The sequence below is a fragment of the Prionailurus viverrinus genome, chromosome X, assembly GCF_022837055.1.
Source record: "Prionailurus viverrinus isolate Anna chromosome X, UM_Priviv_1.0, whole genome shotgun sequence".
NCBI lineage: Eukaryota > Metazoa > Chordata > Mammalia > Carnivora > Felidae > Prionailurus > Prionailurus viverrinus.
The window spans coordinates 184,335-761,050 of record NC_062579.1 but is presented as its reverse complement, the minus strand read 5'-3'; the positions used below and the strand labels follow the sequence as shown (position 1 = coordinate 761,050).

Here is a 576,716-nt window from a genome sequence, read left to right as displayed (position 1 = left end):
AGCCAAGTCAGGATGGCTTCTCTTTCTTATGCTTCTTTATTATAAAGAAGACATCCCAAATTTGGCTGAGCCCAGCTGAGTAAAAGTGCCAAAATTAAATAGAAGTTTCACCCCCATTAAATACTAATACAGTCCCGAATTAAATTCTTCACCCAATAACGTGACACACACAGCCACCTCCAGGGATTCAGATGACTAGAGCCATTTTCCTTGGGTTCATCTTAACTGATTATAGAGTTCTGGCTACTTAATTTCTAACTGGGCACTTTCTCTTTTTACTTGGGGGTTATATCTGCAGAGCAGACAACCTCCTCCGGATGGGCTCCTTCCATAGACCCCTCTACTCTCAGAATGTTCGGTAGGCCATTGTCAACATGCCTGGCTAAGAATGGAGAGAGTTTGATATGAATGAAACAACGTCAAATGACTCTCAGATGTAACTTACCACTCTGGAATACAAGCTCGATATGGTCACACCATGTTCGCTTTGCATTTGGATCTGCACATCTGGGATCCCCCAACCCATTCGAACATTTCACCCAGTACATATTGAGTAGTTATTAAATGTTGCACTGAATCCCCACATCTGCAGCCCCCCAACCCATACCTAAATGCACCTAGGACATATTGAGTAGGTAATAAATGTTATACTTGGATCTCCACATCTGGGATCCACCAACCCATGCCTAAATGTCACCTAGGACATATTGAGTAAGTATTAAATGTGACACTTGGATTTCCATATCTGGGGTCCTCCGACCTGTGCCTTAATTTCGCCAGGTACATGCTGAGTAGTCATTAAATGTTGAGTGGAAATCTTGGCACACATACATGTTTTCTTCTTCACTTCTCACCATCCCTTTTCATGGTCTCTCCTCCACAAATAAAAACTTTTTTGCATTTCCCAGAAGCAGTGGCCTCTCTCACATTCCCATACCTTTGCACCTGTTTTCTTCTCTGCCATGTACATGTCTACAAATCTCTGGAGACTTTGTGTATCAACTTCTCATTGCTGCTGAAAAAGTTCACTGAACACCCAAAGCTGAAGGAGGCGTTATTGTGCTATTTTCTCATGTTGTCTTATAGGATGAATTTTTCTACATTCAATATTATTTCAGATATGCTTATATATTCATGAGATAAATGTATTAATAATATAAATATATTATTCAGTTATTCATGTTTTTGGTATTTATATGAATATGACCACACTGGACAACTTCTTTGACTTCCTTTCATTTTTTAATTCAGCATATGTTTGGTAAGTTTATTCATGTTGAGATGTATCACTATAATTTGTTTATTATTAATAATCCATTGCATAAATCCATTCTATCAAAAGACCATCTAAGGAAAAACTGATATGGTTTTCTGTTGGAACACATGTGGACTGTTATTGATCTGTTCTTAAATATCTTTTTTTTTTAATTTTTTAAATGTTAATTTATTTTTGAGAGAGAGACAGAACACAAGTGGGGGAGGGGCAGAGAGAGGGAGAACAGAAACTGAAGCAGGCTCCAGGCTCCAAGCTGTCAGCACAGAGCCCGACGCGGGGCTCAAACTCAGGAACCATGACATCATGACCTGAGCTGAAGTTGGACACCCAACGACTGAGCCACCCAAACACCCCTGTCATTAAATATCTTGACATGTGCCCTACTGAAAGGTAGTTTGACCAGGGTTAAACTTTCTACAATACATAGATTATTTACTTGAATTGCTGGGTTGTACGGTGAACTTCTTCCTCTGAACTTCTTGCTGGCACGAACTGTGAGTGAATTAACAGCTGTCTGATGTTGGTTACAGAGTGTTTATTACAGTTTTCAAATTGCATCATACACTCAGATTTCCAAATGTACCCATTTGTGCTTCCATTGGCAATTTTCATTTAAGGGTATATTCATAATTTTAATGCAATGTCAGCAGTCATATTCAGCCTTTTCTATTATTCTACAGAATTTAACTGAAAAGCATGAGTTATTTGAGTAATTTTAGCAATAGAGTAAAAATTATTCCCACTAGGATCCATCGTACGGCACTCATATACATCAACTGACAATTATGCTTTGGTTCCCAGCATTCTGAAGTTAATCATTACCCACTCTATTCTCAGGTTAGAAGAATAATAATAATCAACAGTGCGACCAAACTGACAAAACAAATCTAAATGTACGGATTCATTAGAATGTGTAAAGGCAAAAAAAAAAAAGCAATACAGGGCACATATTTCTAATGTTATCATTGTTCATGGAATCCTGGCTTTGAATCCCAGAGTTTGATCTAATTAAAAACTGAGCTTTAATTCACCACTAAGAGGGTGATTTGCATTAGAGAGTCTTATATATTCTTTTTATTTCCTACATATATCCTGATTTTCTTCAAAATATATTTCATAGGTGCGGTGTTGCCTTTGAATATTTACAGCTACTCAAGTTACCCCCTAATGACTAATTATGATGGAAAACTGTAAGGCAATAACATATTTTATCAAGGAAATGTTAGAAGGATTTAATGAGCCAGTTAAGAGGAATGAGGTGTTTGACTGTGAGAATTCAAGACTTTGAAACTACTTTATTGCAGAAGGAGAATTTAAGATTCTTCACAAAAATTCTTAATAGAACCAAGCAGATGAATATGTTCATATATCACGTAACTGGCAGGGATAGATTTAAAGTTTTTCATTTTTTCCTTATGAATCTCTAATTAATCACAAGGTTTCAAAATCATTGAGTCGGTGCACCTGATTGCTTCAGAAGCTCTATCACTTACAAGCACATTTGGATTTCTGCATCCCCACTATCTGTTTCTTTTTTTTTAATGTTTATTTATTTATTTTGAGAGAGAGAGTGAGCGAGGAGGAAAGGGGGCAGAGTGAGAGGTAGAGAGAGAATCCCAAGCAGACTGCACATCAGCACAAAGCCTGATGCCGGACTTGATCCCACGAATCTGAGATCATGACTTGAGCCAAAATCAAGAGTGGGATTCTTAACCAACTGACCCACCCAGGTGCACCTCCCCACTATCTCTGTCTAATTCAAGGCTAAGACATGGTCGTACCCAAAGTTCTCTGTGATCCAAACTCCCACGATCTCAATTGTATACTATCTTGTGCTGCTTACCCATTGTCTACACGTTGGCCCCTAGGAAAACGAGGATGGGTATTTTTGGGTTGTCCTAAGAAGTTTACTTATCTTTCCCCAAACAGTCATTCCTTTAGGATGTAGGAATAACCTTGAACATCACTGCCACCATAAATAAGTGAATCCATCTGAATGTTCACATGAATGTTTTCCCCAATGCCTGAAGTTTATAAGAGAATACAAAACAAGGCAGAGCTTTACAAGATAATTGTGGAAACATATGGGGAAAAGCAGAAACATTTCCCTATACCTACAAGACTGAACACAGAGAATGAAAATGTACACACCAGTATAATACCCATTTGGTATATACTGAGTTCTCGTGGTGTGGGTCTCATTTTATCCTTATTAAAAAATGTTAGGCAGACAGAGAAAATATTGTTACTACCACCATGTGTAACAGAAGAAACTAGAAATCAGGCGAATTTGTAATTTGCCCCGAATTTCCATGGCTGGTCAATGCCACGACTTCTTCCTTTCACGACTTCATAAAGTATTCTCCATTCAAATTTTCTCTCCATTGTAGAGAGCCGGAAAGTTTACTAAAATGTATACGAGGTAATTAAAACCTTAAATTAATGTATCCAATCTCAAGCATGCAGGGCTTTCTGATATGCAAAAGAGAATTTATTGAACGTGGAGTCTGAACGAAAATGAAGCAAAAGCAATAGCAGTGAAGAAAAAGGAACAAACAATCCGGATATAAAACAAAAGCATCAACAATTCCAACATAATAAGCCAACGTTATTTATGTGGGGTTTGTAAAGAAAATGTCCACGGAGATCACTTGAGAAAGACATCTTCTAGTTGAATAGTCACTACTTTGGAGTCAAAATGATTTGACCTCAACCCACTTGTGAAAACAAAGCACAACAGAGCAGTGATGGAGATGAAAGTGAACACCCTTTAATCAGCTTCACATTTCAAGGAAAGGTCAATTGTGAATCAAGTCTAGATTTCTTGGCATTGATCTAAGATAAGAACACTTCATAGCACTTTAAGAATATTAACTTCTGCGTTAATGAAAGTATTTATAGCATTGTGTTAATGTTTGTAGAGACTTGGCAGGAGGAAATGCGTGTTTTAGTGGCCTCTTGGTGGAGGGTGGATGAGGTATTCTACCTGCCTCAGATTCCTAACTGCCTCAGATTCAACGCTGTTTATAACATTCCCATGCTTTGAAGGTGTACATATATTATAGAGAAGAGATCAAAACAAAGCCTCCCCAAAATGTAAATCATCCATAAGAATTTCTGTAGGGAAATCTGCAAATATATCTATACTGAGAAAAGAGACAAGTTCCTTGTATGGGAGGCCAGCCCACAATTAGGGAATTGGTAAAAATAATTGATGGATCATGTCTTTAAATCGAATGGAAACAGCATGACATTTGGTTATACGCCCTCACAAAGCCCTGGGAAGGAAGGTATCTGTGGAGAAGAGAGTTCTTTGCCATCCTTGTGACTATTTTCTGGAGCTTTTCAGCAAAGCTAACCTTGCAAGTCTGAATGCCAGAAGGTTATTCGAACACCGAGACTTCTATAAAAGCACAGTAGAATGTTCCTTCCACAAGATAAATGTCAACATTGTAAAAGCAATAATGAAGACTGCAGGGGTATTTGAGGTGTAATAATGAAGAATTCATTAGCTGAAGAACCACGAGATGGTCCTGATGCATAGTTCTGCGTGTCTGTGGGAGGTTCCTGTCCAAGCCTAACACGATGTGATGACTTCAGAGGGGAGAGGAAATTCAACACACCTGGGGAACACCCTCAATTTTCTGAGGAGCCTTAAGAATTAGCCTCGTTGAGTGGTTCTGAAATTGTGGTCCTGGGATCAGTGGCACTGGTGTCACCTGGGAGCTTGTTAGAACTGCACATTCCAGGGGCACCTGGGTGGCTCAGTTGGTTAAGCGTCCCACTTCAGCTCGGTTCGTGAGTTCGTGATCTCTCGGTTCGTGAATTCGCACCCCAAGTTCAGCTCCATGCCTCAGATTCTGGGTCGCCCTCTCTTTCTGTCCGTCCCCTGCTTGCACTCTCTCGAAGGTGAATAAATGTTAAAAAATAAAAATAAAAAAATAAATGCACATTCTAGGGTCCTGTCCTTGACCTACCGAGTCAAAACCTCTAGCGGTGGGGCCCTCCAAGTAGTCGTGGCGAAAGCTGGGGACCTCTGTTCTGCCTGACTTTTGTATCCGACCAAGCCACGCCAGAGGGCTGTGATTGCCCCAAAGCACAAGTGACTGCAACCTGAACTCCAACTACCTTCTTGGCATTTCTAAAGAGGCAAACTCTCCGAGTTAGGATGTGATGAGTCTGTTGTTAACAGTTGGCTCTTCCTGTAGGTTTTTGTCTCATAGTTTGGGTTCATCAGCACCACTCTCTGGGTGCACCTGCTGGCACTTGTCTCTAGAATCATATGCCTAATGGAATTGAGGCTGTGATAACATCATTTCCCTAATGAGGGCCCGGAAATGAAATTGCTAACAAAATTGCCTTAAGGTTAAAAAAATAAGGAATGGATAACACCTGTACGAGTTAAAGCCTTCCACTTTATTCTTCCCGTTCAACTTAGTAACAACAAAAGAGTATCGAAAACAATCATGCACGGTGTTCAGTTGTGAGTTAATTTTTCAGTGCAAAGAAACGGCTCCTTTGGGGCACCTGGCTGGCTCAGTCGGTGCAGTGTGTGACTCTTGATCTTGGAGTTGTGAGTTTGAGCCCTGTGTTGGGTGTACCAATTATTTCAAAATAAAATCTTAAAAAAATGGCATTTTTCAAGAAGGATGAAGGTACCCTCCTCATTAAACTTATTCTGTTCCATTAGGAACTGGGCAGTTATTGATGAAATCATACCTTGTTCAGATACCTAAGCAATGGAACAGATATTAAATCACAAAAGCAAACACTAATAAACTTTATTACCACAAATTATTTATGTAGAATAAACTGCTTGCTCTCTTGAAAAGAAATTACAAATACTAACTCAATAAGAAAAGCTAAATAACCAATTTCACAATGCAAGTTATGAGTCAGTGAATATCCCCCAAATTACATGAAACCTGATATGTTTGAAGAGCAAGTCCTATGAGAATTTCATCTGACTCTCATGTTTTGTAATCTCTATGAGTATCTTTTAAGGAAGTTTCCTCCACCATTCTATTGATCTACGATAACACTGACTTTTTAAATATTTTTAATGGTTTTATTTTTCGTTTATTTTTTTGAAGGAGAGAGAGAGAGAGAGACAGACCATGAGCGGGGGAGGAACAGAGAGAGAGAGGGAGACACAGAATCTGAAGCAGGCTCCAGGCTCTGAGCTGTCAGCACAGAGCCCAACACGGGGCTCAAACTCACAAACCGTGAGATCATGACCCGAGCCAAAGTCGGACGCTCAACCGACTGAGCCAGCCAGGCGCCCCAACACTGACTCTTTGAAAACACAGGGAAAATAAAATATGGAATAAACCCCAACACCCATCAAGCATACCTCAGCGACAAATAAAAATAAAATATTAGCGAATTTAATGTACTTGTTAGAGAATACACACAATTTCCCAATGGAGTTGATTCCAGCAATGTGAGGATATTCCATACCAGGTGACTTATTAAAATATTATCGTATTAACATTGGAAGAGGAATATAGTTCAGTTACAGCAGGGTATATGGGAGAAAAATGAATGAACACAAAAGCACATCAAAGAAGGAAAAATAGGGGTGCCTGGGTGGCTCAGTCGGTTAAGCGTCTGACTTTGGCTCAGGTCATGATTTCATGGTTCGTGAGTTCAAGTCCTGCATTAAGCTTTGTGCTGATGGCTCAGAGTCTGGAGCCTGCTTCAGATTCTGTCTCCCTCTCTCTCTGTTCCTCCCCAGCTTGCACTCTGTGTCTCAAAAATAAGTAAATGTTAAAAAAAAATTTAATAAAAAATAAGAAATTAAAAATTAAAAAGACAGAAAAATAAATACTTTTGGTACAAGACAGTTCCAACAAACACCATATACTGTTACAATACTTTGCTGCAGGAGGGATTTGGGATCATGAGCTCCTAGATGGGGAAGAAAATGTCAATTCATCCCAGAAGTGCCCCAAATCCTCCTACAGCAGTGGGAGAAAGGCTGGACACACCCAGCCCTAAAAAGCCCATATGGACCATGTTCTCTTTATCTCCTCTTAGTGCTGGTTCCTAGGGAAGACGACCCAAGAGTTCCTTGAAAAATCACCTGCTTTGCCCTCATTTTGTAAGTTGAGAAAGACCTGGAGAAATCAGCACTGCCTGATCTAGACGCCCTGGGGAAACAGCGTGCATTAAAAAAAAAAAAAAAAAAACCAACACCAAAAACCAACCAAACAAAAAAAACCCAACAATATAGTGATACAAAACAGCAGGATGTGAACTGAGTGAAATATGTGTTTTTGACATTCCAGCAAAAACCTATTGATACATATTTTTTTTAATATGTCTTGTCGGGAGTAGACATTTCAGTAAAGTATGAGGAAACATTTGAAGATATTGAGTGACTACAATGCAGAGAAGCATTTCTCAATGTTGCATGGGTTCTGACAATGCCTCATGTTATTAGTAGTAGATGTTTTACACACTTACACTCACATACACACACCACACACAAGGGCTTTGTGGACAAATAAACTTGGGTCAAAAAATTAAAACAGCCTTCTTCGCCAAAAGATGCCAGGGTCTTGGGTATGCTAATGGTCGGTATGAACTTCTCTGTGGGATGACTTCAAGGTGGATGTTTTTCACACTTGTTTCATCTGGAGAATATTCATCCTCACATCGTACCTTGGGAAACACTGCTTTCCACCATAGGTGGTTCCAATTTCTCTTGTCTGTATTAAAGTTCTTCTAACCAAAATAACACAAAATACACAGCACAGAATAAAGGACCTAATTTAACTCAATATAAGCCAAATAACTTGAAGACTGTGAGGAAAAAAAAAATACCAAAGCAGATAGCTCTTGTTGATTATAAACAGATAAAAAAAGTCAGTCATGATTGACCTACAGACTCACACCATTGTAGAGTCCGTAGCTAAAAACAAAACAAACAGACAAACAGAAAACCAAACACAAAACTGTAACAAAGTCATATATTTAGTAAACATGCGTTTATGCTCCTCTTTTTTATTCTTTTTTATTTCAAAGATTTTGGTTTTTAAGTCATCTCTACACCCACTCTGGGGCTCAAACTCATAACCCTGAGGTAAAGAGTTGCATGCTCCAAATACTGAGCCAGCCACGTTCCCCCCTTTTTTTTCTTTTTGACCCTAAAAACATAGTTTCCATAAATGATCAAAGTAGAAATATAGAAAAATTTTCAATGCCAAAATACAACAGTGACACTTATGAGAAAACATTCATACAGTTATTTCCAAAAACCAGTTACTTCCAAAACAAACTACAAAACATAAGAAGATAGGGGCCAATATGGTCATCACAAGTCATGATAGTTCAAGCATAATTGATTTGACTAATCCCAGAGGACAGAACTTTTTAAAGCAACTTTATTAAGAAAACTGTTGCACAAAAGGAAACACAATTATAGCAGATAGATAGATATGTGTGTGCGTGTGTGTGTGTGTGTGTGTGTGTGTATATGAAGATGTTTTAATAGTTTATCATCTTACAAGAGGACATAGACAACACGTAGAGAATACATAATACCAGAACAAGACAGCTGTCAAGCAACACAAATTATAAAAGAAAAAGAAAAAGAAAGAGTAAGAAAGAAAGAAAGAAAGAAAGCAGACGGCTGTTAAGCATGAGAAACGACTTCCTGTGTTAATAGTAAAAAAAATACCTAACTATTTTTAGCTAACAAATTGACCTCTCATACACTTTTAGAAGAATTGGAAACATGTTGGAATATTCCTGCAAGGCAGTTGGTTATTGGTTTGACTCTTTATGCTTTTATAAGTTGTAACCAAGTAATGTCAATTTCAGGAATATTTTTTAAAGGAGCTGTCAAAAAAATAAAATAAATAAAAAATACAGAAGCTGTCAGATAATGTACTGAGAGATTTGTGCCCATGCACAGTCAGTATCATATTGTTTCTAAAACCTGAATATTAGAAGCAATCTGAATATGTGAGATGATGTAAATGAACTAAGGAGCATAATCATACAGTATGTAATGTAGTCAGAGGAAAAAACAATGCTTACAATATGATGTTATGTAAAGGAAGCAGAATATTGGGGTGCCTGGCTGGCTCAGTCCGTGGAGCATGTGACTCTTGATCTTGGGATTGTGGGTTTGAGCCCCACATTGGGGGGTGGTAATATTTAAAAGGAAAATCTTAAGAAAAAAAAAAGAAAGCAGACTATAAAGGGATATATATGATGTGATTGATCCCCATTGTGTTAAAAATTTATTTGGAGATTTCAGGTTAGGATATCAGTATGAACTTAGACATCACAGCCCTAGAAGCCCACTCAAATTCACCAACTAATAATTGAAATTGTAGAACATCTGTCACTCAAAGGGAGGTCTCTATACACCAAAACTTATTGAAAGAAACAAGAGTAACTCTTGAGGAATCTTGGCCTACCTAAAGACGCACACTATTCAGTAGGAAAGTACATCTATAAATTAGAGAAAGGAATCCAGGGAGAAGCAGACTGAGGTCAGAAATTGAACAGAGACAAAAAAGGAAAACCCAATGAAACAGCAATGGAGACAACGAACAGCAGGCTGTGTAGTGAAGAAAACTGAATTGTTGAAAAAAAGAACAATTGTGAGGAATGACAGCAACTCAAGGACGTGGAAAAATGGATGAGCAGGCTGAAAAGGAGGATGAATGAAAATACAGGTGGATGGCACACTCAGAATTCCCACTGAGATATAAAGAGGAACTCTGGCTTCCAGTGGGAAGGCAAACCGGTGCGGCCGCTGTGGAAGACATCACAGACGCGCCTCAAAAATTTAAAAATAGAAACACCGTGTGACCCAGCACTTCCCCTAGTGGGTATTTGCCCAAAGAAAATGAAAACACTAAATTGAAAAGATCTATGCACTCCTATGTTTATAGTTTATAGGAGCATTATCTAGAATAGCTAAGGTATGGAAGTGTCCATCCATAGATGAATGGATAAAGAAGGTGTGGTGTGCACGTGCACACACACACACACACACACACACAAAAACCACAGTGGAATACAACGCAGCCATAAAAAAGCATGAGGTGGTGTCATTTGCAACAACATGGGTGGGTGTAGAGAATATAATGCTAAGTGAGAGAAGTCAGACAGAGGAAGACAGATAACCATATGACTTCAGACTTATGTGGAGTCAAAAAACAAGCCAAATGGATAAACAGACAAGAAGCATAGTAACCGCATTTGTAATTGCACAGAACAAACTGCTGGCTGCCAGAAGGGAGGGGGTGGGGGGTAGGGAGAATGGGGGAAGATGTGTGGGAGATACAGGCTTCCACTTATGGAATGCACAAGTCATGGAAATAAAAGGTACCGCCCAGGGAATACAGCCAACGGCCCTGTAATCGCACGGTGTGGTGACATACTGTGGGGAGCATATGTGACGCATAGACTTGTAGGATCACCTGACACTGAGGGAACATGGTATGTCAACTATACTCAAGCAAAAAGATTTTCTTTTTATTTTTTAGGTTAAATAATTTTTAGAGAGAGAGCATGAGCAGGAGAGGGACAGAGAGAGAGAGAGAGAGAGAGAGGGAGAGAATCTCAAGCAGGCTCCACGCTGTCAGCACAGAGCCTGACGTGAGGCTCGAACCCATGAACCATGAGATCCCATCCTGAGCCAAAACCAAGATTTGGACATTCAACCAACTGAGACACCCAGGTGCCCCTAAAAAGAATTTTCCTAACGGAGTCCTGGAAAAAAACAAAACAAAACAAAACTCCAAGCCAGAAGGCACAGAAATACAGAAGGGAGAAGAAAACTTTCCTTAAAGACAGCCTTCCAGCTCCAGATGAAAAGGACTTGCCCAGGGCCACATAAAATTCCTGGAGACATTCTGGCACCACACGAAGAAAGTGTAGCCGTGCAGCATACCCCAGAGCTGAACAGAGGAGAAGCATCTCCAAAAATCTGAGGGAAGCGGCCAGCACCTAGCTCATGCCTGGGGGACATTCAAGAGGCAGCAGCGCGAGCACGAAAAACAACCCGCTCTCTGCCCTCCCCAAAGACAATGTATTTAACACCAAAGTCCCAACAACCCAGACAGTCACCTGAAAAGGAGCTCAGGGAAGGAAATTAGGTGGAAACAGGCTCAGGCCAAATATGTGAATCAGAGTTCAGTTAAACGCTTGCTGTTAATGTGTTTACAAATCGAGGCAAATGTCCCAAGAACTGGACAAAAGAACATAGGCAGCGTTGAACAGGAACAAAAAACAGCATCAGTTATTAAGATCGCAGGCCCAGAAAGGAACCCCAGGGGTCTGTTGGGGTGCATGTGGCCCTGTATTTGTGACAATTTAAAATACAAAGGCAGTAACTCCAAGGGGCGACAAAGAAGGAGGGAAAACACAGATCACCACTCAGTCCCAAACACCAGATGTTTCCAGGGAGGATAAAAATCTTGTGTAAGGAGTGAAGAAGTAGGAAGCCAATGAAAAGAAAATATAAAGGAAGGTTCATCTTTAACCTGTGTTGAGAAGGTCTTTATACTAACAATAGTTAAGGTCAGTGTATAGTTGAACACTGAGTATAAAACTAACTACATAAGCACCAAACTGGATCCTCACACATATCTGAGAAAAACAGTTAAGATACTTCATTTATCCCTTTCTCTTGTAAATCAATAAATACCAGCAGCTCAAAAGTGCTCAAATAAGAAAAATGATGAGCCACCTGGGTGGCTCAGTCGGTTAAGCATCTGACTCTTGATTTCAGCTCAGGTCATGATCTCACGGTGGGTGAGTTCAAGCCCCACGCTGGGCTCTGCACTGACAGTGTGGAGCCTGTGGGATTCTCTCTCTCTCTCTCTCTCTCTCTGAGCCTTGGTGGCTCAGTTAAGCATCCAACTTTGGCTCCAGTCATGATCTTGCGGTCATGAGTTCAAGCCCCGCGTCCGGCTCTGTGCTCACTGCTCAAAGCTTGGAGCCTTCTTCCGATTCTGTGTCCCGCCCCCCCCCCCCCCCCCCCCGCTCCACTCCTCCCCTCTCTCTCTCACAAATGAATAAATGTAAAAAAAGATTTTTAAGTAAATAAACTTAAAAAAAAAGAAAAACGATAACAATATTTGAAGCCTATACAGAAAGGAAATGAAGTGACTAGAAATAGAGTACTTTACCTCATTAGAAGTCAAAGGCAGATAATCTAGAAGTATAATTTTAAATAGCTTTCACCTAGGAGATTGTTAAAAATGTAAAATGTATAATAGGCAATACTTTTGAATTTGGCCCTCCCAGATGCCTATTTACAATATCCAAGACCACACTACACTAATATTGTAAATATACTTAATGTATGAAATAGATATTGTTCTGCAGAAGCTTAATTTACTATCTTGTGATGCAGATTATCAAGAGGGAAATTCTCTTCTCTATGAAGTTTTAATGCAGAGCAAATTAGTTTAAATGGCAGCCAGTGATTGGGTTTAGGTAGGGATGATTAGATCTGAACACAATTCTGGATCTGAGCGATAGCATCTCTATGGGAAGAAATACCAAATGTGCTGAGACACCCTCGTGGTTGGTTTTATAAAGATGGGGTGGGTTGGATTCTTTTCAGGTCTTGATGACAGAGAGCACTTGCTGTATTTTGAGAATTTCTGCTTTAAAATATGCTTGGGGGTCAGCAGACATTTGTGGATTTCCAATTACTCTACATTGTAACTGCATTTCATATTGCCAGATTTTCCACGGATATAGTAATTTAGTTGTTCTGGTACGTAATAGTTTTAATTTTCCTGAGACTAACCAAGTTGAGCACTTCTGTGCATATCTACCTATCTACAAACATGTATATATAAAAATACATATATGATATATCATATAATATGCATCCAAGAACCAACATGAAGGAAAATCACAGTTGAACAGAGATATATAATATGACTATATTATGTATTAATAGATATATAATATATATGCATAAAACACATAAATCAACAGATTTTTAATATATAAATGTATATTTAAAATATAAAAATATTGCGTATGCATATGTATGTATATATGTGTCTGTGTGTGGGTTCAGCTGTTTGGATATCCTTTCTGTTTTTGTAGTATCTTAGGTTTTTTTTTAATATTTTATTTTTGGGGTGCCTTGGTGGCTCAGTCAGTTAAGCATCCGAATTTGGCTCAGGTCACGATCTCACAGTTCATGAGTTCGAGCCCCGTGTCAGGCTCTGTGCTGACAGTTTGCAGCCTGGAGCCTGCTTCGGATTCTCCCTCTCTCTCTGCCCCTCCCCAACTGGCTCTCTCTCTCTCTCTCTGTCTCTGTCTCTTAAAAATAAACATAATAAAGGAAACCTCCATCAATGCATAGTTAAGTCATGCTTGTATATCACAGACTTCACAAATTTTGAGGATAAAGTCCCCTATAATAGATAAATAATGCTAGTCGTGTGGCCTTAAACACTGAGTTGGAGCTTACCCCATTGGACATGAAAAGCTACAGGAAGAATGAATAACCCCCTGGAAACCTGATGGTGTTCTCTGAATTGCTTAAAGCAAAGAATGCCTCCGAAAATAGGCTAAAATCATCCTGTATGTGTTGAAAATGATTATTAGAAGCACAGTTTGGTCTGATCTCTCAGAGGCTTAAGAAGGATACTGGCAACAGGACTGCTAATTAGCAGAACATTTTTTCCCTTCATTTGATTTGTTACTTAATCCAATTAAAATGAGGTTGGATACATTTCACGAGGAAATATTTTAGTAGTACCCACCTAAGTTTCAAAGGCAAGCTGATTTCACACAATTCCACCGATAACCCCAGTCACATTTGAGAGGATGCTCTGTATTTCTAGATGTGAAGTTTCTTGTTGGCGGGTGGGGGGGTGGGAATGAACCCACTAGAGAAACAGCAGGTGGCACCGTTCAGGGTTGGAACCAGAGAGAACAGGAACAGCTCAGTTGGCTGAGTGGAAGCCACTTTTTCCAAGGACCCATCCATCCTGCGTCTCTGCCCAGAACATGAGCTTCCTTTGTGCCCTCAGTCAGTGTGGTGCTCAGTAAGGGAGCCTTGGAGGAATTCACCAAAAAAGTACAGCTGGTCTCAAACATATTTTTCAAATAACAGCGTTAAAAAAGAAGCGTCTAGAGATGCTGGCGTAAAGCATGGGGACCATTCGTTTACTATGTTCTTCATCTTCTTCCAGCGACTTTCCGATGAAATACTTATGCTAGAAACCAGTTTACTCTTACAAAGTGAACTTTCTGTAGGTAAAAATATACCACCATTCCTTTTTAAAAATTACCTCTAAAAAGTGAAGGCCAAAGTTGTACAAAGCCAACAGTTGCCTGGTAAGCATGAACGACGCATCGCAGGACCGTTTAGAGATGTGACCCAACTTTCAGTGTAACGACGCATCGTAGGACCGTTTAGAGATGTGTCCCAACTTCCACTGCTGGGCTTCCACGTGCATGTAAAGAGCACTTTAATGTTGCAGGACTTTCAATAGTACTTCAAAGGGTTAAAGTAAACCTTCACACTCAGAACTGTTCAATACCGAACAGAAAATACATGTTAGTAGAGCACGTTCTCCATGTTCTTTGTCCCTTGACTCTGACGTGCTCTAAAGACCTTATTTCTTGCACAATGTATTTGGGCCTCTTGCTCTCAAAGCATATTCCACACACCCACATTTTCCATTCATCAGATAGAATCAGAATACTTTAATCCAGTGTTTGGAATAGACACTCAGAGAAAACACTGGTCTCATCCCTGTATTCCCGGCATTGGATACATTTCCTTGCCCTCGATAAGCTAGGTGAACAAATGCAGAACTGAATGAGAAATTATTACATGACTGACTGAGCAACAGGATGAATAAGCCTTGTATATTTCATAAGCATATGCAGCAGAAAAGGACAATTTGGGGGAGAAGAATAAACAGTTCTGCTGTATTACATTATTTTCACTTGCTTGTTATCTGGGCCATTGAACTAAGGCTATATACTAAAAGCATAATTGAAACTTTACTCTGTCCAATTATTTCATGCTATTGCTAAGGAAGGCTGATCTCTGGATTTAAACTGAAGTGTCACCTCTGCATATTTTTCTGAATCACATTTGTCCACAGTACAGTTGATTATTTATTTGCATGGTGTTTTTTTTTTAACTTTATTTATTCTGAAAGAGAGATAGGCAGAGAAAGAGGGAGAGAGAGAATCACGAGCAGACTGCAGGCTATCAGCGCAGAGCCCCACGCAGGGCTCAAACCCATGAACGGTGAGATCACGACCTGAGCTGAAACCAAGAGTTAGACGCTCAACCTACTGAGCCACCCGGGTGCCCCTGCATGGCTCTCTTTAAGTACTGGTCTCTCTCCACTGGATGATAAGTTCACTGGGAATATCCATTTATAGTTTGTATTAGAAAAGTCCATAAAGCTTTTTTTTTTAATTCTCAAAACTAAATGGATTAAATGTGATATTTCAGACTACGTTCCCCAACACATTAAAGGGAAATATGATCAAACCTGGGGGAGTGTGTGGCAGGAATGTGCACATAAAATCACTGTTCTCATGACTGCAGCGATTCCATTTTGTTGTGTTTAGATTAACCAAAAATTAGGCTTTTGTCTCCAAATAAGCATAAATTTCCAAAGTTCTCAAATAAATGTGCTCAAAATGTGTTTGGGGGCTACCCCTCCCTTTTCATTCAGATTAAATGTAATTAATTTTATTCGATTAAAAACCCTCAATAAAAAAATTGATAGCGATTTTAGAGTAGGAATAAAAACAAACAAAATGTCTTTGCTGATGAGCAAAGTGACAGAGAAAAGCTGGTCTCTAGGCTCTGTTAGGTGAGGAGCAGAGTCTGTCCTGTTCTTTCCCTGCACCTGTTTTTAGATAAATAAATGTCTAGTGATCATCGATATCTGATAATAGTAATATCAGAACCTCTGGCCAGCTATGACACCCATCGCTAAAGGATGAATGCCTTGTAATATTATTGAATTTCCAAATTATTATGAGTCTCCAAACTGGTTCATCCCATAAAATACAAGAATGGCTCAATACCTATTAATGCCAGGCACCATGATGATAGATCACATGCTAAGCCTCATGGATAAATCATGATGGATAAATCACATGATAAGCATCATGATCCATATGTGCCAAAATGGATCTGGTAAAACTCAGTGTCAAGTCTGACTAAAATGGGTAATAAATAGGGACTGATAATTTTATAATGAAAAAATAAGTATTTTCAGTGGTGAACCAGCTTTAATTCATGTGGAAACATTAGAAAAATTCCTATTTAAAGTCCGTGAAAGGTAAGGATGCCCACTGTCATCGTTATGATTTGATGTTGCCCTGAAATTACCAGTCCATTACATTAAACAGAAGAGAGATCTATGGAACAAAAATTAGGAAGGAGGAAACACAGACACTTGCAGATGTGAGTGTGTATCTTGAAAACATTAAGACTATAGGGGCGCCTGGGTGGCGCAGTCGGTTAAGTGTCCGACTTCAGCCAGGTCACGATCTCGCGGTCCGTGAGTTCAAGCCCCACGTTGGGCTCTGTGCTGATGGCTCAGCGCCTGGAGCCTGCTTTAGATTCTGTGTCTCCCTCTCTCCCTGCCCCTCCCCTGCTCACACTGTGTCTCTCTCTCACTCTCAAAAATAAATAGACATTTAACATAATTTAAAAAAAAGAAATGAAAATGAATCTCACATTTGTCCTGAATGAATTAATAATTTAATATTTCTGTGGTGACTCTGGGGATGTCTTAGGAATTAGCAGTATCTGATACTTGTTCCTGTGACTGTCAGTTATTGTTGTGCGTTCGATGTTCTGACGTCCAGGTTAAAAATTTACCAAGAATGTATTTAAAACAATGCTAAGGAAAGTGGCACATCCTAATATTTCTATAGCTTTTTATTTTTCCATTGATATATTTTTGCTTTACCTTCTCCAGCACATTACCATGCCACTGAGCTATCATCTGTCTCTGTGTCTATGTATCTATGCATCTATCTATCCATCCATCTCTCCATCTCCCTATCATCTGTCTGTCCATCTGTCCCTCTACCTATTCATCAATCCATCCATTATCTATCTTCTATCTATCTATCTATCTGTCTATCTATCTATCTATCTATCCATATACCTATCTATCCATCCATCCATCATCCATCCATCATCCATCTATCATCTATATATTTAATATCTATCCATCCATCCATTCATCATCCATCTATTATCTGTCTCCCTATCTATATCTATCTGTATGTAATACTATCCAACTCCTATCTACACCATGAATATTTGAGCATGTAATATATAACACATATATCTCATGATTTTAAAACCACATTGTTGGTAATAACGATTAGGTAAATCTCAGGATACAATTTTGGACTCATTTGCAGGAATTTACCAAGCCATGAAAAGATCACTTTGGACTACTGTGAGTTCTGTGAAGAATGATACTGGAGAAACACAAAACACCATTACAATTACTAGAGCATCACGTTGTCAATCAGGTGCCTCTCCTAAACTCACCTTTACAACCCACTCATCTTCAAGCATCCGCTTCCTGTCTGCTCTCTGAAAACAGAGCTTTACGATAGAGCATTAAATATCCGTGTAGCTCCGTCACAGGACGGGCGATGAAAAATTAAAGAATTAAAGTGTCCCGCATTTCAGTGGCATGAACATCAATTGCAATAAATGCGCGTGTGGCCTTTCTGGCGACAGTCATTCCTATTAGCTGTTAGGGCTCAGTGGCATCTGTCAGTTCTGCTAAGTAAATGACAAATGGAAAGGCTGAGAATGCAGTTGAGTAGGGATAGCATTGGATTAGGCTATGTGACAGCTCCATTAGATTTAGGTCACTTGTCACGAGCCTTAATCTGGTCACGTATTTCCCTAGTATAGATGACGGACAGTGGACCATCAAGCTCTCCCAGGTGTGACTGGGCACGGAGGCTGGGGGACAGATGCAGGGGAACCTTTGACAAGGGGGCAGAGTGGCTGGCTGGGCAGAGCTAGTGGCAGGTGTAGGCATGGTGGCCAGATGGAGTGGGGCTGCAGGCGCCAGATTGTGGCGGGAGTGCCCTGCCCGCCTGGAAGTTCGGACGTTTCTTTTTTCTGTTTGGCTTGGTTTCCTCCTTCTCGGTCACTCATTGTTAGGCACTCCTCAGAGTCACCTAGAGATGGTTTTTTGGAAACTACTCGGGTAGCAGCATGCCGTGGAATGCAGAGAGGGACAGAGCACACTCAGATGCAAAACTCAGGAAGAGCTGAAGACGGGCTGCTGAGTCAAAGCAGTAGGGATGGCGGGGGGTGCAAAATCCAAGAAACTCAACAAAGGAGCCAAGCATTGTTTCAGGAAACCTAGAGATCACTAACCCACCACACACACAGCTGAGCCAGAGTCTTAGCGGAGAGCCTCCATATGCAGATGTGAGCCAACCAGCTTGTCCAGCGTGCTCTGTGCTGACATCCGCTTCCTGTTTGAGCCCCTCTCCACCATGCACCCTGCCCCCCAAACCATCAGGGGTCCAAAAGGCAACACACATTTCCAAAAGCCATCACTCTGCTTGTGAGACACCACCGGAAGGCTGTTGGCATCTTACTCTTTTGAAGTCACAAAAATAAAGAAAATCAAATGTAAATTAAGGAGATATTTGCAAGGTATCCAAAAATGCAGAGAGGCCAACTCTATTATTGCAAAATAATAAGAGACCAAAAAAAAACATGTTTGCTTTGACACTTGTCATTCTGTCACTGACACCCTTTTTGAAAGGGGTGTCTTCAGTCACGGTGTGAACTTCCCCAAGTGCCAATCACATTTAAAACCGTGACAAGAGACCCTGTGTTTAATCTCCCCATCCTGCTGGGAATGACCTCCAGTTCATGTCAACCACACTCGGTTTTTTTTCTTGTCTCAAAAGACACTGGCTCTTCCTTGACCCAGAGGGTTTCCATCTGCTATCCCGCTCCCCTTCTTTCTCCTTTTCCATCCAGTGGACCGGCGTGCACCTCTTCCTCACGGCTGCAACCAATGCACCAACTTTCTGAAGCCGTGCGCGCTTCCTCTGGAGGATTAGTGACTTGGCACTGGCTTCACAGAGCCTGGACTGCCTGTGATCAAGGCAGTGCGTGTGGCTACGTGTTTACTTCCTCTACCAGACTTCGAGCATCTCGCGAGCATGCTATTTCCCTTCGTGCCCTCAGCTCCTGGCACATGATGGAGGCTTTTTAACGGTTCATTAAAACAAAACAAAAATAAATGAAATATATTGAAATAAATGAAATGAAATGAAATCATGCATACAGAAATGTATTAGGCATTCTGGGAATTGCAAGAACCCCAACTTCATGTTAGATTTATGACAAGTGACGATGTTATGCTGGTCCATGGCTATGTGGATTCTGTTGTGATGCTCCCTCCACTAGGAGTCAATATGATGAGGAGTGGGGTCCAGCACAGTGGATCAACCTCAACACTATTGACATTGAGGTTGGATCATTCTTGTTTGTGGGAGCTTCCCTGTGCATTGTGGGTCATTGAGCAGCATCCCTGGTCTCGACCCACCAGGTGCCAATGGTCACATCCTCCCTGTGTTGTGAGAACCTAAAAGGTCTCCAGACATTGTCAAGTGCCCTCTGGGCAGACGAACTCACCCCGAGGTAGAGAATTGCCAGACTACCCTATAGGATCTTTTTTTTTTTTTTTTAGCTTTCTTGTTTCTTTTTTTTTTTTTTTAATTTTTTTTTCAACGTTTATTTTTTTGGGGACAGAGAGAGACAGAGCATGAACGGGGGAGGGGCAGAGAGAGAGGGAGACACAGAATCGGAAACAGGCTCCAGGCTCTGAGCCATCAGCCCAGAGCTTGACACGGGGCTCGAACTCCCGGACCGTGAGATCGTGACCTGGCTGAAGTCGGACGCTTAACCGACTGCGCCACCCAGGCGCCCCATAGCTTTCTTGTTTCTTAAGAAGGGAGTCATTAAGAGAAAGAGGAACATCATTTATTGTGGAAATACTAAAGTATCTCTAGTTTCTTTTTGGACATTGTTGAAGCCAAATAAAACTCATCTTTCCCCTCTAAGGAGAAAGAAAGGAAAAAGGTGAAGCTGGGACAGTTCTAGTGGAACCATTTGCAACCAAAGGAGCCTTACGTGGGGTGCAGATTCAGAACACGGACACCCATCAAGGAAAGGCATGGTTTGGGGTGAACAACTATGAAGTGCAGTCATTCGTTTGCTCTTTTCCTTACAACCTGGCCACTGCATGCATGTCTCCTTGTGGATGACCCCATGCGTGCTGGAGGGCTGGGGTCCAGTCTTCTCCATGTGTGCTTCCAACTGCCAGACACACAACAGCACTGGAACATGCACTGAGCTGGTATTCTTGTCAGTCTCACAAGCCAAATTCGGTCTCACTTGAATTGAAGCTGTTACTAACAGACAACCACAAAATCTTTTTCTCCGAAATCACACACATGCTTACTACTCTTGACCTGCTCGTTTATGATGAGTTACTTCCTTGTAGCTGCTTAGGTAATTGCATCGTCAGTAGTAAGTCAGCAATAGGAAAAGGGAACGAAATGGTTGAGTTTTGTCTCCACTTCTACTAAGAAACTACCTCATTATACTTAAACATTTCTGGGGCGCCTAGGTGGCTCAGTCAGTTAGGCATCTGACTTCAGCTCAGGTCATGATCTCACGGTCCCTGAGTTTGAGCCCAGCATCGAGCTCTGTGCTGACAGCTCAGAGCCTGGAGTCTGCTTCCGATTCCGTGTCTCCCTCTCTCTCTGCCCCTCCCCTGCTTGTGCACTGTCTCTCTCTCTGTCTCTCTGTCTCTCTCTCAAAAGTAAATAAATGTTAAAAAAAAAAGAATATACTCAAATTTTTCAAATTATCTCAAGGAGAAAGAGCAAAGATCATTGGAGTAATCTTGGTTCTACAGAGAAACAGGCAATAGAATACATATATAGTATGTCAAGGAATACATGATGTCATAGTCATATATGTACATGTTACATAGATATTCATGTACACAGGGTGTGGAGATCTCAGAACCTATGATTTCTTCTTTGGAAGTTTCCATATGATTTATGCACCTACACAATGTTCTCCGCTTACCTTCTACTTAATAACACCTTTAAAAGTGCTTAAGTACACACACACACACACACACACACACACATCTGAAAAGTAAAATAATTGAAATCGAAAGGGTATATTATAAATTCCTGGAAGATAAATGCCACGTTCTAATTCGACATGTGTATATTTTTTTCCTTTTGAAAAAACTTATAAATAAATGTGCTATACATTAAATATCAAGAAGTAGTCATTATTGGAGCACCTGGGTGGCTTAGTTGGTTAAGTGACTCTTGATTTCAGCTCAGGTCATTATCTCACTCACTCAGGTCATTGTGGGAACAAACCAGCATCAGGCTCTGCACTGACAGTGTGGAGACTGCTTGGGAATCTCTTCCTCACTCTCTGCCCCTCACTCAAAATAAACAAAGATTTTTTAAAAAAGAAGTATTCATTATTGATTACAATTCAGGATATACTACTGAGAGAATCATAGAATCAAAATATCAACTCACGATACAATAGTGATAATGCCCTTCCAATTAATTGACATGTATTTCAATATAAAAATAGGATTAATGTAAATCTGCCTAACAAAATTCCAAAATCCCAATTATTTCCCATTTATGGCATGAGAAAAATTTGTCTCCAAATGTTACCGTCCCTTCCCTTATACTCATTGAGTGTGTTTTGAATTAGTGGAGGTTTGTATGCCAGCCTTGTTAAATATTGCAAATTTATCTGAAGAAATGACAGGCATGTGAGGATATTTTATTGAAACTTTACAAAATATTCAGTTCAATTCATTTGAAAACATCAGGGGGGATAAAAACCGAAAGCATTAGAAATATTTCTATCTCTGAGCCATCATATCCTAGGAAGCCAAAATTTGTTGTAATTCAATATTCCTATGAGTAATTACTTTTATTCTTGGATTAGAAACAATTCTATTTTCAGTGGAGTCTTGACTTTATTTTGTTCTTCTTTAGGGAAATCATTTCCATTGATGACGAATAGGTTGCCTTTATGTGTTACCTTCACTTGGACACATCCCACTGGAAGTCCTGGCTTTCAAAGGATCATTTCAGGCCACCGGTGACGGATTATGAACTGTAGTCCATGAAGGAGCAGGCTTGTTGGGAGACGGTAAGTCGAACCAGTTTGTAGAGTGTATTGGGAGGGACACAGAGCTTTTCATCACTGGCCTCCTAACTGGGGTGTGTCCTCTCCTTACGTTCTCTCCAGGGGAAAACTTCTTTGGCCACCCAGGGTCTTTGTGGTTACATATAAATTTTAGGGTTGTTTTTCCTATTTCTGTAAAGAATGCCATTGGCATTTCGATTGCGATTGTTTTGAGTCTGTAGATCACTGTGGACTGTGTGGAATGTAACCATATTAATTATTGTGGTTCATGAACAGGAGTATCTTTCCGTTTATCTGTCATCTTTCATTTCCTTCACCAATATTTTATAATTTCTAACGCACAAACTTTCACCTCTTTGGTTAATTTATTCCTAAGGATGTCAGTGTTTTTGTTGCTTTTTCTAATGAGATGGTCTTCTTAATTTCCTTTTTGGATAGTTTATCACTTGTATGTAGAAATGCCACTGATTTTTGTGTGCTGATTGTGCATCCTGCAACTTTACTGGCTTTATCAGTTCTAAGAGTTTTTTTGTTGGGGAGTCTTTAGGGTTTTCCCCCTATATGACCATGTCATCTGCAAACAGATGATTTTACTTCCTCCTTTCCAATTTCGGTGCCTTTTATCCCCTTTTCTTGTATACTTGCTCTGGCTAGGACTTCTGGTCGAATAGACTTCTAGTCTAGTCTAGCTATGTCGAATAGACATGGCTACGGTGCGCATTTTTGCCTTATACTGGATCTTACAGGAAACACTTTGTTTTTCATTGTTGAGTGTGATGTTTGCTGTGGGTTTTTCATAGATCATCACCATTATTGTGGTCACTGAATCACTGGAGTAGATAAAACATTCTCTTTTTGCTTAACAAAACAAAGCAAAGCAAAACAAAACACAGATAGAGAAGGCACCTGGATGACTCAGTTGGTTAAGCATCTGAGTCTCGATTTTGGCTCAGGTACGATCTCACAGTTTGGGGGAGGTAGTCCCGCGTCGGGCTCTGCACTGACAGTGTGGAGCCTGCTTGGGATTCTCTTTCTCCCTCTCTCTCTGCCCTCCTGGGGATTGCTTTAATTTTTGTACATGTTTTCATCTCTTTCTCCCATGTGTCTCCTCTCCCTCTGCCTAAAAATCATGTCCTGGGGTGGGGTTGCAGTCACTCTGGAATAGAATCTATCCTTACTTCTACTGTGTTTTGACACACATTTTAAAAGGCTTCTCCACCTCTGACACTACAGAGAATTTTGTTTTTCTTACTGTCACTGGAAATATTCTCATTTTGATTGCGTATTTGAAGAGTGTACATAGATGTGTAAATGTAATTTATTTCCAATTTATATCCTTTTTCAGAATATAAATGTCAAGAATGGTCAAAATCACACACATTACATTATAAACACCACACTGCTAAACCGTGCATGCCCGTGCACACACCCACGTGCCAGAGAGAGGATGGTACATTTGTGTTATTTATAGATCGCTGAAAAATATAATTTCGTTATTTTTCAAGCTAAATGCCAATATTCAAAATTTCCAAGGTCCGCCTCATTTTATCTTATGCCATAATAAAGTCAAAGAAAAGAATTCACTTTTGAGTTCCAGTTACCTTGGAATCACCCTAACCATTTCAGGTACCTCTTTAATTTGCTCTCAGACTCTGAAAAGTACATCGAACTTCCATTTGCCTGCTGCTCTATGATCATCCTGTTTCAAAGCACTCCCCAAACACGCCCAGGCAAATATTCTGTATGATTTCCACGTGAGCCAAAGGGAAAGCCAGCACGGCTGAATGTGGCTTTATTTGGCACAAGCGGATCAGAAAACAGATTTCATTCTCTGACTGCAACCAGTCGTTATCAAAGAGAGAATTTAATTTCACGTCCATGTTTTTGAGTACAGCTACGTGTGTCGTCCGTAAGAAACCCGAGAGGTTTTAGGTAACACATACAGCTGGGTGTGCGAAGCATTTCTGAAATCTACATAAGATTGTGCCATGGCGACATGGAATGTCCTGCCATCACTCTTTACCACGGACCCAGAGGGAACACACAGGAAACTTTTCAGGGATTCTCTGGAAGTTTCTGCCCTCTCCGGTTACCTAGATATTCGGTCTAGGCTCTGTGGCTCCCAGGATGGAGCTCTGGAAGCAAATTGGTGTCACTGTCTGGGAACAGGACCCTCATGCATGTTTGGAAGCCAATGTTTCATCTTTATGTTTCTTAGGAAAATGCACATTTCCGAATTGCCAGTCTCTTTAATCAACCACTTGAAGGTTATAGGTTTGATGCATTGAAGAAGCAAAATTATGTTCCTTTTCTACAAGGGTCACATTTTCCGTAAAGTGGCTTCGTGTTTTCAGTTTAGCATGCCTTAACGCAAGTTTGCATGGGCCTAGACAGGAAGGCTTGTTAAACCTGGACGGCTGGGTGCCCCTCTCAAGTTTGTGGTTCAGTAGATCTGGGGTGGGGCCCCCAAATCTGCATTTCTAACAGATTCCCAGGTGGGGCCCATGCTGATGGTCCGCATACCACACACACAGAGAACCATTCTTCTGCAAGGTAATTCTCACATTTTAGCCAAATAATTATATTCAACAGACCAAATAATTCTATATTTTGGGCTCCAGATTCATAATGATTCATTCCATTAAGACATTCTCCTTTTCAAAAAATTCACTGCTTAATTATCCACATCTTGGCATTTTATAATATTTTCACTCTGGCTCTGATAGCTGTGATTTTCAGAAAACAATAAAATCCATGCAGGCATTGTGCCTGATGATGTTCCCATCACACCCATTACTTATTAGACTTTATTTCTCCCTTTATTAGAATTGATTTTAAAATCCCTCTTACCTTGTTGGAAAATGAACTGGTAAGATCTATCAACACATCCATATTGGAGCCACCTGTAAAGCTTAATCACTCACAGAAGGCTCTTACTAGCTGTGGCTTGCCAGTAGGTCACCTTTCACCTGTGTTTAGGAGCCACGGGGTCACGCAGGGTGGCCAGGAGGCAGCCCGCCTCTCTTCCGTGGTGAAATTTCAGGTGTGCGGAGAAGGGCTCAGACTTCCGGGCAAAAATCTCACCCACAGGCCCGGTGGTGGCTCCATTTCCACTCTTGCTTTGTTTAGCAACTCTTTCACTAAATAACTAGAACTAACAGAGTGTATGTATTCCCCAAACCGGTGACACATGGAGGAAAAAGCGTTGAGCATATTACAAGATGGTATTCATTTCCTAGGGCCGCTTTAGCAAAGGATTGCAAACTGGGGACAACTTACTGTCTCTCAGTTCTGGAGCCCCCAAGTTTGAGATCCAGGTTGGGCAGGGCGGGTCCGCTACCCCCAACGTTTGGGGGCGGGGGTCCTTCCTGCCTCTCCCAACTTCTGGGGGCTCCAGGGATCCCTTGGCCTGTGGCCTCATCCCTCCCATCTCTGCCTCTCTCTTCCTGTGGCTTCTCCTGTGTCTGTTTCTCTTCTTCTGTCGTTTATAAGGACACTTATTGGGTGTCGTGTCCATCCTCGTCCAGGATGATCTCCCTGGTTCCTGGCGCTGAGCTCCTAACACCTTTGGAATTTCCAGATGGGAGAATAGGAGAGAAGAACATCTTTTGTTATTCATAAAAAGCCCCTCCCCCATTACCACACCTGAGTGTATGCTAATAGGGTGCCCCTTGGGGCTTGGAGGCTGGTTGCCAGGGAAACCAACCCCAAGATCTGGGGGTTGGACTTTCAGCCCAAGGCCATACCTCCAGGTTCTTGACAGGGGTTGGAAATTGAATCAATCACCAGTGCCCAAGGATTTAATCAATTGTGCCTAATGAAACCTCTGTAAAAACCCATACATGAAGGGGTTGAGGGGCTTCCGGGTTGCTGAAGGCACCCGCATCTCTGGAGGGTGCTGCACCCCAAACTTCTAGAGACAGAAGCCGTTGTGATCGAGCCCCTCCCGGAAGTCAGCCGTCTGTATCCTTCACGATAAACGGATAATAGTAAGTACATCATTTCCTTGAGTTTTCTGAGTGCTCCTAGTATAGCAACAAAACTAAGGACTAGGTCATGGGAACCCCTGATGCGTAGCCAAGTCGGACAGAATGGTGGGTACCCTGGGGACCCGCTACTTGTGATTGGTGTCCAGACTGGGAAGCCTTGTGGGACTGAACCCTTCCCCTGTGGGGTCCGCCCGAACTCGCAGTACTGACAGAATTAAACGGTATTAAATGGTAGGACACCTTGTTGGGGTCTGCAGAGAATTGCTCGATGTGAAAAACACACATTTGGTGTCAGAAGTGTTGAGCAGAGAAACTGTTTTCCCTTCAACAATCAAACATCTTTTTTCTCCTTTAGAGCAAACACCTCCTCCTGGCTGACCTCTCTGGCTGTCGGCCTTTTCCCCTGTAAGCCATTCTCGTCTTTATAGTCAGAGAGAATCCTCTGAAACACAAATGAGATAATGTCTGTGTCCTACTTAAAACCCTCAGCGGTTTTCTGTGGCTGTGACAAAAAAAGATGTCTTCACCTGTCCTGCGGAGCTGGAAGGTGCAGCTGGCGTGATCCGTGGTCAGGGATCTAGTAAACACATTTTGGGGGTTGATGCAAATGCTTTTCCACCAAGCATACCTCTAGGTATCGTCTGCTTTGTATTCTAGGACTTCCATAGCTTTGAAAATTATTTCTTAGGACTTATACCTGACATAGAAGAAAGATACTAAAATAATTTGTCAACTAATCAATGCATTCGACCGTCTGAGACTCGATCCTTCTCTTTTCGCAAGGGAGGCCATCCTAACCTCTTGAAATAAATTCACTTTTGCCTTCTTATTTCCAATATTTCTATCTCTTCCCCTTCTTCTTCCTTTCTTCTTCAGAATTTCCAATAATCCCATCTATTATAGGAGTCCTCGTTTCATGCCTGGTATAATAAGCCTACCTCAGTTTTGCTCTCCAATATATTGGCTCGGAGGGACAGATCAGTGATCCTCACCATATCAAAGATGTATTCAAGACCAAACAGAGCTCAGACCTAACCAACAAAGAACACCCTCTTGGTAGAATTCATGATGGGAGTGACAACTCGGTGTGATGTAGAAATTTGTGGAGTGTGTGGGCACGATTTCCTGATTAGGCTCGCAGACAGCTCTAAAGGCTGCTATTCCGTGTACATCGCTCTCTTCGAAAATGGTGTCTTCCTCTCTCTCTGCCCCTCCCCTGCTTGAGCTCTGTCTCTCTCAAAAGTCAAAAAATAAGCCCTTTCATTATTCAAAGAGGTATGTTGTATGGAACTCTACGCAAGATTATTTGAACATCAGACGCACTGAGGTCTACATGAGGTGAACGTACTTCTTCAAGGAGTAGGCACAATGCAAAAGGTCCAGATTCTCTAGTCCCCTTTTCTTTACCTTCCGTCTGTTGGTAAGTAACCTGGCTCACACTTGTCTCCTATCACAGTCCCCAGTTACCCCAGCTGGAAATAATCTCTCCATCTTCTGAAAGCCTTGCATAGTATTTTTGTCCATTTGGTTATTTGGTAATTGTCCTTGATTTTTTTTTTTTAATCGGCATACAGTTGATGCAGTATCACGTTAGTCTGAGATGTACAACGTCGTGATTTGAGAAGTCTATGCGTCACACTATGCTCACCGCAAGGGTAGCTCTTACAATACCGTTGACCGTATTCCCTGTGCTGTGCCTTTCAACCCCATTAATTGTCCTTGATTGTTCACAGTGGTGGTCGGTGCTTCAGCATGTGATGAGTCAGGGGCCACACACATTCCGTCCATAGCAGGCAGATAGGATATGAATACAGTGCTTAAGAAGTCAAAATGAGCTAGGTCTATGCTGCACAAACTCGACTGATTGGCCTCTTGCCTCTCCTAATCTCACGCGATCAAACTCCGTATACTCAAAGAGATTTTGATATTTGCGTGACCTCTTTTCTCCTGGTAGTAACCCCAGCTGTTTTCACTGGTGGCAGAATCTGTGACCTAAGTCATGCATAGGATTTCCTAGGGCCTCAGTACCTTGAATATGCTAATTACCCCCGAATATGGGAATGAATTGAATGAATTCTTCTTTAGAAACTGTTTGACCTACTCATTTGTTTTCTTTCTTTTTAGTGACACACTTTTCATGTGGGCAAGTGAAGGTTCTTACCTGGTCAAACTAGTACTTGTAGCTAACAGTTAAGTTATTAATGTAGGTATTCAAGAACTAGGTATTGTGTCCAATACATCTTAAAAAATTTTTTCTTCTGGGTTCCCGGGTGGCTCAGTCGGTTAAACGTCCTACCTCCGCTCAGGTCATGATCTTGCAGTTCATGAGTTTGAGCCCCACATCAGGTTCTCTGCTGTCAGCACAGAGCCCGTTTCAGATCTACGGTCCCCCTCACTCTGTCCCTCCTCTGTTCCCGCTTGCACTGTCTCAAAAATAAATGCTTAAACTTGATCCTTTAAAACTAGTTCTGCCTTTTTTGCCAACTGTCCAAATCTTCTGTTTCGGCCAGTCTGGTTCCTTCTCACATGGTAGTGGAATGTCTCTTGGCATCTCCTCAAAGCCAGAGAGCCTCATCCCATGGGCATAGGTGGGTTTTGGAGGCATCTGTGAACGTGACCTACCATATTTGCTTTTTACTTGTTTCAATTTCCTTCTTTTCATTTAATAACCTGATAAAGAGAGAAGTAGATCAAATGTTGTTATGAAGGAAATGTTCCCTCCAAACCAGTTCCAGTACGGTGAGGGATAGGTATTCTGTCTCGGTCAGCCAGGACAGAATGCTCTGTTTGAGTCACCGTTAGTCTGTCAGAGCCTGGGGCTGACGGACTTGTCAACCAGGTCCAGATCTTAGTCTGTGGGAAGCCTGAGGTTAAGTGAGCCTCAAGTGCCAGCATTGGTGACTCTATGAGGCCACTGAGAACTCGGGTGTCCCTCCTCCTTCCTCTGATACAATCTTTGTCATTACTCGGTCTTCAGCCCTATGGCAAGATTTCCGTGCAGTTCCAGGTGTGGTATCAGGATAGAGCGCAAGAGCCATAGAGAGTGGAGGCCAAGAGCCCATGTCTTCTTGTGCGTCCCTACCTGTCAGGAGGACTCTTCCCAAGAGCCTCACGGAAGACCTCCATCTTAATAGAAAGGGCAGATCACCTGCCTGTCCTGGGCCGGACACTAGTGAGATTAAGGGGATTGCCTCACTGTTGAATCAGATACTCCTCAACGAGCTGAGGAGAGCATCAACCTTTCCATGGCCATTGGGCAGCAGGGCGGTGGAGGGCGCTGATGATAAACATAGGAACAAAGTCACACACGTAATTGGAAGTATAAATTCATCCTGAGAGGCAACTGCCCTGTGTTCCAAGGCAAATGTCTGCAACGGTTTGTTTGGTTTTGCTTTTGTTGTTGATAGACTAAAGTTTGTGATGGTGCAAGATTATGAATGCCTACCTTTGTTTACATCAAATTGAGCAGAAGTTAGAAAGGGTCAGGAAGAAAAAAGCATGATAAAGCTTATGCATTCTTTGAATTCTGTTTTCCTCCACGAGAAAGATGGAATTCAAAAACAATGGTGCTTTTCACACAGTAACGTCCTCCTCAGAGGAAGAATGGAAATAACAAAGCAGAAATAACACCCGATGACTTCCCATCCTGAAAATGCATTGGACGTTGTAATTATCTCATAAAAGACACAGACTCAAGATTTGAAAAGTGTTCACACACAGGATCCTTGGTGATGCAGAGCTTGTCAAAAACAGTCCATTTGATTTCAGGGTAAATAAAAGAAGGCATTATGAATTCAAGTGAAGAGTCTCAGGGCATTCCTGGTTTCTCCAATCCAAACCTACCAGTGTTTGAAATGTGTTTGAAACTTGGACTTTGGAATCCATTTGCATCATAGGGCTAGGAAGAAGAAGCTTGTTCCACACACCAACTGAACAAAATATCTTAGGTTATTACAGGGGAGTGATCTCTTCCAGTAGATTTTAGTGATATTTTTAAATCTGTCACAACTTACAGGGCCACTCTGAATTAATCACCAGGGCACACATAAATCTGGTTTTCAAAAACTTCCCCCACCCCTGGTAGATTTCTTTCTTTCTTTCTTTCTTTCTTTCTTTCTTTTCTTCTTTTTTTATACATTTTGTTTATTTGAGAGCGAGTGAGCAAGAGAGAGAGAGCAAATCCCAAGCAGGCTTGCAGCATAAGCACAGAGTCCAATGTGGGACTGGGACCCACACAGTATGAGATCATGACCTGAATCTAAATCAACAGTCTGATGCCCAACTGACTGAGCCACCCAGGCGCCCCTCCCCTCGTAAATATCTTTGATTTCACCCACCCAGGGACAAAGACCCTCCTTCTGGCAAAATAGTGATTTAAAGTACCATGATTCAATAGTGAATTAAATTACCAGAACTTGGAAGGAGAGCTTCTTTGGAAGTTTTAATGGAATGGGCGAGAGTTCCATTTTTGTTCCTGTTTTATGTACATGTTAAATTCCCTCCAGAAACCCCTGCTTTCTCGACACCTCCTCAGTCAATTCTTCCAATTTCTTCAATTCCCATCTGGCCTCCATGTACAATGGATTTATGACCTGTCCTGTAATTGTGGTCCCCTGTCTGTGGAGGTGTCTTGTCTTGTTCTAGGAAGCCTCAGTAAGGAAGGGCCTGTTTCTTTTCCTGGAATCTAAGAAGCTTGATTGTGTGACACCCCACTATTCCATGGTTCTCTGAGAGGAAACCTTGCCAATTCAACCACTGGCATGTTTTCTTATCACTTACTTTATACTCATTGATACAGCTTTTTAAAAAATGGATTATGCCACTGTTACATATACACAAAATGGAAAATAGATACAAAATGAAGAAAGGGGTCCATAAAACTCTGTATGCTTTTTACATGTTGCTGTTGGCATCCTCCAACATGGGTAGAAATCACCTGTGTCGCTAGCATATTGCTAACATACAATCCTCTGTTTTGCGTTCAGAATTTACGTGGAAACGGACAAACTGAAACATCCAAATCTTCCACATGCAGCTGGAATTCTCACAAGTGGATACACTTGTATATGCATCACCTTGAGGAAAAAGTTGACCATCACCAGCAGATTCTCCCAACCATGACTTTTTTTTTTTTTTTTAACGTTTTTATTTATTTTTGGGACAGAGAGAGACAGAGCATGAACGGGGGAGGGGCAGAGAGAGAGGGAGACACAGAATCGGAAACAGGCTCCAGGCTCCGAGCCATCAGCCCAGAGCCCGACGCGGGGCTCGAACTCACGGACCGCGAGATCGTGACCTGGCTGAAGTCGGACGCTTAACCGACTGCGCCACCCAGGCGCCCCTCCCAACCATGACTTTGTACCCCACAGATGACTTTAGGGTCCTTTTAATGTTTATAAAATAGGGGCACTTGGCTGGCTTAGTCGGTAGAGCACCTGACTCTTGATCTCAGGGTTGTGCGTTAGAGCCCCATCTTGGGTGTAGAGATTACTCAAAAATAAAATATCAAAAAAATGTATAAAAATAGAATTCTAGAATATTGATTCTTTTGCCTCTGGCATCTTGTGTTTACCGTTACATTTGGGAGATTCAATAGTGCTGTTATATGGAGTGGTGGTCCATTCACTTTTATTGCTGTGTGGTGTTCTATTGTATAAAAATACTATCATCTGTTGATCACTGCTGGGCATTTGGTGTTTTCCAGTTTGGGCTCTTCTAAACCATGCTGGTGAGCACAGTTTTGCCTAGATACCTCAAAGTGAAATTGGTGGGTTTGAGTGCCTGAGTATGTTTAACTATAATACACAGTGATGTATGCTTTTCAAAGAGCTGGCATGAATTTATACTCCTACCCACAGCATGGGCATTCTCCTAATGTTCTATATCTGGGCTATTTAATATGGTAGCCACCAGTCACCTGTGGTCCCTTAAATTTAATGACTGTTAAATAAAGGCAAATATTTCATTCCTTGGGTCTAGTGTGGTCAAATTTCAAGGATTCAGTGGCGTTATGGCAGCTAGTGGCTACCATATTGGACAGCACGGAGTAGAACCTTTTCATGAGCACAAATCGTTCCGTTGGAAAACATCATTTTGTATCCTTACCATCCTGTATTGTTACTCTCTCTAAATATATATCCAGATGACTGTGAGTGAGATCACTTTGTGTTGTTAACTTGCCTTTACTTGGTTGCTAATATGTTTGGAAAACTTGTCATATTTCCTAGCCATTTAGACATTTTTTTCCTAAAGTGCCCATTAAAGTCCCTGGCTTCTATTTTTAAGATGGTTATCTGTCTTTCTATACATATATTTTTCCCTGATGGAGTTGAAACAGTCCATTATATTTTCTCCTCTATCAAGCTTTTGTGTGCATGTTGCAAATATCACCTCCCACATGTGGTTTTTCCTTTTACTCACTGAACAGTGACCAGTGTTGAACAGAGGTGGTTTGTTAATAAGGCAGCAAATTTTATAATCTTCCAGGTTCATGTTTTTTGTGCACTGTTTATAAAAGCTTTGCCTACCTCAAGGACGTGGGTGTTTGTTTCTTGAGATGGATACATTAATGGCTATTGTACAAAAAAGAATGCTATTCCATGCGAATTAGAAAGGTAGATAAAGTTGGAGCTCTGCCAAAAAGACGTCTGCTAACAGGTCACTTTAATAGAATCCATAAGGTTCTAGAAAGAATATAACAGTACAAATATTTTATTTCTATTCTAAACCTAAGTTTAACATGAATACCCATAGCATCTGTTAAAGTGTAGATGTCCTCCTATACTATACCTCTGCGTTTTTTCAAGTTTGTTTGTTTATTTATTTCTAAACCCAATCTGGGGCTCAAACTCATGACCCCAAGATTACTGAAGGGGCCAGACACCCCTATACCTCTGCATTTTTTTACAATCAAAATTACTGACCTTTGTTTGTAAGTCAATTCTAATCTCTTTGAAATTATTGATGGGTACAAGAGACCAAAATATTTATCAGGATATATTCTGATGCTGTGTTTTAATATCCACAAGGCAAGCTAGACATTTGGTAAAATATCAACGTTAGCACACTGGCCACTAGATAACTACATCCTACCTCAAACTAAATGAATACATCCTCACATAAATTTCAGATCAATGAAATATGTATTTCAACAGGAAAAGTTATATACAACGTAGACAAATATTGGTAGAACTTTGGGTCGTAGAAAGACTTTGTAAGCTTAATTCTAAATACAGAAATCAGGAAGGAAGGTACCTATTGGTACCTGTCTGGACCTGTCCAGTTCTGCCACTGACCTCTCCTTCCTCCCACGGATGGACACCAGTCATCCTTCATAGAGTAGCTCAAATATCATCCCTTGCCTACCTACACCCCCTTAATAGATTGGATCTCCCTGGGAACCACTGAGCTTATAACCTCCAATACACCTTCATAATGCTAGCCAAAATTGATAGCTGTGTATTTACTTCTGTGGCCTTTTAAAATTAATATCTTTCTTTCCTCAAATACATTAAGGCCCCCAGGAGAGACCAGGTATATTTTACTCACCATTAATACCCAAACATTATTGTCTCTTTCCTATAGATGGAACTCAAAAATATTTTTATTTTTTAAATTTTACAGACAGTGCAATGGAGGGGGGGGAGCAGCAGCAAGAGGGGAAGAGAGAGGGGGGAGAATCTCAAGCAGGATCTATGCTCAGTGCAGAGCCAAACACGGGATTTGATCCCATGACCCTGGGGTCATGACCTGAGCTGAAATCAAAAGTTTGATGCTCAACTGACTGAGTGCCCCCGGGCACCTCTCAAAAATATTTTTAAATGATAAAAATACTTACAGATTTTACTATACAAATAAAAATTTTTCTTATAAAAAGGAAATGTACATGAAAAATATGTAGAAAATAGTTTTAACACCTATGGCCTCTATATCAAGTATAATACAAAAGCTCTTCAAATTGATAGGAAAAAAAGTAAAATCATGACAAAGATTGAGACTATTTAGAAAAGCTTTCAGAGCCCATAAACATGAAAGAAAAGTTTAAATTCATTTAAACAAAAATGGCTTATATTTAAATACTGCCTGGAGTTTTCCTTGATGTTGGTGAAAATAATAGAAAATATGGGCACGGACATCTGGCAAAGAATACTCTGGGACACTTTGAATAAAGTTGTATAACCATTATATTTCCATTTGGAAATATAAGATGCCTTTTAAAATGTCTTACATTTGTCTCTGCAAGCATAGTTTTAGGAATTTAACCCAAAGAAAAATAGCACGATGGGGGAAATATATAATCCTGAGGAAATGTACAATACGAGAATAGTGGCACAAACATACTTGCCTATGACAGATATTGGTTAATTATGACATCCATGGAACAGAATACTCTAGCTGATTCTATATCAGGAATAATCAAACATATTCTGTAGGGACTGGAAAAGAACAGAATCATAAATAAGATTTGCAGTTCTTCTCTCTAGTGTGCTAGAAAAATGGCTGGAATTTTGTTTTTGAAAATTGGTTATTCAGAAATTTTCTAATTTTTCTCCAACAGTTAAGTCATACAATTAGGTCACAGTTAAGTCCGTCCCTTTATTATTCAGATTTGTTTCAAATATTTTGCCCAATATTTTTAAATGAAGTTAGAATATATAGTATAATATTTATACATGATACAAAATATATTTATTTATATTTATAACCTATAACTTATAGCATAATATAACATTGTACATTATATAATATACATTATTATAACATTTATAGACTATGCATTATATATAACATACAATGTATATTATGTTATATAGTATATAATAGGTGATTATGTAAGATATTATATAACATAGTAACATTTTTATAATATAATTACATATCTCTAGTATCTGTATCTATGGTATGATATAGGTACATATAATAGAAATACAGTTTATATACATCTTGAAAGACAGAAACAAAATAGAATATGAAAATCTTGCTTTGAGATGTAGGGTTATGGAGAATCAGTTTTAACATTTTTTTTTTAATTTGATTAATGGTAGGCATTGAAAAGTATAAATTGTTACATTTCTACCCTTTTTGTTTACTGGTACAGAGGAATAAACAGAAATAACAGTCATTCAAATCGTAGAAATAACTGTATTTCCAGTTAATTTTCCCAGTGACTTGAATGAATCTCATAATGAGGTAATACATGTGAAATGGTTTTGGGAATTGTAAACAATAGGAAAAACGTGAGTGTTTATTTAGAATGATCTTGTCCTGGCAAATCCATTCATGCTGTTCCCCACAATCCACTTTACTAGAAATCATTCCAAATAACTTCTAGAAATTGAAACACTTCTTCTACTGCGTTAGGAGAAAATAGAAGTAGGGAAATTATTTCCCTAAGCACACATGCCGAGTGCCAGAACTGATTAATAGTGGAGCCCAGAACCAGCAAAATGAGCCGTCTTGTGGGATGAGAGAATCAGCAAGCTTACCAGTATTAAGCATTTGATTAAATGAAATACTTTGAGACCACTGAGCAAACCACAACTTTCTTCTCAATACCTGTCTTTTTAATGTGTTCTAAAATACTTTTGTTTTTCATGAATGCCAGGGAAGTCTAGTGTAGACTGTAGAATATGAAGTCACAGAGTGAATTTATTGAAATTCAGAATTGATTTTTTTTTTTTTTTTTTGTAACTTGAATCTACTTGTCAGTAAAATGAAACCCTTGAAAACACAATGAATTATGTCGTGGAAATTTTTAGGTAAAAATAATTTATCAGCGGCCATAACTAGGATACATTCCCTACCCCCTTCATTTTTCTACAGACCTCTAAAAAGTCCTAAAGACCTGTTGGGTCTGCAGCAAACTTAACTCACAAAAATATATGGGTATGGCCACGAATAGACACTCCCCTCCCTTCCCCCATGAATTGATATCTCGAGCAATCAAAATGTTATTCATAATGAACACCTTAAAAAGAACTTACTACTTTTAATTCAGCTATGCTGTGTGGTGTTTTCTTTAACAAAATGTTTAAATTTTTATTTATTTTTTTGAGCGAGCATGCAAGGGCATGGGAGAGGGGCAGAGGGAGATAGAATCCCAAGGAGGCCCCATGCCCAGTGTGGAGCGTGATGCAGGGCTCAATCCCACAACCCTGGGATCATGAGGGGAGCTGAAATCGAGAATCAGACACTTGGGGTGCCCGGTCATGATCTTACGGTTCGTGAGTTCGAGTCCTGTGTCAGACTCCGTGCTGACAGCTCAGAGCCTGGAGCCTGCTTTGGATTCTGTGTGTGTGTCTCTCTCTCTGTCTCTCTGTCTCTCTCTCTGTCTCTCTGTCTCTCTCTCTGCCTCTCCCCCAGTTGCACTCTTTCTCTCTCTGTCTCCAAAACAAAAATAAAACATTAAAAAAAAAAAAGAGACAGAGACAGAGTCACTCACCTGGAGCAATCAAGGCGCCCTCACCCATGTTTGCTTAATAGAGGAAAATCTAGGTGTACATGGAGACTTCTCCAGAATACCCCATCATCTTGTCAGATCATCCCTTGGTTTATGGGTTAGCTGGCCCCCATGATCCACAAATTGAAGTCTATGTAGAAGAATTGCATGGGAAACATGCCTGATAGTCCTTTATGTTTTTTGATTCCCCAATAGCCTGAGGTGTCTTACCATGTCATGTTAAAACTGCTGCATCGTAAGAGATGCCCCAGCCAAATACAAATACTTTACTCCTCCCATGTGCCCAGTGGCAGCCTGTGCTTCTGCTAAATCAATTTGCGGTAACACAAAAGACAACTTCCTATTAAGACTAGAGCCTTGAACAAGGAAATTGGACCCCGTTTCTCTCCTCTGAGTTACATACTCATAAGTAAGGCTGCTTTCCAAGGAGAAGGCATGAAACCATGCAAGTAGAAAGGACAATAATAACTACTTTCCAGTTGAGCGATTATAAAGATCAAAAGCCTCTCAAAATCTTCAAAAACTCATCCAGTAAAAACATCTAAGAAATCCAGTAGTTCTAGGTTGCTTACATAGTCCTGTTTCCCAACAAATTTTCCATCCCTAAGTCTAACAATAGACAGTTTGGCCCAGATAGACATGGGGTGGTCTGAGGACGGAATAACATGGGGAAAGAGAAACCTCTCTTCTGCTCGTGACACTAAGAAGGGGCTTCACTCTATGACCTCCCGTATTTTTTGGTTTCACTTTCTACTGACTCACCCTTTTCCCCATTGATCACTGTGTTTCCCATTTTCCTAATGGTTTGGGGCATTCTTCTCCATGTCTTCTTCCTTTTAGTTGATTGGTGACCATGAGGAGTTCTTCACCTTGGAATGCTCAGCTGCTGGGGCTAGAGCCGGACAAAACATGCTAAAACAGAACCCAGTGAGTACAGGACCAAAAGTAGAACACTACAGCCACGGTTTAAGTGCATGACGCAGAGCTGGCCTATCAAAGTGTGGAAGACAGAACGTGTGAACGATGGAACCAGGATGCCCACGTGTACAGTGTAGTGAACAGCATAGTGTGGTGGATTTGGGGGACATGGGAATAGTTTGGAAAGGGCTAGAACATATACTGAGTATTGGGCGCTGTGAAAGTTATGTGGAAGTCACCATGGAGTCACCAGAGACCATGAGTGATCCCAGGAAGATGCACTTGAGATAATTTTACTCATCTGGTCACAATGGCAGAAGCTTTCCAGTCCTTTGTAGCCGCCATATTTTTTTTTTTTTTTTTTTTTTTTTTTGGTCACTAGGTGATTCCTTTCTCTTAGTGTGCTCTTCCTCTCTTTTACCATCTGCCTTTGGATCTTGCCTCCAAAGACCCCTTCTCCGTGAAACTTCCAAGGCTGTCCCTTCTCCCATTCCCCCTACCCCCACCAAACACATCATACCTACTTTCTGGGCTCTATTTCAGTTTATCCTTAAGACTTTTATGTACACTCTGTTGTACATATGTTTTTCTTTTTTCTTTTCCTTTCTGGTCTATCTCCCTCAACGACGTAAGTGAGCTAGGATCTATGCACAGTGGATGTGCTGCCCTGACGTTCGAGCTCAACCTGGTAAACAGTGCGTGTAGCGTCTGCTTTCTCAGACTTGATGAAACGGTTCTGCATAGGTTTTGTAACATGGATCACTCTTGTTTTCCATTTTAAAAAGGAATAGTTTGGGGGCGCCTGGGTAGCTCAGTCAGTTAAGCATCCGACTTGGGGTCAGGTCATGATCTTGTGGCTCACGAGTTCAAGCCCTGCATTGGGCTCTGTGCTGACAGCTCAGAGCCTGGAGCCTGCTTCGGATTCTGTGTCTCCCTCTCTCTCTGACCCTTCCCCATTCGTGTTCTCTCTCTCTCTCTCTCTCTCTCTCTCTCTCATAAATAAATGTTAAAAATTTAAAATAGTAGTTTCACTACAAAATCTTTTTGAAAATAAAAGAGTAAAAAGGATAAATTTAGTCTCTTTGATATACTTGCTTCCCAAAGATGAACACTGTCCATTTTTTGGCAAATGTGCAAATTATTTAATACAGTGCCCATTGTACATGAATTAGGTGATATACACATTTTATGAAATGTTTACAAATTTAGGATCTTGTATATATAATTGTGCATTCTGCTTTAAAAATGCTGTATTTTTGAAAATTTACAATGTGATATATATTTTTATCTGAATTTTAATGGCTGAATGTTACCAGAAAATCTATTCAACTATCTTAATTTTGTTGAGGATCTACGCTTTTTTGTGATTTTTAAAAAACTATTAATAACCTTGTAGCGAACATCCTTGTGCATTCATCTTTATGTAAATCTCATTTCTTTAGGATAAATTCCAAATAATGGAGGTGTGGTAGGTTTTAAATTGTACTGTTATTTCCCCCTTAATCTATGCAAGACTCAACGCAGCCCTACTAATAACATGCTATTTCATTTTCTCCATATTTTTAGATATGCCTGAGGAATTGAGAGAAAAACTAGTCATTTTCTTTAGAGTATTTCCTTTCATTTTAAAAACTCAAATTCAACATTTATTGAGCTTTCCAAACACTGTAGTGTTTTTATCTGCACTTTTTAAGCATCATTTATGAGTAGACAAGATTTCCAGCTTAAATAATTAGGCATGAGGATGAAATATTTAGAACTCCTCTTGGAAATAAGCATTTATATTTTCATCCATAATGATCAGTATTCACCTTAATTGCTTAATTTTCTAACAAAAAACAATAGTGCTTACATGATGGTTAGGTAACTCAAATTCATCTTAATTACCTTATTCTAGACTATAATAGTGTCAGTTGTTAGGACCTTACATAGAAAAGCCTGTGTCTCTAAGGTGACTCTCTCCTTCCAAATTGGACATCAAGACCCCCTCATCCCCCCCTCCAAGTATATAATGTCCGGCTATATTTATTCAATATCTGATACCCTTAGAGCTCTGTGCTAAATGCCAAGCATGCTTAATGCTAACATACATCCTAAATATTCATGAAAAACATGTGAGAAATATAAATGAAGTCCATTCAGTAGAACAAACTATGTAAGGAAATGATTTGGAAATTACATACATCAGATCTCAAATGAGAAAGGACAGTTCCTTGGAAATGAGTCTGCATTGCCCTGAAGAAGTGATGAGAACATTGAATGGAGTTGGCATTCCTCAAATACACATTTGCTTATTTAACTTCAAGGAGGAATCAATCTGTTTCAAATGAAGAAAGAGATTTTGTGCCCAGAATGGCAAATGGGCTTATAAGGCTAATTCTGCAGGAAACAAGGGATTTGGAATTTGTGGAGAAGATGCCATTCAAATGAAGATCATAAGCTCTAAGAAGGTGGTGTGGCCAGGCTCCTTTATGCATCCATACCTATTCAGGACCATCCCTGCAACAGTTCAGCATCTGTAAATATTTATAGTATAAATATTTGAATCACTTTAAAATGATCCCTCGGGGCAAAAAGTCAAGGCTTCACAGAATGTCTTCTAAGGTGAATAATTTAAGTAAATATCCAGTATTCTTGTTAAATATCGTCGAGACTTTTTTTTTTCAATCTCTTAAAGAGTAAATGGACAGAAAGCTCATGTTCAATGAATGCAAGACATGGTGATCATTCCCAACCACGAACTCCACCAAAGTCCACCCATGAAGAGAGAAATACAGTTTATCCTCCACCAGAATAAACAGGGTCAGATCTGCAAAGGTATATCCAATCATTAGAAAGAAATGCAGATGGGCAGGTGTAAATCCTTCCTCTTCACAAAGCCTGTCTATAAAGACTATATTGCTTGCTCCTGAATCCTGTTTTCAAGGTTGACCTCTACCTATAAATGTTCCTCCACCTCCTCCCAGGGCACAGGTGCTTTGGGCCGGCTCAGGATACCATTGTGGCGACAAGAATAGAACGAGAAAAGCATTTGAACTTGTGGTTAATGCTGTCCATTTGCATTGCTTTTTCTAGGACTTTGATTCCTAACTCTGTGGACGTTGTTCAACAATGTCAAGAATGGAGTCCTCTCAAGATTATGACGATATACACAGAGAAACCAGGGGATAAGGGGTTTTGCTATCATCTCTTCTGTCTCCCTGAACTCTTGAACCTGAGGAAAGACCTGTTCTGTGGGGCAAAGAATAACAGACAAGAGGGAGTTTCAAGTAACAAAGTGAATCAAAGCTACAGACAGATCCCTTGGGTTTCAATTATTGCCCATTGTCAATGGTCTATTCTCACATAAGCAAAAATCAAAAAACAACCAACAAAATATTGCAACGAACACAGGTGACATGGAATGAGAAACCTCAGCCAAGGAAAATACCGTAAACTTCACATAAGGAAACAGCAATCTCAGATAATTCTTCATGGTCTACAAATGACTTTTAATATACAATCTCTCAAAGGGCGTGAAGAGAAATGAAATGTCTCAAAATAATACAAAAGAACAGAGGAATGTGTAAACTAAGTTGGAAAAGCTAATGGGAAGAAATGAAAGACAAAAATAAGAATTTAAAAGTTTGGAAAAGCCATTTGGAGTGCCATAAAATAGCCTTAAACAGACTAAAATATTGCTGGAAGCACAGGAGATAGGTTTAGGGAAGTCACTAAAAATAAAACAAAAGGGTAAACATGTTTACGATGAGTAAAGTGATTGCCATGTGAGAGCTAGGATAAAATGTTTACATCGTTGGCGTTCCTCGAGAGCAGAACAGAAGGAAGATTCATTTCAAAGCTGTGACACAAGAGACATTTCTTGAGATAAAGCAACACTGAAATCTAGTGTCCAAAACTTGTTTTTAGGAAAAGCTGCTGTACCATGAATGTCTTATGAAAACCTAGCCTACTGATGTTGCCAAGTGGGAAAAACAAAGAGATAATCAGAAAAAGAAACCCAATAGAACATGGAGGAAAGACATTTTCAGTATCTTCATACAGATGCTCAGTGTCAGAATGTAACAGAACAATGGTTAAAGTCAGAAAGAATACTTTCTTCAGAATTTTCCATGGACTGTAAGGACATGTGTGGCAGCAACTGTGACTCACTGAAAACCTTCAACTGCACGATGAGACCCTTGAAACGATGTGAAAAGAATTATGAAGTTGAGAAGTCCTGGTCAAAAGGAGGGCTGGGTGTGCATGGAATCCCTTCCAAGATAGTTCCAAGATAAAATGGTAGAAGGGATTTTGAAAACCGAGTTGAACTGTTATAAAACTTGCCATTTCCAAAATGACAAGGGAACTGAAAAAACTGGAAAGTCCAAGAAGAGAGAAAGTGCTGGAAATGTATTTCTAGCAAGACCTTCATCTTTCATATCAGAGAGTCCATGGATTACCCCTAAAGCAAAACATATATACATTTTAACAAAAATAGAAGACCTCCAATTTTTTAAAGACTTTTCTTTTTTTAACTAGAGGACCTTTTATGAAGAGCTATCTTCTTGAATATCCATTATTTTTCTAATTTTAACGTTTACTTATTTTTCACACAGTGAGACCGAGTGCAGGCAGGGGAGGGGCAGAGAAAGGGAGACAGAATCGGAAACAGGCTCCAGGCCTCAGCCCAGAGCCTGACACGGGGCTCGAACTCAGGAACCATGAGATCATGACCTGAGCCGAAGTCGAACCCTCACCCCACTAAGCCACCCAGGTGCCCCGAATATGTTGTTTTCAGCTTAATTCCATTTATTTTCTTTTGATATAAATCATATCTTTAAGAATATGGCACACATCATTTTTAAAAAACAATTCTATGCATTTACTTATTACATTTGCTTCTTTAAATGTTTTCAGAGATGCCCAGGATGATATTGACTAACCATAAACTATGCTTATCTTAGGTGACTTTTGAGCAATCTTCTTTTTGCAATTCTGTTTTATCTGAATTTATTATTTAACTAAAATAGTTTCTTGGGGGAAAAACCCGGAAAGTGCATTTGTGAGGGGGGGAAAAGGTAATTATTGAAGACCAAATCCAACCACACCTTCACAGTTTGGGTGACCTCTGCCTAAATACCTTCCTAATGAGAATGAAGAGGGTGAATATAGATGTGCTTAAGGTCCTTGCACGCCTCTTCAGACCTTCCTAGACCCTCCTGTTTCGTCACTTTGACAGAAAGAAGCTGTTGGATTTCCCCCCCCCCTCTCTTCTCCATGCAGAAGCAGGGACCGTAAAGTCCTATGTTTAGGACATGAAACTGAATCCTTGTGCCCCTTTATCTTAAAAGATACGCTGCTGTAAATTTAACAACATGAATACATGCATGTTGTCTTAGCTTCTCCGAGTTCCAAAGCTCCAAATACCATGTGTTCATCCAACAGAGGTAACGTTGGTTTTAAAAATCCTCCTGTTATGACCTGCTTTACTGCCCTGAACACACCTCGTTTGCTCAGTCACACTGAGGTCTGCTTCCTCTTCTGCCTCTCTCTGGGATCCCTGCCATCATTTTGACAACGTCTGTCTTTATTAAGGAAAAACCAAAGCAGTCCATCGTAATTGTCTTGGTTGCATATGGAGAACTATGGCCTAACTCCCAGAAAACAACAGCTTTTGAGATCATCTGCTTAATGAGAGTTGAGTTTTAACCTCTGAGACCAGTCTGATCACAGATGTCACTGATAGGTAACATGACAGAGGTGCTAATGATTACTACAATGGCCATGATATTGCAATATATAAATGCATCAAATTAACATGGTATATACCTTAAATTTGCATGTCAAATACATTTCAATTTAAAAGGGGGAGGGGGAGGAATCCAAAGATCTAAGTAAATAAGGGCAGATCCCTGGGTCCATGAAGTTTGGATTCTTGCCCGCACCACTCAACTAGAAGCCAACTCTTTGTACCAGCCTTACCCTTTGGGAATTCACTTGTTCTCTATCCTGCTTCATACTGCCCATCTCTGGAGGTTGGCATAATGGGAAGCAAAGGGAATCCATTCAAAACCAAGCAGGTCTGAATGGGAATCCCCTTCTCTTTCCAAGTACGAATATAGATTCTTAGGAATATTAAATTATATTTTTCTAACTGTTCCTTTTCTCCAATCCTTTCCTATCTCCACCCCATTATTGAAAGAGAATATCACATATTTTGATGGATCTTTTTAATTCACTTGGCTTGCTTTTTTGATAGGTAAAATTAACCTGAAATTTATGTATATTTATAAGTATTCAGTCCACCTATATGGGTGTTCATCAAGGTAAAATGAATGCCCTATAAATTAATTAAATCCAAGCCAAAGCTGCGTGTTTTCCTTTGACATGGGCATTTTAAGGGGCTGTGATTGATACATCATTAAAAGAATTAGGTTTGAGGTTAAATTAGTTATTGAACTACCTCCACGCTGATGCTTTCCATTGTGTGTGAGATTGGACAGGCCGACCTACCATTCTGCATAAAGCCGGCCATCACACCAATGCTGTTCAATGTGGAGAAGTTAGAGAATGGTACTCCTGGAAAGAGATTCGACGATGTTGCGGATAAAATGTGCATTTTTATAAAACAGTAAATTTTATAATAGGAAATTCCTTTCTCCGCACAAAAGGAATTGCCTGAGCAGCTTTTATAAATATATGGCCCCAATAACTGCACATCCAAGAAGTAAAATCTTGAGTCTTGCTTTCTGGATGCTCAGATCTGCATCATGAGGCCATCTTGGATTGATGTGAAAGAGGGAGATTCAAAGGAAGTCTTATTACTAGAAAGTCTTATTTAAATGAGTGTTTGGCACCATTTTTAAGAAGCTGATCTTGAAATGCAATTTCGTTCAGGGACACTACTGCAACTTAGATTTAAGTACTTATTAATAAAGGTAGCTACAAGTGAGAATACTGCACACAAAGAGCCTGCTTAGTAAGAGAGCGTGGGAGGATCAAACACCACTTGCCCTACTTCATGAATCAGTGGTGTCTCTGTAAACATTCAATTGATTTATCAGTCTTATCTCGTTTTGTATATTTTCATTTAGGTAAATGCATCATGTACATGACTATTAAATATGGTTTATGGCAAAACAAATATTTTGATGCATGCCTCCTAGATTGCAGGCATCACTCTAGGTGATGATGAGCAAATATATAGGGTCTCTGCCTCCATCAATTTTTTACTCTGTTGTGTGTGTATGTGAAGAAAATTCTACCATAGATAAGCAAACAAATCAATGAACAAGGCTATTTTAGGTATGCTAAGCACAGTTAAACAAAATTAAACTGGATGACAGAAGCTAAGTTCCGTGTGGGCTTCATTAAGATCAACAGCTCAGGGCCTCTGGGTTGCACAGTCGCTTAATCAGGCGACTTCAGCTCAGGTTATGATCTCACGGTTTGTGGGTTCGAGCCCCGTGTTGGGCTCTGTGCTGACAGCTCAGAGCCTGGAGCCTGCTTCAGATTCTGTGTCTCCTACTCTCTCTCTGCCCCTCTCTCGCACATGCTCTATTTCTCTACATCTCCCAAAAATGAATAAACGTTAAAAAAATTTTTTAAACATCAACAGCTCATTGAAGGTTGTATCTGACATCCTGTATTAAGCAAGGTGCACAATGGGAAAATGGGAGAGCCATGAACTTCAGCTAATGGACAGAGCAATTGGGAGACTGATCTATCTTCCACTTTCAACCAATGAGGTTGGGTAAAAGTAGCCCTTACAACCAATCCCAGGAATGGATCCTCATTTGCTCAAGTTGGGGAGTACCATCTTCATGCTCAAAATTGACTGAATTAGAAATGGGATATGGTCAGATCGTAGTCCATAGGACCATTGGAAATATTTTCTGGGGCCTTCTCTTTCTTGTCCTTGATAACATGCTGTAAGTATGTATGGCTGGAAATGGTGAGTGATATTTCTACCTGGCTAATGTGCAAACAGCAGTGTAGAGAGAAAAAGAGGTATTGGATGTTTGATGGCTTTATTTGGTGCTGTCTCAGAAGCTAATCCCATATCTGGATGCTAAATAAATTGCCTTTATTTAACCAGTCTGAAGGGGGTTTTCTGCCACTTGAATATATTCCTGATTAATATGGTACCTTTTCTTTGGTCTCTCATTGTCGCCTTTCCTAGATTTTAACCACAGTCTCCTAATTGACCTGACACCTGTCCTTCTGAATCCATTTTCCTAACCATAGCCAAAGGAAAGCTTTAAGTCATAAATACAATGATGGTACCTCTTTGCTTAATTAAACCTTCTTAATGGCTCACCCATGCCTTCAACAAAATTTCCAAATATCTTAACATGAATGTGTTATCACCCTTCTGCCTTTTAATTGTCCTATTACCTTAGGTAAGTTTCTCAATTTCTCTGTCCTCATCTATTAACTAGGAAAATTAGTGGGTCCCATCCCGTAAGCATTGACATGAATTGAAATTTGTGCAGTGCATTGAGCAGGGTGGCACCACATTTCTCAACATTTCTCCACATTTCTCAACCTCCCTCTTATTTGGGAGTGGTCATGGAACTACTTCTGTCTAATGACCTGTAGGAGACAGTGACCTGTGTTCTCACTAGAGAGAGGCACTTGAGGGCAGAAGTGACTTTCTGCAATCTCTCTCCTTCTGCTATGTTGACCCCAGCAGCCACGTATTGTTGATAGTTTCCCCATATGATGGCGGTATTGAGTCATTACTGTAGAGCTCCTTGATCTGTAGTGCACTTCCAGAGCAGAAAAAAAACCCTTATAGGGATGCCTGGGTGGTTCAGTCAGTTAAGTGTCCGACTTTAGCTCAGGTCATCATCTTACAGTTTGTGAGTTCAAGCCCTGCATTGGACTCTCTGCTGATAGCACAGAGCCCGCTTCAGATCCTCTGTACCCTCCTCTCTCTCTCTCTCTGCCCCTCCCCCACTCACTGACACTCTCTATCTCTCAAAACTAAGTAAGCATTAAAAAAAATTTTAGGGGTGCCTGGGTGACTAACCCACTTGTATTCTGTCTCTCTCTCTCTCAAAAAAATATATATATTAAAATTTTTTTAATTTTTAAAATTGTTCCATGTTTGCTTATTTTTTGAGAGAGAGTGCAAGCTGGGGAGGGGCAGAAAGAGAGGGAGACACAGAATCTGAAGCAGGTCCGAGGCTCTGAGCTGTCAGCATAAATGGGGCTCGAACTCACAAACCAACTAGTCATGGGGCTCGAACTCACAAACCACTAGTTCCTGACCTGAGCTGAAGTCACATGCTTAACCGGTTCAGCCACCCAGGTGCCCCTAAAAAAATTTTTTTAAAGAAGAACCCTTATATACATGTGAAAGAGCCCATATTTGCCTATCATATATATAACATATAGAAATATATATAAATATTAATATAAATATTCAAATATAAATAAATAATATATAAATATAAATATGTAAATATATTAATATATATACAAAAATATATAAATATACATGTATAATTTATATAAATATATATTTATATATGTAAAGACTCTGAGATGTGAGGACCTGCTTGTTGTTGCATTATTACCTGTCCTAGCCTGACTCAAAGCAAAAAATTCCTGACACATCAGAAGCCCTTATCTAATTGTTAGCTGTCATAGCTGGCCCTTTCTGGCTTTCCTCTTACAAGAACAAGCCTCAGGAAAGCCTGAAGCCTGAATCTGCCAAGAGATGCTGGCTTGGGCAATCACTGCTGTGCAGTCTTAGGGGACACATCAGGAGTGTTCACTGCTGTTCTTCCCCGGTTGTTTCCACCTTATGTTCAAGCTGATAGATAAGAAAGCCCCCAGTCAGAGTCCACACTCAGCCCGAGTCAGTGTTATAATCTCCTAGGAAGTCTTTGAGCCCAAGGTCATGTTACCTCCCTTGAAAAGATCCCATGTGGTGATGACTTTAGCTTTGCATGGTTGCCTCTGAACAGATCTGTTTCCATATGCTTTGTCACGAGCATAAGTTGATGCTCTCAGGCATGTCTGTTGGTGTTGGAAGAGAGGAAAGACTTTTCCTCTATCCTTGTAGGTTCCATAGCTGGGTCTTTGGGGAAAAAAAAATCTAACAGGCAGATTAACAGGAGAAATGGCATGCATATGTATTAATGTTTAATACTCTGTTCCCTGGGACATCTTAGGGGAAAAGGTGAATCCCCTAAAAAGGCAGGGAGATTTGAGAGCTTATACATCATCTTAATAAGGGAAGGGGAAAACATGTGGGTCTTTAGGGGAGAGTAAGTGATTTTAGGAAAGATGACTGAGTCCTTAGAAGAACAGATGGAGGTGTGACCGTTGGTGACAGAGTCTGGGTGTGGAATCAACCTCTAGTCTCATGTCCTGTGACAAGACTCGGTCCTCCCCAGGGAGGGCAGTGATGGTGGTCAAGTTCCTTTTGGAGAATGTCTTGAGGCAGAAGAGGAAAATTCAGAGAAAGCCTCTCCCGGCATCTGCTGTGTTTCAAGTGTCTACAGTTCATAGCCAACGTCCCAACACAGTTCATTTTGGGGTGGCATGTTCTCAGCTCCTTCTGCATCCATCCATCCCTGTGCTGGTGTGATACTGATATCCCCATTCTGCCTCCTCCTTCTCCTTTCCTGAACACCATATTTGCAGATAGAGTGAGTTCTGGTTACCAATGTGCCATATTACCCTGCTTCTCAAGAGTTCATGCATGATGTTTCCCCGGACAGGTGTGCATCGGCTAACATGAGACCTCCTGTTCCCTTCTTCTTCTTCCTAATAGTCCTGTTCATCCTGCAGTCATGCCTTAGGTATCGCTTCATTGCCTGTAATTAGTGCAGGCCCTCTCTCTGTGTGCATTGCCAGGAAGCTTCCTGCACTTACCCGTTGTACCATCATCCATTTTATTGTAGCTACTGGATCACCTCTCTCTGCAGCCTACTGGCCTGTAGACCCCTCAGGACCCCTTCAAGGAATGAGTCATGATCATTATCTGGGTGCCTGGTTTTCCATAAACATCTGATGAAGAGATGAATACATAATGACCTACTATGCATCACCTTGAAGAGGCACAAATACTTATTTCTCCAAAGGAACTCATGTTCCAGTGTTCTTGCTTTTCTTTTTTCTTTTTCTTTTTCCTACACTCTGTTGACTTGTAGAAAAAAGCCTAAGAAAACAGGAAAAGGTAACAGAAATATTGAAACTTAGCTGTCTTTTGTTTCCCTTTAATTACAGTATCTATAACAACTAAAGACCATATAAAGGTCCAAAGAATAGAAAAACAATTAGCAAATTCATTAACTGTTTGCTTATGCTTTCAGTCTTAAGGATAATTAGTTGTCTCATACTTCTGCTTGGATTAATGTCTTCGGCATGGAAGCAGCCTCTATTTCATGAGCATTTTTGCAAAATATAACAGAGTGGCAAGCCTTCTGAATGAATTAATACAATGAATGACATTGTGCACCAAGCAGTGTCTTTATTGCTGCAGCTAAATTTGAGTTTGGGGGTAGAAATAGAAATGCATGGATTTGCCAGTGTTTGAATTTCTGCAGAGTTCGTTTGAAGTGTCAAATTTCATCAAGGGAGGGAGAGATCTTACATAATGGTAGCAGAAACTCTTTGTCATGTAAACGTTTTCAATTATTTATGTGGCCTGATAATGTTTGAGAAACTTAGTGATAATTACTGGCTGATCCAAATTTATATTTGAGGATCCATTGAGGCAAATTATTAATTCATTAAGTAGCTATTTGTCTTTGCCTGTATTCCATGCAGGACTCTATTCTAGGAGCTTTGGAATAAAAACTGGAACAGGACGGTATAATTCATGTGCAAAAGCAAACACACAAATACAACTCAAGTGAAAGTATGAAGCACTGATTTACGATAAATAGTAAACTACTGGATTTTCGAGGAAAAAGGTGTCTGCAGATAGGAAAATGAGGGGCATCTTTGTAAAGGAAGTGGCATTTGACTTGATCTCTAGAAAACAGAGGGATATTTAGATACGGAAACATTCATGTTTTGGAGGGAGCAGGAATCAGTCTGATTGATTCCCAAGCTGAAGTTATTTCTAAAGGAGCCTCTTGAAAAGAGAGAGAATGGGGACGTGCCCTCATGGCCAAGTTCCTTCAAAATCCATGTCCTGTATTTGACCAGATAGTATCAATTTTAACACTAAGGCTCAGTTCCTCAGGAAATAACTGTTTTTCTTCACAATGCCTGCCCTCTGAGTTTGAATTCATTCATACTTTGTCTCAGCACCGTAAGACTTCCTTTCAAATAAAATCATTTAGCGATAGCAGGTGTCTGCGATCCTGCCGATCCTTGATATACTTCCCAGGACATACATCTTAGCAACAAAGTACGACTGTGATACTCTGAACAGTTTAAGAAATAAGCCATTGGGATCACCAAATGCTAAGCAGCTTCATTCCAGAAGACTCTAGGGCTGGTGACAATGCCATCCATTCCTGTAAACTTTGCAATGAAATGCAGTTGTTCAGATATAAACCTGGATCACTTATTTGGAACATGGGCCTTAAAGTACCATTGGGATTGAGGAGGGACCAACATCCCCACTCACCAAGCCTAGTTCATCTGAATGGGACTACAAATGAGGCAAGTTGTATGTTAGTCTCTGCCTGAATTATACATAAGGACAGTGCTTTGTGGCAAGCGGGCATCGTTGCCTTTGTCTGTTAGGGGCCCTTTTAAAAATGGCAAGTAGGAGAGACCTCACTTGAAGACACCACATTATAGTAACAGCTGATTATGTAATGAGCTGTTGTTTGAACTATCCAGAAAAGGACAGAATGGGACACAATAATCCGCCTTCTGAATCTCATGGGACATGGTGTATTTATATAGCCAATATCCAGTGCATTCTGCGGGTTGTTTCCCAGGAAAGGAGTTCTTTTTTTTTTTTAATTTTTAAAAATATTCATTTATTTTCAGGGGAGTGCAAGTGGGGGAAGGGCAGAGAGAGAGAGGGACTGAAGATCCAAGCGGCCGGCCGGTACACTGACAGGCTGACAGCCGCGAGGCTGATGTGGGGCTTGAACTCACAAACCATGAGATCATGACCTGAACCAAAGTCAGACGTTCAGCTGACTGAGCCACCCAGGCATCCCCCCCCCCCCTCCACAGGAGAGCAGTTCTGTCATACAGTGTGAACTAAGAGCAACATGACCGTCCTCATGATGGTGTACCAATAGTGTTTGAGGCACAGGACAATAGAGAAAATACAAGTTTTCATTAGAGCAGAAAGTAGTGTCTCCAGCACAGGCTAACAAAGCACCAACTTCTACACTTAGCATCAATTTCTCTTCTCTCTTTTATAAACTTGAGTATTCCTGATAGGGGCCAGGGAATGGGATCCCTGTGATTTTAATATAACTAAATGCCTCCACTTTGGTGATGACTGACACATATACTGTCACAACAAATGTAGTTATCACTGTGTCATAGACCATGCTGAATTTCAAAGGCAAACTAATCTTCTGTTTCCTTGTTACCTATGACTTCCTGACCCCAGGATGGCCAACGCTGACATCCAAGAACAACAGGTGCCTATTTTAATGATATGCCCATTAAATGAGTTGTTTTTCTCTAGCTTCATTAAAGAAAAGCCAAGGAATGAGAGAGCATGCATGGAAATAGAAAATTAGGTAGAAAACCTTGGTAAGCTGTATGACGATGTCTATTAAATTCACAAAGATCAGAAGACATTTTTTTTTACTTAGGTTTCAGGAAAATGTTCAAAAGTGATAATTTGGTACTATATTCTTTACATTTAAGGAAATGCAACATGGTTTTCCAAACACAGTCATTTTTCTCATGGTCTGTTTGATTTAGGAACAAGTCGAGTGTTTTTAGAATCAGGACATTATCACTTTTGTCATCTAATGCCAGATAGTCTATTTAATATTTTTCACCTTTCATCTTCTATAAAATGGTGCACAAGAAATAAGTGTCCTATTTACTTAATGAGATTTTTGTGCAAAGATTAAATTACAAAATTATAAAATCGTGTCTCAGCTAATTCATATAGAGATTTTATGCACAAAATTTCAATCACTTTGCAACCCACTGCCTGGGACTTTTTAAGCAAGGAATCAATGGTATTTGTTAATCATTAATGATTTGCAGAATGTGACATTTCTATTGGAAACATGGAGTCAGAAGGAAAAGTACTTTCCCATATGTGCATAGGAAAAGACCCCTGAAAGTATGCAGTTCTAAGGTACCCATATAGCAAATCATACGAACAAGGATGCTTTCAAGAATGTAAAAGGATTCTCTTTAAAATAGTGTTGGACAACAGGCCTAAACCAGGAAATGTGGTTTTGTCCGAATACCCTTTTTTTGCCTGAAGAAACTCTCATCCAGATAAGTGAGAAAAAAGCTATTCAAAATCTATCCCCAAGGTTAAACTGTTAGCAGCAACTTTGGAACTCTAATAATATATGTGCCCCAGCATTAACTGAAGCACGTCCTACACTTTGAAAATGTGATGTTGTTCCATGACGTGTAGAATATGACTTCTTTCAACTCTAGTTAATCTCTTTCTTTCTTACTGTGATGTTTTAGAAATAAAAGTGCTTGGGGCGCCTGGGTGGCTTGTCGGTTAAGCGGCCGACTTCAGCTCAGGTCACGATCTTGAGGTCTGTTAGTTCAAGCTCCGCGTCAGGCTCTGTGCTGACAGCTCAGAGCCTGGACCCTGTTTCAGATTCTGTGTCTCCCTCTCTCTGACCCTTCCCCGTTCATGCTCTGTCTCTCTCTGTCTCAAAAATAAATAAACATTAAAAAAATTAAAAAAAAAAGAAAGAAAAGTGCTTGATTACCTTGATAACAAGGACCAGGAATGCATTGTGTTGAGTTAGCAGTCAAAAACATGCTCTATCCCTTCAAAAAAAGTACCATGCCCAGATAGTTTTACTGGTTGAATCTCAGTGAAATTTCGGTAAAGAGAATACTCTTACCTTTTGTGAACTCTTTGAAAAATATGACAGGAACGAAAACTTGCCAACTCACTTGATGGTACTGGTAGGGCTTTGATACAAAATTGATCTATATATAATTTGTCTATTTCTTCATAATTCAAATGAGAATATTGTAAAATATTGTGCAACCATAAATGAATATAGATTAATGGTAGCTGTTCCTGGGGCAAGAGGATGGCTCAGTTGGTTGAGCGTTGGGCTCTTGATTTTGGCTCAGGTCATGATCGTGCTTATAAGATCGATCTCTGTACTGACAGCATGGAGCCAGTTTGGGATTCTCTCTGTCCCTCCCCCTCTCATGCGCTCTCTCTCTCTCTCGCTCTCTCTCTCTCTCTCAAAATAAATAAATAAAAAATACTATCTGTTCCAGTCTTCAAGAGGAACCTTCAGCACCATACAATGTTAGCATTTACCCATAATTATAAAGATTTATGGGTGTCACTATAAGAAATTTGTCCCAAATAACTCTTTAAACAAACCTGGGAGGGTACAATTTATCAGACACATCTCATGGGGGAATTCTGCAGATATTTGGAAAATGGCATAATAGACACAAAGACTCCAAGCACAAATGGTGGGAGCATATAGTTAATGTGTTGACAGAACAGCATGGGGGATATAGTGGCTGAAACAGAATGCACAAAATGAGCAGCTAGAGATTAGAACAGAAATGTGTCAGGATCCCATGAGAAGTAGGGCTTTCTAGGCCATTATAAGAAATTTAAATTTACTTTGAGTGCGATGGGAAACCATTCAAGGAACTTGAGAAGTGACATAATCTGTATCTACGTTTTATTTTTTATTTATTTATTTTTATTTATTTATGTATGTATGTATGTATGTATGTATGTATTTATTTATTTATTTATTTATATTTTAGAGAGAAAGAGCCGGGAGAGGGGCAGAGAGAGAGAATCCCAGGCAGGCTCTCTGCTTAGAATGGAGTCTGACATGGGCCAAAATCAAGAGTTGGATGCTTAACTGACCAAGCCCCCCAGGTGCCCCATGATCTACATTTTAAAAGAATTAACCTGGTTCCTCAGTTGAAAGTAGACGGTACCGGGACCCCTGGGTGGCTCAGCTGGTTAAGCATCCAACTTTGGCTCCAGTCATGATCTTATCTGTGAGTTTGAGCCCCGCATCGGGCTCTGTGTGGACAGCTCAGAGCCTGGATCCTGCTTCAGAGTCTGTTTCCCTGTCTCTCTTTCTCTGCCCCTCCCCTGTGCACACTCTGTCCCCCTCTCTCTCAAAAAAAATCAACATTAAAAAAAAATTTTTAGAAAGGAAAATAGACTGTAGGGTGACCGTCTCAAAACTATTTTTAAAATTTTTAAAAAGGAAAATAGGACTGTAGGGTGACAGGTCCATATAGGGATGCATGTTAGGGAGCTGACTGCAGTAAACCTACAGAAGATACGTTGGAGGCTAGGACCAGGTTTGGGTGGAGAAGGTGGTGAGAACTGGTCAGATTCTAGGTATGTTTTGACCTTGGCTGAAGAATGCATGAGGAAGAATGAAGATAAGGATGATTCTCACATTCATTGTAGCTTGGGAGTAGATAGAACATTGGCTTTTTCAGGATATTTTAAATTCTATTTCAAAGGCATAATGGATAAACTTCTCCCTTCTCTCTGGCTTATAACCCTTACTGAGAACTTCAGGGAGTAGCTAATTTTTTCCAACACCCTGAATTTTTCCTTTTAGCAGCCCTAAGCCTTGAGGGGCACAGAGTCTGAGTCCCAGGAAATAATTGGTTGGGGCTGAACTAGTATTTCAAAACTACATATTAACACTAACCAGCTTCTGAGACCAGGGTACAGTTCTCATGTTCTTCTACCTTTAAATTTTTTTAATGTTTATTTTTGAGACAGAGAGAGACACAGCACGAGTGGGGGAAGGGCAGAGAGAGAGAGGGAGACACAGAATCCAAAGCAGGGTCCAGTCTCTGAGCTGTCGGCACGGAACCTGATGCAGTGCTCAAACTCTCAGACTGTGCGATCATGACCTGAGCCAAAGTCGGGTGCTTAACCGACTGAGCCACCCAGGCGCCCCTCTCCTACCTTTAAACGGTCTCAGCACACCCGACATTTAAGATGTGTGAATTGTGGCATACCACTTCTTTGGACATCATTCTTTGAATAGCCTATCGTGGGTGGCAAAATAAATTTAGAAATTATTCACACGGGCTTTCAAAAGAATAATATGTATTGGTGTTTGTAACTTGCATTTAGGTGGAGGGCAGTTTTCAGGGCCGGCTTAACCGGAAGCCCCTGTTCCATTTTTGTTGTGATATCTTTGGCTTTGGCTGTCTGTGGGGGTTGGCTTCATATTCAGGCAGCTCCCCCTTATGGTGCCAAAATGGCTAAAGCATTTCAGCCATCACACCAAACACCACTGTGTGATAGGAGAGAGGATGTTCTCCTGTCTAAACACGATCAGCTAGCATCCCAGAATTAGCTCTGATTGGACCATTTGTGTCACATGCCCACCATGTGCTGATTAGTTCAACCTGAGCCACACCACAGCAGCAGGAGCAGCAGGGGCAGGATGGCATTCGTGGTCCATCGGCAGGAGCAGGATGGCATTCATGGTCCATCGGGATGTATGAGCTCTGTGGATAAGAGGTAGATACTGAAATAAAAATATGGGTGATCTTAACAAGGAGCCTTAAATGGATATTCATGGGCAACCTATATGCCCTCTAAGTCATTTTGTCAATATGTATTTGTCATACACATGTACTATATGGCTGCTTTCATTTTTAAACAATCACAAGTGCACATAGCTGTTTATTTACCAATCTGCTTTAGCTGTGTGGTAGACAGCATCTAAGATGGTCTCAAATGATCCGTGCCTCATGATATGCAGACCTCCATGTTGTCCCCTCCCTTCACGGTTGGCCAAATCAAGCAACTTTGTCTAATAAATAGAGTACAGCAAAATAATGGGATGTCCCTTCTGAGACGAGAATTCCATCATGGGCTTCATCTCTCCTTTGCTTGCTCTGAGGAAGCCCTCTGCAATCTTTGGAGCTGTCCTGTGGAGAAGATCACCTGTAAAAAATGCCATCTCTGGCCAACAGCCAGTGAGGACCTAATGCCTGCTTGGAAGTGGGTACTTCCACTGTCAAATCTTCAGATAAGACTCCAGCCCCAACTGACGTTTAATCGTAACCTTGTAAGAATTCCGAAGCCAGGGGACCTAGTTAAGCTGCTTCTAGATTTCTAGCCCACAGAATGTATAACCTCCATTATTGCTTATTTTAAGTTGCCAAAATTTGGATCCGTTTTTATGTACCATTAGACAAATAATAGTTCCAATGTCTCAAAATTGGAAACCAGTGAAATTTTCAACAGCAAGGGCTTGGCCAACCAAAGGATAGTATTCCATGTTGAGGAAGTGGAGTTAGACTACTTAAGTGAGAATACCACTCACTTTGTTCCTGTATCGACTACTGTGACCAGGAACCTTAACCCTCTCTCTGACCCTCTGTTCTCTGTAAATAATAGCAAGCATTTCATAAAGTTATCAGGAATGCTAAAGGACATGATCCATCACTGAACAAAGGTGCCTGGCAGAAAGCAAACCATCAAGAGAAGAAAAATTTTTTTTCTTCTTCAATGACTGTGTACCTGTTATAAAGCATGAACCTGAAGAACATGTATGGATGTGGGAAATGTTTACAACATATTAAGTGCAAATTCAGGTTAGAAAACTATGATGATGCATAGATACGAAGTCTACGCATTGTGTGTTAAAACGTAAATTGTCTAAAATTGATCACGATGATTATGGCTAACTCTGTGAATACACTAAAAACTGGCAAAGGTACACTACGTGGGTGAATTGTATGGTATGTGAATTAGAGCTCAATAAAGCTGTTAAAAATGTAAACAGTGTTTTTCTTTATGTTGTAGACTTTTGTTTGCCTCATTAAACATTTTCAATGTTCTCTACTGTGACCATTTTTTTAAATAATCACAATGTCTTATTAAAAACCTAATAATGACTCCAGTTAAATACCTGCAGGAAACAGCTATATGATAGCTATCCTTGTCAATCTTCCATCATTGGCATTTATCTCTAAGTAGACACATTTAATGTGTATTTATCATTCTTGTGAACTAAATAGAAAGAAACTTTTTTTTACTTCATTTTTATTATCCTATTAAGGCCAAAACTTTATAGATAGGTATATGCAAATCTGATGGTCATGGTGAGTATTCTATCATTTGGGAGGACAAATCAAGCATTGGAAATAATTCCTCAATAAATTTTCTTTAAAACTTTGCTTACAACATAGCCTGAAATACTAAGACAGAACTGTTTCAAAAAATAAAATAAAGGCAAAGGATATGGGGCCAGCATTACAGTGATAATTGATTGACTATCCAGCATTGTGCTAAGCATTCTGCATTGATTGTTTCCTGGAACGCCCCAGTCAGTCTTGTGAGGCTGTTTGTAAATCAGTCTTGTGAGGTCTAGGAGGTGGTGCTGTTTGTAAATCGCTCCCAAGGATCCTCACCTCCTATTTGTGGCTTTGTGTGACTCATTCCTCTTGTGTGTGTGCAGGGGACCTAATGACTAGTGGTTTTTTGTGTTTTTTTTTTTTAGTGTTTATTTTTGAAAGAGAGACAGAGCGTGAGTAGAGGGAGGGCAGAGAGAGAAGGAGACACAGAATCCGAAGCAGACTCCAGGCTCTGAGCTGTCAGCACAGAGCCCGATGTGGGGCTCAAACCCTCAAACCGTGAGATCATGACCTGAGCTGAAGTCGGACGCTTAACTGACTGAGCCACCCAGGCACCCCACCTAGTGGCTTGTTTCTAATGCAAAAAATACTGCAAAGTAATGAGATGTCAGTTCTGGGATTAGGTCATAAAAGTATGTGATGTCCCTGTTGGTAGTACACTACCTCTATGGCCTTCTTGACTTGAGAACTTTGATAATCCAGGTTGATGTGTTTGGGAAGTCCATGAAAGAAGGCATCAGGGGAAACCTCTAGCCACTACTCACAAAGGAACTGAGGCCCTCCGTCCAACAAAGTGTGAAGAAGTGAATCCTGCCAGTGACCATTTTCACTGGGAAGCATGTCTGTCCCCACTCGAGCCTTTAGATGATTATGGTCAGAAGACCTAGCTAGGCTGTGCCAAGACTCCAGACCACGGAAACGGGGAGACAACACGTGTGAGTTGATTTAAGCTGCTACATTTTGGGATACTTTGTCATGAAATAATAGATAAAGAATGACGTTCTGTTATTGGACTTTCCAAATGGAAAACACGTTGGGACAACAACCAAAAAATATCTGTTTTCAGATAAGGAAGATAATTCCTCACGTTAGAAGGTATTCCAGCCAGGCAGAAAGTAGATTGCAATGAATTTTAATATTTTGGTAAGTTTGTCGTTGATAGTTTATTTATAAACATGTGGTTGATAGGAACCGAGTTTTACGTTCTGTCATGCCATTTTGAAAGCAAAATTACTTTGTGTTTTTTCTTTTCTGATGTTTATTTATTTTTGAGAGAGAGAGAGAGAGAGCGAGCACATGAGCAGGGGAAGGGGCAGAGAGAGGGGGAGACACAGAATCTAAAGCAGGCTCTAGGCTCCGAGCTGTCAGCACAGAGCCCGATGCGGGGCTCGAACTCACAAACCCTGAGATTATGACCTGAGCCGAAGTCAGACACTTAACCGACTGAGCCACCCAGATGCTCCAGACTTACCTTCTAACAAAACATCTCAAGGCACGCATTTGTGACAGAACCCTAGCCCTAGGATGCCATCCCTGCCTCATCGCCACATCCATGTTATATTCTGGAGAACAGCCTACAACTCCCGGTTTCTTACAACGCAGCTTTTTGCTCCATAATGCTAACCACGTCCTCCTGAGTCCTCAGGAATCCTGGACATAATCTGAGACGTGCGTACAGACTCATTTATATACACACTGTACAACAAGTCTGTTTTTGCTCTCTGAGTAGATCCTTCATATGGTGTTAGTAACGATGTCTCCTTTTGGGTCCTGGCAGGGTCCCATGTGAGCGTCTCCCGTAATGCCAGAAGGTGAACAGCCAGTTACCGCAGCTGCACCCTGAATGCGCTGGGTGGTTAGCTGCTTTCATGTCACTTCACCCACGGCAGCACCATGGAGACATATGGAATGGTTTCTGGGAAAATTGTGTGACTCTGACTTAATTCCTCAAAGAGCGAAGTTGGACCTGAACTTCGTTCTTGTTCAAGAAACATAGTTTTTCGGTCATAAGCTTACCCTCCCTCTAAATATTTTTATTCTCTGGGACTCACTGTTTCTTCCTGCTCATTCCAGTATTCATGCAGGGTCTGGGCTATGTAAAATAGAGTACGGTTCACACATTTCTTTTTCCACACAATTTCTGCTCTGTGATCCTCACAGCAAATCTCTCAGGCCGGTGTACACGTATTATTCCCATACGCTTTACAAGAGAGGAAGTAATTCCAAGTTTCCAGAGAGCTGGTCTGTGTCACTTACATGGATATGGAGGAGAAGACCCAGTATTGTGACCTTAATCTGCGTGTTCTTCCCAGGATATCACACCGTCTCCACCATCTGCCTTGGATGTTATGCAATAAAGCAATGATACTCAGCAGAAGGGGCAGACGTGGTACAATTCAGAGAAGCAGAACACTTCCATTTAAAAAAAAATTTTTTTTAATGTTTATTTTTGAGAGAGAGAGACAGAGTGCGAACAGGGAAGGGGAGGAGAGAGAGGGAGACACAGAGTCCAAAGCAGGCTCCAGGCTCTGAGCTGTCAGCACAGAGCCCAACACGGGGCTCAAACTCATGAACTGGGAGATCATGACCTGAGCCGAATCTGGACACTTAACTGACTGAGCTACCCAGGTGCCCTAGAATACTTCCATTTCTTAGTAAACTCCTCGCGGGCAATGCCTGTCTCAGAACTTGAGCCACAAAAATCCGTACAAGCCATTTTTTTTTTTTTTGCTGCTTGTTTCATTGTACCCTTCCTTTAATGTTATTTAACAACTATGCTGTGTCATTGGTGTACACAGGGATGCGTATTTGCAAGATATATCATCTCAAAACTCTTGAATAGTAAGATTCAAAATGTTTACTCTCTTAGTACAAGGTAAAAACATCAAGTAATATTTAAAAAATGTCTTAAAATATTTTCACTGTTTTTCCTCCCAGTTTTCCCAAAAACCTCTCTCCGCCCTAAAATTTGAGATAGTTTTGAAATTCTCAACTTCAAGAAACATCATTTCAAAGGGGCATGTTTAGCTTTGTCAATGCAATTTGATTCCCAAATCCCATTCAGGATAGTATCTCTGTATTTTTCCGTCTTCAAAGAGACTGTTTATAGAGAAGTGCATTTTTTAGATAAATTTAAGTGAAGTTAATAAAAAGCATTATCTATGTCTGACTTCTTAAGACACATAAGTTATTTTAATTTTTATTTATTTTTTGGAAGCACGTGAGCAGGGGAGGGGCAGAGAGAGGGAGACAGAGGATCTGAAGTGGGTTCTGCGCTGACAGCAGACAGCTGGATATGGGGGCTCAAACCCACGAACCTTGAGATCCGAAGTCGGACGCTTAACTGACTGAGCCGAAGTCGGACGCTTAACCGACTGAGCCACACAGGTGCCCCAGGGCATATAACTTTTAAGGAATAGTTAAAAACATGAACACAGTGTATATTTCTATAGAATTACTTTGAAGAGGTGATAGTTTATATTGACCTAGTATAATTGAAAGTTTTGTCAGAATACCCTCACTGCAAAAAATAAAAATTATCCACTCTTGTAAAACAGTGAAGTTATTAACTAAAGATGGTAAATTAAGGAAGGATTGGTAGAATTCAAAAGGAAGTTCTATTTGGGTTAGTGAAGATGGGGGAAATCTCATTTTCTGGAAATTACACCCTATCTGAAGTTTGAGTGAGTTGATCTATAATATTAAGATACATACCCCAAAGTTTGCAGTGGTAAGTTAAAAAAAAATGACCGGTAGAAATAGAATATTTTAAATAGAAATGAAGAGAGTGAACTCAAAATTTTCATAATCCATGTGGGATCGTTTCTGAAATATTTAGATATATACACTGGGTGGCAGAAAGCTGTGCCCACAAGGGGCATACAGTTCTTTTTCCCAGAAATAATGTAAATATCCTTGTTGGCAAAAATAGCTTAGTTTGTTGATCCAAGTATTGGAGGCTCATGGCTTGAGGGACACTTCTCTGGAAAGGCAGGTGGAAAACTACTGTAGAATACACATGTCAGATACCAAATCCAGGGGCATCTGGCTGGCTCAGTCCATCAGTAAAGCGTTCACCTATTGATCTCAGGGTTCTAAGTTCAAGCCCCACATTTGGTGTAGAGGCTACTTACAAATCTTAAAAAAAATACCAACTCTATTCTTTAGCTATGTTGCTTGGGAAAGCCATTTGTGTTGTAAAACTCCCTACAGTCAGCTGTAAAGGGAGAGGAAACGAGATGGAAATGCCCACATTATGGATGTTACAAATAAGTAAGGTAATGCATGGAAAACATGTAGTACACAACAGGCACGTGAGTCTTCAATGATGAAAAGTTTTATTATCATCAGGGACTTATGGTAAGTGTGGGCCAGTGACCAACATTGTTCTATGAAGTATGTGCTGCTTGAAAGAGTTTCCTCCTCCCAGAGGCAGAACGAGTAAGTCAAGAAGACAAGTCGGGGCCCGTGGCTGTGGGTGGAAGGTGCTACATCTGGAAATGTTCATGGGAGGTCTGGCATACGTCTGGAGAGAAAAGAAGAGGGTACTGGTGCTATTTCCTCAAGATGGTGTGTGTGTGTGTGTGTGTGTGTGTGTGTGTGTGTGTGTGTGTGTGTTACATTAGGAAGAAATGTGGTCAAGGTTAGTTTCTTGCAATCAGCAAATTGGAGTAATTAAGGAATATACACAACCCAACTGAGCAAACTGGTGTTGACACCCACAAATCCGTTCTGGCTGAGTGAGAATGGCAGGAAGGATCTTCAGAGCTTACAGGCATGACTTGGTGTCTGGTCATAGCCAGGTGTGGAAGAATATTGGAAATGGTGTCAGATTTCATCTTTGTTCAAGCAGTTCTCTCAGAATACCATATATTGGATGGTTTATAAAAAAAAAATGATCTTAGTTCTGGAGCTGAAAGTCCCAAGATCAAGGCATGGCATATTCAGTATCTGGCGAGGACCCACTTTTGGTTCACAGGAGACTGTCTTGTCACTGTGTGCTCAAATGGCAGAAGAGATGAGGGAGTCCTCTAGGGTCTCTTTTATTAGGTCCCTAATCCCATTAGTGGGGGCTCCACTCTCATAACTTGATCACATTCTACAGGTCCCACCTCCTAATAAATACCATTCTATTGAGAATTAGTCTTCACTATATGATTTAGGGGATGCAGATTCAGTCCATTGCAGACCTGGATACTGGAGTCCACATTGCAGTGTAAGGAGAAAGCAGACAGGACCCCATGGACAAATGCAACGGAGCCACCACTTGGTACCGATCAGCTGAATTGGACCCTGGATCTTCTGTGGAAAGACAGGAGTCTGATGGTGAACAAATGCTCTAAAACAAGGCAGAGATCCTCATTTATGGCACAGATAATCAAAGCCCAAGAAAGTCCGTGAGCCTAAAGGAGTGGCCATCCCTAAAATAAAAAGATGGCATTATATGAGTATTTACGCCCTTCTGAGACTCATCACAATATGGAAGCCATATTAGAATGTGAATGACAACTCAGAAAATACTGTGCTTTCAGCTTTTTATTGAAAGGCACACTTTTGTTGTTTTTAATTATGGCCAGTGGGTTTCTTCTTTCCTTTTTCGTTAAAAAATTGTCAATGTACTAAAATGTCCCTAAGATGTAATCCACAATATCAACAGGCTTCCATTAATAATGTAAATAATGTATAAGGAGAGTCGTTATTTGCTGTCTGACAAAGAAATATTGGCAAGATGGTTCAACTATATACAGGTCATTTGGGAAATAACTTGTCAGAGTATAAAATTGCAAAAGAGATCTCGTGTCTTTTCATAGATCAAACCTCAAAAATATAATTCACAATGAAAAGTAACATGAGAAGGAACAAAGCATCTCAGGGTTTTTTAATATTCAACTCAAAGATGTCAATGGTGTTGTAAATGTTAGATCACTAAGAAACACACAAGAAAAAGTAAAGCCCCAGGGAAAATGTCCTAGTACAGACAGGGTTATCGTGAATGACTACAGAAATATACACTGGTGTGTACTATTTACAGGAAAAAAATAAATCAGTCCAGAGCATGAGTAGCTAAACTTAGAGCTCCTTCTAGAATGTGGGCCTTTATAAATACTCTCCTGGCCTTTGTGTTTGCTAATAAAATGATAAATTATGATTCTTAGTTCTGCCTGGCGCAATATGCATAGGACGCCCTGTTTTTGTGGGGTCATTTGGTTTTCTGTGACCACAGAGGACCATTCAATTGGCAATGATCTCAGCAAGTCAGGAATAGCTAAGAAACCTACAACTTGGTTCTCAGATCACAGAGAAGTTGAAAGCATCTGAATTTTATCGAGATGACTAAGTTTACTTGTAACTTAAAGGAGAAGTTGCCATTTGTCCTCTCTCTACTCTACCCAGAGTTTCTGGAACCACACGGAGTTCAGAGGAAACTGGCTTGTATGTTTATAATGCTTCACAGTTTCCCATGCAACAAAATTGACTTTTGGTCCCAAATACTGAGATTGTTAATTTTTTTGTTAAAAAAAAAGTAGTATGGCTTTAACAACTGTTGTAACTTACCTCCAACCCTAAACGTGTGGTGGAAATTGTTATGGCATTTTTATTATTTATTTATTTTCTTTTTTTATTTTGACAGAGCGAGCATAAGCGGGGAAAGGGCAGAGAGAGGGAGAGAGAGAATCCCAAGCAATGTCACAAACTCTGAGATCATGACCTGAGCCGAAATCAAGAGTCACACACTCAGTTGACTGAACCACCCAGGTGCCCCTGTTACGGGCTTTGAAATGAACTGTGTATTCTCCAGTGAAATTCTAAGTTGGTAATAGTAACAATTGTCGAGGTCTAGAGTAGGATAAAGCCCCTTATGAATATGCATGCACATTTATTGGGAGCCTAGGGGATGTAGGAGGCTATGTGCTAATAGCAAAAGACAGTGAAGTGGGGTATCTTTTTCTCTTTAAATTGCTTTACAATCTCATAGAGCAGAGACACACGGACAGGGATGTGTAACAGCAGACCACAAAGTGCTGTGTGCCAGAGCTGTGAAATCCTGGGCTGTGACACAAGAGCAAATGACTGTGTTTGAGTGAAGCAAGCAGAATTTTGAAGGGAGGCTTTAACCCGAAAGTAAAACTTGAGCTTATACCCCCCAACCTCGACATTTTATTGTTTGTCCTGACCAGAACAACTGTGGGCATTTTATGAGAAGTTTAGCTGAAGGTGGTAACTGCCTTCAGCTCTTGGGCTACAATTTCTACACAATGGAAAACCCATCTGTGTTTCCCTTCTTACAAGCTCAGCTCTTCTCCAGCATGTGCCTGTTTCTAGATCTTCTCCTGTAACTTCAGGTAGTTGATTGATATATACTGTTTGGAGTTTATTCTTGGTACATGGACATTTGTTGGTTCAGTAGGATCTTAACTGGCCACACAGAAGTGGAATTCTTGAGCTGGACTTTTAAAAAATATTTATTATTGAGAGAGCACGAGCATGGGAGGGGTGAGAGAGAGAGAGGGAGACACAGAATCCCAAGCAGGATCCGGGCTCTGAGCTGTCAGCCCACAGCCCGATGCGGGGCTCGAACCCACGAACCGCGAGATCATGACCTGAGCTGAAGGTGGACGCTCAACCGACTGAGCCACCCAGGCGCCCCTCTTGAGCTGGATTTTTAAGGAGTTTGAGACTTTGATAAAAGAAAAGCAGAAGGTGATGTGTTACCTGCAAGAGACATATGTCTGCCAGAGATTCTGGGGCATCAAGTTCTCCGTGTGCCATGAAACAAATATGGAGGTCTACTTTGGTGTAACGGAAGTAGGAAGCTAGGTCTGAAGACCGGAAGTATATTATGCTATGACGAAGTCGTATGTGAGTGGTGGGGTTGGGTCTAATCCTGTTATTGTCACTGAGAGGTGCGAGGTAAGACAAAGTGTAGGTGAATCTGCACAGCTACCTGTCCTGGACTTGGAGGACCAACCCCAGCATTGTACCGGAGTGAGGCAGACCATGGGAATTCAGACACAGAAGTATGATGGAACAGATTTTTCTTTTACAAACATCAGATTGTGTATTGAGGGGCCCTGGTAACATGGAGAGAAAGACCGTCAAGGGATTAATGGATAAATGATGTGTGGTACATCTACACAGTGGAGCATTAGCTGGCAATGAAAAGGAAAGACGTAGTGATGCATGCTATGTCATGGATAAAGCCTCAAACATTATGCTAAGTGAAAAAGCAGTCACAAAGTGCTACATGTTGTGTGAGTCCCATTACATGACATGGGCAGAAGAGGCAAATAGCCCCATCCCCATTTTTTCTCCCTACAGACACATTTTGCCTCATAAAACCTTCCTGTAGTTACTTTTGTCTTGATTGCTTCTTCAGAGGACGTGGGGTCACACAAACGTCCATTCAAGCATCTGAGTTCGCGTCCCGGCCACATCATAGTAGACGCTTCTTCCTCGCATCCTTGACCACACCTTCACCGTTCATTCATTGATCTGCCTTTCCTGGTAGGGTTTAAGATCCTTAAAACCAGGGCCCTTATGCCAAAGCCTAGGACTCTCTCTGGCACATTACTGATTCCCAGCAATTGTTGAATGAATAAATAAATTAAAATGACCCTGTCTGTCAAGCTTATATGAAAGTAATTTCCAACAATGACTAGTCAATTTCTCAGCAACCTACCCTCCTACCCGTAGCTATCATTGTCATGACCCCATCGCCTGGGTTTCAAGATGCTTTCCTCTGTTATTTTGAATAGCACAAATCTGAATCTATGAAATTCTCCATGAATGGCGTCTATAGATAGTGTGGTTGACTCTCAGCACATGCCCTTTCGGTATGTGTGGGTATTTAAACCACTAATGGCCTTTTTCAAAATGTGATTTGGGAGTGAAAAATGATGTACTATACTACATCAGATTCACGACTCCACTTTTGTCATGTAGGGAATAGTTTAATAAAATAAGCCATCCATTCTGAGTGGGTGATATCTTTAGGAATGCCACAAATGTAGTAAAAAAGAAATTTAGGAACTCATCTTCTCTTGTCATTCTAGTCAGGGTTTTCCAAATTTTAGTGCACATACAGTCTCCTTGGAAATCTATGGTAGAGGAAATAATAGCTCAAATACTAGCCATAGACTTCATCAGTTACATGAGCACTGATATATATATATATATTTTTTCTTGATGAAGGCTCTACCCTACTGTAGTCTAGATAATCCAAGAGTAAATGGAAGGAAATGTTGTATCTGTTGACTACATTAGATCACTTACCTCTAGCTGTTGTATTTCTGCTGTCTGGATTCAGGATACTTTACCATCAGATTATGATCCTAGACAAAGATAGCAAAATACTTCTGTACTTTTATGAGATAAACTACATTGTATCAATGCAGGTAATGACTCTGATGTTTGGCTGGAAGTTTGCAGTGTTTCTCATAAGGTGAAATATGGAGCACTTCAAATAGCATTACGCTCTCCTGTAAATGTACACGCACAGGGTATTTTAAGGAATGAATTTTGCTTCTGGTTATCTCAACCTGACTGACAAAGTCAGAGTAGTTTTAAAAGTCATAATGAGAGAAATCTCAATCCAGAATTGTATTTGCAGAGTGTCAGATTGTAGAGAATGGTACCATTTATCTTATTGTAAGGGCCAGCATTATTTGCTCTGTGAATACCTGTATTGCAAACAGGCAATTTTTTCTGGGTTATGTTTATTAACACCTTTAATCTCTGGCTCTCTTATCTGAAAGAGTCAATAATTAACTTATACTATAGAGTCATTTTCTTACATGGAACCAGAAACTTAATGGCGACAAAAAGACACTTAATTGTTTTTGGAAGGCTCATACTAAGACAAATTCATATGATCACAGTTTTTCATCAAAGACCTGGAGGGAGGGAGGCAATGTCATCAGGTCAACTGTGTGTTTGCTATTAGACAACCCATGTTTTTCCTCAGTCATGTTCCTTTCACGTGACCCATCGGCATATCCTGAGAAATGTCATTATTGCTTTATCAGATCAACATAGGTACTAGATAACAGTCAAGATTTTGCCAAAATAAGACCACATCTCACATGTTTTTTAAAGTTTATAAATTTGATTTTTAAAATGACTCAGGTGTGGGGCACCTGGGTGGCTCAGTCAGTTGAGCATCCGACTTCGACTCAGGTCTCATGATATCAGGTTTGTGGGTTTGAGCTTTGCATCGGGCTCTGTGCTGACAGCTCAGAGCCTGGAGCCTGCTTCAAGTTCTGTATTGCCCTCTCTCTCTGCCCCTCCTCCACTCATGCTCGGACTGTCAAAAATAAGTATACATAAAAAAATAAGATAAAATGACTAAGGTGTTAGGAATATCAACAGTTTGCCTGGCCAAACTGTGAATCCCAGTGGCTGGCCATTGGGAAAGGGTCTGCTGTGAAATGGAGAGCATGGTGTTATTTCTTGGTGGATCCCACAGCATATTGCAAATACATAGATTTGGTAGTTTCTAATGTTTCTGCTTTTAGTTTTTTCAGCAAAAGCCTTCAGGCATTGCCTTATCCATGGGGTTTTCCAGAAAACCACTCCCTTCCTTTAGAAAACAGAAGAGGTTTGTTTTCCAGTGGAGAAATCCTGGGTACCAGTATGGGGCATCTCTGTGTGTCCTAGAAGCTGCATTACTCCTGGGATGGGCATTTCCGCTGTATAGTGTTTTAACCCTGGAGTGCTATGTATCTCAGATGCAACCATGTGGGAAGGAAAGCAAAGGAAGAGGGAAAATTTGGGCTGGAGGAAATAGGGATGGGGGCCAGGGGGTGGGGCACGGAGTGGATAAATCAAACAAGGCTTCAGTGAGAGAGAAATCATGATTATCACATACCATAAATAGGAATAGCAGTCCTAAAAATAGAACACAAATAAAGTTATTTTATTTGAAGAGAGTATTGGTCATCTATCACTACACATGCCAACTCTTGTCTACAAGTTAGTGGCATAGGGAAAAAAAAACACTGCAAATTATTTTTGTAAAATTATTCCATTGATGATTTTTAATCTACCAGTGCTTCTAAAAACATTCCAATTAATCTATTTTTGCCCTATTATTACATTCTTCAGTGGATATCTACCCTGAAGATTTCTTACTTTAATCCTATGCTAAAAAAAAAAACCCAGCAGTAGAGTACAGGCTTGGTTGCTTATCATTATCGAACCTCTGTATACTGATGAATGTTTAAATAGCGAGCTACAAGGTTTAGTGACCTATCAGGGGCAAGAGGTCCATTCAAATTACAATATACATATTTTGGTACAGTCCCTGCCAGACCACCCAACTGTACCTCACTCAGTTCGTGACTGATGACGAATGGTTGAAATGAAAGTATTATTTACAAGTATTTCACACTACAGAATCTACCAAAACAAAGACATGTTTTTGAACTATAGCCCTGGGACCTCCTTTCATCCACTGAGGTGTATGTGGAAATTGTTAGTCTACCTTTTCTGTGTCACATGTAAGCCCCAACCAGTACAGCATAGTAATCAAAGGATACAGCCATCGTTGGTCCAGAAATTCAGGATATTGGAATTGACTGCAGGGACTTCCCATACCATGCAAAGAAGTGGACTTTGATATTCAACCCAATCCGTAGCAAAGAATGAAATGTGGAAGTCAGTCAATGTGTGAGCTCAGCTTTGATTTTGAAGGCAGGATGGCTGCTTGGCCAGGTCAATATTCTTGCCACCATCATCATCATCCTCATTTATAGAGCCTTGTACTATTTGCAAACTGTTTTCTTTTGTCCTCTCCATTGATGTGAATGTCATGGTACTAATTTCTGTCTTCAAAGAGTTATCAGTAGGGATGCCTGGGTGACTCAGTTAAGCCTCTGACTTCAGCTCAGGTCATGATCTCACACAGTTCAGTTCAAGCCCTGCGTCGGGCTCTGTGCTGACAGCTCAGAGCCTGGAGCCTGCTTTGGAGTCTGTCTGTCTCTCTGCCCCTCCCCCACTCATGCTCGCTCACTCTCTCTCTCTCTCTCTCTCTCAAAAATATTAAAAATTTTTTTAAAAAGTTCTCAGTAAAATTGATGTGCATGTTGAGACAGACAAACAAGCAATGAACAGGACTTAAGTGATTGAGTAAATACATTATATTAAGATTCAGGCTGGTGTAGACCGAGTGCTTTAGCACTGGAGAAAATCCCAAGTAATCAGAAGTGAAGTTCTTGGAGAAGTAGGGATGCTGAAATGTGCTCACTGATTCAGAAAACATTATGGACCACTCATTTTATTCCAGGTTGTATGTTAGATGTGAGGGGATTATGAATTAAAAGCTATGTTCTCCGTGTGATGGTTCATTGTATGTGCCCATTTGTCTATAATTAGCAAACGACTTTCACAACCCTATGATTGTGTGCCACCTGTCAGGTAAGTGGGAAGGGATTATAATTTCCTTGTGGAGATTGATAAACCTGGTGGTCAAGTAATACTTTTAATATTTTAAATATTTTTCCCTGTCTCCTGACTCTTGGCACAGTGTTCTTTTAGACACTAAAATATCCATTAGTAGACTTGATCAGCAGCCATGCTAAATTTCAGAGAAATGCCCAAGAGAGACAGTGGCCAATTCTAGATACTTTTTTTGTAATGGCTTTAATCCCTTTGATTTGTAAACAAGAAAAAAAATTCAGATCTTAGTACAAGAGCCGGGAATTATAAGTTGGGATAAGAAGGATTTGTCAACTATAAATTCAATGAGCCCTTTAAAATTAAACTTTATATTCAATGAAATAGATGTATAAAAAATTTAATTGATAATATAGTGACAGAATTATTGTGTTCTCATTTAAAACACACAAACAAAATAATTAAAGGTAGTCCTCAGAGAATGTAGAATCTTGGTTAAATTATATATTTTCTTCCTATTAACTAAGATTATGTCCTATAATTTCTCTCTCCCAAGCTTCCTAAGTTTTTCAGAGGGGCTGCGTTTTGCCCGTCTCTGTATAACTTATTGTAGTACTCTGCTTTTGAAAACGTTTTTAATGTTTGTTTATTTTTGAGAGAGAGAGAGAGAGAGAGAGAGAGAGAGAGAGAGAGCACCAGAGGGGAGAGGCAAAGAGAGAAAGGGAGACACAGAATCCAAAGCAGGCTCTAGGCTCTGAGCTATCAGCACAGAGCCTCATGTGGGGCTCGACCTCATGAATGGTGAGATCATGTCCTGAGCTGAAGTCAGACACTTAACCAACTGAGCCACCCTGGCACCCCAGTACTCTGTTTTTGTACACAGGAGGTGCTTATTAAATGTTTGCAACAATTATTTTTAGTAAGTGCCTGATACTATTGTGTGGATCTGTGAGTAGTCTCCGTCCCTGAGAAAGGGAGAATGCTGTGAACTCGAATGTGTGGTTAGGAGCTCACATTCAGTAGACACACCTGGGTAAGTGATCAATCTCCCTGCCTGACACATGTTAGGATTTAACTTTTGGGGATGTCGGTTTGCTTATTTGTAGATCAGGTATAATTGTCACAGTTCACTTACATGGTGGCTCTAAGGGTTCCTTGTGGGGAAGGTTCTAAGAAGCAATTAGCTACCATGGTCATAACTAAGTTCATTTCAGCCTTTATATATCTAGAGGATGTGTGTCCATCTAATATTCCTTTTTTTCTACTTCACTGTTTTTTAAAAATTTTTCCTAATATTTTTTAATGTCATAGTATAAAGGACCAGAATTAGACTACTTATTACCAATCTATTTATTTTAATAACTAAGGTGGTGAATTCTGATGTTTCAAGAGATCGGGTTTATAGCTTTGCAACCCTACAGTGAAAGTCAAGTGGAATATTTTTCTGTTGCTCATTCCATAAGGAAAATGTTCCTTTGATGGAAACCATCACTTAAAATATTCATGCAGCCCCAATTTAAATATAGTTAAAGAGGCATTTCCTCACCAGCAAATAAAACATAAATTCCAAAGAAAGCACTCGGAATGTTCACTGTAGGAATGAAGTGTTGCCTCCTACCCGCGTGTGCCTTCAGAAATGGATACTTTCATAGTATTCTCATTCCCTCTCTGTGGCTCTCAAGACTACAATATTCCAAGGTGTTATTAATGAAAATATTTTATCTTTGAATATCATATTGAAAATATAACAGGTGCTTCTATGCACTGATTAAGAGATAACTGCATCAGCAGTGGACAGAGTACCTCTAGCACTGTTTATTTTTTGGTATAAAAATCTGCACTGTAACAACTCAGCATGGTAGAATTTACTCCAGTTTAATAGCAACTGATTCACTGCCTGGGTCCTATTTAGAACAACTCCTCTCTAATGAACATAACCCACAAATCTTCAACTGACGAGGAGGCAAAATTCCAATACCTTTTAGAGAAGGGGATTCGTAAGTATCATTATTTCATTGCGGAAGTCGTGTTGTAAAATATTTGGTACTTGGAGGGGGAAGTAAGTCCAAGTTGTATAAAGGGATGAAACATTGATTTCAATGCTGGAAGTGAACAAGTCTAAAATTGACTGGATGAATAACTTAAATCTCCAAGTCTCCTTCCAAGAAAATGAGAATACACTTTGGAATTGAACACAGCAACAGATTCCAAGGAATATGCTTGACACACTTATTCAGCTGATTCAAGAGTCTTTTCTCCCCCCCCCCCCCCGCCTCAATAAATTGAATTATTTGGAGAAGCATTACCTGTCACTTTGGGAAAAATAGCTAAATGAGTTAGACCCATTCAGAGATCCGTTTGGCATATGAAATTGGAGACGTGTTATGGTCTTTTTCAAAGGGTGCTTGCTCTTAACAAGAAATTATCTAGCCTGTTTCCCCAGTCCATCTTTATCTGATTAGAAATCTAATTGCTTTACCCTCGAACTCAGGGTAAACCGTTTGTGTGCCTGCTGAATAAATAAATGAGTGTGTGCTCCTAAGACAGCTTCAGGAGCACAGCACGGACAGAAACACAGAAGGCATCTGGGGAAGAGAATGGATGCAAGAACATAAAGAGAGGGAAAGAAGACATACTCCGTGGGAATCACTCCTCTCCACGTGTTTCTGCTTCCCTCCCCGTCACCCAAAGTCCATTTCCCTTTGTTCCCTTTGTCATTAAAAGAAATACATTAACTGAAATCAAATCTTGACTTTTGCCTATTCAGGAAGGGAGATAAAAGAGTTTTTATAATGTTTAGACAATGCCAACATCCCATTTGGGGAAAAAAATCACTTAACTAACATATAAAGTTCATCACGTCTTTATAATGGAACAGGGGGATTTGGGAGGGACCAAAATTCTTTATTTTCTTTCTTTCTTCAGCACAAAGCATTTGCTTCTGCGATGTTCCTTTCTGTTCCTTCCCAATCTATGGCAGTTAAGTACCTGCCGATGTTGCTTTCTAAAACATGCCTCCGCTTGGGACAGATCTTCATTCTAGAGGTAAGGGTACCCATGTTTTTGGTGAACCAGCATCACCCCTTCCTCTGTAAGTCCCATCCATGTTGGTGTGCTCCATTTTGTTGACCCCTGCCAAGTTGACTTCCATTACTAAATCATTTTTCTTAGTTGCCAGTTGCTATGGTTTATGAATATCAGAGTAGTCATTTTTTTTGCCAGAATCCCAGAAAAAAAGCCTCCCCCTTCATCACACCTGCCAGTCCCTTTACACAGAACCTTGTAAGCATCACACCCAAAGACAAGGACACACGGACAGCTCATCCTTGCTCCCCACAGCTTTGCTCTGAAAGAGCCAGCACAGCATGGCACATTTCAAAGCTGTATATTTTATGCTCCTTGGCATGGCCCATTTGTCATCCAGAAAGGAATTTGGCCACCTCTGAGCACTCACAGGGAAAAGGCAGGGAGGACCCAATCCTCAGGCCCTGATTAGCTGGCACCCATAAGTAACTCCCACCGCGTAATCAAACCTCCATTATTCATCTTGCAGAGCACCGTAGAGAATCCGTTAATCCATTATTTGTGGTTCGATATATCCTTTCTACATTAGACCAGGTAGAAGCCCAGTGTTTCTCTGAAATGTGGGTGTAACTGTCGATCATGCTTTGTGGTTAAGTGGATCCTGTCCTCTGTGACATCTTGGTTGGACGCCTTTTAACTGCTGGTACTACAGAAAAAGAGGGGAACGTAGCCATGCCTTTTATGCTTCTTTAAATATTTTCATTACCATTTGGCAAGTGGAGCTTGCCCAGTTCTTTCTCCGTCTCCTGGGAGAAACTTCCCTAACGCGCATCTCTACCACACGGACAAGTCCTTGTACTTAGGCATGAGGGTCGACATAGAGACACCAGCAGGTCCATCGTATTATGTTTGAAGGAGGCCAAGGAGGCTGATTGGGGTGCAGTGTAACTCTTGAAATTTTGACTTTGATGTGCCATTTGCCAGAACACCTTGACAGTGGTATTCCCTCTGTTTCTTGGGTTTTACATTACTTTCTTGCTTGAATTTACATTTTTAAAAAATTTTTTGATGTTTATTTTTGAGAAAAAGACTGAGCAGGGGAGGGACAGACAGAGAGGGAGAGACAGAATCTGAAGCAGGCTCCAGGCTCCGAGCTGTCAGCACAGAGCCCAATGCGGGGCTCGAACTCACGAGCCCCGAGATCATGACCTGAACCAAAGTCAGATGCTTAACTGACTTAGCCACCCAGGCACCCCCTACATTTCTTACTCTAGCCCCAGAAACCAAAGCTCTACCTTTTGGAAGAAAAACAGGGCAATATGTTGTAGGTTTTTATGAGGGTTATGGGAGTGAAAGTCCATTTTATCTGTCTATCTTTCCTTTTCCCCTCAGCTATTGTTGTTTGGACATCCATTGAAGCACAATATCACAAAAAACAAGAACTGATCTTTTTTTTATTGAAGTAAATGTGACACACAATATTATGAGTTTCAGGTGTAGAACATAGGGATTGACAACTCTGTGTGTTCTGCACAGCTCACTGCAAATGTGGCTACTGTTTGCCCCCACACAATGTGATTGAAACTCCGTGGACTATATTCCCTGTGTTAGATCTTTCATCCCCCCGCTTCATCCATCACTGGAAGCCTGTGTCTCCCGCTGTCCTTCACCCACTTTGCCCATCCCCCAACCTCCTTCCTCTCTGGCAACCACCAGTTTGTTTTGTGTATTTATGGGTCTGTTTGTGTGTGTGTGTGTGTGTGTGTGTGTGTGTGTATGTGTGTGTGTGTGTTTGTTGCACATATAAGCACATATAAGCTTATGTTGCACATATAAGCACATATGTTGCACATATAAGCATTTGTGTTTCTCTGATTTATTTCACTTAGCATAATACCTTCTAGGTCCATCCATGTGATTGCAAAACCTAAGATCTCATTCTTTTTTATGGTTGAGTAATATATATAATATTGAGTAATTTATATATATTATATATGTATGTATATATATATGTGTGTGTATATATATATATATATAATTTTCATAGACATACAAACACACATATACACACGCCATATCTTCTTTATCCATTCCTCTATTCGTGGACACTGTATTATTTCCATGTCTTGGCTATTCTGACAGCTGTAAGGTGATACATTTCCTTGTGGTTTTGATTTGCATTTCCCTGACGATGAGTGATGTTAAGCATCTTCTCCTGTATCTGTCGGCCGCTTGTGTATCTTCTTTGGAAAAATGTTTCTTTCCATTCTCAGCCCATTTTTTAATTGGATTATTCGTGGGATTTTGATATTGAGTTGTATAAGTTCTTTATATCGTTTGGATATTAACCCTTTATTGGATATGTCATTTGCAAATATCTTTTTCTATTCAGTGTGTTGCATTCTGTGTGTTGGAGCAAAAAGGCAAAATGGAACAAAAAGGCAAAAAGTTGCCTTTTTGTTTTATCGATGGCTTCCTTTGCTGTGCAGAAGGCTTTTATTTGATGCAGTCCCAGTAGTTTGTTTTTGCTTTTGTTTCCCTCGCCTCAAGAAACGTATCTACAAAAATGTTGCTATGGCGATGTCAAAGAGGTTACTACATATGTTCTCCTGTAGGATGTTTATGGCTTCAGGTCTCACGTTTAGGTCTTTCATCCATTTTGAGTTTATTTTTATGTATGGGGTAAGAGAGTGGTCCAGGGTCATTCTTCAGGCATGTCGCTGTCCAGTTTTCCCAAAACTGTGTGTTGAAGAGACTGCCTCCCTCACTGGATATTTTTGCCTCCTTTGCTGTATTTTAATTCAACCGTGTTATCTTGGGTTTATTTCTGGGCTCTTTGTTCTGCTCCATTGGTCGATTGTCTATTTTTGTTCCAGGACCATACTGTTTTAATTACTGCAGCTTCATGATGTGTCTTGAAATCTGGGATTTCTTGGGGCGCCTGGGTGGCTCAGTTGGTTAAGAGGCCAACTTCGGCTCAGGTCACGATCTCGCGGTCCATGAGTTCGAGCCCTGCGTCGGGCTCTGTGCTGACGGCTCAGAGCCTGGAGCCTGTTTCGGATTCTGTGTCTCCCTCTCTCTGACCCTCCCCCGTTCATGCTCTGTCTCTCTCTGTCTCAAAAATAAATAAACGTTAAAAAAAAATTAAAAAAAAAAAAGAAATCTGGGATTTCAAGCTCCATTCTTTCTCAAGATGGCTTTGGCTGTCTAGGGTCTTTTGTGGTTCCATACATAACTTAGCATTATTCATTCCAGTTCTCTGAAAAGTGCTCTCGGTATTTTGATAGGGATTGCATTGAATCTGTAGTTTGCTTTGGGTAGTATGAACATTTTAGCAGCATTAATTCTTTCAATCCATGGGCATGGAGTATCTTTCCATCTGTTCCTTTCATCTCCTTGGTTAAGTTTATTCCTAGGCATTTTATTCTTTTGTTGCAATTGTAAATACATTTGTTTCTTAATTTCTCTTTCTGCTTCTTCATTATTAGTATAGAAACACAACCTATCTGTGTGTATTAATTTTGTATCCTGCAACTTTACTGAATTCAGTTCTTACTTGTAATAGTTTTTCGTTGGAGTCTTTAGGATTTGCTATGTATTTATCATGTCATCTACAAATATTGACAGATTAATTTCTTCCTTAACGATTTGAATGCCTTTTATTTCTTTCACTCATTCATTTTTTTGGCCTGATTGTTGTGGCCAGGACTTCCCATACTATGTTGAATAAAAGCAAAGTAGGAAAAGTGGCAAAGTGGACATCCTTTTATGAGCAATTTGACATTAGGCAATGTCTTCAGACTGTGTCTGTGTCTTTGCAAAATACTTCATACACACACACACACACACACACACACACACACACTACTATAGAGCGCCATGAAAATTCTAACTATACTTGTCAACGATAGCAAAAACATTTAAGAATGTCAAAAACTCAGCCATGCAGGTGACATTCTCTTACTGATATCAATGTAAGAAGTGATTATCTTACATCGATTTTCTGTGATTGCAGGTTCTGACACCCCCAGGGATGCCTGCCAATTTAAGTAAATGCCATGAAATGCAAAACAAATATAGAAAACAAGAGAAAGGTCCTCACACCCTTAATTCCACCTCATTCTTTAAAATCCAGCCCGAACATCTCTCTCAGTATTTCAGGGAAGCAGAACTGGTTACTTCTTCCTTCTATCATGATGACACTGAATTCACAATTATAGAGCAGGGGTCATCACACTTTTTCCAGAAAGACCCAGTTGGTACACGTTTTCCACTTTGCAGGCCATGTGGCCTCTGTCTGAAACACTCAACTCTACAACTATAGTCCCCACAGCAGCCACAGACAATACATAGATGAATCACTATTATTATATTCCCGTTAAACTTTTTCCATCGACACTGATATTTGTGTTTCATATAGTTTTTAATAGGCTACATTTTGGGTTAACAGAAAAATTGAGCAAATGGTACAGGAGTTTCCCATATATCCCCTGCCCCCACACATGTACAGTTTCCCTCATTATCAATACCCTCCCCTCAAAAATATCTCCCCCAGTGGCACCTGGGAGGCTCAGTCTGACTTCGGCTCAGGTCATGATCTCATGGTTTGTGAGTTTGAGCCCCGTGTCGGTCTCTATGCTGACAGCTCAGAGCCTGCTTCGTATGTTCTGTCCTCTCTCTCTGCCTCCCACCACTCTCACCCTCTGAAAAATAAACAAACATTTAAAAAAAAATCCTTCTCCAGAGGGTACATTTGTTACAACAGATAACACGTACATTGCCGTCAAATCACCCAAAGTCCATATTGTACATCAGGATTCACTCATGGTGTTGGATGTCCTATGTTTCATATGACTCTACAATGATGTGGACCTACCATTACAGTATTATACAGAGTATTTTCACTGCCTTGAAAATCCTCTGTGTTCTGCTGAATCATCTCTTTTCCCTCCAACCCCTGGCAACCACTGATCTTTTTACTGTCTCCACAGTGTTGCCTCTTCCAGAATGACACAGAGTTGGAATCATACAAGATGTACCTTTCTCAGATTGGCTTTTTTCACTTAATAATAGGCATTTAAGAATACCTCATACCTTTCTATGGCTTGAAACCTCTTTCTTTTTTTTAAAGCACTGAATGATATGTAATTGTCTGGATGTACTAGTTTATTCATCCATTCCCCTACAGAAGGGCATCCCGGTTTCTTCCTAGTTTTGGCAGTTATAGAAATAAGGCAACGATAAACATCCATGTTCCGGTTTTTCTGTGTACATAAGTTTTCAACTGATATGGGTGAATACCGATGATTATAGTGGTGGAATTCTAAGAGTACACTTTCATATCGTTGCTACATGTCACAAGATACTATTCTTTTGGTTTTTTGCAACTATTAAAAATGTATTTTCCGGGGGCACCTGGGTGGCTCAGCCAGTTAAGCGTACAACTTCAGCTCAGGTCATGATCTCACGGTTCGTGAGTTCAAGCCCCATGTCAGGCTCTGTGCTGACAGCTCAGAGCCTGGAACCTGCTTTGGATTCTGTGTCTCCCTCTCTCTTTGCCCCTCCCCTGCTTGTGCTCTGTCTCCCAAAAATAAATAATCATTTAAAAAATGAAAAAAAATATATATATATATGTATTTTTTTTTTTGAGAGAGAGAACAAGTTGGGGAGGGACAGAGAGAGAAGGAGACTGAGGATCTGAAGCAGGCTGCACGCTGATAGTGCAGAGCCTGATGCAGGGCTCAAGCTCATGAACCATGAGATCATGACCTCAGCTGAAGTTGGACGCTTAACCAACTGAGCCACCCAGGTGCTCCCAACTATTAAAAATATGTTCAGAATTATTCACGGGCCATGCACAAAATAGGTAGCAGGCAGAATATGGCCTGTGGGCTATAAAGTTTGTAGATCCCTGGTCTACACCATGCTGTTCTGTCAATATGTAAGTGTGTTTTTTTCATCACAGTCTTTAAGCCTCTTGAGGGTGGTAAGGGTGGTGGCACATTTATGTTCACATCATGAGCATTTATTATACTGCCAGGCATAATTATTAGTAGAAAGAATACAATTGGGAATAAAAGTCTGCCTTCTCATCCCTGATAGTAACTACCTCCCAAACCTCTCCTACAACAAAGTTGGGAAGAGATTTCGGCACCGGCATAAACCAGACACATCGACAATAAAATGTAAATAGTTTAAAGGGATAGTCAATATTGAATTTTAGGCCCCTCCCCATGATACATAAATTTCCTAAAACGTGTCTCAATGATGCGTTAAAAATAGCGACACATCAGAAGATTTGGTAGCGATTGCCAAACCGCCAGCGTTCTTGCTGTCCTACTTTGCCTTCTGTGTCACAGACTTGTGTGTGGAAATGCATATTAGTTTAGAAAGAAGCACTTTGGGTTCAGAGGCCTGATGCAAATTAATTAATTAATTCAGCCTACAGCAAAACATCTATATCAAAGGATTACAGTGGTTCCAGCGCTACCGATGTTTAAAACATGAGTTTCCATTTCAGTTTATTTTGAGAGCCTCGCTTTCAAGAATGTATTCTGTGCCCTTACCCTCCATACTGATCTGCAGGGTGACATCAGGATCTTGGAGTTTAAGGGTCCAAGACAAGGGAGGGGTCATGGTGTTCTGACTCCTTCACAGGATGTCCGGAAACCCCCAAAGAAGCCTTCTCCGGGGACTTCTCATGATCAGCTGAAGACTTAGCAAGCCGTGTGTGTCCCCTATCTTTCCAACACCCCAACCCTGCCTTTGGCTGCCCTTGACTTCGCACATGCAGACCGGAGCTTCCCCACCCTCTCCACCCATTGCCTCCTTCCTCGTTTTCTACTCTAGACAGAAGGATTTAAAGGACTCAACTCTCTAAGTCTTGTCACCCTGTCTGAACGTATTCCCTGTTCTGATAACTGGTTTTTGGCTGAAGACCCCACCCTACTTATGCACCAAGCCTGGAGGCCACAGTCTTTGCTCAAGTCCTATCTGCATCTTTGATCATGCAGCCCCATCAAGACAGGGATCTCCCATTTCATGACAACTGAGCTTCGTTCTTGGACATGGCCCGTTGCCATATGGCACTGCTGATTCCCAGCATGCTTTGCATACACGGGCTGTCCTCTTGGGTTTGTGAAGGGGGGCCATTGCAGGGCTCAAGCACACACTTCTGTCTTCCAGAAGCTGCCATCTTTGCAGCCTGTTGACAGCAATGAAGCCTACTCTGCTCCAGGCCTGTTACCTCCTCTCAGCGAGGCACCTGGCCTTCCATTGTGGGGGGAGGGTCTACCTCCATGTTTTAATTCTCACCACATTCCTTGATCAACAGCCAAGAACTAGACCTTCCATTCCCATGGTGTGATGATGTTGACCTATGATAAAGTGGGGTCTGAGCTTTTGCACTTAGGGTACATGTTTACATTATCTGTGTTTTCTCAAAACATTATCTCAGTTGGCGATGACTAGGTAGAGGAAGTTGATTGTGTCCTCCAGATATTCAAGTCCTAACTTCTGGCACTGTGAGTATGTCCTTTCTTGGATGCAGGGTCTTTCCTGTAATTAAGGTGAAATCATACTGGGTTGGGGTGAATCCTTAGTCCAGTGACTGGCGTCTCCAAAAGAGAAATTAGAGGGTAACTTGGATACAGAAAATATCATGTGAGGACAGAAACAGAGACTGGAGTGACACATCTATAGACAAAGAGCTTCAAAGAGCGAAAGCAACCACCAGGAGCTGGGTGGGATGCATGAAACATTTTATCCCTCATAGAACTCAGAGGAAACAACCCTGCCCACACCTTGATTTTGTGGTGATTTTTGACAGCTTCCAGAAATGAATATACTTGGGGAGATGACTATGGTTCACAGACATCACGTGAGGCAGCTCTGGAGAGAAAAGAACATTGTCATTCCCATGGAGTACATTCAGTTGGAAAAAAGCTTGATTCTGTGATGCTGATAAATATAGTTTAGGCCTCAGATTTATACTGTTCACCAACCCTATGATTTTTTTGTACACAAATGGAAAATCTACTTGTACCTTTGCCTGATGAGTTACCACCCAGGCTAGTAGCTTTAAGTAGTATCTCTCTGTGCTGACACCCAAATCTATGTCTCCTATACATGCCTGTCACCAAGCTGCAGACATATGTTTCCAACCGCCTCTAATAGCTGATATTTATAAGCACTGACCACGTGCAATGATTTTTGTAACTTAAGTGGTTCCTATCTGCCTGGGGACGTACATACTATCTCACTTCCACTTTCCAGATAAAGAAATAGGGACAAGGGATAGTCAGGTTCTTCTCCAAGCTCATGTACCAGTAAGGGAAGGAGGGAGAGATACATTTGATGGCAAGGCGACACAGTGACCTTCTGTCTGCACCAAAGTCGTGCACTGTGGTACTAGCCAGTGTTGACTCACCTGCAGGGTTGTGTCCTGGCTTCAGCATTTGGGCACGTGACTCAACAACCCAACGCTGCCCCAGGCTGCCTCTCTCTACTTGGAGGGCAGGTGGAAATTCTCTACATCCCCATCTTTGCACTTGTGGAATGGAAATACCTAATGTACCCCATAATCAGGAAGATTAAACATCTGGCAAGTATCAAGAGCGTAATGAGCATTATCACGGTTGTTAATATTACTATCGTCATTCGGAAAGAGAGTAATAAAAATCATCATAATTACACTTACCAGGGAATGGCTTTTTCGGTGCCATGTGTACAACACTCTGGGATTTAGTCTCGATCCAAGATGATAATCACAAGGCTTCGATTTGGGCTACAAGGACGGCAAATACGGCCGTACCTGCTTGCTTACAAGTTCTCCATGGCTGCTTTGATGCTGTAGCAGCAGGACTGGAGCAGTCATGGTCATGGAGGATCGAATGGCCTGTAAAGCCTAAACATGTTTTACAGGGATTTTGGTCAACCCCTACTCTAGATTATCATATATACTAAGCATAATGTCTGCTGATGCCTACTTCACATGATCGTATGTTCTGAGCACACAACTTTGGTGCTTTATATACATTGTCTTTATTTTATTTTTATTTTTAAAGCTTTGTTTATTTATTTTGAGAGCGAGCAAGCGAGCATGAGCAGGGGAGGGGCAGGGAGAAGGAGAGAAAGAGAATCCCACGGCTTCTCTGGGAGTGCGGGCTCTGCACTCCCAGTGAGGAGCCTGATGCAGGGCTCCCAACTCCCGAACTGTGAGATCATGAGCTGAGCCGAAATCAAGAGTTGTTCTCTTAACTGACTGAGCCACCCAGGCGCCCCTATATACATGGCCTTCAAACATCCACTTTGACAGGCATCTGTGTTTATCGTTTTTACCACATGCTCAGAATAAATGATTTGCTGACCACCAAATAACAGAGAGGTGATGTGTTACAATTTCAGGTTCTGAAATTCTAATTCTGAAGCTCTCTTTCACACCCCTAAGAACAAAGGAGCAGTTTCCTGGGGCTTGAGCAAGTTGAATCAGGGATCCTCTGGCATTGGGATACACTTCAGGGCTTGGGAGAACTTCAGAGAACTCAAGACACTCCAGTCCTTGTAGTTGTCTAATAAATGAAGACATGCCAGAATATCAATGAAATGGAACTTGCCATTCAGATGGAGCAGAAGATCCTTAGACACCACAGGGTTCTGTCCACGTTGGGAAAGTGCATCCAGAGAAAGAGCCACAGGTCTATCTGTATGTCTGCTGCACCCCTGAAATGTGCCTGCACATTTGAAGAGTACCCATGCTTTATAAATACCAGCAATGCATTAAGCAAACATCCAGGGACTCAGATATTTATCAGGCCAGGACCTGCCACCTTGACACAGAGCAGTACCAACACTAATCCTCTGCTTCTGTTCCAGTAATGCTAATTTCTACATGTTCACGGCAAATCCTTATCACCCTAAATTATCGCTGGGACTCACCCAAAAACATCCTTTGTTTCAAAGAGTTGTCCAACTTTAAAAATTGTTCTAGGGGCTCCTGGGTGGCACAGTCGGTTAAGCATCCGACTTCAGCCAGGTCACGATCTCGCGGTCCGGGAGTTCAAGCCCTGCGTCGGGCTCTGGGCTGATGGCTCAGAGCCTGGAGCCTGTTTCCGATTCTGTGTCTCCCTCTCTCTCTGCCCCTCCCCCGTTCATGCTCTGTCTCTCTCTGTCCCAAAAATAAATAAATGTTGAAAAAAAAATAAATAAAAATTGTTCTAAAACCTCTGTTGGGTATATGAATTCAAACAAAATATATTTAACCCTTTAGAGATGTCCATAAATAAATGAAAATAAAGGACTTTTATGGAGGTTTTCATCTCTGCCAGCTAATAAATACGTAAAACCCCAAGGTTTACTAATGAACTCTGAGTGACGCTTTTTCTCTTCCTCGAAAGCAGTGACCACATCTATATCAGTAGGTAATTTTCAGCTTCCAACACTTACTTGAACTTTGTTTTAAAGAAATACCGGTTCTGAAAACAATCAAATGGAAATGAAGACTTTTGGAGTCTATGGGGTGTAATCCATCACTAACAATGAAAGCTGGCGTTACATTTCTGGAAATGTCTGGACATCCAACCACATGCATGAGGCAGACAGATATATATTCTGGCAAATTATATTTCCTTTTTGGTTGACTTCCTCAGTATAAATGGTGGTCTTCATTTCTTTTGTCCTATATTGAATACATAATGACTCCTTTATATAAATGAATCATCATGCATATCTCCAAAATGAGAAATCAACATCCAGATTCTAATACCCTTAATCAGCTTACATTGTCTTGAGGGAATCACATCATGAAAAAATCATAATATTACTGTCTAGATTAGTGCTGTCAAACACAACTTTTGTGCTGCGCACTATCAAAGTCGCTAGCCACAAGTATGTATGGAGCTCTTGGAAGGTGGCCAGCATGTTGGACGTACTGAATTTTAAGGGTTATTATTATTATTATTATTATTATTATTATTGAAGTATAGTAGAAACACAATGTTAGATTACTTTTGGGTATACAACATAGTGATTTGATAGTTCTATACATGTTACGCTATCCCACCACTCCTGTAGTTACCATCTGTCACCATACAACACTATTATAAAAGCATAGACTGTATTCCCTGTGATGTACCTCTTACCTCTATGGCTGGAAGCCCATGCCTCGCTCTCACCTTCACCCATTTTATCCATCTTCCTATCCCCTACCCCTGTGGCAACCATCAGTGTCTCCTCTCTTTATGGATCTGTTTCTGTTTTTGTTTTTTTTTTTTTTGCTTTGTTTCATTCACTTTTTTAGATTCTACATTTACACAAAATCATATGGTATTTGCTTTCCTCAGACTTATTTCATTTAGCACAATACCCCCTCCGTGCATTCATGTTGTTGCAAATGGCAAGATTTCATTCTTTATTATGGCTGATATTCCATTGTGTGTATACATACACCACTTCTTTATCCATTGATCTATCAGTGGACATGACGCTACTCCATATCTTGGCTATTGTAAATAGCGCTTCAATATACATAGTGGTGCATATATTAGTGTTTTTGTCTTCTCTGTGTAAATAGTCAGTGGGATTACTAGATTGTGTGGTATTTCTATTTTTAATTTTTTGAGGAACCTTGACATTCTTTCCTACGGTGGGTATACCAATTTACATTCTCACCAACCGTGCACACATGTTCCCTTTTCTCTATATCCTCACCGGTATGGTTATTTCTTGTCTTTTGATGTTAGTCATTCTGACAGGTGGAAGGTGATATATTTCCTTGTGGTTTTAAGTTTCATTTCCTTGATGATGAGTGATGTTGAGCATCTTTTCATGTGTCTGTTGTCTATCTGGATATCTTTGGAGAAACATCTATTCAGGTCCTCTGCTCATTTTTAAATGGATAATTTGTGGGGTTTTTTGTTGTTCAGTTGTATAAGTTCTTTATGTATCTTGGATACTAACCCTTTATCAGATATGTCATTTGCAAATATCTTCTCCCATCCGGTAGATAGCCTATTAGATTTGTGGATTCTTTCCTTTGCCATTCAGAAACTGTTTATTTTCATGTAGTCCCAATAGTTTATTTTTGCTTTTGTTTTCCTTGCTTCAGGAGACATATCTAGCATAATGTTGTTGAGGCCAATGTCAAAGAGATTACTACTTATGTTTTTTTCTAGGATTTTTATGGTTTCAGGTCTCACACTTAGGTCTTTAGTCCATTTTGAGTTTATTCTCTGTATAGAATACCTGTACACTATAGTATGATGTAAGAAAGTGGTTTAGTTTCATCCTTTTGCACGTTGCTGTCCATTTTACCCAACACCATTTGTTGAAGAGACTGTCTTTTCTCCATCAGATATTCTTGCCTCATTTGTTGGAGACTAGTTGACCATATAATCATGGGCTTATTTTGGGGCTCTCTATTTCTGTTCCCCTGATTTACATGTCTGTTTTTGTGCCAGTGCCATACTGTTTTGTTTACTACAGTTTTGTAGTATATGTTGAAATCTGGGATTGTGATACCTCCATTTTTGTTCTTCTTTCTCAAGATTGCTTTGGCTCTTTGAGGTCTTTTGTAATTCCATATAAATTTTAGGATTATTTGTTCTAGTTCTATGAAAAGTGCTGTTGGTATTTTGACATGGATTACATTGAATCTGCTGATTGCCTTGGGTTAGTAGGGACATTTTAACAATATTGGTTCTACTAATCCATGAGCATAGACTATTTTTCCATTTGTGTTGTCCTTGGTTTCTTTCATCAATGTTTTGTAATTGTAGTTAATCCCAATTTTCGCTAAAATTGTCACAAGTAGCTAGTGATGCTGTATTGGAAACATGAATCTCTTACCAGAGCATAGTAGCCTGAATAATTAGGTGAAATTTAGATTACTTTCAAGTAATAATAATTATTGTTTAATACTAAAAATCCATAGTGATTTTTATGTATGTGAAGATATATGAGGTCAGTGATGATGACATTGTAAAGCCATATCTAAATTTGCACATTACCCCACATGAATATGGGAGTGTCCTTCCATTGGGTGGTTCTAGACACGAGAGTATCATGAGGGTGCCCTTGAAAACATTTACCATTGCTTTATAACAGTGTGAGGAATTCTTGGGTTTTACCTCTTGCTATAAACTTAATTATTTGCTAGTTTTCAAGAGTTCAACTCTGGTAGTCTCAATAATGCCCCCACCCCTGCCAGTGTGCATGTCTTAACTCATCGAACCTTTAGATATATTACTTTACACAACTGTTATAGGCCACATTGCTCTCCCTCCATTCATATGTTGAAGTCCTAACTGCTAATATCTCAGAACATGGCTGTATTTGGAGATAGGGTCTTTAAAGAGGGGATTCAGGTAAACTGAAGTCATTAGGGTGGGCCCGGATCCCATAGGACTGATGTCCTGGTAAGAAGAGGAGATGAGGACACAGACTTGCACAGAGGGACAGCGTGTAAAGACACGGGGAGAAGACGGATGCTACACACCAAGGAGAGAGGCCTCAGGAGATGCCAGCCCTGCGCACGCCTGCATCTCAGACTTCCAGCCTCCAGAATGGGGAGCAAATAAATTTCTCTTGTTTAAGCCCCCCAGTTTGTCTTACTTTGTTATGGCACCTCCCTCTAATACAATGGCAGAAGGGATTTTGTAGATGAGATTAAGCCTACGGACCTTGAGATGCAGAGATTTTCCTGGGTCCTGTGAGTGGGCTCCATCTAGTAAAAATCGCTCCTAGTTGTGTTCAGAGAAACGTGAGAAGGGGCCAAGTCAGCTGGGACTGGCTTTGGGGGTGGAGGAAGTGGCTTACGAAGCAAGGAATGTAGGGGGCCTCCTGAGTCAGGGAACAACTTGTAGCCAACAGCTCCAGGAAAAGAGGAGCTGTCTTCTACACAAGGACATGTATTTTGCCAACAGCCTGGTTGAGCTTGTAAATTAATTTCCTTCCAGTACCTCCAGATAAGAGGCCATTTGAGCTGACACCTTGATTTCAGCCTTGCTGAAATGTTGTCTTCATATCTGTGAGATGCAAACTGGGATTTGTGTTAAGCCCCTAAGTGTGGCAGTAATTTGTCACAGCATCCATAGAAAATAAGCACATACCTATACAATCATTATCATTCAATATTGATAATACCTGGTACCCACAGTTTATGGAGCCCTTTAATTAGCAGACTCTTGAGGGAAGCAAGATTCTCCTTCTTTGCTACTGAAATCATTGAGATTTCCTCCAGGAGGAAACCCATCTATAAACAGATAGAAAGATGACCAAAAGCCAACACACAGAGCAGGTGCAAAGGTACTTAAAATGTTTTTGTGTGGCTGGTAAGCACCTCTTCTGGGTAAAGTACTACTTTTGTCAAGGACCTGACTTAAACGACCTAGGGTAACTACAGAGAGAGTTTTCAGAACCTGATTTACCCACACAGCCTTCATGGTGGAATGTGTTATAAATCCCTTCAAGGTATAAGACTCCAGTGGCCACATGCCTGTTCTCAGCATTGTCAGTGTAAGTCATTGTATTACTTACACAAATTAGCTGCAACTCTGCAGACCAAGTGTTGATTGTTATTCCCCCCTGGGGTGGACTTGGGGCCTTTTTAGGTATTCCTCTTCTGCTTGCTTGGGCTTAGCACACTAATATACCATAAATATTTAAATTTAATTGTATTTTTCTGCTATTGTTACCCACCAAATCATGTTTCCCTAAAGAAACATGTTAAGATTTTGGTTCTCTATGAAACTACTGAAGGTGTAACACAATATGCATTCTTCACAACCAACGTTCAACAGCACAATTTATTACCCACCTGCTACTTAATTTATAATAAAAACATTTCATTCTACCAGTATTGATTTAGTGCCTACAACGTCTCAGGAACCTTTCAGGAGGCTGTGTGGAAATCACGGGGATAGAGTTCCACTTAGGTAGGGGACATAGGCAAGTACAAAGGGGAGACGCCTGCTACGTGGAAAAGAAGCGTACAGCTCCCAATAGGGTGACGTTGCAGAGGACAAGGAAAATCTGCCCAGGAAGACGGGCAAAGGTGTCCTGTCCTTGAAAAGGGAGATGTCTTCTTTATCTTAATGAGTGACGTGGAGATCCCAGGAATATCCCAGGGGGAGGAACAGACCAGGCAGAGACAAGAGCAAAGGAAATTACTGGGAGATGTAAGCACATATAACATGACTTGAGGTTTCATGTGGGTGGAACGCAGTTCAACAGTGGGGAATGTAGCCACTTTCTTTATTTTTGCGTCTAGCTCACAAGAGAGGACCATGGACCTACACTTCTTCCTGTTATCTGAGGATCACACAACTTACCTCTTATTATTGACTTACCTCATCTCCTCGATTCTGGCTTCTGGTACCAGTCCGTTGATGGTTTGATTCTGGGTTTAGTGAGTCCCCACATGGTTTCCTGATAGTCATCTCTGCAACCTTCAGAACATGTTTCTTCAAGAGTCCTGCCCCTGTTTATTCAGTGAAACATGAATTTAGGTTCTGCTGCAAAGGCACCTTACAGATGGAGTTAAGGTCTCATCAGCTGACCTTAGAATAGAATCTCTTGGACTATGCAGGTGAGCACAACATAATCATATGAGCCCTTAAAAGGACTCAGTTTTATTGAGCCCCATATGGGGCTGAAGTTGTCTATTGTGGGAGAAGAAGGACTCCTGGAGATGTGTGGGAGAGGTAGACAGAGGAAGGATGAGGTAGGTTGAATGCAGGAGGAGGGCTCAACACAGGCTGGCTGGCATCAGAGGGCCCAAAGGCCGAGGACTAGCAGGGACAGACCCCAGAAGCTGACAACCTTTCAAGGACGTACGGACCTTTGTCCTACAACCGTATTCTTCTTTGAGTCACAGGAATGCATCTGCAAAGGAATTCTCTTCGGGAGCTTCCAGAAGAGAACACAGCCATGTCTACAAGTTTATTTTATTCTCATCCACAGAAGCCACAAGCTAATAAATCGGTGTCATGTTAAGGCCTTGCCTTCATATTAATTTGTTACGGAGGCATAGAAAAGGAATACCTTGTCTCCTGGAAGTCCCTGGTGACGTTGAATGGAAGTGGTGTCACATCTCAGCACAGCACTGGGGAAAAATTGCCCTGGAGATCCAGCATTTTGACACTTGATGACCTTGTGTAACCTGAGGAATTTCAGAGGGGTGATACCTCCCTGAAACGTGATACTAGACTCATGCCTAAACTTGCCTTGTTCTCCCATTGCAACAACACCAAAGGACATAAGCGTTTTCACTTACTCAGCTCTGGGATAGCTGTGTGATTACCACGGTCACGTTGACAGGCGTGGACCGAGTGCATAGTCTGTGTGGGATTAAAAGGGGTGTGAATACTATAAGCAAACCATCCTTAGATCTTTATATGGATCTTTCACGTATAACAGGATATAAATTTGCCTTTCTAGGAGGTCCCTTGAAAACATAGCTAAGTGGCACCTGAGTGGCTCAGTCGGTTGAGCGTCCATCGTCAGTTCAGGTCATGATCTCAGTTTGTGAGTTCTGGACCCACATTGGACTCCCTGCTGTCAGCACAGAGCCTGCTTTGGATCCTCTGCCCCCACTCTCTCTCTCTCTGCCCCCCCCCCCCCGCTCATGTTCACACACTCTCTGTCTCTCAAAAATAAATAAACCATTTAAATACCCTTTAAAAAATACACAACTGAGTATAAAACACATAGCAAATGTCTCATGGGTGTGCTGCCCATATGGGGCTGAAGTTGTCTATTGTGGGACACTGTGGAATGATGGAAAAGTCTTCCTGAACAAGGAGAAAGTCACGTCATACATTTAGGTGAGGTTTGCAACCCCTATCATGTGGAAACAATACCACCAGCAAGAAACATAGCATGAAACTGGGGGGAAAGTTCAAGAAAAGTTAACATATTGTGAGCGGACCAATGGGGCTCAGAGGGCTAACAATATAACTAGGACAAGATTGGGGAAGTCCATCGAGGTAAAGAATGAGATGCTGAAGAAGGTCGTCCAGCTAACAAGTGATTCAGGGGAATAGGTAGTTGACAAGAATTCCTCTGTGTGGCTCTGGAGCATATGGGGGTATCAGGCATGACTGAAAACACAAGACCATTTAGGAGTCACGGATTACCTTCCAGATCAAAGATGGCACAAGGGAAAAGAATACTCCGATGTGAGGAAATCTATAATGCACTGGGTTTGAATCTGCAGTGGCATGCTTTACTTCAACGTATCTATCTGCATGGAAAAGGCAAGAGTCAGAGATCTTGAAAAAACTCTGAGCAAGAAGAACCATTACACATAAATGTTGTACAGGATGCATGTGACTAAATTCAGTTTTCTAAAGCAAAACTGTATAGCTAAAATGAAGAAGGCATAATTACCGATAGCAAAAAATTATGTTTTATGATTGGTATCATAAATTTTGTGGTCAAGGGGTGCATTCTTTAGAGATGAAATTAAATATGTGTACCTATATGTGTAATTTATATACACACATATGTACACATAAACACATAGACATAATAATGTGCGTAAATACATTTTTGTCTCTCAGCAATGCACCCTTTGGTCATACAATATATTGAGAACTGGAATTCTAAAATCAGGTCATCACAGAAGAAGAAGAAGAAGATTCAAAGACAAGGAAACTGGGACTGAGTTCCTCTAAACTTAAATGACCAATGAGCACATTAGAACAGGGTCCCTCCAACTTGTTCCCAGGGACTCTTCTGTTATTAAAGTATTTCGTGTGTCCTGAAAGCATTAGATTCAAATTTGTGAAAACTAATGTTGAAATAAGGTTGCACCCGTCACCCATTATTCAAACTTATTCTAATTTCCACGTTTGTCCAAAAAAAAAAAAATCACTTTCCATTGACTGATTTTACGAAGCCACTGTCATAAATTTAAACTAAAAAATGTCAGCGCATTCACAAAATACTGCATTTACTCTTATATTTTGAGCATATGCAGATGAATTCCTTTCACAGCCTGTGAGGAATCCAGGAAGACGCGCACCATCGGAGGAACATGGCTTTCCCAGGGCAGTAATGTTCCCGCTTCTTGTGTAAAGTCATTCAAGACAGTAAACTGGAATGTTCGGCTCTGCTTGCGATAGGAGTTACAGCGTGGATTACCCCGAGACCCTGCAGAGCCGTGGGCATTTATGTCATGCCGTAAACACTGTTCATAAGCCTTGCAGGTGCATGTCTGGCAGGTGTTAGCGCACCAAGCTGTTGGCTGTGCAAATAAATAATCCGAGACTGAGGAACATCACCAGTTTCTACGTCTCTTGTGTCAAAGCCTGCTTTCCACAATTTTGTTTTCGGTATCAGTTTTATTGTAATAACATTCACAAATCATACAATCCTCCCATTCAAAATGTATGATGAAATGGTTTTTAAAACATATGCAGCCTTATATAACCATCACCACCAATTTTCCAACATGGTTATCACCTCCTTAAGCATACTGTCTCCCTCAACCACCTGCCCCTGCCACCAGCACTGCCTCACCGTAGGCAAATACTAATGTACCTTCTGTGTCTATGTGGGTTTGCCGGGTCTAGACGTTTCACATAGATGGAATCATATGGCACTGTTGTTACTTGACTTCTTTCACTTAAAATAACGTTTTCAACAACAATGTTGTAGAGGATATTGAGAAAACGGAACCCACATGGGGGGAATGTAAACTGGTACAGCACTGGAAAACACTATGGAAGTTTCTCAAAAAATTAAAAATAGAATTGCCATATATTCCAATAATTCTACTACGGGTTTCTACCAAAATAATACAAAAAACATGAATTTAAAAGATATATGCACTCCACGTTTCTTGAAGCATTATTTACAACCGCCAAATTATGGAAGGAGCCCCAGTGTCCATCGATAGATGAATGGATAAAGAAGATGTGGTGTATATATGTACAATGGAATATTACACAGCCATAAAAAGAAGGGGATCTGGTCATTTGCAACAACATGGATGGATCTGAAGGGTACAATGCTAAGTGAAATCAGACAGAGAAAGACAATTACCATAGGACTTCACTCATATGTCGAATTTAAGAAGCAACATAAAGAAAGCGACAAAAAAAATACTCTTAACTCGAGAGAGCAAACTGGTGGTCACCAGAGTGGAGGTGGGTGGGGAATGAGTGAAATAGGTGGTAGGCATGAGAGGACACTCATCATGATCAGCATGGAGTAATGTGTAGAATTGTTGAATCATTATAGTATACACCTAAAACTAATACAACACTGTGTGTTAATTATACTGGAATTAAAAAATATATTTTCATTTTTAAAGTTCATCCATGTTGAAGGATGTATTAGTACTTCCTTTTTATGACCAAAAATTAGTCTGTTGTATGGATACAGCATATTATTTATTCATTCATCCACTGACGGACATCCCCCTTGAACATGGCTCTCACTAAATGAAGGCAACATCACAGCCATGGTAGGAAGGGAGTTCTCTGGACGTGGGTTGTTAAAATAGAATCAGAGCCTGAGAACTGAACTTGGAGAGTGTTATGGGCAGGAGTCAGAAAATGGAGGGTGTAAAATAGGACAGAAGGGGAAAGCTAATAAAACAGACAATGGTTTTGAGAACTACAACATCAACCAGAAGTTGGAAAGAAAGTGGCTAAGTTTCTCAGTTTTATTCCTATCCAGAAAATATGAGCCTCTCTCAGAAAAAAAAGACAAAAAAAAGAAAAACGAAAATAAGAGTTAATTCGTAAGGTTTCTGTGACTTCAAAATAGAGGTATTCTTTTTTTTTTTTAATTTAAAAACAGTTTTTCTTTAATGTTTATTTATTTTTGATAGAGAGCACCAGAAGGGGAGGGGCAGAGAGAGAGACCCAGAATCCGAAGCAGGTTCCAGGCTCTGAGCCGTCAGCACAGAGCCTGACATGGGGCTCAAACTCACAAAGCATGAGATCATGACCTGAGCCGAAGTCGTCCACTTAACCGAATAAGCCACCCAGGCGCCCCGGGAATAGAAATATTCTTGATGGTTATGGGAAAAACTATCCTTAGAAAAGCCACTAGTGAATATGAAAATTGTATTATCACCCTATCACCACTTTTCCTGCAGAGTCCTTCACCGTATAGTCTGTCAGTTCCCCCAAATAGTTGCCATGGACAAATGTTCTGTTGAAAATCCCATCGTCTGCCTAAATCTATCCACTGAGAATTGCATTTTTATGCCACATGTAGTGTGAATCCCTAGTTGCTGTTATATAATTTCACTCCGCTCCATTTTGTGAATATCCCACTTCTTAGCAACTTCTAGAAAATCACTTGAAGCTTTTATCACTTGCAAACATAAGTGCGTATGCACATCCAAATGTAACTCTACACAAATGCATGATGGATCACTTAACACAAGTCTTTTAAAGTAATGGACCAACCTGTGGATCCAAGTGCTATATGCCAATGTTGCTCTCTACCATTTTTGAAATTCCTTTGGTATAAGTTGTTTTAAAAAGACAACATATCACCCCACCCCAAAATTAGTTGTATTGCTTTAAAAATCTCTCGAGGGGCGCCTGGGTGGCGTAGTCGGTTAAGCGTCCGACTTCAGCCAGGTCACGATCTCGCGGTCCGTGAGTTCGAGCCCCGCGTCAGGCTCTGGGCTGATGGCTCAGAGCCTGGAGCCTGTTTCCGTTTCTGTGTCTCCCTCTCTCTCTGCCCCTCGCCCGTTCATGCTCTGTCTCTCTCTGTCCCAAAAATAAATAAACGTTGAAAAAAAATTTTTTTAAATCTCTCGATTTTTACAATACATCCCAGTTGCTAAAATTGGTTATACTTATCATCTGCATTACACTTATGAGCCCATTATTAATCTTGAACTTTACCAACTTAACACATTTTTACATGCATTGTATTAACTCACTAACAGGCCTAGAGGGAGCCTGAGGCACAGAGGTGCTTGCTTAATGTCACATGATGAGCCTCTAAGGTCAGAGTTCGCAGCTGTATTCCTATTATGTCTCTGCTCTGTCATGCTGCCATTTTGATTATCTAACATATTCACAGTAGTTGGCTCTGAGTGAATTTCCCTATTCCCCAGAGCCAGGAAGGAAGGAAGGAAGGAAGGAAGGAAGGAAGGAAGGGAAGGACAGAGGGAAGGAAGGAAGGAAGGAAGGAAGGAAGGAAGGAAGGAAGGAATTGCTGAAGACAGAAAAATAAGGAGTTGCTACCTCTGAAAACATTTGCAAGTATATAAAAATATATAGGCCATATGGTGTAAGAAAATACAGTTTAGCTGGGCAGAGAAGGGCAGCCACAGAGAGCGCTCAGTAACTTTTATGCTTTTCTCCATGAGCCTCAGAGCTTTTCATTGCCTCCCATGCTTTTATTTTGGAAATGTCAAAACTACATCAATGCGGTAATGATAATGCAATGAATACTTACATACCCTTCATTGAGAGTCCCTATTAATATTTATCATTTTCTCAGATTATCTCTCTACTATTTCTGCTTATGCACCGTCTCAAACATATATATACACATACATAAATACATAGGTATATATAATGCACATATATAAATATATATAAAATGCATATACATTGTATAATATATGTGTGTGCATATATGTATATGTATGTATATTATATGTATAATATATATGTGTGCATATATGTATATATATGTACGCACATCTTTCTGAATCTGTTGAGAGTAACTACATTTTACTGATAAATTCTTTAGTGAGAGTGTCCTAAGAATAAAGATGTTCTCCCTAATAACCGTAATACATAGATCACATCTAAGACATTTAAGAGAGATAAAGTAACATCTAATGTACCCTCCCAAATTAAAATTGTCCAGTTGTCACATTTCCTATCTGTATTCTTTATAATGAGAGTACATATATACTGCAATTACAAATGTGAAGTCTAGAAAGCTATCTAATGAGACTCTCGTTAATACTCATGCTTGGCCTTCCCTTGGTGTGTTTTTTCACCCTCCAGAAATCTAGAACTGCTCCTCTGCCTTTTTGGTTTGTTTCCAAAAAATCGACATTTTTGAAGCATCCGCGGTGTTTGTTTCATAGACTGCTCTTCAATTTGGATTTGTCTAATTGCTTTCGTCTCCTGATTAGATTCAGGTTAAGCTTTTTGGCAAGAATATTACTTATGTAATTTTGAGCAAATCCTATCAGGAGTCTGCTAATGTCAGTTTCTGCATCTGTTCCAAGATCGTACCTTTGATCTAAGATATGTAGCGACTCAAATAGGGAAAGAGGTGCTAAGGAAATTATGGTATCATTGCAATTACTTGTTCTTACCATTCTTTCAAAGAAAAGGGACATACTGGAATATTCTAATTAAATAACACAATGACGAACTTTAGGTTAATAACTCACCGACTCTGGAACAAGTTCCAACATTTTCTAATCAAAAGCTAAAAAACATTCCTGCTTTGTCCTGTAGGTTTTTGATGGTTTCCTGTCTCCCATTCAGGTCCTTTATCCATTTTGAGTTTATTTTTGTGAATGGTATGAGAAAGTGGTCTAGTTTCAATCTTCTGCATGTTGCTGTCCAGTTCTCCCAGCACCATTTGTTAAAGAGACTGTCTTGTTTCCATTGGATGCTCTTTCCTGCTTTGTCAAAGATTAGTTGGCCATACTTTTGTGGGTCCAATTCTGGAGTCTCTATTCTGTTCCATTGGTCTATGTGTCTGTTTTTATGCCAATACCATGCTGTCCTGATGATTACAGCTTTGTAGTAGAGGCTAAAGTCTGGGGTTGTGATGCAACTGCTGTGCTCCGTATTGGAAATGCCAAGGTCCCTGCATGACTCTAATTGCCCCAAATTGTTGCAACTTCCTGTAATCTCCCTTCTAACCCTTCATACAAGACAAAGTGAGAATTTTCTTATAGCCCAACCTGAAATCAGGCAGGTTTCTTTGAAGGTTGCTGACTTGACTTACCTTGCAGGATAGCCAGAAGGAGTTAATCATAAATAAATGAACATCAAGTGCCTGACCCAGTTTGTTGCCGAAAACTTGCAGGGCGCCTGGGTGGCTCAGTCGGTTAAGCGTCCAACTTCGGCTCAGGTCATGATCTGACGGTTTGTGGGTCCGAGCCCCAACTCGGGCTCTGTGCCGACAGCTCGGAGCCTGGAGCCTGCTTTGGATTCTGTGTCTCCCTCTCTCTCTGCCCCTCCCCTGCTCACACTCTGTGTCTGTGTCTCTCAAAAATAAACAAACATTTAAAAAAATTAGAAGGGAAAAAAAAACTTGTTGACTACAAGGCATGATACATGCCTATCCTCTTAAACATCCTTGAGCACTTATTCAGGGACATTTTAGAATCTGTAGCATTCACAGAGAGTATGTTATATTAAAAAGTGTTGAGGTGAAAAAGAGGGCACATTGTTGGTTTTTGTAATCAAGCAGTTAAGTTGTGAGCCTATCTTTCTCATGTGAGCAATAATACATTTAGCAATGTGCCCATATATCTGCCCAAACCTTGACTGTTGGGCAAACAAAATCTGGGGTTTCACTTCTAGTATTCACATCACAAAGAAAGATCTCCAAAAACTCAACTGTTAAGCGGGTAAATACAATCTCTTTTTTTGTGTGTATGTGCCAAACATCTATATTGTAGCTTTGTTGCTAAAGCAAATATGTTAAATATAAATAATTGTCAGGATACTTTGTAGAGCTCTCTGTTTCCATTTTTGTAAAAAAGAAACACAGAAGTGTCTAGACTTGCCCATAATTGCAGTGTCTAGACTTGCCCATAAATCCACACTAAAAATGCAGAAATTCCTGTAAGTTGAAACTTAACAAAAATTTGTGCGATATGATATATTCCTCCTAAATACTTATCACCATGCATTTATTTTCACAACCAATTTTGACTCTGAGATCAGTGGGCATTCATTTAAGTGACACATTAAAATTTCCTCTGGACGGAAGATGGTGTTGGCTGAATTATGAGCGACGGTGGTAAAGAGAAAATGCATTCTTTCCGAAGCTCATTTCCAGCATCCCTGCCTTCAGCATACCATGATTTTAAGCCTTCTCTCCCTTTACAGTTTCCTCCCAGTAAAAATGTCGAATGCTGGTCACAGTGGGCTCAACAATCCTTGTTAAATCATATCTCTTCTTCAGGCCATAGATGTGTGATTCATTTCTTGTACTTTCGGATTTTCTAGTGGCACTCAGGGCACTTGCATTCTTCATTCGAGGTCACCTTCTTTCCGGAATGAAACAGCCAAAGCAGATTTCAGTATCTTCACATTTCCATGAAAAAGATGATTTTTTGTGTGTTTTTAAAATTTAAAAAACTTAACTCCAGTATAATTAACATAAAGCACCATGTTAGTTTCAGGTGTACAATATAGTGATTCAGCAATTCTATACATTACTCAGTGCTCATCATGATAACTGTACTTTTCATCCCCGTCGCCTGTTTCACCCATCCCCCACCCACCTCCTCTCTGGTGGCCATCAATTTATTCGCTATAGTTAAGAGTGTTTCTCGATTTGACTCTTCTTTGTTTCGTTTCTTCGATTCCACATGTGAGTGAAACCGTATGGTATTTGTCTTTCTCTGATTGGCTCATTTCACTTAGTGTTATGTCCTCTACAGCCATCCAGGTCACTGCAAATGGCAACATTTCAGCCTCTTATGGCTCAATAATATTGCATTGTGTATAGACCACATCTTCTTTATCCATTCATCTATCAGCCGACACTTGGGGTGCTTGCACATCTTGGCTGTTGTAAATAATGCTGGTGGAAACATAAGGGTGTGTGTGTATCTTTTCAATTTTGTGTTTTTGTATTCTTTGGGGATTTACCCAGATACAAGAATTATTAGATCCTATGGTATTTCTTTTTTATCTCTTCTTAATGTTTATTTATATTTCAGACACAGAGAAAGACAGAGACAGAGGGTGAGTGGGGGAGGGACAGAGAGAGAAAGGGAGACACAGAATCCGAAGCAGGCTCCAGACTCTGAGCTGTCGGCACAGAGCCCGAACTCACGAACTGTGAGATCATGACCTGAGCCAAAGTCGGACACCCAACAGACTGAGTCGCCCAGGTGCCCCGAGCCTACAGTATTTCTTAATTCTTTGAGGAACCTCCATACTGTCTTCCACAGTGGCTGCACTAATTTGCATTCCCACCGACAGTGCACAAGAGTTCCTTTTTCTCCACATTTTTACCAACACTTGCTGTTTCTTGTGTTTTTGATTTTAGCCATTGAAAACCACTATTTTTTAAGTAAGTAGGTTGGAATTCGTTTTTGATCTTGAAGCCATGGGTCTTCATCCTACATCAACTATGGCAGGTTGATGGCAGAAGACGAAGTTACCTTTCCCAGGATGGAATCTTTTTCCTAAGGCAAAAGCCCTCCTCCCCTGCTCCCACCTTTGTTTTTGCTCTTTGGGAAATAAATTCTCTTACTTTCTTGAAGTGTTTTGATTCCCACAATGAATTTCCACATGGGAAATATTTCAACATATTTAGACCAGAATTTTTCTTCATTTTAATATGCATATGGGTCTCCGTGAGACTTTTTTATCCAGTAATACAAAGCCCCCTCCACTCTCTGAAATAAGACTTTTTCATTCATAGGTTCTAAGATTTAGACTTTACGGAGTGAATCTTTCTATCCGCATGCCATCATTCAGGAATAGTTTTGCAGAAAGGTAGAATTTTTTGTCAGCTGAAGTATACCCTTTAAAGATCTCAAGGAGACCTTACGGTGTGTGATTTTGATAATTTCTCCCAGTACTATCTTTATCTAAACCCCAATCTCCTTTACACTTAAGATTCAAGTGACTCTCTTGTTGCGATGAGCAGAGTGTTGTGTGAAAGCGTTGAATCGCTAAATTCTACACCTGGAACTAATATTATACTCTGTTAACTAAATGGGACTTAAATAAAAACTTGGGGGAAAAAAGATTCAAGGGACTCTTTTTTTCCCAGACTGACTTCTCGTTATATCTTAAGACAGATCTCATCTCCCATCACACTGCTCAGTTTGTTGGGGCGCCTCAATTGGTTAAGTGTCCAACTCTTGATTTCGGCTCAGGTCATGATCTTATGGCTTGTGCATTTGAAGCTTGTATCAGGCTCTGTGCTGATAGTGTGGAGCCTGCTTAGGATTCTGTTTCTCCCTTTCTCTCTACCCCTCCCTGATTGCTCTCCCTCTCACTCTCTCTCTCTCAAAATAAATAAATAAACTTAAAAAAAACTGGTCAGTTTGCTAATGCTTCAGTGTTGCTTGGGTTTTCCTTCCTTGTGCATTAAAGCCACCAAATCCTAATGTTTCACTTATCATAATCCAGGTAGAGTAGGGGCTATACCGATCTGTCCCTGTGCACTCACGGAGAGCCTGCTGTGATAGGAATATCAATAAAGCCCGCCCAACTGAGTCTCTCGTATACTCAGTATTCATGCACTGTATGTGATCACAGTATATGCACGCTCACACAGACATACGTGTGCCTTTTCCTCTCCAGCTTGAAGCCACGTGATGCAATCTAGGACACACAGGTGGTTAAGATAAGCCAGATTCAGAGTCACAGCTCAGTCAAGAGGTGATGTGCCCTCTTCTGTTGGCTTAGCTCTAAAAAGTAGATCAGTGTACCATCCTCATGAGATTGTTATGGCTAGAGATCAAATTATATATATATATGGCACTCACCTTTGTATTTGGGGCAATACTATAACAATACAAGAAGCTCGATAATTGTATGTTCATGCGTTAATTGTTTCTTAAAATTGATTAAACATCAACTCAGTTAATTATGCCTCCTCAATTTTCAAATTGCTTAAAATGAAATGTCAACCTGTCATCTCCTTTACTCATTTTAAGACCCGGGCTCCAGTGGGTGAACAGATTACAGCACTTACAACCCTGTCTTTTGATAGTTTCCCTTGAAAAGTTCTTAAATCATCGAAAGCCAATAAATGTATCCTTCTCTTCTTCCATACCCAGACCTCAAATGACTCAGTAATTCTGACCATGTTTGAGACCATGCTGGTTTCATTCTCTTCTCTTAGATGAACTGTCCCCCATTTTCCCTCAAGCTACATTGTTCCTTTAAGTAAAAACCAGTCAAGTGAAGAGAGGGAATGTGGTTCCTGCGCTAAGGAAACCCTGGGCTGGTAGGGAGACTGTCAGATTCTCCAGAGTGTGTGCAAATAAGTTAATTCACTTTACCATTGGAAGCCTTGTTTTTTGTTTTTTGTTTTTTGTTTTTGTTGCCAGCTGGGGAGAGGCAGTTAATTTCAGCTCGCTGAATTGAGTATTGGATCTTGTTATGTAGTAGAACACAGCTCGACCTACCAGCTTTGCTGAACAGAAACGGTACGTAACGGAGTTGGCATCGATGGGGTATGAAATCAGCGCAGCCAGAGTTCAGGTATCTGCTTAATTTTCCCCACGGTGGAAACCAAATGAGTGATGAATTTTCTACGTATCCATCCTGGCATTTCGTGCCCTGCTGTCCATTTTAAGGACACTTGTACACATCACGCTCGTAAACACAATTACATTTGTTTCCACCTGTTGTTTTTGTTGTGAATTAAGTGAGGGAATCTTAAATTATTTCTCTTGCAAAAAGCTTCATATGCTTTACGAACAAATGTAACCTTATCAGTAAATTTATGGTAGGGATGGAAACTTTTTGTCTACGGATCTGAGTCCAAATTCCAATATTGTCTTTGATAAGGATGGCCTTTTAAATTGGTCACTTATCGATCCTTTGTTTCCAGTGCATCAGATGAGCATAGGAATACCTTTTATTATCGCTGACTGTCTCATTGCAAATATATCTTTTTAAAAAAATAAAGAATAAGCACTATTACACAACAAAGAAAGCTGTGTTAAGAGTTTGATCCTAAAGGTCTTCTGATGCATTCCCTGGTGGATCCATCATGGTCCTCTGCCATGGGGTTACCTGGGTGACCTCAAATTCCTTTACTTTTTCTCACATACTCTAGCTGTAGACAGACGATTCTTAGGCTTTGGAGAAGAAGCTGCAAAGTGTCCAATATCTTTGACCTTGGGCATGACCTTCTCCATGACATTATAGATCAAGGCATTGTCTTCTGCCAGAGCACCTAGTTGAGTTCACCCCTCTTTCTGGAGACCAAATCAAATGCCTTCATCCCAACAGACTTTCCTGTTCCCTATAGTGAGAATACTACAGGATCACTTTCTGCAAGCTTCTATCAATCTGTCTTCCCACTTTACACCACTAGGGCCATTTTCCTTGCATTGTTGCAATATTTTTGGAACTCCAACTTGGAGTGACTGGGCTACAAGAATGAACACAACAGTACTGCCTGATTCTTAGAGCATCAGATTGGCCAACCACAACACTGTAGGGTTTCTTGTCGGGACGACCACCTGATGTTTAAGGAAGATCATTCTTCCAAATCAGTTTCACAGCCTTAGGAACCAAGGCTGGAGCCTAGGGCTGAGTGTCTACTAGTCCAGAGTGATATCGTTCGGCCTGAGTTATACACACTTTTGCTCACCTTGACCACCTTCATCTATTTTCACTCTGAACCCTGATGCAGAGCTTAGTTGAAGACCTCCATCTAAGCAGTGCGTCTCCCTCACACAGCATTCTGTCTAAATGGCATTGACACAATTACATTCAGGGCTCCAAGCAAGACTGTGGGTATGGAATGGAAAATGCGAAGGACAGACTGTCCGCTGTCCTAACACATTCCCGACCGTCACTCCAGGACAGGATCATCGCATGGGTGGCTGTTTCTCCTGCCTGTAACTATGGCAGGTCTATACCATTTTCACCATTAATCTGGCTTTCTGTTCCCTTCACTCACCCAGGAGAAGGCTGAGATGTGGAATGGCATCTTCTAAGATATCTGAAATGTGCGGACGACAGCCTGTTGTACAGAGTTAGCCTGGCTCATGAGTGCTGGCTTGTGGTCTTGAATTCCCTCCCCACACCCGCCTACAGAGGCCTGGGAATAAAGCCACATCCAATATGATACTCACATCTGGTTGGTTGGTTTAAAGCCCAGCTTCTCCTCACATCACCATAGAGAGAAACTCTTCAATTTTTGATTGGTTAATTCATGAACTCTTTCAAGGCAGATAATTTCTAATCCCAACCAGAGAAGAGGGAAGGGGTTCTCTGCTGTTTTTTCTGAAGGACCTGTCAAATAGGAAATACCCAATTACGTTCATTGAACACATTGAAAGTATTGCCTATCCCCTGTTTCATAGGTATTTGCCTAAAACATTGATTCTTTTCTACAAAAATGTTAAACTCATTTAATTCTGGGACTATTTTATTTACACATTTCTCAGCGGGTGCCTTATGTATAGGAGACACTTATCAACTGTTCGTAAGCAGGCAGCCTGTCTCTAAATAGCACCTGCCATGCATGTCACAGTGAATCATAATTCTGGAATCTCCTTTGTGTGGTAAGAGCCTAAGCCATTAATTTACTATTCCTGAGATGCTGAGTTACTCGGAAAAAAAAAATAACACAAATAGAGGCAGCCTTGAAAGGCAGCTCTTCATGTAGTTATAGAACTACCTGCATTTCATTCTTAAGGATTCCCCAGATGAAATTTTTACGTGAGAAATAAAGGCATAGAAAATACACTTCATTCAGCTACATTGGTTTGTTTTTTTTTTTCTGGCCTACATCTATAGGACCACAGTGATTATAGTAGGAGCAGCTGAAATAAAATGTCTGCTACAGATTGCCTTTGCTCCCCGGTACGGCATTATGTAATAGAATCCAAAAGCATGATGCTGCACATCTTGAAGAATGCAACTAATGTATGCTGATCTGCTTTATATTAATGTAGCAAAAAATTTTTTACAGAAATTTCTACAAAGCTATATCTGTTTACAATACACAGAAGAAATGCATGCAATCCCTTGGTGTGGTTTATCTTAAAAACCACATTGTCTACAAATCATAAAAATGGTTTGAGCAAATCACTCCTATATGAAAGATATTTTGGTACTGAAACTTAATGAACTTGTATATGCAATCTTTCTTGCTTTGTAACATCACTCTGAAAACCTGGGATATACTTGCAGATACATACTGCACGTAGCGCATGGAAGCTATGAATCTATTGAAAAGGCATCGCACCAAGAATCAGATCAGTTGCTGGGTATACAGGCTTCCAGATAGTTTGGGGGACTGTGGTGATTCCCTTTGGTTCTTTCTTATTTTTCATAGTAAGAGGCTGCTGGGATTAGCCGTGCTTCGGACAGTAAATAAAGACAGATGTAGGTGGCCACCACATAGTGAAAGTTGAGTTAGCTCCTTTTATTAAGTTCTACTTTCTTTTTTTTTTGTAGTTGACACAGAATGTTATATTATTGATACATATATAGATACATATGTTCTATTAGTTTCAGGTATAGTGCATAGTGATTTCATAGTCTTCAGTATTACTCAGCCCTCACCATGCTCGGTCGCCATTTGCCAGTGCACAACACTATTGTAATGTCATTGACTATATTCCTCAGGCTGTACCTTTCATCCCCGTAACTTATTAACTTTACAGTTGGAAGTTTATTTTTCTCAATCCCCTCCAGCCATTTTGCCCATGCGCCCCCTCGGCAACCTCAAGTTTGTTCTCTGTACTTACAGGTCTGTTTCTTTTGTTTGTTACTTTGCCTTGTTTTTTAAGACTCCACATACAAGTGAAATTGTATGCTATTTCTCTTTCTCTGACTTGTTTCACTTAGCATGATACGTATATATACACACATACCACATCATCTGTATACATTCATCTGTCAGTGCATATCTGGGCTATTTCCATATCTCGGCTATTGTAAATAATACTGCAATAAACAGAAGGTGCACATATCTTTTCAGATTAGGTTTCTCTGTTTTTTTTTAATGTTTATTTATTTTGTGAGAGACACAGAAAGCGAGGGAGGGGTAGAGAGAGAGGGAGACACAGAATCTGAAGCAGGCTCCGGGCTCTGAGCTGTCAGCACAGAGCCCAACACAAGGTTCACACCCAGAAACCATGAGATCATGACCTGAGCCAAAGTTGGATGCATCCCTAGTGTTTCTTCTTATTTCTTGCCTTTTTGATTCTAGCCATTCTGACAGGTGTAAGGCAATATCCACTTGGGGTATTGATTTGCATTTCCCTAATAATTAGTGATGTTGAGCATCTTTTCATGTGTCTGTTGGCCATCTATATGTCTTCTTTAGAAAAATGTCTATTCAAGCCCTCTGCCTATTTCTTACATTATTTGTGGTTTTGGTTTTGAGTTGTATAAGTTCTTCATGTATTTTGGATATCAACCCCTTAGTGGATATGTCATTTACAAATATCTTCTCCCATTCATTAGGTTCCCTTCTCATTTTCTCGATGGTTTGCTTTGCTGTGCAAAGCTTTTTTATTTTGATGTAGTCCCAATAGTTTATTTTTGGTTTTGTTTCCCTTGCCTCAGGAGACAGATCTAGAAATATGTTGCTATAACCCATGTCAGAGACATTCCTGCTATGTTTTCTTCTAGGAATTTATGGTTTTAGGCCTCACATTCACATCTCAGCTAATTTTAGCTAATAAGTTAGGTCTTGACTCATGTTTTCTCTTTTAACCACTCAGAAATTCTATGAGGTAAGAGCTATTAGCCCATTTCACAGATGAGGCAGAGAACTGTAAAGGAGTTAGAGTGGTCACGTGGTGTATATTGAGCTCTCTCAACTCTGCTCCTGTGGGAAAGCAATCTTAGAAGAGGCTAGATGAATGGGCGTGTCTTTGTCCCAATAACTCTGTATTTACTTATTTAATTACTTTAATTTTTTTAATATTTGTTCTTAGAGAGAGCATGCGCACAAGCAGGGGAGGGGCAGAGAGAGTGAGACACAGAATCTGAAGCAGGCTCCAGCCTCTGAACTGTCAGCACAGAGCCCAACGCGGGGCTCAAACTCACAAATCGAGATCATGACCTGAGCCAAAGTCAGACACTTAACTGACTGAGCCACCCAGGTGCCCCTCAATAACTCTTTATTTATAACAACAAGCAGTAGGTAGGGTTCAGTCCATGGGTCGTAGTGTGCAGACCCATTTTCCAAAGAATGGCAAGTCCTAACCTTATTTGGATTGCAAAGCCAAGTTTTGCACACATCCTGAGTATGGGTTCCTATTCGCTACACATGATCCCCTATAAAAATGTTGGAAACCTGCAGAAAATTACAGAAAATGGCACTCATGCATCTTCCGGAGATAATCGCTAATAACAGTCAGGTGTGTTTCTGCTTCATCTTGGTTCAGCATGTTTTTGTGCATGGTTAAGATTGTACTGTTGGTAGTTTCCTGTGTGTACTTTGGTTTTTCTTAACACAGGTCATAACCAAGTCTCTGCCATTTAAGTCCTTCATGCATATCTTCTCAGTGGATGCCCCCAACACCTACTGCCTACATCCAATGACAGGCTGAACCTGCAGTACAGAAGGCTGACTCTTTTGCCTCAGGCTGTGTGTGTGCTGTAGCCTGAATGTTGATGGCTCCCTCTGAGAAAAAATTCACATGCTGCAACCTAATCCCTAATGCAATGGTATTGGGAGGTGAGGCCTTTAGAAGATGATCAGTTTTCACAAATGGGATTACTGTCCTTATAAAAGAGACCTCACACACTCTCTTACCCCTTGTCCCATATGAGGACACAGCAAGAAGACAGCCATCCATGAACCAGGAAGTGCATCTCACTGGACTGGGAATCTGCCAGCACCTTGATCTTGAACTTCCAGCCTCCAGAGCTGAGAAATACATGTCTGCTGCTTATAGATTCCCCCAGACTATGAGATGCTGTTCTAGCAGCTTGGATGCACTGAGAGAATGGTACTGAGTGATGTGCGGTGTGGGTCATGCTCTAGACCTCCCCATGGGGTCATGTTGAAGTTCACGTGCACAGAGATCACATCACCTTGCTTTTACCTCCCCAACCCCATCCTCCTGTCCTGAGAGCTTGCCTTCAAGAATTTCCATGCACATGTGAAAATAATCCTTCTCACCTTTTCTTAGGTCAGAAAACCTGACCTAAGATAGTACTTCTATAGAGAAAGACAGACAGACATCTATTTGGATCTTGGTCTTAAAAACCTAATTTTAAGAGACCCTAGGTCTAAAATTATAATGTTTTATTCCCCTTGTTTTATGTAGTTTGAAAATGAACAGGGAAAAAGATCCCTATGGTTTCCTAAGAAAAGTTGAGCAAGGTGTTGTAAAAGCTTACAAACCTAATCACTTGTCAGGTGTGAGAAAATCCATTTGTTGAGTGAGATAATGGGTCTGTTTTCTGAGTATTCAGCATCATCTGACAGTACACCGGTAAGCTGTAGTCTTTATGGTTGGGAAAAATAAACTCCAGGGATTAAAATAAATATAATAGCCTGAGACCAACTTAATTTAAAAGTTCCCCATGGGAGGGACATAAAAGTAAAATGTTTAGTTCCTGATCTTCAGTATAGAATTCAAAGAATTCTAATTCTAATTCATGTGTGGGAATGAAAGAAAACATTTCTACTGTTAAAAAAAAATTCATGTGTCTAGCTACTGTATTCAAGTCGCAGTGCAATCAACCCTCCGAATCCATTGCCCCAACTCCAAAGGATAACTTCCTAAGACCACCGTTTTCCCTGCTTGTCACTGAAGTCAACCTTACTGTGTTTTTGTTATTGATGTATGTGTGTTTGTTTTCATATCCCCAAATAGAAATTTATACAAGCAACTATTCTCACTAATATTCTCAACAAAATAGAGGCATAATGTAACTCCTTGACATCTTTCTTAAGGTTTTTTTTTAAGTCACCTAAAAACACATTTAAAGTAATGAAAACACAACTTTTTTTTTCTTTTTCATAACAAACACAGTTGCTTTTCTTGAAGTGTAGTTTTTCCCTAAGGGATAAAGTTGGAAGCATTTTAGTCCTGTTTGTTTTTCACAAATGCCCTGATCTATTCAGTGAAACCTTAGTAGGATTCACTTGAATGCGTGAATTTGCTATCCTTTGCCTCTCTGTCGCCGTGCTTTTTGTAGACTGCTATAAGACTGTCAGTACATCTACAATCCATTCATTCATCTGGTTGCAGTGCCAACTACTTCTTGGCATGAGAAAACCTGTCGATCTCACAGGAATCAATCCCAGTGGGTGCACACTACCAGATTTAAAACCGATTAGTAGGATTCTGTGCTGGGTAAGCTGCATTTTTTGGTGTGTGTTTCCAAATCATATACCAGCACACACGGTACAACCTCATGGTCATAACTGCATTGACATGGTTAATATGAGTTAGGCAGGCTTTTTTGATTTCCATGTCTTTTGGAGTTACCCTTACAGAGTGGTGCCATGTTGTTTGATTTCAGTCAATGATGTCAGGCATGGCTTGACATTCAGTAGGGCACATCAGGTGGCCCCCCAAATCTCGACAGGGTGCATGCCTTCCCAGTGACATAACATGGTGCCTTCCCATTTCTCCATTGAGTGACATCACACGGGTAGCTTGAAATCAGCCACAGTAGGATTACTTACACCACAGAAATCGGTAAACTCTACAAATCACAGTTCTCCCCGCACCCCGTCCCAGCTCCTTTAGAGAGACTGTTATGAAGAATTTGCTAGTTTTCTGCTATCTAAATCTCCGACAAAGCAAGAATGATTAAGAACAAGGACAAAAGCAAATATAGCCTTGCCGTCTGAGTACAAAACCAATGGGATGCCGAGACACAAAACAACCAAAGTCTTCACTCTGGTTTATAAAATGGAGGTGGGGCATTTGGGAGTGATTGGATTTAAATGAGGTCATGGGGCTGGGGCCCCATGATGGGATTAGTGTCCTTGTACAAGAAGTAGAGATACCAGAGTTTGCTCTCTCTCTCTACCATGTGGGGACACAGTGACAAGGTGGCTGCCTTCAAGCCAGAAGAGAGACCTCCCTGGGCTCCCTGACAATGACATCCAGCCTCCAGATTTGTGAGGCACAACAGTCTGTAGTTTAAGACACTGGGTCTACAGTACTTTATTTTGATAACCCGAGGAGATCAAGACACCTGGCAAGGTTGATGACCTTCACTGTAATTTTCAAAGCATTAGACTGACTATTCTGATACCGTTACAGAGCTCTGCTCTGTGTACAACCTAATTGTGTTTTACAGACAGGTTGTTTAGCAACCGGAGTGGCACAGTAATTTCCTAATTCAGAGAGGTAACTTCTGGATGGAAAGTTTAAATGAAGATCTATATTTCAACAGGCCATTAAAACATTCCCATTGGCCAAGTCTGGCCAGGTATCCATCCAATGGATGGATCCAATCAACCCAACGGATGGGTTGAGATGTGGAGATGTCAAAAAAAAAAAAAAAAAAAAAAAAACCACACATACACACAACTCACTATTTCTCACCGTTTCTGAGTTTACCAGATGTACAACAAATTTTTTTTTAGTCTCCTTAAAATAGTCCCATGACGATTATACCCAAGTGTTAAATAGCTAGCTTCTGTGTTTCAGATATAATTTTATTTATGGTAAGAAGATCTGGCTGAAATGAGGCTCACTGTGTTAAAGGAGGAAACTGGCAACATCTCACAGGGCAATGACCAACCAGTTCTAAGGACAGATGTCTTCCAAAGGAATTTGGGGGGAGGGGTCATTTTATCTTGAGAGACACCAGAGAACTGAGGAAAAAGAAGGAAGGATGTTAAAACACCTTTTTTCCCCCACTCCATGGTGGGATAATTCTGTAGCAGGTAGAAGTGTGTTGCAGATAGAGTGTTGAACAGCAGAAGGGATTTTATGTGGAGAGAGGGAAAAATAGCGCATGATTCAGTAAAGACATATAAAAGTAGCCAATGCAGGAAAATGTTTGCCTTATGAAGAGAACAAAGAGAAGGAGTTGAGGAGACAAAGGGTAAATTGGAAGCCCATTGGAGAGGAGAGTTGCTCAAACTGTAGACAAGATAGTGATGTTGATTTAAAGTAACATTTTATGTAACCCAACATATCTAAAATATTATTTCTACATAGACCACCAATATTAAAAATGTTCTGTGGACATAGTTTACATATTTTGAAATCAGGTGTGTGTTTTGTACATGCAGCCTGTCTCAATCCAGACTCCCACATTTAAAGAGCTTCATGGGCTGCCTGGGTGGCTCAGCTGGATAAGCATCTGGCTCTTGATTTTGGCTCAGGTCGTGGTCTCGTGGTTCCTGAGATCAAGCTCCATGTTGGGCTCTGCACTGAGCCTGGAACCTGCTTGGAATTCTCTCCCTCCCTCTCGGCCCCTCTTGTGTTCTCTGTCTCTCTTCAAATAAATAACCTTAAAAAACACTATATTTAAAAAATAAAGAGCTTTATTGCCTCCCATGATAAATGGTCACCACCCCGGACAGCACAGGTCTCCAGTAGACAATTGCCCATGGCTTGGGTTTGTGCCTCCTCAATGTGATTTGTCTTTCACATGAAAGCGACAGCCAACCCTCGCGAGTTCTTGAGGGTTTCACGGTCATGCTCCCCCTGCCAGTTTATCTTGTTGTCGTCATTTGTTTTCACTATTTATTTTTGCCAAAACTCGTGACGGGCACAAGCAGGCTCCTCTTTTCTCCACCTACCCACCCTTCTCTTCCCCGTACTCAGCTTCTCTGCTTGACTGTGACATGGTCCAAAACTGTATTCTTTCTGGCAGTCTGGTCTGCTCTCTCTTTCCTCCCCGCTTGAGCTGCTCCTGTGAGCTCCATGCCCTGGCAGAAATGAGACAAACAAGGAAACTCTGTTGACGTGAGAGTGATAAATTGCTAAGAGACATCCGGATTTGCCACAGACAAAGGGCTTCGTTCTCTTTCTTCATCAAAGCGAGAGAAACAGCACCGAGTAATTGGGGCTGGTCTCAACATGGTGTGTTTGTATCAGAAATTGCTTCCAAAAGGGCTGAGGTGGTCCACAGCAGAGAAGCCAGCATCCGGGCCCTTATAATTGCACACAGAATATGCTTCTTGAGGTCTGTGCTTAGGTGCTTATTTATTTTGCACTGAGAAGTTGGGTACAGGGAAAATAATAAGGTCAGTGCTCCCCAGGAGGAACACAGAAGGAAGTAATGGACCCTTGGTGATGGCTTTGCTGTACCCAATATTTGCTTCTTCTCCTCATCCAACACATTAACAATAGGATCTCTGTGTCCTTGTAATTGCTTATTTAATAATTTTATCATTTCTCTTCCCTTGTTCAAAAGCCATTTGTATTGCTTTGTTTTGCGAGGACTGGTCAGTTCCTGTCCTTTGCCCATTTGGTAGCTATCTGTTGTCGGTCTTTTAATTACCACTTCCCAGGAGCTGCTCGTGGAGTAAGCAATTCACCTTTGCTTGTGATATGAGTGGCAATGCTGTTTCCCTCACTTGGGAATTCAATGTAGGATACAAAATAATATGCAAATGGTGTTCCCACATATAAGCAACAACCAATTAGAAGGACATATAGAAAAACAGTGAATAACTAGAAAACATTTGAAAAATAACAGTGAGGAGGATGGTTAAAAGCCCTCGAAGTATCATTATAGTATGTTTTAGAGTCTAGTGGCATAGACTAGCCAGTGAAAAACAAAATAAGCATTTCATGTTTGTTTTCAAAATACACCTAGCCCTGTACTGTCCATTATGGCAACCCCTGGCTGCATGGGGCCATTTAAATTTAATTTCTTCTTTAATTAAATTAGAAAGTTGTTCCTCACTCGTGTCTGCCACATTCTAAGGGCTCAGTAGCCGCACTTGTGGCCTGATGTTACCATTTTGGATGCCAGTGTTGCAGGACACGTTCACGATTGCTGGAAGTTCTATTGGACGGCACTGGGCATTTGTCCATTCGGTCAGTTTTCTTGAACTGTATCCTGAAGTACTGTGCTAGTTATTGTAGATACAGCAGAAAAAAAACAACAAGAGAAACTGCTGTCCTGGAGAAGCTTATATTTAAGCGACAGGTGCCAACACCAAGAGGTGGTCAAGTCTTAGTTTGTAGTCAGTGTGCCTCCTGCGCAAATTTAATACAGACCTTATTTACATACTTAGTTTCTTTATTAAACCATGAGCTTCATGTAAAAACCAAAGGAGCCCTACTCATCTTGGTAATTCCTGAGCATGATATCGTGCCTGGTACATACTATATATAGTAAGTGCGTAATGGCTGTTTAATTAGTAAACAAAAATCATCTTTATGACTCATCTGCCATTTTGTTCATAGGGAAACAGGAACAAAGAACTCCAGACACTAAATATCACTCAGTAAGTGGCAGAACCAAATTTAACATCCGTTCTCTCAGTTTTACCTCATCTCCAGAGAATATTAGAATTCACAGTGATGGATTTCAGAGCAAGCCATTCCATAAAGAAATACATCTGGATCTTAAATATTTGGGGGGGGAAAGGTAATTACCATTGGGAAGACTGCTCGGTTGAGGTGATAAAGCTTTTCAAGAGAACACAGGATACATGAAAAGTTCTCGGTTCGTTTAACGTTGGTCCTTTTGCCGTGGGTGACGCGTGCTCCCGCGCGTCAGATTCTCCGCTCCTTGCTGGTATGTTCTCTGGGAAACAACCAGAGCTGCTGAGGAAATATTTGCACATGAATTGTTAGAATGTGTCTTCGTATTCATGTTGGATTTTACCGTATGATACCTTCTTTTAACCCAAATTAGTCCATAATGACTTAAGTACTCACAATTACATGTTTTTATTCAAAGTGCTCATTTCCTTTCTAAATTGAATTGTCAGTCCCGGCACTGGCAACATGTTTATTTTCAATATGCGTGATTATCTGAATTCCACTTTCTCTTGGAATCATTTTTTTTGTGAACATAGAGTAAGTCCTACAAGTTTCCCGGAAAACCAAATTAGTTGCCGGTTGGTGATGTTGTAAACCGTAGATATTTGGAAGGGACAAATGCACTTGTCAAATTAAATGCAGATGTTCAGAGTGGGGTATGTGTGCTGGAAGACTGTGGAAAGTTTGTTAAAGCTGCATAAATGACACAGTGTTATAAAGTCCTTCATAAAATGACATGGATTATAATCTTTGCTCCCAATTTTAAAATAAGTTTTTAAAAATTTTATTAGCTCTGGGGCATCTGGGTGGCCCAGCCAGTTAAGTGCTGGACTTCAGCTCAGGTCACGGTTCGTGAGTTTGAGCCCCACGTCGGGCTCTGTGCTGACAGCTCCAGCCTGGAGCCTGTTTCAGATGCTGTGTCTTCCTCTCTCTTTGCCCCTCCCCTGCTCGCACTTGCGCTCTCTCTCTCTCTCTCTCTCTCTCTCTCTCTCAAAAATAAATAAATGCTAAAAAAAATTTTTTTTTAATTTTTATTAGCTCTTTCTTTGACAAAACAAATTGTTATGTGTAGAAAGGTATTGAGAAGAACATGAAGAGTAGAAACCACAATCACCATGGCTCCTGAATTTCTTGAAATAATGCCAAATATTTTTTGACTCCTTTCCTCTCAAGTATCTTTTTTCTATGTTCATTTTTGTTTCATTTCGTTATTTTTTACGTTCCATTATTAAATACACAGTGTCTCACGTTCTCATTAAATGGAATATAATCTCATGATTGTGATTTCAGCCCTGTGTCTTTTGAACATCTTTGTTGCTTACCTATTTCTTCTGAGAACCAAAACTGTTACTTGGGAATATTTTAAAATTTAGTAATTTCGAAGGGGACCTGGCATTAATTATGAATCAAATTTGGAAGCAACAGGGTTGCTGACCTGAGCACTGAGCATACGAGGATTTCTGCTTGTCAGCTTTTCAGATTGGATGAACACCTCCCAGGGACCCCTGTGTCCCTGGACTATAAAGCGTCTTGGCCAGAACTGTATGTTTCGTTGTCCTTACATGGAATGGATTGAGTTATATCTAGAACACATGGTTATTATTCGTTCTTAATCTCTACCATGTATTCCAAAATTCCCATCTCTGCCTCTGCCCCCTTCCCTCAGAAACTACCTATTTTTATCTGTTTTCCCATCCTCTTCCGGACAGGGCCCCATATGCATTTGAGCATTTCATGTCAAGTATTTCCATGGCTAACCAAGGCGCAGAGCAGGCATTTTGAAAGACACCAGAGCAAGCAAAACACTCCTGCCTTCAAGGAGTTTAAAACGAGAAGCACATGAAATAGATGATTGCTTTATAAATAAATGATGAGGGGTATGCCCCTCCCCTCTCAACTCAATGTAGCTTAACTTAATTAATGTCATGTTGTCACTATTCATCTTTCAGTAAAGATGAGGATTTGATTCCCAATAACGAGTAGTATGTCCATGTGATGTCCGTGATGTTTATAATTGACCCAAGGCTGATTAGTATTGTAGCAAATTAGTAACAATATATTATTAATGACTTAGTACTAACTGATGGAGAAGGTCAGTCTAAATTAGTGAAAATCGTTTATTTCTAGAGTGCTCATTTACAGATTAAGTGCTTGCAAATTTTGTCCACGGTGCTGACGATAATGAACAAAATATGTTCATTTGTCATTATGAAATTAATTATGGTCAAGTATATATAGCCTTTTCCCGCTCTCATCTGACCTAGGCTGATTTAGCCACTTAGCAGTGCCCTCATACTTTGCATAGATATCAGGAGTTTCTGGTCCTGAAAGCAGCCCAACAACTTGCCCTGTCCGGCATCTAGTGGCCACCTACATTCCTTGATTGTGGACTAACTGAGTCCTCAACTCTCGCCATTCTGATCTCTTAAGTGTCTTTGAAACTGGATGATTCCACTGAGCCCACCTGGATAATCCAGGATACTCTCTCTCTGTTTAGGTCAGGTGATTAACCTTAATTCCATCTGCAACCCTAATTACGCTTCATCGTACAAGATAACATTGTCACCTGCACTGGGAATTTTAGTAGATGAACATTTTGCAGCAGGACATTATTCTGACTACTACACTATACAAACACATATCTTGGTTCTACCCGTCACCAGAGAAGGATTATTTCTTTTATTTTTTTTAATGTTTATTTTTGAGACAGAGAGACAGAGCATGAGTGGAGGAGGGGCAGAGAGAGAGGGAGACATAGAATCCAAAGCAGGCTCCAGGCTCTGGGCTGTCAGCACAGAGCCTGACACAGGGCTCGAACCCACAAACTGTGAGATCATGACCTGAGCCAAAGTCAGACACCCAACCAACTGAGCCAGCCAAGTGCCCCGAGAAAAATTATTTCTTATATGTTATAAATAAGAAATCTCTTTTGTAGATTTCAAAAGGATGTTTGGAATATATCCCACGTACATGGGTACTTCTGGATTCCCGATTACTGATTTAAAGTGCTAACTTTCTACACTAGGTGACAAGTAAAGTTAATTTTCACAAACAAATACAATCATTCAATATATAATGAGGCAGTTTGTAATTTTATTTTATTTTATTTTTTTAAGTAGGCTCCGTGGAGCCCAACACAGGGCTCAAACTCACAACCCTGAGATCAAGACCTGAGCAGAGATCAAGAGTGAGACGCTCAATTGACTGAGTCACCCAGGCACCCCTGTAATGATGCAATTTAAAATTTTTTTTTTCAACGTTTATTTATTTTTGGGACAGAGAGAGACAGAGCATGAACGGGGGAGGGGCAGAGAGAGAGGGAGACACAGAATTGGAAACAGGCTCCAGGCTCTGAGCCATCAGCCCAGAGCCTGATGCGGGGCTCGAACTCACGGACCGCGAGATCGTGACCTGGCTGAAGTCGGACGCTTAACCGACTGCACCACCCAGGCGCCCCTGTAATGATGTAATTTAAAGTGAACTGTCAAAAAAATGATAAAACACGATGCATGAAATGCAGTTTCTATGAAGTGACATGCCTGTTATCCCTTTAATTTATTGAACAAATGCTTTCTGAGTCCAAAGTGTTCAAAATACAGGATTAAGAAAAAAATCTCCGAGTAGGTATAGCTCACAGACAGCTTTAGTCTCATTTCCTCATTTTAAAGATGAGGAATGTAAGCTGAGGAATTTATGTAACCTGCTGAAAATCACAAATCCCGTTAGTGACAGAGGTGTGACCAAAATCACCTTAATCCATGGTCTGGTTTTAGTAGCAGAAATAAAAGTCTACCCCTCATCTCTGATAGTAACACTCAAGGAATGTTTATTTAGAATTATTAAAAATTTTCAAATTAGTATTATTGTTTTTTTTAACATTTATTTACTTTAGAGAGAGAGAGAGCCAGAGAGCTAGCGGGGGTGGGTCAGAGAGAGAGAAGGAGACACAGAATCCAAAGCAGGCTCCAGGCTCTGAGCTGTCAGCACAGAGCCCGATGCGAGGCTCAAACTCAACAGTCGTAAAATCATGACCTGAGCCAAAGTCGCACGCTTAGCTGACTGAACAACCCAAGAGCCCCTCAAATTGGAATTATTAAAATTATTTGAATTACCAGTAACAAGTCTTTATTTAAAACTGTTTAAGGGACGCCTGACTGGCTCATTTGGAAGAGCATGCAACTATTGATCTTGAGGTTGTGAGTTCGAGCCCCATGTTGGGTATCAAGATTACTTGAATGAACCTTAAAAAAAATGTTTAAACCTACTAGCTGATTGCTAGTAGGTTTCAGCCAACATTTCATTGATTTTATTTAGCATCTGGTAAGGTTGAAGGTAAGTGTAAGTGTTGACATCTTAACCAACAGATGTCACTTACCCATGTAGAAGATCTTAACTGCATTCGGAACTGTGGCAAGAAGGATCCAAATCATCCTGCTGTTTTCCATAGGCCACGCTTTGTGTGTTCCGAGGGACCTGATGCAATTAATTGGATGGAAACGTGGGAGAATTGTTTGAGAGCAAAAAGTGTTTTTTTGATCTCCATGGAAACCATGTTGTGCTCTATTATGATCAATGAATGTCAAACACTGGGAAACTGAGAAAGGGGTAAATGATTTTAAATGGTTGTTGTTACCAGAGACTCTGAGGCCATGTGACTGCACAGAAAGTCACCGTCAAGACTCACAGTGTGTTTCATAAACTCAAACGGGCAAGGATGGCCAACATTTCAATTGGTCCCAGCTGATGCCCGTGGCTGTCAAGGTGTCTGTTGAAATCCAGCGCCTGGACTGAACATCCCATACACTCAGATGGTAGGCGTACAACCCACAGCTTACAAAGCACCATATGCGTTTTCTTCGTCTCCAAACTCTGGACAGTTGTTCTCATTTTACAGGTGAGAAGACTGAGGATCGGGAAGGTGACGTGTTTTATTCAAGTTCACACAGTAGTAGATGCCTGAGCAGGGGTGTTAGTCTAATGACTCATTATCTTTCTGCACTAAAACAACCTTCTGGCTGAGTTGATTTGCTCATACTCTCTGTAGTTCGTAGCGCATTCTGCACAGAGAACTCACACAAACATATGGTCTTTTTTATGACTCAGGGAAGAGTGTCTTATCTTTTACTTATACATATATACTTGAAAGATCTCATTGAGGGCAAGAAAGGCCCCCGTATCCCCATCATCCTGCCTCTTTGACCTTCTAATGGTAAGTGAAAGCTCTCCTTTACTCGCATCAAATGATGTCAAGACCACAGTCTAAATCCAGCCACATGCAAAGGATGTTCTATCTGCTGCCTTAGAAAATCTGCTTTTGAAGACAGAGCCTCAGCAACTCATCTGTCCATTCATCTAACAGATATTTATTCAACAGCCACTGTGCTCAAAACACACAGCAGAGTCAATACACAAGTTCTGCGCTTAGCCTCAAGAGTCAGTCAGTCTGATGAAGAACGCAGTCATACATGGCTCTTAGCAAATGGTATTATTTGGGATCTGGAAAGCATAACCAAGGATACTGACAAAAAAACGATGGGGAAAGATGCCTTTACCAACAAACTCTACTGAATTCAAAAAAATTCAAGTGCAGCTGAGTTGTTTGTAAGTTACTAAAGTCTGTATTGTGAATCTTAGGAACCATTACATGATCAGTCAAATGGCAATGGAGGGACAGAGATATTAAATAAATCCTTTGTGGGGAGTTCATCACTCTCTCAGATTCAGATACCAATGTTCCCCTCTTTCGAGCTATAACATGAATGCACCAACTTTTCCATGGAAATAGAATGAGTCTCTCAAGTGAAATCTTAAATACTCAAGTGGGTTTTTTTTTTTTAATTTTTTTTTTCAACGTTTATTTATTTTTGGGACAGAGAGAGACAGAGCATGAACGGGGGAGGGGCAGAGAGAGAGGGAGACACAGAATCGGAAACAGGCTCCAGGCTCCGAGCCATCAGCCCAGAGCCTGACGCGGGGCTCGAACTCCCGGACCGCGAGATCGTGACCTGGCTGAAGTCGGACGCTTAACCGACTGCGCCACCCAGGCGCCCCTCAAGTGGGTTTTAAAAGGGCTAACCATCAAATTTGCAAGTTGAGACCTGTGAATGAAAGCAGATAACTTAATGAACCCATGAAAAAATTTAAAATTTCAACAAAAATTCCTGAGAAAACTTTTAATAGCACAAAATGAACAGGGTTTGTAAATGCCCAGGGGTAAATTACAGAAGTCTGTAACATTTCCTTCAAGTTACGAAATATTTTAAGATACGTGCTTGCCTGCTAGGAATTTACCCAAGGGATACAGGAGTACTGATGTATAGGGGCCCTTGTACCCCAATGTTTATAGCAGCACTCTCAACAATAGCCAAATTATGGAAAGAGCCTAAATGTCCATCAACTGACGAATGGATAAAGAAATTGTGGTTTATATACACAATGGAGTACTACGTGGCAATGAGAAAGAATGAAATATGGCCCTTTGTAGCAACGTGGATGGAACTGGAGAATGTGACGCTAAGTGAAATAAGTCATACAGAGAAAGACAGATGCCATATGTTTTCACTCTTATTTGGATCCTGAGAAACTTAACAGGAACCCATGGGGGAGGGGAAGGAAAGAAAAAAAAAAAAAGAGAGAGGTTAGAGTGGGAGAGAGCCAAAGCATAAGAGACTCTTAAAAACTGAGAACAAACTGAGGGTTGATGGGGGGTGGGAGGGAGGGGAGGGTGGGTGGTGGGTATTGAGGAGGGCACCTTTTGGGATGAGCACTGGGTGTTGTATGGAAACCAATTTGACAATAAACTTCATATATTGAAAAAAAAAAGATACGTGCTTGTAATAGCTTCTTTATCAAGGCAAAATTTTTACTGCCCACACCTTCAGAATGAAAAGACACCCAAGTGTTTATCTGGACTCAGCCTCTCTTCTTCAATATGAAATATTATACCACCATGTAGAAACTAAAATCGTAATTTATGTCCTATTATAGTAGAAACTTTACTGTTGCTATATCTAGGAAATTCCTGACACGAGTAATGCCTCAAAAGAGTTATTGCAGATGGAGGACATTTTTGAGACTGTGTTATGCCAACATGTGGGGTTTTTTAATAGCTTTACTGGGGCATAATCGACGTACAAACACTCCACGTCATTCAAGCGACGAGTACCTGATAAGTTGGTCTGTCCCTGCTTTTATAATACTTGTGGCGATGCGTATTTTCCACATATTCTGTACTGCTTGGAGTCTTTCACACGCATGACTATATTCTTGCAAGGATGAACAAGACATTGTTTGCTTTACGTCTATTTGTCCACATATGAATCCTATGCATGTCCTCAAATACACTAAACAAACAATTTACATATTCAGTGGATCCAAAGGCACAGTGCAAAGGTGGAAATTTACTGAGTGATTGGAGAAGCTTTACAAGTCAACACTTTGAATTGTTCAACATAATCTGACTGATGTTTCTCCAGAAAGTGCAACGGTGGGTTCTAGGCATTCTCCATGATAAGTGATCATTTTGTGCAAAATTAATTTGCTTTCCTCATACTGGAAGCCTCTGAGGCTTGCTCACTGGTTTCGAATTATAGAAAAACCAGGAGGGGTGTCCAACTGACTTCAGCTCAGCTCATGATCTTATGGTTCGTGAGTTGGAACCCTACATCAGGCCCGCGGCCGTCTGCCTGGAGCCTGCTCTGAATCCTCTGTCCTGCTTTCTCTCTGCACCTCTCCTGCTCACGCTTTCTCAAGAATAAGTAAACATTTTTTTAAAAAAGAAAGAGAAAGAAAAACATGCAAAAATAGTGAATTTCAGCTTCTATCAACGTGTCAGAAAAAGCACTAAAAAAACAGAACAGAAAAGCACTCCTGATTCTCCACGTAACCGCTAAGAGAGTGAGCCTGTTTGTTTGGGAAACAAAGGGTAAATGGTTTAAAATCCACGGTCTCCGAGAAAGGGTAATTTGTGAGGACAGTTAAGAAGGCAGGGGATTCAGGTATTCTGCAGGGTTCTTAATACACTCCTCGCAAGACGCACTTCTCTACGCTGGACCAAGGTGAGCAGAAACACAGCTCATTGTCCGTCCCTGCCGCACTCCCAGAGCCATTCCTGACTTTCTGTTTGGGTTCTTATGAACACAGAAACAAAGAGACATTCCTTAACTTGCTTCCATAGCCCCTGCGAAGAGAAAAGTCTTCTTGCCAAAAATCTCCTGCAGGTAACTGAGAGGGCTTCGCCCTCCCTCCCCCTTTACGCCCCCACGCACCTCTGCACATGCCACACCAGCCCACCTACAAGGGCCCCCGGTAAGTCACCTGACGCACTTTTACTTCCACCCATGATTTCTGAATGGCAGACTGCTATCTCCCACAGAAGGCGTCCGTGGAGAATCAGTCTCGTGGATTTTCAGGATGAGATGTTTCCATTGCGTAATTTCAAGCTTGGCCAGCTCTGAGCATCATTCTGTCAGGTGAATATGAGCTGGAGGAAGGAACACATGTGGACTCATTATAGGCTAAGGGAAGTGAAAAGGATTTTCTCTTTCAGAGTTTATCCAGCTGGATTTATAGTTGATCCAATAATTGCTTTAATAGCGGCACACGATTCAGAGCACATCTGCAAACATCTCTGTACCTTTAATAGTTCCCTGGAACTCTGCACTTACAAGTCCCCCAGGGTGTAATCACAAGGGCTCACGAGGTGGGCAGATGGGGGACGCTGGGGACTTTCGTGATCATGAATGAGCCAGCAAAGTGTTGGCATCGCGGTGAATGCTCGGTTGGTGGAATATTTGGCTTAAATGACATTAAACACCAGGTCGAAGGATGCGTTTTGCAGGGAGTGCGTTTTCAACGGTCCAGCCCGTTAATGTCCTTGGTCGCTATCTCCAGGGTGAACTGTCCTCTGACCAGCATTTCTGATGTCTTCTCTGGATTACTATTCCTACAGTGTTAGTGGGTACTTGTTATGGATGCGCTGGGTTGTGACCCTGCCCACCTCCAGATTCACAGGTTGAAGTCCTAACTCCAAAGACCTGGGTTGGAGGGACGACCTTTAAAGAGGTGATGAAGGTAAAATCAGGTCATTACGGTGGACCCTGATCCCACCTGACCGTGGCCTTATGAGAAGAGAGGATGAACACACAGACACGCACAGAGGGACGACCACGTGAGGACACAGGGAGAACGTGGCATCTGCATGCTGAGGAGAGAGGCCTCAGGAGAACCAGCCTCAGCCCCACCTGGATCTCACACTCCCAGCCTCCAGGACCAAATTGTGGGAAATTTTTTATCTTTATTTATTTTTGAGAGAGAGCCAGAGACAGAGCGTGAGCAGGGGAGGAGCAGAGAGAGAGGGAGACACAGAATCTGCAACAGGCTCCAGGCTGTGAGCTGTCAGCACAGAACCCAACACGGGGCTTGAACTCACCGACCGTGAGATCATGACCTGAGCAGAAGTCGGACGCTCAACCGACTGAGTCACCCAGGCGCCCCTTCATGTTAACATTTTGAACAGCATTGTGTACTGTGAATCCACAAGAAATAATTATCATATGCAATGTTTTTCCAACTTCTCTGGCCATAGATCCTTTTAACTCAGATAATTCTGAGAAACTTCATTCTGATAAATATCCTTTTGGAGACATTGCCCTGCACCAAGGTCCTCTAATTAATACAAATATCCATTTATCCCCAAATACCCTCTGTTTGCATAGCACATTTTTCTAGCATCCCATTTAGTTTTGCTGTGTGGAATTAACAACCAGGAAGAGTGCTCTGAAAAGAGGTCCTGTCCTGATTCTCTTCCTAGATACATCTTCCAACATAAATGAAAGAAACAAGTGCCTGTAAGCATACAATAATAGCAAAAGCAGCACCCCGTATCGGTATAGTACTGGGAAGTTTACCATGCTTTAATAAATATTCCTCGATCCCCAAAATTCTGTGGAAGAAGGCAGAACTTACTTACCTTCTTTCTTCTTTTTCTTTCTTTCTCTTTCTTTCCTTCTTTTCTTTCTCTTTCTTTCTTTCTTTCTCTCTCTCTCTCCTTCCCTTCCCTTCCCTCTTCCTCCCTTCCTCCCTTCCCTTTTCTTTCTTTCAACAGAGAAAAAGACACAGAAAACATGCAACAATTTTACACAGCTTCTTTTGGTATTTAAGGCCATGACTTTGGAACCCATTCCAGCGACCTAGAATACTCTGCCTAGGAAAATCCATGAACCCATCCGAATCTCAATTTCTTCATCTGCTCGGTGAGAGAATATCCTGGACACAGTTTTGCCTCTCAGGGTCCAATTGAGACTTAAGTGAGCTGATAAAAGCAAACAAGTAACACAGAGCCTGGTGTCGCAAATACTCAGCAAGCACTAGGTGTTGGGTTTATCCAGTTTACGTTGACCCAGGAAGGAGTGGTAGACAGGGCTCCCAAATGGTGTCTTCTGATATTCCACCTCTTCCATCTCCTGTGTTTTTCCACTGCATGCAAATCACTTTTTGAGACTGGCTGATAGGAACTGATTGCCCAGGGCTTAATCAGGGATGAGCGAACTGATAAAACTATTTTTATCCTACAAAGAAAGATCAGCACAGCAGAATTCAAATCAGCAAAACTGTGCAATTCCCCCCCCCCCCCACCTTCATGAAGAAACTTAGAACCTCAAAAACCTTTCCCCTGAAAGAGTGATGCCCGCCAGTTGTCCTGGAGACACCAGCGAAATGCATTAAAGGTGTCTTAGCGAAAATTACCCGATCAACACAGAAAACACAGTTTATACTTAGCACGGTAGATTCCCCACATCTGCTTTGGGACCCTCAAAATCTAGCATTCAAATAAAGTGCGGTTCGTAAGTTTGTCTGATGGTTCGTTTGGGGCATGCATGTTTGGGTCTTGGGTAAGAGTTTCTTCTATCTTACATCTGTGCTGCCTGGGTTCATTTTCGTGGCTCCATGGTCACTTTTCGTCTTCAATGATGCGTGCCTGTACATTACAAATGTGCTCCTTCTTGCCAAATTTTAAACTTTAGATCTTTCATGATGTCAAGTCATGTTCCAGAGCAAATATATATTGACAGTAGCCGCAAACCAACCGAGCAACTAACAAACCACAACCTTATTCCAGCAGTTCAAGCCACAACCAACATTTCACATGTCAGGTTTTTTTTTTTTAATGTTTATTTATTTTTGAGAGACAGAGAGCATGAGCGGGGGAAGGGCAGAGAGAGAGAGACACACACACACACACACAGAATCCGAAGCAGGCTCCAGGCTCTGAGCTGTCAGCACAGAGCCAGACGTGGGGCTTGAACTCAGAACCAGTGAGATCATGACCTGAGCTGAAGTCAGACACTTAACCGACTGAGCCACCTGGTGCCCCTCAGACACCCGTGTAAGACAGAGGGTGTCGACCACCCAGGGCACAGCATGAAGTTGGTCTGCATGGGGTTTTGTTGTATTCTTCACTCAAACATTTTATTTTGAAATAATCATAAATTCACATGCAGTTACAAAAAAGAGTAGAGACAGGTTTTGTGTGCGTTGCATCCATTTTTTCCCTAATGTAACTGCTACTTTTTTATTTTTCTTTTTTCCACGTTTATTGATTCATTTAAAGGTAGCGATGGTGGGGTGCCTGGGTGGCTCAGTTGGTTAAGCGTCCAGCTCTTGCTTTGGGCTCAGGTCATGATCTCACGGTTCGCGAGTTCAAGCCCCGCATTGGGCTGTGGTGATGGTGCAGAGCCTGCTTGCGATAGTCTATCTCCCTCTCTCTCTGCCCCTTCCCTTCCCACTCCCTCTCTCTCCCTTTCAGATAAATAAACTTGAAAAATAAAAAATAAAGATAGCAATGATGAGCACATTACACATTGTTAATAACAGTATTATAATGAAATTAGTACTGCCATTGTGGAGCCCCTCAACTCTTGATGATGATGACGATGATGATGTTGTATTTTGAGAGAGAGAGAGAGAGTGTGACCAGGGGAGGGACAGAGAGAGAGGGAGGCAGAGAATCCCAAACAGGCTCCCCCAGGTTAGCATGCAAAGCTCAACACGGGGCTCAAAATCATGAACCGTGAGACCATGACCTGAGCCGAAATCAAGAGTCAGACGCTTAACCGACCAAGCCACCCAGGCACCTCCCCCAAACTGTCGTAAAGTGTCAGTTTATTCCACAATATGAAGGAGCAAATGAAAAACAAGATTTTGAAAGTAAATTTTATTTGACCTGACTTACAATGCCTAAGTTTGACAAAAAGTTACAAAATTTGTTAAAAATCTTAGAAGTGTTTTCAATTTTGATGGCTTTATTTCCTTGGTTTATTGCTTATTGCCTTTGCCTACAATATAAGGGGATGTTTTTTACTTTCTAGATAGTAGAGATTCTATGTCTAACCAGAATAATTTCCTGTACTTTATGTAGACTTTATTATATTCTTGACTATATAAGAAAGAAAGAAAGAAAGAAAGAAAGAAAGAAAGAAAGAAAAAGACTCACTTTTGAATGAACTAAGATTCTTCATAATTGTGCTACTGTCCTTTTTATTATTGTAGAATGTTTCATTGATGCTAACCACTGTCTTTCAAAATGTGATTTATTGAGCATCTAAAGTTGGTTAGATGTTGATTTTAGAATTTGACGTCTTGTTTTTCTTAAAAACTGGGAGGTTCAACAATAGAGGACCTATATTTTCGCAGGCAGACGGGTCGTGGTTCTCTGTGATTCCCGACCAAATACACATGGAGATTTGTCAGATTTTCTGCAAAAGGTGTTCGTGTTTCTATGAGATCATTAGCCTCAGGCAGATTGCTCAGTGCAGGGGTCATGGACTCCCCAGCTCCTTGCTCCTGTTCTTTCCCTCCCCAAATTCTGGGACTGCACATCTCTGTGCTCGTCCCATTGACTTTTGCACACCCGGCATCGTCTTCATGTCTGTCGTACCCTCTGACTGCAGCGGCATATGAGAATGAGACTCCAGGCTCCAGGTTACTTTGAGATAATTTAGAACGAAACTAATTTGGCCATATGTCTGAGAAGTAGAAAGATCTGTAAAGCCTGTTGGAAGAGGCTTCTAGTCGTCGCAGAAGTAAAAGCAGATCCTGAAGTCAAACGTGGGAGATGGGGTGCCTGGGTGGCTCAGTCGGTTAAGCGTCTGACTTCAGCTCAGCTCATGATCTCACGGTTCGTGGGTTCGAGCCCCACATCGGGCTCCGTGCTGACGGCTCGGAGCCCGGAGGCTGCTTCTGATTCTGTGCCTCCCTCTCTCTCTGCCCCTCCCCCGTTCATGCTCTGTCTCTGTGTCAAAAATAAATAAACATTAAAAAAATTTCTTTTTCCAAAAAAGTAGGAGAAAATGATGAAGGCATCATGGCTTACGCAATCAATCAGAAGCCAGTAGGAATAATCCTTAGGGGCGAAGACAGAATGGCACAGCAGAGAAAAGGTCCTGGTTTTGTGCCATCGACAAACATGAGAAAGTGAAGGAAGATCATTGAAGGTTTTTTGGAACTTCCAGTATATAGACCAGATCTATAGACCAGATCCGTGTGTGTGGGCGTCCATCTGGGCTCAGGTTGGTCTATGTTCTGTTCATTCCACAGGTTGTCAACTCTTCAGGACCTGCTCAGCTACACATACTGAGGCTGCCTCTACAGAAGTTCCCGAAAGGAGTCCAGACGGACGAGCGCTAACCTGCCTCAATGGTAAGCAAACATGGATGAAATTAGCATGGCTTGGGTGTGGGCTAAGATAGAATATTTGTCATCATGTGGGACATGGCTGCCTGGGTGTCCTGTTTCAGGATCGACTCCTGTTCTTTTCTAATGAGATGACATTGGGCACAGCAAGCTTACGTTTCCCTGGGTCACTGTGCGTTCATCAATCACACGTGTACAACCAGCCAACTCATTAAGAGCCTTCCCCAGTGTGTCCCTGTTTCGAATGGCTCAGGACACCCTTTTTCAGTCCCTAAGGCTGGGGGAACTCATGCCCGTCACCTGGAATCAGCCAAACTCTAGTTTTTATATATGTCCGCATGTATCGGGGACACTTCCCTATTGCGTTTCCTTCCTTTGGCTATATCAGTATCCCATCTCAGGGAACTGCCTGCCTCACCTATGCTGGGCCCGCTGCGCTATCTAGCAGGGACGCATTTGTGTGTGTGGGATTTTCTGGCACCACAGAGAAGTTCTTTGTGCAACGCAGTTAGACTGCTCTCATTCATGGTTACTCATAGTCTTGGTTTTGTGGGTGCTGCTGTTGAGGGGTGCGTGCTGTCCAACCTATCCCTTCAATGGTAAGGTGAGACTAAACACATTAATCTCCCCCTTACCATATTTAACCTCTTTTGAGGCTTTGCTCAGTGTTTTTAAGGACTTACAGTACGTTCCTTGTGGGGCTCAATTTGGCAAAATGCTGAGGCTCTTGGAACTTTAAAGACATCATCTCTTGTTTCTGTTGACAGATAATCTTAGATCATGTAAGATTTAATTCATTTGGGCATGTTAAAAAAAAGTGATAATATTCTCAAAATAGAAACAGACTAAATATCAATCCTAAATAAAGAAGAAAGGCGTAAAGTAAAATGTTTTCCCCGACGTAGATGTTTATATTTGTAATTGAAAAATTAATCTGTCTTCAGATTACCCAAGGGAATTACAAGAAGCTTAGCTACTTTAAATAACAATAATTTTATAAAGTGCTCTGAAGTAATTATAAATACATAGTAGTGGTAATCTTTCTAAACTTTTGTTAAGTTACTTGGATTCTAGCTCTTTAATTAATAGACTTGTTCTTCAAAGGTTGAAGATAGAGAAAGATGTAGGCCTACATTCATAATTACTTCCACTTATTTTCTTGTTTCTAATTTACTTTTATTTTATTGTTTATTTTTTCTCAATGTTTCTTTATTTTTGAGAGAGAGAGGGAGAGAATGCACAAGGGCGGGGGTGGGGGGATGTTGCAGAGAGAGGGAGACAATCCCAAGCAGAGCCCGATGCAGGGCTTGAACTCACAAACTTTGAGATCATGACCTGAGCCAAAATCAAGAGTCAGATGCTTAACCTGACTGAGCCACCCAGGTGTCCTGTTTCTAATTTACTTTTAGAACTCAACATTTTCTATTATGTAAGAAGTCTATTTTGGTCCATTCCTTTGTTTTTGTTTTTGTTTTTGTTTTTGTTTTTGTTTTGATCGTAGTGGCAGAAAACTTTTAAACTTTTAATTTACCTCCTTTTATAAATCTGGATTGGGGAGACTTACTGTGTGTAATAATTATTTCTAGAAAGAACATAGATGACTTCTCTAGGTTCTTTTATTTAACACCAAGTAAATATCAAATAATTATAGCAAATCTAGTAATCGTAGGTAAATCCCATTCCTAAAATTTGATTACTTTGTGAATGTTTGAGAACAATGAGTGATCATATTTTCAAGAACAATCCACTTATTATTATATTTGTGTATTAGTTTTTCAGTCAACTCACATTTCTTAATTACCATGTTTTCCTACAAAATGTCTTAAACTGTCTAATATAAAAATATATACAGAGGAAATTTTGAAGACCAATTGATCTCAGTGTAAAATATTATATGTACTTATGTATGTACTTTTGTTCTGTATGTTTTCAAAAGGATCTGCAACTTTGGGCTTTCACTACATTGTGGTGGTTCGTTTCATCCCAGGGTAGATGTATTTTGGGAGGAGTCTACTTACCCAGAATTTACTCTGTTCTGCATCGCAGTTTAAAATCAAGTTGGGGTCTGTCTAATTCCACTGCACTGGAAATTTGTGTGCAAAAATTTGTATGCAATGTTTTGAGAGCCCAGTTGTGCATTTTCTTGAAATAATGTCCTTTGGCCCTGTCACTAAAACCTTTTTGCTTGCGTGACCTACATAACAAGGACCTGGGTCACTACCCACAGCTGGTTTTGGTCTCTTTTTTCTCTCTCTCTCTTTTTTTAATAAGACAAGGACCAGATAAGACCACGATTAATTCACTGTTCCCTTGACTAGTACAGCTTGTGCATATCTTAGATATCGTGCTTTAGAATTGTGAACGACTGCATTTCTGTATGGTTTGCAATAATTAGCGAGCTTACCAAACTCAGTCCGCATGTGGAGTCCCTGTAAGCATCATCCTGACAAGGGGGATTGTTTCTCTTGTATTGAGCACAAGCTAAGAGGCTCCCTGGTGATGGACGGTCAAACCTGACTTTACACGTAATGAAAACAATACAGAGCCTAGGCTAAAGCAATGAGAAGCTGACTCATGAAAGGACATTGCAAAGCATGACTAGTGGTAGCATTTTAAATTTGGGGCTGAGTTAGCAAGACTGATGGCAGTCAATGCCGTATCTTTTCTTGCTTCAACATTTCACATCATGGCTCTGATGGTTTACCTGGAAATTATATTTTCTGGAGCGTCACAAGAGAAAATCCACACCCACACTGAAAGGATAGAAAGCATTTATGAAAGATGGTTGAGGAGTGTGTGTCACATGAAGTGAGCATAGGTTGGCAAAAGGGTAAAAACTATCAAAAGATGCCAGCTTCTGTGACGTATGACACGAGAGGCTCCCGTAGGTTTCTGACAGATTCCATAGTAATTCTATTTGTTGGTATATTTATAAGTGATCTATCCAGGCTTGTTTTGTTTTACCAGCTTCACGGTAATAGCAGCAGCAGCAGCAGCATATTCCTAAGGTGAAACGTGTTTACAAGGAGGTTATGCATCACGCATTTGGGGATATTACATGGGATGCTTGTAGGACGCGTCAGAGCCAACCTTGGCTGCTGGGATTTTTGCGTCCTTGGGGGTCACCCCTTCACAGCTGAGGTTTTGCTACAAATATTAATGCTCCAACTGATTTCCCTTCTGCAGAAGGGCATGTCACAGTACATATCCTCGAAGTAGATTTATTTAAAAAAATTTTTTTTCAACGTTTTTAATTTATTTTTGGGACAGAGAGAGACAGAGCATGAACGGGGGAGGGGCAGAGAGACAGGGAGACACAGAATCGGAAACAGGCTCCAGGCTCTGAGCCATCAGCACAGAGCCCACGCGGGGTTCAAACTCACGCGAGATCACGCGAGATCTCGCGAGATCGTGACCTGAGCCGAAGTTGGAGGCTCAACTGACTGAGCCACCCCGGTGCCCCTAAGATTTTTTTTTTTTTTTTAAATTCTAAAGCTCATTTTTTTTTCAATGTTTATTTATTTTTGGGACAGAGAGAGACAGAGCATGAACGGGGGAGGGGCAGAGAGAGAGGGAGACACAGAATCTGAAACAGGCTCCAGGCTCCGAGCCATCAGCCCGGAGCCTGACGCCGGGCTCGAACTCACGGACCGCGAGATCGTGACCTGGCTGAAGTCGGACGCTTAACCGACTGCGCCACCCAGGCGCCCCCTCGAAGTAGATTTAGAGAATAACAAATGTGCAGATGAGGGTCTAGCTCCCCAGTGAGGGTGGCTGTCGAAAGCGTGGTTCTGCCTAGACGGTCTTTGGGAAAGAATACCACTTATACTGAGCAATACAGAATGGGGGGAGACAAAACTTATATATCTTCCTTCTGTGGTGCTAAAGGAAGAGTACGTCTGTAGTGTGTGAGGTAGGGATTCACCGTGGCGAGGGTTGGAGCCACACAGAAATGGGGACCATGACCCCTAAGGCAGGCAAAGAATATATTTTAATTTCTGGGTGGATGAACATTTCTACCCACACACCAGTTCTCGGATGTGCTTCTAGTTGCCCTGAGTATCTGAGTACCATAAGACCCAGAAAATGACACACTCGTTTTATTATAGCCGAATGATCATATCTGAGTCATGGACACTATATTCTTTTTGACAAGAAACAAAATAATGAGTCAAAACTCATATGATATTTGAGAGAATGAATCCTAGGCATGAGGGTGTCAACTCTGTAGAAATAAAGACACAGTTGATCACTGAATGTTTATGGAATTAAGCAATGAATGTCAGAGAATGGAAAAACTTGCAAATAGATCGGTTAAATTTTGTTAATGTTTTTTCAGTTTTGAGAGAGAGACAGAGACAGAGACAGAGTGTGACTTGGCGGGGGGAAAGGGCAGAGAGAGGAGACACAGAATCAGAAGCAGGCTCTAGGCTCTGAGCTGTCAGCACAGAGCCTGACATGGGGCTTGAACCCACAAACCATGAGATCATGACCTGAGCCGAAGTCGTCCACTTAACCGAATGAGCCACCCAGGCACCCCACAAATAGATGGGTTTAGAAGAAAGGGAATCATTTTGGGAGGTTATACGGTAGATGACTTTAGACAAGCATATCAGAGGGTGACAGTGGCCTCCAGCTGGTTGCCTAAGGAAAGTAACTAAGAATCCATGCAAATGAAGACTTTCCACAGCAGGAGAAATGAATCTTCCCACCAGGATAAACAATCAATAGTTTGAAAAAGAATTCTATTGCATTCTCACCTTGAACTTGACGTTTGATGGCTAAATTTGCTGCTTATTTCCAAGTCCCTCAAAACAGTTGCCAGACATGAGGTTTGTAAGATGAATCCCGTATTGTAGAAACATGCATAAAAGAATAAAATAGATATACAAGAAGATTTGCTGTATCTGAGCAGTCAGCACCCACATCATGTGCCCAGGATAGTGAGATGGAGTTTTACATGCAGACAGACAGGATCGTATCCCTCCCATCTAGCAAGGCAGGGAAAACAACATGCGGGTCAACAGCTACTAAGAGTAGAAATTCACATTTGTTGGTGTAATCCAGTTTTCTTGATTCGGTATGTTTCGCCCATAAAATGAGCGAAGGGAGGGGCGCCTGGGTGGCGCAGTCGGTTAAGCGTCCGACTTCAGCCAGGTCACGATTTCGCGGTCCGTGAGTTCGAGCCCCGCGTCAGGCTCTGGGCTGATGGCTCAGAGCCTGGAGCCTGTTTCCAATTCTGTGTCTCCCTCTCTCTCTGCCCCTCCCCCATTCATGCTCTGTCTCTCTCTGTCCCAAAAATAAATAAACGTTAAAAAAAATTAAAAAAAAAAAATGAGCGAAGGGAGGCAGACCACTTGTGAGATCCTTTGCAACTCTCCCATTCAGTGATAATGAAGGGCCATATGAATGCTATGATTATACTAAGAGCTCAGAAGGGGAGGAATTAATGGGAGCTGTTCTACTTCAAGATGATTTCCATAGTCAGTGGGTTTGTGGCTGAACCCCAAAGCTGTGTAGCACCTGGGTGGACGCAATGAAAACAGACAGGTGGTTCTGTAGGTGAGCATATTAGCAGAGATTTAGGGAATCACTGTTTATTCATGAGACCAAAAGAGAGCCTCAGTTTAACCCAGAGTGTTCACTGAGAGGCAAAACCTACAGATGCATGTGTGTAAGCAAGACTTAATATGGCCTCGAGGGACACACCCACAGGTTACTTTTTGATATGTAGCAACAGCAAGGAGGTGATACAGCATAGAGAGCAATTGAAAAACATTTTACTCCTGTGGTATGGCAGAAAAGAGGAAAATATGGAAATGCTATTTTCTACATAATTTTAAGATTGTCCAGTAGCTTTAAGGCTGCATCCTACCTAGTCCTAATTAGGAGAGATAAATGGGGAACGGGATGCGGTGGGATTCCTTAGATAGACACAGAGAGAAATTGAGAGATGTTACGTCGAAGGGAGAGGAGTGCTTTTGGGAGAGGGTTTAGTAGAACCACAATACTTAATGCCCGAGCGCATCAGCTGAACTTGTACGGGTTCGGAAAACCATTACAGGAAAAGCCACTGAGAACACAAATGGGGAATGTTTCTGCCCCAGAAACCACAAGCACGTGATAGGAAGACAGAAGAGGTTTGACCAAGGGGAGCCAACAGAATCACAAAGACAAGCTGTGCATTGGTGTGAGGGGCCGTCTCCTTGTGGAAATGGTGTTATGATGAGGGAAAACACACACACACATACACACGTGATCAAAAGGGACAAGATGAACCTCATGTGGTCCAGCCAGCCACGTTTTGGCTTCGACAAATCTGTCGCGTCTGCCATGGCCAAATGTATACACACAGGAATTTGGAGAATCCGTCTGTTGCGCAATCCGTACCCTTCTCAACAGACCCCAGACTGAGTTTCCATGGTAGTATGTCACCTACTAACGTGATTCCTCAAGGCTGAGCTCGTGGGTTCCTGCTTGGGCTGCCCCAGGGTGTCCCCATCTCGACACTAGTGACACGTGGGGTCCTAACTCTGCTGGGCGCCCGTTCTGGACGTTCTGGGATGTCTCCCAGCACCCCTGGTCTCTACCCACCAGAATTCAGGAGCAAGCTTCCGAGTCAGGACAGTGAAAACTGCCCCCAGACACTGTCAACTTCCCCTGAGCGCAGAGAGACCCCTCACGTTCCTGTGAATGAATGAACGTGTGAATGAATGAAAGAATCGGCTATTTCCGGAATAATGATGGCTCTGAGTCTCAAATGCTGGGCTCCACATCCCCCAGGCCCCTACGGGCACAGAGATGCTTTGGAAAAAGCCTGGGCACGGAAATTTCCTACTCAGTAGCCTTGGTTATGCACGAAATGGCCTACCCCCTCCTCCAGTGCTTTGGGAGGTAAACGTGTCCACGACAAAGGACGTGTCTACGCCGCAACTCATTTTCTTCGGAAGGGACTTGTTGGAAAACAGTGTTACCTCTCTGAAATGACTGCTTTCTCCATCCCGTGAGACTTCCCGAGAGTCCTTTCCAAGGTGGGCTCCGGGATGCCTGGTAGGTTGGAGGTGCTCTCCCCGGTGCACCGGTGCACCCGGAGCAGGCCCCGAGCCGTGGGCAAGCCGAGCTGAATGAGCTCATTGATGTGCAGTGATTATAGCCAGGGCTCTCTGAGCCTGGCAGAGCCTTCAAAGGATTCCATGGGGGGGCATTCCTTTGCCGGGGCAGAGCCAGGAGGTAAGAGACACAAAGCCGAGGACCCTCCTGCTTAATAGGAGGCCTGCAAAGCTGCGTGCTCTCCTGCCCCCCACCCCCCATAAAATGAAACTATTCAGCTTCCTTCAGATGCCAGACAGCACAACAAATCACTTTGAAGTCAAGGCCACTCAGCTCCCGAGAAGGCCCTTCTGGGTCTGCTCATCAGTCAGAGACGCTCTGCAATTAGGGTGTTTACCCAAGCGCTGCATAAACCACCAGGTGGCATCAGAAGGGATGCAGTAAGCAACGATTATGCACCGACTGTCTGCTCCGTGCTGATGGGGTTATGGAAATACTCCCGGAGTTTGGGTCATTCGCCTCACCGGGTCAATGAATGGGATTCAAAGGGCTCTGATTGACGTCTGGATGCGGAATCCCTTTCACTTTGGGAGATAATGGGCTGTGGGGTCATCCATCATTCCCTTGGAAAGAACACGGTGGGGGGCGGAGGAGTCATGCCAAAGCCCTTCATCCTCTGGGCGCCATGGCGGTTGGTGACATTTTGTGGAAGACCATCGAGGTGGGTGCCCTCCGCACATCTCCCTGCTCTGAAGCTGGATGAAAACGTCTCGTCCCCCAAATACCACTGGCTGACCTTGCTTCTGTGATTCTCTGAATCCCTCAACCCTCAGGAGGCTTCGCTGAGATGGGCGACGCTCCCATCTCTGATTATGGCGCAGCGCTCCCGCCCTCCGCGGTGCCCTGTCACCCCCTCTTTCCTTCCAAAGTCACTTCTATTCCATCAGGCATCCTGCACTTGAGCCTGGGTGAAGGCATCCCCACCAACACGGACACATCAGCATTTTGAGGTCTTGGTAGAGACCACTGCAAACCTCACGTTCCCAACAGATGGTTCTTGTCCCGCTGGCTGGGCAGGATCCCCACGGCCAGCACAGTGCATCACACCAGTGTGGCATCTGGATACCGGCAGGTGTTCAGGGGGCAACCGGCAGCCTCAGATCTTAGGAAGGCAGCCACAGAACCCCACGGGGCATTGGGGTGCATGTGCTGTGGGGCTTGAGATCAGTGACTCGAATCTACCCAATGCGTCTACAGACTTGCAATCCTACTACTGTTTGAAAACTCCAAACTGCTACTTCCTTCTCCCCCAAAATGACTTCTCTATTCCTTTGAGGCTGCTATTCCATGGGGACTGCACACAATGTATTCCGTGGACTTTGGAGAAAGATAAAACAAAGTATCACTTGCAGAGGCCCCACGGATTGAGATTGAAGCAGTCTGAGAGCATGGAGTACCTTTTATATGCATTCTTCCAGTTGACTTGCATTCTTCCATGGAAACTGCCGGGGGAGAGGGCTGCCCTACAGAGCCTTGCCCAAGGCAAATCACCTGGCTTTGGCAGACTTTGACATCTGTGGTGTTAGCATAGAAGATAGTTATTTGCAAATTTTTGTGCTTTTTTTTTTTTAAGAGCAGGACAGGTGTAAAAATCAAGAACCTGTTAGATTGATAACTGCTTTTCAACGAGAGACCAGTTGACAGATCAATATCTCCACGAGATCATTTCTTAAATGTCAGATAACCAGCTGATTTTCCTGAACTTATTTTTTTTTTTTTACAGTAAGATTTCTTGAAACATTTTTCTGCTCTTCCGTTTTAAGAAAAACCTGAACTTAGGATAGCGTTTATGGAAACCATCTCTGGAGTGTCTGTAAATGCCTGCATGTCACAAGAGCTGGGGACAGAGTGCACAAAGACCACACCCCCCTCTGCTTTCTTACCAGCCTGGGAGCTACTGAAGTTTAGTCGTGGCAAGCTGGTTGTTTTCTCCAGAAAGCCCAGAGTAATTAAGGGGAGAGAGCCTGTTTTGTCAACTGGTGCCGAGGAAAAGATCAGATAAGGAAAGGTCACGGTGAGGAGGAGGGGTGCTGGTTGGTTCATTTTTAACAAGCACTGTGCCTTCCGTGTTGTAGCTATTTTTGGACACTGCATCATCTGTCAGAAGTTAATCAGATTGAGGGTGATTTAAACAAAGCAGAAAGTGGCACCAAAAAGAATGTTGCTTTTGTTCTTGGGGAGACTAGTTCCAAGATCACGGAAAGATGGGGTCTGAGAGGCACAGCAAGAAACACAACTCAGTTTATTTTACATTGGATCTCATCTCTGGGTATTTGGACAGATTGTGTGTGTGTGTGTGTGTGTGTGTGTGTGTGTGTGTGTGTGTAAATTAAATATATGTAAAATAAATTATATAAATTTAGGGGCACCTGGGTGGCTCAGTCAGTTAAATGTCTGACTTCAGCTCAGGTCATGATCTCATGACCTGTGAGTTCCAGCCCCACGTCAGGCTCTGTGCTGACAATGTGGAGTTTGCTTCGGATTCTGTGTCTCCCTCTCTCTCTCTGCCCCTCCCCTGCTCGCTCTCTCTCTCACAAAATGAATAATACATTGAAAATTAAAAAATAAAAATAAATTTAAAAATAAAAATGAATTATATAATTTATATAATTTATATGCATATATGTATGTATGTATATAAATATATACATATATGTATATGTATGTATTACATGTATGTATATAAATTATATAAATTTATATATACAAATATATTTATATGTAAGTAACTATAAAATATAATATATACTAAACAAATATATAAATATAGCATATTTAATATATATAATGTATAAATTTTATAAAGATATACATAATTTACAAAATATATAAATTATAATTTTACATACAATATATAACATACATATTATATATAATTATATAAATTATAATTATATATATAAGTAAATATAGAAACATGAAATATAATAAATATAATAATATAACATGATATATTAATATAATTATTATATTATATTATTATATGTAGCATATTTTACATATTATGTAATTAATTATATTACATATGTAATATATATTATATTACATATATTATATATTATAATTAATATATATAATTTATATAATATATATAATTAATATAATATATAATATATGTAATATAATAATATAATTAATATATCATATATAATAAAAATATATAAATATTCTATTCTATTCTATTCTATTCTATTTTCATGTTTCTGCTCCAGTACCCTTTCTGCTTTCAATAGGCATTTCTTTGGAAACTAGAATGTAAGGGAAATGCAAATGACTAAGTGCTATACCCCAAATATGCCTGGGAGTGCTCAAAAAGGAAAGAGAGTAACCTTTGTGTTCAGTTACAAGCATTACCCTCTCTTTGGCCACTGTTTCCGTCCTCTGAAAAGCCTAATCAGCCATCACAGAAGATGTGAAGCGTCAAAAATAAAGTAGGCAGATGAACAGAGGATGTGCCCACGTTTCATGCTGGGCAGTGATGCACGTTGATGCTGGTTGTACCAGCATCAGGACCGGGGGCTACAAATAAAATCTGATACACGTTGCTGCGTGTAATACGTAACACATATGTGTGGTTTCTCCAAAACAAAGAAGTTTATGTCATTAAAAAGATGGAATAGGGCAGCCTAGGTGGCCCAGTCGGTTAAGCATCTGATTTCAGCTCAGGTCATGGTCTCATGATCCATGAGTTTGAGCCCCGAGTCGGGCTCTGTGCTGACAGCTCAGAGCCTGGAACCTCCTTTGGATTCTGTGTCTCCCTCTCTCTGCCCCTCCCCTGCTGGTGCTCTGTCTCTCTGTCTCTCTGTCTCTGTCTCTCTCTCTCTCTCTCTGAAAAATAAATAAACATTAAAAAAAAAAAAGATGTCAAGAGAGATGAAAAATGTGGTTTGTGAATCCTGACTGGATTCTTCAGAGCAGGGGAAGGGCAGAAGGAGAGAGGAGGAAGACGACTGTGGGAGTCACAATTTTCGGATGAAACAGGTATTATTGGATGACCATGGATATAGCACATGATGTGATTGACTTTTTAGCACTTTTCATAAGTGGGAAAATACTGACACGGGAGCAAGTCCTGATTTCAAGGAGAAGCACAGCGTAAGAGCAGGAGGCTCGCAGCAGAAATGCCCCAGTGCTAAACCAAAGTCCTGTCCTTTCGCCTGCATCCCCGGTGGATGGTTAGCGGGGTTGCACACTGAGCCAGGACCTGTGAGGAGTCCGAGGGTAAGCCGATCCCTGTCTGGGAGGGATCCACGGAGCCAGTGGGTCTGCCGCACGAGTCGGGGACACTGTAAATAGATAGAGAGGCAGGCACAGGGCTCAGACAGAGACAGACTGACCCATTTGTGGGACGCTGAGTAGCTTGCTTTTGCTGTGTTGCAGCCGGTACCCAGGGAAGGGAGGCACTGAGTCCCATCAGGCCCTGATTGTTACGGGACCACAAATTCAGCAACTCCCTTCCCGTTGCCTCAGTGCCCCACCCCAACGGGACATCCTGATCCCCAGCACGGTATGGGTTTCCCAAGCTCTGCCAGAGAAGGGTAACGCCACAGAGTGCAGCTCTGTTGCACCCAAGGAACCCCTGCCCTTTGTGAGCTGTGCCATTAACGGTCGGGAGGCCCTGTCTCAGTATCCGCATGCCAGGCTGACTCACAAGGGCCATTTCAAGCAACCATAGGAGGAGTGAAATGCCTGTGTTCCACGGACTGGGTGTCGTCCCTGACGGAGCCTCTGAAAGTGGAAAAGGCTCCGCACCCCGAAATCATCACCAGGGCGTTGATCTAGTCCATTACCCCATGACTCAGATGCAGTCAACAAACAGGCAGCGAGTAACGTTCAGCCCTGGAAGGCCCAGCGAAGGCGGGGGATGCCAGAAACCAGAGCCAGCAGGGCCTGCCGTGCGGTGGCTTCCCGTGTGGAGGGGCGGATGAGCCCAACACACACAGAAAGGCTCAAGAACGACGGGTGTGAACAGTCGCATCCTGGACGGGGCTTGCGGATAAAAAGGGCTGAGCCACTCTGTCGAACAGCGTTTATGAAGACTTTGATGGATGACACAGGTTTCCTGCTTTGAAGGGCAGATCTCCGTGCAGGGTGGGGAGTCCGTCGTCTGTGGGAAGGAGGGGCTTGGCTGTTCCTGAGACAGGGGGCAAAATAAGGGGGAGGTAACACAGGCATGGCAAGTGGGACTCTGGGGAAAGGGCTGTGAGTCCTCGGCAGGCGGCGATGTGGGAGAACCAAGGGCACCAAGGACAGGAGTCTCACTGGGAGGGCAGGACACCATCAGTCAGGCACACAGCACATTCAACCTTCCTCTGCCCTTGGCCTAGGCAGACCGTCGACAGATTGTAGGAGTCCCAGCCACAAGGCAGAGGGCCTTGTGTTTTACTGGGACCACCAATTCAAATGCTAATCTCATGCACAGAGATGCTCACAGATACACCCAGAAATGACATTTAGCCAGCGACCTGGGCATCCAGGACCCCTCAGGTGGACACAGGAAATTAGCCATCAACCTGCCTCCGTGCCTTCAGACCGTGCCGCCTAGCTGAGCTATGACTGCGTTTCCTTTTATTATCATTTCTTTTAATTTGTTTAAAGTTTATTGACAGAGAGAGAGAGGGAGAGAGAGAGAATCCCAGGCAGGCCCTGCACTGTCCCCGCAGAGCTCGACGCGGGGATCGAGCTCATGAACCGTGAGATGGTGACCTGAGCCGAAATCAGGAGTCGGACGGCTGAGTCACCTGGGTGCCCCCAAGGACTGCATTCCTAACATCCCCTTCTGTGAATGTTGGCAGACCCCCGCAAGTACATGAATGTGCCTTTTTCCCCGCCCTAAAGTCCTTACAACACTCCACTGAGTTTAACCTCGGTGATGTTTTTATCACCGTGGTCGTTTCTTTCCTGTTCTCTCCTTTGCAAATGGAGAAACTCCTAGGAGCACCAGAGGGAAGGGACGCAAGCAGAATTTGGTCTTATACTGACCCTTTCTCCTTGCTGTGTACATCACACTTACATCACACAGGTCCTGAGAGCCTTTTAAAAATCACAGCTCTGGGGGCGCCTGGGTGGCTCAGTCGGTTAAGCGTCCAACTTCAGCTCAGGTCACGATCTCGCGGTCCGTGAGTTCGAGCCCCGCGTCGGGCTCTGGGCTGATGGCTCAGAGCCTGGAGCCTGCTTCCGATTCTGTGTCTCCCTCTCTCTCTGCCCCTCCCCCGTTCATGCTCTGTCTCTCTCTGTCTCAAAAAATAAACGTTAAAAAAAAAATTAAAAAAAAAAATCACAGCTCTGCATTTACAACACAGTGCTAAGGACACAGTTTGCCCCGCATACACAGTTGCTATGGCAACAGTTAACGCTTCTGATCAACATGCTATTAACCTGCAGAAGACCAATTGTTTGCAAGTGAATGAAGAAGTTCCTGGATTCTGAACCTTCATGCAGGCTATGCTCATACAGACCTCATTCCCGACTGGCCCCAGGCATGGTCTAGAAGCCATCCATGGAAATTGCCAAAAAGTGTGCTTTTTGTAGACACGGACTTCTCGCTGCTTAAATCCTTTCGTGATTGTGCGTATGCGTGTGTGCACGCACTTCTGGGGGTTGGCCTGCCAAGAGAGACAAGAGGCTAATCAACGGATACATGTGACTGTTTCACAATCGCATCTCCTGAGATGCAGGGACATTTCTCAACCACCACCTGAGCAACACATCGGTACAACTTTTGAGAGTGCATCTGAGTCATTAGAAACTGTCCTGCCATTACCCACCACCCTCTTTGGGAAGTTATGAGGCTGATTCCTTAATAAGAACAGTGTAAATAGCATTAAGGGATGGATGGAACTTAGTTCTTTTCTTCCAAAGACTAACTCCTGTGTAACTAAACCACTTTACGAGTAACTATTTAAGAGGGAAATTACCACCGGAGCAGAACAAAAGTGAAATTCTTCAAGGCACAAAATGTATTTTTATAGACTTTAGGGCAGGGAAAAAGGTACATTCACGTACTTATGGGTTTCTTTCGCAATCATCCAATGGTATTGGCCTTACTTGTATAAATGCTCAAACTCCTTTCGAAATGATTTTTGACCTGGGTACAATATCCACTCCCTCCCTGGGGTTTTTCTCATAAAATCCTTTGAGGCCCGTTTTCAAATAAATATCTATGTATAAAACCAAAATGGCACAGCAAGCTTCTCCTGATTTCTTCATAAAGGGCCAGACAGTAAATATTTTGGTTTTCAAGTTTACAGACCAAGAAGTAATGCTGTACAACCATTTAAAATTTAACCATTTGGAAACGTAAAAGCCATTTTTAACTTGGCAGCTATCAACAAACAAACATAAGCAGCCGCTCAGATCTGGCCCAGCTCTGATCTAAAGTATCAAAAATGGTCTAAATTAGCTTCTAAGTGCAGAGATGTTAATAGTAATAAAAGTATTAATACAGTCACTCACATTTATAGGTAAAAGCTTACAGAATTATTTCTACACATTATTCCTTGTTTGACTTTTATATAGTTCCTACTTCCCTACCATCATTTCAAGTGATATTCCCATTGGGAGTTTTGACAGAATGAGTTGATTTAAGGCAGTGAAGACAGAAATGTCCATAAAAGGGACATGATTTGTGGCATCAGCCAGCACGTGAACGATGGCCAAGCAGGCCTGTATGCTGTTTTATCGACACAGTCCTCAACAAGACAGGATTTAGAGAAAAACAATACGCGAGGCACAATACCACTTAATCCTCGGAAGGATTTTCACGGATAAAAGATGAGGGGCCGTGTTTCCAGAAAGAACTTTCCACTTTTACCACTTTTTTTTTCTTTACCGTGGGTGGCCCCCTACTGAGTGTATTTTTTGGAAGCCCAAATGAAAGTAACCCTGACTCGCTTTTGCAGAAAGCATCCTATGTCTGACACCGTACCATTGCCAAGTTAAACTATTGAGTGTCAAAGAAAGAAAAAGTACCCTGGAAAATGCTGGTCCTGCTCAACCACGTAACTAATGTTATTGAGACAAAGAATGGCACTGATGGCCAACGTCATCCCAACAATGTGCACAAGAAAGGAAATCAGCAAATATTATGGCAGAAGATTCGTGACTTGCTTCTTGACAATAATGTAAACTCTAACCCTGAGGCCAGGAGGCCCAGCTTTTCTGGATTTATCACTGACCAGTGATCATCCTATGGTTATGAAGCTGTTTACCTTCTTTCCACCACCATCTCCTTCCACAGGAGTTTGACATTGAATTCAAGAATTCTAACCTTCCAGCCAGCTATCAACATTTCTAGAAGACCTACCTTTTCCCAACGCATATCTTAGCTCAAAAGCTACTTGATTCTTATTACCTGGTCTTTGTTTCTTGGAATAGCATCATGGTAACCATTTCACACACACAAAAAAAGTATCTTGAAAAGAAATGATAACTAAGGATGTCATAGAGATGCTAACTAAAGCTACAATAGCAATCGTATTATGATACATAAATATATCAGAACAACATTACTCACCCTAAATGTTCACAACACTCTATGTCAAATATATTTAAATTTTAAAAACCTCAGGGGTTTTTACAAACCCTGAGCCTGGGTGGCTCAGTTGGTTAAGTATCCAACTTCAGCTAAGGTCATGATCTTACGGTTTGTGAGTTATTGGCCCTGCATCAGGCTCCCGCATCAGCTGGGAGCCTGGAGCCTGCTTTGGTTTCTGTGCCTCCCTGTTTCTCTGCCCTTCCCCCCTCTAAAACGAATACACATTTTTAAAATGTTAAAAAAAAGAACTCAGAAAATATGTTGGCATGCCTGTGTTTTTTCTTGTGACCCGCATCAACCTAGAGCAGTATAAGCCACAAGGATGACAGGCTGGCCAATGGAAATCACTACTTCAACCTTTATCATTTCTTCCTTTGCTCACATGTGCTCTTTGTACCATGAACACGCATTTACTAGTTTTAAAACAGAGTTTTAAAAATTAATGGTGAAACACACACAACATAAAATGTACCCTCTTAACTATTTTTAAGTGAGTAGGTCAGGGACACTGAATACATTCACATGGCCAGGCAATCATCACACCATCCATGCCCAGAACTCTCTAGATGTTGCTAAACAGAACCTCTTTACCCATTGAACACTGTCCTCTCATATGCCCTCTTACCAGCCCCTGGCCACCACTGTTCTACTTATTGTCTCTGTGAATCTGATGATCTTGAGGACTTCACATAAGTGGAATCATACAGATGTGTCATTTTGTGACTGTCTTATTACACTCTAACATAACATCCTCAAGATTAGCAAAGGGAGTTTTAAAAGCTCGTTTCACAAAGCATAGAATTAATTGTAGAATACAATACCCCCAATTTAAGGACCTTTAGAACAAGATTGGGTCAAATCAATGTTTCTAGAATCCAGCAACTGGTTCCTGTGCTTGCAAAGATGAACATAATTAACATACATGTTAATTTTCCAATGGTGTCCACTTCCTGTAACAACACGGGGGCAGATTCACACTTTAGTCTGGGATTTAATTAGAAACTTAGTACTGAGAGGGAATATCTTCCAATTAAAAAAACTGGGTCACAGGGTAATAACGAATAAAAGTGATTTAAACGTACGTTGGAAACATACCCTGATGTGTCTCTGCAGTGATGATGATGATGTTGGTGTTTATGGGCAATTGTTTCCAATAACAGCCAAACGCACTCAGTTCTGAAAAACGACATAACATGCCTTTTAATGTCGTTATCGTCTCAAACGGTCATCTAGTTTTGTGGTTATGCAATCAGAAAAGCCTTATTAGGCGCTCTGTTTAAGAAAGATGAAGCCGGGACCGTTTAGCAGCATGGCGAAGGCATATTCTTTCCCGTGTGTTTTTACATCATCTTCCTTCACGGCTTCTTATCTGATTATTGATTTTAAAGAGCAATAATGCGTACAACACTTGGGGTATTGGGAAGAATAATGCGTCTGTTTTGCCTTTACGCAGTGAGGTAAACCTGCACATCAGTGTAAAGGGCATCGGTGTGTAACACACCATGACACTTGAATTTTGCTTAGAGCTTCTTCAGCAATATTATAACCTCAGACGAGACATGTGGCTTTCATACATAATGTGAAATGAAGTTCTTGGGTAGATCATGAGTCTTCAAAGGAAATTGTGGCTGAAATTGCCATCCATTAAAAAAAAAAAATCAAGACAACAAAAGCCGGAAAGTGAGCCATCCATAAAACAACCAGAAAAGACATCTGCCTCTAATAGCTTCCCCTCCTGCTCCTGGGGGGCTCAGCACCACCCTTGGTTCCTCCAGGCAGTCGGAAACCTGTTGGGTCAGGTTAGCGTCTAAGGGGCCACCCAGCTCAGTTATAAAACTCGGAAAGAACCAATTATTTTAAAACAATGTAAATTACCTAGAATACAGATGGTTAATATTTCTAAAAATAAAAGATACCATCAACAAAGAGAAAAGTCAAGAATGTGGAAAGTCTCTTTGGAACACATTTTACCCCCAGCATTTGTAATTAGTATCAAGGATATAACAATGTACTGCATTATAATGCACTTATATACAGAAAAATATTTGTTGTTTGTTATAACATCAACAAGACAAAAGCCATGAATGTGTGAAGACTAAAAGATGTTTTACCCCAAATGTTTATGATTAATATTAGGAATATAAGAATGTGTTGTATTATAATACATTTATATATAAAAATGTAAATGAGTATCTGTGTATATAAGAATATGTAAAAGTACACACACAGATTCTGATAAATCAGAAAAGCGCAGGAAGGGGCGCCTGGACAGCTCAGTCAATGGGGTGAGTGACTCTTTATCTCGGGGTTGGGAGTTCAAGCCCCACGTTGGGTACAGAGATTACTTAAAATCTTAAAAAAAAAAAGTAGGGGAAAACTCCATACAAAATATGGAAGAAACCAAATAGCACCTAGAAAAAAGAGTATGAATGGCCAATAACACATGAAAACTGTCTTTTACTCGTGGACAGAGAAATTCAAGTTAAAACATGAATAAAATTCCCTTACCTTGGGCAAAAGAATGAAGTCAGACTGTGTAAATTACTAAGGAAAACATGAAGAAAAAAGGATCTTTGTAGTGTTAAGAAGAGCATAGATTGATATGCCACTTTGGGAATAGACAGATCTACGTGATGGATGGATGGATAATGAATGGACAGATATAGATAGATGATAGGTAGATAGGTGATAGATACAGCTGGATGATAGAGGGAGAGAGATAGATACAGGGATGGATGGATGGTAGATTGATAGATCGACCTAGATGATTGATGGATGGATGGATGGATGGATGGATGGATGGATGGATGGAGAGTTGCAGATAGATAATTGGTAAATACATAAATAGATGATAGGTTATGTAAATAGATATAGGGATGGATGGATGGAGACATGTAGATAGATAATAGATATAGGTAGATGATAGCTAGCTTGATTGATAGGGATCAGTCGAACTAGATGATGGATGGATGGAAGGATAATGTATGGAGAGATGTAGATGATAAGTAGATAGATAATAGAATACATATAGGGATGGATGGATGATAGATCTATCTAGATTTATGGATGGATGGATGGATGGATGGATGGATGGATGGATGGAGAGATATAGATAGAAGATAAAGAGATAGATAGGTAATGGATGGATAGATGTAGATAGATAATAGATATAGGTAGATTATAGCTAGCTAGGTTGATTGATAGATGGATCAATCTAGATGATCGGTGGATGGATGGATGGATATGGATGGAGACATGTAGATAGATGATAGGTAGATAGATAATAGATACAGCTAGATAGCTAGATAGACAGATGCAGGGGTGCCTGGGTGGCTCAGTCAGTTAAGCATCTGACTTCGGTTCAGGTCATAATCTTGTGGTTTGTGGGTTCGAGCCCCGCATCAGGCTCTGTGCTGACAGCTCAGAACCTGGAGCCTGCTTCAGATTCTGTCTCTCTGCCCCTCCCCCACTCATGCTCAGTCTCTCTCTGTCTGTCTCAAAAATAAATAACCATTAAAAAAGTTAGATAGACAGATTCATATGTATTAGAATGATAAGAAAACGTAAGGATCCAAGAGACTATCAGACCCAAGCTGAGTGAACTCTGCTGGGAAGAGAGCAAGAAAAATGAAATCGAGGGTAGGTACATAGGGGATTTAAAAATATTTCTCTAACATGTTTTAAAATCCATCAAAGACAAAGCGTGAGGGAAACCTAACAAATGTCTTCACACCAACCCTGCCTCTTTTCAATCCCCTGTCCCCAGCGGCAAAGTTTCATTCCACAATAGCAAACCCACTAATATTATTTTTTGGACATGAGGAAAATTACATTATTCTCCTCGTGAGAAATGGTGGGTCATCAGTTTCAAGTGTCCTAAGTATTTCCAAGTGAAATATGCAATTAATAATTGATATGTTTATTTTCCTCATTCATTCATGTCTTTCCCCCTGTTTAAATGTGCTTCTTTTTATATATCAGCAAACCCTATGAAGCAACAAATAGTTGAGATCTTCCCATTTGAAAATATGAATTGTTTTTTAAGGAATAAGGCCTCTGGGAGTCTTGGGCATATGTTAAAACTCGTGGGCATATGCTCACATACTCCTATAAAGAGAGTCAGTCATGGCAATTAGCTTGTGTGTGTTTTATTGCTACCACCCATTACTTGCCAGGGTGTAAGTACCAATTCCCTCTGAATCTAGCAAACCTATGCCCCCGTCCTTAACGTCTCCTTCTTTCCTGAAGTCACACTTGCTGGTCTGGACTTTGTGTTCCTTTCAGTGAGTGGGGCAATCTTGATCGTGGTGTGATTGAACTCTGCAATGTGTCATAGAGCATAAAAGTAGTGTAAAATTTGATGTTGAAGAAAGCAAATGTGGGAAGAGGGCAAAACACTTCCAGTGAGCAGGGGCACTTCCAGTAATGGAGCCACCTCATAGGAAGCCTGGTCACGTCATCATTGCTTGAAAGGGAAGAATGTGAGAGACTTGTTGCCAACATTATACATATAGGACACACTAGCATGTGTCTCTACATATGCCCCACCTATATGCCTCCCTCTCCCTCTGTCTCTCTCTGTATACACACAATTATATATTATAATGCATAATTATACCTTATATTATTGTTATATATAAATATATTGGTTATTAATATAGCAACACTAGGGGCGCCTGGGTGGCTCAGTCGGTTGGGCGGCTGACTTCAGCTCAGGTCATGATCTCGCAGTCTGTGAGTTCGAGCCCCGCATCGGGCTCTGTGCTAACAGCTCAGAGCCTGGAGCCTGTTTCAGATTCTGTGTCTCCCTCTCTCTCTGACCCTCCCCCATTCATGGTCTGTCTCTCTGTCTCAAAAATAAATAAACGTAAAAAAAAAATTAAAAAAAAATACAGCAACACTGATACATTCACATCTGTAAGAATACAAGTGAATACTATTAGTGTGTACATTACGTAATATAATGTTACATTATACATTATATATCATATAATATGCTTTTATCATATAACGATAGATGATATGTAATATGTAATGATATATGATCTGACATATTATAACATAATATCACATGTTAATATTATATATTAAAATTTATTAATTTATATACAGTTTGTTGATATTACATTTAATATAATATTTAACTATACATTAATAAACAAAACATTTTCACACAGTTATTTAGTGTGATTTATGTCAGGTAGCATTCTAAATAGGCTACATTTGTTCCTTTCACAATTCAGTCTTCAAAACAGCCATGAGCTAGAAGGTATCATTATACCCATTTGCACAGAGTACGGATACCCCCAGAGGCAAGTTACCTGAGGTCCCAAGACGAGAAGTGCTGAGTACAAGCGGTGATTTGATTCCAGGGTGTGTGGTCTAGAGTTCCCTTCCCAACTAGCATTTCCCAACTGTTGGAAGTTGCCAATGGCTTCCACTTTCCCACATGTGCATGATGGCACCTCTGAGGAGACGAATGAGCCACATCCAGAAATCCGCCATGTTGAATTTGGCATTGCAGCTTCAAGATTAATTATTACCCTATAAATTCAACATCCCTTGTCACTGCTATAAGTGCTGTACCACGTCTGCATAGAACAGGTGCATTTTCACCTCCAAACCAAAAGAGGGAGATGAGGAATCCTTGCTGTGGACGCATCTACGTTAATCAGCAAAGGGAATCACTAATAGCCTTGGATCTATTTCAGTAGCTCGTGTATGGAATGTTCTTTATGTATTGAATATTTTAAGCCCCATTATTATCTTCATCATCTACAGCTACATTCATCATCATCCGCACGTAATGGAAAATGTTTTGCTAACTCCCAAAGTGCAGTGTGTTCATTTCAGAACGTCCTGTGCTCTTAATGCATTTCTTAATGATGGTTCCAAGTTGTGATGGGGACCAGGGGCTTTGGAACTCAACAAGCCCGTATCTCATTGCAACCTTTTCTTCAGGAGAGACAACCCTGCCCATCTTAAAACAGACACCAATACATCGAGCTTCAATTACCAAGACTTCAGTTACTGAAACCAAATGAAATATCAATATCCTTTTTCAGGTGATTATTGCACATATAAAGTCACCTCTAATTTTTGTGCAAACAGGCACAAAATGGGAAAGATGGGAAGTACTGCCAATGCATTCAGACGTTGAAACTCCGACCAAGGAGCTTCACCATAAAATAATTAGTTGCAAATTTAAAGGAGATTTTATCTTCTACTTATCTTAAATTGGCGTTGGTCATCCAAATGAGTTGGAATGGCAATCCATGTGTGAAGAATTGGTAGAAACAGCTAGGGCCTTGCATTTGATTCTGTAGAAACAGAGCCTGAGGCAAAGAATGTGGGTACCGTTGATTTGCAAAACCCAACAAGGAATGTGAGGGGGGGAAGACTGAGAAAGAAGCAGCGTCTATACAATGCAGCCTTGATCTCACATCATGGTGGGTTTTGATGTCATGGTCCCCATGGAGGAGAGGTAGGGGGTCACTTTCCAGGCAGGGCAACTCATTGTCAACCAAGGGCAATGCTCTAGAGGGAGATGAGCTGTGAACCATTAGCACCTAAGTTTGACAGCTGAAAGACAAGTGCATTGGCCCTGTGAGGGGGGCTTGGGCAAGGTACCAAAACAGCATCTATCACCCCTACCAACTCCTGCAAGTCGAAATCTCTTTAAGCATTCTTTTATAGTAATATGTCTTTTCCTGCTGTGACTCCTAATATGTACCACTCAGAAATTCCAACGTGTTGAATTCAGATTAGATTCTGATTCTTAATGCTGGCCAAAATTGTACATACTTAAGGCCATGGTTTCTAAATCTTTACTTATAGCCCCAGGGTAAGGTACGGACTTGTAAATAACAGGTTGTTGTTTTGTTTTTTATAAGATTTATTGGCATGATTTTAAAATCTGTGGTTTGTTTTGCACATGTGTTTTCCTGGCTTATAAATCCTCATACTTAGCTAGAGCTGATGCTTAGAATAATGATTTCTCAATGAGAAGCTGAACTGGATTTATTAGCAGGTTTTATAAATCAAGGGCAAAATATATAGTCTAAACTTCTAAAAGCACAGATTTATGTATCCTTGCAATAAATCACGAGAATAAGTATCCACAGAGTCCCACTGTTTTTTTGTTAATCCGGTCAATTGCTGGGTAAATACTTCATGCCTTTTAATCCAATTCATATTCATAATTAGAACTCATTATTTCAGTAAATATCTGTCGATTTATGGTTATCCTAAACGCGTGCATTTGGAGAGGCTTGGAAGCTTGCCTGCATTCTAACAGCTACCGAGGATAAAAAAAAATGCTATCACCATGAGAATGAATGAAAAATGTATAACAATAATACTGAGTCCCATACGTAAAGGATAAGGCAGAATTTAAAATATCTCAACTTCCGTTCTCAAAAAGGCACCATTCAGTAATTATTATGATTTGATACTAATGCAACTCTATAACTGTAGAATGTTTTATAATTGACTGAACACTTTTATGCCTACATCTTTATTTTATTCTGACACTAGGAAATAGAGTCCGTAGAACTATCTGTTGAAACAAGCTGATGAGATCAAGGTTTAGACACTGAATACGTTTCTGAATGTCACTGAGGTCGTCTGCACAAAATGTCGTCTCACTCTGGGTCCTGGCATCCTGCAGCCCTCACACTGACTGCCATGTGCTTTAGCACAGACCCAAATGCTAATCCCAAGAAGGAAAACACTTTGATGGTGACTCTTGTCTCTTTCCTCCGAGCCTCCATACCCCAAGAATCATGCAAAAGGTTGACACTGAAATTTCGTTCCTATATATCTTCCCCCATCATCATGGGAGACAACATGTAACCGACTTACCGTCCACACAAGCCACCTTTATTTTTTTCAAGTTTATTTATTTATTTATTTTGAGAGAGGGGGAGAGAGAGAGAGAGAGAGAGAGAGAGAGAGAGAGAATCCCAAACAGGGTCTACACAGTCAGCACAGAGCCCAATGTGGGGTTTGATCCCATGAACCATGAGATCATGACCTAAGCCAAAATCAAGAATCACTTAACCAACTGAGCCACACAGGTGCTCCCACAAACACCTTTATGGATGTTATCACAGCTGACCTCTCAGCAGTATGTATGTTGCCCATTGCCAGAGACACTGGCTAGAGCTCATCTATTATGGTTGACATGGAGTAACACTTACGCCCGTAGAGAAATTCCATTAGACTTGCTACTGGGGAGCTGGTTCCATAGCTGTCATACTGTCATAAAAAAAAAGAAATATGGGTTTAATTTCCAATAAGGGATTAAATACTTTGTTAATATTATTAAACATTAAGGTGGTGATTTAAATTTTAATCAATGATTAATGTCTTTACTTGAAAGCTGAATGCAAGGGGGCTGTCAGAGAAAATGTATTCCATATTCTATATAAATGAGTATTTAAAAAGATGAGATATGGGAGATTTGGGGAATGAGTGGTCAGGATGATGTTGAGTAAGGTGACTATATGATTTCTTCATTCTGGGGCACCTGGCTGGCTCAGTCGGTAGAGCTCTGGACTCTTGATCTAGGGGTTGTGAGTTTGAGCCCCACAATGAGTGTAGAAATTACTTAAAAATAAAATCTATTTTTAAAAAATTTCATCATTCATCCAGAACTAGAGACAATTAGAGACAAAAATTTTATAATTTTATAAATTTTATAATTGTAAAAATATTAATTGAAAAATAAGTTTTATCAAATTGTTGGAGCCATGTATTAGTCCTATTTAAAAGTATTTTTTAGGGGCGTCTGGGTGGCGCAGTCGGTTAAGCGTCCGACTTCAGCCAGGTCACGATCTCGCGGTCTGTGAGTTCAAGCCCCGCGTCAGGCTCTGGGCTGATGACTCAGAGCCTGGAGCCTGTTTCCGATTCTGTGTCTCCCTCTCTCTCTGCCCCTCCCCCGCTCATGCTCTGTCTCTCTCTGTCCCAAAAATAAATAAACGTTGAAAAAAAATTTTAAAGTATTTTTTACATATACCCACAGACACACACATCATTAAAAAATATTTCTTGCAGGGCACCTGGGTGGCTCAGTCGGTTAGGTGCCTGACTCTTGGTTTCAGCTCAGGTCATGATCTCACCATTCCATGAGTTCGAACCTCACATCAGGTTCTGCGATGACAGCACAGGGCCTGCTGAGGATTCTGTCTCCCTCTCTCTCTCTGCCCCTCCACTTCTCTCTCTCTCCAAAATAAATAACCTTTAAAAAATATATTTCTTGCATTCTGGTTCTGGTTAAGACGGTGTATCAGTCTGTTGGGCTGCCCTAATAAGACACCACATAATGGTTGGCTTAAAAAGCAGAGATTTATTTTTCCGTGATTCTGGAGGCTGTAAGTCCAAGATCAAGGTTGACCGGGTTGGTACGTCCTGAGTGAGGCTTCTCTCCTTAGCTTGTAGATGGCTGCCTTCCTGTGTCCTCATGTGGCCCTTTCTCTGTGGTGTCTCCTTCTAAGCACACCAGTCCCATTGGATTAAGGCCCTACCTTTTGACCTCTTTCAACCTTAATTCCCTCTTTAAAGGCCCTCCCTCCAAATATAGGTATATGGGAGTTTGGGTTTCAACACATGAGTTTTGAGAAGGATACAATCCCATCTGTAAAACAGGCACAGTACGTTGTGTGCTGACTCTGCCTGGACAGGATGCAAAGAACAGCTATTTGAAGACCCTGAAAACGTATGGCCACTACACGCCCATTAGCATGGCCCAAATCCAACAGCAAATGCTGGCGCGAGTGTGGAGAAAAGAGGCTCTCATACACTGTTGGTGACAACATGACATGGTGCGGCCATAGTGGAAGACAGTTGGTTAGTTTCTTACAACATGAAATGTACTCTTACCATGCAGTCCAGGAATCCTCCTTGGCGTTCATCCTAAGACACTGAAAACTTACATCCCCATGGATGTTGATGGCAGCTTTCTAACTGATTGTCATTACCACGTTTGCTAATATCATCAGTCCAATTTGAAATGATGTTAGGTATAGGAAGCTCTCAGGAAATAAAAATTAGATTTTTCTTTGAAGTGAAAGGCTCCCTTTGTTCACGTTTTAGTTACCAAGGTGGGTGCGTTTTATCTGTTCTTCCAGGAAAACAGCTGCTAGCTCAGTTTGCAACACAAACAACCACACGTGTGCTTCCTTGCAAGGTGGCAGGCAGTCGTGCTTCAGCATGCAGAAGAGTTTCATGTACACCTCCCATTGCACCATGCAGATTACTAATAAGACCTGCCGAGGGGCTGAGATTTAATAAAATCTGTAGCTTTATTGTTTCATAAACGTCACTTTGGAAAAAATGTTTATTTATTTTTGAGAGAGAGACAGAGGCAGAGTGTGAGCAGGGGAGGGGCAGAGAGAGAGAGGGAGACACAGAATCCATATCAGACTCCAAGCTCTGAGCTAGCAGCACAGAGCCCGATATGGGGCTCGAACCCACAAGCCGTGAGATCATGACCTGAGCCGAAGTCGATTGCTTAACCAACTGAGCCACCCAGGTGTCCCCTCATAGAGGTCACTCTTAAGTGAAGCTGTCTTTTCCCCCAGGTCTCTGAGGATGGATGGTATGAATAACACAGTGACTAACAATAGATATTGATGTGCTTTGACTGGTTCTAAGTCACCAATAGCTTGACTGGCTACGTTTGGCACATTAGGTACACATATCAACATTGAGGAAGGAGCAGAAAACATGATTTTGTTCTAAAAATTGTTCTGACCTCTTGTTTTGAGCCCCTTCTCACACTCTTGGGGACTTCAGGGGTCTGGAAGCCAGATTTTGATCGTGGATGCTATAGCCCTACTGTGTTCATTTGTAACTGTCCACCATCGCAGCTCAGATTTTCACACATTGTCATAGAACAGCCACTCGTGTTGAAATTGTGAATGATTTGTGAACCACAGTTCCTGACACGGACCTGTCTGCCCCATTGTTTTCTCCACTTACTAAGAACATCATTTTACCAAGACATGCACTTCCTTAAGATTTGTCTTCATATCATGACCACCAAACCAATAATTTCATCTTTCATGTGGAACACAGCATTCCTAATACACCAGGTGGCCAATGAACTTGGAAAGTCTCTACTTTTATTCCTTGAATGGGTTGAAAAATTGAACCACGGTTAAAATTACTTTCATGGATATCCTATTTTAAGCATCTCAAGTTGTGACTATAAAACCGATGTCACTCGATGAAGCCTTACGAGTGGAGTCAACATGCTAACAGTCTTTATGTTACTGTTAGTACAGGCACAAGAAACTTGGGGGAAAGCGAAGAATTTTGAATAGTCATTTGATCTAAATGAAAGGTCATGCTTCCCAACATGGCATGCAAATTCACTTTCTGCTGGTGATGGAAAAGGAATCATTTAAGTTACACCAAGAGAGATTCACATTCTATTTTCTTAACATAGAGTCATATTTTAAAGGATGACTGCCAACTAAAATGACACTCATTGGGGACACCTGGGTGGCTCAGTCAGTTAAGCGTCTGGTTTCAGCTCAGGTCATGATCTTACAGTGAGTTTGAGCCCACATTGGGTTCTGTGCTGATAGTTCGGAATGTGGAGCCTGCTTCGGATTCTGTGTCTCCCTCTCTCTCTGCCCCTCCCCCTGCTCCTTCTCTGCCTCTGTCTCTGTCTCTCAAATAAATAAATAAACATTGGGGCACCTGGTTGGCTCAGTCAGTTAAGCATCTGATTTTGGCTCAGGTCATGATCTCAAGGTTCATGGGTTCGAGCCCCACGTTGGGCTCTGTGCTGACAGCTCAGAGCTGGGAGCCTGCTTCTGGTTCTCTGTCTCCCTCTCTCTCTGGCCCTGCCCTGTCACACTCTGTCTGTCTCAAAAATAAGTAAATATTTTTTAAAAATTTAATTAAAAAAAAGAAAAATGGACATTTATTTCTTAATTAAATTTGCTCTTTTTTTGGAGCTCATTCTTGTCAAAAGGCTCTATTACAAACATTTTCACATTTGACCAGAAACAAATAATTGCAGATGTATACTATGACGTTAACACAGCTATTATGACAAAATATTCAGATGACTATATGACCTAAAGCAGGACTACTGAGCCTTCTTTTCCAGTACATATTTGCTATTTACCCAACAATGATGTCCTGTTCCCACATTGAACTTGCCCTGGTAGCTTTGCATGTATTTTGGGGAGTGGCACCAGCTGTGTCTCAGAGGACTGGCACACCAAATGGCCAGAAAGCGTCAGCAGGTACCCAGGTTCTTTGGTTCCCGTACCATTTGCATTACCTGTGAGGACACTGCACGTTTGAAAGGACAGCATTAGCTACTTAGCACCTGGAAAGCATGCTTGTACTTGAGATACAACCACGTTTCAGTGGTGATTCTCAAAACCACGCCTTTATTGCACACACCACCAGAGAAAATCACAGCAGAATCTGGAGCCTTAGCGTGGAGGAGTCCACCTCTCCTAGATTATTTTAATGCAGTTATGAGCAAGGACACGGTTAACTACAAATTAAAAATCCATGATGGAAAGCCAAGAGGATGGTGAAGCAGCAGGCCAAATCATGCACATTTTGAACATGCAAGAAATGCCCCATGCCAGCCAGAAAGTGTGGTTACCAAATGGAAAAAGAACTGGGAAGAACATAGCCTAGAACGTCATGGAGCATCCAACATCAATGGTTCTTGACCTCTGGGAGAATCGATGATCCTTATGATTTGCGAGTTTGCTGAAACTGAGCGACAGGGTCCCCAGCAGAGCGTGCTTATGCTCAGCATTTTGCCTTGAATTTCAGAGTCCGAGGAGATCCTGAATTCTATCTGTAGATTCCATAAAACTAACTCTTCACTGGTGGTTATGGACTGAGTCGTTGTGACAGTTGTTATAATAATTTAGTGTCACTATTGTCACTTAGTGGGCAGGAGCCAGGAATGATAAAAAGTTCAGCAATGTATCCTGGAAAAAACCCAAGCCAAACAAAAATTGCAGTCTTTCCCACACAACTTCAAAATACCCCAGGTATTCATTTACGTTAAAAGGAAGCTCTCAGTAACTATCAATCTAGAACCTAACTCCATTTTATATCCAAACTCAAGGAGTATTTTTTTTTCCACACAGTTTTAATAGGGCTCTGAATTTTCCAGGAACACAGCTGCCAAGTAATTAGAGGGAAAATTGTCATTTACTTGTTTGGAAACGTACCAAGAGTTGTTAACAATTTCAGAAAAATTCCAACATTGCTCATGATGTTTGAGTCACTGACAAAAACGTCTCACCCACCAAAGCTCCGGACTGCTTCATTATGTCATTAGTGAAAATACATATCGTATTATCATGTTTCGCTTTCCATGTATCTCCTGTGTGTATTACAGTTAGGGAGTGCATCATCATCGTCATTAATATTATTCTTAAATTAAGGGTCTGGGTATGTTATAGCATAAGGGGCAAGCTTGCTGGATTCATAGGCCATCCTTTATCAGATTTTCAGTCTTGGGCAAGTTGAACGCCTCTCCCTGCCTCAGTTTCCTCATATGTGATCAAACCTACTTCCTTCACAGAGCCTTAGAGAATTAAGTGAGTTAGCACTGTGTGTAAAGGGTTCGTATCTGACACCTAGTATACATCAAAGTTAGCTATTCCTAGCATCATATTAGTTATTAATATACATGTGTGAGCATAGAGGTCTGTTTAAAATTTTTGATCTATAACAAATGTATCAAATATTGTTATAAAAGTGGGAGATTTATGTCTCTTAAGATTTAGAGAAGGAATTTAGGTAACCCATTTGAGAGACTGAATGAAAATTGCCTTCAGCAAGAGACATGATTTTAGGCTCTACCTTTTTTTTTTTTTTACATTTATTTATTTTTGAGAGATAGAGACAGTGTGAGCAGGGGAGGGGCAGAGAGAGAGAGAGAGGGAGACAGAATCCGAAGCAGGCTCCAGGCTCCAAGCTGTCAGCACAGAACCTGATGCGGGGCACGAACCCACGAACCGTGAGATCATGACCTGGGCTGAAGTCGGACACTCAACCGACTGAGCCACCCAGACGCCCCTAGGCTCTACCTTTTAAAAGATGAGGATGGTTGGGGTGCCTGGGTGGCTCAGTCGGTTCAGCTTCTGATTCTTGATCTTGGCTCAGGTCATGATCTCATGGTTGGTGAGTTCGAGCCCAGCATCAGGCTCTGCACTGACAGTGTGGATCCTGCTCGGGATTCTCTCCCTCTCTCTCTTTCTGCCCCTCCTTACTCACGCTCTCTCTCAAAATAAGTACATTAAGTTTAAAAAAAATGCAGATTTAAAGTGAAGGGATAGAGGGTCGCCTGGGTGGCTCAGTTGGTTAAGTGTCAGACTCCGTTTTGGCTCAAGTCATCTGACATTTCATGGGTTTGAGCTCCACATCAGGCTCTGCAGAGCCTTCCTGGGATTCTCTCTCTCTTGGTCTCTCTCTGCCCCTCTTCCACTCACTCTCTCTCACCCTCTCACCCTCAAAATAAATAAATAAACTTTAAAAAATATATAAAAAAGTAAAAGATGGGCATGCTTCACTCCTCTTTCCTGAATCTTGACCCATTGTTGGCATCATTGAAATGTTCAACCTAGAGATGAAATCTTAATTATGTTTGGAACCGTAGAGAACATGGCGCCCACTGTGAACAACGGCCGTGCCACTTTCTATTCAGGAAGACTGGTTGCCATGTCTGCTCAACACACATCCCACTGAGATCGCAGCCTCACCCGTCAAAACTTTTCGTAATCAACAGATCTCTCCCTCGGCGCCCTCCTAGGGGCCCCGGTGCATTCACCACCACCATAGTGGTGATATTTCAGTGTCTTGGTGTTTGCTGAGATGCAAATATATTTGATTTCTGCTGATAAACGTTCATAACCCTAAGGCCAAAGAGATTCTGAGACATGGCATGGGTTTCATAATTTCTTGTAATAAAAGTCAAATCATGCATTATTTTCTTGGCTCTGTTTTAAGGAGTAGAACCAGGGACTTTTGCTAGTTATGTATATTCACCTTCCTGAAAAAATATGATTGTTTACATTTTTTTTTCATTCTCTGGATCTCCCCAACTTAACTAATGCCTATGGGCCTTTTACCCACCCCTAAAATTACTCTTTATTTTTCTAAGTTTATTTTTCTATATTTTGAGAGAGAAATAGAGAGCAAACAGGGGAGGGGCAGAGAGAGAGAGAGAAGCTCTCAGTGCAGAGCTTGACACGGGGCTCAAACTCACCAACCGTGAGCTGAAGTCAACAGTCGGGATGCTTAACCGACTGAGACACCCAGGAACCCCCAGAATTACTCCTTAAAGTCTTGCAATATCAGATGTGGATACTGCTCTGTGGTTCGTGATCCTTAAAGTATATACATCCACTGTCTTTCAATATCAAGGAAGGGCAAACTATAATGACTGATCAGAAAAAAAAAATAATTCCACAGTACCTCCTACCCAAGTTATCCAGAAACCCCATCTGAAGAATTCACGTAATGAGGATTGGTTGCAGGAGAAATAGCCCACCTGAAATTCTAGATTTTTGAAACATCAGGAGTTTGCATACTCTGAGTATCTAGACAGCACCGAGTGGCATTTGAATCCAGCTTGGATGCTCCCGCATCTGCCTGCATTGAGGATACGCACAAAGATGTCCCTACAGCCTGCCATTTCACAGATTGTAAAGACGCTGTGCCAAATGTTCACCACTTCATCCTTTTTTTTAGTGTTTATTTATTTACTTTTGATAGACAGGGCACAAGCAGGGGAGAGGCACAGAGAGAGAAGGAGGGAGACACAGAATGCGAAGCAGGCTCCAGGCTCTGAGCTGTCAGCACTGAGCCCCGTGCAGGACTCGAACTCATGAACCGTGAGATCATGACCTGAGCTGAAGTGGGACGCTCAACCGACTGAGCCCCCCAGGCACCCTAACGACTTCATCTTTTAACCTCACAATGTTAAAAGCCATCTAAAAATAAAAATTACAGTTTCATGTACCAGAATACTGTTAGCTTCTCCTAATGAATCAATTGACTCTATTTATTTCTAATGGAATGTCAAATGCTGAGTTCATTTCTATTAACTTTATGGACTCTATTACGTTGTCTATAATTCTAATTTTTACTCACATGTGTTTTCGCATTTTAGCATATGTGCTGTAACAGGTGTAAGAAATACTCATCAGCATCATTATTTTCATAACACTTCCTTCAGTCTTCTCTGTAGTGTTTTCTCTTGTTTTTCCCGTTATAAAGCCTTAGTTTTTTTTTTTTTTCATTGTAGTTGACACACAACAGGACATTAGTTTCAGGTGCACAACATAGTGATTCAACTTCTCTCTATGTTAAGCTGTGCTCACCACACATGTAGCCACCTTCCAACACCATTACAGTATCGCTGACTGTATTCCCTGTGCTGGACCTTTCATCCCCCTGACTCACTCATTCCAAAACTGGAAGCCTGTATCTCCCCCTTCTTTCTCTATTTATAGGTCTGTTTCTGTTTTTGCTTGCTTGTTTGTTCATGTGTTGTGTTGTTTAGATTTTGCACATAGGTGAAATCATATGGTATTTGTCTTTCTCTGTCTGGTTTATTTATCTTGTTTTACTACCCTCTAGGTACATCCATGTTGTTGCAAATAGCAAAATTTCCCTCCCCCTTTTTTGATTGCTGAGTAATACTCCATTGTATATATATGCCACATCTTCTTTATCCATTCATCTATCAGTGGACACTTGGGATGCTTCCATATCTTGGCTGTTGTAAATAACGCTGCTGTACACATAGGAGTGCATAGATCTTTTCAAATTGGTGTTTTCATTTTCCTTGGGTGTATACCCAAAACTGGAATTGCTGGATCATATGGTAATTCTATTTTTAATTTTTCAAGAAACCTCCGTACAATTTTTCAGACTGGCTGTGCCAGTTTGCATTCCCACCAAGAGTGCGCAAGAGTTCCTTTTTCTCCACATCCTCACCGGCACCTGTTGTTTCTTGTGTTCTTGATTTTAGCCATTCTGACAGGTGTGAGGTGATATCTTCTTGTGGTTTTGATTTGTATTTCCCTGACGATGAGTGATGTTGAGCATCTTTTCATGTGCTTATTGGCCATCGGGATGTCTTCTTTGGAAATGTCCATTCAGGTCCTCTGCCAATTTTTTATTCAGATTATTTGGGGTTTTTTGTGGGGTTTTTTTTGTTGTTGTTGTTTTCTTTGATGTTGAGTTGTATACATTCTTTATATTTTTTGGATATTAACTCCTTACGGTTTATATCATTTGCAAATATCTAGGTTTTCTTTTTCTTTTGTTGATGGTTTCCTTTGCAAACTTTGCCAAAAATTTTTATTTTGGTGTAGTCCCAATTGTTTATTTTTGCTTTTGTTTCTCTCGCCTCAGGAGACATATCAGGAAAAATGTTTCTATGGCATGTCAAACAAACTACTGCCTATGTTTTCTTCTAGGAGTTTTATGGTTTCAGGTCTCACATTTAGGTCTTTACCCCATTTTGAGTTTATTTTTGTGTATGGTGTAATTTTTTTCCACATTGCTGTCCAGTTTACCAAACACCATTTGTTGATGTCTTTCCCCCTTGTACATTCTTGCCTCCTTTGTTGTAGATTAACACATCATATGAGTGTAGATTTATGTCTGGGCTCTATATTCTCTTCCAGTGATCTATGTGTCTATTTTTGTGCCAGTAACATAATGCTAGATCACTACAGTGTTTTAGTGTTTTCTGAAATCTGGGATTGTGTTACCCCCAGTTTTGTTCTTTCTCGAGATTGCTTTGGCTATTCAAGGTATAATATGGTTCCATATAAACTTTAGGATTATTTGTTCTAGTTCTGTGGTAAAATGCTGTTAGTATTTTAACAGGGATTGCAATGAATCTGTAGATTGCTGTGGGTAGGTCTCCTTTGTAGTAATTTCCTTGATGTGCATTCCCTGACGTTGGAAGGTCTTGACTCTCTCCTGAGAAGGTTAAAATGCCCTGTGGTGCAAAGCCCAGGGCCTTGTCTGGAAATTTATCTCACTTTCTTCCAACAACAGAACAACACCATGCCGAAACCCACCTGAGGACCACCGTGAGCTCCACATCTCCATGTTGGTTTGAGATCACTTTAAATACTGAAGACCCAACCTCTCCCCCTGCCCCTTACCTCCAGGAGCAGGAGCCAAAGAGATTTTAGCGTTTCTGTCCTAAAGAGAGACACACACTTTCCTTTGTCATGAGAGAAGGGAACTAGCAAAGAAACCACCAAAACGTCCATGAGACAAATGTTAGCCTTGAAATCAACTAATTCTAGGGCAAGAAAACAGAGTGTGGATTAGTGCCTTGCAAGCAACAGTGTCCTCAGACCCTTACCAGCTCCCCCTGCCTTATAGACCCCAGTGTAAAACAAAAACCACAACAAAACACTCGGGTAGGGGAGAAAGGGAGACAGAACACCAGAACTACCATCACCCCTGTATACTCTAATTGGACAGTATCCCACGGACTCCAGTTGGGGAAAAAGAAAAGTTTTAAATCAAAGTCAAGTTTTTAACATGTTTTTGTCTATAACTGGATAATTTACACTGCTGAATTGACAGTGGGTTGTGTGATCAAAACCGGTTGAAGGGGAGAGACTCCTCTCATTGAGGGGGTTCGTAGGAGCAGACAGAGCAACACAGGATGTATTCTAATTGTACGTCTGGAGTCTGGGCTGTAAGGATCCCAACCAAGTACGCCCAATGAATATGTATCAAGTTCGAACAAAGCTACAGGCAATGCTGAGTACCAGGCAACCCAGTAGAACAGGGACATGGAGAGAAGTACGTAGAAAGACCTGGGCCTCTGGCGAATGCCTACCATCTCTGTGCTGCATGTTGAGTAACAGATCTATGAACCCAGTGGTCACCCAGTATCCTACTTAATTGAAGGAATGGTGCCATGTTCTCCATTCTCAGAAAACAAGATAACAAAGTGAACACCAGTTGATGTTTACTTTAAATAGGCCATTCTTAAAGCATTTCTTATGTGATCACTCTATTAAGTACCAACAGTATTATGCTACACACTTTGGGATTAACGGATCGTCTTTTAAAATCTTTGTAACAATTACAACCAGGAAGACAAAGGGAATGCCCATAAAATAATGAACAATAAAAGCCTGAGTGTATTTACCTGTTACTTTGAAGCAATTACAATAAATGCTACAGGGTTTTACTAGGATCAGAGGAAACTTGATTAGTAAAAACCCTCAAAAACAAGGTGGGACTTGCAGAATGATTAGGATTTACCCCAGAAGGAGGAGGAAGAGAAGTTACTCCACGGGATAAAAGAATCAAATGAGCAAAGGCACTGAGGGCTACATGGAAGTGTTTTGAGAGACTTTGCTTAAGTCGCATGGATGACAGTGGACTTTGCTCATTGGAGAATGGTCAACATGAGTTTGCATAACTAAAAAAGTAAAGCTCAAGAGTCCTAGAAATCCCGAGAGGAATGGTCAACACGAGCTTGTATAAAGAAAGAGGTAAAAATGAGAAGAGTCCTAGAAATCCAAACATTTTCATCTTTGAACAATAGGAGAGCAGAGTAAGGTTTGGAGCAGGGAATTAGGATATAAATAAAACTTAGATGAGATTAAACTCATGGAAATCATTGCCAGTAGACAGAAATAGAAGTCTCTAGTTAATGAAATTCACTGGGAGGCTAGTCCATCATCCAGTCTAAAAGGGGAGTGAGAGAGGTAAAGGCAGGGTGGATGGAAAAAAAAAGATGTGTAGGATTTTTTGCTTGCAGAGTATGGCAGACTAGCTATGCCAAATTAACATTTCTACCAGAAAAGACATAGAAATTCCAGATAAAGTGTACCAAACATTCTTTTAAATGCAGAGCTCATTATAAGGAAGTAGAAAGAATTGATTTCTAGGGGTAGAAATGTAATAGCACAAGAAATAAGACTGTCCAGAGGGATCAAAATTTCTCTGAGGGAAGTAACTATTTCCAGGACAGAGAGTACACAAGACCTTGGTCTTATGCAAAGCATGGAGTTGAAATGGAGACCTCTTCCTTCAGCCACGAACTCAAAAGGCTCTTCTGCTAGTCAAGATTTGCACTAGAAAAAAATACCCACCTGTTAATACAAGGAAATAACAATGATATGTACCCTGTTGATCTGAAATCCAGATTGGAAAAATGTCTCCTTTGAGAATTTGTATAGAACTGCTGTTGTGAAGATTTGGGGATTAGATCTTATACTTGCTACATGATTTAAGACCCAACACAATAAACAATTACCTTAAAATGCACCAGCGTTGGTAGGCACAGAAGGTGTCCGGCACCTGGAAAGTGGTTCTTCCTTGGAGTGATGCACCGTGAAAATGAGCAGAAGGATTCTCCCGGAGGAAGCACATGGTAGGGTAAATCCACAACCCCAATTGACAAAACAAAGAACACAAAGCATTGAGACCAAGTTTTAGCTCTTGGAGCAAACAGCAGGTTAGATCTTTAAGGAATAAATCTTTACAGTAGGATGGATGGCTAGGCTATCCATCATCCTATCCCCAATAAAGTACATTATCAACCTCCTTCATCCTATTCCCAATAAACTATACCAACTTCCTTCCTCCTTTCCAACATGAGGTACCGACACCAACTTTCATCATCCCATCACCCATAAACTATTTCTATCAAACATCTTCCAGTAAACTATCTACACCAGTAGATATTATTGGAATTATTCCAGTAAACTATCTACACCAAATTCCATCATCCTGTCCCCACTAAACTATTTCTCTTGGGGATGACTGCGTGACTGGGGCATCTGTACCTTCTAGGACCACATTCCCTCCTACAGTCTCATTGCATTATCACCTCCCTACCTTGGTCCAGCCGTTGCCACCTGGAACATACTATTTGGCCACATCCAGAGCTGACCTATTTAGCAAGCTATCCTCAAGCAGCCAGGCAAAGGCACAGCACTGGCTGATTCCACGATTTGGACAGAGAACCCCACAGGACATCTGATGCTCCATGTTTGACAATTACGTAAAGACTCCGTTAAGTGACGCAGTCACCCTGCATGGTGTCATGTCCGCAAGTACAAACAGAAATCAAACATCGCTATTTCTTTTCTATTTCCTATGTGGATTCATCATCTCTGACTTTATTGGGATCTTTTTGTACCTATTATATACTCTCCATCTACTGTAGCCCCTTCGAGGAATAGATCCTGTAGCCTTCTTTCCTGGCATGTGAAGAATGCTTCTGTGTGTCATAAAACAATCATGTTCTGACCTCCAGGAATGTGACCTGGTTCTCATATTCTGGAACTATGTGAACAAGAAAATATAGGTGTGTACATATGCCATGATTTTATAAATGTCAGTCATGACTGACCACTTCCTTATATTTTCTAGCACAATTAATACTTAACCTATGACTCCCTAACGACCTGTAGTTTTTCAGTTTTATACTGAATCAGTAGAAGAAATCTGGTCTTCAGTTACTCTGTCACTCTTCCTAGGCAGAAATTCATGCAAAGGCACTTGGACATTCTTGAGGTCATTGATTTCACATCCTGAAAGGTGCAGACATCAATTTTAGGTTGTGATTCTTTAATAGGCAAAGAGCCTTAATATCATCATTTTTTAAATTTTTTAACGTTTATCTATTTTTGAGAGAGAGAGAGAGAGAGACATAGCATGAGTGGGAGAGGGGCAGACAGAGAGGGAGACACAGAATCCGAAGCAGGCTCCAGGCTGCGAGCTATCTGCAGAGAGACCAATGCAGGGCTCAAACTCATGAACCATGAGATCATGCCCTGAGCTGAAGTCTGGCGCTTAACCGACTGAGCCACCCAGGCTCCCCTTAATATCATCATTTTGCTTGTTTGCCATACATTTTAGCTTTGGGACTACTATCAGATAACGTTAAAGATTGCCGTGTATGGGTTTGTGGAAATGTTGGAAGTTTATCTCTTGTAAAACTTGCTGAAGATAATAAAAGGCAATATGGCCTAGTTTTGTTTTGTTGATTAAAGGTCATAGAAACTATGTTAGGTGAAAGAAATACACAGTAAATTCCCAAGGAAGGAAATGGTACAGGAGTTTGAAAACTATCAAATAAAATTCTGCTAAATATATGAGGATTTCTTTATATTAGATGAAAAAAATACAGTGCAAAATAATGTATATGAAAAGGTACCTTGATTTTTTTAATGTTTATTTATTTTTAAGAGAGAGAGAGAGAGAGAGAGAGAGAGAGAGAGAGAGAGAGACCATGAGCGGGGGAGGGGCAGAGAGAGAGAAGGAGAGAAAGAATCCAAAGCAGGCTCCACGCTGTCAGCACAGAGCCTGATGCAGGGGCTCAGTCCCATGAACTCACGAACTGTGAGACCATGATCTGAGCGGAAATCAAGAGTAGGATGCTTAACCAACTAAGCCACCCAGGTGCCCTGAAATGTAAAGTTTGTGTTGGAAAAGGGGTTTAAAAATGTTACCCATTCATTTTTTATTTGCATAAAGGAAACACTGGAAAGATGCATCAAACAATTTGAATGAAATGTGAGCTCACATTTGAGCTTTGAATTATCTGAATGTCTTACTCGTTTTCACATTAAATGAAATTTAAGTGGCTTATCAAGGTGATACAAAAGATGTAGATTAAATTACTAATCCCTGACTTTCTAGTCGAAATCTACTGTTCAGGACATAATTCTGACCAAGATGGAATTAGTTCAGACAGTAACATTCTGAAGTGATGCACAACTCAAAACACTCTTTGATGAGTCCTTCATAGTCCTAAGAGGAGGCACTTTGGATGTGCCCACTGGTTTCAGGCAAATGATTTATTGACATATAGGTTTTCATGGCTTGAGATTCTCCACAGAAAAATTACTCAAGCAGAACAGGTATTCTCAAAAGTGAAATTTTGCACTTAAACTCAAAATGAGCCTGAGGACCTGGAGGTTTTTGAGTCTAGAATGTTCAGGGAACACATCCAGGTTTTCTGACAAACCCTTGGGGGAAAATACAGAAGAGAGGCAGGGACTGTAAGTTGAATGTAAAGAAAGCTCAGGTTCAGAACAAGCAGACACTTTAAAAAATGTACAACAGAAAATGTTTATAATTCCTGAGTCACTACCAGAGTAACATGGTCTGTTGTTTGCTGTAGAAAACATGCTTTTCATCGCTGATGGAGATAAAGCTCGACTGGGCTTTTACTTCCCTTCAATACGATGGATGGCTAGGCTGGATGGGATACAACATGGCTACATAGGAACGGGAGACCGGGGGGTCTCGGACGTTTCCTGCCCAATGTTCATTGTCCTTTCTTTCATGGCCAAGGGGTCCTCATGCTCTGTTCTCAGTGGCAGTGTGTCCCATCAGGAGAGGACTCCACAGTCCATTGTCCCTTACAGCTGGGTCATGTCATATAGCACGCATCTGGGCATGGAATTTAAGTGGAAATCATTGCTTTGGCTTCCACAAAGGATGATCTGACACAAAATGGAATTAGCCGGCTTGTCCCTTTTATTCTCTTCTCTTTCCTTCTTCTTGCCTGGAAGGGACACACTGTGGCTGGGGCTACCGCTCTTATCTTGTCACCATCCAGGAAAGAGAGACCAAGAGAATGGACCCCATGTAGCCTTGACCTTCTTAAACCCCTGAGCCACAGTAAACACGTCTCCCTTCATAAATAAGAACTGACACAATTCATCCAATAATCACAGTAACAAGAACTAACATTTCTTAAGCATCCACTATCTGTTTAATTTTTTAAAAAAGACACATCTAGCGGTCCCTGGAGCAGGTTAATTAAGGTTTCATCCAACACATGACATTTAATGTGTCTTTTTAAAACTGGACTCCAGAGGACACTGATGGGGCAGGGGATAAAGAGGGAGTTGGACAGAGATGGGAACATTGGAGAAATAACGAAGGGGGAGGGTGTGCTGTTAGAAAATGGGTTGGCTTACCTGGAAAATGGGATTTTTTTTTTTTGTCCTGTAAAAAACACAGAAGTAGGACAAGAAGGGTCATGTGGCACTTACACCAACTAGCCTGTCATCCTCATGACATCTGCTTCCACTTGCGTGGGGTTCCAGTTACCCACCCCCCTCATTCCTGTTGTGAGCAAATGGAATCACTTCATTACATTATTTCCCCATCCACAGGCTCCACTGGACAAATGGACTCCTCGGGAGAAAAATCCCTTCTTCTGTCTCTCAGGAACACTAGACTTGATATTATTTCAGGTCCCTGGTTCACATAGCAACTCCACCCCCCACCCCAGCCCGAACTCTTTGTCCACCCCCATTTCTCTAACATAGCCAGCCACGACCAAGTAACCCAAAAGGCCTTAGAAATTATTTAAATCATCTTAAAATATAATGAGCTTGAATTCACATATGCTGAGAGAATATCTTATGTGCCATGTACAGGTTATTTTGTCGAGGTGGTGGATGTAGGCAGGCAGAAAGGCGTCATGGAAGAGTAAGTTCTCCAAAGTCTGTCTCAGAGACTTGTGTCAGCCAGGAATAATTCCTAGAGACACTGAAAAGTTACAAGGATCATTCCCATAAACCACCTCTCACAAAATAAGCGCGGTTGCAGCTTAAAGTAAATGTTGGCCATTTCTCCAACGTGTGTATCTGCCATATTTATTTTCGTAAAAACCCTGAATAGTCTCTTGAGGGCATCAGCAGATACAACCACGCGGAGATGCCTCTGAATTTGGCCTCCTGCTGCAAGGCAAGCATCCGTATAAAAGAGCGTGTAAGAAATGGGTCAGGGATTCATCTATTTGATCATATTTTGTAGTCGACTAGTTCTATATAAAGAAAGAGATTCAATGATAGAAGTTACCTTTCCTTCTTGAATACTAAGCTGGGGCTTGTTATCTATCAAGGTGCTACAGTTTGGCCGTGCTGGGTCTGATATTTATTATGGGTGCATGTGCATTCGAGGGTTATTGATTTTATTATAGAACACCCTGGGTGCGAGAACTAGGAATACACTTTGGAATTCAAATAGACCAGATTCCAGGTTGAAGGGGGGAGGTGGATGAGGGCAGGAAGAATTGGTTTGGGAAGCTTATGAAATAGACGTGATAAGGCGGAAGCATTGGTTTGTATATTAGTCATTTGATGAGCCGCAGACTTTAAGGCAAAGAGCTGTGTTGGTTACAGTTTCTATCTTCGAGATCAAGACTCTCCGTAGCATCTCTGTGAATTGGTTCTTTCACATCACATGTGGCGAACTACAGGGTTGGTGAACGTTGGGCTGTGTGTTCAGAAAATCCCAAAATGTACTTCTCATTTGTGGAAAAGTAAATATAACGTCCCAGCACCGTATTATGACAACACTTACTTACTAGTTGTATAGGCAACTGGCAGTTGTCAAAATATTGGAACCCAAATATTACGAGAATGTTTCACTTGAAAAATACTAATTCTGCACTTCTCATATTATGCTGTCTACTTTATTCCATGGTTAAAGCTGTTGCGTTTTCTTGGAAGTCATTTCCAATCTGCTTATTCTTTTTTAGCAAGTTTCTGTCTTCCACACTTTTCCCAAGCAGTGGGTGATAATAAATCTTTCTGATTTGATTTCTTAATATATTTCTTGCCATTCCTCGCTGAGCCACAGTATAGCATACTAATCCTTTCATGCCAGTCGAATTCACTGATTCTTGTATTTCAATTTTGAATCAAAAATGAATTTTATTGATCCACATATGTTTCAATCTACCAGGTTCATTAAAAGGTGAGATTTTATCATTGACCCTTGGAAGAAAGAGAAGTTTTGCTTTGCTATGAAAGAATTTGGTATTTGAAAGTATGTTCTCGTACTTCCCTAACCTTCCTCACCGTATAATAGAGATTAAAACCACACCGCGTACTTGTAAATGTTCAAATATCAATTATTAAAAAATACATCTCACATGCACATTATATCAATTACAAAGATTTTACATACACATCACATCAATTTTAAAGTCAGCATGAGTCTCAGCGACTCACGAAACCTGACAGAGGGAACAGGTTTGAAAACGAGAAAGGAGTAAACTTAAACCAGCTGCTGAAAATTCCGAGTCCAAGCAGAAAAACAACAGTAGTGCTACAGTTCACCTCATCCTAGTCTCCTGAAACACTGAAACAATATTTCTACAAACCCAAACATGATGATTGACCCGCAGCAGCCTCTGTCAAACACGGCCAGGGAGCCCCAGTTTTCTGGTCTCCTGGAAACGACATCTAACAGAAAGGACACCCCTCCAGGCAGCCAGAATTCCCGGTGTTTGCAGGTTCTTCGGTTGACCTTTTAATCTCTTTCCTTTTTTTTTTGTTTGTTTTTTTTTTGTTTTTTTTTTTTTGTTTTTTGAAAGGCGGCGCTTCTCCAAACACAAATTGTGTCCAGCATTTGGGGCAGAAACCCAAATATGTAAAACTCAAAGCGTCTCCTGTGGTTTTGGCTAGAAAGTGTAAAACTAGACAACAGGCAATCTCTCTCCTTCCCCGAATACTTATCACAGGAGGGAATGAGCCGCGGCAGGAGTCGGGAAGAGGAGATTGCAAGTATTTGCAAAATAATGTTCTATAAGAGAGTTGAAGACGAGACAATTACGTTACCCTCTTGCCTTCGCTGTGCATCTCCAAATGGATGCAGGTGATGTCTGCCCATTCTGGAACTTTTCCATGTGACTAATTCCAGCCTGTGTGGTCCTCTCCTTTCCTCTCCCTCTTTTTAGAAACGCTTGGTATCAGCCCCTGACAGTCCTGTGCTTGGACCATGAACCTCCAGGTCCGCCAAGCAGTTAGAGGTTTACTGGCTGTGTGGGTCATGTGCAACCATGGTGTCTCCACATCGCATCTGACCGAGTGATGGTCGTGAAAGGGAAAACAAAGCAGACCAAGGCACCTTATGCCTGAGACGCACAGACTGGGACGATTACTGGTTAAGAACACGAACATTCCCGCTAGGTGACGGTGGTCATCCAGGAGAGAGCATGGTCGTGTTCTGGAGTAGCCCGGTTCCTGTAAGGGATACTTATGCGCTCACGATTGCTCCCTAAAGTGTAGCGTGCACTCACAGCAATCCAACCGTTGCTGGAATCTCAGTCCCCCGAGGGACTTCAGAGCCGAGTGCATCCACTTGTCACAACGTGACAGCATTCCGAAGGTGGTTACCCACACGGGGAGGTTAACTGGAGGGCACACAGAGGACGCATGGCTTTGAATCCTAAGGGTATGATAACATGTAGATGGAGGCTCCTGGACAAACACTTGGTTTAAGAAATTAAATGGTAACTTACTGTGGAAGTCAAGTTTATTTCACGGTATGCATATTTCAAATCAATTGAAATGTAAATTTAAGTTCTACATCAAGTTTATTAGGTTTAAAATACTTATTAATTGAAGAAATATTTCTTTTTTAATGTTTATTTTTGAGAGAGAGAGAGTGGGCAGGGGGCAGAGAGAGGAAGGGGGACAGAGGATCTGAGCAGGCTCTGTAATGATAGACAGCCTGATGTAGGGCTCAAACTCACGTCCTGTTGTTATTTAAACTCCTTTATTTCTGATTTTATTTATGTGAATCCTCTCTTTTTTGAAAGTCTGGCTGAAAGTTTTTCAATTGTATTTATCTTTTAAAGGAACCAAGTCTTGGGGCGCCTGGGTGGCTCAGTCGGTTAAGCGGCCAACTTGGGCTCAGGGCATGATCTTGCGGTCCATGAGCTCGAGCCCCGCTTCAGGCTCTGTGCTAACAGCTTGAGCCTGCAGCCTGCTTCGGATTCTGTGTCTCCCTCTCTCTCCGCTCCTCCCCCCACCCCCCCCCACCACCTTCATGCTCTCTTTAAAATATAAACACTTAAAAAAATATGTGAGGGAAAACTAGTCCTTAAAAATAATTAAAAAAACAAACGTAGCCAAACGTATGCATCCATTCTTTTATTAAATTTGGACTTTATTACGTCTAGATGCGATGATTAGAAAGCCATTTCCCTACACCCAGGCCATACAAGAATTTTTCTGGTTTCTAGTGGTCCTGACCACTTTGTAGTTCTGGTTCTTTTACCTTTTCTCTGGTCCATTGTGGATTCGTTTCTGAGTACGGCGTGAGGAGTGGATCTAATTTTATCATCTCTTAAATGGCTGCCTACATCTGTCACAGTGTCCATTATGAAAACATCCATTATCCCCAAATGATTTAAGATTGAACTTTATCCTATGCTAGGTTTCTATGTGTCCTTGGGTCTATTTCTCTTCTTTCTATTCTCTATTTCATTTTTTTCCCTTTCTCATGCCAGTTCATCATTGTCTTCATTATAAAGACTTTCCTGTATGTTTTGTACATATTTGCTGTACATTTTAATATGCGATGTGACTACACTCCTCTTATACATCTTCCTTCTCAGTATAAAATATGCTTTTTTGATGAAAACAGTCCGAATATTGGTGAGGTCTCTTCAATCCATTACTGCTATTGACCTTGGGTGCTTTTTTCCAATCTTTCAGAAATGTCAACCTATGTAAACAGTCTTCAATACGGTGATCATATCTGGAATGCATTTTTTGTCCATCGACGAGAACACTACAAACACACATGTCCTATATTTGCATTGCAAAAATAAACACGGCTATCTTGATTTTCCATTACTAGTGACACAAGCTGTTAAATTATCTCCTCTGTAATTGAACATAATGAACATTAGTGTTTAGATGAAAATGCTTTAGTATTGTCTTTTATAAACAAATGCTGATACTGTATTTCACTCTCAAACAAAGGTAATTTAATGTTAAATTAATCACGGGAGGAAGGACAATCTGTCGCACATAATCTCCTCTTACCAATTTATACGTATTATTATATCAAGTAATAATCTGATCTGAACTGTAATAAAGAAGTGCATTTTTAGCCAAACATTGTCTTAAAGTAGCCCATATGTCTATTCCAGATACTTCATAAGAATTTTTAAATGTGTAAGAGATATATTTAGAGTATGTTCCTCACTATAAAACATGGTCTCTTAAAAGCTCCAATCAGTTTATTACCATAGCTATAATTGATAATGAATTATTAGTAAATCATTTTGAAAATTCCAACCAATGTCTCATAAAAGCTTTCTAATAAATTTTCTGTCGACAGTGATTGGCAATGCATACAGATAGTAAAATCCTGACTCATGGAATGTCATGATCAAAGCCCCCCAAAATATTTTCTTTATATTTTGTGGTTCAAAAACACCAGAGTATAAAAAGCCATACTTTTTCCTATTTCCTAGCCTTCTCAGATTGAAACTGGATTTTATTCTGACAATATCACCAGTGGATATAAATCATTAATAAATTGTCAGTACATATGGAATTGACATCTCTTCATTTTATAAATAGATCTTTGTTTTTTAAAATGATACTAAGTATATTTGATCTCTACACATCATTTTAAAATGTAGTTGTGACATGTAGTCTAATCAAGAAAAATACATTTATAAAAACAAGTTAATCTTCTTAAGCTATGGCTTATAGAACTGGAAAATCGTTTAGACAGTATAGTAAGTCAATAAGAATATTTTAAAAAACACATTTCCAATTATGTATATTTTCAGATAAAACATGATTAATATTCCTAACTCTGGTTAAAGATGCTATTAGATCATAAATATCATAAGTGAACAGGTTTAAAGGTAGATCGAACCCAAGTATTCTATGGTACCAGTGTAACTATAGACAATTTAGCCTTTTATTTTCAGCTGGACCATATTCTGGACCTACTCCACACCATTTATTCTCTCCTCTGGCCTGCCATACAGAAAATTCTGGATCTGACTTGAGCAATGCACTTCTTCTGAGTCAGCCTCAAATTTCTCCCCAGTTGCCAATGTATGATTTTCTCACCTGTAAACTAAGATGTGGGGTGGGAAGGGGTGCCCGGGTGGCTCAGTTGGTTAAGCGTCCGACTTCAGCTCAGGTCATGATCTCACAGCTCATGACTTTGAGCCCCGCGTCAGGCTCTGTGCTGACAGCTCAGATCCTGGAGCCTACTTCATGTTCTATGTTTCCCTCTCTCTGCCCCTCCCCCACTCATGCTGTCTCTCTCTGTCTCTCAAAAATAAACATTAAAAAAAAACTTTAAAAAAAAGATGTGGGGTGGTCAACATCCAACATGGGATATTGGATTGGTCATCAGCTAGAAACAGCTACATGATAATCTCTGATGAGAAGGAATGAAGGCTTATCTAGAAACAATATCGGTCACTGAGTCTGCACAGAAGTTGGAAGATGATCTGAGGGTATGTGTCCCAAATACCTGCCCCTGATGTCCCTCAGATGTCATGACCGTGTGTGTGTAGACATGAAGTTTACCATCAATGTGTGCATCTGTTTCTCTAGTCCCATATTCTGTTCACCTGGTCTGTTGGTTTTCATACTGGTATTATGCTGTCTTGATTACTAGAGCATGAATATATCTTGAATACAGGTAGTATGAGACCTCCAAATTTGTTTTTCCTTTTCAAACATTTTTCCCCTTTGGCTATTGTACATATGAATTTTAGAATAAGTTTATCAATTTTGACAAAAAACCCTGCTAAAATATCGAATGGGGTTGAATCTGTAGATTTATTTGGGGAGAACTGACATGCTGAAACCTACATAGTTCTCCAACCCATGAACAAAGTATACCCCTCCACTTATTTTCAGTCTTCAAATCCACTCAACACTGGTTTGTAGTTTTCAGTGTACTGGTCTTACACATCCTACGTCAGAGTTACCTCCAAAGTATTTCTTTTTTTTTTATTTTTTTTTTTTTAAATTTTTTTTTTCAACGTTTTTATTTATTTTTGGGACAGAGAGAGACAGAGCATGAACGGGCGAGGGGCAGAGAGAGAGGGAGACACAGAATCGGAAACAGGCTCCAGGCTCTGAGTCATCAGCCCAGAGCCCGACGCGGGGCTCGAACTCACAGACCGAGAGATCGTGACCTGGCTGAAGTCGGACGCTTAACCGACTGCGCCACCCAGGCGCCCCACCTCCAAAGTATTTCATACACTTAATGTTCTTGCTATTGATGTTGCTTTCTCAATTTCAGTTTTTTAATGTTCGTTGCTGGTATATAGAAATGCAATTTATTTTGGTATATTGATCTTTGATCTTGCAATCCTGCTAAATACATTTGATGGTTCTGGTAGTTATTTGGTTATATTCCATTGGATTTTCTACATGGATGGTCATTCCATATTTAAATACAGGTTTAATTTTCCTTTTCCAATCTGGAGTTTTGATTCCCACTGCCTCCCCCAACCCACCCTCATCATGCTGGTCAGAATCTGTAGTACAATGGTGAAAAGAAGTTGTGCAAGCAGACACATTTGTTTTGTTCTGATTTTAGGTGGAAAAATCCATTACTAAGAATGCTATTAATTGTAGAGTTTATGTAGATGCCTTTTATCAGATGGATGATTTTTTTTAATTTTTCAGTGTGTTTTTTAAAACCAGTAATACACACTGAACCCCAACAAATTGTTTTCTGCAAATATTGAGATGATCAAGGTTTTTTTCAGTTGTAATTAGTCAATAGGACATTGAGTTTGTATGTTAAGACAACCTGGTATATTGAGTGGCTTCGGCTCAGGTCATGATCTCGTGGTTGGTGAGTTTGAGCCCCACTTCGGGCTCTGTGCTGACAGCTCAGGGCCAAAAGCCTGCTTCAGATTCTATGTTTCCCTCTCTCTCTGCCCCTCCCCCACTTGTGCTCGTGCACGCTCTTTCTCTCCCTCTCTCTCCTCTCTCTCAAAAATAAATAAACATTTAAAAATTTTTTAAAAATACAACCTTATATATTTGGAATCTCCCTTGGCCATGATCTATTACCCTTTTTATGCAGTTTTGAACACTTTCCTAACATGCATTTAGAATATTCGACTGTTAGAAATATTCATCAGGTTTTAGTTTTTGTTCTCTTTCTCCAGTTTTATGTGGTAGTATATTTCTACTCCCCCACCCCCAACATATACTATTGTTATTCCATAAAACATTCTGTCATTTTTGTTTACGCCGTCAATTATATTTTTTTTATTTTTTTAAATTTTTTTTTTTTTTTTTTTGCCAGAGAGAAAGAGTCCGAACGTGAGCAAGGGAGGAGCAGAGAGAGACAGAGAAACAAAGACAGAATCTGAAGCAGGCTCCAGGCTCTGAGCTGTCAGCACAGAAGCTGATGTGGGGCTCAAACTCACCAACCGTCAGATCGTGACCTGAGCCGAAACCAAGAGTTGGACATTTAACCAACTGAGCCACCTAGTCACCCTGTACCATCAATTATATTTACAAATATTTATATAATCCGATAGGTTTATCAAGGAGTTTCTGCTATTCACTCTTGTGTTAATCCAAATACCCATCTAAGACTGTTTTTGTTCTGGCTAAAAGAATTCTTTGGACATTTATTGTGGTACAGGTGTGCTGGTCATGAGTTCTTCAGGGTTTCATATGTCTGAAAATGTGTTTTCTTCACCTATATCTACTTTAAAGATATTTTTGCTGGGTATAGAAATCTAGATGACTTTTTTTTTTAATCTTAAATGTGTTTCTTCACGATCTTTCTTTTTTTTTAATTTTTTAAATGTTTATTTATTTTTGAGAGAGAGAGACAGAGAGCTTGTGGGTGAGGGTCAGAGAGAGAGGGAGACACAGAATCCGAAGCAGGCTCCAGGCTGCAAGATGTCAGCACTGAGCCTGACATGGGGCTCAGACTCACAGATCATGAGATCATGACCTGAGCCAGTCTGACGCTTAACCTACTGAGCCCCCAGGTGCCCTTCACCATCTTTTTTAAATTGTTACTGACAAGAAATCTAAAGTTATTCTTATCTTTACCCATCTATATAAAATGTATTTTTAATCTAGATGCTTATTCAGATGTTATCTTTATCACTGGTTTTGAGCAATTTGATTATACTGTGCCTTGGCAAATTTTTTCTTATATTTCTTACACTTAGAGTTTGTTGAGATTCTTGGATCTCTAGGCTTAGAGGTTGTTTTTTTTTTTTTTAAGTTTTGGGAATTTCTGACAACTCTAAATTCAAAATTTTTGTGGCCTCTTTCTTCTCCTTTGACGATTCTAATCACCCACATATTAGGATACTTGATGTTATATTATAGTTCACTTATGCTTTTTTCATTTTTATTTGTTCTCTTTCCATATTTTATTTTTTGATAGTTTCTGTTGCTATACTTCAAGTATGTTAATATTTCAATGTAGAATGTTGTGCATCTTACCACTTTGGGTTTGGGTATTTTCATTCCTATAAAAACTCATTGGCTTTCTTTTGGGATTTAGTTAAGCTATTTGGAAAGAGATTTATCTCTTCTAGTCTGGCTAATAAGGTTTGGTAGCAAGACCTGAGCAGTGCTCAGGATGTGAAGAATGATTTCTTCCTTATTGAGGTGGAATCTTCCTGAAGACTTTATGCAATGTTTTCTATACTATGAGATTTCTTTCCTTCTGGAGGGTGGAATCAGGCACTGCTTATAGTCCTCTGTGAGCCCTGAGCAGTGTTCTCATTCTTTGGATGGTTATATCCAACCCTTACATAGTATGTATGACTGTACAGGTTATGTGTATGCATTGATTAGTAATTTGCTAATTATTCCACTAGGGTACTCTCCTGTTCTTTGGGGTTCTCTATGTAGCATTCTTTTCTGCAAAATCTGTCCTGAAATTCCTAACTGCCTTCTTCTGTATCCTCTGGGATCCATCACCTCAAACCAGGAGCCTTCCTGGTCCTGCTTGGGTTCCCATTCTTGAAACCACTGCCTAGAATCTCTCTTAATACAGTAGCTGTTCAATGATAGTGTTCCCATCATTCATTATCCATCTTTCTGGAATAACTGTCATCAATGGACTGATACCTAATGTCTTGAAAACCATTCTTTTACATTTTGTTTTGTTTTGTCAAGAGATGATTCCCTGTTACTGCTGCTTCACCAGAAGCAGAAGGTCTTAAGTGAACTTTTGACATCCAGGGTTACGTAATTCCTTGTTATGAGAAAATCTATAATATTTTATCTGGCCATGAGAAATATTGAGCCGTTTTTATGCCAATAATTTTGTTACCTGGCTGCCTTCCCAAATGCAAAGGTGCATCTGCTACTGTCTCCAACCCAAGTGAAACAAGTTGTCCCTGGATTTTCTATAATGGAAAAGCAATGCAGATCAGTGGTTAGAAGGTAGGTTTTGGAACCATAATCTATGTTTGTATCATAGCTGCAAAATTTACCTGCTGTGTTCCACTGGAGAAGTTACCAAAACTTTCTACACCTCCATTTCCTTAGGCATAATGTAAGGAGAACAACAGTGCTACCTTATGGGATTGTGGTGAGGATGAATTGAGCTGGGATTTGTAAGAGGGTTAGAACAGAAGCACCATATGTGGTTGTTAAAAAGGAAGGAAGGAAGGAAGGAAGGAAGGAAGGAAGGAAGGAAGAAGGAAGGAAGAAGGAAAGAAGGAAGGAGGAAGGAAGGAAGGAAGGAAGGAAGGAAGGAAGGAAGGAAGAAAGAAAGAAAATGGTAACTCCAAAAAGGAATTATAAATGTTGCAGTGAAATAATGGGAAAGTACTATCTGTGATTTCAGGAACCATTATGTAGACAAATAGCTCTCTCATTGCAGTTGTAATGGTTTTATCAATAAATTATGCTTAAATCTTTTATAGCACTATATCACATCAGTATTTTTTTAAATGGGTCATCCTGACAAGATTGAAATTAAATCATTAATCTTATTTTTAATTCAGAATTCTAATGATACTTGCTACTAAATACATAGAGTAATTATCAGCCTCCAGCTACTAACAAAAGAAAGAGCTTTCTTTTCTTTTCTTTTCTTTCTTTCTTTCTTTTTTTTTTAGAGGAAACGGATAAACATGAGCTTAAAAGGCAAACATTAAATGATGGGATGGAAGAAATAGGTTAGTGTGCAGAAACTCAAGGTTGATTAGATTCAGGGGAGCACCGTTCCTAAGATTGTCTCTTTGAAACCGGGTGTTTTTCCAAGGAAGGTAGGACACAGTGGTGGCCAGTTTCCACAACTGCAATGGTACAATCCAAACGTGGGAACCGCTGGGGATAGCAGTATGATTAGCCGACCACTTTTTGTCTTGAACCCCTTTGCATATGAAGCTTTATCCTGCTACCTCCTTTACTTCTTTATCAGTCTCATTCAGTGGATAACCAATAACATCACCCTGTTTCAGAATGCTTATGGATTCAGAAGAGACATTAATTTTAGTGCATTATATCAGACGATCAAAACTGGACACCTGAGTTAGGAAAGCAGGGTCACAGAATAGGACATGTATTTGGACATTTCATGTTGTTTGCTTTGTGGAAAGTCACTTGACTTGCAGCCAGGAAGTCTGGGTTTAAGTAATTTCAGATTTACCAGTCTCAAGCTCTTGGTCATTACATGCTACATGAGCTACGTCGGGGAGAGAAGGTGGATATGCCTTTGGAATGTGTCCCCTTGGCTTTGCTGAATCACAGATTCCAGAAATCCCCTTCCGATATGTGAATCTCCACCAAGGAGATCCTTGAGGGATTAGGAGGGTAGGAGAGAAGCAGCCGCCATTTTGCAGGTTGCCTCTGATTTACTGACTCACCTTGGTGTGAAGCATTGTGTGTACTTTCCTTTCCCTGCTCCTTTATTGGCTTCTGCAGCACACAGGCTCGGGGTGCATGTGCAGGTGCACGATCAACGGCCATGGATTCCACAGGATGCTTTTACCAAAGGTTAGAGGCAACAATAATGGACACAAGTTTCTGTCCAACTTCACTCATGCTTGTGAGTTCCAGCCTGCCCAGATCTCTTCCTGTTAACATCAGCTGTCCCTTCGTGACCACCTGCTCTGTGGACTTTCAGCTGCAGCAACAGGCACAAGGATGACAGCCTGAGAAAGGCTGCTCAGACCACCCCACAACTGTGTCAAGTCAAATCCCTGTAACAAATATAAACACAGCCTCTAGAGAAAATGCTTCCATGATAACACCTTGATTGATTCGCAGGAATGAGAAACAGGTAGGAGGCACAGCAAATGCATAAATAAATGGGATACCACAACACTGAGAATAAATACCTTCCTTGCAATGCATTGGAATTTGATCCTTTTGGGAACCAAAGACATCAAATTAAGGCGTTTACCAGAGTGGATTTTTTTTTTCTTCCACAATTTGTGGAGAGAAATGATCACCAGTGGCTATATAGGAAGGCATGCTTTACTTCAATAATTAACATAAGGAGAGCTGCTTTTAAGTATCCAAGGAATGATTTTTTTTTCTTGCAGATCATATTCTTTAGATATGAAACATTGAAGAATAGGATTTTCTTCCTACTCCTTTAAAAGTAGACATTTATAAAACTAATGCAATAATGAATTATGGATTTTTTAAGAGACAGAAATTAGGATGAATGCCTTTAGAGATTTCTCTCTTTCTGCATTTCTTAAAAGAGATTAAAAATAAATTGGGGTGCCCCGTCTTTTGATCAGGAAGTAGCCGAGGGTAGAAGAGGGCACCATATTCCTCTTACTAGAGTCCACATGTCCAACAGGGAGAGCCACCTGGCTGGGATTCCGAAGGGCAAAAGCCTTGCTTTCTTGTGGCAGCATCGTGACCGAAGTTCCTCCCCCATCCCTGACTCACTACCCACACATCTTCACACCGAAGACAGATGAGGGTTTAACATGCAGGACAGTTTCTTCACTGGCAGCATCGCGAGTAGGATATTTAATAACGGGACCCCCAGGTACACCTGAGTGGAAGGCTCTTGATTTCAGCTCAGGTTATGGTCTTGTGGTTTGTGGGTTTGAGGCCTGCGTCACATTCTGTGCTGACAGTGTGGAGCCTGCCTGGGATTCTCTCTCTCTCTCTCTCTCTCTCTCTCTCTCTCAAAATAAATAAATAACATTTAAAAATGGGATCCCCAGATCTTCAGTGTTTTAGGAAATGGTTTTCCTTGAGTGCTAGTTGTCATATTGTAATGGTTATATGAGTCACCCCGGAAACTTGTTCAGGTGCAGAGTCTGCCCTAGGCATGGGTTTGGTCCTGAAATTCTGCATCTTCTACGAGCTCCCAGCTCGTAATGAAATGTTACTGGCCTAAGAACTGGTCCCATAACAAGGCCTTAAAAACCAACAAGATCCATACATGCCTCAAATGCATTTCTTCTTAAGTGAGGGGCATGGTGAGTAGAGTATAAAGACCTTAGTATCTTCAGGACATATTTGTCTACTAATGGGAGGTGTCACTGCCTTTATGCATGTTTTTTTAATTTTTCTCACTGACTTTGCTATAAAGGATTCATGATGAATAGCCTGGATATTTTTTTTTACTTCTTCCAAATACTGGCCTAAATGTGCATTGCAAGGCTTTATTTGTAATTGATGGTAAAATATGTACCTGTATTCTTCAATTAAGGAGCCAATTTATCTACCTATCACGTGCAGAATACTCAAGACGAGGTTTTAAAAGGAATGGTCACAAAACATGTTTGATTTTGAAACACTCTTTGCTTCCATCCTGACACCCTAAAGTGAAATGGAAATTTAGTAATAATCCTATTAATTCAAAGCCCAAACCACGTGGGGTCCTGAATTATGTGGTAAGGTTATTTTGACATGAAACAAATTAACAGCTAAAGCATAAAAAGCATCCAACAGATCGGCCATGGAAAAGCAAAGGGGAAGAGAAGTAACGTGTTTACAAAAGACAGGAGACAAAACAAATTCAAAAACAGTACTGACATTCAGAAACAAGATAACAGATTAAGAATAAAAATGTACCAAGTCCAGACTGCTTCCATAATCTGTTGATTTACATTTAAAATGAAACCCTCATGAATTCCCAAAATTGCTTTGTATACATGGGTGCTCACCATTTTTCCTTTGAAAATATAATAATGTGTCTGTGAGCCCCATATTCTAATACTTTATAAGCAGCTGGTTAGTAGACATGAGACAGATAAAAATGATATTTCTAAAAAAAAAAAGTGAGGACACTCTTCAAATCTGTGAAGTAATCATTGAATTGAGGATGTTATTAATTAATTCTCCTTTATTTTTCATTAACAATCGGAGCAAATAATCAAAGATGTGTAAATAGCGTATTTTTTGTTTGTTTTTTTTTTTAAGGACAAAGAAAGAAGAGACTCCAGGACGGCATCCATTTCTGGGATGTGGGTGAGTGTAAGACTTGAAAATTTTAGACCTGGGGGTGCCTGGGTGGCTCAGTTGGTTGAGAGTCCTACTTTGGCTCAGGTCATGATCTCATAGATTGTGGGTTCAAGACTCATGTCGAGCTCTCTGCTGTCAGCACAGAGCCCGCTTCAGATCTTCTCTGTCCCTTTCTCTCTCTGCCTCTCTCTCTCAAAAACAAATAAACATTAAAAAAATTAAGAAGAAAGTTGTAGAGTTGGTACTAATTTTCTCTTTCCTGCCACGATCCCACCCAAACCGTGGATGATGTGTTTGAGCTGTGTCTTTCAGACAATTACACCTACCTGCTTAATAGCCAAGGTGGTTGCTTCTACTATGGTTTCTGCTCAGCAAGTCTGGGATGGGACCGGAGACTTCACTTTTTTTGACCAGTTTCCAAATGGAGATGTCTGGAGACCACAATTTGAGAACTGCTGTTGTGTACCATAGTCTGTCCAGCTCATCATTTCCAATTTCCTAACCTTTCTTGTGTATGTGCAGGAATTAATTACCAGTTGGAAAGTGTCAATTTTCTTCTTCTTGCTCTTGGACAATGCGAATTACCAACACATACATATGCGCATTACAGGACGAAGGGGGGACAGTGACTTTAGTATAAAGAGAAGCCTTCCCTTGCTTTAGAAACACATACATCTATAGCCAAGACTATCTGTGAAAGAAACAGCATGTAGAGAAATTTTCAGAGGTTTTGTAACTATTAAGAAAAAAGAATGCATAAGGTTTGCTTACATGTTAAAGTGAATGTATGTTGCCTCTTCTAACATACCACTTTCGGTATTAAAATATTTCATTTTTAATAAAGAGATCTGGTGTGCTTCAAGGGCCCATCAAGGACAGTATGTTTCTGTACCTGTTGCCCCCAGAGAATCCTAATCTGGGCTTGTGTCCAAGAAATTGGCCATCAGAGCATCACTGGTCAGGACAAGCTTGATGCTATTTATCTGGAGGTATGGAAATGGACAGTCCTTATCAAGACTGATCTGCTAGAGTTTTGCTCTTTTACAGAAATGGGACTTTTCCCACAGAGGGACAGAAATAGTCCATCAGAGAAGGAAACTCTGCTAGTTTTATTTGGCTCCCGTATCCAATCACCATGAAACTACTTGGCTTGAAACAACACGAATTTATTCCTTTACGTATCTGGAGGTCACGATTCTGCGATGGGTCTCCCTGGGCTAATGTCAAGGTATGGGCACAGTCGAATAATCCCTTTTATTGAAGCTTATGCGTTTCCCAACATCATCTAGTGGGCTGGGGCCCAGGCTTTTGAAAATAGTCGGTGAATTTGTTTGAGAGTCTCATCAGTTCGTGCTCTCCCTGCCTTTCCACCCCGTCAATGGTGTTCCATCAATCCATTAATAAAGAACAAATTGGCAAAATTAGAGGCTGCTTCTCGCCTTTTACTCTGTCTTCTCTCTAGTTTGCATGCTGCTGAGAAGCCACAGTCAGCAATTAAAATTTAGCTTATTTGACATTTCTCAGATGTAGCCATTGTTAACATTTTCACATATAACCTTCCAGACGTTCAGTTACCCCTTTGTAAATACGCTCTTGGGTATATATGCGTTTTTAATCATAATTGGCCAACACTGTACAAACTGTGTTTTAACTGTTTTCTTCACTTACTACATTCCGAGTTTCCTTCTTGTCCGCTTATATCTCTATCGCTCTTAGTGTGGGTTCAGAATATCCTGCTATATGTCTGTACAAACGTCTATATGGAGTAAGTATGCCCTCTTCCTGGAGTTTTCGACATATTATTTTAACCTTATAAAACATCTCAATATCTGAAAAAAAAGTCTCTTGTATGTTTCAAAACTTACTTGAAAAAATCTACAAAATGTGTTCATTCAAAAGAACTTTGAAGTATTTCTTCAAGTTAAACCTTTGATATTTTGAATGAATTTGCATTAAATTGTGTCAACCAGAATTTATCTTTATGATTTAAGTCTTTCCAGACCAGCATGAGCTATGTCTCCATATTTAGTCAGTGCTTTCTATTAAATCATGTCATTTTTTAATGTCCTCCGAGTAAGTTTAACAAATCCATCCTTCGGGGCACCTGAGTGGCTCAGTTGGTTAAGCATGTAACTCTTGATTTTGGCTCAGGTTGTGATCTCAGGGTTTGTGCAATCGAGCCCCACATCAGGCTCCTCGCTGACAGTGTGGGGTCTGTTTGGGATTCTCTCTCTCTCTCTCTCTCTCTCTCTCTCTCTCTCTCCCTTTGCCCCTCCCCTGCTTGCATGCTCTCTCTCAAAATAAATAAACTTGAAAAATAGTTTAATGTATTAATTGAAAAAATAATAAATCCAGGGTGCCTGGGTGGGTCAGTCGGTTAAGTGACAGACTTTGGCTCAGGTCATGATCTCACGGTTTGTGAGTTTGAGCCCTGCGTTGGGCTCAATGCTATCAGCACAAAGCCCACTTTGGGGCCTCTGTTCCCCTCTCTCCCGCTCCCCCTCCCCCCACCACTCTCGCGTGCTCTCTGTCTCTCAAACATAAACATTAAAAAAAAACGGAGCCCTGCCCCTGGACTTTGAAGTTGTATGAGTAAAGAAATCCATCATTCTTGGGGCGCCTGGGTGGCGCAGTCGGTTAAGCGTCCGACTTCAGCCAGGTCACGATCTCGCGGTCTGTGAGTTCGAGCCCCGCGTCAGGCTCTGGGCTGATGGCTCAGAGACCGGAGCCTGTTTCTGATTCTGTGTCTCCCTCTCTCTCTGCCCCTCCCCCGTTCATGCTCTGTCTCTCTCTGTCCCAAAAATAAATAAACGTTGAAAAAAAAAAAAAAAAAAGAAAGAAATCCATCATTCTTCATATAGATCCAAAGACTTTCTCATTAATTTTGCTCCTCTCTATTATGACGTTTTTATTTGGTTATTTTTATTTATTTATTTTTAAGTAGGCTTCATGCCTAGCATGGAGACCAATGTGAGGCTTGAACCCACGACCCCGAGATCAAGTCCTGAGCTGAGATCAAGAGTCACATGCTTAACCGGCTGAGCCACCCAGGCGCCCCTCTATTTTCATTTTGTAGCTCCTTTGCTAGCAACATGGTAAAATTATGTTTCCTAACTGGTTAGGGTTTGGACGTAAAAACCATATTGACTTTCTGTTTTAATGCAGTCAACAGTAACAATTTTTTAACACAGTTACTGTTTTATCCCTGGGCTTCATAATGAACTTTTATAATTTTGAACATTGTTTATTTTAAATTGACTCTTAGGGGCAAATCTCAGAGCATCTTCACATATCAACAATTTTGCCTCCTCCTATCAAATATGATTTTTCTGCAGGCAAACGGTCAGCAAAACTTCAGTGAGGAATCTTGTCATGTCCTTGGTGGAGGTTAAGGGGAAATATCGAATGTTTTACCTCCGGCATAGCTATACTTTTAAAGTAACTTAAAAAAATGTTTTTAATGTTTATTTATTTTTAAAGAAAGACAGGGCACGAGCAGGGGAGGAGCAGAGAGAGAGGGAGACACAGAATCCGAAACAGGCTCCAGGCTCCAAGCTGTGGGCACAGAGCCCGACGCGGGGCTCAGACCCACAAACCATGAGATCATGACTTGAGCCAAAGTTGGACACTTAACCACCTGAGCACCCAGGCGCCCCTGAAATAACTTTTTTCTTTTTTAAATCATGCAAGGAAATTTCTTTCTCTTGCTATTTTAGTAACACTTATTCTTAGATATCGATATTGATTTTTATCCAATCTAATTTATCTAATTATCTAATAATGTATCTAAATTATCTAATTTATGAAAAGAAATGCTTACTCTTTCTCCTGTGTTCCCCTAATACAATGAGTTATACATTTGGATTTCATCATGTTGACCTGCCTTGCATTCCTGAAAGGAACCTTACTAGGTAATGACATGTGGTTTCCTTTATTGTCCTAATTTCTTTCTCTGTTCTTAGAAAATTATAAATACACAGGAATCCTGTGTTTCATCAGAATTTAAAACAACTCATTACATTTATGGCATAATCGTTTGGCAACTTTCTCAAATTCTGCTGGAGTGATTGGTCTAAGATTTTTACCTCTTCTCTAGCCAGTTTTGATAAATTATGTTTTTGCAAAAATAATACTCCCATTCATTCTCATTTTCAAATTGTATATGTTATAACTTATATTATACATGCCAAGTTGTATATATAATATGTTACATATCAAATGTTTTACATATATAACACTTGGATATGAAACAGTGGATAGGATTTTCTTCCTATCCTATATATAAGCGTATATCTTTCATAAGTATTACTTTCTCTGTATTTGACTATATATAATTTTTCACTCCTTTTAGATATCTCTAAGGTTTTTAAATGCCTTTCATAGTTATATACTTGACATTATATTTTGTTGTTTGTTCCTTAGAAAATCATATCGAGCATGATTTTGTAAAAATACTCTTTTCTCTAATCCATTCACTCCCAGTATTATTTACATTACTTTGTTTCCATTTGTTCCGATCTGCCTTTAAAGTTCTCACTTGAGAGGTGCCAGGGTGGCTCAGTGGGTTGGGCGTCTGACCCTTGACTTGGGCCCAGGTCATTCTCCCACAGTCATGGGATCGCACCCCACATCAGGCTCCACTAAGCCTGCCTAGAATCCTGTCTCTCCCTCTGCCCCTCTCCTGCTGGTTCACTCTCTCTGGGGGGGAAAAAAAGTTCTTAAATGAATGCTAAGTTGCCTATCTTCATGTATTTTTAGTCATTCGTCAGTTTAAAGCTATGCTATTTTCCTTGAGCCCAACATGCCCAGCATGCTACAAGCTGAAGACAGACTTCTCACATTGTTGACTTTTGGTCTATTGATACAGTTTTAATATTTAGTTTCCCTTCAGCTTCACCTCCTCTTTATCTTCTATGTATCAGCCAGAAACCTTTTATTTTTTTAATAATTTTTTAACATTTTATTTATTTATGTATTTTTGAGAGAAAGAGAGTGGGGTAGGGGCAGGGAGAGAGAGGGAGACGGAGAATCCCAAGCAGGCTCTGAGCCGTCAGTGTAGAGCCTGACGTGGGGCTCGATCCAACAAATGGTGAGATCTCGACCTGAGCCGAAACCCAAGAGTTGGATGCTTGACCAACTGAGCCGCCAAGATGCCCCTCAACCGGAAACCTTAACACAATTCTAATTATCACGGCTTGTACACTTAAGTTCTCTATTACCTGCGAAACATCCATTCAGTTCCTTAGTATGGCATTCTCTGTCTCTTCTGATCTGACCTGTCCTACTGGTTGACCTTGGGGCCCTACCTCCTCTGCACGAATCCTGCTGTCAAGTCCATGGGCAGCAAATGTGACTCTTCGAACAGACCACAAAATCTCCTCCTCACCTTCCTACCCGGTGCTTCCCTTCTTTCGCTTTCTTTCTCTTCTTGTCTCCCTCCGGTTCCTTCAATGTCACCCTGACTCCTAACAGAGAAGATTTGTGATCTGTTTTTGCTGAATGAGCAAAGCACATGATTGCCTAACTCATCCCCCCCACGTTTCACACTTCTCTTCCTCTACTGACACAATTTCAAATCCACTCATCTGTCACATAATCAGCCCTCAAGGTACAGATAATGAGTAGATAATCCAGATCGCCTGATAATGCCATTACACAGCCTTTTTGACTTAGTAAGTATTGAACTAGCCCCTTGGCACAGCGAATCTCTGGCATCTTTGTGAATTTTGTCATATGGAGTTGTAGCCGTAAAATATCAGAGCCAGAAGTGGCTTTTCAGAACTCCAGTCCCCATGTTGCAAGGAGGCAAAGCTGAGACTCACAGTTACTGGTCCCAAGACACCATGAAGGTGTAGACAAAGGACTGAAGTCTGTTCCCCTGAAGCATACCCAATATTATCTCCATTTCCCGATAGCTGATTGCTTCTCCCTTCCCAATGATCCACCTTTGCTCTGTCATTGATTCCTGCTGCCCTAAACACGGGCCACCAAGAGCCCACAGCTGCTCTGCTGGCTCTATCCCAACCCAACCGTGTTAGGTAAACCAGAAAAACCTTGTCAGGGAAAAAATGCAGCTGTCAGACCTTCCAACCCAAAAATAAATGGCCAGAAAATACTAACAGTTTTTTAAAAATGTGGTTTAAGGGGAAAACAACACCCTTACCTCTATGGCTGATTGGGGTAGAAATTGGCACCATTTGGGAGCAAAGCTTTTCTGGAAATTGCTTTAGAAACTCTCTGTTAACTGTTCATAGTCAACACTGTAGCTGAGTGAAGGTGCCCACCATAATGGTAAGCATCTTGGCCCATCCCAGGGAAACCCCTGGTGTCACAAAAGAGCTGAACCCCAGCTCTGTGACATCACCGGGAGCTGGGACTTACACTCAGTGGGCAGGTGAGAGAAACACCTGAGCCTCAGTCCTGTCCAGCCCAGAGGAAGGTTAGGGCAGGTCTCTTCCTCTGGGATATGTTCTCAGAAATGACCATTACAGGGTATGAGAAGCATTCCCCACAGAAATGCCAGAAGGCTTAGAGAGAGGAGCTGTTTATGGGTGAAGGAGACACGTGAGATTTGATACAGTCTAGACTAGATGCTCATCAACGATGCCTAGAGTAGGCTCCGAGAAAAGTCTTTCCCTCAGATGAGACCACCCATTATACATCTTTCTCAACGGGGGAACTGGCAGATGTGGATGAAGAGACTGACGCAGTCTACACCAGGAAACAGACTCGCCTTGGTGAATTCTCCCCTCCGCAGACATCATCTCTATACACACAACACTAACTCAAAGGCCTACTGCACTCCAATGTCCTTATTCCCTATTTCATATCCCCTGACATCCCTTTGCCACTCCAGGACCCCACCTGGATGCCACATTCGATTCACTCCTCATGTTTTCTTAGGTCTCTCTTGGCTCTGACGGTTTCCCCAGACTTTGGTTGGTTTTTGAGCTGGACGGTGTGAACGAGGAGTGCTCAGGTATTTTGTACAATATCACTCAATCGGGATTCGTGGGAACACTTTTCTCCTGTTTCACCTGGGGTTGTGGGTTTTCACAAGAAAGACAAGAGACAAAGGATCATTTTTGTCACATCCTAACAAGGGCACGTTCTAGTAACATCACAGCACTGTTGGGGTTGCGTTTGATTGCCTGACCGGGGTGGTATTGTTGGTATTCTCCACTGGAAAGTTACTTTTTTGTTGTTGTTTACTAAAATATTTGATACATACAGAAATGTGCAAAGAAGGAAGCATAAATTACCTGTAATCATACCATCATTCCCTATTGAGTATATATCCTTTTAGTTATTTCTATAGAGATATATCTGTATCTATCTATCTATCTATCTATCTATCTATCTATCTATCTATCTATCTATATCTGTAGCTGTATTTATATCTGTCGAATATTTTAACTTGTGTTGTTATAACCTATCCTAGAAAGCCATCTTAATTTTTTTTTAATTTTTTAAAGTTTATTTATTTTGAGAGAGAGAGCAACTTGGGGAGTGACAGAGAAGGAGAGAGAGAATCCCAGGCAGGATCTGTGCTGTGTACCCAGAGCCCGAGTCTGGGCTGGATCCCACGAGCCTTGAGATCCAAGAGTTGCAGGCTTAACTGACTGAGCCACCTTGGCACCCCTGGAGTACCATCTTGAAATAGCTGCACTGAAATTCAGCTCCTTTTTATTTTTATCAATTCTCCATTTGGGGCATTTAGTTTCCGGTCATCTCTTCACTGTTAATCAACAGAACTTGGGAGAACACACAATTAAATTTTTGCACACACCAATGATTGTTTGCTTACAGTGTGTTTCTAGGAATGGAACTGATTGTCAAAGGATAGTCCTTTATCTAAAGCCTTTGCTATGTATCTCCATATCTCCTTCCAGAATGTTCATAACAACCCATCAGACACGCTTATGTATTCTTATTTCCCATGGGTGCCACCAGGATTTAATGTTAATATATACACTATACACATACACACACATTATTGGTTCCGGTTTTCTGGAGAATTCTGATCAAAACATCCTCTAAGCTTCCCTTAACCTAATGCTTAGCATGCCTTTAAGTATGCCAAGAAGTAAACATACCACGGGCAAGACCCGCAGAATAAACTAGAATATTCGCCAACTTTGCCTTTTATTTTCCCTGACCAGCTCAGACATCACACTGCCAAGCCAACTTGCAGTGCAGGTGTGACTCATCACCTGTCCCAATGATGGTACTTTCTCAAGTACAAGAGACATTGCTGTGAGCTGAGTTGCTCAAATATGTGGCAATCCATATTTATACTGCACATTATGAGTTCACTGTCAGTGGAAGCATGACCCCATTGGCTGTCACTGAGGCTTCTTAAAATTACAGAACAGGGGGCCCCTGGGTGGCTCGGTCAGTTGAGCATCCAACCCCTGGTTTCGGCTCAGGTCATGAGCTCTTAGTTTGTGAGTTTGAGCCTTGTGTTGGGCTCTGCGCTGACAACATGGAACCTGCTTGGGATTCTGTCTCTCCTTCTGTCTCTGTGCCCCCCTGCTCATACTCTTCCCTCTGAAAATAAACAAACAAACTTACAATGACAGAACAGGACTCCCAGAGTGTGGCATACATTGTAATTGTGCCCAGGGCACATGGCGACATAGCAGGAAAATGTGGATATGGGCCTGAAGTCTGAAAATCCCTCCCTCATAAATGAATAATAATAATAATAATAATAATAATAATAAATTCATTTTCAAACCCTTTTTTATTGACTGGGTGGACCATTTTTGCTTTGGAGCTCACTGGAACTCATGAAATCCCATCTTTACAAGGAAAATTCTCAAAAAAAAACCCTTTCTCTTTTTAATATTTTAGAATTCTTTCATAGGATCTATGGATCTTGAAACAGAATACACAGGGCAATATCCTGAAATTTAGGTAACCCACACTGGAGATGTCCTATCTCTTTAAATGTTTTTAAATTGCTTTAATTATGGGCTGTGGATTTCAAACCGTTGAGAAACTGGAACCCCATCCTCAAAATTGGAGCATTTTTACCTAAAATATGTATGTAGAAAAGTTTTGGATCAGCACCACACATCAATGAACTCACCTCAGTGAAGGATCTGAATGGCAAAAATAAATTAACATTAATTAGTACCAACAGCCCATAAGCATATTTGTATTTTATTTTTTAATTTTTATTTATTTTTTGAGAGAGACAGAGACAGAGAATGAGGGGAGGGGAGGAGAGAGAGAGGGAGACAAATCCAAAAGCAGGTTCCAGGCTCTCAGCTGAGCCTGGCCCAGGGCTCAAACTCATGAACCACAAGCTCATGACCTGAGCTGAAGGTGCTTAACCGACTGAGCCACCCAGGAGCCCCTCATATTTTAAATATAGCTTTTATTTTCCATCGTGATGTCATGGGACATTTGAATTCTCTTTTAAATTACTGAGCTTCGTTTTTTTGTTTTTTTGTTTTTTTTTAAACCAAATCAACTTTTCCCGTTTTTGCCTTCTGTGGAAACTACAGGTGGTGGTGACTAAAAATTCTGTACACATGCCAGGTGCAGAGAGGAACTCTGGAAAGCAAAGGGAGAAACCTAATGTTTAGTACAAGCACCACCCTTAGGGCAGTGTGTGCATTCACATAACCTAAGATGTCTCTGAAACAGTTTCCTCACTCTCAAAAGGAATACACATTTGACCTGTCGCAAAATTGGAAGATACCAAGGAGATAATGATTATAGAAGGTCTTTGTAAACTGACAAGTGCTTTATAGTTGTGAGACAACATTACTGTTTGTAAACTGAAGCTGACCAGTTCCGGAATGGAGCTTCTCAGCACCATTTACAATGACACTTTTCTTCATATATTTTCAATCGATTCTAAGATTACCAATACTTTCGTATTGCTGCATTCTACTTAAAATTTGTATTTGAGTACCATGGGATCAATCTTCTGTCTGTTTTTCTTTGTGTGTTTATTTTGGAGGAAGCACTAAAATCGAATTTAGGTTTGCTAAATATTAAATTCTACCTGAGGTATTTGGGAATTCACACTTTACCATTAGCACAAGTTTAAGACCACTTACTATGTAGCATATGGAACAGGGCTATACATGTTTCAGAATGAAAGGAAGTATGTAGGTCAAAATTCGAACATAGATCATTAAATCAGTTGTAGTACTTTTCCAACATATACAGAAAATCAACACAAAACAAACAAACAAACAACAAAAAAAAAACGCCCACAGGAAATCTGCAAAACACCAAGCATTAGCATCTTAGTTAATGGTGAAAGATTGGATGCTTTCTCCTAAGATAAGGAGTATGACCAGGATTTCTGCTCTTAACACTTCTGTTCAACATTGTTTTGAACATTCTAGACTGGCCGGAGAAGGAAATGCAATGGAAGGTATGCAGATAGAAAAAAATTGGAAGTCCAGTTTATTTTGATAAATTCAATAATTTTTTTAAAAGGTATGCAGATAGGAAAGACAAAAGGCCATTTTTATTCACAGGTGTCATGATCTTATACATAGAAAATTCTAAGGATGCAAGCTTAATATAAGAAAAATGAGTCAAATTTCTATATACTTGCAATGAATAATCCAAAAATGAAATTAAGAAAACAATTCTATTCATAATTCCTTTGAAAATAATAAAATGCTTAGGAATAAATCCTATGAGAGAAGTACAACTTAACTTGAAAAAGAAAAAAAGAGGTGAAAAAAAAAGTAGTACACCTCATACTCTGAAAATTAGAAAACACTGCTGGAAGAAAGTAAAGAGTTGAAAGTGGAAAGGCATCCTGTGTTCACATTCTGGAAGACTTCATCTTGTTATGGTGAATGATACTCACCAAAGCAATCTACAGATTCACTACCATTTCATCAAAACCCCAATGGCCTATTTCAGAAATGGGAAAGTTGATTCTAAAATTCATACGCAATTGTAGCACACCATGGTAGCCAAAGCGCTCTTGAAAACGAAGAGGCAAGTTGGAAAACTCACATTTCCGTGCATGGATGAAGTAAAAAAAAACACATGTGGTCCAACCATAGAATGGGCTGCCCACCATGAAAAGAAATGATGTACTGACACCTGCTGTAACATGAGTAGTCTTTGGGAACAGTATGCCATGAGAAGAAGCCAGTCATGAAAACACGTGTTGTGGGACTCCCATTTATATGAAATGTCTACAGTAAGCAAGTCTTTAGCGACAGTAACTGCATTAGTGGTTGCATGGATTGGAGGGGAGGGGTGGTGAGGAATTGCATGCAAAATATACAGGCTGTTTTTCTGAGCTGATGAAAATATCCTTAAATTTATTGTGTGGTTGCGCAATTTTGTGAACATACAAGAAACCATTCAATTGTGCGCTTTTAAATGGGTGAATTGCATGGTGTGTGAATTGTGTCTCCATAAAGCTGTTACCAAAAACCCCCAAAGTTTATAGAATTCAAAGCATTCTATAACTTGAATCCCTTCTTATAATTTGAATGAGTTCTCATAGTGTTGATTTATTTTTCCTCCTGTATCCCAAAGTTCATGCTTAGCTGAATTCTGGGAACTTGGATTTCATTTACTTCCTAAGGATAAGTGAATTCCTGCCTGGATATGGAGAAAATTTTTATATTTCCACTTACAGAGTTCTAATAAACAGAACTGATAATCAATTTAATGTGTCTGGAGCAACCATTAATGTCATGTGCTATGCTGTTGGCTTTTGATGATACCAAATAATTAAATGCACAAACGAAAGCATTCCTGTGTTCAAATTCAGGATGGCCTAGGCCAAGAGATACATTTTTAAAAATTTGTTCTTTGATTTCATTTCTAGTATGTGTCTGAATGCAGAAAATATAAATTCATGTGTGGCCAAATCAGTAAATCTGTGTAGTGCCTGGAGTTTCTGTCTTGCTTTGAAAGTTGTCTCCAGTTCATCACTGAATTTCCTGTTCCGTTCTGGAATCTCTACCCTCATTTTTAAATTTATATAATGAATAAAATAAGCACAGGTAGATAAATAGGAATATCTATCTATCTACCTACCTACCTACCTACCTACCTATCTATATCTAATCTATATATCTATCTTTCTCTCATCTATCTCATCTATCCATATACCGTCTCTATGTACACACAGACACTATTTAGAACTACAGTTATATAGGAGCACCTGGGTGGCTCAGTCGGTTAAGCATCCAACTCTTGATTTCAGCTCAGGTCATGATCTCACCGTTCGTGAGTTCAAGCCCTGCACTGGGCTCAGTGCTGACGGCATGGAGCCTGCTTGGGATTCTCTATCTACCCCTCCCCACTGATGCTCTCTCTGTCTCTCAAAATAAACAAGCATTTAAAAGAAGAATTATATTGTATATACACTTATTTGTGCATGCACGTATTGTACCCTCTGATGGCCACATCGCTCTCACAGCTTTAAGTGTATTCTCTCTTCCTCGCTCATTTGGGATATTCTCTTTGTCATCCACTAAATTCCCTTCTGTGTGTCAATCTATTTATGGACTCTTTGTCCTGTTGATTGCTCTCTGATTATTGTTCTGCCAATACCAAGTGCCTATGATACATGTAGCTTTATAACCCATCTGTGTATCCGGAGGGGCTGATGCTTCCTCACTACTCAGAGAACCAGCTTTTCTTGTACTCAAAGAAATCCTGTTGGCATTGATATTGAAATTGCTTTCAATTTACAAATTAATTTAGGGAGATTGACATCTTTACAATACGGAGCTCCCTCGCCAAGAAAATAATAACATGTTTTTCCACTTATTTAATTCTTATTTAATATATGTCAATGATGTTTCAACATTTTCTCTAAATATGTTTGTACATGGCTTGTTAAGTTAATTTTGAGGCACTTTATTTTTTGCTTATTTGCTAATGTGGGTTATCTGTTAGCTTGTTCTCTAACGTATTATTACTCATGTGTGGGGAAATTATTGAACTTGTGTGTCAATACCATAAATAGCCATTTTACTTCAACATTTTAATGTCTCCATTTTTTTTTCTGGGTCATTCTCTTAGGGTTTAGTTACAAATCTAACCTTTCTGAAGATAAGTCCACCCTCTTGTATCATAGATAGATTATTTTTTTTCTTTCTCCTATGTGTTGCATTAGATAGTAATTCTAGAATAATATCAAGCATTGATATTCTGGACCATCATGAAGGCCAATAAAGAAAATCTCAAAGGCTTAGGCAGAAAAGATAACAGAGACAAAACATCAGGGAAAGTGGTGAAGATATAGAAGGAAACAGAAGAAGGAGGGCCACTGGTTCTACACAAGAGAGAATTTTCATCCTCCACTTTTCTTTGGGGATCTCACGGGAGTCCAACCTGAGTTGAGCAAACCCAGGGAGCTGTGCCTGCATCTGTTGACCCACAGCGCAGTAGCATTGACTCAGCCATCTGGATGGCCTCTCCAGCAGCATCAACTCACCTGGAACAAAACTGCAGCCATGCAGCTTTGGGAGGGCACAGCCCCTCATTCCTCAATGGAGGGCATCAGCCTCCACTCTGCAGGAAAAAAGATACTAGTTCACAGTTAACTTTGACCAAGATTTTTCTGTGCCTCCCTCAACTACCCCACCTGCGTGGGATCCCCATCCATACAGGCAGGTGAACTTGCTGGAGGCAAAAGAGGTCCACATCATTTTCAGAAGTCTCACAAGAAGAAGGTGATAGTCCATTTCCTTACAACTTAAGAAAAAACCCTCAAATATACAGAATGTTCCAAGTGTAGGGTAAAGAACTATTTTTAATTTCCAGAAACATTTGTGAGTCAATGTGGTGACTCTGAGGCATCATTAATCCTGAAAATGCCCTACTGGTTTTCTACAAATGGGGAAACTCTTACATCACAACAAGGAAATTATCCTGGATCCATTAGGATGGTCTAATTGCCAGACCTTATTTAACCTTGCCAACTATCACAATTATGTCATTTAGACATAATTACATTCCATAAAAAATTAAAAATTAAAACAAAATTACATTCTAGAATCACATGAGACATTTGATTGTGTCTTTCATCTGGAGCATTTCCTCGGATTTTCCCTTGACCTTTACAACCTTGATAATTTTGAAATTCACAAGGCCAGTTATTTTTCAGCATGCCCCTCAAATTGGGTTTGTCTGTCTGCATGACTCCATTCAAGCTTTGTGTCTTTGGCAGGAATATCCCAGAAGTAATGACATGTTCCCCTTTGATCCTGTCTTGTGGTGAACAACGTTTTTTAGTGCAGTTAACAATGATGGTCACTTGATCATTCCATTAAAGTAACATGTTTTCATGCTTTACTGTAAAGGCACTCATTTGCCCTTTGTAAGTACGTATCATAGGGCAGTTCTTTCAAATTATGAAAATGTCCTATTCCTCATAACATTTTCCTTTGATTTATTTAGATCAATATGGCCTCATGGTTTGTCATTTCACTCAATGGCTTCTAATTCGTTCAAACTGTCCCCAGTTTAACCAGTGTTAGATCCTCCAAATAAGCCCCACTGTCCTTTGACATGATCTCATCATTTGGGCACTTTCTGACACAAGACATTACTAACTCATCTTGTACTTTTCCTGATCCAGCCCAGCCCTGGACTTCCCCCCCCCCTTTTTTTTCTTTATCTCAAGGAGCCCTGGTATCTCTTAATAAAGAGTGGTACATAGAAGCCAAAATCTGGGCCCTCGATGTGCTCATTGGGCTGTTCCCAGGCCCTCTGACTAAACAGAACTAGGGAATATCTGCATACATTTCTATCTACATTCATTTCTTTGGATCTCTGACTGCATCAAAAATCGTGGGTTAAAGATGCCTCTGATTCTATTTCCATACCACAGTCTTCACTGAAACCTTCTCCATTCGTAAATTTAACTCCCTTATCTGACCATGAGAACCTTGGCTCCCCTTGTGACTAATGCACATGCTCTTTCTTCTTCCTCCCCATATGTATCCAATTTCCCATAGCTGATCTGGCTTCCTCTTCCCCCACACTGGTGCTACCTCTCCTGCTTATACTGGCTCTGACATCTTGTTCTGGAACACTGAAGCTCTCTCCCTGACCTGGCATAGACACCTGTTGTTGTCAGCCCTACCCTATGGATTTAGGATGAACTGTTCAAGAAAGGAAAAGAAAGTAGAGCACATAGACGAATTCCAGGCTTGTCTAATATTGGGCTTACCTGTGATGAAAGTATTTAATTCCATTTTTCAAAGCAAGGGAACAGTCATACACTGTATTAGATAAGGTAACCCTGACTGATGAAGTAAACCCACAACTGTATAATGGTTCAAACACTATAGTACCCTTACTCACGTGATGTCTGAAACAGGCTATCTTGAGTCACAAATAACTTCTCTAAGAAATGGTTTAGGCACCAATTGCTGTCCATTGTTTGGTGCCGTAATTTTTCATAGCTAAATTCTGATGCTTCCATGTTTGTGTTCATCCTGGCCAGTGGAGAAAGAAAAGAGAAGGAAACATATAATTAGATGTTTATGCAGAATTGAAAGTCACCCCCATGAATTATGTCCACATTGTATAGCCCAGGACCTCACTCCAAGGCAAGCTGGATGCAGGTTCACAACAGGTCCAAGGAAAGATAAAAGACGTGACAGTTAACCAGTTGCTGCCAGACAGGACATACCACAGTTGAAATGCAAATTAACATATGGGGACTAAATGATGGAAAACTCATGATACTATGAAGGGAACAACCTTATACTATCAATGTGTTAGATGTGTGTGCATGCAACTCTTCACACCCACTCACCATTACCTTGACTGTCACTTCAGCTTTTTTGTGTTTCGTCCTCCAAGAAAAGGGGAACCATCTTTTTTTTTAAGCCATGTTCAATCAGCAGACGTGACTCAATGTGATTGTTTCTGTGGAAATGTTCTTATGTTGTTAAAGACAGAGGTTATTTTTCCCCTGTAGTTTTTGTCAGTTGTTTATGGTGGATTTTAAGGAGAAAGAGTGTAATAAACATCTTTACTCAACCATCTTTGGTCAGTAACTTCAAAAAATGCTTGTTGACAAAAATGTGTAAATAAATTCATTTTGCATAAACCCAAGGACTCATTCAAAATAGTATCATCAGGTTAAAAAAATTTTTTTTAAAAAAAAAGGGGGCGCCTGGGTGGCTCAGTCGGTTAAGCCTCTGACTTCAGCCAGGTCACGATCTCACGGTCCGTGACTTCGAGCCCCGCGTCAGGCTCTGGGCTGATGGCCCAGAGCCTGGAGCCTGCTTCCGATTCTGTGTCTCCCTCTCTCTCTGACCCTCCCCCATTCATGCTCTGTCTCTCTCTGTCTCAAAAATAAATAAACGTTAAAAAAAAATTCAAAATAGTATCATCAGAAGTGGAGATTCCTGGCGGAAGCCACATTTCTGGTAGCTCACACCCACATGTTTATTAGAAGGAATCTCAGGGTCGAGTGATAAGAAGGATAACTCACATGACCTTGTCCATTTTCTTGCCAATGCAGCTTCCGATGCACATGATTTTGGAACCAGTATCATCTAGATGGTGTCAAATGTGTAAAAGATAAAAAGAAGAAAGATGTAAATCATGACACTGACTATATTTACTGAATACTCTAAAGTGTGCTGAGAGCTCCACTATCCTGGAGAAAAGGATTAACGGGCCTTGTGCTCAAACTTGATTTACTCTAAGACCTTTGGTGTCTCTTGGGAAATATTTCCTTTTCATAACATTAAAGTCATGATATCTGGCCGATTGATCTTTATTGGTAGGTCTTCCTAGCTGATCAGGAAAAACAAAACCTAGAGTGATAAAACCTCCCATACATTTTAAACTGAACCTGGGGCACCTGAGTGGCTCAGTCAGTTGAGTATCCAACTTCGGTTCAGGTCACGATCTCGCCGTTCCCGAGTTTGAGCCCTCGTCAGGCTCTGTGCTGACAGCTCAGAACCTGGAGCCTGTTTCAAATTCTATGTCTCCCCCTCTCTCTGTCTCTTCTCTGCTCATGTGCTTTCTCTGTCTCTCAAAAATAAACATTTAAAAAAATAATTTAAACTGAACCTGACACTCTGGGTATAACCAGACTCTGCCAGTTGGTATGTCAACATGGAAAAACTAAGGGTCTTGCCAGAGGTCAAGATAAAATGAAGAGATATGAGGATCAGGAGGAGAAAGACAGAGTTCACTCCTGAGGTCACCCCTAAGTGGATATCAGGTGGACAGCATTTCAACCATGAGCGATGGAAGGTCCCAGACGTCACCTCCACAACCACATTACTCCTGCCTGGGGAGCTCGGGCTCACCTGGTTGACCACGGGTGCTGCCTTCCGCCCCACGTATCTTTTAATATGTGACCCAAGTCACCCCAAGCTTTGCTTCCAGAACTGCCTATGACCAACAAGTTCCAAAAGAAAACGATTTTAACATTTTCACAATAAATGTTCTCCATGTGTCTGTTTAGTAATTATAAAAATGGGACCAGGGTGTAAAATCTGAGGAATGTTAAAAAATAGTGTAATGTTCTTGCTGTTTGTGGCATAATAACCACATACTGGAAAGACTCTAATTTACTCCATGCGAATTTAAAATGTTCATGGCAGAGAAGAGGACTTCTCAGTTTGCACAGCATAATTCTTCGAGGGGGTGGTGTTGGGAGTGAGACAGGCAAGAATCCATGAGGAAGAACAAGGATTTGGAAGGAACACGATTCTCAGTAGTAAAGGAAGACGGGGAGAATCGAATTGCATTTGCCATGGGCCTGTGCTAGCACCCTACATGAGGCTGCAACTGAAATTAGGTGGATGCCCTCGGCGCCCCCATTACAACCTGGAAGGACACGGGGCTGGGAGGGGCAATGCGGAGTGGCAGGGGGGACTCTCAAAATCAGGGAAGCCTCTCAGGTCAAGTGCCCTCAAGAGTGCAGCCCAAGCTTTACATGGAGGTGCCAAGTCTGGGTTTTCCGATCAAAATCATGAAACCAGATTCACAGTAGCAGCTTGGAGTAGAATCCGGTGCAAATGTCTGGTGTAACTGGGCACCTCTCCCATCATTCAGTCTCTTTCTTTTCAAAGCAGGACCACTCCTGTCTAGTTTACCAAGCACTTGTGAAGATGGAAATGGACAATATTTGAAAAGCTTCTGATACAGACAGGTCAAGAAGTAGGGATTCCTCCACCTCCGACAACATGTTGGCTCAAAAGTGCTGATTTGCTTGAAAGCTTTTCTCCCAATGACGAGGCTCTGACTCTACATGCTTTGTGCAAACATCAGGCTTTTATAGATCTTCCCTCACCCAGATCTTCCCTCACTCACAGGGGACATTCTTAAATAATTAATGATACAAGAGATATGCTGAATGTTTATTGTTTAGAATGCTCTGAGATAATGTGCTCTGCAATGAAAACAGACTGGTGAGCAAGACATACTTTCCCTGCCTTTTTATAGCTTAAAATAGACTGGTGGCATTTTTGTAGTTAATAGAGTCCTCAAAAATACATTTGAGGAACACCTAACCCAGAGATCTGGGCACATCCCTTAGGACAATAGGAAAGGCTTGTTGTGAGACATGATGTCTCAGAGGAAAAAGAAAGAATCACAATGGACATGATAGATCTGGGGAGAAGAAAGCATGACCCAGGCAGCAAATATGTGCCAAAGCCTAGGTACCAGGGACCCTCATGCCCCTTTTTCTCTTTTAGGCTTAAAAAACTATATATATTTCTTGTAATTCTGGAAGCCACGTGTCCAAGATGAAGATCAGAAGGTCCAGTGTCTTCTTTTTCTTATTGAGATACAACTGACATATAAGATTAGTTTCAGCTGTACACCATCATGATTCGATATTTGTAATGTTACACAATGATCACCCCACTAGTCTGCTTCACATCCATCATCACACATAGTTACAAACCAGCAACTTCCGAATATACAACACAGTAGGATCAACTAGAATCACCATGCTGTACATGGCATACTTTCTAACATAGTTAAGAATATCTAAAGTGTACGGGCGCCTGGGTGGCTCAGTCGGTTAAGCAACCAACTTCAGCTCAGGTCATGATCTCACAGTCTGTGAGTTCGAGCCCCACGTCGGGCTCTGTGCTGACCGCTCGGAGCCTGAAACCTGCTTCCGATTCTGTGTCTCCCTCTCTCTCTCTGCTCCTCCCCTGCTCACGCTCTGCCTCTCTCAAAAATTAAACATGAAAAGAATGAGATCTAAAGTGTGGAGTAGGGGAGGGGTAAAAATAGGCAGAGCTGGGAAAGATTGTGTGGAGTTGAGAAACGCCATCCCGAGATGAAGATCTGCTTCACAGTCTGGCGTACCAAAGAGCAAAGTGTGGGGAAATCAACCCAGTAAGCCAATCTCAGATGGCGGAATGAAGGCGAACGAAGAGAACACAAATTAGTTTTTCACGAGTTGTTTTTTGTTTTTTGTCTTTTAATGATGGTCGAATGTATTACATTTCTCAGGCTTAAGAGTCCTCCAGGATCTTACTTTCCACTCCAAAGAACAGTTGGAACTTGGGAAAATAAAGACCACTGCAGGGAAAACAGTATTGAAACCATCATCGAAAGAATTTTCCTAAAGCCGAGGAAATAATTGAGTTTGGTGACCCAGAGGGCTTGCCAAGAACTTCATGGAAGAGAAAAGAATCACATACAGGCATTCGAGCAGGAAATATAAGTGACCTAAAAAAATGGAAGAAAAAAATAGATTATCCTCAGGGGTTTTTCCACAACAAATGCCATAAGATGATTTAAAAATAATGCAGAGGAGGGGCACCTGGGTAGCTCAGTGAGTTAAGCGTCCGACTTCAGCTCAGGTCATGATCTCACAGTCTGTGGGTTTGAGCCCCACATCAGGCTCTGTGCTATCAGCTCAGAGCCTGGAGCCTGCTTCAGATTCAGTGTCTCCCTCTATCTCTGCTCCTCCCCCACTCGTGTTCTGCCTGTCAAAAATAAACATTGAAAGAAAAAAATTTAAATAATAATGCAGAGCCTTTAAGGGAAATGGCTGACGGACAACAGTGGTAGTCTTAGTTCATTTGTGAAAATAAAAATAAAGTCAATAGCGGTTAGCCTAGTAACAACCTGATGTTTGATGTCTGGGTCTGGTTTCCCTTCTGGTCTGTCAGTGCCTTGAAAGGAAATGATCTTTATTTACTTATCTTTTCACATCCATCCATCCATTCATTTTAGATAGAGCATGTGAGCAGGGTGAGGGGCAGAGGGAGAGAGAATCCCAAGCAGGCTCCACACTCAGCACAGAGCCCGACTTGGGGCTTGATCCCCAACCCTGGGATCATGACCTGAGCTGAAATTAAGAAAAAGGACCAACAATGTAAATGCCTCCTGTTGGTAAAGGTTTAAATAAATGACATTGCATCAAGTCAGTGGACCACTATGTATCAGAAACCAACGTGGTGAGAAGCACATACAAATTTAGAAAATGTAATATACTCTATTGAGGATTAAATAAATTGGATATAAATATCACAATACATACAATACACTTGAAAAAAGGTGGGAGGAAGTGTAGACAAATATTAGTAATTCTCTTTAGGGGGATTTACTATGATGCTATTTTTTCTCCTAATTATCTGAAATGCAAAGCTTTCTATATTTAGCCTGTGTTCGTATAATACACAAACCCAAAATTTAGTATCTGATTTTTTTAATGTTTGATGCATCAGCAGTTAACAGATATTGACTCAAATAAGCTTAAAAATAAACATTGTTTGGGGCGCCTGGGTGGCTCAGCTGGCTAAGCATCCGACGCTTGGTTTCGGCTCAGGTCATGATCTTGCAGTTTGTGAGTTCCAGCCCGACGTCAGGCTCTGCGCTGACAGCTCGGAGCCTGCTTGGGATTCCCTCTCTCTCTGCTCCTTCCCCGCCTGATTCCTCCCTCTCTCAAAAATAAACAAAAAATTAAAAATAAACATCATTTCCTGGAGCACTGGGGGGAGGGGGGGCTCAGTCAGTTGAGCATCTGACTCTTAATTTCAGCTCAGGTCGTGATCCCAGGGTTGGGGATCAAGCCCCAAGTCGGGCTCTGTGCTGAGTGTGGAGCCTGCTTGGGATTCTCTCTCCCTCTGCCCCTCACCCTGCTCACATGCTCTGTCTAAAATGAATGGATGGATGGACGTGAAAAAATAAGTAAATAAAGATCATTTCCTTTCAAGGCACTGGCAGACCAGAAGGGAAACCAGACCCAGACATCAAACATCAGGTTGTTACCAGGCTAACTGCGTGGAGGTCTGCTGGCTCCTTCCTCATTTTTACTGTCCTGGCCCCTCTCATTCTATCCCGTGTCTGCTCCTTGCTTCCCCAGGTACCAGCTCCTTTCTTTTCCCTCCTCTTTCCCCTTCTCTACTTCATATCCACTGCTGCTCACCTGTCACTCAGGGCTTCCTCCTCCTCACTGTCCTGCATTCCTGCAGACTCAGCTCGCCCACTTGGAGACATCACCTTCTAAGAGTTATTTACCTGAGGTTTCTGGAAGAGTTATTTACCTGAGGTTTCTGGAAGAGTTATTTACCTGAGGTTTCTGGAAGGAGCATATTAGTAGCGTGTTTGATCCCTGTGCACCCCAGCGCACGCCTGACCTGTCCAGCCTCTCCTTCTTGATCAGATTCTCTGCACGGGTCCAGTCAACAGTATTCAGGGCATGAAAACAAGACCCTCCACAAAATCTCCTTCAACGAGGGACAGAAGCAGGGGCAGTGAACAAGGCAGTCACCGTAATTGAAAATCAATAGATAAAACCATTGACCATTTCAATCATAGACAGTTAATTGCTAGTACTCAGCATGAATCACCCTCTCACTGTCTAAAGGCTGGCACTGAGGAGGATGAAAACAGACCCTTGCTTCAAAGAACATCCAGTTCTTTCGTGCCACCTTGTTATATTCCTTGAAACCACTGAACGTTTTTTTAAAAGCATATGTTTATTAGATCCATCCGTTTGCTGAAAATAACTGTAATCCTCCTCTTCATTGAGTCATGTGCCATGTGCTTTTTACCCACTTAAGAACTAACACACTTAGGGGGCATTATTATTATCATGGCCAAGTCATGGCTACAACTCAGGTTTGGTTAACTTCCAAAGCATGGAAACCCCTCCATGCCTTCCCCAATGCGATGCATCATGGCATGTAACATCCACACATCAATATCAAAGGCAAACTAGACAAACAGGACTCTCCCCAACTTTCCATGCACTCCTGATAATAGGAAACAAATTTGCCGATGTCTTTCCTAGAATTGTAAAACTCGTGTCCACTGTACAGACAGAGAAACCATGGAGCCTAAGCGTGAGTTATGGGTGTGGGCAGAGCATTAATTAGTCACATCAATATGGGCATAAGTTACTCTCCATATCTTTGTCTGGTCCCGATGGTGCTCATAAAAAGGCAGTGTGGACTGTAAGCCCATGTGGTTGTCCCACCACCGTATTATCTTCGCTCTTTCTTCCAAATTCCCTACATGTCTATAATTGCCTGCTAAGACCATTGATCCAAACCCAGTGCACACACATACTGTAGGAAACTGGAGAAAATTCTGCCAATAATGTAGGTGAAACAAAAAGTCTGCCAGCAATAGCAACTTCACATGTGGACTGTGACATGTTCTATTTTGAATTAAGGAAAATAAAACACCCATACAGTTGTGGAGTCTTCTACGTGTGACTTAGACCCATTGTAAACTGTTCTCTTTAACGCAAAGTACCAGGTTCTGCAATGACGAAGAAGAGCATGAGAAAACACCTCCATTCTAAAACCTCATCCATCGCTTACAATAGCGCAAACTCGAGAGCGTTTAATCAGCATTCTGAGTCTAATTTTCTCTGTAACAGCATCTGAAAACACTGCATTTGGTCCTGCTAACCTGTCCACTTGTGATGAAATAGAAAAGATTTTAATGAAAAATGTCATCAGAGAAATGCAAATTGAAACAACAGTGAGATAGCACTGTGCGGGCGCTAGAATGGCCAAAGTCCAGAACAAAGACCAATGCGAAATGCCGGCCAGGAAGTGGAGCAGCACCAAGGCTCATCCACCGCTGGGCAGAATGCAGGATGGTGCAACCCCTCTGGTGGTTGCTTCAAAAGTGAAACGTACTACAGTTCCACTACGACCCAGGCATCATGCTCCTGAGTACTTACCACAAAGAGCTGACCAACATATGTCCACCCCAAAACCCGCTCGTGGGTGGCTGTACAGCAGCTTTATTCATCATTGCACAGACTTGGACACAACCAGGGTGTCCTTCAATAGGTGACTGGATAAATAAATGGTGGTCCATCCAGACAATGGAATTATTCACACTAAAAATGAAATGAGCTCTCAAGCTGTGAAAAGATATGAAGGAACGTCAAGTTCACGTTTCTCAGTGAAAGAGACGGGTCTGAAAAGCCTACATAGTCTATGATTCCAGCTCGATGATACTCTGGAGAAGGCGAAACTATGGCGATAGTAAAAAGATCAGGGGTTGCCAGGGGTTGGGGAGGAGGTAATGATGAATTAGCAGAACACAGAGGATTTTTAGGGCGGTGAAATTCGGCTGTGCGATTCTGTAACGGTGGGCACGGGCCATTACACGTTTCTCCAGAACCGTAGAACATACACCACCAAGAGCGAGCCCTAATGTGAAGTATGCACTCTGGGAAATAATGATGTGTCAATATAGGTTCGTCAGTTACAACAAATGCCTCACTCTAGTGTGGGTGTTGATAACAGGGGAGGCTGATGTGTGGGTGGGTGCAGGAGGTATATGGAAAACCTCTGCACCTCCCTCTCAGTTTTTCTATGAACCTAAAACTGTTCCCAAAATTAAATCTTTTAAAATACAGATTTCAGGTGACTTAGGAAACACAATATAAAAGCTAGCTCTCACTAATAAGTCAAAGCACAACCACATCATGGTACAAGAAGAGAGGTTGTGTTGCTATGTTGCATACTCGATGCCTGCAATATTATTGTGTTTCCCATCGAACTTAGATATTTATTGCGTAAAAATAACCTTCTTGGTGCAAGTCCCTGGAATACCATAAGGCACCGAGCGACCTCACACAGATTATTTTCACTTAGCCTATTCCTTAAAGTACACCTGATTTTATTTATTTATTTTTTTTTGTCCTGAAAGGTTGCCTAATCAAGCACAATTGTTGCCTGTTCCAAGCCATTGGCAATTACTTAAATAAACCAAATCCTGGAAAGGTTCTGTGTAAGGAAGTTAATACAAATATAAACGCCACCAAACGGAGGGAAAGGCATTTAATTAGGAAGTTCCAATTTAAGCATAGAGATTACAGGTGATTCTTACCCCCCAGTACCAGTTTCTGTCTCACTGCCTATGGCCGTGTCCTGCAGGGAATTTTCATATGTCTGTCTTCTTTACTCACTACTTCAAGCCTCCAGGGAACAAGGCCCACTCTCCTTTGCTCCCCACACCTCCAAACAAAGCTAGTATGTGTAGCATGACAGTCAAAATATCAAACCGCTCCTTTTTCTTCCACATCTACTGAGGTTGTCTGAAGCTGCAAAGAATGCCGCTTCTACTCTTACAAGGAGAAAGAGAAGGATAACCTACAGAAATCTGAACTTGCTTTGAGCCCTCCAATGTGGTTAAGACCTTCCAATGAGGGATGAGATAAGCCACCTCCATTACCTATCTCAGCATGGAGGGGAGAGCCATCCTTCACTCTGGAAAGTGTAGGCGGGGAGAAATCATTTTCCCTCTACCTTTCTAGGTTCTTGGCTGAGAACTGCCTGCAATAACAGAAGAACAGGACAAGGGGATGGTCGTTAGGCAGATTTAAGTCACTGTCTTCCCCATTGATATGAGTTTCTAGAGATTCAGCCGTCCCTCTCTTTCTGGCACAGACGAGGGGACACCCTTGCAAATGGAAATTTCCCTTTTAAACGTAAAAAGGTAAATTTCTACTAGGTTTGTGGAGCTTCTTGTATGTCTGCAGCTCCTCAAAATGAAGCGGCTCAAAATAACCTTTATGCCCAAGAGGGATATTTTGGTGTCATATTCCTCTCCCCTTCATAATGCTGATGAGGAAAACTTTCCTCTGCCCTTCAGGGTCCTTACAGCTGGATGAAAAGTCAAATTGACATGAGACCCATTAACAGGAGAACATAAAATTTAGTTTTGTACCTACAGGGATTTGGAAATTCCAAAGACAGGCAGTGGGAGGCTTATGTGACCTGAACAAGAGGGGTAGGGGTCTGAGGATACCAAGAGGAGCAAGACCATTAGCAGGAAGGTGACAGGATGTGTGTGGAAAACAAAGGTTGCTCTAAGTGTCTTAGGTAAAGAAGAAGCTCTTATTAATACCTCTCTTCTTAGTGCAGGCTCTCCTTTCCAGTGTAAATTTAGACACTTGAGGAGGAGGTAAAGAGTTTTTCCTGAATCTGCTCCATTTCGATGGCTTTTAACTCAAAATACTGTTCATGCCAAGGTGGCCCATCTTGAGGCAGCCTGCCATTGGCCCCCTACAATAAGCAAGACAAAATCTGCTGAAATATTAACCAACTTTTATAGCTCAACTGAGGGCTAGTGTGCCAATCTGGAACAACCCCACGCCCTCTAAGGTGAAGGTTTGAAAGACTGAAATGTCATGGATGTCCTAGCTAGCTCATCCATTCAGATAGTCTCTTCCTTCATAGGCCTTCACCAGACTATCTACAACTTTCTAAATGACAACAAACAGAGAGCAAGACAAATAATTCCTGTCCAAAGCAATGCAAATTAGGTCCCGTGGGAAAAAGTTGCTTTTCACCTTTTGCCAGTGCGATGTTCTTTCCACACATCAACTTTGCTTGGCTGCACAATGGGAAACCAGTACATGAGTTGGTCAGTTTTATATCCATTTGTAAATTCATTTCAGTGTTCCTTATCAGACGTAAATGCTCATACCAACCATAGATCTTACCAATTCCCTCTTTAATAAGTTAAAATATTCAGTACATGTTTACTTTATAGCTTAATGAGCATCTTGGGTTTACATTTTTAGTTTTATGCTTAGGACCCCAGGCACAAGGAGAGTCTACACTTACTCACAAGCTCTCAGGTGGTCTTACTGTTTCTCAAGAGAGAGGCTGGAAGCAGAGTGGGACATGAGACAGACTCCACCTCAGTGGTACAGGTGTGATGGGGTTGACCAATACCTGCCAGGGGAAAAGCACAAAGACCCACCACCTTCCCTGAATTCTCTTCTCATAGGGAACAAAATCTTCAATGTCTGATCAAAGGTACAGCAAGTGACATCACTCCCAGGGCCCAGGCACAGACGCTTTACAGCTGGGTCAAGCGTAGCAGACAAATCCTCTAATCCTAAGGGAGGGGCAGAAAATTCTGTTGGCCCCCAGATCCTATACTGGTGACAAGCAGAACTCTGCTACCTCCAGAGAAAGGGCATAAACTCCCTCCCACCCAAGACCAACCGTAGATGCCAACCCAAGTTTCACTGACAGAGAAGGGAGGCCAGGGATGCTGAGAAGTTTCCATCTCTAAACCTGGGAATACAAGAGCAAGCTAAATCTGACATTAGATGAGGAGGACAGAACACTGCACACCTTTCCCCCCGCACCCTCCCCATCCTTGACATCAGGCTAGCATCGATGAACAAGGAACATCCATGCACTTCTGGGGAAATGAAAGAGCGTGAAGACGCCCACTCTGCCTGGGGAACGTGGGTGGGGGAAACCAAAAGCAGAAACCAAGAGGAAACACTCTAGCGTCTCACATCCAGCCCTAAGCACAAGTAACAGTCCTGCCCCCACTACTGGACACATGAGAAGCCAGTGGTGTCCCAAAGATCATCCAAGCACAGCTCCATTCATTCCCAACATTACAGCCAGAAATACTATTTATTTCACTTTTTACCACGTCTTTTGCAGGCAACTCACTCTTAGAAGACCCACCCCCATCACCGACTTGGTTTTACACTCTGCTCTCAACCATCTTGAAATTCACAATAAGTTGAGATCAAGGGGCCCCACGTTTTTATTTTGTACTGATCCCTGAATATGATGAAGGAGGTCCTGACTTCTGTTATTCTGCCCGTGGGAGGCAGCTTTCCACAAATTCAAGCACATGTTTCCATACTGCGGCTCAGGAAACCCTGAGTGTCTCAGGACCCTTTCCAAAGGTCCTTGGGCCAAAACCCCGCTCATGACAATTCTCAGACACTGTTGCCTTTCCTCCTCTCTCATTCCCTCACTGATTTGCAGTAACATTTTCCAGAAACTACATGACAGGTGATATTATAACAGACTGAATGCAGAACCCAATCTGAGAATCCAGCTGCCTTTTATGAAGCTCACTGAGGAGATTTGCTCAGATACATAACAATGGGACCCTAATCACTATTTTTTTAAATACAGTCATTTTTAATAAAAGATGTTATTTATACTTGCATGCAAAGGACTTATTACATTAAATATAAATTTAATATAGTAATAAGTAAATACTTCAAATGTTTCTCCATTTTCATTTCCACTTTTGCCAGATGACGATAGATAGAACCCAGACTAAAAATGTTCTTTGAGGTCCTGGATCATTTTTCAAAAGGCAGAGTGATTGATCCCCCAGATAAAAAATGTTGAAGACTGTTGAGCTAGAGCACGCTGCCTCCTCCCTGCTCCCTAAAATAAAAATTTCGGAAAGGTTAAATGGGCTCGGTGAGCTGATTTGTGTTGACTTGAGAATCCAATGATGAACCCTGACCTGACCTTGAGGGAGACCGACTTCCCTTCCTCCCTACAGATACTCTGTCATTTCTAAATCTCAGAGTCACAACTTTCACGTTGTGGAGTTTTCAGAATATTTAGCTGTTTCTCCTCTGTAGTTTTGGCAACGGTGGGTGACGATGGTAACACACCCAGAGAAAACACCACATGAGCTGAAATGTGTGTACCCCGAGGGAAAGCAGACAGGACTTTGTGTGCGTACATGTGTGCAATCAGGTGCACAAACCTGTATAATAAATAGTAAGATAATTACGGGTATAGGATCGGTAAATCATATGACAATACTACCTTCACTGAGTGTTAGTGAGTGCCATTAATGTTCCTTCTCCTTTATGCAAAGATGTCCCTGGTCAAGTGGCTCCAGGCGACTTTTCTCTACAAGAACTTCCTATACTGCAATGTGCAGGTGACACATGGGGAGGGGTGGGGGGGGGGGGTGCTTATCACTCTGAAGTGTCCGATTGAGCAAGTTTAGGATGGGGTGGACCTTCTGCATTTTTAGCAAGCTTCTGGACAAGGCTGATGTTGCAGCCCATGGAGGAGGCTTTGAGTAGCAAGGAGATGAACACAACCATGTGGGTTTCTGGTACGTGTGGGTACACGTGCTCCCAGGAAGAGAAAGTGGGGCGGACGAGCTCCTAGCTCCTTTATGACACACACAGACACGGGCATAGTAATACATACTTGGGGCTTTGGTGTCTTAGGTATATTTACCTTGGAAAGGGCATTTTGCCTACGTTGTAAAACCTTCTATATTTTCACGTTGGTCGTTAAGGAAAATAGAGCACAATCTTGTTATACTCAATACTATAAGGCCTGCCTCACAGGAATTCACTCAAACTCCATAAAATTTTCCATTATGTCCAGAAAATTTCCTCTAAACAAGTCCACGTTTCATCTCAGTGCCAGGAACGTGGGTTTCAGGTGTCTGCAGTGCAAAATAAACAGGCCAAATGAATTTGAATGGCCCCACGAGAAAATCGTTTTCGTCCATGTTTGTATGACTGATTAAAACATGGTTCTATTTTATAAAACATAAAAAATAAATATGGATGGTCTCTGAAGAGAGCAGTTTACATCTAATTTTTAAAGATAAACCTTTTAATGATTTACATTTTCCTTTCCTATCTAAGCACCAAAAGATTTGATTAAAATTTTATCTACTTTGCTATCTGCCATTTTATGCAATTACCATCCCCTTGGATGGTTTTCTTTTTATTATTCTTTAAAGAAAAACTGCAAAGATAATACACGGATAAATTTGAAGGATTTTACAGCCGGGCAATTTTCTCGGTTTTACAACAATTACACTTTTACAAAATTCTGAGTCAGAAAATCCAAAGCTGGGTTCTGAAGGAGGAATGTTCCATGGTAGGGCAGGCGCTGCCTATCTCTGACAATTGCATTGGCGCATCTATCGGAATATGCACATCACACCTGCACACTTCCGTAAATGAATGGCTTCTGACTTGCTGACACCACGAAGGATTTCTGTAGTTTCTTGACATATGTATTGTAATGTGGAAACCTCAGACCCAACAATGGCAGGATCAAGTGTACCATTTCTACGTCACTATAAGCTTATGATGGCACCTGTTTTAAATCAAATGGGATGAGCAATCATATAACATGAGATCCTGTGGTGGTTGCTAAACTTGGTACGAATGTGTATATCCCATGAAGACAGTGCTTTCATGGAGATCCTGAATATAGCAAAGACTTTGGGGGTTCGGGAACTCAACCCCATGGCAGGAAATCTACTGGCCTTGGAAAGATACAATATGGCTTCTGAATCCTAAGCTAGAGAAATAATCATTGGGAAGTCTGCAGTACTGGAGCAGGCCAATTTTCTCCTTCAGTCGAAGGGTTTTCTTTACCGAAGGGTCTGAGGATGGCAATATCAGTAAAAGGGAAGGTATTTTAGGGAACTTTTACAGAAAAGCAAATGGCTACAGCATTTAACAGGAATAATCTTGAGGAGGTGCAGACCGGATTGAACCTACTTTAACTGGAAGACAATTCGGGGATGGAATGGATCTAAGCAAAATTGAGTTTCATAATGTGACCAGCATTAGAAAGAAAAACACTGTTAACTTTCTACGATCCATATCCTAAAAAGGAGGTGTTTTTTTTAATGTCTTGGTAATACTTCACAGTGACAGTATATAAAGGTAGCAACCATTGTTGTGACAAAGAATTAGAGTTCCGATCATTTGGTCTCCTGTGAAGAAAATAAATAGAAACAGGAGGTAAATAAGAAGAAAATGCTGGGGGGGCGCCTGGCTGGCTGGGCCAGTAGAGCAGGACACTCTTGATCTTGGAGTTATGAGTTCAAGGTCCATGTTGGGCTTAGAGCTTACTTAACAAAAAGAGCTTTTGGGATGCCTGACTGGCTCAGTCAGAAGAGTGTGTCACTCTTGATCTTGGAGTTGTGAGTTCAAGCTCCAAGGTGCGTATAGAGATTACTGAAACAAATTTAAGGAAGAAAATACTGGTTTTTTTAAACACGTACAAAAACTTTAAGTGTCATTCTTTTTTTAAAAAGAGATTTTATTTTTAAGTAATCTCTACACCCAACATGGGGCTCAAACTCACAACCCGGAGGTGAAGAGTTGCAAGGTCTACTGATGGAACCAGTCAGGAGCCCCTAGGTGCCACTCTTTATCAGGACTCTGTGTGTGTGTGTGTGTGTGTGTGTGTGTGTTTTGGTAGGGCATGGACATCAAAAAGTATATTCTCTTAAATCCTGGGAATATACTTGTAGATGAGTAGAGTATGCATACTAGTCTTTAAATTTTTTTTAATGTTTATTGATTTTTGAGAGAGAGAGACAGAGTGTGAGCAGGGGAGGGGCAAAGAGAGAGGGAGACACAGAATCCGAAGCAAGCTCCAGGCTCCACGCTGTCAGCACAGAGCCCAATGTGAGGCTCGAACTCACAGACTGCAAGATCATGACCTGAGCCAAAGTTTGATGCTTAACAGACTGAGCCACCCAGGTGCCCCAGCATAGTCTTGAGTGTACTTATAACTAACTAAGGAAGCCATTAATCTCTTATACAGAATATTCCTAAAAATTAATACAACATTGGAAAATTGAAAATCAAATAACCACCTCTATGCTCCAAAGAGAACATTAGGTCCATGAAACAAAAAGTGAACCTTAAATATTTCTTTTAGACAAAATTGTCAAGGATGCTAGTCCAACATTTCATACGTATTAGTTCTTTTCCTTCAGAAGGACACATGCAGGGGCAAACTTAAACCCAACAGGGCTCTCAAGGAAATGAGACATCACAACCCATCTGAGCTTAACTGTGGATTCTTCCCCAGTCAGTCCTCCGGATGATAACTCAGCACGGATGATACATCTATGGAAGCCCTGATGGATTCTGAGCAGAGGACTCCACTGTGCCTGAACTCCTCACCCACAGAAACTGTGAGACCACACGTGTGTGTTAGTTTAAGTCTGAGGTAAGGTACCGTCTCTGTCAGGGCAGGGAGTGCCGTTTGCTTGCTGCTACCTTCTTAGTTTGGTGGGTGGCCCTGCACACGAGGGATACCAGTAATGATAGTTGAAAGGGCATGACTGGTTGCATGATGAAGAGTAACTGTGATAAGGGAAGAAGGGAGAAGTCGTGGCCTGGAAAGTAATAGCTTTGCATTCTGGAAAGGACTTGGTGTTGTTGCTGAATGTTTTCTGAAGCTGTGGCAGTCTCTAAGACAAACACAGTTCTAGCATGAACTGATTCATGTTCACCGAACAGGTTGGCACTCTGGACCTCGAACACGAGGGTCAGAGCCCCATTTATGCCACTTATGAACCTTGAAGCTCTCATCCCGTTGTACCTTCCTTGGTCTCCATCTCCTTATTTGGATGATGCAGATCATAATACCTCACAGGAACAGGATTAAGCCAACTATGCAATGGAAAGACATCCCCGAAAGCACCTCAAGCCATGTGGTTTGACTTCCTTCTTTTCTTCCGCAGCCAATCCTCAACTATGTTCTCCTGAAAACAAAATGAGTCTAGTACCTTCTATTCCATGCATGTTATGGATTTTATTCTTATTATTTTTATTACTCATGGAGAAAGGCAACAAACCAGAAGCTCCCTGAGCTGAGGGAGGTTCCAGAAGATGAGGATCTCTCTCTCTCTCCTTCTCTATCCCTAGTGGCCTTCCAAATTGTAAGGCACAGCATTTTGCACATAGGTTACATTCATTCATGTAATCATCCATCCAATAAATATACATTGAAAACATCATTTATGCCAAGCATATAAAATAGAAAAATAACTATAATTCTTCAAAGAGATCTGTATGGTTCCAAGAGTTAATGTTTTGCTTTGATTTTCTGTAGCTGTATCAGCAACAGAATTCTGCAGCATAAGGGATGATGGTCAGACCAGAGTTAGCCAGGATGTTACCTTAACTGAAGCATCATTAACACTTATAAGATGAACACTGTTTTAATAGGTAAAACCCTATCTTCCTACACCTATAGGAAGATCTGAAAGCAGATGGTTTGCATATTTCCCAGTGAGAGAGGGAGATAGAGAATCCCAAGCAGGCTCCGCACTGTCAGCCTGATGTAGGGCTCAAACTCATGAACCATGAGATCATGACCTGAGCCAAAATCAAGAGTCAGATGCTTAACCAACTGAGCCACCTAGTTACCCCTTAAAAAATTATATGTAAATTCAACTGATACCATGGTTTTAATTCAACTAATACCATGGTTTGCTCAAGAAGGAAAATGAGAAACATTCATTTTTTTTTCTATAGAAGAAGGAAGGCAGAGTTCAGCCCACAATGAATTTACATCAAAAATAAAAATTAAGGGGCGCCTGGGTGGTGCAGTCGGTTAAGCGTCCGACTTCAGCCAGGTCACGATCTCGCGGTCCGTGAGTTCGAGCCCCGCGTCGGGCTCTGGGCTGATGGCTCAGAGCCTGGAGCCTGTTTCCGATTCTGTGTCTCCCTCTCTCTCTGCCCCTCCCCCGTTCATGCTCTGTCTCTCTCTGTCCCAAAAATAAATAAACGGTGAAAAAAAAAATTTTTTTTTAAAAAAATAAAATAAGAATTAAATGTAAGTGGGAGTCTAAAAAGAACCCTTGACAAGATATATGTAGGGACCTATAACTCTAAACCATTAGAAAAGACAAATGTCAAACACTTGAACATATCTTTATTCCCATCTATTTTTCATTCTTATCAAACTAAATAGATTTCATTGAGTTATTTAATTCCAATGACAATAACACTGAGCAAACACAGAAGTCATAAATCACCTCTCTACTAACTGAAATCGTAGATTCACCAGAGTATTTTATGTAGAGTGTAAAGGAAATTCACAATTTGTTCACATTCTCCACGACTGAAAAATAGAAAAGGTGAATCTTCTTCTTTGCAGCTCTCAGTGCACCTCTGGGGTCTTCCCGCCATTGTTTTACCAGCACGTTCTGATTCCATCAATGACTTAAGTCCACAGTACAAGGTGCTTTTGAATCCGTTTGAACGGCAATTTGAGATTTCATTGTTGTAATAAGATGCCTCTGTGTACTTTCCTTTCATAAAAGTGGAAAGAAAGGAAGGCTTTTTGAAACAAAATGAACAATGGAGAGAGCAGGCGGACGTTAATCTTGACTTCCAAGCTGTACCGAATCCCCGAGTTCCAGAATCAACACTGACAACTCTCAGAGAGTGGGCTTGACGAATGTGGCTTCTTGCAGAATTCTCCAGATCCTTAGTTGGAGGGCTTTCCTGCAGCAATCTGATGTATTCTGTGAACCTAGCTCCCATCTACCACACCCCCAAAACTATGAGCTCACTGCCTCTCTCTCTCTGTTTTGTTTTTTGTTTTTTTTACTTTCTTGGAGAATCGGGGCTGTAGAAAAACCAGTAAAAACATTTACATCTCACTGTTGGAGCGCTCGATGTTGAAACACTCAGTTTACAACTCAACCCACTGCTTAAATTGCACTGTGAAGATTGCAGAGATTAAATTATAACTCCCAGGAGCATCCACAGTCTAGAACTTAATGAAGGAGAAGGGTCCATTGAGATATATATCTTTTATATTGCTTCTAGCCGAAACAGCTCACGGCCGATCCATCTAGAAGTTCTTAAAAAAAAAAAAAAAAAGCAAGAGTATAATGGCAGAGGGAGTTACATAATTCTGCAGGTTATTTTTAGAATCATTTCCATGCTGTGAAAAATACCGGAGGAGAGACTTCCATTAATAATGTGTGTCTAGCTACCTAGGAACACACTGAACGTTCTGAGCGGTGGGGTGTGCTTCTGTGGACCTCCCAGAAAAGCCTTGCAGAAGACTGTCCTTTCTGCAGCATCTCATGTCGGACAGTGCATGGCAAAAGCCATATGGTTTTCATCCCCTCCTTTTAGGCGTGGGAGTCATCGCAAAAAGGAGGGGGCTGATTCAGGCTGCCAATAGTTGCCCAAAGCCTTTCTCCTCACCAGTTCTGCACTGACAGCGTCTCTCTTTTCCTGCATCCATACCAAACCGATATTGCTCCGCACCTGTCTTTCATTCAGTCTTCCCAAGATAAGGTAGAGAATCTATAAATATCACCACAGTTTCACATTTCACTTTGTCCTTAGGGTATCTTTCCCCCCACAAAGCCTGCTTTCTTTTGAGAAGAGCCTGATTTCTCCCGGAGCCAGGAGGCATGAGCTAATCAACAGAGTTGTTCCACGGTCACCGAGCCTTTTAGGACGTTGCGGGAAACACACAACCACAACTGCCACGCTCAGTGTTTGCTAGCGGTTGCAGGGACATGAACTGCACCGCCACGGATGGAGATGTGCACAGGGTCTCCCAGTGCAGGTAATAAGCAGGAACGGAAAGGACACTGGGAAACTCCGCAGTATCTTTATGGTGAATGCTTCCCTCCCCTGATTCCAGAGACCAAAGCAACATAGCTCAGTAGGGCTGAGACTAGGGACGTCAGACAAACTTTCTTCTTTCTCTGGGTATGCAGACTTTGGGGCTTACAAGGGGTCGAGAGGAAGCAGCTCAGCCCCTGCCGATGTCTGCATCAAGGGGCCCGGCCAATGCAGAGTGACTTTAAGACTGCCTTGCTCACTCCCACGTCTGGGTATATATCCAAAGGAAATGCAGTCAGGATCCCAAAGAGACACCTGCACCCCCGAGTTCATTGCAGCATTAGTCACAATAGCCAACAGTTGGGAACACCCCGAAAGTCCACAGACAGATGCGTGGATAAAGAAGATGTGGTGTTTATCCATACGATGGGATATTAATCCACCTTACAAAGAAAGAAATCCTGCCATTTGTGACAGCATGGATGAACTTGGAGGACATTATGCTCAGTGACATAAGCCAGACACAGAAAGACAAATACTGCACGATCTTCCTTTCATGTGGCATCTAAAAGAGCCTCACAGGAAGAGCAGGTAGAATGGTGGAGAATATATAGTTTATTTATTTTTAGAGAGAGAGAGTTAGAGAAAGAGCACGAGGAGGGGAAGGGCAGAGAGAGAGGGAGAGAGAGAAGCCCAAGCAAGTTCCACTCTCTCAGTGCAGAGCCCAACACAGGGCTCAATCCCACGAACCGTGAGATCATGACCTAAGCTGAGATCAAGAGTCACTCAACCCACTGAGCCACCCAGGCACCCCTAGTCTCTAGGATATTAAAAAAATTTTTTTTAACGTTTTTATTTTTTTTTGGGACAGAGAGAGACAGAGCATGAACAGGGGAGGGGCAGAGAGAGAGGGAGACACAGAATTGGAAACAGGCTCCAGGCTCCGAGCCATCAGCCCAGAGCCTGACGCGGGGCTCGAACTCACGGACCGTGAGATCGTGACCTGGCTGATGTCGGATGCTTAACCGACTGCGCCACCCAGGCGCCCCTCTAGGATATTTTTAAATGTGCTCAGAGGATAGATCTTTTGTAGGATATCACACACGTGGAAAGAGTAATAATACGCAAACAAGGTGAGAGGCAACTTTTGGCATTGTGGATACATTTATGGTGTGGCTTGTGGTCACAGTTCCACGGCTGTACCCTCATTGCCAAACTCATGATGTCGTACACATGAAACATGCATACCTTTTATATGCTGATCATATCTCAGTAAATTGATATTTTTTTTCAAGACTGCCCTCCTGCAAATTCTGAAAGAGAAGTTGTCCATTTACCATGGATATGAGTTGGAGAACATTTATAGGAAGGGAATTTTGAGCAGCGAGTTAATAAAACTTGTCACCAATGCCAGCGCTGTGAGTTGTATAAAAAGTCAAGGCATATGTTGAAAAGAGTCCAGAAAGCCCATTCCAAATTGCTGCTGTGGCCAAGGTGACAAGGCTTGGTGTACCAAATCCAGCTACTTACCCTGAGGTTTTCTCTCTTTTCCCAGTTTCTAAGTCAGGCATGGAGTGCTGGGTCCTGGGTCAAGGTGTCCCCTCGATGTTAATATCTCTTCCCCAAATAGGTCTCTAAGCTTTGGCCTGAAATATCTCCTATCTCTTGGGCAGCTCGTAATTCTCCTTCCGTTTCTCCACTTAATTTTAATGGTGCATGCTCTTCTGTCTGTTCTTCTGAGCAGGACTCCAGAATGTTAAAACCCTTTGCAGGTTATTGAGCGGATGTCATCATTTCTAAGACTCGGGAACAGCTAAGAACTGATTGCAAAAGACATCTCTCTGAGTCTTGCTTTGCTTTTTCAGGTTTTTCACATCCCCCTCAAAATGGCACACGATACAATCTTCAGTGTCGTGGATATTTTGATGACCTTCTTCCCTGGAGCTGTCATTTGTAAGAATGGGCATCACATTGGAGCTGAAACCCCCCTCTTAGGAGGTGGGGAAATGTTGAAACTCACCCACTTACGGTCACCTGCTTATAGTTGGTGAGGCAAGATCTCACAGGCAGCGTGAACGACCTTGTATGCTCTGCCTGTCCTTTAGCCGATGATGGAAATAGACTGTCTCTCCTCGTATGGGTTGAATTGCATTCCTCCCAAAATGCGTGTGTTGAAGCCCTAATCCCCACCCCCCACCCCCGCCTCAGAATGTGGTCTTATTTGAAGACACAATTGAGTTAAGATGAGGACATTAGTGTGGTCTCTAATCCAGTATGCCTGGTGTCCTTCCAAAGAAGGGAAATTTTGATACAGACGCAAATACACAAGGAGAATGTCAAATACACAGGAAAAAGACCACCGTCTACAAATCCAGGAGAAAGACCTAGAATGGATCCTGTTTTCTTGGCCCTCAGAAGGACCCAAGTCTGGCACGCCTGGGTAGCTCAGCCAGTTAGGCATCCAACTCTTGGTTTCAGCTCAGGTCATGATCTCACGGTTTCAGGAGTTCGAGCCCCACATTGGGCTCTATGCTGCCAGTGAGGAGCCTGCTTGGGATTCTCTCCCTCCCTCTCTCTCTCTGTCTCTCCCCCACTTGCACTCTCTCTCTCCTCTCTCTCTCTCTCTCTCTCTCTTTCAAAATAAATAAATAAACTTAAAAATAATTAAAAAAAAGAAGGAACCAAGGCCACAACACCTTGACCTCAGACTTCCAGCCTCCTGAAAGTTGCTACAAACAACTTCTGTTATTACAGCCGCCCAGTCCATGGTGGTTAGTTATGGTGACCCTGGCAAAATAAAGCAACACATAAGGTCATCATTAAAATATATGGCAGACCACGGTCTGCCATACTTAAAATGCACCTACAACAATAACCACGGCAAAGTCTAAACAGAGTTTGAGCGGAGCTATATAAGTTTAAATAAGTGCAAAATTCTTTGTTCGCTCGTAAGTCAAGAAATGCAAATCAAAAGTGATGGCAACCTGTGTATTTATTTATTTTGCAACCTTATTTATTTATTTTGAGCAAGAGAGAATACAATCAGGGACGGGGCAGATAGAGAGGCACAGAGAGAGAATCCCAGGTAGGTTCCATACTGTCAGTGCAGAGCCCAACATGGGGCTCGATCCCTGAAACCACGAGATCATGACCTGAGCCGAAACCAAGAGTCTAATGCTTAACTGACTGAGCTACCCAGGCGCCCCGGGAGGCTATATTTTAAACCTTTGGATTGACCACTGGGTAAAACACTGATAACACATAGCAAGTGTTTCGATAGTGATACTATGAATCAGGTAGCCCCTTAAATGGGATATTTGGCAAAGCACATCCACGCTTGAAATGCACGTGGCCTCTGACCCAGCCTTGACTCCAGTTCTAGGAGTGCACACTGAAATGCACACTCCCTTGCAGCAGAGAGATTTGTGTTTTGGGGTGTGTGTATTTCAGAACTGTTTTATAAAGGCACAGAAATAAGACAAAAATAGAGAAATGACCACTGACAGATGTTAAAGGACAGTGACTCATAAATGGCAAATTAGCCAGCCACAAACACGAATGCACACGCATACACTCCTGAACTCAGCTACACTGTTCTCCAACAATGGCTCATTCATGATGATGGCCATTTTCGTGATGTTTAAAAGTTAAGAAGAAATCGTTAATAGCAACAAATATTTGGACCATAAAACTTGCATGAAATAACCACGAAGGAAAAAAATCTGACATCTCGGATTTGCAGGTTTCTCTCCAGGTTCCAAAATTATGCCGGGAAGTATGACAAACTTAAAATATTCTCAAGTGCCAACAATCTTCATTGCTGCTGCTGAGGAGACAGGCTATAATTGTTAAGAACACTTCTGACAAACCTGTGCAAAAGAAAGTACTTGACATTTATTTAATTGTGGCGCATTAAAAGGTGAGTAGTTACCAAAGTGGATATTGTGATGATTAGTAGATTGTCTGTAACAATAAGATGCAGATTTGAACTCATTGCCTTTGGAATTTGGCAAAACCTCTTGGATCAGCCAGACTTTGGATAATGTATAGATCTCAAATTAACGGATGTGCTCCTCCAGGATTCAGAGAATCTGACAGCTTGACATGGTGGAAGCAGGATACTGATTTCCGATGCTGAGCCAGCTTTTTGTCGGGGAACTGAGTCTCTCTTGCCAAGGTTTGAGAGTCCCTGGGTGGTCTGAAGGGCCCTGACTTGGAGTCCTGAACTCCAGTGCCATTTCTCTAATTCAGTAGTGTCATAGGCTGAGTTGTGTCGCCTCAACATTCACGTGTTGGAGACGTAACCCAGAGCACCTCAGAATGTGACCTGACTTGGAAAGAGAATCGATGCAGATGTAATTAAGTTGAGGGGAGGTCATAAAGGTGGGTCCCAATCCAATACGACTGCTGCACTTATACAAAGGGCAAATTTGGAGACACACACACACACACACACACACACACACACACAGAAGGCTATGTGGCATTAAATGCAGAGATGGGTGTGATGCATCCGGAAGCCAAGAAGCACCAAAGATGGCCACCAAACCAAGAGAAGCTGGAAAACAGCACAGGCGTGCAACACACTCCCTCTGAAGGAACCACTGCCCTCTGAAGGAACCAACCCTACCCACACGTTGACCTTAGACTTCTATCCTCTATATTTGTGAGACAGTAAATGTCAGGCAGGACTCATGTCACACTGGAACGTCTATGCCAACAATGACAATGGGCCAATTGATTGATTCCATCCTGGGCAGATCATCCCATCTACACAATGAAGCTAAATTCAAAGATATTTCAAGAAAAAACATGCTGAACCTTCCTTGAAAAATTATATTACATTAAGACCTACACTCGGAAGGTTAAAAGTGACCCCTTCACCAAGCCCTCTGGAAGTTGGGAAAAATCTTACAATATTCTCTGAAGGAAAACCATGACTTCAGAATAGGATTTATATTTGCATCTGTAATGAGATTGTGTTACTTCTGGTGGACACAGTTTTAGAGCACGAATGAAGCAATGTTTCTAGTTGGCATGTGTGAATTTCTCCTACGGGCGGAAAGATGGGTATAAAACAAAATCTAACCATGTGAGAAGACACACATGAAGGTCCCAGCCCCCATGTTGTGTGCCTGTGGAATGTCCTGCATTTTATTGCATCTGTCCCAAAGCATCTCTGGTCACCCCCAAAGAGGAAGCACGTATCCCCCAAGATCTGACATCTGGAGTGGTCAGCTCTGAGCTCATGTACTGGCCCCACGTCCACTGGCCAGGCATCCACTGTGGTGCCCTTGTGCTAAACCCACACACACACTCGAACTTCTCTCTCCCACTGCTCAGCAAATCCTCATCTGGGGACCTAGATAAAACTTAACCTGGAAAAGACACTGGAGAGTGACCAGAGAGAAAATAAGAGAACTTGAAACAGCTTCCTGGGTATGGTGGTCATAGTTCCCATGGACAAATGCCACCACCACACACCCCCCCCCCCATGTCCAAGTGTGGCAGGGAAGATAAGGAATGTTAATCCCTAGGAGATAGAAGACTTCTTGGATGATCAGCTTTCACTTGAAGGCACTCAAACCACCTTTCCTAATCTTTGTATTCCTTTTCTCTCTCTACAAAGTTGGACTTGTATTGAGCACTGGTGTTTCTCTCAGCCTCTCCAAGATCCCGCCCCATTTCTCCCTCATGCAGGTGTTTCTCCTAAAACCATCCATTTCCATTAAATCACAGCTTGTCTGCTCTCAGGCCAATCTTGGAGTCTCCTCATCTGGGAACTCAGACAAACCCAGGCATCCTTCCGTGTAACCTCTTCCATCCAAGAAGGTATGTCTGTTTGTGTGTCTTAAGTAGAAGCTGTTTTCTGTGAAATGAAAAGTGAAGGCTTCACCAACTCAGGAAGAGGTGAAAACAAAATGCCTGCAGCTTCCAAATGACTCTTAGACCCTTCTGGGGCCATGATTGTTTCCAAAATGATTATGGTTTAGTTTGGCTGAAAGTATAAGCTGCCCAAATAACTGTTACATGTTTATAGTCACAAAAGAACTCTGCCTGTGTCTGATGGATGCATGTAATTAATTTGGGATCCTCTACAGTACAAAAAAAAAAAGAAGGTAAGTCTAGGTCAGGAATATCAACATTTAAAAAAATTAGTCTGAGGTATAGAATTAAACAACGAGTAAGAGTAAAAGAGAGAGTTGAACTCCAAGACATATTATAGCATGATTTTTCTTCCTCCCTCCCTCCCTCCCTTCTTTCCCTCCCTCCCTTCCTTCCCCCCCTCCCTTCTGTCTTGTTTACTCCTAATCTGTCCCAAACACGTATATTGTATTTAGGTCAAAAGCTAGGCTCTGCTACTCAGTGGTACCAATCTGGGTTGACGTGGATAGCCCTTTTTTTAAATGGCAACACCCAGTTCAATCCAATTAACAGAAATCTTGATGGAACTCATAGCAACTGGGATTCTTACCAGGTAGGAATGGTTCTTTTTTTTTTTAATATTTTTTTTCAACGTTTTTATTTATTTTTGGGACAGAGAGAGACAGAGCATGAACGGGGGAGGGGCAGAGAGAGAGGGAGACACAGAATCGGAAACAGGCTCCAGGCTCTGAGCCATCAGCCCAGAGCCTGACGCGGGGCTCGAACTCACGGACCGCGAGATCGTGACCTGGCTGAAGTCTGACGCTTAACCGACTGCGCCACCCAGGCGCCCCTAGGTATGAATGGTTCTTAACCCCACCCCCCACCCCCCAGGGAATCACGATATACAGGTGTGATGGAGAAGGGTCAAATCATGTGTTTGGCTGCCTTGTTAATGTTAAGCAGTCTAAATGATCAACTATGAAACATAAGATTGTCCACAGAAATGCATAAATATGGTAAAAAAATATTTCCTAAGGTTCTAGCTGCTTTAAGTAGCTATGTAATTGTCTTAAAAATAATAAAATAGGCAGATCTTTCCATGTAATAGCCGGTAAGTGATTTTATGCCTGTTATTCCCTAAATATAACAAACTCGTGTAAACATGGTAACATGAGCTTCTTTTTGATCTGATGTAAGGATTAGTGATATTTTGGTATGTGAATAAGATGTTTTTGTGTGATTTGTTATAGGAAAATGAATAGTTGCTATCGTTGATCTGTTTGCAAGTTTCAATATACCTCAAAAACAAATCAGTTGACATACAAAAGCAAATATTTAGGAACTTTTGACTAATGTAGATATAATTTTAGATATATTAAATTCTACACACCCCCCTGCCCCCCACCCTGCCAAAAACCAAATCCAGCAAGTGAATGTAAACAGATAGGAAAGAATTTCCAGATCTTTGCTAAGTAATAAAAAATAAGGCTAGCCAATTTTGTGTAGCTTCAAATTTTCCAGAAACTTCTTTAAAATAAGCAAAGCAAGGTGAAATCAATCTTAGGAATATGTGTAATGTGACCAAATACAGACAAAATACTATCACTCCAACATGTGATCAATATAAAAATATTAATAGCCTATCTTACATTCTTTTTGATATTTTAAGTGTTTGAGATCTGATGTGTATTTTCCACTTTGAGTACATCTCAAGTTGGACTGGCCATGTTTCAAGTGCTTATGGTCACAAGAGGCCATCACTTGTGCAGCAAAGATCTTTATAGTTATTGTTTTCTTCAGGCAATAAGGTGTGAATGCATCATCAATATCCAAGCATCACAGGACATTAGAGATGGATGAGGCCATAGATATTTTCTAGTCCAAAGAGCCATTTTACCAAGGATGAGTCTAGGGCTCAGAGAGTTTAACTGGCTTGTCTAGGTCACAAAATCAATAGCAAAGCTAGGACTAACTCCATTCTCAACATTCTCCTTTTTTTTTTTTTTTTGAAATAGCACCAATGGGGGAGGGGCAGAGACAGTGGGGGACAGAGGATCCGAAGCAGGTTCTGGGCTGACAGCACAGAGCCCAATGTAGGGCTGGAACTCACAAACCGTGAAATCATGACCTGAGCGAAAGTCAGATGCCCAACTGACTGAGCCACCCAGGCGCCCTTAGATTAATACCTCTTATATTGGAGTGTGTGTGTGTGTGTATGTGTGTATGTGTTTAAATTCAGTTACCATGTATTTTTCCTTGCTTCTAGTGTCCTAAAAATGATATACTTCCTCATGATTATCATTCAACTATGGTATGCAGACACTAGGGTAATCCCTGTGGCCCCACCGCATAATGTCCATGCCCTATGCAATCCTCTCCCCTTGACTGTGGGCAGGTGCTGTGATTTGCTTCTAGCCAAGAATGTAGCGATGGTGAAGGAGCTTTTCAGATGTAATTAATATCCCAAATCAGTTGATCTTGAGCTTCCTCAAAGGGAGATTTTTCTGGGCTTCATCGAACCAACTGAATGCCTTCCCCAAGCTGAGGGACCTTCTCTGCAAGCCTGATGACATAAGCACCCATGTTGCAGAAATGCAAATGGCAAGGCACACTTGGTGGCCTCTAGGAATTGTGGACAGCCTTCAACACCTGCTGGTGGCCTCTAGCCGGCATGTAGCAGAAAGGCGAGACCCTCAGTCATATACCTGCCAAGAAATGAACTCTTCCATTTGAACCTCCAGGTGTGAACACAGCCCAGCTACTACCTTGATGGTAACCGTTTGGGACCCTGAGCAAGGATCCAGCTAAGTCACACTCCAGAAGCACAGAAACTATGAGATAATAAATGTCTTATTGTTTTCAGCCTCTGTGACTGAGACAATTTGTTAAACAATGGAAAACAAATATATCTGGGGGCTCCTGGGTGGCTCAGTCGGTTGAGCATCCAACTTCAGCTCAGCTCATGATCTCACGGTCCATGAATTTGAGCCCCGCGTCAGGCTCTATGCTGACATCTCAGAGCCTGGAGTGTGCTTTGGATTCTGCCTCTCTCTCTGCCCCTCCCCTTCTCACACTCTGTCTCTCTCAGAAATAAATAAACATTAAAAAAAAAAAGAGGGTGCCTGGGTGGTTCAGTCGGTTAAGCGGCCGACTTGGCCTCAGGTCATGATCTCGCGGTCCATGAGTTCGAGCCCTGCATCAGGCTGTATGCTGACAGCTCAGAGCCTGGAGCCTGCTTCGGATTCTGTGTCTCCCTCTCTCTCTAGCCTTCCCCTGTTTGCATGCTCTCTCTCTCTGTCTTTCAGAAATGAATAAATGTTAAAAAAAATTGTTAAAAGAAAAAGAAAACAAATATATTTGTTCCCAAAATTTCAAATGTATCCTGTAGAAAACCAATGCCTTCTTAAGAGTGGAATTCATGATTAATTTCTTAAAGACTGTCCTTCAAAGCAAGTAGTTGTGGAGAATGAATAAATCAGATAAATCGCTTGAATGAAAATTAAGTAATACTCTTATGCATTAGTAATATAACTTTCAGGCTTATGTGTCACTTTTCTTGTTTGATCCACTGAGATTAAACAGTCTTAAAAGGAAGTTGTGATTTCCTTTTAGAAAACCAGGTAACTCGGGCACCCATAAGAAATTGTCATTAAAAAACCCCAAAAGGCTGCTCAAGTGTCTTACAACCATAACATATCAAAGATCGGGGTTTTCAAAAATTAGGATGTGCAGTTACATAACATGAGGAGGGCAACCTATTCTAGATGTTGGTCAGGGGTCACAGTCCGAGCCTTTGCAACATATGGGGACCAAGGGTCTTGCTGCTAAGACCTTATAAATGATCCTGCTTATACGTGTGAATGATATCTTAATAGCTGCTCCATCAGGGGGACTTCTGTTAGTTCACATAAAGGCCACCGCTCATTTATTAAAAGCCTTTGTCATTGTAATATAAGAGAGGGAACAAAATCAATGTGTTCACTTCAAAAATCAATGGGTTGCTGATGTTTGGGGGTGAGTGTAGAAAGTATACAATTGCAGAGATCTTCAGGAAGGAGAGACCTCATATTTAAAGCTGTCACGCAAGCAAGAGAGGGTCAGATGTTCTGAAGGCATGGCTTCTTCAAGCAAGTACTTTCTTTCTAAGTAGAACTCAATTTAGTCTAATAAGTAGAAAACTACGAGCTAAGCAATATTAATTTCTTCATACGTTCAGTTCCTTGACTGATAAAACAACAGTGATAATAATCATCGCTTGATTAAATATTTATTCTGAAGCACTCACCCCACTAAGGGCTCTGAAAAGTCCACACTTTAGCTACATAATGACTGTGATGGAAGGTATAGATTTTACCCCAATTAATAGGTGAGCAAACTGTGTCCGAGAGAAGTACAATCTGTTTGGATTCAGAACCAAGGTCTCCAACACTCTGCTTCAGTGACATTATAATGGAATCATACGCGTATTAGCTATCTGTTGCCATGTAATGAATTATCCCATGACACAGCAGCTTGAAACATGGATCAAATGAAACCATTCACTACCCCACAGCTCTTGTGGGCTGGGACTCCGGGCCTGGCTTAGGTGGGTCAGGTGCTCAGGGTCTAACAAGGCTGCAGCAGCGACCATCTATTTCTTCAACGTCGGCAGCAGAACATCTTTAGAAGAGAGTCTGGTGGCAGGATGGAGTTCTGTATGACACAGGTAAATGTGACAGTGACATCCTAAGACCCTGGGCACACCAAGGACAGGGACATATACAAAGTAGTATGCAGAAGATGCCAGTCATCTAGAAAACTGTCGAATCCAGGTGGACCCTGAGTCAGCTTCTCCAGGGCGACTGCTCCCTTCGTTGACCCAAGGCACAACCGTCTTCTCGGGGAGGGCCCTGTCCATCTTTTAAGGCTTTCCATCTGATTAAGTCAGGCCCACCCCAGATGACCTTCCTGTAGATGAACTCAAAATCGGTCAATGTGGAACCATAAATTACATCAGCCGTCTCCCTTAAAATGTTCCATAGCTTATGCCTAGATACAAGTCACATGCCCCACCTACATTTTTTAAGTTTTTTTTTTTTAATTTTTGAGAGAGTGTGTGTGAGTTGGGGAGAGGCAGAGAGAGAGGGAGACAGAGGATCCAAAGCGGGCTCCATGCTGATATCGCCAAACCAGATGCGGGGCTCGAACCCATGAACCGTGAGATCGTGACCTGAGTCAAAGTTGGATGCTCAACTGACTGAGCCACCCACACACCCCCTGACTATATTCTAAAGGAGGGGGTTACACAAATATGTGAACACCAGGGAATGGGGTCCATCAGGATCACCCTGGAAACACATTGTCCGTCACCCCATATTTGAAATGTTTAGATGCACAGTATCTGAGAATCTACAGTTCCAATCACAGGCATGTATGATGCAAGTTAATAAAAGAAATAAAGGTATTTTTCAGGCATAAATGACTCCAACAACGTTTTACTCACAGACCCCTCTGCAAAGACACTATGCAAAGATATACTTCAGCACAAAGAGTAATAAACTCGATGGGAGGTGCCAGGATTCCATGTGCTAGATAAGTAAAGGCCATATGAGCTATTTTGGTAAATCTATAAATACACACTAATTGCAAAAATGGCTGTAATGCAGTATTAATATTTATACTGAAACATAAGCTGGGATAGAAATGTTAAAAGAAAACTGGGGCGTGGGGAATGTATTTGACCAGTGTGAGCACATTCACAGCATCGTCTTGTGCAGAAAGAGGAAAAAGACACTTAGATGATTTAAAGTTCGTTAGAAAATTGGAAATCTGAATGTTTACGAGCGCCTGGGTGGCTCAGTCGGTTGAGCGTCTGACTTCGGCTCAAGTCATGATCTCCCGGTTCGTGGGTTTGAGCCCCATGTCAGGCTCTGTGCTGACAGCTCAGAGCCTGAAGCCTGTTTCGGATTCTGTCTCCCCCTCTCTCTGCCCCTCTCCCACTCATGCTCTCTCTCTCTCTCTCTCTCTGTCTCTCTCAAAAATAAATAAACATTAAAAAAAAGAAATCTGAATATTTAAACGAGCAAGTGGGGAAAAGTAAGAAAACTGAGCCGGCAGTGACTAAAAGCACCAGAGGTTATGAAAGGGGAGAGAGAGGGGGGAAAAAAGAAAAGCCAGGGGAGCCTGGGTGGTTCAGTCAGTTAAGCGTCCGACTTCAGTCAGGTCACGATCTCGCGGTCCGTGAGTTCGAGCCCCGCGTCGGGCTCTGGGCTGATGACTCAGAGCCTGGAGCCTGTTTCCGATTCTGTGTCTCCCTCTCTCTCTGCCCCTCCCCCGTTCATGCTCTGTCTCTCTCTGTCCCAAAAATAAATAAACGTTGAAAAAAAAAATTAAAAAAAAAAAAAGCCAGACACAGGGTAGGGTGAAAAATGGAAATACAACTTGAGATAGTAGGAATATGTCCAATTATATCAGGAATCACAGTAGACATAAAAGGCTGGCATCTCCCCCATTAAAAGGTATAAACACTCAGTTTGGATTAGAACAAAGTAAATAATATTATGCAGCTCCAGACTATTTACTGGCGGGCCATCTATAACAAAACAGCAAAAAAGCATTTGAAAATAATGGAAATGAAAATCCCACACCGGGAAAACAGTAAGCAAAATGAAGCAGATATATAAGTGATGACCAAAACAGGGAACAGAGGTTAGGGTATGACATAATCAGAAAATCGCCCCACTAAAAATCCATCATAATCTCAAACTTGGGTTTTAAAGCTAACAAGAGTCTTGACACACCTCAAACTCAAAATCATAGAAGTACCCACAGATATTTTATTTTACTTCTTTTTTTTAAAGATTCTATTTCTTTAAAGTAATCTCTACACCCATGGTGGAGGTCAGATTCACAACCCTGAGATCAAGAATCACATGGCCTTCTGGCTGAGCCAGCCAGGCGCCTCTCCCAAAGATATTTTAAAAGTGCATCTTCAGGGCACCTGGGTGGCTCAGTCGGTGAAGCATCCGACTTCAGCTCAGCTCATGATCTCACGGTTCATGGATTTGAGCCCCACGTCGGGCTCTGTGCTGACAGCTCAGAGCCTGGAGCCTGCGTCGATTCTGCGTCTCCCTCTCTTTGCCCCTCCACCGCTCACACTCCGTGTCTCTCTCTCTCTCTCTCTCTCAAAAATAAATAAATGTTAAAAAGAATTTTAAACAAAAACAAATCTTCAATGGGAGAATTAAATGACGTTCTGTCGTGTCTTACCAAAGGAAACGGATGCAAAAACAAAACGAGAACAAAAACCTGGAATCTGGTCCTTAAGCTTGATGTAATTGATACATCAGAAAGAGATAGTTAAGTACACACAGCAAAAAGACATTCAGCATAAATTTTGCAGGGCATCTGAATCATTGACAAGGTTTAACCAGGACTGCAGAGGAAATCTGAAAGAGAATCCCCCCAAAAATCCCAAATCGTGGAGACGTGATTCACTTTGCCTTGCGCAATTATATTAGATATCAGCAGGAAGAAAGTTTAAAAGTGTAAAATGTAAATGTACTACTAAAACATACAGGACGCATTGGATGGGAGATAGGAATCAGGAAAAAAAAAATGAAACCATTATTCAAAAACATGGAATAGGAATGACTTTAAATGATCAGCTTAAGGGCAAGCCTTCCAGAAACTGCTAAATTTCTCAGCCCCGTTATAGCCACTACCCACTATTATTGTTCGTACAAACCCCAAAATTATTCAAATGATCCCATGAGTGCTGATTTTCCCGTGGGTCAGATCATAGTTTCCGTAACATGACTCTCTGTGTAGAGTATACCATACTGTGGTCAGTTCCATTTACCTGTCTCCCTGTGCTCTGAACGTTGATGTCGTGCATGGGAATAGGGCTAACACATTGTTTATTCTTTGTCTTCTGTGATAAAACGACTTGCTCTTTATTGCTGTGTTTGCAACATGTTTACACTTAGAAACTTCCATCTCTAAATAAGCATCTTTTCTGCCACTCACACATTGCCTAACAGTACCTAGAAACCATATGCTCTCTGAAAAAGGTATTGATTTACAATTTCCCTAGAGCAAACAGGCAGAAGATGACGGGTGAAAACATATCACACAAAAACATAAAAGAAAAACAACAACCACCACGTGAGATCGCTAATTATGGTTTTTTACATCGATGTTGAAATTTTAGGTACAGGTTCCTAAAAACCAGGCATTGGCTTTTTGTAGCATTTTTGTTAGAACAGTGGGTCTCATTAAAGATCCTGGACAGAAGAAAAAAGCACCATCGATCAGACAAAACTATGGTTGACAAAGTGAATAAAAGGATAATGATACGTAGATATGTTAGGAATGTACTTTTTATTTATTTTATTTATTTTCTTTTCCTTTTTAAAAATCTTATTCCAGAGAGAGTGCAAGCCGGGGGGAGGGGCAGAGGGAGAAAGAGAAACTTAACCAAGGTCGACGCTCAGCACAGAGCCGGATGCAGGGCTCGATCCCACGACCCCGGGATCATGAAATGAGCCGAGATCAAGAGTCAGAGGCTCAACCCACCCAGCCAAGCAGGCGCCCCTAAAACTACCCCCTTGTGTAATTTCATAGTTAAATGTATAAGATGAATTTCTAACTTTATTGTTCTTAACATTGTAGCTACAATTTAACTCTTTGAAGAGTTATTTATGACTTACAAAATAGAAGTTGACTACTGGCCTGCAGGAGAGGGCACTGGCTTTCATCTGAGGTCATTGCTACACAGTATTAAATTCCCCAGGGAGGGGGAAAAAAAACAGCAATGTTGCTGCATAATCTTTGATGGTATAATTTTGTGTAACAATATAATAATCACATTAAAGTCATCACCTTTCCATATAACCTAGTCCCATAATAAAAGGAACTGAGAAAATTCAATTAGATGTAGAACCGTATTAACCCAAGCACGTTTGATTTTAAGTATGAAGCCATTAAAGAGAAAACAACATTCATTTAATTATTTTCTCTGAAATAAGATTATCTTCAGAATCCATTTGGCACTTTTCAAAAACATTTTTTCCTCTCTCCTTCCTGTATCCAAATATATATTTGGAGAGTGATTCAGGCAGAGATGTTCTGAACATTTAACAGCTAAGAGAGTAGGTCACATTAAAGTTAATACAAGGATATTGGGTGATAATTGCAACCATGGAGATAATGTACCCAAATATTTTCCCCTTTGTTGCTACACAATGTAACCGGAGCGTCGGCCATGTGCCTCTCGATCCTCCTGTCTTTTGAAGTCCCGTGTCACAGGCGCCCATGAAAAGATGAAGGGCCCATGCGTAGTCTGCTTGGATGGCCCGTCACAATTCCCAGGGTCCCAGGAAGCTTGCAAACACTGGTTCTTCCGTGTTTAGGGCTGGGGAGAGCCTTGCCTGCTTCCTTCCTATTGCAGAGGGCAGGCTGCCTCCCAGGATCCTCCACAAACCCCCACCCTAGAGCCTTCAGACCCCTCGGTGCACGCTCCTACAAGAGCACTCTTCGGGTGTTGAGGAAGGATTATGGACAGCACAGTGGGAGAAATTCCTGTCCAATAAATATCGCAGGTTCTCATCTTAACCGTCCCTGGTTGTCGCCTGGCATCGTGGGGACTTTGCTGATCACGGAGTGTGAAGGTGACTCCCCTTCTGCATGGGGGCATGCCTGTCTCCTCCAGCGTGTTCCCACACCCCTCCCCTAAGCCCACCCTCATCCCTGAGATGTGTTTTCCCATCCCTCACCCTGTCACCAGACCTGTCCTCCGAAACCCCAAACTCTTCCATGAAGCACAACAATGATCTTTCTCTTTGAGTCTCCTCCTTCTAGGTCAGGTGCAGAGACATCACCGTTCACCGCCACAGAGGCATTTCCAGCTGGTGCCCTCAACCAGCACTGGGGGAACGTCTTCCCTAAAGGTGCAGGTAGGAACTACTCTAGACTTCGCGGTCAGAGGGTCTCTGTGGTGACTTCTCAATACTTCGAGGCAGCCTGAAGCCTGAGCGCATGCTCACACGGCCCAGGAAGGCAGAAAGAGCATGGCTATCTGCCCATAAGACATTACTGAGGGACGCTGGGATTCACATCTAATCTCCTTGCATCAACAAAGACTCCTCTTTCCGACCAGAATGAGGTTCTCTCCGTTGCTATGTTTCTTGACACTCGATATGTGAACCGCACAGCAGGCTGATTTTTAAAATAACATTTTAAATGTTTCAAGTAACATTTTAAAAAAGGGTACAAACGTTACGAGGAACATCGGGAGAAAAACTTGGATCTGAGACCCAGCTCAGACACATCTATGGTACAACTTGAAGAACCCGCATCTGTGGAAAACGACGCAACGGGAACTCCCCTGTTGCCCAATTCTGTGGATTTTGGAGCAGCAAACATGGAGGAAAATGGAGAGACTCTGTATTACCTATCATTTCCTAAGAACGAAGGTCACGTGGAAGGGAGCTGAGGTGGCTGGGATCTGATTATTAAAGCCTGCAATGGAGAAACATAGTACTTGCAAATGTTACAACAAACACAGCCAGGAAAAAAATAGAATTTCATCATATTTCCTCTCCCTCCTTCTGCCTTTCTTAAAAAGTAATTAATAGTTATGGTATCAATCGATTCACGTCCACAACTTAGTCGCCATGATGGGACTGCCCCCAAGGTGAAAATCATTCTGGAATGCTCTGGTCAGCAGTAAATCTTCAATTCAGAGGTTGATGGGGATCAATAAAGGACATCTGGAAGGAAACATGTTTGCCTGAGAAATTTCTCCTGTTTTCCTCCATGCTTGGCCTCCAAATTCCAAATTCCAGATTCCCCTTTGGCAAGCACAATGCTGCTAGGGACCCCCAGGCAAGCAGTTTCAGAAGGATTCTAGTGAAACCCTTGACTTTCAAAGTGTATGATGCCCAATCTCTATTCACATTATTTTTGTTTGCAATTATTTTCATGTTTTATTGATTAAAACCTTTTTCATTACCCTCTTACTCTCTGGAGTGTCTCTATGTGTGTGTGTATTATATATAGGTGTGTCTGTATATATATATATATATATTACCCCAGATATTTGGGGTACACACATCTCTGCCTCAACTGCTGCAGATAACGTGGTGATCTAGACCGTTCCTATTGGGAGTTATGGTGCTAAAGCAAACCGATCCATCCAGGAAAAGGATGATAATTATGGGACACGCAATGCTTGTTGGAGAATGAAGTATCAGGGTATTCAGTTGTTCAGTGTCTCCTGCTGAATGTTTCATCTGCAGAAGGAAACCGTGATAGACACCGTATTGCTTTGTGTTTTAATGCAGGGTCGGATACTTCATAAATAAGACACAAAACAACTGCTTGTATAATAGTCCTATTGTGCTTCACAAAAATAATCCTCCTTTAAACAAACGACTTCATTGTTTAGGCCCAAACGTAATGATGGGAGACATTCCTTCTATTCTCGTCTCTAGATTTATTTAAGAACGAAATGAGAGGAAGAGGCCCATAAATATGGGGTGGAAAAATCCCATTACAGTAAAACAGAGATAAACATTTTTAAATTGAATTCTTTGGGAAGTCTTTCCTATTTTAGATCCCTGCAGAAAAGGCTGTACTGTGTTTTCTTTATTCTTTCTGTACTCTTGAAATCAAAACTTTTCCTAAATACTGCCAAACAGGGAGTTTCAAAGCTAAAGAAGAAAATCAAGCTGGTTGAATGTTGTCTCCATGCCCGGACCAAATCAAGACTGACTTAATGGCCAGACCAAATTGGCTGTTCAATTTCAAGGTCTACCAAAACAAATTGAGTGTGCTTTCTACCCCTATGACTGCAGACCTATTAGGACAGCCAATCTACTCCTGACCACCCCCCACCCCCGCAAAAACAACAACAACAACAAAAAACCAAAAAAACCTTAATTCCACTTTGTGTTCCCTTTGACTTACCCAGAACCAGAATCAACTGTCTTTGGTTTCAGGTTTTCTGAGATAAATCCCCACTATCTTTCAAGGCAATGTTTCCTTAGGCTGTACATGGATTTGATTTGAAGAAAAAATGAGAATTTCCACACGCAGTTTAACTAGAAGACTCTTTGAGCATGAGATTGGGGTATAAGAGATAATAGTTTTTTCCCCTTCTCATCTTCCAAATGAAAAAATCCGGAGGGATGACCCTCTTCCAAATGGTTATAGTAAGTGATATATTTATTTATGTTCACAGGAAAAGGTCCCAGGCAAATTCAAAAGGCAACGTGGCCAACTCCGGTCAGATTTGCCAACATTAAAATGAAGCTGGGTTCCCGGAGGTCATTCAGGCTTTGTGACACTGTATTTCTTAGCAAAATTCTCTCTAAGTGCTTACATTTTTACTACCCTATAATAGATAATAGATTCTCAGGGAAGATATACCCCAAATGCTAAGAACCAAAGCAGGTTGGAAAAATCTAACTGTTAACTAAAACTGACCCTCCTACATTTGAGGGCACTGAAGGTGTCCCACAAATGCAATCTACAAACAGGGAGCAAATTTTACAATAAGGAGCTCTTTCTAGACGGTTCTGAGCACGAAAACTTGAGAAATATGTAGAAATGTGCTATGATGGATCCTTGTAGTGAAAAAGTGCTACTGTGTAAAATTTATCCACACCCTGAAATAAAGTCCCTATTTAGCTACATATTCTTAACTACCTATTAATATTAGCTACCAACTCTTCCTTCTTTTAAATTTTTTAACGTTTATTTATTTTTGAAAGAGAGAGAGCATGAGAGGGCCAGAAAGAGGGAGACAGAGGGTCTCAAGCAGGCTCTGCTCAGTGAGCTCAGAACCCAATGCAGGGCTTGAACTCACGAACTGAACCATGGTACCATGACCTGTAGCTACCATTTTTTAAGGTGGACAACTTGCCACCAAAACTCATTGACGTTATTACAAGGCAAACATCATTCACTGGGATTCCACAGTTGTGGGAACAACCAAAATCTTCTAGAACTCCCCCCCCCCAGAGTCTCTTCAGTAGGTCTCTGCTTTTCATCCCCAGTAGACCTGGTGCCATGAATCACAGCCAAGTGGGAACACGTTTAAAGAAACACTAAGCTGGAAGGAAAGAAGAAAGAAAGAAAGAAAGAAAGAAAGAAAGAAAGAAAAGAGAAAGGAAGGAAGGAAGAAGAAAGGAAAGAAAGAAAGGGAAAGGAAGGAAGAAAGAAAGAACAAATGAAAGAAAGAAAGAAAGAAAGGGAGAAAGAAAGGAATAAAGAAAGAATAAGCTGGCCATTAAAACTAGCAGAAAGAACTTGGTTATTAGTAATTTGCTTTCCCAGAAATGTCCATAGCTGAAAAACCCAGAGCTCTGCACAGCTTTTGAAAAAAATGTTAACATCATTTTCATAAGTGTTTTTAAACATCAAACTTGACCAACAAAACATTTCAACTGCCACTCTAAGAAAGTAAATACCAATGACCTTGTAGGAGTACAGCTTTTCAATCTGTATAACAGCCTGTACTCCTGGTGAAAGCTTCCTGCCTCTTAACCTCACAGGGCTGAATGTAAGAAATCAAATTTAGCACATTCCCACGGTTAACTTCATAAATTGTTTCCTGTCTTTTTTTTTCATAAAATAAAATATTCATCCATTGCAAGTGTTCAAATTCAATCACTATATTACTTTTACCTAAATGTCTACTTCAATAAGAGAAAGCAGGAGATATTATAAGAACTAAATCTTATAAAAGGTTTTACGAAAACCAGCTGAAATTTGGTGTCACCATTAATCTCTTGAAAATGTGAGATGAAAGTTTAAATTCCTCTTCCTCGACAAAACAAAACTCCATAATCTCACAGAAAAAAAAGTGCTTATAATTTTATACCCTTTCATTATGGTTTAATAGATCACTGGCTTCTGATTTGAAAATAAAAGGTTGCCAATCTGTGATTTACACGGACAGATGTTGAATATTCTCTCGATGACTCCAGTTGTCAATGTGCCCACATCCATCCCCACTGGACAGGGGCGGCTCAGCTTTCTCTGATCCTCTAGCACCCCGGGGAACTTTTGTGGGCCAAGAACACTTACCGTGTGCGTTTTGTGCGTTGCCCATTTTGCTGAAATATACAACTTCTTAAGCAAGTTCTTAAACAGTCTTTAAAGATGATCAATATAATGAATAAATAAAATCTATAAATTACGGAAAGTTGCTATCTAATATCCTAAACTGTCACTGCAAACAACGTTAATACCTGCCTTCTAAACCTCTTTAAAAAAAATCCCATGCCTGACGCTTCAGTTTCTCTTACGATCATACCACACTCTCCTCCTTCGTAAATCATAGGAACTTGATTCGATCTGCTTTGAAGAAGGGGGTCCCGGGGAAGGGCAGTCACCAATTGCCCACCCCATTATAAGCAAGTTTGCATGTTTATTTAAATCCAAATCTGCATTTGCACATGGTAGGTTTGATGAGCTTTTATTCTGAGGAAGCTTAAAGAGTTAAGCATGGTTAAATTTTGTGTATGAAAACTTCATACCGGAAAGCACGGTTGCTTTCAAAAGCTCTGTGTTGTCCATATGAAACCAGTATAATGTTGTATGTTAATTATACTTCAGTTAAAAAAAAAAGTCCTCAATCCATAGTGAAAGGGTCAGAATAGAAACACAGGTATCGGAATAGAAGGGTTTACAGTAACCTCGTCACAGTTACTTGAATATTTTGCAGAGAATGATAATGAAAGCTACCTGGAATAAAGGGGATTTGTGCAAAGCCATCAAAACCCAAAGAAACTCAGAAATGGCAGTTAGACTGAAGTCCATGAACAGATATTATACATACAACAAAGGAAAAGCAATGCTAACACCGTTTGACTCATTAATGTGAATAGTTGATGCATCCATCGCGTTTGTGAATTCTGGACCCCGCTGACATTGGCTCCTGATCACCCGTGGCTTACTTTTCAGGAATTTTGAAACGTCGGTGCTTAACACAACCGCCATTAACACTTAAACTATAATAATCTTAAAATTAAACTCACGGTTAAAAAAGATAAATGCTTTGAAACTCATCCCTGGCCACTTTACTGTCTCATGCTCATGATGGAAATTCTGTATCATCAGACCTGTCTGCGCATCTTCCTATTTTCGCCATGGAAATCATCACCTGCTACAAATCAGGGCTTTCCTTGACCGAGAGATCCGATCGTTAAATATGTTTCAGCCTGCCGCTGTGCTTTATGGGTATGTTTTCATGACATTATTGCATTTCTTGAGGGTGTCGCCTTAGACAATGTCTTATACACATTAAAGAGTCCTGCACTATACTGAGTCCCTATACATTAATAAATTCATATTCACTTACTTTTTTGAGTGGCCCGGATGCTATTTGAAATATATGTTAGATATACTCTACTTCTGCCTATGTATCAGGGGTACACAATAGACTCTTCAACAACCTGGGTTTGAACTCTGCGGGTCCACCTGTGGGTTTTTTTTTCAATAAATGCAGTACAGTACCGTAAATTCACTTCCTCTTCTTTTTGATTTTCTTAATAACATCTTCTTTTCTCTACCTTGCTTTATTATAAGAATGCAGTATCTAATACCTATATAAAATATATGTTGATTGTTTACGTTATCAGTAAGGCTGCTGGTCAAGAGCAGGCTGTTAAGGATTGCGTTTTAGGGGAGTAACTTTGGGTTACCCTTGGATTTTCAACTGCATGGGGGTCGTTGGCACCGCTAACCCTACATTTTTCAAGGGTCAGCTGCATGTATATATTTTTTTATACATAAAGATAACAAGATGTTTTTTGCCAGTTTTTGCCCCTTGGGGTCACCCCTGTTGAGAATGCATTACTGTCACTGTCTTCTTCCATTCCTTGTTAGCTAAGCCGTATGACATGGAGTTCTTCTTCAGTGTTTTACTTATGTGTTTTGCTATCTCCGCTTCTGTGTAGTAAATAGAATGTCCTTTGAAGTCCTGCCGGCCGCTTTATTGGCTCTGTACATCAAAAACATGCTCCGTAGAGTTTCAAAGCCTCACCTTCCTCATCTGTGTTATGGAGAGATAGACTACCCTCTTCCCTTACCTTGTCTAAAATACTCAGGAAGAGAATATATTTGGAAAACTACCTCATTCCCTGACAAGCCTTCTCTCCACTTCCCTGGCTGTGCACAAAAATCAGCTGCTAAAGCTGCATCCTGATGAGCACCCTTTCAGAGTGGCTCGAACATTTACGTTCTAGGCCTGGGTGATGCTGATGAGGCCTTAAAAGAAAGGGATGCTGATTCTTGAAAACACAGAGGCAGAAAGTCACCTCATTATTGTGCTGTTTTTCCTGGAACTTGATGACAAACTTGTAAGGAAACCTCAGCTTTCCGAGAACACACATTTGCCTTCCTGGTTTGGTCACTTCTCTATCATCCAGTGCACTGAGGTACGCAGCACTGACTGCTAAGCCAGACTCAGGGATGGATTTTACCTCTTGGTACCACTGTGTACATTTTCAGGAACTAGGTAGCATCTGGCAGTTTACTCCATTTGGAAGCTGACAAAGGCAGCCAACCCCAGTTTCATGGATGCTGGCAGAAGACATGAAACCCCAGGGTCAGAGACAAAGAATGTTATTATTCACAGCACAGCAAGCAGTGTGATTGCCCCCTTCTGCCCTCCAAGTTCCAAAGGGGCAATCCACAGAGGCCCAGGTTGATGCTCCACACATATCGTGAGCTTATGGAAATCAACCACGTTATACTGGACACCACACAAACCTGCCCTTTGCTCAATAGGAAGACACTATCCGTCTTTCCAGGCTGTTGACTATGCAAATATTCTTGAAAAGATAGTGCAAAACAGATGAAGAGCCAATGCCTCCCTCGCAAGTAATACAGGACACAAGAGAGACCTATGAAAAGTGCCTCCTATCATGTATATCTTAAAAAACTGTTAGGTTTATGATGAACTCAAACCAGTCTATGGATTTGCAAAGGGGAACGTAAAGACAAGAAAAATCAATATCCCCTCTGCTGTAGCTGCCCGTGATTCCCCCTCTTGATGAGTGTGTTGAGTAAGTGCTAAATGCTGGGAGGAACTAAGTATGGTTTCCCTAGTGTCTATCTTGATAGTTTGTTTGTTTATTTGTTTACAAATTCCAGCAACTTCTGCAGCACTTAATGTCTATACTCTACATGGCAGATGTGGGGACTTCAGTTTCCCACTGCTACAAATGCATGGAGTCGTATTAGAAGGGAGAGAAAAAGCAAAGACAAGGGGTAGTTCCATTCTTCCAGATTCCTTTCTTTTTTTTTTTTTAATTTTTTTTTCAACGTTTATTTATTTTTGGGACAGAGAGAGACAGAACATGAACGGGGGAGGGGCAGAGAGAGAGGGAGACACAGAATCGGAAACAGGCTCCAGGCTCCGAGCCATCAGCCCAGAGCCCGACGCGGGGCTCGAACTCACGGACCGCGAGATCGTGACCTGGCTGAAGTCGGACGCTTAACCGACTGCGCCACCCAGGCGCCCCTAAGATTCCTATCTTTCTAAGACAGGTGCAAGTGTGGGAGTCATCACTGTTCAATGCACTAGTCCTTCACACATGGAAAGGTTCTCACCTCTTCTCAGAGAGACACAGGGAGCAGAAATTGGGTACAAAAAAGAGTAATATTTGCAGATTAAGTACCTTCTTTGGGACTCTGCTATATTTAAACCATCAGAGATTATTAATTTCATTGTCAAACTGCTGATGCAAGGGTAAATATTTTCATGGGATCTGTGTAAGATTGAGTTAAGACATGGTATTTAAATTTTTTATTTTTATTTTTTTTAAGTTTATTTGTTTTGAGAGAGAGAGAGACCGTGTGCAAATGGGGGAGGGACAGAGAGAGAGGGAGAGATTGAGAATCCCAAGCAGTCTCCGTGCTGTCAGCACAGAGCCCAATGCAGGGCTTGAACTCACCAACTGTGAGATCATGACCTGAGCCGAAATCAAGAGTCGGATGCTTAACCGACTGAGCCACCCAGGTGCCCCAAGACATGGTATTTAAAGTGTTATTATCCAGTGACATGAGACCACTTAGACCCGGAGGAGGCAAACAGTTTAAGGGGAAAAGCCATCCACTTGGAATTCTGCTGTTGGCTTTCTTTTCTCTTTTCCCTCCTCCTCCTCCTGTTCCTCCTTCTACCTCTCTCTCTCTCTTTGCTTTAACATTAGTAATAAGCAGATTTCAAATACCTAGACTACCATAATGAGGAAAAACCTAAAATCAGAAATAACGCAAGACAGACAACATGGCGGACAGAAAAGTTCAAGAGATGCGTAGAGGGAAGTTCCTTTTGGAAGGGATTCTCTAGCACACTTCTTTAGCTTCTGAGCCAATGCACGGTGTTTGACATCCATGAGAAATCAAAGTGTGTGTTATTAATTAAGAAAAAGGTGGCTCGAAGGAAGCCAGATGGTTGAGGGCTGGGCCACTGGAGGGAAGACAGCTGTGTCCCTCTGACAAGGCAGGTGTGGTGCAGACAGATGCACCCCGGGAAGACCCAGCTTCTGCAGCCCAGCGAATGTTGCACTGGCGTGATCGCCTGGGTGCCCCCTGCGACTTAAAGTGCCAACACAGAGATTAGCTAAAGTCCTGGAGGTTACAAGTGGCTGCCTAGTTTTTGTTCACCTTTCCATTCATATAGAGCAGACTGATTAGAGACACCCTTCCGGGGGACCATCCCGCACGGTTAGAAGTGCTCTTCCAAAGTCATGGGCAACCAGCCACGTAAGGATGATCGGGGGGCATCAGAAGCTCAGGATGTTCCCATTGTTTAAGGCTTCGGCTGTATATAAAAATAGATGAAGAGATAGTTGTAAAAAGGTCACACAAATCATGGACTCCTTGAACAGAAATAGTAGAATGTTTTAACCTAAAGATAATATATACTGAAATAATTGATGCTTTTAGCACATTACAAATAGCGATTGTTTATGGCTGAAAGCTTCTCAGGATGGGGCCTTGGACACATGACCCCTCCTCCTCCTGACTGCGTCCTGCCCCCTCCCCTTATAGGCCGGGAGGGCACCGCAGGGGCCTGGGCCCAGCCAACGTGAGGCTCTCCCAGAAGGAGCAGCCCCAGCCGCCCATCTGCACATGCGGGTGCGTGTGAGGGTGGCTGAGGTCTGAGGCCATCCAGGACTTCTCCACGGCAAGCTGGGTGCAGCCTGCAGCCCAGTGAAAGAGAGCACCGTGGGGTCCTTGGGTGAAAGAGGAAAATTACTCAAGTATGTGATCCCTGCTCCTGGTGCCCAGTCCTTTCCAGAGGAAAAGAAAGGTGGGTATGCCTGTGTGTGTGTGTGTGTGTGTGAGAGAGAGAGAGACAGAGACAGAGACAAATGGACTGACAGAGACAGAGAGACATAGGGAGGGAGAAATTGTTTTCTCCTTAGGATTATGAAACACATTTTGAATGTGAATTTGAGAATAGGCTCTATAAATAATTTTTATTTTCTTTAAATTGGCCAAGTTGGAATAAACATTCCTTTGCAGTCTTGTAACCCATCTGCTAGGTGCTCGCATTAAACACTATTGATCCCCGATTGCTATCAAAGAGGGTGTGTTTACCCTCACTGTCAGGGATCTCTGGACAGAATAGCTTAATTATGCTGGTTATGTGCACAGGGGACTTGGTGATTCAGCAGGCGTGGGGATCGTGTTTACCTGGGACTTCACCCTTTCACGCTGTTAATAAAACCCATGTTGCTTCGTTTCATACCAGGGGGCCAGTGGCTTTGCCATTGGATTCGATGACCTTTGCAAATGACTTCGCGGTGGTCTCCCCAAGGTTGGAATCTCCACACTCAATGATGAGACGGTATCCGGAGGAAGACAAGGGAATGCCCACCATTCCCAGGAAATTCTGATTGAGGTTTTTGGAGTAATCTGCCCAAATTATGGAGATGAAATTATTGAGGCTGAAGAAAATGAAACAAAATTCAACTTCTATTATGTGAAAAGTCATGAGCATTTGTAAAGTGAGGCATTAGGGAGCTTACAGTCCGGTGAACCAGGTGCACGCACACACACACACACACACACGCTTATACGTACCTTCTAAATGCTGCTGGAAATAGTGCATTAACTGCTTTGTGAACACACAAGGTGGCACAATGAAATTTTCTACGGGACGAATTGGAGTGGGTGGTTCTATGAGGAAATTGTAAGTCCTTTGGAACCGAGTAATATTTCTGAGCCTCTCACACTGTGGTTAGCACAGAACTGACCACTCGTGGATTCCCTAATCACTCCTTGACTTGATAAACTATGAAAAGATCAAGGCTGTTGATGAGAGCAAAACTGTTCTGACGCAGGGTGAAGAAAGTCTATTTTGCTTGATGCAGGAATCACAGATTTTGTGGTCCACTTCTGCCTTTCTTCTAATTTGATACCTTTTGGGAGGATTTATGAGCACATGATGTACTTCTGGTTCATTCGTCTATGGCGTGTAGGAAAGAGCTGAGCAACCATTCTGAAAATTGTAAAATGTGTTGCATATTGGTTCGAATTGTTCAATGCTCTTTTCTCTTCCTCGGTGCTACAGCTGGCTTACTGCCATCCCTATGCATATCCACCCAGGCACACATATATGCATATAGAGGTACCTATATACTCTTAGTTATCTGATAATAGCACAGCAAATGACCACAGACCTAGAGGCTGGAACTCATACTATCTCACCCCTTCTGTGCTTCAGCACATGGCATGTGACTTAGCTGAGGGCTGTGTTCCAGAATGTTCACGGGCTGCAATGCCAGCATCAGCTGGGCAGGGGCTGGGGTCTCATCAGAAAACTCGAGTGGGGAAGAATCTACTTCTGAGATCACATGGTTTGTGGGATTTGGTATCTCACAGACAGATGGACTGAGGACTTCACTTCCTCATTGGCTGTGGCCAAAAGGCACCATCGTTTTCTGCCCTAAAGATGTGGCACAGGGTCAGGGGTTCCCCATGTAATTTTGGTCACACATACTTGGAAAATACAGAAAATTATTTTCCATATATCCTTGGTCATATAGACCAGGAAAATACTACTGTATTACTAATATACCAATGTCTTTTAGCAGGGTTTGATCCCCATTCAAAACAAATCCACTGATCTTTTTCTAAAATACATTTTATTTTATTTTATTGTTTTATTCTTTTAGAGCGAGAGAGAGCACAAGCAGGGAAGAGGGACAGAGAGAGAATCTTAAGCAGGCTCCATGATCTGCGTGGACCCTGATGTGGGGCTCAATCCCATGACCTTGGTATCACAACCTGAGCAGAAAACAAGAGTCAGATGTTCAGCTGACTGAGCCACCCACGTGCCCCAAATCCATTGATTTTAATATATATCTTCATACTGTTCTGGTCCTACACATTGCACATATATGTACACATATACACATATGTACACACATACATATATGTGTGCATGTCACATATAAAGCTTATTTGCAATACTTGCCTTCTCATCTCAATGAATGTTGATACAAAACTAAAATATTTTTAAGAGATTCTAGAATGAACCTTTAATTCAAAAGGATTAAAGATAGCATTTTTCCTAATAATTTTTTGCCAACTGCACTTTATTTCATTTTCTAAAAAGTTTTTATTTAAATCCAGTTAGTTAACATAGTGTAATATTAGTTTCAGGTGTACTATTTAGTGGTTGAATGCTTTCCTACATCCCTCGGTGGTCATCACGACAGGTGCACTCCTTAATCCCGGTCACCAATTTCACCCATCCCCCACCTCCCCTGTGGCAACCACCAGTTTGTTCTCGATAGTCAAGAGCCAGTTTCTTGGTTTGCCTCTCTCTTCTTTTCCCTATGCCAACTGCACTTTATTTACACTCAAAATAACGAACCAGAATTGCATTCACCAGAGATGTTTTATTTTTCTACTGGCATGGCTGACATAGGTCATTAACAGGAGACAGGGCTATCTGCTGTGGAGTCAATACGCAAAGCACATCAGTGCTGCCCTTCATATTAAACTTCCTTTTGTTGTACCTCCCAATGCTAAATTTCTTTCTTTTCAAATACAGATTATCTGCAGTATAAGTATGAAAGTAGGAAGATAGGTGTCCACACACAGGATAAAGATAGAGGGGCAGAATCAGGTGCAAATCAACATTCTGGGAGTATAAATATCTGTCTGTTATTTATTATATATATTCAGAAGGTTACATACATGTGTACATATAGCAATGTATATATACAGAAAGCTTTGTATGTACATATAGTTATGTCTGTATAGTGCCAATATACAGAATAATATATGTTAATATATAATGAAGAAATGATGCATATATTTTATACATAATATAAATAAAATTATCACAATATATATTTATATTATGTTATAACATATTATATAATATATATTTATATACAAATACATAGATATTTAATATAATAGAGTTTCTTAATATTTAGTCAGTATAATATATGAATATCTATTTTATATAAGATATGATTATACCAAATATACACATCTATGTGTATAGATACATACATATATCCATATGTATGTATACATATACATACATAATATCTTTATATTATATATAAATGTGTTATTTTATATAGAAATATAGAAATATATTACATAGGATATACAATATATTTTATATAAATCTAGTTACAATCATATTTATATTATAAATATAAACCCTATTTTATAACTGTTTAAATATATACATACATACAATTTTATATATGCATAATGATAATATATTGCATTCTATGAACATACATATATTTACCTATAGAGAGGGGTTATATATAATATATGCTATATTGTATATAACCATATATATATTATATAAGCCTATATAACATATAATGTATAACCTTATATATATTATTAAAGCTATATATAATGCATATATAATATAAATGATAAATATATGTATATTTACATAACCCTATGTATAATATATAACCCATCTCTATTTTATATATCTATATTTATATATACATTTTATGTATGATATATACATATATATAATTCTATGTAACCTAGAGAGAAGAAGTTTCATGAATATTTTTCATCATTTTCAAGTGTAGTGCATATTCTTATTTGTGAAAGGACACAGACATTGTGAAAGATTTTCATACAAAGTCTTAGGCAATAACAGTGAGAAAGTTGCTGCAAATGTCATTTAAAAATGAACTCTGGCTATTTGGGATTCAGTATTCTTGGTTTTCATACAAAAGCAAGAGTTAATGGCTTTCTCATCTGCACCAAATACAGTGCAAGTCAGGAGCTGGAATACTTTTTAAAAATCAGGGCCATTTAAAAGTCATTTAGGCTAATCACGCCCAGTGATAAAATAATAACCAGGGAGAGAATTTAAAATCATCAGATGGAAAGTCCATGTACAAAGTGTATCTCTGCACAGTGGCTGCATGTTACATAATTAATGGTGTTTTATGGGTTTAAAACACCAGTCAGAAGGACAAAAGCTTCGGAAAGACTGGGAGCAGACTGTCTTCCATGAAGATTTAATTATTCCCATTTCTCAGATGCAAACATCGCACTAGGGCGATGCACAGCCTTCTTATTGGAAAACAGATACTTTAATACATTTCCTTGAACCTTTAGAAGTCTTATGAAACACTACTTACAAAACCAAGGAGGATAAACTAAGACAATTGCTTGTGTCTCTTCCAAGTAAGTGTCTACAACTATATTCACAGGTAAGAAAAGGTGTGTACCTTCCACTAATGTCAGAAAACCTCTTTTCAATGATGGGCATGCATTTGAAATTCATTCTAATTTAACTTAGACTGGTCTGAAGTTACCTCTGTATCTTTGAAAGGACAAGGTTTACGTAGCAGGTTTCGAGTACACAATCAGACAGGATGGAATTTGTGAAACTTTCAGAGAGTAAATATTTTTAAGTTTTCCAGCATGCTTCTCTTATTCAATCTATGCTGTTCATCATATTATAATCTAGTTATTAACTCTAATTTGGGGATACTGCTACTTAACTATTTTGTAATTAAGTATGCTATATTTGATATATGAAACTCAGTTATATTTGTTCTATGTAATATATATGTCTGTCTCTCTCTCCATCCATTACATATCTCCCACCTGTCTATCTATGTATCTATGTATCTATCTACCTACCTACCTACCCATCCATCATCTCTCTCTCATCCATCCATCCATCATTCCATCCATCCATCCATCCATCCTATCATCTATCTATCGTCTGTCATATCAAAGTTATTTCATATTCTATCCTCTCTCAAATTTATTAAATTCATGCCCTAACGTGGTCTCATATAGTTGCGACCCCCCCCCAAAGCATTTACCATCATAATGTTGCAGAGATTTTTTTTTTCTGAGACTGTGTCGATAATGGTAACTGAATGGAAAAAATACAATAAGTAAATAAACAGATGAATAAAAATAAAGTGGGACAGTCGTGTTGTTAAGCAAAGCCATTGATTAAAAAGAAATTTCAGGATCACCTACTTATGGGCAAAGATCATGTCTTATTTTTCCATCCTTGGTATTTTAAAGAGTTCTTGGAATAAGCAACGGTTCTCAGATTCATGTTCATTAAATAAATGAATAAATGTAACAACCAGAAAACTACTTACAGACAGTCCCACCTTCATCCCGCTACCTCTGAATACATATCATTTCCACCCTTCATTGTGAGGCTATCATGATGGTTTCAACTTCCTCATCAGGATCCCACTCGCGAATCTGCCTAAAATATTCGTTTGAAGCCTGTCCAATAATCTGTTGATTCCAAACTGCAGTACAGCTCCGCCGTCCTCCCCCTCTCCACTAAGATCTCTGCAATGTCTGCATCTCTTCACACAGTTGACTTCTGCCCCTGCCTTTTGCAGTTGAAACTCCTCCTTTTGGGGCGCCTGAGTGGCGCAGTCGGTTAAGCGTCCGACTTCAGCCAGGTCACGATCTCGCGGTCCGTGAGTTCGAGCCTCGCGTCAGGCTCTGGGCTGATGGCTCGGAGCCTGGAGCCTGTTTCCGATTCTGTGTCTCCCTCTCTCTCTGTCCCTTCCCCGTTCATGCTCTGTCTCTCTCTGTCCCAAAAATAGATAACCGTTGAAAAAAAAAAAAAAAGAAACTCCTCCCTTTGAATTCCATGTGGCACCTTGGTAGTTCTGGCAACTGTTTGGTTATATTCCATTGGATTTTCTACATGGATTGTCATTCCATATTTAAATACAGGTTAATTCTCCTTTCTCTCTTTTACGCCAGAATTTTAAGTATCCTATGCATGGAGTTTGCCGTCAGATCTGTTGACCCTACTCTAAGCTTCCTATCGTTGTCAAATCTCAGTCTTCCAAAGATCCACGGTGTCAGTGCCAATTCCATCGACGTGATCTGTCAGCATTCAAGTCAAAGTCTTCATTTTTCTTCCCACTCAACTTCTTTTGGTTTTGCATGTTATCGGTTGCCTTGGAGTTTCCATCTTGCCACATCAAGGCAATCTTCTATACGCTTCCTGTTCTGAGGTCCCAGCCCACTTTCAACCAATTTCTTGGATTTCGAGTCTTGTAACGATTATTCCACCCATTTCTTATTTTTAATTTTTACTATGACCTTAGTTTATGAATGCTGCAATAGCTTACTAACTGTGCTCTCCTGTTCTAGAATGTCCCTGCGATAAGCCATCCCTAAAATGAAGCGATGCCCTAAAATACTTCAGGGTAAACTCCCTGAAAGTAAATCTGTGCCTCTCATGTTCAAAAGTCAGCCATGATTCCCGTCACTGATTGTCTGTGAGCCATATCTCATCATTCTTCATGCTTGCTGTGAACCAACCATTAAATCACCACCATGAGTATGTTCATGGTTTAATTTAAGGGATTACCAAAGAGTCACTTAGCAAGGTGTCCCTCACAGTGCTAACTGTGCTAGAGCTAACTCAAGACCTACTAAATTTGGATCCTTGGTGCTGAGTTCCTAGAGCATGGAACCAGCTAACAAGGTGGTCCTTAGCCACCTTGAACTTTCAGAACCTTTGTCTACGCCCTCTCCATTTCTCCCTTCTAGACTTTGTTCTCTTGGAATGATTTCCCATCTCTGCTCTCCAATTCCCCATGAAAACCTTATTTACGTATGAGAGATTTTCTCATTTTTCCCTTCAGGAAGTATGCTATGCTTCTCTTATGCTTCTAGGGCAGCATATGCTGTATATTACGTTAGATTTTACTGATTTATCACCCTCTCACATTTTAAGCCTCTTCTATATTATGTATATTTATATCTCTAATAGTGTGTGGCAGTTAACCAAATAGTATACATTACTATTACACTAATAATTATTGTTCTACTTACTCATATTTCTGTTTGGTTTTAACCCTTGTGTTAGTTGAGTCATGAGTCAGTATTCCCAATGGCCTGCCTGGTTTAGCCAATACTGCATTTAGGGTTGATTGTGTCAATGCCACAGGAACATGAACAAGAACGTGGTTGATGGACACAGGACGGAATTATCATTAAGAGCACGGCTACAGTACAGATTAAATCTCAGTTTCTTTCGAGTTCTCTGTATCAAAACCAAGTTCCTGTCAATGGGTCCTTTTTTGTACGCCATTGTTTGATATCTTTTCATCTTTCCCCATCTCACCATATTGCATAATTAGATTTTTAGTGGGAGCATAAAGAATTATACTCGTATCTGTCCAAGAATTCCGGGTTTAAATCTATGTAACTCCATTCACCATTTTTCAATCTGTTCTCCCAACAGGATTAGAAATGGTGTGTTTGGTTCTTTCTTTTCTTCTTCTTCTTCTTCTTTTTTTTTAATTTAATGCTTATTTATTTTTGAGAGAGAGAGACAGAGAGACAGAGCGTGAGTGGGGGTTGCGGGGGGGCAGAGAGAGAGGGAGACACAGAATCCGAAGCAGGCTCCAGGCTCTGAGCTGTCAGCACAGAGCCTAATACGGGGTTCGAACTCACCAACCACAAGATCATAACCTGAACCAAAGCTGTTTGCTTGCCTGAGCCACCCAGGCACCCCTGTTTCTTCCTCTTCTGACCTAGTCTCATGTGATTAGGATTAGAGAAAACTATAAAATCATACCATTATACATTTACTTTGTATTAAAATAAGTACTCTGTCTGCTTAAGTATTTTTGGGGGGAGGGACCTGAGCTCTTTTTTTTTTTTTTTTTTAAGCTCCATAAGATTGTTCAAATGGAAATGAAAATGTGCTGGCCTGCCCCTCCCCCATAACATATCTCAGGAAACAGGTCTGCTCTTCAACCAATTGTCCCCACACTAAGACAAACATTAAGATGTTACCCATGGATCCAATCACCCCCTCCCCAGATTCACTTTCTTATGCTGCCTTAATGAATTTAGAGATGACCTTTTGGGGCGCTGGGTGTTCAGTCAGTTGAGGGCCTGACTCTTGATTTTGGCTCTGGTCATGATCTCAGGGTTCATGAGATGAGAAATGACCTATTTTACCCATATCAATTGCTGTTTCCCTTTTCTTCTCTCTCTCCTCCTCCCTCTCTCCGTGTCTGTGTACATGTCTCCCTTATTCAGTTTTGTCCATTGTCCATATTGCCACACTGTGGTTGTCCTAAAACGTGAATCTGATGATTTCCCCCCTACCGTGGGCTTACAATATGTTAAAGCCAATTGATAAATTGGCTGCCACCTGTACAGCATGGCATTCCAGATCCTCCATAAATATGTCTCGGAACACTTCTTCAGCCCTGTGTCTCACCCCCCTTCTTTGCATACTCTGTGAGCTGCTCATACCAAACCTTCTGTGTTTCCGACCCACACAGCTCTTTTCTCAATTCCTGCACATGAATGCAACTTCTCTTTTGAAGGCCGTTCCTTCATCATTTCCACCTCTGTGGATCCCTATGACTTCACATGTCACGGGACTTTTCCCACACCTTCTTATCATTTTCTTGTCTTACATTATTGGCTGTCTTATCCACTAGACCATAGGTTTCTTCAAAAATAAGTGGCTGTGACTTACACATGAATGCATGTTTGGTGCTTAGGACCATGCCTGTGCTCAACAAATATTTGAATTTATCAGTCAATCAATCAATTAATACATTCTTGGCAAAGCAAATGACTTTCTGGCCTGCTATAAACTATTGTTTTCAAGTAGAGGGTCTTTTCTAAGCCCCACTTTGGGAGATGCATGTATCTACACCTATATTTTTGTACTGATATCTATATAGGTCAGTGAATTCGGGGAGAAGCTATATTTATTAGCAATACTCTTATGTTACTGGATCTTAAATATCTATTCAATAACAGATGAAAAATATATTTGTATAAAACATGTTTCATCTATTATTGATGTAATAAATATAATATTTATTTTACAATAATAAATATTTATATAACAAACATATCATATTTTATATAATAAATATAATATTTATATAATAAATGTGATATTAATTATACAAAATATAATATATTTTATATAATAAATATATTTATATAATAAATATATGACTATATATTATATAAAATATAATAAATATACTATACTATATTTATATAAATAAATATAATAAGATATATTTAAATATATATTAAATATATATTTTAAACTATTATATATTTATATAATAAAATATAATAAATATGCTATATTTATATAAATAAATATAATAAGATATATTTAAATATATTAAATATATATTTTTAAATTATTATATATATTTATATAATAAAATATAGTAATTATATTATATTATATAAATGAATATAATAAGGTATACTTAAATATATATTAAATATATACATTTAAATATATATATTTATATATTTGTATACATCTTTTTGGAAAAAGGTGTTTTCAAACACATTCTCTCACTTAATCATCCCCAGAAACCCACAAAAGAGTGTTTTTAAATCACCCTTCAACAGATGTGGTCTCTAAGATTCACAGAACATAACAGACTTTGCAGCAAGTCAAAGCTAGCAAAGGTAGACCCTTGCCATGAAAGCAAGTCCCCTGACTCAGTGTACCTCACCTTCCCGTTTTTTGGACATATCCCAATGAGTTCTTGTCTCAAAGCTTGTGAGGAATCTCTATATGCACACAGCAAATACCTACTGCAGGTTGGATGCCTAAGTTTGCCCGCTAAGTGCAGAGGATGTCCTATGGACAGGGGACATTATCTTTTCTCTTCGATAAATAAATTCGTAGGCCTGTGAACTAATTTTAAGAAAAGCAAGCATTTCTTTAGGGCTTCTTGCGTGTTGAGTCCTGTGTTTACCCAGCTCGTATCATCATGATATAAGGAAGTGGTTACTTTTCTCTTCCCCATTTTATAGATGCAGAGACAGAGACCGAACATTTAAATGGACACCTAAGGTCATATGCAACCTGCATTCGAGCAGTGTAGTTTGAGAATCTCTCATATTGCCTCAACAGTATACATTGTCCCCGGGGTTTATCACTTAGGGACTTCATACGTTGCCCATGGAAAGCCAATGATAAATAACAGGTCGTATCACCAAACTTGAAGCTGGCTGGGAAAGACAAAACTCCCGGGCCCTGAAAGTGAAGACGAGTATTTAAAAACAGCTAGCCAAATCCTAGCAACATCCCCGTTATCTGGTATTCATCGAAACCATTACTGTGTCAGAGAAGAAACACACAAAACGTCTGGACCCATCACCTGGGCATAAAGGAGACTCTGTCCTTTACAGACCTTCATTGTAATTTTACTGCCCACCCCCCCAAAAGATACCGTTCCCTGCCAATATAACCACAGTAACATAACGTACAGTAACACATTTGTCAGCCTGACCACGAGGGAATAGCTGCACATGGGTGGCACTCTTTGCAGAGCAAAGCCTCAAAGAGTTAAAGATGTTTGCAAATACTGTAGCGTGTGTGGTGTGGACGATGCTGCAAAGGGGGGAGGTCGGGGGGGGGGGGGAGCAGAGCAGGCAGAGAGCAAGCTTTGCTGCGCGCTCGCGCTCCTGGCATGGTGGCCCAGTGTGGCGCGCTCACCTGTTTCGCCACCCTGGCCCCGGGAATGTCTGTTACAGTTGCTTTGCGCCGAGATTAGCTGCTCTTTGCATTTCCTTGTAGCTGTGGATGTGGTTTCTGTAGTGATGGGACCGAGTGCGGAGATCTATTGGCTGCTGGCTTTGTAAATTTCATTCAGTTTGGTCCAATAGCAGAGGGGGATCGGGGAGACATCGGGAGCTCTCGCTTCAATCTCCCTTTTCCTTGCAGACCCGTCTGTGTCTCTCAGCACAGAGCTCTTATTCAGACCTCGCCGCCGTGTCCTTCCTGCTCCCACTGTCTTGCTTTCTCTTCCTGACTATTTTAGGGCACAAACAACGAATTTCCTCCAAGCGGCCGGCCTCGGTGGTCCCCGCATTCCTTTGGATGAGCACATCTAGTTGGGAATTGGACAAAGCCCAGGCTCCTGGACTCGCACACAGCCTCCTGAATCCTACCCTCGGTCAGGATTCCCTAGAAAAATCTGGATGTGTGAAAAAGAACACTCAGAGCCGATGCAGATTTTTCCACGGCTAAAGGTAGGTGCCGTTTTCAGATGTGTCTCTGGGTTATTTATTTGTAAAGCCTTTGAAACATTTGGACCTGTGTATGCTTCCCCAGCAAAAGAGGATGCTAAGCCTCCTGGAAAACACTCGAGCTGCGTTCCCATCTGACATTTTTTTTTAAATTATTATTGCATTTTATTTTGAGAATTCGGACAGGACTTTCAGCCATCTGCCGCTCCATTTCCTTATAGGTGTGGGTGGGACTGGGGACATGTATGTGCGGCTTGTCCTGTGCAAGCTTCATGCACATTTCCACAGAAACATTTGCTTTTTTTTTCCCTGTTGACTTAAAAAAAAAAAAAATTGGGACCACCGTGGTTTGAAAGAATTTTGCTGCAATCAGCTATTTGAACGGCGCTGGGGCCGTGTGTGATGTGTTTACAAAGTAGCGTTGTCTTACATACAAATAAACACAAGAGTGTGGCGAGGACAGGAGGGGAAAAAAATATATCTGCAGTAGAGGCTGAGCAGGAGCAAAGCGTCAGCTCCCTGCAAACCGGGACCGGAGATGAAGACAGGAATACTTCTGGAGACTGAGCAACCGCGAGCTTTTTTTTTTTTTTTTTTTTTTTTTTTTCCTCCTTCTTTAAGGAAAACTGTCAGCTACCACCCTCCTGGGGTGCTTTTTTTGGGTTAACCAGAGAGAAAAAAGGAAAACAGGCTTGGCTGCGGTTGCATTAAGCGGGTTTTTTTGTTGTTGTTGCTTTTGGTTTTTTTTTTTTTCCTCCTTCCTCTCTGCTGGCCTCGTAGAACATGACGGCTGTTGTGATGCACGAAATAACGCACGTGATTGATTAGGACCTGGCTGGGCTTTGCTGGGGAGCGACCCGGGCGCGCCGGAGACCCCGGCTGGACACTCCAATGACGGTAGCTTCGAGCTGTTTCTGCAAAGCTGGGGAGCGGGCTCCGTGCCCCCCTTCTCCCGTGCGTGTGGGTAGGGGGGAGGCGAGCGGCGGAAAGCGGGGGGGGGGGTGTTTTTGCTGCTTCGGGAGCCTCTGGGTCTGGCCTGGACCTTTCCGGGGGCCACTGAGCGGACGCCCGGGCACCAGCCCCGCGCTGCCCGCTGGTCTGCAGGACCACAAAAGTTGGTGGCTGCGGGGACGGGCGCCGGGCGCCCCAGCCCGGGTCTCAGGGGACGCAGACCCCAGTCGGTTCCCGGGAGCAGAGCCCGCAGGACGCACGGCCGGCCGGTGTCCCGGTCTGGGGTGGGGGCAGGGGTCTGGGGAGTCGATGGGGATCTGTGCAGCACCCCGAAAGCCTCGGGCAACCTGGCGAGGAACCCCCATCTCAACGCTCTCGGCCGTCCCGCGCTGCGAATTCCCTCCCGGCCCCCGCTTTCGCGGTCCATTGGTGCCCCCCGCTCACCCCCAACCCCGCGCGGCTCGGCCTGGCCACCCCCGCCCCCCCCGTCCCGCCCCAGTGGGCCAAGCAGGTCGTGGAGATCCGGCCACCCGCTGCTGGAGGCGGGGGCTGGGAGGGGGGGAGCACCACAGGAGGGTGGCCCCCCGGAGCGAGCCGCTGAACTTGAGTCCCGCCCCCTCCCCAAGGCCTCCGCGGCGCCCCCAGCCTGAGCCTGCACCCGCGTGGCCCGACCTGCGGAAGTGCGGGCGGGGGGTGGGGAGCGGGGGGAGGTGTCGCTCGGCCGCAGACCCTGCGGGGGCTCGGGAGTGGGGGGCGGTGGTGGCTGCTCGCGGAGGGCCCGAGGTCCCCGCCCCCACTCCCGACCCCCGGGCCGTCCCCTCCCCCCGCCCTGCCGCGGCTCCCGCGGCCCCCGGTGGTGGTGGCAGCGGCGGCGGCGGCGGCGGGGGGTGGCGCGCAAGCCGGGAGTCCAGGGCGCGGGTGTCTGTGCGCGCGGGGAGCGGGGCCCCGTGCGGCGCGCAGCCCTGGGCCCGGGCGCACCATTCCGCCGCCTGCTCGCCGCCAGACGCGGCGCCCTTTCTGCCCGGGGCGGGGGCGCGCCGAGCCCCGCACCCCTCCCCCCAGGCCCTCGGGGCCCACCTGGGAGCGCGCGTCCCGCCCGGAGGGCGCGGGGCGAGGACGTCCTCCGCAGCCCTCCCGCCCCTTCCCCAGCGCCTTGCTTTTTTACATTTATTTATTTTTTTAAATTTTGGCTGACTGCTTCTTCTGAACCGACCGGCAGGTGCGGGCCTCTTTTTACTTATTTTCCGAGGCACTGGGCTGCTGTTGAGGGGCTGGCGAGGGGAGGGGGCGCAGCAGGCAAGCGCCGGGGACCCGGGGGCGGCGGGGGCCGCGTGCGTCCAGGTTGCAGCTCCGGCCTGCGCCGGGTGAGCGCGCGGACTGGATTAACCCCCCTGCGCCGGCGAGTTTGGGCCCGAGCGAGCACCATGGATCCCCATGTCTCATTTGCACCCAACTTAAGAAATTTGGGGTGAGGGCTGCCGGATGGGGGGCTGTTGAACCCAGCAGGTGCTGTTCTTGCCAGCGCAATCCACAAGGTGGTGGTATGGATTCTTCTTTTCATTGGATTTGATTTTTTTTTTTTTTTTTTCCGCTTCTTATTTGGTCAGTTGATGGTGGTGGGGTGGGGGGGGAGACGGTTTTCTGTGCTCATATCTTATGCTTTTTGAAAGGATCCAGCTCTGGCCAGGCGTCGACATCAAGGGCGCGTCGCATTAACAGTTTCCTGGGGAGAGGTGGGGCGAGCGAGGTCCCTGCCCAGAGTCAGCACTTTACCAGAATTTGAGGGGACGCAGGGAAGGGGGGAAAAAAAAGGCAACCAAAAAGCAGAAAAAAGCAAAGAAAAAGTTTAGGGAGACCTACTTAAGGTGGTGCAGAATTTGCAGCTGGTGTGGGCGTCCTGCAGACAGCATCCGAGTGCCCGCTGAAGACCTTTGTGGGTAGGTAGTATTCCTCAGCCAGACATTAAAGGACCAGGCTATACAGACAGATCTGACTTTCCGTCAGAACAAAGCAACATCAGCCGCTGACAGAGCTCCCCGGTTGGAAGGGAGAGGCTTACCGGTTTCCTAGAGGGTGGCTGAGCCCAGAGAAACGAGCACACTGCACAGAAATCTGCACTTTCCCGGGGGCGGTGGGGAGGCTGGAGAGAGACTGCGTGCCTTTCGTCTGTGCACAGAGGTGAACAGCGATTGTGAAAACCTCAGCATAGACTTCCCTAGGTAGATGGGGCGTAGGAGGGTCGCGGAATTGGCACATGGTTCCATGCATCCCTTATTTCCAGAAAAAAAATTTTTTTTTCGTTTTCTTTTGGTATCTGTCCCCCTATCGAGAACGTAACGATTTCATCGAGGGCTCTGCAACTATATATTTTTTCAGATTGGACTTTCAGTATGGTATTCCCCAAGGAAATGCAGTATATCTGTGGCTCGTGTGTATGCCGTATCTGTGTGTCTGTGGCAGTTTGAAAGAGAATCATCTTTGACATGTAAGAAAATACTCAGGGCCAATTGTAACAGGGGAAAGATTACTTCATCAGTTTTAAATCACCGAATTCAAATGAGACGATGGTTTTCTTGGGAAAATCAGGATGATTTGGAGCAGGAATTTAACGTTAATGGCTGTGCTTTGATGCTATTTCTAGGCTCTGTTGACATATTTTTGGGGGGTAAAGGAATTGTTGCTTTCCTTTGTGTTTTTTCTTTTCTTTTTCTTAAAGAAATAACGCTGAATGTACATTTGGCCTTAAATCCAGTGGTCCAGCTAATTTGTAACCGAAATCTAAGAATAGAAAAGATAACTTGGTAAGTGACTGATGGCTATGTCAGGTGGATAATGCAGGTACACAGCTGTTAGTCGATTTGCATAGATTTGCAAGTGCACGAACTTGAGGATTGTCTAAAGTTCCTTTTGTTTTGCTTTGCTTTGTTTTGTTTTTGGTAGGGAATGTAGACTGGTAAGTGTACGGGGGTTTTTTTCTTTATTTCTGAACTTAGCCTTTTCATTCGGTTTCCTTTGTAGTAATTTGTGGAAAGCTTCTGGTCTCTGCACAAAGATAGCGTGCTTCCTGACTAAGCCTGTTACATTGGTTTCAGAATGTGCAAGCCACTCTTTCAGAACTCTTTAGAATATAATATAGGGCCCTTATGCCCAGAGCACAAAAAAAAAAAAAAAAAAAAAAAAAAAAAGAAAAAGAAAAAGAAAAAGAAAAAGAAAAAAAGCCTAGAGATGGTTCTCTGAAAAGTAAACATTCAGCCACATGGGGTCTGGCCGCTATTTAAGGTGCCGTCATTTTAATTGGTACAACATATTTTAAACATCGAGTTCACGGTTGAGTATTGTCAATGATGCAACTTGTTGATGGGATTTATTTTATTCAAATGCAGTTTCATTATGAAAATATTTTAATACTCTAAACCCTCACTCTGCAGATAGACTTATCTGGTTAAAACATGCTGAAATTCCAAACATGGTGAGAGCTGATTTTACGATGCTGATTTCACGTGTAAAGAACAGATTTTTTTGTGGTATATAAACCAGTCTGTGTTCTTCCTATGGTGTTTTCTGCCTTACGAATGTGTATGACATTCCCAAATGAGAAGAATATGTGCGGGGGTTAGTTTAAATCAGTTGCCTGTTTGTTTTTTGTTGTTGGTTTCTGTTTCTCCTGTGAGAAGAGACGTCGTGTTCTACTTAATCATGTTAAACAATAATAATTACGTTAAGACAGACCGTGCCTCGTATGTAGTAACAACTGACTTCTTAAACATGTCAGCTCCCAGTTTCAAATCAAATGTCCAGCTTTTGCCCAGTCGAGAGAAACTGCAAATCTCCCAAGTTGAAGGCCATGCGCTTCGAGGCAGTTAGGTCATCTGTTGTGTGCTGTGACCATTCATGGGCCACTCACTCAATGAATATTTTCCAGTTTTGTCATTTTTCTCCAAGCAACCTACATTGGGCCGCTCAAAGCCTCCACTGTTCTTTGCTTCGCGGATGGCAGGATGGGAAACCCTTCTTCATTTTTCTTGGGCAGGACAGGATAGCACAGGGGAGCATCGGGAGAAACAAGAGGGACTGCCTACGAGCTTGCCATTTTGCCCTTTATGGCCTTTAGACAAACATGTCGGAGAACCTTTTCTGCCTGCAGTGGTGCTGCTCCACAAACAAGCCAAAAAAGGACTGAGTCAAAGCTCATAAGCCACGTGAATGGAAGGTTGTTCGCCCAGAATAGCCAGTCCAGTTGGGCCTCTCAGCACCCTTGAGACACTGGGTGTTGAGTGCACCTGTCCCAGGTGTCCATGGACCTCCGTGAGCTCTACCTGCCTGTGCAAATTACCCGTTTCCAGAAGGCTGCTCTTTTTTGTTCTTAAACCAACCTCCTTCCTCCCAGAAGCGGTACCTAACGCAAAACAAAGCCAGGCCCCAGCAAACATAAAGTCCATAGTAAGATGAGGTACTGAACTGATTCCACAGGGGAAAAGAGTAATCTGTGTATAATTGGGGGAGGAAACAAGGAAGCATAAAGCCACTAAAGCCTCACTGGAATAAATCTCCAGGAGACAAATCTTTATTCAGAGTAGTGTCAATGCAAGGCCATGTGCTTTCACAGCTGTTTGGAAATAATCCAGGGTTTTGTTTGGGTGGCTTTCTTTAAAATGCATGTTATGTAAAGAGTGGTTTGCCACAGTCACAGAGTGCAGTGTTGGGATCACAACTGGACCTTTCTTGGTCTTGCGTGTTAATATTGGTGAGCACTCTGGTTTCCAGAGGCTAATCCCTGAGGGATGATGAGACCCTGGGTCTTGAAGTTATGTTGCAGGTGTATTTTCCATCGTATTTTATTGTGGTCTGTCCTGTTAGCAAACTCCTAAGTGTACCTCGCGGAATTGCTGACTCTGGGTAAAAGGTTGTCCTAGCGCCTCTCTAGAACTTTCTCGTCTTGCTCACCTGAAACAATATACCCCCTGGTTCCTAACGCCCATTTCCTCCTTTACGCAGCCCCTGGCAAGCACCATCACACTCTTTGCGTCTTCGAATTTGACTGTTTTAGATACCTGTGGGCATCTCCTCCTCTTGGCGCAATTTACGATTTTGTTTCTGGCTAGTTGTGCTTTTTCCGCGTGGGAGGAATGGAGGAGACAGAGAACACGCGTTGGTGGGAGGGGCAGAGAGAGAGAGAGAGAGAGAGAGAGAGGGAGACAGAAGATTCCAAGCGGGCTCAGCTGTGACAGCAGTGAGCCTGATGGGAGGCTCGAGCTCACAAACTGTGAGATCGTGACCTGAGCCGAAGGCAGATGCTCAACAGACTGAGGCGCCCCCAAAAGTGCACTTTCTAAGAGTGTTGAACTTTCCCTGCTTTCTTTCTACAATAAAAAGAAAAGACTTGCTTAGTTTGAAGTTGCATTTCTTGGTAAAGTTTTGAATCCTTTAAGAAAGAAGGAAGGTGGGGAGCCTGGGTGGCTCAGTCAGTTGAGCGTCCAGCTCTTTATTTCCCCTCAGGTCATGGTCCCAGGGTTGTGAGATCAAGCCCCACATCGGGCTCTGTGCTGACTGTGGAGCCTGCTTGGGATTCTGTCTCCCTGTGCTCTCTGAAACAAAATAAAAGTAAAAGAGAACCAAGGTTAATGAAACCGAACGGCAGTGATAGGACGCGGCCCTGTACGTGGATGGTTATTTTTGCAAAGCGTGGAAAGAGGTCTCTTGCTCTGTTCTCATAGCCCTGATGGGATTTGCTCTCCGTGTCGTTTTCCTTGTTTCATATTTCAACGTCACCCGTGTTTGGTTCACAGTTGGGGCCGGGACACATATCCCATTACGTGGATGGTCTGCAGCATTGATCTGTGCTCTCAGAAAGAGTGGTGTGGGTTGTAGACACCACAACGTGACACCATGTGCCTTTATTGTTGTCAAATGTTTCCTACCCAAGTAGAGCTGTGAATGAATGCACTAGGTGGCAAAACGTAGAAACATGCACATTTTTTTTTTATTTTATTTTTTTGACATTTATTTATTTTTGAGACAGAGAAAGCATGAACAGGGGAGGGTCAGAGAGAGAGAGAGGGAGACACAGAATCTGAAACAGGCTCCAGGTTCCGAGCTGTCAGCACAGAGCCCGACGCGGGGCTTGAACTCACAGACCCTCGAGATCACGACCTGAGCCGAAGTCAGACGCTCAACCGTCTGAGCCACCCAGGCACCCCTATTTTTCCTTCTTTGATGTGCACACGAAACAACATACCAGGAGGCAATATGTGATCTTGTCCCATTTTCCGTGCCTTCTCTCCATCATTCACCGAGGGTCAGTCATATTAAAATAGTCATCATGTGAGTTATGTGCAAAGTAGCGCTTGTAACTCCTGGTCATTTGAAAATGAAGGCACTCGTCCATAATCAGCTGGGTTCCTTCAAGTTTTGTCTTATAACTAAAATAATATTCTCTTTAAAAAATTTTTAATGTTTATTATTTTTGAGAGAGAGAGAGAGAGAGACAGACCGTGAGTGGGGGAGGGGCAGAGAGAGAGGGAGACAGAATTCAAAGCAGGCTCCAGGCTCCGAGCTGTCAGCACAGAGCCCGACATGGGGCTCGAACCCACCAACTGTGAGATTGTGACCTGAGCCAAAGTTGGATGCCTAACCGACTGAGCCACCCAGGCACCCCTTGAGTAATATTTTGTAACACTGTATCGATGACCCGTGTCGATGGTGAAAAAATCTATACGATGTAGGTGTGACAGAATGGCACCCCTCAGGGACACTGGTGTCGTAGGTTGTTGCACACTGGGCTGGAGAAGTTGACAGTTGTTTCAAGGACCAGCCCGGACATTCACTTGAAAAGGCTAAACTCATACCCCTATTATCTGCCTCCTAGGATCTCGCACACCTTTCTTTGCTGCCATAGGGCTCTGCTGAGAGACTGTTGCCATTGAAACCTTGTGGCTCAGTTGAACAGCGTTGTATCAGCACAGTAGAGAGACCCAGCGTTCCCCTTAATAAACACGGAGAAGCTCGAAGCCACAACGGTTGTGACACAGATCTTAGTCTCTTTCTGGTCTTGGCTCCCTCCTTGGCACTCTCCTGCCACATGGTGTGTTCATTCACAGTGCACCTACCGGGAAGCCCCGACAAATCCCCGTAGACATCCGCAGCAGGGGTGAATGAGTGCGGGAGCCAGGGTTTGTCCTGGCTTCTCACTACACCACCCTGCACGGGTTCTTGTAAAATAGGATTACGCTACTTTACGAGACAGGAAACACACTGAAGTCCCCAACACATCAGGACACTTACGGACACAACATAACTACAATCTGTTTCTTACATAGAATAGTTTTTGTTTTTGTTTTTTTTTTAAGTTTATTCATTTATTTTGAGAGAGAGAGAGAGAGAGAGAGAGCGAGCGAGCAGGGGAGGGGCAGAGAAGGAGAGACAGAGAATCCCAACCAGATCCCACACTGTCAGCCTAGAGACCAACGTGGGACTCAAACCCATGAACCGTGAGATCGTGACCTGAATTGAAATCAAGAGTCGGACGCTTAACTGACTGCACCACCCAGGCGCATAAAATAGTCGTATTGGCAAATTGTATGTAGAAACTGTCCAGCGTTTAACTAACCAAACTTCATTTAAATATGTATATAATTACTAGCATATGATCGTATATGTACTAGTTATGATTGTACTCTAGAGAAATGAAGTTGGCATTCTTGTGTTTCCATTTCAAGATAGATTTATAAATGTATATACAGTCATCTAATTGTACTTAGACGCTATCCATTTATATAATTATATTTATATACGATTTATGTAATTGACGAAATCCTCTAAATTTGTTATAATTCAATGGAAAGCTTTTATATACTTAACTTTTTTAGATCTATAGGTATATACAATTATGTGTTTTATGATTTTATATAAACACATAGCCTACGTGATAAATTAATCTATGAACATTTCATGTAAACATATACTACATGTATCGATCTAGGCAAATACGCAGTCATGCGTTTTGCAGAACAATGAGTCGTAAATGGTAAGTAGCTTTCCAGGCTGGCCCATGGTATCTGCATTTAACGGTCCACAGAAACTATAGCTTCGCGATGAATTACTGTTGATGTGCTGGCTAGCATATTGCAGTGCTCACAGGAATGTAATTAATTGGTACTTAGTGTGCTTTTGTGAACCATTTGGGACCTCTTATGTCAGTGGGAACATGTGGCAACCCGTGTATCTTTCCTGCCTGGATACAGGCAATGTCTGCTCCCACCAGGAGAGACTGAGAGCACCTGAAAGTAATGTAACGTTAGGTGTCGACTGTACTCAAAATGAGAACCAAAAATACCTTAAAAAAAACCGAGACTCTCTCCGAGGTTGTGTGGAGGTCAGCAGGAAAGAGCGCCAGGGCACGTTGGTGACCGTCGTGGGCAAGGACAGCCTCTGTGTATCCCTGTGCCCACTGTGGGATAGGTTCTCTTGACCTGGTCTCTTGCCTGGCCTTGCTCACGATGAAAAATCAATACGGGAGGCTCGGGAATGGGGGAAGTCTTTACGCTGGCAGGAAAGAAATGGAGTGACTAAGGGATTTTCGTGATTTTCTGGAAACTGGCTTCTCCCTGCCGCAGACGTTTGGTTTTGTTTTGGTTGACCTATTTCGTTGAGCACGTCCTATGTGCCAGTTACAGGCGTGGGCGTAAGTTAGTGCCAGTAGCGAAGAGATGAATTTGGGAATATACGTACGCTCAAAACCCCGAGTGCGGGTGCTCACAGTAAAGTTATGAAGGGCTTTGGTTCATGGATGTATATCACCTCTGCCATTTTCTGGTGTTATTATGGGTCCCTTCCTCCCTGGCTTTCTTCTGTTTGGGTGAGTGAGGAGAACTCACTGGTCTTTAAAGGGCTGAAGGAATAATAAAGGTAACCAGATAAGAAGAATGCATCCAAGCATCAGAAAAGAGTAGCAAATGTTAGTGGCAAAGAATTCTATGACAATTTGATAGAATTCTTCACATGCTATATGTGTGGGGCTTTTCATCTTGAGCAATATATAATATGTTGGAGAGAAATATGTATATAATATATATTTAGAAATTATATATATTTTAGAAAGAAATATATAGAATATATATTTTTAGAGGGAAATGTATAATGTATATTTTAGAGAGAAATATATATAATATATGTATTTTAGGGAGAAATGTAACATATATTAGAAATCTATATCATCCTGAGCAACATATAATCTATATGTTATATAGATTAGAAATGTATATTTCTAATATATATTCAGATATATATATTAAATCTATATTTACACAAATATATACATTATATATATATATTTTTTTTTTAAGAGAAAGAGATAGCACGAGCGGGGGAGAAGGGCAAACAAAGAGACAGAGAGAGAATCCCAACACAGGGCTCAAACCCATGACCCTGGGATCATGACTTGAGCTGAAATCAAGAGTCAGATGCTCAACCGACTGAGCCACCCTGGCTCCCCTTGGCTGGTTATAGTTTTAAAAGCTGTCAAACCTGTGTTTATAAAACACTGATTTATATTTTACTACATTCTGTGAGTAATACATACATACAACAGATTACGTTGACTCAACCAAGAATTGAGTGCTCCTGAGATATTTTCTGTCGTCTCAGATGGTTGTGTTGATGCATGGTCATTGAACTGCCCTTGTTGATCCCAGCCAATTCCTTATGGTCCTTATAAAAGTCAATTGGCGATAGTTAGGTATTTTGCATTCCGAAGGCAAGAAAAATACCTTGAATCCTAATGTACTTGAGTCTCAGAGATTTAAAAAAATCACAGATAATTGTGTCATATTCTACCACCCTTCATATAATCTATTTTTTTCTACCATGTTAGATCTGTGAACTTCATGAACCAGCCTTGAAAACAGACAACATCAGTCATGGGCAAGCTGGCCTTGCTTGTAGATTACATAGTCCCAGAGAAAGATTTTTTTTTTGTGGTGATTGTTTTCAAAACACATGCAAACATTATAGCAATGGGTGTGGGAAGAGCTCCCAGTCAGGGATCCTCGGTTAAGGAGGATCCCAGATCAGCTAATTTTGGAGAACCTCACATGTCGTAGCCCACACTTGACTTTGACCCTGGAGACCAGCACATCTGAGGACTTGAGAACCCTCACGCTAGTGGATTCAGGGACGTGCCAGATGGTTTGAGATTCTTTGTAATGAGTTCCACCCAAATTACATAACTGCAATCACAGAACTCTATCGAGTATCCTTGCATTATATTTTATTGGCAGAGCACAAAGAAAAACAAAGGCAATCTAAAGTTCCTGGAGACTGTTTAAATTGCCAGGGCCATCTGGAGAAATGAACTTGGTATTCTTTTTCCCCTACGTTATATTTATTTATTCAGTATCTGTTGAAGGCTAACAAGTAGGAAGATAAAGAAGACTATGTTGTTTGTTTTTTGTTTATTATCCATATGACAAGGCCATTTTGTACCTCGTTAGAAGTAAAAAAAAAAAAAAGTGTGTGTGGGGTGGGTGGAAACAGTAAAACATGAGCCATGGTCTTATGATGAAGAACACAGAAGTTTTATATCCAAATCTCCCTTCTAGTGTGTGTGTGTGTGTGTGTGTGTGTGTGTGTGTGCACGCGTGCGCATGTGTGTTTAATCTCTCACATCCTGTGTTCAGTGTTCAGGAAAATAGTAGCTTAATGGAGTTCTCATAAGTCTTTCTCACGTAGTTAATAGCAAAATCACCAGGGCCATAGAGCTTAAATATTAGCAATTTGGTTCCGTTTATAATTTCCAGACAAGGACGGTATACTGCCACACTTCAGCTACTTTAACAGGACAAAGTCCTGGAGTTGTACAAACAGGTGAATTTGTTCCATACGGGATGGGGAGGTGACCCGGAGCTTTGGCGAAAAGAAGGCTGCCTGGCCTAGGGCATTTCTGGGAGACACCTGTGTCCCAGTCGTAAGCCATCAGGCTGGATCTCTGTGCTGCAGAAGCATCAGTGTGCATATGCGTGTTGTCAACCCCACACGTGCCGAGCTCCTGGTGTGGGAAGAGCCGGGATAGCTTAGATTGCAGTACAGAGAATTATTTGGAATTGATGTCATGAGAGAGTCAGAATCACTGAACAGTCGACATTTGGAAAACTAAAAAAAAAATACAAATGCAAAAAAACTTAGCCCCATAAGGCCAAAATGTTACTTTGGATTCATCTTTGTCTTATTAGTACAGAGAGTTTAGGATGAACAGCAGAAATGTACCCCAGGAGCCAAGGCAGGACCGTGAAGCAGACCCAGAGAGAAAATTTACGATACACGCAAGCGAAGTCATAGTTAAATGGGCAGAGTTGGGGAGTACGGTAGACCCCCGCCCCCCAGCCTCATCCCTGGTTTCCCTTCCTGCGGGGTCAGTTACCCGCCGTCTCTTATGTGGTCGCGTTGGTGCACCTGCTGACCCGGTGTCAGAAGGTCGGTACCTCGTGCCTCGTGGGGTCACAACACCGGCAACCTTCACCTCGCCTCATCCGCGGGCATGTTGTCTTCTCCCCTCATCGCAACAGGAGGGTGAGTCCAGAACAATAAGATGTTCTGAAGAGAGACGGGGCGGCAGGGTGGCTCAGTCGGTTAAGCGTCCGACTTCGGCTCAGGTCATGATCTCATGGTGGGTTCTGTGTCTCCCTCTCTCTGCCCCTCCCCCCCAAAATAAATATTAAAAAAAGGAGAGATTTTTGAGAGGCAGTCACATAACTTTGATTACAGTATATTATTAGAATTGTTGTGTTGTATTCTGAGTTATCGTTATTCTCTTCTGCGCCTGTTCATCAGTTACCCTGGCGTATGTAGGGTTCACTACCATTTGTGGTTTCAGGCATCTGCTGGGGGGTTCGCGAAGCGTCTCCCCAACAGAACAGGGGGGACCCCTGTCTCAAGCCGGGGCTCTAGAAGGGGAGAGCAGAAAGTGGAGAAACCTGAATTAGTTAAAGCGCGAAACACAGCCACGTGGAAAGCCGAGGGAGGCAGGGGAATCGTAGACGGTTCAAAACAGCGCCATCAACTGAACTATAAAGCCGTAAAGTCGGAAGGTAGTCACAGTTTGTCATGTGGGAAAAATACCATCTCAGCCAAACACTCTGACCGTTTAGGTCCGTAGTGGAAACAAAACGGTAGCATAGTATGAGGACAAACTAGTTCGGGCGTTGCTTCACTTAAAGTTTGCGTGAAGGTCTTTTCATGATGATTCCGTCCGCCGACAGCTTCTCAGGTCATGTCCGCCAGGTTATGTGATAATTATATTGATTGAAAGTCTCCTTGAATGACTGACAAGAAGCAGATAACTCGAATTTATCAAATTGGCATTAAGTGCCATCAATAAGCATATGCATCAGCTTCAAAACACAATGAATCCAGTCACATCCAAATTAACAAGAGACTGTTTAGTTTTATGAATGTACAACATATGTACTGATATTTTATATGTATATGATATATAACATATTCCGTGTTGGTTTTATATATATAAAAATATATAATGACATGCGTATTTTGTAATATACAACTTACATGTATGCTGATATTTTATATATATGAAATACATAGTTTGTACATATAAAACATATATAAAATAAAAATTATACAAAATGATAGCATTCATATGTAAATACACAAATATATATCAGCATATATATAATTTATATGTATCGCTATACTTTAAGCATATAAATTATGTAAATACGCATATATTTTTACATATGTATACATAATTTACTTTCTATTGGGAAACCTATCTTTCTGAAGTTGTTTTAGTATATGTGCTGACAAAGTGAGCATTTTGTGAAGATTTGTATTCAATTTTTTAAAAAGCTTATTTATTTTTGAGAGAAAGAGACAGAGTGCCAGCAGGGGAGGAGCAAAGAGAGGGAGACACAGAATCCGAAGCAGGCTCCAGGCTCTGAGCTGTCAGCACAGAGCCCCACGCGGGGCTCCAACCCACAAACTGTGAGATTACGAGCTGAGCTCAACTCGGATGCTCAACTGACTGAGCCACCCAGGTGCCCCTGCATTTATTAAAAAAAAATTTTTTTTTAATGTTTTTCACTTTTGAGAGACAGAACGTGAGTGTGGGAGGGGCAGAGAGAGAGGAAGACACAGAATCCAAAGTAGGCTCCAGGCTCTGAGCTGTCAACACAGAGCCCCATGCAGGGCTGGAACCCACCAACAATGAGATCATGACCTGAGCCAAAGTCGGACAGTTAACCAACTGAGCCGCCCAGGCGCCCCCGTGGAGGTTTTGAAAAGACAGAAAGTAGTGTGCATTCCGTAATATCATAACCGAGTTAGTAAAAAATTCAAATGCGCCGTTTATATTGACAAAATTGGATTGCTACAATTCTGTCGCACTCCATCTTTCCAAGATACGGGTTTCCCTTGTCTGTGTTTTGGGGTTTCCCTGGTCTGTGTTTTGCACGTAGCGTAAGGGTGAGACGCCTAGAAAGGCAGCCAGGAACCCCCCAGCAGACCACACCTGTTCCCAGTGGTGGTCGTAGCAAGTGGCCACCTGTGGTGGGTGAGTCAGGGGCTCTCACCTGAGATGCTCACCTGGGCAGGTCAGATTGCAACATGCACCTCCCCTTCCTCCTCTCCTCCTCCTCTGCTCTGATATCCTTTCAGACCTGCTGGAGTTTGCAAGGACTGTTATCCTCTCTTCAAATTAAGAACAGTGTTCAAGTAGACACTCTGTAAGTTTTTTGGCTATTTCGGTTTGTTTTCTCCGTTTTTTGGTGTGGGGGACGGCATGCAATGACTCTAGAAACCTGTACGTTCTTATCCACTTTTAATCCGGGGAATATAACAATGTGCTTACACGACTATTAAATTGCCTGTATCAAATACAAGGTATACTTTGTCGGGATATCCGTGATAAAAGGAGAAAGTCATTTAGAGCCACCGTTTTTGTTAAGACTTGAAAGAAACTGAACAAATGTGGGCATTCCCTTATTGACATGGGTAGAAACGGAGTCACAGGGAGCTTCTGGGATTGATCCAGACTGCACACAGCTGGTCAGTACTTTAAAAAAGTTTTTTTTTTAACGTTTATTTATTTTTGAGACAGAGAGAGACAGAGCATGAACGGGGGAGGGTCAGAGAGAGGGAGACACAGAATCTGAAACAGGCTCCAGGCTCTGAGCGGTCAGCACACAGCCCGACGCGGGGCTCGAACTCATGGACGGCGAGATCATGACCTGAGCCGAAGTCGGACGCTTAACCGACTGAGCCACCCAGGCGCCCCCCTTTTTTTTAAATTTTTTTTAACTGGTCAATACTTTTAAACACTTGTTACCAAATGAAGGTGAACTAGGTGAAGCTTTGGACCTTGGTATATTTCTGTTTACAGACTCATCATAGGGGTTCACAGAACAAAGCACCCGATGTCCAATGACCGTGTTCCAGCCCATTTTTCTTATCTGTGCAGCAGAAATTTAACAGGGTAAATTGTGTTGATGACAGGTGTCAGGGGAGGAAGCAGCAGAAGTAAAAAAAAAAAAAAATCTCTAAAATGGGAAGCAACGCTTGTTAACGTGGAGACAGCCTTTTACCTTCACCCAAGTTTAGAGATAAGCAGAGGGCCCTAGGGGCAAAAAGAGCTCTTGTCACACTGAGGGCTTTGCATGACCTCTGTACGTTCCCCAACCCGGAGGTGACCCCCTGAAATCTCTTAGTTTTTTAAAATGAAATCTGATTAACACACATCCTGTTAGTTTCAGGATCACAGCATTGATCCGAAATTCTGGATATTACTCAGGGGTCCCCGCACCACCCTGTCACAATATCATTGACAATATTCCCTGTGCTATGCTTTTCATCTCCGTGACTTGGATTTTATTTATTTCTTTTTTAAATTGTTTAAATGTTTATTTCTTTGGAGAGAGAGAAAGAGACAGAACACGAGTGTGGGAGGGGCAGAGAGAGAGGGAGACACAGAATCCAAAGCAGGCTCCAGGCTCTCAGATGTCAGCACAGAGCCCAACGCGGGGTTCGAACCCACGAACCGTGAGATCGTGACCTGAGCCGAAGTCAGATGCTTAACCAACGGAGCCGCCCAGGCGCCCCTCACAGGCAGTCTCTTCAACACGGGGAAATCTGTATGCTTATGTAGACTCATCCATATCCGAGAGCAGACGGACCCCACGGGAAACCGGGATCAGGGTAAGAAGTGACTGGCTTGCAGGCTGAGCCTGGTACGTTTTGGGTGATGGTTTGTGGTAATGTGCACCCGAGGGGCCCGGAGAGCCCTAGCGCCCCAGCCTTTGCGGAGATGCTTTGTGAGTACCTGAGGATTCATTACTGTTGGACACGCACCTCCACCGCTGTGTCGGGGACCCTGCGTGTTCTGCACAAAGATCAGCAGCCCCGAGCTCCGCGTACAGCTCTCTCTTTCTGCTTCAGACGCTCGCGATTTTCCCACGATGCTTTCATGCAGAAGCACTGGAAACAAATCCTCTGTCATTTCAGTGAGAGGCATCTTAAAATTGTAATTTTGTTGTTCCTGCTTTTATCCAGCGGGGCTCTGATGCCACCGGGTTAGCGGCTGATTATTCCACTGGATGGAAAATTTCCGTTGTAGGAAGCTGGCCGACCGCCCCCTGGATTACGGTGCTCGTCCCTTCATGCTTATAGGTTGACTGATTGGATGCAATATAACCTTTTTTATTTTTATTTTTTCCTTTAGGACATTTTTGCAATAGTGTTTTCATTTTTTTTTAATTAAAAAATTTTTAATGTTTATTTATTTTTATTTATTTATTTTTTTAAATATTTTTTTTTCAACGTTTATTCATTTTTGGGACAGAGAGAGACAGAGCATGAATGGGGGAGGGGCAGAGAGAGAGGGAGACAGAGAATCGGAAACAGGCTCCAGGTTCTGAGCCACCAGCCCAGAGCCTGACGCGGGGCTCGAACTCATGGACCGCGAGATCGTGACCTGGCCGAAGTCGGACGCTCAACCGACTGCGCCACCCAGGCGCCCCTATTTATTTTTGAGAGAGAGACAGAGCACGAGCAGGGGAGAGACTGTGAGAGTAAGACACAGAATCTGAAGCAGGCTCCAGGCTCTGAGCTGTCAGCACAGAGCCCAGTGTGGGGCTCGAACCCACAAACCTTGAGATCGTGACCTGAGCTGAAGTCTGACGCTTAACTGACTGAGACATCCAGGCGCCCTTCCTAATTTTTTTTTTTTTAAGTTAGTTTATTTTGAGACCCAAGAGAGACCACTAACAGGGGAGGGGCAGAGACAAAGAGAGAATCCCAAGCACAGAACCTGATGCAGGGATCAAACTCTGAACTGTGAGATCATGACCTGAGCCGAAGTCGGACGATTAAGCAACTGAGCCACCCAGGTGCCCCAATACTGTTTTTGTTTTTAAAAATAAACTTTAGGGGTGCCTGGGTGGCTCAGTCAGCTAAGTGTCCGACTTCAGCTCCGGTCATGATGCCTCGTTCGTGGGTTTGAGCCACATCAGGCTCTGTGCTGACAATGCGTAGCCTGCTTGGGATTCTCTCTCTCTCTCTCTCTCTCTCTCTCTCTCTCTCTCTCTCCTCTCTCTGTGCCTCCTGCATTCAGGCTGTCTCTCTCTCTCTCTCTCTCAAAATAAATAAAACAAACATTAAAAAAGTGACCTCATGCTCTTAACCCATGATGTGGGTTTTGGTATAAAATTTTAATAGGCATGTCGGTGGTTGTCACTTAAATACATCTTAAGAAGTATTCTTTTTTGAATTCTGGTGACTGGGTCCCCTTTATGAATAACACATAAGCACATGGTTGCCTTTTCAAGGAGGTGTGTTTTTCAAGGTATACAAGTGAGATGGAATGATTAATCATATTGGCATGTGTCTTATCTATTGTAAACTCTGATATTACCCTAACCTGAGAGCACAAAATCCACATTCTCAGCTTCTAGCGCTTACTGTGTGGTCATGTCCCCGAACCAAAACTCTGTAACCATTAAACACGGACTCCCCACTCTGAAGCCCAGTCCCTCATGACAACTGTCAAACTTTCTGTCTCTCAATTTGACTATTGTACGTTCCTCATGTAAGTGGAATCATAGAATATTTGTCATTTTGTGTCTGGCATTTTTCACTTACCACAATGTCTTCAAGGTTCATCCCTGCTGTGACATATGCCACAATTTCCATTTTAAGGCTCAGTGATACTCCATTGTATGTACACACCACATTTTCTTTGCCCATTAGTTGAGATGGCTTTATTTTTATTAGAGAGGAGGAAAATAAAATATACATTCCTTTCTGTGCTTGCACTGTTGATAAGGAAGAGAAGCCGTGTACTGATTTTTTATCAATATATATACTTTCCTACCCTTTCTGCATTAGCTCTTTTTTAATTAATTTATTATTTAATTTACATCCAAGTCACTTAGCATATGGAGCAACAATGATTTCAGGAGTAGATTCCTTAATGCCCATTATCCATTCTGCCCATCCCCCCTCCCACGGCCCCTCCAGTAACCCTGTGTTTGTTCTCTGTATTTAACAGTCTCTTCTTCTGTTTTGTCCCCTCCTTGTTTTTATATTATTTTGCTTCCCTTCCATTATGTTCATGTGTTTTGTATCTTAATGTCCTCATATGAGTGAAGTCATATGGTACTGTCTTTCTCTGTTTAAATTCGCATAGCATAATACCCTCCAGTTCCATCCACGTAGTTGCAAATGGCAAGATTTCATTCATTTTGATTGCCGAGTAATACTCCATTGTGTGTGTATGTGTATATATATATACATTTTCTTTTATCCATTTTCTTTATCCATTCAGCCATCGATGGCCATTTGGGCTCTTTCCATACATTGGCTATTGTTGATAGCGCTGCTATAAACATGGGGGTGCATGTGTCCCTTTGAAACAGCACACCTGTATCCCATGGATAAGTGCAGTTGTGCAGTTGCTGGGTCGTAGGGTAGTTCTATTTTTAGTTTCTTGAGGAACCTCCACACTGTTTTCCAGAGTGGCTGCACCAGCTTGCATTCCCACCAACAACGTAAAACAGATCCTCTTTCTTCGCATCCTCGCCAACATCTGTTGTTGCCTGATTTGTTAATGTTAGCCATTCTGACAGGTGTGAGGTGGTATCTCATTGTGATTTTGATTTGTATTTCCCTGATGATGAGTGGTGTTGAGCATTTTTTCATGTGCCTGTTTGCCATCTGGATGTCTTCTGTGGAGAAGTGTCTATTCATGTCTTTTGCCCATTTCTTGACTGGAGTGTTTGTTTTTTGGGTGTTGAGTTTGACAAGTTCTTTATAGATTTTGGATACTAACCCTTTATCTGATACATCATTTGCAAATATTTTCTCCCATTCTGTCGGTTGCCTTTTAGTTTTGCTGATTGTTTCCTTCGCTATGCAGAAGCTTTTTATTTTGATGAGATCGCAGTAGTTCATTTTTGCTTTTGTTTCCCTTGCCTCTGGAGACGTGTTGAGTAAAAAGTTGCTGCGGGCGAGATCAAAGAGGTTTTTGCCTGCTTTCCCCTCGAGGATTTTGATGGCTTCCTGTCTTCCGTTTAGGTCTTTCATCCATTTTGAGTTTATTTTTGTGTATGGTGTAGGAAAGTGGTCCAGGTTCATTTTTCTGCATGTTGCTGTCCAGTTTTCCCAGCACCACTTGCTGAAGAGACTATCTTTATTCCATTGGATATTCTTTCCTGCTTTGTCAAAGATTAGCTGGCCATACATTTGTGGGTCCATTTCTGGCTTCTCTATTCTGTTCCATTGATCTGAGTGTCTGTTCTTGTGCCAGTACCATACTGTCTTGATGATTACAGCTTTGTAGTACAGCTTGGAGTCCAGGATTGTGATGCTTCCTGCTTTGGTTTTCTTTTTCAAGATTGCTTTGGCTATTTGGGGTCTTTTCTGGTTCCATACAAATTTTAGGATTGTTTGTTCTAGCTCTGTGAAGAATGCTGGTGTTATTTTGATAGGGATTGCTCAAGGAGCTTCCTAAAGACTGTGTTTTTCCTTATAGAGAAGGAGTAGGATTTTCCAAAATCTCTGTAACCTGAGACTGCATATTCTGGAGAACGCCCTTGGAAAACAAGGATACTGAGAAAATGATAATAGTTTTAGGTGTGGTCAAGATACAATGGCTATGTTAAAAAAAAAGAGTCCTGGAGCGTCTGGGTGGCTCAGTTGGTTAAGCGTCCTACTTCAGCCCAAGTCATGATCTCACGGTGTGTGAGTTCGAGCCCCGCATTGGGCTCCGTGCTGACAGCTCGGCACCTAGGACCTGCTTCGGATTCTGTGTCTCCCACTCTCTCTGCCCTTCCCCTGCTCACGTTCTCTCTCTGTCTTAAAAATAATGTTTAATGTTTATTTATTTTTCTTAGTATCCTCATTTTCCAAGTCATAAAAGTAAAAAAAAATGATTTTTTAATATTTTGCTAACTCACACAAGGGCTATGCCTGACACCAGGTTGGTTTGTGTTTTGAATTTCTTTTCATCGATCTGCCTCCCGCCCTTTACTCTTCATTGCAAAGTCTCGTTGAAGAAACTGCTATTTCTATGTATCCTATGGGAAAGTAGGTTATGGCATCAGCAAAATGTAGTACTCAAGTTATTTTTAAAGGAACATGGGCGTTCTCCGGAATACGCAGTCTCAGGTTACAGGCTCCTTATGGGGTAAGCTTGAGTGGCCTGAGAAAGTGTCCCCAGCCCCCAAAGAGGAGGCTGCATGAATACAGCTAGGTGTGTGTGTTGGGGGGGTTGGTAGGGGGCTCTGTGGGTTTCCTACACCTCCCGTTTTCCGGTTCCCAACAAACTCAGAGTGTGGAGGAGAGTCTGTGAGAAAGAGAGTTCCAAGGTAGCCTTTGCTTCATCATTCATCACACACACAAACACACATGTGCAATTTTTCCCTTGCCGACTCCCACTCAACCAGACAAAAAAGGAGCGATGTCACGGACACATCTGTAGCCGGCCATTCTTACGGGTTTATTTTATCCTTCCCCCTCCCCCCTTTATTGAGACATGATTCACTGTGTAAGTGTAAGGGGTACCTGTTGATTTGAAATACTTTTAAGTTGCAGCATGATTACCAACACAGAGTAAGCTAAGTCTCCATCTGGTCACCTAGTTACCGTTTCTTTTTTGGTGGACAGATATTTAAGATTTAGTCTCAACAGTTTTCAAGTATAGAATGCATTATTGTTCCCTATGCATACAATATTGTGTATTAGATTTGCATAAACATTCACCTCCTAACTGGATATTTAGCCTCTGCTACCAGCATTCCCCCCCCCATTCCCTCCCTCCCGACCCCCCCCCCCTTCCTCCCCTTCACCCCTGGGAACCACACACTACTCTCCCCTCCTAACGTCATCTCATCCTTCACTGTAATAGTAACATAGGGCCTTTGCAGAAATGGCTGCATGTTTGAAAGCAGTGATGCATATTACATGTGTAACTTGTAAAGCGAAATGAAAGGAATGACTCACCCACCTTTCAGAAGGATGGTTGTGCTGGAAGGAGCCGGGTGTGCCCCACGCACTGGTGTGTGCATGTGTGTGTGCGCTTAACAAACGCAAACTTCTGTAACGTACGTGATAGTAAGTAGAAGATCATGCCGGTTGATTAGAAAAAGGATGCGTTGAAGTTGCAAGACTTGTAGGATACATGAAACACGACTCGATCGACTCATATGTTGCGGGAATACATCCCTCTTACAAAGATCTATTGCCCTTGGCACCATTGATACTGGGGCTGGATAATTCTTTGTTGCACATGACTTCCCTGAGCATGGTTGATGTTTCCCTGGATCCCTGGCCTCCAGCATCTAGATGTATATCTCTTCCCAGCTGTGACCATCAAAAATGTCTCCAGACGTTGCCAGATGTCCCCTGGGGGTTAAAATCCCTCCCATTTAAGAACCTGTCACCAAATGAGGTGTGCCCATGCCTGATTTTACACAGGGGATTTCATTCTCTTTGGGGTTTTGGTGGCCTTTTAGGTGTGCTGGGCGTGACCGGAAGAACGGGGACAAACAGGACAATGAGAGGCCATATCCATGTGTTCCTTGAAGCTTTTTCGTAACAAGAATAGACTGTATGAGTTGTATCCGTGGTAATGAGAATTAGGTTGATGTTTGGGGACAGCCATGATAAAGCACTTTATCGAAAAGGAAGATAGAACTGAGGTTTGTAAGTGAGAGCTTTGGAGAAAATAAAAAGAATAAAGAAAATCCTTGATAGGCATCGTTGAGAACAGAGGACAGAATAAAATGCAGCTAGCTTATCTAACACTGGGCAGAGCCATCTTGCAAATGGAAACGCTTTAGATGGGAAGACGGTATATGAACGCCTGGCACATAGAATAGTATACTGTGCCGTGGATTCACACAAACGGGTGAGTGCCCTCACTCGTTTACAACTCACATCCGTGGAAAACACACGCACAAAAATGTGCTGCACAGAAAATTAAATCTAAGACCCATGGAAGATGGTGTTGTATTTTCTGAGCCGTTACATTGGTTGGTTAAAATTAGATTCTCCAACAAAATAAGAAGTTTTAATAACGTGTGAGTGAATACGAAATGAATTTGTGTGGAAAAATGTGTGTTGAAGAGAGGTCGTTATCAGCCTCAGAGATTCACAATTCGTGTCACCAACCCAGGAGATTGCAGACGTAAGATTTGTCATAAGTGTCTTCATCGTGGGTTATCTTGTGTGATCGTTTTAAATTTCTATAAGACATAGCTGCCTTTTACATTCTCATGATAAAAAGATTCGGTAAAGCCAGTTGCTTTTATTCGGATAGTAATAAAACAGCAGTGTGTTGCTACATTTCAAGTCCACATACCTAGTTTCTAAAAGTCTGAATGATAACACAGCTGGTTCTTAACAGTTTAATTCTGTAACGTTGGGATGTGGGGGTACGCGCCGGTCTTTTTTGGTACATATTTCAGCATTTACATTTGCTACGATAAGTATTTCATTGCCTTCATTGAATAGTTCCTAAATGTGTACGTTTTTCCTTGTCTCCCTGTTTAAAACTTGGGTGATATTTTTGAAAGGCTGATGCCACGCGTGAAATATTCAAACTAACCAATACCGCAGTTTTACAGTAAGTTTTTGGTTCCATGAGGAAAGAAGCAAATAAACGAGGCTCCGAGAAAATACAAGAGAAAAGGGAAAGTCCACTTACTATGCAGAATTTGATGTCTGGAGACAAATTACTCCCACCTACAATTTGGTTCCAGTGTGGGTGTGTGTGTGTGTGTGTGTGTGTGTGTGTGTGTGTGTCTGAGAGAGAGAGAGCAGTTTTCTCCTTCTGTTTGCTCCATATTTAACACTAGAAATTCAAGGAAAAACACCCTGAATCCAACCGTATCATTTTAGAAATAAACCAAACGTTGTGGATTGAATTGTGTCTCCCAAAATGATACAGTGAGGTCCTAACACGCAGCACCTCCCAAGGTGACCTTATTTGGAACAAAGTTCTTTGCAGATGTAGTTAAGAGGAGATCAGTCACGGGGCCCCTGGGTGGCTTGGTCGGTTAAGTGTCCAACTTTGGCTCAGGTCAGTGGAGTACGTATTCTACAAGGCGTGCCCATCAAACATTCCCAAAAGAGGATGGAATCACAGACCTTAGGAATTGGGAATCTTACATTCCAGTAGAATCCCACGGTTCATGGGTTTGATCCCCACATTGGGCTCTGTGCTGACAGCTCAGAGCCTGGAGCCTGCTTCGGATTCTGTGTCTCCCTCTCTCTGTGCCCCTCCCCCATTCGCACTCCGTCTCTCTCTCTCTCTCTCTCTCTCTCTCTCTCTCTCCCTCAAAAATGAATAAACGTTTAAAGAAATTAAAAAAAATTTTTTTTTCAACGTTTATTTATTTTTGGGACAGAGAGAGACAGAGCATGAACGGGGGAGGGGCAGAGAGAGAGGGAGACACAGAATCGGAAACAGGCTCCAGGCTCTGAGCCATCAGCCCAGAGCCTGATGCGGGGCTCGAACTCACGGACCGTGAGATCGTGACCTGGCTGAAGTCGGACGCTTAACCGACTGCTCCACCCAGGCGCCCCTAAAGAAATTTTTTTTTTTAATTTTTTTTTTCAACATTTATTTATTTTTGGGACAGAGAGAGACAGAGCATGAACGGGGGAGGGGCAGAGAGAGAGGGAGACACAGAATCGGAAACAGGCTCCAGGCTCTCTGAGCCATCAGCCCAGAGCCTGATGCGGGGCTCAAACTCACGGACCGTGAGACCGTGACCTGGCTGAAGTCGGACGCTTAACCGACTGCACCACCCAGGCGCCCCTAAAGAAATTTTTTTTTTTTTTTTAATTTTTTTTTTTTTTTTTTTTTTTTGGGACAGAGAGAGACAGAGCATGAACGGGGGAGGAGCAGAGAGAGAGGGAGACACAGAATCGGAAACAGGCTCCAGGCTCCGAGCCATCAGCCCAGAGCCTGACGCGGGGCTCGAACTCACAGACCGCGAGATCATGACCTGGCTGAAGTCGGACGCTTAACTGACTGCGCCACCCAGGCGCCCCTAAAGAAATTTTTTTTAAATAAAGAGGAGATCAGTGACATCCTGGTCATACTGGTCTTGATCCAGTATGACACCTGTCCATCTCAGAGGGGAACACGCTGTGTGCAGCACAGGCACACAGTGAGAAAACAAAGTGAAGATTCAGACAGACCCACGGGGAGCACACAGCCATGGGACGGTGGGGGGCAGAGATTGGAGCAAGGCATCCACAAGCCAAGGGAACCCCAACTATTGCCAGCAGCCACCTGAACTTGGAAGAGGCAGGACCCTCTTCCTTTGGATCCTTCAGAGCAGTGTGGTCCTGCTAACATGTTGATTCTGGAATTTTGGCCTCCAGAACCTTGATGAGAGAATAAATTAAACCAGTAGACTTGTCGTACTTTGTCACTGCAGTGCTAGGAATCCCGCCAAGATTCGGGGCTGTCCCACCCTACGGGAAACAGCCGTCTGGGGTGGAGCCTGATGAAGGGCAGACCCCTGGCCCAGTCTCTCCCTGCTTCTCTGACACATTCTGGCAGTGGTGGGGAGGACACTTGTCCTCCACGGTCACCTCTGTGTCATCAGCTTTTTAGAGATGGCACCACATCCTATCACAGCCCCCACGCATTCTGGGAAGGGGTGACGGTCCCCTACTTAATTACAGCCCTTTGGAGGCAAGCAGTGGGCCTTCATACTCCTCAACTGTAAAATGAGTGGGTTCGACCGATCCCCAGGTCCTTTCCAACTAATTCTGCCTGATTCCAGAGCCATGATCATTGTAATTAAGACTCTTGACTTGAATACTGCTCATTTTAAACCGTGATTAGTGATACACACGCTCCGTGTATTTTCCGAATAAACTTCATTGTGACCTGGTTAAATGGCAGATCCAAGTGGGGCGAGGGGGTGGGCAAGTAGAAATTGTGAAATTTGGAGCAAACCCAGAGGTATTGACACACTGAACAATGTCTAGATGATCAAAAATCTGGCTAGATCATAAAAAGCACAGTGCAGCACTTAGGGTAGAAAGTCTAAATGGCACCAAAATAAAACTTGGGACGTGGGTATGATTTGTCACATTCTGTCTCTGCCTCTGTCTTGCCACTGGGTCTGACTGCTAGGACATACCGACGCCAACATGGGTTTTCTCCGGCGTCTTTTCAACTTCTGGTCATGGCATATAAACACTTGGGCTGAAGAGCAGCCTTGTGTGTTTTCCGTGCTTCTATGGAGGAGGTGACCCCCAGTCTAGTTCGTGCCTTTTTTTTTTCCCTTGGGGAAAGTGTTCTCTACATTTACGAAGCAGAATGGTGAATTCTTTAATCTCTCAATTGGTGTGATTGTCAGAACCTTTTGAACCGTTACCATATGTTTCATTCATCGAGGAATGACGATGCGTTGGACTTGCCTTGGGGAAGGAATACCCGGCAGCTCGCTCATGGACTGTGTGGTCTGGTGGCGGCTAGAGACACACATGTCAGGTGATGATGAAGTGTATGCAGCATCATCCCTTTAATAAGAAGTGGCTCAGTCGATGCTATGGGGCTAGGAGGACATGACACGGGGGTTCCTGATAGGGGATGCTCCCTTAGGGTTGGCTTCATGAGAGGTCTTCCAAGGGAAATGCGACCTCCCAGTTGAGAGCGGGTTGAAACAACCTGAGGAAATAGTAGGGGAGAGACCGATTTTGGAGCCTGACGTGTGCTCTAAACCCCGGGCTGTGAAGGAGGGACAGTGTTTCCCAAACCTCTGTGCCAGCATCCCCTGCAAGGCAGTGTCCCACCCCGGAGAGGTTCTGAGCCAGTAGATCCAAGATGGAACCCACATGAACTTGCTGCTCCTCCTCTAGGGGGTCACACTCTGAAAACCACAGCATTTGAGTCTTTTTCAGGTTCTTTGGCCACAAACAGCCTGTTTAGTTTTTGACTCTCCCGTCCTGTTTTGGTTTCTCCTGTGTGGAAGGTGGCATGAATACGTCTGGGTCTGGTGCTTTGCTTCTGATAGTGAATCTCGCTGCACTGATTTCCGCGTTGCCTTTGTGTTCGGGCTCCTGGTGAGTTCAATCTCATGTGTATTTGTTGGGCATTTACCATGTGCTATGGACTGTGCAGGATGTAAAGATTCATAATAACCACCATAAAAACTCATTGTTATTCCCCTACGCTTCCAAATGCTTGGCTCATACTTGAAAACACTTGAAGGCAGCCAGTGGTTTCTCATTTGAGGGATGCAAGGGCACATTCTCTCTCAAACGAAGGTCTTGTAACTCCAGGCTGGGTGCAGCTATTTTCCCTTCAGAGACTGAGAAACCAGGAACGGAGCTTCATTCGTTCATTCGTTCATTCACTCATCCATCCATCCATCCATCCATCCATCCATTTGATAACCATGAATGCACAAGTCAACAGGCTAGATAATGCAAGACATAGAAACATAGATAGGATTCAATTCCTGATCCTGGTGAGATCACCATCCCAGTGGAGAAGACAACATGATCAGTGGAGTACGTATTCTACCAGGCATGCCCATCAAACATCCCCAAAAGAGGATGAAAACCCAGACCTTAGGAATTTGGAATCTTACCTTCCACTAGAATCTTACGTGGCATGTGTACCACTTGGGACAGGTTGTTATTTGTCTACATTACCGTAAACACAGCTGAAAACTGCAACTGTTTATTACCGCCTAGATTTTCTGGAAGTCAGGCGTTCAGGAGCCACACAGCTCGGTGGTTCTGGCTCACGGTCTTGGCATACTGCGCTTCATTTGGAGGCTGGGCTGGAAGTTTCATGAAGGCATTGGAGAATCTCACTCGTGTGTTTGTCAGCAGGTGGCTTTGTTCTTTGCCACACAGGCCACTCCCTAGGGCTAGTCACACAAACTTGGCGGCTGGCTTTCTCGAGTTGGGGAGGAGCGAGAGCCAATGAGAGGGAGGGACCCTAAGATGAAAGCTGTTGTCTTTTCTACCTTGATCTTGGAGGGGGCTCATTATCAGATCTGCATACACACCGTTGAAACCTGGCACCACGTGCATGGGGACAGCGAGACGGCATTCGGACAGGGAGGCAGGGACCATTGACGGCTACCTTGGGAGCTAGATTGTCCAAGAAACTTTTACCAAAGAGGTTGCTTATGATCTGTGTCTCAGGATCGCTGGGGTTTTGTCTGAAGAGTAGAAGACAGAGAGAGTAAACGTGTGTGTGCCAGAAGTGTTGGATAAAGGCACTTCTCAAATGATAACATGCATGTGACATCGTGTGCCAGTTGACAGATGCACTTGAATGAGTGGGTTGAGTGTCATTTCCAGTGCAAGGGGTTGTATCGGACGGCTGCGTTGAAATCACGGGCGCCTGGGTGGCTCCTTCGGTTAAGCATCCGAATTCGGCTCAGATCATGATCTCACGGTCCATGAGTTCGAGCCCCGCGTCAGACTCTGTACTGATGGCTCAGAGCCCAGAGCCTGCTTCGGGTTCTCTGTCTCCCTCTCTCTCTGCCCCTCCCCCGCTCACCCTCTATCTCTCTTTGTATCAAAAATGAATAAACATTAAAAATTAAAAAAGAAATTGAAATGAGAGCACTCCAGGTGGTGGAACTCAATGGGAAAGCCGATCGATGTTATTCTGTCAGCTGTTGGAGGAGCTCTGCTATTGTTTTTGCCGAAGTGAATCATTTACGGAATGTCAGTTTTAAGGGGGTGGATATGATGCGGGCAGGTAGTGGCCAAGATGGAGGTTGAGGGAATGAGGCTAGTAGAGGAAATGGAGATCGGGGCGGGGGCGGGGGGTGGTGGGTGACACTGGGAAAATGAAACCATGGCGTGGGATGGCTACCTGTTGCAGAGACAACAAAGCCAGGGAGTGGCTATGAGACGCTGGGGTTGTGTTTCAGGTCCTTTAATTCAGGGGAAGGGAGAGGCTTCCTGAACTTGGGACAGGTCAGTCTTGCCAGAAAGTGCACAGATCTGTGAGACTGGCAGAGAACAGGCTCTTGGATGGTGCTTATAAGGTAATGGATGGACTTTAAAGATGGACTTTTCCGGCCTCCGCAGTGTCTGGAGCGTAGTGTTTTTCTTTCTGAAAACCGGTCCGCCATATGCACCATCAAGACCTTCTCCGCCATTCTCATCTTTCCATAGTGCCTACTTGATGTCTTGACACATCGTACCTTGAGAAGAAGAGCTCTTCATAAGACCCACGGCTCTGTTTCCTCTCGTGTCTCTTCTGCCGTCTTTTCTGACCGCGCACCTGGACTCCGTGGCTTTGCCCAGGTGGCCACCGCGGGGGTGCGTCTTCAACAGAGCCAGCGTCCTCCCGGGACTTTCTCCGTAGACTCTGACGTGTTCATTGTCCCAGTTCCTAAACGCTCTCCCCTTGGCTCCCCTCTACTGCCTTCCTGTGCCTTTAGCGAACTTTGCGGTATCATCTCTGCATTTTCTGCATTTTCTCATCCTGTTTCTTCAGCTACTACTGTTGCTCCAGGCTGTCCCACGTAGCTTTGCATCTGTTTGGGATTCAACCATAGTTTCCACCTGGGACACCCCTGGGTTTCTATTCTCTGCTCTGACGTCACTCTCAAGCTCCATCTTGCTCTCACGGTCGTCTCTTTGGAGGACGACTTTGTGCATACTGCCAAAAGCCCAGTTCGGTGTGTCCAAATTCAGCCCATCGTCTTTCTTGCCAGGCTTGCTCTGTTCCCTGCCTTTTTGTTTTCCCGGACTCAGTCCCTCATCCTGCACTTTGCATCCCGTCTCTCTGGTCTGCCTGGTGTAATACACTTTCCGGGTCTCCTTGCCTCCTTGGCTGGGGTACGTCTCCACTGGCCACAGCCCTGTTCCCTCTTTAGTTTCGCTATTTTACTAATGTCCTATGGCTGTTCACACTCTCCCATCTATTTTGTCTTCCCGCTCCACCTTCCTAAATAATAGGTTGCATCAGAGGACTGTCCAGTCCGGAAACTGTGCTCAAGCCCACGTTTTTGTCCATTACCTGTCCCGGCCATGTGCACTTCGTGGCCTCTCCTCCCTGGTATGTAATGTTCCATCCAGGCTGATAATCGCAGGGATTCACTGCACCCGTTCCTTGCTTTCTTGCTGTCATTCTCATGTTCTCCTTCAACCTGGGGTACTTGTGTATTCCCCTCTACCACACCGGTTGGGAAAACCACTCCTGTGTTTCCCCTTTACTCACACACTCAATACTTCCTGTCTCCAGGTATATGGTTCCCCGCCCCCCCCCAGCACTGAGCCATTGTCTGTGACACCTGCAGGATGTGTCCTACAATTCAGTTCAATTTGACCCAAACTGGAGCCAGCACAGACCCCACAGGTTAAGGGCTCAGTCCCACAAGACTTGTCTCCACTGCAGATGTCAATTGTAAGCAATAGGTCCCTAGGTTACCCACAACTTTCTTCCAACTTGGCTACGGATCAGAGGTTCCCAGAATCCCCTCCTTGGATTGTATCATTTACTAGAACAGCTCACAGAATTTGGAGAAACATTTCTTCAATGTCTTCCAGTTTATTTTATAATAAAGGAGATGATAAAGGATACAGAGGAACAGCCAGATGAAGAGATACATAGGATGAGGTCTGTGAGGGTCCTGAAGCAAGAGCTGTGTCCTCATGGAGTTGGGATGCACCACACTCCCAGCCGTGGATGGACGCACCCACCCAGAAGCTCCCTGAACTGTGTACTTTTCAGATTTTATGGAGGCTTCTTCATGTACGTATGGCCAATCTTTAACTCAGTCTCCAGCCCCTTCCTCTTCCCAGAGCATGGAGGGGGGCTGAACATTCCAAGCTTCCAACCATGACTTGGTTTTCCTGCCGACCAGCTCTCATTTAGAAGCTATGTTGAGCCCACCAAGTGTTGCCTCATTAGAACAAAAGACACTCCTACTGCCTAAGAAGTTCCAAGCGAATTAGGAGCTCGGTATGAGGAATCAGAGTCGTAGATCAAATGTTACAACAAGGATGCTCTTAGTGATCTAGGAATCGCAGGGGTTTTAGGAGTTCTGTGCCAGGAGCCAGAGGCAGAGCCCAATGCGTTTTTTTTACCTAGTATGTCACATATATCCATACTTTGTCCATCACACGAGGCTAGGATTCTCTCTGCTCGCTTTCTTCTCTGAGTTTGGCGTGCATTACACAGACTCGTTTCTGGTACTCAGTTTCTCCCAGAGGAGCCAGGTCACCTAATGCTTCCTGGCTGTGTGGGGCTGACTTGTTCACGTTCCGGTTTTCTCATCTGTAAGAGAGTAATGTGGAGAGCGCCTGCATCTAGAGGTGTCTGCGAGATGAAGAAGTTACTGAAGCACGTGACGTACCTTGAAATACAGGTGCATCCTAAGGCAGGCTCTTCGTATCACTTATGATTGACCTTTCGTTCCTCCTTCTGCGTCTAGAATGTCTTACAAAGGATGGCTTCGTGTTACTTAGAATAAACCCCAAATTCCTTTTACTGACCTATTTGGCTTTACACAGTGAGCCTCCTGCCCACCTCCCCAGCTCCATGGCATAGCCTTCTCTGATTACCACCCTGCTGGTATACCAGTTGGCTCTTGATTTTGTGATCCAACTAAGTGCGGACCAAAATAGGACATTGCCTCTACGCTTCCCCTGCCTGGAACACCCTTCCCTCTTCCCACTTAAAGTGGGTCACATGCTCTAGTGTCTTCATATTTAGCCCATGCTTACTTCCTTCTTGGTGCTTCCTCAAATTGGAAGGCATTTTTATTTTTTGCCCACTAAGGTGTGTTTTAAAGTGTTCCTGTCTTCCCTTAAACGTGTGTTTTGGTGAGTCCCACTCAGATGAGACCCTTATTGGGTGTTTGTTGAAGAAATGAGTAGACACTCTGTGGATATGCACTGAGTGGATGACAAAAGTCAAAGATTGCACTTTGAAGACAAGCGTTAACAAGCCAGCCATCATGGATTCTTAGACAGCATGGAGTCAAACCAGAGACAGTATGAGAGAACATTTTTTCTATAAAAACCATTTTTTAAAAATGTTTATTTATTTTTGAGTGAGATAGAGAGAGGGAGACAGATCGCAAGTGAGGGATGGGCAGAGAGGGAGACACAGAATCCGAAGCAGGCTCCAGGCTCTGAGCCATCAGCACAGAGCCCGATGCAGGGCTGGAACCCATGAACTGTGAGATCATGACCTGAGCTCAAATCGGATACTTAACTGACTGAGCTACCCAGGCACCCTGAACATGTTTTTTTTTCTTAGAGTTTATTTTAATTTGTTTTGAGAGACAGAGATAAAGAGTGAGCAGGGGAGGGGCAGAGAGAGAGGGAGAGAGAGGATCCCAAGCAGGCTCTGTGGTGTCAGCATAGAGTCCGATGTGGGGCTTGAACCCGTGAACTGTGAGATCATGACCTGAGTCCAAATAAAGAATTGGACACTAAGGTGACTGAGCCCCCCATGTGCCCCAAGAACATCTTTGATCATTTAACCTATTTGTTGTAGATGGAAGTTAGTCTCCCCCCAAAGGGGAAAACGGTTCTACCTCGATTATTGAGCTTGTAAATTAGCATGATTTACGAAAATGTGTGGTTTATGCCACACACTTCTGTGATTTATTTCTAGATGTCTTTTTATCTTAAAAAAAAATTTTTTTTTTGCCAGTATGCATGTCCTTCGACTTTTCGAAATTGTTTTTCTGTATTTTTTTAAAGACAGTGTCAGAGAAAGGCTTCAGGTTTCCCATTCCAGTCCATGCCTGGAAATTAAGAGCAATAAATTTTCGGAATCTACAGGATTTTGGAGCTTAATCATTTAATGTCTTACAGGAAAGCTATAAATCCACCGGGCTCAGAAGTCTCTTCTGCTTGCAGGATAGAGGAGTCGAGGACTTCTTTAATTTTGTTGTAAAGGTTTGGGTCAAAATTAGCAATGTGGGCAAGAAACGAATTCCTTGAGAGTTCATTGGAATTGTGGGTTGACTCAGCAAAAGTCGAGTTGGGTAAAATTGATTATATGTATTTTAAGTTATTTTTTAAATTCTGAAGAGAAATTTTCCTCTTCGTTGTTTTTTACTCGGCTTTCAGAACGCTAAAAATTAAACAATCTGAACATTGTATAAAACCGGGAGCAAATCCAAAGCAGAAACATGTTTTATTAAATATGCATCTTTACAAAACTGGATATAATTTGGAAGATTGTTCTGTTTGAGGGATGGGAGGTAAAATTTGGGGGAGATAAATGAGGTCACTTACATTAATTTGAACATTTAGGTACACATCTAGAAATATCCAGGATGACCCCCTGATACCTAAACAGACGTTTTCTTCTTATGTGAGCTTCCCTTTTTTTTGCATAGCTACCCAAGAAATGAAAACCCCTCATTGTTCTTTCAGAAATTCAGCAGGTCACTGCAACTCAAAACAAAATTACTTAATTTTGGATGAATAAGCGTAGGATTGAAAAAAAAATTTAGGGGCGCCTGGATGGCTCAGTCAGTGGAGCACCTTCTTCCTCCTCCTTCCCATGGGCTGGACTCTGACAAATATGGCCGTTGTCGCCCTCCTCTCTCAAGGTCCTCTACTGTGCCAGCTCCTAAGATTTTCTTACAGCTGTCATCTCCGCTGAACCTGCCAATATCTATTCCTTAATTGCCGGTCCGTGAGGTCGTGCAGTTATTTATGAGTCCTTGCTCTGAGGATGCCTCCTCCTTCATGAGAAGTCAGGCTCATTGAGGATAGGGGCTGTCCCGTGCGTCTTTGGAATTCCTTTTCTCATTCGTGGTTTGCACTCAAAAAACACTTGTGGAATGAAATGACAGGATCTCTAGACAATATTTATTGCAAGTTATTTAGGTACGAGGGAATAAAATCCCATCAGTACCCTCTTGGGATGTCAAACGTATATGAATGCCAACTTTTATGAAGATGTTTATATCTTTCTATCTTATTTTCTAGGTATTTTTTTGACCTACTACGTGGGGTGAATTGGAATGGCTTTGAAGATCTTCATGAACCCCCAAATCTTCAGTTGTAAAGATGAAAGTACATGGAGAGGCCTCCTTGAAACATTATCCTAGTGTGGAATGAATCCTTCTTCTGTCCGGACCTGATATTCCTCAGAAGGTCTGTATGCTTTGACTGATGTACTCTCTGTATGCTAAGATTCTATCAACATGATACAATAATTTTATGAATAGGAAATGATACATTTACATAGTATAAATTATATTAAATTATTTACATATTATAAATTATATTAAATTGCATATTATATATATGTATTAACAAACTATAATATTGCTAATATATTAACAACTCATAAATATTGCTTTAGTTAGTGCCTCCTGTGTGCTCTTGGTTGGGGTAGATTCTTGTGATTCATCGCTTACATACAACACCCAGTGTTCATCCCAACAGGTGCCGTCCTCAATCTTCCCCTTTCCTCCGCAACCCCCATCAGCCCTCCGTTTGTTCTCTGTATTTCAGAATCTCTTATGGTTTGCCTTCCTCTCTGTTTGAAACTGTTTTTCCCCTCCCTCCCCTCTTCTGTTAAGTTTCTCAAGTTCCACATGAGTGAAAACATATGATATCTGTCTTTCTCTGACTGACTTATCTCACTCAGCATAATCCCCTCCAGTTCCACCTACGTTGCTGCAAATGAGTGCTTCCTCTTTTTAATTCACCTTGACTATTTGGAAACTGTCATCACAGGCCATATATTATTATGATTAAAAGTTTCTTCTCTGGGGGCACCCGGCTGGCTCAGTTGGAAGAATATGCGGTTCTTGGTCTTGGGGTCATGGGTTCACACCCCATGTTGGGTGTAGAGATTACTAAAAAAAAAACTTAAAACAAGAGATTCCATTTTTTAAAAATATTTATTTATTTTTGGGAGAGAGAGAGACAGAGTGCAAGTAGGGGAGGGGCAGAGAGAGAGGGAGACCCAGAATCTGAAGCAGGCTCCAGGCTCCGAGCTGTCAGCACAGAGCCCCACATAGGGTTCAAACTCATAAACTGTGAGATCATGACCTGAGCTGAAGTCGGATGCCTAACTAACTGAGCCACCCCGGCACCCCAAGAGTGGGATGTTTAACCAACTGAGCCACCCAGGTGCCCCCAAAAGATTCTTTTCTATATCAATGAATACATATTAAGTACACTGTAAGTCTTTACAAATGATAAGTATATAGCAGGGTATACTTTTTGTGTCAAAACCTAGATTACAGGGGCGCTTGGGTGGCTCAGTTGGTTAAGCATCTGACTTCGGCTCAGGTCATGGTCTCACGGTTTGTGATTTCGAGCCCTGCCTCGGGCTCTGTGCTGACAGCTCGGAGCCTGGAGCCTGCTTCGGATTCTGTGTCTCCCTCTCTCATGTGTCTCCCTCCCATGCTCATGCTCTGTCTCTCTCTGTCAATAATAAATAAATAAATAATTATAAATAATAATAATTATAAATAATAAAATATAATATATATAATATGATAATAATAATAAATAAATAATAAATAAATGTTAAAAAATATTTTAATCTTAAATAAGAAGTATTTTAATCTAGAGAATATATTCTTTAACCTTTGATATATGCTATAAGGCACATGACTATATGTTTTTTAAGTTTATTTTGAAAGAGAGAGATCCAGAGGGAATGTGAGTGGGGGAGGGGCAGAAGGAGAGGGAGAGAGAGAATCCCAAGCAGGCTCCACACTGTCAGCACAGAGCCCGATGCTGGGCTGGAACCTTGAGATCGTGACCTGAGCTGAAGTCAGACGCTTCGCCAACTGAGCCACCCAGGCGCTCTGGCATATGACTAGACCTTATAATTTAGCTTCAGATAAAGTAAGCCTTGATTTCAAAGGTTAGCCCCAAGTGTCGTAACCATATGGGTATAATAAATTTTTTTTCATGTTTATTTTTGAGAGAGAGAAATAGAGAGAGAACATGAACAGGGGAGGATCAGAGAGAGAGGGAGACACAGAATCCGAAGCAGGCTCCAGGAGAGCTGTCAGCACAGAGCCTGACGTGGGGCTCGAACCCACAAACCACAAGATTGTGACCTGAGCTGAAGTCGGATGCTCAACCGACTGAGCCACCCAGGTGCCCTGCCATATGGGTATAATAAAGGGCCCTGCCTGTCTCTCGGGCTTATCAGGATTTGGGCGTTTCTTTACAGAAATCATTCTGGGACTGTGTCACATTGTGGGTTCACACATCCCAGGTTATCCTCGAAGAAGAAACTTAAAGATATTTGGGATGTATTTAACCTTGCAACGCAGGAAAGGTACTGCAGTCTGCACTCAGGATGGAGGGTAGGTCCCAGTAAGAGAGGGACGGGGGACAATGAGAGGGAGGGGAGACATTTTTCCTGTGCAGTCCTCTTAGGCAGAGTGAGCATGCATGAACAGAATTCTTTCCAGTGATATGGCATCAGGGACATGACCACACAGTAAGCGCTAGATGCTGAGAATGTGGATTTTGTGCTCTCAGATTAGCATAATATCGGATTTTACAATAAACAAGACACACGCCAATGTGATTAATCATTCCATCTCCCTTGTATACCTTAAAAAAACACACCGACAACATAAAGCAAACCCAGAAACAAAACTCAACCTTAAAATAATAATTAAGGAATATTTTTCTCTACCCTATTACAAGAAAAAAAGATAGGGGCGCCTGGGTGACTCAGTCAGTTAAGCAACTGACTTGAGCTCAGGTCATGATCTCACGGTTCATGAGTTCGAGCCCCACGTCGGGCTGTGTGCTGACAGCTCAGAGCCTGGAGCCTGCTTCGGATTCTGTCTCCCTCTCTCTGCCCCTCCCCTGCTTGTGCTCTGTCTCTCCCTTTCAAAAATAAATAAATATTAAAAAAAATATTAAAAAGAAGAAAAAATATGTATGGCCCATGAGATACTAGTGTTTGTAGAACTTTCCGGAAGCACGTATAACTATACATTGTGATTGCGTACTTAACACTTGCCTGGAGTCGAGAGCCTAGATACGGTGTGTGATCAGGTGAAATACAAACAAGGCCAATTTCTATGTTGTAATATTAATGATACGATGTGAGAATGGCCAGTATTCAGTGAGCGTCTACTGGGTGTCTGTCACTTACGCATTATGAGGTTATCTTGGGTATTGATATCACATAGCCTCCTTTTCACTGATGAAAACCAGTGGAGGTGTAGATTCCCACAGTGTGGAGTGAGGACGTGGGAGAGAAAAGATGTCCATTGTCCCACCTGACTCGTGTAGCAAGGTATAGAGAAGGCACACTGCCTCGTTTAAGTTCACCCCTACCTTTCACAGCTCCATGCTCCTGGGCTAGTTGGCTAATACTCCTCTAAATCACCTTTTTCAACTAATGGTGATGATGCCCTTCCTTACCTTCTATGCTTGTTGAGACAATAAAATGAGTCAGTACATACAGCAGTCGGGATATGCAATGTTGACCCACTATATATGGGGTGGCTACTATTTCATTCATTTGTTGACGATGCACCTTGATATTGTAAAGTGTGTGGTCTTTGATGTCTGGGTAGACTCAGCCCTCCCTCCCAGCTGATGAGCTGTGTGACTCTGCATGTGAATATCGGTGTTTCTTCTTCTTTAAAAAAAATTTTAATACCTGTTTTTGAGAGAGAGAAAGAGTGCAAATGGGGAAGGGCCAGAGAGAGAGGGAGACAGAATCCAAACCCGACTCCAGGCTCCGTGCTGTCAGCACAGAGTTTTACGTGAGGCTCGAACTCACAGACTATGAGATTGTGACCTGAACCAAAGTTGCACGCTCAACCGACTGAGCCACCCAGGCGCCCCTCAGTTTCTTAACTGTAAACAGATGTGATAATAGTACCCCGCACGGCTATGGCAGGGTCAGCTGTGATGAATGCAATTATGATTGTTGTTCCATACAAATTCATTCTCACAAATATATTTTAATCAACAGTATTCATGAAACACATATTAATAACTGGATGTGTTGTTATGAGTAATCAGAACATAATTAAAATATGACCCTGCCTTCCTACGGTTTAATAACGTGCTGGCTTGTTTCCTTTGAAACCCAAAGACCTCATTTGCTTGGTACTCATATTCTTCCAGCATGGGGGTAACCTGAGAAGTGCATCCAATGCTGTATTCCCATTTTCCGCTTACTCCCCTTTCTAGAGCTAGAAAATGGTGAGCACCTCCGTGGCCGTGTCAACTCACTGTCCTGTCAAACTGCCCACAAGGAGCTACCTTCCCTTGTTGCGGTCCTCAGCTGGACCTCAGCTGTTAATTTGAAGGAGCAGTGTTGTGTGAGAGTCACCCTTTAAAGAGAAGATTCCATGTTGAGTTGACAAGAATAATGCTGACTGCTCCCAGGATGCACACTGCTCAAATAGACACTAGGTTTGTCACAGTGGAGCCAAGTGGCCATGAGCACGTTGGGTCCTTCCCATCCCCAAGCACACATGACCACGTTGGGTCCTTCCCATCCCCAAGCACACATGACCACGTTGGGTCCTTCCCATCCCCAAGCACACATGACCACGTTGGGTCCTTCCCATCCTGACCCGCTGCTGTCGGGGACGAACACGCTGTGCAGGGCTGTTTATTCTTGTAAATAAACCGTTTCTAAAACATTGACTCTTCCCCCAAACTGAATTTTCCAAGGTTTGAAAATGTCTTGATTGGAATAAGCTAGGTCTCACATAGACACGCACTGAATGGACTGTCATTGTCAGTGGAGATGGAACAGAGCCCACGCGCATGCAGGTGAACCGGGCCCTGGAAACCTCAGTCTTTCTCCATTGATTGTAAATCGCCAGGCTGCGTGAGGACCAGGGTGTCTCCACGTGGAATCTGTATTTAGCCACGCCCGTGTCGATGCCCATCATGAGTAGGAGCTTGACTTACTAAGGAACTTAGTTCATGACCCGCTAGTTGTTGGAACAACCCAAAAGATAGGTTGTGTGAGCAATATCCCGTTGGCTTTGAAGCAGGCACACCATCTCTCTTACTGAGGGGACCAATGTATCTTCTTCTTGTTTTTAATAGGGAAAAATGTGTTGAGATGGAAAAGACATCAAGGATATGTCCGTGGAGGCATTTTTAAAGGCATCTTCTTAGAAGGACACCGTAATGGTAAGTATCAAAAATAATCATTGGCCTCTGCTGGCATGTGTCATTGATTTGCAGCCTGGTTGAATCCAATCTAGCAATCGTTCCTGAGTACTTTGGTAGTAAGATGAGCTTTCTTTTTTAAAATCTATTCGAAATGAACCAAAGTGCAAAGCAGTGATTTCAAGCTAATTTGGAGTACATACAATGGCCTGCGTTGGAAATTTAGAGTTTTGTAATAATTGCTTATTCATACAAAGAGCCACAGTGCCGAGTGTATCTCATAGATTAGGTATCCAGAGGAGAGGCTCAACTTTCTGATTCACCTCATGTAAGCCGATCCAAAATTTACCCTCAAGTCCATTGGTCACTGAAAGCCCACTGTGAGCTTCTCAAGTGGGCTAGAGTGAGCATCTCAAGCTACGGAGGCACTTGAACGGCAGTGCCCCTGCAGAATGGGATGCAAAATGTCAGACGTGTGGTTCTAATGTACAGTGGGGGCCCGCTGAAGCCACGGGATCTTTCTCTCTATCTGGAGAACATAAGTAGAGCACATCCCAAGGAAGGGGAAATGGGTACAATACTGTTATGATTTGTGGTTGAACTTGTTAAGTAAATCATGTCACACTTCAGAGTCTGGACCTGTCTGCTGCACCCCCCCCCCCCCCCCCCCGCCATACTTAAGTTTGAGAAAGGATGTGTGTTAATATGTTTTGAGTAAATGCTTATGTCTTTTCATGGCTCAGCTGTCCATGCAAGCCCTGATAAGGTAGTATTTGTGATTATATTGCTCAAATATTCGTTATCTACCATTTTTCTTGTCAGTTTGAGTGCCACAGCATCCAAACGTTTCCCACAGTTTGGACCACAAATGGCTTTAAGCTTCTCTCTACAGCTGACCACATAATGTCCATATCTTTACTCTTTCGGTAACAAACTTCTGTAGGATTCCTGGATTCTACACGATTGTCAAGGTCATGTTTTGTATGAGATTCTTCTTCCCAACAAACTTGATTTCCAAATTCCTCCCCCATTTCCAGCCATGAAGAAATGCTAGGTTGTTTTTTTTTTTTTTCCAAAGATAAGTTTGGAAACTTTGTTTTTTCCAAACTTTGTTTTTTCCAAAGATAAGTCTGATTAGTAAAGACTGAAGCTGTCCCCCTTTTGTTATGAACATGCAAATTTGGAAGATGATTATAGATGAGAAAATGATTGCTATTTTTATCTTGTGTAGGTTATTTTACCAAAGGTATTCGACACACACACGTTTGTCATCAGCGCATATAGCTCAATAATCATTAACAGCACATTATGTAAATTCCTTTTTCATTTTTACTTCCTTTTTCCAACCTGGGCGAGCATTGCTTTATAACCAGGGCACGAAGTCTCGGAACTATCTGGCTTCCTTCTCACACGAAAAGATTTTGGAACAGGAACCCGATGCAGCTTGGTGGTAATCATTTCGGTTAGCCGCTGTGCAAGAAGCCCTCTGTTTAATATAATCAGGCCGTCCTGGTTCCAGGGAGAAGCAATGGGAATAGGTCTGGCATCAGCCTCCGAGCTGTAGACAAGTCACAGCTCATAATGTGACAGCTCCCATAATGAAACCCAAAGGGAACATTATATAAAGTGCACAATCAGGAGAGGAGAATGAGGACTTCTGAGTCTAGAAACACTTATTATTTTTTTGGCCGTACGCACTTCACCTCAGTCTGCATTTGAAAGCACCAGGTATTATCGACATGTTTGTCCAAGAGGCTGTCTAAACGGCCTCTCTGAGCCGGGGCGTGCTTTGAGGTCACAGTTTGGGGTGGCCTTTGATGCACGTTGATCCCACGTTGGAACTTCCTGCACTGTCTCCGGAGGATGGAGTGGCTGGATGAAAAGCTAACGACAGGGGATTTTCCTTCTCAGGCATTCTCAGAACGGAAAGCTCTGTAGGTCTTAATTTGGAGTAACTGCTGTTCACAAGGGGGGCAGGCTTTGGTGGAAAAGCACACAGACACGTGCATCGGGGCATCGGCGCTTTAATCTAGGTCTGCTGCTAAGTAGCTAGTTCCTGATGATCAGGCTTCTCACTATGAGGAATCTGGGATCGTACATGAAGAAAACCAGCTGTCTAGGAAATACAGAGAAGTCATTAAGCCTCTTTAATCCTTGACAATTTCAGCCTATGCCAGTTTCGTCACATTTTCTATACAATGTTGACTGAGCATTTTCTGGTTTCATATGCTGTGGAGGGAAACTCTTTGCAGGGGATTTTCCTAGGAGTCGGGGACGGTCTTGGTGAACCGATGGTAGAAATGCCTCGATTGTATTCCCAGGATGACTTACTTCAATTAGCAACTGCTGGCCGAGGAAAATGCCTTTCAGGGCAATCCTGGAACTGAAACGTTCACAGTTCATAGATGAACTAGGGATTAGGAAGTTCAGTATTCTATGGAACTCAATTTAGGAGTATACTGAACATATCCTGATGATCTGGACAATCCTAGGGACCAATAATACATTCCAATGTTGAGATGGTTTGTTTACAGCCTATTTAGTCCTGAACACATTATCCCAGTGAATGTTTTGTTAAACAATTTGTGATTCGGAGGGACACAGAGTAGTTCTGTAAATCCATTTGGTGCACCAGTTGGGAAGCAGACTTAAATATAATGATAAAGTTTAAGGGGCGCCTAGGTGGTTCAGTCGGTTGAGCGTCCGACTTCGGCTCAGGTCATGATCTCACAGTTCGTGGGTTTGAGCCCCGCATCAGGCTTTGTTCTGACAGCTCAGAGCCTGGAGCCTGCTTCGGATTCTGTGTCTCCGTCTCTCTCTGCCCCTCCCAGCTCACACTTTGTCTCTCTGTATCTCAAAAATGTATAAACGTTAAAATTTCTTTTTAATTAAAAAAAAATTAAAAAATGTAATGGTATAGAATATATATAAATATAATAATAATGCAAATATATGTAATGTTGTATATGACATACATACATATTACATATAATGTAAATATAAATTGTTCTTGGGTCTCTTTGATCCTTCTCCTTTCAACTATTTTTTGGACCTGTAATGTTTGTTTTGTACCAATATAATACTGCCTATTTTTCCCCCCTGATGTAATGCTGCTTTTCTGCCAAAGCGATATATTTCAGAGTAGAAAAAAGGGGCAAGTGTATCTAGTAAAGTAGATCATTATACACTATTTATAAGTTATTTATGTGTAAGCTTATTTTATTGATCTCTGGAAGACATACATAAACTCAGCTTTTGAGTAAATGACGATGAGACACGTGAAGGCATAAGGTGAGCCCACTATGGCCACTGGGAAGTCACCTGTTTTTATAAAGTTTTATTGGAACACAGCCACACTCTGGCATTTACGGGTTTTTGTTTTGTTGTTGGTGTTGGCATTGGTTTTTTTTGTTTTGTTGTTTGGTTTCTTTATTTATTTTGAGAGAGAAAGGGCACGAGTGTGAGTGGATGGAGGGGAGAGACAGAAGGAGAGAATCCCAAGCAGGATCCGCACCATCAGCACAGACCATGCAGGGCTCGGTCCCACAAAACATGAAATCATGACCTGAGACAATATCAAGAGCTGGGTGCTTAACCCAGTGAGCCACCCAGGCGCCCCTGGCATTTACTTTTTTGTCTACGGCTCTGTTACACTACTGCCCCAGAGTTAAATGATTGTCCCAGAGCACAGGGCCTGGTAGCCAAAAATACTTATTATATGACCCTGTACAATGAACTTACCAATCTGTACTTTAGGGCATGGCGGGATTCTTTGGAGGGTGGGAGTGCGATTCATGGTGAACACCCTGGATTCACAAATTAGTCATATATATTAATTTAAAACCAATTATTAGAGGCATATATATAATACATGCATATACGTATGTATGTTTTCACATCGGGAATTCTATTAATGCGTCCTCTTCAACCTTTTAAACAGACAGCAGGTGTTTGTAACCTGCAGTCTGGAATGCATGCATCAGTGGGGTCTGGGAGCATTCTGGAATGTCCCCTGTGAAATCTCTATGCACCAGGGAGAGATTTGACGGCCACCAATCCACACAACAGATGTGATGCAGCTGACACACGCCAATTAGCGTGCGTCCTCTCTGGCTGTGGTGGCCGTCTGTGCTCAGTGCTCTGTTGGTTAAGGGTGAGGTTCCCAATGAAGGCAGCCAACCATGGGGAGCCCCCTTGCCTGGCTTTGCCATGCCCCAGTCCATTTGTTTCCTGATCTAGAAAAAACAACCTTTGATTAACTGCAGGCACTTACTGGGATTTTTATTCTGCTTCACTCACCTTTTTAACGAAGTGCATTTTATGAAGTCAAAACCAGGGAGTTCATTGATTCCATGTTTGGTGTGTTGGAGAATCGGAGAGCGAGATAATTCTGACTCAGCACGCTTTCTTCAAGTGGGTAATTAATATCCATAGGGAATGGCATCGTTTTGTTTTGTTCCTGCAGGTTATCGGATGTCATACTTGGCATGCTCTGGTAGTAACGATTAACAAAATATATTTCAGTTGTAGATGATTGAGGATCTTTTGCTTAAGAATGTTCTTTTCACACGCCCTACTTCGTCCCTTTCCCCAGTGAATGCTGAAACACGATTGTCCGTGGTGTCCTGAAGTATTACTTTGTTTAACCATGACGTGGGGTGAGGGGGCAAGGCAAAAACTTAGGACCTTGGTGACACTAAGTGTAACATAATCCACATCAAGTTGGTTAGTACACTGGACTTCAGCATCGCTCATCGTCCCCTTACGTGAACCTTCCCAGTGTCCTTTATATGCACTTGCAAAATTTAAGTGAAAATTCTTCACTCTTCCCTATCCTTAGCACGGTGCATGGCACACAGGGCATTCTCAGGAAATGTTGAGTCAGTGCAAGTCAACGCACTCAACCCAGTGCTTCGAAGTGGGCCAGGGTCTAGTTCTGGCTGAGCAGACCACATGCGTTAGTGACATTGGACGAGTCCTCTTACCTCCTCCTGTCCCTTCAGCTGAGATGTGCAGGGAACAAGCCTACGTGATGCCGGTTTTGTCCAGCTCTGGGAAGGCATCCTTCCATGCCTGAAGCTTCCCTACAAACTGGTCCAGAGCGACCAGCCTCCGAGAGGCTGCAAGTTGTTTCTATTATACAGAAAATCCTGGAGCTGTATACATCAGAGGTTCCAATGGCCCCCTCCTTGGGTTCCATTAATCTGCTAAAGTGGCTGGTTCACAGAATTCAAACAAACACGTTACTCCCAGATCACAAGTTTATTATATTATAAGAGGGTTTAACTCAGGAGCAGCTTTCTGGAAAGGATGAACGTATGGACAAAGGGCGGGGAGCTTCCCTAGTCTCTCCACGTGCACCTCTCTCCCCAAACCTCCATGTTAACTGACCTCGAAGCTCTCCGAATCCCCTTCTTTTCCGTTTTTATGGAGACTTCGTCATTTCACAGGCTTGGTTGATTAAGTCGTTGGCCATTGGCCATTGATCCAACCTCCAGCTCTTGTCCCCTCCCCAAGGGTCAGAGGTAGGACAAAAAGTTACAATTCTCTAATCAATCATGTGGATGTCTCCATTAGCAACCAGCACCCGCTGGTAGATACTTTCCAAAAATCACTTCATTAACATAACAAAAAACACCATTTTTGCTGTTACCACTTAGGAAATTCCAAGGGTTTTAGGAGCTCTGCTGGAAAGGGGGATGAAGACCCAATAGAATTTTCTTATTATACATCACAGTATCACATTAGGTAAACCAAACATTTTATTTTTTACCCAGGGGTGAGTACGTATTCGCTTCTTCCTTGCATTTTGTGAATCTGGAATGAGAAGGAAATAAACGCAGTGTCTTATGGTATTTGACTCTAGGCTAAGAGCCACATGGAAGCACTGAAATGTGGATTCTAGAAATTTGGTTTTCCAGTATTTGTTCTGGTCTTATGTATATGCACAGAAGAATATAAATTATTTGCCATTGACTTATCTGTAATTAAGTCTTCTAAATGGACTACTATTTTAGCTGCTATATTTTCTTCTCAATTACTTAGAAAATTTAAGCCTTCCTTGGGGAATGCTTCGTCTTTCACTTGTCCTTTTAATGGTAATTGATTGTCTTGTTCAAATTATGCTGTTCGGGGAAGAAGGTTAACAAATAAAATCTGGCAAGGTCATAAGCAAATGGCATCAGATGAATGAAGAGCCCTCTGTGTCCAAGATACGTGTCCTCATTAATTTCTTACCTTTCCAAAGTTATAGATTCATAATGAAGGTAAGCTTTACAATGGGAAATATGGTGGCCACAGAGGTGGCCTGTCATAATAGCTGTCCCTTTGTTCTGTTCTGGTTAGTATTTACATTTAGCCTTCTGTGATCATGACTTCATTGCAATTCTCAACTAATTTAATCTTTTGATAAGATACCATAGTGTGCATTTTTAAAATATTTAAACCAAATCCTGGCTCAAACACGAATGAATGAGGGGGACTGCAGCTGACAGTGAGTAACTGTGATTTATCATTTTATGCTCGGAAACATCCCATTACTGTGTAAACATTTTACTGTGTTTACCATCAACAGGTTGTCAGGTTATTTAAAGATCATTGCCATTTCTGTCTCTAAGTCTTAGAACCAGCCTTGGAAATGATGTGTCATTGACCACTGTTTAAAAATTTTTTTTAATTAAGTTCTTTTTTGTTTATTTGTTTTGAGAGAGAGAGAGAGCAGGGTAGGAGCAGAGAGAGAGAGACAGAGAATCCCAAATAGGCCCTCCACAGAATCTGATACAGGGCTTGATCTCACAGAGTGTGAGATCGTGACCTGCCTGAGTGGAGACCAAGAGTTGGACACTTAACTCACTGAGCCACCCAGGTGCCCCAACCATCGTTTAAATTTTTAAAAAGGAGTAAAAGATTACTGAGTTGGGATTCTAGAATATCTGACCAGAATTAGAACCGATTTAAGGAGGAAGTCCATTTAAGTCCATTTGATCTAAAGTGCATAGAGACCATTTGATGTCATTGTCAATGGTGATGCCATCTTGGTTTTGTGTAGCTGAACACCGATGAATTGATCATATACCTTAAGGAGGAAGTAGAACAGTTCTTTGTTTGGAAATGGCTGAACTGCTTTCAAAGGAAATTTCAAGATGATGTGACGTTTCAGGGCGTGGAAAGCACACACCAGCTCTCATGGCGAACACGTCCTCACAGGTGCTTTGTGCTGGATGTCTCCTGAGGATCTTTCATACGGATTTCTTTCTTAGGTTCCCTGGGTTTGAACTCTTTCACCTGTGCCTCTGTGCCTGTGCCTACTCTGTGTTTCTTTTTCTTTTTTTAATGATTACTTATTTTGAGAGAGAGTGCGTGCATGCATGCACGCGCAATCAAGCCGTGGGGGGTGCAGAGAGAGACGGAGACAGAGAATCCCTAGCAGGCTTCACGTGGTCACTGCGGAGCCCCATGAGGGGCTCGATCCCACAGCCTGTGAGATCAGGACCTGAGCTGAAATCAAGAGTCGACGCTTAACCAGCTGAGCCCCCAAAAGTGCCCCAACCTACTGTGTATTTCTTAATGAAGAAGTAGCAATTATCTTCCTTAGTTTCTGCTCTTTCTGCCAGGCATTAGCTTCTCATGGCTTCTATAACAAATGATCACAGACTTAACAGTTTGAATAGCACACATTCATAAATACAGCTCTGGAGGTGAGTTGTCGGGGACAAACACCAAAGCATCCCCAGGGCTGGTACCTTCTGGAAGCTCTATGGTGGAGTACCATTTCCATGCCTTTCCCCACATCCAGGGTCTGCCAGTGTCCCTTGGCTTGTCACCCCACATCACTGCACCTCTTTGCCTCACCAGTCATGTGCAGTCACTCCTTCTCTGACTCTGACTCCCTCCTCCTTCTCTTAGGAACCTTGCGATTACACTGGGCTCACCCAGATCACCCAGCATCATTTCCTCAACTTGAGACCCTTTACTTAATCACATCTGCAACGTCTTTGTAAAACCCTTTGCCGTGGGAAGGTACACACAACTGACCGCTGAACAACATGGGTCGGAACTCCCCGGGTCCGTTCGTACATGAATTTCTTTCTTTATCACTACAGTCTTGCAAATGTATTTTCTCTTCCTTGTGAATTTCTTAAGAACTTTTTTTTTTCTGGGGTGCCTGGGTGGCTCATTTGGTTAAGCCTCCGACTTTGGCTCAGGTCATGATCTCACAGTTCCTGAGTTCCAGTCCCATATTGGGCTCTCTGCTGTCAGCACAGAACCCACTTTGGATCCTTTGTCCCTCTCTCTCTCCGACCCTCTCTCTCTCAAAAATAAACATTAAAGAAAAAAAGAACTTGTTCTTTTCTTCAGCTTACTTTGTTGTACAAATACAGTATATAACACATACGACATACAAAATGTGTTATTGACTTTATGTTGTTAGTAAGGCTTCCCATCAACAGAAGGCTATTACTAGCTAAGTTTTTGGGGAATCATAAGTAGGTGTGGATTTCTGATTGTACAGTGGTCAGTACCCCATTGCTCTAGGATCAGAGATTCTGGGGATTTGGAAGTAGATGACTCCGGGGGGTCATTATTCAGCCTTCTACACTTAGTAGGTCATGAACTTGTGAGCACCTGTAGGTGCATTCCAGCTGTCATCGTCCATGACCTCCAGGACATCTGTCTCCTTGTTTGGGATGTTCTTCTCATCTTTGCCAAGCTCTTGTGTCTCCTCGTCCTTCCCGAGGCTGCTTCTGAGTCTGTCCACCAGAGCCCTCCTCCCTTATCTTGATACCCACGCCCCTTCCTTCTTCACTCTGTCTCCTTCTGGAATCCTACCCTTTGTACTTGAGGGAGGGAGGACCCTCTCTTGTGTGAACAAAGACTGGGGCTGCTAGTATGGCTTCTGGTAACCTGCCCCTGTCCCCCTATGGCACCCCATCTCTCACAACCCTCCACGTGCTCTGTCTGAGACATGTCAAACCATTTGGAACCTTCCAGAACCAGCAGTATTGACTCAGACCCTCATGTGTCTTGATGTGCTGCCTTCTTCCCCTCCCTTAGCAGACCTTCCTCCCTGGATCTGAGTTCCTGAAAAAATCCCATTTTGTGTCATGTCACCCAAGTGTCATTTCTCAGGGACGTCTTTCTCCTCTGTGATTATCACTTATTGAAGAGGTCACTTCCATCAACTGCGTTCTCTTGTCTAGGTTACTTAAATGTCTGACTTCCCAACTACTCTGAAAAATCCCTCTGGTATAGAAAATATTTTGTAACGTGGTAACCGCCACCCTGTCTGACACAGTGCCCCCACAGGGTCAAAAATGATTTATTGAATTAATTGAATTAATATTTAATTATTGAACCTATTGAATTAATGCAGAAGCAGTGACGATGGTGTTTAGCTATGGTCTCCCTACTTTGTCCCGCTCTCATAAATGTATTCGTATTCGTTTCGTACCACGCGCATGTCTGTGTTGGGTGTATTGTGATCGATTACTTAAACACCCATTAAACTTGAGCGTTCTCTGTAGCGTCTGCTAAAATTCATTGACATTCACGCACAGTCATCAAAAGACGGCAAATGTTGCAAATGACCTAGACTCTCCTGGTTCCACACAGCCCCTTCCTAACGTTCTGGAGAACGGTGGATGCACCAAGCAAGGTGAGAATTAAGTTCTCCCCGAAGCACAGAGAGTTACCATCCCTGTCGCTTAGAGGGAGACCAGCGAAATATTGGTGCCTTGTAGTGCAGTAATGTTATCCCCAGGAATGCTTTACATGCATTGCACGTCAAGAAAAATGTAGGCCAGGGCGGCTCTGCTCTTAGGGAAAATCCTAAAGAATAATGCTTTCAAAATAACATCAAGAAATGAAAGTGAAGATTACAAAAAAAAAAAATTGCTGTCAGCAGTTTAGACCTTCTGAAGGTCATGTAGAGAACTGCTTACCTGAAGTTTACAACAACTCTGATCTCTCTCTGGTTTTTTTGTTTTTCTTTCTTTTCTTTTTTTTTTTTTGAGGGAAATCATAGTTGAGGTTTTTTTTTCCTTAATACAGTTTCTGCTGCTACTTTCTATGTTATAAACAGCAAAAAAGTGCGTTTAGTGTTCATGATCTCCAAGAAGTGGACATATCCAGCATTACATGGGACGTCTTTCATGTTAATTGGTATTTCGGTGTCGTTTCATGAAGTAAGGTTTAGTCGAGCGCTCGCCCACGTGGAAATGCACTTACCGCTGCTGTTCTCTGTGGGTTTCTTGTGTTGGAGCCTTTGCAAATTGAACTCCCTTCCTAAAGCTGCACAAGCACTTTTCAGACACCAAAGGAGGTGAATTTACTAAAAACCAAGGGATCTTGGTGATGGGATGTTAATTTATTTTTATCATGTCCTGTGAGCTCTGAAAAGTGAGATAACTAGTAGATGACAGGGAGTCATAAGGAGATGTCCTTAGCAAGGAAGAGACGGACCCCACTCCTCAGCCTTGTAAGCTAAGAAAAGGCTACCTCCTTCTCCATCTTGGTTTTGCACATGGCTTCCACCTGAACTTGGATGGTGTCCCTGTGATTTGGAATTGCTGTTTGGTCCCCCTGCTGTCTCCACCTGATGGACCCGAGAGGTCGGGTTTCAGGTGGCCTGGAGTCAGTACTGAGATGCTGAACTCGGTGACTGCTCCCTCATATGGTGTGAACAAAACACTGAGCAAATGAGGGCATCACAGTCTGTGAACGCTCAGTTACTGACCAGGGGGCCCACATGCACCTTGGGGAATTCAGACATCTGGGTTTCTCCCTCTTAGGAATGCCATAAAAATCACCAGAGTAGCAGGACTCCAAATGTTAACCTACTGAAATTTCTTTGTCCAGAAAAATGACTTCTCCAAAGCCCTTGAGACTCAGGGAGGTGGTTGACGTTTAGGCTGGAATGATCTTGCTGCAGAGATGACATTGCCCCAAGCCTTATCACTGTGTCTGGAGTATATTAATGTCTTATAAGTTGTGACTGAAACATGCCTTATTTTCCATGCCATTCCCAGTGGTTGGCTGGTTTTTACTTCTTACTAGGTTTCTTTTTTTTTTTTTTTTTTTTTTTTTTTTTTTAGTTTTTATTAGTATGGGAGCTTCCTTACTTCAGTCCTTCAACAGCTGGAGTTGATGTTCATTTCTGCCAGCGCCCTGTAATTCAGCTTTCCTCTATTTTCCCTGGGTTATGTGAACTATCTCAGCACACACACCTGACCGACAAGATAAATATACGCTTAGAGTTTCTATATTTTACTCATTTTTAGAAGAAGCCAGCGAAGGGAGACCTAGTTCTCACGCTGTTTTGGACTGTACACGTGATGTTGAGTGATTTGCCTGGTGGTTAAGATCGTGGCTCTCATTACATTGCAATACTTGATGGCAAACGAATGAAATAGTGCCCACTGGCATCATTATGGATGCATTTGTTGTTCTGTGGTTTTCAACCTTGCTTTCATATGCGTATATGTGTTTGATTCTGCCAACAGTTGGGCAGATATCTCTTGTCTGTCTTCCACGGATAGAAACTCAGGTCTGAGCAAGTGGGATGGTTGCCAGAAACATGACCGTAGGCTCTTTTTCAGTGGTTGTCTTGTCCGTCGTGTGCACAAGGCTCACAGGAGATGTGCCTTCCCGGAAAGAGTATAGAGTGACAGAATCCATATAGGAACCCAGGCAGGGATACACTTCTCTTTACAGCAAAGTGCATTGTGATCTTTACTCAAGTATCAGAAGGTGGTGCATGAACGTGATAGCACTTGATTGTGCTAAAGTAGGTCATAGAGTCTGCATGTTATCTCAGTTGGTCATGGAATATTCGAGACACATAAGGAGAGCGCTAACCCCTGGCCAACTTCCTGATGCTATCTGAGTTGCCTCCATCACTGTCCCACTAAGTGTCATGTGTCTGAACTTTCTAGATGCCTCCTGGTGTTCTTTAAAAATGTCCCGAGCTGCTTCGGTGTGTGAGCAGTTTTTCATGTTCCAAGGACATGATTCTGCATGAGCAGTCTGCTGTTATTTGGCAATTGATTCAAATTATAAGTACATCTAGACATCCTATATGGGAAATAAACATATGTCAAGATATATTATAATGCTTGTGGAATCAAACAACGATAGATGGGAACAGGGTATTATTCCAACGTATAACAGAAGTAAGGGGAATTGTGTGCCCCCAAATACCATTATTTCTCTTTTCACTGTATCACCCTAGCCTTCTACCTCCTGAATCCAGCCTTATCTCTTTGGGTTGTCAACCAAAGCGTGGGCTGACAATTAGATAGCGTTTTCCTCTGTGCTAGGACCTGTTCCAAGTGCTTTTTATATATGAACTCCATCATCTCAACCACCGTAGCCAGTACTTACATTCATATCAGTTTCTTACGCCTGCTGGAACAAATGACTGCAAACCCACTGGCTTAAGACAACACACATTTATTATCTGACAGTTCTGGGGTTCAGAAGTCCAAAGTGAGTCTGTTGGCCGTAACATCAACATGGCGGCCGGCTGCGTTTCTCCCCAGGTTCTAGGGAACAGCCTGTTTCTTGGCCACATCTGCCAGGGGTTGCCATATTACTTGGCTCCTTGCCCTCTTCCTCTATCTTCAAAGTCACTGGCTTGAGTCCTGCTCATGCTACCATCTCCCCGGTTCCCTCTCTTCTGTGTCCCTCATTCACTTATAAAGACCCTTGTCATTCCATTGGGCCCACCTGGATAATCCGGGATCGTCTCCCCATCTCAAGGACAGCTGACTAGCCACCATAATCCTATCTGCAGTCCTTATTCCTATTTTCCATATAATGTAACATAGTCATAGGTTCTGCGGATTAACGCACGGGCATCTTTGGGGTCCGTTAACTCCACCTACCGCACAATTATGATCTTCACAGGTGAGGAAACTGAACTCGGAAGGTTAAAGGCCTTCACCAATGTCGTAGGGTGGGTCTGTGGTGGAGACATGGGAATGTAGAGCCACAGAGTGACGCCTGGAGGGCATGGTTGTCTTTGCACTGGGCTTGAGCTCAGATCCTTGTGAACCCAAAGTCAATCGGTAGTTGCCTTTTGACCTTCTATATGAATGAGCAGGTACAAGGCCATGAGTTAGCCATGGAGGGTTGGGAACAGAGTGCAATTAACGTGGACAGTGAAACCATATTGAACCAAAATATGAAGCCTGACTGAACAGTTTTGGTGTCATAGATTTTTGTGCGCGTGTGCAAAGACGAGGCACCAACTTTCTAAAAATCCGAATTTAAAGGGTGCTCTTCTCTTCCTAGATGACACAGATATTTCCCTTGAATTGTCAGGAGAAAAAGACATCTAATGATTATCCAGACTCAGAAAATGGAGGCCATGGGAATGCCCACGATTTGTCAGGAAGCCCCTCGTTTCTCCTTTGCAAGCTCTTTGATCGCAGCTTAAGACATGCGTTAATTGCTTAACATCAACTTGTAAATAGTATTTCCACAACATGAATGGAAAACTTTCTCAAGTAATCCTTGTTGTTTTGCCGATTGTGGCTTTTATTTTAGATACTCAATTTTGCTGATGTATTTTAAGAACTCAATTAAATTACAGAGGGATTGATTTGAAGTCAGCAACCTCTTTATGTTAATGCTGCCAAATATCCTTTAACATAAGAGTGCTAAGAGGCACCAGAAAATTTAAAGCTCAATTAACACCGAGGGGTTATATTATTGAATTGTTTCAGCTCTACTGCACAGAATGCCGTAACACTGGAAATATTTTATATCCTAGTGGTGAAGAGCACAGAATTTAGAAGGAAACAAATGACGTGAATCCTGGCACCACTTCTGTCTTCTTGGACAGGGGTTAACTGCTTGGGCCATTTTCTTCTCTGTAAAATGGGCCCAGTGGTGTCCCTCTCACGGGATCCTTGTGTGGGGCAAATGAGAAGACCAGGTCTTCCGACTGGAACTATGTTGGCATGTGGCTGGGCGACAGAAATACTTGTTTATGTAAAAAAGTTTTGGTAATTAGATAATTTTTAAAATTTTTTGTGTTTACTTATATTTTTGAGATTTTAATTTTAAAGTTTATTTATTTTGAAAGAGAGAGAGAGAGAGACAGAGACAGAGCGTGAGCGGGGGAGCATCAGAGAGAGAGGGAGAGAGAGAATCCCAAGCAGACTCCGTGCTCTCAGTGTTGAGCTCAGTGCAGGGCTGTATGTGAGAACTGTGAGATCATGACCTGAGCAGAAATCAAGAGTCAGACGCTCAACTGACTGAGGCACCCATGTGCCCCTAAAGATTTTAGTTTTAAGTAATCTCTACATCCAACATGGGGCTCAAATTCACAACCCTGAGATCAAGAGTCACACGTTGTACCGACTGAGCCAGCCAGGTGCCCCTAAATGATAGTGTTTTAAAATTAAGACTTTATATGTTTAGAATGGATTTAGGTCCACAGCAAAACCGAGCAGAAGGTAGAGAAATTTCCCACATACGTCCTGCTCCTGCACATGCATAGCCTCCCCCATTATCCACACCCCAACCAGTGTGTGTGTGTGTGTGTGTGTGTGTGTGTGTATGTAAATATATATGTAAATACCTATATGTAAATACAGCTATATATTTACATATATATTTTAACCAAGGATGAACCTACCATTGACACATCATTATCACTCTAACTCCACGGTTTATATAAGGGTTCCCTCTTGGGGTTGTACATTCTATGTTGTGCACAAATGTATAATGACATGTATCCCCCATTACAATATCATACAGAGTAATTTCATTGCCCTAAATTTACTCTCTGCTCTGCCTATCCATCCCTCCCTCACCCACCTCAACCCCATGACAACCAGTGATCTGTTTACTGTCTCCATGGTTTCGCCCTGTGCGGAATGTCATCGAGCTGGAATCATACAGCCTTTTCAGGTGGACTTCCTGCACTTAATAATGTGCATTTAAGATTCTCCCCAATCTTGTCCTAGCTTGATTGCTCACTTCTTGTGAGCCCTGGGTACTATTCCATTGTCTGCATGGCCCACACTTTATCCATTCACCTAGTTAAGGACATCTTGCTTGCTTCCAACTTCTGGCAACTACGAATAAAGCTGCTGGAAACATCCACATGTGGGTTTTTGTCTGGACGGAAGTATTCAGCTCCTTTGGGTAAATACCCAGGAGTGTGATTGCTGGAATATAGATGATCTGTCATGTTCTGTCACAGGGAAGAAGCTACTTCTTTTCTTGACTTCTGAAACGGTTATGTGCATTGAGAATGAGAATGCACTTAGAAAAATTGTTCTTCCGAAGGCAGTGACAGTGTGTTTGCCAAAGGGATTAATCAGACCTATTTTTAGCGTAGCATTTCTAGCATGGAAAACAAGCAAATAAGAGGAGGCGTGTGGGAGTGCAGACCAGCCCGCTGACATGGGTTCTGTGGCTGAGGATAGGATAGCAGGCCACCCAAACTCTCTGATGTCTACGTTCACGATCACACGTGTCCGAGTAGCGAAAGTCTACCATCGCAAGCTTAAAGGACTAGACAAACGTGATACATCACTGATGTCACAGAAAATTACCTCTGCTCCCTTGTCTCCTTTCTTCTCCCTAAACGTAAATGTTTTCCGCGTCTTTGCAGCCTTACCCTGCATAAGCTTCTCTTCCGGGGAAAACGTATGGGATTTAATTTTCTGTATCTGTAATCCTAAAATTGGAAAGTTAATCCCCCAGTGCCATTCCGATAAACCATGGAGTCTTCATTTGCAAATTCGAGGGTCTGGAAATTGTCATAGATTGCTGATACCTTTGGTATAAAAGACCAAAGGGCAAGAGGATGTCTGTAATTCTGAACAAATGCGCTGTCTCGCATTTTTGCCGAACAGCCGTAATGCATTCTTCTGTGTTGATAGGCAGCTACATTTAATAGTTTCTTTTCTCCACTTTTCAGAGTCATCTTTGTGTTTCTTACCCCGAGGGGGATAAGCAGTATAACCGGTTGGGTATATACGCCGTTTTCTCACCCAGCGTTGACGTTAGTTTTGCCTCTGCCTGCCTCAATGAGACGATGGCGTGTGTGGAAATGCCAGCGACGGTGCTAGCGAGGTCTGCACTTTTGCCCGCGTTGCATTTTGGGGTCCGCTTCCTGCCACGTAGCATGTAGCATATTCATTGACTTTAGTTCGCGCTTGTTGCCAGACCTGTGGTCAGGTTCATTGGATGTAGTGTTCTCTAAAGGTGTACATGAGGCTCTTACCCAGGCTTAGACGGGAGATCTCAGCCTGAGTGGAAACACTAGAGGTCACCGGGAGCCCTTTAGCCACATGATGGACAGGACACGGCTCACTCTCTTGAGCTGACTGGATGACATAGATGGAAGGAAGCGGCCATATTTTATAGTTTTTTAAATGTTTATTTATTTTAAAAGAGAGAGAGAGAGGCAGAGCACGAGTGGGGAGGGACAGAGAGGGAGACCGAATCCCAAGGAGGCTCCACACTGTCAGTGCAGAGCCTGATGTGGGGTCAAACTCACGAACCAGGAGATTGTGACCTGAGCTGAAATCAAGAGTCAGACGCTTACCAGACTGAGCCACCCAGGTGCCCCAAGTGAGGACAGTTTAGAACTCATTGTTGGCAAATATATTTTGTTGTGCCTTCCGTATACTCACCCTCACTCCTGGGTCCATCTTATTTTTCCGTGGAAGTTTTCGCTTTTAGCCCTGTTTCTTAGTTTTTTAAAAATTGCTTTAATCTAACTGTATTAGATGCATCTGTGCCAGATAAACAAGAAAAGCAAAAGTACTTGGTGACATGATGTATAGGAAGAATGAGATACTCCACGAAATATATTGAGTCAAGCTGTGTCTCACTTTGGAAAGTGCTTACTTTGATGTAAACAAATTGCCTTCCATAGAGAGTGTCCTCCATACTTCATGGGGGTATGTATATAAAGCACGTAATCTGATGCTATCAAACCATTTCCCTTGCTAGTTTACTTTTTTAAAAAAATTTTTGCAAGTTTATTTATTTTGAGAGCGAGAGAGAGAGAACAGGGGGAGGAGCAGAGAGAAGGAGAGAGAATCTCAACATGGAGCTCGAACCCCTGAACCATGAGATAGTGACCTGAGCTGAAATGAAGAGGCAGATGCTTAACCCACTGAGCCACCCAGATACCCCTCTAGTTTATGGTCTAATGCAGGTCCTTGTATTACCTGCAGGGCTGTTTTTGTCAGAGTGAGACAAGTCATTTCCGTGGTGGTGGACAATCCCACGTTACTCTCTAACCGGGTTGGACTGAACACACCCAATGATCTTGTTACGTCTTCCAGACTCTATGCTCAGGTGAAGTTCTCTACGACCACAGGATTCCATCCCGTGTAGCAAAGCACTGTCTTTTACGCTCCTCCTCAGGAAACAGAGGAAATTTATTCTGGAGGAATTCAACCCAGACAATAAACACCAGGCACTTCACGTATAGTGGAGTAAGGACTGAGGACCCAGACTGAAAACTAGGAATTACATACATTTCGCTTACCACTGGCTACACAGCCTTTTCTCTCCCCTACGTCCCCTGGGTGAAAGCCTTTATACAAACCGATATTGGAAGATTCTTTTTTTTTTTTTTTTTGAGAACTGAATGGGCCATGGAAAGAATCCCATAAATGGCATTTGAAGACCATTTGAGTAAATTGCTTTTTCATTGTACAGAGGTCCACCTGCTGAAAACCCCCATTTGGAGCTTATTCTCAAATGAGAAAAGATACTCTACCAGCCTACATATTCTAGTGAAACCCTTCATAAGAGAGTCTAAGGATAGCCAATAGAAAAAAGTTATCTGGAGGGAGTGCACAAAGCATCAAATAGAAAACACACACTCAAAAAATCTCTAATCTATAACTTGTGCGGGAGAAGCCAAACTATTGATCCTTAAAGCAAACAAACAAACGAACGAACGAAATGAGAATCCCATGAAAAAGTAATATAATAGCTTTGTTGTAAAGAATTGGATTGGAAAATAAATATGAAGATATTTGTTGTTGGTAAAATCTAAGGAGAGAGCGATGGGAAAGGAAATTAAAAAGAATTAATTAAAACTCAGTCTGGGAATTTATCATACACGCAGTGATTGCAGAAAGAGGTAGAAATGACTTATAAGTAATTAGTTTTCCCCCAGCATTGAAAGACTTATGCTTCCAGACTTTTGTGGTGCAGCAGACGCCCAGCCCATGAGTAGAATGAACCTCACTCCCCAGCACATTGTCGTGGGATTTCAGGACAGTAGCCACATAGACAAGATGCTGAGAGCTTGGGATCCTCACAGCATTGGTGGAGCGTATAAAAAGAGAGAACAACGTAAATAATCAAGAGTTAGAATGCCCCGGGACCCTTCAAAGTCTTTACCAAAGGTTCTGAGACAGAGGAAAAGATTCACAATAGTAAGAAAAACCGGTTGACAACATGGAGCTCTATCCTGAACCAAATTGTCAATGTGAAGTCACAGTAAACTTGCACTCACGCAGGGTCTCAAAAGATTGGCCTTTCGTGCACTCTTTCTCAGAAAGCTGTGTGATTGTGTCTTCCTTCAAATGGCAGAGTAAATAAAATGGAAAGACTTGGTTTCCAAGAAACCATGGACTCAGTGGAAGATGGCGGAAGGAATTGGGTCCCAGATGAGTGCAGGGAGCAGATTGGGACAAGAAGGATCCTAGACAGAGAGAGACATGGAGGGAAAAAAAAATAAACAACAGGAAATAGGCATTTGACCCTGTGCAAATAGTACTTGGGAGGGGCTACGGTTTTGTGGGAGCGGTTAGAAAAATCGAACAACAGATCTAGAGAAAGGATGAAAATGAAAACCTGAAGCCGTTACTGAATAACCGGTCACCCACATGGAACAGGTTATTCAAGGAGGGAAATTTTATAAGCTGGGTTCCGAGTGACCGTGAATCGCCTGGTTACGACAATGTTAATACTAAAGAGTGACATACCCTAAATAGCGTTGTAAGGATTTGGGGATGTGGGGCGCAAAGATGGAAATCAGGTACTGGCGGTTGCTCATAGAAAAATTGTAGATAATATCCAGAAATAATATATGAAGAAATAGCAGCATAAAAGTATTATTTAGAACTACAGTGGAACCTATTTGGAGAAGAAAAGGGCAGGGATCTGGAAGTATCTCCCGAGGTAGATTTGGTCATGGTGGGCATGTATCTTGGGGCAGGGATTTGCTGTTGGGTGTTACTGGTGCTTATACTTTGGCTTTTATGACTTCATGCGAGTGTCTGTTGAAACAGTGCTTCCAAAAGAAACAAATAAAATAGGGCCCAAATTGCATGGCACGTGTGTGTGAAGATCCCCATCAGAAGAGCCATTCTGCAAATGTGGCTGACCCCGCACATCACCTGGAGAACTTAAGAGCTGACCCCAGAGAGTCTGGCTGACTTGGTCCTGAGTGCTGTCTGCACAGTGGGATTTTTCAGGGTTCCCCAAGGATTCTCTATCACAGTAGAAATTGAGAAGCACGGATCTAGAGTAGAACAGGTTATTGCTTTAACTTAAAATGCCACCCATTATTCCCTTCGCCTGGACACAGTGCCTTCCCTTAAAAACCAAGGCTCCAGACTGAGCAAATTTCAGCACTCTTGTTTTTCCCCCCTCTATTATGTGATGTGTTCTTAAGAGAAAGCCTGTAATCACTTAAAAATGACCTAATGTTTTCTCTCAAAAGCTTTCTATTTTCTGGTTGTTTGAGGTTTTTTTTTCCTTCTTTTTTCTGAAGTCACAGAATGTTCTTGTTTTGGAGGGCTTTGCCTATCCTACGGAAAGCCCGTTGTGCACAGTCAATGGCACCGTTCCGATGTCATTGTTCCACTTCCTCCTGTTTCTGTGACCGCACATGAGGTTGAATTAAATACAATTTTCTCAGTTTGCATTTCCCTGGTGGGCATCCCAAGTGGCATTTGTGCGTTCCGCTGGTCTCATTCCATGAGGCCCTTTTACTCAAGGGCCAGGGACATCATTACCGGCACCAGAAATTTGTTCAGTGGTCAAGGATGCTGGTATTGAAGCAAAATTTCTTTCATTATGACCTGCTCTTTCCCCAGCTGCTATGGTGGGAAGGACTGAGTTCCTGCCTACGAGCGCTGGCGATTATCAACAGCACCGTTTTCCTGTTTTTTCCAGCCAGCAAGGGCTGCCTTCCTTCAGCGTATCCTCCACCTGTAGGTCTGTTATCCAACAAGAAGCCGGTGGCTTCCAGAAGCATTTATGTTTGAGTCCCTTTTATCCTAGGAGAAGCTAACTCATTAAACCATACAGTGCTGGCATTTAGGTCTGGCCCGGTGACATGATCTTAGTGTTGAGTCTGTTTCTCTAATTATTGATGGAACAAACTTGCTCATTTGTTCCCTGTCTCTGCTGAAGATGCCTGTGGTCTGTGCTGCTTGGAGGTCCCCGTTCTATGATCTGGAAAACCAGAGTATTTCCACAGAGGTCTCCTCTGATGGTGAGCTAGGTCTCTATCGTTCCTCTTCCGATTTTCCTTTGACCTTTTCTGAGTGTAGGCTCCCCAGTTTTTCTCTTTTAGAGTATCCTTATAGCTAATGCATTCTTAATGTTCTTTAGTGTATTTCTATAAGCTCTTCATTTGTGAACTAAAGTGAAACACACGGGCACCAGAGTGGCTCAGTCGGTTAAGCGTCCGACTTGTGCTTAGATCTTGATCTCGCGGTTCGTGGGTTCGAGCCCCGCATCGGGCTCGGTGCTGACAGCTCTGTCTGCTTGTGTTCTGTCTCTCTCAAAAATAAACATCAAAATGAAACACCAAAAATGCCCTTATTGGGACTGAGGCTTGTAATTTTAATCTAGTCAAGAGGGGAGCAGCTACCCTCTCACACACATGTGCACACACCCATAGAAGTGAAGCTTGTTTGTTGATACGTATTGAAGCCATTTATCTGGGCTACCCTAAATTCAATATGTTCTCTAATGACCTAGTTAACTCGAAGGACATACTTAATAGAGGGAAATTGTTTCCTATTTGTTGTTTTAAGATCTCTGTGTTGCAGTCAGCCCACGGTGCTCTAATATTTGAAGTTGCGGTAGGACGTCTTAACACAGAACCTTCCGCGTTGGGACGTTTCCACTTGGGGGAGTTTGCCAGGTGATGATTTCACATCCGGATTTTATAGACGTGTGTCCCACATCCTTTGAGTGACACTGTCTGGGGTGGCCAATTGAAAACATGCACTCACAGACTTGTTAAGAGATAATTAAACATGGGGGAAATAGAACAGTCATGGCAGAGGATTTAATTGGGCTTAATTGGGTTCGGGGGAATAGGCCACGGTAAAAGAATAGCTCTTAATAGGAGGTCTGAAAATAGCCAAGGAAAGCATTAATTGCAGAAAATCTGTGACATCTGATTACTGTAGTGAAAAAAAAGACCAACCTTTTTATATCCTTCTGTATAGAGGAGGAGGTGACTGGGAGAAAGAAATCTTCCCACACATATATTTAAGAAGAACAAGACGGAGTTCCAGATTCAAAAGGGACGGTGGACAGGCTCCCTGTACAGGCAAGAGATAGACCCACCCTTTTAGAGTTTCAGGACTTTGCCATTTGATGCGAAACACTCTGGAGCTTATATAACGTTGAGCCTCTCCTGATATTTTCTCTGAGAAATGGAGCATGAGGTTAAGAGGACAGGGATCCGGAATCACTCCTGGTCGTGCATGTCTCTCATCACTTCTGTTTATCCCTGGGATTCTTTCTCATGGCTTCATAGAAGAGACACCCCTCCCCGCCCCGCCCTGGGTACACAGCATCCAATTTAACAGTCCTTTATTTTCAAGTTGTAGGGTTGACTTTTAATTGCCTTGGTTCAGACAGAGAAAGACCATGTGGTTGGTGGAATCTCTCTGGAAGTTATCCAGAGATCAGCCCCATCTCCCCGGGGCACAGATAGTTGTTCGGTTCCTGGATGATGGAAACTCCAGTGTTGCTCTTAGTCATTTGCTGTGGGCACAGCTTTGGCCTCCAGGAGGTCACGTTGATGTGGTCTCAGGTTCCACCAAAGTGTGTCCACGGAGGGGCGACCGGGAAGATGTCCTTGACCTGGGAGGATACGACCAGAGCCAAGCAAGAGCTGCAGGTGGAAGGAAATGTCATTAATTTTCCTGGTGGACTGACGGTAAGGGCAGGACTTCCCAAGGGAGGGAAGGAGAGCAGAAAAGCTTGAACGAGATAGTTGGGTAGGTGCTGTTCATTGTCCCGACCACATCCGCCTTAGACGCGGCAGACAGCGGGGCCATAACGTTTGCTGGACCCACGAGGTCAATGTCGCGGACTAACTGCTCTCCACCTTGAGGTAGTTCGGCCATCAGGGGTTCTTAACCATGAACGCTTGGTGTGTGTGTGTGTGTGTGTGTGTGTGTGTGTGTGTGTGTGTGTGTGACTCCTTTGTCAGCTTGGTGAAAAATACACACTTTTTCTAAAAATAACACTTTTAAGACTTCTTTATCATTTTTTAAATGTTTATTTATTTTGAGAGACAGAGAGAGCAAACAATGGAGGGGAAGAGAGAGGGGGAGACAAAGAACCCCAAGCAGGCTCTGTGCTGTCGGCAGGGAGCCCCATGCAGGGCTTGAACTCACGAACTGCGAGGTCGTGACCTGGGCTGAAACTTAACTGACTGAGCCACCCAAGCGCCCCAACGCTTTTACGTCTTTAAAAAATATTTTTTTTTAACATTTATTTATTTTGAGAGACACAGAGAGGCAGAGCATGAGCAGGGGGGGGGGGGGTGGAGAGAGAGAGATACAGAATCTGAAGCAGGCTCCAGGCTCTGAGCTGTCGGCACAGAGCCCGACGCGGGCTCGAACTCACGAACTGCAAGACTGTCACCTGAGCTGAAGTCGGATGCTCAACCAACTGAGCCACCCAGGCGCCCCAACACTTTTAAGTCTTAAAGATAAATAAGCTTAAAAGGAAATGAGTTTTTTAAAAAATGTTTATTTATTTATTTGTTTATTTATTTTTGAGAGAGAGAGGCAGAGAGAGAAGGAGAGAGAATCCCAAGCAGGAATTGAGGCTTGATTCCCAAGAATCATGAGACATGAGCCAAATTCAAGAGTCAGAGGCTTAACCGACCCAGCCACCAGACACCCCTAAAAAGAAACCAGTTTTGTTGAAGGAGTTATCAAGGGTTTCTGATACTACTGAGTGTGTGTGTGTGTGTGTGTGTGCACATTACACTACATCTGAAATCAAAGAAGCACATACCGCATCTCTGTTCACATTTCCTTTTGTAAAGTCTGCATCGGTGCCTCGGGATTTGGCCAAAGGCGGGCGATGGGCATGAGACTCACCAGGTTTCACCGTGGTGGGCAGAATTCCTGGGTGAGAATTCGTGTCGGTGAAAGGCGGGGTGGGGGGAATCTAGTGGCTTAGAGTCTCCCTGTCGCTTTTGTTTAAGAAATGTTAGGGTCTCAGGAACAGTTACTGATGAACGCTGTTTACTGCCTGTCTTGGCAGAACCCTTTCCATTTGAATGACTTTCACCTTGTGATAATGTTTATAAGGCTTTGGGGGTAGATGTTTATAAGGAGAGATGCCACTCCTCCCCTCTTCTCTCTCCTCTCCTCCCCTCTCCTTCCCTCCCCTGCTCCCCTTCCCTCCATTCTCCTTCCCTTCCCGCCTCTTCCTCCCCTCTCCTCTCCTTTCCCTTCCCCACTCCTTCCCTTCTCTCCCCTCCTCTCCCCTCCTCCCCTCTCCTCCCCTCTCCCCCCCTCGCCCCCTCTCCCCTCTCCCCTCCTCCCCTCTCCTCTCATCTCCTCTCCTCTCCCCTTCTCTCCCCTCCTCCCCTCTCCTCCCCTTTCCTCTCCCCTCCTCCCTCTCTCCTCTCCTCTCCTCTTCTCTCCCCTCCCCTCCTCCCCTTTCCTCTCCCCTCCTCCCCTTTCCTCTCCCCTCTCCTCCCCTCTCCCCTCTCCTCCCCTCTCCTCTCCTCTCCTCTCCCCTTCTCTCCTCCCCTCTCCCCTCTCCTCCCCTCTCCTCTCCCCTTCTCTCCTCCCCTCTCCCCTCTCCTCTCCTCTCCTCTCCCCTCCTCTCCTCTCCCCATCTCTCCTCTCCTCTCCCCTTCTCTCCTCCCCTCTCCCCTCTCCTCTCCTCTCCCTCCTCTCCCCTCCTCTCCTCTCCCTTCTCTCCTCTCCCTCTCCCCTTCTCTCCCCTCCTCCCCTCTCCTCTCCTCTCCTCCCCCTCCTCTCCTCTCCTCCCCTCTCCTCTCCTCTCCTCCCCTCTCCCCTTCTCTCCTCCCCTCTCCTCTTCCCTCCTCCCCTCTCCTCTCCCCTCCTCCCTCTCCTCTCCCCTCCTCTCCTCCACTCTCCTCTCCCCTCCTCTCCCCTCCTCCCCTCTCCTCTCCCCTCTTCCCCTCTCCTCTCCCCTCTTCCCCTCTCCTCTCCCCTCCTTCCCTCTCCTCCCCTCTCCTCTCCTCCCCTCTCCTCTCCCCTCCTCCCCTCTCCCCTCCTCTCCTCTCCCCTTCTCTCCTCCCCTCTCCTCTCCTCTCCTCTCCTCTCATCTCCTCTCCTCTCCCCTTCTCTCCCCTCCTTCCTCTCCTCCCCTCTCCTCTCCTCTCCTCTCCCCTCCTCCCCTCTCCCCTCCTCTCCTCTCCCCTTCTCTCCTCCCCTCTCCTCTCCTCTCCTCTCCTCTCCTCTCCCCTTCTCTCCCCTCCTTCCCTCTCCTCCCCTCTCCTCTCCTCTCCTCTCCCCTCCTCCCCTCTCCTCCCTCCCCTCTCCTCCCCTCTCCTCTCCTCTCCTCCCCTCCCCTCCCCTCCCCTCTCCTCCCCTCTCCTCCCCTCTCCTCCCCTCTCCTCCCCTCTCCTCCCCTCCCCTCCCCTCCTCCCCTCTCCTCCCCTCTCCTCCCCTCTCCTCCCCTCTCCTCCCCCCTCCTCTCCTCTCCCCTTCTCTCCTCTCCTCTCCTCCCCTCCCCTCCCCTCCTCCCCTCTCCTCCCCTCTCCTCCCCTCTCCTCCCTCTCCTCCCCCCTCCTCTCCTCTCCCTTCTCTCCTCTCCTCTCCTCCCCTCTCCTCTCCTCTCCTCTCCTCCCCTCCCCTCTCCTCCCCTCTCCTCTCCTCTCCTCTCCTCTCCTCTCCTCTCCTCTCCCCTTCTCTCCCCTCCTTCCCTCTCCTCCCCTCTCCTCTCCTTTCCTCTCCCCTCCTCCCCTCTCCTCCCCTCCCCTCTCCTCCCCTCTCCTCTCCCCTCCTCCCCTCTCCTCCCCTCCCCTCTCCTCCCCTCTCCTCTCCTCTCCTCCCCTCCCCTCCCCTCCCCTCCCCTCCCCTCTCCTCCCCTCTCCTCCCCTCTCCTCCCCTCTCCTCCCCCCTCCTCTCCTCTCCCCTTCTCTCCTCTCCTCTCCTCTCCTCCCCTCTCCTCTCCTCTCCTCTCCTCCCCTCCCCTCTCCTCCCCTCTCCCCTCCTCCCCTCTCCTCCCCTTTCCTCTCCCCTCTCCCCTCTCCTCTCCTCTCCTCTTCTCTCCCCTTCCCTCCTCCCCTTTCCTCTCCCCTCCTCCCCTTTCCTCTCCCCTCTCCTCCCCTCCCCCCTCTCCTCCCCTCTCCTCTCCTCTCCTCCCCTTCTCTCCTCCCCTCTCCCCTCTCCTCCCCTCTCCTCTCCCCTTCTCTCCTCCCCTCTCCCCTCTCCTCTCCTCTCCTCTCCCCTCCTCTCCTCTCCCCTTCTCTCCTCTCCTCTCCCCTTCTCTCCTCCCCTCTCCCCTCTCCTCTCCTCTCCTCTCCTCTCCCCTCCTCTCCTCTCCCCTTCTCTCCTCTCCTCTCCTCCCCTCTCCTCTCCTCTCCTCTCCCCTCCTCTCCCCTCTCTTCTCCCCTCCTCCCCTCTCCTCCCTCTCCCCTCCTCCCCCCTCCCCTCCTCCCCTCCTCCCCTTTCCTCTCCTCTCCTTTCCCCTCCCCTCCTCCCTACTCCCCTCCTCCCCTCTCCCCTCCTCTCCTGTCCTCCCCTGTCCTCTCCTCTCCCCTCCTCCCCTCTTCTCCTCTCCCCTCCTCCCCTTTCCTCTCCCCTCCTCCCCTCCTCCCCTCCTCCCCTTTTCTCTCCTCTCCTTTCCCCTCCCCTCCTCCCCTCTCCCCTCCTCCCCTCTCCCCTCCTCCCCTGTCCTCCCCTCTCCCTTCCTCCCCTGTCCTCCCCTCTCCCCTCCTCCCCTGTCCTCTCCTCTCCCCTCCTCCCCTCTCCTCCTCTCCCCTCCTCCCCTTTCCTCTCCCCTCCTCCCCTTTCCTCTCCCCTCCTCCTCTTTCCTCTCCCCTCCTCCCCTCCCCTCCCCTCCCCTCCCCTCTTTTCTCCACTCCACTCTGCTTCTCTCCTCCCTCCCCATCCAGATGTGAGAGGAAGGCTTTTAAGGGAAGCCTCTTGTCCCTGTTCCAGATCTCAGAAGCCCCATTCGTGTCCTAGACATGGAAGGTCTCATCTCTGTTAGCTTCTGATCCTCAGGCCGATCTGTCACGTCTGTCTGTAGTGTCTCCATTTCTGGGGAAGAGTGTGTTTGCACACATTACTTCTGCCATTGGAGGAACACAGAGGACACATTTCAGGGAAAGGGTAGGCAGATGGTGCTCAACACTGAAGACAGATCTGCCTTTCCTGGGAGCTTGTGCAAGAGTCACGCTCAGGAAGGAGGGTGTGTGGAGAAAGGATCATTTTGTAAGGAGGGGAGGAGCCGGACAGCTTCTAAGCCCATCGCCTCGTCATCAGAAGTGACCGCACCGTCAGAAACCCACGAGGGCAGACCATCAACATTCAGAAGAAACATCACAGGGAAATAGTAATTTCCATAACGGAGGGTCGTCCATACAAGCGGGAGCGGCCTCCGCTGGGAGGTGAAGTATCCTGTAATCCTGGAGGCAAATAGGGGACAGGCTTCGGAGGAAAAAGAGGGCACTCCTGCTGGGGTTATGTCAGATTGAAGTGGTCCTTGGGTCATGGATGGTGTCTTGGGATACGTTCCAAAGACACTCTCCATTCCGGGTGGCACATAGCTCATAAGTAGGGGCTGTGTGCAGCACTTTCAAAGCTACTTACTGAAGACGCACAGAGACATGCCTGTCATTATCGCCCAAGACGGTTCCAACCTGGGACCACACACATCTTGTCCACATACCCTCCAAGTGTCCAAGGAGTCAACCATCTGTCTGCACAGCCACCATATCTAAGGTACCAACTCGAGGCCACGCTGGGCTGTTAATAAATATGAAAAATATGAAAGTCTTTTTTTTTTTTACTCTTCTTTTGCAGGAGAATTCATTCAGCTTCGTCTCTATCTTAAACATTTCCTTTGACCGATTGAAATTATTTCTGCCCATCTTTTCAGCGAGGGGAAACCCTTCCTATGGTTAGTCATGAGTGCCTGGCACCCGGGATTCCTTAACTTGCAAGCAGACGTGCAGGCAAATTTATTCGAAGAACTGTGTCACAGTGCTTTTTTTTTTTTAAGTTAATTTTCATTGAAATTGGCCGAAACTGGTAAAATGCCAGAGACTTTACCATGTTCTATCGCTGTGTCAACAAGGGAACCAAGATGGCGTGCTTGGGTGGCTCAGTTGGTTCGGTGTCTGACTTTGGCTCATGTAGTGATCTTGCGGTTCGTAGGTTTGAGCCCCGCATCAGGCTCTGTGCTGACAGCTCGGAGCCTGGAGCCTGCTTCCGATTCTGTGTCTCCTTCTCTCTCTGCCCCTCCCCTGCTCGCACTGTGTCTCAAAAAGAAATAAGCGTTTAAAAATAAAAAAGAAAAAAGAATTCCTATGGGTAGAAACCATAGGGGCTAGATCATGGAGCCCGAAGGGAGTTTATGTCAGAAACATGAGTGTCGCTGGTGGTGAGTGTAGAGGTTTACCGTGGTACCTACAGGAGCTAAGCTAAGGTCAGCATCGGGAACCTGACCTTGCTAGTTCTTCTGCCGTTATGCATCCTATCCCTTCGCTTAATTTAATAACCTCTGCTGAGACCTTGTGTTTTCCCACTGTAAGTATTAATTATCTCTGGTCTGTGCCCTTAAATTGCTCATAGTCTAGCAGTGAATGTAAACATTTAGGAAGTAACTATGACATAATGTGAATGTTCCTTCTGGTATTATCTTTCCCACTCTCCATAAATCTTGGTAAGCTTGTATTCACACTCTTGAATTTCAAAGCTTAACTCTTCTCTTCCTATCTTGCACAATCCAGCTCTCTCTCTATACCTAAAATTTTCAATGCATGTCTTAGACATTCCATCCCAGATTCCATCCTGCATCATCAGCCCACAGTCCCACAGGAGGTGGAAATAGACCACGTGATTGCTTAATAATAGCGATTTCAGTACAGGCTTGGGGCGCCTGGCTGGCTCATTCCATTAAGCGTCTGACTCTTGATTTCAGCTCAGGTCGTGATCTCACGGTTTCGTGGGTTTGAGCCCCACGTTGGGCTCTGTGCACTGACCTCGAGGAGCCTGTTTGGGATTCTCTCTCTCTCTGTCCCTCCCCTGCCCATGCTGTTTCTCTCGAAATAAATAAATAAGCTTAAAAAATATCTAAATACGGGCTTTATCACATCAACTAGGCTGTAGACTATGTTCAGATGGGAATTGGATTGACATTTCTTTATATTTAGGAGAGCGGCTCCCGCAGTGAAAGCATTTCTTAGAACCTCAGCAAGTAATTATTACTTTAAAAAAATGTTTGGGAGAGAAGGCGGGGAGGGGCAGAGGGAGAGAGGGAGAGAGAGAATCCCAAGCAGGCTCCACGCTGTCAGCACAGAGCCCCAGTCGGGGCTCTAACCCATGAACTGCGAGATCATGACATGAGCCAAAATCTAGAGTTGGATGCTTAACCAACTGAGCCACCCAGGCGCCCTTCAGCAAGTAATTATAATTAGCAAGCATTTCCTGGGAGGATACTTCTTGTTCTAAATTTACATATTTGTATACATATGTATATATGTTTATATGCATTGATGCATACGTGTATTTATAGATACTATATAAATATATGTCTATTTTCACACACACACGTATGTTCCATGTGTTGGAACATACCTGCTCATGTCCCTGAGTCACATCCTGTACCCTGCCCATTTTATACAGAAGCAACTAGAGTCCCTGACGGTTTACACCCTTCTCTGGGGTTGCTGATGGAGTTTATATTAAACCCTGGGTTAAGAGGTAGACGGCATGAGCCTTCAGATCATGTTCCTGCCCAAGCCCCAGAAGGCCCCCAACTATTCAACACGCGGGCAGATCAGTATGATGACGCCTTTCCGTGTGTCTGTGAGGCTTGCTCTTCACATAGGTCATGCTTCGAGCCCTCTGTTTGGAAAGGGATAAGCAACATCACATACAACCGGTTTTATTGATTATCTACAACATAAAGGGCACCGAACAGGGTACTGTGGGGGTTTACAGAAAATGGAGCACAGTTTCTAAAGCTAATGTGCTTAATATTTCAGTGGCTTAGTTTGGAGACACACATGTACATGTATATTCACACTACATTATTAATTTGAATTGGTAGACTTGTATCTGTAAAAAGTTGCCTATATTTCACGTACAGTGGAATACTTGTGTGGAGCATATATGTCATATGTAGACATATGTACTATATAAACGTAAACAATGTCTGTTACATTTATACACACTATGCATGTATAAAAATTTTAAGAACAAACTCTTATGAAATAACTCCACATCCTTAGATAGGATAGAAAAAGAGTACATCATTTATATAGAACAAATAATACAAGAAATGAGTGAATATTGCATGCAAGACAATCTTCTTCCTGAATCTCGATGGAGACATCAGGTGAAAGAAGTTGGTGACATATTTATCCTGCTAATATATGTTCTCTGGTATTGCAAAATGCATTTCTTCAATTTTTTTTAACGTTTATTTATTTATGAGACAGAGACAGAGCACGACAGGGGGAGGGGCAGAGAGTGAGGGAGACACAGAATCCGAAGCAGGCTCCAGGCTCTGAGCTGACAGCACGGAGTCCGCCGCGGGGCTCGAACTCACGAACCGCGAGATCACGGCCTGAGCCGAGGTCGGCGGCTTCACAGACTGAGCCAGGCAGGTGCCCCACGAAATGCGTTTTTCGCGGGTGTGGCTGTAAGGCAATTTCAGCTGCTTCTGACACAACAGACCTTCCCTTGTTTCTCCCTGTCAGTTATCTCACCCAAGTCGGGTCTTACCGCTTCACTGGGGGACTTTCTTCTTCCCACCGGCTTCCCTATTTCATGGACACTCCAGGTGGAGGATAATAGGGTGAGGTTTCAGAGAATCTGCAGGCTGAAGGCATCATAAGAGGCCACTTTGTCCAAGCCCTCCTTGTGTCGTTCAGGGGGCTGAAGCCCCTGGGCACTAAGCGATGGGCCACAGGTCACCTGGCTAATTAGTGACCGGACAGGAGCACTCGCAGCTGAGCTGGGTATTCATTTTAGTCATACTGCCAGGAACGGGCTATGTCAGCGGATGGCCTGGTCCCTGGGGCTCGTAACATAACTTTGGAAAAAAACCAGTTTCTGTCTCTCCTTCAACTTTTAAATCTGTTTGGATGGTGCGTGGGGACATGAAGGTGTGTTAACATTTAACATTTGCATTTTCAAGAATCGCGTAAATACGTAAATTATATGCGTTGATTTAAAAATAAAAATTAAACGTATATGCTGCTGTCCGACAGAATAGGACACTATCGATATCTGTGTCTATCCACGTGTGTGTTGTTTCTACCCTGTCCTGTGTCCCAGACGCAAGCAGAATTTGGCTTTAAAAATGCCATTGCTCTTTTTATATTATATTTCATTTTTTTAACGTTTGGTTTCTTTATTTTGAGAGAGGGGGGGGGAAGAGGGGAACAGAGGCAGAGGACAAGAGAGAGAGAGAGAGAGAGAGAGAGAGAAAGAGGGGAAGAGAGGCAGAGGATGAGAGAGAGAGAGAGAGAGAGAGAGAGAGAGAGAGAGAGAGAATCCCAGGCAGGCTCCTTGCTGTCAGCACAGAGCCTGATGTGAGTCTTGATCCCACGTACCGTGAGCTCATGACCCAAGTCGTAATCGAGAGTCGGAGGCTTAACCGGCTGACCCACCCAGGGGCCCCTCTTTTAATATTTTAGTACAAATAAGCTCTAACCAATGCCCTGTTTAGTTTTATACAGTCTTATATCAATAAAACCACGCCATGCATATTCTTCTGTGACTTTTTATTTTGGCGATTTCTCCATTTTGATACGTATGTCCATATTTCATTCATTTTTTCACTATTGGGCAGGATGCTCTTTGCATGTGCCAACCTTTATGTGTCCATTCTCCTGTTAATGCACATCTGTGTTATCCTCCTTGCTCCTGTGACTATGTCTGCACGGGGACACTGTTTTGTGTCTCTGGACACACATACTAAAGAAGCTTGAGAGCAGAGACAGAGATGAGGAACACCAGGTAGTATGTCTATGTCTCTCCATGTGTGTGCAGTTAATCGGAACCAAAGTCTTCCTTGTGGTTGACTTCCCCATGTCACAGCAAACTGTTCTCTAATGGGATGGCACTAATTTTCACCAGCACGTATGAGTTTTCTAGTTGCCTTATGTCTTGGCTCAACACTTGGTACCATTTGACTTTTCCATCTTTCAGCCATAATGACTGAGGTCAGGCCTCCTGTCCCGTAAGACCCTTGGCAGATTTGAGGACTTACCATATGGAATTATGGGAAGGGGCACCCGCCAAAGGTGGTATTTAACTTAGCCTGAATAACTTGACAAATAATGGTACCAGTTATTAAAATGTAGGGAACAAAAGGACAGGGCCAGTTCGACGGGATCAAAAATGAGTTTTCTGAACACCACAACGTAATGTAAGTGAGAAGGTTCTGGAGACATGACACTGTGACTTTGAAGATGCAGGACCAAGTTTGGTGACAGAAGTCCACCCGTAGCTGCAGATATTTGCAACTTATTTGATTTAGATTTGGAAATAATTTTTCGTAATAGCTTAATTAGACACAGAAAATCAAGCATTTAATGACCTTTCCGTCCGTGCTGGTCTTTGTGTTTGCTAAGCACAGAATGTGAATGAGGAATCGAGCCGTACTCTTAAGGGTAGTTTCATAAGAACATAGCTCGTAGCGGGCTGGGGTCATGTCTTCATCCACCACTGTGTCCCCATCGCCTATGAAGCTGATCTTTCTGAAATGCTTCTCGACCTGTGATTAGGTTTTGCTGTGGCTATTGTAGCATCCTGTTGTCCACAGAGTTGACTCTAGAAAAACCCTTTATTCCTGACCTGATTTTTGGGCTACAACTGTCGAGTATCTTTCTATCCAGCCAATTTTGACTGGACCATATGGAAGCCATTAACTCTTTCTCCCGTGTTTAGTCCGGGTTCTGTGGATCCTCTTGCTGGAAACTCCAGTTCCTTTTCCACTGTGGCTCAGGTGTGTTCCTAACCCATTAAAGAACAGACGTGGGCAGGCAGGCGGTGGTGTTGATTGATGCCCTGAGCCTGCAGTGCAGCATGCAACCACCTTCCAGATTGTATAGTTGGCATCTTTATTTACTGTCCAATTACTTTATCTACATCTAAGCTTCATGGTTCAACATCGTAGATTTTTGTGGGATCCGATTTTCACAACTGAAAGTTCATAGATGAATGAGAAGTGAATGTGCTGTAACATTCGCCAAAGACAATAGATTGTAACCTTGCTCACCTAGGAGGTAAGACCAGAATATTAAATATATGCAAAAATATGCTAATTGGCTGATGGCTGGCATTGAGTGAACCTTGGTAGGGATTGACGTGTGTGTGTGTGTGTGTGTGTGTGTGTGTGTGTGTGTGTGCAGGCTGCACATAGTTGGAAGAATGGCTATCCTCGGATTTCTTAGTAAACCCTATGGAAGGATTGTTGTACAAGCTCGTTAACTGGGCAGGGACCACAATCAGCTGTTCTTATTCCCGATGCTCATGAGGTCAGATGTGTCTCTGGACACCAGCCCTCCGTGAATCTCACGCCTCCTACGTAGCTGAGAGCCTCACGGAGGAGAGTTGTTTCTGGCTCCCTCCCCCCACCTTTTTTTTTTCCAAGTGGAGTGGTTGGGCTTTTGAAGATGTATCCAGAAAGTTCTCTGTCTTCTAACGTATTTGTCACCACATGGAAACGTAAAGTTTTGAACACCCAGGGGGTGGGGGACATGCTTTTATTCCTCGTTGGGTTCAAGATACCAAAATAAGTTTGGTCAGGACTCATGTTCACGAAGTACATATTTTAACATGAAACCGATCTCAGTTTGAGTGATGCGCATGTTGGGGAGAAATGTATTGCGACTTTTATTTTGACCCATTTATATTCTGAAACGCCTGCACAGCGTGAGCTTTGCGTTAATTACAATCTCAGACAGAATAACCGCCCTGTAGAGAACCATTACAAAAGACCCTATCAAGTTATAAATCATGCCGAAATGCCACCATTAGATATTCCTCTTTCTGCAACCTTTGCAGAGAAAACATGCTATAAAGCCGTTCTTAACTCTCAAATTCTATCTATTCAATGGCATCATTTTTACATTTTTTCATTAAAATTTTTTATTCAGCTAATTCACTTTAAATTTTTTTAAATGTTTATTTTTGAGAGAGAGAGAGAGAGAGAGACAGAGAGACAGAGTGCGAGTAGGGGAGGGATAGGGAGAGAAGGAGACACGGAATCTGAAGCAGGCTCCAGGCTCTGAGTTTTCAGCACAGAGCCTGATGAGGGGCTCGAACCCACAGACTGTGAGATTATGACCTGAGCTGAAGTTGGACACAACTGACTGAGCCACCCAGGTGCCCCTCTACTAATTCACTTTATAGTATGCCCTTTTATTTATAAAATATGTATAATATATAGAAGATTATATATAGATATATGTAATGTATAATGTATTAAGTATATATATGTTATATGCATATATAACAACACTTCACCCCTTTTGAAATATTTTCCAGTGTCTGACATTTACATGAGAGGACTTTTATTTTTTTAGTTCCCAAATATGTTGGTTGGTTGAATTTATAGGGATTTTTTTAATCATGATGATGATGTGTGTTTAATAGATTTACTTTTGAATTCTGTATTACTTGTAATGCTAAAACTTTTATAGTTGCCAGATATTTTAATGTAACACACACATACACACATACACACACACACACAAGCATATTACAAAGGTTTTTTTTCAAAATACATTAAAAAATTTTTTTAACGTTTATTTATTTTTGAGAGACAGAGAGAGAGAGAGAGAGCACAAGCTGGGGAAGGACAGAGAGAGAGAGGGAGACACAGAATCCAAAGCAGGATCCAGGCTCTGAGCTGTCAGCACAGAGCCAGACGTGGGGCTGGAACTCACGAACTGAGAGATCATGACCTGAGCTGAAGTCGGCCACTCAACCAACTGAGTCACCCAGGCACCCCTTAAAATACATTTTTTAATGTTTATTTACTTTTTGAGAGACAGAGACAGAGTGCGAGCAGGGCAGGGGCAGAGGGAGAGGGAGTCACAGAATCTGAAGCAGGCTCCAGGCTCCGAGCTGTCAGCACAGAGCCCGACGTGGGGCTCAAACTCATGAACTGTGAGATCATGACCTGAGCTGAAGTCAGACGCCTAACCGACTGAGCCACCCAGGCTCCCCACAAACATATTATAATGTTTAAAATGTACCTATGGATACCTAAGTCACTTACATGGCCCCAGAATTCCATGCTGGATGACTCAGACTGTGGTCCTCACTCTGGGGTCATTTAGCAATAACGGGAGACATTTGTGATTGCTCAAATTGGGTGGGGAGGTGTTACTGGCATCTGGCAGGTGGAGTCCAGACAGGATGCTTAACACCCTACCAGGCACAGGACATCACCTGCCTCAAAGAAGTACATGGTGCAGAATGGCAGCACAGCTGAGGTAGCGAGACCATGGGCTTCAGATCAGGTTACTTTTATGCAAATTAGCCAAATTTCAAACAATGAGGAAATAAGTAAGACAGTCCTGAACTGATGAACGTTACCTATAAGGTGTTCACACGTCCCCAAACACCTTCTCTTAGGTCCTGCTGGTCCATGATCTCTCTCTGGCCCTCAGAACCCTGTGTGTGGGGAGGTCGGTTTAGGCAGAGGACAGGCTTGATCATTGGGCTCAGTGTGAACTCTAGGGCTGATTCCATTGTGTACTCTTAACATGCATGTGGCTTGTAGATCCTCTCAGTCCTGCTCGCCACACCCCATGAAGAAGGTTTGACACACCATTGACCTACATTCCCAGCAGCTCAGCTCCCTTCCCTCAGCTCACAGAGGTAGCCTTTTGAGGACCTGAGTCTCTCAGAATCACAAATTAATGGCGAGTGCATTTTCATTCAGGTCTGATGAACTTGGCCCAGGAAGTCATAGAGTATGGAATTTCCTCCAGAGGTGGTATAGCTCCATGACAGTTCCAGCTCTGATAGGTTTAATTTTTTTATGTTTATTTATTTATTTTGAGGGGGGCCAGAGAGAGAGAGAGAGAGAGAATCCAAGCAGGTTTCCACACTCAGCATGGAGACCGATGCGGGCTCAGTCCTACAACCCTGAGATCATGACCTGAGCCAAGACCAGGAGTTGAGTGCTTATGTGACTGAGCTATCCAGGCATCCCACCGATAGGTTTAATTAAAAAAAAAAAAAAGCTCGTTGACATATTCTCCTGACATATTCTCCTCCACTGTGCACTTAACTGGGTGCTTATGGTCTAGTCCAGAAATAATCTGAATTGCCCACAACATCTTTACAAACGCATTCTCTGTTTTTGAGTTGAAGAACACTCTATTTAAGGATAGGATTCCTTGCACCACCTAATGTAATATTTTCTATCCCTAATGGATCATTCACAATCCTTTCTGCTCATGCACAACATTCCTTAATGTCGTAAGAGGAACGATTGATCTAGTGAGAGTCATAAGATCTACATCGAGACAAGTCTGGGAGAACAGACTCAGTGGGAGGGTAACTCAAAAGTACCATCAGCTTTTAAAATGGGCTGCAAGGTGAGAAGTTTACCCTGGATGGCTTAGGTATCAACACTTTTAATTATGAATGATGTCCTGATGGGACAAGCACTACAGAATGTACTTGAAATGCAGTGTCATGCTCAGTTCTTACAAGGATGCGGAGATTCAGGGTGATGATGTGTGGAGTCCAAAGATAGGTGCCATTAAGTAACCCAAGAGAGATTAGTATCCAGAGCCTACACTCATTTTTTCCCCAAGTGTATTTATTTATTTTTTTTGAGAGAGGGAGGGAGGGGGGCAGAGAGAGAGAGAGAGGGAGGGAGGGAGGGAGGCAGGGAGGGGACAGAGAGAACCTCAAGCAGGCTACACTCTGTCAGCATGGAGCCTGACTCAGGGTCCATCCCATGAACCATAAGATCATGACCTGAGCTGAAACCAAGAGCTGGATGCTTAACCCACTGAGCCACCCAGGCGCCCCTGAACGTGCACACTTCTCCTTTCCTTGTACTGAAAAAATTTTCATATGTTCCATGCCTATCAGACCTTAGGGAATAGTGACAGTTTCCTTACGTGCTTGACAAACATTGGGGAGCACCTGTCCACTGATTGGCTGGTCATTGTAGCTAATGGTGAAATTGGGAGATGTCATTTGAGCAATATGTATCACTTTTGGGCAACTAAACAAAGACAACGTTAAACAAATGCTAAATGTCTTCTAAATGTCCCATGTCGTTCCTGGTAATGGGCACCCGACAAGAATTAAGACAAGTGAGGCTCTTGCTAGGTTCTGTTACATGAAAGTAGATGCTCACCAGCAAATAGCAATTTCATAGAGTCATGTTGAGGGTTGCATGGCATCCTTGGCTTCATTATCATCATCCGTGTTTGCTTTGTTTTCTTCTCCCCCATTAGGCGGACTGCTCTGCCTGGGAGTTTTCCTAAGGAATCTTTGTCCTCGGGTATCGGATGGTCACCGCCTCCTTGGAGCCTCACACTTGCCAGGATTCGGTGCCAGGATTAAGAGAGGGCTGCTGTGTCTCGCAATGGGCTGCCGAGACAACTGCTGGGTTTCTTCTTAACCTTGGGCTCTGTCTATGACCCATCTGAGAGGCTCCCCTCCTGGGTCCTTTGCTCCCTGGAAAGCCCTATCTCTCTGTGGGCTCGCCTCACGGCTCTGTTTGCTTGGAGTTGTATCACACGGACACCCGCGGATGTGGAAGTGAACAATGTCGAGGCCCAAGGGACTGTTATGGCTTCCGTTGTTCTTTACCCCGGTCTGCGTCATGTTGAACTCCAATGTTCTCCTGTGGATAACCGCTCTTGCCATTAAGTTCACTCTCAGTGACAGCCAAGCACAGTATCCAGTGGTCAACACAAATTATGGCAAAATCCGGGGCTTAAGAACACCATTGCCCAATGAGATTTTGGGTCCAGTGGAGCAGTACTTGGGGGTCCCGTATGCCTCTCCCCCCACTGGAGAGAGGCGATTTCAGCCCCCAGAGCCCCCGTCCTCATGGACTGGAGTTCGAAATGCCACCCAGTTCGCTGCTGTGTGCCCCCAACACCTGGACGAGAGGTCTTTATTACATGATATGCTGCCCATCTGGTTTACTGCTAATTTGGATACTTTAATGACCTACGTTCAAGATCAAAACGAAGACTGCCTTTACTTAAACATCTACGTGCCCACGGAGGATGGTGAGTAGTTTATTTAAAGAGTAAACAGCACGTGCTCGCCCAGTGTTGGATTTGCCAACAGGGTTTTCGAATGTCCTGTGCATGATATTTTTTTCCTATAACCTGTTTACATTTTTCATATTGTGAATGCAGCGACGACCGTAATTTATGATTCATTCCCCTTGTATTTACCGAGCACTCAGAGATGGACGGTGCTGTAATTAATGACTTAATTATTTTCATCTATTGCCTTTTTAGCGTGTTTACAATGTGTATCTGCAGCGGATAACCAGTGCGAGCATGTAGTGTTACCTTTTCTGCCCGCATCATCTGTAAAGGGATGAGTCTACAGAAAACAATAGAATTAAGAACACTGTCGTGTTTAAATTGCAAACTGAAGATTAGAAGGCATGGTTCTTTTGCATTAATGCCTAAAGATTTTAGCAGTTTCCTCCTTCCTTCCATCCCTCTTTCTTTCTCTCCCTCCTCTCTTTCTCTTTCTCTCTTTTCCTTCCCTCCCTCCTTTCTCCCTCTTTTTCCTTCTTTCCTTCCTTCCTTCCTTCCTTCCTTCCTTCCGAGTCTTGAAAGGAAAACCACTGATTGTTTTAAATATAGAAGCAAGGGATATTTCATACAATGGTTGGATTTCATTGTTTAGACTCATTATTGCTAACATAAATTTACAGCTTGTTTCCTCCTAATATTCACAGCAGTCAAATGGCTAACGAGTATCCTTACATGATTCTAGCTACATTAGGAGATAATGTGCTTGCTTGAACAAAATGTTCCCTTTCTTCTCAGTAGCACAGCCATGAAAATCTGTAAGAACCAATGATGTTTGATTTATTCATTTAATCCAACGGTAGTAAAATTTGCTTATCTTCCTGTCTGTGTAGATTTCAAATTAAAAAAACAAAACATCTGTAAAGGCTAACCAGACTAATGTTATGCTGCAGTGTGAACACATTTCTCACTGACCATTTGCGTATGCTATTTTTAGACAAGGGGAGACAAAAGCCTGAAAGGTACATCTTACTGGAATTAAAAGAAGTAATTTACAGGAACCATAGGCACCATCAACTATAGAAACGAAAATGTGTCCTTTGCATCTTTTAGGGGAGAGATTTCTTTTTCTTTTTGTTCTTTTTGCCCCCCTTTAATCCTTGGAGAATGATTTTTACTTAAGATTTGCCTGAAGGCGTGCAAGAAGGGATCCACGGTGTCCAAAATTGGATCAGCTGTCCTGTGCTGTGTCCTTGTCAGTGCTGAAAGGTAGCCTCAGCACGTCACGAAACACCAGACCGTGGTGGTCTATTACCCGCAACACAGAGAACCCCCGGGGAAAGAGGTGGAAAGACAGTGCACTGTTATATTTGTACACTAATATAATTATAATCTCTGGCTGGTGGTGCTTGTAGGGAAGCATAACCATACCCCAAACTAATGAGACTGCTCACTTCTGAAGCCGCTTAGCTGGGTGGTGGTTGTTCTCCTCGCGACCTATGCAAATAAGAAATTAGAAGAAGCAAAGGCAGAAAAGGACAGAGAGAACAACACAGCATACAAGATGAAAATCGCCGTCCTGGTACGCTTGCCGTGCTGGGGACTTTGTGGCTCTCCCCTCCCGGTGAGAGGTCGGTTGGTCCGAAAGAGACCAACCCCGGAGAAAAATCAGTAGCCTTCCTGACTACAGCACTGAGATGTGCAGTTGTGTAGCTCGGAAACATGAAGGATTTGGCCATTTCACTGTGGTCTGCTACTGACTAGGAATTGGGAAATGCTACCTGATGGAAAAGCAATCCAAACTTAAAAGAGTAAGGCCAGCGTGGCTTGCTTACCTGTTCAGAGCTGTTTTGCAAACAGTATCTCACGTGATCTTGACGAGAGACTCAGAAATCCAGTAGGGGCTGAAAGGCAGAATGTGTTTTCCTACAACGTATAAATATTGGCATTTCGCTCGTGAGTGAAGGTGTACCTGCCTGTATGTTCGTACAAAGAACAAATCACAGCCTGTAGGGTCAGGAGCCTTGAGGTTTCCTTTTCTTTTCTTTTTTAAAATATTTGCATCAATTTGAGAATCAATGTGGAGCTTTAGAAATTTAATTGTTGGTTATTCACTTAATGAATAAACTCCCCGCCCTTAATAGCATATTGAAATGGCAACATGCCAATTCCTCCAAGGACCTCCCTTTATGGACTGCCTTAACTCATATCAATGCATTTATGTAATGATGTGAGACAGCAATATTGCATATACCACTTTGATCCTTCAATTTTCTTTTTTTTAAATTTTTTTTTAATGTTTATTTATTTTTGAGACAGAGAGAGACAGAGCATGAACAGGGGAGGGACAGAGAGAGAGGGAGACACAGAATCGGAAACAGGCTCCAGGCTCTGAGCCATCAGCCCAGGGCCCGATGCGGGGCTCGAACTCACGGACCGCGAGATCGTGACCTGGCTGAAGTCGGACGTTTAACTGACTGCGCCACCCAGGTGCCCCGATCCTTCAATTTTCTAAAAAAAAATTTTAACGTTTATTTATTATTGAGAGACAGAGTATGAGCAGGGTAGGGGAAGAGAGAGAGGGAGACACAGAATCCCAAGCAGGCTCCAGGCTCTAAGCTGTCAGCATAGAGCCCGACGCGGGGCTTGAACTCAGACACTGCGAGATCACGACCTGAGCCGAAATGAAGAGTCAGACAGTTACGGGCAGCTGGGTGGTGTACCTGCTTAAGAGTCTGGCTCTTGATCTCGGCTCAGCTGAGCTGTCACAGTGTGGAGCCTGCTTGGGATTCCATCTCTCTCTGTGCCCCTCCCCTGCTTGTTGTCTCTCTCAAAATGAACACAAATAAACATAAAAAAAAGAGTTGGACTTTTGACCGACTGAGCCACCCAGGCACCCCGATCCTTCAATTTTTTTTATTCATTCTTTCTGTGTCAATCAGAGGGTGACGGGGTTGACCATGCCCACCTTGACTTGACTCCCAAAGATAGTTCTTGAGTACCCACCACTTGCTTAGATTTTGGGATTGCACAGGACATGAGGATTCCTAATTTAGGGAGACGGACGCTTGTGGGCAAAAAAACGACTCCCCAAAGGCACCTCCATTGCTCATCCCTGGCACCTGTAACTGTGACACCTTCCACGGCGAAGGGCCGTTTCCGTTGCGTGTGGGATTGCCTTGGCTCATCGGTTGACTTTACGCTAAGGGGAGCGTAGCTTGCACAACCTGGGTGGGACCACCAGTTAATGACAAAGACCCTCCATCCATTGCTGCACCCTGGCTCTGCTGCTTTCTGTCTCCCGGTGCCAGCTTCCAACTCTGACCTTCCCAACTGTAAGGTAACACCTGTTTGCTGCTGTGTGACGATGCAACGTGCACGGCAGTGTGTTACAATCCTGCTAGAACTCCACAGTGAAGCCTATACCCTAAGTGAAAACAGAGTAATGGCTGAAGCACTTGTTTTGTTTTGAGCCTTCGGAACCCCTACCCATTCTGAGACTCCATGTGCTTTCCTTTCCATCTCCAGTGTTACCTATAGGTGGGAAGACCTTCTTAATGCTGGCTGGTGAAAATTTGCTGCTTTCTGCACGCATACCAAGGGGATGGTACTCGGTCCAGTTTGCGGGCACTCTGCAGAGTTGAGGCATTAACTCTGTTGGGTAGAAACGCAACCTTTGTGTCCACTGTGATAGTATAGGGCTATGGCAAATCCTACTAACTGTCATACTTCAGAGGGATTGTACACAGGGATGTCATGAAGGGACATTTAAATTTACCCAGGCGTCTCAAACTAATTTCCAGAGTCAATGTCAATGAATGAGCCACAGCAAAACACCCAAGTGGTCCTCTTCTGTCTACTAAATCTCGCTCACAACGGGAACTGCATGTCTAAATGGTGTCCCGTTTGCACCCATGTTAGCAAAATAGTTTGGGCTCCTCGCCTGTAGACCTCAAGATCCTACCAAGATCTGGGCAGAGTGATTCTTTATGCTTTTTTTTTTTTTTAATATAATTTATTGTCAAGTTGGCTAACATGCAATGTGTACAGTGTGCTCTTGGTTTCGGGGGCAGATTCCCTTGGTTCATCGCTTACATACAACACCCAGTGCTCATCCCAACAGGTGCCCCCCTCAGTGCCTACCACCCATTTTCCCCCCACCCTCCCCTGCCCCTCCATCAACTCTCAGTTCTCTGTATTTAAGAGTCTCTTATGGGTTTATTTCAAACAGAGAGGGAGGCAAACCACAAGAGTCTCTTTATGCTTTTTATTTTTATTCATTTATTTTTTTACTAAGTATTATAGAACTTGGGCATTTTTTAAAATTTATTTATTTTTTTTTAATATATGAAATTTATTGTCAAATTGGTTTCCATACGACACCCAGTACTCATCCCAAAAGATGCCCTCTTCAAGGCCCATCACCTACCCTTCCCTCCCTCCCACCCCCCCATCAACCCTCATCTTTATGCTTTTTAATGTAAACCCGCTTCCCGCCTCCAGCTGAGTCCAGAGGGATAGCTGTAAGAACGTGCCCACCTGGGTTCACATGCCAGCCTTTCCCCTTACCAGCCAAGGGATGACGGCGGACAGGTCACGTGGCTTGTACGTGCCTCTGTTTCCTGTGGGTGTGAATGAGATCCACTGGGATTTAAGGCGTTCATATATGAAGTATCCTGCACATGTAACCACTCTGTAGTCCGATGTTAGTGCAGCATAATTCATCGTCAAAAAGGGAACAAAAACAACATATCAGCAAAATTGCATGTGCTTGTGGAGTCTAACATAAATATTAATCCAGTGCGTAATAAATGTTTCTTGTCTGTAACATAATCATTTACTGTAGTAGTGGACGGATCAGCTTAAGGAACGGGATCAAGGGACCATCCTTTCTGATAGTGCTGAGTATGGCTTTAAGAAAAGGGAATGTAGAGGGAATACGATACTGTTTTACAAGAGCACAGAATTATTCTGCTCTCCCTTATTCCGGAGCCTGGTCTTTTCCAGCCTCAGTTGTCAAATGCGTTTTTAGCATCCTGTGTGAGTTACAGAAATTAATCATCAAGAAGGCATTAAAATTCATTTCTTGGAAGAGTGCCTTTGCACATCCAAAGACAATAGTAGTCTTTTTTTTTTTAAACGTGAGATAAAAGAGAGATTAATTTCCTTTCTGTTCTCATCAAGTCTCAGTCCATTTGTATGCATGTAAGTCACATGCAGGTGACAAAGTAAAAGGGTAACTGAGTTAGAGTTAACACAGTGAGACAGATGTTTTAAGGAATCAACATGCAACTCTGTGGAAACAAAGGATTGTCATTTCCGTCTGTCACTTGGGTCTGTGACGTTGTGTAGAAGTAGCTTGTAAGGGAAGGTAATTATGGAAGATTATTAAACAGAAATCTCTCCGACAAGGATTCCTGGGAGGGAATTGAGTATTTTGCGAAGACGGTTATCTTGGAGTAGATTTCTGATAATATGCATTTCTCTACCAGCTTAGAAGATTGAGACATTCAACCTTCTCCACATTTAGTGACGTCAGCTATATTAGTGGTAATAGCAGGCCTCTTAGACCTCTTCTGCATATTGCTTAGGATTATAGCAATTTTGGAGTATGCCGCTGCTTAATTATGAATCATAATTAACAAGATGATTATACAGATAATTTTGACATGGAAGAGGTCAGTATGTTATCTGTTGAATTTCATGTTATTCTCGCTACATGAGCTTTCACTGGAAGATTTCAGTTCCTCGTGTTCGATGGTGGAGAGTAGGTCCCTGCCTTCCTGCTCCGTGGTTTGGTTCTCCTGAACCAGGCTGTTTTCATACTAAATTCATTTCACTTTCCCTCTTTTATGTCTAAGAGCGCCTCTCCTTGGAGCGCTCCTATCCAGATGGCAGCAAAAGCAAACAGAAGCGAAGATTTCTGTAGCTTTGGATTTGACGACCATGGAGGGTGTGTGGTGTGCAAAGCGGGGGCCCACACATGAACTCATCTGACCTACAGATCACACAGTGAGCTCACAGGTGACATCCAGGAGAAAAGCCAAAGAGTGATAGTCGTTAAGATAAATAAAAGTGACTGGTCTTTATTTTACTGATCCAATCAGATATTCTATATTTGGGTTCAGAGAAATAGGTTTCTACAAACGAGAAACAGATTTTTCTTAATGTTTTGTTTGTTTATTTTTGAGAGAGAGAGAGCGTGAGTGGGGGAGAGGCACAGAAAGATGGAAACATAGAATCTGAAGCAGGCTCCAGGCTCTGAGCTGTCAGCACAGAGCCCGACACGGGGCTCAAACACACGAACCTGACATCATGACCTGAGTTGAAGTCGGATGCTCAACCGACTGAGCCACCCAGGCGCCCCACAGATTTTTTTTTAAGTGAAAAACATTTCCCTGTTAGATTCATGTATCTGATTACTTTGGAAAGTGAACGTGTGTGTGTGTGTGTGTGTGTGTGTATGTGTGTGTGTGTGAAAGGTGTCCACTCAAGCGCGATATCCACTGTCCAATGAAGATCAAATGTGTTACGATTTCTGAAAACGCCCAGTTGGACATTGGAACATACTAACACTATACGGTCCCTTCCTCTCCGAATATGCAAGCACTCTGACGTCCCCTTTAAGCAAAACACTCTCTTGTCTGCTGTGAGCACATACTCGTTTGCTCTGTTCCCAGCAGAAAGGGAGGAATGCAGGAGGGATTGACTCTTCAGCAAGGGAGTTTTGTGGTGCGTTTCCACAAGATAGGAGAAAGTTTGTAAACTCCCCTTCTTCCTTAAACTGATGCCTTCAGCCACATTCTGCATCATCTCTTTGGGGACTTACTCATCCCTCCATCCACAAGTGAAGTCCAGTATTCACTTAACATCCAACTCACCTGCTACGAGTTGACTTATTTCCAACTCAAGCCAGTCAATCTATGAATCTCCTCATCCCAACTTTGATTCTGTATCTCTTTTCTTCTCGTTTGTTCCTTTAAAGCCCTTTTAGCTGATTCATTCAAAAATTACCGATTTAAAAAAATGACCATTTGCACTTAGCATACACAAAGCTTGGACCAGTCCAAATGGTGATAGAAGAGAATATAAGCTCTTTGCTTGGAAAATGAATGAACTGTAACAAAACTCAAGTTTCAGAAAGGGTTCAGTGGGCAGAAGAATTCAGGGAGTTTTTAGGGTCTCAAGAAAAAAAAATAAAAGGAGGGCAGTCTGTAAGATGATGTTTTCCGTTGTGGATCCACAAGGGAACGTTTTCCACCAATCCTGACATGATACACACGGCATATGCGCGTATGTTTTGCAGTGAGGAAGGGATTTCTGAACTCCTCCAAATAAGCTCCTCATTTATCGCTTCTCTAGATAGGCTAAGACATAAAAAGCGCAAAAATGGGGAGAAGGGAGAGATAAAATCTAAAAAAATGATAGGACAGTGCACTGATGGTATAATCTTGCATGCAAAGCGCTCACCTGGGTGTTTTTTGCACTGTTACATTTTTGACATCAGAGGATTCATTACTGGGGCTCCATCCCCAGGAATTCCAATGCGCATTTTTCTTCTCAGCACCACTAGGCAGTAACGTTAAATCAGAGAACGTAAAGTTCCATTCTTACCAAGTTCAAATGTACTTTTCTCACCTGAAATTAAAGATATATATATATATATATATATATAATTTATTAAAAGATTTCTGCCTCCTTCCCAATTCTTCAATCTACTGAATTACTACTGAAGTAATTTTATTTTATTTTTATTTAAAAAATTTTTATTAAAAAATTAAAATTTTAAAATTTTAAAATTAAATTTTAAAATCTTAAAATTAAATTTTAAAATTAAAATTTTAAAATTAAATTTTAAAATTAAAATTTTAAAATTAAAAAATTAAAAAATTTAAAAAATAAAATTTTATTTTATTTTTATTTAAAAAAATTTTTTTAAATGTTTTTATTTTTGGAGAGAGAAAGAGACAGAGCATGAGTGGGGGAGGAACAGAGAGAGAGGGAGACACAGAATTCGAAGCAGGCTCCAGGCTCTAAGGTGTCAGCACAGAGCCCGATTCAGGGCTCGAACTCACGAACTGTGAGATCATGACCTGAGCTGACGTCAGACGCTTAATTGACTGAGCTACCCAGGCGCCCTCATTACTATATTTTGTAATGTATCTACCCAGAGACTATGAAATAAAGTTATCACATTAGTTTTGCGTGTTTAAGAATAGCTTAGATTCAAAAATAGTAGCACAGCACAGAGAGAAAACTGCATTCTCCCTAAGAAAATTTAAATGTTTAAAATCTATCAACTTAGATTAGATCTTTCCTGTTGAGCTCAAATCAACTAATAATGAGATCGAATTCCACTGTAGTACATTTTACAAGTTGCTTGCATTTCATCAAGAGATTTTGGTGCATTGAGTATCGTGGTCAAGGTTTCCCATCAAGGGGTTTTGCTATATTGAGTATCACGGTCCAAGTTTCCCATCAAGGGATCTTGGTATATAAGGTATCATGGTCCAAGTTTCCCACGAAGGGATCTTGGTATGTTGAGTACCATGGTCTCAAGTTTCCCATCAAGGGATCTTGGTATATAGGGTATCATGGTCCAGGTTTCCCATCAAGGGATTTGGGTATATTGGGTATCATGGTCCAAATTTCCCTGGAGTGCATGATGGCACCAAGATGGGCGTCCATCACGGAATTACAAAGACCTCCTCTCGAGGGCTCATTGCATCCACCGTCTTCCTTACTGCCATATTTGCCTGTTCTTTACTCACTGAAGCCCTATGCCCAGTTGTAACATCTGCCGTGTCCTTAGAGTTGTGGTTATTTTACAAGTCTACACCGCCGATGGACTCTAAAACTTGTTTTGAGATTATTCTTTCAGTTGTTCCTTCTACAGCCGTTTCTGGGCATCCACCATGCTCTGGGCATTGCCTCTTGGCCAGCGTCCGTACAGAGCGTATACCGAGGGGAGAGAGGCAGAGAAGGAACAACACCCAGGCGACCAGGGGCTGAGACTCACAAAAAGAATAGTGAACAAAACCAAGCCCCTTCTCTAACAAAGCGAGTGCTCAGAGGCAGGCAACATATAACAAACGCACATGCACCGCGTTCACCATAAACCTTTTCTAGGCAGGAAGACATCGGTCACATGAATGAGTGAATGGGGAGCACTTGGCCACTCAGCCTTTTTTGGACCTGGCCATGAAAGACTTTTGCAGCTCCGTTAAGAGAGTTGACTTTGTTGTTAGACAAAGCGCTGGTGATCTATACCTGTGAACTTTCTACCAACACAGCCGGGGCAATTTTGGATGCTTCTTTTGCTCACTCTGTTGCTTGGAAAATCTTTGAAGACAAGGTATTATGCCCTTTCCTGTGTAGACTTCTGTAGGTCTCCTCAGCAGGTTTAGCTTTCTCCAGCAGGTGGCTATGAGACTGACCCACCCTCCTACCTAGCAGTGCAAAGACTCCCCAAGATGATTTATTCTTTCAGGAGAGGGACAGAGAGACAGGAGAGAGAGACTCCCAAGCAGGATCTGAGCTGCCCGCACAGAGCGGGATGCGGGGCTCGAACCCACTAACTGTGAGATCATGACCTGAGCCAAAATCAGTAGATGCTCAACTGACTTCTTTTTAATTTTTTCAATTTTTTCAATGTTTATTTGTTATTTGAGAGACAGAGACAGAGCATGAGCAAGGGAGGGGGCAGAGAGAGAGAGAGAGACACAGAATCCGAAGCAGGCTCCAGGCTCTGAGCTGTCAGCACAGAGCCTGACGTGGGGATCAAACCCACGAACCGTGAGATCATGACCTGATCTGAAGTCGGATGCCCAACCGACTGAGCTACCTCTGATGATTTATTCTCCATCACAATGTATGTTCTAAACAAGGCTGGAGTTGACCTTAGATTTTTTTCTTTAGCGAATGCCTGAAGCTCTTGGCTTACCTACATCGTGCCTGAAAGTCACATGTTCTCATAATTTTTTAAAGAAGTAGCATCCTATTTTACAACATGATTTAGAAAGTAATGGAAAACAGGATCCCTCTGCTGCCCATGATAAAGTGTGTGCGCACACACCGGGACAAACGAATTTGCGGCTGAGGCTTGGATATCCCTGCAGGATGTTGACTGCATTATCTTTGCCAGTTTCAGCCAGGCCAAAGCCTGTGTGCTGCACATTTCCCTGAAATACCAAGCCCCAGAGGTGTTACAAAGGAAGACGGCATAAAATTGCGATAGAACAGCCAAGAAGCTAATTGCTTTGTAGTTTTGAGGAAGCAGGGTGTTGTCTGTTTTTAAATACAGTTGACTGTGATTTGACTTAATGGTGCTGGAGTCATTTCCAGGATATTCAGTAACGGTCACAGGTTAGAGTAATTGAGTTGAGGGGCGCCTGGGTGGCTCATTAGGGTGAGCTTTCAACTCTTGATTTTGGCTCAGGTCATCATCTCAGAGTTCATGGGTTCGAGCCCCACATCGGGCTCTGGGCTAACACTGCAGACTCTGCTTGGGGTTCTCTCTTTCTCCCTCTCTCCCTGCCCCTCCCCCACTCTCACTCATGCTCTCTCCCAAAATAAATAAACACGCATTAAAAAAAGAATAATTGAGATGCCAGAAATCATCAGGTTAGAAGTTATGAGGTCCTAGCCTGAGAGGAATTAAGGGTCTGTGAGATTTGAAATTGTTATCCTAAGGCCACAGACTGTCGGTTGGAATCTTTAAAAAAATTTTTTTGACGTGTGTTTATTTATTTTTTTGTTAGGGACAGAGACAGAATGTGAATGGGTTAGGGACAGAGAGAGAGGGAGACACAGAACCCGAAGCAGGCTCCAGGCTCTGAGCTGTCAGCACAGAGCCCGACGCGGGGCTCGAACTCGCAAACCATGAGATCGTGACCCAAGCCAAAGTCAGACGCTTAACTGACTGAGCCTTCCAGGCGCCCCGTCAGTTGGAATCTTTTAAAAGACGTTTACAGATCATAGCATGGCTCTTAGTCCTTCAGACTTTTCTCTTGTCATTGGGTTTTTGAGTTGACCTGTGTTATGGGTTGAATTGTGTCCCCCCAGAAAGATAATATGGAAGTTGTAATCCCTGATTAGTGAATGTCCACTTCTTTGAAAGGAGGGCTTTTGTAGATGTAATCAAGGTAAGATGAGGTCATGCTATGTTAGGAAGGACCCTAAATCCATTATGACTGGTGTCCTTACAATAGAAGACACATGGAAAAAGACAGATCTACATGGAGAAAATGCCATAAGAAGGTGGAGGCAGAGATATGAGTAGTGGATCCACAAGACAGAAAACACCAAAGATTGCTAGAAAGCACTGGAAACTGAGAACTGAGAGAGACTGACATTGTTCTCCCCCAGACCCTAGAGAAGTAACCAGCGTTGCCGACTCCATAATTTCAGACATCTGCCCTGCAGAACACTTGGGCAATTCATTCTTTTTAAGCCATGTGGATCTGGATCTGAATCATTGCCGTTACTAACCTGGCACTTTTGGTTTATCCTTGGATTTCTTCTGTCTCTCTGTGAGGCTGTCTCCATGTGGAGGTAAAAAACGGTCACCAGCATTTCCCTGTGATATCACCCTTGAGTTTCGAGAAGTACATTGGCCTGGGGACGATGCCACTGGTTCAGCATGGGTCACAGGCCAACTCTGAAACATGAGGAAATTTGTATTTGGACAACACTGAGGCGAAACCACATTGGGGTGCTGTGCTCTAGACGGATGTCTGGCTCTGGAGGTTGGCCTTGGGTGGCGAAGCAGGGCTAGCATGAGCTATGACTCCAGGTGGAAAAATTGCCCTGAAATGGGCCAAGCTCATTAGGACAGGGCGTAACCTACTGTGTCTGTTTCTTCTAAGCATTCCAGCTAAAAGGCTGGGTTTGCTGAAGGATTACCCAACTTAGAGAGTTGATCTAGGAGAAATGAAATTGAATTTGAACAAATTTCAGACTAAGCCTTTAGTAGGTGGAAGGGATTGGTAAGAGTTGCATTGTCAGGCACTGAACAAATGGCTGACAAGATGGCATCCAGGGAATTCTGCAGGAAGCACAGGGCATCATCCTCAGCTGCTTCCTCTGCTCATTGGGCTTCTCTGAGAGTTTGAGGTAGGCGGGTTCTCAGGATGGTAGTAAAACCTGGTCTTCAGTTCTTACGCAGCTTTGTAAACCCAGGTAGGTGCCACCAGTACCCTCATTTCATTGTATTTCTTTGGTTTCTTAACATTTCCTCGTGTAGGTGCTCCTGACGTTAGCACAAGTGCAATTGATAAATTTATTTATTCAACGAATACTTACTGAGCATGTTACAGTTGTCTGGCCACTTTGCCGAAAGGGTGCCATCCTTTCCCCTGCAGATCTCACAGGGGAAGGCGGACAGTTAACCAGAGTTACCACTTAGTATAATCAGCGCCATGATGGGACAAGTTGGGGAGGTATGGGAACATCTGGGAGGAGCACGTTTCTGGACTGAGAGGTCAGGATATACCGAGGCAAACTATGAAAGACAACAGTTGACCAGATTGGTGGGTGAGGGGGATTTCAGGCGGAGGGGTCACCGTGGTCAGGAATGGAGCCTGCAAGCTGATGTCAATATTGATTCTTTTGGCTGAGCATGGTTTAAGAGACCGAGAGAGTGAATTTGAAGTCACTGTTGTGGTCAGTTAATTGCAAGACAGTGTGCTCTCATCATTGTCTGACCTACAGAGACTATTGATAGATGTGATCTTATGAAGATTGAAATACCCAATAAGGACAAATGTTCAACTAAAACAGGGCCTCACTTCCATTTAAAGATGTGAAACAAGAGGGGACAGTATGACTCATAGGCAGAATCCATCATGATGCTGTCTGTTTTTGCAAAAAAGGTTAATGGAACCCAACCCTACCCATTTATTTGGCTATTTCTTGTGGCTGCTTTCTTGGTACAATGGCTGAGTCAAATAGCTACAAAAGAGGGCATATAGCTCACAAAGTCCAAAATACTTACTGTTCTGCCCTTTAAATTTTTGTTTAATGTTTATTTATTTTTGAGAGGCAGAGTGAGACAGAGCGTGAGCAGGGGAGGGGCAGAGAGAGAGACAGAGGGAGACACAGAGACACAGACTCTGAAGCAGGTTCCAGGCTCCAAGCAGTCAGCACAGAGCCCGACGCAGGACTTGAACTCACAAACCATGACATCATGACCTGAGCTGAAGTCTGATGCTCAACGGACTGAGCCACCCAGGCGCCCCCTCTGTTTTGCCCTTTATAGAAAAAGGTTGCTGACCCTTGATGTAAAGGGCTACCTTCATGAAGTCATTGGGAATCTTGTAGTTAATGCATATAATGGCATAGTCCAGACTTCCAAGGACATAGCACAGTTGTTCTCAAACTGACCAGGAACTTTTTCATATGCAGACTCCTAGCCACCACCCAGGCTCCTCCTGACTCATCAGTTCTGGGGATGGGCCCTAAGAATTTGAATTTTAATGACTGTGAAGGTGACACCAACAAATATTTTGTCATATAATAGTAATACAATAACATCACATATGATAGACAAAGATTTTTGTCATGCAATAGTCATAACAAACATACATATGTGTGTATTAACCATTGTCATACTTATAGGACTCTTTACGTGATGGCTAATGATGAGATTCATGATACAATAAATAGTCATAAATAGGACCTCAGAAAAATGGGCCTGAAGCATTGTAAAACCAAATATAAAGAAATAGTCCTTTCTGCCATTTGGAAAAAAAAATAATGAAACCCATTAAAGAAACCATGGCTCATATAGTTTAGACCAGGGTCAATTTGTGGAGTGACTTCCAAGGGCAACTGGTTGCAAAATGTATCTGCAGGCAGCTAAGAGACACACAATAAGGGGTTGTTACCTATAGGTCCTTAAAATCTAATTTTAAACAAACCACGGACAGAACCGTGGCCCGAGGACATAGCCACCTCATAAATGAATTACTATAGATAGTAATACCAGCAGCAGCTACAGCCGTAGTAGTAGGAATAGACGATGATTTTGATGATAGTGGTGATAGTGATGATGGAAATGAAGATGATGACAGTGGTGATTATGATGGAGGTGATAATGACCGTGAGGATGATGATAATGATGGTGATGGTGACGGTGATGATTTTGATGACAGTGGTGATGGTGGCGGTGGTGGCTGTGGTGGTGGTGATGATGATGATGGTGGTGATGATGGGGATGGTGTTGATGACGATGGGTATGATGGTGGTGGTGACGGTGGTGATGATGGTTGTGGTATTTGTGGGGATGATGATGATTGTGGTGGTGATAGTGATGATGGTGTTGATGATGGTGGTGGTGATGGTTGTGGTGATGGTGGTAGTGATGATGGTGGTGATGATGACGATCGGTATGATGGTGGTGATGGTGGTGATGGTGATGATGACAGTGATGATGGTAGTGGTGATGATGCTGGCGATGATGATGGGGATGGTTTTGATGATGATGGGGATGATGGTGGTGGTGATAGTGATGATGATGGTGATGATGATGGTGGTGATGGTGGTAGTGATGATGATAGGGATGGTGTTGATGATGGTGATGGTGGTGGTGGTGATGATGATGATGGTGGTAATGGTGGTGGTGATGAAGATGGGTATGATGGTGGTGGTGATGGTGGTGGCAATGCTGGGGATGGTGTTGATGATGATGGTGATGGTGGTGGTGGTGGCAGTGGTGATGGGGATGATGGTGTTGATGATGGGGATCGTGTTGATGATGGGGATGGTGTTGATGATGGTGACAGTGATGATGGTAGTGGTGATGATGCTGGTGATGATGATGGGGATGGTATTGATAATGATGGTGATGATGGGGATGATGGTGGTGGTGATAGTGATGATGGTGGTGATGATGATGATGGTGGTGACAGTGGTAGTGATGATGATGGGGATGGTGTTGATGATGCCGGTGGTGATGGTGATGTTGGTGGTGATGGTGGTGGCGATGATGGGGATGGTGTTGATGATGGTGGTGGTGATGGTGACAGTGATGATGACGGTGATGATGATAGTGGTGATGATGCTGGTGATGATGATGGGGATGGTGTTGATGGTGGTGGTGATGAAGGTGGTGATGGTGGTGGCGATGAAGATGGGGATGATGGTGGTGGTGATGGTGGTGGTGATGCTGGGGATGGTGATGGTGATGATGGTGTTGATGGTGGTGGTGGTGATGGTGACAGTGATGATGACGGTGATGATGATAGTGGTGATGATGCTGGCGATGATGACAGGGATGGTGTTGATGATGATGGTGATGATGATGGTTGTGGTGGTGATAGTGATGATGGTGTTGATGCTGGTGGTGGTGATGATGATGGTGGTGGCAGTGATGGTGGTGGTGATGATGATGGGGATGGTGTTGATGATGATGGTGATGGTGGTGGTGATGGTGGTGATGATGATGGTGGTGGTGATGATGGTGGTGATGGTGATGGTGGCGATGATGATGGGGTTGGTGTTGATGGTGGTGGTGATGGTGACAGTGATGATGGTGATGATGATGGTTGTGGTGTTGGTGTGGATGATGATGATGGTGGTGGTGGTAGTGATGATGGTGGTGGTGGTAGTGATGATGGTGGTGGTGGTGATGATGATAATAACAATGAAGGTGATGATGAGTTTTGTGATGATGGTGATGGTAAGGAAGATTATGTGAGTTGGTATTCAGCAAATGAGTTTTTTTTTTTTTATTTTTGGGAAGAGAGAGACAGAGCATGAACGGGGGAGGGGCAGAGAGAGAGGGAGACAGAGAATCGGAAACAGACTCCAGGCTCCGAGCCATCAGCCCAGAGCCTGACGCAGGGCTCGAACTCACGGACCGCGAGATCGTGACCTGGCTGAAGTCGGACGCTTAACCGACTGCGCCACCTAGGCACCCCAGCAAATGAGTTTTTAACAGCAGAAACTTTGCACTAAAGTTTGTGCATTTTCTATCAGCGAGTGCACCCAATAGCTCTCCAAAGTGCCAAGTCACAAACGGGAAACATGAAGCCAGGAGGGGTTCATCCTTTACCTAAATGGCCCAGTGCATAAAAGGGAAAAGAATTCAGACCTAGGTCTTTCTGAGAGTTTCCCAGGTAATTTTATTAAGAGTTATTAAATGCAATTTAATAAAAGCAAACATGGTTTTACCAATAATATTAGCAAAGACAAAATTAAAAAATACTTAGTGCTGAAGATCACGTGCATGCATGACTTTTTTTGGTGCGCATTTTTGTGTGTTGGTACTTAGGTTTTGGGGAAAGTAGTATAATCGTATGTGTGAGAAAAATGTTTTAATGTCCATAACTTTTGATTCATTCCTTCCATCTCAAGAAATCCATTTTAACGAAATAATATTTTGAATGCTCCTAGAGATTGATGATAGGAAAATAAAAGATAAATAAAGAGAGGAGATATGTTAATGATATAATCCTGGAATGATGTACATGGTTTGTATGTTAAGGACGTGCTTACAGTGTATATAAAGTACCAAGGCAAGTTTGCTGAAACCATAGAGTTGAGGACTGTGAGCAGAACCAGCCGGCCTTGGATTCCCCTTCTGGACCAAGACTTCCTGAGTCCAGGTTCTATATCACAGCTCTGTGTAGAGACATTCAGGATCCTTCTGTGGCTACCACACCCAGCGAGGGAGCCTAATCAGCTGGTGCCTGCAATGGTACCCACCGCTCCAGACGTTGGCATGTGATGGTTTGGAACAATGGAAGGAGGAAGGTGGGGGATGAGGCCACACCTGCTCCTGACCCTTGACAAGAAAGTTGAACACAGGGTTTCAGGGCATTTAGGAGGCAGGGTTTCTGCACATTTTGAGGACGTGTACATTCACGTACCTGGGTCCACATGGGCTGTACATGTGATTTAATTATAGAGATAGGCATATAGCATTTAATTCACAGTCCTCTGCCGAGAGGCTGGGTCTTAATAGCAGAGTCTCTCAACCTCGGATATATATGAGCAAGATCTTACTCAAGTCTTTCTGGAGTATAGTCTTGTCAGTCATCTATACAAGAAATCTTTTTTTTAAGTATATTTATTTATTTTGAGAGAGAGAGAGAAAACAAGCAGGGGAGGGGCAGAGAGAGAGAGAGAGAGAGAGCGAGCTCCAAGCAGCCTTTGCTCTGTCCGCTCAGAGCCAGACACAGGTCTTGAACTCACCAACCGTGAGATCATGTCCTGAGCTGAAATCAAGAGTTGGAGGCTGTCTATATTTAGGTCCCCTATTTTTTAACAAGTCTGTATTCCTCATAGATAAATACATACTTGGCAAAAATTTTAGTGACAGCAAAGCGTTCATGATATCTGTTGTTCAGTCACCCGGTGAAATAATTCCTGCGGAAGCATATTGGAGCTGAGTTGCAATCGCTCTCCAACGGGCCGCGGAAGAGGAGAGCGTCCCACATTTCTTGACCACTTGCTAAAGCACCAGGCAGTATACTAGGCAATTGGCATGTATTACCTCATGTCTCCTGTTTGGGAATTCTCTTGTTGACAGCTGGAGTCCCATGAAGGAATATTTTTAAGAAGGAAAATGACAGGCTGAGATTTGCATTTGGAGATAAATTACCCAGAGTGCCAGTTATTCATTAACTTGCCTGGCTTGGCCCAAGCTGGCATCTAGATGCTGTAATTTGATTTACGCTGCAGAGAGGTGATTTGCCCCTACATTCTCTTGGCCTCCAGCCTGAATTTCTGACCACTAAAGACTCATTTGCTTAGGTTACGGCATCTCATTTTTAAAAGCCATCAAAGGAGCGAGTGTGCATCAGATTATTGAATCAGTTGACCAATGGGTGAGTTTGTCAGATGATGATTTTGCCGAGCTAGTTTATCAAGAAATGGGACATGAAAAGAGGGTTAAAGTAGCACAAAGACGGGGAATAGAAGACCTTTGTCTCTCAGTTGGTTTCTATTTTTAAATTTTGGATGAATAAGTCCATTGGTAAATATACATATTCTGCTTCCTAAATCAGGCTGTAAACATTTTTTTTCTCAGTGTCTGAAGTTGAGCAGTCTAGCAAGACCGTAAGGAAGTATCCATAGATACACTTCAAAAAAATCAATCTTTCGGGGCGCCTGGGTGGCTCAGTTGGTTGAGCGTCCAACTTCAGCTCAGGTCATGATCTCGTGGCTTGTGAGTTTGAGCCCCGCGTTGGGCTGTGTGCTGATAGCTGGAGCCTGCTTCCAATTCTGTGTCTGCATCTCTGCCCTCCCTGGCTCGTGCTCTGTCTCTGGTCTCCAAAATAAATAAACCTTAAAAAAATTTTAAAAAATCAATCTTTCATCCTTTGTAGAAAAAAACATTCTATTGAGTATGGCATGGAATAAAAGCAAAATTTAGCGATTATCCTTAGAAAAGTGACCAACCTCTTCCTCTTTGCCATCCTTACAGCTCTAAGATAATATCAAAAAGAAGTATTTTGGCCCTTTTATATACAATTGGTACACAAAAGGTCCGCATATACGAGTCCTTTAAAGAACGCACTACAGAAAGAGAAACTTCCAGCACGATTAACGAAATTAATCAGTGGTCATTAACATGGGATTTGTGTTACATTTTATAGGTTCATGATTAGATTCAAGAACCGAAGAATAAGGCCTAATTGATGGAAACAGGCTGTAATTTTATGCTTTTAATATAATGGCCTCTGGCCAAATCCGGACAAAAGAGAGCGTTTGATTTGTTACTTTGGATTTGTTTCCCCCGTCCTCCTCGAAAATAGAGATGATTTACAGTTTTAATATATTTTTCATGCACAATTAACATCATTGTTGCCAGATTTACAGAGGAGCCAGGAAAACAAAGCTGCGGTGATTTATTAGGGACGCGTGGAAGACACTTAATACCACCAGCAGCACCGTTCCATGGGAAAAAGCAAAAACACAAAATGCTTAAAAACAAAAAGAATGCTTTGTGTCAAAAACGTGTTCTTTGTAGGCAAGCTTTAGGCCTTATGGGGGTACCTTTTTTTTTTTAACAACAGTGACAACAAAATATTCGCATGGGGGATTTCTTCCCATTTCAGGTTTCACGTGGAATTTCAATATGGTAAAATATATAATGTTGTTATATGAGGAGCCAAGGGAAAATCCAGTTAAGATTGACATTTGTAGGAAGATGTGGGGCATAGGGAATATTTTAACAAAAATTTTTTAATGTTTATTTATTTTTGAGAGACAGAGAGACAGAACGCAAGCAGGGGAGGGGCAGAGAGAGAGGGAGACGCAGAATCTGAAGCAGGTTCCAGGCTCCGAGCTGTCAGCACAGAGCCCGATGCGGGGCTCGAACGCGTGAACCATGAGATCATGACCTGAGCCGAAGTCGGACGCTCAAGTGACTGAGCCACCCAGGCGCCATTAAAGATTCAGTATGTCCTTTCACAATTGGCATAGAATTTGAAAACCATATATTTGATGGCAAGTACTTTATTCTTTTACATTTCAATATTAGAAAAGTGTCAGGCTTGCATGTCTGTACGTGATTTTGCTTTGTATTTTCTGTGCGTGTTCTTTAAAAGACTCTTTTTGTTGGGTTTTGGAAGGTTGACACATACTTGCCAAGAGGTGCACATCATAGACTTAGATTTTTTTCACTGACCACCTGCCCATGTCTGAGACCTGGGAAGTGAGCAGAGACTTCTTTGAATCACGGAGATGAAACTCTCATACTGCTATCCATTGTTTTTTTAGAAGAAGGAGAGAAATGGTGCAAAAAATAAGGATAAACCAAAGACCTTGCTATGAAGCAGTCAGGTATCTGTGAACTGAATGGTTTAGAGGAAAGACTGTAATTAGGGGTCGCTATTTGTCTATTTAGTCAGTAAATCAAGCACCAGTGAATCAAGCTCAGTCAACCTTTTTTTTTTTTTTCAACGTTTTATTTATTTTTGGGACAGAGAGAGACAGAGCATGAACGGGGGAGGGGCAGAGAGAGAGGGAGACACAGAATCGGAAGCAGGCTCCAGGCTCTGAGCCATCATCCCAGAGCCCGACGCAGGGCTCGAACTCACAGACCGCGAGATCGTGACCTGGCTGAAGTCGGACGCTTAACCGACTGCGCCACCCAGGCACCCCTCGGTCAACCTTTTAAGTCCATCAGAAGTAGTATTCTACAGACAGGCAAGTGTTGTGTTCCTCCCAATGACTCCTGCAAGCTGCTAACAACCCGGATGTGAAAAGTATAGCTGACCATAGGCATCTGTTAAATTTACACGCATCTTGGCTATAAATATTAGACCAGTGGTTTCTTTTTCTCTTTGGAAGGAGGGCTTCAGCTTTCTCTGTAGCTGTTGTACTTTACAGAATCGTTCCCTCTTCTGTGTCATAAAACCACAATTATTAAAAACCCCATCAGCTGTGGATTTAGCTGTGGGAAATGCCCACTCATGCAATGCTGGAGTGTTTGCAAATGGTCATAATATTTCTCGGAGAAAGCAGGGCAAGAGGTAGCAAAATTGCCTGAACTACGTGCCAGGAATACGTTGCACTTCAAGGAATTTTATCCTCAAGAAGCAATCAATTGGACACGTGCAGAAGGATGCGTGTGTAGGGATTGGCATTGTCACGTGCTTATGATGACCAAAAAAAGAAAAGAGAGAGAAAGAAAAAGGAATGGCCACAATAATTTTTAACATTCTAGAAATTGTTACATAATTAGAGACACAATACAAGCATGCAATGCTAGCCATTAAAATTGCATTATATAGGATAATCTTTAGTGACACAAGGACACATTCAGAATGTAGTATTATTTTCCAATAGTCTTGTAGTCTTTTTTTTAAGTTTCCCTGAATAATTACTCCAGAACTTCTCTGTTTTATTTCGTGTAATGACAAGAACAGAAGATGATGACAGGTGGGCACATTATGTGCTATGAATATTTACGGTGGTCTGAACAGAATATGCCGCGGGGGGGAGAGGGAGGCAGGCAGGGGGAGTCTGCCTGGAAGCTCTGTGTCCTTGAGGCAACACCAGCCCTTAAGACCCCACGTCCTGGTTGTCTCTTAAGCCATCCAAGAGTGTGAGCGAGCTGTGGTTTAAGCAGTCAGCCATTGTTGGTGTGCAGATTGCAAACCTCTTCTCTCACCTGTGTCCTGTCCATTGGCATCATTTCTGATACTCTTTGTTGAAACAAAAATCGGTAGTTTTGATCTAGCAAGGATCCCTCAACATTTTTCTCTCCCTTGTGTCTTTTTCTAAGTAGGACGCATGAAGCTGAGCACATTTAAGAATTCCTGACCTCTACCCCAAGATCACAAAAATTTTCTTTTGCATATTTTTCTGTGAGTGTTAGAGTTCATGCATGCATTTTAAATCTGCGCAGACTCTTTTTAGATATGGTGTGAGATAGGGATCCAGAGTTATTTTCTGCAGGTAGAGAAACAGTGTGTTCAACATGTAATATAAATGATGTATCATTTCCCAGGGGTTTGTAATTTCGACGGCAGTCCTGATAGGGACAGATGACACACAAAAAGTATGTATTAAGAGATGGGGCAGGTGATAGGGAAGCTGATACAGGGTAGCACAGTAACCTTGGGGTGGTATATTAGGGAACCCTTATGAGAACTTACGGATAACCATTTGGGTGTTATTGGTCATGCCTGCTAAGGGGAGATAGGCTCTTCTCTTGTTTGGCCTCCAGATTGTCTGCTAGGATCTCCCTTGGTTTCACCCAAGGGAAGCCAGAGACGAGACCGACTCCTATGGGTTCAGGGCAGACAGCACTGTGGGTCTGAGAGAGAGTCAATGTCAAAGTGGTCTGCCAAAAAATAACCCAGTTCAACCTTCTACCATCCACCACCTGTGCGTAGGGCAATCTATGTGTTTTATATTTGGTCTCGTTCAGTCACCCGTCTGTTCCTGAAGTAGGCAAAGCGTGACTCATGTAGAACGAAATGACCGTGTGCTTTTCTCCCTCAACATTCTCTTTGTGTCTGTTTTATGTACATTCTGTTCTTTTATGTGCAGTTTAGAATCAACATGTCAAATTCTGCAAAATTCTGCCATCTTTGTTGGGAGTTGTATTGACTTGAAACTTGACTTTAGGAAGAAGAGTTATCATTCCAAATTCATGTTGTCTTATCCCTAAACTGGCATAGTTCACCACTTATTTTTTTATTAAGAATTTTTAATGTTTTTTTTAAATATGTTTATTTACTAAATCTTATTCAGATATAACTTGATCTTTGTTAAACTAATGGGTTAATTCCTTCTTTCTTCCTCCTCTTCCTTCTTGTAAATAGTATCTTATTTTGTATGTATAAGAGAATGTCTTGATTATATATTCAGCCATCTTTTTTGATTGTCTATTATTTCTAGTAACTGATCTATCAACTTGCATGGATCCCATAAAAATGACCATATGCCATACAGATAATGACCATTTTCTCTCTTCCCCTTTGAATATTTGTGCTCTTTATGGACTATATGCCTGTTGTCATTGCACTGATTCAGGATGTCCAGTGGTGTATTGAACTGTGTAAGGGAAAACTCACACCCCTGTTCATGATTTTATAGGAAAGGCATCTGACACTCTTGAATAAATGTGATATTGGCTAGATGTTTTTGGTAAGTGCTCATTATCAAGTAAAAGAAATTACCTTCAATTTCCAATTTTCTACTCAGCTAAAACATTTTTGAAAATCATGAATAGACATTAAATTGTCAAAATAATTTCCTGGCATCTCTATGGCTGGTCACAAGATTTTCCTTTCTTTCTTTCTTCTTCTTCTTTTTTTTTATTTATTTGGTTTAATAACAGGTTTTTCTGTTAGGGCATTTTGGAAACAACCCTGAGTTGATCTTAAGGTGAACTTTCAAACACCTGCCAGTAACCCTGTTATATTTGCTTTGTTAATATTCACTGAGGATGCCCACATCTTCATTCATAAGCGAATTTGATTAATGATTTTGATTTGAATTTAAGTTTGATTTGGTTTCTAAATTTGGTTTTCTAATCTTATACAGTCCATATAGTTAAACTGACTTACAAAAATATTTCGGCTGCTTCTTTTCATTTTATATTTTCTGAACAAAATTTCAGTAACAATAGGATTGCTACAAGTTGCTTGAAAATAATCTTGGCTGCTGAATTTTTATGTGAGACATTTTTAAATTACTGTTTTGTAATAATAGTCTTTAGTGAATTTATTTCAGTCTGTGTTCCACTTTCTTTTTTCTCAAATATTTATTTAAATTTATTTTTTAACATCAGTGCTTATATCATTAAAATATCTATATTTTAATATTTTTATTTTATTTGAAATTATTTGAAGTGATTTCCCTCACTTTTCAAGATTATTAATTTTCATTGTTTCTCAGTTTTGCTCACTCACTGTTGCCACAAGTTTGCTTATACTAATAAGCTTTTAGTAAACTAGCTTTCATTTTGTTAATTAGCTTGACTATTTTCTCGTTCCCTGTTTCACAGAGTTTTACTTTTTATCATATGTTATTTTCTGATTTGAGATGGATTTATTCTGTTTCCATTATTCTGGCTCTTTGATTTGCCTCCACGGCTCATTTATTTGCAATCTTTCTTATTATCTTGTAATTGTATTTGAAGTTTTAATTTTTCCCCGTAAGCACTGCTTTAGACCTGTCAGACAAATTTTCACACGAGACACGTGAATTATCATTGGATGCCACGTATTTTGTATTTTCACTTTAGCCTAAAGGTATACACACACTACACGTTACTCACACGTTTAGCGTCTAACAGTTTTGTAGGATGTTTCTGTCAATTTTTGCTTTATTTGATTAGCTTCAAAGACTATATTGCTGTATGCGTTCATATGCCGTATGCTTTGGAAACATTTCTGTGTGACACACAGAAGCGCATACATGTATCCATGCATGCACGTATTCACACATGTATGTATGTGCATGTGTATACATGTTAGGGGGCATAGATTTCCATGTGTATCTATCAGAGAACACTTACAGAGCTACTCAAATATTCCATATTGTACATTGTTTTTTGGTTTGGTCTCCTAACTCTATTGATTTGAAGAAGGTGTCATTTTATTTTATTTTTTTTTTAATTTTTTTTTTCAACGTTTTTTATTTATTTTTTGGGACAGAGAGAGACAGAGCATGAACGGGGGAGGGGCAGAGAGAGAGGGAGACACAGAATCGGAAGCAGGCTCCAGGCTCTGAGCCATCATCCCAGAGCCCGACGCAGGGCTCGAACTCACAGACCGCGAGATCGTGACCTGGCTGAAGTCGGATGCTTAACCGACTGCGCCACCCAGGCGCCCCGAAGAAGGTGTCATTTTAATCTCTCGCCATATTTTTGTCTTAACGTCCCTTTATTGTAAACATGTTGTGTAGATTGACACAAGTATATGATCGTTATATACTTAAGATATTTTTGTCCAATGTTAAATTCCCATCCCAGGTATGTTTCAATCGTACTTACCATACGTTTTATATTTTCAGGTTCTTCATATTCAAGTTTATGAGGCCTCCCTCTTGTGTTAAATACATCTCTTCAAATATATCCATTTTAACTATGGATGTTGATAAAGCTATCGATAATCCTGTTGGATCAGTTTATCCCACTTAAAACTTCCCAGCTTCCGTTATTATAGAGATTATAACTTTTGTCATTGTATTTTTCTGTCTTCTGGTCACCATGCTTGTTTGATTTTTGTTTTCTTTGGTTTTCCGAACTTTTGTTGTATAGCTTTTGAGTTTTTATGGGTGATGTCACTGTTACCCTGCTCTTTCTTCCCTGTTGTGTTTTTCCCTCTTACACGTAGGATTCATCAGATGTGCCTTTACTTGTTTGAAAGTGAAATCCTGCAATATATTTCCATGTAACACCCATATTTATTCTCATTATTGCCTATCAACCTTTTCCGTATCCACTGTTGTCTTTAGAACAAAATCTAGATTAAGTCCTTTCACATTCCCATGTCCCACTGTGCCAATACTAAGGGAACTTTGGCTCTAGATTGGTTTGGGATTTCTTGGTGACTTATTTTTTAAAGTTTTAGTTTAAATTCCAGTTACTTAACATACAGCGTCGCTTTAGTTTCAGGTGTATAATATAGGGAGGATTTCTTTTTAGGTTATTGTCTTCTGAACCTATGAATGTTTTCTGCTCATCTGTACTCTTTTGCTTTATCTTGGATTCATTTCTCTCTTTGTGGAAATAAATCATTTCTCAAAGAGGGTTTCATGTGGCACGTTTTGCAAGATTTTTTCAGACCTGAACATATCTTTGGTTTTCCTTTTCATTTAAAAGATACTTTTACTGGATATAAAAGTCTAAGTTTCTTCTTTTCCTTTCACCTTGTGGGAAGTAATATGCCATCTGTATCTTGTATTTCTTCTATCCTGTGTTGGTGTGAAAAAGCCCCTATGAGCCACATGGTCCTTCCTTTGACTGTCACCTGCTGTTTTCTCGCCAGACGATTTAGAAATATCCCGTGTACATTTAATGTTCTTAAAAATCATGATAAATGGGTCCAGAAGTTACATTTTTTTATCCTTTTTTTGTGGGAAATTAGCTTTATTGAGAATACTGACTTCACATGAAAAATACAATACTGCATTAATAGAATTTATATAAAGCTGAAATCAATAAGGATATTCTTTTCTTCAAATTTTTATTTAAGTTTTAGTTAACATATAGGCTAAAACTGGTTTCAGGTGTTGAATTAAAAATTTTTTTAATGTTTCTTTATTTTTGAGAGAGAGAGAGAGACTGTGAGTGAAGGAGGGGCAGAGAGAGAGAGAGAGAGAGAGAGAGAGAGATGGAGACACAGAATCCAAAGCAGGCTCCAGGCTCCGAGCCGTCAGCACAGAGCCCGACATGGGGCTCGAACTCACGAACCACTACATCATGACCTGAGCTGATGTGGGATGCTTAACTGACTGAGCCCCCCCAGGGCCCCATCAGGTGCTGAATTTAGTGATTAAAAATAGGCTAGTTGTTTAATTTATGAGTACTTTGTCATAAGCTTTACATTGGCTTTACTTCTTGGAAATTCTCAGCCATTATTTCTAGCCACTAATGTTTGTTACTCTGTCTTTATTGAGTGTCCTCTTGGACGAATGATGACCTTTATAGTTCCGTCTTCCTTATGTTGCCATTTAGGGGATTTTCTGCCCATTTCTCTCTCCCAGATACTTTTGGGAAAACGATACATTTCAGCTCATTCTTTGACCTTTTACATCTAACCATTTAATTTTCCTCCCCCCGAGTCTGTCTTGGCCCCCTTCAGAATTATTTGCTCCTGTTTCCTGTTCCCATCCCCTGTGTCAGTGCTTTCCCTCTTCACCTGGCTCTTAAATATTACAAGTTTGTCATCATTTCCTTGGGGCCAGCAGATACCATGGTAGGGCATTCACGTTCAAGGGCCAAGCAAAAGCCCTGCTCTCTATCTAGTGCCTCTGTGTAGTTTAGAGGAAGGACGTCTTATCCTTTCCTCCCTTCCCATCCCTCCCATCCTCACACAGGCTCCTACGGAGGCTGCACAAAGTCCAGTAGTCAATACTCCGCCTACTGCAAGTAGGGTGTGGGGAGGGGATGTGAATGGGTTTTGCCCACCTGGCGTTTTTCTTTGCCATAAAATCCCCACTCTGGTGGCAAACTGGGCCTCTACTGAGTGACCAGAAACCTCACCCTGAACTTCTTGATTCCGTACCACAAGGGTAGGAAAAGGAGCGATCAAGCCACGCAGTGAGGACACATGAACACACAGCCAGGAAGCTCTTTCTCACCTGTTACTTGTTCCTGGATTATCAAGATCCTAGGAGCCACTTCCCGTCCCAAAGGAGCACAGCTCTCATCTCCAGGCGTCTCCGTTTTTGCAGTCATTGTGAAAACGCAAAATACTTGGATCAAAGAAACAGAGGAAGAAATTTAGGTGGCTTGTGTGCAAAATGGGAGTGGAGAATGCCATGAGTGTGATGCTTTTGGAATATCACTATTTCTGTAAATAAAAGGAAGACGTTTCCAGATGTCTTCAAAAAAAGGAATTACTTCTGGCTCCAAGAATATTCTCTCAGAACATCTTCCTGTATCTCCGTCTGTTACTGTTTACTTGTGGGCCAACAGATCTTCAACCGTCTGTGGCTCTCCAATTGCCAAGGGTTTTCATTGCATGAGAACCCGACATGTCTGTCTTCTGTCAGGGTGTTTCCATCAATGACTTACCATTGGTTCCCACGTAGCCTTCATTTAATGATGTAAGGACAATCTCAAAGACCCGAATTGAACTTGGGAAGCTCTTTTTATCGAGACAAAAGAATGCCTCAGGATTTCACTTGTGTCAAAATCACAACAAAAATTTTTTTTGAATGTTCCAGAATATTCCAAGCCAGGCTTTGGTAGGCAGTAAGAGTTCTCCCACCTGAAACCCTTAGGGTAATAGCCTTTTTATGGCCGTTAGAGTTTTTTTTTTTTTTAGAGGCCTTAGCCCTCAAGCAGGATTTTCCCTCTAATGAAAACATTTTGGGTGGGGCTCTCTGTAAATCATTAAAAAATACACCAATCCAGGGGCGCCTGTGTGGCTCCATCAGTTGGGCGTCCGGCTTCAGCTCAGGTCATGATCTCACAGTTCATGGGTTCGAGCTGACAGCTCAGAGTCCGGAGCCTGCTCCAAATTCTGTGTCTCCCTCTGTGTCTGCCTCTCCCCACTCATGCTCTGTCTCTTTCTGTGTCCCAAAAATAAATAAATGTTTTTAAAAAATACACCCATCCAGAGGACTTTAAGAGACAAAACAGATGAACACAAGGGAAGGGAAGTAAAAATAATATAGAAACAGGGAGGGGGACAAAACAGAAGAGACTCACAAATACGGAGAACAAACTGAGGGTTGCTGGAGGGGTTGTGGGGGGGGGGATGGGCTCAGTGGGTAAGGGGCACTAAGGAATCTACTCCTGAAATCAGTGTTGCACTCTATGCTAACTACCTTGGGTGTAACTTAAAAACCAAATAAATCATTACAGAAAAACACCCCCATGCTTCCTGAGACAGAAGTAACCAAGGATGTAGGACCTGGAATTGTTGACTGAACCTTGTTACTGCAGACATTATTTCTGGACCTCCAAAGAACTGCCACATATCACCTAGGTGAGCTCATGAGGGGATGACTCAGCATTCAAAGTACTCGTCCCTGTGGACACTGGCCTTTAATTTGACCTGCTCAGAGATGCTTATTTCTATGGTACATCTCGATTCTTGCCTCCATTCTGTGTACCAAAGATTATGTAGGTGTTTTGCAAATCAGTGATAAGACGTGCTATGTAGTTTTCCTCCCTGGGGGTTAATAATTGCTCTAATCTCCCATTTGGAGCTATTTTTCGAGAGTGGATATCATCGTAATAGGCCCTGAAAAGTGTTGTACCAAATGAAAACTTCTGGCAATATTTAGAAGCTGGAATATTTTTGCAAGAAAATCCACATTTACAACATCACTTAAAAATATGTAAGATTAGGGGGCACCTGGGTGGCTCAGTCGGTTAAGCATTTGACTGTAGATCTCAGCTCAGCTCATGATCTCACGGTTTATGAGACTGAGACCCCTGTTGGGCTCTGTGTTAACAGCATAGAGCCTGCTTGGGATTCTGTGTCTCCCTCTTTCTCTCTCTGCCCCTTCCTGCTCATGCTCTCTCTGTCTTTCAAAACAAATGAACGTTTTAGGAAAAAAATGTGTAAGATTGGGCAACACTGGGCCAGTGGTTGACTAGGGATGAAGAGCAGGTCTTCCTCTTAGACATGACATTCATTTTGCTGCATAGCCACACTCCCCAGCACTCCCCAGAGTGCTGCCAACCCTCGGGTTGAATGTACATTTCCTGCTTTTTTTTCTCCTGTATTCTTAACCGACTCATACATTCTTTGTGAATGTATGCTTTGGGTCATGTGGTTGTCCTCACAGTTTTTAAATATCAATAATCCAACATCGAGTATTGACTCAAAAATTCTCATATCTACCAGATCATCTCAGAAAGTACTTAGAGAACATTTCTTTTGACATTTCATCAACACACAAAGTAGATGTATAATTATCTGAGTAGATACCAAATATGACAAAGATTCTGGTCTTCCTAAAATCTTATATCTGTGAGCTGTTTTATTATTACTTAATTAAAACATTTTTGACGTTTATTTATTTTTGAGAGAGGAGAGAAAGAGACAGAGCACAAGCAGGGGGAGGGGCAGAGAGAGAGGGAGACACAGAATCCGAAGCAGGCTCCAGGCTCCAAGCTGTCAGCACAGAGCCCGACACGGGGCTGGAACTCACAAACCATGAGATCATGACCTGAGCCAAAGTTGGACTCCCAGTTATAGGCGACACCAATTGGAGACATGACGACTGCTGTTTCTTTCCATTAGGGATGGTTTTTCTGGATTTAATAATAATAATAATAATAGTAATAAAGTGCTGAGTAGCAGGTTAGCAACAGGATTCCATGGGTTGCAGGATGAGAGCAGTGATATCTGAGAAGCAGAAATTCAGGAAAGTGGCGAGAATGTTTATTAAGCTCCTCCGAGTATAAAATACTTGACTGCTTGTCCACTACAGTCACCGTGGGTAATCACACGCAATACCTTTAAAAAAAAATGTAGGGATGAGAGGTGCCTGCGTGGCTCACTGGGATAAGTGTCTGACTTTTGTTGTTGTTTGTTTATTTTTGAGAGAGACAGAGCTACAGCACAGGAAGGACAGAGAGAGAGAGAGAGAGAGGGAGACACAGAATGTGAAGCAGGCTCCAGGCTCTGAGCTGTCAGCACAGAGCCCGACGCAGGGCTCAAACTCACAGACTGTGAGATCATGACCTGAGCCGAAGTCGGACACTCAACCGACTGAGCCACCCAGGCTCCTCGAGTGTCCAACTCTTGATCTTGGTTCAGGTCACGATCTCCCAGTTCGTGGGTTCGAGCCCTGCATTAGGCTCCGTGCTGAGGGCGTATAGCCTGCTTGGGGTCTCTCTGCTCCTCTCCCACTTACATGCACTGTCTCTCTCACTCTCAAAAATAAATAAACATTAAAAAATAATAGAAGGGGGGCGCCTGGGTGGCGCAGTCGGTTAAGCGTCTGACTTCAGCCAGGTCACGATCTCGCGGTGCGTGAGTTCGAGCCCCGCGTCAGGCTCTGGGCTGATGGCTCAGAGCCTGGAGCCTGCTTCCGATTCTGTGTCTCCCTCTCTCTCTGCCCCTCCCCCGTTCATGCTGTCTCTGTCTTAAAAATAAATAAACGTTGAAAAAAAATTAAAAAAAAATAATAGAAGGGATTAAAGACAAGATGCTATAATTTGATGTTTAGTTTATGCGTCTGTGATTACTATAATAACGAAGGAGAATGCAAATGATTAAGAGACAATTAAACTTGAATAGTTCAAGTTGTGAAATGTTGGAATTGTGTCTCTATGCGTTTCTCTGATGGAAAGAGACTTTCACAGAGACTTGTTCTTGTTAAGAGCTGTCCATTAAAGTAGAGCTTTCTTGATATTTTTTTTTTTTCAACACTTATTTATTTTTGGGACAGAGAGAGACAGAGCATGAACGGGGGAGGGGCAGAGAGAGAGGGAGACACAGAATCGGAAACAGGCTCCAGGCTCTGAGCCATCAGCCCAGAGCCTGACGCGGGGCTCGAACTCCCGGACCGCGAGATCGTGACCTGGCTGAAGTCGGACGCTTAACCGACTGCGCCACCCAGGCGCCCCACTTTCTTGATATTTTTAACACAGATTGCCTATTGTCAGGGAAAATGTGAAGATGTGGTTTAAAGGGGAACCATACCTCGTAACGAGAATATCTTCAAGAAATTACGGCTTCTGTGTCAGTAAAAACAAGGGCGGAGCACTGGAATTTGTGTCAGGAAATTCCATAAGTAAAAATATATTCAATAAATAATAAAAGTGACTGATATGCTGCTCAGGTTATTCCTTCCTACCAGCTTCTTTCCAAAAAAACAAAAACAAAAATATTTAAAGTCTGCGAGGCTTCAAATCATGTATTTTGGGGGGAGCAAGCATAACCCCTTCCTGAATTAACCCTTACTATCCAGTCTGAGTCAGGACATTCCAAGGGACCCTGATGATGCCACGTGCTGTAGAGCTGGGCCGTGTTTATGGGTTCAGCATTGGGATTTATTACAAAGTTTCACATTCTTATATCTTTTTCCCCCCTTTTTATTAGAGGTTTTTTTTTCCTAGTAAGTTTAAAAACTTGAACTACCAATTAATTTTTTTTTTTGTTAATGCTTTTTTTCACGGTTGCCTGGCTGGCTCAGTTAGTCAAGCATGCAACCCTTGATGTCTGCCTTGTTTTTTTATTTTATTTTTTTAAAGTTTATTTTTGGGAGAGACAGAGCCCATGCGAGTGGGGGAGGAGCAGAGAGAGAAAGAGGGAGACCCAGAATCCAAAGCAGGCTCCAGGCTCTGAGCTGTCAGCATAGAGCCCGATGCAGGGCTCGAACCCACGAACCGTGATGTCGTGACCTGAGCCGAAATCATACACTTAACCAACTGAGCCACCCAGGCGCCCCTCTCCTAAGGCTTCTCTTGACTGTGACAGTTTCTTGCTCTTTCCTTGTTTTTTGTTTTTTGTTTTTTGTTTTTGACCTTGGCAGTTTTGAGGACTGGTCTTTCCATTTGAATTTGCGTGATGTTTTTCTCACAATCGGATTAGGGTTATGGCTTGTGGAGAGAAGGTCCACAGAGGCAGAAGGCCCTTCTGATTACAACATATCCAACGTTCATGTTGTCACCAATGTGACTTCTCACTGATGACCTTGACCCCTGATTGCCTAAGGAACGGCAGGTTCATTACATTGTCCATTGCAAAGTGACTCTTCCCCATACTGATCTGTGGTCTTTGGAAGGAAGTCAGTAAGGTACAGCTAATACTTAAGGAATGGGGACTTACCTTCTCCATCCTGGAGGGCAAAGGATCTATATAAACTATTTGAAGTTATTCCTCATGAGACATTTCTCTATTCCCCGCATTTATTTATTTCTGCAAATCATTTACTTGTATCAGTATAGATTGGTTATTAATTTTATTTGTTAGATTTTGATCCAATTTTATGTTATTTATCTACAACAGGGAAATAATCTGGAACTGAGATTGTTTTCATTTCTGAGCATTAAGCATGCTGTTATTGTACCTGGGAGATAAGCCAGCAAAACAAAGTTATATGTCGCATTTTAGGACATAAGGATTTTCTAATTAATTTTGATTTCCAAGAAACTGGGTTATGTATTCATTTACTTACGACCCCAGGTTCTTTAGTTAAAATCACTCTCCTAGAAACTAAGGGCTCTCTTGTTCCTCTGAATTTTTAATTTTTTTTTAAGTTTCTTTATTTTGAGGAAGAGAGAGACAGACCACATGAATATGGCAGGGGCAGAAAGAGAGGGAGAGAGAGAATCCGAAGCAGGCTGTTAGCTGTCAGTGCAGAGCCCGACATGGGGCTTGAACCCAAGAGTCATGAGATCATTACCTGAGCCAAAATCAGACACGTAACCAACTGAGCCACCCATGCATCCCACTCTGAATTTTTTAAACAAATATTCACAATGTTCTTTCCCTTAACAACTATGGTTAGATATCTAGAAATATCAGGGTATGATATCTTACACACGATAAATTTAAGATCTGAAGGTGTACATTGAGGTCGGGGGTGTTCTGGACGTAAGTGCATCTACAAAGCTTTCACATTTTTTATTTTCCTTAAATGAAACTGAGTACAACCATTAATGACACCTTATAAATCATGAAATTATAACGTTGGGGGAGCAGCCGTAGATGTGCCCCATGACCTTGTTAGGTCGTCACTTCTCTCTGGTTTTCATGATGTGCTTTGCCAGGCGGAGTACGTATGTTCCCTCCCACAGCCCCCGGGCATTGGTTTTCACGGTGGACGTGCCCCTTCGGATTCACACCTTGGGTCCTTCCTCTGCACAGACTCAGGAATGGACAATGTCAAGGTTCATACCCAAGCCCTCTTTGTCATTGCCTTCAATTTCTCCAAAGGCCTTTTGACTCAAGATTACACCCTACAGGAGACACTCACAGATTGGGGACATGCCTCCTGAGGGCACTCAGAAGCTATTTCTCCTGGGGGCACATTACTAGTCCCTCTGGGGGGGGATGCGTTTCTATCCTTCTTCCTGGAATGTTTGCCCAGCGTGCTGTTCATCGTGAGATGGGTACTTCTGTTTCTACTTTTGTAGAGCGAAGCCTTTGAAGGTGAAGCTCTGCCCAGCTCCTTTGTGACCCTGCAAGTACATAGAGTCCCGGAATCAAGGATGCCTGAGTCGAGAGCAATATATATCGGGGAGAACCAGGGTGCTGGGGACACCTGCCTCCTGAGGGGGATGTACAGACTCCCAGAGCTGTGCTAGCCCAGCTGTCTAGGCATGGTTGGGTCACCGGCTTCTTTCCTTGGGAATGCCCTCCACTGCCTGGGACTCAAGAAACCTGCCACGTAGACTGTTTCCTTCCACCTTCCTCTCCCCAGCTTTGCTCTGCACCTTGAAGCAAAGCTTCTAACAGCGCCCCAGATGCCCAGAACACATCTGTTTGCTAATAGAGATATTACTGTAATCCCCAAAGGCTTTTAGTGTCTTCCCGGTGGCTTTACTTTCACCTTCCCATGTGGGTAGGCCAAAGCGGGGAGAGAGAAGGAATACGTACAGCCATTGCCCGACACCTGAGGGAGTGAAACCCTGTGGGTTTCCTTTTCTGCATCAGGAAAGTGTTAGGAGACCCGGTGCCCACAGACAGGGGGAAAAGTTTGCATTCACAAAACCGTTTCAGAAGAGAAGGCCCAGTACTTTGAGCTCTGTTGCTTGAACGTTCCTCTTTTTGTGGTTGGCTCCTTTGTCGTTCCTGTTGTCTGCTCAGAGACAGATGCTCAGGGAGTTTACAAAAAGGATGAATCCTTGACTCAGTTCACACATTCTTTTGTCCGTTGGGACTAAGCACTTAATGCAGTTGACCCTTTCACCACACTGACCCCCCACGCAGTCAAAAATCCGTGAATACCTTTTACTCCACTCAAAACTTAACTAGTGTCTTACTGTTGACCCGAAGTCTTACCGGTCATATAAACAGTTGATCAACACATATCTTGTATGTTACCTATGATACTTAATCACATTCTTAAAAAAGTAAGTGAGACGAAAAATAGGTTAAGAAAATCATAAAGAAGAGAAAATGTGTTTACAGTATGGTTGCACCACATTCGTCAAAAAAAAAATCTGTGTATAGGGGCGCTTGGGTGGCTCAGTCGATTGAGTCTCTGAGTCTTGATTTCAGCTCAGGTCATGACCCCAGGGTTGTGGGATCGAGCCCTGCGTCAAGCTCCGTGCTGAGCTGTCTCTCCCTCTGCCCCTCTCCCACTCTTGTGTGCTGTCTCTCTAAAATAAGTAAATAAAAATAAATCCACGCATAAGTGAACCTGCACAGTTCAAACCCGTGTTCAACAGTCTGCTGTACAAAATGTGCCAATATAATATTGGAAATTGAGCCGAGTCTTGGTTGATCCCCAGTATTTTTTTTTAATTTTTAATGCTTATTTTTGAGAGAGAGACAAGGTACGAGCGGAGGAGGAGCAGAGAGAGAGGGAGACAGAATCTCAAGCAGGCTCTGACCTGTCAGCACAGAGCCCGACGTGAGGCTCGAACCCACGGACCATGAGATCATGACCTGAACTGAAGTCAGACACTTAACTGACTGAGCCACCCAGGCGCCCCTAGTCCCCAGTTTTAATGCGGTTCTTGTTCTCATTTTACGACCCCCCACCTTCCATAACCCCACATTTTCTGTGATTCAGCGGTTTGCTGCAGAGTTATTGTATGGGGCCAGTTATTACTTGATTTCTAAAGGCTGGTTACACTGTGAGCATGATGCATAAGAGTCATTGCTAGAAGGGAAGACAGACAATTGGATCTCGGTGGGCTTAAAGTGGTTAATCCTATGCTCCTTCAAACAGCTGGGTCTGGGAGCAGCTACCAGCAACATGTGGCCTGATCATGGAGACAGCCTGGAGGGCTTCCCGAAGGAAGTGCAATTTTGCCCCAAACCTGAAAGATGGCAACGGGTAGGGATTGACCAGGCAGTGAATGCTGACACACAAAATTCTGCAGTCACTTCCTTTGATGCTTACGGAGAATTGATTTCTCCAACCAACCGTTGTGTTTCTTCTGTTCTGCCTTTGCACACTTGCATTAATAAACATTTTACGAAAAAAGAACTCCCAGGATCATGCAAGTTCAATAAAAAATAAAACTGAATGGAGCGCCTGGGTGGCTCAGTATGTGAAGCATCCCGCTGTTGGTACCAGCTCAGGTCATGTTCTCACAGTTCGTGGGCTCGAGCCCCACGCCGGGCTCTGTGCTGACAGCATGGAGTCTGCTTGGGATTCTCTCTCTATCCCTCTCAAAATAAATAAATAAACATTAAAAAATTTAAAAAAAAAGAAAGCAGGGGATGAAAGGAAAATTTGTATGATAGTATTGTTATAACGTCCACGACTTTGTGCATTGTTGTATTATACACAGCTTCGTACAGTAATTTTATTATTGCAAATGATATGCCGAGACTAAGGATGCAAGACACCTAGGTGGGCCTTGGGATGAGAGAGAAGCCGCGAAGGCTTGTATCAATTCGGTAGCTGGTGCTTGGCCCATGGGGCTGCCCGAAAACCTTTACGGTGTGTGTGTGTGTGTGTGTGTGTGTGTGTGTGTGTGTGTGTAGTACCTTCTCAGGGTCAAAACTGAGTGAAGGCCCACTTTCCTGCTGTCATCTGTCAGCTTGCTGTGGGTGACGTCCCCAGACTACCTCGGGGTATGCTAGGTAGGTCTCAGTGCCCCATTCCCTGTGAGGCACCAGAGAAACCTCGAAACACACACGTGCAGGTGACAGGTACTTGCACCGTGGGGAGCTGGTTGCTGCTGGGCTGCCCCGGTGAGCACGGCAATGGCAGGAATACTCCATGTGGCCAGGACGTATCCAACTCAACCATCCAGAGCCCCGCAGAGGGCACTCTGCTGGCTGTGGCTGAGCTGGGGTCAGAGCACATCAACGTCTTAAAGATTCTCCGTGTTGCATTTCCACCTCGTCTACCGGCAACAGCGTCTCCCTGTTAGTAAGACAAGGATGAAAAATGCATCCGTGCTTCAAAAGTCAGGTTACCTGCACCCCCGTGGCTGTGCAGAATTCTTCAGGTTTTATGTTTCCAGGTTGAACGCAGATCATTTCCTGGAAAGGCATTGGCGATTCTGAGTTGTATCATCCCAGCCGCCTGCCCTGGCAAGCAATACCTCGCCCTGGACCGTCCGCATAGCTGCGACCTCCCATGTCCGCTCCGTGGTCAGCATCGAGATCAGCAGTGCCCCTCACGTATCCGCTAACCCCTTGACAGAAATGAGAGAGCCTTACTTGCAAGGATTTTGTTTTTAATGCAGCCGGACGAAAGAGCCAGGCCAGCCCAGACTTAGGTAAAGCCCTCCCTTTCAAATTGTTCTGATGACGCACGTATCTTCAAGACAAAATGAAATGTTGTCCTGAAGGTCAAGTGTTTTCAAATACCCTCCGAAAAGCCAGCCGGCTTCCGCGTGACTGAGGAAACATGCTCCTGCGCCTTGTCACCACCTCCCAAAGCAGTGATGAGTCCCAGATCTTATGAGGCAGAGGCCTTTGGGGGCCAGCGGAGAAGGCTCTTCAGAGATTGCTGGTGCTGACTCAGGAGGTGATGGCCTTCAGAGGTGTGATGGGGTGTCAGCCTTGGTCTTCTGATTCCACATGTAGTTTTCTGGGCACTGCTAGAACTTAGTAATTGAGTATCGATAGCCATCATAACGGATCCCATCCACCACGCGTGCATTTCCAGCATCCACGTGTTAACCGACGTCGATGACCACAACTTAAAACTCTTTTACTAAATGGGACGTTCATGGATCCTTGTTTTAGGTGCTGTCCTCAGAATCGCTGTTAGACATCGGGAGAGGTGTACATCCAGATTCCAGTATCCACAAAATATCCCAGCCCAACAAAAAGGAGTCAAAACCAGTTTCAAAATATAAAAGTGCTTTTATAACTCATTTGACGCAAAAGCTGACCTGACAGATGGCATTGGATGGTTTATATATCCCACTCTGGGGTAGACATTTAGATGTTTGCCGGGAAATTATTAATGAATTGGATTATGTATGAGATGATGTTCCGGGATCCTCTGGAGGTGTTACATGATATTTGTAAAAGCCGAAAGATTGTAATTTTATTTTTTGAAAGTTTATTTATTTATTTTGAGATGGAGGGCAGAGGCAGAGAGAAATGGGAGGGAGGAAGAGAGAATCCCAAGCAGGCCCTGCTCGATCCCACAAACCGTGAGATCATGACCTGAACCCAAATCAGGAGTGGGATGCTTAACTAACTGAGCCACCCAGATGCCCGCAAACTGAAAGATTCTAAATTCCCTCCCTCCCCCACAAAGCATATTCATTGTCAAGGATTCCAGGTCACTAGAAGTTGACCTGTGGTATGTGGTCCCAAAGGTATCATCCAGGATCATGGTAGTCAGTGGGCAGGTGGACAGTAGGTTGCAAAGAATAGCAAGCCTGGAATTCATAGAGTGTGGTTGCAGTAATAATTCATATTTGCTCATTTCCAAAAGACACCAAGCAATTTAACTGCCTCCCTTACCTTTACAGATGATACAAGCCAAAAAACAAAACAAAACAAAACAAAAAAAGCACACAACTCCCATCAAAATAAAGACATCTCTTTGAAGAGCAATGATGTGGGGGATAAGTCTTGGTATTATGTGTTCAGCTTGCACATTAAACTCCCCGCATGAATTATTAGGAATCCAAGGCACGGTTCTGGGATTCCGTGTCAGTTAGAGCAAGATGGTAATTTCCAAGTTAACATCCATTAGGAAAATAGTAATTCATTTACTATAACAGGTTCCATGACACTTTCTAAGCAGTGACAAGTAATGAACCCACTTAATATTTGCTCACGTAAAACTCATTAGTCTACTTTAAACAAGCTAATCTAGAGTCTGCATATAACATATCTTTTCTTTGCCTTCATTAAAGTACACCAACTTAAATATTTTATTCCATATTCTAAATTATATTAGTATGCACAGACATGTTCTATACTGGGAGTTAAGTTTATATAAATAGAGGATGTGTACTTTTAGGTAGTTGTAAAATAATCTTGAGTGCGTGGTCTAACTTCGATTCTGTTAACGAAATTGACAATTATGCAACTGATTATGCTAATTATTAATTAGCCATTAATAATGCTTTGTTATGTGCAGTATTATTCTGGTTTAAGCTGCAGAGATGTGTCACAGTTGTGATTCCATCCATACTGCTGTGGGGACCCCCCACTAGGTCTGTTTGGCTCATTGTGGATCAACGTGTGACGGACGTTCTTTGGCCCCCATCCCTTACCTGCCATGCAGGTGGCTCACAGGTTCTAGACCCCGTTAATGGTGAGGGTCCCCAGGGAACGTGTAGGGAGCTGCTGTGTTCTCTCCTTTAGAAACTTTCCCCGAGTTCCTAGGTCTGAGAGTCTTTTGTATCTTGCTTTGTCTGTCAGTCTCAGCTAAGAGAGACAGACAGAGCAAGACCTTCGGAATCCAAGCAAGACAGAGATTAAGAAGATGTGGTTTCTGTATACAACGGACTACTAGTTGGCAGTGAGAAAGGACAGCATCCTGCCATTTTCAGCAACGTGGATGGAGCTGGAGGGGGTTATGCTAAGCGAAATACGTCAGTGAGAGAAAGACCGATATCATATGATGTCGCTCATGTGTGGAAATTTTAGAAACAAAACAGATAAACATAGGGGAAGGGAAGGGAAAATAAGATAAAAACAGAAAGGGAAGCCAACCATTAGAGACTCTTAAATACAGAGAACAGACTGAGGGCTACTGGAGGGGTGGATGGGCTAGATGGGTGATGGGCATTAAGGAGGGGACTTGCTGGGATGAGCACTGGGTCTCATAAGTAAATGATGAACCACTGGTTCTCCAATACTACACTGTTGGTCAACTAGAGAATAAAAAAGACAGAGACGGAGAGATGAGGAAGGAAAAAAAAACAATGGATGAATGCACTGGGATATAACCTCCCTGATTAACACAGAAACACTTGCATATTTAGATACTATCCACCCGTGACGGTAGTTAACAATCTATTTCTCCCTATATAATGCTGTCTGAAGCCCTCACTGGGGAAGATGATAAGGAAATCTAACAGCTATGCAATGTGTTCTTTTTTTCTCACCTGAAACCACAGAGTTTCATTTCTGTATCTCTAGAAATTTGTGGGTACTTGAAATTCCAGGAATTCTTTAGGCTGATTATTACAGAGTAGAAAATAAAAGTGCAGTTATAAAAGAGTTTGTGGAGGAAGTCAACCTTAGCGTAAACACGAGCATTTTTGGAATCTGAAATACACGTCTCTGCAGTATCTGAAAACGCTCAAGAGATTTTCAAGCGAGGAGAAATATATACTACGTGTGTGTGCGTGCGTGTGGGCACAGATGGGCACAGACCTCTCAAGGGCACAAATGTGTCCACACAGATGCATGCCTGCCCACACCTCTCATGCACCTGTTCTGCTAAGACACAAAAGCGTCACTGTCACCCAAGCATACCATACATATGCACACCTAACACATATATATTCCATAACTATTCTTTGCTGCTGATCCGCCCAGAATTCTGGAATAAGTGCAACATACCCACATTACGGTTTATTAGAAACACCCTAACGGTTCATACACCGTGGAGATATTGTGGATTTCTGTGTAGTACAAAGTATTAACGTGTTTTTTCTTTAAGTTTATTCATTTATCTTGAGAGAGAGAGAGAGAGAGAGAGAGAGAGAGAGAGAGAGAGAGAAAGAGAAAGAGAGAGACACGGAGACACGGAGAGAGAGAGAGGGAGGGAGGGAGGGTGAGAGAGAGAGCATCCCAAGCAGGCTCTGCACTGTCAGCACAGGGCTGGATGCAGGACTCAAACTCATGAACCGTGAGATCATGACCTCAGCTGAAACCAAGAGTCTGATGCTCAACCGACTGAGCCACCCAGGCACCCTATTTGTTACTTATTTAATGTTTTATTTTATTTTTTTAAATGTTTATTTTTGAGAGAGAGCAGAGGAGGGGCAGGGAGAGAGAGGGAGACACAGAATCATAAGCAGGCTCCAGGCTCTGAGCAATCAGCACAGACCTCAACATGGGGCCTAAAGCCATGAACCATGAGATCATGACCTGAGCAGAAGTGGGATGCTTAACCAACTGAGCCCCCCAGGGGCCTCCGAAGTATCAGTTAGACAGTGTTGTGAAGGAAAATCCTGAAGCATTAAGGGCTGATGTTTTGAAATCCAGCTTCCCCAGTGCCGAGCTGTAGTGAGACCATCGCCCTCCGGTGCCATGCTGTAACTGGGCCCCAAGAAGGCCGCAAACACGATGGTGGTCTGTTGGAATGACATTTCTGGCATTGTGCAACAACACCGTGTTGCATCGGAGGGCTCAGTCCATCGTACGAAAATCCAGTGGATGTTGTATGTGATGACAGTTGGCTGCACCCTTTTTTGGAAGCATTGAGTCTTGGCTACTGGCTCCCCTAAGCTGCATCTTTTCGTAAACTGGAGGGAAAAAACAATGCAGCTGGTGCTCCAGAGGAGAAGGGACAGCAGGCAACATATCCAGTCTGGTAGAGCGGAGGCCACGTGAGCTCCGCGATCGCATTTCGTTTTCTTTGCCTGGTGTTGACAAACATTCTGTGTGTAACAACAAAATGAGTAAATCTTAAGATTCAACCCCGTGAATATCTGCCCTCTGGTTTTCAAGGGTGTGTTTAGAAGTATCAGGAAATGTCCGAAGGAAAGGGGCCTTGGGATACCCCATGAGGCCGAGCATTTACCCTCTGAAGAAGGGCTCTTGTCTTTTCAGACTTTAATAATTTCCAAAAACAGGAATGCCACACCTTCCCTAGGCTACTGCTTCATGGAGCAGGTCAGACCCTTGGATGCTGTCCATGAGTGATTTGTGGATGATCCCCGTGCTTACAGAATTGACTCCGTGTCTTGTCTCTGCCTCCCCAATGAAGAGGTCTCTTCGTGTGAGGAGAGTCTTTTTAAGTATATAGACCATCAACCAGCTATACACACGCACACAATTTAGATGAGCAGAGGCACCTGGATGGTTCAGTCGCTTAAGCATCTGGCTCTTGATTGCAGCCCAGGTCACGATCTCACGGTTCATGGGTTCGAGCCCCGCGTCGGGCTCTGTACTGAAAGTGTGGAACCTGCTTGGGATTCTGTCTCTCTTCCTTTCTCTCTGCCCCTCCCCTGCTCTCTCTCTCTCTCTGTCTCAAAAATAAATAAATAAACTTTAGAAAAAGATTTGGATGAGCAAATGAGTTACAGGTCTTTGTTAAGTATCTGGGCAAGACCAAATGCACACGTATATAAAATTATGTATAATGTATATATCTATATATATGATTCTATATATTTACATATGATCTATCACCTGCAAATGCACACAAACATGTGTATCTTCCTATTTAGATGTCATATTTATGGGTCCCTCTGTCCCCTATCCAATCCCTGGATATTGGATTTTACAAGAAGGTGACATTCAGAGAGACCTCATGTGGGGATACCCTGCCAAGCACATAGAGCTTACACTTGGAAAGTTCTGTTTATCTTCCCTTTATTTTTTTTCCTTCTTTGGTAGGATGTTCGTATTCCTTTTGAACATAATTCGCCTGTGTCCTGGGGCTCCTACACGTCCCCAGTTTTCTGAAATCCAATCACTTTTTAATCTGTGTTAGGTGTAAAGATGGCATCCAGAGTGATGGTGTAACACAAGGATCAGCAGGACGGAATTGAGTGTGCAAGACAGATAGGTATGGATTGTGTGTGTAACACCTGTCTGCCACTTCCCCCCAGATATAAACTCCAAAAGCGTGGGGGCCTTTGTCTTCTTCAGCGCTGTACTTTCGGTGCCTAGTACAACTTGATTGCTTAATACATCTCTGTGGAGTACGTGGATGAATAAATGAATCGTAATATTGCCGTTGCTACGGGACGACTGGTGTCTCCCTTCTTGGGTTTCCCTCCCTAGTTTCCAGTGTCTAATTCCCACCCGTGAAGACTGATTGTGGGTAGCTCCTTCTGTAAGACACCTTTGCCAACTACTCTTGCGCAGAGATAAATTCCCCCCACTGAACTCCCGTTGAACTCTATCGGTATCTGTATGTTATACTGTATTTTCTAACACTCAGCTGTCCCAGACGGTAAGATTTGACTGAGTGAAGACCATGCCTTTGCTCTTCATAAAACCACAGAAAGTGCCTTCTACGTCATGTTCACAGACAGCCTCTCGTTTTGGACAGCAGCTGATGAACAATGTGGAGAAGGCGTATTGTCACTTTGCTCAATAGATAAGAAAAACAAAGCTCAGAGAGACTGATTCTGCAGGATTTTACTCCCAAGCCAAGTCTGCTGACTTCAAGTCAACCACATCACATTGTCATCTGATAATTTTTCCAGGAGCCTTGAGACCATCCATGTTGAAATATTAATTAGTGCTGATTTATACAATTCAGTCCAGGTGCACACGTATTTAAGGAGCGTTTGCTCTGCACAAGACATTATGAGGCACGTAGTTCTTGGTGATGTCACAATGGGCAGTAGGGTTTTTTTTGTCCCACTTCGCCTTGAAAGGCTGGTGCCTAATGATAGTTACATAGGACCAAGCACCCAAGTGAATGAGGAAACATGTTCTGCCATCTTGGAGGGCAATTTGGCATCAACCGGACAACAAGGAAGAACAAAATAATTGTGGTAAGAACAAAAGTCAGAGGAGGAAACAAGAGATGCTTTTGGGTTGTTACAAATTTTCCAGAATCACTTTAGTGCCCAGAGCTTGATAGAATTTAAGTGCCGCCGAATTGAGTATCCCGGAATATTGTATCTGCTCCAAGAGGATCTGAAATTAATCCACGGTTGCTGCTGGATTGTTCATTTATCTACCAAATGTCATGAGCATCTCCCACGTCCTGTCTATGGTTCTAGACTCTGGTGGCAGAACGTTGGGTAAAACCAGATAGGTTTCTAATTTAATGTGGCTTATACTGTAAACCAGTAGTTCTCCATTAGGGGTGATTTTTTTGCCCTGGGACATTTGGCAATGTCTTGAGACAGTTTGGGTTGTCATGACTGGGGTTTGCTACTGACATCTGGTGGGTAGAAGCCAGGGATGCTCTGGCACATCCTTCAACACAGCAGAGATGTCCTACGGGAATGATGAGCCCCAAACTATCAGTAGAGCTGAGGCTGAGAAACTCTGGTCTACTGGGAGTGGAAAGACCATCAACTAATTAACACCAAGTGTCATTACGTACAGGAGAGCGAGTGGGAGGGGCAGAGAGAGAGAGAGAGAGAATCCCAAGCAGGCTCTGCACTGTCAGTGCAGGGCCTGATGCAGGACTCAAACTCACAAACTGTGAGATCATGACCTGAGCTGAAACCAAGAGTCGGACAGTTAACCAAATGAGCCACCCAGGTGCCCCTGGGTGTTGATTCTTAATGTTGCAGCTGCAAAGGGCCATGAATTGAGGACATGTGTCATTTTTCTTGAAGTCTGAGTTGAAATGGCTTTGAGTTGTGTGCAATTGCTAAACTACGGTGTGTGAGGCATCCCCTGAAGTAATGAGTCACGTGCCATCTTTGTTAGTTGAGAGGACATGTGATAAAAGTATTGTAGAACACAAAAGAGTCATGGTACTTATTTATGGCAAGAGCTAAGATTTCGCTTTGTTCATTTTTAATCGTTGACTATTTTCCCACATCTTGTTAAACCACGTCTTCCGATCTGGGGTTCTAGATTTGCCCTACGTTCATATATGGAAGCTAACTGGCTGGGGTTAGGATGGGGGGACCTCCAGAATTGGATCCTTCTAAAATACCATTGGGATGTTCTCATTAGATTTTATTCCATTGCTTACAGTAGAGACCACTACTAAAGTATTTTCGGAAGAATAGCCAACAAAACATTATCACAGCCTATTAATTGATTTCCTCTTAAGATCTGGAACAAGGCAGGGATGTCTACTCTCCCTACCTCTAGCTAACATTGAGTTGGAGGCATTACCTTGCAGTAAAGGTAAAAAAGAATTAAGTAGGTGGATTTGGAACAGGAGAACTGCAGATGACGTGATTGTTTATATAGAAACTCCTGAGGTTTTTACAAACTACTAAAACTCGTAAATGATTTGAGTAGTATCTCAGGATACAAAATGTACACGTTTTTATTTCCATATTCAACACGAGACCATTGGGAAATGAAATTTAAAATATGCCATTAACAATAGCAGTGAAAAGCATAAAATATTACGAATAAGTTTTAAAAAAATTGGTGTAAGGCCATATAGATTTATAGAATGTGTGTCATTTTTAATTAAGAAATGGGATTTGGGGATTTTTGTGAAAATAGTGATAAATCTTTAAGTAATTTGGGAAATTGACAACTTAAGACTTTTGAGCCTTTCAGTCCATTAGCATGATTTAGCCCTCTATTTATCTGAACGTTCTTTAATTTTTTCTCAGCAGTATTTGTCATTTTCAGCATACAACTCTTAACCCATTTTTTGTTAATTTTATTCCTAAGTAAAAAGGTGTCCACACAGCAGGATTGCAATTCTGAGGCACGTATAACCAGTCAGCATATTACTGTTGATGACACAAAATTAAACTAGTAATCTATCTTAAATTCTACAGTATCTGGAAAAATATGATAAAATTCGATGAGCTAGTGTCCTGATATCACTACTAGATTTGTCCGTTCTGAAATATGAACACCCAGTTAATATTTAGTTAATATTCAATAATTCCTATTTGATCCTGTCTTGGAAATCTTTTGGTTTTTGTAGCCAAATGGCCAAATTCAATATTCCCCCATTTGTATGGATTTTCTTTTTTATAATGTTGAGCAATTTCTATACTTTCCCGGCTCTCCATACCATGGAGACCAAACAGCTGTCATTGACTGGTTGCTCTTGTCTTGGGCCCAAACTCTTCCTGGACCCCTGGTATTCTGAGTCCCTTGGGTGTCCTACATTTGGACCAATAATTTCAAAAGAAACATTTCCGAGCAGGATAGAATAGCGTCCTACTACTTTGGATGTGGCGGACTTAAAAGGCACAGTCATACGTACCCGCGGGACTAGGAGAGGTCCATATGTTGTTTTAAGTATCTTCTTCCTTTCTGTTTCTCTGTAGAGTATACAGGGGCAATACCTTCTCATTGCCTCCGTTTACACTATACTATGGTTTTAGTTTATTTTCAACACCGTCGGGAGCAAGAAGATTATTTGTAGGCAACACAATCATCCTGTCTTGAAAGGAGGAAATAAAATCTGTTCTAGCATTTTGTTTTTCATGAGTCTGTGTCAAAGGTCTGTCATGATCATAACCAGCATTCTTTTTTTCTTCATCCAACTGAAATCATTTTCTTTCTTTTTTTTTTTTAAAGATTTTGTTTTTAAGCAATTGTTACACCCAGCATGGGGCCCGAACTCAAAACCCTGAGATCAGGAGTCACATGCCCTACCAACGGAGCCACCTGGGCACCCCCTACTGAAATCAGCTTTGAAGGGTCTGTGTTAGGCATCTTAGTAGATTAATAGAACAAATGTCTTTGAAATCGGCATTTTATAAATTAATTTATTCAGTTGGATAGTCTTTGCTCTCAGTTTTTAGTAGGACTTTTTAGCGACCAGAGTGCCGCGTAAATGTTCAGATGGTATTACTCTCTTCATGTAAGATGGACAGCATAAATCCATCATCGCTAGATGAATTAACCATGTGTGAGAAGTGAGTGACCCATACACGTCTAATTAATGTGCTTGTAGAGTTCAGACCCCGGCGTTCAGGCAGAATTTCCCCGTCCTTTATAGGAATGCCACTGCCTGGAGATAATGATGAGTCCTTGAGATGTATTTACATAACTAGTTGAACACATGATTTCAGTGATTAACTTTATTTATAACTAGACTTGGAAACCTCCTTTTGCTGGGGCAGAAATAGTTGATTCTAGCCAAAGATGTCCGTAATTGGTTTTTGTTTGTTTGTTTGGGGTTTTTTTGGTTTTTGTTTTTGTTTTTTTCTTTTTGGTTTTGGTTTTTATTTTTGTTTTTGTGTTTTGTTTTGGTTTCTGTGATAAGAAGTCATGCTCATGCCCCTATGTGCATCAGTCACTGGGATTTTAACATCAAATAGGCCAAAAGCCCTCAGCAAATTAACATCTTTGACCTGGAATTCATCACCTAATGATATGCAACTGTCCAGTCTTCTGTAGGTGGCATTTGAGTCCTCTGGGGACACATGGGCATTTCTTTCCAACACGGAATACCGACTGCATTGGTAACACAGTTATGGCATAGGAACATACCATACCGTCTTGTTTTAAAGATGCGTATTCTAAAGGCTAACTTAAGAATAACACGTTAAGGGGCGCCTGGGTGGCGCAGTCGGTTAAGCGTCCGACTTCAGCCAGGTCACGATCTCGCGGTCCGGGAGTTCGAGCCCCGCGTCAGGCTCTGGGCTGATGGCTCCGAGCCTGGAGCCTGTTTCCGATTCTGTGTCTCCCTCTCTCTCTGCTCCTCCCCCGTTCATGCTCTGTCTCTCTCTGTCCCCCAAAAAATAAATAAACGTTGAAAAAAAAAAGAATAACACGTTAAGAGTTCACATCTTACGGCATCACAGAGTGGATTTTCGATGCCAGTGGTCTCAAATAATGAGATCATAGTTTCCATTTTCCATTGACGCGGTGGCTTGCATGCGGGAAGTGTGGCTGGATGACACAGGAAGGGCCAGTGTTAATTGGCTTTGAACCCATGAAAACGTGTGAGGTGGAGCAAAGGAGCCGTCCTCTGGCATGCTTGGCACGTGGTAGACCAGTGGATACCTTTCCTCCTAGCTCTCCAGCCGGTCACTCGGGGGAACTTTCAGGAGCAGCACCCCCTTGGGAGGAAACCAGACCTTTTCCATAGAATTTGGATGTAGCAGAGAAGGATAGGTTCTTCCTGGTTGTGCACGATGTGAACAATTCTTGCTGTTGTAGAAACAGTTGTTTCTCATGGTGAGCCTTCTCTCTTCATATCATTAATTGGCTCCATGATGAATATTTTCAGATGTCCTCTGGGAAACTCCCAAGACATTGGATGTTGGAGACTGTGTTCAGATATAGATGCTGAACATAGCAAGTTCATGGAGCCCAGCCAGGGGCCATTTTGGTTTTTCCATCTGTTTCTTCCCCAAATACCAGGTTTATCCACACTAGCACCGCTGACATTTAAGGGGAGCTGTCTTGTGCATGGAGGGTATTTAGCGGTGCTTCTGTACCCACTTGATGTGATTAGGCATCCCCACTGGGACAGCCAAAAATGTCTCCTAGATAATGCCAAGTGCCAGCTGAGAAGGAATATTTGTCCCCATTCTGTGCCAGTGCCAGAATTTATCGCCTTCTCTTATGAGTCCCTGGCATCTGTGGGTGGATTCTGCCTGCATTAGTACATGAATGAGAATGTCTCTGGATAATTATTTATAGTCATTGCAATCATAGGATATAATCACAAAACGTGGACTCCCCTGTTTACAAAGACCAGAAAACAACACTTCGTCCTGAGGAAGAAAAAAACAAAACAAAACCCCAAACTGAAATTCTTCAGTATTAAAAGAGTACTGTGAAAACCCTAGTTCTTTTTTTAAGAATGTATATTTTTTTAAATGTTTGTTTATAATGGTTTATTTAGTTTTGAGAGACAGAGAGAGCGTGCGAGCAGGGGAAGGCCAGAGAGGGAGGGAGACAGAGGATCCGAAGCAGGCTCCGTGCTGACCGCAGAGAGCCTGATGTGGGGCTTGAACCCACAAACGGCGAGATCATGACCTGAGTTGCAGTCAAGAGTCGTATGCTTAACCGACTGAGCCGCCCTGGTGCCCTGAAGAGCCTAGTTCTTTGAGTTGGCAGTTGCTTGAAAGATAAAGTGCAATTTATGAGTTTCCCAGGCACAGAGGCCTCTAGAGCACTGAGACATTGCTGTTTCGAACCCACTGTCTTCTCAAGACCCAGTGTTGTCTAAACACTGGCATCCACAAGAGTGTAGAACGACACGTGTTCTCCAGAGTACAACGCGATCACTGAAGAGTGTGCAGCCTCAGTACGGTATCCCCAAATCTGGAAGCCACGGCACACACTTACACATCTCTTACTGTTACCGTAATCACACACACACATACACACGTAATTTTGGAATTGAACAGCTAACCCTCATAAACATGGAATTCTCTTCACGGTGGGATTTTGAATGTTCTCATAGAATAAAGCTATTCTAGAAAACGATTGTCTAGTGCAAATTTGATGCAAATTCCTGTTCCTTTGTTTTTATTGAATGCAATGTTTTTCAGTACTCTAAACTTTTACGCATGGCTCGCCCTGGATGTGTGCACCCTGACTCGGTAACCTCACGCTGCTAATTCCTACCTTCTCTCCCCCTTCAGTACAGACACCCGTAGCTGACGATACTTCCATATATCATGGTTGGGTCCCTTATCATTTCAGTTCCCATAGCCAGCCAGATAAATAGTTCATGCTAATTAATGACTTGAAGTAGATCTTCTGGGGTCTTTTTCATCAGTTTCCTCCACGACCTTTGCCTCATCCATCATCACGTGTATTTGAGAGGCAGTGCCTGTCCTGTCTAGCATCCCCTGCACTCCATGATGGAAATCTACAGTAGGCTGACCTACACAACTTGGTTTGAGAGAGACTGCCCCAGATTTGGCACTGAAAGCCCTATGACTCAGGGAACACCTCAATCCCAAGCACGTTGGGGCATCCGGTCACTGATTTTAGGTCTGATGGAAGCCACAGTGGCTCCCTGCAGGTCTGAGCTAAAGAGGTCTGAAATTGGGCACTACCTTTCACCCGCTTCACTTAGATGCCCTACATCATTCCTAATACTTAGGGAGACAACATGGATAAAAAAAGAAAATATTCTTGGGGTACCTCAGTGGCTCAGTCAGAGCATCTGATTCTTGATTTCAGTTCAGGTCGTCATCCCAGGGTCCTGGGATTGAGCCCCATGTAGGGCTCTACACTGAGAATGGAGCCTGGTTAGGAGTCTTTTTTTTCTTCTCTGCTCCTCTCCCTGCACTCTCTCACACACACTCTCTCTCTCTAAAATAAAAGAAATATATGTATTATTTTACAAAACTTGCATGTTTGATCCATGCATGTCACCTCTTGGCATCCATGTTGCGGTAAAATGAAAAAAAAAACATAACCTCTTCCAGGGTTATTGTGGCAATGCATGAGAACGGTCTCTAAGTTACTTTTGCATAGTGCGTGTTCACTGGGACACCGACTAAAACTAGAATTATAAACTTTGGTATCTTTCCAATCAGGATAATGGAAATGCATTTGATATTTATGACTAGGTGAAAAATGGATCATGGTAAAAAAAGACTGGTTTTAATTTCTCATTAGGGCATTTCTGTTATTTAAGAATATAAAATATATTAAGGGAATCCCATTTAGTGTTGGATTATTTTATTGATAGGATTTGTCTGTATGAATAAATAACATGAAGCATCTACATGGGGAATATAGTTCAAGGCATTCAAATTGTTAAATGCATACACATCTACATGCACACACGTATGTATTTTACTAGTGTTTTCTATATATTTGCTTAGGCGTGGATGTTCAAATACGTGTCTTCTCATTCTTCATACATTGCCCTTCTGGATCTTTGATTAGATATGATAGACATTTTTATTTTCACACAGATGTCACCTACATTCATTTCCAACTGTTAATTTCCGTATCTTTGCTGTGCTTTAAAATTTTCTATTTATTATTACTTTTAAGTAAGCTCTGTGCCCAACGTGGGGCTCAAACTCAACGACCTTGACGTTGAGAGTCGCGTGCTCTACCGACTGAGTCAGCCAGGCACCTCAAAGAGGACTTGGTTTGTGTGTAAAATTTTCTAGACATATCTTCCTTTAGTTGTTTTTTCTACCATGTCTAATCTGCTCTTTGACTAGTCCATGGATTTGTATTTATTTCAACACATAGTTTTCACTTTAATTTCTGTGTGGTCATTTTTAAGATCTTTGTTATTCCCTGATAACAAGAATTTCTGGGTCTTGCTTATGTTGTCGTATTCCATCCTTCATATCTTTAAACATTTCTTAAATACCTGTTTATATTTTGTATTCAGCCCTCAGGCCCGTGTGTGCGTGTGTGTGTGTGTGTGTGTGTGTGTGCGCATCTCAGCGCTTTTCTGCTCGGTGATGTCGGACTATAAGCTCATGTTTGTTTGATCTAAATCTGTGGGACCTTTCAGGACTATGTTGGTGATTCTTTCCCCAGAAAGGTTTGCTGTTCAATCTGACATGAGCTTCCTTTGTGAGATTTGAGTCCACTTAGGGGCCCAACTTCTCACCTCGGTAGAAGCATCCCCTCTCTTACATGTGGGACTATGGCTATGGATCTCTCATGGCCAATCCTTTGTCCAGTTTTCTCATTACCGAAGACACTCAGGTACACTTTAGCTCAGGTAGACTGCTGCGGCGGCTTGTGGGGGGGAGATCACTCTTGGATATCCCATTACGTGAGGGAAGTTCACTAACAGTGTGTCTTATCAGGATGTCATGGTTCCTTGGAAGGAATGCCTCTCAGGGTTGTTTTATGCATACACATAAAACCACTGATGACCTAAGTGGAAGCTTTTCCTTTGATAGAACCTCACCCTATCAAGAAAGAAAGAGTGAGAGAGAGGGGATGGATGGAAAGAAGAAAGGAGGAAAAAAGAAGATGGAAAGAAGGAAGTGGAAAGGAAGAATAAAAGAAGGGAGGGAAGGAGAGGGGAGCCAGTTTTTTTCTTCAGAGAGCATGAGCTATCTCTTACTCTATAATCCACATCCATGAGAAAATAGGTTTAATGAGAGGGGATTTTATAGTGTCCATTGTTTGGCTGGAATACAGGTGCATGTTGTAGTGATGAATGTTGACCTAAAACCAGAGGATGAGAAGAAAAATAGGATTAAAACAGTACTGTCGCTTGTATGGAATGAAACCCAGCCAGTATCAACTTTGAATAACGTCTAAGTTGCAGGAGCAGACATTCACCCACTGATAGACTCTCCTGTAATATTCTGTAAGTAAGTGCACTTTCATTTAAAAAAATTAATGTTTATTTATTTTTGAGAGAGAGAGACAGAGCACAAGCCCGGCGGGGGTGAGGGGAGAGGCAGAGAGAAAGGGAGACACAGAATCTGAGGCAGGCTCCAGGCTCTGAGCTGCCAGCACAGAGCCCGACGCGGGGCTCAAACCCACGAACTGTGAGATCATGACCTGAGCTGAAGTTGGACGCTTAACCCACTGAGCCATAGGAAATGCACTTTTAGAAAGTAGGTCTTGCGTACTCCTCTATGACGCTTTCATTTCTGGAACACAAGATGTAACACGACAAACCTTAGCAGGTATCTAGTAGCAGTGGGGGTAAAGCATGTGGCTGTTCCCCCATCCGTGATGTTAGGTACCCAGGAGGCCTCCCAGTAGCAGGGTCTTGGGACCAGCACAGTTTGGGGCAACCCATTGTCCTCTCAAGGCAGAATATCCTGACAGTAAAATGGAGATTAAAATCTCTAGCTTTCAGAAGTACTGTTAGGAATAAATGACCAGCCAGGTTTTTTATACTTATCAGACCACCAGTAATAGCAATTTGTTTTCTTCCTTCCCTCCTTCCCTAATTCCCTACTTAGGCCTTCCCTTCCTCCTGTTTTCCTTATTCCTTTCTTCCTTCCTTCTTTCCTTCACTCCTTCCCTCCTTCTTTCCTTTGTCCCTTCTTTTCCTTCCCTCACACTTTCCTTCTGACTTTCCTACCTTCCCTCCTTTCTTCATTCCTTCTTTCCCTCCTTCTGTATTTCCTTCTTTCCTCCTTCCCTCCCTCCCTCCTCCCTCCCTCCTTCCTTTCTTCCTTCCTTCCTTCTTTTTTTCCTTCTTTCCGTCCCTCCTTCCCTCCTTTCTTTCCTTCCTTTCTTCTTTCCTTCTCTCCTTTCTTTCCTTCCCTCCTTCCTTCTTTCCTTCTCCCCTCTTTCCTTCCCTCCTTCCTGTGTCTCTCCCCTGTAACACTGGATTTTTCAACCTGGCACTGCTGACGTTGGAGGCTGCACCATCCTTTATTAGATGGGGCTGCCTTTGCCTTGTTAGATGTTGAGTGCCGTCTTTGGCTTCCACCCACCGGATGCCTGTGGTGTTCACCACCGCCCCCCCCCCCACCAAGTTATGAAAGCCAGTAATGTCTCCAGACCTGTTGAGTAGCGTCTGGGGCCAAAACCATCCCTGCTTGAGCACCACTGCTCTCAAATATACCTTTTATCAATAAAAAGTCCTGTCTTACATCTTTCACACAGTTCAGAGTAATAAGATGATAACATCCTGGTTTTTTTATACAATTTGTAGGGCTGCTGTTTAATTGATTCTTAAAACTTACACTATTGATTTAAAAAATGAAATTATAGGGGTGCCTGGGTGGCTCAGTCGGTTGGGCGTCCGACTTCAGCTCAGGTCACGATCTCACGGTCCGTGAGTTCGAGCCCCGCATCCGGCTCTGGGCTGATGGCTCAGAGACTGGAGCCTGCTTCTGACTCTGTGTCTCCCTCTCTCTCTGTCGCTCCCCTGTTCATGCTCTGTCTCTCTCTGTCTCAAAAATAAATGAACGTTAAAAAAATTTTTTTTAAAAATAAAAAATGAAATTATATTGTTATTAAAATACAGCAACATTAACATATTTTTGTGGGTATGAGCATGCAACTTAATCTAATCATATTAGCTACTTTTACACATCTTAAAATGAGGTTCTGATAACATAGAATCAGAAGAGGATAAAACTAAATGTAAAGGTAAAGATATGACATAGTAATTATTTGCTGATTTTCATCTCAGGAATGTGACAGTAGTAACATACTCCATTTTCCCTAGTAGCTTCTCAAAATTCTTAAGATGAAAATAATTTTAATTATGTTAATCTAAATATATTAACAGTGGATTGAATGGATGGATAGATAGGTAGGTAGGTAGACAGACAGATATGATGGATGGTGGACAGACAGATGAACGTATGGACAGATTAGATAGATAGATAGATAGATAAGTTAAGATGGGTGGATGGATGGATAGGTAGGTGGATGGATAGACAGATAAGATGGGTGGATGGATGGACAGGTAGGCAGGTACGTAGGTATGATGGATGGATTTATGGATGGATGGATAGATAAGATGGGTGGATGGATGGACGGGTAAGTAGGTAGGTAGATAGGTAGGTAGATATGGATGGATGGGTGGATGAGATAGATTGATAGGTTAGGATGGGTGGATGGATGGACAGATAGGTAGGTAGGTAGGTAGATATGATGGATGGATGGATGGATGGATGGATGGATGGATGGATGGATTAGATACATAAGTTAAGATGGGTGGATGGATGGGTAGGTAGGTGGATGGATAGATAGATAAGATGGGTGGATGGATGGACAGGTAGGTAGGTAGGTAGATATGATGGATGGATGGATGGATGGATGGATGGATGGATGGATGGATTAGATACATAAGTTAAGATGGGTGGATGGATGGGTAGGTAGGTGGATGGATAGATAGATAGATAAGATGGGTGGATGGATGGACAGGTAGGTAGGTAGGTAGATATGATGGATGGATGGATGGATGGATGGATGGATGGATTAGATACATAAGTTAAGATGGGTGGATGGATGGGTAGGTAGGTGGATGGATAGATAGATAGATAAGATGGGTAGATGGATGGACAGGTAGGTAGGTAGGTAGATATGATGGATGGATGGATGGATGGATGGATTAGATAGACAGATAGGAAAGGATGGATGGATGGTTGGATAAATATGCTCATGATGGAAGAATATGGAAAGACCAAACACTAAAAGTTTAGCTCAACACTGAGATTATTAGGAAATATGTACAAAAGGAACAAACTAAAATTACATTTTTAAAACACGTCCCAGATTCATCTTTCCAGGTGAGGTGATCTTAGTGCAGAATATTAGTGTTTCTATTATTGTGTCCTGTGGGGATTTTTCTCAGATTTGGCCTCCCCTTGGTCCATCAACTTGCAGGTGCAAGGTTCCTGACACTACTTATGACAGGTTGTTAATCATCCTCCTTTTATGGAAGAGAAAATGGAGGGACTCGGTGGTTACAGACCTCCCCCATTGTGCACAATCACTAGTGGCCAAGTGAGGTGGTTTATTGTGGCTCAAGTCTGAAGGCAAGTCATTTGCCCACTCTCCTACTTGGTCTCCAGACACACACACAGCAGACATTTCCACGTTTACCAGGCTGGACCCTTTCTACAAGGTGCTATTTGACATGGCATCACCACCGTTTAAACCTTTGCTAAATGGAATGAAGGGAGATTCCCCCTCTTGTCCACCTACATTTCCCTCCCACACCAGCCCTTTTTTTGGACGGGGAGAGGGTAGTCTTTCTCTGCAGGGAGTTCACCTGCCTTCTCCTTTATACTCCTGCGGTGGGTCTATGGGCAAGAGAAGGGTGAAATTAATTACATGCTACTTGTAGATATTTAAAATCTATCTGTTCCCACGGGGAGCAACTGTAGTTTACATAAGAATACCCTTCAGTTCCTACAGCTTTCAATTTTGCAATTATTTCTTGAACACCCACTGAGTTCTGAGGAAGAATTCTAGGTGCTGTATGGAATTATTTTATGATAATAATTAAGGCTTGCACCAATATTAAGTTCTTCTTTTTACCCAGGCAGGAGAGCCGTGCGTGAAACTCCTCTAACAGGTAGTACAAGATGACAGGAGGTACAGTCTCAAAATGTGGGGTGTCAGGTACACATTCCATTTTGTTTATTCAATAGGCATTACCATTTATTCATCTTTCACCACCTATATTTCTCGAACAGCACCTGCTCTGGGAGAAAAATGTTTCAAGGCACAGATGCTCACTCTTTGCCTTCTGGGGATGTGTAGTAGAAATACAGGGACAACCAGTAATCACATAAACATCCCAGTGAATATAAGCTACAAAATGTAATCAGTGCCATGGAGGAAAGGGAATGTTGTGATCGTGACCAAGCCAGCTGACCTCATGTTTCAGGGAAGGACAGAATGGAGTTTGGACTTAGGGGGTTGGGTGGGTTCTACAGTGGAGAGGGGAAGATTGACATGTGATAACATCTTGTCCATGGCTCTAGGGCTGGAACATTTGTGAGTACAGGAACCAAAAAAAAGGGACATGAGTTACGGATGGACAATTAGAGAGTGGCCAGGTCATTCCGGTCTCTGCTGGAGGCCGTTAAGCAGGGGTGGGTCACAGTCAGTACTGTGGTTAAGTCCTCTGGTTGGGAATCAATGGGGAGAATGAGGGGGGCATCTCATCAGCAGGTCACTCTGTGGTCCATCGGAGACAGGCTGCCGGCCCAGACTAGGATGCCGAAGGTGGGAAAGTAGGTGGAGCCATTGGAGAGATACTTGGGAAGAAAACCAGAGAGGTATTAATAATACACGTAGACTTTGGAGAGGGCATTGGCTGTCCCCTTAGTTTTTGCCTCGCTTACCTACCTGCATGGGAAACACTGGACGCTTACAAGGGCCACAAGAGCAGGCCAATGGATCCATTGGATCCAGAGCTGATCCATTTCTGTATTTCTGTCTGAACTGAGATTATAAAGAGCATTGTCTCTTCTTACAACGCAACCTCATGATGTATGATTATTGGAAGCCATTGCCTTCACGGCAAGGGTCCTCTGAGATTAATCCTTGGTACAAGATGTTATTCAAGGAATAATTATTTAAATACCGTAACCTCCATAATAGTTGATGGATGAATGATAAATAGCAGCATAAATATATAACATAAAAGTCATACATAGTAAATGTTAATATGAGTGCTATGTATTTGAAAAGAAAACCAGACCAGTGTTAATGATTTAGGGACCATGGCAGCCTCCCACGATTATAAGATGGTGAGTACTATTCCTGTCACATCAAGCATCTCTGGGTTGCAAAATATTGCTCAAATACTAATGATTTAAATGTGATAACATCCTCAAGAAGCAATGCATCTATAATAACTGGTATAAATATATAAATATTACATAATAAATTATAATATGAATGATAAATGATGATTTAAAATAATAACATTTTAGGGAGGTAACTTGAGTTAGTAGAAAATTGCAAAACTTGGTACAGAAAGTAGCTTGTTTGCAGTGGTCTGGTACTTGTAGGCTACTGTATTTTGAAGGATACAACAAAGACAACCGAAGGCAAACTTGGAAATTCTAAAATTGGAAATTGGATGTTGAGGATGCACCAAAGTTTTCTATCAGATTGGAGTGGTCAACCGGACTGTCAAAATAATGCCAAACAGCCATGTCTTTATGTCACTAATGCCCTGTGATGTATGCATGGTGCTGACATGGGTTACGTCACCGTCCCTGACAGGAAGGACCCCAGTGCCACATGACGTAAGCTTTGTCATGCAGTGAACATTTCAGGAAGGAGCAATTCCTCAATTTTAACTTGGGGGAAGTAGATGATTTGCTTTCTACCCAAAGAAGCAAACCATTTTGATCACAACCGAAAGATGCTTTAGTAATTTAATTTTCATTTCTCCTGCCATGACTAATCCTTGTGGTTACACAAAACCATCACAGCAGACATTTCTGCAGCCCTTTCTAGGAACCAGACCCTGGGCAGGGCAGAGTGTTCCCTCATGAGACAAACAAAGATAGTCGTGCTGCTGAGAACCTATGATGTCATGTAGATAGTGCGTGATAAGTTGTGTGATGAATGTGCGTAACGGGAGTTGCGGGGACAGACAGGAGGTGCCATATGCTATCTATTCAGATGTGGTGGCTGAATCATGTTTTGATGCTCAAGTGAGAAAAGAGTTCAATGGGAAGAACAGAGGGCAAGTGGGCAGGTACCATGTTGGACACAGTCAAGAATGGGGTAGCACCCCATAGGGTAACGCGCAGTGTTTGGGGATGGGAGAGACCAGGAGACTCAGGCGTGGGGAAAGTAAATTTGGACAAGATCGTGCACACCCTTTCCTGCTGTGTAAGGGCGTGGTCCCCTTCCTCTAGAAAATGAGGAAACGAAGACTGTTGAACCATTTTAGAGTTAAAAGTACTGTTTCATGGACTTCCCCACGATTGTCCTTGGTATCACAACATGTGCTTCTGTTTATTTGAAGGCGCTGTGCAACTAGTTGCAACGTGCTTTCGTTTTGTAAGATCCTATCTCCTCAGCATATTTCTCATGGGAAAAGTTAATTTAATCCTTTAACTTGATTTGTTTTTGTAAAGCACCAAAAGAGATCATAGGGCACTGCGCTGCCAATGGTGAAGAGAGCGACTTATTGTTTTACCCTAAATGATGATTGCCTTTGAGAATTCCCCTCCCCGGGATTCTTTTTTATTTTATTTTTTATTCGTTTATGTTTTTACTCCTCTTTCCAATCCCTCGGATTCTCTTTTTTTGTTTGTTTTACCCCTCCGCCACCATCCCTGGGACTTTTATTGTTGCAATAAGTCTTGTGATTATGAAAATGGTCGCCTTTTATGGTCTGTTTACAACAAATCAAAATCTCAATGCCTCCCCTGATGCTGTGGCTTTATGAACTGAAAGACTACATAAGAGAAAAAAGAAATATTAAATAGCCTTTTTTGAAAAAGTGATTGTCAAAACGGGTTATCCAAAGAAAACTGAAGAACTTTGCAAGATAGGTGTTTTCCTTCATTTAACTTGAAAACTCACATTTTAGGTCTCATATACGTGCTATTTTCTTCTTTTGACATTTTGAAAAAAAATAGTGAAATTGTTTATATCAAATACATATAAGCAGAAATCTATTGTCCTAAAAAGAAAGTAGTTCAAATAACGGAGAGGCACTTCTTAATATTTCATTTTAATTAATTATTAAATCTCAACAATTTAAAATTATTTTACTTTCAGTGTACTCAAATTCAAATGACTGTACATAATCATACTCTTCATTGTATGTCTACTCTCTTAAATCTGTGGAGATGTGTTCATTAACTTAAAATAATTATGTGAAATTTGGCATGATATATTTTTTTAATTAAAAACATTTTTTTAATGTTTATTTTTGAGAGAGAGAGAGACAGAGCATAAGCTGGGGAGGGGCAGAGAGAGAGACAGGGAGACCCAGAATCCCAAGCAGGCTCCCGGCTCCGAGCTCTCAGCACAGAGCCCAACGGGGTCTCGAACCCACGAACTGCGAGATCATGACCCGAGCCGAAGTTGGACGCTCAACCGACTGAGCCACCTACATGCCCCTGACATGATATATTCTTTTCACCTCATCATTAAACATGTTTGAAACTCAACAGACAGCCATCGTTCCTTTGGTTCAAAAGCTAAACACAAAATACAAGACGATGGTGCTTTGATGGAGAACGTGGAGATTTATTATTTCTTTTCTTTCTCGTTCTCATTCCTCAGGGTACCTGATAGAAGGCTTTCATAGTCTCCTCTTTAGTAACCTAATAGGGTATAAGTAACTCTGTTCTGAAAACGGTGATGTGGGACTTGCTTGGGTTCTGGTAGATAATGCCATCTTAAATGCTGATTTCCTTTCTACCTTGCCTTGACTCGTGTGGTGTTGTTCAACAGCGTCCTTGAGGCAGAGCAGACGAAAACAAGCCCCCTGCATGGTGCCGCATGAGTGTGTGATGTTCCCCTGGATGCATGGAAAACTGCTTGGAAATTGATGGCTTGTTTCAGGCACCTTGACAATCTTATCATAGGCTCTAGCCATGGACCGTGAAAAATGGCTTCTACAGGGGCTTACGAGGGGAAATGAAGAGCTTTGCATTTTCTCTTGGCATTTCCTGCTATTGTTAAAAAGGTCAGATGTGCAATTTAAAATGCTCTGTGCGTGCAGCATGACAAATGTCACACAGAAAATGAAACCGCTTTCGTTCGCATTTTTGGCCAATTTCCAAAGGGTGGGTGCTGTGTTTCACCTTTCCCCTCTCGTGGATTTGCAAATTTTGGCTAGTGCAAAATGCCTGCCCCACTGTGAATTGTAGCAGGGTAATGCTACGGGGAGGATATGGAAACTGTGTGTAGATGAGAATAGCAAATTGAGAATAAAAGTGACAAATTAAATGCCACCGGAAAAGAGAGGAATACACTGAAAATGACTCTGTCAAAGCCATTATGGAAGCTCATAGTCGAAGAAATAAAATGTCTAAACCTCATCAAGAGACGTACCCTAACACATTCATATTAAAGCAGAGTCAAGTCTATTTTACTTTATTTTATTATACTTTTGCCTCGTTTAATGACAAAACTAAATGCAGTTATCTGTGGGCATGGTTGGTAAGCATTTTCACACCTTACTGGTGGCTGGGTGAATTGATGGAGATGCAATATGCTATATTAAGATTTAAAAAGAGACCCCCTTTCCCCTCCATCACTTCTTTCTCAGGAATCTGTCCTACATGCATAAGCACAAAGATGCGTCGTCTTAGTCTGTCAGGGCAGCCGCACAGCAGGCGGTGTGAACAACAGACATTTATTTCTTACAGTTCTAGGGGCTGGAAGTCCAAGATGGAAGCATGGGCCTATTTGGTGTCTGGTGAGGACCTGCCTCTTGGTTCCTAGATGGCCATCTTCCTGTGTCCTCACTTTATATAAGGGACGACATTATAGAATGGGGCACTAATGCCACTCATGGGGGCTCCACCCGCATGACCCAGTTACCTTCCAAAGACCCCACCTCCAGATACCATCCCATTGGGGGTTAGGTTTCAGCATACAAATTTTGAGGGGACATAGACATTCAGTCTATGGCTTACATGGACAGAGATGTCCATTGCTACTGAAATTTTTCTTATCAGGGGGATGAGCAAATGAATTCTTGTATATACTTACAATCTAAAACTACTTTTCATTTAAAAGAAAACAAGCAAAGTAGAAATGTGAAGATGTATATTTACATTAGAATGTAAATCTATATAGGCAAGTATAGGTATTTACCTACATATATATATATATATATATATATATATACACACCCACAAGAATGTACACACATATATGTGTACATATATGTGAATGTGGGCACACCTATGTGTTTAAAATGTGTGTGTGCATGTATGTGTACATATGTGTATAACGGCATAGAAAAAGTCTGGAAATAAATAAGCACTGTTGACATATAAGTTCCCGTGCCTTGGGGACACACAGGGATTGGCAGAGAAAGTGAAAACCGTAATTATTTCTATGCTTACATATTCTTTCAATTCATCACAATGAGCATGATCATTATAAAAATAAGAAAAAACAATTCTGCAGCCTATGCAGATCTCCACGTGTGTGAGAATCTGTGGGGGAGAGCGGATGGCTTAATATGTTGCAGAAGAAAAACACAGGTTAGGATTTGGACTCCACTGATGGCATAATATTTTCTCAAATCAGTTTAGTTAAAGCTTCCTTACATGGAAACAAACACAAATAATCCCTTAATTGAGATAGAATCGATGAGTTCTCAAAATGATTGTCCCCATCAGCCCAATTTTGAGATTTGGACTGGGAATCTCAGAGGTTTCTGGAACCTCTCCTGTGGTTCACTGTTACAGGGAAATCCACTCAGGGGAATATATGGCTTGCTGATCATTCTGCTTTATTGTTCTATTTCCTATTTGTTGTTGCTTTCTTTTTCTTTTTCTATTATTTTTTTGGTTTGGAAGAAACCCGTCAGAGAAATGAGCAATATACTCTATGATTTACAGCATCTCAGCTTTCAAAATTTTTATTTCATATCCTGGAAGTAGTCATTACACATGAAAACATGTTCTTTTCACCTGAAACCCTATTTCCCAGGCCTCACCCACACCACCTTTTAACTCTTGTCCGCTTATCTCTTCGAAAGCTATACATTTCCTGTGCATATGGACATGCATTTCCTTGCTCCTCATAGTTCTGTCCGCATCCAGCAGGTGTGAAAGATTCCATCTGAGCTTAATGGAATCATCATCCACCCCCCAACAAATAGTAGTAATAATGATAATAATAGTTCATTTTTTTAGTGTTTGCATGATTTTTCTTGCTCCATTTTTACAGTATCACCATGAAACGGTGCGTATTAAACCCATACAACATCCAGGAAATGGACACCGATGTAAAAGCGTTGGAAGTTAGAAGAGGCAGAGGAAACCCTGCGGGCCCCCCTTACCCCATTCCAGATTCCTGGCCATTCCTGGGCTGCCCCTGTCACTGGCCCTTTGCCTTTCTTTAACCCCACAAAGAAAAACGGTGCTGAGTTATCAGTCATCCCTGAGAGAGTGGCACCAGAATCAGCCATAGATGGTGTTCTGAAGATGCTGGCTTGATTCACAAGAGCGTCTTTCAGTGTTTGCTCTGTGCTGGGCGCAGTGTGCTGCCATGGCCTACCGAGCTAGGGAGATCCTCAGAGAGGGTACAGAAAGCATGTGGGAGGACGTTACTTGAGGCTGTGTAAGCAGAGTGTCTGTGCAGACTTGGAAAACAGCGTGAGTTCTGGTTAGCGTAATCCCAGAGAAAAGTGCCCCACATCAATGTACTACATAAATACTTGAGGCCAGAGCCCTTATGTCCTACAACTCAAGGATGAGAATATGCCTGTTTTTTTTTTCAGTTTACTTAAAGAATTTTTTTTGTGTTTGTTTGTTTTTGAGAGAGAATGTGAGCAGGGAAGGGCAAAGGAAGAGGGGACCAGAGGATCCGAAGCGGGGTCTGTGCTGACAGCAGAGAGCCTGGTGCGGGGCTCGAACTTACAAACCTTGAGATCATGACCTGAGCTGAAGTCGGACACTCAACTGATTGAGCCACCCAGGTGCCTCGAGAATGTACCTGTTTTAAGATGGCTGTTGACGTGCTAGGGTTAGGTCTATGCAGCCAGCATTGACTGAAAAGGCTCAGAAAGAGTGGAAGCATATGAAGTTCTTGGTCTTCTCTATTTGGAAGACTTCAGCTGTGTTCCTTAGCCGTCCCTAGGTCCTCATTAGGATCGTATCATTCCTCAAGCTTCCCCCTCCTCCTGATTCTGAATCCTTTTAGAACAGGGGAGCCGGGCTCCTGGTTTACCAGTCATGTCTCCCCTTCTCCTCTCTTTGCTTTCCATCCAGGCTGTGAGGATGGCCTCTCCTTTCAGACACCATGTGTGTGACGTAGGTTGTCGAATCTGACTCGAACCCTTGCTCACACCCTTGATTCCCTCCTCTTCTTGGGTTGAGCTCATCCTGCTGACTCCAAGTTCTGTGTCTACCCAGATATCCATTTCTTTGGTCCCACAGTGTTGGTCCCTTGGGCCAGTGGAATTATGTCATAGATTGGCTTCACCATCAATATGTGATTTCTGGAAACAGTGGAGATCGTAGGGATGGCTGGCACTCCACTTAAGCTCTCTCCTCACCACCTGTCCTATCCATTTCCCTCGACATCCACTCCATGGTTTTCTATCTTCCCACCTTCATTTTTTTTAAATCAGAAAATGGTCTTCTCCCTCCTCAAAGAAAGAACAATCCATCAGGAATGAACTCTCCAGAACCACATAGCACAACGCATTTGCAGATCATTGTGCACCCACATCTATTCTGTCTCCCAGAATCTCAGCAGCACCCAACCTTCTACCTATGATCTAGAAGTCAACCCTTACCACCAAGTACTTTTTCCTTATCCATTCACCACTCCGTCTTTCCACCCGTTAACAGCCCTAACTCTGTCTACCTGTTCATTGTTTATTTATGGCAGCAAATGGATAATTTTATTCATTTCTTATGTGTTTCCACCAGATGCTTTTTTTCAACTTTTAAAATATTTATTAATTCATTTAAAATAACAATAGTGAACCAATTACATGTTAACATAAATTTTATGAGGATGGTATTTAAGTTGAGGTATATTGATATATATTTATTTCAGGTGTAATGACTTGATATTTCTATATATTGCGAAATGGCCAAAATGTCTAGTTTACATCTACACAGTTACTAACTTTTTTCTTATGATCTGCTGTGGTAGCAACTTTCAAATATGCAGCATAGCATTATTAACTGTAGTCTACATGCTATACATTATGTCCCCATGACTTAATTTTAATTTTTTAAAATGTTTATGTATTTTTGAGAGGGACAGAAACAAGATGCAAGTGGTTTAGGGGCAGAGAGAGAGGGAGACACAGAATCCAAAGCAGGCTCCAGGCTCTGAGCTGTCAGCACAGAGCCTGACGCAGGGCTCAAACTCAGAGTTGTGAGATCGTGACCTGAGCCAAAGTCGGTCTCTCAACCTACTGAGTCACCCAGGCACCCCACCATGACTTAATTTAAAAAAATGTTTATTTATTTATTTTGAGAGAAAGCTTGAGTTGGGAGAGGCAGAGAGAGAGAGAGAGAGAGAGAGAATTCCAAGCAGGTTCTGCACTGTCACTAAGGAGCCCAATGTGCTGTTCAGTCTCATGAACCGAACCATGAGATCTTGACCTGATCCTAAATCAAAAGTCAGATGTTTAACCAACTGAGCCACCCAGGCACCCACCCATGACTTCATTTTATCACTGAACTTTGTACCTTTGGACCCCCTTCACCCATTTTCCCCATTCCCCATCTCTAGTGACAACCAATCTGTTCTGTATAGTTACGACCTTGTTCTTGTTGTTTTTAAAGATTCCACCTACGATGAGGTATACAGTATTTGTCTTTCTCCATTTGACTTATTGCACTTAGCCTAATGGCCTCAAGTTGAATCTGTATTGTCACAAATAGATTTCCTTTTTTCATGGTGGTGTAATATTTCATATATATATATATGGATAAATCCATATACACACACACACACACACACACACACACACACACACACACGTACCACATAGCCTTTATCCATTTTGGCTGTTCTAAATTATGCTGCAGGGAACATAGGGGTGCATATACTCAATTAGTGTTTTCAGGGGCGCCTGGGTGGCTCAGTCGGTTAAGCGTCCAACTTCGGCTCAGGTCACGGTCTCGCGGTCCGCGAGTTCGAGCCCCGCGTCGGGCTCTGGGCTGAAGGCTCGGGGCCTGGAGTCTGCTTCCGATTCTGTGTCTCCCTCTCTCTCTGCCCCTCCCCCGTTCATGCTCTGTCTCTCTCTGTCTCAAAAATAAATAAACGTTAAAAAAAATAAAAAAAAATTAGTGTTTTTATTTCCTTTAGATAAATACCTAAAAGTGGGATTGCTGGATCATATGGTAGCCCTCCTTTTAATTTTTGACGAATGTCCGTATTGTATTCCATACGAGCTGCACCAGTTTACATTATAACATAAATTCCTCTTGTGTAGTCACATTTCTCGAAATCAGAACTTTCATTTCCTTCTTCCCCTTCCATTTCCCCAAAACTGATTTTCAACCCTCCTCAACCTCATGTGAAAATAATTTCAATACAGTATGGCCAGTAATGTCTACATTGCCAAGGCCAGGGGCAACCCCTTAGCACATTTTATGGGTGCTTGTCAGCTTGGCCCTGTACTCCGTCCTAAGTTTTCATTGCATCCGTATCTTATGGTTCTCTTCCACAACCCTGTGGGGTCCTTCTTCACTTAATTTACATTCTTAAATATTGGCCTCTCCAACATTTTGTTCTTGACCTCATTCTCTTCTCTCTTTCTTATTAAATGTTTATTTGTTTTGAGAAAGAGAATGTGAGTGGGGGCTTCGCAGACAGAGAGAATCCCAAGCAGACTCTGTGCTCATAGCAGATCCCACGAACGATGAGATCATGACTTGAGCCAATATCAAGAGTTGGATGATGAACCGACTGAGCCACCCAGGCGCCTCCCTCATTCTCTTCATTATAGTTAATCCCTGAGTGATTCAGTCCACCCACATAGTTTCAGCTACACATCTGTGTGAGTGCTTCTTCTCTTTATTGGCAGCCTAGACCACTAATTTCAGTCAGCGTTTGAATTTTAACTCCTATGAAAAACTTCCGAGTGTCATTCAGACATTCCAAACTCAACCTTCCAACATGTCCAAATGTTGACAGATCACTTTCCTCTAAACCGTGTTTCTTCCTTACACCTTCGTGTTGGTCAAAGGTACCCTAAACACCAGCGTCTCCAAGGTAAGAACTCTGGAGTAATATACTTCCTGTTTGTCACTGTTTACAGAATGGCTGACTATATGCCACCATTTCTGCGTGTAGAACGTCCCCGAACATGAGGTGACTGCTCAAAGCCCGTAGTGACTGCTGCACCTGTTGTTTTCATTATCTTGGTCTGGTTGGCCGCTTCAACTGTCCCTCTCCTTCCTCCAATGCATCCTTCATGCGACTGTCATAGGCGTGTCCCGATTCTCAGATCTGATGACTTTGTTTCCTAATGAAAGACAAATCGTGACCACATCTCTCCAGTGACTACATGTTCACCACCCCCAGAGAACCCAAGACCTGTGGGACAATGCAGAAGGATCTGTAAAATACACACCTGTGTTTCTTTTCCACGGTCAGCTTCCTACACTTCCCACCTCCATAGACCATGTCCTCTTGCCCCTGGGAACAAACTGCTCACATTTGCCTGAGCACATCCTGCTCTCCTACACGCCTCCAGGCCTCCCTTCTGACAAGCTGTACTCAGATGTGTTCCTCCCCACTCTCCATCTGGGAAGGTTCCAGTCAGTTATTAAATTGGGTACAAAAGGGCTTTCTGTACCCTACCTTTCATTTTCCTGGAGAATATATACAAACATACATACATACACATATTCATAAATGCACATATAAATATACATGTATTGCATATATACATATATACACATACATATGTACATATGCATACATATGTGAATCGTTTGACATATTTTTGTGTTTCTGATGCTTAGACCATTTGCCTTTTTCAAATATTACTTGGCAAATGATTTCTTGGTTGACAAATGCGCGTGGGAGTTGACTGTTTGCCCAAGTACAGACTGTTAGAACCACAGGATTGCCTTGGGTGAATTCAGGCCAAAATGGGGCAAAGGGGCACTTATTTTCATTGTATATTGGAAAATTATCCAGTGCGTTATTAAAAATGTTTGCTTGTTCTGTGTGTGCTAAGTGTCAAGAATTTAACGGAGTGTGATGAGAATGGTCTAAGCCTTTACGCATCGTAGCATAGTCGAAGAAGTGTAGGGGTCTCGTGGTGTTTTGTCTCAGTCTTGGCTGAGAAAATGTCCTGTGGTCACAACTGTGCATTGGCAACATAACCCCATTTTTGGAAAATAAGATCATTTACTCTTTCGTTCGTCTTGCATCTCCTTGTGTTTTAGAAAGCATCTCGGGCTTCCTGTTCTGAGCTTCGGTTTCTGGCTTCTAGAATATAGGCAGAGGTTGGAAGGAGAATATCTCTTACTCTAGTGATAGACCAAGATACCACACATGGTATATTTTGCATCCTTGATGTGGGCAGTGCTCTTTGTGTGTGGTTTGCTTCTGTTGCGGGCCCGGCTTCTGTCCCCAGGGAGGCAAACCCTTTCTTGTTGCTGGGGCCATGTTGACCAGCAGGCCTGCTAAGTGGAAAGAAGCCCATGCTCAGATACACCTTCTCCCCTCAAGGCTTTGACTTGACCAGCCAGGTATGAGTCTGGAAAGTTCCACTGTAGAGAAAAGTATCAATTGGTCCCTGGGAGATCCCTCTGGGAGACTCTGGGTTTGGACATACCTCTCCATCAACTACCTCTCATCATGGGGTAGACCAGCTGTCCTGTTTGCTACTCTGCCTACTTTGCACTTTCTTTCCATTAAGAAAATATTTATGAGAACCTGATAACCATGCTGTTTAGTAGAATTGGGCCTACAATAGAAGTTTAAAAGTTTTGGTCCTGAGAGTCTAAGCATAGAGTGTATCTGCTGTCTTACTTGTTGACAATTAGTTTTTAGTTTAGTTTATCAGACTTTTTAAAAATAAGCTTAACGTTCTTATTAGATTCAATAGACATCTAATTGCATTTCAATAAATGCACTCAGAACAAATGTAACCCAGAAGAAAAGGAAAAGAATTGGAAATACAGTCCATGTGGTTTGTGAAAGTCTACACCCAGGCGTTGGATAGAGAGAATTACTATTCTATTCAAGTTTTAAAATCGTCATTATTATTCCATATCATAGTATCAGGTGAATTTTTGCTTTGGTGGCAGTTCTTACATATATTCTTATGAGTTCGTTTTGATAGACGGAGGATGTGTGTAGAGACTCAGCCATCAGTGCACATATATGTGTGTCTGTCTGGGTAATTATACACCTATGCACAACTAAACCCACACACCTATATGCAGGCCCCACCTGCTGCCAGTCTCTTAGACAGGAGGGGCGAGGAAGGAGAGATTCCTTATCACCTTATTGTGGCCTGCAGTCTCTCTTCCCTCCTGGCCTATCCAGGATCCACATTGTCATTACCTGCATATCCAAGTGGTTCATGCGACACTGCTGTTTACTGGATGTGGGGGTTGAGGGTGTCACCACAGGGGCCTTGAGAGAGTGGAGGAGAGAAAATACCCTAGATTGATGAATGTGCCAGTGTGTCCAGTAGTTATGGAAAGCTGGGTTAAAAGTAATGCAAATGTATGGGTCCCCGAGGGTGGATTGTTCACCCATAACCATCTCCAGAGATCATCTAATCTAAATCTCGTCTTAAAGATGTGGCTCATAACTGTGGATAAATGAGTAGTTGGTAGCCAAACAGGGAAGAATGAGGGGGGAACTTCCATGCTGAAGTCTGAAACTCTTGCTCGAAGATCTTCTTATCATACCCTCTACAGCAAGGCACTTTCCCTCCATGAGATTGGAGACACCTGCACGGTTGCTTATCAAGCTTGACTATTACATTAAATACTATCATCTTGTATCAACCAGGTCAATTTGTTTTCTAAAGAAAGGCAATATTACTGTTATCTTCCAAGGAACAGTTTTCAGGCTAAATATATTCCTCCCAAATAATAGAGAGCTTGCTTTTGGTCGGTATTGCCTGAACGGCTTTACGTAAACATGCCAATTCGTTGAGAATACACTTAGATCAGAAAAGAAAGATATGCTGCTTTCACTTAAATTTCAAGGTTCCACTTAATCCTAAGAGCCTGAGGCCACAAACATTTCCTGTATCATGTTTAGGACTAGCTGAAGATAATTTTGCATCTTTGGAAGTAGATGTTACTCAGCCGAGACCCATGGTTTCCCAGGGGGTCTAAGAACCACCCCCTTACCTGTGTGACATTTTTGTGAATAGATGAGAACGTATTTCCCATTGAGAGGAACATCTCCTAAGAGAAGTCCATGACCCAGGAAAGGTAAAGAATCCTGTTTTGGATTCAGAATGTCAGGACAGGAATTTCTTCTTCCTATATATAAGTTTGAACCATATGGGATTGCCATGTGCTTGGTCCTAAAACTGTCAATTATTGTCATTTCCATATGGCTCAAACTGTATTTTTCATACATTTACATTATCTCCCTTCCTAAACACTAAGTTCCTCAAAAAGACAGGGAATATAACGCTTCATGTCCTCACCCAGCAATTTGTAGAGACGGTGACCAGGAACAGAAAATGTTTTCACATCAAAGAAGGAGTGTGAGTCAGACAGATCTTGTTTAAAATCTGTCCTTTTCGATCCAGAGGGAGTTAATACAACTAACTGTCTGGAAAACTGGGATAATGCATCCTCAGAGGGTTGTGGAAAGCATTCCTAGAAGTTGGGTGTTCACAATCAGTATAAATTCCCTTTCCCCTCGGGTGGCAAGATAGCAAGGTGCCAATGATCTCCTTAGTATTGAAAATTGTTTTTAATGCTTGTTTATTTTTGGTAGACAGTGTGTGCGTGCATGAGTGGGGGAGGGGCAGAGAGAGAGGGAGACCCAGAATCCGAATCAGGCTCCAGGCTCTGAGCTGTCAGCACAGAGCCTGACACAGGGCTCGAAATCATGAACCATGAGATCATGATCTGAGCCGAAGTCGGACACGCAACCGACTGAGCCACCCAGGTGCCCTTAGATGAAGATCTTTTTAATGGAGCAGGGGTACGCTTGAGGAAATACCCTAGAATGAATGAATGAATGAATGAATGGATACCCTAGAATGAATGCAGAATTCAAAACTTCAGCTAAGCCTTCCCCAGAGGGTTTGTGGTCATTTTCCTGGATGAACATAAACAAAGGTAAAAGGAAAAGGTCCAGAGATGTTTAAATACTAGAATATTCATATATTAAATATTTATAACTGCATTATCCGATGTAATTATGTGTTTTAGGATATTCTCATATGAAACAAATGTTGGACACAAGTCCCTACTATGTGCCCAACACAGAAGACAGAACCATCATTAGGACTGACAGCTCCATGATGTCCTACTGTGTGTGCTTTAATGTGGGGATCCAGAAGGGTAGGCTCAGCAATATAAAATGAGTCAAGTCATGATAAGTGACTTTTGGGATCACTAAAGCAGGATGGTGGTTGGTAGTGACTGAGGAGAAGCTAGGTTAGCATATTATTAGAATTTTTGTTCTTAGTAGTCATGGAAACAACTCTGTCTCTTCATAACCCACCACAACCAACTTGGCCAGGGTGCACACATTCAGTAGTGAGAAGATAGACAAAATGAGAGATCAGAGCAGTTAGAGAAGGACAAGCTGTCCAACCCAAGAGCCCCTGAAAACAGACACAACACAGATTCATGGGAGCACGTTAAATGACCCATGTAGAGCCTCCTCCACTTATCCATCCATCCCCCATCCATCCATCCATCCATCCATCCATCCATCCCCCTATCCATCCATCCACACATCCATCCATCCATCCCCCTATCCATCCACACATCCATCCATCCTTCCATCCAATCAATGAATATTGATAAATCATTCTTCTTGACCCTGAGGATATAATAGTACATAGGATTCAAAATTGTCCTTTCCTCATCTTAGCTGGGGAGGGAGTAGATACCCAGTAAACAAATGTATTAAGGACAGAATTTCAGGGTGCCTGGGTGGTTCAGTCGGTTAAGCATCCAACTCTTGGTTGTGGCTCAGGTCATGATTTCATGGTTCCTAAGATCGAACCCCACATGGGGCTCTGTATTGGCAGCATGGAGACTGCATGGGATTCTCTCTCTCTGTTTCCCTTTCTCGCTACTCCTTCCTTGATGGTGCTTTGTCTCTCTCTCTCAAAATAAATAAATTAACCTAAAAATGTTAAAGGACAGAATTTCAGATTGGGAAAAGAGCCATAGGGCAAATAAGAAAGTGAAAAACATGTGGGTGGTGCGGATATTTTAGATTGTGTGACCAGGACAGGTCTCTAAGAGGTGAACAACTGAAGGTGACCGAGAACAAACAAACAAAAACCCAGTAATGCAAAGAACAGGACAAATATATCCCAGACAGATTTGGGGCTAGACATTGGTCTTTTCACCATGTGACAGAGGCTTGCAAGTTTGCTGAAATTTAATAAACTAACGGTAGGAGTTCAGGGTCACACTGCAGGGAACCCAGCTTCCTTTGTGGCTAGCAGGATTAGAAAGGAGCACATTGCTTCAAATCCCATTTGTGGTTTCCAGAGCTGGTGATGGGCTAAAATGTAGAGTCTCTTATCATCTGCCAAGCAACGAAAATGCACTGAACCTGGCAAAGGACGAGTATCTTCCTATGAATGTTCGTCTTTCCATAAGCCAAACTTCTGTATTAATTCCCATTTTGGTTTAGTCAGTGGATGGCTGGATAATTAGCTGAATGTTTCTGAAATAGGAGAAAGGTAGTTGGGAAAAAACACAAAGGGCAGTTCTTATGTAATGCTAGGAAACACAAAGGTTAATCAGACAAAATTTTAAGGAGAAATGAGATAATTTTGGTATAAAAATCTGTAAAATTTGGAATGTGATAATACTGATGCTAAAGTAAATTATGAGGAAAGAGCATACAAAAATATATTTGAACCACATGATGTAAATTTTTCCCTATGCATTAGTTACCAAAAATTGAATGCAATCATTTTCAAATACCCACCTGTGCAAATGTCAGACTGGCAGGAGGTAGATCACTTTTTATATTTAAAACGTATGTGGGAGTGAAAGGAAAAAGGTAAAAAAACTAAATTTAGAATTTTAATGGAAGAACATATTGGAAATATGAAAACATTATTTAGGACTGTGTTCTTTTAGGGTCTGATCCCAGATGATGCTAGAAATAGTCTTTTTTTTTTTTTTACTGGCATCTATTTTTTTTAAAAGAGATGAGCTTCTATTTTATATTTTACTGTTTATTTATTTATTTATTTTGAGATAGAGAGCAGGGGAGGGGCAGAGACAGAATCCCAAGCGGGCTCTGCACTGTCAGCACAGAGCCTGATGCGGGGCTTGAACTCATGAACCGTGAGATCATGACCTGAGCTGAAATCAAGAGTCGAACGCTTAACCCACTGAGCCACCCAGGCACCCCTGACATCTATTTGAAATAAACACACTGAATTCAGAGAAGCACCAGCATAACGAACCAAAGAGCAGGGTCCAGGTGAACTTCATATCTCCGTATTTGCCTGTGTTTGAGGAAATAAGAAAGACCACAATGAATTAGTATTTTATTTCACTGGAGAAAGAGCGAGTACAATTGATCACGACCAGTCTTCATATGCAACTTTTTTTTTTCAACGTTTATTTATTTTTGGGACAGAGAGAGACAGAGCATGAACGGGGGAGGGGCAGAGAGAGAGGGAGACACAGAGTCGGAAACAGGCTCCAGGCTCTGAGCCATCAGCCCAGAGCCCGACACGGGGCTCGAACTCACGGATCGTGAGATCGTGACCTGGCTGAAGTCGGATGCTTAACCGACTGCGCCACCCAGGCGCCCCCATATGCAACTTTCTTGAAAGGTATGAGTTGCTAACATTTCACCCAAAATTTCTCAAGGGGTTGGTGAAGGGAAAAGCACCACACTGATCTCAGAATATTTATTCCCGTGCGGGTTAGCCATGCGTAGCTGCTAAGAAAATGAGAAGAGTTGGGCCATTCTACATAGGTTTGGCTCCATGAGACTGTCAAACATTCCATGAGAACAACTGGGAAAAGGGCCAGATCCATACACAAGCTCTCTGTTCCCAAATGGTAATGCAGGAAGCCCCTCTCAATGAATTGCGTGGCTGTGGATGAGTTTGCATCTGTGAGCGTTGTAGCGGTGATATTGATAGGATCGATGTAAGGCCAGTCGACGGGGCTATTTATTAAACAGGCTTTGTGGAATTTTTTGGTGCCACTGCTTTGTATTTACATTTTGGGGATCTGTGATGCTCAACATTAATTCTCATTGCAGTATTTTATGAAGGATAACCAGTATGTATCTATCCCATCATCGTTCGGACACTCAAATGCTGAGTCATCATGTCCATCCAAAGGGCGGATATCGTGTCATCCTGGAATTAGAGATCTACAGAGATTTTTTCCCGAGGGCAGTGCTTTTTGTAAGTGTGGGGTTTGGATGTTGTGCTTCTGTGGTGTTTATAGGAGATAGTCACTCCTGTGAAGCCTTGGAATTTCTGTGCCAAGAAGGAACTAACCCCATAGGTGTGGACCTTGTAGAGATCTTGCCTCTTTGCATCTGAGGCATTTTGGGGCAGCTCTGTGGACAAGTTCAGCTTTCTTGGTTGTGTCCTTCTGGGTTGCTGGCACCTTGGTGACTTTTGGAGGTCTTGTGCTCTTATATGTTCAGTTAAACCTAAGAAGACCCCCACTGGGCATTAAATGGCATGGATCAGAGTCCTTGCCACAGAATACTGGCTTCACAATTAGCATTCTCTCTGATGCTTCTTTCCTGCTTGAGAAACTTTCTATTTCTCGCTCATTAACCACTTTCAAAACTCAGATCAACCTTTAACACTTGCAGTCTTTCTTGGGTTCTCTCATCACCTACTTAAAAAACAATTTTTTTAATGTTTGTTTATTTTTACTAGAGAGACAGAGACAGAGTGTGAGCAGGGGTGGGGGAGGGGCAGAGACAGAGGGAGATAAAACTCAAAGCGGGCTCCAGGCTCCAAGCTCTCAGCACAGAGCCCGATGTGGGGCTCGAACTCACGAACCACGAGATCATGACCTGAGCTGAAGTCAGACGCTTCACCGACTGAGCCACCCAGGCTCCCCTTATCCCCTACTTTTTAAAAATTGTTTACTCTGTCTTCTAATTTTTCTCTTTCCTAGTTTATGATGCAGTCTTGTAAAGTACCTAGTAACTGCCCCGTCCCATTGTTTGTGCTTCTCGGCTGTGTCATATGCTCTGTGAGTGTAGAGATCCTGCTTTGTCTTCCCTCTTCAAAGCGTGAACTACTGTGCCAGTGCCCTAAATGTTCTTTCATGAGCATCCCTCTTACTTTGTTTGAATACAATGACACAAGTTTGGCAAGAATGTCAGAGGTCCTTTACATGTAATTTCACCACTGTGAACAATGCTAGAATCCTCCATAAATATTAACAACTCTAATCCTAATTCTCTATATTCTATAACATCTTCTTAAGCTTGATGCTAATGTTGTCATTCTATACAATTCACTAATTCATCTCCTCAGCAAATCTTTATTGAGTTCCAAATCTCTACAGATCATTGCAACGTGTGCCAGTGGGCAAATATGTAATGAGTCAATGCCTACTTCTATTAAGGAAAATAAAATATGGAACTAAAATAAAATATCGTTATTTCCTGGACAAAGTGAGGGACTGAATCTGGGTTTGTGTAATGGGGGTGCAAGGGAGGCATGATGCTGTTTAGATTGTAGCATTAGGAAAGGAATCATAAAGGAGGTAAATTTTGACTGATTCCTAAGGGAAATAAAAAAGGAAGAGAAGCCATTGACATTGTGCTTGAGGGACTATTGTAAGTAGGGTGTCAGAATAAGAAAGTGTGAGGCACAATTTGGGAAGAACAAGGGATCCTTCTTGTCTAAAACACAGTAAATTTGAGGATGGAGCAGAAGGGGAGCCTGTGGCTAGATTTGGGAATGACCCAGAGCAGAGTGAATGTGGGAGTAAAGAGTTTAGGCTTCATTTGGGTTGTAGGTAAGATTGACCCCAGTTTCTGGAAAGATGGGTCTCTCAGCATTGAGTAGCACAGACAAATGTGGATTACAGGAATTGGAGACTCCAGTTAGGAGTTTAGGGCAGAAGTTTAGTGAGGGGTGAGGTAGGATTAACAAGGGGTCTGGAGGCAGTGAAAGGGAGACTGAATATAAACATATTCACTCAAAGTGAACTCAAAGTGGACGCAACATGATAGCAGCAAGGAGAGTAAGGCATCATGGCAGATGCTCAGGGGAGGCTCACATACCCACACAAGTCAGGAGGAGGGTCTGGGATTAGCAGATAACTCGAAGTGAATTGTGAAGCTAACTGAATGCCTAGAAAAATGGAGGAGTAAGATGTAGGAGAAAAACGGGAGTATCCTAAAAATAGAGCTCTTGGAGGGCTCTCAGTCCATATCTGGAGGCCACGATTGGCAGTGTTAAGTGGTTCAGTTTGTTTCACAGAGGAAAAAAAATCAACCTAAAGATAAGTAACTGACATCCAGATGTTCAGACGGCAAAACCTTCCTCAAACATCAGAGAAATCTGTCTCCACCATTCTCTTACGGCCCCTAAAGTGGAAGGAAGCATATGCCTTTCCTGCCATCACTTGGACCAATACTTATCTTCCCTCATGGGGGACAAAAAAAAAAAAAAAGGAAAAGGAAAAGGAAAAGAACATGATTTTGATGTGAATGGTTTCGCAGTCCCTTGAGTCGTCATCAGCTGTCCGTGGTACTGAATTTATAATGGAGGTGTGGCATTGAAAAGCCACATCCTTGCAGTATGCACGAGGCTCCCTGGATGCTGCTTTTATACTAGTTCAAGCACTCTTCGAGTATCTTCATTAATGACACTGGGCAAGGGGCCTTGTCGTCCCTGTTAAAATTCAAGTATTGCTCATGACGAATTAAGGGCAGGATTTCAATTGACATTTGGAGATATCTCCAGCCACATTAAGCACCAAATGCATTTAAGTGATGTCATGCTATATAACAAGGTGCAGACCAGCTGGCTGTGTCCAGGATCATGATGATATCAATCTGATGAGGGTGCCTCTCCCCTTCTCCTCCCCATGGTGGGAAGCAGAACGAAACTGCCCACAGGTCTAATGTGGCTGCATCTCTCACTTCATTTCTTCCTCACGCGCATGGCAATTCTCGTCCTGGACAATCCACTGCTTTTAGATTTCATTCTAGACACATGTTTTATTATTGTCGTAAAAGTATTATTGTTAACCTTAAGTTAATTTAAATGGACATATTTTTCCCTCCCACCACCACCAGTGATCCAGAATATGAAAATAATCCAAAAGTCCAGGGATCCCATTTCTTGGCTACAGTTATCCCCTTCTTAATTGTCTTGAAATCATGGTGGCTTTCTGCCTTATGCAAAGATAACCTTCTTTCTGTCCCATGTAAAGATATGAACTGGGAAAGAAACTGAGTTTCAAATGGGTATGATGTTTTCTATCAAAGATAGAGCTTCTGTGCCCAAGTCTATGGGAAATCTCTATAGGGTGGCATGAACAATTTATTGCATTAATATTAGGGAAATAAGCAAGCTTTAACTATAAGCCCTTTAGCTTTTTAGCTTTAATTGCTAACTTGTGTTTCTAAAACCTTTCACATGCTTCTTTTAAGGGTGATACACAGTCTTGTTTGTTGCTGTTGGTGTTGTTTTTGCTATGTACCTGTTCTGCTAATCTCAGGAACATCTCAGGAATGGGGACATTGTCTCATTTTAACAAGTTGTGTGGAATTAGGCACCTAGGCAGAAAGCTTAATGAATATGGCTTGAGTTGATTGTAGTGTCTTTTTGTTGTATTAGAGTCGTACATCATTATTTTCCATCCATGGGAACTTGAATTCCTTCCAATTATCTCATAGATGTACAACCATCAGGCATTTCTTATATCAGCCATCCAGAAAGTTTTGCTCCATTTTTCATTTCAGTATGAATAAAATTATTCTGTATTTTCCCAGTGAAGTGTCTCCCTCATCGAAGGGCATGTCTTGTTAGAGACCCAAATAGCATCAGTGCAGCAGATCCATTCCTCCCTAAAATGATTAAAGACAGTTTCTAGAGCCTATTTCTGCATGAGCTCTTGGGTTGTTACATATTTCCAGGCGAATTTGTTTAAAAATATTGTCAGGGCATTGTTTGAGTGTTCAGTTTTGCTTTCTGTATTAATTTCTGAGGTTTCATATCTATAAGAAGAGAATTCCTCTTAGTAATTAATGATTGTTAACCTTCCTTGGTAACAGTAATTGGCTGTGCAACTACTTGGGACAGTTATTAATACTTTCATAATATTGTTTTCAGGTCTGGATCCTCATTTTTATTTAACTTAACATTCAACTTTTTGTTTTTATAAGTCTTGTCCCTTCAATCCTTAGCTCCAGAACTATGTCTTGAACTCTTTTATGTCTCCCTTGTCGTGTAACGGGGGATCATTTATTACGGGGTGTTAGGTTTCTATAATGCGGTTTCATTCTTTTGTGATGGAGTGTTTATCTACACTGTTGCTTTCAGATGAAGGCTGTGATTTAGAAAGGTGGTTGAATCTTAGTTCAGTGAAACTTGAGCATTCCAACAGAATTTCCCATTTAGAGTCCAGCAGTCCTAAGAACTGGGCACACTTTGGCTCAGCTGGCCCAATACGGTTTCCCAACCTGCCTGAAGTGGGTGGAGGGCGGGGCGCATCAAAGATGAATGGGACCAAACAGGCATCTGTGGACTCTTATGGAGATCATTTCTGGGGAATCTTTCTTTCTGATAATGTAAAGGACCCAAACATCTTGCACCAACCTCCTCCCCTCCCCCTGCCTGGATGTGGGTCACCTGCATAGTCATCAGGAGCTGCAGGCTTGAGGACAAGATGAAAACCCAGTGGCCAAACATGGCAGTGTGGTGAGAGAGAGACGACATGGGCCCCTGGAGGCAATCTGGAGTAGCTGAGTGATAAACCTCTCTGGTCTTCTTGTCAGGTAAAAAATATGTCTCTTTCTTCTTTTTTAAAGTTCCCAGATGTGGGACTTGCCACATGTGTTGCCAGATAGTCCTAACTATGACCGTGGGCTTTAATCGGTGGTAAGATTTTATGTACTAACATAAAACTGTACAGTAAACACTAAAAGACTGCATTTCAAAACACGGATCACAGAGAGGACAAAATGTTATAAAGCTACGTGGATGAGCCACCAGATATTTGGGGTTTGAAAAAAGATACTTCTTTTGTTTCCAGTTTTAAGTGAAATAAATGGCTCCCAGACAGTTTCTTCTGTCCTTAGCTTTGGAGAGAAACAGAATCCAGAAAACAGCAGAGGAAGATTATCGTTGCAGTGTTCATTTAAATGAGTGACTCCAGCATGAACACACATACCATTTGTCTCCATCTGCTTTAATTTTTTGCAAAACAGCATGAGGGTTAGAAATTTATGTAAGTGGTAAAAATAATAATGTGAAATGCAGATTGTTCCAGACCCTCTGTAGAATGCCCACATGAAAGGAGACAGCAGAGGTCTGTGGTATGTGGAAACTGGTATGCTGCAGCATTAGCCTACCCAGGCAAGTCCTTGGAGATATGCCATCACCCCATGTGGAGCTGGACTGTGGAGGACCACAAAACACGGTGGTAGAATTCTACTCAAAGAGCCCAACCCAACTACAACATTGGAATGAAGACGTGTACAAGGACAAACCTTTATCATAGACAAGCATATGTGTGTGTGTGTGTGTGTGTGTGTGTGTGTGTGTATGTGTGTGTCTTCTCCAGGGTCAAGGACCACAAAACACGGTGGTAGAATTCTACTCAAAGAGCCCAACCCAACCAGAACATTGGAATGAAGAAGTGTACAAGGACAAACCTTTATCATAGACAAGCATATGTGTGTGTGTGTGTGTGTGTGTGTCTTCTCCAGGGTCAAGGACCACAAAACACGGCAGTAGAATTCTCAAAGAGCCCAACCCAACTACAACATTGAAATGAAGAAGTGTACAGGGACAAAGCCTTTATCATAGATAAGCACATGTGTGTGTATATGTGTATGTGTCTTCTCCAGGGTCAAGGTGCCAGGGTAACACCATCATATGAAAATAATAGGGGAGGAGCAGTAAGATGGAAGGGAAGAAATAGCCAAAGCAAGAAGAAAAAGATGTCAAGAAAAGGGTAATGGGAAGGAGAAGGGAATCTCTGAAGGATGTCGGGAACACAAGATGGCGCCACACAGGCTACATGAACAAAGGACGCCCTTACTCACCACAAAGCCCGATCTATTATGGATGAGCGCAGGATGGCAGTGACAGGGTGCCAAGTGACGGTTATAAAGTTACATGCCTTCCGAGATTTTACTGAATCAAAATTGCATGCATATGCTGGTTTATTTTCTTGACCAGGATTTCAACAACAAAAGGAAACGTGGAAATGGCCAAGCCATGTGAAAAATAACAAAAACAAAAAAACCAAAAACCACAAAAAAACCAAAAAGCAAAAACACCGAGAGTCTGAATGAGGCGTACAAAGGAGGCAAGAAAAGAGCTACCAGATAGGCTCTGAGACCAGCATTAAAGTATACAGCCAGAACAAGGGCTGAGAACCTGGAAGAAAGACAAAAATCACAAATAACCAAAGGAAAGGACACTGAATGTCTACTAAGTAGACAATGTTCATAAGCAAAGGAAATCACTGAGGAGGAAGAAACCGCAGGACATGCGTTACACCTCTGAGCAGGGCAACCAGAAGGTCAACATCAAATACTACACATAATTTAGCTCTATGTGAGCACATGGATGCTTCACCAACCCAGGACACTAAGATATGTCAGGACACTAAATGTTAAACCTAATATATTTAGTGTCATTTGAAAAATGAGTGGGGTGCCTGGGTGGCTCAGTGAGTTGAGTGTCCAACTCTTGATTTCGGCTCAGGTCATGATGTCATGGTTTGTGAGATTGAGCCCTGTGTGTGGCTTTGCACTGACAACTCAGAACCTTCATGGGATTCTCTCTCTGTCCCTCTCTCCCTGGCCTTCCCCCAATCCGGTGATTTCTCTCTCTCTGTCTCTCCCTCTCTCTCTACCCCTCCCCCACTTGGGCTCCCTGACTCTCTCCAAGCAAATAAATAAACATTTTTAAAAAATGAGGATCATACTTAATGATCAATCTTAAGATAACTATCATTTGTTTAAACTATCTACTTTATTTCCCAGAGGACCATAAAATTGAATTGAGGGTTAAAAATGTTGGGCATGTTTTATTTGTATTTATTTATTTTTTTTACTTTTTAAAATCAGAAATTTAAAGACTTTAAAAGCAGTCTTAACAACAAAACAAATACTATGTGTCAAGCAATATAGAAGGACAATTTAGGCGCCAAATAATGGAGGCCATGTTTCCTGACCCATCTTACATGGTTGAGATAGAGTGAGTTTTTTTAAAAAAAAAAATAGCTTCTATTTCCTGGTGCACCAAAGCAAAATTTCCAGAGATTATATACTGGATTTGGCTTTAAAGAGGAGACTCTAGGTATAGGGTAAGCATCATTCTCAAATATCCAATACTTAACTACAGAACGTTCAACCATCCCCCCAAAACACTTGGATGATAAGGTAGGGTAAAAGGGATCAATACATGTGGCTCAGTTACTGTACTTGTCTCTCTGCTCTGTTATTTTTTTTTAATTTTAACTCTTATTTATTTTTTTACTTTCCTCAATTTTCTCAAGTGCCCCTGTCTTTATGTTTTGATTGTCCCCATGTATTCCTGCCTGCTTCCCCTGGCATGCCCTGTCTTCTCTTGGTGGCACCATTGATCCCTGTTTCCACATGTGTTCCCATCAGCACACTTGCACACATACCTCACCTAAGAGGCTTCTCTCTCTCCCCTTCATGGCTTCCATCTTTAGCTCACAGCAGACCCTCTCTACTTGACTTTAAGATGAGGTAATTATAAGTGTGTTTCCTGGAATAGAATGGCGTCCAGGGGGGAAGAAGTCATCACGTCTCTTCCGGAGACTGTGAGAAACAGCACAGGTTCGCCTGTTTCTGAGGCCATGTGGACATTTGTCTTCCTGGGAGAGGCATAGGTTGGCTTTATAATCACTCACATGCCTTTCCTACGTGTGCAGCTTCCTGGCTAAGCTCCAGGAATGAAGGGGAGTGATGATAAAATCTTGGCAAACCCAAACCCATCTTTTTAAGAACCTTCTAGGAAACCTGAGATTTATGAGGCCCTATAAGGATGACACTGGGGGGAAAGTAGGCACAGAATGGGGTCATCAAATTGCAACAACTCCATGCACAAGGAATACAGACTCACTGATGGTATCCAAAAATAGGACAGAAATAAGGAAGAAATAAAAAGAAATGATCGGTTCACCTGTGACAAAAAACAAAGAGCCAAATGAGCAAATTGAGGCAAAGCCACCTGCAGGACTAGAAGCGGCCATCTGAGTAATTACGCTTCAATAACCTTGGAAGGACATCACAAGTATTTTTGTATTTGGTGAAGCACATTCTGCACATTCTCGTGAGTTGTCCTTAAATGGTTCTCTCTAAACTCACCTGAAAATTCAACTTCTAAATAATGTATTAAATAAGATTTTTAAGCGTTCCCATTCTTGCTTTACACAGGAGGGTAGCATTGCATAATTCCACAAATGACACTTATGGTATCTTAGTTTTTAATATTGATTCCCTCTTTCACATCAGGCATTGTGCTAAGCATTGTAGATGCATCAGTGTGCCCAGTAGATGACATTACCTGCCTAGTGCAATTTATATTCTATGGAACTCGTGAAAAATAAATTTAAGACTTAAATAGGTTACATATTATTTTGGAAGATGAGGGACTGTATGACAAAAATGAAAGGGGATAAGGAGTATCAGGATTCCCAAGGAAAGTACAAATGTAGGCAGGTGGTCATCTTTGACCTCACTGAGAAGGAAAAGGATGAGTAAAGAATTGAAAGAGGTGACAGAGAAAGCCATGATGATGTACCAGAAGGCAGAAGGAACATACCGGTGCAAAGGCCCTGGGGTGGAAGCATTCCCGTTGTGTTGGGGAAGGACAATAGACAGCAGTGGGTGACTGGGATCCAAGTGTTATAAGGCCATCAACAACTTTTATTTTATTTTATATTATTTTATTTTATTTTATTTTATTTTATTTTATTTTTTATTTTTTATTTTATTTTACTTTATTTTTATTTTATTTTTATTTTTTTATAGAGAGAACACTCAAGTGGGGGGGGGCGGGGAGAGGGGCAGAGGAAGACAGAGAGAGAGACGCTTAAGGAGGCTGTACATTGAGCATGGAGCCTGATGTGGGGCTTGACCTCACAACCATGAGAGCATAACCTGAGCTGAGATCAAGAGTTGTATGCTTAACCAACTGAGCCAGTCAGGCACCCCAAGAACTTTAATTCAGAGAACAAAAGAAGAATCGGAGGCATTCCAGTAGAGAAGTGACATGGTGAGGTGTGTTTTAAAGAACAGCTTTAGCTGTCTTGTTGAGATCAGCCTGTAGGGGCAGGTGCAGAGATCAAGAGAGTGGTCAGAAGGCTAATTTACGAGTTTCCATGAAAAATTATGAGTACCCGTCTAAGATGGGCGCAGTGAGGTGCGGAAAAGTGTTTGGATTTTTTTGTATTTTTTGAAAATAAAATTCACATGTAGAATGTGGAGGAAAGGAAAGAGCCCAAGTTCTTGACATAAACGTGGAAAAAGGAGAAGGAGTTGCTCATGGATGAAATTGGAGAAGGCTCTGGTGGGGAGAATCTTGAGGAGGAGCTGAGGTTTGAAAGCTTGATTTTGAAGGTGCATCTAGGACGTCAAAGATGAGAAGTCCCCCAGACGGTGGATGTCTGAGTTTCGGGGAGGCTTAAGGGACAGGTCTGTGCTGAGGTGGAAAATATTGTAGTAGTCTGCGTAGGTGGTAATTAATGTCATCAAGACTACGAAGATAGAAAAGACACAGGAGAGAAGTCAGAGTCTGGAGCCCACCAACAGAGAAGCCTGAAGGTTATTGGCAGCTTTTACTACAGCAGCAGCAATTTTGGTGATGAATATATAAACCCAAGAGAAAAGTTATTATAGTCCTTCCATGACGGAAAACAGGTCCAACAGCATTCCGTGTGCTATAGGAATGATTTAGAGGCACATCGTATCCATCAGGTGTGTAGCTTCTGTTACGCTGTGTAAACAAATATCCCTAAAATGTCAACGGCATGAGACCTGCAAAGGTCTATTTCTCTCTAATGTCGCATGCTCTCCAGGGGTTGGCTTTCGCTCTTCTCTGCATTCTAGGACACAATCTGAGGGTGCACACACATCTCTGATGTTATGGCAAAGTGGAAGGAAAACAGGGCAGAACCACATTCGAGTTCTCAAGTTTTTTTTTTTTCTTAGAAGTGGCACTCTTAAATTCTGTTCATGCATCATTGGCCAAAACATGCCAAATGGGTATATCTAATGTCATTGAGGTGAGGCAATAAAATTCTTCCTGGGTGGGCAAGCACTGTTAAGTCTTAAGACAGACTGTCATCAAACAGCTACCAGTATATATTTTTTTCTCTCCCACAAAGGGGCAGAAAGTACTTTGAACAGTAACATAGTTGTTGGGTTTCCTCCACAAGCGGAGAGCAGTTCTGATGGAGCAAGGGAGGGCTGTTTTGTTGTTGGATTGGTACATCAGTGGGATTTGATGTGTGATAAGCAGCCTTAGTTGGTATCCCCACCATTGACCTATAGTGAAATTAAGGAAACAAACCTATCTACCAGTCTACACAGGATTCTGAGTGTTTGTGTGTCTGTAATCTTAGGGTCCAAAAAGGGTAATAGGTTGCCCTGTTTCCATGCAATTCTCCCATGTCTGAGCGAGAACAGCTCTCAAGGTTTGCCTTAAAATGTCAGCGGCACAGATTGTGTTCAAATTCTGCCCCAAAGTAGTAAGATGGGGAAAGCTAGCTATACAGTCAGTTATATGGGTGATAAAATATTAGTTGTTTCATTGAAATTCCTCGTCTCAGGAAACAGTCCATGCGCCTTTTTGAAAAAAAAAATGTACTTTCTATTTAGTGTGATGTAAAGTAAACAAGGTATGATAGCAATACCATATATTGTTGAGATTGAAAGTAGCAAGAAAAAAGTATTTTCTCAGTAAAAAATTGGCTGGCTTATGTTCTCATCCTATCTAGTCAAGATCTTACTGAGGTGTCCCATTTGAAGCTTGGGCTGCCTTCTTCTCAATCCACTGGATATTGTGACATTCGGTTATTTTCAGGCAGAAAGTATTTATTGGGAATACACTGTTCTGTGCGGGTATGGCAGTTTGTATCATGGAGCTCAGGTTTTGATCCAGTTCATGAGGCGCTTAAAGTCTTGTTGGGAAAACCAACAAGATCGCAATTACAGAATAAGAGAATGTATAATTAACTGCCAGCATGTGTGGGGTAGATAATTAGAGAATCAGGCAACAGATGTTTTAAGGTGATGGTTGTGGATTTCAGACAACAGTGAAAAGTTGAAGCAAACACCATCAATGTGGGCTGAAATTTGTCAGAGGGTGCTATGCGCTTCTGTTGTCTTCTTACTGTCTAAGCAGTGCCATAGCTGAGTTTGATATCATCCCCATGAATGGTTGTTTTGGCTTCTCTTGCTTTACCAGAGTATTGCCATAAACAGAGAGATTAATTTATAGATACTACGAATTTCCCTTTCACTGGTGGGTGACCTATAGCTACCAACAAAATTTAATCCTATTCTTCGCCTTTCCGGAAGCTGTCCAAATACACAAGAGTGACTCCAGCCCACACTTTGATGATACAGTGCATGGTTTTTAAATTTTAATTCCAGTGAGCAATGCATATTTTTTGAGCTAATTCCAAAATCTAATACACTTTGATCAATATGGATTCTCATATGGATTCTTTGTGTTTTCTTTGCTGTAAAATATCTCCATGATTAATCTTTCAGTAGACCAAAGGTCAGGTATTTTGAGATTACATTTCTGCTAAATCTTCAATGATTCATCCTTTAATGAAAGGGAGCCCATCCATCATATTGAACCCATATAATATTCAGTTGTATATTCCTACTTAAGTCATTATTTATAAATAGGTTATGCAGTGGGCATAGAATTTCAGATTGTCTATGTAGATAAAACATCTGATATAAAAGTACAGTGCTCATAATTTATCTTGTATCTTTAAGACCATGTTTAATGATTTTAATTATAGGTAAAAATGTGCCAAATTTATTTTTTAGATGTTAATTTGATAGGCCTTTCCCTAAAATACATAAAATCCCCTTTGCTTATAATATGCTAGAAATAAAAATTCCTGACAATGAAGAGTTCATTTTTATAAACCTGCAAGATATCCAAGTAGTTGGAATAACAGAATTTAAACAAAATAACTATTTTGTCTATATCCCAGGAGGGTTTTTTCTTGTTTTTCTTAAGTGCATTTATTTATTTTGAGAGAGCAACAGAGCGTGAGTGGAGGAGGGGCAGAGAAGGAGAGAGAGAATCCCAAGCAGGCTCTGCACTGCCCACACAGAGCCCAATGGGGGGCTCCATCCCATGAACCATGAGATCATGACCTGAGCCAATACCAAGAGTCGGATGCTCAACCGACTGAACCACCCAGATGCCCCTGCTTGTGTTTTTCTATCAGATAATTATTTTTCACATAGTTTTTAATGATCTGTCTATAGCAGAAACATTTATTTGCTTTTTTTCTGGTCTCACAGCTAAATGTGTGGAACACATTGTCTACATCAAAATTGTCTACATCCAATGGGGACTATGAAAAATTAGTCTTAGAGGTGAAAAGTATAATTTTGCCTATATCTTAGCTTCCAATGCTTCGATTACTGCACGTATATATGTATGTATGTATGTATGTATGTATGTATGTATACACGTTTTAACAGTTTACTGAAAAGTATTTTTCATTGTAGTTGTAATGCTTGAAATTCTGCCCCAAGCCCTAAGATTAGTTTCCATGTTGGTCGGTTTCATTGCGTCTATAGCATCTTTTTGTTGATATTTCAAAATGTGACATGTTCATTCTACCATATGTAAAAGTGTTATTTTGTTATGATGAGTTGATCAGACCTGTTACATCAAGAACCTTTTTAGGTAGGAACTCCATACAGTCTCTAACTAAAATCTATCAGTGGGTATAAAGGTAAGTTGCTTTTGGCTCATCTGGGGGCATTTTGTTGTTGACTTACACTTGATTTTACTAATTTGGAAATAAACGCTGGTATTGGTTCTTCTTGTTCTTCCTCTTCCTCTTTCCCTCCTTCTCCTCCTTTTCTTCCTCTTCTGTCTTCTTCTTTCTTCTTCTTGTAATGGTTCAATTTATGCAACATCTTCCCTTACTTTGTACCATGTAATCCATTACCAGAAAAAATACATTTTACAAAAATAAGAACATGGAGCCAAAATGGAGATGCGTGGAGTTGAATCAGCCTGAGGGTCTCCAGCAGTGATCCCATGTCCATGAAACCCGTGGTCCTCAGATATATACATGATGTGCATTTTAATGACTTTTAAATATGAAAAAGCGATGAGAGGGAACTTTGTAATTTAATCTGCCTGATGAACTATTGTTAGCAGAGTCACTGATTCTTACTCTAAATGATTTCGACTCTCTTAATGGCTTTCATACTGTTGAACTTTTCCTCTGTCTAGTCCTCTCCACCTTGGGATGCATGGGAAAATTGTTTGTGATCCTGCAATCCCAGTGCTGTCTCTGAACTGATTCTGCAGAATCAAACCACCTCTCCACAGGAAACAAAATCTGCTTTCCTGTGGCCACATTCCTAGAGCCTTCTTCCCATAGCTGGCAAAATATTGGTACTTAGTCGAGGCAAAAACCAAGTACGTATGCATGTTACTCGGTCAACATTATGAAACTGCATTTTGGCATACTTTATGATTTCAGATGTGGTCCCAGGACCATACGAACTGTTTATTCACATCACCTTAATGCATTAAATCAGCATCCTTGATAATGTACCTGTTAGATGTTCAATGTCTCCTATCGTTGTCTTTGTTTTCATATTCTGCTTTCCCTCATTAAATCTGTATCATTAAAAATATTCATAGCACCACTAGACTCCCTCTCAGGAGCTAAGAAATCGGTTGATCTTTAGGCCGATTCAATTACCACTGACATTTGCTGGGATATAAAGGCCATCCACCTCTTTCTGCTGATTTTTGTCAATAGTTTCCTTTTCCTAGTGACTTATGAACCATTCTGTAGCTTTGTATCCCAAGCCATACATGCGAGATTCATTAATAGAATTTATCTTCACAGTGGACTGGTCCCAATCTGCTCTGCTTCACTCAGTCTGTCAACTCATAATATCTGGCTAAAAGTTGCTAATGGATTGTTGGCTCATCTCCTGTCAGCTCTCCCTAATTATTTGCTTTCAAAGCAATAGTGCATGTTACATGTATTCATCTAGCTGTCCAATTAACACATGTTTCCAGGCAATTCTGATAGGGAGGTTGACTTCTTCCTTCAGCCCCAACAGAAGAAAACAACAAAAAAAAAGTGGTCACTTGCCTGACATTGAGCTTTGCGTTATTTTTAATCTTTTATGCTAAGGTTTATCACGTGGCTCCACTGACCCATTCTTCCACGGCAAGAAATCGCCCCCTTACAATTACAGTTCTGTATTGATGGTGTGGACTCCTCATTTTGGTTTAATAAGATAGGATTAGGGTACGAACAACGAAATGACCGCATCCATCATAGATGAGAGTGTAGTGTTAACACTAGGGAAGCTTAACATTGTCAACAGGCAGTTTGTGTCCACAGGGCCCATCCCTTAGGAAACGGGAGTAAACTAATAAAGTGAGCAAATGGATAATTCCATTTGGATGGATTTGGACTTCCAAGATGGCAGGAGGAAAACGCACAAATGCCAGCTGCTCTAGGGCGTTAGGCGGTTGGAGAGTGTTTCTGCTCGGTGAGTTTAGCTGCTGGCCATCTGCCTTCCATCACCGTGGGGTGTGTTTGGTGAAACAGGAGAGTTGCTGAGCCTTCATCCACCTGAGTCATGGGGTGACTGCCCCTGGAAGACCTAGGGTTGTTCTGTGGCTCCTGAGGGAGAAGGTGCAGGAAGGTGAGCCCACAGCTTTGCTCTGGCCTAACGTCAGTGTGGGGCATCCACAGTCAACATTTAATTCCTCTTCCACCACCGTTTTCATTTGTGCCTTTCATTTGTGCTGTTTCAATTTGTGCCTTTATCCTCGTCCAAGAATTCCAAAAGCCATATTGGAAGAAATGGGTCGCATGGAACACATGTTTGTTTTTTTGTGTTTTTTTTTTTTTAAATCTGTGGTTAAATGTGGTCAGATTTAGGATGTAGCCAATCTTGTTATTCCTCCAAAGAACATGAAAAGTTCTCATTTGGGGACAAAAATTAAAAAAAAAATCATTGTCATAACTCCCTCTTTACTGAATGACAGCCAAAAAGATTTTATTTGGAAGTAATCGTTAGTTCCTAACTAATGCTAATAGGACATACAACCCGTGGATTTTTAGCAACTTCTCTGCTTTGATTATTGTAGATCATTTCTCGCTTTGCAAATGACACCGGGATAGAAATACGGCCCTATTGTTGAGTAACGATACAAGGAAGGACACTATTCCAGGTGACATGTAAAACATAGGTGATAATGGGTGGCGACTGAAGCTATTATTTCCGGATGCTCCTTTTTAATAGCAACGAGAGCATCCAAGTGAAATAGAATATCTCTGCTTCGAATGGATTAGTTAGCTCACCCGTTTTGAAAGCTTCCCAAGTAAAGCATGGTGAAGCATGCACTGAAAGACTCATTTTGGTTTTGTTTGAGGAGTCGGAGTTACTGTGGATGTTTACGGCGTGCTGTTAGCAAATGTGGTGGTGTTTTCTGAAGGCTCTCCACGGTCATGAATGAAATTGTGCTATCCATCAGGGACGTCGCCTTCCCTGTAGATGGAAACGTAGAGTCACATGCCTGTACGGGACTTGACGTTTAAAAAAAAACCCTCTTTTCCTCCTCGTTTTTGTGATGATCCTGTGCTCCGGGAAGCCATCGGCCTGTCCCCCGCTTGTGTGTGGCCAGGGACGCTTGCCGCAGCTATGCGGTGCCCTGGGAGCCGGCATGCTCACTGAGTTCCCGTCTGCCCCGTGAGCCCCGGGGACAAACCCCGGCCTCCCCAACTGCTCACAGGCTGCTAAGTGAATGATTTGTGTGCCCTTCGAATCCATGCTGCAAGTGGGAATCCTTGCTCCTTACCGAGTTATCACTCTGTGTACACGCCGTCTCCGGATGCAGATGATTGCAGCATCGCTACTGGGACACCCCACCTTCACCCACATTTCTGGTTTTTATACCCCCAAAGGGCGTACATGGTCAGGCTTGGCACACAAGGTGGCCTCCGGTCCCGGGGGAAATTCCTTTCCCTGATTCACCTCGGTCCCGGTCTTTCCAGCCTTTATAATTCATGTCGTGTGTAATGCGGTAGGTGGCTAAATGGGGGTGGGGGGGTGCAGTTGGAACCAACGTGGACATAAATAAAAAGGGGAAACAAAGAAAAAGAAGCAAGGCGCACCAGGAAAGCTGGGAAGCCATCTAGGCATTGACTTCCTCTGTCAGCAACGTTATAATTTGCTGTGTCCTTGGCTCGTATGCAGTGCGTGCATAGGCTCAGAGATCGCTGGAGGGCTGCGTGCTCCTTGTCCGTCGTGCATTTAGAAGCAATGCCTACATCATGCGATACGGAGCGTTCGTGCACCCCGATAAAGGAACGCACACGTGCACCGTGGCCGGCAGAAATGGAGGTGGCCCGTGGGGTGTGTTGGGAACAGAGGGACTGCTTTCTGCTGTGCTGGCTCCACCCTGCAGGGGGACAGCTGACAGGCGGCCCCAATGCCCGCGCACATGGCTAGACCCCAGATGGCTTGCTGCTGCTCGCTGGCCTCTCTTCAGACCCTGCCTTCCTTGAGTCCCTGACAGAAATCATCTTGCCTGGGATTTGAGGGGATTTGTGGGGTTGGCTACACAAATTTGTGACAAACTAGAGACGGGCAGTCAAACATGATGATGCAGGATGCCATCCCCTTCCAAAGACTGCCATGGCGGCCCCCATGTGCTAGTTTTCTACGGGTGCTCAACAGATTGCCACCAGCTTGGTGGCTTAAACGCAGGGCTCATTCATTATCCCACAGTTTCTGTGGGTCCAGAATTTGGGCGTGTCTCAGCTGGGTTCCCTGCCCAGGGTCCCACAGAGACACCATCAAGGTACCGGCCCAGCTTCCTTCCTGTCTGGACCTCATGGTCTTCCGAGCTCACTCTGGTGTGGGCAGCTTTCTCTGTTCCTTGGGGTTGTTGGCTCCAAGCCCCTCTCTTGCTGGCTACCAGCAGCCTCTTCACCACAGGACAGCTTACCTCTTTGAGGCCAGCAGGACAATCTTGTACTCAGGTCAGCTGACAAAGAATCTGTCCTAGAATCTCACATACTGTCATCAAGCCATCGGAATCCCACCTCATTCCCACGTAATGGAACCTGATCCGAGGATGACCCTTCTATGATCTTAGCAGGTGCAGCTCATGCCAAATTGGCTAGGATTCCAGGAGGACACCACTCATTAGATGTTGCCTTGGGGTATCCTCACCATTTCGTTGTTAAATGCCCAAGACATGAGTTTCCTGGAACTCCATAACAAATTACTGTAAACTTGGTGGCTTACGATGGCAGAAGTGTATTCTGTCCCAGCTCAGCAGGCCAGATGTCCAAGATCAAGATGTTGACATGGTTGGTTTCTTCTGGAGGCTCGGAGGAAGAACTCACCTGTCCCCAGCCTCCCTCTTAGCTTTTAGGGTTTCAGGGAATCTATAGGGTTGCTTGGCTTGTCCACTCTATGTCTCCATGTCTCCATCCATCACCTCCTTCTCAGTATGTCTCCATCTGTCTTCCCCTTTTGGAAGGACGCCAGTCATTGGATTTAGACCCCACTTGTAAATCCAGGAGGATTTTACCTCCAGATCCTTAACCATTGACATCTGCAAAGACCCTATGTCTAAATAAGGTCACACCCTGAGTTCTCATTGGATGTGAGTTTTGGGGATGCTGTTCAGTGCATGACCATCCACCCCAGGCTTTGTCCAAGGTCAGATGCTGCCCATCTCCCTGATTTCATTTCACACCAGACTCCCCTGCGCCTTTTTTGAAATATTTTCTCATTTCTTTTCATCCTCTTAGCCCCTGGTTCATTGCATATGTATTCCCTTTGTGTCTTCAGGAGAAATACTGCTGACCAGCAGATTCTTAGAGGGTCGCCAGGATGTATATGTCCCATGCATAGTCACCTGGTAACCTGCCCTTGCATAATTGTGTCACAGTAGGAATTTAAAATTTTGGTGTGATTATTAAGTTAATTGTTGCATATTCCAAGAGACTATGGACTTCATAAGAGCAAAGACAGAGCCTCCTTGTGGCCAGTCTCTTCAGCCCTAGCATTTTAGAACAAATGGACAGTGGGAACCCCCAACTTACCTTCCTATGAAAAGCATTCTGTGGTTCTGCTGGGGAAGTCTGCTAACCCTTCAAAAACCATGGGTCCTGGCTGTGTTTTCAACACGGAGATTTTACATAGTTATTAACAGAGAAACAAGGCATTCTTTGAAGTGAATTCATACACATAAATGTTGTCTAAGCATCTCGTATGGTCTGAATGTGTTCTCCCAGATTTCACTGGTTGAATTGCTAACCCCCAAGCTGATGGCATTAGGAGGTGGGGCCTTTGGGGGTGATCCATTCATCAGGGTAGAGCCCCCATGATGATTAGTGTTTTTATAAAAGAGACCCCAGAGATCTCCCTCACTGCTTCTGTCATGTGAGGACCCAGCAAGAAGACAACCACAGATGGACCAAGAAGCAGGTATCACCATATTATAAATCCAGTGACACCTTGATCCCAGACTTCCAACCTCCAGAAAGTGAAAATCAAGTATCTGTTGTTTAAACCACTTCATCTATGCTATTTTGTCTCAGCGGTTCAAATGGATTAAGGTCGCATCCCTAGAGAAGACAACAGATACTATGGAGAAATGAAATGGAGAACAGAATTGTCCTCAGTCATAGATTCCATTACACGTACAGAACAATGACAGTGTCATACCCTCAATTCTAGTGTCTTTTTTTTTAAGACTAAAAAAATTATTCAATAGCATTAATTTCTTCATTTGAACACAATAAGGTCATTTGTGACCTCCCATTAATCTTTATTTTCTTCTGCTACAACTTGAAATTAAAAACAAATCTATCAGCTGTGGTTGTCATACATGGTTTCTTATTGCATTATTAAGTTAAAGTATTATTTTGGCAAATGATGTTTATTTGGCCTTGTCCTATTCATTAATAAGATATTTTAAATGGTGGTGGGTTTTTTTTTTTTTTTGGTGTATACTCTTCAGTTCTTCTGTGCCATTATTTCCACGTTCTTTAAAAAAAAATTTTTTTTAATGTTTATTTTTGAGAGAGAGACAGTGCGGGCGGGGGAGTGGCAGGGAAGGAAACACAGAATCCAAAGCAGTCTCCAGGCTCTGAGCTGTGAGCACAGAGCCTGACACGGGGCTCAAACTCACGAACTGCGAGATCATGACCTGAGCTGAAGTCGGACCCTCAACCAAGTGAGCCACCCAGGCGCCCCATAATTTCCCCCATTCTTAACCTTCATCTGACTTCATCCTGCCTGAATTCCTGAGCTTAATGGAGTTTAATTCTCCCTGATTCATTAGATTATTGGCGTGTTTCTTCCTATGCATTTTACTGGGCATTAGGGAGGATATAGTCTTTTATCCTTTGGTCTCTGAAAATCACTTCGTAAAGGACAGATTGGCAAAGGTTTTCTACCCAAACCTGATAGATATCTTGCTTTATCATCAGCTCCAGTTAGCATTGCAGAGAACTCCCAGGGGAGAGAGATCTTGGCACGTTTGTAATCATCCTAAAGACATGGCAGGGGGGTGGGGGGTGGCGCTTACCACAGGCAAACAGGCAAGCAGTGCATGGACGTGCGTTGGAGCACCAGGACAGGGTGCAGGAAGAACTTCACAGGAGCAGGACTGGGGGGCACCTGTCCTCCCAGGGTCTCATGCCTCCTGTCCTCTCATCTCCCATCCACATGCCTCCTTGAGCGTCTCCTGGCTGGGCAGCTCCTTGGCCGCTTTGAGAAAATGACCATCGGAGGACCCGGGGATGCCTGCATGCCTGGGTCCCCTGGCCCTCAATCACAGCCAGGCGTGTTGGGGGCAGCGCTGGGGTGGGGACGGTCAGCAAACCCTTCGATACCATTTACCCGGCTCACCTCCCCTTGCACTGGGCAGGTGTGCTGTCCATTGGGGCCTCCAAAGAGATCTGCTATTGCACACAGACTGAGTGTAATTTCTACTGGGATGCCTGTCACTCTGTTTTCCTTCAGCCCACGAATTTTCAAGTACATTGCCAGGACGTGTCTCTGGGTCTAGCTCTCTCCATGCGCTGTTCTGGAGATGACGGGGCTATTGACTCCGAAGTACCGTCTTCAGTCTTCACTGTGATTCCCGCACTGTCTTCTCTGTCTTCGCCATCATCCTACCTGTGTCCTCCGCGGGTGCTGTTTCCTTTTCTGTCCCCGACTTGGAAACGCTGCTCATGGCCACAAAGTCGTTGCCCCTTTTGATTCCTTTCCGTGAGCCTCCTTTTTTGTTTAGCTTTTCATATGCTTACATAATATATGTGTATTTTACGTATATCTAGAAAAGCATAAATGTTTATACACTGTATATTTAATAATACATATTTTATATATGAATTAATTATATATTTATATGCTTATTGATTGTATATTTTATATACTTATTAAATATACATTTTATATGCTTATTAAAATGTATTTTATATACTTACTAAATGTATACCTTTATATTTTTAACACTTATTAAATGTATTTTTATATACTTACTAAATATATACCTTTATATTTTTAACTTATTAAGTATGTTTATATATTTGCATGCTATATATACAAAATAAATATACATTATATGTGTACTAAGTAAATATATGTATACAAGATAAATATATATAAATCTAAATATATATACTTCCTCAGTGATACCATTCTGTTTTAAATATATATGTATATATGTATGCGTGTGTACAAAAAATATATATTTCCTGAGTGATTCTATTATTCATTAAAATGTCTATGTACAGGGGCGCCTGGGTGGCGCAGTCGGTTAAGCGTCCGACTTCAGCCAGGTCACGATCTCGCGGTCCGTGAGTTCGAGCCCCGCGTCGGGCTCTGGGCTGATGGCTCAGAGCCTGGAGCCTGTTTCCGATTCTGTGTCTCCCTCTCTCTCTGCCCCTCCCCCGTTCATGCTCTGTCTCTCTCTGTCCCAAAAATAAATAAACGTTGAAAAAAAAATTAAAAAAAAAATGTCTATGTACAAATTTTATACATGTCTTCTATTATTTGATGCTTTACATATATTTACGTGCATACTAAATGTATCATGTCTAATAAATGACAAAAGTATATTCATACATACGTATGTGTGTATATGCGTGTGTGTCTGTGTATATACTCATGGCCACGTTCACAGAATGGCAGTTGAAAAGCTGACTAATCCTGTGTGTGTGTGTGTGTGTGTGTGTGTGTGTGTGTGTGTGTGGCTGTATAGCACAAAAATGTGAGCATCTGTATCAATAAACACTTTCTTTAGGGGCTCCTGAGTGGCTCAGTCGGTTAAGTATCTATCAACTTTAGCTCAGGTCATGGTCTCGCAGTTTGGGGGTTCAAGCCCCACGTTGGGCTCTGTGCTGCCAGCTCAGAGCCCGGAGCTGCTCTGGATTCTGTGTCTCCCCCTCTCTCTGCCCCTCCCCTGCTCACACTCTGTGTCTGTTCTCAATAATAAATAAATGCTAAAAAAATTTTATATAAGTAAATATATGTTGAACTAAAGCATCAATGCAAACATTATATAATTGTTTCATAAACATAGGCATTGTTTTTAAGCATAAATAATTAATCCACAATTTATTTTGCAGTAAAATGAACTTGTCATGCTTCCCTCTTTTTCAAATATGTAGCTAATGGTACTTTTTAAAAAGAAAGACTTCATCATGCTCATGCTAAAATAATTAATCTTATAATAAATAATATAATGAGGGCAGAAGAATGGTATTTGCCTTCTTCAACCCAAAATTACTCACACTCACTTATTTTTTTTGGAATAGAGATTAGAATGATTTTGTTGCTACCCCAAAAGCTCACTATTTTAAACTAACAAATTTGAAAATATATTGATATTGTGACACACTTAATTTCTGCCCTTGACAGCTTCTGAATGTATAGAAATCTTGTACGTGTCTCAGATTTTATATATTTTATACGATGTATCTTACATACTTCATAAGGTTATTATCAGACCGTTTATTATTAACATGAGAAGGCTTTCCTTTTAGATATGCTAATATTCACAGGCATGAAAATTGATTTTGTGTATTGATTTCATACCATTATAACGAATACCTCATCTACTGTAATTTGTTTAGCTGATGTCCTAAATTATTTTCCCCTGCTTAGATAATCATGTGCAGTAATGACTTCATTGGGTCTCCTTTTGAGTATTTTTGGTTCTCATTATGTTTCTTTTGAGCATATTGACTCGAACTTGCAGAAGTCTCTGAAAAAATGATGATCATGTCGTGATCTCTTTCCTTACATGTTTATTGAACATTCACGTCGTTTACTCTTCCCCAGAGTGTTCCATGTAAGGATATGTCTGCACTTCATTTGCGGGATTAGAAAAGGGTTCCCTATTCAAGTAAATAAATATTCCAGATACTAAAGTCCTTTAGTTAAACATATTATCTGTGTCAAATGCTGTTTGCCATCTTTCAACGTTTGTTTATTTTTTTGAGAGAGAGAGAGACAGACAGAGTGCGAGCAGGGGAGGAACAGAGAGAGAGGGAGACACAGAATCCGAAGCAGGCTCCAGGCTCCAAGTTGTGATCACAGAGCCCGATGTGGGGCTCGAACTCATGAACCATGAGATCATGACCTGAGCCAAAGTCGGACACTTAACTGACTGAGCCACCCAGGCATCCCATACTTTCCACCTTTCAAATACTTTGTTCTCCCTTGATCTTTCTTTTTTTTTTTTAATTTTAAATATTTATTTATTTTTGAAAGAGACAGAGTGCAAGTTGGGGAGGGGCAGAGAGAGAGGGAGACACAGAATCCGAATCAGGCTTCAGGCTCCAAGCTGTCAGCACAGAGCCCAATGTGGGGCTCAAACCCACGAACCATGCGATCATGACCTGAGCCAAAGTTGGGTGCTTAATTGACTGAGCCACCCAGGCACCCTTCCCTGGATCTTTCCTTGGTCTCCATTTGACTTTGCTCTTTCCACTGTTCACGAGACCAGTGAAATACCATCCTTCTTTCTGTGGAAGCGTCTACAGCATTCCTACAGTAAACTTCGTTCCTATTGGGTCATGACATAGTCTTCCTTTAAGAAAAAATGAACATTTTATGTTCTTCATCAAAGTGGTCACTAGGAGAGACATCAGAACGTGCTAGGCTTCCTCATGGTAACTTCCAGGTTGGTGTGGTCGCCGTTTGAGGGGTCCTTCGGGCGCACAGGGCCTGCCTGTGGAGACCCGGATACTCCTTATACCTGAGGAGGTGTCAGGAATTGATCATGTACTTTCTGTCTGTTGAAGTTCCTCTCTCCTCATGGTAGTTGTCTTCCCAATTATCCTTACATCAGGGTGTTCAAATGGATAAATACAGCACACAGCCATCCCGTTTCCCCTTGAAGACGTACTTCTATGGTGTCCTATCTCCCAGTGACAATTAGAATTAGATGTCCTGGATTGACATCTCAGGTGCCCTACGCATTGTTCCTTACCAAGAATGTGGGTTCTACTTCTGTGTCCTCTTCTGTCTCAGACCATTCTCTTTTCCTGCCACTGCACCAGAGAAACTACATCCTATTTTCTTCCGTGAGAAATGGCCGATGCTTCGCAAAATATTCCCGTAGAGTCTCCAGAAGCTGTGACCTTCGTTTGTTCCCCCCTGCTTCTTGGCCCACAAAACACATGCTGTGTTGTCTTCTATTCTCTTTCCTCACCTTTGAGCAAGTCCAGATGTACCCACATAGTAGATGGCTCTGTGAGAGGTCCTGTCCTGTGCCACTGCCCCAGAAAGTCCTCGTCGCTCAACGGGGCGGTCTCAGACTGCCAGCACTCATACCATGTTGGGGGGAGGGAGGGGACCTTACAAATACAGACCCTTTGGGGTGGTGGACCCTATTGAACACCTGTTCAAATTCTATTGCCAATGAGATATCCCTCCAGACAGCACTGTTCCTTGCTAAGACGTTAAGTAAGTAAGTATGTGTCCACATGAAGTATTAATTAGGTAGTAGTTCACAGAAGTGTTAACCTTCCAGTCCTCTGTACTAGCTGAGGATGTGGAAAATGACATCGAGCTTCCTGAGCTTTTTCCGAATTGACCAGTTTTGCAACAGTAAGGTGCAGGTACCATTTCCATGCACCAACCCGCTGTGTTACCTGTATGCTTTGGCTGGATTCCATGTTGTCTCATTCGAACATATACCTAGACATATTGGAGGCAGGAGCTTTCCTGAAACAATGCCCAGGCCACCCTCTGAGCTAGGAATACCTTTCCTAGATTTTTTTTTTTTTTTTTTTTCGTATAGACAGGCACTTGTTCTCTGTGATAATTGGCTGGATGCAGCGTGTGCCCAAGTGTTTCCTGACTTATTTCCTGTCACAGGTGTAGAACAATTCCCAACACGATGGTGCCTCAGGAAGATCCCTGGGCAAGACTGAACTCTCTTGAAAGCTCCTTTTTTTTTTTTTTTTTTTTTTTTAAATTTTTTTTTTTTCAACGTTTATTTATTTTGGGGACAGAGAGAGACAGAGCATGAACCGGGGAGGGGCAGAGAGAGAGGGAGACACAGAATCGGAAGCAGGCTCCAGGCTCTGAGCCATCAGCACAGAGCCCACGCGGGGTTCAAACTCACGCGAGATCACGCCAGATCTCGCGAGATCATGACCTGAGCCGAAGTTGGAGGCTCAACTGACTGAGCCACCCCGGTGCCCCTAAGATTTTTTTTTTTTTTAATTCTAAAGCTCATTTTTTTTTCAATGTTTATTTATTTTGGGGACAGAGAGAGACAGAGCATGAACGGGGGAGGGGCACAGAGAGAGGGAGACACAGAATCCGAAGCAGGCTCCAGGCTCCGAGCCATCAGCCCAGAGCCCGACGCGGGGCTCGCACTCACGCGAGATCACTCGAGATCTCGCGAGATCGTGAACTCCCGGACCCCGAGATCGTGACCTGGCTGAAGTCGGACGCTTAACCGACTGCGCCACCCAGGCGCCCCTCTTTAAAGCTCCTTAATGGGGTTCATATAAACCCACCAGATGCGACGTTAGCTTTTCTGGTCTTCTTCATTTTCTGTGATGTTCACGTCTTTTCGTTGGCTTTTTGGGTATTCCAGTTGGGAAATTTGCATCCAGGAATGCTAAGTAGACACTGTACTGTGAAGTGACTTGTTAGGGGAGGACTCAGCAAAGAAGAGGCTTTATCCAAACCTGAAAGCTGGTTGGATATTGACCAGCACGCAGATGTAGCCATGGCAGCAAAAAATGGGTTTTCTTGGTGAAAAGATTGGAATTTGAAGATATTTTAACACTCTTCACCACCTTCTTGTTGACTCTTTTATACTGTTAAATATTTGGAGCTGAATTTCATCATTCCCTATTTCTAAGAATGAAAGTAATAATAATATAAGCCAAAATCCATTACCTGGAGAGATTTTCATAAATACCTAAAATTGCATATAATTACCAAAGAAATGAAATCATTAAGCTAGCACTGACTTTGTCTGCGGATCTCAAAATAACATGGTTTTAAAAACGGAACTCGTTTAGCATAAATCTGTAAACACCTAGAGACATATTAAGGTTACATCTTGGCTCAAAGCAAATGGTTTATGGGTTTATAATAGAATGAATTGATTGGCTTAGAGTCATTAAGGGTATGGGATTAAACAGTTGTATTACTGAAAATCCCATCGAAATGCCATTGTACAATCACCACGTAGTATTATTTTCAGAAGTAATATAATGCTAATGTAAATATATAATGATATTGAAATCAGTGTAAATTAGAGATTATCAACATGTGTTTAATAGAGCTGGGTAGCATTTTATGTTTACAGCATTACCTAAGGATTCTGAGTCCTTGGGGGCAATGGCTTGAAATAGCTTAAAAATCTCTTTATCAGGGCACCTGGGTAGCTCAGTTGGTTAAGCGTCCAACGTCACCTCAGGTCGTGCTCTCACCGTTCATGGGTTCGAGCTCCGCGTGGGGCTCTGTGCTGACAGCTTGGAGTCTGGAGCCTGCCTTAGATTCTGTGTCTCCTCCTCTCTCTGCCCCTCCCCGACTTGTGTTCTGTTTCTCTCTGTCTCTCAAAAATAAATAAATGTAAAATATAAACAAAAAAAATCTATCATTAACACCTAGGACTGTATCCAAAACACAAGTGTGTTCTTCAAGCTCATTGCCACGGTCTTGCCTAAAGAATGAGTTATACTTGATAGATGATACTCTGATGATTTAGAGACCTTCCCCCAGTCAGATAGATCTCTCTATTTATTCCTGTCCCAGAATGTCTTGTTTCCTTGAAACCATAATCTACAACACCCAGGTCATGCCTTTCCCTGAATACTAGCTGTCGTTCATGTAGGTATAATTTTTGTTTTCTTTACTAGACCAAAGGTCTTAGGGCATACTGAATGGCTTATTCGTCTCTGTTTTTTTACTATTTAGTTTGGGGAAGAAAACAAAGCCACGTTGTCACAGACTGACCTACCACCTTGCATAACATATTTTCCCCCATTTGCTAAAATGTTGACTTTTATGTTACTGTAATGTGTTCGGGGCCTGGGTTGGCATCTCAAAACTGTGGCCGGTTGATCTCTTGGACCAAGTTCCATAAGCCCTCTTCCCTACAACTGTCTTCTCTGTATAGTGGGATCAGAAATAGTTCCTGATAAGTGTTCAGATGGTTACAAAGTACCTGTATTAGGCCAACATTGCAGATTAGTTAATAACAGTGTCATAATGGGGCACCTGGGTGGCTCAGTCAGTAAAGCGTCTGACAAGCTCAGATCATGATCTCACGGTCTGTGAGTTCAAGCCCCACGTTGGGCTCTGTGCTGACAGCTCAGAGCCGGGAGCCTACTTCAGATTCTGTGTCTCCCTCTCTCTCTGCCTCTTCCCTACTCACATTCTGTCTCTCTGTGTCTCTCAAAAATAAATAAACATTGAAAAAAAAAATTTTTAAGGCTCTTTAAATAGATGAGATTAAATACATCTAGTAAATGACAATCTCAAGGATTTATATAAAAATGCTCCTCCTACACTATTTATAATAGAATTAAACAAAAAATTTTATATGCTATTCAATTTAGAAATGTTTATGCTCTGGGGCTCCTGGGTGGCTCAGTCGGTTGAGCGTCCAACTTCAGCTCAGGTCATGATCTCACAGTCTGTGAGTTCAGCCCCATGTCAGGCTCTGTGCTGACAGCTCAGAGCCTGGAGCCTGCTTCAAATTCTGTGTCTCCCTCTCTCTCTGCCCCTCACCTATCTGCACTCTGTCTCTTTCTCTCTCAAAAAGTAAATCAACATTACAAATTTTTTTTTAAATAACAGCGTCAAAATGAAATAACTGTTGTAGTAATAGACCAGCCGGACGGGTATGAAGTGAACGTTTTTACTCTGTCACTGGCTAGTATGAATTACAGACACAATTATGTGCTGTAAAGCCTGTTATGTAAGTATCAGCTGTGTCACCAACTAGGTCTTGCATTGTTGCGGCAAGTTATCTACAATTGGTCTCCTTCCACTTCTTGACCTGTAAAATCTTGACCTGTAAGATGTCAAGTATAAGGACTCTGGGCTCCTTGGAAAAGTGTCCGATTCTAGAAATGGGGTAGGAAATAGACAAGATGAATCTGGAACACTTTACAGTAAGTAAGTGCTAACCAAATAAAATAAAACACCCAACACAACAAAACCAAACCGTAATGATAGGGGTCTATTGAAGGGGCACAGAAGCCTAATAAAAGTGTTCTCAATGGCCAGAGCTGGAGCAATTCAAGCAACAAAATAGTTAGTGGATTGTAACTGAGTGTAAAGTAAATATCCATAACCTCATATTGACATCAGTGACTGAATGAAGAAATGAAACATGATTTATGAGTTTCCTGTTTGTGCTGTAATAAATTACCACATAGTTACTGGCTTAAAACAACACAAATTTATCTTACCGTGTTGGAGGTAAGAAATCCCAAGTGGATCTCACTGGGTAGCATTAAAGTATTTCACAAGATGGCGGCCCTTCGGAGGATCCAGGGGAAAATCTTCGTTGCGTTTTTCAGTTCGAGAGGTCACCTGTATTTCTTGGTTGACAGGCCCTCCTTGATCTGCAAAGTCCACAGGTGTCATATTTTGCAACATGTCTCTGGCACTGATTCTCTCCTTTCGCCTCCTTCATCCACTCTGAAGGACTCTTGTGATGGCATTGGGCCCACTGGATAATCCTGGATAATTTCCTTATTTAAAAGTCTTCATTGTATCTGCAACTTCTGTTCCCCCTTGTCACGTATCACATCATATTCTCAGGTTTGGCGGATTACAGTGTGGATCTCCTAAGGAATGGGTCGCATGATTCTCCCTCCCACGGGCGGTGGAGACATATCTCCCATGAAGAAGCATTCTCGACAATTTGTGTGGATCCTCTCCCTCAAGCCAGTGGAGCATGAATCTCTACTCCTGCGGTTTGGCTCTGAATGCTGACTTCCTTCCAGAGAGCATCATTCTGAGAGGAGCAGAGAACATTACACTTGACAGTGGAGAAAGCAGTCAAGCACACCTCAGCCAGGTGGTCAAGGCCAACATCAGCAGTGATGAGTCACGGTGACAGCATACACGCTTGATATGATGTGACGATAAGGGCACTTGACTTCTGTGGGCTTCCTCCCCAAATTTTACAACCCCATAAAATCATGAAAAAGCAGACAAACCCCAATTGTGAGATATTCTACAGAATTCCTATAGACAGTCAAAACTGTCAATATCAGATAAAGGGCTAGTATCTAAAATCTGTAAAGAAACTATCAAACTCGACACCCAAGAAACAAATAATCCAGTGAAGAAATGGGCAGAAGACATGAATAGACACTTTTCCAAAGAAGACATCCAGATGGCCAACAGACACATGAAAAGATGCTCAACATCACTCATCATCAGGGAAATACAAATCAAAACCACAATGAAACATCACCTCACATGTGTCAGGATGGCTAAAATAAAAACACAAGAAACAACAAGTGTTGGTGAATATGTTATGAAAAAGGAACCCTTGAAAAAGGAACTCTTGAAAATTAACAACTCAGGCAGCAACAGATGTTGGCGAGGAAGCAGAGAAAGAGGATCTCTTTTGCACTGCTGGTGGGAATGCAAGCTGGTGCAGCCACTATGGAAAACAGTATGGAGGTTCCTCAAGAAAGTAAAAATAGAACTACCCTATGACCCAGCAATTGCACTACTAGGTATTTATCCAAGGGATACAGGTGTGCTGTTTCGAAGGGACACAGGCACCCCCATGTTTATAGCAGCACTATCAACAATAGCCAAAGTATGGAAAGAGCCCAAATGTCCATCGACGGATGAATGGATAAAGAAGATGTGGTATATAGATACAACAGAATATTACTCAGTCCTAAAAAGAATGAAATCTTGCCATTTGCAACAAGGTGGAATGAACTAGAGTGTATTATTCTAATTGAAATAAGTCAGTCAGAGAAAGACGGATATGATTTCACTCATGTGGAATTTAAAAAGCACAACAGATGAACACAGGGAAAGGGAAGGAAAAATAAGATAAAAGCAGAGAGGGAGGCCAACCATAAGAGACTCTTAAATACAGAGAACAAACTGAGGGCTGCTGGAGGGGAGGAGGGGAGGATGGGCTAGATGGGTGATGGGCATTAAGGAGGGCACTTGCTGGGATGAGCACTGGGTCTCATAAGTAAGTGATGAACCACTGGTTCTCCAATACTACACTGTCGGTCAAATAACTTGAATTTAAATAAAATCTGGGAAGGAAGAAAAAAAAACCTGTCTAGGTCATCAAAACTCAGAAAATTCTGAGGAACTCTCACAGCCAAGAGCTTAAGAAGCCATGAGGACTGAAATGGGATGTGGACAGTTTTCGGTAAAAACTGAGAAAATCTGAATACATGTCAGGCTTTAGTTAATTATAGTATTTCAGTCTTGGCTCATTAATTATAACAAATGTACCAGACTAATGTTAGATGTTAATAACAGAGGAAATTGGGTGTGAGACATATGGCAAGTCTCTGTACTGTCTTCACAATTTTACTTAAAATTGAAAACCAGTCCTAAAATTTAAGTTACTAAGAAAAAAACCCCAAAACATGCAGACATCAGTCATACCCCCCTTCTCTGATTCCTAAATGGAATTCCCTGACGCCCAGCCCCTGGGAAGCACTATTCGTCATTCTATTCTGTTTTCACAAGTTCAGCTTTTTTAGAATCCACATGTAAGTGGGATCATACAATATTTGTCTTTCTCTGTCTGACTTATCTTGGTTATGTATAATGCCCTTAAGATCCGTCCACATTGTTAGAAATGGCAGGATTTCCTTCTTTTTCATGGCCAAGTAATATTCCACTGTGTATATGTAATGTATATAGATGACAGATTTATGCAAAATCTGTAATATACCACATTCACCCATTGATGGACACCTGCTATCATTAGGGAGTGTAGAGTGTATAATTGACATACAACTCAGGTGTAACAGGGACACCCACAAAATCCCACTGTAATACATTAATAAAGACGCGATTTCCTCCTGGGAACACGCCCTTGAGCTGCCGGCCCTTAGACTGGGCGGCATAAGGTTTGCAGAGTTGAGGAATAAGTTTGGGCAGGGGGTAAGTTAGATCAGTCTTAGTCTCAGTAGCTAGGAAGAAAATTCTGCATGAGCAAAATGTGGGAGACAGAAAACCGCAGAAAATGTATAGGGAACTATGAAAAAACAATGCCACTTCTGGCGATAACATGAGCCAACATTTGTGGAGTGCTTGCTTTGTGCAAGACACCATCCGTGTGTTACTGGAGAACCAGCAGATTTGAAGGAAGGTTGTGCCCGATCTTTTCAGATACGTGATTCTTTTAAGCTCTTCAGAAATTGCCTGATGATTGTTTACACTGCTTTACTTTTGCCTAGTCTTAATTATTTTAGGGTATAATCATGATAGTGTTGTGCTTGGTCATCATAATTATGTAGGCACTTCATACCCTATGTTGGTGTTCCCTTTTTTATTGCACTATAGTGATATGGAAATTAGGACCACGTACTAAAAAAAGTAATTTTCTGAAAAGGTAAACATGTACCCTTAGGAAAAACTATCATGTTGGCTTTGATTTCCAAATTCAAGTGCACTGGGGATCCAGACACGCTTCTGATCTAAAACAGTTTGTTGGGATGCCTGGGTGGCTCGGTCAGTTAAGCATCCAACTTCGGCCCAGGTCATGATCTCACAGTTTGTGGTTTCAAGCCCCGCGTTGAGCTCAGAGCCTGGAGCCTGCTTCAGATTCTGTGTCTCCCTCCCTCTCTGCCCCTCCTCCACTCAAACTCTCTCTCTCTCTCTCTCTCTCTCTCTCTCTCAAAAATAACTAAACATTAAAAAAATAAAAATGATTTCTTGGATTGAGGTATGTGTTGGGATGTTAGGAAGCTGTGTGCTAGTGTGACTATGCACGTGGCTGTGTGTGTTCTGTGTGTGTGCATGAGAGAGAGAGAATGTGTACCTCATGGAGAGAAGCAGATGGCTGCAACAGTGATCTTAGACTAGGTTGTGCAGTTGTCACAAAAGCATCCAAAATTTTAGCAACTTGCGACAACAACAATAGCTTATTTCCCTTTTATGATGTTTGTGTCCATTTGGGGCTGACTGATTGTTCTCTACTCCCTCTTCTTTCCCAAACAAAAACTTGAAGTGGTAGTCCCCATGCGGGACATGCTGGTCTGGTTTTAGAGGGGAAGAAATACGGCAGAAACGCAATGCTTCCTAATGTTTCCGCCTGGAGGTGACGTATGTCTCTTCCAATCACATTTCGTTGGCCAAGAGTGCTATGTTAGCAGGTGTGGATGGTAAAACACCTCCCTGGGGCAGGGCATTGGATCTTTTGAGCAAATCACAGGGTCCTTTATAGACAGTGTGTTGACTGAACATTGCCACACTGGAAAAGACATGAGAGGCATTCTTCCCCTTACGTTGGTGTCCTTGTTGACATTTCTATTGTTTGTATCATGATGTCTTCTGCGTTCTCACTGAAAAGAACAACGAACAGCTCTTTTGTGGCCAGTCAGCGAAGTTCAAAAGCAGATAGAGGTTGCAAAAGTCGTCATCTGCAGTAAGATATCATCCTGCTTTCCAAAGGCTTCAGTGACTTGTGATTCTTAAAAATAGTTTGAGAGCCTTCTTTGGGGACATTCAGTTAAGCATCTCCTGGCACAACAGATTCAGGAATTGCAGAGTAGGGAGGATTTTGCATAAGTCCAAACAAATTTCATTTTTAGGGGAAGATTGTGCAATAGTCCCCAAGTCAGACACAGGGAAACCCAAAGGTTACTGGACAGATTTTATTGGTGATGCTGGACAAGCGACTCTTCCTCTATGTAGAATGCAAGGGGACGAAATGCCAAAGGTCCCAGCTCTCTGTAATTCCAGTGCCACAACCGAAAAGTCTCCTGGCATAGAGAACCACCCAGTTGCCAGTAGTCTGTGTTCTGACTACGGAAAGAAGGTTTTCATCAGAGTTAGAACGATGCCCATGGGGTCAAAATCTTCCAGAATCTCTTGGCAAGGAGAATGAATATGTATACCTATACACATATCTACAGAGGTTTATCATTTTTTAATACAACATTTCTGGAGGTATCTTAGGGCAAATAAAAGCCAGTTTCATTTTCAACATGAGTTTCCTAAATACAGGTGCAGGAAAACCATCCAGCATAATTCAATATTAAATTAGTTCCAGCTTTTAAATGCATTGTGATTTAATCTCAAGCTCACAGAGATTGTGTGAGGAGGTAATATATCCTATCAGCTGAACGTTTTAATAAAAAGGAGAGACTCCTGTAAATCTAATAGGATTTGTGTTATATTCCCAAGAACAGAAACATTTCAATAACCGAATTCACAACAACAAAAAAATGTTTATGTGAAGCTATGCAGTGCCTTGAGATTTTAATAAAAAGCACAAACATATATCAGGGACCTATGCACTTTTAGGTTTATTTTGATTCCAACCAAAGAAAGTGTGAAAAGAATTCTTCCTAATTCCAAAAGAAAGAACAAATTATTATTCATATTTCTCTCAATCTGTCTTCCCAAGCCAATCAGAGCAAACACGCAAAAAATACATGCAAAAAACAAAAACCCTCCTATTATTTTCACTATTAGAGTGAGGCATTTTGAAACTGGTAGAAAATTACAAAAAATTAGACTTTGGTTTTACCGTAGTCACAGATACATGGACAACGCAGGATAAGTTGATTGGCAGAACATTTCACAACGATTAGGAAAATCTCAAGCACGTGTGAGTCACATAATAAATGTCTGTGGGATGAATCCTAGGTATTTGACCTCAAGACCACACCCAGTAAGTCAGCAATTCCGTATCTCTTCATATGTCTTGGAGCAGAAGCCTTCAAACTTGGGGATGCCATCACAAAATGTGTTCAAAATAGACGTCTGCCTATGACTTCAGAGAAATCCACCGGCTTCCATATGTTCTGTTTCCTAGGGCTTTTGATCACCAAGAATCCTCCTTCCACATTAAAAAGGAATGCCCTTGGGGCACCTGGGTGGCTCAGTTGGTTAAGTCTCCCACTCTTGGTTTCGGCTCAGGTCATGATCTCACGGTTCAGGAGATTGAGCCCTGCGTCAGGCTCTGCATTGACAGTGGGGAGGCTGCTTGGGATTCTCTGCCTCCCTGTGTCTCTGCTGCTTCCCCACTAATGCTCTCTCTCTCAAAATAAATAAATACATTAAAAGAAAAAAAAAAGGAATGCTCTTGATTTCCCATAGGCGACCCTGTCCCGTATCACCCTCCTGTCCTGTGTCACCAAGGCATGGAATGAACAGAAATTCCAAATGCGGATGTCAGGAAGCCTGTTCGTTGAAGGCTGCATTAATTAGACAGGCTCTCCAGCCTTGCCTGTATTTTCCTTGAGTGCAACTCGATCTGGTTCAGATGTTGTGATTCCAGGCGGGGGCGGGGGCGGGGGGGGGGGGGCGGGAAATGAAGATCAACTATGCTGATTGCTTCAGATGCAGAAAGTGAACTCATCTGTGGGGACCCCATTTTTCAAGGTACATATGCTTTGGATGAAACCCTCTGAATGAAGTGTTTCGTGTTATCTTTCAGATCGATGTTCCAGTAAGGGTGAGAGCGTATATTAAGATGTATGTGTGGAGTATTTATTCATGGTACCCACTGGTGGCCAAGGCTGGCATCTTTAAAGCATCCATACCTGTCTTTAGAAGGAATGGGTTACCAGTGAGTTAAGTGATGAGGCATGGGCACTCTCTCATGGATCAGATCCCATTCAGCTTATTATTGCTGAAATGAGCCCATTACTGAATTAGAAGATTAAAGAAGCGTTCCTCTGTGGCCGAGGGACAAAGCGATCAATCACACACGTGTGTGATGGCCGGGAAAAGCATTTATGTCCCCTGTAGCCCATTACACAACTTCCCGTGTGATGAAAATAATGCATTTGGCTAAGATGCACTCTTTTTGTATTTAAGAAAACAAGTCTACCTTCTGCTTGGAATTTGCACTGTTAAGAGACCCAAAACAATGTGAACTAATAAATACATATTTAATATGATATCTCATTTTGAAAGCAATACTTTAAAGGTTTTCCATATTCTATCATTTCGTTACGTTCTCGCATAAATGACGCGATCATCTCACACTGTCTGATGACTGTGTTTGAGGATTTCCATACATAACTGGCTACAAAGGTAATGGATAATAAAAAGAGGAATTATGAAATTATTCTCTTGCCTTGAAATGTTAAAATCAGCATCTAGAGGATTTTCATTGATTTTCCTTTCCTTTACCATGCTCTACCTTTTCTGAATTCTCTACAAAGTAGTTCTTCTCCATTTAGGATACAGAGTACTCTTTTAAATAGTTTTACTTTTGAAAATGATGCAGATAAACCATAAGAAGGGCACATCAGAAGCAGAGGTATAAAAAAATGATGGACACCCTTCAAGGACCAGTGACATTGAGATATTTTATTTATAAAATCATACTTAAATTTTAATAATGGAACAGCTATGCATTTGTTTGAAGTTGCTTAAATATTCCCTTTAATATTTAGAGCTATTTCCCCATGGAGGTTTCATAGAGGGCCTAATTATTAGATGTAAAGGAATATTTTTCTGGCACTTGGAGAATGGTATAGACATGGAGTGGGTGGAAAAAAAAACTCATGGCGTGTATGGATTTTGAAATGCCTTTTTTTTTTTTCTGGCTTGTGCAAGATGGGTTTGCTGCGGAATGAATCCCACCAGAATCTTTTTCCCATAGCTCACGATTCTAACTAAATTAGATATTCAGGATAACTCCATTGTTTTTTTTTAAAGGACATTTATTTAGCTATATTTGCAAAGAAAAATGCAGCAACAACTTACTAAACATGAACAAAAAGGTGAAACATTAAGTACACATTGAACATTAAAGGTGATACCTAATGATGTTTCTGGGTCGTACTGTGCTATATGAAATTAATGCAAAATTGCAGTTTGGCAAGTAAGTTCTGTCAAAATCTCGGTGGGTGATTTTTTTTTTTCTTCAGTTGACAAGCTTGTTTGAAAATTTGTGTGTAAAGGCAGAGGATCTAGAATGAGCAGATTATCTTGACAAAGCAGAATAAAGTTGGCTGGCTTCTCCTTCCCCATTTTATTTATCTATTTATTTAAAAATATTTTTTTAACGTTTATTTATTTTTGAGACAGAGAAAGGCAGAGCATGAACAGGGGAGGCGCAGAGAGAGAGGGAGACACAGAATCTGAAACGGGCTCCAGGCTCTGAGCTGTCAGCACAGAGCCCGACGGGGGGCTCGAACTCACGGACCGTGAGATGATGACCTGAGCCGAAGTCAGACACTGAACCGACTGAGCCACCCAGGCGCCCCACTCCTTCCCCATTTTAAAGCGTACCATAAAGCTATAGTCTTCAGGACAGGTAGGGACTCATGGGGATAGAAACGCAGGATGGAATATAATTAAAAGAGTCAGGGAATAAATAGAGTCCTGGCATTTATAGTAACTGGCTTCAGCAATATTGTCTCAAGAATTTAAGGAGGGAACGTTAGCATTTCAATCAATGGTCCTAAAACAGTGAGATACTCATACGCAAACAATGAATTTCAACCCTAACCTCATATCATACACTGAAAGTAACTCAGACACTTAAAAGGTGAAGAATGACAAATGGTTAGCATTGAGGGAAAAACATGAGAGAAAATCTTCAGGATCTTGGCTTGGGCAAGGATTTCTCAAATATGATATCCAAAGCAACAAGCTTTGAAAGAAAATGGACAAAATCGACCTCATCACAATTAAAAACAAACGTTTGCACTTCAAAAGACACCACTGAGAAAACTGAAAGACAAGCCACACAGACTGGGAGAAAAGATTTGCAGATCATATTTCTGGAAAAAGACTTGTATCTAAAAAATGTAGGGGCACCTGGTGGTTCAGTCGGTTAAGCGTCCGACTTTGGCTCAGGTCACAATCTCATGGTTCATGAGTTCAAGCCCCATGTCGGGCTTGGTGCTGACAGCTTAGAGCATGGAACCTGCTTCAAATTCTATGTCTACTTCTCTCTCTGCCCCTCCCCAACTTGTACTCTGTCTCTATCAAAAATAAACGTAAAAAAATTAAAAAAAAAAAAAGAACACTTAACAATTCAATAATAGGGGACACAGAACCCAATGTAAAGAAAAAATTTTAACATTTATTTATTTTTGGGAGACCATGAGAAACAGAGACTCCTTGTAATTTCCACATGTTGGAAGTTCTCAATTTTGCATTTTCTTGCATGTACTCTTTCTAGTTATTTTAAATGTTACGCTTGGGGGGCTCCTGGATGGCTCAGTTGGTTAAGCGTCCGACTTCAGCTCGGGTCATGATCTAATGGTTTGTGAGTTCGAGCCCCGCATCGGGCTCTGTGCTGGCAGCTCAGAGCCTGGAGCCTGCTTCGGGTTCTGTGTCTCCTTCTCTCTCTGCCCCTTCCCCATTCACCCTCTCCCTCTCTCTCAAAAAATAAATAAATAAATAAATAAATAAATAAACATTAAAACAGTTAAAAAAATTAAACATCAATTTCCCATATAAAATAGCAGTTCCACTCCTAGATATCTACCCAACAGAAAGAAACACCTATATCCTAACGTAAATATTGTGCCCACATGTTCCGAGCAGCGTTCTAATAGCCACCACGTGGAAACAGTACAAGTGGCCACCAACAGATGAATGGAAAAACAAAATTCGGTCTATCCATACAGTGGAATATTATTCATCCATATAAAAGAATCAAGTACTGATCCATGCTACAGCATAAATGACTTTGAAAACACGCTACGTGAGAGTGTCTGCTTTAGACACAAAAGACTGGGCATTATACGAATTCCTTTCTACAACACGCCCCGAGATGGCAAATGTAGAAAGACAGAAAGTAGGTTAATGAGACGGAGGCTAGGAACATGGCACCTATAGTTAGAACACAGTCTTTCTGGGTTGATGCAAATGTTCTAAAATTGGATTATGCTGATAGTTGCCACAACTCCGTTAAAAAAAAATCATCGAATCTTATACTGTGATGAGTTGATTTTATGGGATGTAAATCATGCTTCAGTAAAGCTCTTAAAGATCACACTTTGGTTAACCAGAAAGTTTGGTAAAGAATCAAAGAGGCAGCAGATTACCCTGGATTGCTACTTAATCAGCCTTGGAACTATGTTATCAAAATTGTTAAAGCATTCTTAGTCTTTAGAACTTTCCTCTCTTTGTTGGGGAAGGTTCCCTAACCATTGCCTCTCATCCAGCCCAGGATGTGTTTCAGGTCACTCACACTTTACTTACAAAATCTTCTTACATGGAGGAATGCAAATTTTTTTCTTCCAGAAATGAGAGGAGGACTTGTAACACAGATTTGTGGATCACTCCCGTAGCATACTTCTCTGAGAAGGGCATCCCTTATAAGCTTCTACATAGTTTTGTCATAAATTCAGTCCATGAGTTCACTTTGAAATAGGTTCTATACTGATAAACCCCAACAAACACAACCCAAAGACAGTCAAGCTAATTTGATTTTTTAAAGTTCTTTTACGTATTTATTCATTTATTTTTATTTTTTTTTTATTTTTTTTTTCAACATTTATTTATCTTTGGGACAGAGAGAGACAGAGCATGAACGGGGGAGGGGCAGAGAGAGAGGGAGACACAGAATCGGAAACAGGGTCCAGGCTCTGAGCCGTCAGCCCAGAGCCCGACGCGGGGCTCGAACTCACGGACCGCGAGATCGTGACCTGGCTGAAGTCGGACGCTTAACCGACTGCGCCACCCAGGTGCCCCTATTCATTTATTTTTAAAAAGTTTGTTTATTTTGAGAGAGATTTCATGCACATGCATGAGCAGAAGAGGGGCAGAGAGAGAGAAGGACACAGAGAATACCAAGCCGGCCCTGAGCTGTCAACGCCGATCCTGATGTGGGGCTTGATCTGAGGAACCACAAGGTCATGACCTGAGCTGAAATCAAGAGTCGGACTGATTGAGCCAACCAGGTGCCCCTTTTTATTTTTTTTTTTAATTTTTTTTTAACGTTTATTTATTTTTGAGACAGAGAGAGACACAGCATGAACGGGGAAGGGGCAGAGAGAGAGGGAGACACAGAATCGGAAGCAGGCTCCAGGCTCTGAGCCATCAGCCCAGAGCCCGACGCGGGGCTCGAACTCGCGGACTGCGAGATCGTGACCTGAGCTGAAGTCGGACACTTAACCGACTGAGCCACCCAGGCGCCCCGGGGTGCCCCTTTTTAGATATTCAAATGCAATAGGATTGTGGGCAATAAATAGATGTTGATATCAAGGTAATGACTATAATAGATTGGGATATCAGCATCACGATACTTTCTAAGGGACCAGAAATGAAAGTTTTGTAAGGAGAGGTGGTTTCTATAAGACTTGACTCTAACTTTAGGTGGATGAGGGTGGAATTAGGCTGGAGTTTCTAGGGGTCCCAGGCACCTCTCTGCAGCTGTCTTCAATGACCTTATGTTGGTAGCTTGAAAATATCGACAGTGGGGATATTTAAGCCTCAAAAATCAACAAATCAGATTTCCCACCCACCTAGGTGTGCTCATTAAAAGGTGTTAAACCACATAAAATAGAAAATATGCAAGCCTTCTCTGACTACAAAAACACCACAGTTTCACATTTTGGCTTCACAACATGCTGAGTTCTTTTGAGTTACTTAGAACTTCTAGAAGGATGTGGTTCAGACCTTTTTGAAGCTAGTGGATCTGGAATATGCATGTCCTGATTGTGTCTATCTATGAAAAGAAGACAATTGAGCTAATTAACCAAACAATTCAAGCATTATTAAATGTTTTGTCATCTTGTATCTGGAAAATATAAAAAGGAAAATGGTGCACTTCATACCGAATATGAAAGAGAGTGTTTGTGGTGTAGTTGAGGGACCCCCCACCCCCACCCCGCCGCCCACCATATTTTGTCTACATGGACATTCTTATCTGGTTTAAATTTCAGGTCATCAAGGTAGGTGACTTTATTATATACTTATCTTAAATTCAATGAGTGGTAACGTTGAAGTAATATTTAATAAGTGTTTCAGTCAGAGAGAACATGATTGATAATGTTTTAACTTAAGAAATCCTGATTGAAAATGCTGGTTTTGTTGTTGTGTTTGTTTTTATACTAAACAGGAGCAAATATTGAGTAGTTCTCTAGACACTGGTGAGAGGTGAATTTCATGATTCAAATTAATAAATCAACTGACATTTCTGATTTGTAATTTGAAACGCTGTGTTTTAAGTTCATCTGCATGGAACTAATGTCAATTTTAAGTATTTTATTGAAAGTCCTTCTGTGTTTATTGCATAAATGTGTTTCTTCTTCCATTATGGAATTTTATAACCAAGGTGTATTGGTGACATTTCATGAATTTATGTAGATTATAATATGTTAAAATTAGAGGGACATTGAATACTTCATGTGCATTTCTTCTGAGAATGTGGAAAATCTTTCTTAATAATTTAATTTTCTTTTTTTCAAACTCACATTAGCTCTTTTTTTTCCTTTTTTTTTTTGCAGTACTATCATTATAACCCCCCAAACTGCATTTTCACAGGATAGAGAATATTTTTCGCAAGTAACATTTTGAATTTGTTCTTCTTGACATCTTTATGTTTTTATGCATTTTGCATTGACCCCCTACCTCATTTTTTTTTGAAATCCAAATGTAACAAATTTCAACTTTTTGTGTGACCTTTTTTTTTCTTTTACTGGGTAGTATCTCTCTTCTGGTTTTTTTGCAAACCTGTTGTTTTTGAATTCTCTTTTTTTTTCCCTTTATTTTCCTTCTCATTATGACCCCAGGAGCCAACACAAAGAAAAACGCAGATGATATAACCAGTAATGATCGTCCTGAAGACGAAGGTATTTTTTGTTTTTTCAAAGCTCGACCCTGATGCATGATTTTATATCTCTCTCTCTATTTTTTTTTTATTTCAACCTCTTTTTCCTCCCCTTCTCTGAAACGAGTACACTTTTGTGTGCTTTATTTTCTTCTTGTTTGGAAACCACTGTGCTTTTTAATCTCAATGACCCTGTCGCTGAATGCAAACCACCCATAAGAAGTATAAACGTTTCTAAATATGAAGTGAGTTAATAAAAAAATGTTATTTACAAGGCATCGTATGTTTTTCTTTTCCTTTTTCCTTTTTTCCCCCCTTTTTTTGGCTTGGTCATAAGAAGAGAAAATGAAATTTTAGCACATGCATGTATACTTTCTTTTCTTCCTTCCAAAGTTGTTTGTAAGTTAATAATGTATTTTGGAGATTTGGTTTTCTTAATTCCTTCTACGAGCTGCCAAACTGTGAGACACCTTCGTAGAACTTTTTGGGTGTCTGGCATTTCTGGTTTTGGTTGTTTCTTTTTCTTTTTTTTTTTTTTCTTTCTTTCTTTCTTTTTTTTTTTTTAATATCCGGATTCACAGTTAAGTTTCAAAGAATCTTCTCTGGCTCACAGTGAAATACATGACAAAGTGTTTTAACAAGATCTCCTTTCTCTGCTGCCTGCCTTTTAGCAGCATTTAAAGGAGGGGGGGTTGGGGGTAGGAAGCAGGGATAGCAAAGATGTGAAAAATGAAAAGGTCAAAAACCTACATCTCTATCTTTTCCTTTCCAACACCAAGGCTGTTTTGAAAACTTTTTTGTTACCCCCCCCCCAAAATGTTTGGTTGCCATGGAAAGTTGTTTCTTGAAGGATCCCAAGTTGCTGGACAGATCAGCCACTGGAACTAAACTGATGCTTTTTAAACTCTGGAAGAGAGTGTTCTCTAACAACCAGGACCACACTTACCTGTGCCTTCAGCAGAACAAATAGTGTCAAAGAGACAAGACAGAAAGTCCCAAGTAAGTTGCCAGGGAGACTCCATTTCTGCCGTCCAAGTAGGAAAGTGCACGGACCTCTGTGCATTTGCCTTACAGGGCAAAGGCCCTTGAGGAACATTTGGGTTTTGGGGGGAAACACAATTCGAGGCACAGACGTGGATGATGACTTCTCCCTGCCAGGCAGCAAGGAGTCCCTGGTGGTGCCGTTTAATCAACTTGGGTCCAAGAAGTGGGGCCAATGCTGGTTTCACACCTGCTCTTGTCTTAACATTGTTATTATTTAATTATTGTTGTAATTCCCGTGTGGTTTCTAGGGCTGTCCCTACCTCTCTTCGCAAGATCTTTTCCGCAAGATCTTTTCCGATGGCCTTAGAATAGCTCGTCCCGCACCTGACTCGCACGCTAGCCTCTCTGTTGTGGCGGGCCCCAGAACGCCTGCCATTTTATCTGAATCCAAAAACGTATTAATAAAAATTTTAAAAGATTGTATTAGATCATGTAAAAAGAAAAAAAAAGAAATGTATTAAAACAAAAAAAATTAAAAATTTAAAAAGATTCTATTAGATCGTGTAAAAAGAAAAAAAAGAAATGTACTAAAGCAAAATTTTTTTAATTTAAAAAGATTCTATTAGATCATGTAAAAAGAAAAAAAAGAAATGTATTAAAACAAAAAAAATTAAAAAGATTCTATAGATCATGTAAAAAGAAAAAAAACAAATGTATTAAAACAAAATAATTTAAAAATTTTAAAAGATTCTATTAGTGTAAAAAGAAAAAAAAGAAATGTATTAAAACAAAAAAAATTTAAAAAGATTCTATTAGATCATGTAAAAAGAAAAAAAGAAATGTATTAAAACAAAAAATTTTTAGATTTAAAAAGATTCTATTAGATCGTGTAAAAATAAAAAGAAGAAATGTATTAAAATTTTTTTTCATTTAAAAAGATTCTATTAGATCATGTGAAAAGGAAAAAAAGAAATGTATTAAAACAAAAAAAATTAAAAATTTAAAAAGATTCTATTAGGTCGTGTAAAAAGAAAAAAAAAGAAATGTATTAAAACAAAAATTTTTTTTTTTTTTGAAAAAATTTTTTTTTTCAACGTTTTTTTTTTATTTATTTTTGGGACAGAGGGAGACAGAGCATGAACGGGGGAGGGGCAGAGAGAGAGGGAGACACAGAATCCGAAACAGGCTCCAGGCTCTGAGCCATCAGCCCAGAGCCTGATGCCGGGCTCGAACTCCTGGACCGCGAGATCGTGACCTGGCTGAAGTCGGACGCTTTACCGACTGCGCCACCCAGGCGCCCCAAAACAAAATTTTTTTTTTTAATTTAAAAAGATTCTATTAGATCATGTAAAAAGAAAAAAAAGAAATGTATTAAAACAAAAAATTTAAAAAATTCTATTAGATCGTGTAAAAAGAAAAAAAGAAATGTATTAAAACAAAAACATTTTTTAATTTAAAAAGATTCTATTAGATCATGTAAAAAGAAAAAAAAACAAATGTATTAAAACAAATTTTTAATTTAAAAAGATTCTATCGGATTATGTAAAAAGAAAAAAAAAAGAGAAAATGTATTAAAACAAAACCCAAAACTTTTTTTTTTTTTTTTGGTTCTCTTGCACCAGCCAGGGATATAATTTGCCTCTTACTCTGCATCTCTTATTAGAGCATTTCTGCTTCTTAGGATCTGTTTTCCCAATGCTCGAAATGCAACTTTATTCGCCTTAAAATGCCCCCTAGTCACTGAATACCAATACCCTGTGATATATATTTTTTTACTTTGAATTAACAGGGCATTCGTTATTTATTACTCTTCAAGTTCACGAGAACCTTGTTCTATGCCTTTGGAAAGCTTAGAGATGTTAACCTAGCATTTTCTCTGAGAAAACCCCTTCAAGTAGCCTTCAAAGTCTCTACCACATCCTGTTCCGCAGTGGACCGCCCAACAGCCTGCACCTGCTAAAAGAAATAAGGGGAAAACCAGCAAATCAGGAGCCAGACACAGGAGTACGTGGTTCAAAACCCAACACCTTTCCAAACACCCGTGTGTGTTTCAGAATTCCACGTAGCGCTTGATGAACAAGGGATGAAGAAAGCATTTTTACTGTATATTTGAATTTTATTTGAGAAAATAAGATCGGTTCTTCTGCTGTCTATTCAGGATCTGCAGGGACATGGGAGCGTGACACTTTTTTCTGTATTTGACTGTGACCAGTGGGTTTCTCGAGCCCCCTTCCTGAGGCACCCAATGAACTCATTTTGAGATTGTGATCAGAATTCATTTTATTAGCAGCCCCCCTCATCCAAATGATTCATTTCCTTAAAATTCCTTTCTTGAGATTTCAAAAGCGTCTTGCTGAAGGAGGAGAAAAAACACTTGACTGAAAAAAAGGTGACAATAAATGTACATTGGATACATTGGGGTTTCTTTTGATGACAGACAGATATATACATTATTTACACACACCTATGTGTATATATCTATGGATACATGTAGAGAGATATTCAGAAATAATTGTAAAAGGAATCAGTGTGATACATTAAACGTAAACTTAAGGACTGATTTTAAAAGGTGATTTAATCAATACCTGTTCACAAAGCAGGGTCCACAAATGGACAGATGGTCTCTGAATTCCTGTCCTCACAGACCATTGTGAAACACTGTTTTTACATCATTATGAAATAAAGCCACAAAGTCATTACCAAGGGTGCCCAGTGGTTGCAAATCTCAACTGGGGTTCATATCCCTCTGAAAATAGATTGCATGTCAATCATTTCATGTTGAGGTTGGAGTCTTGTGTCATTTCTATTACATCTGTTTCCATTTTTTTTTTTAATTTTTTAATGTTTATTCTTAGAGAGAGACAGAGACAGAGACAGAGGAGACAGAGCGTGAGTGGAGGAGGGGCAGAAATAAAATGAGACACAGAATCCGAAGCAGGCTCCAGGCTCTGAGCTGTCAGCACAGAACTGTACGCGGGGCTCAAACTTGTGAACCATGACTTCATGACCTGAGCCAAAGTCGGATGCTGAGCCCACTGAGCCACCCAGGCGCCCCTTTCATTTTCGTTACTTAAATATGTTGAGATATTTATCGCAGTCAGCAAACGAGAACAAAGACCTTTGCTCGGACATGTTGTTTTGCCCTGTTTTCGGTTTTACACATTTCTGTTCTGTTGATAATTTTTAACCGTTTACTTGGAGTTTGCTACATTCAGCCTCACTGGTTCCAGTGTATTCTCATGTTTCAGTTAAAAATGCATCTGTAGGCTCATCTCTGAATAGAGAGGTAAAAACAAATGATCGTTTTGAAGCAGATTGCACACTTCCCGAGATGATGAAACTTATTACGCTGTGTGCTTCTTGAGTAAGTCACCTTTTAGGAGTTGAGCACTGTTTAGGAAGTAAGCATTTCATCAAAATCTTCTAGTTTCTAGTGTTTTAGGTAGATACAGAAATGTACATAGGCATTCATATTACTTCAGATGTCCGTATGCTTCTCAAAAATACCATTTCTGTGACTAGAAAAAATGATAACATTGAGCAGTTCTCTTAGGCAGTCTTACCACGGTGTATGTAATTCCACATAGATGCATGGTTGATTCCAGTCCAAAGAAGGAAGAACATAATAATCCGTGCCCTTTGTCCGTTGCATAGTATCCGTTCATCAGTGTGATTTTTTTTTTATTCTATTTCCTTACTTGACTTTCTTTTTCCAGACATCCATGATCAGAACAGTAAGAAGCCGGTCATGGTCTATATCCACGGCGGGTCTTACATGGAGGGCACTGGGAATATGATAGACGGCAGTGTGCTGGCCAGCTACGGCAATGTCATTGTGATCACCATTAACTACCGGCTGGGAATTCTAGGTGAGTGATGGCATCGGGTAAATGTGCAAGGCGCGGTGACAAAGTGGTGCTTTTTACTGTGTGGGAAGTAGCTGATCTGCACTGTGTTACTCCGATCCTTGGAAGGTTCTATTTCCCTGGGCTCGCTGCAGGAGAGGTTTGGTCGTCTTTTTCCGGCATGCAGCTTTTCATCATTGAATTGTATTTTGGGGAACCCCTATCCTTCCTCCAACAAAGGCAGACTCCAAGGTCCCAAATTAAAATGAAATTTTACTTAAGCGCATTTCTATCTTTGGGCCAAATGAATACTTTTTGGACATCACAGCCCTGTAGAGGGAATTCATTTGCTGATGGGTGATCCTTTGGGAAGCAGTGACAATGGAGGGCAGTAGATAGTAGATTTCTTTACTTGTCTTTAGCTTGGGGGCTGGAAAATCTTTCACCTAATTCCTTAACTGATCATCTGTGAGCGTTGTGCCTCTGTGGCGGGGTTACAATGACTGTTGTATTTACACACAATGGAGCTTGGCTCTCACTTGAATTTTCCAACAGTTTCTCATTTACCGTAAAGGGTGAGGGCCTGGAAATCCACCAGTAAGAGCTCTCCATGGTTTTGCTGTTTATTTCCTTTTTCCCCACTGGGGGCTTGGAAAAATAGATATTTGGGGTGGGCTCTATTTTGAGATTTATCTTCTTTTGTAGTTTTGTCTGCCGTTGTACATTTCATGACTAATATTCCTAGGCGTACATGAAAACGTTTTTTTGTTGTTTTTTATTAATTTTTTTTTCAACGTTTATTTATTTTTGGGACAGAGAGAGACAGAGCATGAATGGGGGAGGGGCAGAGAGAGAGGGAGACACAGAATCAAAAACAGGCTCCAGGCTCTGAGCCATCAGCCCAGAGCCTGACGCGGGGCTCGAACTCCCGGACCGCGAGATCGTGACCTGGCTAAAGTCGGACGCTTAACCGACTGCGCCACCCAGGCGCCCCGAAAACGTTTGTTTTTAAGACAACAATGGAGCTCTGCTGAACAAAATCTGTGGCTGAAAATGTTCTCTCCAAATGGACAAATATTACCAAGAATATTTTATTTTCACCTTGATGTTTTCGTGTTATTTTGAGCATTTTTTTTCATTTACATGTGAAAACATTCACCTAGGAAAGACCCCTGGAGCTGGGGGGGTGGGGAGTGGTAGAAATGCATTTGTAGTTTACAAATGCAAATCACCCACAGATGTTTGCAAAGTTGAGCCTTTCGGAGCATTGATAAAGTCCTCAAAATTCCCCGTTGGTTTTTGCACATGAAAGAAAATAAAAAGCATTAGCTTCAAGAACCCTCTCGTTTTATGATTTTATTTCGTTTTCTGTTTTCATAGGTCCTCTGAGCCAGGTCCTTGTAGAATCATTGTAGTTAACATCACATCCCCATGAGCGCCTGCATTTCTGAACATTTTTTCAGCAGTTTCTGGGTAGTTGCTTCTGCCGCTAGTCCTTGAAACAGGAAATCGTGTTTCTTGGTCTCTTACAAAAGGTCCATTCTGACATAGAGGTGGAGGGAGGATACAACGTGTCAGCACAGTGCATATAGTCTTTTCGAAGAGGGCATTGTAGCATCATCAGACCGAGCACGGAACCCTGGGCTCTGTTTTCTGAATGAAGCAGTGCCCATTGAACAAGCTTTTGCTTCCGTGGAGTAACAGAATGTTCTCTTGCGTGCATGACGCGTTGATGTTCCTTAAAACGTTAGATTTGAAAGGAAATTGATTTTCTCCCCCTCTGAAGCCCAGCTGTGGGATGTAGCTCCATTTACATGGTGACCCCTTATCAGTTTGGCATGTTTGTGAAATTATGTGCAGATCTGGGAAATGCCGTGGGATTATGCACACACACACACACACACACACACTATATATACATATGTAAATGTGTATATATATTGATATATGCATATACGTATGCACACATATGTGTACACACTTATACATGTATACACACAGATCTTTGAAGCAAAAGACAAAAGTTTGCTTCTAAAATGTTTCCCGTTGAAAGACGTTAAGTCCACGTTTTGCTCCTGAGAGTTAAAAAAGAAATAGCGATGGCAAAACAGAGAGCTGTAGTGGGCGACAGAGAAATCAAAGAATCAATTTAGCATCTCTGTGCCGGTCTATTTACCGTGCACGAATGAGCTACTGTGGAGATGCTGCGAAGGCCACAGACCCCCTTTTATTTGCTGGGGTGAACCGTGCCAGCTTGGCCGATTATACAGAGTGCTAGAGATTCTGAAATGTGACTTAGTTTATCTGTCTTTACCACGGATCTTGCGTTTCGTCCCGACCCTCTTCAAAACTGTTAAGGGACCCTTCCTCAGCTTGCAGGAAGCCGGCTATTTTCGGTGTTGAGAAATATTTTTAAACCATTGCCGTCCGGATATTTAAAAAGATGATCCGATAAAACGGCACAACCGTGCGTGGGGACGCACGTTCTAATTAGTGCTTTTGATACGGAGAGATATGTTTTTCGCAAAACGTGGAAATATTGAGTTTCTTCTTCAAAGAAGCCATTAGTGCATAAGTGCTCTTTTTCTGTCTAAGAAATTGGAAAAATATTGTTTGATAGTATTGTTTTTATGGAGTAATAAATGCTGTTTTCCCACCCAAAGGAGGAGGGTTTGACAACAGGAATTACGGTATACACAGGAGGCTGTGCATGGAACGAACACAGATTTCAGCATGAGGCTTTAGGTGTGAAATCTCATAGCCCAGTAATGGCAACAAGGACACCGAATCACCTTATAATTTCCATTGTTACTAATACCTCTGGACAACATATGAATATCATTGTTGCTCTACACGTGTAATCGCAGCTGGCGAAACAATGTAATCACTAGTATCTATCAAATGCCGCCCTCTAACCTGAACCTTAATTAAAAAAAAATAATGATTAGAAGACACTTGTGTTGTGGAATATGGATGTTTTCTTTACTCATGACTGTGTGGCACAGTCTTGCCAGCCATTGGCCATATAACTTGTTATCTAGTCCAGGATGCGTTGAGAGCTGTTAATATGTTATTGATACACTGGAATGAAGCCAGGCAAACTGGTACGTATCATCAGAACTGGAAGGTCATTATTTATGTCTGCATGAAGTCTAGTCATTGGACTTGTCTTCCATTTATTTTCCAAAAACATGCTCTTTTATAACCATATCTCCTCTTCTGCTCTGCACTTTGGTCATTAGGAAAGCATGCATATCCAAGACTTGAGTTCCATCACATCTGCCTCTTATTTATTTATTTTTTCATGACAAGCGTCCAAAGACCTTAGACATAAAAGAGAAGCTCCTGACGAATGCCTTCTGATGGAAATACCCGGAATTTATTTATTTGTGGCTCTTAACCTCTCTATTCACTCATTCATTGTCTCCACTTTGCCTTTACATCTTGAATTAGTTCATTCCACCACCATTTAAACATTCATTTGAATTTACCTCCCATGGTATCACTCCCTTTTGGGGATCACTACCTGCAATTTGAAGCCTCATGCGTGCTTTAAATTATTTTTGCTTTACAACAGTCTGACTTCTATGCTTTAGTACCCACTCATCGAGAACCTGTGGCTGGCCAGCCATGGATGGCTGTCGTTGCTCACTTAATCCTCACCTCGCCCATTGGATGGGTTTGCTTACTTTACTTACAAGAAAAGGACATGTAGAGGTGAAGGGTGAAGGGTTGACTCCCAGCGATATCCCTTGTGGGGATCAGTGCTGGGATCCCAGCTCAGGGCTGAGAGAAGCCTCAACTCTGTACTTTTTCCACTATGATCCCACCTCCAGGCTTTCCTGTCTGTATTAAGCATGAATCAGGTAAACTACAGAATGAGTTTGGAAACCGATGTAGCTTCTATAATTCCGCAAAAAAAAGTCAGATGTGCTTATTAGTTGATCTAGATACAAAATTATGATTACGATGCTTACAGTTAGGTGCCTCCAAGTGGGTCTTGATTGCTCGTTCGTTATCATGGTGCACAGTGAGGGTGGTATACACCCCAGCAGCACCATCGATGGATCGCAGCAAAGCTCTTCGGTGCTGTAGATCTAATGGTTTATGGGCCAGTTGGGTGTGGGATTGATTGGTATTGCCCATTCGTTGCCTATCTGCTGCATGCTGCCCATAATGGAGTCCATGCCACTAAGCCAGTTGGTGACTTCAACAGATTTCTCACCTGACAGGTATTCTACGGTCTCAGGAAACATTGCCCATAGATTTATGTAACTGATTTGATTTCAAGATTCAAAAAAGTATCAGAAACACCTGCTTGTTTCTCAGGTGTTGTAACTGGTGTAAAATTTTTGCCTCAGGGAAGGTTGCGTAGGGGTTATCCTGAAGTTGTCTTTAAGGTAATTGCGTAAGTTCATTCACACGCAGTGACATCATGGCTTTGAATATAACACAGAAATGGTTTGAAGTAAAGGCAGTGTACTTGCAGAGCAAAAATTCACACGCTTTGGGGTGCCTGGGTGGCTCAGTTGCTGGCACTCAAGTGTGGCTCAGGTCAGGATCTTGTGGTTCGTGAGTTCGAGCCCCGCGTCGGGCTCTGTGCTGACAGCTCGGAGCCTGGAGCCTGCTGCAGATTCTGTGTTTCCCTCTCTCTCTGACCCTCCCCTGCTCACACTCTGTCTCTCCCTCTCTCAAAATAATACATAAACATTAAAATAAATCAATAAATAAAATTCACAGGATTTGAGCCATATGCCTGCTATGATGGTGTGTCCACCTTCATGGTTCTCGTCTCCTTTGTGGGGTCTCGATTTCCAGCTGAAATGCGGGGTAGGTGGGTGGCATTTGTAGGCAGCTCTTTGACATCAGCCAGAGGACTCTCGCCATCATCCATTTGATACGTTGGTGTTCTATGTCTGATTCCACTCCATACAAGGAGTCTGGGAATCACTGGGGCAAAGGATTGATACATTCCTGTAAAGAGCTATGGTCTGAATTACATATTGTGTGCATCGTGCACGAGCATTTTACATCCGTGATAATTTGGTGGGTCCCTATAATACACCTTAGACACCTCTGTTGAAAATGTCAAGCTGCTGTACCCAGAATACATCTCCTTTTTTTGGGAGTTTATTGGTTGCTGTTTGCTAATGTCACTGTTTTATTTCTTTTTTTTCTTAGACACTCTGTTGTCTTTGGTTTGTTTTTATCTCTTACTAAGGATTTTGGTTTGCTTTTTATTTTAATTTTTTAAAGTCTATTTATTTTGAGACAGGTGGTGGTGGAGCAGGGGAAGAGAGAGGATCCCAAGTAGGCTCTGTGCTGTCAGCACAGAGCGCACTGCCGGCCTCGATCTCACGAACTGTGAGATCGTGACCTGAGCTGAAATCCAGAGTCGGATGCCTAAGCGACTGAGCCACCCAGGCGTCCCTTAAGCATTTTGTTTTAAATTACAAATGGAACCCATCTTAAGATCAGGTCAAAAGTTCATACACGTATCTATAAAGGGAAACAATAATCCAGCCCACTTTGAGGATCTCCTTGTCTTGCTGCTGCCCTCCTAACTCGCGTTATATTCTCCCTCTTTACGGGTTTGCCCTGATTCGATTTCCCGCTAGAAGTGTTGCCATTCTGTGTCTTAGAAACCATGCATTGCTAAGCCGCATTTTAAATTCCACACAGGGGCACCTGGGTGGCTCGGTCGGTTGGGCGTCCGACTTTGGCTCACGTCATGATCTCGTGGTTCGTGGGTTTCAGCCCTGCTTCAGGCTCTGTGCTGGCAGCTTGGAGCCTGGAGCCTGCTTCGGATTCCGTGTCTCATTCTCTCTCTCTGCCCCCTCCCGCTCACACCCTGTCTCTCTCTTTCTCTCAAAAATAAACATTTTTTTAAAATGCGGTGAAAAGTTCAGGGCATCGAGAGGAAAAGTGAAGTGTTGCATTTAGAGAAATATACATAATCTTAGAGAAGTAAAGGAATATGGGAGAAAATGGCGAGAAATGGGATCTGGAGGTGAGAGGAATTATGTGGAACCACTCAAAACCAGCATATTGAACGTCGGTGGTAGAAAGGAACAACCTCTGGGTCTCCCTGCTGCACTGCTTGCCCATGTGACTCTCTAAGATGGGCTGGGATGTGGACGGATGTGTATACTGCAGATAACACAATCGTAGGATGCGTACATTGCTCAAAGGAGGGTTGGCCTTGCCTCTTCTCTGTGCCAAAATTCATGCAAAATAGAAAAATCAAGAAATGTCCTCCCTCCCCCGAAAAAAAATACATCACCTTCTGTTGTCTTCATCAGTAGGTTTCGATGCATCTAATAACCCACTTTGGAAACACCATAATCGGGTCTTTGTTATTGCTGGTGTGGAACCTGAACTCTGGGAGTAGACAAGTTCATGGCCCTGCTCTGCCCTTGGTGACCATTGGCTTGGACTTTCCTCTTCTGCCTGCCTTTCAGGTGGCTGAAAATGCCCACTGCATTGATTTGATGCATTCAGCAAATAAGTTAGAGGCATCGTGTAAGAATAAAGTCCTGTGTTTGGGACTTCAGAGGGCCCTGGGAGCAGATCTGGAAGGCATTGCCGTGGGGTGGAGACTTTGTAACCAGGAGGATGAGTATGAACAAGGGAGACAGATCCCTTCTGTTGCAAGCTGCTGAGTCCATGGAAGAATAAGACGTCTGTGGCAAGTGTAGACACCCAAGGATATGAACGGATTTTTTGAGGGGTGAAGAAAATCATGGTTGAGAGAAATCAGAACCAAAGACTTTTCACTTTTATTCTCAAATGAGCCTAACTATGACCAGCCCGTGCCACTCTACGGAGAATATACTTGATCCTTTAAGAATGATTCAGGATTTCCTCAAGGAAGATGGAATTTTATATCCGTGTGCATCGCCATTCTTGGAAATCAAGGTGTTAGGACATGCTTGATTGAAGAACCTATTAAGTAAATACAATAATTGCTGCTTAACTGATTGCAGAGGACTGTGTAAGCTTGAGTTAACAATTGCATGGGGTAACCCTTGAAAACTGTCCCTTCCTTGGAATGTTTGCATTCAGAACAGAGTCCTTTTCTGATTATTAATTCAAAAAGAAGACACATTCTTTCTTTTGCAGGTTTTCTTAATTTGTCATTTCACCCAGCGTATGAACATGAACGGTTGACTCTTTTCAGTTGTTTTAGGTAAAGTGGCTGCTGTCTTTATTGGGAAAAGGGACACAGGCACCTTTCTACTGACAAGGAAAACAGTGATGGGCATTTGGGTACAGGAGAAAGGTAGGAACTTTTCCAAGGAGAAGCGTTGAACGTGAGGGTCAGAATGCATTAGCTTGATTGGACATGGCTGGGAATTCAGATTCTGCTGATGATTGTGTCAGAGAAATGGGTTTTAAACAATCCCTAACAAGATAAATACCTCCATAGCTCTTCTGTGTCTTGACTTCCTTCCCTTCATATATTCAAGGAAGTTAGTCCTTCCAAGTCACATAATGGAAAAATCTCCCAAAGGCAACCTGAGGGGGACATTTAAAGACCCCTCAGGCGGAAACGCTCCATGACCAAAAGAATCTGGCCTGCAGATCAGTTTTTGTTTATTCTGCCCTTTGCCTGAACACCTCCTTTACAAGAAGTGTGGAAGGAATGTACGCATCTATACATAGCCCGCAGCAGGGATACCCCGGAGCGCCCTATTCTTGAAGATACCTTCCTATTTTTTCCCAATCACATGTCAAGAAGTCACTGGCTTTGTGAAAATGACCCTAGCAGATGCAAGGTGCAGATTCAAAGTCATTTTCTCAGGAAGAAAAATCTCACTCAGATACTGCGGCTGTCTTGTAGATTTAACAATGTAAATGTATTTCTCAAATAAAATCACCTTGGAACATGTTGCTTAGGTATGTTGAGCCTAATGCTTAGGACAGTGTATCTTTTATTTAAAAACAAAAAAAAACACAATAGCTTTTTGAATGAAGTGTGCATTTCCCAGTATAAAAGAATCAGAAATATTCTAGAACACTGCATGGAACCATCCTTTGGCCATTAGATATGGATGAGCTAAAATCTTTATGCAGGTAAATCAGTCGCAAGGCTCTGGTGATTCTGTTAATAATATGACACTGGATGAACTATATTCACTGCGTTCAGTACTACAGCTTTTATTATACGTTCAGATATTACAGAGGGAAGGCTGTGTCTTGTGAAATGTCCTGTGAAACAGTCATGAACAGGTGGATAGCATAAATGCATTATAAAGAAGTGCATTTTAGGGTGCCTGGGGGCTCAGTGGGTCAAGTGTCATGATCTCATGGTTCGTGGATTTGAGCCCCATGATCGGCTCTGTGCTGACAGCTCAAAGCTTGGAGCCTACTTTGGATTCTGTGTCTCCCTCTCTCTCTGTCCCTCCCTCACTTGTACTCTGCCTCTGAAAAATGAATAAAAATGTTAAAAATTTTTCAAAAAAGAAATACATTTTGAGGGCACCTGGGTGGCTCATGCGGTTAAACGTCTGACTGTTGATTTCAGCTCAGGTCATGATCTCACGGGTTGTGAGTTCAAGCCCCATGTTGGGCTCTGCTGATAGTGTACAGCCTGCTTAGGATTCTCTGTCTCTCCCTTTCCATCTGCCCCTCCCTTGCTCTCTGTCTCTGTCCCTCAAATATAAATAAATAAACTTAAAAAAAAAAGACACACTTTTTGGTGTAGACAGAGGTATGACCTGGCCTCCTAGAAAAACATCATCAATTCTACCCAGTATAACAAAGAGTTGTACCAGAAGTGAGAGAACAGTTTTCAAAAGAGGAAATATTTCCAGTTTGGATTGAGAAACAATTTCTATCATTCAGAATGACCCTGCCTCTTTACTAAAATACCCTGGTAATAGTTTAGATGACTCTATTCCTCTTTTTTATTAATGATGTGCCCCATATACAGACACATACACACACACACACACACACATATATATAAACATACTGTATATATATGTGTATATATGTGTATACAGTATGTGTATATATGTGTATAATAATACACCATATTTATATATAAATATTTTATTTAAATTTTTTTAATGTATGTTTATTTTTGAGAGAGAGACAGAGCACGAGCGGGGGACGGGCAGAGAGAGAGGGAGACCCAGGCTCCAGGCTCCGAGCTGTCAGCACAGAGCCCGACACGGGGCTCGAACCCACAAACCATGAGATCATGACCTGAGCTGAAGTCGGATGCTTAACTGACTAAGCCACCCAGGCACCCCCTATATATAAATATTCTTTTACTCCACCCTCTGCTTTCTGAACACACAGAAGACACCCCCTGGAGTGCCTGTTTTCCATTCGTTTCTGAGTCTCTGAATATCCCTTCCCCTCACTGCTATCTCTGTCCCTCCTAAGCATCTACCTATATGAAAGTCCTCTAGAAATATGACTCATGGTTTTCTCGAGAACTTCTTTATTAAAAACCATGCATAGATGTCACATCTGAAAGCATCCTGAGCGAATGCTATGTTGTCTCTGCTTTCTCCACTTTTTCAATGCTCTAAACATATTTCATCAGAACAGAGTGATAGTAACATAGGTATATTCACCCATAAAATATTACTGAATTTCACACTTAAAGATTTGTCCAGTTTATGCGCATTATGTGTTAAACTCAACCATTTTTTAAGACCTAATTTTTCCCCTTTACCTATAATGTGGTAAAATGTTCTATGTTAAGAGAAAAATGATTGTAAAGGCTTTTTTTTTTCTAAGAAAGGGGACAAAAATTAGGGCTCCTGGTGGTTCAGTCAGTTAAGCGGCCGACTTGCGACTTGGGCTCAGGTCATGATCTCACAGTTCGTGAGTTTGAACCCAACATTGGGCTCAGTGTTGACAGCTCAGAGCCTGGAGGCTGCTTCAGATTCTGTGTCTCCCTCTCTCTCTGCCCCTCCCCTGCTCACACTCTGTCTCTCTCTATCTCTAACATAAATGAACATCAAAAAAATTTCAAATAGTGGTCCATTGTATTAATATGATGCACTTGGTTTATTCAGTCGTCTTTTGGTGAGCATTTTCGTTGTCTCCCCTTTTTGGATATTATGCATAAAGGTGCCTTAGATACTGATGTACAAGTTTTTGTGGGATTCTACGTAAGCGTTTCTCTTGTGTATATACGTAGTAGTGTGATACCTGGTCCACGTAGTAGTGTGATACCTGGTCCATGTGATACTCGGTTTAACGATACAAGGAACTTCCACTTTCTTTCCAAAAGGGGCTGCATTGGTACCAGCATAAAAGATGTAGTCTCACCAACACTCATTCACATCTGTCTTTTTAGTAGAGCCATCCTAGTGGGTGCAAAGAGGTACCATATTTGATATGCATTTCCCTGAATGGTAATGATGTTGAACATCATCTCACGTGCTTATGGGCCATATATCTTCCTTGGAGAAATGTCGATCCTTTGCCCATTTTTATTGGGGGACTCGGCTTTTATTGAGTTGTTAAAGTTTTTTCTTTAAGTTTGTTTATTCATTTTTGAGAGAGACAGAGATAGCATAAGTGGCGAATGGGCAGAGAGAGAGAGAGAGAGAGAGCGAGAGAGAGAGAATCCCAAGCAGGCTCCACGCTGTCAGCACAGAGCCCAACGTGGGGCTCAAACTCACGAACCATGAGATCACGACCTGAGCCAAAATCAAGAGTATTGCAAATCCTGTATCTGATAAGAAATATGTATTCAGAATATGTTACTAAAATAAAAAAACTTTTAGGGGAGCGTGGGTGGCTCAGTCGGTTGAGCGTCCGACTCTTGACTTTTGAATATTAAACCCAACCTGCATCCTGGAATAAATCCCACTTGGTGATAGTGTATAATCCTTTTTATACATCTCTGGATTCAGTTTCCTGACATTTTTTTTGACGCCTTTTACATCCATATTCATAAGAAAGATGAATCTGTAGGTCTGTTTTCTGGTGATGCCTTCATCAGCTTTTGGTATCAGGGTTCCATTCTCCTCACTGAACGAGTGGGAAGTGTCCCCTGCAGTTCATTTCTGTAAAGAGAGTGTGAAGGACGGGTGTTAATGCCCCTTTTTTAAACAATTGGTAGGATTCAGCAGGGAAGCCATCTGGGCCTGGGATGTTCTTTGAGGAAAATTTTTTCCTTACTGATTCACTTTGTCTACTTGTCTACATTTCCTCATCCGCCTTTGGAGCTCCCTTGCCGGTAGACATTCAGCGCCTACCTGGAAGGTGATGGTGCTTCACTTCCCATCTCTTACGCTGCTATTTGCACTCAGTTTTCATTCCCATCCTCCTACCCATATCCACAGCATATTCCCCCTTGAAATTGCCACCAAGACTTTCAAAGGAAAAGACTCCATGTTACTCATAAAACTCACCGCAGAGAGGGAACCCTGCACGTTCTTTGTGTCTCTTGTACCATTTACGTATCTGAAACTTTGCCCTCACTTTCACACATCCACCGCTCTGCATAATGACCTCCTGGCACGTCTCGAGCCCAGTGCCATCACTCCCCGTCCCCCCAGGGCAGAGCCCCACTGCCTTCCGTATCTGTCAAGATTGTGTAACCATTGCACCGACCTGATTCCTGGATGCAAGAATGGGCAAGATGCACCCAGAATAGACTGGCATCTGAGGGTCTGTCTACAAATATGGGTTCCTTTCCACCACGTTTACTGTAATTGGGGATTTCGTCCTGATACTGCAGGCTTGGAAATGTAAATCTGTGAGCAGTTGATGCATATATCGGGGGAAGACCAGCATTAACCAAACTGCAATGCAGATGCAGTCATTGACCGGGAGTCATAAAGCCCTTCATAACTATCCACAAAACATTGATAAGCAATCCTTCAGCTGTGAGTTGGCAAGCACAATTCACAAGGTGTTGTAGGCATCCCTAAATTTAAATTTTACAAAAATGAGAGGGGGAGAAAGAGACTTGTTTGTGTAAAGTGTAAGTGGTAAGACACTTTTCCACGCCCTTACAAAGATAGCTTTGCCACGGAAAATACAACAGTGGATTTCGTTCAGGGGCACCTGGGTGGCTTAGTCAGTTCAGCGTCCAACTTCGGCTCAGGTCATGATCTCACGGTTCGTGGGTTCGAGTCCCGCGTCGGGCTCTGTGCTGACAGCTCAGAGCCTGGAGCCTGCTTTGGATTCCGTGTCTCCCTCTCTCTCTACCCCTTGCCTGCTCACAGTCTGTCTCTCTCTTTGTCGCAAAAAATGAACGAACATTCAAAAAAAATCATGGTTTTCATTCGTTCATTGTTTCTTTCATTCAGTAAATGTATACTAAAATCCTACTGTTTTCCACATGGTACTGGGAATAGGCTAGTGAAGAAAAAAGGCAAACATTCCCGAGCACGTTCCCTTTTTATTCCAGTGAGGAGGCCATAAAAACCAGACACACACCATAAAATGCACAGTATCATACAATATGGTGACTGCTATGGATAAATATTTAGCACGGAAGGCTGCTAGATTGGTTTCTGTTTCATAATTCTTATACCTCTGCTCAAGTTCATCCTGTTGGGTTTCCGTTGATTCATAGAGCAGCCTTCTTTCCCTTACTCTCACCTCCTGCGGAAGCATGTAGCCTCTCACGTCGGACTGATGTTTCTTCTGTGCACTTAAAGGTATTGAGCAGCGACCCTGGCCTCCACATGGTAGCTGCCAGGCACCTCTTCCAAGTCCCAATTGTGACCACCAAAAATGCCTCTGGTCCCCGCTCAGTGTCCCCTGGTGGACAGAAGCAGAGCAGAATTGGCTTTTTGCTCCCTGTCCCTCAACTCATTTGGCACGTGTTGTATACGGTTTTGTTCCCTCCTGCGGACAGCGTTTACTTCCTGTAACCAGTTTCCAAGCTCCTTGAGGGCCGGGGTCATAGCAGATACTGCCTTTTGTCTTCTGAGCGTCTACCAGAGAATAAACGCCTTCTGGATGATTAGCGGGTTGCCGTGCGTTTAGCTCCAAATTGCAAATTGGAAGCTAATTAATAAAGGAGAGAATATATTGACTTGAACAACTTTTCTTTTTTTTTATTGCACTAGGAGTGAACTCCTGGTTGTCAAATTCTACGAATGCCTCATTTTGTGTAAACCATATGTATTTCCACTTGTTACATTCACCAGCTGTTCCTTTTTCCCACATATTGAAAGGTTCCATTTTCCTGGATACATCTACTGATGCTGGTGTGACGAGTTCAGGATGTATCTTCCTAACGTGTGACTTAGCTTGAAGACACACAGTTTATGTTCGTGGCACGCATTTGATCTTGAATGGAAACATAAGCTTAAAGAAACATTTGAAAATCTGCATATCCTTATATTTTTTATCAGGCTTTGAGAGTTGTAAAAACAAACCAAAACAATAGAGCTTCGTAATAGAGATTTTCTCTCTTTGCCTCTTTCCGTGGGTATTTTCTTAATTTAAAAAAAAAAATTTCTTAATGTTTATTTATTTTTGAGAGATAGAGACAGAGCGTGAGTGGGGGAGGGGCTGAGAGAGAGGGAGACACAGAGTCCAAAGCAGGCTCCAGGCTCTGAGCTGTCAGCACAGAGCTCAACGCGGGACTCGGACTCATGAATCCTGAGATCATGACCTGAGCCAAAGTCGGGTGCTTAACTGACTGAGCCACCCAGTCACCCCTTTCCATGGCTATTTTAAACAAAGCTGGTAAACAAGCAATAATTGTGATTTTTCCCAAAACTGGCTTAATTTTTTTTTTTTTTTTTTTTTTTGCAAATGGCTGGCAAGTTTCTTAAATGATCCTAAAATCTCAATGTATTAGTTTTCTAGGGTGGCCATAACAAATTACCAGCAAATTGGTGGCTTAAAACAATGGAAGTCTGTTCTCCCACAGTCTGAGATCTAGGCGGGCAGGACCACTGAGATCCAGGGGAGGCAGGACTCCTGAGATCCAGGTGAGGCAGAGCTGTTGAGATCCAGGCAGGACCCCTGAGATGCAGGCAGGGCAGGACCACTGAGTTCCAGGAAGAGCAGGACCACTGAGATGCAGGCAGGACAGGACCATTGAGATCTAGGGGAGACAGGACCCCTGAGATCCAGGGGGACAGGGCTGCTGAGTTCCAGGCAGGGCTGCTGAGATCCAGGCAGGGCAGGACCACTGGGATCCATGCAGGGCAGGGCCTTTGGGATCCAGGCAGGGCAGGGCCACTGAGATCCAGGAGGGGCAGGATCCCTGAGACCCAGGCAGGGCAGGACCATGCTCCCTCTGCAGGCTCTAGGGAAAGGTCCTTCCTGCCTCTTCCAGCTTCTGGGCTCCAAGTGTCCCTGGGCTTGTGGCTGCATCCCTCCCGTCTTGGCCTCCATCTTTACATGGCTTCGCCTGTGTGCATCTCTCCTCTTATAAGGAAACTGGTCATTGACCTTAGGGCTCACCTGAATTCAGGATGATTTCCTCTCAAGACACTTAATGGATAACATCTGCAAAGACCCATTTCTAAGGAAGGTGGCATTCTAAGGCTCCAAGGAGGCATGAATGTTTGGAAGACAGCATTTAACCTGTGTTCCTACCTTTCTCAACTGGGTCATTATCTCGATATTGTGGGTGGGCACAGGGGTATCCAGTGTTTGCATCGTTGTGTTGGGATGCCACCGTATGCAACCTTGTCTTTCACTCACCACCACCCTCAGGGAACATCCTAGGACCTCCTGTGACTTCACCTCCTTCCTCCTTCCTCTTCGCTTTCCAGTAATATAGTCGTGCAGTATCCAGAAGTGTCTCCTCTGAACCTTTAAAGCGTCCCCACTAGTATTAAAAGCAGCAGAAGCATTTTTCCCGGGACACAGCTTATACCTTTGCGCCAGCCACGTGCAGGGCTGCGTCTGATATCTTCAATTACAAAGCTGTAAACATAAAGCGAAACTATCACTTTGCTCTGTTCTTTGCGCCTTTTCCGTATTATGAAATCCAATTACGAATGCTCCTGAATGCCTTATCTGGGGATTGCAAGTTGGCCACAGGCAACATCAAAACGCAGGTCCTGAAGATTAACGTACAAGATTAATACAGGGTTTTAAAAAGGAACTGATTCAAATCCATCTGAAGGGTTTTTTTTTTTAATTTTTTTTTAATGTTTGTTTATTTTTGAGAGAGACAGATATGAGCGGGGGAGGGGCAGAGAGAGAGGGAGACACAGAATCTGAAGCAGGTTCCAGGCTGTAAGCTGTCAGCACAGAGCCTGACGCGGGGCTCGAACCCACAGACTGTGAGATCATGACCTGAACCAAAGTTGGAAGCTTAACTGACTGAGTCACCCAGGAGCTCCTCAAATCCATCTGAAGTTTTAACGTGACTCATGGACTTTTAATGAAGGCAGTGGCCTCATAATGCCTCATCATTTCTTTCCAAATTCAATCACATTACACACTGCCCTTGAGAGCAGCTTTACTTTGCCTGAATCTGGCTTTGGAGAGGTGGTGTTCTTTATTTTTTCTTTTCACTCTTGTCCCACGGTACTACGAAGAGGTTATTTCACGCCCTTCTCTGGCTTTAAATGGAGGTGAGTGGTGATGATGTTCCTTGCACACAAATCTTAGGCAGGTCTTGTAGCAGACTCGGGCACCCTGTGCCTGATTCGTGGATGCACGTGTGCTGGGTGCGTATCGGGTGGCATGGAGATCAGAGACACCTAAACCCGTGAGGTCTGAGCCCATAGCACACACAGGGGTGATTGTTTTTCCTGGACACACGATATCTCGTTAGTGCTTCACCAGCAGAGCATTTGGCCAGTGAAAATAAAATAGTCCATTATAGGGAAATTCTTAATTCCTTTTTTTTATGAAAAAACCTTTGTTTTAATGTTTATTTATTTTTGAGAGAGAGACGGTGCGAGCCAGGGAGGGGCAGAGAGAGAGGGAGACACACAATCCGAAGCAGGTTCCGGGCTCTGAGCTGTCAGCACAGAGCCCGACGCGGAGCTCGAACTCATGAACTATGAGATCATGACCTGAGCCAAAGTCGGACGCTTAACCGACTGAGCCACACAGGCGCCCCTATTATAGGGAAATTCTTAGGCTTTATTTTTTATTTGCTAGAGAATAAAAGCAGAGAATCCTGCTTTAGATTGCTCATAGTTTCTGATACTCCTAGCCCCGTTCACTAAGCTGCTTTTTCTTCGTTTATTCATTTACACGAAGAGCCTCTTTACTCTGAGAGATTTCCCCCCCCCCCCCAGTTTTATAAAGATATCATGGACATATAACACTGTCGTAGGTTTAGGTGTATGGCACGATGATTGATGTATGTTGTGAAATGCCCACCACATCAGTTAGCATCTATCACCTCATATGGTGACAATTTCTTTTTTCTTGTGATGAGAATTTTTTAAGATTCACTGGTGGGGAACGTTAGTCTCCCTGCCAGTATAGACTTGGAGACTATGACCCACTTGAAAATAGGAACGAACGCTGGGGCGCCTGGGTGGCGCAGTTGGTTAGGCGTCCAACTTCAGCCAGGTCACGATCTCGCGGCCCGTGAGTTCGAGCCCCGCGTCAGGCTCTGGGCTGATGGCTCAGAGCCTGGAGCCTGTTTCCGATTCTGTGTCTCCCTCTCTCTCTGCCCCTCCCCCATTCATGCTCTGTCTCTCTCTGTCCCAAAAATAAATAAATGTTGAAAAAAAAAATTTAAAAATAAAATAAAATAAAATAAAATAGGAACGAACGGGACAAATACGATTTATAATTAGTGATTAGAATTCAGTATTTCTCTTATCTGCAGTGGGATTTCTGTTTAACTGTTAAAGATACCTCTGGTATGTGAAGCTCCCATAGTCCCTGCCTTTTATAGTTTATCCTGGCACCAGCCTTTGAAATACAAATATGAGAACCTTCCTATCCTTCCTGGAGAAACGGAGATGAGAGCCACTCAAACCGAGAAGCGAAACCAGATCTGTGATGTTCATAAGATGCTTAATTTCATGTTACGTGCGTTTCACCACAGTCTGAGCAAAAGTCCGAAGCTGGTCAAGTCCACCCTGAGCTCCCCACCTTAAACTTGCACCAAAGGTTGAGAGTATTTCTTCCAAGAAACCTATCAACAAGCCTAGCAACGAACTAGCAAAACATGTCAAGATACACCACAACGTCCTGAAATGCAAAAACAGAAGCAACCTGGCCCCAAAGACCTCCTCTTTTTTCTTCCTTTCTGCTACGTTCAGAGGCATTGTGTCCCGGGATCGAATCAATCAGGGCCGCTAATTGAATTCCTGTGCTTTTGACAAGGTAAAGAGTGAAGTTAAAGAAATTCCTTTAAAACCGCAAACCTGTAGACATGACGGTCGAATTTAACAGTGTTCATTTCCTGCTACTGTGATTTCTTGAGAATCACCAAAAAACAACTCATCACTTTTCATAGTACGTATCAGGGGCTTCTTAAGACACTTGCTAAAGTGACGATTTTAAGTGGTGATTCGTGTCAGTCCAATGTTAACTTTCCTTTCTTTGGGTTGTAATACTGTTTGGGACGCTTGGGGAGTGGGGGTTTTCGGTAGAGGCATAGTGGTTGGACAATTACATTTAGTGCTTAGACTTTCTCTTATTTTCCATTACTTCTCAAATGGTTTGAAATCTGCCTCCAAGTTGTTTTTCCCTGCACTACAGTGAGACAAAACAGTGGCCCTCTTCTCAGCCTGTAGAGTTCTCTTATTTTCCTATCATTATTCGCCTGTCGCCTTGAGAACCATGCAGGGACCCTGCCCCACCCACCTTTGCTGGATGCTGAGGGCCCCCAAGAGCTGTGTGCTGACAGCTTCCCACCAAACTCTAAATGTATGTTGTTTAGGAGGACAAAGAGCACCCATGACACATGTATCGCCATCTCAAAAGTCTTTTTAATGTCTAGAACTTTTTTTAAAGTGGGCTCCACACCCAACCTAGGGCTTGAACCCAAGACCCTGACATCAAGAGTTACATGCTCTACCGACTGGGCCAGCCGGGCTCCCCTGTATATCTAGGACTTTCGGCACAGCGTGTGCATTGTGACTTCAGCCCCTTGATTGGACTTTAAAGGCCCAAGAATGCAGTTGTCTGCCCATTTCTTGGAAGAATGCATGTTAGCTGCAAACACAGGACAACACTTCCTCATCAACTGGGAGCACCCAGGGTGTATACATCATTACAGGACCTCTGAGATAGCTTTGCCTTGGATTTTTCTATACAGCTCTTGCAAAGTATTTACTCACTTATTTTTAATTTTTTAGAAAAGTTTTTTTATTTATTTGAGAGAGACAGAGACAACGCGAGCAGCAAAGGGGCAGAGAGAGGGAGAGAGAGAGAATCCCAAAGCGGGCTCCACACTGTCAGCACAGAGCCCGACGCGGGGCTCGAACTCATGGAACCGTGAGATTGTGACCTGAGCCGAAACCGAGTAGGACGCTTCACCGACAGAGCCACCCACCCAGGCACCCCTATTTTTTTTAAAAGAAAACCTAAAGAATATCAGTAGTCTGAAGGTAAAATATAATTTAAAAGGGGGGTCATAGTGTTATATTAGGCTATGTCAACCCAAGGGGTTCCTGAAGCTTCTAACCCTTGACCCAAATATCACCTGTTGCCGGATTGGAATCCCAGCCTCACAGCGTTTCCATGTCAGCATGGACATGTGATATACGACGTAACTTAAGTCCCCAAACATCTTCAGGAACGTGACACCAGATTCCAATGGACTCCAGAGTTTTCTGGTTTTAAATTTTTTTTTTTCAACGTTTTTATTTATTTTTGGGACAGAGAGAGACAGAGCATGAACGGGGGAGGGGCAGAGAGAGAGGGAGACACAGAATCGGAAACAGGCTCCAGGTTCCGAGCCATCAGCCCAGAGCCTGACGCGGGGCTCGAACTCACGGACCGCGAGATCGTGACCTGGCTGAAGTTGGACGCTTAACCGACTGCGCCACCCAGGCGCCCCCGAGTTTTCTGGTTTTAAAACCCAACTCCTGCTGAACCAGGAGGAAATTGGTGTGGCTTTGCCTTGAGGGGCAGAAAAAGAAAAGGGTGCCTTTGCCTACTTTTCCTGGTTATTTCTGGCTCCACCCTTCCTGCCCAATGCAATGCTGTTTTTCCTGTCCCCAGGATAGCTTGTCCTGTGTCTCTGAGAAGAGCTGTCCTCTGCTTGTGAGGGAGACTTTTCCTTCCATCCAAATGGATGGCATCCACTTAACTAGCACATTGCAGCAACTTTTCTGTTTATTCCGTCCCATTTTATACTTTAACCGTATATGTGCTGTCTGCACACCTCTGAGTCCAGAAGGAGGGGCTGCATGCATTATCAGTGAATATGCTTTCCTATGTACCTGTGGTGTGCAAGACAAACATTTGTCCGGGATGTTAAAGGGTCTAGTTTCTGGGGCACGTGGGGGGCTTAGTCGGATGAGCGTCCGACTTCAGCTCAGGTCATGATTTCACGCTTTGTGGGTTCAAGCCCTGCATCGGGCTCTGTGCTGACAGCCGGGAGTCTGGAGCCTGCCTCAGATTCTGTGTCTCCCTCTCTCTCTGCCCCTCCCCAACTTGTGCTCTATGTCTCTCAAAACTAAACAAACATTAAAAAAATAAAAAATGAAGTGAAATAAACATTTAATTTCTAAGTCCCCTGTCACACATTGAACACAAATTCAGGTTGAGTTCATACCTTGTGTCAGCCTTGTCACACATAGTCCATGATTTAGGGAAGCTCCCAGCCCAGTGCAGCAAATAAACACAGATCCTATTACTTCCTTCCAAGTCCCTTAGCCACTTAGTTTTATATGTTCCACATCCTTTAAAAGGAGTGAGTGACCCAAATCCAACAGATTCCACTATAAGAAAATAGACTTGCGTGTATTCCATTTTGGCTTCTCCCGTCCTTTGCTTCCTAGAGTTTTGGTTCATACTAACTTGAATTAGCAACTGGTGTTTCTTGCCAGGGCGCTGGCAGGGCTTGGTGGTGACTTAAGTGTACATTCAGTGGTTTTTGTGTTCAAAAGCTACGACTCAGAGAACACTTCCAAGGTCTCAGTTTATTCTCCTAGTCATTTCTGAAATGGTCCACGAGAGACGTGGGATTTTTCTTGAGCCCCATACTGCTTTTCACTTCGACATGTCAGACGTAAGACCAGTAGATAGTCCTTTATTAGAAGCCTCCTTCTGCAGGTACAAAGTTTCTCATGACTGTGTGTGATCCTGATGTGTGAATCGGCCATTTGCTGTAAGAAACTCAGAACTTTTGGGGCGCCTGGGTGGCTCAGTCGGTTAAGCGTCCGACTTCACCCGGGTCACGATCTCGCGGTCTGTGAGTTCGAGCCCCGCGTCAGGCTCTGGGCTGATGGCTCAGAGCCTGGAGCCTGCTTCCGATTCTGTGTCTCCCTCTTTCCCTGCCCTTCCACCATTCATGCTCTGTCTCTCTCTGTCTCAAAAATAAATAAACGTTAAAAAAAATTAAAAAAAAAAAAGAAACTCGGGACTTTTGTCTCCCAATGACAACGTATGCCTTCCAACCATGATGAAAAGTCATTCCAGATCATGCCACTTCTTGGTGACGTATGTTAAGTGAGCTGCACATATTTCCGCCAATTCTGTCTCAACAGAAGGCTGTATTTTTCTTTTCACACCGTTTAGTCTCCTTTATACAGTTCACATAGGAACTTGGGCTTGGTTAAAGACTCCCGCTGATTTCACTTGATAGTATTGCACACGTAAATCTTTCTGGGCTTCAGAAGCAAGGTTGAGAACATTTTCTCGTTCAGGAGTAAAGGGATTCATCTGGAAGTCATTTCACAGATAAGATCCAGGCATGCTGTGGCAGGAGATCTCTCTGGATCAAATGTTCCTTTAGGCGTACTTAAATATGATCTGAGTCAGCACTCTGTATTTAATAAATGCTCCGTGCATACCAAGCGTTGAAGCTTAGCTCTTCAGACACAATGTGTAGGTCAGACTCACCCCATAAACTTGTAGAATGCGCGAGACGTGGCATGAATAACAAATGCTTGCTGGTACCCAACTGTGTTCCCATGTGGAATTGATCTGTGCTCTTGGAATTGAAATGTCCATCCGACCTAAAGAGAAGGAAAGATCAGACTGAAGAAATTTTGCTGACTTTTGTTTGTTCAGTTCCCTAGATGGGAATGAGGAAACCATAATCCTATTAACATGATTTACTGAAAATCACATTGTAATTGACACTCTAACAAAGACAGAATTTCTCAAATAATATTTTTCTAGACCTGTTTTAGAAAGATTTCAACGGATGCCAAGAAAGTTAAAATGAAAACAGCAAAAACCTTCAGCTCATCATTATTATAGTAGTTTTGCTATGAAAACCTATTAGGATTTTTTTAAAAGTTAAATATTTTAAGTACCTTGCAAATCATTAAAGTATTAAAATTTATATTCTTTAGAAATTGTTTAAATGTTCATTTATTTTTGAGAGAGAGTGCGAACAGGGGTAAAATTTATATTCTATAAAGACCAAACTAACCAGTCTCTTTATGATGACCATTGCTTGTGTTTTCTATGGTAAAATTATCAAGGAAAAAACATTTCTTCTTTTTATTTTTTGCCTTTTTAAAAGGGCTATGGTACATGGTTAAACCTTAATAGGAAAATCTATTCTTTTAGGCATTTCATAATGATGCCAGCGCTAAAAGCAGTAATTATAATGACAGTTCCCCTTTTTCACCTAGTTCCTAGATCTTTGCTTGTGATGTCCCACTCAATCCTGTGTAAAGGGAAGATGCCATTTTCTTTCCTTTACCAGACATTACTCCCAGGCTCAGAGAGGTTGAGCACAATCCCAATGACAGTCTTGCTGGTCATCTTTGGAGATATGATTGGAATCCACATAGTTTAACTGCACAGCCACATGCATAACCATTAGTAGGACTTGTTACCTTAGGGAGGAGAGAGAGAGAGAGAGAGAGAGAGAGAATGGATAGATGGATGTACGGATGGATGGATGGATGGATGAATAGATAGATATGATGGATGGATGGATGGATGGATAGATATGATGGATGGATGAATAGATAGATAGATAGATAGATAGATAGATATGATGGGTGGGTGGATGGATGGATAAATAGATATGATGGGTGGATAGATGATAGGTAGATAGATAGATAGATAGATATGATGGGTAGGTGGATGGATAGAGAGAGAGAGAGAAAACACCTTATTCTATAACCTTAGGCCTATTCTGCCCGTTCTCTAATTAGTCATTTGCCTTAATACCACAGTTCTGGAAGATGTGTAAGTTGTCCAGCATGGTTTAATGGTAGTGATAGTATAGTGTCAGTGATGATGTTGATGCCCATGATTTGGGCTGTGTTAGTTGTATGTTCTGATTAACCGACATGTCAGCATTTGAGAGAAAGTTGGATTGCCAGGAGAATGCTGAGTGAGATGTCCTCGCCAAGTTGAATAATTCTGGATGGGTTTACAACCATCGGTGAAAACCCATTGACTCTGTGGGTAGAGACCTGTTTTCTTGTTCCCAGCACTCAGTAAGGATGCAAATGGTGGCTAACACATTCCTCCAGAGGCTATGACCAGGGAAATGTCACACCCATCATCCGCCTGGTAACTTTCAAAAACTTCCCACTGTACCTTTATTTTCCCAGCTGATATATCTGTGGTCTTCCAACAGAAACTACTAGATGCACATATGTCTTTGAACAACGTTGGCTTTATTGACTCTTTGCAACAAGTGTGAGAATGCACCCTGTGTGGGGTGCTTAGTAGGAAGGGGTAAGAAGTCCTTCTAGGATGTAGGCTTCTATTAAGTGACCTTAGGGAGAATCCCAGGACGTAATGCATGGCTGTGGAGTGCAAAAGTCTGAAGAAGTGAGGGTAATTCTAGGGTTGCTTATGTAAAAGGAGGAAAAATTAGATGAAAGCTGATACCGTACTTGGCAAAGAATCGCTGAGCGTCGTTCAGAAGTTTTGCCTGATGTAGCTGTTCCATGAAATATTTATCTTCCGCGGGAGACCACCCCAGCCTGGGATTGGGCTGAGCCAGCTCCCTGCCACACTTGCATGGTAACCCCTGGCCAGCAGCCAAGTGAACGGGCTATTTTTCTCTTTCTCAGGTAACCAAGGATTAAATGCACCAGATAACGCGGTCCAAATTACACAGAGGGCACGAGGCAGCACTGATATCTCAACAAAAACTGTAGAATGGGGTCTAGACTGTGAACTTGCAGCTTTTCTCTAGGAACCTGAATGCCAGCATATTTGTTGCAGAAACGAGATGTCGTACACGTCCAGCACATTTTCCAGTGGGATCTAATTTTAATCAGGCACAGCCGTAGAATGTAAGGAAGCTGAAGGAGAGAGCCGTGTCACTGGCAGGTGGGAGACGCTCTGTGGCTGGCCAGCGGGTGCCATCTTGATTCTAGGGTTGAGGGTATGGTGAGGATGGGAGCCCTCCATGTACAGCCTGCACAACCTCTTCCACGGACCTTACTTGGGTGGGGACGGCCAATAGCAGTGTCTTTAACTTTTGGATCTTACTGTTGTATTTTCTGTGGCTGATTGTGACCTGTCCACGCTGTGCCATTTGTTCTCTGATTTTGTGGCCGAGCCTTCCCGCCTTGAAGGCGCCGCATTCAGTGCCGAACAGTGGCTTTCCCCCTGCAGCTGAATTCCACAGACCAATCTGTCACTCCCCTTTCTGGTTTCCACCTAATGACAGCTAGGACTTGCCAGCCATGCAGAGGAGAAGGGTCTGAACTCATCAACAGGCACTACATTTACAAGCCAATGTGTTCTACTCCTGGAACCAATATTGCTCTGTACGTTACCTAAAACAGAAAAACCCTAAGGTATCCATTCACGTGCATTTCTCCCTGGATTTGAAGAGCACGATGAAATGCAAAGAAAAATGCAGACAAAGGACAATCTTTGCAACCTATTTGAGGTCATTAAGCCTGGATCGCACAGATTCAGCCTCACTTCCTCCAATGCCTGGGATTCTGGCTTTTGAGAGCCAGAGGCATACGCAAAGAAACTTTTCTTGATCCCACGTGTGAATCCTGTGTTCTCTTGTTCCTGACGAGTGAGTGCATGTCATTTTGGGATGAGGTTGTAGGAAAGGCAAGAATATCATATCGTTTTTTTTTTAGTTATTCTCATGTGCTTTTTAAAATAACAGTATGTCTTAAGTTTGTCATAATTACTTTTCAAGATTTTAAGAGACCCAGTTTGAAAAATGAGCTGATTGACAGCTTTGTCTCTTAGGTCAAGAGCTTTATACCTCAGCTCCTGTAGGTGGATAACTAATCCTGTGGCACTACAGGCACCTTTAAATGTTTGGAGAGTTTTACGAGAGGCCATGAACAATGGGGCCGATGATGGCGGAGACCAGCCATGCAGCCATTCAAGCTGCAGAAATGCTACCGGGGCAAATATGACTAGTGAGCAAAGAGTGGAAAGATGTGTGTGTATTTCTCCTCTTGTGGAAGGAACTGCTTCTGATTAACCAGGAGAGAGAGATGGTGGAAATCACAGCTGGGTCAATACCATCTTGGTGCCTTAGTGGGTTTTCCTTTGCTTCAAAGCTCAGGGCTTCAAAAAAGTTGCTTCGAAACCTTCCCTAAATTGAGGGCGCACGTTCAGGAATCGCCGGCTGGGAGATACAGTAATTTCTACAGCCCTGAGTAGGCACCTTGTGCAAAGTTTTCGGTAGCATCTACCTCATGCAGGCCTATTTACCTGCACTTTCTTACAATGAAACAAACTATGGTAATTCACACTGGAAAATTCAAATGCACCATACAAAGGGTCTTATTTGGGGCATTTTTTTTTAATTTTTTTTTCAACGTTTATTTATTTTTGGGACAGAGAGAGACAGAGCATGAACGGGGGAGGGGCAGAGAGAGAGGGAGACACAGAATCGGAAACAGGCTCCAGGCTCTGAGCCATCAGCCCAGAGCCCGACGTGGGGCTCGAACTCCCGGACCGCGAGATCGTGACCTGGCTGAAGTCGGACGCTTAACCGACTGCGCCACCCAGGCGCCCCTGGGGCATTTTTTTTTAAGAAGCCCTCACCCTGTACAGATTTGTGTATTAATTTCTGTATTTACTTATTGTCAAAACTGTCATATTTTCAAAGTAGTTAGCCCAAGAGACTTATCAGCTTTTGGCTACTTTTTTTTTTTTTTCAATGCCAAGACAGCACAACTCTTCATTTTAGCTGCTGGGGGAAAATCCATTATGCTTTTGACGGTATCTTTGATCGGGAACTCCAGAGATAAAGTTTCGGCAGCCATTTAGCATATTTTAACGTGATAGAAAATCATGTTTCAGGTCTCAAGGTAGCATTAGCCCAGAGTTCTCCAGCAGCGGCACTGATGTTGAGAAATGTATCTAAATAAAACTGTTCTTGAGAGGCACTACAGGGGACACGGTAAAAATGCGCACAGTGCCGTTCTGTATGTGAAGATTTCTAAATGGAAATGTTCCATGAAATACCAGAAAAACATGCAAAGAGCTGCAAGATGTAGTGTGAAAGCAGAGAGACAGATCGAGGCGGTCGGGATGCGTGTCTGCCCTGCTTGACGCCCTCCCCGGGGGGTGAAATCCGGATCGTCCAGCAGCCTCGTGAGCCGTGCGAGGCCAAGCAGGTGACTTCCCCGGAAGACTCCTTTGATTCTCTGTGAGTCTCAAAGGGCTTCTTACACATGGTGTGGTAGTAAAGCCACCTGCTGTGTAGAAAGGCTAAATCAGCTGACCGCCTATTCTTATCCTTGTGTACAGACATTGAACTAAGGTTTTACAAGAGCGTAGGTAAATGTGCCCCAAATCACGTACTGGCTCCCGGCTGTCACACGCAAGGAAAATCTGCGTTGGTGCTGGGAGTCCCCTCCCTGTCGGTGCCCCAAAGTAGCACAGCATGGAAACTATTTCTTATTCTGCACTTTGAAAGAGGTCACCTGTCAAAAGTGGTCGGGACCTAAAAGGCTTTATTTTAGGAAGTTCTTTGATAACTTTGTTAGCCCAGTTTCCTCCCCAAACTACCCGTGTGTTTCTGGCTATTGCTTTGTTCAAGTATTCTAATTTTCCTTAATTCACTACTGCTAATTTATATTTTCCCACATGATGAAGGGAATTTGAATAAATATTGGAGGAAGACTGTAAGTCCAAAACGTAAAATTTTTAAATATGCTTACAAATTAAAAAAAAAAATTTTTAATGTTTATTTTTGAGAGAGAGAAGCAGATCGTGAGCAGGAGAGGGGCAGAGTGTATGGTTTCAACATAGTATAAGATTAGCTAAAGGAAGATTTTTAAATAATAGCATGATTTTACATGAAGCTGTGTACCTTGTATTCGTTGCCCCCCCCAAATAATCAGTGTCCCCTCTTCATATATGTAGTTTTCTTTTTTTTTTTAATGTTCAATTTTGAGACAGATTGAGACAGACAAAGAGCGAGCAGGGGAGGGACAGAGAGAGAGGGAGACACAGAATCCGAAGCAGGCTCCGGGCTCCGAGCTGTCAGCACAGAGCCTGACGCGGGGCTCGAGCCCACAAATTGTGAGATCATGACCTGAGCAGAAGTCGGATGCTTAACAGACTGAGCCACCCGGGCGCCCCAGTATGCTTACAAATTTTAAAAAGTCAGAAAAATGAAGTACAGATTACACAGTCTCAATTTCATAGTATAAGTAATATATATGTATGAAAAAAGGGTGTATACTATATATGCATAAATACATAGGTGATATCTCTGGATGAGTGTAAACACTTTGCTTTTATCCTCCTTGCAAATTCTCTATAATTAGAAAAATACAATAAAATTTTTTAATTAAAAAAAATGGTCATTTGAGAGAGAGAGAGAGAGAGTACGAGTGGAGGCTGGGCAGAGAGAGAGGGAGAGGGAGAATCCCAAGCAGGCTCTGCACCGTCAGCACAGAGCCTGATGCAGGGGCTCGAACTCAAGAATCATGAGATCGCGACCTGAGCAGAAATCAAGAGTTGGATGCTTAACCGACTGAGCCACTGAGGCGCCCCTACAAAAATTTTTTTTTAAACTTGCGTGCACCTTTTGGGAGAAAACTGCCAAGAACTGAATTTAGCTTATGCGTGTTCATGCAATCCTTTGCCCCCCCCCCGCCCCCGCCCTGCCCTGCCGGCTGCTCTCTGTGCAGTTCCCTTGTCCTTGTGTCCACACGTGCTCAATACCAGCATCCTCCCAAGCGGGGGCCTTCTGTTCTCCAGATGCAGCTCTTTCTGTCACCCATTCTCCCCGGGCCGAAGGAATGCTACGTCCTCGGCAGTCACCGCTCACCTCACCTCACTGTCCTGGCTTCAAGCCCTGCCTTGTTCTTCTGGTCCCTGCAGAAGGACTTCTAACGTCCCCATTGAGCATGAGAATTTCCAAGGTCTGGCTGCAGGCAAGGAAGGTCAATTGTTTTGTCACATCCTTTTGGGTGATAAATAACGAACAGGTGGCAGAAGGGAGGGGATCTTGGGAGATGGTGGAAGAAATAGTTGCTCAGGCAGAAGAGTTAGGAAATTACATATATTTATATATGTACAGATCTGTATATATACTTATATGTGAGTTCAATTTGTACTATATATGTATGTTCATACTATATGTATACTATGTGAAATTATATAGCTCTATATATTTATAATTATATAGTTATTTATATATATAACTATTATATAGTTATATAGTTATATATATATAACTATTATATAGTTATTTATATTTATTTATACTATATAATTATATAGTTATAACTATAGTTATATAGTTATTATATATTTATATAGTTATATAGTTATTATATATATAATTATATAGTTCAGTACATATATATATATATATATATATATATATATACACTACATATGCATTATACTGCAGTGTATCATATACAGGACATATACTAACAGAATAGTACATAAATAAAACTGTATATAATACCATGTGACCTTATATGTATAACTGTATACTACATATACCTATCTTTATATATGTAAATATGTGTCCTATATTTATACATAGTATATATGAGTATACATACCTATATACACGTATCAAAATATATAGCATATACATGCATATACTTATATACATATTTCTAAGTAATATATACAACATAAATATATAAAATATATATAAAATGTTTGCAAGCCTTGTTATGTATGCATTCATGTATAATTTACACATATAAAATTTGATATATGTAATGTATATATTTATTATAATGTATCTGTACATGGTTTCGTATAAAACATATTCATATAGGGGCACCTGGGTGGCTCAGTAGGTTGAACATCTGACTTTTGCTCAGGTCATGAACTCATGGTTTGTGAGTTCAAGCCCCGTGTTGGGATCTGTGCTGACAGCTCGGACCCTGGAGCCTGCTTGGGATTCTGTGTCTCCCTCTCTCTGTGTTTCTCTCTCCCTCTCTCTCTCTCTCAAAAATAAATAAACGTTAAAACAATTTTAATAAAAAAGCATTTATATATAATACAGATCTGTACCTATGTATTATATGTAATATACAATATATGTTTACACATGGTACACACGTACTCATCACACAGTCTGACACTATTTTAACCGGTCCTTCCCCCCCCACACACACACACGCACACAGAAATAGACAGTATAAGAAAAGGAATCTCAAATCTCATCTGATTTATACAGAAACAACAAAGGATACTAATAATAATGACATTATCTTATAGTATTTTCTTTGAGGCTTTTTCATAAACGCAGTATTTGTTGAAGACATGATGATCTATGCAGTAATTATCTGTGTTCTTCCACGGCTCTGCATCTCTTTCCATTAAATCACCAAGACAGGGATTCGTACTGTCATCTCTGAGGGCAGGTCCACACCTTTCAATCCCTCGGACCCAGCTGCTGAAAGTGTGAAAACCACCACTTACCTCTGACACAGCTTCAAAGGAGGCTTGTTCCTCGCCTTCGAATGCTTCCTGCAGCCTCCAGTGCTCTGTAGAAGCGAACCTTTTGCCCTCTGTCATCTACCAGCACCTAAGTGACAGGGGCAGGGGGAAAAACAGCTGAAATCAGGCTGTGCAGCGATGCAAGATGCCCAAAAGGCAAGGACAAAAGAGAAGCTGTCATCCCCCGTGTCCACATTGGGCTCCGATCTGGAGGGGACTCAACCTGGACCACGGGCTCCCAAACTGCAATTCAGGAACACCGGTAGACCTCTGATAAGCTCAACTGATCACATGTTGATCTTTTCTTCATATCAGCAGAGGCACTGTCTTGAATGGGTAAATTGGGTCTGACTTTGGACGGGACCCTTTCCAGACGTATGTCTGGCATCGCCCTGATGGCATAACTCTCTTCACTTGTGACAGGATACGCTTAGGTGTCTGTCCATGTGACGTGATGGAGACATAGGAGCTCCGGGCTTATAAGAAGCTTAAATATAAGACCAAGGGCTCATTCACAGAAATAGAGGCTTCCAGATGGCACTGCTTGTGCATCTATGGTAGATGCCCACTGACTTCCTCGTGAAAGATGACCTAGGATTTAAGATCTCAGAAAAGGAATAGGGTGGACGTTGATACCAGAGTCAAGGACCCAGAGAGGTTCTTGTTGGTCAGAAGAAGCTGATGTGTGATTTTCATTCTAGAGTCTGCAGGTAGTTCAGCTCTCTCTCATCCAACCCCCTGTACAAACCAAGCACGTTCTTGATGGCCCTCAGAAATGGCCTCTTTGACCCTGTTGGCAGAAAGCATTGTTGGAGCTTGACTGGAAAGCAAGGACTTTGGGTGAATGCACTCACCTGTGCTTCTAGATTTTCTGCCTGCTCTTTCCCTGCAGGTCCTGGACTTGAGTGGCAGCCTCCAGCTGGGTCTCTGACCTCCAACACAGCTATCCCTGACTCGTGGTCCCCACAGCCTAAATCTTTCCATCCTGGCCACTTCTCTTGCCTAATACGCCTTCTGTGCAATTCAGTGGCTTTTGTAAACTGACACTCTTACCTGTGTAGTCTTTCTTCAAAGAGAGGTTTGTAGTAAGATGAAGTTTGTTGTTAGAGACCAAGGACCTCCCTTCAGTCCTGAACAGGTTTTCCCTCCAGTTCCAACCCAGAGTTGTACATAACTTCCTCTCCCTCCATTACTTCTTGCTCAATGTGTGTGACAATGACAATTTGCCAGCCCCTTTACTGTTCTGCGCCCTTAAAGTCTGTGTTTCAGAAATGGTGCCATGCAGATCTCTTCGATAACATGAGAAATTATAAAAGAAAAAAGCCTGTATATAACTGTTCGGTAAAGCCCAGCATGCCCTTAGTTCCTAAAGTCTGGCCAACTCTTGCCCGGATGAGGTCAGATCTCTCCAGCTTCTCTCTGCAGAACTCCCTTTCCACTTTGCCAAATGCATCAGCCTGAGTGCTACATTTTGTTCCTACTCTTGCACAATAGGTGAGGAATAAGTCAGGCCTAACCAGGATGCTCCGAGTGAAGGTCTTCCAGAGTGTGTGTACCGACATCTTCTACCTGCCTAGTTTGTCCCTGAGTCATCTCTTTGATCCTGTGCCCTCCTCCCCTTTGGGTGAAGCTTTGTAAAGCATCAGACTGCTTTCTGAACCCAGGAGCACTATGGTACGTAAGGTTCACCAAAGGCAGAAGAGGCCAGTATCTTCCTGGAATGTTCTTTTCTATTAAATAGGATGCATTTACTCAACCAAGAGAGTTCCTTCAGTTTACCAAGTGAGGGTGGAAAAAGTCTCATAAAAAAATTGGCTAAATTGAGAGGGACTATTAAAAGTATTCACTCAGAGAGACTGAGTTACAAAGTTTATAGAAACGAATAATACCAAAACAGGATTATCAACAGTATTATAAAATATCAAAAGTATTAAGCAAGACCAATGTCCAAGACAGTATGATTTGGGGCATTATTGATGAATTAACTTCTTATCAATGATGGTACATACATCTTCTAACATCATCAGAATTAAGCAGTTGATGACTATGTTTTCTTTTAAGTTCGTTTATCTATCTATCTATCTATCTATCTATCGAAAGAGCATGAGCAGGGGAGGGGCAGAGGGCAGGGGAGAGAGAGAGAGAATCCCAAGCAGGCTCCGCACTGTCAGTACAGAGCCCAACACAGGGCTCAAACTCACAAACAGTGAGATCATGACCTGAGCCCAAAATCAAGAGTAAGATGCTTAACCAGCTGAGCCACCCGGGTAACCAGACAGTCACTGAGTATGTTTAACCCACAAAGATTGCCAAATTACAGTGAAAGGGTCACCCTTCTGCCATACAGCCATCTCAGGCTTCTTCATTGTGATTACCATGTTGTCAATACGTGAGAATTGTTTACAATCTCCATTGGGGATATTGCATTCTACAGGGTTGGGCCAGGAGGTCAGAGGCTCCTTCCACCAAGCTGACACCCTCACTATCCCTGTGGATCTTCTAAGCGTCTCTGAGAAGGGCTACCTTGAAATCATCCTCATACTGCTAAGTTTAGTGGGTAGGTCTGGTCTGGCAAAACACAGAATACACCTACCAATTTGGTTTTGGCTGAGGATATACAATCTTCATTGTTGTTAGGTTAAAAACACAGTTAAAGGGGCGCCTGGGTGGCGCAGTCGGTTAAGCGTCCGGCTTCAGCCAGGTCACGATCTCGCGGTCCGGGAGTTCGAGCCCCGCGTCGGGCTCTGGGCTGATGGCTCAGAGCCTGGAGCCTGTTTCCGATTCTGTGTCTCCCTCTCTCTCTGACCCTCCCCTGTTCATGCTCTGTCTCTCTCTGTCCCAAAAATAAATAAACGTTGAAAAAAAAATTAAAAAAAAAACACAGTTAAAAATAGAATAAGAGATTTCAGGGACCCCATGGGTTATCTTATTCCAGCCCCAACCCTTGGTAAGTGTCTGGTCTAAGATATTAGAAGTTTAGTAGTTTTCCTGTGTCCTGGAGGGAGAGATCCACAGATAGATTCCAGACTAACATCATTCCGCATAGCATACGTGAGAAGCAAAGTTATTCTTTCTGTGGTTTACATTTTCAATGCACTCTGTAGACTTCTTCGCCTTTGTCTGAAATACGAGGCATGAAGTGTACCAAGTCTAGGCACTCCAAGATTATAACAATCCAAATTTTTCCTATTGCAATTTCGCCTCCAGTCTAAGGCTTTCTTACTCTCTGGGACAACCATAATTGTGGCAAATTTTCAGTAAGAATAGAGGGTGATGTTGACTTCTTTCCTCACCAAAAAAAGCGAGGAAATTTGAGGAAACTACACATTCTCACGTGGCTATTAGAGCTAAAATCTGTTTCTGCTGGCTTCTAGGAGTAACAGGTGTCCACAGCTGAATTTTACATTGGATGCATTTATAATTTCCAGGGTCTTGTGGTGGGGTCCCCAAACTGCAATTTGTTTGAGTTGGGGTAGCCCTCTTCTACTGAATTTTCTCATCCATGGCTATCTCCGGATGCATCTATTTTCTTACACCCACCTGGTCCTAGAGGTGGTTTTCTTGTGCAAGTACTCTTTCTAGATGACTAGAAAATGATTCTTTCCAGGAGGTGCCCCTTTGTCTCCACATTGTCACGGCTCACAGGGTCCTCTCTTCAGAAACCCTTCAGTATCTTCAACTGCTACCATATTCTTTTCTCTGTCTGATAACACTAGAATGACCATGATAGGCCAATGATGTCAGAGCCAGCCTTAAGGTCTTGGCAGATCTTGCATGGATGAAACAGTCCCTTGATTAAGAACCTTGGCTCTCCCCCGTAATGTCACTACTGTTAAGATTTAGATACCTTGGTTTAGAATGTAGAGTTACTTATTGGTGTCCACCAAGCTGCCGCAGGGGCAGCTTGGAAGAGGAAGAGAGAGCACAGATTTTGAACTCCCTAGATAGGAATATACTCCCTGGATGTGAGTCCCGGCTTGTGCCCTTGTAGCTCTGTCTGTGATCTTAGGTCATGGACAAGTTACTTCATCTTTCTGTGCCTCTAGATCCTTTGTTTGTTTTTCTATGCCTCATAAGGCCCAGCGCTGAAGGTAACTTGTGGATTGTAGATGTCGGTGCAGTATGTCGGAGTGCCTGGCCGAGAGTAAGCACCTTGGAAGTATTACTTTGTTGACCGCCCTCTGTATTCAGCTTGGGGAGGTAGCAGGAGTGAAGGCAGGCATTAGCATCGCTTACACACAAACCCCCTCTCTTAGCAAGTAGACCCTCCATTGTCAAGTAATCCCGCTAGTCAAAATTTATTCAATATCTCCTCTCCTGCCCCTTGCTTCGTTCATTAAATGGAATCAGATTATGCTACTCTCAGGAAATTAAAGTGAATGTAACATAAAGCAAACAGAAAGAAGGCTGTCTTCACATTGGACATGCAAGTCTTAGTGTCTTTATTATCCCTTTCAATTATAGCTCATTGGCGTTATCTGCCACAGTAGATGTTCTTGTCTTCTCGGGGGTTTTCATCAGTGGCCGGCATCATTCACACTTGTGTACTGTTATTAGCACTCATGGGGCTAGAATCCTCATGTCTTCCCCAGAATACTGCATCCCGAAGAAGAGACCTAATTTCCTAGTGGGTTTCTAGACCTGGGAATTCCAAAGCTTCACCGCATCGATTTCCATCTTGCTCATGAGAGACACACTAGCTTATGGAAAGGCTGTCAGCTGCAGGCACCTTGTGGGGTGCAGGTCTGCGTTGCCCTTCAGAAACAAGTTGGAAACCAGAGGTAGGGAGGAAGTTTTCCACTCTCCCATCTCTTGTCTGACCCATGAGGTGGGTGATGCCGCCATGTTGGATTACACCACGAGGGGGACCCAACAGGAGGCAGTCTTTAAGGGAAACACCATCTCCTCTGATACGGTTCCCTTGCAAAATAAGCCAATAAACACATGGCCATTTTCTTCTTTCTTTTTCCTACCGTAGAATCGGTGTGCTTCCCTAGAACAGGTGCCAATTACACAGAGAGGAGATGGCTGCAGATTTCACCCCCAAATTCTGGGCCATGTCTTCTGATTTGAGGACTGCCCTCTGACCTATGGGTTCTTGCTGGTAGACAAGCAAGAAAGACAGTCTTCTTGTGATTCAAGATAATAAAAAGTGCATATACATACACATACACACTGTTACAGACAGCTCTGCTGTCTGAGCCCAATGTCCAAGAAAGTGTGATTTGGGGCATTATTGATGAATTAACTTCTTATCAGTGATGGTACATACATCTTCTAACATCTGTCTGAATTATAATGACCTGTATCCAGGTAATCCAGTGCAGGTAATTCCTGAACTGTGCAAAGGCAGGAGGCTGATGGGACAAGCTGACCCTGACGTTTAGCCCTACGCTCAGCAATCCCTGTGGAGTTGTATCACATGGCCAGAGGTGTGGCTGTTCTCACCTCACCCGATAGCAGGTGCCTCATTGGATACAGGCTCCCCCAACCCTCCCCGCCCTCACCCTATTCCTGACATATGCTGGGTCACCCTATTCCTGACATATGCTGGGTATTTCCTTGTTAATATGTTTGTCTGTTTGATCCAACTTGATGGGATTTCTTCCACCTTACCGTCAGTGCCTAAATCATTCCTTGGAAACTTGGAAGACCTTCAGCAAAGGTGTGTTGGATAAAACAACAGGTTTTCAGCAAATTACAGGTTACAGCAAATTCACAAAAGGCAGAATGAATATGTCCATTGCCTTATCTGCTTTTATATATAATTGTGATTCTACTTCTCTTATTTGAGTTTGTGTGCATTTTTTTTTTTTTTGAAACACTTACCATCTTTGGCTTGACTCTCTGGTATTCAAAAATTTCAATGTCGTGTGCCTAGATGTGTGTCTTTTTATTATTTTTTATGCCAGACAGGTGTCCCTGTAGAGACTTCGTTCCTCTGGTATTGGGAAATGTTCTGATTTATTATTTTCTTTTTGGCCATTTCCTCCCACCTGGTTTTGATACTCTCATCTTTGAAGAAGTCTCCCAAATTGTAGAAGTCAGATACCTAAACTATTTAATTATTTTTCAACTTTCTCACATACTTTTTATGTTTTTTTGTATTGCTTTCTAGGGAATTAATTTTAATTAATTTATAACTCCAGCTGGTATTTAAAATTAAAAATGTTTAATTTTTAATTCCAGCTTTTTTTTTTAATTTTAAAAATTTTATAGGATGATAAAATTTTATTTTCTATACTTAAAACAATCTAAGGACTTTTCAGGAGTGTTCTTTCCTGGCATCCCTGTTTATAGAATAGATGTTCCATTAAAAAAAAAATTCTCATAATAGTTGATGTATTTTCAGGGATTATTTGAGATTGACTACTGTTTCCTTCAGGTCTCCTGGGTGGCCGGGTCGGTTAAGCGTCTGACTTCCTCTCAGGTCATGATCTCATGGTTCGTGAGTTCGAGCCCCGTGTCAGGCTCTGTGCTGACAGCTAGGAGCCTGGAGCCTGCTTCGGATTCTGTGTCTCCCTCTCTCTCTCTCTACCCCTCCCTGCTTGCACTCTGTCGCTCTTCTCTCTCAAAAATAAACGAATGTTAAAAATTTTTTTCTAAAGAATTTATTGTTCTAGAGCAATTTGAGGTTTACAGGAAACTTGAGAAGATACAGAGATTTTTCCTGTACCGCCTGGCCCCACACATGCACAGCCTCCCTGTCATCAATATCCTGCTCACATTAGTGCCTTTCTTACCAGGGATGACCCTACGTTGGGATGTTGTCATACCTGTGGTTTATGTTAGCATTCACTCCTGGTGTTGCATACTGCATGAATTTGGACGAATTATAATGACCTGTATCCATTGTTATATCATCTGTAGCTTGACCACCCTACAGATCCTCTCTGTTCTACATATTCACGCCTCTCTCCCCCTAATCTCTGGCAACTACTGACTTTTTCATTGTCTCCTTACTTTTGCCCTGTGTAGGGTGTGATATAGATGGAATCATTCTATAGATTCCTACAGAATCTGACAAGGGATGCGGTCTTCTCAGATTGGTTTCTTTCGCTTAGCAATGCGCATTTAAGGTTCCTCTGTGTCTTTTGGGGCTTGAGAGCTCATTTCTTTTTAGCGTCGAATAATATTCCATTGTCTGGATGGACCACAGTTTATGTATCCGATCACATACGGAAGGACGATGTTAGTTGGGAAATAGTCTAACGACTAATGGTAGAAATAGTAAAGGTGTATGAGCACCAAGTCTTGTATGTTAGGCTGAAATAATTTAGCAAGTATATCAGAAATTATATACTCAAATGAGCATGATTATACACAAATCAGTCACTTTGTAGGCAATATGCTAATTATAATAAAGAAGATTGCTTAAACATTTGTTTTTCTGCTCATTCATTTATTATTTTAAATTTTTTAATGTTTATTATTTTTTTTTTTGAGATAAAGAGAGAGAGTGGAGGACGGGCAGAGAGAGAGGGAGACACAGAATCTGAAGCAGGCTCCAGGCTCCAAACTGTCAGCACAGAGCCCAACACAGGGCTCGAAGCCACAAACTACAAGATTATGACCTGAGCCGAAGCTGGACACTTAACTGAGCCACCCAGTCTCCCCTTTCTGCTTGTTTAAATCCCTTTAGAGCCCATAATAATTTGTTTTCAATATCTTGCTACGAGGCAACTTTTAATCCTTAAAGAGGGATTTATATTTGGAAACATGAAGGTTCTGTTGAGTAAGGTCACTGACTACATTGGCTAATGCAATTTTACTTCAAAAACAAGGTACAGCTATAAATAAATGTAAGCTTGATTCAGCTCACTCTTAAGGCACATTGAAAGGAGAAACGCAAAATGCTTTGTGCAGCCGAACTGTCACATACACACCTTTCGGAATTGACTGTTGCAAAGGAGAGCATCCATTTGGAGCTATGACTTCCACCGTGCTTATTTTCACGTTGCTCGATTTACATTTACATTTACCTTCACAAAAAAATTTACGTTTTTACAATGCTCATCTGGCACCCTCATCTTCCAGAAGTCCGTTCGATAAGTGGCTCTTGATCGTTCAATGCGTCTTCAGTATCACTGGAGCCACGGGTCACCACTGAAAGTACCCGCCCGGTGTTAAAACCTAGCTAATCTGCTTGCCATTTGAATTAGGTCCTTTTCCCCCAAAATGTCTTGAATAATTAAAAATCGTACCGTATCATTTGTGTAGGAATAGCTCTGAATAGTTCATGGGACTAGATAAATCGCGAAAGCTGCAGTAGCAATTGCTCTGGGCCTGTAGAGAGTGGTGATAAGTTATCACACATGCAGACATGCAATCAGAAAAAAAAAATAGTTGCCACGTAAGCCTCAGACAGTGCGGTCGACGTGAGCAGAGGCGTGAGTTGTGTGGATAGACGGCTCCATTTAGACTGGAGTTTATCATCTGAGAATGAGTGGGTTCAGGGCTCTCTGCCGCTGGGTTTGTAGGAAAGTGTGCAGATTTAGGGACTTCCCTAGGAGCTGTCCTGGTTATCTGGAAGCAGGGGACAGAAGTGCTCCTTCATCGTTTTCCTTTTGGCATGACTAGCTCTCCAGGGACGTGGTCACGTTTCTCTCGGCATTTTCTTCAGTGGCAATGCGGGTACAAATGATGGGACCATATGAAGGAAGACAGTAGACACTAGGTATGTTGGTCAACATTTATGGTGTAATTAGATGGACACTGATTGAAAAATAAAACATCTCTGAAATGTAACACACAGAAAGGAAAGCTTGACGTTTAGAGCGACGTGAAAACATCAAGCAAATGTTCTAGTAAACACCACCGTGTCAAGAAATAGGATGTCCCTAGGGGCGCCTGGGTGGCTCAGTCGGTTAAGCGGCCGACTTCGGCCCAGGTCATGATCTCGCAATCTGTGAGTTCGAGCCCCGCGTCGGGCTCTGTGCTGACAGCTCAGAGCCTGGAGCCTGTTTCAGATTCTGTGTCTCTCTCTCTCTGACCCTCCCCCGTTCATGCTTTGTCTCTGTCTGTCTCAAAAATAAATAAACGGTAAAAAAAAAAAAAGAAATAGGATGTCCTTCTCCTCATTAAGACACCCGTTTTCTTCTGACCGTATCTTCTTCCCCACCCAGGTGATAGCCATTGTCATGACCTTTATGCAAATCACTTACCTGCTTTTTATATTTTTCCCACATCAATATAGGCATCCCCGCATCACAGTTCCATTGTACATATTTGGGGACTCTAAATGAATGGAACTTTATATTCTTTTCTGACATGTTATTTTTATGCACAATTGTGTTTAAAGTCTATGTTCCTTTCTGTAGATCTGTTCCACTCATTTGAAGTCCTGTGTATTCCATTGTGTGGATACATTACCTTGTATTTCCCCCATTTTCTCGTTAATAGAGATGTGCGTTATTTCCAGCCCCGGCTATTACAAACTTTAATGATACAGCCATTCTTGGAAATACATCCTCATTTCTCAAGCACATGGGTTTTTGGAGACATATGTGCATTGTGGAATTGCTACTTTAAATCTACTTTAAGTAAGACTGAGCCATTTTCCAATATGGGAATCAGTGTTTTCACCAGCAGCGTGAGATCTGCACCAGTATTTGTTTTCCTGTCTGGTGGGCGTACATGGAAACTCACTGTGTTTATAATTTGTTGTTCCCTGAGGTTGATGCTTGTCCGTTTATCTCTGGATCATTCGTATTTCCTGTTGGATGAACTGTCTTTCGTGAGTTGCAAATGTCTTCCATACCCTGGCGTGCCTTTCACTCTTTCTAAGGGTGTCTTTTCATGAGCCACTGCTCATAAAGTTACTTTCTTGACTTTACATTATTTTACTGTAGGATTACTGCTTTTGGAATATGAAGATATTTTTCCCTAATTATAGTTTTAGGGAAAAAATATATTTTCCTTCCTAAGGATAAGAGCACAGTATCTTCAACACATTTTTTTAATTTTTATATTAAATTTCACAGGGACTTAACACTCTTCTTTTGTGTAGATAATGGGTACAATTTATTTTTCCCTGTAGACACGTTGAGGTCACAATACCAGTTATTGAAAATAATATGGGGCACCTGGGAGGCTCACTTTGTTAAGCTCTCAACGCTTGATCTCAGCTCAGGTCATGACCTCGATGTGCTTGGGATCGAGCCCTGCGTTGGGCCGTGTGCTCACAGCACACAGCCTTTTTGGAACTCTGTCTCCCTCTTTCTCTGCCTCCTTCCCCTTCTCAAAAGTAAAATAATAAACATTTTTAAAAGAGAAAAACATGTATACCGTATTGCTAAAGTTCTATTGCTTCCTTTGCCTACCTTTTTGCCAGTATCATATTTTCTTAAAAATTATATATATATATATATATTTTGAATTTTTTAATGTTTATATACTTTTGAGAGAGAGAGAGCATAAGCAGGGAAGGGGCAGAGAGAGGGAGACACTTAATCTGAAGCAGGCTCCAGGCTCTGAGATGTCAGAACAGAGCCTGAAGTGGGGCTTGAACTCACAAACCGTGAGATCATGACCTGAGCCGAAGTCGGACGCTCAACCGACTGAGCCACCCAGATGTCCCTTAAAAATTGCCTTTTATAATAAACTACAATATATAGTGTAATGAGTATTCTTCTTATTCTTTTTTTAAGAGAACATTAGCTATTTTTGAATTTTCGCATTTTTGTATACACTTAAGCATCTCCCGTTGGGAAAACAAACATCTGATTTTGAATGAAAACTGTAGTGTCTTGGCCCAGTCAGGCTTTATTGCACATCTTTCAGCATTGCCTAGACCAATTCACAAAAATGATATGTCCCTATAGCTTATTTAAGTCTTTTTTTCTCAGTAATATTTTATCATGTTTCTTTTTTTTTTTTTTTTAATTTTTTTTTCAACGTTTTTTATTTATTTTTGGGACAGAGAGAGACAGAGCATGAACGGGGGAGGGGCAGAGAGAGGGAGACACAGAATCGGAAACAGGCTCCAGGCTCCGAGCCATCAGCCCAGAGCCCGACGCGGGGCTCGAACTCCCGGACCGCGAGATCGTGACCTGGCTGAAGTCGGACGCTCAACCGACTGCGCCACCCTGGCGCCCCTATTTTATCATGTTTCAAATAGAGGTCTTATACACATTTCGTGTCATTTTGTGTTACAAAGGTTTGTGAAACCTTTGTAGGAAAGGTTTCAGAACTTTTGTAATGTTTATCTTTTTAAAATCTTTGTTTCCTGTTACTGCTGGAATATAAAATTCAGTTTTAAAAAATGTTTATTTAGTTATTTATTTTTGAGAGGAGAAAGAGAGAGAGACAGAGCACAAGTAGGGGAGGGGCAGAGAGAGAGGGAGACGCAGAATCCGAAGCAGGCTCCAGGCTCCGAGCTGTCAGCACAGAGCCCGATGTGGGGCTTGAACTCACGAATGGTGACATCATGACCTGAGCTGAAATCAAGATTGGTATGCTTAACTGACTGAGTCAGATGCCCTCAGAAAATTATTCTTGTTTTTTTATATAAAAAAATTTTTTAATGTTTATTTAGTTTGGAGACAGAGAGAGACAGACTGTGAGCCAGGGAGGGGCACAGGGAGAGAGAGAGGGAGACACAGAATCTGAAGCAGGGCCCAGGCTCCCAGCTGTCAGCATAGAGCCTGACTTGGGGCTCGAGCTCGTGAACCATGAGCTCATGACCTGAGCCGAAGTCAGACGGTTCACTGGCTGAGCCACCCAGGCGCTCCTAAAATACATTTTTGTTTAATGTTAACTTTACAGCCAGCAAATTTATTAAATTATGTGATCTGAGATTTCCTACATATACACTCATATCATCTGTGAGTAAAAACCACATGTTTGTTTTTCTCACCTTAGCTGGCAAAATACTGCAAAGTATTTGGGTGTTTGATTTTTTGCTTCTGGTTTTAAAGACAGTGTTTCCAGGGGCGCCTGGGTGGCTCAGTCGGTTAAGCATCCGACTTCAGCTCAGGTCACGATCTCACGGTCCGTGAGTTCGAGCCCCGCGTCGGGCTCTGGGCTGATGGCTGAGAGCCTGGAGCCTGTTTCCGATTCTGTGTCTCCCTCTCTCTCTGCCCCTCCCCCGTTCATGCTCTGTCTCTCTCTGTCCCAAAAATAAATAAACGTTGAAAAAAAATTAAAAAAAAAAAGACAGTATTTCCAACATTTAAACAATGCTATTTGTATTTTTTCTTTGTTTTGTTTTGTTGTTTTTTTGTTATGTTTATTTATTCATTTTGAGAGAGCCAGAGAGGGGCAGAGAGAGAGAAGGAATCCCAAGCAGGCTCTATGATGTCAGTGCAGAGCCCAGTGCAGGGCTCGAACTCACGAATGGTGAGCATTTTATCAAAAAGTAGCAGGGCTAAGGGGGCGCCTGGGTGGCTCAGTCGGTTAAGCGGCTGACTTCGGCTCAGGGCATGATCTCACAGTTTGTGAGTTCAAGCCCCACGTCGGGCTCTGTGCTGACAGCTCGGAGCCTGGAGCCTGCTTCAGATTCTGTGTCTCCTTCTCTCTCCGCCCCTCCCCTGCTCTAGCTCTGCCTTTCTCTTCCAAAAATCAGTAAACATTAAAAAATATAATAAAAAAAAATTGAGGTATTTCTTCCTTAATGTTTTCCAGAACTGGTAAGTGCACCATTTTTGCATTGAGTTTTCTTTTGTGGCCAATAAATCTTATGTGTACCTGACACGGATGTAGCATCATTCCAGTTTTCTGTTTATTTTTGAGTCAAGTTTGTTACGCTACATTCTTCTAGAAGTCTTTGAATGTCTTACAAATGTTCTTTTATCAAAAGTATAGAAATTAGTAATTTTCTTTTATGTTTTTACTTTCGCAAGTGTATGCTGGTGTTTTATTTTTTCAATACCCAAAATATGTATGCTTTTCCACTTTATCAGTAAAACTCATCAGTTTCTATCTTTGATTACACTTTCCAAGGAACCAACTTTCATTTTACTCTTCTCTCTATTATATGTTGACTTAATTTTCATTAATTACTGTTCTTATCTCTGTTGGTTCCTCCTCATTAATCTTACTGTTTTTTACTTACTATCATCTTGAAATGGAAGCCTATTTTAGTAGTGATCCAATGTCCTCATTTTCTAACATGTTAATACATACTTGTGAATTTTGCTCAAGGAACCCATTAGTTGCATTTCATAAATCATGAATGATACTTTTTTTGTCCGTATGAAATATTGCATGATTTCCATTATGAGTTTTTCTTTGACTTGTGAATTTTGTCAGAGGACATTCTTTAATTTCGAAATGTATGTGCTCTTTCTACTTACATTTAAAATTGTTTTGTTTATTTCCTCTCAGTGTGTTTTGCATCCTTGAGGAAAGTGTTTGTTTTCCCGGAATTGGTAGCGATATTCTATATACATCTAATAACTCAGGTTTTTGGATTATATGTTACACATTTTCTGTCACTTTATTGATAGTCTGAGTATTCTGTCACTGACTAGAGTGAGTCTCTTAAGTGTTCCCACCATCGTTGTGAATTTTCTCTCTTCGTTTATATTTTCTACAGTTATTTTACATATTTCATGCACGTATCAATTTAGGGGATGATAGCTAGCATTTGTATACCTTGTGACACATTAAAATGCTTTTTCTGATGTGGTCCTTTATATCAGTCTGCGCTTCATGCCTTAACATCTATTTAGCTCGATGTTAATGATGCTGTATTTTGTTAGTAATTCAGTTGTGGATCATCTCCATGTTTTTACTTCTGGCCTTTCTGCTGACTCGTATTTTTATTGTGTGTTTTATAAGTAGTATACATTGGGGTCTGATATCTTTGCTCTTTCAACTGTAGATCTACTTATATTTACATTTCTTTTTGGATATATTTAGGTTTAAATCTTCCACCCTAAACATGTGCTTTTATTAGCCCACTTCTTTTGTATTTTCCTCTCTTTTTTGCTTTCCTGTGAATTGCTTGTTTTTTTAATCATCTCATCCCTTTGTTTCCTCTCTCCCTCTGTGTTACAAATTAAAGCACTGTGCCTGTAATCTTTTAATGCAGAACGCCAGAAATTACAACAGGGGCCCTTAATGTGATCACTAATTTTAATTAATGCAATTTCCACTTCTCTGCAAATACCACCTAATTAGTATATTTTAACCTCCATGTTCACGTACCTGGCTGACCTACTATTACTGGCATTTGATTTTGTGTGTATTTTTCGGAATCTCCTAGGAAATACGTGTTTATTTGATGTATTCCACATTAATGTTGATTTCCCCACAGTCCCATCATTTACTGGTTCCTCATTATTTCTTGTGCCTCTGACTTCATCTGTGAGCCTCTCTTATGAGAAACCGCAATAATCATCTGAAATATGTTTTCAGAGCATGTGAGCTTTTGAAAACCTCAGATAGCTTGTCTGAAAATGTCTTTACAATTCCCTCCTCTTGAAGAGTATTCTTGCTGAATTTTAATTTGTGGTTATTTCTCTCCAGCCATCAAAGAAATCCTTCTCCTCTTGTCTGGAGTCCATTGTTGCTGTAGAGAATTTAGCTGTCACTTCAAGAGTTTCTCCTTTGAAAATAATACATTCTCTAGATTTCATTCCCATGATGCTTTGAAGATTGTTTGCCTTTGAGTTCCTTCAGTGTTTCTCTGATGCAGTTAGGTATTGCATTCTTTTTCTGTTTACCTGATTGGAATTCCTTAATCACCTTTCACCTTTGCAAGGGTGTTTTTCTTAAGTTGTGAGAACGCTTCATCATTACCGCTTCTGATATTGCTGTTTTATTTTCTTCCTTCTTTCCTATTTGTGGTCAACTTGCACATAGCTTAGACTTTATCTTTACCACTCCATTTCTGTCCTTTCTGTTTGAATTTTCATCTAATTTTATTTTCAAGCTTGCTTCTGAATATTTCCCCCCAGACCTCCATTCTATTCCGGTAAATCTCCTTTCTCTGTCTCTAGTGGGTGGTTAAGCAAATGCATCCAATTCATAATTTAGTTACATAGTTTCTTTACACTTTGAGATTTTTCGACCCTCCTTATAATTTCCACATGTTGGAAGCTCTCAATTTTGCATTTTCTTGCATATACTCTTTCTAGTTATTTTAAATGTTACGTTTGGGGAGCGCCTGGGTGGCTCAGTTGGTTAAGCATCCGACTTCAGCTCAGGTCGTGATCTAATGGTTTGTGAGTTCGAGCCCAGAGACAGGCTCTGTGCTGGCAGCTCAGCGCCTGGCACCTGCTTCGGGTTCTGTGTCTCCTTCTCTCTCTGCCCCTCCCCCACTCACATTCTGTCTGTCTCTGTCTCTCAAAAATAAATGAACAAAAAATATTTAATTGTTACATTTGGTATTGCCATTATCTCAGTCACCCCATGACTCTTTCTTCCTTCATAGTTCATCTCAATGTCTGATGGTTTCATATCCTGAGCATTGAGATTATACACATTTGAGAAATTCTCATGTGACTTTCCCTATTTCTAATGCTCTTTTATATATATTCTCTTTTGATATCTTTCCACGATGTATTCTGGACACTTCCTTCTCACCTGTACTCATAGTCACTCGTTTCTCTTCATTTTTTTATTTTTTAATTCTCTTCTTAATGTTTTTTTTTTAATTTATGTTTGAGAGAGAGAGAGTGCACGAGCAAGGGAAGGCAAAGAGAGGGGGAGACACAGAATCCGAAGCAGGCTCAGGGATGTGAGCTGTCAGCACAGAGCCTGACACGGGGCTCCAACTCACACACCATGAGATCATAACCTGAGCCAAAGTTGGACACTTAATGGATTGAGCCACCTAGGTGCCCCTCCCTTCAGCTTTAAGTGATCTGCCCTTGAACCTGACTTATCCTTTCTTTCTTTCTTTCTTTCTTTCTTTCTTTCTTTCTATGATCCTCTGATTTAGAATTTCTAGCTTGTCTGTTATGATGTCTTTTCCCCCATATTAATAGTTTCTCACCCTGCAGAAATTTTCATTCTCTCTTTTTTGTTTTTGTACTTCCTTGTGTATTATTCTGAAATAGGTTATCATATATGTCTGATCATGACACTCTCTTAATTTTTCCAGGGTCTCTTTTAGTGACGATTACTTCTGCTGGTCTTACCAGTGACTTCTTATTTCTTTCTTTATGTGTTTGGTCATCTTTGTGAACTGGCCATTGCTGCTGAAAAGTACCTATGCATAGTAATAAATTGATGCTTGGGTTAATGGCCTTTCTCCAGGGCAGACATCTATAGACATTAAAATTCCAGATGATTTAATCCACCAAGACCTGCTGTTCTCTGAATTGTTTAGATGTTGTGGAGGGTGGGCTGCATGGTCCTGCATACCTTTGGCAGACAATGGGGCTTGATGGTGGTCTGCTTAAAACAACAACAACAACAACAACAACAAAAAACAAAACAAACAACAACAACAAAAAAAAAACGAGGCTGTGCAGGTGACTGTTGGTCCTGCAGAATAGAAAATGCCCTGGGGCACAAGCCGCTTTGTGTCCTGGGGATTCTACTGGTCTCCCGACCTGGATCATGACTTTCTCATTGGTTTAGTACTGCAATCTCTAAGTATGATTTTAGCGTTGGAATTTTTTTAAGAATTGTTACTTAATCATGCAAATTTTCACTTGTTCTCTGTAAGGGGGTTGGCTTCAATTACGTCGTCTGTTACTATAAGATGTACATGTCTGATTTATTCTAATTTTAACACAAATGGAAGGTAGGAGATACCAGTTGATAGAGATAATGCAAAATATTTTATTAGAGCTATATTCTCTTAACAGCAGTTCAGAATTCAGAGAATTACTACTTTCTTTTACAGGCATTAAATAGGCAATCTTGTTCCTAACAACTTGAACTTCAAAGAAATTTCAGACAGTTAATCATCATTTAACAAGACAGCACACGCAACTTGGATTTTAATTAGGATTTATGTTAGAGTTATGGACGAGGAGATATTTTCATTAACATTTCTCTAGGAAACACTGAGTCATACTCTTGGTTTTTCACAGGTTTCTTTACCCTTCTCAATCACTCTTTGAGTGTTTCCTGGAAAATGTGAGTTTGGTTATTTTGGTTTGTTCAAGAGTGTTTGATCTTTTAAAGTGCATGATTAAGAGCCATTTTGGAAATAAACTCATGAGTGTTTTAAATGGAAATGACTAAAGCTAGTGTTGCATTTACAATTCAGATTTTTAGAATTTTCCAATCAAAATGTCCTCCTTTATATTTGCATAATGTGATGTAAGATCATTGACCTTAACGATTAATGATGGAGTTATTGCCAGCTGTTCATGAGTGTATCTGAATTAAATCTATCATATGGCAATAATGGTAGCTACTTTGGAGAGCAACTAAGAGAAATAAATGAGACAGTGCCTGTAAAGGACCTAGCCAGCTTCTTTGTATACATTAATTACTCAATAAATAATCATCTTATGATTGTAGGTCTACTAATCAGTCCCATAGCAGTGAATTTATGTTTGAAATCCAGGCATAATATAAAAGAAAAATGGTATATTTTATGCCAAAATTAAAATTTCTCGGGATAGTAACAACGTATATTTCTCCAGGAATGCAAATTAGGCTTTTATATTGGTAATTTGAATGTTTGACTCAGCTTGGACTCCTAAGTTTAGTTACCTTACTCTTAATGCAAATCAACTTTGAAAAATTTGAGTGTTGAGTATGCTTTATTTTTTTTTATTTTTGTAACGTTTTTTCATTTTTGAGAGACAGAGAGAGACAGAGCATGAGTAGGGAAGGGGCAGAGAGAGGGAGACACAGAATCCAAAGCAGGCTCCAGGCTCTGAGCTACTACACAGAGCCGACGCGGGGCTCAAACTCACAAACCATTAGATCATGACCTGAGCCGAAGTCGGATGCTCAACTGACTGAGCCACCCAGGCGCCCCTTGAGTGTGCTTCAATAGCGGTAAATTTAAAGTCAATAGAAGGGAAACATGTACATCAAACGCACCCCTGCAAACTAAGTTTGTAAAACTGGCTCAGTTACGTTTTGCCAAAACTTTTATCAATTGTTCAATGGAAAGCAGAAAGAGCAGGTGAAATCTCATCAGAATTACTACTTTATAAATGGGAAAATTTTTAAAGGATCGTATTTCTCAAGAATATCTCATAGCACAACACGATTCAGCTATCTGTCATGGATAATTAGGTTTTGTGTTTGGTTGTTTGTCTTTTGTTTGCAATCCAAGTCGGAAAGGTACTCTGGTATGAATATATACACCATGTAGTAATAGATCTGAGAAAGTACACACATAGCATCTGCATTGAAAATTATCACTGATGGGGCGCCTGGGGGGCTCAGTCAGTTGAGCGTCCAGCTTCGGCTTCAGTCATGATCTCACGGCTCGCGACTTCAAGCCCTGCGTCGGAGTCTGTGCTGACAGCTCAGAGCTCAGAGCCTGCTTCGGATTCTGTGTCTCCCTCTCTCTGTCCCTCCCCTGCTCACACTCTGTCTCTCAAAACTAAACTTAAAAATGCAAACAATGAAACTATAGCATACTGTTGATGATACGCTTGATCGTATGCCAACTCCCTCCCCTGTAGCAACCATCATTTTGTTTTCTGTATTTATGGTTCTGATGGTGGTTTCTGCTTACTTATTCATTTTTTAGATTCCACTTGTGAGTGAAATCATATAGTATTTGTCCTCAGTCTGACTTATATCACTTATCATAATACCCTCTAAGTCCCTCTGTGGTGTCTCAAATGGCATGATCTCATCCCCTTTCACGGCTGTGTAATATTCCATAGTATATATACACCACATTTTCCTTGTGCAATCACCTGTTGATAGACCTTTAAGTCTGCTTCCATATCTTAGCTGTTGTAAATAATGCTGTAGTAAACATAGGAGTGCATGTATCTTTTTTAGCCAGTGTTTTCATTTTTCCCTGAGTAAATACGCAACAGGGGAAGGATTGGATCATACGATACCTCTGTCTTTAATTTCCTAAGGAGACTCTGTACTGTGTGGCTGCACCAGTTTGCGTTCCCACCAAGAGTGCGCAAGCGTTCCTTTTTCTTCACGTCCTCACCAACACTTGTTGTTTCTTATCTTTTTTTTTTTATTTTAGCCATTCTGAGAGGTGTGAGCTAATATCTCATGGTGGTTTTGACTTGCATTTCCCCGATGATGGGTGATGTTGAACCTCTCTGCATGTGTCTGTTAGCCATCTGGATGTCTTCTTTGGAAAAATGTCTATTCGGGTCCTCTGCCCATGTTTTTTACTAAAAAAAAGTTTTTAATGTTTATTTATTTTTGAGACAGAGAGAGTCAGAATGGGAGCAGGGGAGGGGCAGAGAGAGAGAAGGAGACACAGAATCTGAAACAGCCTCCAGGCTCTGAGCTATCAACACAGAACCTGATGTGGGGCTCAAATCCATGAACTATGAGGTCATGACCTGAGCCAAAGTACGACACTTAACTGACTGAGCCACCTAGGTGCCCCCTCTGCCCATGTTTTCATCAGATTGTTGTTGGTGGTGGTGGTGGTGTTGAGTTGTATAAGTTCTTCACATATTTTGGATTAATCCCTTATCTGCTATATCATTTGCAAATATCTTTTCCCATTCAATAAATTGTCTTTTTGCTTTCTTGCTGGCTTCCTTTGCTGCGTCAAATTTTAATGTGTTGTGGAATATCATTTATTTTCTATTCAAAAGCATCTGGCTTATTTTTAAAGTATTTATCTAGGAATATCAGTTACATTTCTGAGAAAAAAAATTCTACCCAGTATGCAATGGATATGTATTTGTATTTCTATTAGTATTTCTTTTTTTTTCCTACATCAACAAGGTTTAAAATTAACTAGTATTTCTTCCTGACCCTCACTCTCCCCATGAGGTCTGGCATATCTAGAAACTAATGAATAGTGAAACGATTTTATTTTCATTTCATGGTCTTCTTTATGAGCTATGTAATTAAACAGAAAAGAAATTAAATTTCTTAATCACTTACCTTCTAAAAGATAATTTTACTTCACTTCTGATGTTGGTTATGGGAACAGAAATGGTCGTATGGAAAAATGTTGGGCCTTTCTCTTTAGTTCAATTCTGTGAATGTGAGTTTAATGCTCCCCTACGTGAGACCAATTATCGAGAAAAAAACATGTAGATCTGTCTTAAAGTGTATTTCCTAATATTCTTTATATTCACAAGAAATATTGAGGAAATATTATTGGACATCTTTTATTTTATGTTTTTAACGTTTATTTATTTTTGAGAGCTAAAGACTGAGTGTGAGTGGGGGAGGGGCAGAGAGAGAGAGAGAGGGAGACACAGAATCCAAAGCAGGACAGAGCCCAACCCAGGGCTCAAACCCATGCAACACTGAGATCATGACCTGAGCCGAAGTCAGACACTTAACCGACTGAGCCACCCAGGCGCTCCTTATTGGACATCTTTTTAAAAAAAAAAATCTTTGAATAGTACAAGCAGGTAGAAAATTTCAGTCGTTCTATGAAATTGTTCACGCCTCTATTATCATCACGAGAAACACATAATCAGAACGCACTACCATAGGGCCTGTGTGCATATAAGCAGAGGGCCAGATTTTACTGTTGGTTTTCAACTTTCTCAAAAGGCGATGGAGACTTAGAATGAAGTACCTTAAAGATACTGATACACAGATTTTCTAAAACGAAATTGTATTTGTATAGCCCAAAGTAAAGGGTGTTGAGGTGGGAGGGACTCTTCAGTTTCAAATGCGAGGATATATCAGCCATGAAAGGGGCCCGCTTATTTTCATTTTTGAGAGCTATAAAAGAAAAACACATTCACAAAAGGTTAAGAATCTTCAGTGTATATTATCCCCTCTCGAAAAATGAGTTAAGTGATTTCACAGCAGGAGAGAAGCAGATTTGTAAGAAGTTCCATCAGTTACCAAATGAGTTTTCTCTGTACTATGTTTTCACAGGATGAGAAGCATGGAAACTCTAACCTTTACATTTCTCTTGTGTTTACTCGTGTTGCTGGAAGATCTCTACTTCCGCCTTCACAGTTTCGATGGTCCACTCTCTGTGGCGCAGCCTTTGGTAACTGGGCAAGACAGGATCGGTTTTTATCTACCTACCCGAAGGGTACTTTCCTGTTGTCTGCAATTTAAAATGTAGCATCATACAGGCAGACTGTATGTTTGTTGGAAACTTTGTAATTGTTAATATCTGGGAAGCTACCTATGAGGTGATGCTCTTGGTTTTAAATTACATGGCAATCCATAGATGTTGCTTTGTGTTTAATGGAGTTTTTCATTGCCTATGCCTTTCCAAAAGGGACGTGTTGGTTCTGGGTTCCGTGAAGACTGAGTGGCTTGATTTGGTTTTATGGTTGGGTAGTATTTGCATGAAGGAGGAGGCAAGGGGAAACAGGGGCTCTGCAGCTTGGAGGTCCTTGTTGCTTCTGGTGGAGTCTTTTCTTAATATCAAAATTTTTAAAATAGGAGGGTTATGCTAATAAATAGAAAATAGCTCTTTCTTTTAGCATAGAAAAATCTTCATCTTTTGCCAAGCAATTTATGTATTTAGTCTCACTAACGAATGGTGTAACAGTATTTCTACCCAAAGTGGCTTCTGTAGAATTGTAATCAGGTCTACACGTTTTATTAAATTATAATAAGTTTATTTCGTACAACATTTTTGCAGTATTTCAAGAGATTTAGATTCATTGATTGTCTTTTCTCCTTTGGTGACTTTGAATTGGCACCCACTCTGCTTAGTCATTTTAACTCTTGATCCACTCTATCCTGTAGAAGAATTTTAAATTTATTATGATGTCAGTCAATATAATTTGGGGAAGGAAAAACTCATGAATTTATTTTCTCTTTGAACTCATGGTTTCTCTTTTCTCCTTTTCTTACTTTCCCTTGAGCCTCTCCAAATGTGATGTCTCCTCACTTGACTTATTTCATGACTTTGGATTGAAATTGAACTTGTCTTTCTTTTACGGACTATCTCTCAAGCCTGTCCTTTTGGTGCATCCACAAATGTGTTTCAGATATCCATATCTGAACCACTTTTCATTTAAGCAGACCAGGTATTTGTTCTTGTTTCTGAAAAATTAATTGTATCTATGGTTGAAGCTCCCAGTATAACAAAAGGTATATAGGGAACTATGTGACCACACATCAACACACCTTCTACTCAGGTCTCCCAGAAAACACCACTGTTCCTTCTGTCTACAGAAAGCTTCCAGAGATATTTGTATCTCACCAGCATTTAAATGCCACTGCAAATCACTATCCTAACATTTTGCTGTTTCCATTTAATAACATAAAATTGAGATTGCTTATTTTGACACCTATGAATCTGTCCCCTTTTCAGAAAGGTTCCATGACAGTTGGGTATACGGACGTAACATAATTCTTGACCAGCTTACATGGTTTCTAAACACTGGCTGCTATAAACCATGGTGTGCTAAAAACAGGCCCTAGGAGTGGGGGTTAGATTCCATATCTATTTTTATTTTATTATTTTTTTTTAAATATTTTCACCATTTTTTTTTAATTTTTTTTTTCAATGTTTATTTTTATCTTTGGGACAGAGAGAGACAGAGCATGAACGGGGGAGGGGCAGAGAGAGACGGAGACACAGAATCGGAAACAGGCTCCAGGCTCTGAGCCATCAGCCCAGAGCCTGACGCGGGGCTCGAACTCCCAGACCGCGAGATCGTGACCTGGCTGAAGTCGGGCGCTTACCGACTGCGCCACCCAGGCGCCCCTCCATATCTATTTTAAATTTATATAGATGTTGGGATATTTATAGAGTTTAAAAAAAGTTAGCCAAACCAGCTTCTCACCATAACCTATGAAAGTGCATCTTGGCCACATTCTTGCCAACACAAAGTATTGTAAACTGTGTAATTTCTATCTACCACAGATCAGCAAACTTCTGTGAAGGGCCAGACAGTAAATACTTTAGACTTGTGGGCCGTATGGTCTAAAGGCTCCAGTCTGTCATTGTCATTTGGTAGCACCATAGATGATGACATAAATGAACTCTATTATGGCTGTGTTCCAATCTTCATTTGAAAAGGCAGGTGGTATGCCAGATTTGGTTTATGAACCATAGTGTGCTGACTCTGATGTATCCAATAGCTCAAAAATAATTTTTAAATTGCTTCTTTTATATGAGTTAACTTGGGAATCTGTTCTTGTGTTTAAAATCCATTTAGGTATCAATCTCTGTTAAATCTGTCTAAATCCTTTGTTCATATTTCATAATGCAGTTGAACTTTCTCTTATTGATTTGTGAGAGCTTTTTATATATTTGAAACCTAAGCATTTCATATATGCTGGATATATAATGATCTCTTAGCTGTTACAACAGCTGATTTTCCTGTAAATTCCTATTTTACATAGAACTGAGTAAATATTATTTTATGCCCCTTTGGTTTGTGACATTTACTCTTTTTTTAATGTTTTTTATTTTTGAGAGAGAGAGAGAGAGACACAGAGCACAAGTGGGGGATGGTCAGAGAGAGAGAGAGGGAGACACAAAATCCGAAGCAGGCTCCAGGCTCCAAGCTGTCAGCACAGAGCCCGACGCGGGGCTCGAACTCACAAACCACAAGATCATGACTTGAGCCGAAGTCGGACGCTCAACCAACTGAGCCACATAGGCGGCCCTGTGATATTTAGACACTTCAACTTTATATCGATATTCACTTCTGTAGTTTCCTAAGTATTTTCAACCAACTGTGTGCTATGTGATCTTTACATCCTTACTTTGAGATGCCTTCCAATTGTCCAGATGAAGGAACTGAGTCTCAGAGTAGCCTGAGCTGGATGATAGGTTAGAGAGATGGACCTGAGTCTGTAACTCAGCTTTGGACTTCAGTCCTAGGGTCTTCTTTTTCCTTATACCCCCCACCTTCCAGTTGCCATGGGGATTAAAACAATACCTCACAAATCAGACGTCCTACATTCTTAGAGTTACAGCTTAACTACCCTCTAGGGAGGTGCACGCATACATCCAAGAAGTCTTCTTCCCAAGCCAGCTCACCAGCAGTCCTGTTCTCTTCATTTCTGCCCTCCACTTCTGCCCAAGTTTTCTTTTGCTTACCTTCCCTGCCATGGGATGTCAGGGAGGTGCCAGTAGGTGGGATACGGACTCTGATAGTGGCAGCAATTGAAAAACTCTTGTTGAAATCAAAGCCACACTGAAATACCAGCTCACAGTGATCAGAGTGGCTAAAATTAAACAACTCAGGAAACAACAGATGCTGGCGAGGATGTGGAGAAACGGGAACCCTCCTGCACCGTCGGTGGGAATGCAAACTGTGCAGCCGCTCTGGAAAACAGTGTGGAGGTTCCTCAAAAAATTAAAAATAGATCTACTCTATGGCCCAGCAATAGCACTGCTAGGAATCTACCCAAGGGATACAGGAGTGCTGATGCATAGGGGCACTTGTACCCCAATGTTTATAGCAGCACTTTCAGCAATAGCCAAATTATGGAAAGAGCCTAAATGTCCATCAACTGATGAATGGATAAAGAAATTGTGGTTTATGTACACAATGGAGTACTACGTGGCAATGAGAAAGAACGAAATATGGCCCTTTGTAGCAACGTGGATGGAACTGGAGAGTGTGATGCTAAGTGAAATAATCAGAGAAGAACAGATATATGTTTTCACTCATATGTGGATCTTGGGAAACTGAACAGAAGACCATGGGGGAGGGGAAGGGGGAAAAATAGTTACAAACAGAGAGGGAGGAGGCAAACCACAAGAGACTCTTAAATACAGAGAACAAACTGAGGGTTGACGGGGGATGGGGGGAGAGAGGGGAGAATGGTTGATAGGCATTGAGGAGGGCACTTGTTGGGATGAGCACTGGGTGCTGTATGTAAGCCAATTTGACGATAAATTATATTCATGAAAATAAATAAATAAAAATAAAAACACTTGTTGACATGGCTATCTAATGCCGAGATGATAGCTAATACAGCAGTCTCTCACAGAGAAGTGAGATTTCCTAGTTGCCCTGGGAGAGCCACCCCCCCCCCCCACAGAGGATTCCTTTTAGGCCCTTACATTTCTTTTTGGTAAATCACTCATTCATGTATGCACAGACTGTTAAATTGACAACAATCATGTATTCACATTTGCCCAGAATAGGCAGTAGATATCGTTGACTTTTATATTAGCTATGTTAATTTTACACGAATTTTAATACCTTGCCAAGATTTTTTTTCCTTTTATTGTTTAGTAAAGGGTTAGTGTTTAAATGTGTGGCGTGTTGGTTTCTTTGAACTTGTAGTGACTAATCACTTGTTTCTTAGTATAGGAAGGAGACAGGTACAGAATTAATCTCAAAGTACGAGTTTCCATGAGTAAATAAACAAAACAGAAAGAATTTGAGAAGGTATTGAGAGGCAAGATCTTCAGGATTATGCTCCTTAGTTAAATAGTTGTAAAAAATCACACACACACACACACACACACACACACACAAAACCCCACATGATGTGTGTTTGGGGGGTGTTACCTTTCACATTCCTTCTGTGTATTAAACACGTCCATCATTTCTTAGATAATGTTTATTGAGATAGCGCAACGTTCTAGATTACCATGATCTAAAAAATGTTTCAAATTGCTCTCATGGCAGAAAGCAATTAACTGCCTTTAAGGATGTTCTCGACTCTGGCACAGAGGAAAACATTAAAATTTTTTAAAAAAACTATCAAGCTCTTGAGGTAATGTCCTAATTCACTCTGTCCACCCACCAGCAGTGGTCTTTGCTTCTAGGACACACATTATGATTCAATTAATATTTTCACTCCTCTGACCCAGAACAGAACATACTGTGGGAACACAGCAGGGTGGCTGTGCAAAGCCCAATTCTGTCTAATATAATTTCCCCAAAGCCTGTTATGTCATTTATTGTGCAAATCATGCCCAAATGAGAATATGGGCAGTTGAGATGAAATTGATTAAAGAAATGTCATCCCCTTGCAAAAAAGAAAGTGTCACTGAGGAAACTGTGGCTGATGGGACCCAAGCATTGACATCACTCTTCTGTTCCTTTCCTATTTGCTAAATTAACATCTACCTGCTGAAAGCATTTCTCAGAAGTGAAAATCAGGATGCATTATCCTTGGATCTGTTGTGACTTGCTCCTTCTATTAGGGACTGTTTTAAAGTCACAGAGGAGGCAATGATTCACATCATGACTGAAGGTGTCTTGGTCTGTAAAGGAATAGTTGAAAATCGTAGCAAATCATTGCAAATGCAACTTCATGGTTTTTATTAAGACGTGCTGGAGAGGATTCATTATGATTTTTCCCAGGCCACAGAAATACCTGTCAATGGGGCGCCTGGGTGGCGCAGTCGGTTAAGCGTCCGACTTCAGCCAGGTCACGATCTCGCGGTCCGGGAGTTCGAGCCCCGCGTCGGGCTCTGGGCTGATGGCTCGGAGCCTGGAGCCTGTTTCCGATTCTGTGTCTCCCTCTCTCTCTGCCCCTCCCCCGTTCATGCTCTGTCTCTCTCTGTCCCAAAAATAAATAAACGTTGAAAAAAAAAAAAAGAAATACCTGTCAAAAAAACCTCAGCAGCCCGTTTGCAAAGCATGGACTGGGGCGCATTTGAGGTCTGACTTAGAGTTGTTCCCAAGCTGGTCCCACGGATTGAGCCTAGGAAGAAGATATCATGGTCCAGCCCTGGTATTATTATTCACCTGGTTGCCTGATCCGGTGAATGACAAGTTTAAATGTCTAGGCAACCATGGTTTTTGGAACAAAATGAGCAAGACAGCATTATTGATGATTTTCCCATTATTCGAGAGAGCTAAGCTAAGATTCCACCTGGCTTGTGGGGTCTCCCATAACTATTCCTAATAATAGGATATCATTTCCAGTGCTTATTAATTATTTATAATAACTATCATTCATTTCCATTTGAGCTCTTGAGCCATGGGGTGAGCTTCCTCAGGAGACCGTGAATTCTATCACGGAAGGTGTTTACACATCAGCCACAGAGGCAGTAGTCAGGACAGTTCAAAGCTCATTTCCATTTGGAAAGAACATTTGAACTGAACCAGGTCTCTGTTTCTTGGCCATGCTGAGATTCTCTGAGCCCAGGCCCTCAATATCAAAACCTTCCCAACATCGTCATTGTTCAAATCATCGCCAGCTATATTGATTGGCAGCTAAGGTATGCCTCTCACCGCTTCTAAGGCCTGAAAGTTGCGGCTGGAAACAGAGGGTCCTAGCCACATAGGAGAGTCGCACGCTCTTACGTGCCAGTATCTCATTCATGCTACTTAAACTTACAACTGATAGGAGTGCATTTCTTAAGGTAGAACTGGAGGTGGGGGCATCTTCCTATTACATTCAGAGAAGAACAGTATCTTAAAGCAGAGGGCTTTATAAATGGCTTGAGGTCCAAAATAAGACGGCTACCGATAGTGTCAGAAGATGCTAAATAATGAAGCTTGGGGAGAAGGCCCCAAAAAAGCTACGGACGGTGGACGTGCTCATGGAAGTTCCTTTGGTTTCTAGACGGGCGAACACACTCCTGGTGAGGCAGGCAGGAGGTGATTCTCCCAGAATTCAGATACGGTTACCTGCGAAGGACTTCAGCGTAGATGCTTATATTCTCATGGAGTGCATTGACTCCGTGTTAGCCCTGAGCTGACACAGATGGCCAAGCTCGTTCTAGAGGGGAGGTGGGAATTGCTGAGGGGGAGATTTCAAGGGGCCGTTCACAAAAGCTTGGGCAGCTCTAGGGGTTCGGTGGACGAGGGTCCAGTTCGCATGTCTCTGCAGTGATGATCCTGTTACATCACAACAGGCACTGCTTGTGACTCCTGAAACCACCCCTCCACATCTCACCAGCTGGGTCATAAAGGGACCAGAGCAACTTAGCAATAAAAATCACACTTTAAATTTTTTCTTATTTTATTTTACTTTTAGGTTTTTTAAATGTTTATTTTTGAGAGAGAGAGCGAGACAGAGTGTGAAGAGGGGAGGGGCAGAGAGAGAGGGAGACACAGAATCCGAAGCAGGTTTCAGGCTCCAAGCTGTCAGCACAGAGCCCGACGCGGGGCTCGAACCCCCACACTGTGAGATCATGTCCTGAGCTTAAGTCGGACGCTTAACCGACTGAGCCACCAAGGCGCCCCTCACATTTTTTTTTAAACCACAAACTGCTATTTACTGGCTGTTTGGGCCCCAGATTTCATAAACTCCTCAGGGAATACCGTGATTACTCAGATGCATGAATTCATTCATAAGAGTTGGTTTTCTTTTTCAAATATGTCGGAATTTTAGATCAACCACATAAATGCAAAAATACTGTTGTAGGGGAGGAAAAAGTTTCCCTTGACTCTCTCGAGCCCCCGGGTTGGGTCTAAAAATTAAACTAACAAAGACACATGAACAGAAAAAAAAACTTAGGCATTTATTTAGTGTAAGTTTTACATCCATGGCATGCAGGAAACAGAGGACAGGAAAATAAGGAAACAGACATGGGAGGAAGCAGACAGACCTCAGTAATATTTTTTATTTAAAAATTTTTTCTTGGGGCGCCTGGGTGGCGCAGTCGGTTAAGTGTCCGACTTCAGCCAGGTCACGATCTCGCGGTCCCGGAGTTCGAGCCCCGCGTCAGGCTCTGGGCTGATGGCTCAGAGCCTGGAGCCTGCTTCCGATTCTGTGTCTCCCTTTCTCTCTGCCCCTCCCCCGTTCATGCTCTGTCTCTCTCTGTCCCAAAAATAAATAAACGTTCAAAAAAAAAATTTTTTAAATTTTTTCTTGTTATTTATTTATTTATTCATTCATTCATTCATTCATTTTTAAATTTACATCCAAGTTAGTTAGCATATAATGCGTTAATGAGTTCAGGAGTCGAATCCAATGATTAATCCCCTGCATATAACACCCCGTCCTCATCCCAGCAAGTGTCTGCCTTAATGCCCCTTCCCCATGTAGCCCATTCCCCACCCACAGCCCCTCCAGCAACCCTCCGTTTGTTCTCCGTATTTAAGAGTCTCTTATGTTTTGTCCCTCTCCTTGTTTTTATATTATTTTTGCTCCCCTTCCCTTACGTTCGTCTGTTTTGTATTTTAAATTCCACAGATGAGTGAAGTCCTATGATTATTTGTCTTTCTCTGACTAATTTCATTTAGCATAACACACTCTAGTTCCACCCACCAGACCTCAGTAGTATAAACTGGGTATGATGACGTGTGGACAGCCATGGAGAAATATGATAGGGCAGAGTTTGAGGCAAGTATAGTTAACCAGGGGGGAAAGGCCTGTTCATGGGGATGCTTCTCAAGGTCCCTTTGGCTTTAGAGATAAGGATGTTCCTTTCCTCCAGATACAGGAAGGCACCTGTCACCTGAGGATCTTATGACCTGTTTCGGGGGAGAAAGGCTAGTGGAGGGAAGAGGTCTAAGTGAACTTCTGGCCTCTGCCATTTGCTTAAACTCCTTCAGCTTAAAATATTCAGAGTACCTGTGGAAACTTAGGTACATGTATATTTGTACACATGCATGCATCATTCTTTAATGTGTTACAGAAAAGGCATCTGAATATGCAAAGGTCTGTTTTCAAACTTCCTTTTTTGTTCAGTTGGATTTCCATTCATCCTTGTACAAATACCACATTGGTGTAATTACTGGAGCTTTATAGTAAGCCACAATAACTGATAGAGCAATTCTTGCTACTTTTTCAAAATTTTCTTGGCCCCTTTTAGTCCCTGTCTTTCCATATAAATTTTAGAATGAGCTTGTCACACAAAGCAGCCCACTGAGATGTTAATGATCATTGGAGTAAATTTTTAGATCAATAGGGAGTGAATTGACATCTTATTTATTTATTTATTTATTTATTTATATTTTTTAAATATATGAAATTTATTGTCAAACTGGTTTCCATACAACACCCAGTGCTCATCCCAAAAGATGCCCTCCTCAATACCAATCACCCACCCACTCCTCCCTCCCACCCCCCATCAGCCCTCAGTTTGTTCTCATTTTTTAAGAGTCTCTTATGCTTTGGCTCTCTCCCACTCTAACCTCTCTCTTTTTTTTTTTCTTTCCTTCCCCTCCCCCATGGGTTCCTGTTAAGTTTCTCAGGATCCACATAAGAGTTGACATCTTTATAATATTGAATTTTCCAATCTGTAAACATGGTACATTATCTCCATTTAGTTTAAGTGTTATTTAATTGCTCTCATTAAACTATTGGGTTTTTGAATGAATGAATGAATGAATGAATGAATGAATGAATATTCATGTGTGTATATATTTTTTTCAGTGTGCCAAGGTGCCATATTTTGAGATAGCATTTCCTGAATCCCACCTCGGTCAGAGAGAACACAACCAGATACAGTTGGTACAAACAACATGTAGATAAAATTGCCATGCACATAAATTGGAAATACACTAAGACATGTTAAAGGCACTTTTATGGAGCACTTCTATTTGTCCTTTGATGGACAGGAAAGAAGGAAATGTCTAGAACAGTAGAACACAGTGAGGTAAGAATTTTCGAGGGTCCTTTTCAGTATCAATCATTGATCCCTTCATTGAAGAGAACGTATTGATCAGCCGCTCAGCTTGTGGCTTCTCCTCCTCCCAAAGACTCAGGTCACACTCCAGTGGGGAGGTATGTCCATAAATGCTGTTTTGCCATCTGGAGGGAAGTGCAGGACGGAAAGCCGCTTGACATCCAAACTCGATTGGAAATCAGATGTCAGGGCTGTGAATTTGAGTAATTTGAGGAGTTCAATAGACGATGAGGGGCAGGGTCAGTGGATATTTTGTAAGGGGAGCAGGGTTGAGTCCTTAGTACACCATATCGCAGGTAGTATCTGGTGGTAAGAGGCAAACAAGGCTTGGTACCACACGGCTAACAACATTTCCAAATTGTAAGGGCGATAATCTTTCCTGCCTGTCCTCCAAGTACCCTTCTTTGTGTATGTTTTGGAGGTTTGCAGGAGAGAGAGCCAATCTGTGTCTGCTTCTCTCCAGTATACCCAAGCACAGCACTGATGATACAGGTTTAAAAATAAACCTTTCTTAGAACTACTTTCTCAGGCACCAGATTCAACTCCGCTGAGCAAGACTGAGTGACAAGGAGGCTGAATGCCCACAAAGAGAAGGGGAGTGGAGTGGCTCAGCTTTTTTTCTGAATTTCTTCTGCCTTGCTTAGCTTTTGGTTTTGAGATTTTATAGGGGAACTCTCTTGTGCTCCTTCAGAAGCATACATGACAAAAACCAGACAGGGGCCAGGATGCAGAGGGATAAGAAACCCCTTTTTTTTCCTCATCCAGCCCCTACCTGGCGCTTCTATTACAAAGCATGTTAACATTTTTAGATGGCTGATTAAAAAGATGAATCCCACCATGAAGATTTAAAGGCAATTCTGTGACAATCACCATTTTGTAATATTTTATGGAAATATATTTTGTGTAAAAATATTTTATGTAAAAATATTTCGTAACATTTTCAGTGAGACTGCAATACCTTTTGCTGTAAAAATTAGTATTTTGTCCTAGGCGCTAGAAAGGAAGAAATGTAAGACCTCATTAGTGCTCCTTGTGCCCTCGGTGTCACATCTCTTCCCCCATAATAAAATGGCCTCGTTCTGTCAACTGAAGTCCTTTCTCCCTTCATCTCAGATGGCAGACTGAACTTGCCCCCAGTTTGATTTGGAGCTTTATTGCCACCTGCTCTCTTGAGGGGCTTGAGGAGAAATGTGCAGGGATACCATGTTTTATGGAAATAGTAAGATTAGGAAACAGTCCTACAGATGTTGCATCGACTTTCAGGTGAAAGCTTCTACAAGGCTGCCTCTTCCCTCCACGTTTTAAGGAATTGCGTTTCACATTAATCTGTTCTAATGTCCAGCTTGGACTGTGGCCAGCTTCTCAAATGACTTCAGCTTCCATTCTGGCAATTCGGTTGAACCTTGACATTTCACTAAAGGGTACCTCTTCTACCTTAGCCATCGAAGCTATCTTGAAGGAGTCATTTCAAAATTAAAATTTTATATATGGCCGCGATGCTTTTATCTCTGACGTCACACGGAAGCTTATTTGAAGAGTGTCTTTAACTGCGACACTAAAGCATGTCGACATCTGCCTGTATTTATTTAGTCTTAAGTACATTTAACTTTTAATCATGGACCCATGTGGTATGTGGGAAGTCACTACTCTTCTGTGTTCTAAAAGTACAGTGTACCCATTGGCTTTTCCCCTTATATATATTCTATATTCCCCTTACACTATTATACAAATTGTACTTTCTCTATGAATTTTCATGTTCTAGGAAGCACAGGAACAGATCAGCTTTGTAAAGAAGCAGCAAAGTATGCCCTGAAAAGTTAAGCTGTGTGATGGAAAATCAAAATGATTAATTTTCTAAGTGTTTATTAATGTTTAACTTAAGCTATGCATGATTCAGCATCTTATTCACACTCAAAGTCTGTTTCTTTCCCAACTGTCTGTATTGTTTTGTGACAGCATATTTAAAAAGAGTAATGAAAGTAAAGGATATACCATATTTTACCCTTTTGAGAGCTCCAATGAACAAATGTTGCCGGATGCTTTCTTTTTAACCATAATTAAGAATATTTCAAAGCTGTGCCTTTACAACTTGTGAGAAGTGGATCAGTGACCAGTAACATTTTCAGGGATCTTGACGTGTGGCTGGTTTTTCTTTATACCGTGACACATTCCCTCCAGGGGTCCTCACAGCCAATGAGACATTAAATTTTATTAACTGAAAAAGATGTTAGAAGTTGAGGCTAGTGATACAGGAACTGAGAGATGCTTCTTGGGGGTTTTATGTGTTGTGGGCAACACGCACTGAATTTTCCCTGTCATTCCAACTGAGTGACACTATTTGGAATGTCTGGATATCTCACATGCATTTGCCTAGTCTGGGGGTCATTGCCTACATGAGCTGTAGAACATTTACTTGGAAGTGAGGATTTCTTACTTACAGGCAATTTGAATGTGGGTCCATGACTTAGCTTCTCCCAGATTCCACTTTATCATTTACCTAGTGCAATTATGCCCATCAGAGAAGGGCTGTAGGAGGCAAGCGTGGAGTTTGATTACTCACCCTCTCTCTGCCCAACTTCAGCACCTTCCCAGCGGACAGTTCCAAATGGTGCATTTTCACCATCATCCCACCAAAAAAAAAAAAAAAATGTGTACCATTGTGGTCTCTCTTTGCCGTGCTCACTCTGAAGCTGTTGAGGACCATGCTGTATGTAGGCACAACCCAGAAGAGCAATGGAAGTAACACCAGCAGAATCCAGGAATGGCTCTCAACTAAAAGTGTGGGTGGAAAAATGCCCCACTCAGCCTCTTTTCTGTCGAGACAGTGGAACAGCTCTGAAGCGCGTTCTACAGAGTTCCTCAGAGGTTTCCAGAAGAACTGAATTCCAGTTGCCCACATTAGAAACACACTCATGCAAGCTCTGTTTATTGACTGTTCCCCTACCCAAATAAACCACGTGTACCCCAGTGCCCCTCTCAGGTGTTGCTTTTACAGTAACCCCCAAGTAAGTCAAGGTGAATGTAGAGATACGTCGTGTGATGTGTGATGCTTGCCTTGGCTTACCAAGTAATGACTGTTAATCATCAGGTGCATCGAGCACTGCTCACTGTGTGCCTATGACAGGTACTGGTTTTGTTCTTTTTCTCAGGCTGGTAAAACATTCACTTAGCGTCATAGTCTGTTGGAGCTGCTACAACACAATGTCATAGGTTGAGGGGCTTATAAACAACAGACACTAATGTCTCACAGTTCGGGAGGCTGAAAGTCCTAGATCAAGGCACATGTGGATTCAGTGGCCAGTGAGACCCTCTTCTTGGTTCATAGATGGCTGTCTTCTTGCCATGTCCTCACATGGTGTAAGAGGTGAGGGAGCTGTCTGGAGTCCTTTCATAAGGGCACTAATCCCATTCACGTGGGATCCACCCACGAGACCTGATTACCTCCCAGTGGCCCCACTTCCTAATGCCATCCCACTGGGGGGGGATGGGTTTCCATATATGAATTGTAGGGGGGACCCAGACACTCAGTCTATAACAATTACATGGGACAGGCTTATGTGGCATTTCGACTGATCACTGCACATGTCTTCCTTCAACTCAATATCTATATTCATTACCCTCATGGTCCACATAGCACAGCTGCATATGGTTGATTTAGATGTATTTGGTGTTCTGTATATATCAGATAACTTCATACAAATGATGGGGAAATTCTCATATTTTTATACATTTGAGCTGTTACTACTGAATGCCTTATGTAGAAAATTCCCCCTTCTTCCTGAAGTTGCAAAGCATGAGTAGACATCAACATCTCATCTTACTTACATTTTTGTAGAAAAGACTCATCTAAAATTAAGAACGACTGGCCAGGCTGCATTCTTTGGAGGCATTAACTGGCCAATTCAACTGAGATTCCTTTTTCTTTCTGTCACTTGTTAGATGGCAGCCAGTTCTTATGTTAGTTGTAATCTTTTTAGAATACCTATGACTAGAAAAAATGGTACCATTCCAGGCATACAGTGTAATGACTGTTATTTTAGTAACTTTGCATTGTATTTTAATGATTTATTTTGGGCACTTCCATCAGCCAAATGTGCTATCGGCCCTAGAAATTAAGGATTCCTCCAGGGAAGGGATTTTCTTTTATTTCTTTCTGCGTGCCCAGCAAGTGATACAGGATTGCGTGTATTGCCCATCTCTGCTGCAGTGCACAGGATTGCCTACACACTGTATTAACGGCAGTTACTTATATTAGTCTCAAGACAAAATCCCCCTGATTTTGGTTTTTAAGATATTTGTTAAAGAGCTAAGGAGATGGTAGAGGAAAGCTATAGAAATCCATAAACTCTTCTACGGTTTTGATTAAAATATACTCAAAGTATGTTTTTGGTTCTACTACGTGTACTTTCTGTATATTATTTGTTATCCAGAAAATAAATGTACATGGTTGTATTTAATTATTTTTTTTAATTATTTAAACATTTTTCCATTTTTTGAGAGACAGAAAGAGACAGTACAAGCAGGGGAAGGACAGAGAGAGAGGGAGACACAGAATCTGAAGCAGGCTCCAGGCTCTGAGCTGCAGCATGGAGCCCGACACGGGGCTCAAACTCACAAACAGTGAGATCATGACCTAAGCCGAAGTTGGACACTTAACCAACTGAGCCACCCAGGTGCCCCTGGTTGTATTTAATTGTCATCTAAGATACTGGCAAAAGCATGGCTTTTGATTTGCTGTAAGCCTCTTCTCTGAGTTGATATGATCTTGGAAAGATTACCCAATATCTGAGAACTTGGCCTTTTGCATCTTAAAATGAGTGTTGGGGGGAGAAGAGAATCATTTTTCTACTATCCTTGTACATTCTTGGCCAAGGCCCTCATAAACAAAAGACAGATCAACAAGGGCTCTGATACCCGAGTCCTAGGCACTATTGTAATCCATTGGACTTTCTACTTCCTGTTTCTGTGGACACACACGCTAACACTTAATGTCAAATAATTCGGATTACTCTATTGTCTATTCTTTGGGAACTCTTCTTCCTAGAACTCGGGACAAAATGAACTTTTGGTTCATATTTTTATGAACACAGGGGCAGAGGAACCTGGTATAACAGAAAACAGGTATAACATAGAGTAAAGTGACGGTGAACTTTTCAAATTTCTCTTTGGGTTATTGCGCGTCTTGGAGAGGTGATACACTCTATGTGTGCCTCCGTCGTTGAAATAGAAGGCCACCTTTGCTTTTGAGGGTTCAACACACAGGCATTCCTTGCTTTATAGCACTTTGCTCTCTTCCACTTTGCAAATATTGCATTTTTCTCTTTTTTTACAAATGAAGTTTGTGGCCACTCTGCCGTGAGCAAGACTACTGGTGCCATTTTGTCAACATTTGCTCACTTCGTGTTTCCTTGTCATATTTTGGTTATTCCCACAGTCTCACACATTTTCATTTTCTTATTTTCATTTTCATTTCTTATTTTCATTTCTTACATTTTCATTATTCTTCTATTCGCTAAATGGTGATCTGTGATTGGTGATTATGAGTCGCGGAAAGCTCAGATGATGGTTAGCATTTTTTTTTTTTTGCAATGAAGTGTTTTTAAATAAGGCATAGACTTTTTTTAGACCTAATGCTATTGCACACTTAATAGACTACAGTATAGTGTAAACATACTGCTTTATTGTAATATTCCCTTTATCGTGATATTCCCTTTATTGTAGTGCTCTGGAACAGAAGCTGCAGTATATCTGAAGTATGCCTGTAACATATTTTTATGTTTTAAGACTTCCAGGTGATAAATCCACCTGACGATACCTCAGAGGTTCACAAAAATGTAAAAACATGTTTAAAGTTTGAAATGACTCATGTTTTTCAGTATCCATGGCAAAGAACTTCTTTTCCAACCTTAATAGGATTTCAAATTGACATTGACATTTTAGTAAATCAGAATTAGCTTTTTCTTTTTAAACTCCAGTGTCTTATGTAAATGGCTGTGCTGACTTTTATGGAATTGAATATTCCAGAAAATGTCATGGAACCTAATATAAAACAAGTTAACATTCTCATTTTTAGATCTTAAAGGGATATGGTGTTAAAATATAGATTTTGATATCCATCCAGCCTGTGCAAATTTCAGATTCAAGAATTTAGCATGTCTGTGATAGGATATCTATCCTTATTGAAAACACGGTTGAAATTCTGAAGGAATTATTATAATTTACTTAACTAAGAACTGCTTTGAAAGTCAAAGAGTCTTAATGGAGTGTCTGTAGGTTTCTATGATTAGCATCCAAAGCTTTTCAGTATTATTATTATGACTCTACCAAAATATGTATTTGATTCTGAAAGCTACTTCTTGTCACAAAATCACTATTCAAAATTTAACTTACTTTCACAAAGAAGGTCCCACACTGTTACTGTATATGTGTATGCAATAAAGTCTCTCTCCTAAAATCTGAAATTTATTATTGATGTGAAAATTGGAAACATCTTTAGAAGAAAACCTTCTTGGAACAATATTGCAAGCTATGGGAAACACCACAGTAAAGTATAAAATTCACCAAGTTGATGGAATATTTACACTAATTATAAAGTAATTGTTGGACCATATGGCCAGGCTCTCATGGCAGCCTGGTTGTTGCATTTTTATAAAATGAATATACATTTGCTTTCCAAAACCTCCCTGTCTGAGATACCATTTTACCTTAAATTCCCCTCAATTTTATGATTATTTTTTATCTTAAGGAATCACGTCTTTGGAAGGCTCCTGGTTAATGTGCTAATAGAAAAGATGGTTAATTAGGTCTCTCAAACATAGCGTATATGGTTTATCCTGTGATATATGAGACACAACAGCTTAGTAAAGATAAATTATTGCCCATTCTCCATCAAAATGGAAGCATCCTTAGGCATTCTTATACCTTATTACTTCCTAACTTCCAGTCTGGTATTTGATTAAGTCCTTTGAAATATGTCTTTAAGATATTCAAGAATAGATTCTCAAAAATCTATTGTTTTTAACATCTTCAAACAATTTAGAAACGTGTGACATGGACAGTTAAGTTCCTCCATCAGTATTTTCTGTATAATTTTTTATAGTTCTTTCTTGAATTATCTACATCTATTACACAGCTATACCACACACATTTATGCATTTATAGGCATGTTTATTTTTAGCGTCTTTGCACAAAATTGGTATTCTGTCATTCCTGCTGTACTGCAAGTTGCTGTATTTACTACAATCTGTATCTCAGTATGGAAGTTTACAGAAAGAATTCATTTTCAAACAATTATATAATATTCAACTGAATGCTCCACAATTTATTTAACTACTTCCTTGTGTTGAAAGATAAACAGGCATGTTAAAAATTTTAGGAGTTTATTTGAGTAAAAATCAATTCAGATCAGGCATTCAATCTGGCAGATAGAAAGGAACTCCCAAGAGCTGTACAAAATGAAAGACTTTCATAGGCAGAAGGAAGTTGTACTAAGCAAAAATTCTGATTGATTATTTGAAGGTTACCTTCCTTTAATGGATGGCAGGGGTGTGTCAGTCGAATTACCCTAAGTAGTGCTGTCCGGGCCATTCCTGACTGACTGGTACTCCCATTTCTGGGATAGCCGACACCATAGTTAAGTGACCTAGGGCTTTACATAAACAACCATTTGGGGCCTGTTGTCTTATTTTTCATACTTTGCCTTAAACCCTTGTTTGGGGTCGTTTATGGACAGTGTTGTCATGAAAACTCTCCTTTTGTACCCATTTGCACTTTTGTGGAAATTCCAGAAGTAATTGGAAGCTGATTAGGGCTCGGTCCATTCACAGTGTCTATGACACGTCACAATGTCGCTGGAATAAATTGGACACACAGCGCCAATTAGCTCACATCTCTGTAAGTAGCTCTTTTCCTTGTCGAGAAAATGCAGACTGATCTTTCTCGTGTGAGGTTGGAGGTGCCCTGCAGTAGAAATGTAAATCACAGCCAAACAAGCAAACCACCAAGAAACTAACAACAACATTCCTTGAGGGTCTTGTGCCCCCAACTCCCCAAATACTTCATAGTTAGCTTTTAAAGGAGGATCTGACACTTTTCTTTGTCTCCCCTTGCCCTATGTCCTGTGGATTCTACGATGCGGAGCACGGCATATATATACAGCTAAAAGGGAAGTCGAGGTAACAAAAAGCATAGACAGTATGGTATTACGTATGTGCTCGTTATTTTTGAGAGAATACCGTTATTTTAATGGCACGTCCACCATCCACGATTGGCCAGTTAGCCCAACATCAGATAGCCTAGTCCCTTAGGCATCCACATCACGGCCAACTGTGCTGCTTATGATTAGCATGTCAGCAATGCATTTTGTTCATGAAATGAATTACGTGTTATGTCTCAAGGAATGTTAGCTTGGACTCTTCTTGGTGACATTAAAGATAGTGAAGATATGTGGATTGCCTGAAATGTTTTAGAGACAGTCTTCACGTTTGCACGATCGAGGTACACAAATGTAGCATTGTCTATGCCTCTGACATGGCTCCATGCTCCTGGCTTTGAACAGTAGCCCTGTGCAGAGCCATGAAGAAGGGAAAACAATTTCTCATTGCTTGATGCAAGATAGAGGTCGGATCTCTTGAAAGGGGACTGAAGTGGGGTGTGTCTGTTGTAGGAATCTAATACATGGTTGTATGTGTGACCTTTGGGTTTAAGATGTACTGTTACCTACTGAAACGAACCTGCGAATTGTGCATTAGCAACTTGGCTCAGGGAGATGTGTGACACTGACTTCACAGAGTGAACCCAGGGCTATCCCAGGGGCTGAGCCTAATGAAACTCAGCCAAGTTACATAAAGTTGCAGCATACTGTATCATTTGGCTTTCCACAACCTCCTTTCTGTAGAGGGAAATGCTGCATGCCCTGGCTGTAGGCAAATCTTAAATAAATCATGACCAAGCAAGAAGAGGAAGGCAATTAGGTGGAGGGATAGTTTGGGGAATGGATAAGACAGCAATGTTGAATGTGAGCCAAAATGGTATAAACACCCATGTTCCATTACAAATTTAGGAGACATAATTATTTTGGAAAACCATGTTTAAGGTTATAATAATACTATGTTAAGCATTTAAAGTGATTTGCAACCGCCAGAGTCCCTGGCCTTAGCATAGCTCCTTAGACCTCAAGTGGATAAAATACACTTTTATGCACTTAATGGACCTTAGGCAGGTGGTTCAGACAATGTAACGTTAATCATTATGTAGTCCTACTTATTCTATTTCTTCCTCAATCCTCACTGCTGCCATTTAATGATAGTTGGAAAGAAAGATTCATGGATGGGTGGGTGGGTGGGTGGGTGGATGCCTGGATAGATGGACATACAGACAGATGCATAGATCTAGATGTGTAGTTAGATAATGACACTGATCGGGCAGAAGATGATGCCTATTTACACTGACTCTGATAAATGTAATATTATACTCTTCTGTTTTGTCCAGAAGTCTGTAAAAGATCCGAGAATCATCATTACCCCTGTCAAATGCATAGATGATCCTTTTTTTTTTTTTTTTTGGCAGAAATGTTCAGCTTTTTCCTCACTGCTCCCTGCTGTCCCGGACCCTTAGTGTGAGTGGATTTCTCAGCAAATATCACTTAATGGCATTCCATATGTCCATCACATGTAGTCTGCAAAATTGGTTAGATAGAAACTTGTCCTTGTCGGGGAGAAGGCAAAAAAATGTTATTATAGTAAATGTCTAAAAATGGTTCCCATTACCCAGTGGTAATCACAAACCAGGAAAATGCCATTTAAAGGAACTCACTGAAACATATTTTTTTAGAATCAACATTTTATTTCTCTCCATCATAGGGAAAACGTTGGTCTTAAATGCTTTGGGGAACATTGTAACTCTGGAATTTTTATCTCCTATTTAAGAAAAAGGTAAGATATACATGAAACTCTATGGAAAGCCACGGAAAATAAAGATTGGCCAAGGGCTTTTGGGTCACTGTTGTTGGCAGGATTTGGTTTGGGGACATCACATGTGAGTCATCCACATTACAATCTGTTAGTAGTTCAAGGAATAATTCCAGCTCTGTAGTTAAATTCACCAAGTCCTGTAATCTTTGCAGGACGTGCGATTTTACGTCACCTGTACCTCGCTGTGTTCAGTGCACTAGCAGGATCTGAAAGTCAGGGAGCACAGACAGCGGCTGCCTGTGTGTCTGCGTGGGATACACAAGGGGGGTTGGCATTAGGGAGGCTTAAGTAAATATTTCAGGGGCGCCTGGGTTGCTTGGTTGGTTAAGTGTCTGACCCTTGGTTTCCGCTAAGGTCATGATCTCGCTGTTTCATGAGTTGGAGCCCCACGTTGGGCTCTGCACCGACAGTGTGGAGCCTGCGTGGGACTCTGTCTCCCTCTCCCTCTGCCCCTTCCCACTCACGCTGTCTCGGTCTCTCTCAAAATAAATAAATAAACTTAAAAAGTAAATGCATATTTCATGTCACAAGTTTTCTCCCTGAGGAAAAAACGATCTACTGTGAGGGCTTTGCCACCGATCGTATCGATGCAAAGGCAATCACCTAATGTCGCACGTGTTAAATGCGAGAGTCAGTCCTTGTGGTGCCTCTCCCTCCGGTTTCTCCCCAGCATTACGACAGTAAAGATGGCAAGTCACGGTGATGCCAGAAGCAGGGCCCCCTCCGTAAAGTAGATGTGAATATTTTACTTATTTACACATTAAAAAGCAGGTGGCTCTAAGTGCATTGGATTTTTATCGGTAACTGGCGTTTCTTAAAAAAATAATAATAATAAGATTGTAGAGGGGTGCTTGTGGATGAATGGGCAAACAGGTTTGAGGATTCCCTTACCAATGATTGACTTCTCTCTCTTCTTTGTCTCTCTCTCTATTTCTCTGTCTCTCTGGGTCTCTGGTTCTGTCTCTGCCCCTGCGCACACACACACACACACACACACACACACACACTGACTTTTCCCATGACTTAGTGCACAAGAAGTGGAAATAACAGGATCGCCATCAGAGGAGAAAAAGACAGAAACAGAGAGAGAGGCGGTCACCTTGGTAATCCTCAGACGGCATGGCTAGGTAGCCTCGCGCTCAACCAGCACTTTCCATTTTTGTACTTCCTGTCAGTTTCTACCCAACACAAAATTTATATCCATGCATTACCCCCCCCATCCCCAAGGCTACATGCCGACAGTGTTTGGAAGGCACACGCTTACAGTGTATTCATTTCCTGTTGCCCTGTGACCTGCTCACGTCCTTGACTATTCAAGACTAGTCTACATGGGTTTTCCAAACAAACATGCCCTACCAGCAGCATTGCTTATGTCTCCTTGACCACTGCTGTATGTGGGTCTGTGCTCCCACAGACTTTAGTGTATGTCTTCTAGTTCATATCCCTCCTTGTTTCTTTAATTTAGCACATATTGAGATGCTTCATATTTTTAAGACCGGTCTTACTGAGAATGAGAGTTGACTATAGTTTCCTTTGCCAGGGCAAGGTCATAACACGCATTTCTAACGGAAACAATAGTTTTAAAATATTGTTAATGTTATGGTTAAATATGTGTCTGTCACCATCTGACTATTTTCTGTTATGTTATACTACGATTTTGGAACCTCTTTTTTTTTTTTTCTCTAGCACTGGGAAGTGGTTTTTATTTGACTGGATTGGATAATGACATACTTGTATCCTCTGACATATTAAGACTCAGCCTAATTTTGTTTTGATATGTGCATGGAAATTACCATTTTTTTCTACTGGTTCACTGAATGCCTCTTAAAGAACACATTTCTTTTTATGATTTGATGTGCTAAAGCTTTAAATATCCATCCGTATGAGAGTGAGGTTTGAAATTCTCATTGGTGACAAATGCATTTCTTGTCATACCTGACACATCAGCTGTGTCTGATGTCACGGAACTATTTCTGCATCACTGACTGATGAGTAAAGGACTCTCTCCTGGTTCTCAATGGATTGTTTGACCACAATCTGGTTATTTTGAGCTGAAGTCCTGAGTTGTTGCCCGATGATAAGGATTTATATTTGGGAAATATTGTAAAAACAAGATCCTCTGATAATGGCAGGGTCTACTTTAGATTCCGTAAAGTCAAAGTTTCCAAGTTTTGTTTTAGAATAGTTTTATAGTTAAAGTATCTGATTTAATCAGTGAAGTCTTTGATAGGTTTGAGAGCACCTATCATATATTTTGAGAGAGAGAGAGCACACACTAAGGTGGAATAGTATGGGAACATTTCACTGGGAATCATCATGTAATGCCATGGGGTGATGATTTTTCAGTCCTTTCTATTTCCTAAATGCCTTACAATCTCCTACAAATAGATCTTCTCCCTAAATTCCCCAGATGAAAGGGAACCGGAGCTCAGAATCTGAGTTTTCGCAACAGCTGCCCACGTCGCCTGGAATCCCTGGCGACCAGCCAGTGCCCACCTCCTCTCCGGGCTTTGTGGAGCAGGCATAAATCACAGCTTTATTAGGGTGAGCACATATGCTCGCTATCCACCAGAGACTCTCCACGGCCCAGCCTGTTGGCACATAGTGTCTTCTCTTCCATTTCAATTCACAGTCCATGGCAGGAAGGATGAGGCCATCAGTACTACAGCCTGCCTTAGACCTCCTTAGGAGGCTTCCTATCCTGGCTGGTAACACAGCAAACGCAGTGAAGCACAGGAAACATTCCCACACCCGTTTGCTCCTAGTGCAACAATCAGTTGTTGCATTTCCAGACTAGGAAGACAAAAGAGCAATATTCCAGCCTATTCATCAGAATTTAAAATGGAAAGCTCTCGATTTTTAATTCTACCAATTGCTTTTTCAAATGAACACAATGATGTCTTTGACTCGCCTTTTCTCATGGATTGCTTTTCTTTAAAAAGGATTTAAAACTATATTTTAAATAATCTTTACACCCGGTAAGGGGCTTGAACTCATAGCCCTGAGACCAAGAGTCCCATGCTGTATCAATGAAGCCAGCCAGACACCCCTGTAGATTGCTTTTATTTTTCTTTAGTTTTTAAATTATTTATTTTATTGAACCGTTTTTCACATACAGTTCTGTATTACTTTTCACTATCCAACATCGTGATTCAACAATTCTGTGCATCACTCAGTATTCACCATGATAAGTATAGCCACCATCTGTCACCATACGTTATTACAGTATCATTGACTATATTCCCTATGCTGTACTTTTCATCCTCGTGACGTATTTGACTTGACTTTTTTGATGGATCTCCCTACCGACGGGGCTTTCGGAGATACCTGCAGTGAAAGATAATCAAAAGATCTCTCAAAGTAGCCCTGACCTGAGCTTCGTTGGTGATGGGCGTGCAGAAAGACCTGGTATTATCTACACAAATACACCAAGGTTACTTCCACTCCTCTGTTAACCTACCGGCAGAAAAATAGGCCTGTTGAATTTTACCCAATTATATAATCAAACTCGAGTGGAGGTGTTGCTGTGTGGGAGTTTTGTAGATACAGTTAATATCTAAAGTCAGTGGACTCCAAGTCAACTTGAGATTTCCCCCCATTATGTGGGTGAGCCCCCATCCAATCAGCCAAGACCTTAATGGCAAAACCTGCGGTCTCCAAAAGAAGAAGGAATTCTGAGTCAACTCTGTAACTTCATCTTTTGCCTGAGTTTCCAGTTTGCCAGCTGGTCCTGCAGATGTCGGTCTTGCCAGCCCCCTCAGGCACAGAAGCCAATTCCTTAAAATAGACAGTGTTAATCAAGTCAACCTATACAGGTGAACACATTTAACAGAGAGCTGTGGCTGATTCATCTTGGTCCCACTCTTGCTTGGCTCTTTTCAGAGAAATTGGAATAACTTAGACTAAAATATAAGTCATTGTCTGGCATTTTTGTCACACATACACGCACCCACTCACAAAGAGATCTATCAACAGCCCAACATAAAAATAAGCACTGCAGACAGGAAAAGAGACTCAACCATAGATGATCTCGTGTGGAAAACCCCATCCTTTTCACACCTACTCCAGAACATGTGGCCACTCTCCTGCGCCAGCGTCTACATCTTGCATTTCTTCATGCCCGCTGGTCATACCTGACCCTTTGTCAATGTTCTCTCATGTGTCCCATTCACAAGTGCTCCCTCCACGGCTCCTGTGGCCCCAAGTCTTTGTTCTTCTAATGCCAGTCCCTTCCCCATGGAAAGGTCTCACCAATGAATGTCTCAGTCTCTCTCCTCCTGACCCTCTCTGGAATCTGCTCACATCAGTGTACCTTTCTGACCACTCCCATCAGACTCCTGTTGCTAATTCACCATTGAGCCCTCAGCTGCTACATCCGGGAGTTAACTCCCAAGTCATCATCCAGCTTGCTCCGGCAGGGTTTCAGAAAGCCACATCTCAAAATGCTTGGGGGAAGTCATGAGATTAGGCTTGTTCCCAGGAAATACTAAGGAATGGAGAAGCCCTCACACTCCCGTGTGCTCTCCACCTTCATGCTCCAACACACAGCCCAGGGAAGGCAGGACACACTTTAACTTCGGTGCCCTTTGGTCCACCAGGTAGGGCGAAAGACCTGCCTTACATTTCTAATTTTCTTGGTCCATGCAGTCAGTTGTCCAGTTGTTCAAATGTCAGGAAAAAATGGGTCAAATGACTTCTTTGGGATTCTGGAGTAGAACTGGAAAAGGCGGGTGGTCAGACTCTGGCGCCCTCTCGAACTTGTGGCAAGTTCTTGTTTTATTAATCCATAAATAAATAGGACATTCCTAGTGCTTGAGGATGTGGAGCAGGTAATCATATGAAGTGAGTAGGCATCTTCTGTAACAGAAGAATTAGTTGAAAACACAATGAATCACTATACATCACCCTCCAGAAATAAATATGGCGGAATGGGGGTGATGGGTGAAGTAGGTGAAGGGGATTAAAGAGTGCACTTGTGATACGCACCAGGTGTTGTATGCCAGTGTTGAATCACGGTATTGTACACCTGAAACCAATATTATATTGTGTGTTGACTAACTGGGATTTGAATAAAAACTTCACGAAAAGAAAGAAAGAAACATGCCTCTTTGGCTGTGGCCAAATGCTAATTATTAAAGGTTAATGATGATTCTCAGAGTTTATTCTGATTTGCAGTGACAGAAACATAAGAGAAAGGCAGTTAAAAGACTATGGCCAATCTGAGTCTTCTTGTACTCACCTTGGGTGGGGAGTGTTTCCTGCCCACCCTTCTTCCTCCTGAGAATGGTGTAAGCATTTTGCTGGAGTGAAGGCAGATAGGAACACATCTCAGTCTCTTCCATTGTTCATGTGTGCACAGAAGTTTCAAGGTCACAGTGATTGAACAGCATAAACAATTTCAGAAGTTTTTCATCGTCCACCACACACCTTGTAGACTACTCCATTGGCCCTTGAGTTCTCCTCCACGTGTCCGTAGGTAACTTTGGAACCTTCACTGTCACACATATTTATCTCCTCGTAAAGAAAAGTTCTTAGCACCAAGGTTTCTGGAACAAGGCAACGTTGTATGTCACTCATTAAGCTGTTAAATGTGGTTACTTATGTCTGCCAACCTTTGCAAACCATAGAAAACCAAGACATCTAAGAACCACCAGTTTCCTCCCAGGTACCAGTGCCCACTGACATGTTGTATGAACTACATGTGTACCTTTAAGTTCTCTACCAACAACATGAAAGAGAGCAAAAAGAAACCAATAGCAATAATTTTAATAATACATTTAGGTTGTCCCAATATTTCTAAGGTATTATTAACTCAACATGTAATGCAGACAAACTATCAAGAGGGTATTTTGTGTATAGTTTACTAAATGTTTGATGTCCACATACATTAGAACACACCTCAATTTGTGCAGGTCACATTTCAAGGGCTCAGTAGCCACATGTGTTTACAGCTACCATATTGGAAACCATGGTATTAAAGTCTGAACACTTCTTTTTCTTTATATTTTGTTTTTGTTTTTGTTTTGTTTTGTTTTGTTGAGAGAGAGAGAGAGAGTACAAGTGAGTGAGGAACAAAGAGAGAGGGGTATCAGATGATCTCAAGCAGGCTATGCCCTGACAGCAACAAGCCTGATACAGGGTTCGAACTCAGGACCCATGAAATCATGACCTGAGCCAAAGTTGGACGCTCAACAGACAGAGCCACCCAGGCGCCCCAAGTCTGAACACTTACACCATTATCACCCATACTTTCTCACTTCTACCTCAGTGACAATCTCTTGGCTTCTAGACATCCACTCCTGCCCCACCAAATTAGTTGGCCTCTAGAAAGACCAAATGGCCTTTTAAACAGATGATCAAAACACATCTATATCTTTGAATCACCTTCATAATTGGGTACTGGTCATCAAGACTCAAAGTGGTCTGTTACTTAGTAAGCCATTTTGCCTCTTTGCACATCATCTGTCTTTCCTTCTTCATATTTTAGGTCTTCTGGCCAAACCTCTAAGCGCCTTGCTCTTTTACTTTACATTCACCATGCCTTTGGTCTCTAGAGTATATCTGGCCTCGGTTCTGGGTTATAAGCTCCAAGATGGCACAGTGTCTCCCTTCACTATCCAGCCGTCATGCCTAGTGGAGAGACTAAACCATAACAGATATAGAAGCCAACCCCCCCCCCTCAGCTGAGTTGAATTAATGTATGAAAAATTCCTTCTGCTCCTGTAAGGGATGATGCAGTATATACTGTGGTTTTGTAGGGGTGTTGGATGGGGGGATGGGCTTAATGGGTGATGGGCATTAAGGAGAGCACTTGTTGGGATGAGCACTGGATGTTGCAGGTAAGAGATGAATCACTAAATTTTACTCCTGAAATCATTATTACACTACATGCTAACTAACTCGGATTTAAATACAATTTTAAAATTAAAAAAAATTAAATTAAAAAAAGTATGAGCTAATGTCAAATTCCAGCTGATGTCACATGTCCTTATTACTACTATAGAAATTAAACTGCAATGTTTCAACAGTGATGCCATTGAAATTCATGGTTAAAACAATATGTTGGAACACACTTGACGTACTACTTGTGATCAACCACATATGTATGATTTGACATATGATGTATGATCTGGGGCAGTTTGAAGGCAAGTTCATCATCTGCCCTCTCAAGTTTCCTGTGTTTAAAGGGATGACTTTGGTATGACTCACATGTTCAACTGGTAGGCCATTGTTACATTTGGTAGACATCACTAATTGATCATAGCATTCTGGTTTTCTGAGTTAAGAGTGAATTCTTCTCAATGCATTGTTCTTCTTATGGCCCCTATAATCTATCTTTTAGAAATCATCACGTGATTAAACAGATTTCATGTATTGGGTGTAACAGAGAAAACCACACAAATATTTTTCCAACTTAGAAGCACAGGGTTTGCATCTTGTGCTGGCCTCAGTGGCTTTCTTCACCGATAGGATGTTCTGGAAGTAATGTGCTGGCAATTGAGAAGCTGAATCATAAGAAGTCATATAGTTTCTGCTTAGGCTACTTGGGACAGTAACTTTTGGAACACAGACTCCATATTGCAAGATGTTCAAGCCCCACAGGGAGGCCATGTGGCTTGCTCCCATCAACAGCCTTGGCCGCACACTCTGTTGAGAGCATTAAGTTCCTGCCACGTGAGTACACAGGTCATCCCACCATTAAACCCTCAGATGATCCAGTCTCCAGCTTCTAACAGGCTATAACCCTGGAAATCTCAAAAGAGAACTTCCCGGTTGAACTCAGTCAACCCAAAGACCCATGAGAGATCATCGTAAACTGTTGCAAGCCTCACATTTTGGGCTGGTTTGTTAGATGGCATGAGCTAATCAGCACGCCGTTGAAACAAGACACTTTTGTTGTAGCAACAACCTCAAACCTAAAATGTATGGTGTTGACCTCTAGGACTGGATGGCAGATGGGAGCTAGAAGTGCCATGGGTAGAAGACAGTGGGCTTGAAGAACGGGAAGAAAATGAGGTTCTGGTAAAGTGGGATGGATAGAGAGAACCATACAAAAGACTAACTTATTCAGACTCTTATGGGGAAAAAATAGCTTTGGGCATTGTACAATTTCACATAAACTTATATTTGTCTTTTCAAATGGAAAGATGGCATCCTGATGAACACATTTGTCATCAGTAATTCCTAAAGAATATAATAGTTAACATGAATTTCAGAGGTGTATGTTATTTATAATCTCAGTATAGTATAATTTCCATTGCATACCAAAAGGTCAAGGATGTAATTATAATAATATATTCCTTTTTATTTCTTCTATTATGTTTAAATGTCAGTTGTGAGCACCATTTTTATTTTGTCATCTAATCCACGACTTTCCCATTGTTGGAGTCACATAAAGATCTATGTTTACTTTAGGAATCTTGTGAAACATATTCCCACAGAAAATAACAATTTATAAAATATCAGTTTGTAGTTATCTTTCCTCTCAGACTGAGTGTTCAACGAGTTTTCCTTCGTGTCTATTCCTGTGTAACTGTGTACTTACTCTTTTGTTTAATTCATTCTTACCTATTGAATGTTTGTGTAAAGTCAGAAAATACCCTTCACGTTCCTTTCAGCCTCTATCTGCCTAACAAGTATTTAAGTTGCATAGTTATTTCATTTTCTGTTTAGAGATACATATTTCCATGCTCAGGTTCAAGTTGTACTACAAACACCTATATTGTGAGGATAAGAGATACATAAAGAAAGCACATTCATAGCTTCTTACAGAAGGGTTATTTTTTTATGAACATGTAGTATTTTCCTATTTGACAGTCTCAAACACATACACACAGATATGTTTGTGTATGGTACATATGTAATATAAATATGCATACATACACACACACACACACAATACCATCAGCTTCTGAAAAGTGACTACTCCATCAAACTTATATCTACTTAATATATGTTCTTCCCCTACATGGAACTCAGGTCCTCTGCCCTCAGTATCAACCCACATACAGGGTCTGAAATCACTGGAAGCTATTTTTACTTCTCTAATGAATTTCAAACTTCCTTGTTGCAAACTCTGCCCGAACTTGCATGCATTTTGTACCTCAGACCTGCAGCACTTTGAACACATTCCCTTATCCCTCTGATTCCTTGCCTAATCCTAAATGATATGTCTTCATCCACCATATTTACATACCTATTTTTAACGTTTGATCTTAGAGACACTCTCTTAAAGTTCAAAAACATTTTTTTGTTACTTGTGCTTATGAATCAGTTTCTCTCTCTGTCCACATTTGTTTCTGCTTTGCTGTGATTCCTGCTTGACTGAATTCTTTATAAGCCATGGAAGCACTATTTCCTAATTTGATTCTCCATGTACAGTACCATCATACTCTCTTATTTTTTTTCCTTGAGGGCATGTACAAAGACTGTAAAAATACATGAGTTGTCTAATATCTTCAACACATGCAATAATAACTAAGTGCACTTTTGAAAAGTCACTTAAAAGAAGTAAAGTAGATATGTAGATGTCTGATTGTTTGGCCGGTGGTTCCCAACTGGGGAAGTTTTTCAGTATCTGGACATAGTTTTGGTTGCCCCAGCTGCATGGAAGTCTGTTCTAGACAGACATCTAGAAGGTAGAGGCCAGGGACGGTGCTACACATCCTGTAATGCCCAGAACAGTGACAAAGATTTCATCCATTTCCAAGTATCACTAGTGACAAGGTTGAGGATCCCTGGTCTAGGAGTATATTGATAAGGACAAAGTGTGGCTTAGAATTCCTTTTTCCCTTACATGGTTTATGTGTGATTAAATTAAAAAAAAAAAGATCACGGGAGGAAATAATGCCTTGGTTATATGGAATTCATGAGTACCATTTTGCGTCCGTGCTTTATGCAAATTCTGGAGCAAAGAGAGAAGTACCTATCAGCTAAGATACTTCCCAGAATGGCCCATGTTAGGGAAACCATGGCGCCCACTGACTTCCCTGGGGACATAGGTTTCCTAATGCAACGCGAGTGCCGTGACCCTGAAATGGTACATTTTGTGTGCTTTTCTTGCTCCTTCAGGTCACCTACCTTCTCACCATTGCAAAAAACCCCTTCCAAATTTGACTACTCCAGGCTGACCAACAAGGCATGCCAGACAGCCTACTTTCTGCTGCTGGAAACTTTCACAAAATGAATCATATGTCACTTTTCTTTTCTGAAGCATATGCCATTTTATTTTATTCTGGGAGTTTAAATCACGCTGTACATCTGGTTAAACGTCGTTCCCAGTGAGTTCGCTCTCGGTGCTTCCTCAAAGTGGTTTCTTATAACGATGCTTGCTGACCTAAGCCATCAATCTTGCCACTGCCTGTAGCCTTTCTGAAAACTGTTTACTGCTGCCCTTGTGTTCTCCCAGCGTCTCTGTGTCTTTACGAGCCCCCGCTCCTCTTTGGCATTTATCATCAGTCATTGCGACTCTTGCATATTGGACAGTGAAACAAGATGGCCAGTAGCCCTTCTGCTATGCTCTGGTCCTTCTTTACGATTATTAGTGTTATTTTTTGTGTCCTTTTAATAAATACTCTTTCCAAAGACTTTCTCCTGCCTCATTTTTGTCCTCCACAACAATTTCGTGATGAAAGTATCATTATTACACCTGTGTTTTATGTGACAGAAGAAGGGTTTTCATCACACGCCAGGATTTCGAAGCCAAAAATCAGCAAACCTGGGGATCTGGATGCTGTCCTCTGGCTCCATATTGATTGTTCTTTCCATGCTATTTGCTATTATTCTACTAAAAATAACACTAAAGAAAACTTTGAGTGTTTCTCCTTTGGTTAATTTCTTCTTTCAGATTGGAGTTTCCAAGGTTGGGGCGAGCCACGGATGTACATATCTTCCTAACTGGTGTGGATTCATATGCTTTCCACACTGGTGTCTTGAAGGAAACTGATTAATGGGGGCAGCTTTGGGGTCCTGCTCAGTGGTTCTGGAGGGAGGCAGGGATGGGGGCAGCAGGAGAAGACCACTGCAAAATGAGCCCAGAGGGCAGCATCCCTGCCCCATGGCAACTAGATATTTGTCCCTAGGGCTCCTGGACACCACTCTTGGTGACTTTTGCCATAGCTTGGGCAGCCTTCACCTCCACATTAGACTGACGGCAACTCTTTGCACTGTAACAAAACCGAAATTTCATCTGAGCTACCCTTGTTCATTCAAGATTGGGGATTGGTGTTGCAGATGGGGTGCCCCCAAATAGGTGGCTTCTTCATTGAAGTTCTGGGCACCTTGATCTGGTAGAGAAAGATCTGGAATGAACCCTTTATAAGCTTTATGGTCAGAGATGGTGCCCACAGTTGCATTTTCCTCTCCAATCGTCCTGGTATTTGTCAGTCCCAGTAGATAGTGTTTGGGGATCCCCAGTCAGGCACACAAGAAGGAGACAATCCTGTTCCGAAGCAATTCTGGCAAACTGCCAAGGTGCATGTTCTCCAGGTTCATTCAGGTGGGAAAGTACATGATTTAACAAGAAACAGTCACTCTATATGTTTAAATTATCTCCTTAACGTAGAAGGAACGTTCACCTCCCAGTGGGTTCTGAGTCTCGGACTCCATGGAAATATCTTTCTGAGCATTTTCAGTCATTGTTTCTCCAAATCCCGAAGTCTGCACCTTCAGGTGTGTCCACGGGGTTAGTCCTGCCTGCACGTCGCTGCATGTGTTTCCTGTGGCCCGTGTATCATCAAATACTCCCACACTCAGTGGCTTAAAACAACACAAATTTATCATATCACACTTCTGTTAGACCAGAAGTCCACATTTCTAGGACGGCTTCTCTAATCCATCCTGACACAGCCAAAATCAATGTAGGGGACCCACTATGTTCCTTCCTGGAGACACGAGGGATGATTCCACTCCCAGGAACATTTGGTTTGTTGGCTGAATTCAGTACCATGTATTTAAGGTTCCTGTTTCCTTGTTGGCTTTGGGCTGTGGGTCATTCTTAGCTTCCTGAGGACCTTAGCATTTCTTAACTCCTGTCCGCTTCCTCTGTCTTCAAAGCCATAATGGTGCCTTCAAATCTTTTGAATCACTCCGACTTCCCTTCTCCATCATTGCTCCTTTTCCATCTTCTGTGGCATCTCCCAGATGATTCTGTCTCCATCTTTTGCTTTTAAGGGTCATGCAACTCCGTTGGAGCATCTTGGACATTCCAGGATAATCTGCTCATCTTCGGGTCTGCTGGCTAGTACCTTTCATTGCATTTGCAAGTCCCTTCCCAAGAATACCTAGATTCACATTTGACTGAATAATCAGGGGGAGTAGAATCTTGGGGGGGGGGGGGAAATATCTTTAGAATTCTGCTTACTACATTCCCCTATATAAATGACTGTTGCGGTTCGTTGAACTTTGACCTCTGGCTTTAAGCATCCACCAGACGAGGCTAGGCTCCACTCAGCTGGTAGGCTCCCCAGGTTGAGGGAAAACCCAACTGGGAAAGATATGCCAAAGGTTGCTTACCCTGCCCCATTCTATGTAATATTCCTCAGCTGACACTGCTTCTCATCAGGGACAATCCTATCTGCCTCTCCTCTCTGATGTGGCTGGCCACCACCCCAATTATTTGTGCTTTCTTATTTAATAGACTCAAAATGCCAACCTCCTTCTATTCCTTGACTTTGTTCTCTACTTAGTATATCCTTTTTCTCAAAATTCCACATCCTGAAATTGATGGACTCTACCAATCTGGTGGTTGTTATCCTAGTATTTCTACTTAGGGTGTGATTTTTCTGTCACCTTAAAAGGGACTTCGTACCCGAGCCCCCTTGAATTCCCATCTTGTTTTCTCCCTTCCCTTGGATCATCACAGGTTAATTTTTTTCACCTTCATCAGTTTCCAGCAGTGAATCTAAAGGTGGATACATTTCCATAAGGCAACCGTTTGGCAGCCCTTGCATTTTTAATCAGCTTTCAATCACGTCAAAGAACAGGGGAAGACCTTGGGAGATCATCCTACGCTTTGGAAGTCTTACATTCTTAGGAAGAGAGTTACAATGCCTTCTGTCTACTGCTCCCTTCCAGAGAGCGAAACTGTTCATATTTAGGGTGTTTCCTTGCTGAAATTTAGAGCCGGTGCCCCCATCATCTTCTATACATATCCTTACCTATTTTATTCAAAGTGATTTTGCAACCCCAGCGGGCTCGGTAAGGACTGTTAATTTGTACGACTCCACCTGACCTACACACATTTTCCGATGTTTGTTTTTCCTGGTGTTTGTCTGCTGGCTTGGGGTCTTGCTTGGGCCATTCTGGTACTTTAATTAGCCATTTCTTAGGAAATACTGCTTTGTCCGTGAAACAGTCTGCCTTTAAACTACTTTTCCTAATAATAATTTGGAAATGTCAGCCTAACGTCCAGACCAACATTTTAGCTTTGTTTCTAACTCACATTTCCATTGCCTTGTGTCAGTTCCAGACCAAATCTGCAAGCAGTGGCCTGGCTTGCTAATTTACTGTTGTAGCTTCTTATGTTTTAACAGCTTCTCTGGGGCCACGGTAGGTTATCACCGAGTAGTGGAAGAAAGATATTTTAAAGTAATTTCTGATTGTAGATCTCATTTTGCTCAGCTGAAAAAGTTTTTCTCTAGAAAATAGGACCAAGCGGTGTCACTGTTATATATTCCTCTTAATATATGGAACATTAATTGGAACCCTTTTAGCACCTTATCCTCACAAGGATACGATCCTACTGTTTCTCCCATTTATTAAACCATTTTACTCAAGGCGATAAAATTAGTTTCTTCTAAGAGAATACGTTGAAGATGAACTCTAAGGAAGAGTTCGACTCATCTATTTAGCCCTCAAAAATCCTCTGTCAATTAAGAACCAGAAGAAATTAGATAGTTTAATAAAACTGTGGTTACAAGATACGAAAGTGGGTTTAAAATCCAGTGCCGGGATAAGACAGTAGAATACATTTAAAATAAAGTTATAGGTGCTGACTGAATCCCTGAAAAACATGGCTTTATTTTTATAAATGAGTGTTAGAAATAAGGGTATATGCTTTTCCTAAATGAAACGCCAACTCTTAAAAGAAGAAATGTAAGGGCACAGCGGATTCCGGAATACCTAATATTGTGATAGTGTGGTCTCCCCAACCTTGCAGATGGCTGACTGAGTTAGGAGAAGCAATGGCATGCCATTTTGGAATTTTCTGCCTATGCTAGCCCATTGTCCAGTGAGTTTGGGCTTCTGTGAGTGTATCAGTACTGTCTTACCTGGACAGGAAGCGTAAGCTTCCAGGGACAAATGTCAAGAATTAATATCTAGGGGCGCCTGGGTGGCGCAGTCAGTTAAGCGTCCGACTTCAGCCAGGTCACGATCTCGCGGTCCGTGAGTTCGAGCCCCGCGTCGGGCTCTGGGCTGATGGCTCAGAGCCTGGAGCCTGTTTCCGATTCTGTGACTCCCTCTCTCTCTGCCCCTCCCCTGTTCATGCTCTGTCTCTCTCTGTCCCAAAAATAAATAAATGTTGAAAAAAAAATTAAAAAAAAAAAGAATTAATATCTAAGCAGAATCTCCAGGTACTTAAAAAACAGGGGCCCTTGTTGATGCTTTATATCCTGCAGAGTCAGTGTTGCTAAGTAAACCGAATTATTTTAGGTGTTTCTTCCTGACCTTTTTTTTCCCTCGTGTGATTTTAATTTCAGAACATAACTGAAAGCTGAGCACACCACAGGGATCCTTACGTCTTGGGTCCTGTGATTGAAGATCATAATTAGAAAAATGCATGGAGAGGGGAGAGCTTCATAACCCATGCATCCTTTTATGAGACAGAGATGTGGAAAGAGATCAACCATACAATAATTGGGCGTGGTAGGGGAAAGGTTATTAAAAAAATAAATTATTTTGCAGTTTTAGAGCACAAAAGATATCAGGAGTGGCTGTTGTATAAATACAGTAATTTCGCCAAGTTGCTTGATGGAATATGGATGTCTTGACCTCTTGGTAGCTCACACAGCAAATTGATTTTGGTCGCAGATCAGCCTGTTGGGAGCTAGAAGGGTGTGTCTGTGTGTTCAGTCCCTCTGAGTGATCAGATTTTTTTTCCATAATGTACCTAGTCGAAGTATTTTGGGAGACACCAATTTAAATGTTGACACACTTATGTGAAATATTTCTGCACTCTGCTTTTCTCTGTGTGCAGTGCTTTCCAAATTTCTATCCAATCGTGCAAACCCCAGAGCTCTTTGACTCTTGCCTTTGGTACCAGGACACTGAACGTGCATTTATAAATTTTCTCTTTAGAGGCACCTGGGTGGCTCAGTTGGTTAAGTGTCCCGACTCTTCATTTTGGCTCAGGTCTTCATCTCACAGTTTGTGAATGTGAGCCCCCTGTCAGGCTCCACACTGACAGAGGGGAACCGAGTTGGGATTCTGTCTCTCCCTCTCTCTCTGCACCCCACCCCGATAGAACCTTCTCTCTCTCTCAAAATAAATAATTAACTTTAAAAAATGAACTTTTCAGCAGAGTCTTGACCTTTGACCATAACCCCTGACTGCTAACCCTGCACTCATACTCTAAAACCAGCCTGCAGAGAATCTCTGGCCCGTGGCATTTGATCCTGGTCCTGACCTTTGACCTCCATCCTAATAACATGGGAATGATCCATTGATCTTAACATTGACCTTTGACCCTAGCTCAACATCCAATCAGAAATCTAACCTCACCCTACCCTGAACCTGAATCCATACTCAAAACCTTTCACGCCTTAACTCTTGGGCATGAACCCTCATTCTGGACAGGAATCTAAATCTGTACTCAAAACCTTTTTCTCACCTGAATCATAACCCGAACCCACACTTGAACTCAACCCAGCCCAGTTACAGATCTGAAACCCACCCTTGTCACTGACCCCAACAGGAGCACGTGAGTGTCTCGGTTGATATGGGATTTGCAGCCCTACAGCCCTACAGACACCACACAGTTGGGCAAGTTTTGGAAAAAGGAGAACCAGGTGTGGACGGTTCCTGTCATCTGTACAAAGCACAAGGTGACTGACATCCACATGGCTTGACCTGTGATACTCCTAATTACAGAATTGAGGTTCAGAGATAGCAGTGGGCTTCTGTATCCCTGAAAATCCATTTACTCAACAAGTATTTATGCAGTACCCGTGGTGTGCCTACCACCAGGTAGGCTCATAGATATAGCCATGAGCAGTACAGACCCAGATGCCTGGCCCCTTGGAATGGACATCCCCTAGTGGTTGGGGATAACTCTGACTCAGTTCCAAGATTCACTCCACAGGGAGTTCCTAACCCCTCCCCACATATTCCTGCACAGTTTCCATAGGGCATGGATGGAGACTCTGGTTAACACAGCTCTTTCTGGAGCCAATTTTCTCTACTTCCAGTTATGCATTGTGCAGTCTCCACCTTGGGCAACAACATAAGAAACTTAGCTACTCTTCAGTATATACAGAAATCCACTTAACTGTGGGTATCGAGCTGTGTGTGTGTGTGTGTGTGTGTGTGTGTGTAGTGTAGTGTAGTGTGGTTTTCATCAAATTGTAATTACGATTTGAGGAGACACTGAGCATTTTATCAAAATAATGGAAAGATAAACCTTTCAAATGGAACATATCCCTGGCCTTGTGATAGATACCTCTCGGGCATCCTAAAACTGGGGGTTTTCTCCTAGATGTCTGAACCCTGACTCACCAAAGCCACTGATCTGCCAGAACAGATTTATAGTCTGTCCTTCTTCTGGGGTTTTACCCTCTGTCACTCACGATTCAAGAAGGAATGCTATGAAAGTCCGTTTTCTCCCTAAGATGAGTTTTGCTTCTTTAGGGTACAATAATAGTCAATGTGTGCTTCTATTAAGAGAGTTGTACATACACAGGGACGTCCCCTTGGAAGCTACATCCTTTCTCCTAGCTACGCTTGCAATTTGAATAATTTGCAAGCCAGTGCCAGTAGCCAGTCTATAGGTCAGAATCCCCAGGAGGTATTGCTGGGGACTTTTGCGAAACACACCCCAGGTGTTCAGCTGGGTCTGGAAACCACTGGTAAAAATTTATAATAAGCAGTAAATTCTGCAGGCTTGGCAACAGAGAACGGTTGAGCGTTCGTTTAAAAAAACATTTAAATAAATCCTTTCTCCATGCTACCCGAGACTGAATTATTTAGATTCTTTGTTGTTGTTCTAGCTACTGAGAATTAGCATTTGGCACAAGACACGGAAGAATTAGAACACTTAGAACACATATCATTTTCTTCATTCCAGAGAAACAGTTATTTTCATGTGTCCCTGGAGCTATGCCATGAACGTAAACCCATTGGTTTCTTTGGATAAAGTGCAAGGTTGGTGGTTATACTGGTTATTGAACTGGTGGATTCGATCTAAAGCACAGAAAGGATTTACCTCTTTTATATCTCTAGCTGTTCCAGATATTTACAGCTTTAGCGTTTTAAGACCATTTTATTCTTTTTCTCTCTTTTTTTGTTAAGGAATGCTTCCTCCATAGACATGAAGAATTAATTAAACATCTTTCTATACACAATCTGGCCTGAAATTAGAACACAGGGAAGATTTCTGGATCTCTTTTCCCCTCCTGCACAAACCTTTCTGAATCTTATGATTTCCTTCTTAACAGTTTGAAGAAATCAAAGTTCCTTTAGGAAATTTCCTTTAGGAAAGTCGATTTCTTCAAAACTGTCACCACTAGCGTGACCCTAAAAATGTGTATTAAGTATGGTCTGTTTTCTATCTTTTATAAATGGGATTATTATATATTCTTCACCTGGTGTTTCATTGATTACTATATGTTTGGTATTCAGCCAAGATGATGTGTGAAGCTATAATTCATTTATACTCACTGATACACAGAATGACATTGTGTGGCTAGGCCACTGTGTAGTTAACTTTTTTCTGAAATTGGAAATTTACTCTGGGTTGACCTTTTATAAACACTGCGGCCATGAACACTTTGTAGAGCTCTCTTGTTGTAGAAGTAGAAGAGGCATTACCGATAACCAGCCCACTGTGCCACATTCTATGTGCATATTTACATGTACTTGCGAAAGGCAGCAACTTTTTGAATAATTGAGCTTTTATGCCAAGAATAGTATCTGAGTTTCCGTTGACCTTTCTCTTCACTGGACGAGGTGTTGTCTAAGTTTTTTGTTTATTTTTCAACCTGGTGACTGTAAACATTTATTTTACTTTTTTAATGTCTTATTTATTTTTGAGAGAGAGACTGTGAGCGGGCAAGGGGAGAGAGAGGGAGAGACAGACCCTCCGAAGCAGGCTCCGTGCTGACAGCAGAGAGACCTATGGGAGGCTCGAACTCACACACCATGAGATCATGACTTGAGCTGAAGTCGGACGCTCAACCCACTGAGCTACCTAGTTGCCCCTGTAAACCTTTCTTTTTAAAGATGTAACTTACATACAAAATACACATGTCTTAAGTGTGTAATTCCATGAGTTTGAAATTTTGGGCACGATATTTTTGACAAACAATTTTAACAAGTTGTTTTGTATTTTCTCCATACAGATCATGTACAGCTGTATAGTTTCTCTTACATTCCCACGGATTGGTAAATGACATCTTTTGAACATTTTCCCATAAATTCTTGCTGATTCATCAAAATAATATTGGCTTTTGTGTGCTGATATTCTATGCAGATACCTTATTAAATGTTGTCATTAGTGTGAATAACATTTACATCCTGTTGGTTTGCATAGGTCGTAGAGAATAGGATTCGGCAACTATTTCCAATTGGAAATAGCAATCCTCATTTTCCGTCCAGACTTTCTGTTGTTGTCATTGTTGTGTTTCTTATAGAGCTGCTAGGGCATCTGAACACAGTGTTGAGTGGAAATGAGACTGTGTATCTTGGCATCTTGTCTTTAGAAGAAAGTCTTGTATTGTTCTACCATTTGTGAAAGATTTGGAGGACGTATTGGTAAATGGCCTTTTTCAGATTAAGAAATGTTTACTGATAGGTGGCTATCTCACCACCTTTTCCCATTGATCTCATACGTTATCAGATTCAGATGCTAAATGGAAGAGGGACCAAGTGCCTTCCCCCACAACCCAGAACAAAACGAGTCGTATTAATTCACAAGTCTGAAGACTTCTTGCACAAACATTTTATCAAGTTGGTGGAACTATAGTTCATTAGTTGACTTGTCAAGTGTCTTCTTAATGTTTATCCAAATTGGTCATTTTGAGTGATAATTACTTCTATGACCAAACACTCTTCCAAAATGCTTCTCATGCTTTAGCCTTATCTATCATCTGTCTGTCTATCTATCTATCTATCTATCTATCCATCCATCTATTTATGAGAGAGTGTGAGCACTAGAGGAAGAGAGAGAGAGAATCCCAAGCAGGCTCCCACACTCCATGCAAAGCCCAATGCAGGGCTCTCTCTCATGACCCTGAGATCATGACCTGAGCCAAAATCAAGTGTCAGATGCTTAACTGACCAAGCCACCCAGTCACCTGCCATGCTGCAGCATTTCTCAGAATCCGCTGAAGGTCTCGCTGAAATGCAGATTCCAGAGCCCATCCTCCAAAATTTGGATTCAATAACTCTAGAGGATGGGAAGGGAGCAGAAGATTCATAGAGCTAACTGGTTCCCACATGATGTGGTTGTTGTGGGTCCATGGACACACTTCGAGTAGTGCTGTGTATAGACCTCTGGATATCATAAAAACTGTGACTTGTCCTCTGTAATTGTTATTGAGGGCCAGTTCCCAACCACTCTCTTCCTAAAATCTCTATCTGTATTGTATTAGGCTAAAATGAATTTATTCCAGACTGTAACTACAGAGAGAAGCCAACTCAAAGAGTTTTCTTAAACAATTCCCTAATTATCCACATTAACTGAAGTTAAATCTTATAGAATATCAATATAGCCTATGCATATATTATTAAATGTTATAATATATAAAAAGATATATATGAAACAAAAATTAACATACAGTGGTTTATTAACAAATCTTATATCTGTTTTGTTTCAAAACAGACAAGCTTCAGTCTCTAAAACAGGGCCTGCCAAATAAGAAGCATTGCATTTTTCATTCAACGGATTAATTAGTAGCTCGAGTCAGATAAAAAGTTAACCACTGCGTGACAGGCTTAGGGGACATTTTTGCACGGGGATTCACACGTCAAGTTAGCAAGCTCTGCCCAGGTCACGTCCTGGCTGACGGGAGGCAGGATGCTCACAGGCTTTGGCAAAGCTCAGGACAGCATTTTCAGCTGAAAGTCACTGCCATAGGAGGTGTGCACACATTCTTGCTAAATACACAATTGCACAATCGACAGATACCTTTTCAAAAGGTCCGCTATTCGCTGCGTATTGGAAAACACATGAATCCAGCAAGCATGCGGTCCGAAATATCTGTACACCTTTCTAAATGTAACCTCATCTCTCTTCCTACCAATTGATCCCTGGCCACCTTCCCCACTCAAATCGCCTGATACTGGAGCAGTAATTTTTGGAAGGGAGTTGGGGCCATCTGTCACCTGTTAAGAGGGCATTTGCTTACTCGTTCAACATCCATTTAATGGACACAATATGAGTTTGAGAACATAAAGTTTACAGGACTAACCTGACTGCACAGAAACAGGAGGGTAATAAATGTTAGGTGAAAAAGCAAGTTGTGTGCACGGCTTTGACGGACGAGACTAGGAGCACAATCGTGTTTGTATCACACAACTCCTACAGAATTCTGAGGAATACAAGTTTTAAGCAAGACTTAGCAAGAGGACAGTCAACAAAGTGTGGGCATTCAGTAAAGTTTAGAATCGGGGAGGGGGGGAGTAACTGGGAAGCTGTGTCTTTACCATAGATACGGGTCTTCCCTCCGGCGTTGGGGGTGAGTGTGACAATGCGTAGGAAGGACTGCAATACACGAGAGTAAAATCAGCACAGCCTGAATGTTAACCAAATGCTGGGGTTTCTAAACGGGCACTGAAGCCAGAAACGCCTTTTCAGATGTGTCAGCCTCAGTAGCTGGAGACATGCTCCTGATATGGGCACAGGGAGTGAGAAGGAAGGGAGAGCGGGCGGAGGGAAGTCAAGATGTTCAGCTCCGTATTGGACACACTGAGCTTGACAGGCAAGGAGCACAGTGGAGCGAAACAACTCCATGATGCTTGGGCAGCGTGTAAAACTGAGCCCCTTGTGGTTCCCTAAAGATCCAGGCTGCAATGGTCATCAGATCCTCGATGCTCCAGGCCGGTGTGGGCTCACAGACCCATGTTGGGAGTGCATCCTTATTGAAGGATCTGCTTTCGTGCTGCAAGAATTAATGTAAATTCACTCTTACCTGGTTTTATGCTCCCCTTGGTACTTTTGTGAAGAGATGGGCAAGAATAATAGGGATTCCCCGATGCTATCCATCTGTTAGAAAAACAGATAAAGCAGAAATATTTGTTTCAGGCTGAGTTCCAAACTTAATATTTAATGATTTTTCCTTCAAGTTTGTTGATTCACACTATATCTCCACATCCAATTTGCTTTCAGGAATTCCCAGATTTGCTACAGAAAGTACAATTGATCAAAAGTTGGCTGTAGGAACTCAACAACAATCGTTTTAGAGCCTACTTGCTGCTTCTCGAAACTATTCTAAGACGATAAGACACCTCCGGTGTGGAGTGTCTGTCTGACTTCTATTTCAGATGATACCCTTCTTTAAGTGTAATATTTTTATGTTTTTCTAATTGTCTCGTTGCTGAGATAACACACCTTCAATGCTATAAATTTAGAATGTCAAAGGGCATAAAGAAAAAAATATATGTGTATATGTCCGTGCGTGTGTGTATGTATATAGAACACAAGTTGCAACAACACAGGTTTGAACTGCACTCGCGTGTGGATTTTTTTTTCCTGCAAGTACTGAACAGTGCCAGAAATGTATTTCCTCTTCCTTGTGATTTCTCTTACTGTCCTTTTCTTTACTCTAGTTTGTTTTATTGTAAGAATTCATTATACAATATACTTAACATACAAACTATGTGTTAACCAACCATTTACATAATTGGTAAGGCTTCCACCCAGCACTAGGCTATTAGCAGTTAACTTTCTGGAAAGTCAAAAGTTATACTTGGATTCTCAACTGCGTGGGTCAGAGGGGGTCAGCACCCCTGGCCCTTGCATTGTTCAAGGGTCCACTGTATATAAATAAATAAATAAATAAATAAATAAAACAAGGAAACAATAGAAACACAAAGTCTCCAAACACCAACTGGTAAGACCCTCCCCGGCCACAATGGGACAATTTCAGCATCCTTAAGAATAACAGGTGTACTGAATTAAAACCTGACAAATTTATAGTAACCCATACATTCGCCATGATACTCCATATAATACTTCTTTGGTTACAAAGAATTCTTAAAACTCAATAGTAAGAAAACAAATAACAGCCAAAGACCTTAAGACACACCTCGCCAAAGAAGATAGACAGGTGATGAATACCGATATGAAAAGATGCTCCTCATCATAGGTTATCAGGGAAATGTACCTTAAAACATCGACGAGATACCTCTAGGCATGTCTTAGAATGCCACACATCCAGAGCAGTGACGGCACCAAATGCCGGAGAGGGTGTGGACCAAGAGGAACTCTCATTCACCACCGGTGGGAATGCAAAATGGTGCAGCCATTTTGGAAGACAGTTTTGCAGTTTCTAACAAAACTAAAGATGCTCTTCCCATAAGATCCAGCAATCATTGTCTTTGGTATTTACTCAGAGAGGCTGAAAACACATCCATACAAAAACCTCCACATGGATGTTTATAGCAGATTGATTCATAATTGCCAAAACTTGGAAGTAACCAAGATATCTTCGGTAGGTCACTGGATAAATAAACCGTGGTCCATCCAGACATGGGATATTATTCAACACTAAGAAAGAAATGAGCTGCCAAGCCTTGAAAAGACATGAAGGAACCTTAAGAGCATATTACCAAGTGGAAGAAGCTGATCTGAAAAGGCTTCATACTGTATGCTTCCAACCCTATGGCATTCTGGAAAAGGCGAACTATGGAGACAGTAAAAAGATCAGTGGTTGTCAAGGGGTGGGGAGGCGGGGGCATGAGCAGGTGGAGCACACAGGACTTTTAAGGCAGTGAAACTATTCTATATCATATCATAATGGTAGATCTATGTCATTATACGTTTGTCATAACCCATAGAATATGCACGACCAAGTGCACTAATGTAAAGTATGGACTTTGAGTGGTTATGATATGGTAATGTAGGTTCATTGATAATAACAAACGTACCACTCTTGGGGTGAACACTGATAATTCGGGAGCATATGTTTATATGGGAGGGGCAGGAGGTACATGGGAGATCTCTGTACCTTCCTGTCAATTTTGCCATGAAGCTAAACTCCTCTAAAACTGAAGTGTATTTCACAAGTACAACTCATTGGTCCCGTTGCTAGGGCACCATCACACATCTTTGAATACCAACAACTGAAAGAATCCTGCTTTTCTCCCACTTTCCCTCTGAAACTCAGAGCAACTACAAAATTTGGGGAACTTTTGTGCCATTCCAGACAGGGAATGCAGAAGAAATAATCACAACAGGCAATCAATTCTGTAGAACCCAGATGAAGTCATAGATGTCGATCTTCACCAGTGCCTTGTAAAACATCCGTTGAAAAACTTGGTAGATGTTTTTTTATAGTTGGTGGGATTAGTTACCACCTGAATCCAATGATCAATCACTGTTAAGATAGTAAAAAATAAGACAGTGGTGCACCATTTACGTTCTTACGGGATATATGATGAAACAGAGCATTTTTGCCTCCGGTAGGCAACATGAACCTAACCAAACCTGTGAACTAAATACTAATTGTTTTGTTTTTTAGGAAATACAGCAGGATGAGATACAAGACAGCGTAGGAAGCATTCAGTTTGTTCTAGAACTCAGGATATTTTTCAGCAGTGGTGTTCAAACTGTAGCTCACAGACCAGGGTGACATCAGCTTGTTAGAAATGCACATTTCTGGCTTCCACCCCACGCTTCCTGAATCTCAAATTTGGGGCAGGGGCCCCCTGGGTCCAGTGTTTTCACAGACCCTGCTGGCGATGTTCATGCCTGCTAACATGGAACAGCCTTGCTTCACAGCAATATTTGCCTGATGTTTTAAAGATACTGATGTCATCAGAAAATGAAATGAATTTTATTACCGAAGAGATCTTCTCATTGTTTTTATTTGCTCTGTCTCTAGATCAGCAGATCACGTTATTTGTTGTTCACTAAAATTACTTGTACAAGCTTTGAAAACTATGTGTGCCTGCACCCTACCCCAAAACAACTAATTAAGGATCTCTACCACTAGGGCTTGGGCATGACCATTTCTTAAAAGATGTCCAGATATTTAGTGTGGACAGGGAGGGTAGCCACCTGTTTCCTGTTACCCAACTCTTTGAAAATAATAGGTGTGTGACCACACACATAACGCAAGGAGCCAGAAATATTGGTAAATGAAATGAACCCCAGTTTCAGTGGCACAAATAAGATAAAGTGTAAAAAGCACTTTGTAAATTATGATAAGGTGATTTGTGTAAAGAGGTTAGCTCTTATTTGAAGATTCTATCTAAATGCCACGGTCAGTTAAATAATATGTTTTTTATATTTGATTTTTTTTTCTCCTGAAAGCACTTAAAAGAATTTTCCCATGGGGAAAAAAAAAGGTGTTCAACATAATGGGATCTTTCTTACACATTGAACATAATGCCAAGTTTTGGAGTCATCCTGTTGACAATTAGCCATGACTGTACACTGAGCAAACTGGACCAGAGAGACATCTTGGCGGACCCAAATTCTCCCCAGGATGAGGTGTATTAGTTGGCTTTTCAATCAACTTTGGATAATTAGACGAAAAGGATTCCGTTTTCCATCATTTGCGTTTAACACCACTCAAGGTAAACACCTTCTGTGGGCGCTTTGCTTATGTAAATATAGACTACAAAACGACAACGTTAAAGTCACGCAAAGGCATCTAACAAGCACTCCTGTGGACTTTGGCAAGGACCTTCACTCTTGGTTGGAGACATGGATGTCCAGACCTCATAGGCAGCATGAGCACTACTGGTTTCTTTGCTACTTGGGCTGTTATAGCTTGAATACCATAGGCTGGTCGACTTAAAAACAATAGATGTTTATTTCTCATCATTCTGGAGGGTCCTGCTCGTGGATTAGGCTCTACCCTCAAGACCTGATCACCTCCCAAGAGCCCCATCTCCCAATAATAAACCCTGGGGATAAGGATTTCAACATAGGAATTTGGGGGGCAATAAAAGCATTCAGTCCATTGCAAGGGGGAACAGAAGTGGAGTGGCCTTAGTCATTCAATCCAGGTGTCATATCTTATTAGGTGGATTTAGCCCAGTGTGTATGTGACACATCTTATGGACACTACGATTCAGAGTATTTCCCATATGGGAACTGGTAGCCTCATATAGTTTCTGTTAGGGGTGATAAAAATTTTTGGAAATAGGTAGTGGTGATAGATGCACATCACTATGGATATTATTAATCCCACTGAATTGCGTGCTTAGAAACGATGAAAACCGGGGTGCTTGGGTGGCTCAGTCGGTTGAGTGTCTGACTCTTGATTTTGGCTCAGGTCATGGTCTCATTAGTTCATAGGATCTGACAGTACAGAGCCTCGTTGGGATTCTCTCTCTCTCCTTTTCTCTCTCTCAAAATAAGTAAACTTTTAAAAAAATGATGAAAACAGAAAAATGTATATACACATATCTTTATAAGATTTTTGGTTTTAGTTTTCCTCAAATTAAGGACGGTGTGAGGTAGCATGAAGATGTAATACCCCATACATGTTTTTTTCTCAAAAACAAACCAGATTTATGGGGTGCCTAGGTGGTGCCTAAGCATCCGACTTCAGCTCAGGTCATGATCTCATAGTTTGCGGGTTCAAGCCGCACGTTGGGCTCTGTGCTGACAGCTCAGAGCCTGGAGCCTGCTTTGGATTCTGTGTCTTCATATCTCTCTCTCTCTTTCTCTCTCTCAAAAATAAACATTTAAAAATTTAAAAAAAAAACAGATTCACTCAGAGTTTCAGGTACCAAAGGTAAGCATGAATTTGTTCACAAATTCAGCAAAAAAAAAAAAAGAGAGAGAGAGAGAGAGAAAGAGACAGAAAAACATTTGATTCTAGAATTTTTATTTCTGGGAAGAGACAGCTTTTCCTTTTTTCTTGTGTTTCTTTCTGAAGAGCAGTTCTGGGGCTGGTGATAATAGAGGAGGTGGTGCCTGAAGGTGGCAAGTTCTCTTTCTTCTTCAGTGGCTGGCACCTTCCCTGATGACATTAAGAAAAATATACCAAAGTCTGAGACAACCTCGCTCAGCAGACTCTGCCCGTTATGTGTAATGACCGCCTAGAGTCTTGAACCTGGAAAAATACTACCTTGGTTTTGTTCCATTTGTTCTTAAAAAGCCAACCCTGGATAGCTACACCTGCCAAGTGCAACTGTGGACAGCCATGCTCTTCCTACTGGGAATCCCTTTTGGTTTTTAGTGTCTACCCCTGAGTTAGACCACCAAAGGTTCTGCTTCTGTGGCCTGGGATGGAGCCTACCTATGTCCATTTTTCCTGGGAACTCGGGCTGGTCCAGATGAGTCCCTCACCCTGGTTCTGAGATAGCCCAGCCCTCCCTGACTGGAAGTACCATGAAGGCTGGAGAGGATGGTCCTGGCTCACCCAGGAAACACAGTGCAGGATGCAGACATGCTCGTAACAATGTGTTCAGGAGACAAAGGTACGCCTGCACCCGGAAGGTGCTCAGTGGCATCGCTCTCTCTAGTTCATTTTCAATGCAGCTGAGTCACATATTGAGAGGCAATGTACAGTCATGTGGCAGAAGCATCTGGGAGAGGAACTGAGTACATTTCCCTCTGAGTCCCTATTTTTAGTACTTTCTGCCCTTGTCTGTCAGGTTTGGCAACCTTGAAACTGTTCTGATAGTAATGAAATGAGTCTGTGCTATGCCTCAGCCTTTGAAATTATTCTATCTTTCTGTGTCTCCATCCATCCCTCTATCCCTCCATTCATCCATCCCTCCATCCATCCATCCATCCATCCTTCCATTCCTCCATCCATCCTTCCATCCCTCCATCCATCCTTCCCTCCATCCTTCCATCCATCTGTCCTTCCACCCATCCATCCATCCCTCCATCCATCCATCCTTCCATCCATCCTTCCATCCCTCCATCCCTCCATCCTTCCATCCATCCATCCTTCCATCCATCCTTCCATCCCTCTATCCCTCCATCCCTCCATCCTTCCATCCATCCATCCACCCACCCACCCATCCACCCATCCATCCACCCACCCACTCATCCATCCATCCATCCCTCCATCTATCCATCCATCCATCCATCCATCCATCCATCCATCCATCTACCCACCCTTCCATCTATCTATTTATCCATCCAGTCATCCATCCCTCTATCCCTCCATCTACCCACCTTTCCATCGATCCATCCATCCATCCACCTGCCCACCCACTGACCCATCCATCTATCCATCTATCCATCAATCTATCCATTAATCCATCATCTATATATCCTATCTGTTTATCTATCTGTCTTTACCTATATCTTTATCTATACATACATACACATATATATTTTTCTTAACTAGAAGATCTTTTAAATTCACTATGCATGGTCTTGTTTAAAATGCCTTTGGTATGCAAGAACACTTGGGTAAATACTCACTGCTTTAAAAATAGCTACTGTGCCATTCGTTAAAGGTAAATTGAACAAAATATGCTATTGGCCTTTTTCTCATAACTGTCATTACCGCCAAGCCCTTAATAAGTATTTTTCATACACAAGATGATAATAGTAAATCACATTTCCGTGGAGGTGTATAAGACATCACATTCCTCATCCGATCCATGCCATGTGGTGGTGGCAGGATGGGGACAGAACACCATTCAGAGTTTAAGAGAAACCTGGGTTTGATTCAGCTTGTCAAAGTCACAGGACTGGTGACAATGTACCTGACTCAGCCAGGATAAGGCCAGCCATCCCTGGTAGACAGAACACCAGTCCCCTTCTGTTCATATGTGTGCATCCTAACCCTGAGAATAAAGACTATGTGGTAGGAGGGATGTTGCAGATATATTAAGGATCTTGAGATGGGGAGATCAGCCTCAAATATCTGGGATGATGCAATCTGATCAAAAATCTCCTTAAGGAAGGGAGGCTGGAGGGTCAGAACCAGAGAACATTTCAGCTTGGAAGCAGAATTCAGAGAGAAGATGCTATGCTACCTGCTTAGACGAAGGAAGACAGAACCATGAAGAAAAGTCCTTGCACGGCCTCTGGGTGCTGGACAAAGAAAGGGAGCAGGCTTGGTGTTAGAGGCTCCAGAAGGAACCCGCCGTCCAGCCCTTTAGATGCCGACCTCTAAAACTGTATGATGAGAAATACGTGTGGGATTAAGGCACCAGGTTCGTGGCACTTTGTTACAGCAGCAAAAGGAAGCTAATATAAACATCATTTAATTTTCATTTGTTTGCTGATGATCTACCCATTGCCAGAATTATGAGTTTCAAGCCGTCCAAAAAAACAAACAAACATAAAACAAAAAACTGGTTCATTGCTACATCTTTACCACAAGGACAATCAGTGCCTAGACTATTGTAGGCACCCATGAAGATCAGGTTGAACTGACTCATAGGTAAATTACCCGCCTACACCTGTTAAATATTTGATCTCTATTACATCTTCATTATTTTAAGATCTGTGCTTTTTCCACAGTTGACTCTGCCTCTGATTCTGCTTTTGCTTTCTGGTCGTCATAAGGATAATGGTATCCAGTTGAACCCAAGGGTACCGGCCAAAATTCAGTGAACCCAACGTGGTCTCTCTATGCCGTCTGTGCAGGAAGGACTTCAGATGTTCTTGACTCTGGAACGTTGCTTTCTTTAAGCAAAAGTTGGTGGGATAAAATTTCTTACGTGGAGAATCAGCACAATTAGAGTTCCTTACTGTCTCATCTTTAAGAGCAGAGAGTTATGGGGACACCTGGCTGGCTTAGTCAGTAGAGCGTACAAGTCTTGATCTTGGGGTTGTGAGTTCAAGCCCCATATTTGGTGTAGAGATGACTTAAAAAAATCTTTTTTTAAATTTTTTAATGTTTATTTATTTTTGAGTGGGAGGGAGAGAGAGACAGAGACAGAGCACAAGTGGGAGAAGGGCAGAGAGAGAGGGAAACACAGAATCCAAAGCAGGCTCCAGGCTCTGAGCTGTCAGCACATAGCCCGACGCAGGGCTTGAACTCACAAAGTGCAAGATCATGACCTGAGCCGAAGTCAGATGCTTAACCAACTGAGCCCCCCAGGCACACTAAAAATAAATCTTTAAAAACCAGAGTTACCCTCTTTTTGAGATGAATCTATCCATACCTGTTTTGTCATATGGCCTATTTAATGTTTTTGTACATTATTTTTCTCTGAGAAATCTCAATTTCTGCCTTTTAAATCCTCAGGAAAGCATTCCCTGCCTCTTCAGCTGCCACCAGAGTTACCCAAAATGACAATACCAGTTATAGCAATAAGCGTTAGTACAGTAAAAGATAGAATGGGATGTGGTAGCTGCTTGCAAGTGGGGAAAACCTTTTCACTTTCTTTTCTTTTTTTTTTTAATTTTTTTTTTCAGTATTTATTTTGAGAGACAGCGGAGCAGGGGCAGAGAGAGAGGGAGAGAATCCCAGGCAGGCTCCATGCCATCAGCACAGAGCCAGACGTGGGGCTCAAACTCACTAATGGTGAGATCGTGACCTGAGTGGAAACCGAGAGGAGGACACCGAACCGACTGAGCCCCGCAGGCTCCCCTAGCCTCCTCCCTTGCTGCCTTAGGTTACATTACATCTCTACATCTTCCAGTCCACCATGACTGCATGTGTGTGAGCAAAGGTACTGTGATGAGCCTTAGGAAGGGCCTCCCCAGCTGTGTTGTGTTTGTGGGGAATAGGACCTTGAGAGTCGTGGGCATACCAGCTAGCTCTGAGAAAAATAGCAAAGACAGTAATAACACTGATGTTAGAACGGTCATGGGCATGATCTATAATAAGTGACAACGTAAGGAAGCAGTGAGCGCTCGAAAGCGTTCAGCCAAAGGGACCGCTTTAGCGCGTGATACAAGGAGGATATGTGCACAACTGTGCCTTCACTCAGTTCTGGAAAAGGTCATCTTTAAAGACCTTTCTGTTCCCGAAACTAAACTTTGCAGTGGGACTTTAACTCTTTCATATACCCTCACACTTACTTATTACTCAAGAGTGTGCTATTTCATCTGAGATGTTGTTGTTTTTTTCTTAATTAAAGTGACTTCCAGGGGTGCCCGGGTGGCTCAGTAGGTTAAGCACCCATCTTCGGCTCAGGTCATGATCTCACGGTTCGTGGGTTCAATCCCTGCATCAGGCTCTGTGCTGACAGCCCAGAGCCTGCAGCCTGCTTCACATTCTGTCTCCTTCTCTCTCTCCCCCTCACCTGCTCTCTCTCTCTCTCTCTCTCTCTCTCTCTCTCTCAAAAATAAACAGACCTTAAAAACAATTAAAACAACTTCCGTATCTGTGTTCCAGATTTGCTGGAGAAAAGCAGTGTGAGCTACGAGATAATGTAAGGTTTTGACAGAGTTGAGAGAGAATGCATTGTCCTTATTTCATTTAGTTCTTGTGATTATGTTATGGAAAAACAAGAACAGACCAGAGTAGTTCTGGTCTGCCCCCAGATAGTATCTAACGGTAAGTACTAGGAAACACTGTGAGTATCACCACTAGCATGCTTATGTGCACTGGAGGCTAGAAAATCATGTTGAAACAGAGCAGCATATTTTGAATTACTGTACTTTAGAAGAAATTATGGCAATTATGTTTCCTGTTTGTAAAATACTGTTGTGTAAATTGGCTTTTCTTCTATATGCACTTTAGAGGGCTCTGATTACCATGTACAAAATGTGCATCCTATGTATGCTTTATAAATACACTTGGATGCCAAAAATAGAACTTTCAGTTCTAATCAGTTTTTAAATGTGTGGTGGGTACTAAGGAGGGCACTTGTTGGGATGAGCCCTGGGCGTTCTATGTAAGAGATGAATCACTGAATTCTACTCCAGAAACCAGCACTACTCTGTATATTAACTAACTTGAATTTAAATAAGTACATTTAAAAAAAAAAGAAGAAGAAGAAAGAAAGGGGCTCCTGGGTGGCTCAGCTAGTTGAGCGTCCGACTTCAGCCCAGGTCATGATCTCACAGCTTGTGAGCTTGAGCCCCGTGTGGGGCTCTGTGCTGACAGCTCAGAGCCCAGAGCTTGCTTCAGATTCTGTGTCTTCTTCTCTCTCTGCGCCTCCCCTGCTCACACTCTGTCTCTAAAAAATACATAAAATGTTGAAAAAAAATTTTTAATAAAGAAAGAAACCAAATAGAAGCTTGCAAATGCAAAAAAAAAAAATTGTACAAGTTTTCAAGGTATCTGTAGAAATCTACTCAAATACTGTATTCCGCCCACCCCACCCCAGGTTGTAGCATGTTGCTTGGGTCATTTTGGGTATATCTAAATGTTGGTAAAATGGCATCTCCCTAATTCACAACATGGAGAAAAGGTAGATTATGTGGTGGGGTGTTTTGTTTTCTTTGGGTTTTTTCTTGCCTTGCTTTTCTCCTTAGACTTCAAGCACATAATGAACATTTAGTAAACAATTAATAAATATGCATCACGTTCATGCAAAATCTGGCATAAGCCACATGTTTTCTTCATCTATCACCTGCAGAATCTTACAGTCGGAATCTAAGTAGACCAGTGACCAGTTTTTCCTCTGGATCCATTTCCTAAATCAAAGGGCATCTCTTCATACTTGCTACGCATACGTGAAACAGAAATAAATAGCAGTGTTTCTGATATCAAGGAACTCATAGTACTCGGTGACCATTTTTTATTTTATTATTTTTTTTTTCTAAAGTAAATTAGTTTTTTTTTTTTGTTTTTTTTATTTAAATTTTTTTTCAACGTTTATTTATTTTTGGGACAGAGAGAGACAGAGCATGAACGGGGGAGGGGCAGAGAGAGAGGGAGACACAGAATCAGAAACAGGCTCCAGGCTCCGAGCCATCAGCCCAGAGCCCGACGCGGGGCTCGAACTCACGGACCGCGAGATCGTGACCTGGCTGAAGACGGACGCTTAACCGACTGCGCCACCCAGGCGCCCCTGTGACCGTTTTTTAAAAATACACACTGGACACCAGGCACAGTGCTTTTGTATGTTACTGGTCTTGCCCAGTTATTTCCCCCAAGCAATGCTATGGGACTTCTTGATTCCACATTGGAGCCATGTGGGGCTTTGGAATCTTAAACTTGCATGCCCAAGGCATCACCATAGATTCCAACCTGCTGCTGAACTACAAGCACACATCCTTCCTAGAGAGCAGTACATTCTAGGATAGAAAGTCACTGAAAGAAAGTTGCCGAGCCGAGAGATTTGAGGCCATCAGGAAACTTTTAAAAAGAGACCTGCCTCGGTGGAAGGAAGGAAAATGAGGTGCGAAATCCTGCCTCAGTGGTTGCAGCCGGAGGTGATGGGGTTGGTCTACAGGTGGTGTTGTGCTCCCTGAGCAAATGGTGCACCTTGCAGTGAGGCCAGGTTTCTAGGAGCAAGGCAGACCCGGGCAATGTGTACCAGGCAGGTTACAGGCTGACCGCAGCTTGGTCAAGAGCATTCTGGATGCAGCAGGCTGCGTGTAAAAAGGCAAAGACATACAGAAATGCAAGGCGTTTCCTGGAGGCAGTCAACAAACAACTAACGTGGTCTGTCTGCTGAAGAATATACGTAGGACATGGTCAGCAGTATAGACATGATACCTCACGGAGGGGCTCTGGAAGTCCCACTAAGGGATTTGACTATAAAACATATTTGCTTTAGGGTGGTGTGGTGTGTGTGGGAGTGTGTGAGAGTGATTGCTAAAGAAAGCAAAAATTGGAAAAAAATGTAAACCCAGATGTAGGATTAAGTGTAAACAATCCACATTCCTAGAGCTAAACACTTAAATGTTGGATTTCCTTCCAGAGTGTATAATTTACACCCTGCTTTATTGTGTTAATAAAAAAGAAATCTTATCACACGGTATTCAGAAACTCACTGTTTTCTCCTGAGAGATCTTAGATGTTTTTCTGTGTCCACAGAAATCAAGAACCTCTCATTATATGGTTCAGCCAACATGATTTACGCAACAAATCTTTTATGCATGGGCACTGACATTGCTGTCATCTCTCATTTTCATAGTCACAATCAAAAAGATTGATCCTTGGGTGGCTGGCAACTTTTGTACCTTTAAATAAAGATTTATATATATATATATCTAGAAAGCATAGAAATAGAACTTCCGTGTCAGAGGGTTTCAGGTTTTCATCTTCATGGGTTTTGTCGATTTTTTCAAGTTGGGGAGCACTATGTTTAGACTAATGGTAATGAATAGGTTGGAAGCGGCCAGGATGGAGGGGTGAGCTGGAAGTCTTATCTTGGGCACTGGGGTGTGGACCCAGCAGAGTGATGAGGTACATTAGCTGTTTCAGAAATAAAAGCAAAAAGATTTGAGGGCCAAGTGAATGCAAGTCCCACAAATCTAGAGGAATGTTTCAGCATGGGGTCTTGAATGGAAACTCACCTAACGTTGGCTCAAAGGATCTGGTTCCAACATGGTCATTGCCACAAATTTCATCACTGCGAAACTTACTAACCTTCATATATTGATCTATATTATATACTAAACAAAACTGTGTTTCTTATTTTGTGCTTTGTTTCCAGAATATAATTGGTTTTAGTTTGTGAATTAATGTAATGTCAACTAAAGTAGTATGAAAAACCTGCACAGCCTCAGTGTAAATACTGTGTGGAAATATAATATACTTTATGGAAATAATGCAAGGATTCCCGTTAACAACTTAATGGACCCTTTGTTTGGAAACCTGTGCGACAGAAATCGTGTGTGTTCGTAACTGTCTTTGATTTATAAATAGATTTATAAGTTTTTGTTCTATTTATAAATAGATTTATAAATAGATTTTGACCCTGTGTGACTTTGGTGTGATAATTAAATGCGGTAGAAGGTTATGACTCGTGTCATTGTCAAGTAAACTAAAAACTACAAATAGAGACATTAAATTTCAATTAGTTGTCCCCCATCAGGCTCAAAGATTTGGAATATATACCTTTTCTCCCCTTCCATCCATCCGGTGCAAGTATGTACCCTTATGTTAAATCGTAAATGATTCCAGCAGGAAAACTTCAGTTTCACATTGTAATTAGTGCACTCAGTGAATGATTTCCTATAAACATCAGAGAATAGACATTTGCATTTATGTGGCTGATTTTCATTTTTATACGTCTGCTCTATTCTTATCATAGATTCCTTTCCAGGGTCCTTGATGTGACCTAAAGTGAATTCTGTCTATTCTTTTTGAAGAATTTTTGTGTAAACATTCCATTTTGCTTTTGCTCTATTAAATTTATAAGATAGAGGTATTATGATTTAATAATGGCTAATGATTTGTCAATTCACATGCTACTCTGTATCTGTTTCTCTATCCATCCATCCATCCATCCACCCACCCATCTATATCTATCTATCTATCTATCTATCTATCATCTGTCTATCTAATCTATCCCATACTTATATACACGTATGTTCTCAACACAATGACGTATTTATACATATACATTCTGTATACATATACATTATACAAATATGTATATACATATATGACCTACATATACATATGTGTATAGGTACTATTAATAATATATAGTCTCCACTGTATTTCACAAATTCTTTTAGAAGTACAGTTGAGACTCCACTTCCACCAATCACAGTGAATACACACAATAAAATTATGCACTAAAATATTCTGTATTCTCTTGGTAATTATCTTTTAGTTAATGGTCACCCAAGAAAAGGTCTCCTGTACTTATGTAATGAATTATGTCCTAAAAGAAAATTAACTGTAGCTTTAAAGTTCTATTCCAGAAGAACAAAAGGGCCGTCGCATCGGACACCATCGGGCTTCGTTGCAACCACTGACTTGCCTGTGTGCAAAGCCACGCGACCTGGAATCATTCTCCTAAGCCCTGTGGTGCAATTCAGAAGAGCAAGACACCTTTAGATCGTGATGTCCTACCACAAAAGCCTGAGTCTGTGTATCCTAGCCACAGTACGAAGACCGACTCCCGTGTCCATTTCACTCAACGAGCAAGGCGGGAAATGTGATTTCTGGCTTGCGGGCATTTCTCATGGGCCATATTAAAAAAAAAATTTAATGTTTAATCATTTTTGAGAGAGAGAGAGAGAGAGAGAGAGAGACCCAGCATGAGCGGGGGAGGGGCAGACAGACAGGGAGACACAGAAGACAAAGCAGGCTCCAGGCTCTGAGCTGTCAGCACAGAGCCCCACGCAGGGCTCAAACCCCTGTGAGATCGCGACTTGAGCAGAAGTCCTACGCTTAACCGACTGAGCCACCCAGGCACCCCTCTCATGGACCATATTTTAAAATAACCCCTGGCACCTGAGCTTATCTCTTGTGAGTATGTATATTGTTTGGTTCCTTCCAGGGCTTTGAATGAAACTTGGTCCCCATCTTGTCACAGTAGGTCTGAGTTCAAGTATGTGCTTTCTGTCTCTCTCTCATTGTTCTGTTGTCGGCGGGGGGTTGGGGCAGGGGGAGGGGGGCTGGGGGGCTGACTGATTTACAACCTTCATTTCAGAGACAGTAAATCTCAAAAGCCAAATGTTTCATCAGCTGAAATGCTTAACGGATTTGGAGCCAAGAGTGCTTATCAGTGAAAGAAGCCATTTGTTTAAAATCTCTGGTTTTAGCCAGCCAAGGGGCTGCTTCTATTAATTCATCTACAGCGTATATGGAGAGAGATGTGCTTCTCCAGGGGACAGACTTCTAAGGATGCCTCTACCAGCACTCGGCTTTGGTGATGTGCATGGCCGTTTCCAAACGGATTATCTACTCCCACGTTCATAGAATTGCATGATAGGAAACTGATACACATCTTGTTTCTGCATTATATCAAGCACTCTATTTCCACAATCAGAATAGGAAAGGAATATATTCTTGCAGGGTAAAATAAAATTGCTTGCCTTCATTCTGCACCTGCAATAAAAACTCTGCCTTGTTGATTGTTTAAATTAAAAGAGACGGTGGAAAAAAATCCCTGGATGATGCAGTGAATGAAGATTCCATGGCAGCAACTATGGAAACACCAACTTCAAAAAAACCCACGTTCATTTGCTAAACTTCAGGCATGCACGGAGAGCTGTTTCCCTCAGGACTTTTGGAAGGAATTCAGAATCGCAAAGATCAAACCTTTCAATAGGAGGCTGTTAGAAAAGCTAAGATTTGCCAGGGTATAGAATATTAATTAGCCTGCCATTGGAGAGGTTACAACAGTCATGTTTTGCTGGGGAGGGGCTTCAGTTCCATAAAGGCTAGCGATTCACCGTATGTTGCAAATCCTCACTGGTGCCCCGCGGAAACAAAATAAGCAAATAGGTCATTCTGGGAGAGCTCACAGAGGGGGAGAGGGAGTGGAGGAAGGATGTGTTGAAGACAGAGGGGTTCTGCCAGAAAATTACTGGAGCCTTTAAGAATGAATCACCGCTTTCCTTAATGGGGAAAGAGAGGCTTGTCTTATGGTTATTAAACGGCACCCAAACTACCATTATGAGCCCGTTTCATACATAAAGCTGCATGAAAGGGCCTTTGCTCCCAAGCAGGGCGCGATGCATTTTATGAGAAACTGTGCAAAAGGTTGCACGATGAATGCCAGAGCCAGGGAACACTCGTTGGCATGAAACGCTAATTAGTAATTGCTAATTAAATAAGGGAGGGGTTGGTAACGTCGGAACGTTCCCACTAATGACAAGCTCATCTCAGCTCCACCCCTGAGAATGCTGGAGAGGCCTGAATCTTCGAGATGCCCTGGCCATGCATCTCTGCAGATACAGGAGATCGTGAGTGCACTTAGTGCATTTTCAGAACCAGGTTTTGCTTCATGTGACTTCAGGGCCTCAGTCAGTCTGTCTTCACCCAAACACTGCAGCAGGTGGCTGTAGGAACGGAATAAGCACTTACTGAAATGGCTGGAAAAAAGGAGGTGGGATGGAAGGGGGTGTTTGGGGGCAAGGGCACATGAGAAAGTAAAATGACTAAGAAGCAAACAAAACACCTTTTTAGCATCTGGTGTTGTTTTGTCAGAAGGCCTAGGCAAGACAGGAGTGGATACAAAGGTAGACCAACACGTCTGCGGTACGTTAACCTTGGCAGAAGCTGGAACGAACAGCGGTAGTTTCGAATTTGAGAAGGAGAGGACCCGTCTGTCCGGAAAACGGCTTCAGACATCAGAGGGAAGGCTTGTTTCGAGGTCACGATCGTTTTTGCCACGAGAGAGAGACAGACGAGTCTGGGATCCATCTGACCACGTTGCTACAGGAAAAGCTTTGGGTTGCCTTCTTTGCAGCCTCTAAGGGCGAATTAGGAATGTGATGCCTTTGGTGAAATTTGGTTCCTCAATTTATAGAATCATCCTTCTTTTTAAAATAAGACATACCAGCTCGTGCTATTTCAGGGGCAGTTGCAGTGACTTGAACATGCACCGTAATTCGGCTTAGATTACAGAGTTTCATGTTTCTGTGTGCGACTCTAATATGTTGTCTATAAGGGGTGGGCGCTAAGTAAGAGTGCAGTCCCAGGATCTGTCATTTAGTTTGAAACTTAAGCATTAAAAAGAATGAAAATATCAATAAGGCATTCAATGGGGAAAAGCTGACAACCTGTAATGCTTTTCTGTACACACACACACACACACACACACACAGACACCAACACACAGATGCCCCAGCCCAACACACACACTTGTCTTTCCCTGAAAAATTTTTTCAAGGAGGACTTTCTCATTTTACAACCAACGTGAGTAGACAAATGATAACTTGAATCTAGTAAAATTTACGGTCTCTGGTATTATCATATATTATAGATATTTGAGATTGATTGTGCCTGATATGTTAGCCCTGTACAGACTCACAGAGGAGGCATTTTATCATCAGAAACAGAACCAATAGAAACAGAAGCAATAACCATCATCACGATTATTTACATAATAAAATCCTTCCTGCCATGAAAAATGCTTTCCACTGGTGCTTCTCATTTATAGGAAGACAACCAAAGAATGAACAGGGTAAACCATGAGATATATTTTCTTTATTTTTTAAGTGTTTATTTATTTATTTTGAGAGACGGTATGTGTGCGAGCCAGGAGGGACAAGGGCAGAGACAGAGACAGTGAGAGAGACAATCCCAAGCAGGCTCCACACCATCAGCACACGGAGCCTGACATGTGGGGCTTGAACCCACAAACCGAGAGATCATGTCCTAAGCCAAAACGAAGAGTCAGACGCTGAACCGACTGAGCCACCCAGGCACCCCCATGAGATTTATTTCCAAATACCGGAGATGTTTATGTGCTTTGTTATCATCAACAACCCAAAATATCCTGTGTTCTCTTGTAGGGTTTTTAAGTACCGGTGACCAGGCGGCCAAAGGCAACTATGGGCTCCTGGACCAGATCCAGGCACTTCGGTGGATTGAGGAGAATGTCGGGGCCTTCGGCGGGGATCCCAAGCGAGTGACCATCTTCGGCTCAGGCGCGGGGGCGTCTTGCGTCAGTCTGTTGACCTTGTCGCACTATTCAGAAGGTAACAAGGGCATCCCCGTGTTGGTGCACGACTCCCAGGGCTGACTGGTGAACACATGTGGAGTTCATATCCAAGATGCCTGCTGGTGGTGTCACCATAAGTCTCTCTCGAATCCTCTGCAGAAAGTCCCCAGATGACGTGAGCTCACATTGCTTTCTTTAAAAAAAATTTTTAAGTTTTTTTTATTTAGAGAGAGAGAGAGAGCATGCAAAGGCATGAGTGATGGAGGGGCAGAGAGAAAAGAAGAGAGAGGATCCCAAGGAGTCTCCGCGTTGTCAGCGTAGAACTCATTGTGGGACTTGAACCCAAGAACCGTGAGATCATGACCTGAGCTGAAACCAAGAGTTGGATGCTTAACCGACTGAGCCTCCCAGGAGCCCCTCACATTGTTTTCTTTTAGCTCAGCTTTGTTTGTATTTTAACCATTTAAATGACAATTCAGTGCTGGTTACAACAATTGGAACATAATGACTCTTATAGGAAGACCAACACTTTGCTTTTGCCTTCCTGACTTTATTCGGTCACCTTTAAATTTTAAGGCCTTCTCATTTCAACTTGGGAGAGGTAATACAGAAGAGAAACAGTCATGTGGAAGACGGATGCACATCTTTACATTCCATAAGCAACGCAGCTCGTGGTCGTGTGGTTTTAAAAGTCAGTTGGGTCACCCACACTAACTTGGGGTGGCTCCCTCGTGTCCACTGATGACCGATGTTCCAAGCAATTTGAGAGGAGGGGTTTAAGAGAGAAGTGAACTGGAATTAGATGCATTCATAATAACTTCCTGGCTCCCCCCTCAAAAACAAAAACATAACAGAGGTACCTGGGTGGCTCAGTCAGTTAGCATCCGACTTTGGATCAGGTCATGATCTCACGGTTCATGGGTTTGAGCCCCATGTTGGGCTCTGTGCTGACAGCTTGGAGCCTGGAGCCTGCTTTGGATTCTGTGTCTCCCTCTCTCTCTGCCCCTCCCCCGCTTGTGCTCTGTCTCTCTCTCCCAAAAATAAATAAACATTAAAAAAAACAATAAACAAACAACCCAGGAAAATGCAAATAAATATTCTCGGTGATGATCTAAATTATCAGGGTCATGTTATATTTCCTTCCATGTCATTGGTTGGTTGAAGAATTGCACCATTTTTATTTGAACCATTTTCATCAAAAGCACTTGAAACCTTAAAGGAGTTACTTGTTTTGCAAAAGAGTTTTGCAAAAGGAATGAAAAGGTCAAAATATTTTAAAGACTAATAAATACATAGAATTTTAATAAAATAGAATCAAAAAAACTGAAGAGGACCTTGAAGTGTATCTACCCCAAAGCCCTCATTTATCAAAAAGGAAATTGAGGCTCAAAGAGGTTGCATAACCTGCCTAGGGTCACACAGCAAGTGATGGAGGCAGGGAAGAAACCCAACTTCCCAGACCCTGATTCAAACCTATTCCCACCATTCTTCCTTAGCTATTAAAAACTGTGCCAGAGCAGAGGGTAGCCTTGACCTTCTGTGCAGAATAGACTGGCTGTGCGGGATTCATGGATATCCGCGCACAGAACAACTATCAGGAAAGCCCTGATTGTCTCTCCTATTTGGTATTTTACCTACCAACTGCTTCTCCACTTTCGGCTTCCAGTGTTGAAGTTCAGATTTCCTCAAGGTATTCTGTAGCTCTTAGGAAATACAAATGTTCAGCTCGAGTAGAAATTTTAACTAGCAACAGACACTGATGTGACCAGTAGATTTGCGGCTTAGTAAGGAGATTCAAAATGCACCTGTTATTAGGATGCTCAGTCCAAGAGCCATAAGCAACCATCAGTCAAATCAAAGGTGACAGGGCTATAGATTATTTCATAATGTCTAAGGAGAGGTCACATTATGGGCTCACATTTATATTAACACTTCATTTTTACAAAAATGAAACAATGGATAATTAGAGGGGTTGTTGGCAATATCAATACCTATAGCATTCCAGAAAATATTTAGACTTTCCCACTTTTCAACTGATATAATCCCAGTTCTCAAGTTAGCAAGTAGTCAGGACCAGCTTCCTTAGTAATCAAACACAGGAAACCAAATCTAATTGGAGGAAGAGCATTAATTACTTAAATCAGCATGTCGGAAGTGATCAAGCTCCGTGGCAGTGCTGGGCATGGGTCGCGTCTCTACACAGCAGCTTTTCAAAACAACCCAGCAATGTAATGAGCACTATGAAAATAACTAGATAGTTGGCCTTAGAATTATACTTCTAGCGATGTAGTCCCAAAAAAAGCAATCAACAGATGCATAGAAAATGATGTTTTCTTGAAGACGTTCTTTCATAGCAAAGAATCAAGTGAGAAGCTCCAAGATTAAAAAGACAAGAAAGTTATAAGGAACACATGCATTTACTCAAAGGAACAATCATTAAAATATTTAAGAATTGTGCTGAAGACGTACAGTGGTCTGGGAAACACAGTGTGAAAGCTATGCATCTACTGGACACAGTTGTACAAAACAACGTTGAGGGGGAGGTAGATAGCCAAGTAGGAATGACAGTAAAATGCTAACCAAACTTGAATTTTATAGTATGAAGTATAAGCGGTATTTTTATTTATCCAATTATTCAAGTTTTATCACAAATTATATTCTGTAACACACACACACACACACACACACACACATAGCTACGTCAGTCATGGCCAATAGTTGTAACAGGATAAAAAAAAAAAACATCTAGCAAAATTTTTCTAATCCTGATTATTTTAACTTGTGAAAATCTTCAATCGATCACATATTGACATCATTTCTTTAAGAGGCTTCAACACATTAATCTTTAGAGCCAAACACAAACGTCAGTAGTTGTACATGTCTGAGAGCATTATAAACTCTGGGAGAATGGCCCCCAAATGACTTTGATGATGCATTGAGCAAAACCAGATCAACTTAACGTCTTCTCTTGTGTGTCATCTTTGGGCAATCTTCCAGTCTTTAGAATCACATCTTCCTGATTGCAATCATGTTTCCTCGCTTGATTGCTTGCATGACCTTAAAACTCTACAGGGCACGAACTTTTGGGCTCCCAGCTGAATTACTCTGCCAGCGTCTCCTGAGGCATGAGAGCTACATCATGCTGGAATTCAAGAAAATGGCAGGAAGAGATAAGAAACAGAATGCTATCATTTTATACCCCATCAGCTCTTGTCCTGTAGTAGTGAAAAATACAGGGTTTAAAAAAATCTTTTTTTACTTCCCAACATTCATGCACTAGACAGAACTGAGAGAATATTGTAAGCCACACAGAATTTTACTCATCAAATTGCCCTTTTTTTTATTTCTCATGAAACAGACATTTTGAACATGTGGCAGAATACATTAGAGGAAAGTCTGGGATTCGAATGGATGCAATTTTGAGACCAGTGATTTTTTTTGAAAAATACATTTTACTTGGGCAATCAAGTGAGGATTCCTTTAGGAATAGCTAGCTTAATTAATATTTTAGTTGTGAAAGCTTAATACATCCAATATATTGAGGGTGGAAACAGAAATACATCTCTGAATTTTTACCCTGAAATTGATTTTAGTGGATTTTTTCTTTCTGCATGTTGAAGTGGTACCTGGATTTGCCAGTGAGGCAAAATGGTCTTTAACATCTTCTTGGCTCAAAGCATATTTTTAAGGAATGGGAGGTAGGTGATTACCCTGGGTGGGTTTATTTATAACAGCATCTGGGGATGCCAATGGCAAGACTACCCTAAATTGTGGAGTGATAAACAGATTGCACGTTTTTTTTTTTTACCACTGGAGCTAAAAGGTTTTTTTACCATTTTCTTAAACCGTGTGTGTGTGTGTGTGTGTGTGTGTGTGTAATAACATCCCATAAAACAAATGTCCAGCGGGAAGGGGAGGAGGAGAGAAGGAGATGGAAATGAGCAAAAAAATCCTGAAAGCGCTGAATGCCACTGTATCCAGAAATTCACATGCCTGAGAGACAATCAGAGCCTTCTTTGCTAAGTAAAAGCTGCTTTTCTGTCTTTCGGGTTTTCATTTGCATGTGTACAACGTTGCACCTGCAGGTCTGTTCCAGAAGGCGATCATCCAGAGCGGGACCGCACTGTCCAGCTGGGCAGTGAACTACCAGCCAGCCAAGTACACGCGGATATTGGCAGATAAAGTCGGCTGCAACATGCTGGACACCACGGACATGGTGGAATGCCTTCGGAATAAGAACTACAAGGAGCTCATTCAGCAGACCATCACCCCGGCCACGTACCACATTTCCTTTGGCCCCGTCATCGACGGGGACGTCATCCCAGACGACCCTCAGATCCTGATGGAGCAGGGGGAGTTCCTCAATTACGACATCATGCTTGGTGTCAACCAGGGGGAAGGCTTGAAGTTTGTCGACGGCATCGTGGACAACGAAGATGGTGTGACGCCCAACGACTTTGACTTCTCCGTGTCCAACTTTGTGGACAACCTTTACGGCTACCCAGAGGGGAAAGACACTTTGCGGGAGACCATCAAGTTCATGTACACGGACTGGGCAGACAAGGAAAACCCCGAGACGCGGCGAAAGACCCTGGTGGCTCTCTTCACGGATCACCAGTGGGTGGCCCCCGCGGTGGCCACGGCTGACCTGCATGCTCAGTACGGCTCCCCGACTTACTTCTATGCCTTCTACCACCACTGCCAGAGTGAAATGAAGCCCAGCTGGGCGGACTCAGCCCATGGTGACGAAGTCCCCTACGTCTTTGGGATCCCCATGATTGGCCCTACTGAACTCTTCAGTTGTAACTTCTCCAAGAACGACGTCATGCTCAGCGCAGTGGTCATGACCTACTGGACCAATTTTGCCAAAACCGGGTACGTGCTTCCCCACAGCAGGTTTTTCTTGCTCTTCTCCTAGATTGTCTGGTTCTGCCATGACGAACGGAGTGCAAGATGCATTCACACACGGTAACGGTGGGGGGCCTCGCTTTTTCCTCCTCCTTAAATTGTTTTCTGCCAACCAGATTTTTACTAAGAGTGCTCATTGCATACTTAAAAGTCTGTTTCTACCTGCCACTCCAGGGTTCAGGGGTAAACGGCACTACCTTTGGAAGCCAATCCCAGAATCTGTGTCCTTTGGTAAATAGTAGGGTTATCAAATAGGACCCTGTGTCCTTTGGTAAATAGTGGGGTTATCAAAACACGTGTACCACGTGGCAATTTGTGTTTATTGCGTAGCCACGAGAACAAATTCAGTCTCATAATACATCTAAGAAATACGATCCATGTGTGTTTATACTATATATGAACACACACGTATGTATGTTTCTCTACAGTTATGAGATTTATATCCTGTATATACACATATTGGCAAATACTTATTCATCTATATATCATTTATACATATTTATTTCATAAACAAATATATATTTCATATATATGTGTATATACATACCTCACAGGAAAGGACCTCAGCTAAATGTAGTACAAAACCCACAAGAGGCACACATAACAACAGGTCCACCGATATGCTGTTGAGCAGCTTCCAAGCAAACAAGGATAGAAAAGTCTCCCCAAGTTTTTATTTTTTCAGGTTTATTTATTTTGAGAGAAAGCGGGCGTGTGATGCGTGAGGAGTACACAGAGAGGGAAAGAGAGAATCCCAAGCACACTCCACACTGTCATCCCAGGGCTCGATCCCACGAACTGTGAGATCATGACCTGAGCCAAAATCAAGAGTTTGACACTCAACCGCCTGAGCCACCCAGGCATCAGAAGACTCCCCGACATTTAAATATTTTTTAATGTTTTTATTTATTTTTGAGAGAGACAGAGATAGAGTGAGGGAGGGAGAGCAGAGACAGGGAGGGAGACACAGAACCCGAAGCAGGCTGCAGGCTCTGAGCCGTCAGCACAGAGCCAGACGCGGGGCTCCATCTCACGAGCCGTGAGATCATGGCCTGAGCCGAAGTCGGATGCTTAACCGACTGAGCCGCCCAAGCGCCCCGACTCCCCAGCATTTTAAATGGCTACAAAGTCACAGCAACTTTTCATTTTTCTCCTGTCTAACAACGTGATTGTGGAAATTAATGAGGTATCATTCTGTTCTACCTGGGTGGGCTTCTCTCATTAACCTTGAGCCTCTTGCCCTGAATTAAAATCGGAGACTCTCTCCCTCTCCGCGGGAATGTGCGTCTTCCCGTGGCACTCCAGGTGTGGGACAGAGGCGCCCACACGACAGCAGCCCGCAGTGCCTGAGTCTGAGGCAGCTCTAGAGACAGGGTTCGTGGTGCTGAGGGCTCAATGCTCAGGGCTCCTTCTTTCACAACGATTCCAAATGTTGCTGTGTGCACGCTGTCTTCAGAGTTTTGGAGGTCTTAGCAAAACTATGGCGTGTTTATAGAGTGGCAAGTGTATTGTATGGATACCCACGTCCAACTGTCACATTTTACATGTTTGGTCTAACGACGGTGGGCATAGGAGGCAGTATGGGAGGGAGGATGTACAGATATTTGGGACAGATGGCTTGCCTGTCACCTAAGGGTTCTTTCCTCAACAAGGAGATGATTGACATCAAGCCAACGAATTTTTTTTAATGTTTATGTAGTTTTTGAGAGAGAGAGAGAGAGAGAGAGACAGAGCACGAGTGGGGGAGGGGCAGAGAGACAGAGGGAGACACACAATCCGAGGCAGGCTCCAGGCTCCAAGCCGTCAGCACAGAGCCCGATGCGGAGCTCGAACCCATGAACCGTGAGATCATGACCTGAGCCGAAGTCAGATGCTCAACCGACTGAGCCCCCCAGGCGTCCCCTAGTCAACGACTGTCTTTATGTCACCCTTGTTTATGATGTTATTATAACATCCCTAGGGTGCTGTAACCATGTACCACAAACGGTGTGGCTTCAAACCACAGACATTTATCGTTGCCCAGTTCTGGATGCTAGAAATGCAAAATGCAGGTGTTGGCAGGGCCGAGTTCCCTCTCCAATCTCTAGGGGACAGGTTTGTGCTCCTTCCTAGTTCCTGCTGCTTTGCAGGCTATCTGTGGCATTGCCTGTTTATAGCCACGTGACTGTGGTTTCTGCGTCTGTGTGATGTGGCGGCCTCCCTATGTGTCTGTTTGCAGATGGCCGTCTTCTTCTAAGGGCATCCGTCATACTGGTTTAGAAGTCCAACCTGCCCCATCTTATCTTCACTGATTCCATATGGAATGACCCTGTTTCCAAATACGGTCACATTCTGAGGCCCTGGGGGTTAGCACTTTGGCATATGGTATTAATTTGATGGGGGAACAATTCAACTCATCACCCCTTTTAAAGGCAGGATGATGCCCAGTTGTGTCATTGAACTCAGGTGCGTGATGCCTTTCCTAACCAAGTGTCATGCTCTTGAAGCAGAAAGATTTCCCAAATGATGGCCATCTGCTTTCCTTACATTTTCATCCAAACATAGCACTCTTTAAGTAATATCTAAACATCCTTACTTGCTTTAGTTAAAACCACATACTTCTTTCCCTTATGTGTTTTGAAAATGGACTTTATATGATTTTTCTTACATGGTGATCATTCATCACCAGTGTAACTGAACCATGAAAAAAATGGCAAACTCCAAACAAAGCCATTAAATTCTCGTTAGCTCCTCTTGCCTTGCCAAGAGCTCTGGGGCTGATGCCCTCTTGGCGTTTAAAAAAGAAAGAAGAACGGTAAAGGAAATTAATTAGTGTCACGCGATGGGAAAGATCTCCTAGCGCGAAATGGATATTTTCACCAAGGCCTATCAAAGGCTGAGCCAGGATTAAAAATACCACAGCATTCTGCTATCGAGTGCTTCTTTTCATGTCATAGCTTGGCTCCTAAGATCTCTGTGCCCGGCGCCTGTGGTTCACACCCTCGTGTGGGGAACGTAGTGACGGAACTGTTAAATAGCCTGGGCTTAATCACGGCCAAAGGCATTCGTGTGACCATTCATGGTATGTGTTCATGAAGGTGTCAAAGCAGCCAGAACAGATGGGAAAAGGGTTCGGAAGGGGAAGGACGTCCGCTTTGGGGGAACAGGTGTCATCTAAGTGGAGTCTAGAACTTCAGAGAGAGTCAAGCTCTCCCTGAGCAAACGGGAAAGACACAATGGAGAGCTGTGGATGTCAGGCTCAAGAACCTGGACTGGATCCAAATAGGAGCTATTTTTACTTCCGCAGTGCCTGTGGGCCACGGCTGAACTGATACTTAGGGATATTAATGCAGTCAGTTTTCTTCATTCGTTTGGAAAGGTCATTGAAATGACTCAAATCATCCTTAAAGAGAGTCACTCAGAACTTCCTCTAATGTGAAATGCAAAGTGGACTCTTCCAGCGTCAGTATGTGTGGGATAATATTTCCATGGCGGCCAGTTGAACAAGGAGACAGAGGATGGAACGGGTGGGCAGTCTAGTGATTTCGGTATTTGTCAATACTTGGCAAAGTCGTGAGAGGTGGTTGCTATTCATTTATTTAATTAGGGTAGTGGTGCAGTAGGCTCTCTGCAGGGGCGTATTTCCTTGTCCCCGGCGGGGGCTGCTTCGGTGGTCCCAGGGAAGGTGAGCCAAAATGGTGCCAGTAATGGAACAACGTAGGATAAACCATGTCTGACGCCACAGTGTGAGCATGCTGGTTAACTCTGTTCTTCAGAACACATTCTCAGACCGGGACACAGAGACCATCAACTGCTCCCCACCAGCACTAGAGGGACAGGACACCTAGATTATAAGAACATCTCCCCAGCCATTTGTCACAGCCCTTGTCTACGGAGAGAGGAGTCCATGGCATCAGGACATGCTTTGCCATTATCACTGGCTGCTGTTTCCAGTCTTCTGTACCTTACAGACAACATGCTGCTGTTTCTTACTGTTTGGATGTTAGGCAAGGCGTATACCCTGGTGCTGCTTTTCGTAAGACCCACAGCTCACAGGTGTGACCTTATGTCTGTCTTTAAATGTAAATACATGATATGCCAACATTTTGTTGTTGTGGATCACAGAGAAGTAAATGTTGGGAATATGCGTATAGAAGACACGGAAGGGGGAAGGGGGAAGGCGGGTAGGGAGGGAAGGAAGGAAGGTTCCATGATCCAGCTTAGAAGACTCAGCCAATGTGCTGCCAGGGTGCCAGTCGGCTCAGGTCATGATCTCACAGTTCCTGGGTTTGAGCCCCACATCGGGCTCTGTGCTGACAGCTCAGAGCCTGGAGCCTGCTTCCGATTCTGTATGTCCCTCTCTCTCTGCCCCTCCCTTGCCTCTCTCTCTCTCTCTCTCTCTCTCTCTCTCTCTGCCCCTCCCCTGCTCACACTCTCTTTCTCTCAAAAATAAATGTTAAAAATAAAAAAAGAAGACTCAACCGAAACAGTGCTGGAAAAGAACAACATAGGCCAAAACAATAAGTACTAGCCTAAAAATAAAGCTGATGTGGAAAGTTTTGCTAAATGAAAAGCAATGTCAAGGAAAAATGAAAACTAATCCCAAGGTTTCCAAAGGCTTAGAAAGAATTACAACCTGTGCCATAGAAAATCTCTTTGGGAATGCGAGCCCTGACTGGTCCATAGCATCCAGGTGCTTGTGGATCAAACACCTATTCAGTCTGAACTCTTTTGTGGGGACACCAAAGAAAAGTTGGTCTCTGTAGGACATATTGCAACAATCAGCATTTTAAGGAACCAGATGATGCATTGTCCATCAAGGGCCTTATTTAAATGCCATTGGAGTTCAGATAATGCAAAGATAATTCTGGCACGGCAAATGCAACCAACACAGATTTCAATTTTTTGACTTGGTCTCAGGACCAAGGCTCTCAGTGTAGGTCTAAGGAGATGCTATCTTGACTGTTGACGTTGTTGGTATCCTGTGATGAATTTATTTTCAACCTTTGCGAAAACTCAAGAGGCCCTTAGGGTGCATGGCTTAGAGAGAACTGCAGCCCGTGTCTGGTCTTAAAATGACCTTTACGGCCAAAAAGCATTGGAAGCAGAGTGAATGAACATCTTGACCTGTTGTGTAGGTGCACGTGGTAGCCTTCTTCTTAGACATCTGGTAACAAATACCAGGTACTACGTTATGCTAGATGTGAGGAGGATCTTGTGTCATCAAAAGGAGCCCATCAGAGAGTTTACTGGTGTTTCTACAGGAATCATATTACCTATCTCTAGCAAATAACATGTATCACAAGGGCTTAGAAATGCACTTGACCATCTCCGCCAAGATGATGTCTCAAATAAATTGTGACAGGTGAAAATGTGTGTCTCAGGTGCTGGGAAATGTGGATGCAGGTAGCATTGAGGTTTTCACTAGGGAGAGAAGATACGTCCATTGCTTTTATCCTTAATCATCACGATCTTTAATTTTACTCATGGAAATTAAAACGTGCCATATGCGGAAGTCAAGTCTAAACAGACACTGCTATCCCACTTAGAGGTCTTGCTGTCTTTGGAGTGTTTGACAAGGGAAAATGATGGACTTTCATAAGCTCTGTGAGTTTATCTTGGTTTCAGGCTTCTGACCGTGCACCTCCAAGAACTTTAATAGATAGATTGTATCAGGCTAAAGCTTACTTATCTGGATTTTCAAAATCCTCTGCTCTATTCTTTGAGAACAAAATAAATGTGTTTCTTTACCTTTCAAATGCACACCGAATTTCATCAAAAAGAGTCCAATATCCAACATGAACAGAATACTCTTTTTCCTAGATGCCCTCTGCTTAATAAAAGGTCCACACAGCTAATAGACCCAATTCAGTGAAATCAGATCAATGGAAAAATAGTAGGAATCCTTACCACCTTTCCTTGCTTTTAGAAAATAAAAATCGGTGACAAAAGTTTCCATGGCACATTCCAATTAAATAGGAATTTTTTCAAAAATTTATTTCATGGGGCGCCTGGGTGGCGCAGTCGGTTAAGCGTCCGACTTCAGCCAGGTCACGATCTCGCGGTCTGGGAGTTCGAGCCCCGCGTCGGGCTCTGGGCTGATGGCTCAGAGCCTGGAGCCTGTTTCCGATTCTGTGTCTCCCTCTCTCTCTGCCCCTCCCCCGTTCATGCTCTGTCTCTCTCTGTCCCAAAAATAAATAAACGTTGAAAAAAAAAAATTAAAAAAAAAAATTTATTTCAGAAGACTCAAATAAAAGAAACATGAGGTGCTATATTGAATCCAACATGTTTCTGAAACATGCAAGTATTTTTAAAAATCAGATAAAAAGATTTTAAATATATTAATGTTTATAAATGAACAGATAAAAAAGAAAACTCATGCATTAGGATCTACAAATTTGTATTCTTTTTTCTTGATCCCATGAGTAAAATAAAAGTGAGTGTGCACTCAGTTAAGTAGTAAAATTTCTTTTTCTGTATGCCGTGTATATAGTTATATTTACATATAATTATATGTATCTATATATAGCTATATATCTAGTGATATAGATATCCATATACATAGTGTACATTATGCAGTATATACTATGATATATAGTATACTTTCACAGAGTATGTATTCTACATTATACTTTTATGAAGCATATACTGGATATAACATATAGTATATACCATAAATCCTGTGGTATAGAATATATGCTATATGAAGTATATACTATACTGTATATACTGTAGTATTCAATACATACAATATGTAATATAATATACTGTGATGTGTACTATGTACCATGTAATATACATGCTATGATGTATATTATTTACAATGTATAGCATACCATATATACGGTGGTAAACAGTATACTTTTATATGGCATATACTATATGCAGGATATGGTACCCTGTACATGCTGTGGGTATTACAGTATATTACTTTACAGTCCTCTCTCCCTCCCTAAGCAATTTTTAGGCATTCTACTTTGTATATTGGCCGAAGGGGATAATATTTACTAGGCTGTAACTATTTTCCAAAAATTTTGTTATGATTATTGAGCCTCCATCCATTACTTCTAATCCCAGTATCGTCACCCATTCTGTAGATGAGGATGATTAGGCCCAGAGAGGCTTCAGAAATTTGCGCAAGATTTCACAGCTGTAATGAGGGAGAGCCTCAGAGCTTAATGCCTGGAGATGATTTTGACAGCCTCAGACTGAGGGCAAATGTCCTTCTTTTAGCAAAGGCTGCATGCACCAGTTGGCCAGGGTATCGTTTGCATCCTGCACAATGCACGGTCATGTATGTGGACTTGGGACTTTCAGGTAGGACTTCAGGCCAGTGTTCTGGCATGTGAGCATATAGGCAGTGGCTAGAGGCAGCTTTGTCCATGCTGCCAGAACGTTGTTCCATGGAAAACAGAAGTGAGAAGAGCCCGATCTCTGTGTGCACATCCCAACTTGCTCTGGCTTGTCCATGACATCTGAACGTTCAGTGTTGTCTACTAGGTGATCTTTTACTGTGCATGACCTCAAAATTTTCAAAACAAATAAACATTAAGATGAAATATGTTTTACACTTCACTTTGCCAACCATAAAAATAGATGGAAGAAATGAGAATATGATATTTTGGGGAGGTTCTTTGTGATAGTAAAAGAATTGGTGGCAAAGATGTTTAAAGTACCATGTTTTCTGGATTTCCCTTTAATTTTGGTGATTCCCTTTCTGCCTGTGCCCATTTATGTAAATAACAAGACAATTCTTGGGTTCAGAGTTGGCCTGGCACACTTAACATCTACAGAAACTCTCAATTTCTTGCACCGTGTTTTACTTCTCCTAAACATGTTAGCTTCACCATATGTAAAGCTGTGATCTTATCACCGTTCTTAGAATTAATGGAATGTTACTTGATATTTACGTGGCTCAGTCTTGGAAAGGTTTTCAAATATTCAACTATTCCTCTTTCAAAAAGACAGCAAACTCGTGGTGCCTTCATTTCACCGTGTCTTCACATTTTGCAATGGCAAGTCCTATTTTTATTTGATTTTTAACACAATTTTAGTTCTTAAAACTTCAGTATGTGTTTGTCCACCTCAGAAGCCACCCTGGTGCAAAATGCCTACTTTTTGAACAATTGCCTCTAAATCAGGATTTCTCAACCTCAATACTATTGATGTTTGTGCCCTCTACTCATTCATGGCGGTACAGTCCACACATGACAACCAAATACGTCCTCAGACATTGCCAAATGTCCCTGTGTGGACAACACGCCTTGGTTGAGATTTATGGCTCAAGAGTAGCTAAACTTGAAATACTGAAAAAATTTCCTACACCCATTTTTTCTTACTTTTTTTTATTTTTGAAGATCATTTGATGCATTTAAAAAAATAGTAGAAATGTTATGAAAATGCCAGACCTCTGCCACCAGGAATTATTTTTAAAATGAAAGGAAGAGAAGACTTTAAGGAAAATACAAAATGGTAGCCATGGTTGAATTAAACCACAGTGTGTCCGTTGCTATTTGAGTACTTGGTGTTCATAAACAGGTCTTGGTGAGCTCAATTAAATGGTCCTAATTCCCTGTTTTGTTTGATGGCAAGATTTACTTGTCACATGTCAAAGGGTGTGACCTTTTTTCCCTCTTTTCTCTTCCTTCTGTCCCCAGTGACCCAAATCAGCCTGTTCCTCAGGACACCAAGTTCATTCATACAAAACCCAATCGCTTTGAGGAAGTGGCCTGGTCCAAGTATAACCCCAAAGACCAGCTCTATCTACATATTGGCCTGAAGCCCAGAGTGAGGGATCACTACCGAGCTACCAAGGTGGCTTTCTGGCTGGAACTGGTTCCCCACCTGCACAACCTGAATGAGATATTCCAGTACGTGTCAACAACCACGAAGGTCCCTCCTCCCGACATGACCTCCTTCCCCTATGGAACCCGGCGGTCTCCCGCCAAGATATGGCCCACGACCAAACGCCCAGCCATCACTCCCGCTAACAACCCCAAACACTCCAAGGACCCTCATAAGACAGGGCCCGAGGACACAACCGTCCTCATCGAAACCAAACGGGATTATTCCACTGAACTGAGTGTCACCATCGCCGTGGGGGCCTCCCTGCTCTTCCTCAACATTCTGGCATTTGCGGCTCTGTACTACAAGAAGGACAAGAGACGCCATGAGACGCACAGGCGCCCTAGTCCCCAGAGGAATACCACAAACGACATTGCTCACATCCAGAACGAAGAGATCATGTCCCTGCAGATGAAGCAGCTGGAACATGACCACGAGTGTGAGTCCCTGCAGGCTCACGACACGCTGAGGCTCACCTGTCCTCCAGACTACACCCTGACGCTGCGCAGGTCTCCAGATGACATCCCACTCATGACACCAAATACCATCACCATGATCCCAAACACACTGACGGGCATGCAGCCTTTGCACACATTCAACACCTTCAGCGGAGGACAAAACAGTACCAATCTCCCCCACGGACACTCGACCACTAGAGTATAGCTTTGCTGTTCCTTTCCGCTACATCTGCTCCTTCCCACTGGAGAGAGGGAGAAAGAGAGAAGCAACGTGTGCCCACGAGGAGTGTGGGTCATCCCACTGACATAAGACAAAAAGAACAGGGCCACCATCGTGTCCCTGTAGACCCATCCCATTGGCATTTCCCAGTACGACAAGATCTACTTCTGACCCTATGAAATGTGAAAAAGTATACATTGCTGTTACAATACTGCTTTAACATCTCCACCTCTCCAGAGAACGTTTAGTTTGGCTAGGACATCACCGTCTCCAGGACCTGGATGCTTCCCATGTTAACAATAGAAGCTGACACTTTGGGGACTCAGCCAGGGACACTTAAGAAAAAAAATTTTTTTTAATTAACAGTTGAAAAATACAATATGTGCCATACGACGGATGGCTCTACTTAAGGGAAGGACGAGTCTGTGGGATTTTGCCCAGTGCATGGAGCTATCATCCAGACAGAAGGAGAAGTAGAATTTTATTATTACAAGAGCCGACTATGCAGTAACATATGTATAGTTCTGTGCAAAGAGGTGTTTCGCCAGCCTGAACTATATTTAAGAAACTTTGTAAAAAAAAAAAAGAAAAAACAAATGTATATAGCTGTGAGTTTCAACAAAAAGACACACAGAGAAAGGAAAAAAAAACAACCAACAAAAAAAGCTTTTATTGGTGTTTTCAGTTTGAAAGACCTTTTAGCAAGATTGTGCTTTCCATTGTGGTCTGTATGTATATAAATATATATATATACATTAGTCATTCACCTCTGTTTCCTCCAGGACACAGGAGGATGTTCTTAATTCCTCGTGGTAAGCAAACACATGGGGTTTTCTAACGCATTTCATTTGTAGGACGATGTGGTGTCACACAGCGGACCCAGACTGTCTGTGTGGTGGGGCTCTTCACCCCCCTTTCTGGGATGCATGCGACAGCATTGTTAGGAGACCGACCGTTGTGTTAGCAAACTTTTATTTTTGTGTGTGTTAGCCTCCATGGAGTTGCACCACCTAGATGGATCCCCCATCCCCAGCGTGGAGTTTATGTAAAGCTTGCTGAATTAGAAACACACACACACAGAGACACTGCAGGAACAAAAAACAAAATACAAGTCTTGGTCTGTGGTTGTGGTTCTTTGAATATGTTTAGGGAGACCTGCTGCCCACCCCCAGGGGTCCTGCCAAAAAGGAAAGAAAGCTTGCCTTTAGTGGGGGTGGGGCCATGCCCCGCCGGGTAAATACGGCTCAGTGTTCCCCAGCAGCTGCAGAAAGGGCTGTGGGTGCCGGGCTACCTGCTCAGCTTAGCTAATCAGATTGAAGGAGGGCATGTGTGTTTCCTGTTTTTTCTTTAAGCAGTAAGTCCCTTATTTATCAGGAAGCAAGATTTTTTTTTTATTCTTTACATCGTTTATGGGATAACACATATGCTTGTCTAAAGTACTGTGAGACTTGTGTATCAGTCACTGGTCAATGAATCGTACGGGGAGAAAACAAACCCACGTGAAAGGACAGAACGCGAAAAGCCCTCTGCATGGGTTTTTCTGCAAAGTTAGGGTCGCCTTCGCTGTCAAGATAAGTTACGGAAATTATTCGCCCCACTTAAAATTGGCAAGCTGGGGACTGGACATTTGCCCCCAACACCTCCTCACATTCCCATTGTCCTTTTAATTTTATCTGAAGGAATATTTTGAGTTTCCTACGGTGGAAGGGAAAAGAACAATGGTTACTTTATAGTTTGTCTTTCAAGAGTCATTGCAACATCAGGAAGTAGCAGCCAAAGATGTTTGAAAATCCTGTCTCTGGGCTTGACTATGGTTATTTCAGAAAGTGAGGCTTACAAGTCATTGCTACGTTGGGGATGCTCCACAAGATAAGTCCAGCGTCCTTGCCCCTTGGCACAACGCTCGGGTACTGAACCCCTACACTAAAACAGTAACGATCGATACCAACGTCTTCGAAAACGCCCTTTAGCAAAAGACAGTTCTTACAGGTGCATAGAAGTCCCACGATAAATTCTGTCGTCCATCTGGGTTAAGATTTGAGAGTGGGTCTCTGTATATACATACGTGAACTATTATAATCCCCACTTTGCACATGGCCAACCAACAATCCTTTCCTGCAGCTAGACGTGTCACGGGTACAAGTTTTGTCCCCAGTTCATCCTTTTCTAAAGGTATTGTCAGGTCATTTCTGCAAGCTATGTATTACCCCCAGCGGGGTACGGCAAATAGACTCTCCATACAACTACCCGAGAGGTGATGCTTGGCATCAGTGTGGGTCTGGTATGTTTGTAATGTGAATTCCAATATTTGTTTAGTATTTCCAATTGTCTTCTGCTAGCAATATGCACAGTAATGTATCAGGCTTGTGACATTTGGATAAGGAAAAAAAAAAGAGTTCTTGTTAAGTGAATAGCTTTTACAGAGGATATGATCAAAAGAAATTTAATACACCTTAAATGATATCTTATTTCTACATGGAAAGAAGTTATAGAATCTTCATAGAGTTCTATGAGAATAAAATATACTTGCTATCTATAAAAAAGAGAAAAATGAGAAAAAAAATGAGAAAAAGAAAATAAGTTAAAAAAAAAAAACTTTCCTAGGCTTTTATCCTTGACCTTCACAGGCACGCAGGGTTTAATGGTTTCTTGGGTTATTATTTTGAAATTTTGTTTTTGATTTTGCCTTAAGTAATGATAGAAGATATATATGGCTGGACACATATGTATAAACTTTTCAGCAGCATTTTTAATAATAAAATATCACAGTATTTTCTAATGCTTTGTGCAAATAATTACGCGTCCATCCTTTTTTTGTAGGTGGCCTATGTTATTTCCTTTTCCTACCCCTTTGACTGCTGTTTTCATTTTAAAAGCTACGCGGTACATCAGACACAAATGGACACACTCAACCTGTAACGGGTCAGCTTCGCACAGTTTCTCCCAGTGCATGATTCTTGGGCGACCCACGGGGGGAGTTCTGCCTGACGTTGGAGAAGGAAGCCCCAGACGGTGATGATGATGTTTCCTGAAGGTTCCTGAATTGGAGCACTTGGATTTATTACTGTTATCACTGCCCGTTCTTATGGTGCTGGGTTTGGCATTGAGTTTGACATAATAATGCCCTCCCGCATCCAAACAGCCTTGTTTGAGTAAATCTTCGGGTGACAGCAAGAAATTGTGAGTAAAACTCAAGAGGCAGAACATGCCTCCCGGGCCCGTGGAGAGCAAATTGGCCAAGTCCTCACCAGTGCATCTGGCTGTTTCTTATCCTTTTAATTAACATTCAGGAGAGCCCCCAGGCACAGGCACCTGTAATACCCCTCCTTTAAAGTGGAAGGGGTTGAGAGTCGGGAACTTGTGGCCGCCAGGCAGCACAGGTTGGGTTCAAACGAAGGTAGTGTGCTTCAGAGCCCCAACTCCACCAGTAAGGAAGACAGCAGGAATTTCTAATGCAGGTGCACACGTGTCCTCGTGCATTAGCCGATGGTCAGATAAAGAAACCCAGCAAATCCTGTGACTGTTTGCTGCAGTAGAGCACTGAAGGTTTTTACATATTGATTGGGGTCATTTGCTAGTATGAGGCAAACGGGAGATAAATATATATGTAATATGTTACATAATAATAATTTAGTAGTATACTTCCTATTATATTTTATTATAACTACATATTATATGCTTATATGATATAAACTATACATAATATATAATATAGCATATATAATATATGCAGACTGTATAATATAAAAATACATTTTATAATATATTGCATATTAAGTTGATATATTATAGAAATATTGTATATACAGAATTTACATCATATATTTTATTTGTAATATAATTATAGTATTTATCTTATAATTATATAAAGGAAAATATAAATGTTATTAATATTCACAGTATGACACATTCATTTATATATTATATACAACATATGTTATATTTATATTTAATATATAAATAAAACAAAATATATAGCATGTATTTATATAAACACATAACAAAATATATAGCATGTATTTATATAAATACATAAAACATACACCATGTATTATATAATCTGCAATACATTTTTATGTATTTATATACATATTTTATATATTGCATATAGGTGTATATTACATGTATATATATGTGAATGTATAATACTCTCATACATATATGTATATGTAATATGTATTTCATGGAAATGCCGTGTTCATGGATTCGAAATTGAAAAAATGTTTAAAACCGAATCTTTAGCAAATTTTAGCTACAGGGAGAGTCACTATTTTTTTTCCACCTTGTATATGTACATTCTTGCACATTCTAACTGGAAAAATGGTAAGAGTGTATGCATTCATTCGTACACTCATTCACTCATGTGCTCACTCAGCAAACGTTTACCGACCATCTCCCTCCTCACAGGCCGTGTGCCAGGGATGGTGTGTGAAGTGAAAGGACAGAATCGCAGCAGGCTTTGGAGATGGTACCCAGTGCCAGTGGGAGTGTAGACACAGCGCCTTAACCTCACCTGCTAGGAGTGGTGAGCATTCAGCTGGGGATGTGTAGGCTGGAGTCCCCACATTTCCAACAACTTCTCAAGTGCTGGAGAGGCTGCTGGTTCCCAACTGTCCCCAACTATTGAGAATGTTCAGAAGTAGCCATGACGGTCACGATCAGGGGGCCCTGGGCGCCGTGAAAGCTGTTCCGTGGAAAGCTAAAGCAACGTGAGAAATGAATTACCATCCTTCTCCGAGGTGGTGGGGACAGGGAGAGGGGTAGAGCCGTTTTACAGCCCTGTGTTCCAGAACTGATACAGCCCAGTGGTCAGAGATGACCAGGGGCACTTCTGGCATCCAGCTCGAGTTTGGTCACTTGCAGCAAAGGCAGGGCACATGCAAGAGCAGTGAGCCATCTGAGTGAGCCGTTCACACGGCAGAGAGGAGCGTTTGGGCTTACACAGGGCGGCGTTAAGAGGGCTTCGGGAACAAGAATTTGTTCTGGATTAGTTACCCTCAGGATAATTTGTGGTGTACAATGTTTCGGCAGGAAGCAAGAGGAGCGGAACAGGTCCGGACTCGTCATCAGCAAAGAAACTGGAATAAAAGTAGACGTTTGGTCACTTTTAGCAGAGCCCAACATGACCGAGCCATGAACCATCAGACTAGTTCAAAGCAGTCAGATGGCAGGGCTCTTCATTTCCTTCTCAGAACTGCCTCAAAATGTTCTCATCTCATCATCTTATCTCTTCTGGACCACCTGATTAGAAAAAAAAAGTTGTAAATAGAGTCTCTGCTAAGGAAGCAAAAGCAATACTTTCTCTGCAGATGCTCATGATTATATTTTAATAAATGGATGTATATATATAGAGATATATCTATAGAGAGATATATAGATATCTATAGATATCTATATATAGATATATATATAGAGAGAGAGAGAGGTCTTTTAGGACTCTACCTTTTCACAAAGCGACTACCCGCATATTTAGAAAACCTACAAATAACTGTGTTTTCCTCCAGACAAGGGCTTGAGAGAAAATGGGGAGGGTGCGTCCTCTTCCACGTTTGGCCAGGGCGGAGAAGCAGCTGGCCAGAATGAACAGGTGGAATGCATTAAAGTCTTCATTCTAGTGTCTGAGGTCAGAGGCTCCTAATAGAAATGGCTTGGGGGCTTCTGGGTATTGAGAAAAATTGCCAGCGGGTTCAGCTGGGAGAAGCTTTGAAAAGCAAATTCATCCAAGTCCCTCGTCTCAGGTCCCGAATGCAGGACCTTGGTATTGAGTGCGTCCGTTGATGTAGGGAGGAAATGGGGAGATACATTTCTGGTACCCCAACGTACACCAGTGGAGATGTCTCTTGAAAAACTGGGAAATCAGCTGATGCCCAATTGCAAATATGGGAAGCATTACACAGCGTCAGTGGTAAGATCTTTTGCGCTTTGCTGTGCTTATCAACTATTCTGTAATGTAGCCGGTTGGTTCGGAAATCTATGTCTCCTGTAGGAATTTTGGAAGATAAAAAAAAGTTATTTCTGTCTTGAGAAAAGTGATAGCTTTAAATTTTAGAGCTCTTTGCATGTAGACACACACCCACACACACACACACACACACCTGCACACACACATTCAGATGCCTATACGATTTTGTAGAGTGTTCCTTTATTTAAAAAAATAATAATTTATCAGCATCACCTATTGTCTTACTTACAATTTTAGGTTCCTTTTGTGTCGCTAATCATTGGGATCTCATTTTACTGAAGCACTATTTTTAAACACCTGCTATGCCGGCCTCTCACATGAATGGATGGATATATAACAGGAAACTTGCCCTGTTAAGGTAAGACAACATAAAGGGGACAGAGTTACACCAGGACCCACTGTAAGTAATTTATAACCTAAGGAGAGGGAGATGCGACCCGCTGTAAATGTTGACCCTACGTGTTGTTATAAAGCCTGCTTTTGAAAGAAGCAGCATTTGAATGAGGAGAAAGCACAGAGAAGAGGCGGGTTCATAGGCAGGTGTGTTGGCCACCTGAACCGTGTGGGCTCAGCTCATGCTTTGTCAAATAGGAGCCACCCACCATCACAATGCCACGAGCCCCGGCGCATTGAGCTGTCCCCATGGGGGTTCCGGGGAGCCCCGCTTCCCAGATGTGCGCAGGGTCAAAGACAACAGTGGTCAGTGGTTGTCTCAGGAGTTCCCTCCTCTGCCCTCAACACCACGGAGACAAGCATCCAGGTAACGGACGCCAGATCCCGGGAGCAGGCAAAGTCCCAACAAACAAAAAGAAAGAAAGAAATTAACAGGACACCTGGTCGCCGTTCACACCTGTTAGCCTCATTTTTATTATGGACCTAAATGTGGCTCATCACAGCAAAACTTTTCACCTTTCTTCCAAATCCCCTTTTAATCACATATAAATGCATCCTACGCACTAACAGGAATAAGGCACAAACTAACAGTTTAAGATGTGCCTCTTGGTTAATGTAGATATTCTACAATGTGGAGAGCTGACGTTTCATATTTAAATTTTTTTTAATGTTTATTTATTTTTGAGAGAGAGAGAAACAGAGTGCAAGCAGGGGAGGGGCAGAGAGACAGGGAGACACAGAATCCGAAGCAGGATCCAGGCTCTGAGCTGTCGGCAAAGAGCCCCACACGGGGCTCGAACCCAGGAACCATGAGATCATGACCTGAGCCGAGGTCGGACACTCAACCGACTGAGCCACCCAGGCACCCCTGACGTTTTGTATTTTAAATTAATTATCGGGGGTAACTAGGGAAAATAACAATTGACCTCCTGTCTGCACAAAGTATGCAAAAGTATCTGAATGTTGGGTGATCCATGTGTGCTAGGAAAACACTTAATTGTTCCCTTTATCAACAACAACAACAAAAAACTAGCAGCTGACAGTTATGATCAGAAATGATCTGGAACTTTAAAATGACGCTATCTTTGTTGGTGTTCAGGGCACAAAATTAGAGGAATGATGACCTTCAATCGTAAGCCACGAAAATTAAATCCTACATTTACCTCTGTCCTCCTGGGAGCCTTGAACACTGGATTTCTGGGGAAAATAAAGTAGGAAGGAATAGTGTGCACTTTGGAACCAAGATTCCCAGAATGTATGGATTCTTCTCATGGTATTTCCACCAACAAGCCATAAAGTTCCTCATGTTCCATTCTCTCATCTACCGTAATGTGCTCAATTGCTCTGTAACATTGAGAGAAATGTTGGAGAGACATAAGGCAATACTCCTATGAATAAACATCAGAAATCTGACTTCATTATATGAGCCCACAATATAATTATCATAAGCAAATATCGCAGTGATTCCCTTAACAGTGCATGGTTTGAGCCCATGCTAGTTTTACTCATTAGAGATGGCAGGATCTTTGTTACATGTCCATACAGTTGGATGCTGTAGCCATTATCTTGAATTCACCATCATGGGGGATAGCAGTTTTATTTCATCCATATTTTGCTATTATTATTTCCTTTCTTACTAGAGAAGTAGACCATGCATGTGTGTGTGTGTGTGTGTGTGTGTGTGCACACGTGCATCCTGTCCCACGATGCTCTACCTCGGTTGTGGGGTGCTGAAGCACTTTACTAAGAATATCCTCGCCAGGACGCCTGGGGGGCTCAGTCAGTTAAGCATCTGACTTCGGCTCAGGTCATGATCTCAATGGTTTGTGAGTTCGAGCCCCGCGTCGGGCTCTGTGCTGACAGCTCAGAGCCTGGAGCCTGCTTCAGAATCTGCCTCTCTCTCTCTCTCTCTCTCTCTCTCTCTCTCTCTTCCTCTCCTGCTCACATTCTGCCTCTCAAAAATGAATAAACGTTTGGGGCGCCTGGGTGGCGCAGTCGGTTAAGCGTCCGACTTCAGCCAGGTCACGATCTTGCGGTCCGCGAGTTCGAGCCCCGCGTCGGGCTCTGGGCTGATGGCTCAGAGCCTGGAGCCTGTTTCTGATTCTGTGTCTCCCTCTCTCTCTGCCCCTCCCCCGTTCATGCTCTGTCTCTCTCTGTCCCAAAAAAAAATAAATAAAAACGTTGAAAAAAAATTTAAAAAAATGAATAAACGTTCCAAAAAAAATTTTTAAAGAGAAATATCCTTGTGAACTCAGATGAACAACAAAGAGGGAAAATTAGAAATAAGTGAATAAAAGTGGGACTGTGTCCCTTTGATTAAAGTCACACTCGTTCCTTTCAACCTCTTATGGGGATTTTTCTTGCTAACTATTTTAGTCCCACAAAACCCACACCTATGTCTTGATTCTGTCACATCCCTTTCCTGCATCCCCAAACACATCCTATTTGGAACAGCATCCTCCTTTGTACTTTCTTTTGAACCGTAATACCAAAATCATCTCAGAAGTGAGTTTCCTAAGAGGTGTGCTCGTAAATTGGTCATGAACCCTATTCTGTTTTATCCTAAATTTTTACAGAGTGTTCCATAATGCCCATGGGACATCAAAAGAAGCGGGAACTAAGGTATTGGAGAGGCCCATTTAAGTGACTGGAACAGGCATGTGTCAACCACACTCTGTAAACAACTGCGTCAGAGAGAAAGTGGAATGTAGTTTGTGGTGGGAACAAACATCTCTTAGATTTTAATGGGAAAAAAATCATGTGTTTGTTGCTAGTCTGTTGCAAACAAAATCTAGTATTGAGTCTCAGTTCTTGAAATAATATGAAATAATGCTTTCGCTATAAACTATGGTTATGCAGAATGTCTCTTTTTATTGTGCATCCTTTTAGTCTAAAACCAGACGCTAGCCTGTCCCCTTGGTACAGAAGGTAGAGACAGTATGATCTTTAATGTGCCAAGAGGCGTGGGGGGGAGAAAAAAAAATACACCTTCAGCTTCTCATTGACCCCTTATTTAGGACTGAGCTACAGGTGCAAAATACAAACATAAGGGCCATATTTGCTATGTTTCTTGGTTGCAACGGATGACGATAGTAACTTTGGTCCCACTGGTCTTTTTAAAGGTGCGTGTCCAGAAAAATAACGATAGTGTTAAAATAATGACAGTGTGAAAACCCTATCTGTAAGTGCTTTCTTACAGAATTGTAAAAAGGGGCAACAATTGAGGGCATTTTTTTTTGAATCAATGTTTGGTCACAAGAGATACATCAATAAGTGAAATACGAACTCCTCTTCCTTTTTCAACAATGGAGATAAATCTACACTGAACCTCTAGGGAAAGGAAAACAGTTGGATCTTTGTGCTAAGGACGCTTGTTAGCCTGCACAGCATGTGTTTAAATACGAGCGAAACACCCCAGCACCTATGGGTCAGAGTCAGGTGACCTGGCATTTTCTCCTGCACTGGCCAAAGGAAGGTCAAGTGACCTCACACGAGCCACTTAATTTGTGTGCATTTTGACCTGCCAACGAGGGACCGTGTTGGTTAGACCTGCTTCCTCCCCTCACCGCCCCCGCATCCAGTTGAAGATAAAACAAAATGGCACATTTGAGAATTTGTTATAAACTCCTATAAATCTCAAAGGGTCCTGGGTAATCTGATTCTTTCTAAACAATATTTGAAGAAAGTGGTCACTCTATCTTGCTGACTTCTACGAACTGTGCTTATCAATGTGGACTCACTTTTTTTTTATTGTTCTCTGTTCATTTGGCATGAAAAGTAGAAGCCTGTGCTGTTTATCTCATGTATGGGGAACACTCCACTTGGGAGACCTGAGCACACAGAGTAAGGGAAAAGAGACTGTGATAAAGTTTAGAAAATCATACTGAAGTATACATTTTTTTAATGTTTATTAATTTTTGAGAGAGACAGAGCATGCACAGGGGACGGGCAGAGAGGGGGGAGACACAGAATCTGAAGCAGGCTCCAGGTTTCAAGCTGTCAGCACAGAGCCCAACGCGGGGCTTGAACCCATGAACCGTGAGATCATGACCTGAGCCAAAGTCGGATGCTTAACTGACTGAGCCACCCAGGTGC

The 576,716-nt window shown here is 42.1% G+C and overlaps 2 protein-coding genes across 3 annotated transcripts in view; both read left to right on the top strand.

Annotated features, from left to right (window-relative positions):
* PUDP (pseudouridine 5'-phosphatase) overlaps positions 1 to 22,649 on the top strand; it is a 477,558-nt gene extending 454,909 nt beyond the window's left edge. Inside the window, exon 7 of the transcript XR_007148886.1 lies at positions 22,364 to 22,649. The gene's annotated coding sequence lies outside the window, so the exon portion shown is untranslated. The remainder of the gene's footprint in view (positions 1 to 22,363) is intronic.
* Positions 22,650 to 249,170: 226,521 nt separating this feature from the next.
* Positions 249,171 to 569,045, top strand: NLGN4X (neuroligin 4 X-linked). Of its 2 annotated transcripts, XM_047844877.1 has the most exons (9): positions 249,171 to 249,460; positions 282,869 to 283,036; positions 287,951 to 288,037; positions 324,927 to 325,712; positions 438,802 to 438,861; positions 443,540 to 443,692; positions 551,709 to 551,894; positions 555,943 to 556,732; positions 565,402 to 569,045. In XM_047844877.1, exons 4-9 carry the CDS (start codon positions 325,241 to 325,243, stop codon positions 566,249 to 566,251), a joined length of 2,511 nt encoding a protein of 836 aa, XP_047700833.1. In that variant the 5' UTR covers positions 249,171 to 249,460; positions 282,869 to 283,036; positions 287,951 to 288,037; positions 324,927 to 325,240; the 3' UTR covers positions 566,252 to 569,045. The 2 variants fall into 2 exon arrangements, with proteins under 2 accessions (XP_047700833.1, XP_047700834.1); XM_047844878.1 differs by lacking the exon at positions 438,802 to 438,861.
* Positions 569,046 to 576,716: the final 7,671 nt, after the last annotated feature.

What these genes read in the sequence shown, in the direction of transcription:
- NLGN4X (XM_047844877.1), top strand. Translation starts at nt 325,241, where the DNA reads ATGTCGAGGCCCAAGGGACTGTTATGGCTTCCGTTGTTCTTTACCCCG. An exon ending in CTACCGGCTGGGAATTCTAG is followed by an intron (nt 443,693 to 551,708) that starts GTGAGTGATGGC and finishes GTTCTCTTGTAG; the next exon opens with GGTTTTTAAGTACCGGTGAC. An exon ending in ACCAATTTTGCCAAAACCGG is followed by an intron (nt 556,733 to 565,401) that starts GTACGTGCTTCC and finishes TTCTGTCCCCAG; the next exon opens with TGACCCAAATCAGCCTGTTC.